The following is a 487,587-nucleotide window of genomic DNA, read 5'->3' as shown; positions in this document are numbered from 1 at the left end:
AAAAAAAACTCCATTCACTCCTATCTTATTTTTGTTCAGAAAAAAAAGCGTTTATTTGCTTGATGTTACTATTTATTTGGGATGTTCTGAACATGTAGCATACAAGTTCTTCCTACTAATAATGAACGTGGACTGGAAATTTCTGCTACTCCTATTATACATAATTAGTACACCTTGCTATGTAATAAGCTTGAAATCTAATAAGAGGGAAACAGGAATTGTCCAGATGTTTAATCGCAGCGTTTAGCTTCAGGGCAGTATGATTCCGGAAATAGTCGAATTCCGGGCGCCGAACCTTTCCGAAAGTTACCGAAGAGCCGACAGCGAAGTTTTCCGGAAGTTACCGTGCAGCCGGCACCGAAGTTTTCCGGAAGTTGCCGACGGCTGCCGGGCGTCCGTCTTCTCGGACTGAGAGCGGCTTGGTTCGCCATGTTGGTTTGTGTGTAAAAAATCGCTTGCATCCGTCCTAAAGCTTGACTTTTTCACTCTAAGGACGAGTCCTGCTGCTAGTTCACACTCTGGGCCATCTACCAATGCTATTATTTTTGTGATTTGCAGGTAAACTCACGTGGGAAACGTCCTTCTGAGGGAGGACACCCTGAGGTACATCTCTCTGTCTCTATACAACAAAATCCGCCTGGTTTTTCTTTTTTTTTGTCTTCTTCAGCCTGAAATGAGCTTACCACAGAAAGCCAAACCACAGCCTGTAATAAGAGGACTACAACAGCCTGCTTCGTATCCTTCACTTTTTGGGAAACATTCAATTTATTGCTATATAATCCAAAAAAGTAACTTAACTGAGAGGATTTTTACCTTTTTGTAAACTAATGTTGGTGTTTTTTTAGGAGCCGGGTAGCGTTGACACAATAGGCTTAGAACTAAAACCTTAAGGTCTGTTTGGTTTCTGGGCACTTGTTGCAAGTGCCGATGGATTCAAGGTTTTAGATTTTGTTACTGAGAAAAGGGTTTGTTTAAATGGTTTGGAAAGGAATTGCTTTGTGTTTGGGATGGTTTAAAGATTTTTTATTGAAGGGAAGGAGTGTGAGAGAAGGGGGAAAAGGTCTCAACGACGAACCGGGAGCAATCTTGTTTCGATTTTTGTTTTTGAGCCCCCCCTCCCCCATCCACATAAAACGTAGCTACACATACAGATATCTATCTATATATATATATATATATATTTACAGTGTTTGAAATAAAAATCTCGTTTACATTTTTTTTTGAAAAAAGAACTCTTACTGGGGAACCGGTGAAGGATAGGGTCCCTGGTGAAGATTTTATATTTCTGGTTGAGCTTGTGAGAATGTTTCTTATTTTTTATTTCGTTTTTCATATGCTTGTATGTGGCTTGAAAGCAAAATATTTCCCTGCAAATTTTTTTTTTGTTGAGCAATTGTTTATATAAAAAAAAGCTGTGGTGGGGTTAAGGATCGTGTGTGCATGACACGTCTTCAGAAAATGCCGGTTACTGACACACCAACTCTACTGCAGTCAGCCTGCAGCTCCGATTTGCGGCTCTCCATTAAAAACTGCAGCTGGATAGCTCACAGGTCTAATTTACATTTACAACGTGTTTTATATAGGTTTTTATATTGCAAAAAGGTGTCAGATGGGCATTATGGACACAATTACTTGCTCTGTGCAACGACATTTAGTGAGTTTACTGTATGGATCATATTTCATATTCAGGATTCCTGCCTCTTGTATATAGGTTGCGGTGTCTGACCATTTTCATTTTCTTTTTGGAGAATGTTTCATAATGTAAACGTGTGCCTTTCACGTTACTGGACTGGCAACAAAAGGCCCGATCAAAACGGAGAGTGTTGAATTGCCAAGGCTGAATTTTGATTATAGTGTTGTGATGATTTCAGTTTTATTTATGGTTGATTGTTTTTCTGATTTGTGGTTCTAATTTGAAATTCGTAGAAATCGGTGTTACAGCTGTATGTATGTTTTGATCATTCTTCCTAGAGTGGTAAGGAAAGCAATGTTTTGTAAATTTTCTGAATAAATCGTAATGTTTTGAAATAAAAGAGTGTACTTCAGTACAATTGCATTTTAAATTATAAAAAGATGATTGTGAAAGAGATTCATCTTCAGCCAAGTTTATAGTTATTAGGAATGATTCAGTGGTTTGCTGTGATATTGTTGTCCTAAAGGGGATAATGAATGGAGATACTACTGTGGTTTGGTTTGGGTTCTTGACAGGGTGCACAGAAGTACACGTTTTGTAGAATTGTGCTGGTGTTGAATTTCCTTTTTAATATTTTTATCATATTGTATTTAATTTCTTGTGCTGGATGTGACACAGGCAATGTCTCATTTTTCATCTTGGATTGAATAAAAATTAGTTGTTGGATACTTTGATGCCATATAATTTATAAGTTTCAAACTAATCAATTTGCTTGGAGAATGATATTAAATTATGTTCTTGGAAAAGTTTTGTTAGGCCTATGCTAAGGCTGTGCTTTCTCTGCCACCCAACTGCTCACCCAGTCTCTATAATAGAAACTGGGCATGCTCAGACCTCAGGCATTGGTTTCCTGCCAAATAGCGTTTTACTGAACTGAATAAGGGACTTTAACTGCTGGATTGTGTGTCACCTTTTAACAGTCATGTGACACAGTCACTGTCACATGGCATGCAGACACATCTGCAGACTTCCTGGTAGGTACATTCCTTGGGACTGACTGTACCCCTTAGTTAGAATTTCATTTGTTTAAATCTTAATAGAATTAAAATAATTTGACAGTTTTTCAATTAATTCAGTAAATATTTGGCCACACTTGAGCTGTTGCACGATTTCTGCATTAAAAATGTTTCTGTTATACTTTGATCATTTCTGTAGTTCATTCATTTGCTTAGCAGTGGAATTCTATGTGGGTGCAGCTTAGCTGCACAGAGCAATATTTAGATTTTTCAATATTTTGATCCTCATATTTGTTTAGGAAGAAGGTGAAACCAAGTTGTTGTTATCTGCTCTTAAGGTTAGGACAGAGCTTGCAGCAAGCATAAATGAAATTCTGTGAGTTGCAATGTTCTGCACCAGTACACCATTTAATCATGATATCACAATGTTGTTGTGTGATTGCAAGTAAAATTTGTTGAATATGTAGAAAATATGTAGCTGTTTTATGTCTTGATTGAAAAGCAATGATCTTTGCTGAATGTCTCATTCAAATGACAGCAACTCCAGAAGAAAACTTCAGCCTGAAAACTTTATGGTTCAAAATTTGCATAGGGTTACTCTCGCAGAACTTGACAGGATAGAAGTGAAGTTGATATTTTCTCTATCGGGGTGTCTAGAACCAAGGGTCACAGTCTCAAAACTGAGGTTGGCCATTCAGGACAAAGATAAAGAAAATTTTCACTCAGTGAGTAGTAAAGGTTTGGAATTTTCTATCCAACAGGATTTGGGGGTATTCACTAAGAATGTTCCAGACAGAAAGAAAGAGATTTTTAGCTATTAGTGAATCAAGGAAATTGAGATTTTTTTTTGCAGGAAAGTGGTTTTGAGGTTTAAAAAAAGGCTTTAATTTTGCTTAATAATAGAGCTGCATGTAGACTTTTTTCCCTCACAGAAGACTTGCAAGTTGAGTGTATTGCTACTTGAGTATGTGAAATTCTTAGCTTGCACTTTTTTGGGTTTTTAGTTTTACTTTTGTGGAAACATTTGTGATGATAAATGGAATGAAGTACAGACTTCCATTGGTTAGAAATGTGTGGCTAAAGGTTCACATACTTTTGCTCGATTAATGTAGTCAACAGAAATTAAAATTCTGCATTTGTGGCTGAAGTGACCAGATAGTCAAATGTTTCTTTAATCAATAAGATGGCTGACATATGGGAAACATAGATCTAAGAGAAATCGGGATGACTGAGCTCACTATTTTGTAGTGAGCTATAGTTGAAATTGTGATATAAACAGATTCAACCATTATAGATTTAATCTGATTTATATAATTGACACAAGTTCTAGATAATATATGTAACTTTTATTAAAGTTAGTTAATAACTTTCAATTTATTTTAATCTCCTTTTTGTTGATAGCATAGAAAGTCTAGTTTCTTGTTACTTAAGTTGCAAAATGGATTGAGACATGAAAACCTGAGAAAATTGTGACAGCTATTGCTTCAGTTTTTTTAATGTGATATCTATAATGTCAATGGATGCCGCGTGCCTGTTTGTTGTGTTTTCATTTTATCATAGAAAATTTAGGAAGCAGATTTGATTGAAGAAGGGCACCTCAACCTGGTATTGCATTCCATACCAGTATATGTACCTCATGTTTCGTGACTACTAATCTATTAATGTACACAGGGATACTTTTTAAATGTGAAAGTTTCTGTCCTTGTCACCTTTTCAGACCATGAGTTCCAACCTCCATAACGTGCTTCGGGGGAAAATTCTTTCTCTCAACTCTCCTCAACTTCTCCACCTTTTTTGTGAAATGCCCTCCAAAGGAAATAAGTCATTTATATTTATAATATCTGGGGCTGTTAGGATTTTATATTCTCAATTAAATTCCCCATTCAAGGATCCTTCCTCATAGATAAAATTTTCCAGTCTTGACAGTGTGCTCATAAATCTGCACTTTTTTTTGCAGTCACATCTTGTGTCAATAACAATATGTCAGACTTGAGCTGTGTTCAAACTAATGATGTTCAAGCATTCCCTTGTACGCTTGCTTCCTATACCTCAGTTAATGCATTTGATGTCTTGTGGGACTCAGCAATGAATTCAGAGTAGAGCTCAGTTAGTTGTCTTGGGCCCTCTATCTTACATTAGCCACAGCCAGCAAATGTTATATAACCCATTCATTTGAATTGGGTGGTGGACCCAATGTGTTTTGTTTTTGTTCTTCTTTTAGTTGCTGTCAGTTATTTATTTTTTTTAACAAATCCTCTTGACTTGTTTCTTGAACATTCCTGATCCCAGACTTTCAGAAACTTGAAAAAGCCTTCACAGCTCTCAGAGTGGGGCCTTGGGATCAATGAAAATATTCATAAATTATACAGAACCTTCCAGTTTGTGTATTATGGAGAAATAGGCATGAATTTGAGCAACAAACAGGGCTTCCATTGAATGGTGCAATTTTAAACATGATCCATTAATTGAGTCAGGTCTTTAATTATGTAGATTGCTTTTTTATAGAAAAATCCTTTCCACCTTTTTTTGAGCTGTGGTATTCTGCTTCTTTAGGCCAGTGTTGAATGATATGTTTGAGGAGGGCTAATCAACAACTGACGGAATATCTTTGTGAATGTTATTCTGATCGTATATGCCCATATAAAGTGGTTTATATACAGGATGGCAACTTCCAGCATATTTGGTACTCTATGGTAGTTTTGGAGGCTGGTTCTATAAATGTCTTCAGGAGGTTGGCAGCACTTTTTCGTTAGGAGTATTATGACCAATTGATCTACTCCAGGTCATGTCAAGAGATGAAGTAGCATGATGGATCTCCAATGAAGTGATTTCATTGTATGCTTTGAATCTAGTTTCTTCTCACTCCGACTAAAATTATTAATCTATGCCAAAAGTGAAATACTTTTACAGAATTATTTTTAACTTACACTTTTTGTTTTATAGAAGTGTTTTACTCTTTTTTACTCTTAGCATGTTTAGGAAATTGATGCTCTGCTGTATACCTTGTGTTATGGACATACTTTTCTTACAACAACACTTTCCAACAGTAACTGGCCACCTATTGGATAATATTTGTTGGGATATGCTGCCTACAAATTGTTTACAAGGCAGGAGAAAAGATGTAACAAGTGGAATAAAGCTAGAGGGTACAAAATAATAAATGGACACTTCTAAAGCTTTGTTAAATTGTACATAGCATTGGAGAGGGGGGAAAGAAAGATAAATTGAGGTAGCCTTTCTCTGTGCTGTATAACTCTGACTACCTGAGAGCCATTACAGATAAATGGGTTAAGGGTGACATGGTTTGAGAACTGTATATTGAAGAGTATATGACATTTGGAAGGACGGTACAAGGGAAAAATGGAGTGTTCTGCTAATTAATGGTCTTAAATAATTCTTCACTGTCGCATTAAGTTAAGGAAAGTGGGATATCAAATAATTTGGCTAGAAAGGAGAAATAATAAAGGCAAGAAGTCACTTGTGGTCTGCAGCTCTTTTAATGATCCATACTGTTAGATGGACCTTGTTAGAAATAGCCCAACAGATTGTGATAGTCAATGGTGAATTTAAATCTACGTATAGATTGGAAAGATCTGATAGGCAGTGGTAGCTTAGATGAGAGTTTCATAATGTTTTTGGGATTGTTATTCAGAAATGCATTCTCTGTGGTCAACCGGAGGCAGGCTATATTAGAACTGGGATAACACTTCGAAATGGGATTAATTAATCTGAAAGAATATAGTGGTCATAACATGGTTGCGTTTTACACTCAGTTTGAGGGAGAGAAAAAATGAAAAATGATGTTGTATTTTACACCTAAATAAGTATAATTCTGATGGGCATGAAAGCAGAGCTAGCTGACGTGAGCTGGCAAATAAGGTTGAGATATGTTAATCAAAATGCAATGAGAAATTTAAGATAATTTTTAAGGATACACAGCAATTAAAATATTCAATTGGAGGATCTGCCATTGTGATTATCTAAAAATGAGTTAAAGCTATTATCATACTTAAAGTAAAAAACATATGTTTGGGTCTTGGTAAACTTAATTGCTTCTATAATAGTTTATTTAAATCAGTAAAAAACTACAGAACTGAAAATCTGAAATAAAAAAGCTAGAACAGCAGCAAGTTAGGCAACATCTGCAGGAAAAAAAGCAGTTAAAATTTCAGGTCTGTGACCCTTTTATTGGAATATGTTAATTAATGTTTTAATTGTTTAAAATTCCCTAGATTCAGGGCAGGTTCCAATAGATTGGAAAATAGTTGATGTAATTTGTAGTGTATTCAATGATAAAGGAGACAAAGACAGAAACTATAAGCCTGTTACCACATCGTATGGAAAATATTGGAAATTGTCATTAAAGACATTGTAGCAGACACCTTCCAAGGTATAGGGATGCCAGTATTACTAACAGGCCTTGACAGGACTACACCTGGAGCATTGCCGAGTGTTGTTTGATGAATCTGAGAAAGTTTTGTAAGGAATTTCCTTTCAGTTTTCTAAACTCTAGAAAATAACCAGGCAGGGTGATCAAGATTTTGTGCAGAAAAAATCATGCTTGACTAATGTAATGCCCTGGTTAAGATTTCCACTGAAATGCTGTGAGGTAGTTTATAGTAGAAGATTTTTGTAATAGCAGTGAGCCATGCTGGAAATTGTGTTTTTGCTTTGGCTAAGATGACGACTCATGAGGTCTAGCTTAGGAATGTGAGTCAGCCAATCAGGGTTGTGGGATGTGAGGGAAGGTTTGAGAGAGCTGTGGGGAAGAGTTTTCAGAAGGACAGTAGTCTTTTTGGTGGGAGCTGCAGAAGAGGGGCACATGAGAAGATGCCACTGAATGCCATTGGAAGGAGAGTCCCCATTGCAAGAAGTGCTTTGTGCAGATAATTGGCTCCAAGAGGAAGGGCCAGTACACCTGAGAGCCAGTTTGCTCGAGGTGGACTCCGAGGGCAGTTCTGAATGTAGTGGGTCCTTTCATGCAGAACAAGGGTCCAGTGTGTGAGTAAGAGATACACCCCTGAATACTGCAGTGTAAGCTCCAATGGTAAACCAGCCCAATATAAGCACATTGGGCTGGTTTAACTGTAATGGGCGCTTTTTCCTATTAACTGCTTGATAAAGCTGAAATTGATAAATATATTATAATTTTATGCAGTGTACATTCTCTTATTTCTTGCCGACTTACAACTGTGTATGGGAGATATTTGCACAGCATTCACTCAAATTGCATTTCCTTTATTCAGATCATTAGGACATATTCAGATCATTAGGACATTCTAGTTTGGTTGAACTCCAAATCATACCAACCCTAAACATGTATTGTTTATGACAGGTATTCTTCTCACTGCTGAGTCAGGTGAGAAGCTGCAGCAAAGTTTGCATACAGGCCTGCTGAGAGGGTTACTCTAGTTTATTGGGGTTCATTTGGATAAAGGGTAATTTAAATGAAGAAGCTTAAATATCCAGGTTGTTTCTGTTCCCGTGATGCTTTGAAGGTTATCGGAGGAAGTAAAAACCTAGGGTATAGGAGATTGGCAGAGGTGGAAATTTTGCTAACAGGAAACAGGCATAAGTGAGACTTGCTATCGTTGTTGACATGTTGTAGCAACTTGGTGTGCCTTATGGATCAATGTTGATACCTCAAGTTTGTAAATGTTACATAATGACCTGGATGAAAGGATTGATGTTTTGCTGCTGACGATGCTGATGACACGAAGTAGAGCAGACATAAAGCTATAAAGGATGTAAATAGGTTAAAATAGGATGTAGATAGAGTGTAGAGGTTCTAACAAATGCAGTGTAATTGATGGGGGATGGGAAAGTTGAAATTGTCAATTTTGGCAGGAAAATGGCAGTGGGAGTGAGATAAATCATATTATCAAATATGTGAGATTGCTGAGCTCTGAAGTACAGAGGGAACTAGATATGAACCAGTTCCTTTGAGCCAACTCCACGATTCATCAAGATCATGTCTGTTTTTTCTATCTCGGCATCATTTTCCTGTGCTGTTATCCTATGACTCCTTTCATTTTCAGAAATGTATAGTGTGAGCTTTAAGTGAACTCAGTGACTAAGCCTGCTCAACACTCGAGGGCAGTGAATTTTAAATCTCTGAATGAAGAAATTTCTCTTAATCTAAGTCGTAAATGGCTTAGCCCATTTTTTGAGAATGCGGCTTTTGGGTCTAACTCCTCTTCTAGTGGAATCATCTGTGCATCCTGCCTCTCGAAGTTTGTAGGAAGTTAGTAAGCTTTAATGAGATTGCCCCTCATTCTTTCTTAAATGAAGTTCTTCATGCATCTTTGGAACTGGTTTCATCAAAGACATGAGTTTTTCAGTATTTTTAAGGTAGAAGTACTGGCACTCCCTGGGTTATGAATGGTCTACCTAGGCCACCCATTGATAAGAATGAACTAACATATATTAGATTTAAAAGTCTGACATGTGTTTGTTCACATAAACATCAAAGCTTTTCCTTCTCTCCATTTTTAATATTGTTCTTATCAGACTTCCGTGTTTTTGATGCCAAATGTTAAGTTTTAACACAGTCAGCTCAGTTGTGATGTTATTTGAATTTAAGAGCAAGATTGATGGCTGAGTGACTTAGTCCTGCTAATTTGTATGTGCATTGGGTTATATTTGACAACATTTTGATAAGTTTATATATTGGTGCTTTCTGAATACAATTAACAAATGTTTTTCCCATGAAAATTTGACCTTTCTCCTAAAGAGCTTGCATTCATCGGGAAAATAATGCCTGTTGGCCATGCTAACCAGAAAGTTATTTGTTTGCACTTGATATTTGAGAAATGTTTGTAAACAGAAGCACTTATCAAAGTCTCAATTAAAAGCCATATTTTATGCCAGGAGTTTAGAAAATTTTAAAACAATTTTGTTGCAGCTTTTGAATTTCTTCTTTAAAAACAGGCTAATTGTTAGTTTGACAAATATTTGGATTTATTTTCTGAGAGCAAATGTAGTTCAGCACTGCACTTTAAAGTTATCAAAGTTAGGTGAGCTGGCATATTCTGCATTGGTATTGGAAGTAGCATGGAAGCATGTTCTGGAAGTAATTTGAAAAGTCTTTATTTTTTCCTTCATTGACCTAAATCATGAATTCCTTCAGCCACAGAGGATAAGTTGATATTGCTACCTTTTGATAAACATTTGAAGTTGTAATTCTATGTATGTGGTTAGATCAAATCCAGTTTCAAGAAAAAGAGTAAATTGAAAGGTTTTCTTCCCTCCTATCTTTGCAATACTCATAAGTTTGTTCATCTCATTCTCTGAAGCAACAATAATCTTGTTTATTTAAACCATTGTTTATGTAAAGCTTAAGCCATAACTTTGATGCTTCAAGTTCATTTTTGTTGATGCATATGTCACTTGACTGTAAATCTGTGGCTTATCCGCTTGATGGTACCAATATTCCATTGTGATTTTTCGGAAAGAACTAAAAGCCGCTACTTGAGAAAGTAAAAAGGGACTAAATGAAACTCAAGTATTTTCATAAGCTCCTATTATTAAGCAACTTGTTGAATCTTCCTATTATACCATTTATTGATCAAAGCTCAGGAACTTTTTACTTTGTAGTAGTGCTGTTCCTATCCTTTTTTTACATTAGAAACAAAAGTCTTGGCCTAGGACACTGGACGTAACCAGAGAAAGTTTGTGTACAGGGGATAAAACTTGAGTTTTAAGAAAGCTCTGCTTTGATGCCAAGTGATTACCTCAAGTAAAATGGTTTTGGATGAATCACTGAATTGCTTAATAGTTATAGCTCCTAACATTTGACTTCTGCTTTGGAGATTGCTGTAACAGTACATTAAATCTTTGAAACACACAAAATACTGGAGAAACTCAGCAGGCCAGGCAGCATGAAGGGTCTCGGCCCGAAACGTCGACAGCACTTCTCCCTATAGATGCTGCCTAGCCTGCTGTGTTCCACCAGCATTTTGTGTGTGTTGTTCAATGGAAAAGAGTACAGTCGACCTTTCAGACTGAGATCTTTCTTGCTGAAGGGTCTTGCTCTGCGCTGCTTGGATTTCCAGCATCTGCAGATTTTCTCTTGTTTGTGATTGGATATTTGATTGTATTTTTGTTTGTTTTCCAGTTGGGTGGCAGATGAGGGTTGAGGATATGGAGAGATTGGAAAGCAAGGACGGGAATGACAAAATCAAACATTGCTCATTTAGACACCAGTATAGGTTAGCGTGCACAAGGTTTGTACGTGAACAAACTTTTGGATAAACTTCGTTTGTGAAGGAGAATGCCATCAAAATTGCAACAAAGTAGTGAAGAAATATCAAGAATGGATGAGTGTACTAGCAGCAGATGAGTTGCCAGACCAAGTAAACAGCCTGAAGATAATTGCCAAGGTTTCATTGTAAAGAAAAGGTTAGTAATGGATAGTGGCGCCAGTCTAATATTTGGAGAAAGTTTTGACAAACAGATGGATTTGGATGTGCATAATAATTTTGTTTTTAATTTTCAAGTGAAAGCAACTGAGTATTTGGGAGCTGTGGAATAGCTTTTGTCAGTATTGTTATAGTTTGCTACCATTTTTAAGGATAGTCATTGGTACTGTCTAAAAGCCACTATATATTATGTCATAACATTTTAACCTTATAAATATTATGTTGTTTAAAGGCACAATTTCAACCATTGTGTGTGGTTGTAATGTGTAGTTTGTGATCAGTTTGTTTTAATAGCTGTGGACTTTATAAATGGTAGAAATGTTTCTGAATTAGCTTTCTTAGGTTCTTTAGTACTTAGTCTTTTCAGTCCTTGGTGTGAGACTCTCTCTTTGGGTGTACACTAATCATGTTGTGAACTTCTGTAACTCCTTACATCTTCTTGGATAGTTCCGCAGAATTGGAGATGACTTGCTTCCACTCCAGTTCTCTAGATTCTGAGTTGGAATACGTGGTATTGAAATCAAATGCTGCAAAACCTCAGCCAGAGTAACCTCATCTGCAGCACCAGTTAATGTTTTGGGTTGATGACCTCTCCTCAGAACTTTGGGGTGCTTATTGGGTCAGTTGGAGGATTGCTTTTCTGGGAGTAGTATGCTCTTTCTGTTCTTTGTCCATGTATTATTGTTTTTGATTATCCAGAACTCAGTCACCTCAGAATCATGTTTAATATCACTGACATGTATCATGAATCTTATTATGTGGCAGCAGAACATTGCAATGCATTATAAAAACTGTGAATTATAGTGTGCATGTGTGTGTGTATTTATTTAAAAAGTAGTGCAAAAAATAGTGAGTGTTTGTGGGTTCATTGTCCATTTTAGAGATCTGATGGCAGAGGGGAAGAAGCTGTTCCTGAATCATTAAGTATGTGCCTTCAGGCTCCTATACCTCCTCCCTGACGGTAGCAGTGAGGAAAGGACATGTCCTGAGTGGTGGGGATCCTTCATGGAGATTGCTGCCTTCTTGAAGCAGCACTCCTGGAAGATGTCCAGGATGCTGGGGAGGCTAGTGCCCATTACGGAGCAGACACAGTTTACAACTTTCTTGGATATATCTCTTCCAATATGAGTTCTTGTGGACAAAGCATTCCCATGAGTTGGACAGTGTATTTAAAAAAAGGTAAGGGGAACTTGAGGATGTTCTTGAAGCACTTTCTGATTTTGTAAACTTCTTACCATGATGAGATTGGTTGTAGCCTGCTAGGATTCTGATATCAGATGTACAGATGACATGCACAGTTCACCTGATCCTATTTAGTTGAGGGCAATCAGAAACTTGATGCTGTGTATTGGATTACGTATATAAACCGATGGATTTTAGGATTTTACAGAAACCTTATTGGTGGTATTTCACAATGGTATTGTGTTTTCTGTGGATTCTCCCAAGTCTGAAGTGTAGTAGACAGAGCTTCTCAGAAGACCACAAGGTTAGTTTCAGGTTTAGAATTGGAATCAGGTTTATAATTTCTGACATAAGCCATGAAATTTATTTTGTGGATGCTGTACAGTGCAAAACAAAAAATTATGTTACAATAAGAAATAGTGGAATAGTGATGTAGTGTTCATTGTTTCATGGATTATTAAGAAATCTGGCAAAGGGGAAAAAGCTGTTTCAAAAATGTTGAATCCTTCTTGAGGTCCTCCATGATGGTAGTAATAAGAAGAGGGCATATTCTAGATGGTGAGCATCCTTAATGATGAATGCCATCTTCTAGAGGCACCACCTTTTGAAGATAGCCTTGATGATAAAACCATAAGACATTGGAGCAGAATTAGGTCATCCAGCCTATTGAGTCTGCTCTGCCATTCTATCATGGCTGATCCCGGATCCCATTCAACCCCATGCAACTGCTTTTCGCCATATCCTTTGATGTCCTGACCGATGAGGAAACAATCAACTTCCACCTTATATATACCCACAGACTTGGCCTCCACTGCAGCCTGTGGCAGAGCATTCTACAGATTTACTACTCTCTGGCTAAAAATGTTACTCTTTACCTCTGTTCTAAAAGGTCACCCCTCAATTTTGAGGTTGTGCCCTCTACTTTTGGATATCCCTACCATTGGAATATTTTCTCCACATCCACCCTATCTAATCCTTTTAGCATCTGGTAGGTTTCAATGAGATAACCCACATTCTTCTAAATTCCTGTGAGTACAGGCCCAAAGTTGCCAAACACTCCTCATATGTTAACTCCTTCATGCCTGGAATCATCCGTGTGAAGGTGCTCTGAACTCTTTCCAATGACAACACATCCTTTCTGAGAAAGGATATGAACGCCAAAACTGTTGACAATACTCTGTGCGGTCTGACTAGTGTCTTATAAAGTTTCAGCATTATCTCCTTCTATGTTCTATTCCTCTTGAAATGAATGCCAACATTTCATTTGCCTTTACCACAGACTCAACCTGTAAATTCACTTTCTAGGAGTCTTGCACAAGGACTCCTGGTCCCTCTACACCTCTGATGTTCGAAGCTTCTGCCCATTTAGGTAATAGTCTGCACTATTGTTCCTTTTTACCAAAATGCATTATCATACATTTCCCAACACACTATTCCATCTGCCATTTTTTTTGCCCATTCTTCTAATTTGTCCTGCTGCAATCACATTGCTACCCCTCCACCTATTTTGATAACATCCACAAACTTTGCCACAAAGCCACCAATTTCATTATCCAAATCTATGACAAACAATGTGAAAAGTAACGGTTCCAATACTGAACCTTGAGGAACACCACTAGTCACTGGTAGCCAATCAGAAAAGGCCCTTTCTATTCCCACTCACTGCCTCCTACCTGTCAGCCATTCTTCTATCAATGGCAGTAACTTTCTTGTAACATCATAGGATTTCATCTTTTTAAGCAACTGCGTGTGGCACCTTATCAAATGCCTTCTGAAAATTTTAAGTGACTAATATCTGTTGCCTCTCTTTTGTCCACCATGCTTGTTACTTCCTCGAGAAACTCTTCAGGCAACATTTCCCATTACAGGCCGGCTGGTGGCGTAGTGGCATCAGCAGTGGACTTTGGGGTGAGAGTTCGAATCCGGCCGGCTCCCTTGCACACTCTCCATCAGTGCCTGGGTTGAGTGTTGAGCTAGCAACTCGACCTCATTTAAAAAAAACCTGGAGAGGGATGGGCTCCGCCAGGTTTCAGAAGCCCAAGACACGCCGTATGATGAGCAATCACTAAGTAGATTGGTGCAAAAAGCTTGTTGTGACGATGCCTCGACTCCTCCGCCAGGACTCCTACAAACGCACGCACACACACACACCCTCTCCCCCCCCCCCCTCCCCATTACAGAAACCATGCTGACTTTGACTTTTTTTTAATCATTGTCTCCAAGTACCCCAAAACCTCATCTGTGATAATAGACTCCAGCCATTGAGATTAGGCTATAATTTCCTTTCTTTTGCCTTCCTCCCTTCTTAAAGAGTGGAGGGACACTTCTAATTTTCTAGTCCTCTGGGACCATGCCAGATTTAAGTGATTCTTGAAAGATCATGACTAATGCATCCGTTATCTCTTCAGCAACCTCTCTCAGGACTTTGGGATGTAGTCCATCTGGTCCACATGACTTATCCACCTATAGACTTTTGAGGTTGCCTAGCACTTTTTCCTTTGTAATAGTGATGAGACTTACTGCTGCTCCCTGACACTCACAAACCTCTAGCACACTGCTACCTTCTTCCACAACAAAGGCTAATGCAAAGTACCTATTAAGTTCATCTGCCATTTCTTTGTCACCCATTACTACCTCACCAGCTTTGTTTTCCATTGGTCCAATATCAACTCACCTCCCTTTTACTTTTTATATTACTGATAAAACTTTTGGTATCCTACTTTATATTGTTGGTTAGTCTGCCCTCATCTTTCATCTTTTGCCCCTCTTATAGCTTTTTTTTTTGTAGTTCATTTGGATTTTAAAAGCTCTCCAATCATCCAACTTACCCACTCAGATTTGCTACCTTGTATGTCCTTTCCTTGGCTTTTATGCAGTCGTTAACTTCATTTATCAGTCACGGTTGCCTACCCCTGCCATTTGAGAACAACTACTTCTGTGGGACATATCTATCCTGCACCCTGTGAAATATTCCCAGAGACTTCAGCCACCGCTCTTCTGTTGTCATCCCTGCCATGATGGGAAGGCTTGTGCCCATGATGGAGCTGGCTGAGTGTACAGCCTTCTAGCCTCTTTCTATCAGACATTGCAGCTTCCATACCAGGTGACGATACGACTAGTCAGAATGCTCTCCACGTACATCTGTAGAAATTTGCTAGAGTCTGGTGACATACCAAATTTCCTGTCTTTTAAATAAGTGCAGCTGCTGATATGCCTTTTTTGTGATTGAAGAAATAACTGGCTATGATGCTCAACGCCTATCTATTATGTACGTGTTGAAAGGGAGAATAAAACTACACTTGTGCAAATCCCCACAATAATTGGTGACCTCATGATCTCTGTCTCAGAAGTCAACATCAGAACATCTATCAAAAGGATGAACCCTGCCAAGGTGTCAGGCCCTAATGGTGTGCCAACCAACTGTCAGAAGTGTTCAAGGATATTTCAGCTACTCATTGCTATAGTCAGAGGTTCACTTTCTTCAAAAGGGCATCAATCATACTGGTTCCCAAGAAGAGTGGGGTGAAGTGCCTCAATGACTGTTGTTCAGTACTATTCACATCTACTGTGATGAAATCCTTTGAGAGGGTGGTCATAGCACCTGCTTGAAAAAAGAGTTGGACCTGCTGTAACTTGCCTACTGCCATAAAAGGATTAAAGTGGATACAATTCCACTGGCTCTCCAGTTGGCCTAGGACCACCTGGACAGCAGCAATACCTACATCAGGCTGCTGTTTATCCATTACAGCTTGGCTTTCAACAGCATCATCTCTTCAATACTAATTAACAAGAGCTTCAAAACCTAGTCCTTTATCTCCCTCTGCAACTGGATCCTTGACTTCCTCATTAGGAGACCACAGTCAGTGTGGGTTGATAATATATCTTTGTCACTGACAATCAATACATACACACTTCATGGTTATGTGCTTAGCTCACTCCTCTACTCTCTCCACACTCAGTATGGAGATTATGTAGCTAGGCACTGCTTAAAAACCATTTATAAATTTGTAGATGACACCACTGTTGGCTGAATCTCAAATGCCAAAAAGGAGGCATAAGGAGTGCGATGGATCGGCTAATTAAATGGTGTCACAACAATAACTTTACACCAAATGTATTTGAGACCAAAGAATTTATTATAGACTTCAGGAAGGGTAAATTTAGAACACATGCCAGTCTTTTTTGAGGGTTCAGTGGTGAAAAGGGTGAGCCGCTTCAAGTTACTGGGCATCAACGTGTCAGAGGATCTATCCTTCGGCCAGACGTTGATCTAATTGCAAAGAAGGGAAGGCCGCAGCAGTACTTCGTTAGGAATTTGGGGAGATTTTGTATGTCACTAAAGTCTTAAATTTCTATGGATATATCCAGATGGCACCCTGACTGGTTGCACCACTGAAGAACTAGAATGCACATTTGAGAATATTTTCTTTGAGCACACTTTTCCTTAATTAGCTGAAGTCTGGCCTACTGGAATGGAGTCAGTGGTGAATTTTGTCAGCAGTATGTTGTGCTAATGAAGAATTAATAAGAGGGTTAGTGGGATGATTTGGCTTTCCTTGAGCTTGTATTCTATAGTTTAAAAGGAGTAAGATAGTAAGAACCTTTTGAGGACGGCTGAATTTGAGAAGGATTCTTCACAATTCTTTCAGGTTGATGGAGTTGGAAAAGTAATGAAGTTGGAAAAGACCAACATTCCCCACAATTCATGAACTTATTGCGTGTAGAAGATGATCATTGCACCTCTTAATGGAAGTAGCTCTATGACAAGATAGAAGTGCCAGTTGAAGATTCTTTTGATGATTTGTGGTAGACAACAGGGTGTAGATCTCTAATCACAGTTGAACTTCTCCAATCTTGAATCTGATTATAATGGCAGTGCCTCTGAAATTCCCAGGTGTTTCCTCTTGAGACAAGGGACATGAGATTGTAAATTCCCACTTGAAGTGCTTTAGCACTATGCAACTGTTGATCCCAGGGGATCATGGGTTTGAGCCTCTGGTGAACTGTGTCCTCTCCAGGGCACAAGCCTGCGCGGGAAGATATGAAGAACCGGCTGTTGCCCATGCAGCAGGTTCCCCTCTCCACGTCACTGATGAAGTCGAAGGGAAGGGCAAGCGCTGATACGGCTTGGCACCAGTGTTGTTGCAGAGGTTGCCAGAGTGAAGTTGTAAACAACATCACACTGCCTTAGGGTCCCTGTTTCCATATTTCTTCCTCCCATGGGTAGGTGGTTTGTTCCTGAAGTCTTTCTCATGGGTGGTTATGGCTGCGAGGCAGCAGAGATTTAAAATCAGAGTTATCCTTCTCCTAGTTGGGCTGCAGTCCAAGGCTGAAGAACACCACCTGCCCAAAGCAACTGGTTTTGAGGTGCGACTGATCTGCCTTTGCCCCTTCTCTTGCCAGTAGAAACAGCTCCGTCGGGCCTAGTAGCTAAACCATATGTGAAGGCCAAGAGTTGGACTTGGTTGTCAGAGGCTGTTTGAGTCACATGACATTTGGAGCACTTCATAGGTAGTGGGAGTATATTCCCACTACCACCCCCGGCTGTGTCAACCTTAGGAACTCGAAGTGCTTTGGTGTCACGTTTTAGTACTCAAGTGGGGATTTTGTTTGCTCCAGAGGACCTGTTAGTTTTTTGGAGTTGGATGGCTTTTGCTAAGCTGAAGTAACGTTGTGATGGCAACAGTTGATGTGCTGTAGTATGGAATTGAGGAGATGTGTCAAAGACTGATCTTCTCAATCAACACTTGTAAGTGTTTTTTCAAGTGGTTGCTGGCAGCCTTTCTGTCCTTGCCAACCTGTCCTTAACTCTTGGTTCTCAGTAGGTAAGAGCCTTTAGAGCTTGGAGCATTACTATTTTTAACAATGCTGAAAAAACTGTATGCCATAGCGTTAGTAGTATTAAATGTCTTGCTCTCTTTCCACCAACCATTTGTTATTTGGGTGTGAAATTTTTTTGGACTTTGCCTTATGATCTCTGAAGATCTGTTTCTGTTGTCTTCCTCTTAAGATGCTGTGAGCTTTAAAAGCATACCAAGTTCTTTCTGAGCTGAAGAGGGTAAATCCAGAGTTAATGTTTCCTTTGGCTGGGGTGTCTAGAGATTGATAGATTATTTAATGTTAAGGGAATCAAGGATATGAGGCGTGTGTTGAATTAAAGGATCTTTTCTGATCTCATTGGATAGTGATACAGTTTGGACGTGTTAAATGGCCTACTTCTGTTTTTCATGCTCTTGAGGTATTTCTGATGCAAGCATCATGGTATTTCTGATTAAACCTCTGGTTGTTCTCATCTGATAGAAAAACTAAGAATCTTTTCAGAGGAAGTGTTTATTGTGGCCTTGAAGGGCTTTGTATAGTCATTGAATATGACGCTAGTACTCCAGATATTAAAGTTATTTCATTAACCATTTTGATTTTTTATAACATGTTCCAAAACTTAAACCCTTAATTTTTTTTGCATCTCCAGTGCCTATAGCTTTATGCCATTTAGATTGTACACTTTTCCATCTGTCTTGGATAGACATCTGCTTACTTTGGCATCATTGTCCCAAGCATTTAATCCAATGCCGTACTGCTTCAGAGTTGCCCATCTTTGTGTAATCAACAAGCTAGAATATCTAGTTTTCTTGCATTTTGCCATTATTACCAGCTGCATTCTCTCCTGTTATTCAGTAATTTCCAAGTTCAGTCAATAATTTGCTTTAATTGTATGAACTTCACCAATAATAGCCTCTGGTGAACTTCATCGGGTGCCTTTTGGAAGTTCTTAAAACATGGAACAGTATAACACAGGGACAGACCCTTCTGCCCACCATGGCAACTTAACTAATACCATCTGCACATAGAGTTGCAAGAAAAGTTTCTGAGCCCTTTGCAGTTACCTGGTTTTCTGTATTAATGTGGTTTAATCATCTAAATCAAAATAATAGACAAACAACAAGTTGCCTAAACTAATAAAACACAAACAATTGTATTTTTCATGTCTATTGAACAGGCTGGAAAAAGTGTATGAACCCTTGTATTTAATAACTGGTAGAACCTCCTTTAGTAGCAATAACTTCCACCAAATGCTTCTCATAGCTGCTGATCAGACTTGCTCAATGGCGAGGAGGAATTGTAGACCAATGCCTATACACAACTGTTTCAGTTCATCACCATTTCTGGGATACTTCGCATGAACAACCCTCTTCAGGTCATGTCATACCATCTCAATTGGATTAATTGGACTGTGACTTGGCCGTTTCAAAACACAAACTTTCCTCCTATTAAACTATTCTGTTGTTGATTTACTCTTGTGTTTCAGACCATTGTCTTGTTACATCATCCAATTTCTATTAAGTTTCAGGTGATGGACTGCTATCCTGACATTCTCCTGTAGAATGTCTTGATACAATTTTGAATTTATTGTTCCCTCAATGATTGCAAGCTGCCCAGGCCCTGAGGGAGCAAAGCAGCCCAAACTATGATGCTCCTTCCACAATGCTTCATAGTTGGAATGAGGTATTGATGCTACTGTGTAGTGCCCTTTTTCCTCCAAATATAGTGGTGTACATTTCTGCTAGAAAGCTTAACTTTTGTCTCATTTGTCCATAGAACATTGTCCCAGAAGTATTGTGGAACATCCAGGTGGGTTTTTTTTTGCAAACTTAAGACATGTAATAATGGGGGGTTTTTTTGGAGAGCAGCGGTTTCCTCTGTGATGTCATTCCACAAACACCATTCATCTTCAGTGTTTTTTGTATAGTAGACACATGAACAGAGACTTTAGCAAGTTCTAGAGATTTCTGCAGGTCTTTTCTGTTTCCTTTGGGTTCTTCAACATTGCACTTTGTGCTCTTGGTGTAATCTTTGCAGGGTGTCCACTCTGAGGGAGAGTAGCAACAGTACTGAATTTCCTCCCTTTGTAGACAATCTTTAGAAATGCTTTTATAGACTTTTTTAGCTTCATGCATCTCTACAATTCTTCTTCTAAGGTACTCTGAAAAAGTTGTTTTGATGAAGCCATGGTGCACATAAACAATTCTTTCTTGAGAAGCTCTGATAGTAACCTAGGGCAGTACCGTTACAACCCATGTCTCCAATCTCATCTCATTGATCGGAACACCTGACTCCAAATAGAATTTGTAGGAGGCAATAGCCCAGAGGCACACATACTTTTTTTTGAACCTAGACTTATGATTGTTTAAATGGTGTACTCAGTATGGTGTACAATTGTTTGTTGTTTTAGGCAAATTGTATTTGTCTATTATTGTGACTTAGATGAAGATTAGACCATTTTTATGAGTAATTAATGCAGAAAAGCAGGCAATTGCAAAGGGTTCACAAACTTATTCTTGCAGCTGTATCTTCCTATATAGGTCAGCATCAACATTAATTAAAAAAATTAATTAATGTTGTCTGCATGCCCTACCTCTGAAAACTACTAGCATTGTGATCAGCTGAAGAATTTCAGTGTTTAATTGTTCTGCCCTTAATTAGAATCTCTAGCATTTTACCAACAACAAATGCTGGCCTAACCTGTCTATTATTCCCAGCATTCCCCTTCACCTTCCTTGAAGAACTGAGTGGCATAAAGTTTTCCATTTTGAAAGATTGCTTTCTAAATCGAGAATACTTTTTAAAATTGTTAAGGCAGTTGCTTTCTTTAAAAATCTCAGGATGAAGGTCATTGGATCTTGTGAAGCTTTTATTTACTGCCATTTTCTGTATTCTTGTTATTGGAACTCAAAGCTTCTGGAACATAAGGGATGGTAATCATGTCAAGTCAAAAAGCTTCTATAAGAAGTGCATGATGTTTTGTGATGTTTTCACCCTTGCCATCTCTAGATTATTGAGATCTCTCTGGTGTTAACATTAATGGTTGGGGTTGACAAGGTATTGTACATTATAGCCTTGCCTGATGCATACCACTTGAAACAAATGATGTACTTGTGAATTTGTTAGAGCAAAGGCTTGTGGGGGGCAGGGGTAGAGGAAATATATTGGGACACCATGAAAGTGATTTGAAGGAATATTAAAAACACTGCAGATATTGGTAATTAGAAATAAAAGCAGAAACACTCAGCAGCTCAAGCAGTGTTTAAGGAATGAAGATAGCATTTCAGGTCTGGGATTGTGGTTCATATTTGAGAGAGTGATAACAAGTTTTCAATAACAAAAAAGGTAGAGAAAAGATGGATTGGTGAAATAAAGGGAATACGTTTTGATAAATTGGGACGAAATGAATGATAGTAGAGTTGCTGTTAGGATCATATTTTGCTGTTTTGTAATGTTTTGTTAACGTGGGCTCTTGTACATGCTCGCTGGGCCAGACTCTACTAATAGAATAAGAAAAACCAATTCAAAATGATGATGGATAGGAATGGTCAGTTCTAATAGAGAGAGAAAGAAAGACAGTTGCCTAAACGTGAGAATTTGATGTTGAGTCCGGAAGTTTGTGTTGTGCTTGGAGGATGAGTTGATGTTTCTTAAGTTTATATGGGCTTTGCTATAGCAAAACAGAAGCTGTAAAAGCAGGGACACATGTTAAAGAGTGGTAACGTTAATTCAAGTACCAGGCACCAGAAGCATGGAGACATTAGCTTAGGGTAAGATACAAGTACATAGAAGATCAGGTACCTGTTTATTTGATCTTGGACTATGTCACTAGATACGACATGTAGTCCAGGAGCAAGTCGGAATTGTGATTCATGGCAGACGTAGAGGCTCACTAAACTGAATTGGAAAACTGAATGAAGTTGTTCTTTTTAAGTTTTAAATTTTAATTATTTTTATTAATTTCTATAAATTGGCTTCCAAGTAAATTTGCTTCTTAATTATTCTTCATATGATTAAAGTATATTTAAATGATTAAAAAAAATTATCAGACATTCAGAAGCATTTAAGAAGACACTTTGTATGATGAGCTAGCAAAAGACCCATCAGTGCAAGCTGGTAGGTAGGTCCTCCAAGTCGACCACCAGAGACTCAGCTAATGTTATTGGGCTGCTTCAATTCATGGAGCAGCTGTTGAGGATGAGGCCTGGAACTTAACCCAGGACTGCAAAACGTTTGTGTCACAAACTGGGCCAATGTATTTGAAAAGTTTGCAGTTTTTCTGCACAATTAGTATTCTACTAATCTTGAATATTTAAAATTCAAATTGTAATAAAAACCCAACAATGCGCAAAAAAAGGAACAAATCGTGCAAACAGCAAAAAAAGTGAGCAATACAATATAAAACACCAAATCTTGAATCATCCAACCAATCCAGTGGTATTCAGTTCAGTTCAAATTCATTTTAATCTAGCTCTGTATTGTTCATTAACCTCGACCACAGAGCCAGTCCATCCAATCAAAAATGCATAGAATAGGAATGATCAGAAACTGGAAATACCAGGAATTGGAGACCATCCTCCCGACAGCATTGAGAGAGACGGAGAGAGAGAGACCATTTGAATGCAGGGAACTTCCTCCAGCAGCCCCAAATGAGAGGCTGGTAGATGGCTCTGAACACATGCTTGCCTTCTGCTTTCACCTCAATGATTTCAGTCTTCCTCAGCGAGATCAGCAAGAAATGGAGTTGATCACGGCTTGCACCCCATCTTTGGTCTGCACACTTCATTTGAAGCCTTATGGAACCCACTTGGAGAAAGCAAAAGTGCCAGATCACTCAGTTGGACTGAAGGCACACCACCAAAATGTAGATTGCAGGCTCCAAAAGTAGCAGAGCTACAATGGAAAGAAAAAGTGAAAGTAGTGGTTTCATGAACCATCTGAAGGATGTCACTTTTGGTTGCATTATTCGCTGGTGGCATCTTCCCCAGACCTATTATTAGCTATTTATCTAGCACCTCCAAGCATTTCAAATTTTGTCTGATCTAGTGAGGTAGATTGATACCTTGGATTAAAGGCTTAATGCCAGATAAACAATGGCAGACATGTAAATAAATATTTCATTCAAAACGATGAAGCATTTCATTGAGAAATAAAAAATCCCAATGAAGGATCACTTTGTTTTCTGAAAAATTTTTGCACTGAAAAATTATCATTGAAAAATGATAGATCAAAATATTCAAAATAAAATTTGAATATGTCATTAAATTAAAAACATTGAAGGAAAAATTAATAAGTTCAGAATTTTAAGGGGTTTCAGAGTCAATACAGATTGTGCATTTCCACTGACTGAAAATGTATAAGAATGCAGGGTTGTGATCTGGAATGCACTGCTTGAAAAGGTGGTAAGTCGATTCAGTAGTAAATTTCAGATGGGAATTGAAATAATCTTTAAAGGAAAGCTTTGTAGCATCATGATAGAAACAATGACTTGGGACTAAAGGGAAAATTTTTAAAATGAGCCAACACCAACATGAGCCCAGTAGCTGTTCATGATGCATCATTCTGAAATATTGTACATATTTAAATATAAAAATACAGTCCTTAGAGTGCAAAGATTACTTCTATTATTTCTGAATTATATGATTCCACTTTAAGTATCGAGTTTACTGTCACTAAATATTTTTAGTGATACTTAAATTTATATTCTAGTGTTTTTGTTTTATGCCTTTCAGTCTTTGTGTAATCATTGAATTTCCTTTTAAAAGGGAAAAATATAAATCTATGCATGTAAAACCCTGGTTTACATTTGAAAGTTTAGCTACCTAATTAAAATTTTTGTCAGATCTTCACTCTGTTATATTCTCTTTTATTTGTTCCTCTTACAAAAGCCGATTTGATTTGGTCTTTAAGCTTTCACGCTAAAGGAGGTATGGAGCTGGTAGGACAGTAATGATAGAAAACATTGGACATTTTATTTGAAGTGTAGAATGAAATTTTCCCTTATAGTAAATAGCTGGTCTTTATCAAAGCACAACATGCAAGTGTGTGACACACTTTTGCAGTTACCAGAATATAATATATGCTTGTTTTCCATATTGTAGAGAGCTATTGCCTGACAATGTTTTAGGTCTAAAATTGAAAATATTTAAAAAAAAATACTAGTGAATAGATGGATTTAAAGTTGATATTAAGTTCGACAGAGGAGTTGGGATAATGTTTAGTTGTATTAAACGTTTTACTTCATAGCAATAAAAGCAAAATATTGGAAGTACCCAGCAAGTCACACAGCAGTTAACTTTTTAAGATGACTCTTCATCCAAAAAATGTTTTAAGTTGCAGAGGAAACAAAAGGACTGGAGAAAACAGTGATTATCTGTTATAGAGCAGATAGCATATAAAAAAAGATAAAGAATATGCTAGTGCTGGTGACAGCTGATAGGAATGGAAAAGGAGTAAATAGAAGATAAGAACAAAGGAGAGAAAGTAATCCTGGAGTTGTGAGATATAGGACCTTGCATTTGCAGGAAATCTGTAATAAAAGAATATTGGAAATAAGTAAGGCAGCATCTATGGAGACAGGAAAAACTTCAGTTAATACTGCAGGCTAATAATTTTTAATCAAGACTGGTCAGGAGTGATACGGCTAGAAAAGCTGGCTATCTGGATTTGTTTAATTCCTTGAGTCCAAATGCTATAAGCATATGTAGAGGAAAGATGAAATATTATTCCTCAGGCATACAATGTCTTAAAGAAACACTCAGCCCCCACAACTATTTTCACATTTAACCGTCTCATTTTAAAAAAATTAGATATATTGAAGTAGGAATTTTTGAGCCTATCTACAGAACATTGTGGATCATGTCAAATCAAAAGAAAAATTCCAAAACCCGTCAACAGTTTACTAAAACTAAAACTGAGGCACTGAAGAAGTATTCATCCCCTTTGTAGTTATGCTCAGGTGCATTATAAGGTATTACCTTACCAACTCACCCAATTTGTTGATGTAGAAAATTGGAGGATCACCTGTTTTCCATGAATTCATAAGAATAAATACCCCTCTCCGTAAGGTTCAACAGTATGGTCAGTTTTCAAAAGATCAAACTAAAATGGAGACAGAAGAACATTTGAGACAAGTAAGGGAAATGATCATAGAGAAGCACAGATCTGAGGAAGGTTATAAGACTTGTCTCAAAGGCAGTGAACATAGCTCACAGCTCAATGTAGTCTATCGTGAAAATGTGGAAAAAATATGAAACTACAGCCACACTGCCTAGGTCAACCCCAGCAACCTCCCCCCCCCCCCACCTTAAACTTAGTCACCAGAGAAGAATGGCACTAGAGAAGACAGTCTACTATGATGCCAACAGTCACTCAGAGTGAGCTGCAGAAGTCAGTGGCTGCATCTGGTATTGAAATTTGTGGCTTCACAATCTCTATGGCCTTGCACAAAAAAGGTATTTTTAGAAGATTGGCAAGGAAGAAGTGCTGGCTGAAAAAAAAGCATATCCTTGCCCGTAAAGACTTTGCAAAGCGTCAGAAGATTCTGTAAAGATGTGGTAGAAGGTCTTGTGATTGAATGAGAATAAAGTGGAACTTTTTGACCTCAACACATTAAGTGGTATGAGTGGCGTAAATCTGTCATTGCGCATCAGCTAGGTAACACCATTCCTACTGTAAGGTATGATGGATATAGCATCATGCTACAGGAACGCGTTTGAGTTGCAGGGACTGAAAATCTGGTCAAGATTGATGGGAAGGCGAATGCTGCTAAATACAGAGAGATCCTGGATTAAAAATCTGCTCGCCTCTGCCAGAAAACTTAAACTGCAGAGGACGTTCGTCCTTCAGCAGGACAATGACCCAAAGCACACTGCCAGAGCAGCCATGGAGTGGCTTCAGATGAAGAAAATCGATGTCCTTGAGTGGCTTAGTCAGAGTTCTGGCTTTAACCCGATTGAGCATCTCTGGCAAAATCTCAAAATTGCTGTTTAACATCCCTCTCCAACTAACCTGGCAAAGCTTGAGCAATTTTGCAGAATCTTATTCCATCACATTGTGCAAAGGCAATAGGGACTTGTCCAAAAAGACTACCAGCTGTAATAGCTGCAAGGTGTGGTTCAATTAAATACAGGGCAAAGGGGGCTGAATGATTTTGAACTGTTGACCTTTCAGTTTTTGAATTTTTAGTTTTTCATGCTTTACAAATTTCTTTGTGTGTTTTCAGGCTCTACTGTGCAGAAAAAAAGAAGTTTGTGATTCACAAGTAAAAAATCTCAGTTAAATTGATCAAAATCCCTGGTTGTAATACTCATTTATGTGAACAAAGGTTGGGGGCTGGATAGAAGGCACTGTATGTTGGTCAACATTGGAACAGTGATGTTCATCTTTTGGTCTCTTGCAAAGTAGGAACGGATGGGACATTAAAATGGCAGGTCACCAGAAGCTCAGTCACACAAGTGTTCTGCAAAGTGGTCACCCAATTTGCATTAGTTTCTCCACTATAGGAGGAAATGTGAGAACTGAATGCAGCATGTCAAATTACAAAAAACAAGCAATTTATTGCTTCACTGGAAGCAGTGAGTGAGGGAATTGTAGAATGGAACATGCAGTTGAGAGCTATGTCAGCTATTGTAGAGTTAAAGTTATTGAAGAAAATCACTTGGTAAGAATAATATATTCATCAGAACACATGATGGAGCCAAAGAAATTTAGAAAATTGAATTTAGGATTGGAAAGTCATGTTGTTAAGTCACTGTGGAAGTTTGGCATTTTCTGTATTTTAGATGTCCAATGTCTGCAGTTTTATTTTGCTTTTTGATTATTTCACAGCAACATGAGTTATGGAAAGATCACCCCATAGTCAAGAGTATATAGATCATTTGGTAGTTTGTATTGATAACTGGCCAGTATTTATTCCCACACCCATAAAATTTTAAAAAGTTATCCTGATTATCATCTTGATGTTTTTGGTGCCACCTTGTGTACAAATTTTCTGCTGCATTTCCTACATTTCAAAAAGAATTTCGATCAGAAGAGCTGCTGCGTTTTGTGTCCATCGATCAAAGATCCTTTTGGTATGATGGAATTATTTTTCATAGAGAACAGTAGTGGCAGAAATAGTAGTTAGTAAGGGTCTCAGTACTGTGATGTGGACTTTGTGATTCCAGAATACTTACTGGTAATTGGCTGTACCACCCAGGATGTTGTGAACATAGCCAAATAGCAAGTTTTTCTGTCATGGGGATATTGTGGTGTGTTCAGCAGTGTGCTAACCAGGTACTGAAATGGGATCAGTTGTTCATGGCTAGAATATTAGACATGCATTCAGAATTCTGGACTAATGATCCATGAGCAAAAATTCAAGTCCTAACACAGAGCTGGGGAATTTAAATTCAGTTAATCAAGAATTAATAAAAAATAATGCCAGTAAATGTGAGTGAGAAATTACCTGGTTGTCTAGGCAAACCTAATTAACAGCATTTTGTGGAGGATAATTTGTGACATTTACAAGAGGTAGTTTTCTGGATTGGTATGTGGAAGAACCAATGAGGGAACTGCCTAGTGTGGTGCAGTGTGAACGCTTTAATAAATAATCAGATAGTTCTGGGAGTTTTAGGAAAGAGTGAACATATTCTGGTAAAATGTTATATAAAGACTGAAAATTATTTAGTTCTATCTGAAGTAAACTGTTTAATCTTTATGAAAACTGCTAGATATGAAGTGTTGCTGCTATAGTAGATTGAGAAATTACATTAAAAGATATAACTGTATATAAACAGTGGTTAACTTTTAAAGAGTTAATGCTAGCTTACAACTAATATTTATCCGTTTAGTAGAAACACGCAGCAGGACAATTGTTCCAGCTGTGGCTAGCAATAAGTTGAGCACTGTATAAGATCAAAGGAAATGGGTTAAACTATTGCAGACAAGATCATAACCTTGAATAATAAAATTCAGCAGATCAGGTATTGACAATGAAAGGGCAAGTAGAATGTAAAATTAATCTATCTTAAAGCAAAAAGATATGTTAGAGAACTTTAGCAAAATAACCTGAAAATAAAAGCAAACAAAATGTGTGAAGTACTTGAAGAGCTATAGTAAAGAAGTGATGGTAGTAGCTGGTTCTTCGCTTGCGAAGATAAGGAGGGAAGAAGAGTCCTCAGGAGCGACAGCATCATTGTTGGTCACTATAGAGGCCAATTCTGGATCTGTAGACTCTGGAGCAGTCGGGACACAGGAAGAGCTGGGACGCAGGTGCTTAGGTAGTAGTATCCTTCCTGCATCACCTCTTCTCTTCAGTTGCTCATCTGGATTCCTCAAAATTCTTGGCTGCTCCATGATCAACATTCTCTAGTGGTCTCTGTCACAAGCCAGCTGCTGCTACTTGTTGACCTCTATTTGCCAGAGAGAGCTGCTGCTTAGGTTGGTCTTAGTGCCTCTTACACAGGGCATCATGATCTATCTTGCCCTAAGATTACTGCTTTTGGTAAGCTGAAGTTGTCCATGTGAAACGTGGCCTGACCTGCAGAGCTGCTTGAGCAGCAAAATGGCTTCAGTGCTTGGAAAGATTTAGTTAAGAAACTGGAATCACTGTGACTGGAAGCTGATATATGCTGAGAACCTGATGACTGCTTCTCAGGGTTTTAAAAGGTTTCACTATGAAGACTGGTTATTATTTTCCAAAATTCCATTTCTCACAGAATAGAAGATTGCAAATGTAACATCACAATTTAAGAAGGGTAAAAGAGCAAATCAGGACTACAGACCAGTTAGCCTGACGAGTTGTAGGGAAACCTGAATTCCTGAACCCGGTCATGGTTCTAGCTTCCTGCTCTTGACTCCAGCTATTCTCCATCTATGTTCCTGGCTCCCAATTCTTGACTGAGAACTGCACTTAAAATTGATGGAATGCTACAGGCTCACAGACCTTGCAGTGAAAAACAAATGACGAGAATGAGATGATCAGGTTAGATGCTGCTGGTATTATGAATTGTGAGGAAGATGCAGAGAATTTCAGAGGAAAGATACAGAGAAGAACACTACTTTGGTAGGAAAATCATATCAATGCAAATTATTTCTTTTAAATGATTCAAAAACTGTACAGAGGGACCTTGATATCTGTGTAAAATGAGTAAAATTTAATGTGCCAGCACAACAAGTAGCTAACACAACAAGGTAAATTGTATGCTGACCCTTATTGCCATAGGATTTGAGGACAAGAATGAAGACATCTTCAATTTAGAAAAGAGCCCTGGGGAAACTGCAATTGGCATATCTGACATCACTATTTAAGGAAGGATTTACGAGTGACATTGGGAATATAATGGAGGTTCACCAATATTTATGAAGGAATATTGTTGAACATGGAGAGATTAAGTAGGTTGGGTATAATTCTATATCACGCTTAGAGAAATGTGAGGCAAACTCATTGAAATGTAATTATTACGGCTTTTCCGGGGTCAATTTTGGAATGCTGTCTCAAATTTGAGATCACAAATTGGGTTTGACCATTTAGGACATAGGTTAGATGTAATTCCTTCGTTAAGAGTATAACGAATTTTTGGCTTTCTCTGCTGTCTAGGCCCTAAGGGCTGAATAACTGAGTATATTCAAGCTACCAAGGGAAATGATGTTGTTCAATAAGATCATGCTGATCTTTTACCTCAGTGGAGCACGTATAAGAAGAAAATGCCTTACTCTTATTTCTTTCGTTCTTATATTCTTGTTAACTTGGATCAATAGTATCCTTGAGAGAATTCTGCTGCCCTTGTTTGGTATGGTCCAAAACTGTTTGCAGACCCACAGGCTTATGGCTGACTTCTAAATATCCTAATCAGCTATTTCAGTTATATTAAAACAGCTGCATCAAATCAGCATAAAGTAATCAGCAAATCACATGAACAACTGTATCAGATTTGGGTATGACAGTGTCACTTGCTCCTGAACTGGATTGGGAGAGTTCTTGCAAATATCTGTAATTTGTTGCTTAAATTGTCATAAAGACCAGTCAGTCAAAAGCTTAACTTGCCTGGATTCTGAGAATTGTGCCTTAAAGGCAGGACACCTGACAGCTATATTTCAGTCCTTTCAATGTCCTGTCACACTGTCAAAACTGTCACAGTGATATATAAATAGGAAACATTGAACCTGGGATTACTTTGCTTTGGCACTGATCTCTTGAATCTTAGAGCATTGGGTCAAACATAAACATTGCTGCTTATTACAATTACAGCTAATGAGTCAGTAAAATTCCATGTTGATAACACTTGAAAGAAGCACTGTCATTAGCAAAGGTGCAAAATGTACTCTTGACGAGGAGCTTTGATGTTTATCACCTGTAGATGTTATAACCTGTAGATTCCTTCAGTGGCTGGTGATGGATGAGCCAAATCCTCTTTCTTTTCTGATCTATGGATTAGAACTGCCTCTGCCTCTATAAGGGTTTAGTGGCAGTCCCCCACGCGTTGGTGTTATCGAGTAACTGTTCTCACTCTTCCTTGATGTTTTTCTCTCCATATCGTCTGTGGCACCACCATTCTACAAGATGGGATAGAATTCGAACAGATCTGAAACTGCAGGTCATCAGCAGCAGAATTCTATTTCACTGAAGCCAGTTGTTCAGTGATCCTTGCTCTACTAACCTTTGCTCAATGATGTATGTAAAAGGGCATGCCAGGAACAATAACAGGCATACCTAAAGGTGTAAAGTGGATATAGGCATGCTGAGAAGCAAATCAGCATACAGTTGGACCTGAATGATCTCTCACCCAAACCTCTAGATATGCTGAATGCAGTTATGAATGGTTGTAATCAAATAAGCAGTTTATGAGTGATGAAGGTGAGGCTATATAAGTGCTATTCTGACACGTGCATCTGCTCAACAATGTGTAGAATTATTTTAATATGTCTTATCTCCTAAATTCAGGACAAATCCAATCTGGCCGATTAGAGCTCTATTAGCTTACTTGTTCAGCAAGTGTAGGAGGATACGGCAAGTCTGAAGTGTGTAGACCCAATCCCAGTGGGCATGAAATTGACAAATGAAGTATAACGTGAGAAAACGTGAAGTTGTGTAGTATCATAGTAGAATATAAGCATGGTCAATAATTCAGGCCAGAGCTTTTGGGAATGTAAATGTGGAATGCATGCAGAGTATGGTAGCAATTTGGAACTTTAAATGATGTTCAGACTCTTGATAATTTTAAATCAGACTATTTTTGATGATGAGATATTAAAAAAATATATATTCTAGAGTTACGTCACAATTCAACTGTCATGTAGAGGTGAAATGTGAGGGAAAAGCCATTTCCATTCTTATGTTTTCATGTTCAGTGTTCCCATGAATTTTTGTTCACATTACAATTACAACAACTTTGTGCCACTGTCTGTATGCCATCTAAAAGATTTACTTATGCTAGTTAACAATTTATAGATGTTGTAAATTCATTTCAGTTATGACTTGGTGTCATCAGCAAAACATTTTTACTTTTTAGAATTTTTTTTCCCAACTCTTCAACTTTTCCCATTTTATTTTCATACATTTGGCATTCATCGTTTATACCATTAGAGAAATGAGAAAATACAGTTTTCTGTATTTATGTTTTGCCAGTTTGTATACTAAAATATTTTTAACGTTACTAATTTTTTGCAGTATTTGTTTCCCTTTTATAAGATATTGGCATTTTAAGATTTAGAATTTTAATAACTTCTAAAAACTTAATTTTTAGAAGGAGCTGGTGCTGTGAAAAATTGGCAGGTTCTGAAACTGAAGAAAGAACACTTTAATTGTGAGAGTAAATGGAAGGATCTCTAACAGTGTATATATGATCAAGCATTTGATGGCTTATCCCTCTGTGTCATTGGTGTTAGGTACCTGCTCAAGTTTTCTTTTGAACAAGTTTGTTTTGGCCACCTTTTAAACATTGACCAGTGGAGAGCTGGGAGAAATGTATATTGTGAGTGAGGTAGGTCAGTGGCCTGTACATTAGAGCATACTACTCAAAAACAAGGTCATGATGCTGATGGATTCGACTTCATTAAGTGCATTTATGTTGATCCAGAGATCCTTCCATTTAATCTCCAGGATGTAATTCAGCTCTGAGCTTTGAGATGGTCTTGTACCCTTCCCTAAATTTGCTTCTCTATTTTTACTTCCCTGACTTGTCCAGAATGCTCTTATGTCTTCATTTTATAATGTTGGACCTTACAGGGAAAGGGGTTATTCGTTCTTATTAATTCATTGAAAACAGTTTATCCTCCAATTTTCTACATCAACAAATTGGGCAAGTTGGTAAGGTAATATGTTGCTCCTGAGGAAAGTTAGTATAGTTTTGGAATTTTTGTTTTGATTTGCACAATGTTTTGTAGATTGGCTTGAAAAATTCCACTTCAATATATTTAAAATTTTGAAAATGAGACAGTAAAATATGAAAATACTGTAGTTGCGGGGTCTGAGTACTTTTTCAAGGCACTGTATGTACTTAATGAAAATGATTACATCCCATTAATAATGTGCACAGAGTAAAAAAAAGCAGCACAGCAGCATCGGGAGAATACCTGAATCAACAATGACAGGCTTTCAGTCTCCAACTACGATGCTATGTTTTCATTAAAAGGTTACAGTGCATTGTATTTATATCTTACATAAATCCTGCAATCAGCATTATGGACTTTTGCTGCTATTAGATTTTCATCAACAACCTTGGCAAACTTAATGAATTTCTCTGCTGCTTCGTGATCACACCTGACTGCACAGCAAAGCTGATAGTGCATGGTAGGGTCATGATATGATTTCCCTTTCCTGAAGAAAGGTCTAGATAGAGTGGATGTGGAGAGGACTTCTTGAATAGTGGGAAGGTCTTGGGGGAAAAAAGGGCACAATAAAAGGTCTTCCTGTTAGAAGCGATGAGGAATTTCTTCAGAGACTTTTACAGCTTTAGGTTTATCGCATGGACATTGAAACATGCAATGAAATATGTCATTAGGATTAACATCAAACACGCCAAGGATGTGCTGGGGGCAGCCCACAAGCATCACCTCATATTCCAGTGCCAACATAACATGGCCACCACACAATAAAATAGAGTGGTGAATCTATGGAGTTCATTGCTACGTAGCACTGTGAAGGTCAAGTCACTGGGCAAATTTATTGTGGAGGTTGGTAGATTCTTGATTAGTAAGAGTGTTGAAGGTTATGGGTAGAAAGCAAGAGAATGGGGTTGAAAGAGGAAAAATAAATTAGCCATGACTGATTGGAGATGTAGATCTGATTGGTCAAATGGCTAATTCTTCTTCTGTATCTTATCATATGATCATCTCTGTTGACCTCACTTCATTGTACTTTGGTTATATCACTGTTGGCAAAAGATCTTGAGTACAGCTGCAGTGTTACTGTTGTGATAACCCTGAATCAAATAACCCTGCTGAAAAAAGAATATTTCAAACAATTTCAGCAACTTATTGTGTTGTTCAACAGTGAGAGCTTTGATATAATTTGCCCCTTTGGATTCTTCTTGTACATTGTTAAGGTGGTTTAAATCCAGGAATGCACAGTTTACAGCCTGTAGGCCACAGTGAAACTTGACCAGCTTGTAAAAGGATAATAAAAACAATGTGCCTTGATTCAAAACTGTGATTTTGAGTTATCCAAATGATCTTAGGGATAATAGAGAATTGTGGCAATAGCTAGCTGGAAGGACTTTGTTTTCAGAAGTTTGAAGATGGAACAGTTGCTACTGTGTGATCCACATAAAGCTTGGGGTCTGTCCCCAGCTTTACTGAGTCTTCACATCATTACTTTGAACAGTGCATGGACTTTGTTTTTCTATATATCTTGCATCATCTTCATCACTGACAACAAATCACACATTAATTTAAATGTTACCAAACTTTATATTTGCTGCGGATGTATCTGTTTACTATCTACCTTGTATTCTGTTATGTTTATTATGGTAGTCAATCACATGGGTGGGTGTGGTAAAAGTGAAGAGTTATGTATTCATGCTACGTCAGGGGCAGTTAGAACTAGAAATCGGCAGGTGTGATATTTTTTGTTGACTGTTTAACTTTGGCTAATTCCAATTAAGTATGTTTAATATCACTAATTTTTGTTTCAAAAGTTTTATTTTTTCAAGATTGTTGGTTTTGCGAGAGACTAATAAAGGATTGAATGCATTTCTTTGACTTTGAACGTTATTATCATTGGGTTGGATCTGAAGGTGCATCATACAGAATAACTCCCTGTGCTCGATCTCTAACAGTTGTGTTGGTTTGTTTAAGTTGCTGCTGCACTAGCCATTCATAGAATCAGTCAGTTGTACCATTGCAAAGGAAAGGTTTTAAGTTGCTTTGTTTTGAAACATGTTTGAATACTTAGAGCATGATCTGGATGTTTGAGAGGAGTAGTTCATTCTATATTATTATGTGTCGGTACAGTCTGGGGACAGATTGCTTCCACAATTAACTTCATAATATTTTCTTGGTCACTGAAAATGTGAAATGTGTTTGGAAGTTGATGCTATATATAGCAATGAAGTGGCTTGACATTTTTGAAGGTTGAAAGGGATTTGGTATGACTGACAAGTTTAAAGGCCTGTGACTTTGTAAACAGTCTTTTCCTCCTGACCTTACAGCTCTTGTCCATGATCTGAATGCTCAGCTCCAGGGAGAGGCAAAGCACATCTTTGCAGGCAAGACTGAAACTATGACAACTGTAGTGAATCAGAATCAGGTTTAATATCACTGGGATTTGTTGTGAGATATGATGTTTTGCTGCAGCGGTACATTGTAATACATAATAAAAAGAACTAAATTACAATAAGAAATGTATATATATATAATTATAGGAGTAATGGAAAGAGAACAAAATAAAAAAATATAGTGTACATGGTTATGTCACTCATTCTGAAATCTGATAGTGTTGTTGAAGAAGCTGTTCCTAAAACTTTGTGTGTCTTTTCATGTGTCTGTACCACCTCCTTGATAGTAGCAATGAGAAGAGGGCATGTCCTCCCTAATGAGGCTCCTTAATAATGGATATGGCCTTTTTGAGGCTATGCCTTTTGAAGATGTCCTTGATGCTGGGAAGGCTAGAGCCTATCATGGGAATGGTTGAGTTTACAATTTTCTGCAGCTTTTTTTGAACCCTAACCCTGTGCAGTGTACCCTCCCCCCACCCCACAGTACCACTCCCTACACGACTCCCTTGTCCATTTGTCCCCCCCATCCCTTCCCACTGTTCTCCCTCCTGACACTTATCCTTGGAAGTGGAGCAAATGCTACACCTGCCCTTACAGTTTCTCCCTCACCATCATTCAGGGCCCCAGACAGTTCTTCCAGGTGAGGCAACACTTCACCTGTGAGTCTGCTGGGGTGATATACTGTGTCTGGTGCTCCCGGTGTGGCCTTCTATACATTGGCGAGACCCGACACAGACTGGGAGACCGTTTCGCTGAACACGTACGCTCTGTCCGCCAGAGGAAGCAGGATCTCCTAGTGGCCACACATTTTAATTCCACGTCCCATTCCCATTCCCATTCTGATATGTCACCCCAGCAGACTCATAGGTGAAGTGTCGCCTCACCTGGAAGGACTGTCTGGGGCCCTGAATGATGGTGAGGGAGAAACTGTAAGGATAGGTGTAGCATTTGCTACACTTCCAAGGATAAGTGTCAGGAGGGAGATCAGTGGGAAGGGATGGGGGGGGACGAATGGACAAGGGAGTCGTGTAGGGAGTGGTACGGTGGGGTGGGGGGAGTACACTGCACAGGGTTAGGGTTCATGAAAGATGTTCTGACGTCAGCTCCAAGATAGAGTACAAGTTCATCAGATGCTGCAGGGATTTTGACACTTTTCCCAGTAATGGTTCTCCTGTAGCTCAGTGACCTGCAGTGCTGAGGCAAAGAATATCACTAAGGAAATCTGTATACCGTAGATTCCGGACTACAGAGCGCACCTGATTAAAAGCTGCACGCTCTAATTTTAGAAAGAAAATCAATTTTGTACTTGTACAGGCCGCACCGGATTTTAAGCCGCAGGTGTCCCACGTTGTAATATGAGATATTTACACAGAAAGATATTACACGTGAGGATTTTTTAACTTTTAATTAAATCCGTATGGTAACATAAATACATATTGCAAATGCTTTTTTTCGATGTAACACAGCTACTTTTAAATATACATACGTATCAGTAACACACAAATTACGTTGCGTATACTTTTTTACTGAACAGTGCACGAACAACATTCCAATATCTCCTAACGACTGGTAAAAAAAATATATATACTGCAGCCTACCAGGAAAAGTTATTGATCGCCTTCTTCATCTTCCTCCTGCGCACTAAAACCATCAAAGTCCTTCAGTGTCCGAATTGAACAACCTCAGGATCTCGTCGCTCACTTCAGTCTCTTCGTTGTCGCTCTCACTTGAGCGCACGCGGTCCTCTTCATCACGCAGCAGTCCAGCCTTTCGAAACCCATTGGTGATGGTGGATGTTGTGACACGGCTCCACGCATTTGGGATCCACTGGCAGACTTGAGTTAAAGATGCTCTTCGCATGCGTCCTGTTTTGGTAAAGGATTTCTCGCCGCTCGTCATCCAAGCCTCCCACTCAACGCGCAGCGCCACTTTAAATGCCCAGTTCACGCTGATGTCCAGTGGCTGCAAATACTTTGTGGTGCCCCCAGGAATCACAACTGGAATTGAGTTTGTACTCTTGATGGCAGCTTTCACTGAACTTTCATTGTCAGCCGCTTAAAAATCATCATCGGTGGAAGCTTTAGTCCGGATGTTGTGCAGCTCAGAACACAAGTAAAATGCGTTCTCTCATGGCCACTTGTTTTCAGTGTGATGGACGAGTCACCTTTTTTGTTAACAGTCCGAGTGAGAGACAGGTCAAACGTGAAAGGTATTTCATCCATATTTATGATATCATCTGGCCCGATGGAATTCTCCGCTATCTTTGTTTGAGTGAATGTGCGGAAGTTAGCAAGTTGTTCCTCGTGGTCGGGAGGGAGCTGCTGACACAGAGTCGTGCGTACCCTGACGGACAGGCCTTTTCGTCTCATAAATCTAAAACACCACGAAGGCCCACCTCTAAAATCTTCGATTTTCATTTTGGTGGCGATTGCTTTAGCCTTCAGTCTGATCTGCACGGTGGAAACACCGCGGCCGCCTGCTCTCTGTGTGTTAACCCAGTCTTCAAGAAAGTTTTCAAGTTCGGGCCATCTGCTATGATTACCTCTGAAAGCTTTTGTCGTCTTTTTGCATTGACTCAGTTCTTCACGCTGGCGTCTCCACCGTCTCACCATCGATTCATTTATGCCAAGATTATGTGCAGCAGCTCGATTTCCTTCTTCAACCGCCAGATTGATCGCCTTTAACTTAAAAGCTGCATCATATGCTTTTCTTCGAGTGTTTTCCATGTTGATGAGGGTGAGTACAAATGACTGATTTACAATAATTTAATTGTGAAAGTGCGCTTGATTTATCGTACAATTTCATTGGACCTCTGTGAACTACTCATCAATTTTATTGGTCTACTGTTACGAGGCAAAATATTTTTGGCGGCATGAGAAAAAAACATGCATTAGCCGCACCGTAGTATAGGCCGCAATGTTGCCGCACTGTTCAAAGCGTGGGAAAAAAGTAGCGGCTTATAGTCCAGAATTTACGGTAATTTCTTAAGTTATTGTTACTTTGAATAGTTTCTGAGAATACAAAAGGGAGTCATAAAGCTTGATTGTCTTTTGACCATTGTATTCAGTTGTCAGTAGACCCTTTTTTGTTAGTGGGTCTCAATCAAATCAACACAATTGGGTTACAAATCAAAATCCTTAAGCAATTATTTTTCTCACATCTGATTTATCCTAATCATTTAGAAGGAGGCTATTCAGCCGATTGAGCCAGTGCTGTCCTGGAACAGTCCTATTTTTCCCATTCCTCCAATTCCCCGTTCTCTTTCTGAAGTCTGTCCAGCTCCACCTTGGTTTTCATACCACTTGGTTACACTAGGGGCAAATTACAATTGTTGATAAATCTCCAAGCACACCTTTGGGATGTGGAAGAAGACAATGTCTGGAAAGTCATTGGTCACAGGGAGAATGCACGAATTATACACAGACAACATTGGAGGTCATGATCAAACCCATCTCACTAGTGCTGTGAGGTATTGGTAGAAATATAACTGTATAACAATTACAGCACAGAAACAGGCCATCTCGGCCCTTCTAGTCCGTGCCGAACGCTTACTCTTACCTAGTCCCACCGACCTGCACTCAGCCCATAACCCTCTCTTCCTTTCCTGTCCATAAACCTGTCCAATTTTACTTTAAATGAAAATATCGAACCTGCCTCTACTACTGGAAGCTCGTTCCACACAGCTACCACTCTCTGAGTAAAGAAATTCCCCCTCGTGTTACCCCTAAACTTTTGCCCCCAAACTCTCAACTCATGTCCTCTTGTTTGAATTCCCCCCCACTCTCAATGGAAAAAGCCTATTCACATCAGCTCTATCTATCCCCCTAATAATTTTAAATACCTCTATCAAGTTCCCCCTCAACCTTCTATGCTCCAAAGAATAAAGACCTAACTTGTTCAACCTTTCTTTGTAACTTAGGTGCTGAAACCCAGGTAACATTCTAGTAAATCTTCTCTGTACACTCTCTATTTTGTTGACATCTTTCCTATAATTCGGTGACCAGAACTGTAGGGATGTTAAAAATAAAACTTATTTCTAACCACTCTCCCAGATGCCTTGAAGTGGTTGAATCTGAAATGTTTTAATTTTATAAATCAATTAATATCTTTTAAATCAGTTACAGATTCCTGGTTCACTCAGTAATACAGACTTGTTAATGATCTCACCAAGATTGGAGCTGTTAAATGATTTAATGAAATTTAAGGAAATACTTGAGTTCTAAGTCCTACATCTTAAATAAGCATACCTTTACTGCTGTCACAAATCTTATCAAAAATCTTATCCATCATATCTGATGGATAGGGGAATCAAGGGATATGGGGACAAGGCAGGGACTGGGTATTGATAGTGAATGATCAGCCATGATCTCAGAATGGCAGTGCAGACTCGAGGGGCCGAATGGTCTACTTCTGCACCTATTGTCTATTGTCTAAAAACTTGATTTAGTTCTTTTCAAAATGTTTGTAAAAATATCTTCAGAGGCAAAACAAAAAGATCAGTTATTTGGCCCTGAAATTATTTGGATTGTAAATCTGGCTTGGCCTGCAAATATATCGTATGTACTAGTTAACACGTTTTCATTGAAAGTGATACAATCTTCAGGTGCAGATTTATTTACTTATTACATATACATCAAAACATACAATGAAATGTGTCATTTGTGTTAACAACCAACACAGCCAGAGAATGTGGTGGGGAGCCCCAAGTGTCACCACACATTCTGGCACCAGCATAACATGTTGACCACATTGAAGAGATCAACACAAGCAGCTACAGCAGCTGCAACACCAAACAAGCCTCTTTCCTCCCACCCACTCTCACACATAGCCAGGCCTCCAGCCCAGTACACTTGAGACTCTCAGACCTTTGCCGGGCTGATTCTACCAACCTCTGGGTTTCGGTCCAGGACTCACTGACCTGGATTGTAACTTAACTCCAATGTACAATTGAAATGAATCAATGTGGTTGTGCCTAAGTAGACCAGTGTTGTGAGTGTGTACTCATGGGGCACCACTGGATTATTTCTTTACCCTTTTTCAGCTCTGTATTTTTTTTAAAAATGCTGTTTTTATTTTACCTCAAGCCCCATAATTTTGGAATGATATTAGCTGAACTTTATTCATCTGCACATGCCATGTGTAAAGGAAAGTAGGTGAGTATGTTAAAAGGTAAATAAGTAAAACCAAAGAATTGCCCTTGGACATTTTTAAATTTTAAGGTACTCCTGCACAGGAGTACAGTCATTCAAAGATGATGCTGATCACATGGTGTCATTAAATGACAACCCTAAAATGTTTGTTTTGTATTAGGTATTAAAGGAGAACATAGAGACTGCTAGGTTTGTGATGTATATCTAGAGAACATGTCCTGTATGTTGATAACATTACCACTAATCATTGACTGGGGATTACATAGTGCACAAGGCTAGAATTGGAGAAGGATTGCAGTGTTTTTTAAAATAAAAGTTAGAGAACGGGAGGTGTGATGTCATGAAGAGGCTTCGTGTACAGTTCAGAATTTTTAACTGGAGATGTTAACCTACTTTGACTTAACTGTCCAATGCAGACTGGGAGACCGTTTTGCTGAACATCTACGCTCTGTCCATCAGAGAAAGCAGGATCTCCCAGTGGCCACACATTTTAATTCCACATCTCATTCCCATTCTGCTATGTCTATCCATGGCCTCCGCTACTGTCAAGATGAAGCCACACTCAGGTTGGAGGAACAACACCTTATTTCCTGGCTGGGTAGCCTCCAACCTGTTGACATGAACATTGACTTCTCTAACTTCTGTTAATGCCCCTCCCCTTCTTACCCCATCCCTGATATATTTAGTTTTTTTTCTCTGTCTGCCCATCACTCTGCCTGTTCTCCATCTCCCTCTGGTGCTCCCCTCCCCCTTTCTTTCTCCCTAGGCCACCCATCCCATGATCCTTTCCCTTCTCTAGCTCAGTATCCCTTTTGCTAATCACGTATCTGGCTCTCAGCTTCACCCCACCCCCTCCAGTCTTCTATCATTTCGCATTTTCCCCTATCCCTCCTACTTTCAAATCGCTTACTATCTTTCCTTTCAGTTAGTCCTGGCGAAGGGTCTCGGCCCGCAATGTCGACAGCGCTTCTCCCTGCAGATGCTGCCTGGCCTGCTGTGTTCCACCATCATTTTGTGTATGTTGCTTGAATTTCCAGCATCTGCAGATTTCCTTGTGTTAGACAACTGTCATATTCTTAAGTGACATTACGTGTATGGACAGTGGGAATTTTGAGTTGAAGATTATAGATGATGCAAATAAGAGACCTGCAAATATTGGGATGGCATAAATTTGTGGATAAGATGGATAAGGTTTAGAGCAGATGTTTGAAATGTTTTTACTTTATGATTTTATTCTTTTGGAATAGGTTAGAATTAGAGTGCCTATTTAACTATAGTTTTAAATGTAATTTGAATTATAGGCTGTGGGTTCCTCACTTATCTATGAATCATTGCGCAGTGATGTATATTTCTAAACATTTAGACATGTATGGAAGTGGAGTTACTGAAAAAAATGATTGGATACTTGTAACTGGAATGATGTATTAGTATTTGTGGATCTTCATTCATCAACTTAATAGATGTATTTCTTGGTAAACATACATATTTGTATTTGGGGCATATTTTCAATACAGGATGATGAGTATGTGTACCTACTGGAAAATTTGCCGTGGTTTTATTCTGATTTTTGCCACTAATACAGGAGAACAGTGATCAGGTTACTGGTGTGAGTGTAGTATATACACAAAGTTAAATGTTAAGCTTTGATAATCATCCAGACTTGGTTTATAAACATCAGGCAGCATGACCAATTTAGCAAAGTCATTGCTGCTGGAATGAGCAGACATAGAACTGAAAGTGATCTCCTTGAACATACAATTTTCCTTAACACCCCATTTTACTACAGAATTGCCAGAGGACCTGTGCAGCAGACAATTGAAGACCGTATCTACTCTCCACAAGCAGCAGTAGCCACGGTCCAGTATACAGTGAGTATTTTTTACTTAGGATTTTGAGTTTGTTAAAGCGTGCCCTGATAACCCAAAGGGCAAAATGACAGTTTGCAAGAAAGCTAGACCATTCAAGGTCTGTTGATGGTGAAAATGTGAATTTGTTTGATGAAATGATAATGCAGTATGTAATGTACACATCATTTCCTGTTTGACTTTCATCTGTTTTTGAATTGTATTGAACCAGTATTTAAATACTGTATTGTTTCAGTGTAATTTTGTGTTTGGAATTTTGTACTTTTGTGTATGCAACTCCTATATTTGCAGCGTATTGAATGGGTTTTTTTTAGAAGAAATGGCATATGGTAAAGTTCAGATGAGAAATTGTGTAATAGGCATACTCTGTAGATTGTAAGGCATTAAAAACATTGTTTTGGTTTCTTGAGAATTTTCCCTCTTAGTTGTGAAATGAGGTTTTTGCTACTTGTGTAGTATTTTTCCACCTTCTACAAAGCTGATGATTGATAAAAATAAGAAGCTTGAGTGTAAATCAGAATTCTTGTTGCAACGGAATTTTACTTGATATTGTAAACAACATTAATACCGAGAATGTCAAGTATTTTCCTGGCTTTGACTCTCTGGCCTTTTTATTCCTTATTATTTTCAGAAGTTTGCACATAACAGGGAAGGTATATCAAGGAACAATTCATTCAAAAGCAAACCCTTGCAACCTATTTAAGTAGTGTTAGACTTTCCTTCCAATCTGGAGAAAAAGCTATTAACTACTGTTCTCATCATTGTGGCCTTTATCCAGTCTGAATCCTTTCTCTTATTTTGCTTATAAGCACATAGGCTTTAGTTTTGAAAATGTATTATATATGTAAATATTTTATACCTATCATCTGTACTGCAGTCAACAATCCCTTCTGCTCAGTTATCAAAGATCTTGGTGACTTTTATTAATTAGCTCATAACTGCATTAAGACTTTAGCAAAAACATGGGCAAAACACTCACTGTAGTAGCTTTTTTTGTTCCATTAACATTCTTGGCCTTCGTTTGATTACCCTTTTTTTAAAAAAATGCGTTACTCCCTACTTGCTTTACTTATTTGTTTTATTAATTTAGTCAGATCCTTTTTCAATTCAGCAAAATTAATTGATTCCTTTCTGGTTGAAATATTTTTACATATTTTACCATAACCTTAAATATTGTTAAACAAAAGCAGGGTCCACTTGTCCCAACTTTCTTTTCCAGCAAGGACTGTTTCCTTCCTCTTTGGACTGGAAATACAGCAATCAAGAAAATTTATTGCACACATTTCACGTATTCCATATTTCTTTTCCCTTAATACCGTTACCGTCTCTGTATTGAGAAAATTTAAGCCTTGAATTATTATACTTTGATCCCTAAATCTTTCTCCCAAATATTTCACCACTCCATATAGTGGATGGAACAGCATGATGTTCAGTCACTGTAACTAAGTTCTGTTTTGCTGCTCTAAGTCATTGTCACTTTCCAGTTCTACATGTTTACCAGCATTTCTACTCTCCTGCGTATACTTTTATTTCCCTTCTATATCTTTAAGCACCTTGGACTCAGAGAGCACTATAGCACAGAAACTGACCCATCAAGTCCATGCCAAACTGTTATTTTACCTTTTCCCTTCAATGCACACCTGGACCATAGCCTTCCATACCCCTCCTATCCATGTACTTATCCCAATTTCTCTTAAATGCTGAAATTGAAGCCACGTCCACCACTTTCGTTGGAAACTTGTTCCACACTCGAAGCACCCATTGAGTGAAGAAGTTCCACCATTGGGTTCTCCTTAAATATTTCACCATTCTCCCTTAACCATAAGACGTAGGAGTAGACTTTGGCTGTTTGGCCGATTAATTCTGCTCCACAATTCCATTATGGCTGATTTATTATCTCTCTCAGCCCCATTATCTTGCTTTCTCTCCATAACATTTGATGCCCCAACTAATCAAGAACTCGTCAACCTCCGCTTTAAATATACTTACTGATTTGGCCTCCATGTCTGTCTTTTGCAAAGAATTTTAGGGACCACCCTCTGGCTAAAGAAATTCCTTCTAAATGGATGTCCCTCTATTCTGAGGTTGTGCCCTTTGATCCTAGACTCACCTACATCCTGTCCACACCCCCTCTTAGCCAGGCAAGCGGTTCCCAACCTGGGAGCCACAGACCCCTTGGTTAATGATAGGGATCCATGGCATAATAAAAGTTGTGAACCCCTGATCCCTTTACTATCTTTCCAGCGTCATTTTGCAGCATTCCGATTCTCACTCTCGCCATTCTTTTACTCTTTATACATCTGAAAAAAAATCCAGCGGTTTGCTTTCAAGTAACCTCTACACTGATAATCTAACTTTATCTTTCCCTCTCAAACTGCAGGGTGAATTCTGTCTTCTTAGGGTTCCTTTACATTAAACTCCGGAATCAAATCTGGTTCGTTACACAACACCCAATCCAGAATTTCCTTTCTGCTAGTGGGCTCAATCACAAGCAGCTCTAAAAAGCCATCTTGTAGGCATTCTACAAATTCCCTCTCTTTGGATCCAGCTCCAGCCTGATTTTCCTAATCCACCTACATTTTGAAATCCCCATGACCATCATAATATTGCCCTTTTTAGATGTCTTTTTTTTACCATTTGCAGTTTATATCCCACATTCTTGCTATTGTCCAGAGGCCTGTACTTAACTCCCATAGGGGTAGTTTTACCTTTCCAGTTTCTTAACTCTACCCATAAGGATAATATATCTTCTGATTATATATCTTTTTTTGTTACCAACAGAGCCATCCTACTTCTGCTTGCTTGCCTGTCTTTTCAGCACAATGTTGTCCTTGGATGTTAAGTTCCCAACTATGGTCTTCTTTCAGTCACAACTCAGTGATGTCCACAATGTCATTTGTACCAATCTCTAACTGTGCTGAAAGATCATCTAGCCTATTCCATATACTGAATGCATTCAAATGTAACACCTTAAATCCTGTATTCATCACCCCTTTTCGATTTTGCTCCCATATCTCACTCCACTGACTACAAGTTTTCTCTATCATCCTTCCTCATAGTCTCATTACACACTGCATCTTCTTGTACACCAACTGCCCCTTCTTCAGCCCATATCACTCTGGTTCCAATCCCCCTCTACCAAATTAATTTAAGTCCTCCCTAAATGCAAACCTACCCACAAGGATATTGGTCTCCCTTGGGATCAGGTGTAACCTATCTTTTTTATACAGGTCATATCTTCCCAGAAGAGATCCCAAGTCTAAAATCCAGTTCCCTACACCAGATCCACAGCCACTCATTCATCTGTAGTATCATCCTGTTGCTATCCTGATGTAGCACTGGGAATAATCCATTGATTACTACCTTAGAGGTGCTGGTCTTCAGCTTCTTCCTTAACTCCCTATACACACTGCACAGGACCTCTTCCCCTTTTCTCCTGATGTCATTGGTGCCAAAGTGCACCAAGACCTCTGGCTGCTCACTGTCTCTCTTGAGAATATTCTGCTCTTGAGTTATCCTTGCACCTAGCACGTGGTGGCAACACACCATTCTGGCATTTTTTTTCACAGCCACAGAATCTTCTGTCCATGCCCCTATCACTATTGCTCTAATTGACATTCCCTACTGAGCCTTAGAGTTGTCCACAGTGCCATTGGCTTGACTGCAGCTCCTGTGCTCAGATAGATTGTTCTCTCCCTCCACCTCCCCACCCCTCCACCTAGCTGTATCCAAAGAGTTATACTTATTGCTGAGATGAATGGCCACAGGGAGTCCTGCACTAACTGCTTACTCCCCTTACTTTTGATGGCCACCCATCTACTATCTGAAGCTTGCACCCAGGACTACCTCAGCCTTCTGGATGGTCCTGAATACATCCAGGTCCTGCTTCAATTCCTTATCAGTTAGGAGCTAAATGGGTACATTTTCTACATATATAGCCATCAGGTAGAATGTTAGGTACCCTGCAAATACCATATCTTACAGGTGGAGCATTCCACTGCCTTGACTAACACCCTGCCTACGCTTGTTGTATCTTTGGCTCTGACTTCTTAAGCTAAAATCCTACAATCAACTAAAAGACTCCAAAAGACTCAGCCCCTTTAAACTGTGCCTCTTCTTGCCGAAGCCTGTTGAGACAAAGTTTGACTACTCTGCTACTGGCACACTCCAACAATGTCCACACTAATTACACTGCCTTTTTTTTGGCTCAAGTAAGACTTGCTCCTGACAAGACTTGCTGTTTTCAAATGACTTGCACCTTGCAGGATGTCCATTAGACCATAAGATATAGGAGCAGAATTAAGCCATTTGGCCCACTGAGTCTGCACAGTCAATTCATTTTGGCAGGTCCATTTCCTCCTCTGCCCCAATCTCCTGTCTTCAGCATATCCCTTCATGCCTTGTCTTAACAAGAATCTTTCAACCTCTGCCTTAAATATACCCAGTAACTTGGCCTCCAGCTGTTTCTGGCAACAAGTTCTACAGATTCTGGCTTAAAAAAAATCCCTCCTCATCTCCATTCTAAATAGACACCCCTGTATTCTGAGGCTGTCTCTTCTGATCTTAAACTCCCCAATCATAGGAAACATCCTCTTCACTTCCACTGTATCGAGACCTTTTGGAAAATGATGGGTTTCAATGAGATTCCCCTTCTCCATTATGCTGAATTCCTTGAGTGCTGTCCCAAAGCCACCTAATGCTTCTCAATCATGGAATCATTTTCATGAACCTTCTTTGAACCTTCTAAGATGTCAGCACATCGCTTCTTAGATAAGGGGCCCAAAACTGCTCTCAGTTCTCCAAGTGAGACCTCACCAGTGACTTATAAAACCTCAACATTACATCCTTGATTTTATATTCAAGTCCTCTTGAAATGAATGCTAACATCACGTTTACTTTCCTCACCACTGACTCAACCTTCAAATTAACCTTTAGGGAATCCTGCATGAGAACTCCCAAGTCTCTTTGCATTTCAGATTCTTCAATTTTCTCTCCATTTAGAAAATAGTCTACGTTTTTTATTTCTTCTACCACAAGTGCATGACCATACACTTCCTGACACTATGCCCTTTCTCTTAATCTAAGTCCTTCTGGAGCTTCTCTGCTTCCTCAGCACTGCCTTCCCCTCTACCTTCTATTGTCCGCACATTTTGCCACAAATTCCATCATCCAAGTCATTGATGTATAATGTAAAAAAAAAGAGGTCCCAATACAGACCCTGTGGAACATCACTAGCCATCAGCAGTTAACCAGAAAAGGCTCCGTTTGTTTCCACTCCTTGCTTCTTGCCAGCCAGCCAATGATCTATCTTTCCTTTAATAACATGGGCTCTTAGCATGTTAAGCAGCCTTGTGTGGCACCTTGTCAAAGGCCTTCTGAAAATCCAAGTACACAACACCCACAGATTCTCCTTTGTCTATCCTGCCTGTTGCTTTAAAGAATTTCAACAGATTTGTCAAGTATGATTTTTCCCTTTAAGGAAACCATGCTGACTTTGGCCTGTTTCATCATGAGCCTCCAAGTACCCCAATTCTACATCCTTAGCAATCTTTTCCAACATCTTCCCAACCACTGAGGAAAGACTAACTGGCATATAATTTCCTTTCTGCCTCTCTCCTTTCTTGAAGAGTAGAATGACATTGCAATTTTCCAGTTTTCTGGAACCATGCCAGAATCCATTGATTCTTGAAAGATCATTAATAGTGCCTCCACAATCTCTTCAGCCACCTCTTTCAGACCTTTCAGTTTCCCAAGAACCTTCTCCCTAGTGAAGGCAACTCACTTCTGCCCCCTAACACTCTCAAACTTCCAGCATATTGCAAGTGTCTTCCCCAGTGAATACTGATGCAAAATGCTTATTCAGTTTGTCTGTTATTTCCTTGTCCCCCATTAATCCTTCTCCAGCATCATTTTCCAACGGTCCGATATCTATTCTCGCTTCTCTTTTACGCTTTATATAACTGAAGAAACTTTTGGTATCCTCTTTAATATTATTGGTTAGCTTACCTTTGTATTCCATCTTTTAATCCTTTATAACTTTTTTAGTTGCCTATTGTTGGTTTTTTAAAGCTTCCCAATGCTCTAACTTCCACCAAATTTTGCTCTATTATATGCCCTCCCTTTGGTTTTTATGTTGGCTTTGACTTCTCTTAACAGCAGCAGTTGTATCATCCTGTCTTTAGACTACTACCACTTTAGGATATATCTATCCTGAGCCTCCCAAAGTGTGCCCATAAGCTCCAGCTGTTGTTGCTCTGCTGTCATCCCTGGTAGTGTTCCCTTTCAATCATTCTTGACAAGGTCCTCTCATCTCATCTTCAGTAATTCTCTTTACTGCACTGTAAAACTGATACATCTGTATCTGTTGCTCTCTCACTCACTACTTCAAAGAAATTACCACCTAGTTCTAGACTCACCCAACCTCGCTGGAAAAAGCCTGATTGCATTTACCCTATGTATCTTGTCATCAAGAAGCCCTAATCCTTTTTTTTACATAACAAGTTTCTTTTTTCTTTCTTTTTCAATCTTTTTATTGAATTTCATATATAAAGAAAAAAACATATCATAATATTAAATAGGTTATAAGTGCACTAGACTTGAAGTTGAATTAGTAATAAGATAACAATATCTTATTAAAATATCAGCAAAAAATAGTACATTAATCAATCAAACCTATATTAATTATACATGAAAAAGAGTAAGAATAATCATCAAAAGACAATTTTTTTTTAACAATTTGAATATTCCTAAACTGACAGATGAAGATCGGAGCTTGTTCGATGCTCCTATTTCTATGGCGGAAATAGGAGAGGCTATCTCATCAATGAATTCAGGGAAAGCTCCTGGTCCTGATGGTTATATTATAGAATTTTTTAAAACTTTTTCTTCTTTGCTTTCCCCTTGGTTATGTGAAATCTTTAATGATGCATTTACTAAGAAGAGATTACCCCAGTCTTTTTATGAAGCTACTATCTCTCTAATTCTTAAAAAAGATAAGGATCCTACTTTATGTGCATCTTATTGCCCTATATCGCTATTAAATGTAGACGCTAAGATTCTTACAAAAATTTTAGCTATTAGATTAGAGAAGTTACTATCACAGATTATTTCAGAAGACCAAACTGGTTTTATTAGGAACCGGTATTCCTTTTTTAATGTTAGAAAATTGATTAATATAATTTATACTTCTTCACCCACAACCTCAGAATGTGTTATTTCACTAGATGCTGAAAAAGCTTTTGATAGAGTTGAATGGACATACTTATTTAATGCCTTGAGAAATTTTAATTTTAGTCCTAATTTTATATCATGGATTAAATTAATATATTATAAACCTGTTGCTTCTGTTCTTACAAATAATTACAGATCCTCTTTTTTTCAATTATCTCGTGGTACGAGACAAGGTTGTCCCTTAAGTCCTTTATTATTTAATACCGCATTAGAACCTCTAGCCATTGCTATTCATGAATCCCCTAATATTTTTGGTATTACCCGTAATGAGAAGTTATACAAGTTATCACTTTATGCTGATGACTTGTTGTTATATATTTCTGATCCTGACAGGTCTATTCCCGCTATTTTATCCTTGTTGGTTCAATTTGGCAGTTTTTCTGGTTATAAACTAAACTTGGATAAGAGTGAATTATTCCCTTTAAATGCGCAAACTTTATTGAATGACAGGATACCATTTAAAGTTGTTACTGATAACTTTATTTATTTAGATATAAAAATTACCAAGGAATATAAAGATTTATTCAGATTGAATTTTTTACCTATGCTTCATCAAATTCAACAACTTACTACAAGATGGTCTCCTTTATCCTTATCATTAGTTGGTCGGATTAATGCTATTAAAATGATGATTTTACCGAAATTTTTATATTTATTTCAAGCCTTACCAATTTTTATTCCTAAATCTTTTTTTGATAACATTGATTCAAAAATTTCCTCATTTGTGTGGCAAAATAAAAACCCCAGGTTAAGTAAAAGGCAGTTACAAAAATCTAAAAAAGATGGTGGTTTAGCTTTACCTAACTTTAGATTTTACTATTGGGCGAATAATATTCGAAACTTAATATATTGGAAATTAGATTTGGATTCACCATTGTGCCCACAGTGGGTAAATTTAGAATGCAATGATGCACAGGGGTATTCTTTATTCTCCGTTCTTGCTTCTTCTCTTCCTGCTGATTTAGTTAAATTCAATAAACAGATATCCAACCCTATTGTCAAACACACATTACGAATTTGGTTTCAATTTCGTAAGTTTTTTACTCTGAAAAACTTTGTTCTTGATAGCCCTATCTTACTTAACTTTTTTAAACCTTCTTTGACAGATATCTGATATCTTCTTCTTTTAGCATATGGAAAAGGAAAGGTATAATATGTTTTCGTGATCTTTTTTTTTGAAGGTAGTTTGATGTCTTTCGACCAACTTTCCAACAAATTTAAGTTACCTAAATCTAATTTTTTTAGATATATACAAATCAGAAATTTTTTATTTAAAGTTCTACCATCCTTCCCCAATTCAACTTTGATAGATTTTTCAGATATGATTTTTACCTTGAATCCTTGTCAGAAGGGATTAGTGGCTCTTATTTATAATATGATTATGAAGATACAACCAGAAATATCAGGTAGAATTAAACAAGAATGGGAAAAAGAACTTCAATATAATATATCAACAGAAAAATGAGAAAAATTTTTTCAAATGGTTAATTCTTCTTCTATATGTGCTAAACATGCTTTAATACAATTTAAGGTTGTACATAGAGCTCATATGTCTAAAGATAAGCTTGTTCGATTCTATTCTCATATTAACCCTCAATGTGACAGATGTCATTTAGATGTGGCCTCATTGACCCACATGTTTTGGTCATGTCCCACTTTACATAACTATTGGAAGGACATACCTGCTACCATTTCCTCAATTTGGAATATTGATTTACAACCTCATTTTATTACTGCAATTTTTGGTATACCAAATGAAGATGGTAATCGGTTTTCCCCTTCAATTAGACGACACTATCATATACATATAAACTGTTATTACTGCCCATGTTAGTTTAGTTTAGGTTTAATTTTTTTTCTTATAACAAGTTTCTGTTATGCAGCTAAAATACAATCTTACTTAGTGCTAGCAGATCACTATCATGTACCAAGCTTTAGTAATTTGCCTATTTCTGAACTTATCCTTACACATGCATTTTCTTTCTCCTTTTGTAATGTTGCAAACTAATGCCCATGCCCTTATCAAACTGGTTTAAATCCTTCCTCACGAACTTACTAATCTTCCCACAAATATATCACTCATACCTCAGTTCAGATCTACCAGTCCACAGTGTGCAGTTCTCCTTAACTTAAAATTGCAGCTAGTACCTTGTTCTTGTGGCACAATTTTCCAAGTATATTAACTTGCATCCTATTTTACCTTCATATGCTAATCTATGATGCAAGGAGTAAATTGGTGCTTGTAGCTGTAATTTTAACAATTTGCACGATCTGGCCACTCCCAAAGTAACAACAGTTCTTGATTCCATTTTTCCCTTATATTATTATACCCACGTGGCCTATGAAAACTGGCTACTCTGTCACCTACATCTCACTGAAATGTTCTGCACTCTGGTCTTCGACCTTGGCACCAGAAAGGCAGGAAGGATTCTTGTTGCTGGTTGTGGGAACAGCTGACTATTGAACTCCATGTGACCACTACAATAAACATTTGCTGTGTACTCAGTTGCCCTGAAATGGATGTTTTCTTGATAAAACCACTCCCAAGTCATTGCCAAAATTATTGAGCTTCCCCTTTGAAAATGGTTTTGTAGACTCTCTCACTCTCTCTCTCTCTCTCTCTCTCTCTCTCTCCCCCTCCCTCCTCCCCTCTCCCCCTCCCCTCTCCCCCTCCCCTCCCCCTCCTCTCTCCCCCTCCTCTCTCCCCCTCCCCCTCTTCTCCCCTCAACCGCACCACCCGCTCCTCCTCCCCCTCGCTCTCTCCCTCTCACTCACTTCTCCCCCTCCCTCCTCCGCTTCCCATCACACACACAATATTGACTTGGATGAAAATGTGGGTGATGAGTTACCATGTTTGCAATGTCAGATTGGTGAGGTTGTGGAGAGTGTCAATGTTTGCCAAAAGGATCAGCCGGATTTAGATCAGTTGCAGCTAAGGCCAGAGGAATGGCTGGTGGTGTTTAATCCAGGTAATGCGAGATGTTGCATTTTGCAAAATCTAGTAAAAGGAAAGTACATTTCATGGCAGAATCTTCAAATGTTGATGCACGGGGGTCCAAGACTGTAGCTCTCTGAAGGTGGCTGCAAAAGTCAATAAGGTGGTAAATAGGAAATGATATTATTACCTCTGTTAAGGAATTGTGATCAAGAATCATGAAGTTGTATTGTGGCCTTACTTCTGGTTAGGCTGTATCTAGAAATTGCATTTAATTCTGGTTGCCCCATTATAGGAAAGGTATGGAGGCATTGGAGAGGGTGCAGAAGAGGTTTACCAGGATGTTGCCTGGATTACAGGGCACATGCTATTGCAGAGTTGGAGAAATCATGGTTGTATTCTCTGGAATGGTGGAGGGGCTGAGAGCAAACTGAATAGAAGGTTATAAAATTATTAGAGGCATTGATAGAGTAACTAGCTAGTTATCTTTTTCTTGGGGTGAAATATCTTAATACTAGAGAGTAGACATTTAAGGTGAGGATGGGAAAGTTCAAAGGAAGTACTCTATGATGGGCAGGTCTTCCTCTTTTTGACATTTGTCTTGTTTCTCGGTGTGCGGCAAGGTACTTAGTAGGCAATTGGCAACAATTTGGTTTAAAATGCTAGTTATGAATGGGTTTCTTGCATCTTCAGGTTAAGATGTAGATTATGTAGTGACCAGTATTGCCTAAATTTTACAGATTTTAAAAAAATAAAGGCTATGTTCAAATATTGCATTGGTTGCTCTAGCAAGGAGCAAACAGTGGTTTGATAACTCAGCTTGACATTTCATGATTATCCAGTCAAGGATTTTGTAGAACCACCTAGAAGTAGAAAAGAATTCAAAGATAGTCGAGTAGCTGGCCTTGGCAGCCCTTGAATGACTACTCAGAAAATAATTTCTGATCACCTGCCTTAACCTGAAATACCTGTAATCACCATTTAATACAAATGCTAGTTATTTTTTACATAAGACCTTGCATGACGTTCTTTGGGAACCCCAGATCTTGGTACATCTGTCTGCCTGGCTGCATAGAGGCTGAGCAGACCCTAGTGTCAAAGTTGTCAGTCTGATCAGGACTTCTTCTGTTTTTAAAAAAAATTGGATTAATAGAGTAAAACTGCATTTAACCACAAATCAGTTTGAATCAAACAAATACTAAAGTTTTCTTTGGACAACTTATTTCTCCCAGCTGTTTGATTATGGATTGCTGTGCAGTTTTAACTTGGTAAAACTCCAGAAGACAGTCCCTCCGTAGAGATACTTGGCATCAAAGTAAAGAATTTGTTTTGTAGTTTTAATAGTGATCAAAGAATTAATATTTTTATAGGTGATAGAGGGAGGAAGCTGTTAATTTTTCCATTCCTGAAGGCAAAAATTGCAAATTTTAATTTAGATTATTCAGTCTTGTTTTTGATCATAATTTTTAAATTTTGTCTCAACTTGAGTCCTTTCATCATACAATAATGGGTCTCTTTGCTGTCTTGAAACCTCAACTTCTATGGCATACCTTGTAGTAAATGTTTTAAAATCACAATTGCTTCTTTGTATAGTCAATATTATTAACTTTGTCACAGACATTATTGGACGATGCTATTTATCAGTGTGGTAAGATGCAGATGAAATTATGATTGAACTGATTTAGTAATTTTTATCTTCAATTGCTGTGATCTTTGTGTGTTTCCTGTTTTTTATTTGCAATTTATGTATAGGCAATTTGGTACTGTCGTGTTCCTGTGCAAGGTCAATACTAAAGCACAGAATTGTGTGAAAACATCAAAATCACTTTGTTGCACACTTTGCTCATGAATCTCACACAAAGTTATGTTTTGTACTATTCTGTAAAACAGTTTTAAAGTGGATTATGTGATGTTGCTTTCAGTACTGTGAAGTTCTCTCTTTGGCAGCAAGATTTAAGTGTTGTTAAATACTGCTGTAAACAATCCTGATCTTTTGGTTGTAGGTCAGAACCATGGTTGGTTGAAAATGTGATTCTGGTCTTGGTGAATTCTTGGATGAGTATTTAACATTCAAGCTGGTTTTAAAAAAATGAAATATGAAGCTAAGTTTGATAGAAAATAAATGCATGTGGATTTACTGATATTCTGTTCATAATAGTTCTTTTAATTTTCAAGTAACTTAGCTGATGTGCAATTCCATAAAGCAAGGAATTCAAAAAACATCTATTGCCATATTATTTTCTTAAGAATCTGATGATCAATATCTACTGGTCAATGAAAATTGAATGGGTGCTTCAGAATCAAGGTCAAAAATGTTAAACATTAAGTAATTTGCTTTCGCCTCCTGCCTTCCCTACCCCTAAAAATTAATTGTTTTGCAACTTTTACCATCTGAATACTAATTGACTATTTTTTTACAATAAATAAATGTATGTGTTTGATATGTACAACTTGTTTCTACTTTAAAGGTGCAATATAGATAGAAATGGGGATTCAAGTGAAGCAGCACTACTGATCAATTGGCATCTGCAGACAGGTTTGATAATTGTGTGTTTGGCTGAATGTTGTGCTGACCCTTGTTCATGCCTGATATCCACTTCAGGAAAGACCACTAACTTTGATTTTGTGCTAGAAATATTGGAAAGCCCTAACACCATCGTTTTGGGGGATTTTAACGAGGTCAGCCTACAAAAATCACTAAGCAATTACCATCAACAGATCAGAGGAATGAACACACTGGACCATTGTTACACCATCATCAAGAATGCCTACTGTGCTATTCCACACCCTCAATTTGGGAAGTCTGATCACCTGACTGTACTTCTACTCCATGAGTATAGGCAGAGACTGAAGATTGCAGCATCAGTAGTGAGGACCAAGAAGGGATGGACAAGGGAAGCACAGGAGTGCTTACAGGACTGCTTTGAATCAGTGGACTGGACTATATTCAGGGATTCATCTTCGAATCTAGATGAGTATGCTGCAGTTGTTATCAGCTTCATTAAAACCTGTGAGGATGAGTGTGTGTCTACACAGACTTACTGTATGTTCCCAAATCAAAAGCCCTGGATGAACCAGGAGGTATGTCATTCTACTGAAGGCTAGATTTGTGGCATTCAAGGTTGGTGACCCAAGACTGTACCAGAATACCAGGTATGACTTGCAGAGGGCTATTTCAAGACTGAAGAGAGAATTTCAAATGTGGTTGGAGACGACAATGGATGTACAATTCTGGTGGGGTTTGCAAGACATTACTTCTTACAAAGCATGAATGGTAGTAATGCTTCACTACCAGATGAACTCAACGCTTTCTATGCCTGCTTTGATGGGGAGAATATAACCACAGCTGTGAAGATCCCTACTGCACCTGGTGACCCTGAGATCTCGGTCTTGGAGGTCAATGTTAGGCCGTCTTTGAAGAGGGTGAACTCTTGCAAAGCGGAAGGTCCCGACAGAATACCTGGTAGGGCTCTGAAACTTGTGCCAATCAACTAGCGGGAGTATTCAAGGATATTTTCAACCTCTCACTGCATGGGCGAAAGTTCCCACTTGCTTCAAACGGGCAACAATTATACCAGTGCCTAAGAAGAATAATGTGAGCTGCCTTAATGACTGTTGCCCAGTAGCACTCACATCTACAGTGATGAAATGTTTTCAGAGGGTGCTCATAATTAAACTGAACTGCTGGACCCTCTTCAATTTGCCTATTACCCCAATAGCTCAATGGCAGATACACTCTCAATGGCTTGTCACACAACTTTAGACCAACCGGACAATACAAACACCTATGTCAGGATGCTGTTCATCGACTATAGCTCAGCAGTTAACACCATCATTCCTACAATCCTGATTGAGAAGTTACAGAACCTGGGCCTCTGTACCTCCCTCTGGAAGACTACAATCTGTGCAGATTGATGATAATATCTCCTGTTCGCTGACGATCAACACTGGTGCACCTCAGGTATGTGTGCTTGGCCAACTGCTCAACTCTCTCTATACCCATGACTATGGCTAGGTATAGCTCAAGTACCATCTAAAATTTGCTGATGATACAACCATTGTTGATAGAATCTCAGATGGAGATGAGAGAGCATTCAGGAGCGAGATAGGCCAACTAGTGGAGTGGTGTCACAGCAACAACCTTTAACATCAGTAAGAGAAAAGAGCTGATTGTGGACTTCAGGAAGGTTATGATGAAGGAACACATACCAATCCTCATAGAGGAATCAGACGTGGACAGAGTGAGCAGTTTCAAGTTCCTGGATGTCAAGAACTCTTAAGGACCTAACCTGGTCCCAACATATTGATGCAGCTACAAAGAAGGCAAGACAGCAGTTTGAAGTTTGAAGACATTTGGTATGTCAACAAAAACACTCAAAAATTTCTATAGATGTAATGTGGAAAGCATTCTGACAGGCTCTATCACCGTCAGGTATGGGGGACTGCTGCAAAGGACTGAAAGACGCTGCAGACAGTCGTAAATTTAGTTGGCTACATCTTCCCCTCTGCCATCTGATTCCTAAATGAACATTGAACCCATGAACACTACCTCACTTTTTTAATGTATATTATTCAGTTTTTGCAAGATTTTTAATCTATTCATTATATGCATGCAGTTATTTATTTTTCTTCTATATTATGTATTGCATTGAACTGCTGCTGCTAAGTCACGACACATGTCGGTGGTAATAAACCTGACTCTGATTCTGAAGTAGTTCTCCACGCTCGTTGATCTGTTCTCAGTCCACTAGTCCTACAGTGAGCCATCAGTACAGCTTTAAGTGAGATTTTGAAGCTTAAGATATTCTAGTGTATTATATGTGACAGTTTCTTGTTTGATAAGTTGCTTTGATAATCTATAATTTAGGTATTATTAATGTGTGATACAGTGTTTTAGCTCTGATTGCATTTGTTTTAATTTTATGGGATTTCGGCACCATGAGTATTACCCATCAAAAATGCCCTGATGATATCCCTGGCTGTGTCCTAAGATCGTGTACAGTCCAGCTGGCAAGAATATGGACAAATTGGGAGATTTGGCAAAGAAGTGGCAGATGGAATATAGTGTAGGGAAGTGTATGCTTATTCATTTTGGTAGAGGAATAAAGGTGTAGACTAATTTATAAAAAGAGAACTTCAGAAATCAGAGGTGTAAAGGGACTAGCTGTGTTGAGAGGTACAGGTCATCCCCAGCTTAAGAATGCCTGACTTGGAGCTCCCTTACAAGTTGCCGTAATATTAAGTTCAGAAGTCCAATGTACAAATGCTCATTCTACGAACAGCAGCAGAGGTAGTTTTTATTGCTACTTTTAATAATTTCTGATCTATTTTGTGTGTTTTTGATGCTATTTATTACAAGGTTACATGACTTTTAAAAATGTATTTTTTATCTCGAGGACAAAATTGACTTATAGAGCATGTTCTCATCCATAGCCTGTATGTATTAAAAGGAAATTTGTATCTTTTCACACTTTGTTTCCAGACTATTTGGTACCTTTACATGAAAATTACTTAAAATATGGGGGATAATCTTTTTTCTAACTACTGGAAAGTATAAGGTGCATACACTCAGTGGCCACTTTGTTAGGTACAGGGGCGACTTAATAAAGTGGCTTTCTGTTTTAGGTGGTCTTCTGCTGTAACTTATCCACTTCAAGGTTCACTGTGTTGTGCATTTGGAGATGCCCTTCTGCATACCATTATTATATCTTGTGGTTATTTGACTTATTTTTGCTTTCCTGTTAGCTTGAACCAGTCTGGCCATTCTCCTCGGCCCTCTCTGATTAACAAGACTTTTCCATCCACAGAACTGCCATTTGCTGGTTGTTATTCATTTTTTTTTGCACCATTCTAGAGATTATTGTGTGTTTAATAATAAAAAAAATTCCCAGAGGATCATTAGTTTCTGAGGTACTCAAACTACTCTGTTTGGCACCAACAATTATGTCAAAGTCAAAATCACTTAGATCACATTTCTTCCCCATTCTGAACTTCTTGACCATGTCTATATGCTTTTATGCATTATCACAGCCACATAATTGGATGATTAGATGTTTATATTAAAGATCAGGTGTGAAGGTGTACCTAATAAAATGGCCAACTCATTCAGTATCTGAAAAACAAAAGCACTCTTATCAATCTGTTCCTCATTATAATACCATCACCTGACAGTAAAGGATCCCAGAGGGTCACAGGAAGAACTGGGCAATCTTGCCTTGACTGTCATCTCAGCAAAGGCAGAGAAGACTGACTAAATTTACCATTGATTTCAATATGCCCACACTGTTCGTGGCTGATTGAGGTAAAATGGGTTAAAAAAAATGAAGATGTAAGACCTGGTATCAAATATAGTTTTCTGAGTGGCAGTGATGTTTCCCCTCCTATGAGCTTCTGATTCTTGAAATACTTGCAATAAACAACTCAAGCACTGAAAGATATCACTAGTGCTGTCTTCTAAAAAGCTTCCAAATCCACTGCAAGGTTAATTGAACCCATGTAACATTGGATCCCAGGCCACCATCTCAGCATGGAGGCCCTAATTTTTCTCAGTTGGCATTGTTAGGCCAACCAAATAATTTACATAACCAAAATCAAGCTACTGAAATAGACTATTCCAAGCTCTGTTGCAGGAGGAGGTTACCAAAAACACAGATTGAAGGATGCTTAAAAGCTCAATTAAAAAATCAAGTCACAAATTCCTAATAGCTACCCTCTACTCATCTGAGTCAGGAAGCAGCATGTAGGCTACTATTGAATAGGTTAGAGTCCATGCACTGGCAGATACTGAAGCCCACATTAATGAGCACATTAACTCAGGAACTACCCACCTATCTGTGGCAGACGCTGTTATTCACACATTGGCCTCATCAACTGCCTTAAACTTACCAAGTTAGGATGGAAACAAATCAGCTTCAATCCTGAGGGACTAACAAAGTAAAAAAAAAGTAAATAGTATTTTCTAATTAGTTCCTTGATGCACTGACTCAGTAATCCAGCTTGATTAATTTCATGAACTTGTCCTCCACATTAATTACAATCTTAATAGATTGTATTATTGTCCTATAGGTAGGTGACCAGAACTGGGCACAATACTCCCAACAAATTAGCCCTCACCAGCATCTTATACAACTTCAAAATAACATCCCAACTCCGATACTCAGTACTGCTGTTTATGAAAGCCAGTGTGCCAGAAGTTCTCTTTACGATCCTATCTGTCTGTGGTGAATTATGGATTGGTATTCCCAGATCTCTCTGTTCTACTGCTCTCCTGTTGCTCACTGTGCAAGTCTTACCCTGGTTTGTCCTCCCAAAGTGCAACCTCTATCCAAATATGTTTTGCATTCAGAAATTTATAGGCCCGTGAGCTTGCCATCAGCAGTGGGAAAGTTATTGGAAGGTATTCTAAAGAACTGGCTATATAAGTATTTGAATAGATAGGGACCAATTAGGGATAGCCAACATTGCTTTGTGCATGGTAATTAGTGCCTAATCAATCTTACAGAGTTTTTCAAATAAGTTACCAGCAAATTTGATGATGGCAAGGCAGTGAATGTTGTCTACATGGACTTTAGTTAAATGACTTTAGTAAGGCATTTTGACAAGGTCCCACATGTGAGGTTGATCAGGAAGGTTTAGTCACTTGACATTTGAGATGAGGTAGTAAGTTGGATTTGCGGGAGAAGCCTGATTGGAAGTCTGTGACTAGTAAAGTGCTACAAGCAGTTGATGCAGCTTTGATTTTAACATTTCATAGCAGTATGGATAAGTACATTGATGGGAGGGGTATAGAGGGTTTTAATCTGAGTATAGGTCGATGGGACAAGGAAGTTTAAGTGGTTTGGCCTGGACTAGATGGACTGAAGGGCCTGTTTCTATCGGTAGTTTTCTATGACTCTGAATCTTGATTTTCTTTTGTATTTTTCTCTTATCTTTATCCAATCTATACTCGCAATTTTGCTACCTCTTGCCCTCATACTCACCGTACAATACTTTTTTCCATTTCTTTTGTGTCATGCCTCAAAGGATTTTTAGCCCCGTCCTCACTCAGCAACCACTTCTCCGTTATGTCTGTTGGATCAAATCCATTTATTTCTACATACTATGAGATGCTGAGTCAACTGCCGCACCATTTCTCCACTTTCTGCCGCTGTATCAGGTTTTCTGCATTCCTGGCATTTTTGTTTATAGATTATAATTATTCTCTAGTTTCATTGTTCTGTTCCAAAAAATGTTGAGGAATATGGAAACCATTGTAAAACTACTTTATATCCCATATACAATGTGCTTGATTTCAAACATGAACAACTGTAGCCAAGCAGAATCCACAGAGGGTAAACTTAAGATATGAAGCTTGCATTTATACAGCAAAAGATGCAGGATCCCCAGGTCTCATGCCATAACAGCATGTTAGTCATTTATGTCATTTTAAGCTTGAGGTCCTCTCCTGATCTATGGCACTTAGTTTTAAACCAAGTCCCTATTCTAATCTGCAGCCTTGTCACAACTTTTGCAGTGAATCCTCCCAGCTGTCTATAGGTTGAAGTCCTGATGTACTGACCTTTTGAGTTCCACGTTGGCTCTACCTTGCTGAGTATTTCCAGCATTTTTTGTTGGTATTTCTTGTTTTCAACATCTGTGCTATTTTGCTGCTTGAAGTTCTGTATATTTTGATTACTTTTCCAGGTACTCATTCTTTCTGCCTCTTCAGCCACCCAAAACACCACAACAAAATCTTGGTGGAGTGGTAATTGCTTCAGATGACCAATTGACTTTTATCATTTTCCCAATGTCTTTCTCATGACCTCTTCAGTCATTGATTTAATCTTTTAATGTTGTTTGCACATGCCAGTTTGCTCACCAATGTAGTAATTCAGTCCTCTCGTGGAATTTAGTAAGGCATTCGACAAAATTCCCCATAGTAGGCTCATTCAGAAAGTCAGGAGATATGGCTGCATGGATTCAGAATTGTCCTGTCCACGGAAGACAAAGGGTGGTAATAGCCGGAGCTTGTTCTTTCTGGAGGCCTGTGACTGGTAGTGCTTTGTAGGGTTCTGTTCTGGGACCTCTACTCTTTGGAAATTTTTATAAACAGATGAGAAAGTATGCAAGTTCGCAGATGACAACAGGTGGTGGTTTGTGGATAGTGTTGAAGGTTATCATAGGTTACAACTGGACTTTGATAGGATGCAGAGCTGGGCAGAGAAGTGGCAGGTGGAGTTCAACTCTGAAAAGTGCAAAGTGAATCACTTTGGGAAGGTTGAATTTGAAGCTGGAATGCACGGTTACTGGCAGGATTCTTAGCAGTGTTAAGGAATGGAGGGATCTTGAGGTTCACATCCGTAGGTCCCTCAAAAGTTGTTGCATAAGTTGATATGATTGTTAAGAAGGCATATGGTATGTTGGCATTCATTAGTCGGGGGTTTGAGTTCAAGAGCTGCGAGGTAATGTTAGAGTCATGGTAATTAAACACAGAAATATGCCACTCAGCCAATCTACACCATGCTGAACCATTTAAACTGCCTATTCCCATTGACCTGCACCAGGACCAGAGCTGTCCATATGCCTACCATCTATATAGCTGTCTCAAATTCTCTTTAATGTTGAAATCGAGCTTGCCTGCACCATTTGTGCTAGCAGCTCATTTCACACTCTCATGACCCTCTGAATGAAGACGTTTCCCCTCATATTCCCCTTAAGCTTTTTACCTTTCGGCTGTAACACATGACCTCTGGTTATAGTCCCACCCAACCTTAGTGGTAAAAGCTTGTTTGCATTTACTCTAACTGTATCCTCATTTTTTTTTATATACCTCTATGAAACCTCCTCTCAATCTTCTACATTCTAAGGAATAAAGTCCTTACCTATTCAATAATTCCTAATAACTAGGTTTTCCAGGCCTGGCAACATCCTTGTAAATTTTCTCAGTACTTTTTCAACCTTATTTACATCATTCCTGTAGGTAGATGGCCAGAACTGCACAGAATACTCCAAATTAGGCCTCACCAATGTCTGGTACAACTTAAACATATCATCCCATCTCAAGTACTCAGTACATAGATTTATGAAGGCCAATGTGCCAAAAGCTTTCCTTATGAGCCTATCTACCTGTGACAACACTTTCAACAAATTATGTACCTGTATTTTCAGATTCCTTTGTTCTAACACACTCCTTAGTGCCCTACCATTCACTGTGTAAGACTTACCCTGGTTGGTCCTGCCAACATGCAACACCTCACACCTGTCTGTATTAAATTCCATCTGCCATTTTTCAGCCCATTTTTCCAGCTGGTCCAGATCCTGCTGCAAGCCATAATAGTCTTCTTCACTGACCACTACACCCCAATCTTGGTGTTATCTGCAATTTTGTTGATCCATTTAACCAATTATCATCCAGATCATTGATGTAAATGACAAGCAACAACAGACCCAGCACTGATCCCTGCAGCATTCCACTAGTCACAGGCCTCCAGTCAGAGAGGCTCTGGCGTCTCCTATAAGGTCAATGTCTAATCGAATTTACTACCTCATCTTGAACACTGAGCAACTGACCCTTCTTGACCAACATCCCATGCGGGATCTTACTAATGTCCATGAAGACAATATCCACTGCCTCATCTTCATCAACTTTGCTGTAACTTCCTTGGAAAACTATAAGATCGGTTAGGCATGATCTACCATGCACAAAGCCATGCTGACCATCCTTAAGCAGTCCATGTCCATCCAAATACTTACAGTGGCATGCCGAAGTTTGGGCACCTCTGGTCAAAATTTCTGCTACTATGAATAGTAAGTGAATAGAAGATGAACTGATCTCCAAAAGTCATAAAGTTAAAGATGAAACATTCTTTTCAACATTTTAAGCAAGATTAGTGTATTATTTTTGTTTTGTATAATTTTAGAGTGAAGAAAAGGAAAGGAGCACCTTGCAAAAGTTTAGGTACCCCAAGAGATTTGAGCTCTCAGATAATTTCTAGCAAGGACCTTGTTAGCTTGTTAGAGCTATGGCTTGTTCATAGTCATCATTAGGAAAGGCCAGGTGATGCAAATTTCAAAGCTTTATAAATACCCTGACTCCTCAAACCTTGTCCCAACAATCAGCAGGCATGGACTCCTTTAAGCAGCTGCCTAGCACTCTGGAAATTTAAATAAATGATGCCCACAAAGCAGGAGAAGGCTGTTAGAAGATAGCAAAGCGTTTTCAGGTAACTGTTTCCTCAGTTTGTAAATTAAGAAATGGCAGTTAACAGGAATGGTGGAGGTCAAGTTGAGGTCTGGAAGACCAAGAAAACTTTCCAAGAGAACTGCTCATAGGATTGCTAGAAAGGCAAATCAAAACCCCTGTTTGACTGCAAAAGACCTTCAGGAAGACTTAGCAGACTCTGGAGTGGTGGTGCACTGTTCTGCTGTGTAGCGACCCCTGCACAAATATGACTTTTATGGAAGAGTCATCAGAAGAAAACCTTTCCTACATCCTCACCACAAAATTCAGTGTCAGAAGTTTGAAAAGAAACATCTAAGCAAGCCTGATGTATTTTAGAATACATTTTAGTCCTGTGGACTGATGAAGTTAAAATACAACTATTTGGCCGCAATGAGCAAAGGTATGTTTGGAGAAAAAAAGGGTGCAGAATTTCATGAAAAGAACACCTCTCCAGCTGTTAAGCACAGGGGTGGATCGATCGTGCTTTGGGCTTGTGTTGCAGCCAGTGGCACAGGGATCATTTCACAGGTAGAGGGAAGAATGAATTCACTTAAATACCAGCAAATTCTGGAAGCAAACATCACACTGTAAAAAAGCTGAAGATGAAAATAGGATGGCTTCTGCAACAGGATAATGATCCTAAACACACCTCAAAATCCACAATGGACTACCTCAAGAGGCGCAAGCTGAAGATTTTACCATGGCCCTCACAGTTCTCCGACCTAAACATCATTGAAAATCTGTGGATAGACCTCAAAAGAAAGACTCTTAGCTGGCTACAGAAAGCATTTACAAGCTGTGATACTTGCCAAAGGGGGTGTTACTAAATACTGACCATGCAGGGTGCCCAAACTTTTGCTTCGGGCCTTTTTCCTTTTATGTTATTTTGTAAAAGATGGAAATAAAAAAATAATCTTGCTTAAAATATGAAAGAAATATGTCATCTGCCTTTTGGAAATCAGGTCATCTTTTACTTGCTTAGCTATTCACAGTAACAGAAATTTTGACCAGGGGTGCCCAAACTTTTGCATGCCACTGTATATATCTGGTCCCTTATAATACCTTCCCATAACTTTCCCACTGCTGAGGTCAGGTTCACTGGCCTGTAATTTTCTGGTTTATTTCTAGAACCTTTCTTGAACAACAGAACAGCATTGGCTATCCTCTAATCCTCTTGCCACTCACCTGTTGCTAAGGATGATTTATACACCTCAGCTAGGGCCCCTGCAATTTCTGCATTTGCTCCCTGCAGGGTCCATGGGAACACCTTATCAGGCCCTGGGGGTTTATTTACCCTAATTAACAGTGAACACCACCTCCTGTAATCTGCAGAGAGTCCATGAGGTTGATGCCGCATTGCCTCACTTCTATAGAATCTGTGTCCGTCTCCTGAGTAAATACAGATGCAAACAAAAAAATTTTAAGACCTTAACTTTCTCTTTTGGCATCACACATGGATTACCATTCTGACCTTCCAGAGGACCAACTTTGTTCCTTGCAATCCTTTTGCTCTTGACATACCTGTAGAATTCCTTGGGATTCTCCTTTACCTTGTCTGCTAAAGCAATGTGCCTTCTTTCAGTACTCCTGGTTTCTTCCTTAAGTGTTCTCTTGACTTTCTTATACTCCAGAAACACCCCATTTGTTACTACCTGCCTATAACTGCTATTCACCTTCTTAACCAGGACCTCAATATCTTTTGAAAAGCAAAGTTCCCTACACCTGTTATCTTTATCTTTTATTGTGTCAGTCACATAAGCCTTGTACTCTCAAAATTTCACTTTTGAAGGCTTCCCACCAGCAAGTACACTTTTGCCAGACTGCAGTCTGTCCCAATCCACACTTACCAGATCCTTTCTAATACCGTCAAAATTGGCTTTTAACCAATTTAGAATTTCAACCAGCAGACCAGCCTATCTTTTTGCATATTTACTTTGAAACTCATGGCATTGTGATCACTAGATGCAAAGTATTTCCACTATAGAAACTTCTGTCACTTGCCCTATCTGTTCCCTAATAGATTAAGTACCGCACACTCTCTTGTTGGGACTTTTATGTAATGGTTAACAAAGCTTTCCTGAGCACATTTGACAAAACTATCCTAACCTGTCTCTTTACAGTTTGGGATTCCCAGTCAATATGTGGGAAGTTAAAATCACCTACTATAACCATCTTGGGTTTCTTGCAACAGTCTGCGATCTCTCTGCAAATTTGTTCCTCTGGACCCGTTGGACTGTTGGGTGGTCTATAATATAGCCCCATTAACATGGTCGTAACTTTCTTATTTATCAGCTTCATCCATAACACTCACTAGATGAGTTCTCTTGTCCTGACTGAGTACTGTCATGATATTTTCCGTGACTAGTAATGCCAGCCCTCCTTCTCTGTCACAGCTAAAACAGTGGAACCCCTGAACTGCCAGGCCTGTCCCTTCAGCAGCCAAGTCTCACTAATGATTACAATACAGGTGGCCCCTGTTTTTCGAACGTTCGCTTTATGACAACTACACCGTACATACAATATTTCTACTTTATATAGGCTGTATATTTATCATATAATTCCTGCTTTTACTATATGTTAGTGTTATTTTAGGTTTTATGTGTTATTTGGTTTAATTTGGTAGGTTATCTTTTGGGTCTGGGAACGCTCAAAAATTTTTCCCATATAAATTAATGGTAATTGTGTCTTTGCTTTATGACATTTCGGCTTACAAACAGTTTCACAGGAACACCCTACCTTCGGATAGTGGGGGAAGCCTGTATCATCATTCCAGGTTTTGATCCATGCCTTGAACTCATCTGCCTGATACGACTTGCATTGAAATATATGCTGCTGAGGACATTAGTCACACAATGCTCAACCTTTTGGTTCCTGACTTTGAAGTCTCCACAGCCTCTGCACTAATTGTCTGGCACTCTAGTTCCCATCTCCCTGTAACTCTAGTTCTAACATCCCTCTGCCCGTGCAGCACTCTCAAACCTTCCCGCTAGGTTATTGGTCCCTTCCAGTTCAGGTGCAAACTGTTTCTTCTGTATAGGCCCACCTTCCTTGGAAGAGAGTCCAATGATCCAAAAATGTTATGCTTTTCCTTTGACACTAGCTCCTTAGCCACTGTTAAACTGTACCATCTTCATATTTCTGACCTCACAAGTACTTGGCACTGGTAGCAATCCTGAGATCACATCCCTGAAGGATCTGCCCTTCAACTTGGCACCTAACTCCCTGAACTTACTTTGTAGAGCCTTGTCACTCCTCTTACCTCTGTCATTGGTACCTACATGGATCATGGCCTCTCTGCTGCTCACACTCTCACTTAAGAACGCCGACGACTAGAGCCAAGATGTCCCAGACCCTGGCACCTGGGAGGCAACATAACATTCACTGATCTTGTTCTCCTCCACCGTTGTATTAAACCCTGGTTTGACTACATGGAATATTATGTTCATTTCTGGTTGCCTCATTATAAGAAGGATGTTGGAAGAAATTTTCCAGGATGCTGCCTAGATTGTGAACATGGCTTATGAGTAAAGGTTGGGGCTGGGGGAGGTTCTTCTTCGGAGTGAAGGAGGATGAGAGATGACTTGATGTTTATATGATATAAGAAGCATCGATAAAATGATCAGCCAGGGCCTCTTCCCCAGGACAGAAATGGTTAATATGAGAGGGTGATTGGAAGAACGTGGGGGTGTGGGGATGTCAGAGGTAGGTTTTCTACACAGAGAGTAGTAAGTGCATGGAGTACAGTGCTGGAGTAGTGATAGAGACAGATACATTAAAGACAATTAAGAGACTCAGGTAGGTACATAGATGAAAAAAGTGGAGGGCTATGTGGGAGGGCAGGGTTAGAATGATCTTGGAGTAGGTTAAATTGTCAGCACAACATCTGCTGTACTGATTTATGTTCTATGTGCTGCAATTTAATTTAAATGCTTCAACTTTGACCAGAACTTCATCCTGAGTTCTTTCTACATCATTGGACTTTTGAACCACCTTGTCAAACTCCAAAGTTCCTTTAAAGCACCAAGGACTTGTCCTTAACAATTAGACCAATACAAAAGTTTAACCTTTTGAACTTCCTGCTGTAGCTGTAGGGAATATTTATACTGCAGCCATACTGTCACCCATTACTTCTGCAGTCCTTTTCTCTCACTCTCTCTCTCTACTTAAGTGACCACTTCTGTAGTGCTGTCCTTAGTTTTTAATCATTTGCTTTGTAGATTTCAGCTTCTACCTAGTTGTGGGTAGAGGCTTCACCCTGTTGGATCTGAAGAAGTGCCTCTAGGTCTACTTGCACCTTGATTGGCAGTTCAGTCCCCTGTCCATAATGACTAAATCATCTTCAAAGAATACCTGAATTGTCTTGGTGAAATGAGTCAAGCAGCAATGGCTGGATAACTTATAATTTATTACTTACATATTCTATTAAGTTTGAATGTTTACCTAATGTATTTTCACTCACGTTTGCAACTTCTGTTTTAAAAGCTAGTTTATAAAATTTCCTATAGACTTCTGTAAATTGTAACAAAAGTAATAAAGCATTTAAAAATATTCAACCAAATAATTAGAGCAAAAAAAGTTAATATGTAATAAGATATTACATATAATACTGCAGCACAGGAACAGGATCTTTGACTCTCAGTGTCTTTGCATTTTAAACTATTTCTTCCTGCATATGCTCTATTTTCATCCACTTGCTGCATTTTCACTTCCTGACTCTCAAACCCATCATTGTAACTGATTCCACTTCCCATAATAGGCATCTATAATTCTTCTTCTTTAGGATGCATCTTCCTCCATAAAACAGAACTTAAAAGAAGCCTTGTGTATATGCAGAGCTCCTGTTTTTGCCTTTAAATGTGCCTTTACATTAATGAAATATTTTTTATTAAATCTGATGATGCAAACATAAATGTTATTTAGAATTGGATTATGAGCTGAAGTTCTTGAATGGGAAAAAAAATGGGCCAACCTGTGTTAGCAATTATCTGACTGTGAACCTAGAACAGTATATTTCTTTGTCCATTTGTGTTTCTGTGATTGTGCCTCACTAAAATGATCGATTTTTGTTGGTTCTGATGCACTTTTAAAATTTCCTGGATATCTGGAAATAATTCTGGATTTAGTCTGTCTCTCCTTGTGATTCCGTTGTAGTATTGATTGTATAAGCTTTTTAATGCAGGCAAAGAAGCATATGGAGTTATAATGACAGGCCTTTGATAATGGCCAAACAAACTGCACATATTTAGGTCTGACTGTAAACTGTTTGAAAAACCATGCAGACTAAACATTGCTTTTGTCTGCAATGCATTGAGGTGTTTATAGATGCTATTGATGTCTCTAAAATGTTTACACCAGATTGATTGGGCACGTGATGAGAAAATGCTGTTGAGTGCATCACATGAGGTGCTGCATGATGTTTTTCTGTGCTTGGCAAGACATGTTTCCAAGTATATGTAAACAAGCACTGTGTCACATTTAGTGTCGCAATAACTTCATTTAATAGCTGCTGGATCTTCATGTCGTCACATTAAATTTACTGAGGTCAATAATAATTCACCTGACTTTTGGTTTTATTATTATCCAGGAACAATGTTCTCTGTAATTCTCATCTAATGTTGCAAATTCTGTAAGAGTTTTCAAGAAAGAATTAGTGACACAGTGGTTTTCTCATAAGTTCAATTTGTTATTTCAGTATGTTTACCTTATATAATTTGAGAAGAGTACTGAATGATCTGAGTTTGGAGGGGACTCAATTCATTTCACATTAAACATTTCTATTGATGTTAGTCACTTGATAGTTCAGGTAATAGGAAAAGACCTTTGGAAAGATTCCCTTTGTTTATTTAGAGACAACTTATTGCTGGATCTTGGTAACTCATAATTAAGGAACAGATGTTCATGTAACAATATTTATTATGTGTAGCATGAAGAGCTTATCTTTGATTATGATGTGAAATTTCTGAATGGGAGAAAATAGGTTAGCAATCGTCATCTGACAGTGATCAGTTATGTTTCCTTAATCTCAATTTATGGTACTGCTGAGTGGAGAGTACCTGAGTTTAGTATTTGAAAAACAGCACTCCAGAAGAAGCTGTACCCATAGCCAAACTAGTTCTAATACATAACAACACTAGCATGTGCATGACAATTTGGAAAAGCAGCTCAGTGTATTCTGTTCACAAAAAGTAGAAAAATTTCAATGTCATTTGTGTGTCCATTCGATCTACTCTCAAGAATCAGCAAAATCCTGGAAGATGTCATTGTTAATGCTCACAGCACCCTGTTTGGGCTTCACAATGTAACCCCCTGGGTCGCCTCAGGCTCGCTCAGCTCGTTCTTGTCTAGGGGGAGCAGCCTTCAGCCCTGCCAAACTGGGTAATCAGCTGGTGTGGATGCTGTGTGATGTCCCTGCCTCGCCCAAAAACAGACAGTACACCATATGCGATTAAATGAGTACAATTTATAAAGGTTACTATAACTAAGTGATTAATAACGATACAGTATATATGAAGAGAAAAAAAATATAAAGAAAAGGCGCCAAACTTATCAAAGTCCAAACCACTTCGTGCACAACCGTTGGAGCTCAATTTCTGAAGTCTTCTGGCCACCATTCAATCCCCTCCGAACTCCTCGACTCTCCAAACAGCTCAGGACCCTCTGAGTGGTCAACCAAGCACATCTAGCTTCATCCCCCCCCCCCCCCCCCGGAGAATCTCCCGGCCTCGGACCCCCCTTTGGGAGTCTGGCCCAGCTTAGAGCATTGCGTCCTCTCTCTTGACCCCTTCGCGCCGATCTCCCCAAAAGCCCATCAACAAAAGCTTACAGACTCAGAAGAAAGAACATTAATCCCCATTTGGTTTACAAAGGAATACCATTCTCGTTATCAGTAAATTAGCATTCCTGCTAGTTAACAAAAAGAAGAAACCCTCTTTACAACTAGAACCACTTAACACAGCATGAACCAAAGACTTGAATTCCAGAGATGAGCTAAGAGTAACCTCTGCAATATCAAGAGAATGTTTGACCAAGTGGCATCTCCAGTGGTGTCAACTGTAGTTACTGGGTATCAAAGAAAGATAGTGTGGTTGTTGAAAGTCAATCATTCCAGCTATGTCTCTTCCTTTCATAAGGCAAGAAGTGAATATGTACATTGATAATTGCAGTGATCAAGTCTGTTTGCAACTCTTCAAGGACGGACAGATGGCATATATCACTTGTGCCTCAGAAGACGAATGTCTCCAAGATGATTTTCCCTTGTACCTTTGACATTCAGTGATATTATGTTTGCACAGTTGGGGTGGCGTGGTAACATAGCAGTTACTGTAATGCTATTACAGCACCAGAGACCAATGTTCAATTTCCACTGCTGTCTGTAAGGAGTTTGTATGTTCTCCCTGTGACCCATGTGGGTTTCCTCTCGGTGCTCCAGTTTCCTCCCAAATTCCAAAGATGTACAGGTTAGGAAGTTGATTGGTCACATTAATTAAGCATCATGAGCTTGATGTGATGGAAGGGCCTGTTATTGTGTTGTAGTTCTAAATAAAATAAAAACAAGTGTTAATATCTGAGTGGAAATAATTTATCTGAAACTCAGCTCAACAACTATATAAATATTGTAGCTATAAAAATAGTTTGAACATCTGAGATGCCAAAGTGTACAATGTGATGTGATTGTCTGCACTGGTTAGGGTGAGTGTAGCCCTATCAACTTTAAAGGAGTTTGACCTTATCTAAGGGATTAAATAAAAAAGGGTAGAGGCTGTATTAATCAATTCTCATAAAGTTTTAGAAATATTAACTTAGATTAAATAAGTGTAATGGAATTTTTTTATATGCCATTTTTTTCTACTGAATTATTTTCCCTTTTCCTATAAATGCTTCTATCTGCTGTAAATGAAAATGGAGTATATTTTTACTTCCTGAAAAACAGCGCACCCAATCTTTCTCTAATAGCAACTGATGTAACTTCCATTTCCTGTTCTGAGTTGGAATGCAGTATGAGTCCATGTATGAGTCCATGAATTTACAATGCAGTTTACATTCCATTGACAATTACTTGCTCAGATTGTTGCTCAAGCATTTTTATCTATAATCCTTTTAAGCTTTTGTAATTTCCTCATCACTATGCTCTTTGCTAATTAGTTTCATGTCACTACCAAATTTGATAATTTATGTGGTGTCACAAGCTTTTTGCAGCCAATAGCACTGACTTGACTGAAGCCCACACATCCCAGTTGATGGTGCCCTACTCAGAAGAACATTTTTTTCTTTTTCTATCTAGCTCTCAATCCAAGTTGGCATATTACACTCAACTTCATATGCTCTAATCTCGTTCACCAACTTTCTTTGTGTGAATCTCACTGAAAACCAGAAAACTCAAACACACTACTTTGTTTAGTTTACCCCCTTCTAGATTAAATTTTGAAGAACTCAAATATAGTAGACAATATAATATTTTCATAAATGTGTTTTTCTGCACTATCACATTTTTTTCAGCATTTTCTCTACTACTAATATGCTAAAAGATTGTTAGTTACTGGTGACCCCTTTTGTAGAGAGGATATCAGTTTACTACCCATCAATCTGCAGGACTCATTTCAGGTCCTAAAAGAGGTTTTGAAAATGATAATGAGAGCATCTGCTGCCTCAAATGCTACAACTTTTAAATTTCCTGTATGGCGATTGTTGGATCCTTGAGATTTTTTTAATACCACCCTTCCACTCTTTCTTATTTGCATTATACCTTTGATCATCCAGTATTTCTGGGAATACTTTTCATATTTTCCAGGTGGACAGATTCACATGTTTTTTTTAAATTTCTCTCTATTTCTCTTGGTTTTAAAATTATATATATTTACTTCAATTTTGAATTTTTTTAAAATGGTAGGTATCATATGCTGTCATACACCTGAATATATTTTCACAATCCATCAACCTGCCTCTCGTACTTTGATAGTTTCCAATGAGGAGATTAAGAATTTTTCAGATCAAACTACATCACTTTAGATCTTAATGTAAAATTCTATGACATCATGGTCACACTTCCCTGGAGCATCCTTTACAACAAAGTTACTTAACCCTTGTTGCAAAGAAGTAGGCCTAAAATAATCTATTCTCTAGTTTCTCAACGTACTAGATCTTGCATTTACTGCAGGAGTTCGTCCTCCCTATTGCTCATATTAATTTGATCTGCCCAGTTTATATGTTATGACATCCCCAATAATTACAGTTTTATCCTCGTTGCATGCAAGTTTTAGTTTTCCTCATTCGTACAGTGCCCTCCATTATCAACTACTACTCAGGCATATAAGCAATGCCTGCCCTCTGTTTTCTGCTCCCTGTTGCTACCAGGCTCCACTTAGTGATTCCATTTTTTTACAACTACCTGCCAAGCCAAGATCTTTCCCATCCACTGTGCAGCCCCTGTTGGCAACCTCCTTTAATGTTTGTCCATCAGTCTCAAAGCCCCTTGCATATTTAGTTTTTAGCTATCCAGCTTTGTTTTTCCCTTTCCTGATTTTCACCTTCTATTTTCATCACCCCAAGTTTAGCTCCTCAAAAGGATTAACAGAGCCTATGTGAACATATTGCTCATGGTTCCACTGATCTGTGACTTGTATGATCTGTACTTGTCATATTTGCTCACATATGGCACTGGGTGTAACACTGAGATGACTGACTTTGGGATACTGTCTTAGCGTCTTTCATTGTTCTGATATTTCTGTTTGTAGGATCTCTTGCCTTTTGCTATGTTATTATTTCCAAATGCATACTGTTTTATCCTTACAGTTTTCAAATGTCTCCAAGGAAAACTATGTTGTTGGAGAAAAGGTCTATGAGTACTAACAGCACAAGCTTAAGTGGTTCCATTTTTGAAGTGAATGGAAGAACAAAGACACACAAGGGTGTTTAATGCCCTGGTTAAGAAGATGTTTTATTGTATTTCTACTGCTATGCTGTGAGGTATTTTATTTTAGTAGTTTTTCTGGAACCACAGAGTGTTTTGTTAGTTAGGCTTCATTGACAAGTGCTTTGGCTGAGATAAGGATGTGTCAGCTAATCAGAGGGAATGTCATTGAACATTTGAGAGTGGGATCTGATTTCTGAGGGTCAGGGTCTGGTTTTGGGTCTCGTTTGGGAGGAGGAGCAGAGCAGAAGGGAAGTTGCTCGCAGAATTCTACTCAGAGACCCTTTTGTAAGAAGTGCTTTGTGCAGATGGATGGTTCCAAGGACGAAGGGTCAATACTCCTGAGTTAGCCAGTTTGTTTGAAGTGGTCTTCGAGGGAAGTTCGAACTGTGGCTGGTGTCTTTTATGCAGATCATGGGTTCAGCATATGAATAATCAAAGTAAAGCACCTGTCTACTCCAGAAATGAGCTCTAACATTTATGTGCACACTTAGAATGTACTGAGCCCTCTTCTTAGTTTTCCCTATTAACTGTTTGTTAAACTTGAACTACCGGTAAATATATTTCTACTTTAATTTTACGCCGGAGTGAGGTGTGGTATTTCCTGGTGAATGATAACTTTGCATGGGGCAGCACATGTACAGCATTCACCATCATTTCCATTCCTTTATTGGAACATTCCAACTTCCCTAGTTGGTTGAACCTAAATCATACCAACTTGAGACGTGTTGTATGTTGAAGGTGCCAGAGTTAGCTAATGAGCTGAATTTGTTACAAGCCTAGTGAGAGGGTTTTAGGTGTTTATGCCTAAATTTTTGAAAATGCCAGTCCATGCAAACAAAGCATGTGAAGTTTAGAACTTCAAATTAGAAGCAAAGGCTAGAATGTAGCTCTAGAATCATGTGAAATCCTCTTTGAGCTCTAACTGTAATGTTATGGGTTTCATAATTCAAAAAGGATATGGGGCTTCAAAGAAGATGCAGAAGAGATTTATTAAAATGGTTTCAAGAAAGAGGTACAATGATGTTAATTGGTTGGGCTAGATGGAATTCTTGGACCATAGACAGTTAAAATGTCAATTTGATCTTTCCCATGGTCAGAGGACATGGATTTAAAATGATTAGCCAGAGGAAGATGGAAAGAGAATTTTTTTTTTATGCAAACAAGTGGTTAAAATTTGAAATTCGTTCAAGATGGTATAAAAATACTAATTGGTAGCTTTTAATTGAGATTACTTGCATGTAGTGATGTAAAACTATTTCCTGAAAACAAACAGTTGCATTATTTATGCCTTTCATTTTGGATACAGCAGTTGATTGTTTTGTAATAAATTTCACTGCATTTGGGTGAGAGGTCAAGTATAGAATGAAATGCATGGATAGAGAGGAGATGCAGGAAAGACCTGCTCTCTCATAGATACTGTTGTATATATGACTAGAACTTGACAGCAAACTCAGATTGGACTCTTTGGACTAAGCTGTGATGATTAGATCCGTTCCATTTTGCCTACCATCACAACAGGTCAACAGCAGATGCCATTTCATTGCCTCTTCATTCAACCCTGGAACATCGAGACAATGAAGGTGCATACATCAGTATGTTTTTCATTAACTACAGAACAGTATTCAATGCTCTTGTTCCCTCAAAACTAATCAATGAACTTCAAGCCTGAGGCCTCAATACCTCTTTGTGCAATTGGATCCTCAGTTTCCTCACTTGCAGAGCCCAGTCAATTCAAATCTCCTCCACAATCACTATCAACACAGGTGTGTTTAGCCATTAGCTCTGCTCACTTAATACTTGTGACTACGAGGTTAAGCACAGCTCTAATTCCATACTTAAGGATGACACAACTCTTGTTTGGCCAAATCAAAGATGGTGACAAATCAGCATATAGGAGGGAGATTTAAAATATGGCTGAGTGGTGCTACAACAACAAATTCTCACTCAATATCAGCAAAATCAAGTAGCTGATTATGAAATACTGGAGGTCCATGATCCAGTCCTCGTGAGGAGATCTGAGAGGGTCAGCAACATCACATTTCTCGGTGTCATAATTTCAGAGGCTTTCTCCTGGGTTCAGCACATGTGCCATTACAAAGAAAGCACAGCAGCACCTCTACTTCCTTAAGAGTTTGCAAAGATTTGGCATGACATCTAGAAATTTGCCAAAATTTATAGATGTGTAATGGAGAGTATATTGACTGGTTGCATCACAACCTGGTGTGGAAACTCCAATGTGCTTGAACGGAAAATCCTACAAAATGTAGTGGATGTGCACCAGCCTGTCACGGGAAAAGCCCTCCCCACCATTGAGCACATCTACATGGAGCGATGTCACAAGAAAGCAGCATCAAGGACACCCACCATCCAGGCCATGCTCTCTTGTTGTTGCTACCATCAGGAAGGAGATTCAGGAGCCTCGGAACTCACACCACAATGTTCAGGAACAGTTATTACCCCTCAATCATAGTCTCTTGAACCAGAGGAGATAAATTCACTCAACTGCACCTACTCCATCACTAAACTGTTCCTTGCTTTCAAGGACTCTTCATCTCATGTTCTTGGCATTTATTGCTTATTTTTCATATTTTTTAAATTTTTTAAATATATTTGCACAGTTGTTGCAAATTGGCTGTCAGTTCTGTTGGATGTGGTCTTTAATTGATTCTTTTTTTTACATTTACTGTGAATGCCTGTAAGAAAATGAATCAGGGTTGTATATGGTGACATGTATGAGCATTAATAATGAGTTTACTTTGAACTTTAATCATTGGGATTTTGCCCTTGGACATATGAGCTCAGAGCAGTTCCAGTTCTTGGGAAATTCCCTTGCTCTGGGAATAGTGGTGACTGCACTGAAGATGCTGATAAGCTACATGTTCATATCTTATCCTTTGCATTGTCTCAAAATAATGTCTGTACAGATGAACAGCACCAAGAGCCGGTAGAGAGCGAGGGTCAATGAAGTGCGTCTAGTTTCACTTTTGATAATAAATATACTTTGAACTTTTGAACTTTAAAATGAAACTCCTCACAGTGTTATAGGCTCTTTGCTGCTCTTGGACATCATCTTCTTGTTTCCTCTGGACTTAGCCAATCTAGTCATTTAGTATCCCATCATGAAAACTGTTCGTGGTGTCTGCGCTTTTAGTCTTAAATCTATAATTGCTTTAGTCTTAAAATCTATATTAAGGAATTCTGGAGTCGACAGGAAACTGAGATTGGAGGATTGAGGATATTTTGAGTGGTAGGATGGCAGAAGGTTTTTAAGGTAGGGAGGAACACTGTTGGAAGGATTTGAGTTTCAGATTACTTCATTAGATATAAAGAAAAATAGATCTGTTTTGAACTTTGCATTTGTAAATATTGGTAATTTCTTCTTGTTTAGATGTATTTTATAAATCAGTTCATAATAAATGCTTGATGGAGAAATAACTGCCTGTATGGATGACTTAATATGTCCCTGCTGTGTTCTATGCTGTACTGAATCTTGATCAGCCTAATTTGTGGCATAAGGAGTTTCAGTCCCTAACACTTGCATACTACTGTCCACTGTTTTGTTGTAATGTTCTCACCTTTGTTTCATTATGTTAAATTACTGGTGCTAATGTATCACAACAAAAATTGCAGTGTACTTCTCTGAACCCTAAGCTGTACACGTGTGGTATCAATAAAGGCTAATTCCAGCCTTCTGATTTATTGTTAAATGCAGACATTTGTTCAACATTGTTAGAAGAATTCTTAATTTTAAAGACCATAGTCCCTTGCCTTAATGCATTAAGATAAAGGTCCATTGTTTGAGTTTCAGCAGCTTGTAAGATTGTGTATACAGGTCCCCCCCCCCCCCTTACAAAGGTATAGTCTTCCTGTGAAACCTTTCTTAAGCCGAAATGGCGTAAAGCGAAGAACCATTAATTTATATGGAAAAAATTATTGTGAAAGCGAAAATCTTCTTTGTAATGCGAAAATAGGTTACTAATGTAGGTCTTTTGTAAAAGTGAAGTGGTGAAAAGCGAACATTCATAAAGCGGGGAAGACACTTGTACTGTGTTGAGCAACTGATTGCCAGTGTTTCTAAACTACAGAAATTCCATTAACTTAATGGGAATCTGGCAAATAGAGGTTCCAATAGCTTTGGAATCCTTGATAATTCACTAACTTTGTTCTGGAGGAGTAATACAGGCAGTTCCCGGGTTACGAACGAGTTCCATTCTTGGGTCCATCTTTAACTTGGATTTGAAGTTGGAACAGGTACATCCGGTATTATTTAGTGTCAGTTAGTCAAAGGTTTGTCTTAGTATATAGTATATATTTTACCTTTCTATGCATATAAAACACTTAAAGAAACGTGTGTATTTCAGTAATTAAATCAGTGCGTTTCTTAGTGATAACTATAGCTTTCATTGGGTCAGGGCCTTTCACATGCTCCATTATTCAAAGCTTTTCCAATGACTTATTGCGTTTCACCTCTTTCCGATCGCTTTATTATTTCCACTTTATTTTCAATCGTGATCGTTTTCCGTAAGTAGAACAGAAACACTGCTGATTCAGCAGCAGTGAGCTCCCCTGGTTCCTAAGGTCCACTGCACTGATTCACCGGGTCCTGAAGTCCACCGCAGTGAGACAGGTCAAATGGGACAAGTGGGGGCAGTGCTGACTGGAAAGGGGGGGGGGTCTGGGTGAATCTTGCTAAGAAAAATTTAAGCCAAATACAAAGTTACACACTCAACACCGTGTCAACGACAACGACATAAAATGGTGGACGGCGTCGTGATCCGACTTAAAATGACAGATGACGTTGTCCTTCCTCGGTACGAGTTGTTTGTAAGTCGGATGTTCGTAACTCGGGGACTGCCTGTATACCAATAGTTAAGTCTGATTTATTCTGGGTGGGTTTTCATGAGGAAACTTGCTTTCTTTTTGCTGAACAGTTTAAACTGCTTTAGGCTGTTACATGACTTTCACATTCCTGTTGGAAATAAAATATTGCATTTTCAAGTGTGGTCTTTTAGATGACAGGTGCTGTTGTAATTGGTCTTTAATTTCCTCAGTTTGTAGATGCTTTCATTGAGTGCACTGTTCCTTCCATATGCTTAACAGATATTCCCTCATTTCCTTGTTTAAAAATGCTAAATTATTAATGTCAAGGCTAACATTCTACGTAACATCAGTCCATTCTGTCCCCAAGATCAACATGAGAAAACACTGCATTGCTGCTGAACAGTTTCAGGAGATAACATGCCAGCTATCAAAATGGGTAATATTACATTCAACAAATATGAAAATAGTTGCTAATACACAGACACACGGTTGATAGCATTTATTTATCAGCTGAGCATTATAATATTCCTTAATTTAGTTTTAGGCTGCAGTTTGTTAAATTCATGTCAAACGTATGTTCCTGCATGGAGTTGCCTTCTTTCCCTTCAAGTGGTTGCTGTTTTCTCCAAAGCCGGCATTCTCAAAACAGTGCCTTGAAAAAGTATTCAGAGCCACAACTATTTTCACTTTTTACTGGTTCGTTTTATAAATTTAAAATGTATTGAAATAGGATTTTTGAGCTAATCTACAGAACAGTGTGCATCATGTCAAATCAAAATAAAAATTCCAAAACCTGTCAACAATTTACTAAAAATTAAGAACTGAAATTGAGGCTGAAGAAGTATTCATCCCCTTTGTAATTACTACGCTAACTTTCCTCAGATCCATTACTTTGCAAATTCACCCAGTTTATTGATGCAGAAGGTTGGAGGATCACCTGTTTTCAATGTATTCTTAAGAATAAATACCCCCTCTCTCTAAGATCCAGCAGTATGGTAGATTTTCAACAGACAAAACCAAAATGAAGTCAGGGAAATGATAATAGAGAAGCACAAATCTGGGAAAGGGTACAAGACCATCTCAAAGACACTGAACATACTTCTGAGCACGGTGCAGTCCATCATGAAAAAGTGGAAACTATAGGAAGCCACAGCCACACTGCCTAGGTCAGATGGCCCTTCTAAACTTAGTTGACAGAGAAGAATGAGACTTGTAAGGGAGGCTACTTTGATGCCCGCAGTCACTCTGAGTGAGCTGCAGTAGTCAGTGGCTGCAACTGGAGATGAAGTTCACAGCTCCACAATCTCTAAGGCTTTGCAAAAAAAAAGTAGTATTTATGAAAGAGTGACAAGGAAGAAGCCCTGGCAAAAGAAAAAGCATATCCTTGACCATAAAGACTTTGTAAGGCATCACTTGGATGCTGTAAGGATGTGGAAGAAAGTCTTGTGGTCAGCTGAGACTAAAGTGGATCTTTTTGGCCTCAACACCAAGCAGTTGTTGGTTGATTGGCATCCCTCTGTCTCAAAGGACTATTGTTGATTATTATTATCATCATCATCACAAGCCTGGACAGAAGGTATGGAGGTCCTGAGATACCCAGATGTCAAGATACACCATTGTAATTCAAGGGAAAGCTTATGAAGCAATGCAGATGATACCAGCTTGGCTGCAGGAGCTGCCAAAAGGATGTTCAATGTTGTGCAGCTTGCCTTAGGGACTCCATTCTGGATTTACTGTCTGGGGTTTACTCCTGCAGCCTTCGTCTCTCCCAAGGCTGCCCACAGGGCAGCTATTTACCCATAGCTGGGGATCTGGTTCACAAGCACCAGGGTGTGTACACAGGGGCTAAACCTGTGTGCTGTGTGTACAGGGGCTAGACCTCCTGTCTATCTTCTGTTGTACAGCCTGAGTCCGAAAGGAATTCATTTTCCAAGTGTTGCCAGCAAGGAAGCACTACATGCTAAGTGGTACCTGTGGCAAATCTAGAACTGCATGTCAGCTAGGTAACAGCATCCCTACTGAGAAGTATGGTGGAGGCAGCATTATGCTTTGTGGATGTTTTCTAACAGCAATGACTGAAAATCTGCTTAGGATTGATGGGAAGATGAATGCTGCTAAATACAGAGATATCCTGGATTAAAAACTTGCCGGTATCTGGCAGAAAGCTTAAACTGGGGAGGAAGTTTGTCTTTTAGCAGGACAATGACCCAAAGCACATTGCCAGAGCAAATCTGGAGTGGTTTCAAATGAAGAAAGTTGATGTTCCTGAGAGGCCCAGTCAGAGTATCAGCCTTAACCCGATCGAGCATCTCTGGCAAGGCCTCAATATTGCTGTCTACCCTACTCCTCAACTAACCTGGCATAGCTTGAGCAATTTTGCAAAGAGGAATGGGCTCCATCACATTGTGCAAAGGTCATAGAGACTTATCCAAAAAGACTACTAGCTGTAATACTGGTTGGTCACAATCTCTTTGTTGATTATTGGGACAAAAAATTCTTCAGGTGTTGAGGAAAACAATGCTGGAAGAATTTAGCAGGGCAGCTAGCATCTCTGGAGGCAAAAGGTGTATATTGACATTTTGGTTTGAGAACCTGCATCAGGACAGTGAGAAAAGGAAAGATCACCAAAGTGAGCAGTGTGAGGGAGGGTGGGGCAAAAGTTGGTAAATGGAAGATGGAACCAGATGACTTAGGGGTTGGATGGGGTGTAAAATGATAAAAAGATGAAACTGGAGGAGATGGAAAAGAGAACCAAAAGCCCAACAGTTGATTGTGTGAGGGAAGAAAATACCAGAGGTTAAGGTCACCCAAAATTGGAAAATTCAGTGTTTATACTATTGGTTATTAGCTATCCAAGTGGTGCTTGGCTTCACCAAAGTATTGGAAAAGATAGACACAGTTGGCGCAGGAGTGGGATGGCATATGGATGACATGCAGTTAGAAAGTTGAGATGGCTGTTGTAAACAAAATGTAGGTGAAGCCAAATCTTTTAATCCTGATGCAGGTCTTCACCTGAAATGAGGCGTAACTCCTTTTGCCTCTACAGATGCTGCTTGACCCATTGAGTTCTTATAGTGTACTGCTTTTTTCCCACTGTTTATTGTCATTTGAAGTGCAACAAACAATAAATTGATTATGACCTAAAAGTGTAGTCACTCAGTTTCAAGGGCAGGTTCAATTAAATAGGTATGGCCGATGTTCTCAATGATTTTGCTAGGTCTGACGTTTTCCCAGATGCTGTTCTATTTTGCAGTTTAGAGAAATTGTTCAGGCCCAAGGGACCTTTTTGTTATTGTTATTCTATTCTGAAATACATTGAGAACTGCATGTTTCACTTTGGCCATAAAATTCTCAAGGAAATATAAATATACTTAGTAAATAGCAAACAGGAGGAAATCTGCAGATGCTGGAAATTCAGATAACACAGACAAAATGCTGGTGGAACATAGCAGGCCTGCTGTTTTCCACCAGCATTTTGTGTGTGATACTTAGTAAATAATTGGTTCTGCCTGTACTTGCCCTCTGAATGTAACCGCCTCATATCGTGACTATCCTGTATTGCTTTGTCCAGTCCCTTCCAACTTACATCCAGGATACCTTGCGTACTCTCCACCAGTTTGAAAACTCTTTTTCTGGTCCTCATTGCCTCATCTTCACTATGGATGTGCAGTCTTTATATCCATCCCTGTTAGGAAGTCTTTAAAACTTTGTTTCTTTCTACAGGGAGATCTGACTAGATCTTGTCCACCAGCATTTTAATCTATCTGGCTAAATTTGTTATTACCCTGAACAACTTAACTTTTAACTGCTTTCACAAATCAAAGGTCTAGCTGGGTGAACTCACAGGGGCTCTAGCTATGCCTGCCTTCTTGGCTACATATAACAGTCTTCCAGTCTTCTGGTACTACTTCCCCAACTCTTTCTCCATTACATTGACAACTGCTTTTGTGTTGCTTCCTGCACCTTGGCTACAAACTGTTCTTAAATTGTATTGGGCAATTCTTGACTCTTTTCTCCTTTTTCTGGGTCCCTCTCTTCCCATCTTGAGAAGCAAACTTTCTGCTGACACCTTACTATATATAAAAAAAAACTGACTTCTATGGCCAGCTGGGCTACATTTCCGTGTCTTGTAAGCATGTGATCCCCTTCTTCTAGTTTCCCTATCTCCACTGCAAATGCACTCAAGAAGATAAATCCAAAATGCCCTTGATTTTCAGGAAACTTGATATCTCTTCTACTGTGATGGTTAGGGCTTAACCATTTTTTCCAGGTGAAGTAAAGATTCATATGCATATCTTCTAACTCGTCTACTTTATTCAAGACCCAAGTGTAGATTGGGCTACAAATTTGCAGAGCAGCTTGCTCTGCAGCAATGGCATCTTGAGCTGCAATTTTCATGTCATTTTAACTCCCCCCCCCCCCCCCCCCCATTCTCACTCCAATCTATCTGTCCTCATTTTTCATGCAGGATAAGGCTATATGCAAATCAGAGGAGCCCTACCTCATTTTCCACCTGTGTAGTCTGCAACCATGTGAGCATTGAATATTCCAGTTCCAGGTAACCCTTGTCTTCCTATATTTTATAAAGAGCTCTCCACTCTTTCCTTGTAATCTCTGCTCCGCCCATTGTTGTCCCATTTCCTATGTCTTCCCGCATTGCCCCCCAGCAACATTTTACCTCTGGGTTTCTCCCCACATCTTCCCCTCCCCTTTTTTGGCTCCAGCTACGTTTTTTGTTTGCCTCCACGTATAATTCACCTGCTTTGGTTTCCCAACTCCTCCACATCTGTCCTTCTGCATGGTTGTCTCTCCCTTATTCTTCATCCTTTCTGTGCACCAGTCAACTACAGGCCCACATCGCATCACTCTCCCTCTTTTTATTGTCTGTCTTCTTTCCCTACTGACAATACTGATGCAGATTTCAGCTGGGAACAAGGACAGTTCTTTTTCTCCTCCACAGTTGCTTCTTGACTCTGAGTTAACCCAGCAGGTTGTTTGTGGCTCAGATTCCAGCATCCACAATCTTCAAGTAAATCATTATGTTGTTAGTGTTTTTTTTCCTCCCCCTTTATTATTTATTATCAGCTTATTTTATTATCAAATAATAAAGTCAGAAAATCAGCACTCTTTTTCAATCATTTTGATTGTATCCCCTCTTGTATTAGCTATTGCTAATATTGTATATAAGAGCAGGGGTTTCCTTGCTCAATGGTATTGTTCTATAGTATTAAAAAAAGGGTTGGGAACCCCTGTATTAGGGGGAAGATAGACTATATATAGAAGTGAGAATGAGGGCTGAGTTAAAAGCTGGTATGTGATAGTTGGAACCAGACAGATGAAGGCAGGGTGATTGGGAAAGTAACCAGGTCAGAGAGGTTATAGGAAAGGAGAACAAAAGCAGAAGAAACCTATGTATATAAATATAAGTGATGGACTGATGATACAAGATGAGATAGTCTAATGAGTTTAGGCTGTTGACATAAAAACAGGCCCTTTTGGCCTAACTTGACTGTTGTCCCCTTGAGCTAGTCCCATTTGTCTGCATTTGACCCATATCCCTCTAAGTCTTGCCTATTATGTGTCTGTCTAAGTGTTGTTTAAACATTGTAATTGTACCTGTCTGTACAACTTCATTTGGCAGCTCATTCCTTGTGTCTACCATCCTCTGAACAAACTTGCTCATCATGTCTGTTTTAAAATTTTCCTTTCCTACTTTAAATATTTGCTGGCTACTTTTAGAATTCCCTATTCTGGTGAAAATGTATTGATAGCCATTCACCTTATCCATGCCTGTTACGATTTTATCGTAAGGTCACTCCAGAACTTCCTACACTCTAAGGAAGATAGTCCCAGTCTTCAGACTCTGCAACATCCATCTGAATCTTTTCTATACCCTTTCCATCTTAATAGCATCCAGTACACAGTATTTTAAGTGTAGTTTGGCCAATAGCCTGTACAGTTATAACATGACATCCCAGCTCTTGTACTCAATGTCCTGATTGAAGTTGCCAAACACCTTTCACTCCACTTTTACCTGTACTTGCACTTTCAGGGAAATGAGCATCAACCTCTAGTCTTCCTGTTAACAATATTCTCCAGGGCTGTAGCATTTATTATGCAAGCCCTGTCCTGGTTTAATTTACACTTGTCATCTTATACTTGGCCAAGTTAAATTCTATCTGCCATTGCTTGACCCACTTTCCCAGTTGCTCAAGATCCTGTTGTAATTTTAATAGGACGCCACAATAGCGTAACGATTAATGCAACACTGTTACAGCTTGGGGCATCAGTATTCAGTTCTGAGGTCCTCTGTAAGAAAATTTGTTCATTCTTCCTGTGTTTTCTCTGGTTGCTCTGGTATCCGCCCACCATCCAAAGATATACCAGTTAGTAGACTAATTCGTCATTGTGAATTGTTCCGTGATTAGGCTACAGTTAAATAGGTGGTTGCTGGGTGGTGCAGCTTGTTGGGCTGTGAGGGACTGTTCTGTTCTCTCTCTAAGTTAAATAAAAATAACCATCTTCACTGTCCATTATGGCACTGATTTTGGTGTTATTTGCTAACTTGCTAATCATTGCAAGTACATTATCATCCAAATCATTATATAGATGACAACTCCCAGCTCATTTCCTTGTGGCACACCACTGGTCTCTGGCCTCCAATTTGAAAAAATGACTCTCCTCTGCCACCCTCTGGCTTCTTACAGGAAACCAGTTTTGTATCCAATTTGCCAGCTCACCATGTGTTCTGACTTTCTAGACTACCCTACCAAGTGATAGATGGAAAAGAAGAACCTAGAGAGAGAGACTTTGGCTGGACTGGTGAGACTGAGAAAGGAAAATGGAAGACAGAGTTACCTGAAACTGGAATATTCAATCTTCATACCATTGGGCTGTAGCTACCTCAATGAGAGATGCTCTGCTTCTATTTTAGAGAAGACCAAAGACATTCAGTTTGGTGTGGGAAGGGAGTTGAAATGATATGCATCGGTCAATTTAAGGTGGCCATTGTGGACTGAGTCCAGGTGATCTGACAAATATTTGCTGGTGGAGAAGGTTGCTGTTGCCAATCCATACTAATTGGGATCTGCTAGTTAGGAAGTTGATGATCCAGTTGAACAGAGAGGTATTGAGGCCTAGGTCTTGGAGCTTAGTGATGATTTTCAAAGAGATGGTAGTGAATGCTGATCTGTAGTCAATAAAGAGCATTCTGACAAATGCACCTTCTGTTGACGTTGTGATGATAGGCAAATTGGAATCCAAATAGAAAAGGCAAATCTCTTGAAGCACTTCATCACGGTAGAAGTAAGTGTTACTGGATGATGGTCATTGAGGCAGGTTGCCATATTCTTCTTGTACATTGATATGACTGAAGCCTACTTGAAACAGATGGACACCTCAGACTGCTGAAGTGAGAGGCTGAAGATGTTGGTAGTTAATTAGCATAGATCTTCAGTACTCATCCAGCTGTGCCATCGGAGCTAGATGCTTTTCATGGATTCATCATCCTAAAAAGATGCTCTCACATCAGCCCCAGAGACAGAAATCACAGGGTTATTGAGGCTGTGGGGATTTGTGAAAGGCCTCCATGTTCTGTTGGTCAAAGTGAGCATAAAAGGCATTGAACTAATCTGGGGAAAAAAAATGTTGTTATTTATGTTGCTAGGTTTTACTTTGTAGGAGGTGATGGTTTTCAAGCTCTGCCACAGTTGTCAGGTTTCCCTCTGTGATTCAAGTTTAGTCTTCACGTGTTCCTCACAGATTTCAAATCTCCTGGTTCATCCAGAGCTTCTGGTTGGGGAAGACAGTGATTTATTGTTGGGAACACACTTGTCTGTGAATGTCTTTTATATAAGTCTATGACAACAGTAGTGTATTCATTCAGGTCCTCTGAGTCCTTGAACATGGTCCAGTCCACTTTATTGAAGCAGTCTTATAGCCACTCCTCTGTCTCGCATGACCACCTCTATTGTCATTGCCTCTCATTCCTTGCTCTTCACCTTCTGCCTATAGGCAGGCAGGTGATCAGATTTCCTGAAATGAGGTCAAGGGATGGAATGGTAAGCATTCTTGGTATTGTGGCACTGGTCAAGTGTGTTTTATTTTCTGCTGCTGTAGGTAGTTGTGCAGGGTTATCTTCAAGATAGCCTGATTGAAAATCCAGCAAGGATGTAAAAGGTGTTCAAGGTAGACTATTTCTACTTTGCTAATCATTGTACTCGGTCCATTTAATGCTAGTATAACATCTGCTTTTGGAGGTGAGTAAACTACAGTCAGTATCACAGCAGAGAGCTCTTGGTAAGTAGAACAGACAAAATGTAATCATTAGATGTTCCATGACAGGAGAAAAAGAGTGGGACAAGCCCGTGCACATGATGAGTTTATCAAGAAGCAGATGCCACTGTCTGGTCCAACTGATAGATTGAGAAGTCCTCGGGTAGGAGCGTGGTGTAAGGAGTGTGGGGGTGGGGAGCCATAGCTCAGTGAAACACAGAATGCACCAATCACTCATTTTTCTCTGATACCACAATATAACCACCTGATTGGGATTTGTATTTTGTTTTTCACATTTCACCACTAATGCTTCCCACATAGAAAATGTTAACTTGATTGCGTCAGTGAGCAAATCAGAACGTCAACAGGTTGAAGCAGACAATAGCTTACGTTCGGATTTTTTAGGGTTCGTGTATCAATTCTGTGTGGTGCATGATTAGGATTTGCTGTAAGTAAATTGAAAAGCTCAATTAACAGTGAAGCCTAACTGCTAGATTAGGTTTAATTTTCTTCTAAAAAGGTGCATTGTTTGTTTTGTATTTCATCATCTACTTCATTACCATAACTTTCCAGGAAGTGAACAACTGTCAGTCCTAGAAAATTATCCAAGATCATTGACAAAACATCAATTTTTGCATAATGCCAAGGCATAAATATTTTATTTATTAAGGTAATCTTCATCTTCTTTCATTTTGCCATGTTAACTGAATGAAACCATACTGTTACGTATTCAGGCAACAATAAATATACGAGTTCGGCAAGGGTTTTTTTATAACAAACAACACGTTTATTAAACACAGAAAACAAACCCCCCAAAAGTAAACAAACACTAACGTAACCGGAAACAGCTGCTGTGCGGCAGCCCAAACAGTTCTTAAAGCGATATTGCAAAAACAGTTCTTTGAAGTGGTATTGCCAAAAGTTCGATATGCTCACAGTCCATTTAAAAGGAGAGACTTTATAAGACGATTTAAGTTCTCTTTCACGTTGCTTGCTTCGATCCCCGACGTCGAACTTCCCACGACGAATTTACGAAACGAAACGGCTTAAAGGCACTGACCTTTCCTTCCTCACGATCTTCAATCCTTTCTGGTAAACCCAGGGATCAACGCGAAGATAGTCAACGAAATCCTTCCAAATAAGGATCAAACAAAGGTCGAAACCCGTTTCACCGTAGAAAGCGATTCTCCTCGATCTTTAACTCCCGAACTTCAATCTTCACTCTCCACTAATTCACGAACTAGCAGAATCATAAAGAACCTGCTGGCAATGACCTTTTAAACTTTAGGCATTAGATAAAACTTCATCTTTCAACTAAACTGCGTCATCACTTAAATCACGCAGTGGCATGAAGTCAACTTGGCAAATCCAGCCACGAACTGCCCCTCCTCACAGGGTGGGGTCTACCTTTTATAACCTGTAAAAAAAACCTGTCACATGATCTCTACTGGCGGGAAAATTACATCACTCCACCATCACAAGACCATTACCTCAAGTCCAGTATAACTTCAACCCCAGTCATGTGACAAGGGCACCACTGTCATGTGTCACGAGTACGTAACAATACATTTGTGAGAATATCTACAAATGCTGTTTTTAAATTTGTTGTTATTCTGTTGTATTCTCTAACTATCCATTTCTCTTGTAGAAATTATTATTGGTTCCATGCTTTCATATCAATACCATTGAACTAGATTTATCTGTCATTTAATCCTGAGTAGAAAACGTACAGCAAAAAGACCAAAGTTTGTCTGCACACTTTTACTGTAATATATTTTTTCTTGGCCTATTCGTGATGTCTTTGCCTGATTGAAGGGTTAGGCAGATGACCCATGAGATTTATGCTGTCATTGAATTGGCGTTTTACCTCTGTGCTAAAAGAATAAAAATAAATTCTGTTAGTCTTGGAGTGTGTATCTTGGCTATGTAATTCATAAAAATGCAGATAATGGACAAGAATGGTGTGAGGGTCAGTGCAACTGCTGGTGCAAGTGTGGGATGGGGGGGAGTTGATGCTTCTGTTGCTTGTGCAGGGGGAGGAGTGTTTTGGGGCTTGATGGTTCTGTCATTGGGGTTCTTGTTTCATGAATGTCTGTGAAGAGTGCAAATTTTAGGTTGTATGCTCTATACATTCTGTGATATTAAATGAAACTTTGAATTAAGCTCTTGTTCATTTTTCAGCTGCTTCAAACACAGTAGTGTTTACAGTCTGGAGTTTGGTCCTGAAAGAAAAATAACTTGATATTAATAATAAAAAAAGAAAAAGTTTGATTTTGGGATTGCTTCATAATTCTGAGTTTTGTAATGGTGTTTAAATGAATACACCTTTAGGTTTGAGCACAGTTTTAGCATTGAAGGAGACTAAAAGCTATTTTCTGCATTGTGGATTCTTAACCACCGAATCTATTTAAATTAGTTTCATTAGTTGTAAATTAGATGTGTTTCATCTTTTATATTAATTTTATACTATCAAGATATATGCAAAGCATTAGGAACACAGCCTTTCTCTGAAGTGGGTGGATATTTCAATTTTAAGTTGCCTTTTCTATGTTTAATATCTTAATAGCAGAGATTTATGAGAAGCAGCACCGGCTGTCAGTTCTGATCCTCCATCAAACATTGATACCCAATGATCTTCATTACACTCAAACATTTTTTTAGCAAATAATGTATTTTGCTGTTTTGAGAATGCCACTTTGTCCTAACGTGTAGTGTCTCTGTCAGGTCCCACAGGTGCCCAGACAGGCAGGACCTGCTGCTTACACAACACACGAAATAAACAAAGGTCATCCAAATCTCCCCGCAACGCCGCCAGGCCATGCCTCTTCACCAGGCCTCTCACAGGTAACAACAATCACAGAAGTTGAAGGATATTTATCCTTTTTGGGAGGGGTTGAGTGTCAGAATAGAGAACAATAAAGCATCTCATTAAGTAACAATCAGTCCTGATATTTTCATGGCTTCTTTGTTCATGAAAAATAAGGATGGTTCTTGAACATTGACAAAATAGACGTGAAGTACTTTGTAAAGTTGGAGGTAGTGTAGCCTATTCAATTTCACTCGATAATATTAAAACAGCCTGGAACTTCGTGTAATTGTTAGGAAGTTATTTAGGATACATAATTAAAACAAAATAAAGTAAACCACAATTCCAAAGTTCACAGATCCTTCCTTCCAGAGCCTTGACATGCAAAATTCTAAGGTTGTCCAGTGTGAACTGAGCAAACACTCAAGCTGTTTGGCTTCTGACTTGAAGCTCTTCTGTTGTAATGATAGGGCTGACCAAGTAACTGGGTCCTGCGGCTTTGCACATTGAAGCTTCTTTCTAGGTAGATTTTGAAAATTATTCTCTTCATGTTTGTAATTTTCTTGGGTGGGCACACCCAACTTCTAACCTTTGGCATTAATTTGAATATTGTAGATTCCTTGATTTTGCTTCTTTGACAAAACTACCTAGCACTAGGTAAACTGCTAACAACATCTCTCTTTTAGATAATAGGCAGAAATGATATGTTATAATTAAATTATTTTCATCCCCTCTCACTTAAATTCTGAGTTAGTGCTTCCTCTGGATTGTCATGGTTGGCAATTTGCGTAGAGACTTGCATATACAGTGGATGTGGTCCTTGCAGTTTATACTGTTTAAAATTACATTAAGAATAAGCAACATTATGTAGAGAATTGAAAATTTTTTACAGTTGTGCTAAAAATATTGGGTATATATGTTTAGTCTAAAATGTTTGAAATTTCTGGCAAATGAGTGTTAGTTGCAATTGCAAAAATGTAAAGCAAATGTCCGTGAGATTGATTCTCAAGCTAGCTTGGTACATGAATGCAAATTATATTTCAACAATTGAAAGTAAATTTTTGCAAATTCTAATTGTGAGCATGTCCCAGGTGCAAACTTAAACTAGAACAGTTACTGATTCATTAAATCAAACTTCATTTCTTTCAAGTAAATCTTTTGAATTTGACATGAGTCTTTGCTGAAAGGTTGGATTAATTTGCCCTTGCTTCTGTTGGTTACTTACCATTCATAAATACCATATGAAATAAAATGCTTTCATTTTGATGTCATTCTTTTAGTTAACATTGTATCAGGCAGCTAATTATTTTGGATGTTAGCATTTCCTGTAGGCCAGATTGGTACCAACTATCTGATCATGGTTGGACAGCCCTAGACTATTTTAGACTATTGTATTTTATCTCCTTTATTCAGATAGTCTGTTAAGAATGTTTTGAGGGATAGAAAAGAACAGGACATATGAGAGGATGTTTGAAAGTTAGTGAAGAATATACCCAAGGTCTTAATTTTACTTGCACGAATTATAAAATTATTGTTTTTTCCTTACTCATTTTCTGTATGTGGCCATCACTAGCAAGCCAGTTCCATTTAATGTTGAGAAGATAGAAATGGCTGAAGAGCTTTTTACTGAAGATACACCCACAGTGCTGTTGATAGGGAGTTCCTGGAGTTAATCCCATCAAATTTAAAGGACTGGTGATGCATGTCCTACTCAGAATGGTGGCAGCTTGTGGGTAAACCAGCAGGTGATGAAATGTGAAACAGTGCAGCACAGGAGCCAGTGCCTTGGCTGAATTTGCCTGTGCTGATTGCGATGCAAGTTTAAACTAATCCCATCTGCGTGAACGTAATGTATATTTCTTGGTTTTATACCTATCTAAATTCATCTTAAAGAATGCTATTATCTACTTCCACCACTTCCACTGGCAGCATGTTCAGGTATCTACCAGTCTTCATAATTTAAAAAAAATCATGTAAATCTCCTTTAACTTCTTTTTATCTCATTTCTAAAGTTATGCTCTCTAGTATTTGACATTTCCACCCAGTTTGAAAGACAATCTACTCTATTAAGGCTTCTCATTATTTTATGTACCAGTATCAGCTTGTTCCTTTGCTTCTGGTGCTCCAGAGAAAACAAACCAAATTTGTCCAACCTCTTTATAACAAGTCTCATGTGCACTTATTGTCATTATCTCTTTTCTGTGGATCTACTGCATTTGCCTGGGTGAGTAAGTGCAGTACATTTTGTACTATTGCCATCGTGTGCCGGAGCTGAGGTAGTATTGCAGGTGGTTTGTGGGAAGCCTTGTTAGCCAGGCTGCTTTGACTTGGATGATACTGTACTGTAGGGTAGCTGGAACTGCACTCATTTATATGTCATTAGTACTACATTTGTATGTTGTCTGCTCTCATAGCCTTTGGAGACCCAGTTCTTCGCAGAACCACCATCAAGGAATATTCCAAATAAATATAAAGTGGTCCTGGAAATGGAATTTTTGAAGGTTTGCTTTCTTGAGCAACTTAAGAGGTACCCAGGTGCAGTGGTGATTTGTGGTTAGTCATATAGGATGGAAATAATCATTTTGGTGTATTCATGTCAATTAAGTACCCATTTATACTAATCCATTTACCAGTATTTGGTTTTTAGCCTCTGTGCTTTGACAATTCAAATACACATTTGTACTTTAAAATATTTTGAGGATTTGTACCTCTAACCACTCTTCGGATGAAATCTCTTGTGTCTTATTCTAAACTATGCCTTCTGGTTTTGGTAATATATTCTTATTACTAACATTACTAACCCTTCATCAGTTCTGATGAAGGGTCTTGGCCTGATATATCAACTGTTTATTCATGTTAGCTGACCTCCTGAGTTCCTCCAGCATTCTGTATACGTTACCCTCAGTTTCCAGTATCTGTGGAATCGCTTGTGTTTTTACACCAATGTTTTATGTTTTACCATAGGATGAAGAATGTGGTAGCAATGTAGAGAATGCAGAAGTTTCACCAAGTCATTACCTGGAATGGATAGCAATTGTTAGGAGAGATTGGATAGGCTGGATTTATTCTTGCTTGAACTTAAGAGTGAGGGGTGACCTTTATAGATATTCATAAAATTGAGGAGCATAGTTTGGGCATTTACTCAGAATTTTTACCCAGGGCGGGGGTATCAAGGACTAGAAGGCTCCAGTTTAAGGTGAGAAGCAAGAACATTTTTTAAGAAGTCTAAAGGGTAAGTTTTTCTTTGTTTGCTTTAATTTTACTGTGGTATCGCGCGAAATAGGCCTTTCTAGTCCTTTGAACTATGCTGCCCAGCAACCCATTGATTTAATCCTAGCCGAATTACAGGGCAATTTACAATGACCAATTAACCTATCAACTGGTACATTTTTGGACTATGGGAAGAAACTGGAGCACCTGGGAGAACATACAAACTCCTTACAGACAGTAGCAGGAAATGAATTAGGGTTGATGGTATTGTAAAATGTTGTGCTAATCACGATGTTTCTGTGCTGTTCTTGACCATCAATATGTAGTAGCAGCATTTCACTTGGTAGATAGCACCTTCCATGCCCACAAGCTCAATCATTGAGGGAAGACAAGGGTAGTAAAAACATGAAGCACCACCACCGTGAAGCTTCCCTCTGAGCTACATACCTTCCTGTCTTGGAAGTAAATCCTCGTTCTTTCACCATCATTAGGTCAAAATCTCCACGTAACAGCAATTTGTGTACACCCAGACAGTAGTATTCAAGATGGTAGCTCATCACCTTTTCAAATGCAACTAAAAATTGGCAATTACTGCTGACTCAGTCTGTGAAGCCCACTATCCTTGAATGAATAAACAAAAGCACAATGGTGATTATCTGATATGAGCTGCAAGAGGCAGCAGTGGAGACAGACAGAATTAAAGCATTTAAAATGCTGTTTGAATAGCACTTGGATAGGAAATGTGCAGAGGAACATGGGCCAAGTGTGGGTAAATGTGATTAAAATAAATAAACATAACAGCATGGACAGGTGGGTCTATGAACTTCCCTACTCCTGTATTCTAAGGCTAATGAAAATAAGTATCCTATATACCTTCTTTATCAATTGACCCAGCTGTCATTCACATTCAATGATCCATGGACTTGTGCTTCAAGATTCCTTGTTTCCTTAATACTTACAATGACTCCACCATTCATTGTGTATGGCCTATCTTTCTTCGTCTTCCTAAACTGCACTTGTCAGGATTGAATTCCGTCTGCCATTCTCTGTCCATTTTGTGTCATTTTGTAGGCTATGACTAGCTTCACAATCAACGACATCACTAATTTCATGTCATTGGAAAACTTGGTAATCTGATCTTCTACATTCATACCAGATTGTCAGTGCATAAAATGAATAATAAGCATCTCAGCATTGGTACACCACTAATCATAGGTTTCCCAGCACAAAAGCAAACTACCATTATTACCTTTTACCGCCAAGTCAAATTTGGCTCCAATTTAACAACTTGCCTTGGACCCCGTTGTCTCTGACTTTTAGTCTCTGTCTTGTGGAACCTTGCCAAAGGCTTTACTGAAGTCAGTGTGCTTGGTAGGACAGAATGAATTGAATTGCTGTGAACAGAGCAGCAGGAGTATGGTCTGAAGGATTGGAAGCAAGCAAGTGATTATGAATGATTTCAGTGAACAGCAGGGCAAATTAGGATTTTAGCAATGAGTTTAGAATGATCATTATTAGAACTTAATTTTAACAAGAAGCAATTGGATAAATTATGGTTAATCCTTATTTTTAACCCATGATTGCAAACTGCTGGTTTTATTAAGCGTTAATTTGTTGGGTAATTAGTTTATACTGCATTTACTATCTGATGCTCTTCTCTGACCAAATTTTCAAAGTACAATCTAGGCAAAGAACCTGACATGTTTTGAAAGGAACTTAAAACTTTTCTATTCAGTTCATGTTTCTACACTCCTTTGACAGAAATGCCATTTATGTTTGATTCATTCCCTTTTTCATTCAGTTGTCTGGAGGTTATGTATAGTTTTGGGGTAGATTGGTTATCTCCATTGCAAGTAATATTTTTACATAGAGTTGCTAATTTTATCTTTGATTTGGTGTTTTAGCAGTTGTCAAAGCCTTGAACAGAGCCAAATGTGTAAAGCAGTATTCCTTTTGCTTAGTGTACATACTCATTGTTCCACAGCACGTTCAAGAAGCTGATGGATTTATTTAATAGGAATAAAGTCAACATTAGGCTGCTTCTACTTTCCAGCAAGCCAAACCTCCAACAAGTTCATCCAGTCCCAGCTGTGATCATTGTATAATTTCTCCTACGTCATTTGTTGTGACAATGAGATACACCTCCAGTTCACAAGAAAATATCATCAGCCGTGATCTTGCCGAATGGCAGAAGCTTCTCAAAGGGTCAGTTAGTCTACACTGTTTCTATTGTTATATTAGTGTTGAATACTATGTCCTTGAGTATTCATGATTTTAGAAAAATTATTTGGATAGAATAAAACGGTTTCATTTAGCTACGTTCATGTGTATGGTTGAATGACAATTAAACGAACACAAAGCCACATGTGCAAGGCTATATAGACAAAAGTTTAAAAAAATGTAGGTTGAATAAATGATTGAGAAAATATAAATGGATTAAATGTAATATGCAATTTAACAGTAAAAAGAATAAAAGCAATATTTAGCAAACACATTGCTGGAAATTCAAACAACAACACACACAAAGTGCTGGTGGAACACAGCAGGCCAGGCAGCATCTATAGGGAGAAGCGTTGTCAATGTTTCGGGCCGAGACCCTTCATCAGGACTAACCGAAAGGAAAGATAGTAAGAGATTTGAAAGTAGTGGGGGGAAGGGGAAATGCGAAATGATAGGAGAAGACCAGGGGGGTGGGATGAAGCTAAGAGCTGGAAAGGTGATTGGCGAAAGTGATACAGAGCTGGAGAAGGGAAAGGATCATGGGACGGGAGGCCTCAGGAGAAAGACGGGGGGGGGGGGGTGGGGGAGAGCACCAGAGGGAGATGGAGAATAGGCAAACAACTAAATATGTCAGGGATAGAGTAAGAAGGGGAGGAAGGGCATTAACGGAAGTTAGAGAAGTCAATGTTCATGTCATCAGGTTGGAGGCTACCCAGCTGGTACATAAGGTGTTGTTCTTCCAACCTGAGTTTGGATTCATTTTGACAATAGAGGAGGCCATGGATAGACATATCAGAATGGGAATGGGACGTGGAATTAAAATGTGTGGCCTCTGGGAGATCCTAAAGCAATATTTAAATCGTTTTGGGTGCTGGTGCAGTAGTCCCAGTGATGAGGTAAATTGTACGTTGATCTTTGTTGTATTTGTACAGTATTGTTGTGACCTGCTAAAACTGTGCAGTTTGATCTCTACCTAAGAAAGAACATTCTTTAGAAGCAGTTTTGAGTGTTTTTACTAGATTTTCAGAGTAAAATTGGCCTGTGTTTACAGGTGTTTAAAAGAGACGGCTTATTGAAGCAGACAAGATTGTAAGGGGATTTGACAAGGTAAGTACTGAGGTGCTGTTATTTTTCAGAATGGAGAGTATACAACTCTGAATCATAGTATTAGGACAAGAACATGATAATTTATGACTGAAGTAAGGAGAGATTTCTTTACTTGTTTGTAAATCTTTGGGATTTTAACCTCAGGACTGTATGCTTTGCTTACTCAAGGTTAAGGTTGAGTGAAACAGATATTCAAGGCGCTGAGGGTATCAAAGGATATGGGGATCAGGATATGAAAGTGGATGAAACGTAGAATCAATTTTGATTTTATTTAAATAGTGAAACAGTCTCTACTGCTATTTGGGAAGTAAAAACCAGAGGTTTTATGGTTTACATGATTGGATATTAGTTTGGAAATGTATTGTTGGATCCAAATCCTGGAACTACTTCCCTAATAAAAATTAGACATGCACAGTAAGTGTTGACTTCAGCAGTTGTGTGTGCGTGCGCACTCTTAACTCTTGGTGGATCACCAACCTTTTTGGTGATTGCTCATCATATGGCGTGTCTTGGGCATCTGAAACCTGGCGGAGCCCATCCCTCTTTTTGCAGCCGGCTAGGTTCAAACTCAGAAGCCTTCGCTCCGAAGTCTGGCGCTGATGCCACTATGCCACCAGCCGGCAGTGGTGTCTCGCATTAAATAAATGAATATAAGGAATTACAGTATTCCAAAATCACAATTTTTTTTACGTAATAGCCAGAAGATCACAAATTTTAAACTAAGTATATACATTACGGTTATATTATTAATTGCATTATATACTTAAGTTTTTGAGATTGAAGTACTTCAGACTGGGTTACCACGTTAAGAAAATATAGCAGTGAATCGGTATTCCACAAAGGAGAATTTTTTAAATAATCATTGAGATCCATTTAATAATTCAATTTGAATCCAAACTAGCGGAGAACTGAATTCAGAGGACTGTGCATTATGCAAATGAAAATGTCTTGATTTTACATTATTTGAATTTTTGATCTGAATGGTAGGCAATTAGGGGTAAAATGATATTTCCATAAAAAACTTTGGTGCACACCACCTTGGAAAATTCTGTTGACAATGAGCAGTACTGTATTCAATGTACCAGAAGCCAACAAGTTAAATCCTGTGAGTTTCAGTTTTGGCCAGAGGTGATTCTTGGGAGGTAGCATTATTTTTCTTATAACCTCACCCTCAAAGATAAGTTTTTGAATAGCTACATTTGCTGCCACCTCCGAAGCTAAATACTGTTGATTAAATAAAAAATAAGAAATCAGTGCCTTTTAAATTCAATATTGAAAATGTTCTGTGCTGTAATAGCTCCCAGACCTATTCACTCATTTTATCATTCTTTTTTTTACAGTGAAAATAAAGGGAAAATGATATTTTTGGAAAATAGATAGTGAGGTATCAAAGTACAAGGAACTGGGCTAGAAGTAAGAACACAATAATGTAAGAAAAGTGAATAGGCTCATGAGGGATAAACCATGGAGGAGTTTGGAAATGAGAATGAGTTTTGGAATGCTGGAGCGTGGAGAGCCACAGATCTTAAAAGGTAATGGATGTGTTTTTGGGAGCCTGTGTGGAGGATGATGTAGGCTAACGTGCGTAAGTCGAATCTATCATGGGCAGGTCAGAGATTTAGGAAGATGTCAAGGAGGCTAATTTAAATTTAAATGCTGTTCATTCAAAAATCATTCATTCTCAAGGGAGAGGGTGAGCAGCTAAAGGCTGAAGTATGCATTGGTATGAGATGTGTGCAGCAAAGGTTTTTGCTGGGTCCCTTGTTGTTTATCACGTATATGAGTTGTATGGAAATACAGATGGTATGATCAGTAATTTTGTGGATGATGCCAAAATTGGTGGTGGTGTGGACAGTGATAGAAGTTGTTTAAGTTACAGTGTGATCTAGATCAACTAGAAAGTAGGTAAAGGAATGCCAGTTGGAATTTAACTCATAAAGGTGTGAATTGGTGTATTTTGGGAAATTAAGCCAGTGCAGGATGTGTTTTTTGAAATAATAGAGCACTGGAAAGTGTTATAGAGCAGAGAGCCCTCAGGATAATAGTACATAATTACCTGGAAGGGTCACCAAGATGGTAAGGAAAGATTATAATTTTTGGATGGGGTATTGAGTTCAAAAGTTAAGATTTTACATCATAGCTGTACAAGATGTTAGTGCATCTGGAATACTATAGGAAGGATATGGTTAGGTTAAAGAGGGTGCAGGGAAGGGAGACTGGATTGGTTGGAACTATGTTCTCTGGAGCAAAGGAGGCTGTGGGGTGGCCTTACAGAGGTTTATAAAATCATGTGGGTGTAGTTAAGGTGAATGCTTTTTTCCAAGGATAAGGCATAAGTTTAAAGTGAGAGGGAAAAGATTTAAAGGGAATCTGAGGAATCCTAGGAAAAAAGCCTTAACCATCCACTTTATCTATGTTCCTCACAATTTCATACCTATCTGAAAGGTCACTTCTTGGTCTCCTTTGCTCCAAGGAAAACAAACCCACCCTGTCTTATCTATCCTTGTAATTCAAGTCTTCAAGTCCTAACAGTATCCTTGTCTTTGTTTTTTTGCATTCTGTCTAGCTGAATCATATCCATTCTCATGTATGGCATCCAGACTAGCTCACTATATTCCAAGTGTGGACTTGTATAGCTATAAAATTAAGCCCAATTCTTGAACGTATTTTTCCAGTTGCCTTCACCACCCTATCTCCTATGTTACAACATTCAGGAAACTATGTACACTTGTACCCTTAGGTCTTTCTGTTCTGCAGCATCTCCCAGGGCCCTGGTATTCACTATGTATGTCCTAGACTAGTTTAATTTCCCAAAATGCATCAATTCAAATTTGCCTGAATTAAATTCCATCTGTCATTCCTTTGCATTCTTTCTCAGTTAATCTTGAGCCACGTAGTATCATAATTCTCCCTCCCCCAATTAGATACTTTCCATATTATCAGCTCCTATTCCTGTGTTCATTGACTAGTACTAGATCCAGTCTGACCTCTCATCTAGTTGACCTGTCTACATATTGTGTCAGGAACCCTTTCTGGACAAACCTAACAAATTCCTCCCCATTTAAACCTTTGTCACTCAGAAGATGCCAGTCAATATTAGGGAAATTAAAGTTGCTATCAAAACAGATTTAACATCACCGGCATATGTTATGAAATTTAACTTTATGGCAACAATGAAACACATGATAACTATAGAGAAAAAACTGAGTAACGTTAAGTGTATATATGTCTACTAAATAGTTAAGTTAAAATTAGTAGTGCAAAGTAACATAAATAAAGTAGAGATGTATTGTTCATGGATTCTATGTCCATTTAGAAATAGGATGGCAGAGGGGAAGAAGCTGTTCCTCAATCACTGGAGCTTCTGTACCTCCATCCTGACAGCGGTGGAGATCCTTTTTAATGGATGCCACTTTCCAATCCTTGAGGATGTCTTGGATACCATAGAGGCTGGTACCCATGATAGAGCTGATTAATTTTATAAGTTTCTGCAACTTACTTTGATCTTTCCATCTTGTGCGTATCTCTCCCCACCCCATACCAGATGGTGATGCAGCCAGTCAGAATGTTCTCCATGTACGTTTGTAGAAGTTTTCGAGTGTTTAGTTGACAAAGCAAATCTCAAAATCCTAATGAAATTTAGCCGCTGGCTCACCTTCTTTATACCTGCATCAATATGTTGTACTCAGGTTAGGTCCTCAGATATTGATACCCAGGAATTTGAAATTGCTCACTCTCTCCACTTCTGAACCCCTATGTAGATTGGTTTATGTTCCCTTGTCTGACCCTTTCCAAAGTCTGCAATCAGCTCTTTGGTCTAACTCAAGTTGAGCGGAAATTTGTTGCTCTGACACCACTCAACTAACTGATACCTCATTTCTGATGCCCTTTGTCACCATCTGAAATTCTGTCAACAATGCTTGTATCATCAGCAAATTTATTGATGCTGTCATGGGTGTAGAGAGAGTAGAGCAGCGAGCTAAGTACACATTCCTGTGGAGTACCAGAGGTAATTGTCAGTGAGATGGAGACGTTATTTCCAATCCGCACAATTTGTGCTCTTCTGGTTTGAAAGTCGAGGATCCAGTTGCAGAGAGAGGTACAGAGGCCTAGTGTAGGAGTGATAGTGTTAAAATGCTGAGCTACAGTCAATAAACAGCATGCTGACATAGGTATTGCACTGTCTAGGTCAGGGGTCGGCAACCTTTACCACTGAAAGAGCCATTTGGATCCGTTTCCCACAGAAAAGAAAACACTGGGAGCCACAAAACCCGTTTGACATTTAAAATGAAATAACACTGCATACAATGTTTTTTTTTGCCTTTATGCTATGTATAATCAAACTATAATGTGTTGCATTTATGAAATCGATGAACTCCTGCAGAGAAAATGAAATTACATTTCTGCATGCAACAAAAACTTTTTGAATTCCGAACAAAAGACGTTGGGTTGAAGGTTACTTTTAAGTAAAATACTCAATGTCTATTTGAGTCCTTCTTGTATTTATGAAAAACGCCGAACTTAAGTTGTCCGCCAGCAGCAAACCAAGAAAAACATCAGCCAGCTGTCAACCTGAAAAATACAAGTACTATTTCACTGAACAATGAAAAAAATTTGAATATACGTAAAATAATAGGCAATTAAAATATTTATCATACTTGGTTAATGGGATTTCTGCTCCTGGACCTCAGCGCACAGCGTCTGCACATCAGGGCTGGATGACGTCACTTTCATCTTTACACAGGATCGCAAGCTGTCATCTGTGAGGCGTGCGCGATTTTTGTTTTTAATAAAGTTCATGTTGGAGAACACCTGCTCACATACATATGTGGATCCAAAGATCGACAGGACTCCAAGCGCATACTTTTTAATGTTTACATAAATGTCGGGGAGAGCATTCTATGTTTTGAACACAAGTTTGTCCGGTTTGGGGAGGTTTTCAATATCACTCCATTTGTGATTCTGAGCAAGAACGGCCTTCTGACGGGCAACATTTTCAAGGTCTGCTGTCAAGCTTCTAAACTTGGACACCCATATGTCTTTGTCGGCTATGTCGGCCAGTTCCATCTCAAGATCAGGTTGACTCACACCTGCCAATGTAGTCGTATTCAGTAGGGATGGATCGATGCTTAGGGGAGTGACCGGGAAGGATAATATGTTTTTTTTTCCTCTCTGAACTCACAGAAGCGTTTCCCAAACGATGTTTGCATTGCGATGATTGCAGAATGTAAATACTCTGAAATTATCATGTCGTGAGCTTGTTTGAACTCTCTCAAATTGGGGAAGTGAGACAATGTGCCTTTCTGTAAATCTCTGGCAAGCTCTGTCAACTTGCGCTCGAACGCCAAAACATCCTCCAACATGTGCAAATGTTTGAGCGCACAGTGCCTCTTGGTGCAAGGTGCAGTGAAAAGTCAGCAGCTTTCTGTCCAGCGACTTCTGCAGTAAAGCCACAAATCCCTTGTGCGCTCCTGTCATATTTGGTGCCCCATCAGTAGCTACTGACGCCAGGTGGGTGGTCTTTATTACTTTGGCTCTTAAACAATTCAAGACAGCCTCACAGATGTCCTCCCCCCATGTTTGGCCTTTTAGAGGTATCAACTCAATCATTTCTTCCTGTGGCCCGGCAGATTTTACATACCGGCAGAACAGCGCTATTTGTTCAATATCACCTTTGTCTTTAGACTCGTCACAGGCAATCGAGTAGGACACAGCTGAATTGATGTCTTTAATTTGCTGTCTTGTGATGTCTTCTGCCATTTTTATGGTTCTGTCTTTGACAGTCTTTGCAGAGAGGGGCATATCCCTGATTTTCTGCACAATTTCACTCTTGTTTTTAAAGTCCGTGAATATATGTTCTGAAATCTTAATGAAAGATTCTTTTATATATTCACCATCTGTAAACAGCTTCCCGTGCCTGACTATATTCCGAGCGGCAACAAAACTAGCATATGTCGTTGATTTTCCAGACTTCATCCACTTCTTGAAATGATTTTTGCTCAGATCAACCTTCCGCATCAGTTCCGAAACGGCTTTTTTTCTCTCATCTCCATCCGGATATTTTTGAGCAAAGGCTGCGTGTTTATTCTGGAAATGTCTTGCAACTTTTGACTTTTTGTTGTTTGGTAGTTTCTCATTGCATATTAAGCATACCGGTAAACCATTTTCGTCAGCATTGAAAGCAAATGACTCTGCCCACGTATCATTAAACGTTCTGTTTTCTTCAGTCACTTTTCTTTTTTTTAGAATTTTCCATAGTTAGCCTACCTTGGATCGAAAAATTAAAGAAATCGCGCACTGGCGGGTGTCAGGCATTGGCAGTGTTAACTATATTAATAGCGACAAAAAACACGTTTTATTTAGGTTGTACAAGATCACCATAATCTTCAAATTAGAATTACATTTCAAAAACTAACAAACTAACATAAAATACATTTTAATTAAATACTCATAATTTATTTTCCAAAGCCACAGGGAGCCGCAGCACAGAGATGAAAGAGGCGCATGCGGCTCCGGAGCCGCGGGTTGCCGACCCCTGGTCGAGGTGATCCAAGGCTGCATGGAGAGTGATTGAGATTGCGTCTTCTGTAGACCTATTGTGGCGATAGGCAAATTGCAGTGGATCCAGGTCCTTTCTGACACAGGGTTTGAATTTAACCATTACCAACTTCTCAAAGTATTTCATCACTGTAGATGTAAGCGCTACTGGATGATAGTCACTGATGCAGCTCACACTGTTCTTCTTGGGCACTGGTATAATTGTTGCCCTTTTGAAGCCGGTGGAAACTTCTGACTATATAAGTGAAAATGCCTTTGAATACTCCCACCAGTTGGTTGGCATAGATTTTCAGAGCTTTACAAGGTATTCCATCAGGCCCTGAGGGGAAGAAGAGGTGAGAGTTCACCCTCTTGAAAGACAGCTTGATGTCAACCTATGAGACAGAGATCACAGGGTCATCAGATGTTGCAGGGATCCTTATCGCTGTGGTTTTATTTTCCCTTTCAAAGTAACCACAGAAGATGTTGAACTCGCCTGGTAGTGACATTCACGATGTTGGGTTTTGCCTTGGAAGTAATGGTCTGCAAACCTTGCCAGCGTTGATGTGCATCTGATGTCACCTCCAACTCTCTCAGAATTGTTTCTTGGTTCTTGTATAGCCCTCTGCAAGTCATACCTGGCTTTCTTATACAGACCTGGATCACCAGACTTAAATGCCACAGATCTAGTCCTCAGCAGCCTACTATCAATGGCTTTTGATTTGGGTATGTACAGTAAGCTCTCATAGGCACACACACATCCACACAGGTTTTAATGAAGTCGATGACAAATATGGCATACTCATCCAAGCTCGAAGATGACACCCTGATCGTAGTCCAGTCCACTGATTCAAAAGCAGTCCTGTAAGCGCTCCAGTGCTTTCCTGGCCCATACCTCTTCGGTTGTCACTACTGGTGCTGCATCCTTCAGTCTGTAGCCCCCTGGCACGCCTCAGGCTCGCTCAGCTCGCTTCCATCTTAGGGAGAGTAACCTTTGGCCCTGCCAAACTGGGTAGTCAGCTTGTGTGGATGCTGTGTGATGTCCCCACTCCGCCAAATAACAGACAGTACACCATATGTGATTAAATGATTACACTGTATAGATATTACTAGAACTAAGTGATTAATAATGATACAGTATATATGAAGGAAAAGAAAATAAAGGCACCAAAACTTATCAAAGTCCCAACCACTTCGTGCACAACATTTGGAGCTCAATTAGCGAAGTCTTCTGGCCTCCGTCTTCAATCTCCTCCGTCCTCTTCGACTCCTAGCTCAGGACCACCCGAAGTGATCAACCAAGCACCCCCAGCAAGTCTGTCTTCGTCTCCTCTGCTCACGGAAAATCTCCGTTCCGTCATCCAGCTTACAGCATCGTGTCCTCTCTTTCTCACCCCCTCGTGCCAGCTCCCCAAATGCCTGCCAACAATAGCTTACAGACCCAGAAGAGAGAATGACATTAATCCTAATTGGTTAACAAACAAATACAATTCTCGTTATCAGTAAATTTTAACCCAAACAAACTGCGAGAGAAATCACTTATAACAAAGAAGCATTCCTACTTTTAACAAAATAAAGAAGCCATTTTGATTAACATACATAGTAACAAAAAAAACCCTCACAATGAAGAAACCCCCTTACAAGTCTCTTACTATACGTGGTATAAAAGTACAGCCAGGTGATCAGACTTACCAAAATGTGAGCGTGAAATAGCATGGCAGGCACTCTGAACTTGCTGTAATCGTGGTCCAGTGTGTTATTTCCTCTGGTACGATAGGTGATTTGTTGATAATTATTTATGTACTTTATCAGGCTAGCTTGGTTGAAATCCCCCAAAATTATGGAGAAGGCATCAGGATGTGCTGCTTCATGCCTGTTGATTGGAGCGCTTAGTTTGTATAGAGCCTGACTGACATTAGCGTAAAGTGGAATGTACGCCGCTACCAAAAGGTCGTTGAAATACCTTACATGAGGTTAAATGGCCAGCACTTAATTGCGTCGTCTTCCAGGGATGTCATCAACACATTAGAACACCATGAGGGGTTGATCATGAGGCGTACAGTTCCACTTCTGCTTTTGTGAGACTTGACTGACCTATCTTGATGATGTACTGTGAACCCATCTATTCAATCACTTTGTCCAGCACGGAAGCAGTTAACCAAGATTCCGTAAGACAAAGGTCATATGCGTTCTTAATGTCCCTGTGATACAACACCATAGCTCTGAGATTGTCAATTTTATTTACCGGATTTTATTTACATTTGTCAACAAGGTAGTTGGTATTAGAAGTTGAAAACCTCATCTGATGCACCATCAGACCAGCATGTCAACCCCTTCTTCGCCAGCAGCTTCTTAAAGGGTAGTGTGGTAGTGTGCCGGCCACAATCCAGTCAATTTCCATCGGTTAGATTGTTCACTCATAGTGATAGATTGTTTGCTTGCATTAGAACTTCTTCACTGATTGTACACATCATGGATGCAGTTAATGGTTCTCATCCATAGCTGGCTAAAACAAGAATATTTGATGTTTTCCATCGTTTTCAATGAGAACTGCAGTTACATTGGTGCCCCCAAAGTGACAATTATGCTTTTATTTCTGCCTTTTGATCTGCACCGCACTGTCTTCTCCTATTGCGGGAGGGTCTAAAGAGTACCTCCAGTAGAGTGACTGCTCCTTTCCTGATTCTAACTTCCTCCCACATTGATTCAATAGATGATCACCTCGCGTATTCCTCTTTTTCGCAGTTGTGATACTATTGTTGATCAGCAATGCCACTTCCCATCTCTTTTAACTTCCTCCCTGTCCCTTTTGAAACATCTAAACCCTGTTAGGATCAGGTAAGGTGACCAGGATTAAACTACTCTCTCTGGCAAATGTATGAAGGTATTTAAAAAAAAACTTGAAGCAAGTGAAGCTTTGGTTCTTTTAACTTTGAAAACATCCTCAGCCACTTTACAGAAGCATCTTTCAAAAAAATGACTGAAGCACATCAGTAAATACTTGGGCAGGTTATCAAAATGATGGACATTATGCCCAATGGGTACTAAATTAGATCAATCTAGGACTGAAATTCTTTGTCCACTGATAATGGTATGATTAAATTTGGTGATAATCAGCAGTGACATCAGCGCCGGACTCCAGAGTGAAGGTTCCCGAGTTCAAACTCAGTCGGGCCGCTCCCAGGCACTCTTTCCATCTGTGCCGGGTTGAGTGTCGAGATTGCAACTCAGCCTTGTAAAAAAAAAAACTGCGCTGTGAGAAGGACCTGGGGGACCACTCACAGAATCTATCCTCCAAGACAACTACTCGAAACAAAAATGGTCGCCGAGGCTCTGGCAGAGTAGGGCACCCAAAAAAATCGGAGGAGCTTAGATATCCTGTGAAGTCATAGCCTGAAGAGAAATGTAATGAAGAGTAACAATGTGCAAGTAAATCACGTTTAACCATGAGCCTGCATAATTCAGAAAACATGAGTGGTGGGTGATGATTACTTTGCTTAGCTGCATGGTCTTGGAAGACTTGAAATTAACAATATAGGTAATTGGGAATCAACTAAATTGTGTGACCAGATCCTAGATAAAGGTGATCTACTATATATGGATTGAGTAATGAATGAAGAGCTGGATAGTTTTGGGGATAGGTTAAAGAGATGAACAAATCAGCTGAGTATTTTGCCCCATGTGCACTGTTTACAAGTGCTTTTGTTGTGGACATCTTTGGGCCACCTTCTTCATGTATGAAGCAGCATGTTTCACCACTTAAGCAACTAACTCCAAGACTTTAAAGTAGCAGTTACCAAACCAACATAAAAGAGTGGAACATAAAAGAAAATGCAAAATAAACCAGTATTGTCCCATAGAAAAGAATAGAAAAAACATATCTTCAGCATTTTCTCATGCATCAGTTTTGCTTCAGGATGCTCTCCGAATCATTAAATAAATAAGCTTAGTAATTTGAAATAAAGCTGAAACAAAGCCATCTACTTCAATGCCAGTAGGTGGTATATTGTATTCTGTGAAGTCTAATAACGCTGAATTTATAATTCAAGTTGAAGTGCTTTGAATAAAGCTCAATGAAGGATGTAAGCATCTTGCACAGAAAAATTGAGTGCATATGACTATTGATTCTCACGTATTTAACACTTTGTGGCTGCATTTACAGTTGAATTGCAGGAGTTGCAAACATTCATTTCTAATCTGCTCTCTTAAGTATGGTACCATACAGGGAAGAAACTAATATTATGTAAGTGCATCAGTTTGTTTGAGTTATCAGGTGACTTTGTGCATTTGACCATCCCCTTTAAATCTCCAGTTGATTCTGATTGGACAGAATATAGTCACCTTACTGTGAAATGGGCTTTTACTGGCTCAGTTAGATTTGTGCCTAATACTGTAGATGTGGCTCAATGAATTTCAATAGCAAGTCCCATTTTTAATTAAAAAGTGCTCATCACCACCTTAAAAGGAACAAAGCTTTTTTATATATAGCGAATGTTAGCGAAGCCCCTCAGTATTAACATATTTAAAATAGCGTGCATTCATCAGTATGAATTTGATGTGGATGACAAGTGCTTCTGAGCAACCTTATTTTAAAACTGAATGCTCTTTATATAGCATCCGATGCTTCATCTCAATTTATTTTCATGTAGTAAAGAAGTGAAAGAGGTAGGTGGTGACTGGGTGGATTTGAACTGTAATAGTTGTTTGTCCTATTTAGTCATCGGGAACAGAAACTGCCTGAATGACTCAGCTGTTTTCAGCATGTGGTGTATGATTAATGGGTGTTGGTCTTTGCATGCAGTGCCTTCCACCTCAGAACATTGGTACGTTGATTTTCGGCCCGAGTTACATTCTCGTCAGTACGAAAGGTTCTTAAAATAACATACTGAATCTTCTGTGCCCTTGCTTTATATGCCAGATAAATGTAATAGAAAGACGGAAGTAGCCAGTGTTGCAGGTTTTAGCTACAATTTTTTTTGCCATCTGTAGTCCAATGAAACACATCTTATTCAGTTCTTTTTTATACCAGCAAATGTTTTCCTGAGCTGCGTATTGATAGATAAAGGCAAAAGATTGTGTTTACCTTTCTACCTTGAAGATGCTGACTCCTGACATAGTGGGGTGCTATATATCCCTTCTCTTCCACCTTACTCTTCATGCCAACAGCCATCTAACTACAGAGACACAGCAAAAACCAGGTTGACCCTAATATCATCTGACCTTTGCAAAATGCACTTATGTTTGGGTTAACTGGTTGGTAAGAATTTTGATTTGTCTCTCTTCCTTTTCCTTTCACCTCTCAATTCTGTCCCTAGCTATCATTGCAATTATCAGTGCAGCTGAGAATAGCACAATAAATACAGGTTGGGATTGAAATTAGGACCTTCCAAAACGGTTGGATATAACCATTTTGAGCCAAAATATATAAACTGTTTCAGAGGTTTTCTGTTTATTGACTTTTGACAGAACTGCAAATATCAAATTCTGTGAACAATGTGTTTGGCACTGGCTTTGACGTAAACCACACGTTATCAGTTATCCATGATTGAATTGAAAGCAGTTAGCTTAATGTGCAGCACTTTTAAACTGACTGCATATCTTAATCTGCTTTACATAATTTGCTGGATAGCAGATTTAGAAGTAATAACCAAACACTGAAGATCTGAAATTATAAAGTACTGGAAAGGACATGTTAAGCAACATCCTTGTGAAGAGAAACTTTAGTTTGAATTTTCTTGCATGGGTGCTGTTGGTCCACATAGTCCACCTCTGCTCATCGTTGTCCTGAACTTGCTTTTTTTGATCTGGGAAAACTCAGGTCGTCTCAAAGCCACACAAAGGGACCACGTTAAGATGTTGTGGATGTGGACAAAGTTAGCCCTGGCTACAAAACTCTGGAAATCATCTACTGAAGGACTTCCTCATATTACCATGTCAAAACTCATTGTTCTATATTTGACATTTGGAAGCATATAGAAGTGTATTTGACCTTATTTATGAATATTGAAGTAAAAATATTTTAAATTATCAAAAACATTAATGAAAACAATTTTTAAAAATTAACTTGTCCCTTTTGTCCTGCAGCCCTTTAAAATCCCGTTTCAGATGAATTATGGATCCTTCACCAGGTCTAACGTGACACTGGATGCTAATTCACTGTTGTAAATTTGGAGCGTCTTAGTAAGTTACTGTTTTACTGTAGGACTCCATTGCGAGTCCAGAACAGCAACAGGGTTGGAATATTGCAGGGAGATTATGGCCAGTAAATTTCAATCTAAATTTGCATGGGTCACTTGAAATATGCATGGTTGCAGTTGAATGTTCGCAATTCCATGCGGAACTGAAAATATCTGGGTTTTTGGCTTGGCTTCAGTCATTGACCTTTCATTAGAAAGGTCTTCGTTTAGTGCTTTTCTAAGCAGATCTCGACTTAGAAGCGACTTGTGCAATTAAAGCTGTATGAGGTTTAAACATACAGATGGTATCTGGGATGCTGACCTTCTGATATAAAAGGCCCCTGCTCTAGTGTTTGCATAGTAATATAGATTATTTTTCTCCATTTTGATTGGTGAATTACAATACAAAAACAGGCATTATATTTCCAAGTTAAGATTGTGTATAACTTGGTGGTGGGGTTAAGTAGTAAGTTTTGTGTTGTGATGTTGAAGAACCCCTGGTGGGTTACTGCAGTGCATTTTGTAGGTGGTGAAAACTGCTGCTGTATTCTGTGAAGGTGATGATTTTGCCTTGAATTGTGGTGTTCAGCAAATAGTGTAGAGCTGCAATAAATGTTTTCAACCAGCAGTTAGCAATGATTATATTCCATCACACTCCTAAAGTGCAGAAAAGCTCTGAGAGTTGGGAATTGCCGCAGTTGGCACAGAATATCCAATCATAACCTCTTTTGCATGTTTATCTCAGTGGTTCAGTTAAATTTTTGTCTGTCAGTAACCTTGTTTATTGACATTTATCACTTTAATTCTGAATGTTATTGAGAATTTACTGCATGGAGATATTCATTCTGATGAATTGCAGTTGAAATTAACACCGCCCAATCATCCACCCCTTTGACATTGAGGAAGAGGTCAGTTATGATGAATCTGAAAGTGACTGAGCAGAAGACACGGAAATCACCATCAGCATTCTTGGAATGGCTTCCATCAACTACTGTTTCTTGTAATAGTTGCATTTTATGCTAGTGATGCATTTACCATTTGATTCCCATAATTTTCAATGATGTTATAGCTTTCTTTTTGATGTACTTTGTCAAAAGCTGTTCTAATGTCAAGGGCATTCACTCTGGCCTCAATTTTGCACTTAAGACTTTTTGTTCTCCTTTTGAATCAAGGCTGTATTGAAGTTTCAAGGTGAGTGGTTCTGGGCAAATCTTGATACTTGGTGAGTTTGACTATACTACTTCAAAGTCGATTAATGGTCAGATTAGTCTTGACCTGTCGCGTTCCCAAGCTAGCAGCTGCATCCTTCAGCGTTGAACTATCAACAGTGATACTACAAAGCTATTCTTGAATATGAATATTGATCAGTCTTTTTCTGTTCAGGTTAATCTAGAGAACCAGAAAGATATTATTGGTTAAAAGTAACATCTATTAATAAATGCTAATGAGGTGACTCATTAAATTATCATTCAAAGAAGCAGAAAATAATTAAAAAGCCGATTGGAGTGGACTTTTATCTTGAGTAGAGTATAATAAACTGGTCCTGGAGAACATATATTGTAGAGTTGGCAGAGTAATAATCAACACAAAGGATTTAATTACAAGGTGACTTAACACCAGCTAGTATTACAATCCGTGAATTTTGTGGGGTAATTTGATTAAACTTTCCAAATATTCTACCTGAGGAAGGAATACCTTGAGGATTAGCTGTGTGAGAATAGGACCAATCAGGAGTGAGAGTGGAAATGTGCATGGAGTCAGAGGAGGTAGCGGACGTACTTTATGAATACTTCAGTATTCACCAGTGAAGAAGACCATGGTAATCGTGGGGATAATTTACAGTGGACTGAAACACTTGATTGTACAAACGTTAAGAAAGAGGATGTGCTGGATCTATTGAAAGTTATTAACAGATAAGTCATCGGGACTGGACAAAATATACCCCAGGCTATTGCTGGAAGCGCGGGAGGAGATTACTGAGCCTCTGGCGATAATCCTTGCATCATCAATAGGAACAGGAGAAGTACCAGAGGATTGGAAGGTTGCAAACGTTGTTCCCTTGTTCAAGAAAAGGAGTAGAGATAACCCAGGAAATTATAGACCTTACTTCAGTGGTGGGCAAGTTGTTGGAGAAGCTCCTGAGACGCAGGATTTATGAGCATTTGGAGAGACTTAATCTGATTAGGGACAGTCAGCATGGCTTTGTCAAGGGCAGGTTATGCCTTGCGAACCTGATTGAATTCTTTGAGGATGTAACAAAACACATTGTTGAGTTAGAGCAGCAGATGTAGCTCACATGGATTTCAGAAAGGCATTTGATAAGATTCCCCATGTGAGGCTCATTCAGAAAGTAATGAAGAATGGGTTCCAAGTAGACCTTGTTTTGTGGATCCAGAATTAGCTTGACCATAGAAGGTAAATGGTGATTGTGGATGGTTTGTATTCTGCATGGAGGATGGTGACCAGTGGTGTTAGTAAGGTGGGTTAGTAAGTTTGCTAATGACACACAATTTGTGAGTGTTGTAGTTAGTCTGGGGGTTTTCAGAGATTACAATGGGACATCGATAGAATGCAGAACCAGGCTGAGAAGTGACAGATAAAGTTCAGCCCAGATAAGTATGAAGTGGTTCATTTTGGTAGGTCAAATTTGAAGACAGAATGTAATATAAATGCTAAGACTCTTGGTAGGTTGAAGGATCAGCGGGACCTTGGGGTCTGTGTCCATAAGACGCTCAAAGCTGCTGTGCAGGTTGACAGTGTTGTTAAGAAGGCTTATGGTGTATTGGCCTTCATCAACCATGGGATTGAGTTCAAGAGCCATGAGGTAATGTTATAGCCATATAAGACCTTAGTTACTCCTCACTGGGAATACCATGTTCAGTTCTGATCACCTCACTACAGGAAGGATGTGGACACTATAGAAAGAGTGCGGAGGTGGTTTACAAGGATGCTGCCTGGATTGGAGAGCATGCCTTATGACAACAGGTTGAGTACACTTCGCCTTTTCTCTTTGGAGTGACTGATGATGAGAGGTAAACTGATAGAGGTGTATAAAATGATGAGAGGCATTGATTGTGTGGATAGCCAGAGGCCTTTTCCCAGGGCTGAAGTTGCTAACATGAGGGGCCATAGTTTTAAGGCACTTGGAAATAGGTACATGGGGGATATCAGAGTTAAGTTTTTCCCACAAAGAGTAGTCGGTGCAAGGAATGCACTGCCAGTGAAGGTGGTAGAGGCGGATACAATAGGGTCTTTTAAGAGACTTAGAAAAGTACATGGAGCTTAGAAAAATAGAGGGCTATGCAGTAGGGAAATTCTTGGCAGTTTCTAGAATAGGTTGCATGGTCGGCACAACATTGTAGATTTCTGTTTCTAAGTAGGTCTAATTATAGACACCTCTTCTAAAATTTTGGCTAGCTCCTTTGGATTGTGAATAGTTTCTAATGGAATGATTTGCGCTAAGTAAGCTATTATTTTGGGGTTTGTTGAAAGATGTTAAGATAGAGTTATGTCCAGTAGTTTAACTTTGACATTCTGACAAGTTTGAGGTTTTGAGAACTTGGAAGTAATTTCTGAATGCCTACCCATGGAAAGATATGTATAGAATGCTAAATACATTGTACAATGAACTTGGGTAATTGATTGCCTGGACACAATCCTGCAAATCCAAATTTATTAATTTAGTGTGATGTTGTACCTTCTCATGTGTTGGTGAGTGGCCTAGTGGATAAGGCATTAGTCTAGTGATCTGAAGGTCATTGGTTCAAGCCTCAGCTGAAGCAGCGCGTTGTGTCCTTGAGCAAGGCATTTAACACATTGCTCTGTGATGACACCGGTGTCAAGCTGCTTGGGTCCTAATGCCTTTCCCTTGGACAACATTGGTGGCGTGGAGAGGGGAAGGCTTGCAGCTTGGGCAATTGCCGGTCTCCCATACAACCCTGCCCAGGCCTGCACCCTGGAAACCTTCCAAGGCTTAAATCCATGGTCTCATGAGACTAATGGATGCCTATACTATGTACTTTCTCATAAATAACTGTAATACTTAAATCCTTGTAGTCTTTCTGGGTAGAGTGATTAGAACATAAGAATTGTAATCAAGAATGGTCTACATGGCCCCTCAAGCCTGTTCTGACATTTGGCATGATCACAACTGATATTTTCCCCTTTGGCCCTACTTTGTATCCCTTGCTTTCTCTCTGATCATCCAGAAATCTATCCATCTAAAATTTGAATATGTTCAGTAAATAAGAATTTACAGTACTGTGTAATTACATACTTTCCAAGCCTTTTGTTATGGAGAGCCAAAAGCAACCAATTCCAGGCTGACTTTCAACGAATAGTCATTCCTGTCATCGTCTAGAACATTCTTCATTAAAATAGCCATGCTCTGTTGATTTTTTTACTCCATAGTTAGCTGAATAAAGGTTTATTCTATCTCCTGGCTCAGGGTTTCATTAGTAGTTATAGGTGAGGAACCACAACAATTGGCGACTAAGTTCTGTATTAAATCAACTGGCAATTTCAGCAGACTTGTGCACAATCCTACAAAAGCAACAAGCTTAATTTGAAGCGGCCGAACTGACGTTAATTGAAAACCAACAAAACACTGAACAGCACTCGTGTGAGTCATTTGTTGCTTGCATTACCATCTTCAAATTTGATGCCACTTCTGGAGTTATGTTTGATTCCTGGTTCAGATGTAATGAAGATATCTTCCGGGTTGAGTTTGCCAATAAATATGACTCATGGAAGACATGCAACTTTCTTCAAAAATTGGATACTGCTGAACATGTGCGTTATGTCAAGAACCCTCATGACCCATTATTTGAAGAAACTGTCCAACAGCTAACAATTGCTTTTGGAGTGCACTTCAAAAATTTCAGTGTCAAAAAGTTGTCAAAGACAAAGCCAATGACTTCATCACATATGCTGGTGTTGTCAATCATGAATGTGAGAAGTTCAAGCTGGGTAACATGACTGAATCACAGAACATCAGACTCTTATTTGCGTACTTTAGACACCTAGTGATGAACATCCTGGCCAGACTGAAGCAAGACCTTGATATGACTCAACAAGCTGTCACTCAAGAATGTCAGATGTCAGTGTTTGATCAACCCGATGATATGTGGAAGCCTACCTACTGGTCAGGTAGCTCAATTACAGACCATCGAATGGTGGGAACTTTTTGTACCAATTTCTGTCTTATTCAGTTTTGGCAGGCAGCTTCCACATCAGTTTTTTGATAACAGGAATGTAGACTCCTGCAGCTTCTCTCCCAGGCTTATGGAACTACTCATCACCCCAGTCCATCCAAACAAAATTTCTTAAGTTTGGCTGGGCCAGAGGCTATCACCCCCTATATTAAGCCACTAGCCGAAGGGAGAGTTACAATTGTGGGAGCTATGTTCAGGATTGTTTCCGCTGGATGCTGTTTGACTACTCTGAGCAATGAACCAGTGGGGAAGATATTTGTACTCCTGATGAATTGTCAATTCCACTGTTAAGTACTGTTGAAGTTGCGATTGTGGGCGGAGGTTTGATGAAATGGCTGGTGCAGCTCTCAGTTTAATGCAGACCAGCGCTGAGGTAGCAGTAGCAGGGGATGGAGATTTCGAAGACAAGGTTCTCTCATTTCTGAGGAGTGAGGGGAAAGAGTGTTTGGATTTGGAATGTCTACTTAGTCCACTTTCCCCTGGTGAAGAGTGAGTATTCTGAGTTAGTATCTGCCCTTACTTCTCTGACGAATAAATGGAAAAGTCAGATTCAAAGTCCCAGCTATGGCAGGCTCCCTCTATTCTCTGGATTAATGACCACACCTAAAGGGGAGAGGAGTAAGAGACTTGGGCAGAGTGGACCTTTCAGTTGTTAGATGAGTGGCAGTGCTCTGATGATGAAAAGTGACAGAGATTGGTTGAAAGTTTGAATAGCCGGGCCGCTGACATTGTGAGAGCTTTCAGGTTGAAATCTCCCGTAGCGGTCAATTATCTGCAAGCACTGGACAATGCTTTTGGTCTGACTGGAAGCCCAGTGGAGCTCATGATGTGGTTTCGGAACATGCATCAGGAGAAGAGGAAGAAACTTTCTGCTTTTATTTTTCGGCTAGAGAGGCAGCTAAATTGTTTGCAGCACAGAGGGGTCATTCAAGCAGCTGAGGTGGATCAGTTAAGAATGGACCAGATAGCCAGGGGTGCCCAATCCCATGACCTGGTCAGCGAGATATGGGAAGAGGAGAACACGGTGGAGGCGTGGGAGGACTCTGTCAGCAGGATACAGTCCTTGGTAGTAGTCCCCTGCGGTGAAGTGACCACAAATAGCCTACCCCAGGGAGCAGTAGAGGATATTGTGGCAGAGTTGAGAATGGAGATATGTCGGCTGTTATCAGTGGGTGTGAACCCCTGCCCCCATATGATGGGGGGGTGGATTCTCCAAGGGGACAAACACTGTGAAGGGCTGCTCGCAGCAGGTGTCATGCCAGAAGGAGAGTGAGCCCCTAGGTAGGTAAGCATTTGTTCCTGGTGATGGTAATGTCTTGTTCCCCTGTGAGACACGCTGGGGAGAAACTATTGGAAAAGGGGGGAAAGTTGACTGCTGAGTCATTCAACTTCGGGGACTCCCTGGTTCTTGCGGGTTGGAGGAGGAGGTTGATACAGAAGATGATGAAGCTGGCAGGTGACTTTTCCACTGATGAGTTTGATGTGGGTTGTTCCAAGAGCATGCGTCACACTATCCAGGTGACTGAGGTTATCCTGTTCAGAGAAAGGTTGCAATGACTGGCCCCTGCAGAGGTAGAGGACATTCAGCAGCATTTGTGTAAGTTGAAGGAAGCTGGGATCAGCACTGAGTCCCAAAGCCCCTATGCATCCCCAATAGTAGTGGCCCAGAAGAAGAATGGGAAGATACGGATGTGTGTAGACTATAGGATTCTGAACAGGTGCACCATCCCTGACCAGTATATTGTCCCAAGGATTGAAGACGCGCTGGCCTGCCTGAGTGGTGTGAAGTGGTTCACTGTGCTGGACTTGGAATGGATATTACCAAATCCTCATGAGTGAGGCCGACAAAGATAAAACAAAATTTATATGTCCCCTGGGATTTTTCCAGTTCAAAAGAAAGCCCCAGGGCATCTTGGAAGCTCCTGCAACCTTCCAGTGGGTCATGCAGAAGACGGTGGGGGATATGAACTTGTTTGAGGTATTGGTATATCTGGATGACCTCATAGTGTTTGGATCCACCTTGGAAGAACATGAAGCGAGGCTGCTGAAGGTGCTGGGCTGCCTGAAAGCTGAAGGGTTAAAACTTTCCCTGGACAAGTGTCAGTCTGCCAAATGTCTGTTAGAGCTATGCTGGGCACATAGTCTCACAGAATGGGGTAGCTACAGATCCAGTTAAGATCTAGGCGGTTATCACTTGACCAAGACTCCAGACTGTGTGTGCTCTGAGTTTGTTCCTTGAGTTCTGTGGAGGTATTGGAGGTTTGTGAAAGGCAACGTGAAAGTGAGTCATCCTTTTAATCAGCTTCTGTGCAGTTACCTCCCCTTGGGGAAGAAAGGGAGGAAGAAAAAAGGACAGGAGGGTGGAGAGTATCTTAGCATGTCGGAGCCCTTTAGACCAAGGTGGGGTGCAAAATGTGAGGAGGCCTTTCAGTCGCTGAAGGAGCTGCTGACCCAGGCATCGGTGCTGGCTTTTGCAGATCCCCGATTACCGAGGGGGTTTAGGGGGTGTCCTGTATCAGGATCAGGCCACCGGGTTGAGGCCCATTGCATTTGTCAACCGCAGTCTGTCGCCTTCTGAGGAAAAACTATCCCATGTACAAGTTGGAATTTCTGGCGTTGAAATGGGTGTTGGTGGATAAGCTGAGTGACTACCTCTATGGGGCCAAGTTTAAGGTGAGGACGGACAACAACCCCCTAACTTATATCCTGACCTCGGCGAAACTGGATGCCAGAGGCCATCAGTGGTTGGTGGTGTCGTCTGCCGGTGATTTCAGCCTGAAGTACCAGCCAGGAAGCAAGTGAGGGTCCGAAGGGCAGCGATGATCGGAGTAGGTCAATGGTGGACGATCGACTTATCAGTGAGCTCCAACATTGCGCAACAGACTGTTCACTAAGATTGGGCCCTTTTCTTTTTCTCGTTTCTTAATTAACTATATAGTCAAAGTAAGAATTATAAAGCTTAATCGTTTAATTGCATATTGTGTACTGTTTGTTATTTCGGGGTACTGATTTATAACAGGGGACACATTGCGCAGCACCCACCCAAACGAGATTTTTAAAGTTTGGCCGGGGCAGGGGCTATCACTGCCTATATTAAGCAGCTAGTTGAAGCGAGAGTTACATATGAAAGGATTCCTGTATCCTTTACCACAAGAATGGTAGGGCCATCAACTTTTGGAATAACATCACTGCTGCCTCCTTCTAACCCATCTTGGAATGCTGTAGCAGGGCTTGGCACTGGGGTATCTTCCTCTCAGCACTACTTGCATCCCAGTTGTGAGGAAGCAACCAAAGAAGTTGGAAGAAATTCCACCTGCTACTCCAGAGGTTTTTCAAGTGAGAAAGTTAGCCTGGGATTGGTTGCTTTTGGCTCATCATAACATCTCACTCTTGAATTTCATACTTAATACTTCTGGCCATTTGGAATAGACATCAACCAGGATGACATTGGGCCAACAAAGTCAATGCGTACTCAATTCCAAGGTCTGGTAGCCTGACATTACGGTTGTGGATCAGCTCTAATTGGATTCTGTGCTGCCATGACATTTTGGGAAGGAGTTGATGGAATTGCTGATGCAGTCATTGAATGTGTAGGAGAGGCTACTGGGGCTGAGGGAGCAGGTAACAAGGAAGAGGGATTGACTGTTGCTCCTTTGGTACAGCATAAAAAGTGGGGTGGCAGCTCACTGAAATCCGCAGTCTTTCCTCTCTCCAGTGCCTCAAGAAAAGGATCTAATTTCTTGCTTACTTGGTGTTATTTTGTCATGAGCTCAGTGTTTCCATTATGTTTGGCATGCAGTGTGGCTAGCTTGTATTCTCTTTGTCTGCTCATTGCACTCTCTTTCATGCTGGAATTCATTGGTACCAAATCAAAATCAAATTTAATATCACTGACATATGTTGTGAAGTTTGTTGTTTTGAAGGAGTACATCACAATACATAGTAATAAAAACTATAAATCACAATTTTAAAAATAAATAATATACAAAAAATTTAAAAAGTGTGTACAAAAAGGGAGGGGAAAGACTGAGGAAGTGTTCATGGGTTCATTATCCATTCAGAAATCTGATGGTGGATGGGAAGATGCTGTTTCTGTAATGATAAAACGATGCCTCTTCAGGCTCCTGCATCTCCTCTGATGGTAGAGTGCAATATCCTGGGTGATCAAGATCCTTAATGATCATTGCTGCCTTTTTGAGTCATCGCCTTTTTGAGTCATCACCTTTTGAAAGTGTTGGATAGGCTAGCACCCATGATGGAGTTGGCTGGCCTTATAACCTTCTGCAGCTTTTTGCAATCCTGTGCAGTGGCTCCACCATACCAGACGGTGATGGAACCTGTTAAATGCTCTCCATGATACATCTGTAGAAACTTGCTAGAGTCTTTGATGTTCTGCCTTTCTTGTAATTAGTCCCAGGGTAGATCCTCAGATGTTAACCCCCAGGTACTTGAAACTGCTCGCCCTTTCCACTTCTTATCCTTCAATCAGGACTGGTGTGTATTCCCTCAACTTACCCTCACTGAAGCCCACAGTCAGTTCCTTGACCTTACTAATGTTGAGTGCAAGGCTGTTGCTGCAACACTACCCAAACAACTGATCTGTCTCAGTCCTGTACACCACTTTGTCACCACCTGAAATTCTGCCAACGATACTTGTGTCATCAGCAGATTTACAGTATAGATGGTGTTTGGTCTGTGCCTGGTTTCACAGTTGTGGATGTAGAGAAAGAAGAGCAATCATGTAAACTTGTATCCTTGAGGTGCGCCGATGTTGATTATCAGCAAGGAGGAGATAATGTTTCAAATCCACACCGACTGGTCTCCCAGTGAGGAGGTCAAGAATCCAGTTGCAGAAAGAGGTACAGAGGCCTGCGTTTTGGAGCTTTTTGATTAGAACTGAGGGATTAATACTGTTGAATACTCAGTGTTGAATACTGAGCTGTAGTTGATAAGCAGCAGCCTGACATAAGTATTAATACTGTCCAGGTGATCCAAGGCTGACCGGAGAGTCAGTGAGATTGCATCCACTGTAGTCCTATAGTGGCAATAGGCAAATTACTGTGGGTCCAGGTCCTTGGTTAAGCTGGAGTTTATTCTAGCCATAACCAACTCTCAAAGCACTCCGTCAAAGTAGATGTGAGTGCTACTGGGCAATAGTCGTTGAGACAGCTCACCCTGCACTTCTTGGGAACTGGTATAATTGTCACCCTTTTGAAGCCAGTAAAGACCTCTGACTGCAACAGTGAGAGATTGAGCGATATCCCTGAACACTGCTGTCAGTTGGTTGGCACAGGTTTTCAGAGCTCTGCCATCTGAGCCTGTCGACTTGTGAGGATTCACCCTCTTAAAAGAGGTTCTGACATTGGTGCCCGAGACAGAAATCCGAGGGTCACTGATGCTATAGGGATTCTTAAAGATTTAATTTTATTCTCCCTGTTGAGCTGTTGAGCTCACCTGGGATTAAAATATCACTGCCATTTATGATGTTAGGTTTCACTTAGTAGGAATTAATGACTTGCAAACGCTGTCAGAGTTGACATACATCTGATTCTGTCTCTAACCTTAATCAGAATTGCTTTTTCTCTCTTAAGATAGCCTTCTGTAGGTTGTACCTGGACTTGTTGTGAGTTCTGGATCACCGGTCTTGAGTGCCATGGATCTAACACTCATCAGACTATTAATCTCCTAGTTCATCCATTGTTTTTGATTTGGATATATCCAGTATGTTCTCGAAGATACACACTTATCCACACAGGTTTTGACAAAGTTGGTGACAATTGACATATTCATTCAACCTTGAAAATGAATCCTTGAATTTTGACCAGCCACCCACTCAAAGCAGCCTTGTAAGCACTCCTCTCCCCCCTTGACCATACCTTCTTGGTTGTCAACACTCGCTCTGTCTATATGCTGGGTGCAGAAGTACAGCCAGGAGATCAGAAGCATACTGTACCTCCTCTGTCTTTAAAAGATTGAGCTGTCCTGTCTTTACACGGTGAATGGTGAAGCTGCGTCTGAAATGGTGGGGGAATAGCTATGTTTTCATGAAGCAAAGTACACATCAGTCTCTGACCTCCCTCTGATACAACAATTTTGCTCTGAGCTCTTCAGTTTTATTTTCCAGAGACTGTAGATTCGCCAGGAGAATAGTCAGGAGTTTGTGGTCTTAAAGCCTCTGCGTTTAAATCTTAACTTGCAGCCCAGCATATCTTCCTTGTTTCCATTTCTTAAAGGAAATCTGCACTCCTGACCTGAGTCTACTATCCAGATTGCTTCTAATTTTGCAGGTTCCAGCAATGCTTGTGTGCTTTGGCTCTTGACTGATGGAAGAGTAACTTTTTTTGGGTACAGACATCTTAGACTTGGGTAACAATGGAGGTGCTGCAGATTTTGCTGCAGGCATGGGAAGCTCATGGACAGAGTGGTTCTGTTAGTATTTCTTCCAGAAGCCATAGCAGATAGGATATCTGTTTCTCATTCTTCATAGATATAAGCATTGATTGTAGGGTCTTAGCCTTCGTTTATATCTTTGCAATTTGGAGCTTTCAACAAATCGTTTAGCGATGTCTGTTGCACATCTGTACAACTCCTCTCTGCCAAAGTGTCTTCCAGTCCGTTGCTGCTCTGGACTGGACTGTGAAATGCTATCAGTCATTTCTGCAAGGAAACGGCAGTCATGTTTGATTTATCATCTTCAAGCACTTCATTCAGTTCTGCCATTAGGTCTGGATTAACATTGTCAACATATCATCACTCCCTTCTTCATCAAGGTCCTTCATGCACAGGGCAGTCATTTTTCAATAGTTCCCATTAGGAGTGGTGGTTTTCCCTTTGGGTTTCCTTTACACAACTGGTTTTTGTCCTGTAATTATTACCAGTTTGGCTTCTAAGTCAGCATAATTTTCAGTGTCATTCACATATGATAATCATACGATTACAACCTGGTTGAGCAGAACTGTATCAACGGAGTTTCCAGTGGACCACGCATCAATACTCAGTGGGTCTCCAAGTGGCCAGCCACTGTGGTGAGTGGCATTATGCAAGAAACTGCCAAACAAGAACCACATTTGCAGTAAGTACCACTGGCATGGCCACAAAGAAGGCTTTTGCCACACTTCACTGTCTTCTAGGCAGTGAAAGCAAGAGCAAGAGGTTCCAAAAAATGTAAAAATCTGCAAGGAGTTAATGACTACATTTAAATTTGGTTTCACCAACTAAGCTGTCAACTACTCACTTTCAGCAGCTCCAATAGTCATCATCAAGAAAGCCAGCGGTACAGTTTGGTGATGTATAGACTCCTCAACTGGTCTCAGTACGAATTCAGGAGACACAACTGTACCTATTACCGGTACCGGTAAATATCTTTGCCAATTGAATGGTCGTTGCTATTTTACAAAGTTGGCCTTGGCTGAAGCCTACCTCCAGGTAAAAGTGCACAAAATTCACAGGATCTCCTCACCGTTAAAATGTATAATGGATTGTTTTCCTTTCTCCATGTCTTTTCAGGGTGAAGGCAGCTCCTTAAATTTTCTAGCTGCTGATGGACACCATGCTGAATGGCATTGACTTAGTTGCCACTTACCTTGATGACATCATTGTGATGGGCAGCAATTAGACAGAACTACAAGAGCACCTGGACCTCGTTTTGAACCAACGACAAGGCTTTAGATTGTGACCTTGGACAGCGTCCTGATGTCTTCCTTCAAGTTGAAGGGGCTTATAGATGAGCTGTTGCCCAGGTTCAGATAACATTACTGCTATCTTAAAGATGTCAGCACCCTTATGATCATTTTGGGCATGGTAAGTTATTATTCAACATTCCTCCCAACAATGCTCTGGCTGAGGGAGCCACTCCATGCCCTCCTCAGCAAAGGTGCCACATGGAAATTGTCCACAAGCAATATGAAGAGGCTTTTGATGAGGTGAAGAACATGGTGTCTTCCAGCTTTCTCTTGATGCATTTAAATTCAGCTGATTCCACAAACACTTCAACCAAAAGTACTGAAGCAATTCCACCGTGGTCATCTGGCCATCAATCGATTGAAAGCCCTGGCAAGAAGCTGTATGTACTGGCTGGGCATAGATGAAGGTATTGCATCTATGTGTAAAGTCTTCCGAGGCAGTAAAGAACCCAAGTAACATCCTCCACAACCGTGGCCTCAGGCTGCCAGACCTCATAGTCGAGTACATGTTGACTTCGCTGGCCCAATCAATGGGTGTACCTACCTTGTCCTGGTTGGTGCCTATTCCAAATGGCCAGAAGTATTATGAAAACAGGGCTACTATCCAACAGCCACATCTTCAGCTACCTTGGGATGCCAGAAATGCTTGTTTCTGACAATGGCTTCCAATGCAGTACACAAGTCTGCTGCATTCTGTCAGAACAGTGAAGTTATCCATATCTGCTAACCCCTTTATCATCCACAGTCCCAACGGCAAAGCAGAGAGGTTTGTGGATACCTTCAGTCGTTTCTGAAAGGGGAAGGGGCTTTGGCTGAAGCTCTCAATACATTTCTGCTGACACATGAAATTACACTGCATCCAGACGTTGAGGGGGAGTCGACAGGAAACTGCGCAGAGCATTGGATGCAATGCTGCCACAGAGTCCAACATCCAAGACAGCATTTGGTCAGGTCACAAAGACAGCCCCACAGACGTTGGACATTGGATGAATTCATTCAAGCCCAGAGCTGCAATATCGGCCAGAAAGTGTCACAATGGTCAAAAACTATGGGTAGCAGGTCAGATGGTTAAATGCATTGGTAAATTGCTCTGTGAACTTATCATGACAAATATCCCTGGTGTCATCATATTACGAGTTGTAGCCATGTGCTCCCAAAGGCACCACAGGTTCATCAGGTAGATCTCAAACACAGGTCTGGACTTTCAAGGGCTTGATTTACCCTGACCAAACCTACCACAGTACCAGCACAACTGCAAGCAACATCACAAAGAGAATGTGATTGATGCGACCGTGAAGATAGACTGATCACTAGTGCAAGCTGGTTGTTCCAGTCCACAGGTAATCATCTTCAAGAGGGAGTTGTTACAGCTTTTCAAAGGCAACCAATCCAGGCTGACTTTCTCCGATTGGTTGTTATTCCTGACAGTGTCTCAAATGTTCTTTGTGACAGTTAAAGTAGTCGTGCTCTGGTTGCACTGTTGATGCTTGTGTTACAAATGAGGAGCAACTCTGATGGGCAGAGGGGTACAGAAGCTCCAATGCCCCCCCCCCCCAACTTTTGGAGAATTGCAAATCGCTACTATTCTGATGCTGTTATCAAAGGAAATGAGAGAGATAAACAGCTCATACAAATTTATGAGAGAGAGGCACAGCACAGGTTGGAATGTCTCCTGTTGACAAAGAGAGAGATTACTGCTATTGGAGAAGGAATCGTGTAGTGAGTACTGTTCTATTCATTGAAACCCCTCAGGGGGCAACCAGAGTGGTCTGGTTGAGGGATTGCATCATCCCAACCTGACTGACATCTGAGACCCCGTGAGTGGGGATAAAAATAGGGTCTGGGGAACACCCCTCAGACGCACCAGGAGAGACACTACGAGACCGGTGGGGGCTTGTGTGTGTGTCCACCCTTGCCTGGGTGATGAGTCCTCCACGGAACAGTCTAGCTAAAGGACGGAGACGGATCAAGATCGTAAAAGGAAAGTCGGCAAGTCTCTCTCTCTCTCTCTCTCTCTCTCTCTCTCTCTCTCTCTCTCTCTCTCTCTCTCTCTCCCCCTCTCCCCCTCTCCCCCTCTCCCCCTCCCTCCCTCTCTCTCTCTCTCTCTCTCACAATTGCAACACAGTGAACAACTACTGCAGCCTGTATGAACTGAACTTTATATTTCCATCGGACAATTCATTATCCCCTAGACAAAGATAGAGCTTATATCTTATTGATTATTATTATACCCGGACTTTTAGGTTTAGTATTGATGTCGTATATTATCTGTATATTTGCATTGATATTCTTGTGTATTTTTACTAATAAATACTGTTAAAAATAGTATCATCAGACTTCAACGGATACTCCTATCTTTGCTGGTAAGATACCCAGTAACGGGGTTCGTAACACTTGGCTGTGTGGCTTGCTGAATAAAGGTTTATTCTGTGTTCCAGCTTTGTTCTATCTCCTGGCTCAGGATCTCTTTAGTAATTGTAGATGAGTGAACATAACACCGCTTGAATGGAGAATTCATTCTGACTTTTAAGTCCTGGATGAATGTCTGCTATCTTGAGACCATATTTCTCCCTCTGCCCTCTTTCAGTCCTAATTCTTCAGTCAAGTTGTTATCCATTAGCATTCAAAGTCCAAAGTAAATTTAGTGTCAAAGTACATATGTCACCAGAAATAACCCTGATATTCATTTTCTTGCTGGTATTCATAGTAAGTACAAGAAACACAATAGAGTCAAATGAAGACTACACGCAACAGAATGGACAAACAACCAATGTGCAAAAAGCAACAAAGTGGAATGGAAAAGAAATAATAGTAAAAATGGTATAATAATAGTAAATAATAGTAAAAATTGTAATAATAAATAGAAAACATGAGATGGAAAGTCCTTGAAAGTGAGTCCATTGGTTGTGGGAACAGTACAATGATGAGTCAAGTGTTGTTGACTGAAGCTATTCCCTCTAGTTCAAGAAGCTTATAACAGATGGGTAATAACTGCTCCTAAACCTGATGGTGTGGATCCTGAAGCTCCTGAATCTTTTCCTGATGGCTGCTGCACAAAGCCAGGATGGCCTAGACCGGGGGTCGGCAACCCGCGGCTCCCGAGCCATTTGTGGCTCTTTCACCTCTGTGCTGCGGCTCCCTGTGGCTTTGGGAAATAATTGGTCAGTATTTAATTAAAATGTATTTTATGTTACTTTGTTAGCTTTTGAAATGTAATTCTAAATTTGAAGATTATGGTGATCTTGTACAATCTAAGTGTGGCGACACATTTCCTGGCACATCCGAAACGGCTCACAATTAGCCAGCATTCCGGCTAAGGGAGATAGCCTACGGGGGTTTGTGAGTACGCGTCTTTTGCAGCATCTGCGTCCATGGGGGCTGGGTTGAGGGAGGCTTAAAAGCAAGGCTGTTTAGTTCGAATAAAGTTATTCGATTGCAGTTTACTGACTGCGTGAGCACACCGCTACAACGTGTTTTTATCGCTGGCTGTCCAGAGGGGAGGTGCTGAAATGCTTTGTCGCGTGTCTGGAAGAAGTGAAAACTTTCCTGGGCAGCAAAGGGCTCACCTTTCCTGAACTGGAACAGCCAGAGTGGCTGGAAAAGCTACACTTCATGGTAGACATGACAGCGCACCTGAACACACTGAAAACAGCTCTTCAGGGGTAAGGACTTACAGCCCTACACATGTTGGAGGATATTTTGGCATTCGAGCGCAAGTTGATAGTGCTTGCCAGAGATTTACAGAAAGGCACATTGTCTCACTTCCCCAATTTGAGAGAGTTCAAACAAGGTCACGACATGATAAATTCGGAGTATTTACATTCTGCAATCATCGCAATGCAAACATCGTTTGGGAAACGCTTCTGTGAGTTCAGAGAGGAAAAAAACACATTATCCTTCCCGGTCACTCCCCTAAGCATCGATCCATCCCTACCGAATACGACTGCATTGTCAGGTGTGAGTCAACCTGACCAAGTGTGATAAATATTTTAATTGCCTATTATTTTACGTATATTCATATGTTTTCATTGTTCAGTGAAATAGTCCTTTTATTTTTCAGGTTGACAGCTGGCTGACGTTATTTTTGGTTTGCTGCTGGCGGCAAATTTAAGTTTAGCGTTTTTCATAAACACAAGAAGGACTCAAATAGACGTTGAGTATTTTACTTAAAAGTAACCTTCAACCCAACATCTTATTTTCGGAGTTCAAAATGTTTTTGTTGCATGCAGAAATGTAATTTCGTTTTCTCTGCAGGAGCTCATCAATTTCATAAATGCAACACATTATAGTTTGTTTATACATAGCATAAAGGCAAAACAAAACGTTGTATGCAGTGTTATTTCATTTTAAATGTCAAACGGGTTTTGCGGCTCCCAGTGTTTTCTTTTCTGTGGGAAACGGGTCCAAGTGGCTCTTTCAGTGGTAAAGGTTGCTGACCCCTGGCCTAGACGATGGGGGTCCCTGATGATGGATGCTGTTTTTCTGGGACTGTGCTCAGTGTAGATGTGCTTTACCTGTGATGGATTGGGCTGTATCCTGTGTTTTGTAAACTTTTCTGTAAAGATATTATTTTATATATTTATCAATTTAAACTATAGATCCGTCTTCCCTTGATGTACAACCTCCTCATCTAAGTAAGTAATCTATTATTGTTCCATCTGCCACCTTCATTCCCAAACTACAAACTCTTGTAAAGTCCTTATAGGACAGTGTTAATGAAGATGTTATCATTTCAGGCATGCACCTTGGACCTTGGAGGTATGAGTGGACTTTTGGATCTAAAAGTCTAAATACATAAAATACACCATTATAATTATCTGCAAGTGTCTTTCCTCAATTGCAACTTCCAGCACCCAGTAGCTTATGTATGGCTTTTCTGAATAATCCTATTAAAGTTCTTGAAAGAAATAGTACTAATTTTTCCCGTCCTTGTATTAAACATTCACAACTGTCTGTATAGTTCTGAAAACAGGCCGTGATACTGCTCAGTAATGCCTGTACCAAAAAAAAAACTGCAAAACAGTCATTTTTATTTTGCCATCTCAAGGTTGTGCTTTGGCCAATAATTGAGCTAGATTACCCTGTTGAGGTTCTTCCCACATTATATTATAAGAAGCGTTAACTTATTGATGAAGGTACAATACTGATTAAAAATTTAGTACCTGGCTAGGTGTACCAACCAAGTGAAGTGTTCAAGGTCATCTGCAGTCTCTCTGCCCAAGACGAACAGGATGAGCTGCCTCAATGACTGTAGACTGGTAGCATTCACATCTACTGCAATGAAGTGCTTCAAGAGGTTGGTTATGGTGAGAATTAAGTGCTGCATAAGCAAGGATCTTGGTGCCTGCTATAATTTCCCTACAACAGACCTACAGCAAATGTATTGTCACCTGTTCTCTATTCTGCTTTGCAGAACCTAGAGAATTACAAAACGTGTTAAGCTGCTGTTTATCAATTACTGCTCTACTTTCTTTACACCTATGACTGTGTAGCTAAGCACAGCTCAAACACCATCTATAAATTAGGAAATGACACTGCTATTATTGGTAAAATCAGAGATGGCAACGTAGAGCATATGGGATTGAGATAGTTGGGCAGATTGAATGCTGTTGTAACAACAACTTTGGACTCAGCATCAGGAAGGCCAGGAGTTGATTATGGACTTTAGGGAGGGGAAGTTGGGTGAACATATACCTCTTCTACATGAAAGGGTTAGAGGTGGCAAAGCATTGCAGAAACCTCTCCATTTTGAAACTAGTCCACCCTGTCATGATCACTGAGGTTATTTGGAAAGTGGCAACCCCCTGATAAAATCCATGGTGATGTAGGAGTATGGTCATCGAGGGTCTGGCAGGGGCCACAGGAGCCCAGAGGAAGCGGACTGAGCACATTGAGGGCAGGCAGCAACAAATTGACATACATCTGCGATCATAGTGAGCCACAAATATCCAGGTTATGCCGTGCACCTGGATGGGCCCGCTGAAGTGCTTCAGAGCAGCGTCATGCTTTAGAGCCTAGTGTATTTGGTTCTCAAGGTCCTAGACAATAGGGGCGAGAATCTGGCAGGATGGAGTAATGGGCTTGAGGGTCGATCTCCATTTCAGATGTGTCGAACTATCGTGACAGGCCTTCTGCCTTAGTGTTCTTGGAGTCAGGTAAGTAGGAGATGGTGATGTTGTTATTCTTGAAGAAGAGAGCCCAGTAAGCCTGGAGTGAGTTGACTTGATAAGTCTGCTGGATGAATAACTGGTAATCAGTCCAGATCAGGAAACGCTCAGTGTTTCCTAACAGCTAATGTCTCCATTCCTCCAAGTAACTCCCTGTCTCCTACTTCATAATGGTGTTATGTAGAGTTGAACTTGAGTGAGAAGGTGGCATAAGGGTGTATCTTCCTGTCTGATCCTTGCTGGGAGGGAATAGTCCCAATGCCTGCATCAGTTACATCTACCTCTACCACTAAGATTCTTAGGGGTTTGGATGGTGGAGAACAGGAGTAATGATGAAGCATCTCTTGAGCTCCTTAAAACTGTGGTCAGTGTCAGCAGACCACCTTATCTGTGAGGTTGGTGATCTGATGAGAGAGATCAGAGGTGCGGTGATTTGCCTAGTTCCTGATAAAATGGCAGTAGTAGTCGAAGAACCCTAGTAAGTGCTATAGCTGTTTGAGGGAGTGTGGGTGGGACCATTCAATGATAGCATACATTTTCTCTGGGTCCCTGATAATACCTCAGGGTTAAAGGATGTAATCCAGGAAAGAAATGACGGGGGTGTAGAACTGGCATTTCTCTTAACTTGCAGTAGGGTTAGATTTTGCGGAGACGCCAAAGGACTGACTGGACACTACACAGTGTGTTGGGGGTCTTTGGAGAAGGAGAGGATGTTGAGGGAGATGAGCACATGCTTGTGTAGTATGTCTTGGAGGTACTCATTAATGAAAGATTGGAAAATGGCTGGGCTGTTGGAAAGTCTAAAAGACATCGCCTTTTCGTCATGGCCAGTGGGTGTTACAAATGCTGTGTTCCATTCATTCCCCTGGTAGATGTTGATCAGGTTGTACGCACTCTGTAGGTTCAGTTAGGTGAAGATCTGGGCCCTGCAGAGCGCTTCAAATATGCTAACCATCAAGGGTAGAGGGTACTGGTTCTTGAGTAATTTTGTTGAGTCAATGGTAGATGGGGGTATGAAGACCCTATTTTGCTTTTTGACAAAGAAGAATCCTAAACCAGCAGGTTAAATGAAGCCATGCTGTAGTGCTTCAGTGATGTAGTCATTCATGGCTTGGGTTTCAGGAGATGAGAGGTAGTCCCTTGGAGGAGGTTGATCATGCAGTCATATAGTCTATAATGTGGTAGTATACTGGCTTTCCTTTTACTGAAGGCAATGGCTAAATTGTGGTATTCCTGCAGGAGTGTGGTGAGGTCAAGAGCTTTCATTTCTTCAGACTTGTGGGGTGAAATTAGCTGCAGTTTCAGGCAGATGAGTCCCCAGTTCAGCAGTGAACTGGATGACCAGGCGAAGTGTGTGTTGTGAGTGGAGAGCCGGGGTAACCCAAGATGAGGGGTGTGTTGGGTGAGTTGGGGGAGGAATTGGATGAACTCACAGTTCTCCCAGTGCTCATGTGCACAGGCCATATGCACGCTGTCACGTTCACATCAATGGCTGTGATGAAAAAGGGGTGAGAGAGGCTCAGTGGGGACCCCAAACTGCACACAGTCCAGTCCAGAAAGTTGCTTTCTGTGCTGGAATCCACCAGAGCCATTTGAGTGTGAAGGAGGATAGAGAGTTAGGCTGTGGTGCTGGAACAAGAGGCCACAGGGAGGCTTGCCAGATAGAAAGCCCCTTTTTTCTACCTGGTAGTGCCATTTTCCTGGTCACAGTGGGCATTTGCAGTGTGGGTGATCGACAGTTTCACAGTAGGCACACAAGTTTCTCCACCAACGCTCATGGACGCGTTAAGGCAGTGGTCCCCAACCACCGGGCCGCAAATCATGTGCTACTGGGCCACGAGGAAACAAAATGATTTATAGATATGAAAAGATATGAGTCAGCTGCACCTTTCCTCATTCCCTGCCACGCCCACTGTTGAACATGCGAGGTCATTAACCTACAACTACACAATGAGTAAAAAAACAAACGTTGCTTGAGAGTTTCTTTGGAAGAGGTGGTAGGGACATAAAAGGCCTAATGATGATGATAACACAGAGACAGCTGAGGCTGAGACTGCAAAAAAAAAGAAAACTTCCTTCAACAGAAAATGCAATGAGTCGTACATAAAATATGGCTTTAATGTGACTGGTGACTCGCACGCTCCAAGCCCCCTGTGTGTGATATGTGAAGACAAGCTATCTAATGAGGCAATGAAACCCTCAAAACTGCTTCGGCACTTTGAGTCCAAGCACCCTGCACTTAAAGACAAACCCATTTAGTTTTTTGAGCAGAAAAAACGCGAGCAAGCGGGACAGAAGCAAGTGCTGAGAGCCACCAACTCCATAATGCTGCTGCTTTGAGAGTGTCGTACTTAGTGGCTAACTGCATTGCTAAGGCTAAGAAGCCTTTCACTGTTGGTGAAGAATTGATTCTGTCTGCTGCCAAGGACATGTACTGTGGACTGTTGGAAGAAGCTGCAGCTAAGAAGATGGCACAGGTTTCTCTTTCAGCTACCACAGTTTCAAGGAGAATTGATGATATAATGGAGGACATCGAAGCACAGCTGTTGGAATGGCTTAACGAGTTACCATGTGACGAGGAGTAAAAAGCAAAAGTCGCTTATCTGTGTGACATCTTCAACTTGCTCAATCATCTCAATTTGTCACTTCAGGGGAGAATGACAACTGTCTTCAAGTTGGCAGATAAAGTGTCTGCTTTCAGGGCCGAACTGGAACTATGGGGACGGTGAGTGGACAGGGGCATATTTGACATGTTCCCAACATTAGCTAGGATTTTGAGAGACTGAGGCTGCACCTTCCTTCTGACAGCTGGTGCATGATCACCTGTCTTCACTGTTGACAGAATTTGAGCATTACTTCCCAACTGCAAATGACCCAGGACGTGCAAAGGAATGGGCCCGTGAGCCATTTCCAACATCATATCTCTGCGAAGCGCAGTTTTCTGCAATGAATGCAATGAAAACTAAATTGCGGAATAGACTAGACAGAAGGAACCCCCTTTGAATATCACTTTCTCCCATCACCCCTTGATGGGACCATCTTGTTGCAGGAAAACAAGCCCAGGACTCCCACTGATTCAGCAATATTGGTGTGTTGCAATGATTTTATACATTCATACAAGGAAAATATGCACTGTGTGTTTAATAAACAAAAGTTACTTAAAATGTCATGACACTATTGACTTATAAGTGACATATAATTGACTGATCACTATATTCATGCAAAGAAAATATGCAGTGTGTTTAATATTAAATTCGTTAGATAAACCCTTTAGAAACAAAATTGAGTGCATTAGCCATTTGTAAGTGATTTATAGTTGACTTATCACCTATATTTTGTCGTGATTAACACCACCCTTCTCCACCTCCCCCCACCCCCTTGTCGGCTGGTCCACAAGAATATTATTAATATTAAACTGGTCCGTGGTGCAAAACAGGTTGGGAACCCCTGCGTTAAAGGAGCTTTCCCCTACCTCCATGCGTAATGGAGCTGTTGTTGATGAAATGATTTTGGAAATGGAACTGGAGTTCTGGTAAATGATCTTGAGGGTCATTCCATCAGACAGTTGTTATATCAGAGGCCCAGAATTATGAGGCTTTTGAGGTCAGTGGGTATCTCCTAGGTAGATGGCTGTGATGGTAATGCGACAGCCATGCTTCCATAGCAGTCGCACTTTCCTGAATTCTGTAGAGTTATCTAGCACTGAGCGTGTGCCTTGACACAGGCAAAATATCTGATCCATTGCCTCCCATCTACTTCCCAGATGGTCGAAAACCTGGTGCTTTTCAGCAGTAAGATCTTCAGTTGCAAATGGGCCGGGTCTTAACTTGCCCAGTCTAGAGAGAGATGATTAATGCAAATTTGGCTCAGTCCATAATGTGCAGAGATGTGTAAGACGCATTGGGAGATAAAGTTGCAGCAACAGGTTGGGAATCTTTCGAAGCGCCAAGCGCAGAGGTTCATTGGTGCGGGGTTGCTGTATTGAGACATTGAGTTGGTTGAGAGTGGTGAGCCAGATGGTCAGTGATTTCCTGTTGGTTCAGGATCGAGTGCTCCTGTCCGCAGACGACTTTCTTTAGGTGAGCTTATTTTGCAGGGATCTGCTGGGGTCAATCATTGGTTTATTCATCAGGAAATATAGAGGACACTTGATCCAAATGCAGATCAACAGAGACAATTTAACAGTGAACAATCACTATAATAATAAACTGCAAAATAATAAACCATGAGGGGATACGAAACAAGAGAGAACAGATATTTAACACAACAAGGCAACTGAAGGCTAGGAGCAACTGGTTGAGGCTGGCTAGTTTGAATGAATGAACAAGATTGTGGATAAAAGATGGGTTTAAATAGGTTGCAGGAGATAAGTTGGAAATGTGTGGCAGGTGACTCCTTTTTAGCTAGGTGGAGATGGGGAGGTGCCTGACACATAATCTAGGTCCAAGTTACAGCAATTCAGGTAAAAATTCACCCTTAAGGAATTTACAAATTGCCGTCAAAATTTTAGGATGCAAAATTAGAATTTGCTCTCATAATATTGATATGTTTAAAAAGTTTCTTCAACCACATTCTAATAACTTGGCTTCTCATTATTGAAGATCATGATATCGACTGTTTACTAGTCCTGTAACCCTATAGTGTTACAGGACAAGCCGTACTGCGAATGACATGTTATCAAAACTATCTATTCAGATAATATAAAAGATTTGTGGTTGACTCATGCCGAAGCCCATACAGTCTGCCAATGTAAACATTTCTGAGGGGTATTGCCCGTCCACATTTGCTTGTTTCATAGTTGTGTATGGCTGCCTATGTGCTCTTTGGAATGAAAAATATTGCATAAGTACAATTTTTTTTTGGAATTTATAATCAACTTCCAGCTTTTGATGCTTTTAATTAAACATTTTGTGGAAATCCTAAATTCTTAAGATTTCACAATTACATTGGTAGTACAATCTTAATTTTGTGCTTAATTTTTCAGTAATGGAATTCACTGCATCAGTACTTGAAACTATTTGAATTTGTACTGCAGTAGAACTGCAAGCAGCTTCAGATTGAAAAAGTGTTTGTATTAAGTGTATTGTGCCATGTGTGGTTATTGCAGTAATCTCATCCTTTGAGCTTAGCTTTGTAAAGGTCTCTACAGGTTTGATGTAGTTTTTTCTCCCTTTAGGGTGTAGTGTAAAAATACACCAACTGTGTGATGCAAAGTTCTTCAATGAGGAACTGTACTCTTCACGTCCTCTCTCACTCTTCTAAACACCAGCAGATGCAAGCCAAGCCTTCCCTACTTCCCTACCTTTCCCCATTAGATTACCTATTCTTCACCTCTCCCTCCCCTAATATCCACAGGGGCCAAGAGGGAAAATGGATCACCAATGATGCAATGGTGGAGCATATTTGATGGCCCAAATTCTGCTTGTCTTATTCTAGGTTTAAGTCACAAATCTTCTTTGAACAGCTGGTGTATTTAAATCCTTCCTTAAACAATGAAATAAGGCAACTGGATGTAAAACCATCAATGCCCAAATGAATATCATGTACTAGGACAGGCATGGGCAAACTACGGCCCGCGGGCCATATGCGGCCCGTTAAGCTTTTTAATCCGGCCCGCAGAACTTGATGAAATTATATTAATAAACCTTGTTAACGTTTTTTCCCCGCAATTCTGGCGTTTTCCCAATAGATGACGCACTCTATATACATTGACCTTTGTTGAGGTGCAGCGTATTACTCCACATTTGCTTTACTCTTTGTTCGGCTCGACCTATTTGTGTGAACAGGCGTTCAGCGTCATGAACATCAACAAAGCCAGCCACAGATCCAAGTTAACTGACCAACACCTCAGATCCATCCAGAGAACCGCCACAACAAAACTAAATCCAGACTTTGATGCGCTGGCTAAAAAGGGAGACCAACAACACTGTTTCCACTGAAATTAAAAATAAATTTCTTCGTTGTGTTATGTAAAAAATGCATTTGAAAATATTTTTTTCAATCAGCCTTGCATGTTACATGTCATTTCTGTTAAGTGATGGACATGAGTAGTGTGCAGGTGCACGTACGTTCTCAGAAGCTCCAGATCAAATAACACGCTCCGCATACTGGCGCGCTGTCACTGTTCTGTCCTTGTGCTGGTCGTTGAGTTTTGGCACAGGGGACAATTGAATAAGAAGGAGCAGGACAAGTAGACCTGCATCTCCTACCGTTTTTGAAATAAAGACAGTCAGGAGGAGAGTGATGATGATAATATCTTGAAGGATAACAGAATTTTCAGTGCTTTAAAATAATAACTGTTACTATTTTAAAAAGCTGTATTTTATTCATTTAATTTTCAGTGTTTTAAAAGTCATTTCAATAAATAGCTAAATACCATGGGACTTCAAAGACAGATATTTTGTTGTAATGCGTTTGTTCATTTTCAATTGAAATTAAAGCACATGTTTTCTACATATCCCATGATATTTTATTTTCTCTTATGAGGTGTATTACCAAAACACTCCGTCCATCTGCTCCTGGTCCGGCCCCCCTGTCAAATTTTAGAACCCTTTGTGGCCCACAAGTCAAAAAGTTTGCCCACCCCTGTACTAGGACATCTAAATCCCTTTGCATCTTGAAGTTTTCTAGTCTCTCTGTTAAAATATATTTGTTTATTTTTTTTACAAAACAAAATGGTCAGTTTCACATTTTCCCAAATTATACTCCAGTTGCTAGATTTTTGCTCAGTTTCTTAGCTTACCTATATCCTATTGTAGCTGTCTCATGTCCCCTTCATAAATTATTTACCATGCTTTCAGTGAGACATCCAAGTTGTAAGATAGTGGAAGCCCTCCCATCAATCCCTGTGGCAAACTAATTACATCTTATCACCGAAGAGACATTTTTTCACTACATTGTTTTCTGTTGAACATGCAATTCAACTACTCCAATATGATGTTTCCTACCCTATGTACTTCTATTTTCCACAATAATCTTTGATATGTCACCTTATTAAATACCTCTGGATATCTAAATATTATACATTTAGCATTTTCTTTTTCTCTTCGGTCTATATTCCTCCTTTAAAGAATTCTAATAAATTAGTCGAACATCATTTCCTTTTCGTAAAACTAGAGTGACTTTGATAACTTTGGAGTTCTTTAGCTGCACCACTATATCATTATAAAACAATTGATCTATGGCAACTGTTAACCAAGCTGGCTTTTGGTTTCATGTTCTTGTTTATGTCTTTTTGAAGAAAATATCTATTAAAACTTGATAAATATGTTTTTGAACACTTGTACAATGGACTGGAAATGGTGATTTTATTGAATGGTGCAGCGTGCTTCAGGAGCTCCCTGTTTTTTTTTAATGGTCTGTACTGCAGGTGTTACACATTTTGAACTAGAGTTTGTGTTCTTCAAAGACAATTCTGCAGTGTAGCTGTACAGCCATTTTCGCTGTTGAAAATGTCCCACCTCGAATGCAGCAATAACTGTCACCAGTTAGTAGTAATTTCAATATGAACATGTGAGTAATTATTTTGAAAGAATGGTCAGCACAGCAGGAACAGTTGTTAGTTCAGAGCTTCTATCCTGAAAGAACAGTGTTCAGTTCTGACATTGAGTGCCATCTGCATGGAATTTGTGTACCCTTCTGTTTAGTTCCTCTTGGGTGCTTTTGTTCCTCTGCCTCTTTCCCCAACCCACCACCACCAAATACAAAACCAAACTGGGCATTGTAGATTACACTTAGCCTAAAAGCTTCTACAGATGCTGGAAATCTGGTGTACAAAGCAAACCTTGGACCTGATGCTTTGCTTCCTTAGATTTTGATCATAATCTCGAGCAGGAGCATTGTTTGTAAGGTATTAAAATTCTCTTGAGTTGTGGAAAATTTCCAGAGGAAGCATATGGAGCAACTTGTGTGGTGTGGGGTGTGTGTGATGCAGCTCACTGCATTTACTGTATGCGCATGTAGGATGGCTTGCTATGGTTGATGCTGTCAGTGTGATTTTTTTGAGCTGTTGTGTACATGTGTGGGACCTGTGACTTGTGCATGTGGGGTGAATGAAAATTTGGCCTTTGTGGGGCTGGACATGTTTGTATGGTTTCACATAACCACCTTTATTTATTCTCAGATGGAGTTGTATCTCAGTTTCAATTTGTCTTTGTTTCCTAACTGTAGATGGTGGAGGGTGGGTGGGGGAGAGGGGGTTTTGCTGTAGGCTATCGATGAGAAAGGGGTGGGAGCATTGTTGTGCAGCTGATAAAATTTCACATCACATGCCGGTGATAATAAATCTGATTCCGATTCTGACGTATGTGTGATGTATGAAATATGCGGTGTTTGTCCCCTTTAGAAAGCCTGTGCAGTCAGTAAGCGTGTTCAAGGCAAATTCCAGAGATCAGAAGTGTTTCCTTTTGTGAATGATTTAATGACTTAGACCAGTAGTATTCAGGATTTAGAAGAATGGTCTTATTGAGAGAGAAGATCTGATGAGGGTTTGACAAGGTAGATGTTGAGGTACTTTCTCCTGTGGGAGTGTTTCTAATGAGTGGACATAGTTACAAGGTAAAGAGGCAGTAATTTAATCTTGCCAGGAATTTCTGTGCATGTTTTATTGTATGCCCGGATTCTTGATCTTAAAGGATTGTACAGGCGACGCCACTGAAAGAAGAGGCAGTTAAATTATTGAAAGAATTCAGAACAATGTCAGAACAAGAAAAGGAGTTGAGCCTAGGGGTAGATTAACCATGATGATACTAGTTGAGGGGCCAGGTGGCAGACACCTACACTTTCTTGATGTGTTTCGACATAAAATATTACGGTCTTTGTATCTTCATTTGTTGTATTCAGCTTCTCCCTTTTTTTGGTCTGATCTGTGACAATGTTTTTTTTAACCTTAATTGATGTACTATATAACTAATGTAGTCATTATAGAATTGGTAAAAACATGAAAATCTGAAGAAAATCCTTTGAAGCGCCTCCTTTAAGTGCATAAGGATGATATGAGATTCCAAATCTGTATGTTAATTTTTCCATTCCACTCACACTCACACTCTGATCTCAGTCTTAAGCCTCCTTTTTTATCCAATATATGTATCTGATCTTCTATGTGAATAAATTGCAGCTATCGAGTCTTAATATTGAATTTAGCAATTTTGGATAGCCTCCTTTATTTTTTTCTGTGCAGAAGTGGCTGTAACTCTGTTTCAGTTTTTCTCCCATGTCTGTTTTTTGAGTAATTGTTACCTTGACAATCTTAATCTGTACCCTATGAAAGACGTTACCTTTTTTCTTTACATTTGCTTGTCCCAACCTAAAGTAAGTGCTTACTTATTTGAGTTCTGATAAAGAATCCTTGAGCTGTAACTGACAGACAATAGACAGTAGGTGCAGGAGTAGGCCATTCGACCCTTCTAGCCAGCACCGGCATTCACTGTGATCATGGCTGATCATACGCAATCAGTACCCCGTTCCTGCCCTCTCCCCATATCCCTTGACCCTGCTATCTATAAGAGCTCTATCTAACTCTCTCTTGAAAGCATCCAGAGACTTGGCCTCCACTGCCTTCTGGGGCAGAGCATTCCACATATCCACCACTCTCTGGGTGAAGAAGTTTTTCCACATCTCTGTTTTAAATGGCTTACCCCTTATTCTTAAACTGTGGCCTCTAATTCTGGACTCACCCATCAGCGGGAACGTGCTTCCTGTCTCCAGCATGTCCAATCCCTTAATAATCTTATCTGTTTCAATCAGATCCCCTCTCATCCTTCTAACTTCCAGTGTATACAAGCCCATTTGCTCTAATCTTTCAACATATGACAGTCCCACCATTCCGGGAATTAACCTTGTGAACCTTTGCTGCACTCCCTCAATAGCAAGAATGTCCTTCCTCAAATTTGGAGACCAAAACTCCACACAATACCCCATGTGGGATCTCACCAGAGCCCTGTACAGCTGCAGATGGACCGCTTTACTCCTATACTCAATTCCTCTTGTTATAAAAGCCAGCATGCCATTAGCTTTCTTCACTGCCTGCTGTACCTGCATGCTTGCTTTCATTTTCTGTCCCCATGGATGACTCTTGACTTTTTTGAATACTTTTGTAATGCCCTGGTTCATATTTTTACTGTTATGCTGTATGTATTTCAGTTAGCAATTCTGTTAGAGCAGTCTGTTCTGTTTTCAGCTTGTTTGGGTTATTGTCGAAGGTGAGAGATGAGGAGAAATGTGAGCCATTCAATTAGGATGGTCAAATCAAGGGGAGTTTCTCTGGTGAGGTATGCTAAGGTTAGGCTTGGGGCTTTTGTTCGAGAGGAGATGAAGAGGTAGGACACGGTAGAGAAGAGGTTGTAGGATTTGACCTGGAGTGGGAGCATGGTTCGATGAAGCCAGGGGCGAGATCGATTGAGGATCGGGGACTATGGAGAAACTTTATGATCCAATTTGTGCACTTTTGACAGTTTCGTTAAAATGGGCCCTTTTTTGTTCTTTTCATTACCAACCCTTTAGTCAAACTAAGATTCATAAATATACTCTTTTAATTTTATGCTGTGTACAGTCTGTTATTTTGTGGCACTAATTTGTAACAGGATAGCAAATTACACAACATCCACATAAGCGGGTTTGGGGTGGGAGAGTACCTGAATCTCACATGTCTGGCAAGGCTGGAGGTTGTCTTCCCTAGACTTATGCAGCCAAGGAAACCGGGGGTTTCATTTCCAATATTATTTGCTTTTATTTTGAATTTCAGCAGCTTCAAGTTTTTGCTCCACTAATTTCAACTTCTCTTGTTATCCATGGATAGATAACTTTTCTGTTGACTTTAGTCTTAATAGGATATGAATTTGAATTAATTCTTCAAATTCTAGTCTTTGCTTGTTTATTGCCTTTTATTTTAGTGTAATTTATCAAACTAACATTGTCAATTCAAACCAGGTAGCTCCAGAGATTGTTTTTAGTTTCTAATTAAGCTAATTTGCTTTGAATTTTGATGTATGTATTGTAAATCACTCTAAAGACTTATAAACTATTAAACTTTTATTGACCAAATAGTAGATCTAAAATACATGGATATATGGAGCTTAGAAAAATAGAGGGCTATGGGTAAGCCTAGGTCGGGGGTCGGCAACCCGCGGCTCCGGAGCCACATGTGGCTCTTTTACGTCTGTGCTGCAGCTCCCTGTTGCTTTGGGAAATAATTGGTTGTGGCGACCCTTTTCCTGGCACATCCGAACCGACTCACAATTAGATAGCCTACGGGGGTTTGCGAGCACAGAGCTTTGGAGTCTCTGCGCCATGGGGGGCAGGTTGAGGGAGGCTTAAAAGTGAGGCTGAAGATTTCGAATAAAGTTTTTTCCTTCGACTGCAGTTACCGACTCCGTGTCGTAATTTTAGCGCTGCGTGTAGCACACTGCGCTACATGGTCAGTATTTAATTAAAATGTATTTTATGTTAGTTTGTTAGTTTTTGAAATGTAAATCTAAATTTGAAGATTATGGTGATCTTGTACAATCTAAATAAGACGTTGTGGCGACCCATTTCCTGACACATCCGAACCGGCTCACAATTAGCCAGCGTTCAGGCTAAGGGAGATAGCCTACGGGGGTTTGTGAGTACGTGTCTTTTGCAGCATCCGCGCCCATGGGGGCGGGTTGAGGGAGGCTTAAAAGCAAGGCTGTTTAGTTCGAATAAAGCTATCTTTGACTGCAGTTTACTGACTGCGTGTAGTACACCGCTACAACGTGTTTCTATCGCTGGCTGTCCAGAGGGGAGGTGCTGAAACGCTTTGTCGCGTGTCTGGAAGAAGTGAAAACTTTCCTGGGCAGCAAAGGGCTCACCTTTCCTGAGCTGGAACAGCCAGAGTGGCTGGAAAAGCTACACTTCATGGTAGACATGACAGCGCACCTGAACACGCTGAACACAGCTCTTCAACGGGGTAAGGACGTACAGCCCTGCACATGTTGGAGGATGTTTTGGCATTCGAGCGCAAGTTGACGTTGCTTGCCAGAGATTTACAGAAAGGCACATTGTCTCATTTCCCCAATTTGAGAGAGTTCAAACAAGGTCACGACATGATAAATTCGGAGTATTTACATTCTGCAATCATCGCAATGTAAACATCGTTTGGGAAACGCTTCTGTGAGTTCAGAGAGGAAAAAAACACATTATCCTTCCCGGTCACTCCCCTAAGCATCGATCCATCCCTACTGAATACGACTGCATTGTCAGGTGTGAGTCAACCTGAACAAGTATGATAAATATTTTAATTGCCTATTATTTTACGTATATGTTTTCATTGTTCAGTGAAATAGTCCTTTTATTTTTCAGGTTGACAGCTGGCTGACGTTATTTTTGGTTTGCTGCTGGCGGCAAATTTAAGTTTGGCGTTTTTCATAAATACAAGAAGGACTCAAATAGACGTTGAGTATTTTACTTAAAAGTAACCTTCAACCCAACGTCTTTTTTTCGGAGTTCAAAATGTTTTTGTTGCATGCAGAAATGTAATTTCGTTTTCTCTGCAGGAGTTCATCAATTTCATAAATGCAGCACATTATAGTTTGTTTATACATAGCATAAAGGCAAAACAAAACGTTGTATGCAGTGTTATTTCATTTTAAATGTCAAACGGGTTTTGTGACTCCCAGTGTTTTCTTTTCTGTGGGAAACGGGTCCAAGTGGCTCTTTCAGTGGTAAAGGTTGCTGACCCCTGGCCTAGGTAGTTCTAAGGTAAGGACATGTTCAGCACAGCTTGTGGAACGAAGGGCCTGTATTGTGCTATAGGTTTACTATGTTTCTAAATTAAGAACTTTCCTGTACTATCCCACCTTCGTACATCAGGATTGCCATCCACTTTTCCATTTTGGCCATCTTTTGTTCATTTTGCAACCATATATATTTAGTGATTATTTGATTATACCCAGTTATTTTTATTTGTATCATCTGTTGTAAGTAATTTATTTAGGTAGATCACCTTCATTTTTGTAATTTGTACAATTTTTACTTACTTTCTTTAACTGGAGTTCAACCCTTAAGTTTATATACTTTGTTCCTTCCTGACAAGCTCTGCTTAATCAATTTCTATACCGTTGCCTTTGTCCCTTCTCTTTTGCATTAGATTTTAGTAGAATAATCCTGTGCAGAGCTCTTAAACGTTTTGCTTTGTTAGAGTGCCAGTCTCTACTCAATTCAAGTGAACTCATTCCAACAGAACAATTTTGTCTTTTCCCTGCAATGCCTCCTGGAATGACAGACAGATAGACATACTTTATTGATCCCAAGGGAAATTGGGTTTCGTTACAGTCACACCAACCAAGAATAGTGTAGAAATATAGCAATATAAACCCATAAATAATTAAATAATGCCAAGTGGAAATTAGTCCAGGACCAGCCTATTGGCTCAGGGTGTCCTGAGGGAGGGAGGAGATGTAAAGTTTGATGGCCACAGGCAGGAATGACTTCCTATGACGCTCAGTGTTGCATCTCGGTGGAATGAGTCTCTGGCTGAATTTACTCCTGTACCTAACCAGTACATTATGGAGTGGATGGGAGACATTGTCCAAGATGGCATGCAACTTGAACAGCATCCTCTTTTCAGACATCACCGTCAGTGAGTCCAGTTCCAACCCCACAACATCACTGGCCTCACGAATGAGTGTTGATTCTGTTGGGGTCTGCTACCCTCAGCCTGCTGCCCCAGCACACAACAGCAAACATGATAGCACTAGCCAGCACAGACTCGTAGAACATCGTCTGGCAGATGTTAAAGGACCTCAGTCTCCTCAGGAAATAGAGATGGCTCTGACCCTTCTTGTAGACAGCCTCATTGTTCTTTGACCAGTCCAGTTTATTGTCAATTTGTATCCCCAGATATTTGTGATCCTTCACCATGTCCACACTGACCCCTTGGATGGAAACAAGGGTCACTGGTGCCGTAGCCCTCTTCAGGTCCTCCACCAGCTCCTTAGTCTTTTTCACATTAAGCTGCAGATGATTCTGCTCATACCATGTGATAAAGTTTCCCACCGTAGCCCTGTACCAGCCTCATCTCCCTTGCTGAGGCATTCAACTATGGCAGAGTCATCAGAAAACTTCTGAAGGTGGCAAGACTGTGCAGTAGTTGAAGTCCGAGATGTAGATGGTGAAGAGAAAGGGAGACAAGACAGCCCCCTGTGGAGCCCCAGTGCTGCTTACCACTCTGACACACAGTGTTGCAGGCACACGTACTGTGGTCTGCCAGTCAGATAATCAATAATCCATGACACCAGGGAAGCATCCACCTGCATCACTGTCAGCTTCTCACCCAGCAGAGCAGGGCGGATGGTGTTGAACGCACTGGAGAAATCAAAAAACATGACCCTCATGGTGCTCGCTGGCTTGTCCAGGTGGGCATAGGCACAGTTCAGCAGGTAGACGATGGCATCCTCAACTCCTAGTCGGGGCTGGTAGGTAAACTGGAGGGGGTCTAAGTGTGGCCTAACCATAGGCTGGAGCTGCTCTAGAACAAGTCTCTCCAGGGTCTTCATGATGTGGGAGGTCAATGCCACCGGTCTGTAGTCATTGGAGCTACTGGGGCGTAGCTTCTTCAGTACAGGGACGAGGCAGGACATCTTCCACAGCACAGGAACCCTCTGGAGACTCAGACTCAGGTTGAAGAAAGCTAGTTCTCTTAACATCAGTCTTTGAAACACATGTTTATCACTGATATACTCGATCCTCTGTCACCTTTCACATGGCCCAGGTAGTAGTTCAGAGATTACTACATTTATTGGCCTGTTTTTGAATCTGTACACCAGCTGCTCATTTTATTACAGCAGAATCTCTTGTCTTTGTTGTTCAGTTCCACATTGATTGTGACAGCTGGATTTTTCCTTTGCCACCATAAGTTTTTTTTTGCAGCTCTGAAGAGATTTTCTTAACCCTGGCACTGGGATTCATGTTCACGTCTGCAGGGAACTGTATTTATTCCCCTAATTTTGCTGTCTCCTGATACTACTACTTATTTTATACTCGCTCGAATAGCACAGTCCCTGTGGTGTAGTCAGGCTGCTCATCTTTGCTGAATTGTCTGCTCTTGTTCATTCAGGGTGCAAAAATGTCATCGCTTTTAAGCAAGAGTAAGGGCTGAGGCACCTACAACGTTGCCTTCAGAACTCCATTCTTACCTTACTCATAGCTGCATCTCTTTACTGATGGATTCTGAAGTACTTTATCTGAGGTGTAAGACTGTCTTTCATAGCAGTAGTATTTCTCCTGTCAGGAACTCAGACTGTAGCTCAGCTATTGCTTTTAATGATCTCGGTGGTCATAATTGCCATGGATCTCAAAGGATTTCTATCAGCTCCTATGTTATACAGATGCAATGTGACACAACACACCAAGCCACTTTAGTTATAAAACTAATGAAAGGGGCAAGAGCGAGTATCAAGATAAAATAATGACTAAAAGTGGTAAAGTAATTGAACAAAGAGAGAAATTTTAAGAGCACTGCATTAAGAGTTATACGGATTGCAATGTGCAATGTCTGTATACATGTAGGGAGCAAATAGAATTACAGAAGGGTATAGCATGTTGGCTGTTACTGGGTCATGTTTAGGGAAGGGGCCTAAGAAAAAGCTTACTACCGTAAGATATAGAAGCAGAATTAGGCCATTTTGCCCATCGAGCCTGCACAGTAATTTGATCATTGGCTGATTTTTTTAAATCTCTCTCAACCCTATTGCTTTCTCCCTGTAACCTTTGATGCCTTTACTAATCAAATACCTATCAGCCTCCACTTTAAACAAGCCCAATAAGTTGACTTCCACAGCCAGCTGTGGCAATGAATTCCACAGATTCACTGCTCTCTGGGTAAAGAAATTCTTCTTCATCTCTGTTATAAAGGAATGTCATTGTGTTCTGAGGCTTTGCATTCTGATCATGACTCTCCCACTATTGGTAACATCCTCATTACGTCCACTTTATCTTGGGCCTTTCAATGTTAGATACATTTCATTTGGTCTTGGCAGGTGTTTTTCAGACTGGTTCTGTTATACTCAGGCCTATATAGGGAAGACATTGGTGAATATTATGAGTAGTGTGCAAATATGTCATCATAATTAATAGTCATCTGGTATATATTCTGTGCTTTTATCGAAGGAATGTACTAAAGAATATCTGGTACCAAGCATAGTCAGAGTTAATTGTACAGTAGAACAGACAAAAAGAAATGACCAGAGGAATTGGTCAAGTTTGTATTAGTTTCAAGAAACTGGGTGATTATCAAACAAGGTAGATTTTGTGATGTATATTTCAAGATGGTTAAATTATGGCTGTACACAACACAGAAAGAAAACACCAGTCATACAAATATTGTCAAATAAAAAGTAAGCTGGATTACACAGCAAGGCTGCCAGCAGAGTACAGTAAATGATAAAATTAGTACAGTGATTTCCAGTTAATTGGGACACATTGGAACCAGTACATTTTGGCACAATTAAGCTGCCATAATTAGCCGAAGTTTCATGGAAATTGTTTTTTTTTAAAGTATGAAAAAAGACTAACCACTGTCTAACTATGTAGCAAATTATGTATTTAAATGCAATCCAGAACATATTAGTATACTACCAGTGCTGCTACGGTACTATAAAACAGTGTATTAGTTCCTATTAATTATTGATTGAGGAATTCCTATCTAGTGTATGCTGCCATGTATGAGATGTCCAGGGAGGTGTAGACACCTCTGGTGAAGAGACTTGTCATGTTCATTCTAGGGCAGCTCACTCACCTTTGGTCTCCACCATTCAGCTCGCACTTGCAGCTCCAAGCTGTTGGTATGTGACAGCAGCCACACCCCTTCGAAAGTTGGGTTAAACCAGGTGAGGGCAGCCAGCAGGCTTCATACCCTGATGAAATAGAGACATGCCTGTCCTAGCATGTGAAGTCGGCTCCGGCAGACTGGACAGTTGAGATCACAGTGAGATCCAACAGCCAAGACGCCAGTTCTGCTACCAAGGAGAGTGAAGGCATAATAAGCGACAAGGGTAGACATGATTATCCACTGTGTCCAAGAAAGACCCCAGTTTATTGCTACTGTTATAAGCCATGCACCCTGGCTTCTGAAGTCGAGAGAGTGGAATTGTCCCAGTTTAAAAACTCTCCTGCTCAGATTCACTGTTGTTGCCAGATAAGATGGACAACCAACATGCTGTTGTGTTCTTTTGATTGACTGAAAATTGAACAAAATTAGCACAGACAGCTACTGCAGGTTGCCTTCATACAAGGGATGATTGCATTCTCCAAATCTTAATTTTTATTGTAACACTCAAGATGATGATTATTGATACCTTTAAATTCTTCATAGTACCTAACTTGTTGAAGTTGTGAAATTGTTTCATTTTTCCACCTGGCTGTTTCTGGCATCTCCAAACCCGAATATTTAGAACTGCAGCGATCAAAACAACTCTAAATGCTATTACCACTTATTTTTCATCAACTGTCAGTGACGGAAATCACTGTATTTGAAAACAAACACATTCTAAGTATGGTGTAGTGTCTAATGGCCACTTAGGATCATGTGACTGACACTAGTTAGAAACTGTTCAGCAGTAGTCTCCTGTCTAGCATGGTATTCCAAATAAACAAGGGGATTCCCAGCTATTTTCCTGATTAGTTTTTGTTCTTTAAGGATTAACCCAAATAAGCAGTTATCCCAATTAACTGTTGGGCTAATTAACTGGAATCCACTGTATTTCAAGTTCAGGTCCATCGCTATATTCATCCCAATTTTTGACCTGTTTTAAGATTATAACATTTTGCATATTTCATGTTGTGCGCAGTTTTGGTCACCGAATTACAGGAAGGATATTAATAAGGTTGAAAGAGTGCAGAGAAGGTTTACAAGGATGTTGCCGGGACTTGAGAAACTGGGTTACAGAGAAAGGTTGAATAGGTTAGGGCTTTATTCCCTGGAGCATAGAAGTATGAGGGGAGACTTGATAAAGGTATATAAAATTATGATTGGTATAGATAGAGTGAATGCAAGCAGGCTTTTTCCACTGAGGTTAGGGGAGAAAAAAAAAACAGAGGACATGGGTTAAGGGTGAAGGGGGAAAAGTTTAAAAGGAACATTAGGGGGGGTCTTCTTCACACGGAGAGTGGTGGGAGTGTGGGATGAGCTGCCAGATGAAGTGGTAAATGCGGGCTCACTTTTAACATTTAAGAAAAACATGGATGAGAGGTGTATGGCGAGATCTCGTCCAGGTGCAGGTCAGTGGGACTCGGCAGAAAAATGGTTTAGCACAGCCAAGAAGGACCAAAAGACCTGTTTCTGTGCTATAATAATTTGTTTGTCAGCTGTGATCTAACTCAATCACACATTCTCATTCATCCTCTTCCCTCCTCCCCCCTACTCCCCCACCACAATTATTTGTAAATGCACAGTGTCACCAACTAAAACACAAAACAGATTGCCCTTGGAGCATGTTAATATTGACATGTAAACATGGTGAACATTCCTAATGAATTTTTGATGTAGCTGAGGGGTCTTAAATGATCCAGAAGCAAGTGAGAAACTGACAGTTGAAATAATAATAACAAGAGGTCCTGCAGATGCTGGAAATCTTGAGCAAAACACACAAAATGCTGGAGGAACTCAGCAGGGCAGGCTATGGGGAGGAATAAGCAATTGATGTTTTGGATCGAGGCACTTCATCTGGACTGGAAATAGAGAAAGGGAAGAAGCCAGAATAAGGAGGTGGGGGAAGGAGTACAAGCTGGCTGATGATATGTGAAAGTAGTTTCTTTAAATAAATTCCAGAGATTTTGTCCCTTTCTTCTCCATGTCAATGAATTCCTATTCTTATTGAGATTAGTTTAACTTCTAGTTACTTTTGAGTGCTGCATCTTCTATGTGTTCATGAGGTAATTTATTTCAATATTCAGTGGATCTTTGTTCGGGGGTACATCAAAAACCCAGGATATCAGCAGTTTTTGAGATACTCAAAGCACCCATTTGGCACCAGCAAGCATTCCACAGTCTGTCACTTGGATCTCATTTTTTCCTTAACCTTATGTTTGGTCTGAACTTCTTGACCATGAATGCTTGCTTTTGTACATTGAGTTGCTGCCACATGATTGGCCAATTAGATTTTTGCATTAATGAGCAGGTGTACCTAATAAAGTGGCCACTGAGTGTATATTGATTGTGATATCAGATAAAGAGATTGTATTGTTCTGGTAGATCTGTGGTGTTTGAAATATTATTTTTAGTTGCTGTGTTGAAAAGCAATTTTTTTCAAAAATAGAATACTAAACATGTGACTTCATCACTTTCAAAAGAAGCGTTTCACATTGAGTGCTACAGTTGCATTATTTGCTAAAACTTAGGGTAATTATCCATGCTCAATCCATTCAAGCTGTAAATGTTACCTGAATGTACTGACTGAGATCCTTTTGATCTGTTTAGTATTTCCAGACAGTTGCAGACCTATTTGTGTTTTTAATCTAGCCATGGTTCTTTTTATACAGGCAGCCTTCCAGTCTGGACAAAATGCAGCTCCTCCTCCACTTGTGTATTCCCAAAATCCACAGACAATGACTACACAACCACAGACAAGACAGGTAAACTATCTTCGTGAAATTGCCATGCAGCATTTTGATTTTATTCACATTTATTATTCTAGTGTAAAAAGGCATGCTTTTGGTGTAATGCATTTTATTTTCAGTGCTTTCCACAACAGAATAATGCCTGCCAGTCAATGATAACTTTAAATCAAATTTAAAGCAGGAAATGCTGGTAAAGCTCAACAGGTCAGCCTGCCTCTCTGGGGAAGAGAACAAGTTAACATTTCAGATTCAGCACTAAGGAAAGGCAGCAGCACCTCTGTCATGTTTGTTCACAACACTGATGCCCCACAAGGCTGTACCCTCAGCCCCTACTCTATTCCCTATACACTCACAATGTCATGGGCAGATTCTGCTCTGATTGAATCTACAAGTTTGCAGATGATACCACAGTAGTAGGCATTTCTAATGATGAATTGGAGTACAGGAAGGAGATAGCCTAGTGACATGTTGTCATAACAGCAACATTTCCCTTAATGTCAGCAAAACAAAGAGCTGGTCATTGACATCAGGAAGGGTTGCGGTACACATGCACCAGTTTACATCACCAGTAGACTGTCCTGGTCCAATCATGTTGATGTAACACTAAAAAAGTTCACCAGTACCTATTTTGTTTTGCTCCAGGAGGCTAAAAAAATTTGGCATGTCCCCTTTGACCCTCGTCAATTTTTATCAATGCACCATAAAAAGCATCCTATCCAGATACATCATAGCTTGGAATCACTGTTGCAGGTGGGGTGGCGGGGCACGTAGCAGTTAGCTGTCACACTGTTACTTGCGCCAGTGACCTGGGTTCATTTCCTGCTGCTTGTTCTAAGGTGTTTATTTTCGCTCTGTGGCCACATGGGTTTCCTCCAGGTACTCCAGTTTCCTCTCACACTCCTAAGATGTATAGATCAGTAGGTTTAGGTTAATTGGTCACATGCATGTAATTGGGTGTTATTGGCTCACTGGGCCAAAGTGCCTGCTACTGTACTGTATCTCTCCATATAAAAAAATTAAAAAGCAGCTCAACGGATCACAAAAACGAGCCTAACCTCCATACACTCTGTCTAAAGTTCCCGCTGCCTCAATAAAGCTACCAGCATAATCAAAGATCCCACTCTCCTTGGACATTCTCTCTTCCTGCCCCCCCTCCCTCCCCAATTGAGCAGAAGGTACAAAAGTTTGAAAAGCACTTAACACCAGGCTCAAGGACAGCTTCCATCCTGCTGCTATAAGACTATTGAATGGTTCCCTAGTACGATACAATGATCTCTTGAACTCACTTTCTATGTCGTTGTGACCTTGTACCTTATGTTGTACCTGCACTGCATTTCTCTGTACAGAAACACATTATTCTGCATTCTGTTATTGTTTTACCTTGTACCACTTCAATGCATTGATCTGTATAGACTTGATGCAAGTCAAGTTTTTTTCACTGTATCTTGGTACATGTGATAATAATAAACCAATCTAGCTTTTGTTAGAAATGGTAGGAGAGAAAAGAAGCTTGCTAGGTGGTAGGAGGAGTTGGGATGTCTGATATTGTGAAGCTGGGATGACTTGGTGACCATGACAACTATCCTGTAAACAATATTATTCGTTCAGTAGTGAATAGGCGAGTCAGAGTGTAGGTGTTGGAGTTGTGAAATGCAGAGCAGGATGGCATGTCTGGAACAAAAATTTTACTGATCCTCATGTTCCATTCTACTAGTCTCCAAATTCAACAGATCATTCTCCACAATTTCTGCTACCTTCAAAAAAGACTCCACCACTAGACACATCTTCTCCTCTCCTTCCCTTTCAGCATTTTGCAGGTCCTGTTGCATTTGCAACTCTTGGTCCACTCTTCTATTCCTACCTATCACCTGCATTCACAGTACTTTACCATGCAGTCACAGAGATGCAGCACTGTCCTTCACTTCTTCCCTTTCCACCAACCAGTTTTTACAGGTGAAGCTGCAATTCACTCACACTTCTACTAATCTAGTGCATTGCACTTGGTTTTCACAATGTGGTCTCCTTTACATTGGGGAAAGCAAATGCAGTTTGTATGACCACTTTATGGAGTATCAATGTTCAGCTCTTTGGCAACCCTGACTTTCCTATTGCCTGTCACTTTAATCCAACTCTGTCTGTGATCTATTGCTCAGTGGCCTCCAGCATTATGTAGCCCATCGCAAGCTTAAGAAACACTATTTGTCCAGGCAGTCATCTGGACTTTTTATTGAATTCTACAACTTCAGGCAACTTGGATTTTTCTGTCTATATATGTCATTCATATGTGATGTTTACTTTATTTCCCTTATTTAGAAGCCAGCCTGACATATTGGCCATATCTTCCTCTTCTGAATTTTGCATCTCCTGCATTCTTTTGATGATCATTTGTCCAATTTCTCTTTCTCTTACTGCTCCCTTTCACTCATTGATCAGATAATCTGCTTTGCACTTTATTCCAGTGATACCCCAGTTTTACCCTAAGAGAAATACCCTTCCTCCTTTCGTCCCTGCAGCTAACAAGCTTCTTCGATCTCCTTTCTAATTCTGTCGGAGGGTCTTTGACCTCAGTTTATTTCCACGCAGATGTGGCCTGATCTCCCAAGTACTTCCAGTATTTTTAAAACAGATTTCTAGCATCAGCAGTATTTTAAAACTTCTGTTTATATGTTAACAGGTAGGTATTTTAATAGAAGTAATTCACAATTTTTGAAAGGAAATTGGTTCAGGTCAGCCAAAATCAGTCAGTGGTGTCAATGTCTCATGACTTAAATTTTCATGGAAGATATACTAATCTGTTAAACAACTTAACAACTACTGACTGACGAGTAATTTCTCTTGGATATTCATTCATTCACATGATTATGTCTCTAAATATGCTTATTTTTAATTTTTATTGTTACTGAAGTACTTGTGTTTATTCGACTCAACTTAAAATAACTATTGGACATAGTTCTGAGCAGTGATGCACTTTTGCTGACAAAACTGAGCTAATCCTTGTCTGTCTCAATTAACGAAGATTCAGATTTAGTAGTCATTATTGTTTTCATATTAATGAAAACTAAATAATTATTAGTAGTTATAGATTCTTCAATAAATTTCTATTTCCAGTGTATTGTAAGATGTTCAGTATCTTGAAAAAAGCCTTTCCTTACCTAAGATCTCATGGGCCCAAAGAAATCTGGTTTGGTGGCATTTACTTTCTGTACCAAAACTACATCTTATGCCAAAAATACAACAGAAGTTGTCAAGTTTTTCTAATTATCTCCTTTGACTTGTTTTTGTGGAACTCTAATGACATCTTGCCTTCAAAGTCTGTATAACACCCACTTCTTAAGTTTAAAATGGAATTTGATATATGCTAAAGCCTCTTCCTCTATAATGCTTTGTATCTTGTAATAGTTTAGCTCACTTTGAGAAGATATTACTTCTCTCTTCAATGAACTGTGGCATTATTGTTCAACAAAGAGTCATTGGGATTTATTTTTTTTCAGATTTGAGTTCAAGCAATGCCTTGCTCCACCACTACTACCATTGATTACAAAATTACTAAACTTTTCCTTCTATTTCCCTGTCAGCTCTGTTTGGATTTCCTTTCTTCTGACACCCAGATCATGTACAGTATTTTCATGGCATAATTCTTGTGGGCATTAGCAGCTGCTCTTTTTCTCCATCTGTTCATTTTATACTTGGCCCATCAAAAGAAGTTATCATCTGTCAAGTAAATAACCTGGTTTTCATTCCATCCACCATTACCATTTACTCCTTTCCCTTAAACTAGAAAAACATGTAAACTCTCTTGAATCATTTTTGATTTTCTTTTCACCAATTCTCAAGCACAGTAAGAAGAAAATATAGCTGTTAGTAGACAGTGAATGTTAAAAAAACTACAATGTTCTTCCTTGTTGTCCTTGATATGATTCATTCTTCATCCTTCTTCATTGATTCTTTTCAAAACTTATTGTTGATCACCTTTTCATATCACAGGATACCTAAAATTGGAGTTTTTTCCTATACTGTCATTTTGATTCCATCTTTTGCTGTTGTCTATTGTGAGTGCTTCAGGGTTTTACAGGTTTACATACAAGAGTTAGTTTGAGCTTTTTTGTGTCCAATGATACTGGGCTGCCTGTATTTCAGCAAGCCAGAACTTCTATCCCATTCACACATACAGTTAATATTGTCCTTACAGTCAGTTGTTGGGCCACTGCTCTGCATTCAGATGGTGGTTTATTATTTTGTACTTTATTGCTCTGGCTATACATGCCATATTTCTGTAACGTTTCATCCATGTGTTAACTAAAAACATCTTAGACCTAGAGTTCTGCACCTTGGGTTTGTGGTAAGTAAGAAAAAGTTGTTGAATTACCTATTTATTAAATTTGACAAAGCATTTCTGTCAAAACAAATTCCTGTTGCATATTGCTTAAAGGAATAAACCAGACCTTGCAAAAGAAGCCGAACTAATATTTGTAAGAAGTTCAACTTACAGCATTTTCAAGTTAAGATTGATACTCCTCTTCTTCCAAGATATCACTTTACGTACAGCTTGTTCAATGAGTTCATGTTATTGCCACCGTAGAGCTGATTACCTGAATATTTTTGCCTTCTGCTCCATTCAGAAACATTGTTAAAATAAGTCATTGATTTCTGGATAATGACACCTTGATAATGTTTGTAATGAACAATTCAATCTAATCTTCTTTTCTTCTCCTCTGCAATTGCTACATATTTGTCTATGATGTCTTCTCCTGAGTGCGCCTGTGTTCCATTGTCTAGTTGGTTTGGGCAATCCTAGACTGAGCTCTGCTTTGACCTGTGTGATTGCAGCCAGTGCATCTTCAGTAGTGCTTTTACTTCTTGATCCTGAATTTTGAAGGATTTATCCTCTCATGTTATTCTACTCTACTCGTGTGGCAATGCTATCATGTATCATTGATCTCAGATAGATTCATTAACATATATCACATCTGAGTTTAACAACTTTTTCTTTTTAAATGTAAATTTTGCATACATTAATATTTATTATTGTCATTACTAATTTGAGATTCCTAGAAAATTACAATTTTTGCATGATTATTACCGAGACTTTGTCCAGTATAAAATCTGAGGTATTAAGGTATTGAGCACATATTTAGTTCAATTTAGCAGAAATTTTTATTTACTTACGATGGAAATGCTGCCTTGTAATTCTGATTTGTGGAAAGCTTTGATTTTCTTTTAAAGCTAATGTGTGTTTAGTGACATCAAGTACTGGTATATCAGAACTATGGTTTAATGCTTGTGCTTTTGAGTTTTCTAGTCTGTCCTTGCGTTCTTGCTGACTCTGTGTGCCTTTCCCTTGTGTATTTCTTACTTCTCTTCAGTTCGCAGCAGGGCCCCGGGCAGCCCACCACCAGGTATTTACTCCATTCACTTCATACGTCTCAATTTTTGCCAAGAGAAAAAAATTAGCCTTAATGAGTAGTTCTCACTTTATTGATCAAACAATGCACTTATTAAATGCAGAACAATTAGAAATGACAACTAGTCACCGAAAATTGTTGAAATTTGGTTCGGGTATCTGATCTCAACCAACAAAAACTATGTTCAAAATGGTCTGCAACCAAGACTCCTTTAGATCACAAAATAATTGTTTGGTTAGTTAACTACTAATATTGGAAAATTTCTAGCTTCATCTTCACCATTTTCATTATGTTAGGGAGCAGATGTGTTGTCATTCATTTGTGATTAAAAATAAAATTAATTGATAAGACTTGTCAAAGATTAATTTGTTAGATAACGTGAATAGATCCTGTGGCTCACATTGTTGAAGGAAATTGTTGGACCATTAGCCCTAACTTTGCGTAAATGTAGATTAGGGAATGTAGATTTAGGGTTGCTGCCTGAAGAATAGAAATTTTAAATGTTAGATCATTGTTCTGGAAATGAATGAGCCAAGTCACTCCACATAGGTCAACTTACTTGAGGTGGAAGGGAAAGTTCTACAAACATTCAGCGATAGAATTGGCAATTGTTTGGTTAAGTAGAGACTGATTAGAAAAAGTTTGCATGGGTTTGTTTAAAAAATCATGTCTAATTGAGTTTTTAAATGAAATATTAGGGAGAAATCAATCTTTACTCATGTTGCATTAAAATTGGTTACTCATTATTCACTTCCTTGCTCACTGTAAAATACCATTCCTTCTTGCCTCATCTAGAAGTGTCAGCATTACATCTCAATTAAATCTCTGGCTTTCTTTGGAGACCGTATTAATCAATAGTTTGGTGCTACTGTTTAGTTCCTTTTATATAGCAACTAGTACTCCAGCTGCGGTGTAACTAATACCTGGCATGATCAGCTTGCACAACTTCTGTTTTTTCTCAGTAATTCCAGTGTCCCAGGAATATAAAGTCTTTGTTTTTGCATCATCACTTCAATTATGCATTTGTGTGTGCTCTCCTTTTTCAGCAGTTGGTATGACAAGCCACCAATAGAAATCTTCCAGTTACTTATTTCAATTGTCTTCATTGCAATTTTCTTCTCAGCTCCCTGTTTAGTATTTGCAGGACCTCATCTTTCTTTACAACATTAACCTTAATGTAGATCACTACTTCTGCCACTTCATTGTCCTCTAGCAGAATGTTCTTTTGCCTTTTGTTGATGTCTTTGACTCGGCACCTGAGACTGTATCAAGTATTCTCAGCCATTTTCAAACAGCAAGCAGTTGTTTCTTATGTTGAAAATAGTATTTAAACTGCAGCTTTTTTAGCCAACTTCATGAGATTTTCATTTTCACATTCTACTGCAGGGCTTTAGGGTGGACGAACAAACTGCTGTCTATCTCCCTATCCATCAAGGCTTAATTGTAGGTACATTTTCCCCAAAACCAAAACAAAGAGCATATTTCCTTTGAATGCTGATCTTTTCCAGATAAAACCATTAAACCGGTTTTGTCCACGTACCATCACCTTCTACCTTAATCCCATTTTGTCTCTGCTGATCACTTAATTTTTTTCCCCATATCAATTAATATTTAGTTGAAAAACAGATCTTCTCATTGAGTATTGGGCAGATAGTTAAGGTAGCTTGAAGTTACTGAAAGAGGCAAAGCCATGTTTTGACACTGTAATTGTGGAAATTGGTTTCTTTATCATATTTAAAAGCATCCACCAATATTACCTTCAGAAAAAAGAAAAATTAGGACAGCAAAGAGGGACCAAAAATGTCACAGGCATATTTGATTACGAAAAATCCCAAAGCATCTTGTTTATATTAAATGTGTGAAGCATTTCAGTTATGAGGAGAGTCTAGATTGGTTAGACTCGATTTTCCTGAAATGGGAGAGGCTGAGGGTGAACCTGATAATGGTATGTACTAAATTATGAGGGGTATAGATAGTTAGCAATTTTTCTCCATAGCTGAAATATCTAAGACTAGAGGGCATAGATTTGAGATAAGAATGAGCTTGAGAGGGGATCTGAGAAAGAACTCCATCCAATGGGAGGTTGTCTGAGTAAGTATTGGAGGCAGCTGCTTTTGCAGCATTTGATGAGCACTTAAATTGTCATGCCTTTAAATGGCAATGTTAAAACATAGCGGACTATTACATGTACCAACCACTGGTAAATGGTATCTCATCGTCAGCATGGATATGCTTATGTCCCATTCTATGCTTGATTCTGAGATATGATTATTTTGTTTTTCTTGTCAAGATGGATGGTTTTACGTTTTCTCATACAGTCGGCCCTCCTTATCCGTGGGTTCTGCACGCGCGGATTCAGCCAACTGCTGTTCGGGAAAACCCGGAAGTCTTTTCTCTCCAGTACTTGTTATTTGAGCATGTACAGACTTTTTTTCTTGTAATTATTCCCTAAACAATACACTATAATAGCTATTTACGTAGCATTTACATTGTATTAGGTATTATAAGTAATCTAGAGGTGATTTAAAGTATACAGGAAGATATGCATAGGTTACTGCAGATCGGGAATCAAAAAAAACGGAAGTTCTCTAAGTCGGAATGGGTATATCCAGTATTATTTAGCATCAGTTAGTCAAATGTTTGTCTTAGTATATAGTACAGTATATATTTTACCTTTCTATGCATATAAAACACTTAACATATGTATTTCAATAATTTTTTTTGTTTTTTTTCCTCTTTTTTGGGGGGGGGTTTTCTTTTTTTTTCTTTTTACTTCTTTGTTCATTAATGTTCTGAGTTTGAGAGGTTATATATTTTTATTATTATACATCTGAATGTCTATTTAAACTTAATTATGTACTCTCAAACATTTTGTATTCATGTTTCATTTATGTTTGTTTAGTATTTCAATAATTAAACCACTGCAGCTGTAATTTTCATTGGGGCAGAGCCTTCACATGCTCCATTATTCTCACTTTATCCTTTAAAATTGTTCCGATCGTTGACCGACTACAGCCTAACACTTTTCCAATGACCGATGGCGTTTCACCTCTTTCCGATCACTTTATTATTTCCACTTTATTTTCTATCGTGATCGTTTTCTGGAATAGAACCACTGTGGGCAGCTGGACCCAAGCTTTACCAGGTCCTAAAGTCCACCGCACTGAGACAGGTTAAATAAGCTCCGGAGCTCCGCCATGTCCTCAAGTCCACTGACTTGAGTGTCCACTTTTTTTGGTATCTGTGGGGGGTCCTGGAACCAATCCCCTGCGGATAAGGAGGGCCGACTGTACGAAGGTTGGTGGTAGACTGAGGTCATGGATAGGAGGAAGTTCAGGCAGTTTGTCCAGGATGGTGGGGTGTGCGTCCTGATTAAGCAGGGTGTTAAAATGCTCAGCCTACCTCAGCAGAATGGTATTCTGATTCTTCAGAAGTGTTAGACCATTTGCTGTTTTCAGGGGAGTAATACATTGATTTATTGGGCCGTAGATGGTTTTGACAGCATTGTAAAAACTATGCATGTTATTATTATCAGCAAAGGACTGGATTTTGTGTGCCTTTTCAGTCCACCACTCATTTTGTATGGCCCGAATTCCCTTTTGCACTTTCCTTCGAGCTGCCTGCCAATGCTGCCTGATGCTGGTGGATGAAGGGTTATCTAAAGTTGCCCGGTGTGCTTTGTGCATGTCCTTAAGCAAGTTCTGGATGGTATTTGAGTTATCATCAAACCAATCTTGGTGGTTCCTGCTCTTATGGCTGATGAATTCGGCTGCTGCCTCATAGAGCGCAGAGCTGATATAGGTCCACTGTTGTTCCGTGGTATTTTCTGAACTCAGACAAGGTTCTAGCTCCCTTAGTTTCTCAGCTAGGATGCGTCGAAGCTCACTTCTTGCTTCTGTGTTTCTCATGCGGTTGCAATTTAGCCGCTTTTTATTGGGTTTTTGCAGCTGCAAGGGGGTACATACTTTCATATGGAGCTTGGCCACAATCATACGGTGGTCAGTCCAGCACTTTGCACCTCTCATAGCACGAGTGATGAGCACGTCCTTGATGTCACTACGTCTCACAATGATAAAGTGGATTATGTGCCAACGTTTAGAACGAGGGTATATCCACGAGGTCTTACATTTTCTGCTGGAAGATAGTTTTGGTTATGGTAAGGTTATGCTCAGAGCAAAGATTAGGTAGCCTCATGCTATTTGTATTGACCTTGCCAATACCATGCCTACCTAGCACTGCACTTCATATCCTGTTGTTCCATCCCACCCTAGCATTGAAGTCCCCAAGCAAAAGGATCTTATCATTCTTAGGGATCCGGCAAAGAGCTTCATCCAATGTCTAATAAAAACATTCCTTGGCCTCATTCTCAGATGACAAAGTTGGTGCATAGGCTCTGAGAAGCGTGGCATAATGTTTCTTTGCCGGGGGATACGGAGGGTTATTCGTCTTTCACTAATGCCAACAGCTGTTTCTGTGAGACTTGGTAGAAAGGTGTTCTTGATGGCCAGTCCTACTCCGTGGAGATGTTGTCCACCTGGGGGGGGGAAGACCTTTCCAGAAGAAGGTGTAACTCATCCCTTCCTCTGTTAAAGAGCCTTCATCCAGGAGCCTGATCTCACTGTGGGCAGCAATGTCGATGTTGTAGCACCTCAGCTCAGCAGCAATCAGGGCTGTTCTCCGTTGAGGTCTGTCAGAGATGCTATACGAGTCCAGGAGTGCCCTTACATTCCATGTTGCCAGTTTTAGGTTGTATTGTTTATTATTTCGATCGCAATAGTGGACTAGACCAATAGGCGCAGTAACCTATCCAGGTGAGTAATTGAATGGGCAATTTTTGGGCCACCTTTTCTAGGCCCTTCCCCAATTAGAGTGAGCAGTGCGGTCCCTAAGTAGGGCTGCTCAGTTGCACAGGGGTCTGCCGAAAACATCTGCCACTCAGTCCCAGCTGCTAGCGACCAAATACCCTGTGCCATTGAGCTTGGCCTCATCACATAGGACATCAGTAGAGTAACTCCTTAGCAGTTAGCCAGCTAGTTTAAATAACGTTAGCTATGCTAATGAATGAAAAGCACCTGTTAAACTCACCTCAACATGTCTTTTACATTTTAACCCACCATGGGCAATAGAAAAGTCACTGTTGCAAACAGTGCAGTGAGCAACACTGTCATTATTTTTGAGGTCGACTGTAAAGCCCACCCACAGAGAAAACTGATGGGTCTACTTAGCATGAAGAAAGACCAATCAGGATGCTCGCTCTCACTCTTCCTCTTCCTCTCCCTCTCCTTCTCAAAACAATCAATTTTCGGGATATTGTATATAATTTGCGGGCGTCAGGGAGCCACTATCAATATGTGGGAGACTCCCGGAACTTCCGGGAGAGGTGGGATGTCTGCAGTGGATGTGGATATTAAAGTTGAGTACAGAGACAGGGGAAGCAAAGAAAATAGCTTTAATAATTTTTAGTGTATTTGGAAGGGAGCTGGAAAATTAGGACCTTAAAAAGAGATAATTGATAGAATAAGGTGAGATATTCAGAGGAAGAGAAAGAACAGGACAGCTTGGGAATGAATGATCAAAAGCTGAGAGCCGCACCATGAATGCTATGGTGTGCATAGAACAAGTGGTGGAAAGAAAGGCAGGAAAGAGGACTTCAAGTAGAGTAAATTGACACCTCTCATTGGGTCAATTTTAGTTTTTCCTTTTATGTTTAAAACACACAAAATATTTAATTTTTTTGTTGTATTTTTTCTTTCAGTTGACTGTCAGTTGCAATTTTACAGTTGTACATCTTATGTAATTTTCAAACTAAACCTTAGGATTTGAGTATTGAAATGAGCAGAATTGCAAGCTACCTTTTTTTTCCACTCTAAACAACTTTATTGCAAATAAACTGGGGAAATGTTGCAAAGTGTGGACACTTAGAAGAAAAGGAACATATATTAAAAAAATAAGAAAGCACTGGAATCACTCAACAGGCCAAGCAGCATCCTTTGAGCACTTGAGAGATGGTTAATGTTGCAGGGCAATCACCTTCAACGGAATTTTTAATTAGTTTTAACATTTGTTGAACATTAAGTGCTAAGAAACATCTCCTGACAAGGTTTTTATTTCAATGCTGTATAATCCTCAAATTTACCACCAGCTATAGTAAAATAACATGTATCTTAACGAAAGCTGGCAATTTTGACTTTGTTGATTTGATTCAGCTAATGCATTCTAACATGTTTTCTGACTTCCTAAATAATATGGTGAGAGATATTTTGAGATTTGTATGTAATTGATTCAGGATACCTTTCTAAACTATGAAATTATTCCAAATTTTTAATAGTAGTACTTGGCTTAGTTAGATTGAAGTCTATTTCAACTATAGACTCTTAAGGCATGTAATAGTTCATTTGTTCGATCTATTTTTGGAACTACATTTTAAGGCTAATAAAGAGGTGATGGTGATCTTCTGTGGTTTTACCTTTTTCAACTGTCAGTTATTTTTTCCCATTTTCAATTGTGCAATGTAAATCCTATTTTGAATTGTGTGGGACAATTAGGATTGGTTGCGTGATTTGGGGAATCAACATTTCCTTTAAATCTTCATGCTGGTGCTTTTTAAAAGGTGTCTAGGATAAATAAAATGTGTCATGGGCAAGGGCTACAACAAATATCTCCATTGATTAGAAAGCCATCACAAAGTTGTCTTGATGCCAATCATTTGTTTTCTTGTGGTTTGGCTAAGTAGGCAGAATGGGGCTGCAGAGGTCTTATTAAATTGTGAAACTGATGATGATTGAGTAAAGAAACAAGATTTAAACATGCTATGAAAACCATTAACAAGTTTTATCAAGAGTTTCAGTTTTTAGCAGAATCCTTTGTTAACCCATGAAGAGGGAGGAATCTTAGTAATATTGGGAATGCCACAACTTCATTATAGTACTATGATTTCTCCTTACAACATAAAGATATTTTTACTAATGACTTTTTTTTCAGTTTAAAAATTGCTTGTTTTAAGACATAGATTGATTTTAACTTACCTGTAATTGATATGAGCTGAAGCCAGAAGTTTTAAAGATTTATTACAGAGGTGCACTATATTTGCTAAATTCACCCAGGATGTTGGAGGGGGTATTCTCTCCTGTGCCTAGCTGATTGGGATGTGTAAAGTTGGTAGGGGCTCCAACTCCTTAAGTAGAACTAATTGTATGCTCACTTCATCAAACGGCATCCATGGAGACAGCAGATGTTAAAAATTCAGTTGTATTTATATTGAACATTGGTGGGTAATGATGTTATTGGGCCTAGAATCAGAATCTTTTATTATTGCCAAGTATGAGGACACATACAGGGAATTTGATGCCGGTTTCCCTGAGCTCTCTCTGTACAGAATTAAAAGCAAACAAAAACAATAGTGCAAATAGACCGTAGGCCATTCGGCCCTTCTAGCTAGCACCGCCATTCACTGTGATCATGGCTGATCATACACAATCAGTACCCCGTTCCTGCCCTCTCCCCGTATCCCTTGACCCTGCTATCTATAAGAGCTCTATCTAACTCTCTCTTGAAAGCATCCAGAGACTTGGCCTCCACTGCCTCCTGGGGCGGAGCATTTCACATATCCACCACTCTCTGGGTGAAGAAGTTTTTCCGCATCTCTGTTTTAAATGGCCTACCCCTTATTCTTAAACTGTGGCCTCTAGTTCTGGACTCACCCATCACTGGGAACGTGCTTCCTGCCTCTGGCATGTCCAATCCCTTAATAATCTTATGTGTTTCAATCAGATCCCCTCTCATCCTTCTAAATTCCAGTGTATACGAGCCCAGTCACTCCAACCTTTCAACATATGACAGTCCCACCATTCCGGGAATTAACCTTGTGAACCTACACTTCACTCCCTCAATAGCAAGAATGTCCTTCCTCAAACTTGGAGACCAAAACTGCACACAATCCTCCAGGTGAGGTCTCACCAGGGCCCTGTACAGCTGCAGAAGGACCTCTTTACTCCTATACTCAAGTCCTCTTGTTATAACAGCCAGCATGCCATTAGCTTTCTTCACTGCCTGCTGTACCTGCATGCTTGCTTTCATTGACTTATGTACAAGAACACCTAGATCTCGTTGTACTTCCTCTTTTCCTAACTTGACTCCATTTAGATAGTAATCTGCCTTCCTGTTCTTGCCACCAAAGTGGATAACCTCACATTTATCCACATTAAACTGCAACTGCCATACATTTGCCCACTCACCCAACCTGTCCAAGTCACCCTGCATTCTCATAACATCCTCCTGACATTTCACACTGCCACCCAGCTTTGTGTCACCAGCAAATTTGCTAATGTTACTTTTAATCCCTTCATCTAAATCATTAATGTATATTGTAAACAGCTGCAGTCCCAGCACCGAACCTTGCGGTACCCCACTGATTACAGCCTGCCATTCCGAAAGGGACCCGTTAATCACTACTCTTTGTTTCCTGTCAGCCAGCCAATTTTCAATCTATGACAGTACTCTGCCCCCAGTACCATGTGCCCTAATTTTGCCCACTAATCTCCTATGTGGGACTTCATCAAAAGCTTTCTGGAAGTCCAGGTACACTACATCCACTGGATCTCCGTTGTCCATTTGCATAGTTACATCCTCAAAAAACTCCAGAAGATTGGTCAAGCATGATTTTCCCTTCATAAATCCATGAAATAATCATAAACTATATACAATGAGGTCCACCTCATTGAATGTACAGGTGGACAGATAGCATTTAAATACACACTGTCCCTAAATAATCTAGGTTCCGTTTTCACAGACATGGGTCGGAAAGTACACAAATATTATCATATTGAATGATATATGCTTCCACGGTGTTGTAGTGAATAGCATCAAAAACGTAAGACTATAAGAAAGAACAACTACTAAAAGTGTTGAGAGAGGGGAGAGCTGTTTGCAGACTGAACTTGTGTATATATTGTCTGACTTATTGAATTTATTAATATGGTAGCTTAATCATATGCAGGGAGGTTCATAAGTCAGGCATTCATGACCAAGGGACAGCCTATAGACTAGAAAAGTATTAACTCTTACATATGGGTGGCTCTTGGGCTAGGTACATAAGGGGCTCAATGTGCTAGGATTTCATACTAGTGGGTGGGAGGGGGAGACTTTGTAATGAACCTTTAGCATGAATTCCATTAAAATATATTTTGATATCCATAACATAATTTGCTAAAATTTATTCATAGTTCCTTTGCTTAATTGTTTCATTTTATCATTTTGTGATAAAGTATCTCAGCTACAGCACACAATATCTTAATACCATATGTCAATCACTTGGACACTTCAAATTCAAATTTCATTTAAATTTGAAATCAGTTTTTATACCCACATTTGATATTAGCATTGCCAAGTATCTCTGTTTAACACTGTCCATAATTGGGAGGAGTTGGAATGGTGCTCAGCACTCTTAATAAAACTAACTGGTCCAATTACAACCATAGTAGCTGCAAGAGCAAGCTTAGGGGTCCCGTGGCAAAAGATTCAACTTCTGCTATCCCAAGGCCTATCTGCCATTGGCAAGGCACTCTATGAATGTCCTTGAATCACCTCCACTGAACGAATGAATGAGCTACAATGCTCATACATTGATTGCATCCAGGCAAAGCAGTGTGCTTCATTGGTACCACACCTAGCACTTAAAGTATTCACTTCCTCCACCTATCATGCATTGGCTGCAGATCATATCAGCTGCATAACACGTACTATTACTTAGCAAGGTTATTTTGATATCACCCACACCTTGACCTTAAATCCAATGAAGAATAAAGGCAATATGCACATTTGATTACCAATATTTCCAAGTTCTTTTACAAGTCTCAGGCTTTGACAGTGTATTCCTGTTCCTTTATTATCATTAAGTACAAATGCTAGAGCTACTTCTCAATTGAATTGTGGCTGTATCTTTACCAGAAAGTCAGTGTTTGCTCAAGGCAAGCTCAATGCCAGCTTTCTGAGGGCAAATAGTGATGGACAATAAATGCTAGCTTTCTACAAATGATTATTTAACATCTCAGATATGCCCTAACCACAGAACGGTGGGGAAGGGGAAAAATATTTTGATGGCAGAAATATTATGGAGTGAAGTTCATGATATCACCACTTATTGAATGAGATCAAGTCCGTGATTGCTGTTAGCACACCAGTCAGAAGTTCTGTGTGTAGTTCCCTCATTCGATCCTAATCATTAAATTTCAGATGTTATTGTTTTCATAGTATTAGTTCTGTAGCTATCCTAGTGTACTGACGTTTTTCAACAGGTACATTCGGTTTTCAAAAATTGGCTAAGCCCATAAGATGCTCCACAGGAACTTAATAGACATTGCTAGCACAGAACAGTTGAAAAATAAATGGAAGGTCAGTATTGCCTTTTTCAAATGGAATGTTGGCTAAAGAATGGAGTTAAGCATGTGTATTGTATGTTTTGAGTATCACTTCAATTTAAGAAAAGCGTCTTGCATATTTATCAAGTACATCCATTGTAGCTGTGAATCCATTCTAGATGTCAGAATAATTTAAATTTGTCACAAGACGGGATATTGTAGATTGTATTTGTGTGACACTGAGATGCAATAATAACTATTTTACTGCCTCTTCCTCCCTGCTGTTACTTTAAACAGATACAGTTCTTGCATATTATTTTATGCAGATTAAGTTCCTTAGCATTTCTCTAAATACGCATGCTTTATTTTCTATACTATACAACGTACTCCAATTTTATTTGCTGAGCGTTTAATCCCTCAGTAAGGGCCAGTAAAAATGCTGCTTTCATTGGAATATCATAGATTAAACAACTTGGAAACAGACTGGCCAATCAAGCACTCATCTGCACCTTCTCATTAACTTCCCCAGATTCTACCGTTTGCACCTGCACACTAGTAGCAATTTACAGTGGCTAATTAACTACCAACCTGTATGCCTCTGTGATGAGGTAATTGGAGCACCTTGCTACATCAAGAACATGTAAACTCCCACATGCAGCATCAGAAGTCAGGATTGAACCTAGATCACTGGAACTGAGAGACAGCTACTCTATGAGCTATGCTACTCTATTACCCTGTTGTACATTTTCCTTCTGTAGTACAGATTGTTTTTCAACAAAGACATTTTTTTGTTTCAAGACCATCTTTCCAGTGTTCTTCTGTCTGCTTCAGGGCAGAATTGGGAGATGTTCAGCCATTCTGAAGGTGTTAAAAACTGGAACTCCAGGTATAATCCAACTTCTTTCAACTCAAATGCAGCAATTATAGAGTTTTCTGCCTTTGGGTTTTTTCAAGATTTATGCATTACATAGTTAAACCTGTCAGTATTCAAGTAATTTACTGTAGTGCTGAAATCTTGCTGTTAAGAGACATTTGACAGATGTGGAGTGATCTCCCCTTGTGATGATGAAGTTGGCATGGATCATGGACAAGTCTTTATTACATTTGTCATCTGGATTCTGAGCAGACGCTTTGGTGCTCATTCATGCTGATAACCCATGATTTTTGTTCTGTGGAACCTAACATTGGGGCAAATTAACCACATTCAATGTAATGGCAATTTTATCACATTTCTCTAGAAATGCTTCTAAACAATGATAGTGTAAAGAAAGGAGGAAACTTAAAAATAAAGCTGATCTGTCCTACTTAAGCAACTTAGAGAATTTTCCTAAAGATGTATAAATAAATACTGTTGTCTTTCCCAAAATATTCTCATGAAGCTCTATTTTAGCAGCTGACTTCAGTAATGATTCAGTTTGCTAAGGGACAGATGTTATCTCACAGTGCATGCCATCTTGTGGGATTTTACTGTAATGCCCAATAAAGCATTTATTAAAAGTAAGGAATTAGTTTTGCTTGGCATCTTGTGTAAAACTGAGCTGTCCCATAATTTATTTTGCTTGAATGTAATTACTGTGAAGTTTCCAGCTGTAATTTTTTTTCAATTAGTACCTTATATTGGATATTATGATGTGATGTGAGGAATTGTAAAAATATCTGTCTCCACACTAGACTTCAAGATTAAACAAATGCACCTAAACTATGCTTTGAAGCTTTTCAGTGTTAATGATCACTGGCTTTCCTGGTTGTTTTTAAACCTGTTAATTCCTCACAATACTGCCTGCCTCATCACAAAGTACAAAATATCTTTAGCAGTTAACACCACTTTACATTCTTATGACACCAATGGCTACACATTATCTGTAACTTAATCTGAGAACTTTACCTTCCCTGTCAACTTAGTTTGTCAGTTTTACAGTGGCTTAGGCTACATCCACACCAGACCGGATAGTTTTGAAAACACCGGTTTCGCGTAAAAACGATAGGCGTCCACACTCTGCGTTTTTAAAAATATCTCTGTCCACATTAAAACGGATATTTTGGCGATACTCCTCCTGCACATGCGCAGGACACATCTACCGAAAACAAGCGACATATTTGGTGTTGAATCTCGCCGTGAAAGACTTGCTGAAGTGTGGACGTAGCCTTAGTTGGCACCTCACTTGTCGAGTTCAGTGTTTAATTTCCACTCCAGAGATTTAAATACAAAACCTCTGGTACTCAGTGCACTACTAAATGTGTAATCAAAGCTGCTGGCTTTCAGATGAGGTGAGATGTTGAGCTGAGTGGTTGTCTGCTTTCTCAGGTGGAGGTGAAAGGCAAGACATTATTTTGAAAAAAAATAGTAGTGTTCTTGCTGTTCTTATCCAGGCCAATATTCATTCATTTCTTAAATCAACATTTCAAAAGGTATTATCTGGTTATTACCTTTTCAAAAGGATGCATGTTGTCAAAATTCCTATTTTACAATAGTGACTGTGCTTCAAAAGCACTCCATTGACAATAAGATGATTAAGAAACATGAAGGGTGGGGAGATGTAAAATTTAATTTCTCCTTTGTTGAACAAGAGATTGCAATAGAGCCCAGTGATAAGTGAACTTGTGATGTATGATCATAAGTCATAGCAGACTTAGCACATCCAGACTGCCACCTTTCCCTCTTCCTGATCAAGAACCTATCAACCTCTTTTTGAATTAACCTCCTCAGCTATCTGTGATAATGAATTCTGCAGATTCACCACCCTCTGGCTAAGATGTTCCTCCTCAACTCTGTTCTAAAGAGATGACCTTTTATTCTGAGGCTGTGCCTCCCGGTCCTAGACTCACCCACGACTGGAAGCGCCTTCTTCACATCCACTATGTCTAGGCCTTTCAGTGTTTGATAAGTTTCAATAAGATCCTCCATCATTCTTCTAAACTCCAGTGAGTATAGGCCTAATGCCACCAATCACTACTCATACGTTAACCTTTTTATTTCTGGAATCATTTTTGTGAACCTCTTCTGGATCATCTCCAGAGCCAGCATGTTCTTGCTTAGATATGTGGCCCAGAACTGCTCCCAATATTCCAGAAACCTATAGGGACTCCTGCACTAGAGCTCCCAAGTTCCTTTGCACCTCTGATTTCTGAGTTTTGTTCTCAGAAAATAATCTCGGCCTTTATTCCTTCTAGTAAAGTGCATCATCAAATACATCCAATGCTGTTTTTCCATTTGCCAATTTGCCATTCTCCCAACCTGTCCAAGTCTTTCTGCAGACTCCCCACTTCCTCAATGCTACCTGCAGCTTCACCTATCTCTGCATCACCTGCAAACTTGTTCTTGGAGCCATCAGTTCTGTCATCTGATCGTTAACATATAATGTGCAATGTAGCAGACCCTGTTACCGGCAGCCAACTAGAAAAGGCCGTCTTTATTCCCACACTTTGCCTACTGCCAATCAGCCAATCTTCAGTTCATGCTCGTACCTTTCATCTAATAACAAGGGCTCCTATCTTGTTTAGCAGCCCCGTGTGCAGCAACTTATCAAAGGCCTTCTGAAAATCCAAGTAAACAACATCCATCAATTTTCCTTTGTCTCCCTAACTTGTTGTTCCTACACAGAATTTTAACACTTGGCAGGCAATATTTCCCCTGAAAGAAATAATGCTGACTTCAGCTTTCTTTTTTATCTTGTGCTTCCAAGTAACCTAAAATCTTATCCTTAATAACAGACTCTAAAATCTTACCAAACACTGAAGTCAGGTTAAGTGGCCTATAGTTTCCCATCTTTTGCCTCCCTCACTTCTTAAATAAATGGAGTGGCATTTGCAATTTTCTATTTCTCTGGAACCATTTCTAACTCTGGTAACTCTTGAAAGATCATGCTCAATCTCTTTAGCTACCTCTTTTAAAATGCTGGAGTGTATTCCATTGGGTCCACCTTCAGACCTTTCAGGTTCTCAAGCACCTTCTGCTTAGTAATAGTGACTACACCAGAATCAGGTTTATTATCACCGGCATGTGACGTGAAATTTGTTAACTTAGCAGCAGCAGTTCAATGCAATACATAATCTAGCAGAGAAAAAAAAATAAAATTTAAAAAAATAAATGAACAAGTAAATAGATTACAGTATATTTATATTGAATAAATGTTTTCAGAATGTGCAAAAAGAGAAATAATGTGTATATTTTTTTTTAAAAGTGAAGTAGTGTCCAAAGATTCAATGTCCATTTAGGAATCGGATGGCAGAGGGGAAGAAGCTGTTCCTGAATCGCTGAGTGTGTGCCTTCAGGCTTCTGTACCTCCTACCTGATGATAACAGTGAGAAAAGGGCATGCCCTGGGTGCTGGAAGTCCTTAATAATAGATGCTGCCTTTCTGAGACACCACTCCTTGAAGTTGTTCTGGGTACTTTGTAGTCTATTAGGTTCATCTGCCATTTTTTTTTTTTTGGTTTCTTATTTCTACTTTTCCAGTGGTCCATTGCCAACTCTTCCCTCTTTCTCTTTATGCATCTGGAAAAGCCTTTGGTATTCTCTTTTGTCATTAAGTAGCTAACCTTCATATTGCATCTTTTCTCTCCTTTTTGCTTTTTTAGTTGCCTTCTGTTGGTGTTTAAAAGCTCTCCAATCCTCTAGCCTCCCAGCAGTTTTTACATTATTGTATATCCTCTCTTTTGCTTTTATGTTGTCATGGTAGCCATTTTCTCCCTTTTGGATGAAATGATCCTGTGTTTTCTGAATTTCTCCCACAAAATTCTGCTGCTTTCCCATCATCTGCTAGAGTCCCCTTCCAATCAATTTCAGCTAGCTCCCCTCTCGTGTCTCTGTAGTTACCTTTACTAACATGTAATATTGATACAACCAATTTTAGCTTCTTACTCTCAAAGTGTAAGGTGAATTCTATCATATCACTGCCTCCTAAGGGTCCCTTTACCTTAAGCTTCCTAATCAAATCCAGTTCATTGCACTGCACCACACCCAGAATTGCCTTTGCCCTCCTGGGCTCAAACACAAACTGTTCTAGAAAGCCAGTTTGACGTCATTCTACAAATTCCTTTACTTCGGATCATCACCAACCTGATTTTCCCAGTCTATGTGCATATTGAATTCCCAAGACCACCATAACATTGCCTTTCTTGCATGCTTTTTCTATCTCCTTTTGTAATTTGTACCCAGCATTCATGCTACTATTTGGAGACCTGTACACAACACCCATCTGGCTCTTTTTGCCTCTGCAGTTTCTTAATTCTACTGACAAGGATTCTACATGTTGTGATCCTATAGCACTTCTTGCTCAGATCTGATTTCATTTTTTTTACCAACAGATTCATTCCAACCCCTCTTCCCATTTGCTTGTCTTTTCAATTGGAAGTATATCCTTGGGATGCTTAGGTCCCAACTATAATCTTCTTTCAGTCATGACTGACGCTCACAATGTCATACCTGCCAATTTCTAACTGCGCTATAAGCATATCTACCTTACTTCATGTGCTCTATGCATATACTATACTCAGTTCTTTCTGAGTTCATGTTTATTGGCCTATCGTCACAGGTTTACAGAGCAAGCACTGCATATGAATGAGCATCCCTTGTTGCTCTCAAAAGCAAAACACCATGCTGTCTTGGCACCAAGCTCATGGAAGCTTGAGTGGTATGGTGATGCAGTTAGTAGAACTCAGATCACAAATAAGAGAAAATCTACAGATGCTGGAAATCACACACAAAGTGCTAGAGGAACTCAGCAGGCCAGGCAGCATCTATGAAAAAGAGTACAAGAGCAGGACTGGAGGGTTTTGGCCCAAAATGTCAACTGTACTCTTTTCCATAGATGTTGGCTGGCCTGCTGATTTCCTCAGCATTTTGTGTGTGTGTTGCTTAGTAAGTAGAACTGATGCCTCACAACTCCAGCAACATGCAACCTTGGGCACTGTGCATGTGGTGTTTGCATATTCTCCCTGTGACGGAGTGAGCTACCACATCCAAGATGTGGTTAAATCAGTTAATTGGTCAGTATAAACTGCCCCCTACTGTGTAAGTTGTAGAGTTATATAGCACGGAAATGGGTCCTTCAGTTCAGCAGCGCGTGCCTGCTAAAGTGCCTCATCCAAGCTATTCCTATTTTCCACCACTTGGCCTGTAACCTTCAAAACCTTTTAAATGTTTGTACCTGTCCAACTATCTTTAAACCTGTTATTAAACCTGTCTCAACCATTTCCTTTGGGAACTCGTTCCAAAATGAGTAGTTGAGTCAAAAATTGAGGATCGTGGTGATTGTGATTTGTCATCTTCAAAGATGTTTTTGTATTTCAATCAACGATGTATAATTTAGAGTGCTACATCTCCACATGTAAATAGGTTATCCAAAACTATATAAAAATAGTTCAATTTAATATCAGAGAATGTAGATGCTGTACAATCTGAAATTCTTTCTCTTCACAGGCATCCACAAAACAAGAACCCCATAGAATGAATGATAGAACATCAGATATTCTGGATGAGTCTGATATTAACAGCTTGTAGTCGTGAACTATTTTTGTTTTCTTGTTTGTGATATGTTTCATAGTGTAATCACAGCTATAACATAAAAAACAAGTAATGGATTTGGAATGATATATTGAAAATTTCCAACAAAATTCAATTTTGTTTACGTTTCATTGAAATCCAAGCTACATATTTATGGATTTATATTTAAGAATGGGTTTGATGCTTTCTTGTTCCAGTCTAAGCTTCAACTTTGTATCTTGAAGTTCATCCACTTATGAAATGTTATTTGTTTCAGCTAGTCATTTCTCTTTAGAAAGCATTACACTTCAGTGCTTTCTTTGGACTAGAACTAAGTTAATAAAAATCTGCCAGTAATGGTATGGAAAGCTGTAATCACAAGCAATTCATCTAACTTGCTTTAAACTCAATATGCTATAAGAATAAGACAAAATCTATACTTTAAAGAGGAAAAGGATTAAATTTTCAAGCTTAATGCCCTTTCTCATCCTTTTCACTTCTAATAAGGGGTTTTTGACCTCTATCTATGTTTCTCTCCACAGACGCTGCCTGCCCAGGATGTTTCCAATGTTCTCATTTTAATTTCAGATTTTTAGGATCTATAGATTTTTAATTTTAAATTTAAACATTTTAGTTTTTTGAAACACAGTGCAGTATTGTAATTTACTGAAGCCTTCGAGGCTAATACTATATTTAGATGTGCTTTAATATAGTTTCCTTCAGAGGAATTTTTAAAAGGAATCTGTATTTCATTTTGATCACAATATACTGCTTAAGCTCTGGATTTAGTGGAAGCCAATTTATGTGCCTGATTGAATATGGTGCCATTAAAGTTTTTGCTTTCCAAGCCTCTCCACCTGATCAACTTTACATACGAATTTACATGCTGTACTTTCCATTCCACTGACAGACTAAGGAAGTTACTGATCTAATGGAGGCATTCAGTTAGAGTGAAGAAATGACATTTCCAAAACTGAGCAATACACAAAGTGCTGGAGGAACTCAGCAGTCCAGAAAGCATCTATGGAAAAAAGTACAGTTGATGTTTCGGGCCGAAATCCTTTGGCAGGACGTATGGTTTTGGCCTGAAATGTTGGGTGTACTTTTTTCCATAGATGCTGCATAGCCTGCTGAGTTCCTCCAGCAATTTGTGTGTTGCTCAAATTTCCAGCATCTGCAGACTTTCTCTTGTTTGTGACATTTCCTACCAATAGCTTTTAAAATTAAAAGTATCAATTAATGGAGTGGTACATGCTTTACTTGCTGCTTACTGTTTCCAGTTGGAGATTACATTTTACTACTTAGTTAAGTTGGTGGAGCAAAAGAAAGAAAAATTCCTGGTAAAAGTTCAAGTTCTGGTCAGTAGAAAACATGAGGGAAGCCAATAAGAGCATAGACAAAAGGCTCTTTGCTTGATGTACAGTCATTGCAACCAGTTTACTGAATGCATCCCAGTCTGGAATTCTGCTCAAGCACAAAGTCAAATGCATTATTTCTGTTGTTAAAAATGTGAACTCCAACTTATTAGAAGGTAATGTCATAAGAAACTGACAATAGAAGGAACGACTGATATGGGAGATAGTATTTAATACAAAACCGCCCCAGCCATTTTCAATATTCTATACTTTGGTGCCTTATGCTGCTGTTGAGGGAGATTCATTTTGTCCCAACCAATACTCATAAATGTTTAAGCCATCCCATGGTTAATATCTCAGATCTATTACCAATATTTTAATACCTAAGGGGTTCATTTGTTGTAGTCAAAATGTGCTGTTCTTGTTTACCTTATTGTTGTCATGTTTTCCTGGACATCTCATTCGTTTAATTTCCTGGTAAGAAATATTTTGAATGTGGTTAGTAAGAAATAGTAAACATCATCTCCAGCACAATAAAGATGTAATTCAAGCCAATGATTTTCAACTTGTTGTGGGAAATCATTATAAATTATAGAATAACATTTTTTGAAAAGTGCAGTAGTATTTCATGATTACTGTTGGAATATAATGTTCATTATTCCAGAGTCATGTATCACAAAGTGCAGAAATTTGGGAATTGTTCCTTAGTCTGCTGAATGGCGATCTGTTCCTTTCTAAACACGTTCAGTTATATACTACAGGGACAGAAATATATCAGCCTGGATCAATGGAGTTATTTCAAACTGGAGAAAGTGTGAAATTTTAACAATTCTTTTAAAATGTGGAAAATCATTGGCAGTTACAATGAATGCATGTATAGCATGATCCTTCCTTCTGATCTATAAGGTGTTCCATTGGCTTTCTCTCTTTTCTGCTACTTTGATTGCTTCATTGTTGAAGGGAGGATTCAGGCCTATCCAGGTAATATCAACTAATTAGTAACTTATCCTCTCAATTGGCTTTGCTAAGTGCTGAAAATTGGACAGAGGGCTATAAGGCAGCATTGTTAGAATTGTTTTTACATTTTTGAAGCACTTTTCAATCTCACAGCTTGCATATCTGTTTGTATTCAAAGTTACCTTACAAGTGTTAAAAATTGTTGTCTTAGACTTTGTTTTAGAAGAATTGTTGTCTTTGAATTTGATAAGTTTTAGAAAAATGAAAGTTCTTTACTGACTCAAGATGAAGTCTTTAAATTTTTGATGTAAGTTCATGAAGTTACAAGTGAAAAGTCAAATAATAAGTAACTTCAAATGATTATGCAGTTTCTTAAATGGCATGAGTTGTTCCCTGATCAGTTTATCTTAAAGATGCAGAAGGTTAAGATGCAAGTAGGCTGGTGTTCCTCTAATGTAATTGGGAGCTCTATTTCTGCAGGACATGGTAGTTGAAATATTGGAGTTCACCACCAGTGAGCCTCTGCTACCAAGTTACTCTTGTCCTTAATGCAGCGACCTGTTATTGGAGGAAGTGGCCAGCCCAAGTGCAGTTCCTGTCCAGTGTTTATTCATGAGTTGAGCTTTTCTTTAATTGGCATGTAGTGTCTGAATGGAAACCTTTTTCTGTGGTTTTGTTTTGAAGGCTTGATTAGAAAGGGGTGTATAATGTAATTTGTGAATGACTTGCAGCTGTAGTAGGAAGTTTTGTTTTGTGACAGATCTTTTTTTTTTCCTGCAGTTTTTTCAAAGACCACCGATGCAACCAACTAGACCCAGCATACCGAATAATAATCCTTCCATGCGTCCAGGGACACAGACTGCAACGGCTGCAGTCTATCCACCCAGCCAAGGGCCTATAATAATGATGAATCCACCTGTGCCATATCCCCCAGCTCCTCAGGCTCCTTATTATATTGCTAATCCGGTAAGAGGTGTGATTGATATTTCAAACATTATAATTATCTCAACTAGTAGTATTGTTATTCTTTATAAATGAATCAACATGTGTTTGGAGAGTGAGGATTGCACGTACTTGTAAACAAATGTGTCTCTGCATACAGTTGGGGGTATTACATTTTATAGTCTGCAACTCATAAATTAGTCATGTTTTGCTTTTATTAAATCACATTTGTTTCAAAGTTTTGAATAATTCAATTTGTATTTTAGTTGAGTATCATAACAGTACAGCGCAGAAACAAGCCCTTCTGAACACAATGCCTGTGCCAATTTAAACTGCGCATGGTCTACGTACCTTAGTATTACACCTAAAGATCTCATTGTAAGTCAATAATCCAAATGATCTTGCTTCCATTTGCTATATACTTTCCCCTTAAATCTGGCCTTTCCAAATGCAACACCACGTATCTCCATCTGCCATTTCTCTACCCACATTTCCAACTGGTCTATATCCTGCTGAATCCTTCTACACTGTCCACAACTCCTTCAATTTTTGTGCCACCTGCAAACAACCCACTCAGCTACATTTTCATCCAGATCATTTATAGATATTACAAACAAAACCTCTCAGCACCGATCATTGGTGAATACTAATGGTCACAGACCTCCAGTTAGAAAAACACCTCTCCACCCCCTACCTCTGTTTTCTCTGGCCAAGCTAATTTTGAATCCAGTCTCACAAGTCTCCATGGATCCCATCTGCCTTAATCTTCTGACTGGCAGCTCTGGGAGGTTACCAGAATGTGTGTATGGGAAGGGGCAATGCACCGGCCTGGCTGGATTAGCCTACTGTGACAAATCTTGTAAACTGTTCTAAGTCCACGTGTATTGCATCCACTGCTCTACCCTCAACAATCATTTTTGTCACTTCTTCAAAAAAAAACTTAATAACCAAGTTTATAAGACATGACTTTACCACATTTCTATTCCTAATACAAGTAGATCTTATCTGTAAGAATCTTCTCCAATAATTTATCGGCCATTGATGTATGAAAAGAAGGCAATGGCAAACCACTTCTGTAGAAAAATTTGCCAAGAGCAGTCATGGTCATGGAAGACCATGGTCGCTCATGTCATACAACATGGTAGATACATACATGATGATGATTGATATATGGAACCAAAGCTTGTAGTTTTCAGGTTTCTCTGTGCTGCCCTTGCTATTCTCCAATATCATGGGGCCTCATTTGTAGCTAAAGACGATATTTTGATCATCATCAAGGCCCTAACAATCTCCTCCCTGTATCTCTCTGCCTCCTCCACCATAATGCTCTTCAAGAGACCTACAACATCATGCAAGGCTCCTGAAACTTGCCATCCTTGTAATTCTTCCTTGCAGGAACAAGATAGTCCTGTATTTTGACCAGCTAGCCTTTAAGCGACTCCTATGTGTAGACATGCTCAGTGACAATTGCTGCCAACCAACATGCCCCAGCATCAGCTCAATACCTTTTTCAAAGTTAATGCTTTCCCTTGAGGCCTATTGTTATTCTTAACTGTGATTAAGTGAAAACTGAGAGTTATGATCACTATTCCCAAAATGATCTCCCACTGAAATTACAAAACGCTGGCCAGGCTCATTTTCCAATACAAGATCTGGTAGAGCCCCTTGGTTGGATTAACTACATCCTACAGCAAGAAGCCTTCTTAACATATTCTGCCCTATTTAATTCTCTAGCATAAACATAGTCCCAAGTCAGTAATAGGGAAATTGAAGTCACCCGCTACTTCTAATATTTTGTTTTTACATCATTCCATAATCTGTTCATGTACTTGATCCTTTATCTCCTGATGGCTTTTGGGTGGCTTATAGTTTAAATCCATCATAGTATTTGCACCTTTCTTATTCCTGACTTCCTCCCATTTTGCTTCACTGGCTGAGCACCTCCAACTTGCCTTCTCTAAGTGCCAGTGTCATTCTCTCTGCACAGTAGTGCAGCGCTTCCACCTTTTCGACATCCCTTTCTGTCATGACTGAAACTTCTGAATCCTGGAATGCTGAGCTGCTGGTCCTGCCTTCTGTCAATCAAGTCTCTGTAATGGCCACAACATTATAGTTCATGTACTAATCCAAGCTTTAGGTTCATCTGCTTTACCCGTAATCCTCCTTGCATTGAAGTAAAAGCACTTGTAAGTCCAACCTTGCTCATTAACCTGGCCCTGCCTGAGTTTCCTTTCAGCCTTACTTCATCTATGCTGTACATTCTCTTCACTGTTGACTTCATTCTATCGTTCCCAGACCCCTATCATGCTAGTGTTAATTTTTATGAATAGCACTTAACAAATCTCCCAGTGGGGAAATTATTACCCCCCCCCCCCAGTTTGGGTACATTCAGCTCTCCTTGTACAGGTCTCAGTTGCCCTGTACAAGAGCCAGTAATCCATGTACCTGAAGCACTTTCCCCTCCAGCTCCTTCGTAGTGCCTCTATCTATCTTACTACACTTTGCCGCGCTGGCACATGCCACAGGCAATAATCTTGAGATTACAGCCCTAGAAGTCCGGCTTTTTAATTTTATGCCTAACCGTCTAAATTGTCTTGACGGTCTTCACCTCTCTTCTTTCTGAAGTCTTTAATACCGATACGGACTACAACCCCTTCCCCTTTCAAAATATCTGTGTGTGGCGACCCATTTCCTGGCACATCCGAACCAGCTCACAATTAGATAGCCTACGGGGGTTTGCGAGCACAGAGCTTTGGAGCCTCTGCGCCACGGGGGGCAGGTTGAGGGAGGCTTGAAAGTGAGGCTGAAGATTTCAAATAAAGTTTTTCCTTCGACTGCAGTTACCGACTCCGTGTCATAATTTTAGCGCTGCATGTAGCACACCGCTACAATTGGTGACCCCAACGGTCCAAACGATTTTTGGACCAGAAATGACCGACGCCGCCTCTGTTCATGCGGTTTCGTTGAAACTGCCGGGTTTCTGGACACAGCGACCGAACCTATGGTACCAGCAAGCCGAAGCCCAATTCCACGTTCGCCAGATCACCTCAGAAGACACCCGCTACTACTACGTGGTGAGCTCCCTCGACCAGGACACAGCGGCCCAGGTCGCGGAGTTCATACAGTCGCCCCCAGTAGACGGCAAGTACACGGAATCCAAAGCCCTGCTCCTCAGGACTTTCGGACTCTCACGGCACGAGCGGGCTGCCCGTTTACTGCACCTGGATGGCTTGGGCGACAGACCTCCATCGGCTTTAATGAATGAGATGTTGTCTCTAGCCGACGGACACACACCCTGCCTCATGTTTGAGCAGGCATTCCTGGAGCAGCTGCCCGAGGACATACGCCTGCTGCTGTCCGACGCGGATTTCAGTGACCCCCGGAAAGTGGCAGCCCGGGCGGACTTGCTGTGGAACGCCAAAAAGGTGAGCGGGGCATCCATCGCACGGATCTCCCAGCCACGCTCCCAGCAGCAAACCAGTCCAGGCCCGGCTGCAGAGCCCGCCAACCCCCGGCCCAAGGAACACCGGTGCTTCTACCACCAGCGGTGGGGCGCAGAAGCCCGCTGTTGTCGCCCACCCTGCAAGTTCCCGGGAAACGCCAGGGCCAGCCGCCACTGCTGGCTACGCCTGCGCTCGGTGGCTTCCCCCGGACAAGCTCCGACTGGCGAAGGAGGAGTTACAGAGGATGGAGGCATTGGGGATCATCCGGCGGTCCGACAGCCCATGGGCCTCCCCCCTGCACATGGTGCCCAAAGCGACGGGAGGCTGGAGACCGAGCGGCGACTACCGCAGGATGAACGAGGCTACCACACCGGACCGCTACCCTGTGCCACACATTCAGGACTTTGCAGCAAACCTGCACGGCGCACGGATCTTCTCTAAGGTAGACCTCGTCCGAGGGTACCATCAAATCCCGATGCATCCTGACGACGTCCCCAAAACGACTCTCATCACCCCGTTTGGCCTTTTCGAGTTCCTCCGCATTCCGTTCGGCCTGAAGAATGCCGCACAGACGTTCCAGCGGCTAATGGACGTGGTGGGACGGGACCTGGACTTCGTGTTCATCTATTTGGACGACATCCTCATAGCCAGCAGCAGTCGTCAGGAGCATCTGTCCCACCTCCGTCAACTCTGCGCCCGACTGAGTGAGTACGGTCTTACAATCAACCCCGCCAAATGCCAGTTTGGACTCGATACCATTGACTTCCTGGGCCACAGGATTACTAAAGACGAAGCAACCCCTCTGCCCGCTAAGGTAGATGCGGTCCGCCATTTCCCCCGACCCACCACGATCAAAGGCCTTCAGGAATTCGTAGGTATGGTCAATTTCTACCACCGCTTCCTCCCTTCAGCTGCCCGGATCATGCGCCCCCTGTTCACCCTGATGTCGGGTCCGAGCAAGGACATTACCTGGGACAAGGAGTCCGCCGCCGCTTTCGTTCAAACGAAGGAAGCTTTGGCAAACGCCGTAATGCTAGTACATCCCAGAATGGACGCCCCTACCGCCCTCACAGTGGACGCATCTAACACGGCAGTCGGTGGGGTACTGGAGCAGCTCATCGCGGGTCGCTGGCAACCCCTGGCGTTTTTCAGCAAACACCTGCAGCCACCCGAGCTCAAATACAGTGCTTTCGACCGGGAACTGTTGGTGCTCTACCTGGCAATCCGGCATTTCAGGTACTTCCTAGAAGGTCGGCACTTCACCGCGTTCACGGACCACAAACCGCTTACCTTTGCGTTTACAAAAGCATCTGACCCCTGGTTGTCCCGCCAGCAACGCCACCTGTCCTACATCTCTGAATACACGACGGATGTCCGGCACGTCTCGGGTAAGGACAATGTCGTGGCTGATGCGCTCTCTCGCCCTACCGTTCATGCCCTTTCCCAAGGGGTAGACTTTGAGGCAATGGCAGAGGCACAGCAGGCAGATGAGGAGATTCCGAGTTACAGAACCGCAGTCTCCGGTTTGCAGCTCCAGGACCTCCCTGTGGGCCCGGGTGAGAGGACCCTACTCTGTGACGTCGCCACCAGCCAGCCCCGTCCCGTGGTCCCGACAGCCTGGCGGCGCCGTGTTTTCGACTCCATTCGTAACTTGGCACACCCTCCATCCGGACGACTGTTCGTTTGGCACGGACTCCGCAAACAGGTCAGTGAATGGGCCAAAACGTGCATGCACTGCCAGACGGCCAAGGTGCAGCAGCACACCAAAGCCCCACCGCAGCAGTTCCATCCCGCCCATCAGCGTTTCGACCACATTCATGTGGATATCGTGGGCCCCCTGCCAGTGTCGTGCGGAGCGCGGCACCTCCTGACTATCGTGGACCGGTTCACAAGATGGCCAGAGGCGGTCCTGCTCACCGACACCACCTCCGAATCTTGCGCCCGAGCCCTGATCACCACCTGGATATCCCGCTTTGGTGTACCGGCCCACATTACCTCCGACAGAGGCGCCCAGTTCACCTCCAGCCTGTGGTCAGCTATGGCCAGCCTTTTGGGGACTCAGCTGCACCACACAACTGCCTACCACCCACAGTCGAACCGGCTAGTGGAGCGTTTCCACCGTCACCTGAAGTTGGCCCTCATGGCCCACCTGCGAGGAGCCAACTGGGCGGACGAGCTTCCCTGGGTCCTACTCGGCATCCGCACAGCGCCCAAGGACGACCTGCACGCCTCGTCGGCTGAGTTGGTATACGGCACGCTCCTGGTCGTCCCCGGGGAGTTCCTACCAGCCCCACGGGGGCAAGAGGAAGATCCCGCAGCAGTCCTGGGCAGACTACGCAAGAAGCTCGGTAACCTGGCCCCCATACCCACTTCACAGCACGGGGGGAACCCGACCTGCATACCCAAAGACCTGCAGAACTGTAAGTTTGTGTTTGTACGAAGGGGCGGGCATCGGCCACCGCTGCAGCGGCCATATGAGGGGCCGTTTATGGTGCTCCGGAACAACGGGTCCACGTTCGTGCTGGACGTTGGGGGGGAAAGAGGAGGTTTTCACGGTGGACCGCCTCAAACCGGCCCATGTGGACCTGGCACAACCGGCCGAGTTTCCGGCACCTCGGCGCAGAGGCCGACCTCCCAAGCAGGTTCCGGCCCAGACTGTGGACATTGGGGGGTGTATCGCCGGTTCGGGGGGGGGGGGTTATGTGGCGACCCATTTCCTGGCACATCCGAACCGGCTCACAATTAGATAGCCTACTGGGGTTTGCGAGCACAGAGCTTTGGAGCCTCTGCGCCACGGGGGGGCAGGTTGAGGGAGGCTTGAAAGTGAGGCTGAAGATTTCGAATAAAGTTTTTCCTTCGACTGCAGTTACCGACTCCGTGTAGTAATTTTAGCTCTGCATGTAGCACACCACTACATGTGCATGTTAGAGACACCCTTGACCCTGATATCAGGGAGGCAACACATTATCCTGAAGTCTCGCAGCCACAGGGGTGCTTATTTGTTGTCCTCATTAAAGATTTCACTGTCATTATTTGCCTAGTCTTTAATCTGCTCTGCTATACATCAGAGGCAGTATGGTGCCACTAATCTAATTGCTTTTGTCATTTTGTCCTAAGAGGCCAAACTCTCAATAGTACTCAATTTGTATTCTTGTTTGAGAGGGGAGCACAATCCTTGTCTTTCTGGTGGTCACCCATCTATCTGACTTGAACCACTGTCATGATTACCTCCTGAAACTCCGGTCTGTGCACTCTCTGCCTCCTGTGTGCTCTGAGTCCAACTGCTGCCCCAATTGCTCATGTGGTTTGAGAAGAGCTGCAGTTGGATACACTTACAGCAGGCACAGTAGGAAGGACACTTGAAAACTCTCCTGTCTCCTTATTTCTTGGGAGGGAGCATACGATCCCACCAACTGCCATTGTCGCTCTTCTAACTCAATGAAAAATCCCACCCAACTCTTATCAATTTAAGTTTTATTTAATTTCTATCCATATGTTTAGTTTATTGTACTAATTGTATTGTGGGAAATTAGTTCTGAAGGTAGTATGTGAAGATATTGAGTTATGATATGATATTAAATAGTTAGTTACACTTCTGCTGGAACTTCCATTTTTCCAATATTACAACAGCTTGTCATACAAGCACTCTGCCTTGGCTGTGACTTTAACATTGGCCTTGTTACTCCACTATAGCATATCAACCTATATAAAAACTAGGGTGATTAGTGATTTGAAGAATTGAGGTAATTTTGATTTTACAACTCTGTAACCAAGTGGTTTAACATAGCAAAGCTGTGGAAGTCTTTACTGTTACTAGCGTGACAATGGCCAGGGAAGATAATTGAACATTCTTAAAAGATGCCAGAGAAGTAACTAATGATATGTGCAGGCCTTGTGTGAATATGGGCAAATTCTTAATCTCAATTAGTTTATTGATTAAAATTTCAAGTGGTCTTTTGTCACAATGGAATGAATACTCAACCAGTCATGAGCTGTCCTATTAATCCTGTTTGTTTTCTATGAACTCTTCTTCCCATTGTGTAGATGACAAAATCATTCATGGGTGGGGAGGGGTCTATTATGCACCCTGTATGACTGCCAGTCCAACTGATAGTTAGTGCTCGCGCACTGCAAGCTTTGCGCATAATCATGTATTTAGGGGTTTTTTTAATTTGTTTTCTAATGGTTTAATTTGATTTCTTAATGTGTCATTTGTTGTCGACAGTATTTCAGACTACATTTGATCAAAGTAAACTAAGCCCTTGTTACCCACTGACTTGTTATACACAAATGTGTAGACTTCCAAGGTCAGCCATGTATGATTTGGATTTGTGGCAAGCACCACTTGTTCCTTCAGAGCCCTCTCATGTCATGTCTGATAAATCCTGTTTGCCATGCATTCCATTTGATGGCTTCTGCTAGCAATATCTAGTGCTAGTGAAATATCTATAGCCTATAAGCAGCTAGAGCCTGAGCAGGCTGCTTTTCTTTAGTTTCTGTGCTTATACTGCACAAATATGTAAAAGTATGTATTTGACATTACTTCTGTGTGGCTTCCAAATCACGTTATCCCTCTGTGCCTTCGTAAGTTATGCAGCACTTACATTGATATGTGGCTAATATTGTGTCAGGTGTGTGGCTGAGGCTGGAACATCAGTGAATTAAAAATGTGTGTAGGATTGTAGCCAGTAACAGGATGAGGGCTAAGTGTGTGGCTGGTGCGAACTTCAAAGATGTCAGTAGTAGTGCTAACAGCACTGTGCGCTGCCTCAGTGGGAGCCATGAGCTATCAACTGCTACAAATGGTGATAAAGTCTGAAGCCAGTCAATCTCCTCCTTCAATTGTTCCACTTAATCAAAAGTGAGTTGTACTTGATTTAATGAGCTATCCAGGGGTTATATGACTGATTAAGGACTGGATGTGAACTAGGCAAGCTAAAACATACTGACAAGTGGAAAACATGTGAGCATGACTTAATATCAACTAAAAACATTCATTTTGAAGAAAATAAATCTGGTGCTTTCTGGTGTATATGACAAATAAACTCTTAGGCTTCCAGTGGGGTACAGGTATCAATTTTAACCCATGTTTCAATGACAAACTCTGCCATCTTCATCAGGGATGATGCCTGTGCATGTCTAGTCCGGTGTTATTTATACCCTACTGTCTGTCCCTCCTGATTGGTTAGTCCTCATCCAATCAGGTTTCAGCCTCCCACCTTGTTGACAGTTGAATTGCAATTCTAACTTAGAGTAATGCCTTCACCTTTGTTAAAATTCTTTTCCTCCAGTTATATTTCAATGTCTTCCTTTACCAGATGGTCCCAAAAGCCATTGGTGCAGCACAGTAGTTTAGTGCGGTCGAAGTCAATCCTATGGACGTTTTGAATGCAGTGTTCTGCTACTGCCGATTTCTCCCAGTAGCCCAAATGGATGCACCTGTGCTCCTTGATGCAGATTTCCACTGTGTGTCCTGTCTGGCTGCTTCACATTCATTGGGAATCCTGTAAACACCAGATGTCCTGAGCCCCAGAACATCTTTGACCCACATAAGCTGTGATTTGAGCTTCCCTACTGGTTTGTGGATAGTATTAATCTGGTATTTCTTCAGGGTCCTGGGTGATCCTTTCAGAAACCGTGGAAATATAGGGAAGATAGAAGATAATATAGGGAAGAGGGTTCCTCATTGTTAAGTTTCCTGGTTTTTTCATTGTCCCTTTTAGGGGCTCAGTTGATTTCCCTCACTTTGTCACCATTCTGTAGGAATGCCATGTGTGAATGCCATGTGTGACGTCCATCTTATTTCCTTGTGGAGACTCGCCGGGTCTGAAATAGTTTTCATACGGTTAATCAAAGGTTGAAAGAAGCACTCTATATTGGCAGGTATGACAATGGCTGTTACTGTTGAGGAATAAGTCCGTGTGAGTGGGTTTCCAATAGATGCCATGTCCGAGGCTGTCGTCTGGTTTCCTTTGTATTAGTATGTCTGGGAGCAGGAGGCAACCTTTCTTCTCCATCACTGTTGTAAATTGAATGTTCGGATGTAAGCTGTTCAATTGATCATGGAACTGTTGGAGTGCCTGTAGTCCCTACGAGGTGTCATTGACTGAAAAAAACATTTACTGTCTTCCCTCTATTTCCACGGTTTCTGGAAAGATTGCCAGAATCCTGAAGAAATACTGGATTAATCCCATCCACAAACCTGTAAGGAAGCTCAAATCACAGTTTATGTGGGTCAAAGATGACCTGGGACTCAAGGCAGCTGACATTTACAGGATGGCACACATCAGCCAGATGGGATGCATGGTGGAAACCCGCATCAAGGAGCACAGGAGGTGAATCTGTTTTGGTTACCCGGAGAAATCAGCAGGACAGAAATTTGCATTTGGAATGGCCGATTGATAGGCACAATGGCTTTTGGGACCACCTGGTGAAAGAAGCCATTGAAATTAAACTAAGAGGAAAAGAATTTTAAAAAGATGAAGGTCTCACTCTAAGTAAGAACTGGAATTTGTTTGTAAACAAGGTGAGATAGCGGAAACCTGAATGGATGAGGAGTAACCAATCAGGAAGGACAGACGAAAGGGGCTCTGTCAATACCAACGGACTAAATATGCCCAGGCGTCATCTCTGATGAAGATGGCAATGTTTGTCATTGAAATGTCAAATAAAATCGATATCTGTACCCAGCTAGAAGCCCGAAAAGAGTTGATTTGTCACCTTGAAGTATATATTTTAGCAAAATCTTATGAGTTAAAACATATTTACTAGCAGGATTTATTAATGGAAATATACAAGCTGAAGTGAAATAATGTGTATAGCAGAAGCTGGGTTTGGCAACTCCGGTGGTATCCACTAGCTACTAGCTATGTAATAATGGGATTGTCTGAAGTAAATGAACCTCCTTGAGGCTAAATTAATCAAAACAAACTGTACTTGTTTTGATGAGCTAAGGTATATGAGTGGAAACATACAAGTTCCAGTGAGGGCCAGATTTGCAGTGAACGTCTAAAGCTCCAGGAGTCAGAACTGGAATTGGATTGCCAGCACAGCTGAGTTTAAGAATATAGCTAATTGAGCTGACAACTATTTCATTGGACCCCAGCTATGAATGGTAAGAAAGGTCTGAAGCTTGTCAATACTTCTCTATAAGTCAAAAGCTAACTGCTTATCTTAATCAACTAGAGCATATTTATAAGCTGAAACCTTGATGTGAATTGAATACGAGCTTATGAACATTAAGAACTGAAACATACATAAAGAAAATTCATGTTTTGGAATGGCCAATTCATGTAAGGTATCCCAGAAATATTGATGAACTTAAGCAGTTTTGTATGGAGGAATGGTGTAAAGTTCCACCTTGCCATTGGACAAGTCTGATCAGCAGCGACAGGAAACATTTAGTGAAGGTTATTGCTGCTAAAGGAGGTTCTACCAGCTATTAATACAAGGGTCCACTTACTTTTTCCAGCCTGGACTGTGAATGATTAAACAATGTGTTCAATAAATACATGAAAAGTACAATTGTTTGTGTGTTATTAGGTTAGGCAGATTGTGTTTGTCTATTGTGACTGAGATGAAGATCAGACCACATTTTATGAATTGTTAATGCAGAAAACCAGTTAATTGTAAAGGGTTCACAAACTTTTCTTGCAACTGTCGAAACTGAACCTTTGCATTAGTTGAAATTTGTGAACATATCAAACTTAAATAGTTGCCATATGTACAGAGTACTTGGCCATTGTATGTCATTGTAATTTTTGTGGCAGTACTGGAGGCCTTGAAAGGATCTGCATGTTTTGTTAAATGCTGTAAGTTTGTCCCTATCCTTCACAATTAACAATGATTTAGGTAATGTGAAATATTGAGCCATCCTTTAATGAATTAAAGGCATTCAAGAAAATCAGCACACATTCTTTGAACTACTCAAAATTGATATACACTGAACCCCTCTGAATTCGTGCTCGCATAACACAATTCCATTTTGTCTCAGTTCTTCTCAGTAAAGTACATCTGTGACATCGCATGCTCTCTGTCCCTTCAACAATTTGCAAAAGGATGTCCAGTCTCCATACATCTCTACCTACATCAGGAAGGCCTTAGGTCTCTCCCCTTTTAGACAACCACCACCCCCCTCCATTTTGCGGAATGTACTTGCACTCAACAACTTCCCTTTTGCCTCTTCCCACTCTCTGTAAACCCAAGGTATAGCCATGGATACCTGCAGGTGCCCCAGCTATGCCTGCTTTTTTGTCATTTGTGTGGAACAGTCCATGTTCCAAGCCTACACTGGGATTGCTACCCAACTTCTTCTACATAGGTGCTGCTTTCTACACCCTTGTCAATTTCATCAACTTTGCCTGCGACTTCCTCCCTGCCGTCAGATTTACCCTGTCGATCTTGGACACCTCTCTTCCCCTTTCTCAATCTCTATGTCTCCATCTCTGGAACCAGACTGTTTACTGATATCTTTTATAAACCTAGTGACTCTCACAGCTATCCTGACTGTATCTCTTCCCACCCTGTCACTTGTCAAAAACTTGTCTTTTTCTTTGTCTCCGCTACATCATTTCTCAGGATGAGTCTTTCTGTTCCAGAACATGAGCTGTCCTCCTGCAAACAACAGGGTTTTCCTTCCTCTACCATTGATGCCTACATCTCTATTTCCCAGACATCTACCTCATGCATCTCACCACCATCATAACAGGGATAGATTTACCCTTGTCCTTGCTTACCACGCCACAAACCTCTGCATTCATCCATCATTCTCTGTAACTTCTGCCATCTTCAGTGGGATTTTACCACTACACACATCTTTTAATTCTGTTCTGCTTTCTGCATGGATCACTGTGCAACTCCCTTGACCATTCATTCCGTCTTACTAACGTCCTTCCATGCACTTAACCCTGCAATCAGGGAAACCCCTACACCATGATTCAGGGCCCCTAGCTGTCCTTCCAGGTGAAGCAACACTTCACCTGCCTCCTATATTGGTGAGACTTGATGCAGATTGGGGCATTGCTTCATCAAGTATCTTCGCTCTATCTCGCAACAGCCCACATCTCATGATGGCCACACATTTCAATTACACTTCCCATTTTCACACTGACACCATCTGTCCACAGCCTATTCTGCTGCCATGATGAAGCAAGTGCAGGTTAGAGGAGCAAACACTTCGTAGTCCATCTTGATATTCTCTAACCTAATGGCACAAACATTGCTTTTTCTAAGGGTTCAAACTATTTTCTAACTTCCTTAAAGTTCCCTCTAAACATTTTTTTTCCCTTATTCTGGTTGCCCTCTCACTCCTCTTCTCATCCCTTCCCTCATAATCTGCTCATCACCTCCCTCTGGTTCTCCACCTCCTTCATTCCATGGTCTACTGTCCTATCAGATTCCTTCAACCATTTACCTCTTTTATCCTTTCACCTATCACCACCTATCTTCTCACTTGATATCCCCTCCCTATGCACCTAAATGCCCCCCCCCAAAATTATAGTGCGACAAGCAAGATTATGCTGCTCGTTGTCCCCACACCTTTTTATTGTGACTTCTCCCTCCTTCACTTCAAACAGTATTGAAGCACCTCGGCCAGAAACACTGACTATTCATTTTCTCGATAGATACTGATTGGCATGCCAGCCTTTTGTGTGTGTTGCTCAATATTGAAATATTCCTTTTTTCCATAATATATATTCATAAAAAGTTAAGCTCAATTATCGAAGATGCATTTAATTTTGTTAAACAGTTTGGTTTTATGCAAGTATTCAAAAATAAACTAATCAACATTGTGTCTAGATGATTTACTGACTGCTTCCTGTTTTTAATAAACCAGTTTTGCCTGCTGTGCTCCATATGTCAAAAAGGGATGATATTGTAGAATTTTAAGTGTTGTTTAATTTGTTGTTCGATGTTGTTATTTCCATGTCCTTCACCCTTGATGCTCGACTTTCAACAATAAGCCACCAAATAGAATCTTTGAGCAATGATAGCTGGCTTCAGATTACCCACCATGCTACAAATTCTCAGCAGCAATTTGAAATATTTATTGTCTTTTGCTGCCTGTGGTTGTGAGGACTTAGTTTTGAGCAGTTAAAAGATCTATGGGATTTGACATGAGAGAAGACACAACTGATCAAGCAGCTTCTTTGGAAGAGCTAAATAGAGCTAATTGTCATGAGTTTTAGAGCTCGCATAAAAATGAAATGTGTTTCAGAGAAAGGAGAGGAGTGGAGAAAACAAAAGAATGTCTATGATGGTGGGAGGACAAGTGCAATTGGTGATAGTGTTGGCTGAAGGGATGTAGCAGCTGCTCTGCCAGGAGATGAGAACATGGATACTAATACTGTTGGAATGGTGAGTTACATTGCATTTGCTGGAAATCTGAGATGAAGGAGAATGTTGGAAATACGCTGAAGACCTTTAAAGTATTTATTGAGGCACTCCCCCTGAAAATTATCTTCTGCAGACTCCAGCCTCAACCCCATTTACACACAATCACTTCCTTCTCCTTCTCCCAAGATCCATACAAAAGACTTTACTGATTGACCCATTGTTTCAGTCTTGTCTCACAACTAACTTCTTCCTAATCTTTCTAACCTCTTTTCCCTCTTATATCTGTGGCACCTCTGACTCTTTCTCCACTTTGACATGTTCTTGCTTCCTGGTCCTAACTGGTTCACTTTCACCATTCCTCGTACCTCCATTCCACGTGACGACAACTTGAGAGTCCTTTGTTGGTGTCCTATTCAGGAAGGAACAAGCCCACCCCTCTACCTCTACTTTTCTTCACTTTGCTGAACTTGTAACATTGAACAACTTATAAACTGTTCTCCGGCTTCAAGCTGGATACAGGTATCGATTATAACCGGTGTTTCATTAACAAACTTTGCCATCTTCTTCAGGGATGATTCATCTGAAGAAGATGACTGAGTTTGTCATTGAAATGTTGGTTATAATCGATACCTCTATTTAGCTTGAAGACCAAGTAAAGTTTGTCATATATGCTGGGAAAGCAGTAGATCCTTTTTCATTGAATAATTTGTCCTTTTAAGTTGTAGCTATAGAAAACTGCATGCCCTCAAGTTGCATCTGTTCCTTCTGGGATATATTGCCCAGTATTTTGTTTCACTTTTGCTTAGTCCAGAACATTAATCAATTTACAGCAAAATCAAAAAATATCTTCACATCTTTCCTTGAAATTTTCTCTTCATTCCAGTTGGTAGGCTAGCAACTGTTATTAGCTACTTTCAACAAACTCCCATAGCAATCTTGATTACACCTTCTCCTATTCTGCTTCCAGAAAGTTTTCTGTGCCATTATCGTAATTTTAGTTGCATCTATTCTGTTGCAACAGTTGCAACGCCAGTTCTTCTGAGATAACTTCCTTTTTCTCTTAATTATGAATTCACTTTCACCGTAGCTCCTGGGTGTCTCAACCACTTCAGTTTCCCTTTCCTTGCCTTGCACTCCACCAAGACCTACCTGCAATCAATCATCCTCTGAAATTTCCTCCAAATTCAAATGATGCCACACTAGAAATATCACTACCTCTGCTTCCATAAGGGCATGAGAAATAAAACAGGGTCATGTCATTTGATCTCTCGTCTGCTCCATCACACAATAAAATCATAATCAGTTGTTTAACCGCATCACTACTTTTCTGCCCAACCATGCATCCCTTAATTTGCTTGAATATGTAAAAATGTTTAGAACTCTCTCCTGAGTATATTCAGTAAACACTTCTAGTGCAAAGCATTCCAATGATACATCATCTTCTGTGTAAAGAATTTTCTGACTGGCCAGCCACAGTCATATTTGTGACTGTGATGACTGGTACTAGACACCTCAACAAGGGGAAACTGCATACCCATGCTGTGCCTGTCAAGCCTGACAAAAATTTTGTATATTTTGAACCTTGTTCTTCTAAATTCTAGAACATACCTCTTCAGTCTGCTTAAGCTCTCCTTGGGAAATGAACCTTCCATCCCCAATTACCTGATGCCATATCAGTCCGGTGAACCTTTGCTGAACACGTCTTCCTTCCTTGGGTAGGAAAACAAGACGTGTAAGTACACAGTATTCAGGTGCAGCTTCGTTAGGACCTTGTGTGATGTTAAGATCATTTTAACCTTATACACAGATTTTTTTGCAATATGGGGGGGGACATAAAACTTGCTCCCACATGAGAGCTTTTGGTGATTTATATACAGTGGTACTTGGACATGAAAAATGGACATTTTTCATCCTCTTCCTGGATAGTGGGAAGAGGTAAGGTCAGATTTTCAACTTTGGTGGTTATGGAAAGGTGTTATTGGAGAAAGAATGAATTTTGGTGAAGATGGTTGAGTGAACCATGAAAAGCACAAGTTCCTCAGTTCCTTGCATTCCCGAAGGTAGTTCTTCTTAAGCCACCAGCCATTATATCCTTTTCAGCGTTGCAGCAATTTCTTATATGTGAAACCATTCACAGTTCTCCGAATTCAGTGTACTGCAGTTGGCTTTCTCTGCATTGAGGAAGCAAATGTGAACAGTTTGCAAATCATCTCTGTTTAATATACAGTGTAACCCTAACATTTGAGTTGCCTGTCATTTTAATTTACCACCTAGTTCAGTCTTTGGCTCTTGCACAGTTTCAAGAATGCCCAACATAAGTTTGAGAAATGGTATTTCAGTACCAGACGTGTTACTGCCCTCAGGATTCAAAATTGCATTCAACTATTTTAGATAATGAGCTTTTCCCGTTAGTATCAGAGCTGGCTAGTTCTAGTTACTGTATCTGGTGTGGCCTCCTGTATATTGGTGAGACTCGACGTAGATTGGGAGACCGCTTCGCTAAGCACGTACTCTCCATCCGCCAGAAAAGCAGGATTTCCAGGTGGCCACCCATTTTAATTCCACTCCCAATTCCTATTCCGACATGTCAGTCCATGGCCTCCTATACTGTCGCAATAAGCCATACTCAGGTTGGAGAAGTAACACCTTGTATTCCATTTAGGTCGCCTCCAACCTGTTGACATGAACATTAATTTCTTGAATTTCTGGTAATGCCACCTACCCTCACCATTCCCCATCCTCTTTTCCCTCTCACTTTATATGCTTACCAGCCTATCACCTCCCCCTTTTCTTTCTTCCGTGGCCCTCTGTCTACTATCATATTCTCACTTCTCCAGCCGTGTATCTTTCAGCAATCAACTTCCCAGCTCTTTACTTCACACCCTCACTCCCCTGGTTGCACCTCTCACCTTGTGGTTCTTCCTCCCCTCCCCCCACTTTCTTACTCTGAATCATCATTTTTTTCCAGCCTCCCTGAAGAAGGGTATCGTCCCACAACGTTGACTGTACTCTTTTCCATAGATGCTGCCAGGCCTGCTGAGCTCCTCCAGCATTTTGTGTGCCTCCTGCATTTTGTGTGTGTTGTTTAGATTTTCAGCTGCTGCAGTTTTTCTCTTGTTTGTGGCTAGTTCTGGTGTCTTGTCTTCAATGTGTAAGTTAACTCTTTTCACAGACACTGTTTGAGCTGGTTATCTCAGATTTCCAGTAAATGCAGTATTTGTACCTTACCTTTCTAGCATTGTTTTATTCTCTCTGTTCTCATTCTTCTTCAAATGACTTCTCCTTTAGCTAAATTAGATGTGATTAACAGACCCTTCTCAGCCAGTGCCACCATCACTGTGTCATTGTGCCTCCCTTGGAGTCTACCTGATCACACCTTCTCCAACTTAAAAACATATTTGATTATTGACATGAAGTTTTTATGAAGTCATTGACCTGAAAATTTAACTCATTTTCTCTCTCCACAGATACTATCTGATATGCTGAATATTTTCAGTGTCTGTATTTTGCTTTCTGAATCTGGGACAAGACTGCAGACTAAAGTCACTTAATGCCACCTTACTGTGATATTATTTTCAAGAAAATCAATTGAAATAACCTTTTTCAGAACTACAGTGTTTAAAGTGTAGTTAGTTAGGTATGATGTATTAGGAAACTAATACTGATTTTTGCTTTTAACAGTTCCGCCCTAGTGCGACTCCATACATGGGGCCACCCCAGCAGTATCCTGTTCAGCCGCCTCCTGGTCCATTCTATTCTGGACCAGGTCCTGGTGATTTCACTACATATGGTAAGTATTAAGTCACTAATAATATTGGAGGCTCTGTTTCTTTTAAACAAGAACAGAATGAATGCTCAGCATTTATTCTGAGCTCATGAAATTAATTTAAATTTAACATGTTTTAACCTCAGTTCATTTCAACTGTTGTTTCAAACATAAGTTTATTGTGTGCCATGTTGGTTATTACTGATAAATATGTCTCAAAGACACTTAATTACAACCTTGTTTTGTGAACATTGGAAATAAGACCTTGAGCAATAATATTTAATATTAAAATGGATGTGCTCACTTCTTGCCCATTGATTTCTCCTCCAAAATAAGATTTTTATTAACATAATTGGATTATGCTGTTGAGACTTACTTCATTCTTATTCCAGGTCGTATTGAAATGATGGGCTTCTTTCTACAGTTGTTTTTATTCATACCCTCCTAAAGATCCTTGTGTCAATCATGCAACTTCAGTCCTACACCACATGTCCAGTAACAGCAATTGGTCATTTTACTTCTAATATCTTTATTTTATTTTCCAATATGGCTCAGTATAGGCCCTTAAGCTTTTTGAGACATGCAGGCTCAGCAATTCCAGACAACCACGATTAACCCTAACCTAATCACAGGACAGCTTACAATGACCAGTTAACCTATGTAGTACATCTTTGGACTGTCGGAGGAAACCAGAGGTTCCAGAGAAGATCCACACATTCTACAGGGAGGATGTACAACAACTGCTTACAGAGCGGCACCAGAATTATACTCTGAACTCTGGAACACTCCAAGACGCAATTGCGCTGTGCTAACCCCTATGCTACCATGGTGCACATTGGTCCACAAATGACTAGATTTATTGAGTTCAATATCAATGATTATGTTTTAGTGATTGGATATGAGTTAACCAAGGTTGCTATTTCGATAACCAGTGTCAAAAAGCCCCTTTCTTTCCAGTCCTGATGAAGGGTCTTGGCACAAAACATTGACTGCTTATTCCCCTCCATAGATGCTGCCTGACCTGCTGACCTCCAGCATTTTGTGTATGTTGCTCAAGATTTCCAGCAGCTGCAGAGCCTGTGTCAAAAATTTTGAGTTGTATGACAGTGGTGTAGTACTTGTGCTTGCCTGTCTAAATAAAATTTTCCTAATGATATCAGTAAAAGCATTACCTAAGCAACATATTGTCAAACTACTTTGACTCCCTTTGGATCATTTTCACAATCCGAATATTGCCTTGTGACTGCAAATTAAAATTTAGTTTATGATATCTGTACATTTTTTTCTGGTGATGCCATAGTCAGATGGCAAAAATACTGATGCTAAGGTATGTAATTTGCATATAGGATTTGTAATTATATATTGCACAGCTTTCTGAGATTATTTAGTATCTATAAATATTGTAATACATTTGTAATGTGTTATAAATGGTATAATGTGTTAACAATTTAGAAAGTAATGAATACCTGTGACTGCTGACAAAGATCTCAAATCATTTAACATTCATAGAAACATAAAATATGGAGATCAACTTCAGCACAATTCGGCCGAAGCATGGAGCTGTTTCCAGTTATTTCCAACTCTCAGCTCACCAAGTTACCTCGATCACTATGGCTGGCAGTATATTTTATCTGAGCTGTCAGTACTTCAATCAATGATTCCACTGCTCTGCTGCCAATTACCCTTCAAGTATCTGTTTCTTTTGTTAAATCTTAAGCTACCCTGATTAAGATTGACTTTAATTTAGGACCTTCCCCCTCCCCAACCCCAAGGTTATCTGTACCCTTCTCCATAAATGCTAAATCATGATTGTTGGCTTCATAATGTTCTAAAATTGCCAACTTTCCCATTTGCTGGATCATTTCCTATAGGTATCCAGTTCTCCACTTCACCTGAACAACCAGAGTTTACTTTTATAAACAGCATCTGAAATTAACCTTGCTGCTTTCCCAATTAATGTACTGCAGTCAAATCCCCTTTATAACTACTGTTGTTTTTGCATTTTTCAAAAACTTGCACCTCTCATACTAGTGCTTATGGTAATTGCAACTTCTTCCTCAGATCAAGAAAAATTTCCTCTTCCTGACTTTCCTACGACACCTCCTTTCTTTATATCTGTAGTAACATCAACAAATAAAGCTATACTTCATTATCTTCAGCCCTCTCGTTACCTCATCATTGTGATCCAGAAATCTCACTGCCATTCTCCCTATTATTACCTATATCACACTTTTAGCTATCCTTTCGTGCCCTCTGTTTACAACCTTTATTTCAGAGATTCCTTACGTTACCTAATTAAGTGCAGGCAAGCTACAGGCAGATATTCTCATTCAAGCAATTTTAGCCTTTCAAAACATGTCAAGGTATTTGTATATCTCCTATGAATTGTGCACACTAATGTTATTCATTGTTGGATCACTTTGCTTGTTTTGCTACCTAGTAGCCTAATCTGTAGTTTCGCTGGTACAAGTTAGGTTGCGGCTTAATTATCTCAAGATATCTTGATGACCTATAGAGAATAATTTAAATAACACACACTCTGGACATGCCGGTATCTTTAAAAGAAGTAATCCCAAAAAGGTTTGATTGACAGATAAAAATTTAAACTGTTTTGGCTGACGTCAAAATTCTAGGTTGGGTTCAACTAATTTATATTGTTTATTTAAGAAGTAAATACACATGTTGTTCATTATCCATAAATGCCCATGCATATTTCAGCTGAAATGTAGGACGGAATGTGCCTTAGCTTTAAATCGTTGTTGTAGTTTCAAGACAGTTTTAATTTACTTTTTAAGCATGTAACTGAAGCTGACTTAAGCCAGCCTTTCCACTCGCAATACTCATGATATCTGGATGGAGACTTAATTTACCCTTAATAGCAAGTTGAGGGAAGCTACGTACCCTGGAGTCACTGTTTCATCTTGTATTATGTCATGTGTTTTTAAAAAGATAACTGATCACATTCAAAATCCCAAATTAGTAATAGTAAATCTAATTTTATTTCAACACTGCATATGCTTAACCAGTTAGGCAGTTTCCTTACTTTTGATTATGATTCACCCAAGTGCATGCACACAAGCACTTTGAAACAATCAAAAGGCCAAAATAGTAAAACTAATATAGATGCGCTTCTTAGTATTGAAAAAATGAACTGATTCTGCCTAGTGTGTGTGGCTGTGGATGGTGGATAAAATCTGTTTGGGGAAGGCTTGAAACATCTTGGGGAGATTGTTTTTTCTTCATGTTATCAGGATTATCTTACTTACAGTAGTTGCTCTCATTTAAACCAAAGATAAAATGACAAGACAGTCCAGTAATGTACAACTGCTTAAACAATCTTGGTTAATGAAATCTTCATTTGGCCAGGCTGTTAGCTCATTGAGAATGTTTTAATCATTTATTCCCTGATAAGCAGATTTCTACTGGAGATATAGAGACTGTTGTTTCATTATCTTGCATTTGCTACATTAGGAAAATTGTTCACAATTATGGGACAATTGAAGGCCCAGCCGCAGCTCATGAAGACAAAAGAAAAGCAGTTCTTCATTGCTGTTAGGTGCTTTTTGCAAAAACTACAGGTCTGCATCCAGCTGTGCCATTATTTCCTCTGATCCAGTTTTTGCACGTGTTTCAAATCTGTAGCATGTTGGAGAGATGCTGCTTCTCCACATGTGGTGAAATATAGTCAGCCAGTGATCCTTTCCTTGGGTATTTAACAGTAATTAGGTGGAGTGAAAGGTGTGATGCTAGCTGCCCACCAATAGTGTTTACCATCTATTTCCACTACTATCAAATGGCAGAGGTGTAACAATTATAATATCCTGTTATAATTTTTATCCATATGTTTTAGCTAGTACCTAAAATGGAAGTGTATTTTCTCACAAGCAAACTTAATTGATAACATTGTCTGCAAGGATGTGAATGATTTTGATAAATGGCCAAATTTTGCTTTTCATTTTAGTCTCCCTTATGCAAAGCAACGCAATCACTGTTAGGATCTTTGCAATCACATTTGAAATGAGGCCTGCCTTTGAGATTTTATGTAGTAATATTTTATCATCTATTTTTAAATCAAACAGGTTCTTCGAGTTGTTTGTTTACTCCCATTTTAACTTTATCTTAATTACGCTTTCCCTGGATCCTGTACCATTTCTGGACTGAATGGCAGAGTTATGCCACTGTCATGTGAAAAATGTAACAATAAGCAAGCAGGGGGATAATTCAGACCTCTGTTTAAATTTTAGAAAACGTAACACTTTTTTATAAAACAGATTGAGTATTTTCAAAATAGTTTAATCCAAGAATTGCTAGAATCATTCCACTCCTGCCACATTTCCAAGGCTAGGCACTGAAATGTGATCTTTCTTTCCTTGGCCTTGGCTGAGCAGTGAGCAACAGGGAATGTTGGGACCCGAGGCTAAACAAATTTATGTTCTGTTTCATGCCTAGCCTCAGAAACAAGGCGCAGAGGGTGGCCCCAATCAGGAGTTCAGCCACTGTGTGGTGAGTTTTTATAAAAGAAACAGTTTTTTAAAAATCTGTCTGTATATTTAAAGGCATGTATATCTTTAAGATTCTCAAGGGAATACATAGCAGGCTTATATATATATGTATATGAATAAGTGTAGTATTTAATTTTTCCTTTTTTAATTTTAATAGTAATCCATGGGCAGATGACCTATTTCTTGCTTCTGCCAACATTGCTTTATGTTGCCTTCAGGAAGAGGACGGTTTTTGAAAGGCTGCCCCTAGCTTGCTATGTCCTTTCTGGATAGAAAGATGGGGTTTAGGTCATGGTATATAAGGGTCTGAGGACATATCACTCTGTGCCATGTTTTTTTAATTATTTTTTTCATCATGTAATTGTAATAGATCACTATATTAGTATAGATACTAGCACACCATTTTTGCCATCTTTTTATTTTTTTCTGGAATGATTTCCCCTGCATACATTGGTTTATTCTTTGCTATCATTTTCAGTTCATTTTCTCTTAGGTTGACTTTTATACCAAAAAGAGCAACAAAATGATCAAGTTGAGATTTGCAAGATTTAACTAGTTCTCAGGTATTTTAATTCTTTAAGTAGTCATCTGCAGCTAAGAATATTCATGTAGGTTTTTCAAGACTAATGAATGAAATGCAAGAATATAAGGCATAAATCTAAAATGCTTATTTGTAAACTTCGAAACTGAATGTTCCATCTTTACAATTCTAAAAAAAATGCCTGGGTTATCACATGAATACACATGAATAGTACTTCTTCCTCTACCTCTTTCATGCTTTCTCTCCTCTGGTTTCACTGCTTCAGGATTTTGTCAATGTTTCTTTATTCCATTTGTTTTCATTTTCTTTGTTTCTTGTTGCCGCCATTAGCTCTTCTGTTTTGAGTACATCCAGGATATCAGTCTAATGGCAAACTTCATGCTATAGAGGGAGAGACCTGGTTAGTGCCCAGGTTGTAGATAAGAATATTATTCTTGTTATTCTTTTGGTGGCTTAATACAGCTGAGGAGCTTGCTTTGGCCACTTGAAAGCAGTTAAGAATAAATCAGTTTCTTATGTGGCACTGAAAGCACTAAAGGCTAGATAATTAAAAAGAGAGAAAGCTTGGAGATGGTGTGTGAGGGAGGATAGGCAGGTGATAGAGAAGGTACGCGCTCAGATGGACAGTTTCAGATGTGTCTATTTTAATGCAAGGTGTATTGTGAACAAAGCGGATGAGCTTAGAGTGTGGATCAGTACTTGGAGCTATGATGTGATGGCCATTACAGAGACTTGGATGGCTCAGGGACAGGAATAGTTACTTCAAGTGCCAGGGTTTAGATGTTTCAGAAAAGACAGAGAGGGAGGCAAAAGAGGTGGGGGCGTGGCACTGTTGATCAGAGATAGTGTCACGGCTGCAGAAAAGGTGGACCCCATGGAGGGATTGTCTACGGAGTCTCTGTGAGTGGAGGTTAGGAACAGGAAGGGGTCAATAACTCCACTGGGTATTATTTATAGGCCTCCGAACATGGATATCGAGGAGCAGACAGGGAACCAGATCCTTGAAAAGTGTAATAATAACAGAGTTGTCGTGATGGGAGATTTTAATTCCCCAAATATCGACTGGCATCTCCCTAGAGAAAGGGGTTTAGATGGGGTGGAGTTTGTTAGGTATGTTCAGGAAGATAAATCTACAAGAGGAGAGACTGTACTTGATTTGGTATTGGGAAATGAACCTGGTCAGGTGTCAGATCTCACAGTGGGACTGCATTTTGGAGATAGGAACAGACAAGTTAGAAAAGTATTTAATTGGAGTAAGGGGAATTATGAGGCTGTCAGGCAGGAAATTGGAAGCTTAAATTGGGAACAGATGTTCTCAGGGAAAAGTACAGAAGAAATGTGTCAAATATTCAGGGGATATTTGTGTGGAGTTCTGCATAGGTAGGTTCCAATGAGACAGGGAAGTTATGGTAGGGTACAGGAACCGTGGTGTACAAAGGCTGTAATAAGTCTAGTCAAGAAGAAAAGAAAAGCTTACCAAAGATCTAGAAAATTATAAGGCTAACAGGAAGGACTTAAAAAGGAAATTAGGAGAGCCAGAAGGGGCCATGAGAAGGCCTTGGCGGGCAGGATTAAAGAAAACCCTAAGGCATTCTATAAGTACATGAAGAACAAGAGGATAGGACGTGAAAGAATAGGACCTATCAAGTGTGACAGTGGGAAAGTGTGTATGGAACCGGAGGAAATAGCAGAGGTACTTAATGAATACTTCAGTATTCACTATGGAAAAGGATCTTGGTGATTATAGTGCAGACTTGAAGCAGATTGAAAAGCTTGAGCATGTAGATATTAAGAAAGAGGATCTGCTGGAACTTTTGGAAGGCATCAAGTTGGATAAGTCGCTGAGACAGATGTAGCCCAGACGACTGTGGGAGGCAAGGGAGGAGATTGCGGAACCCCTGGCGATGATCTTTGAATCATCAGTGGGGACAGGAGAGGTTCCAGAGGATTGGAGGGTTGCAGATGTTGTTCCTTTATTCAAGAAAGGGAGTAGAGATAGCTCAGGAAATGAAGGAAGAGCAGTAGATGTAGTGTATATGGATTTCAGCAAGGCATTTGATAAGGTACCCCATGTAAGGCTTATTGAGAAAATAAGGAGACATGGGATCCAAGGGGACATTGCATTGTGGATCCAGAACTGCCTTGCCCACAGAAGGCAAAGAGTGGTTTTAGATGGCTCATATTTTGCATGGAGGTCAGTGACCAGTAGTGTGCCTCAGGGATCTGTTCTGGGACCCTTACTCTTCGTGATTTTTATAAATGACCTGGATGAGGAAGTGGAGGGATGATTTAATAAGTTTGCTGATGACACAAAGGTTGGAGGTGTTGTGGATCGTGTGGAGGGTTGTCAGAGGTTACAACTGGACATTGATAGGATGTAAAGCTGGGCTGAGAAGTGGCAGGTGGAGTTCAAGCCAGATAACTGTGAGGTGGTTCATTTAAGTAGGCCAAGTATGACGGCAGAACATAGTATTAATGGTAAGACTCTTGGCCGTGTGGAAGATCAGAGGGATATTGGGGTCCGAGACAATAGGACCCTCAAAGCAGCTGCGCAGGTTGACTGTGGTTAAGAAGGCATATGGTGTATTGGCCTTCATTAATCGTGGAATTGAATTTAGGAGCTGAGAGGTAATGTTGCAGCTATATAGGACCCTGGTCAGACCCCACTTGGAGTACTGTGCTCAGTTCTGGTCACCTCACTGCAGGAGGAAAGTGGAAGCCATAGAAAGGGTCCAGAGGAGATTTACAAGGTTGGTGCCTGGATTGGGGAGCATGCCTTATGAAAACAGGTTGAGTGAATTTGGCCTTTTCTCCTTCGAGTGACAGGGGATGAAAGGTGACCTGATAGAGAAGTATAAGGTGATGAGAACCATTGGTCATGTGGATAGTCAGAGGCTTTTTCCCAGGGCTGAAATGGTTGACACAAGAGGACACACGTTTAAGGTGCTGGGGAGTAGGTACAGAGGAGATGTCAGGGGTAAGTTTTTTACCCAGAGAGTGGAAAGGGCTGCCGGCAACGGTGGTGGAGGCAGATACGATAGGGACTTTTAAGAGACTTCTGGATAGGTACATGAAGCTTAGAAAAATAGAGGACTATGGAGAAGTCCAGTAATTTCTAAGGGTCTGTTTTGTGCTGTAGGTTTTCTATGTTTCTAATTAGGTATAGCTTACTTTCTTCTCTGAAGGCAAGGTGTGAACCAACTGGATTTCCATGCAATCTGATGCTCACACCACTTTTACTGATTCCACCTTTTTTCATGGAAGAGGTTTTGAAATCAAATTCCGGTATTTGCCATGGGAACAATCAAACTAAACTTGCATTCTCTGGATTTCTATCCTAAAATCTAATTGACACAGTATCAGATTTTATATGAGTCTGTTGCTTAAAGTCTCAGTTGAAAGGCTTACTTCTTCATGCACTGAAAAATAAACTGAAATCCATGATAACAAGTATGAACTTTGTTTTCTCCTGCATGGGTACCAATTGTGCAAGCGAGGTTAGAATGTTTTTTTCTTATTGAATTATGATCGTGGTGTGCTAGAGAAACTGCCATAGCAATGTAATGTAGTTGGCTGTTTTCGTAATGGAAATAGCCATCAGTAACTGAGAAACTTTGCTTGTGAACTTCAATTATTTTAAAAGAGGCTTTTCCAACATGTTAAATTAACTGCAGCATGATGCTTCCATATATAAATATATGTAAAGCTTGTTGTTCAGGTATTCAATTAGTTACTTTGTTGTTTGAATTGAACACTGTTTGTAATTTTACAATAATGATAATTGCTGAGTTAGGAAACATGAAGAATAAGTTAATTATTCTACTACTTCCTTTCCCAGTACAAAATTAACAAAAAAAAACCTGTTGTAGCATTATTCCTTTCTTGTAAATCTTTGGAAGTTCACAATTGTAACTCTCAAAGAGAAGTGATCAACTAATGTTACCGGTTATGTGTCACTAAGTAGTTCCATTTGATCTCTCAGATTAAGAATGCTCATCATGTGATATTCAAACTAGTTTATTAAACCATTACATCTGGTCAGCATGAGCAGTTCATGCTTGACCCATTGTGTTTGGGAAGGTATGTCTAGTAAAGATAATTTATTGTAATTTGGTTGAGACTGCCCTGATGGTCTTACAGCTGATCACAATGAATGACCTTTCTACTGAGAACTAGATATTGAAACAATCAACTTTTAGAAGGAAAGTGAATGAAGTCCTGATGAAGGGTCTCAGCCTAAAATGTCAACTGATTATTCCTCAACATTGATGCTTCCCAACCTGCTGAGTTCCTCCAGCATTTTGTGTTTGTTGTTGTTGCATAGGTTGTTTCTTGTAAATATTACCGTGCTGTATCTGTTTTCAAAGCATGAAATACAGTTGCTAAGAAAAAGGTCCAACTCATTTGAAGTCTGTAGATGGAATCTTATTTCCTCTACATTTGTGGATTTTGTTTTGATTCCACAAGCATTGTCATCTCTTTGGAAGTCACAAGTACTATTTTTCATGCAAGAGGTGTTGGTGAGACAACAATCAAAAGCAGGATTATTTTCCTGCTCTGATACTGCTGCCTCAAGCCTTTGCCACTTTAGTATTGAGATAAAAAGCCCAAAAGACCCATTTGTGTTAACTGCAGTTGGCCAGCTTAGCAAATGTGCTTTCCAAGTCCACTTATCATGTTTCAAAGCTTTCAAGCAAATTTGAGAATTCTGTTTTCACAAGTCATTTTAAATATCAATAAAATTCATATGATTAATTCAAAGAAAACTATTCTTTCCCAAACTTCTTTAGCTGCTGTATACTAAGTATGATTGACAGTTCTATCTGGAAGGGTGAATGTGCTGAATCAGCATAGAAAGGATTGTCCAAAATTCTGTGTTGTATTTCTGGTGCAATGCCTGGCTTTGAGCTGATAACTGTGAGAATACATAGCTGTAATCTGTTAGTCCTACGTCAGGGAAGATTAGAGGTTAAACATGTAAAGAATGAGCTAATTATGACTATCTGCTAGGATTAAGAAAATTCCTTAAGTGAATCATGGTGGAAAGGCAATCAGTTATGTCTAGCCACGTATGAAGCCATCACCTTCTGCTGTTGCTGTTGAAATGACACAACAACTTGCGATCTTAATCATATCACGTACGCCAACTTTTGATTTTGTGTGCATTCTCTTCCTTGTCAGTATCATACTCTTGTAAAAAATAATGGTGAATAGGTTTTTTTATTTTGTAAAATATGACAAACAATGAATTGTAATGGATGGCTATCACCATTTTAAGTACAGTTATATATACTGGATAGAGCCAGTGGATAGAGAGAAAAATGGATGAATTATTAAAAATATAACAACTACTTACAGTAAATGTGAGGAAATTAAAAACCCATATCTGTTTCAAAGGAAAAAACAGTGTGATTCTATTATTCTTAAATGTTTTTGTTGGAGTATGATTATGTAGGATTTTTTGTGGTAAGTATGGTGAAACTATTGAATTCTCAGAAAATAATTGCTTAGAAGGGAATGGAGCACTAATATATATGCAGAGGTAGGTTTGGTGTTTTTCCAGAACCTTTTTGTATTTTTCTCTCTTTAAAACTATTGAGATAAGCATTTGTATCCTATACAATGCTGTAGATGCTCTCACCATTGCTTTTAAACCCATTTAAAACTATTTAGCCATCAGATCATGAGTTGTGGGAACTTAATTCATTACTTCATTCATAGTTGTGGCCCTTTAGTTCCAGCAGTAAAGTTTTGTAATGTTTCATTTATCACCTTGTGTTTTTCCCTCCGCTCCCCCACCTTTAAACTCTACTCCTCATCTTTTTTTTCTCCAGTCCTGCTGAGGGGTCTTGGCCTGAAATGTCGACTACACTCTTTTCCATTGATACTGCCTGCCCTGCTGAGTTCCTCCAATATTTTGTGTTTTGCTTGGATTTCCAGCATCTGCAGTTTTTCTCTCATTTGTAATATTGCACCTTATTGTTGCATTCAAGGTCTTCTGTATTCTGTGGTGCCACATCCCTATTTCTATAATGAATCTTACTAAATTATGCCAAGTGATTCCATAGCTCATGACCTGGTAGTCTGCATGTTTGCTACTTAAAAACAAATATTGCAGTAATTATATTGACATTTTTTAATTTAAAAGTAAACCAATGACACCCCTGTTGCAGATACATGCCCAATAAGGAAGAGAACAGAGACGACTGCAGCAGCAGAACAACATGCCTACCATAACTGCTATCCAGAATCATTCAACATCTGGAAATTGCCTAGCCATAGCCTCAAAATCACGGTTAACTAAAATGACAATGCCATTAATGGGCAGGGTTTTTTTTAACTAAAAGAATTTTGCAACCAAATAATTTTACTTCACATTTGGGCAGTACTGTTCAAAGATTACTGCACTGTATACTTGTGCATAGTTTTGTATACAGTCCATACTGAATCTTCTCAGTTTTGATACCACTCCATCTTTGCTTCCTCCCTCCCTCCCTCCCCCATCACCGCCACCACCCTGCTGCATGTATTGCATTGGCTATGCTTAAGTTTGTAATGTGCAGAATAGCCTAATGCATCAAGGAAGATTGTAGGAAACATCGTAGAGTGGCAAATAAGTGTTTGATTTCTATATCATTTTGATACAGACAGACACCTGAGCTCCATGTTTTCTAAGAGGATACTGACTTGAATTTAAGTGTTTATGACAGCTAATAAACCAAAATATAGCTCATTTTATCACTTACAATGTGCATGAAATTTACACAAGTCTTCGAAGTTACATACCATTGAGGACAGAGCTTGTATGTAATAAACTGTGATGTGCATTTTCTTTCATCAGCACCGTCCTATTACAGTCAACCTGTGTATTCGCCATCTGCACCTTTGATAATGCCGGCACAACAACCACCACCTCCAGCAAAGAGGGAAAAGAAAACGGTATGGCAAGTCTGTGTGTTGTGTTTATGTGTGTACAGCTGAGTATAATTGAGGTTTAATAGTAACCGTCTTTTAAGGTATTTTGTGAAAATCATTTTGTATTGAGTTTTGCAGGTTCTATTAAATGGAACTGGAGATTATAATGTACAGTTTATTCAAACTTAATTCAGCCATTTAACACCCAACAAATTACGCAGTGGTCCCAATATTTAATTCCGTTATAAGTTTCTTTGTGGCTCATAGAAGTCAGTGAATGTGTTGAGTCTATTTTTGTTCTTAAGTTAAGAATGTTCAAAGGAATTATAATTGTCTAAAAATAACGTGCAATTTTCCAGTGCCCTCGTCAGTGAAGAGCATTTTGTTCTAGGTGAGGTGGAATATTCTGCTGATATGCATGCTGAAAATGAATTGGTATTTCTTGTACATTCAGATATCTTGTAGAAATAAACTATATGATGAGTAACCCTCACCAACTCTGTTTTGGTACAGACAGTGAATGAGGTCGTCCGCTTCAAACTAGCAACTACTGGGTAGTAACCATATTGCTATTTTGTTTGTTTATACCAGCTGGCTTCCTTCTAATCTTGTTTCATTCTTCATTTTGCCATGGTTGATTAAGTGGTATGAAAAAGAAAGGAGAATACTTATTCTTAAAATAATTCTTAAAAGATAGCACTTGCTCCAGTATGGCATCACAGAACCCCAGTAACAGTAAGCCCAACCAGAGGAAAATATGAAGTTGAAGATGGGATAAATGTCAAGGTCTATTCATTGCAGTGCCACACGTCTCTGCAAGATATCTGCAGAACAAGATTGTCAGCTCAACAGTTTTTAGTTCAGCACTGAGCTCTCCATTAGAAATAAAGCACATTGAATATCCCAGACTCTCAGAGCAGAGTTCTTTTTCATCTTTGGATAAAAAGGCAGAATTTTTAGCCAGATAATGACAATGTCTCAAATTGGTGAGAAGCCTGTCATTTACTGATCTTCAGGACACTAACAATCGCTATTTATTTGTAGCTTAATTGACTGACCCTTTTAGCAGTAAATGAAATTGCAGTTCCTAGAAAACAAACTTAAAAAAATCACACACACTGAGCACATTCATCAGGTCAGGCCACATCTAGGAAAAGAAGAACGGACTTAATGTTTCAGGCCAAAAACCCTTTATCAAGACTGATCTCAATGTTTGCCACGTTTTTCTGTTTCTATTTTTGTCATTGGCATTACAAGTGGAGGTTGAGTACTCTGCATCAAATACTGAAGCTTAGAACCTCAAACCACCTCCCATCAAGATGCACTGCACAAGGGATGCAAAATTTAAATGCAAACCAATGACACCCATATTGTAGATGCTTGCCCAATAAGGAAGAGGGCAGAGATCATTGTAGCAGCCAAGCAACATGCCTCCCATGACTGCTATCCAGAATCATTCAACATCTGGAGCCCACCTATCCATAGCCTCAAAATCACAGTTAACTAAAATTTAATACCATTAATGAGCAGATTTTTTTAAACTAAAAGAATCTTGCAACCAAATAATTTTATTTCACATTTGGGCAGCACTGTTCAAAGATAGCAGCCCTTTATACTTGTGCATAGTTTTATATACTGAATCCTGTCAGTTTTGATACCACTCCATCTTTGCTTCCTCCCACCACCACCACACCTTGCTGCATGTATTGCATTGGCTAAGCATCAGGTTGTGAGATACGGAACAGCCTAATGCATCATGGAAGAATGCGTGGAAGACACTAGCAGTGAGCCAGATGTTGAAAGGTATGAAGGAAGAGAAGTGTGTGCAGTTAATATTACAAGAAAGAAGGTGCTCAAAAAGCTGAAAGACATAAGAGTACATAAGTCACCTAGACCAGGTGAGCTTCACCCTAGGGTTCTGAAAGAGATAGCGGTAAAGATTGTGGAGGCATTAGTAATGATCTTTCAAAAATTATTGGACTCTGGCATGGTGCCAGAGGACTGGGAAATTGCAAATGTTACTCCACTCTTTAAAAAAGGAAGAAGGCAGCAGAAAAGAAATTACTGTTAGTGTCACCTCAGTGGTTGGGAAGCTGTAGGAGTCATTTGTTAAGGATGAGGTTATGGAATATTTGGTGACACAGGAGAAGATAGGACAAAGTCAGCATGGTTTCCTTAATGGAAAATCTGGACTGACAAACCTGTTGAGATTCTTTAAGGAGATCACAAGTAGAATAAAGGGGATGCAATAGATGTTTTATGTTTGAACTTTCAGAAGGCCTTTCACAAGGTGCCACGCATGAGGCTACTTACCAAGTTAAGAGTCCATGGTATTACAGGAAAGTTACTGGCATGTTTAGAGCATTGGCTGATTGGTAGGAGACAGCAAGTGGAAATAAAAGGATCCTTTTCTGGTTGGCTGTCAGTGACTAGTGGTGTTCCACATGGATCAGTGTTGGGATTGCTTTTTATGCTGTATATAAATGATTTAGATGATAGAATCGATGGCTTTGTTGCCACATTTGGTGGAGGGGCAGGTACTCTTGAGGGAAAGGTAGGCTGCGGAAGGATCTAGACAGATTAGGAGAATGGGCAAGAAAGTGGCAAATGGAATACAATATTGGAAAATGCATGGTCTTGCACTTTGGCAAAAAGAAATAAATGTGCAGACTATTTTCTAAATGGGGAGAAAATCCAAAAATCTTTCTTTCTTTTTCAATCTTTTTATTGAATTTCATATATATAAAAAAAAACTTAACATAATAATGAATAGGTTACAAATGCATTAGACTTGAAATTAATTTAATAATAGGATAACAATATCCTATTAAAATAATCAACAGGAAAAGATAGTACATTATCAATCAAGCCTATAATAATTATATGAAAAAAAATAGGAATAATCATCAAAAGAAAAAGAAAAAATTGTAAAAATACAAGCAAAAAATATATATTGAGAAAAAAAAATACTGAACTAAACTAACATGGGCAATAATAACAGTTTATTTGTATATGATAGTGCCAAAAACTCCGGAACTCCATACCAGAACAAGAATAAACAGAGAGAAGGTCTGGGAGAGGTCAAATTAATTCATATGAAAATGTCGAATGAACGGTCCCCAAGTTTCTTCAAATTTAACTGATGAGTCAAAAATAGTGCTTCTAATTTTTTCCAAGCTCAGATAAGAAATAGTTTGAGAGAGCCACTGAAATGTGGTAGGAGAATTTACTTCTTTCCAATTTTGCAATATAGACCTTCTGGCCATTAATGTTACAAAAGCAATCATTCGTCTAATTGAAGGGGAAAACTGATTACCATCCTCATTTGGTATACCAAAAATTGCAGTAATAAAATGAGGTTGTAAATCGATATTCCAAATTGAGGAAATGGTAACAAATATGTCCTTCCAATAATTATATAAGGTGGGACATGATCAAAACATATGGGTCAATGAAGCCACATCTGAATGACATCTGTCACATTGAGGGTTAATATGAGAGTAGAATCGAGCAAGTTTATCTTTAGACATATGAGCTCTATGTACAATTTTAAATTGTATTAAAGCATGTTTAGCACATATAGAAGAAGAATTAACCATTTGTAAAAATTTTTTCCCATTTTTCTATTGATATATTATATTGAAGTTCTTTTTCCCATTCTTGTTTAATTCTACCTGATATTTCTGGTTGTATCTTCATAATCATATTATAGATAAAAGCCACTAATCCCTTCTGATAGGGATTTAAGGTAAAAATCATACCTAAAGAGTCCATTGAAGTTGAATTGAGGAAGGATGGTAGAATTTTATGTAAAAAATTTCTGATTTGTAGATATCTAAAAAAGTTAGATTTAGGTAACTCAAATTTGTTGGAAAGTTGATCGAAAGACATCAGACTGCCTTCAAAAAAGAGATCACGAAAGCATTTTATACCTTTCCTTTTCCATATGCTAAAAGCTTGATCTGGCAAAGAAGATTTGAAAAAAAATTTAAGTAAAATAGGGCTATCAAGAACAAAGTTTTTCAGAGTAAAAAATTTACGAAATTGAAACCAAATTCATAAAGTATGTTTGACAACAGGGTTGGATATCTGTTTATTGAATTTAACTAAATCGGCAGAAAGAGAAGAACCCAGAACGGAGAATAGAGAATATCCCTGTGCCTCATTGCATTCTAAATTTACCCACTGTGGGCACAATGGTGAATCCAAATCTGATTTCCAATAAATTAAGTTACAAATATTATTCGCCCAATAGTAAAATCTAAAGTTAGGTAGAGCTAAACCACCATCTTTTTTAGATTTTTGTAATTGCCTTTTACTTAACCTAGGATTTTTATTTTGCCACACAAATGAAGAAATTTTTGAGTCAATGTTATCAAAAAAAGATTTAGGAATAAAAATTGGTAAAGCTTGAAATAAATATAAAAATTTTGGTAGAATCATCATTTTAATAGCATTAATCCGACCAACTAATGATAAAGATAAGGGAAACCATCTTGTAGTAAGTTGTTGAATTTGATGAAGCATAGGTAAAAAATTCAATGTAAATAAATCTTTATATTTCTTGGTAATTTTTATACCTAAATAGATAAAGTTATCATCAACAACTTTAAATGGTATCCTTTCATTCAATAACATTTGCGCGTTTAAAGGGAATAAATCACTCTTATCCAAGTTTAGTTTATTAACCAGAAAAACTACCAAATTGAGCCAACAAGGATAAAATAGCGGGAATAGACCTGTCAGGATCAGAAATATATAACAACAAGTCATCAGCATAAAGTGATAACTTGTATAATTTCTCATTGCGGGTAATACCAAAAATATTAGGAGATTCACGAATAGCAATGGCTAAAGGATCTAATGCAATATTAAACAATAAAGGACTTAAGGGACAACCTTGTCTCGTACCACGAGATAATTGAAAAAAAGAAGATCTGTAATTATTTGTAAGAACAGAAGCAACAGGTTTATGATATATTAGTTTGATCCATGATATAAAATTAGGACTAAAATTAAAATATCTCAAAGCGTTAAATAAGTATACCCATTCAACTCTATCAAAAGCTTTTTCAGCATCTAGTGAAATAACACATTCTGGAATTGTGGGTGATGAAGTATAAATTATATTAATCAATTTTCTAATATTAAAAAAGGAATACCGATTCCTAATAAAACCAGTTTGGTCTTCTGAAATAATCTGTGATAGTACCTTTTCTAACCTAATAGCTAAAATTTTTTTAAGAATCTTAGAGTCTACATTTAATAGTGATATAGGGCGATAAGATGCACATAAAGTGGGATCCTTATCTTTTTTAAGAATTAGAGAGATAGTAGCTTCATAAAAAGACTGAGGTAATCTCTTCTTAACAAATGCATCATTAAAGATTTCACATAACCAAGGGGAAAGCAAAGAAGAAAAAGTTTTTAAAAATTCTATAATATAACCATCAGGACCAGGAGCTTTCCCTGAATTCATTGATGAGATAGCCTCTCCTATTTCGACCAAAGAGATAGGAGCATCAAACAAGCTACGATCTTCATCTGTCAGTTCGGGAATATTCAAATTGCCATCAAATTCTGATTGATATAAAGATTTATAAAAATCTTGAAATGTGTTATTGATTTCTTTATGATCAGTAGTCAGATTGCCGTCTTGTTTACGAATTTTAATAATTTGTCGCTTAGTCGAGATAGCTTTAATTGGTTAGCTAGCAATTTACCAGTTCGATCACTATGGATATAAAATTGAGCCCTGGTCCTAATTAATTGATTCTCAATTGAAGAAGATAATAATAAGCTATGTTCCATTTGAAGCTCAACTCTCTTCTTATAAAGTTCTTTAGTAGGAGTCACGGAATAAATCTTATCAATTTCTTTAATTTTATCCACTAATAAAGCAATATCTAAATATCTTTGTTTTCTTTTACCGACGGAATATGAGATAATTTGTCCACGGATAAATCCAAAAATCTGAGGTGCAAAGGAACTTGGTAGTACTTGTGCAGTACACCCTAAAGGTTAACTTGCAGGTTGAGTCGGTGCTGAGGAAGGCAAATGCAATGTTAGCATTCATTTCAAGAGGTCTAGAATACAAGAGTAGAGATGTAATGCTGAGGCTTTATAAGGCACCAGTGAGGCATCACCTTGAATATTGTGAACAGTTCTAGGATCCATGTTCTCCAATCCAGGCACTGTCCTAACTTAATAATGTCAATGTTTCTTTCTAATTACTAAACAAATAGTTTGAAATTTTCTTCTTCCTTGCTAGTGACACCATGGTCATGAGGATAGCAACAATTTGAGAAAAGAGCTGTCATTGTTTTTTCAGAATATTATGATACACAAATCACTGGCCTGCCAGTTTCATCCAAATTCAAATACCCTGGACAACTGAGAAGCACTGCATGTTGCAGGGTGTGAATACCAAGACAGGTTTGAACCACTCAGGTTGAGGATGTTTAGGGATTAAAATAGAAGTTAACTGAAGGAATTTTGATCCTTTGTTATTGTTAAGATGTTCAGATTATTGTTTGGGGAGGTATTAGGACTGTACAGGTTTATGGTCACCAGCTTGATTCTGGAGTAGTTTGAGCTGATGTATTTCATGTATTTTAAGTAAAACTGCAGTTATATAATTCCATCAATTTTTGTCTTCATAATGCAAATAATGTTGGCATTGGAGCCTTATGAGAAGACCTTGGTTGACCATTGCTGATCACCTGTGCTCTGTCCACAGCAGCTATCTGGAGCTCTTGGTTGGCAGCCATTTTAGTTATCCTCCTCTATCCCACAAGTATCAGTCTGTCCTCAGCCTCTCCTCTCAGTTTAGAACAGGGGTTCCCAACCTCTTTTTATGCCATGGACTTCTACCCTTAACTGAAGGATGGGGAACCCTTGGTTTAGAGGAATAACACCTCATATTCTGCCTTGGGTGGTTTACAGCCTGACTGTTTGAACATCGTATTCTCCACGTACAGGTAAACTGCTTCCCTCAGTCCCTTGTCTCTCTTGATTGACACAGTTCTTCACACACACCACATTCTTCACATCACTCTTTCTTTGTCTAGATCAGGCATGGGCAAACTACGGCCCGCGGGCCATATGCAGCCCGTTAAGCTTTTTAATCCGGCCCACAGAACTTGATGAAATTAAACCTTGTTAACGTTTTTTCCCCGCAATTCTGGCGTTTTCCCAATAGATGACGCACTCTATATACATCTGTGGCGACCCATTTCCTGGCACATCCGAACCGGCTCACAATTAGCCAGCGTTCCGGCTAAGGGAGATAGCCTGCGGGGATTTGCGAGCACAGAGCTTTGGAGCCTCTGCGCCACGGGGGGCAGGTTGAGGGAGGCTTAAAAGTGAGGCTGGGGATTTCGAATAAAGTTTTTTTCTTCGACTGCAGTTACCGACTCCATGTCGTAATTTTAGCGCTGCATGTAGCACACCGCTACACATTGACCTTTGTTGAGGTGCAGCGTATTAGTCCACATTTGCGCTTTACTCTTTGTTCGGCTCGACCTATTTGTGTGAACAGGCGTTCAGCGTCATGAACATCAACAAAGCCAGCCACAGATCCAAGTTAATTGACCAACACCTCAGATCCATCCTGAGAATCGCCACAACAAAACTAAATCCAGACTTTGATGCGCTGGCTAAAAAGGGAGACCAACAACGCTGTTCCCACTGAAATTAAAAATAAGTTTCTTCGTTGTGTTATGTAAAAAATGCATTTGAAAATATTTTTTTCAATAAGCCTTACATGTTACATGTCATTCCTGTTAAGTGATGGACATGAGTAGTGCGCAGGTGCACGTACGTTCTCAAAAGCTCCAGATCAAATAACGCGCTCCACATACTGGCGCGCTGTCAGTGTTCTGCCTTTGCGCTGGTCGTTGTTGAGTTTTGGCACAGGGGACAATTGAATAAGAAGGAGCAGGACAAGTAGACCTGCATCTCCTACCGTTTTTGAAATAAAGACAGTCAGGAGGAGAGTGATGATGATAATATCTTGAAGGATAACAGAATTTTCAGTGCTTTAAAATAATAACTGTTACTATTAAAAAAAGCTGTATTTTATTCATTTAATTTTCAGTGTTTTAAAAGTCATTTCAATAAATAGCTAAATACCGTGGGACTTCAAAGACAGATATTTTGTTTAATGCATTTGTTCATTTTCAATTGAAATTAAAGCACATGTTTTCTACATATCCCATGATATTTTATTTTCTCTTCTGAGGTGTATTACCAAAACACTCCGTCCATCTGCTCCTGGTCCGGCCCCCCTGTCAAATTTTAGAACCCTTTGTGGCCCTCAAGTCAAAAAGTTTGCCCACCCTTGCCTTAACCACTTGGCTATGCTTTCCCTTTATCATTCTATCTGCCCATTAGACATATAGCATTCTCACCCTTCTCTCTCTGCCAATCACAGCATTCCTGGCCACTATCCATTATGTGCAGCCTTTTGTTTCCACTTAACACATCCTAGCCTTTGTCACTAATTCAATTCTTCCCTCCTTTGTCTGCCTTTCACAGTTCTTTACTTGGATCTAGGGCTTGCCAGCTCTTGTTCCATCCCTTCCTTGTTCTTGCAATCTCACCTCTTTAACTTTCAGTCCAGATTAGGGGCCTTGACCTGAAACTTTAACTTTACCCTCCACAATTGCTGCCTGACCTACTGAATTCCTCCAGTTTCTTGTCCATTGTTTTAGATTCCAGGATCTCTCAGTCTGTTGTGTCACAATTTGTAGGCATTAGTCTGTTATAATTTTATCATGTTTGGCGCTGCTCTCTTAGAATCTCAACCTTCAGCACTTTCAATCATAGATTGCTAGTGTCAGCTGCATTTTATTTCACTCAATCAATTCAGGTGTATGGCATATCTGGCAGATTGGATTCAATCTAGGACTAGTTTCAGAACTGCATATATTTATAAAGGTAAGCAAGTAGACATAATCAAGAGTTTTATGTGCAATGCCAGAGGTTAATAGACAGCTATAGGGAAAAAAGTTATTTGTTGCTAGGTTAATACATCATTTATTTGTTTTTGACCACTTCGTTTCGTATAAAATTTGTGGTTCTTTTTTTGAGTGGCTGTGTTGTTCTGGATTGCTATTGCTCTTTCTTTCATGTGCATACACAGTCAATTTGAAAAACTTAAGGCTATGCTGCTGCTGAGGCACTATGTTCCAAGGGTGTTTCACTTTTCCTCTCTTTTAGATTACATTAAAACAGAATAGGATTGGTTATGTTAAAAACAAAGCTAGTTCTGCCATCTTGTGAAAATACCCCAGCATTTATCTTAAGTCAGAGTATTACATCTTGTAAACCTCAAATTTATTTGAGGCTTAATCAAAAAGAGCTAATTTAGTTATCACAGCTTCCAGATACATCCAGCAGTGCAATTTCTTGATTCTTTTCTATTCTGAATGATTTTGGGGGCAGGATGCTAGTGCAATGCTATTATAACACCAGTTACCCAGGTTCAATTCCACCTGGGAGTTTGAACGTTCTCTGCGTGACTGTGTGGGTTTCCTCTGGGTGCTCTGGTTTTCTCACACGTTCCAAAGATGCGGGTTAGTACATTAATTGGTCACATGGGGTATCATTTGGCAGCACAGGTTCATTGGGCCATGTTCTATCTCTACATAAATAAGTGAGTGGGAATATGGAATTCGTGTAGAATTACTGTAAATGATGTTTGCTTGGTATGGATTCATGGGCTAAAGGACTTGTTTCTATGCTGTATTCTCTAACATTTTCATGTATTTCACATTATTTACATGAGAAGAAATTAAAGTTCGAAACTTGAAATCAAGCGTAATGACCAACACTTTCCTACCATAAAGCTAGAGAAATTATTTATACTACTCAATTTGCATGACATCTGTTTATATTTCAGAGCAAGGAATGTTTAGTTTACAAAATGGTTTTTTTTAAACCTGTGTTGTAAATAAAAATTTAAATTTTGGAATCTTTTCTGTAGATTAGAATCCGTGACCCAAATCAAGGAGGCAAAGACATCACTGAAGAAATAATGTCAGGCGGAGGTGGAAGTAGGAACCCAACACCTCCTGTTGGGAGGCCAAACACCACACCCACTCCACCTCAGGTAGTGAGAATTTATCTGATGACTTCAATATAATGAACAATAATTCAAAGCACATCGGTGGTTGTCAAGAGTTGAGAATTGTATTCATCTTTTCAGTTCTCTCTTATTTTGGACCATTCTAACATATACAACAGGATCTTCACCAAAGCAATATCCTAGAGTTGTGATAAGCACCATCAGAACTGGTGTGTCAAAGAATATTTAACAACTGGGGCAAGTTGTCATTGGAAGAATTTACATGCCTTAATGAGATTGTGGGAGTTTGTGTTATGAATCTTCCTAATTTGCAACTACAACACTATTAATTATAAAAAAAATTGTCTGAATGGCAGCAGAATGGGCATTAGTTAGTCTATTTTTTAATAATGTTCATAAATGATATAGATGAAGGCATGAAATTTATAACTATTAAATTTTCCGATGACATAAGATTGGAAGAAAAATAAGTTGTGAAGAGGAGACGAGAATACTACACAGGCTTTAGATAAAAGTACATTCATAGAGAAAGATCATGTAAAAGGATTGTGACTTTGTAAATTTTGCTGACAACTAGTTAGGGAAGCTGACTGAATGTTAACGATTATTGCTAAGGAGATTGTATATAAAGGTAGGGAAGGTATCCTTCTGTTATGTCGAGTACTGCGTGCAACATTGAATACTTTATTTACATAAGGAAGTTAGGCATTAGAAGGGTATAGAAGTGGCAAACGGGAATGAAGAAGTGAAGAGGGAGTTGCACGAATAAGAGAACATAACAGTACTTAGGATATTCTGCAGGGATCATCTAATGAAGGCATCTGGGTAGAACCTAAGAATGAAGGAAGCAGTCGCTTTGCTCAGGGTATATTATAGAATCCCAATGGTCAGAATATATTTAAGGGAAAGATATGAAAGCAAATAGCAGAAAGGTGCCAAGGCAATAATGTTATGGGGGGGGGGAGGGGTGTTAACTTTTCCAAAGTTGACCGGATTTGCTGAGTTCAACAAGAATAGATAGGGGTAGAATTTGTGAAGTGCATCCAAGTATTTTTTTGAGGAAATAAGTGGGAATTTGAAAAGAGATTGGACAGAGGCGATGTTACCTTGAGGAATGTAACAGTAGTTAGAAGTGTTGGTGGGAGAGCACTTTGGGGCAGTGACCATAATTCCAGGTTTCAACGTAATTATGGAATGAGATGAGGTTGATCTTCAAGTTAATGTCTTGAATTGGTTAGAGGGTGATTTCAGGGAGTTAGTAAGTGCTAAGGGATGGTATAGTTAAGTGTGAAAGGTAAAGGCAGCAAGATTAAGGGATATTGGCAGTTTGATTGCGAGAAAAGAAAGAAAACAAATGGCAGGTATAGGTGTTTGGATCTTGAGCGTCTCCTGAGGAATAGTGTGAAGGAGAGAACTTAAAATATGCTTGGCAAGCAAAAATAAGGAGAATCCCAAGACATTCTATAAGTATATCAGGAACAAGATGGTAGCTGGTGAAAGAATTGGTTTGCTTGAGAGCCAAAGTTTTAATCTGTTTGTGGGGGTGAGGGAACAGAAGGATGTGGACATTATCCTAAATCAATACTACTTCGCCAAGAAGTGTGTGAAAGATAGTGAATTTAGGCAAAGTCACGTTGATAATCCAGACCATGTCAGTATTGAGAAGTTGGAGGTCTTAGATGGGTTGCATAAGGAACTTTGTAAACGTCAGGCTTGATGGGGAGTTGAGTATAGGAGCAAAGATGTCCTTCTGCAGTTGTACAGGGCCCTGGTGAGACCACACCTGGAGTATTGTGTGCAGTTTTGGTCTCCAAATTTGAGGAAGGACATTCTTGCTATTGAGGGAGTGCAGTGCAGGTTCACAAGGTTAATTCCTGGGATGCCGGGACTGTCATATGTTGAAAGATTGGAGCGACTGAGCTTGTATACACTGGAACTTAGAAGGATGAGAGGGGATCTGATTGAAACATACAAGGGATTTGGCAGGCTAGAGGCAGGAAACACATTCCTGGTGTTGGGGGAGCCTGGAACCAGAGGCCACAGTTTAAGAATAGGGGGTAGGCCATTTAGAATGGAGTTGAGGAAAATCTTTTTCACCAAGAGAGTTGTGGATCTCTGGAATGCTCTGCCTCAGAAGGCAGTGGAGGCCAATTCTCTGGATACTTTCAACAAAGAGTTAAATAGAGCTCTTGTGGATAGCAGAGTCAAGGGATATGGGGAGAAGGCAGGAACGGGGTACTGATTGTGTATGATCAGCCATGATCACAGTGAATGGCGGTGCTGGCTCGAAGGGCCTACTCCTGTACCTGTTGTCTATAATGAAGGTATTTGAATCTCCCTGAGTCACAACTGAGGTGTTAGAAGACTGGAGGATAACTGGTGTTGTTCCTTTTATTTAAGAAATGCTGCAGTGATAAACCAGGTAACTATAGGTTGGTGATCCTTGTGTTATCAGTCAGAAATTTGTTGAAGAAAATCTTAAAGAATGTTTAGAAATCCGTCTGGAAAGAAAAATAGTGGATTCTCGGAAACAGGAAGTTTGAAGGCGAGACATTAGACTTTGTCTAAATTGATTTTAGTAAGGTATTTGGTAATGGTCCTGAATCCAGCAGGTTAAGTAAGGTGAGCTGGCTGATAGGATTTAAAATTAACTTGTTAATTAAAATTTAATTTTAAGATTTAAAATTAACTTTTTCTGATTCAAAGTTTATGATTGATGGGTGTACCTCAAAGATTGGTGTTGGGATCCTTGTTTGTTACATTAATGACTTTGAATGTAGGAGCTATGATGTAAGTTTTTAGATTACAAAGTTGGTAGTGGTGTATATTGTGAGGAAGATGAGTGGGATGCAGATCAGATGGAAAATTGGTAGAGCACTGGCAGGTGGAATTTAATCCAAACAAGTTTGAGGTAATGCATATTTGGGAAATCAAATAGGGTAGGGCATCACTCAGTGGCCACATCATTAGGTACCTCCTATACCTAAAAAAAGTAACTACTGAATGTAAGTTCATAAACTTCTACTCTTGTAGCCCATCCACTTCAAGGTTGGATGTGTTGTGCATTCAGAGATGCTCTTCTGCACACCACTGTTGTAATGTGTGGTTATTTGAGTTACTGTTGCCTTCCTGTCAACTTGAACCAGTCTGGCCATTCTTCTCTGATTCCTCATTTTCAAGGCAGTTTTGCTCATAGAACAGCCACTCACTGGATGTTTTTTTTGTTTCTCACCCATTCTCTGTAAACTCTAAAGAAGGTTGTGCATGAAAATCACAGGAGATCAACTGTTTCTGAGATATTCACCAACAGTCATTCCATGGTCAAAGTCACTTGAAACACATTTCTTCCCCATTCTGAACAACAACAGAACCTCTTGACCATGTCTGCATGCTTTTATGCATTGGGTAGCTGCCACAAGACTGGCTGATTAGATATTACATTAACGAGCAGGTGCTCCCAGCAAAGTGGCCTTTAAGTATATATAGGCTGCTCAGAAATTTTGATGAACAGAGGAACCTTGGGATCAGGGCCATAATGCCCAGAAAATGAAAATTCAGGTAGCTGAGGTGGTGAAGTAGGCATATAACACATTTGCCTTCATAGATCATAGAATGTAAAAGTTTGGCTATTATGTTGCAACTTTGCAAATTATTGGTTCGATTACACTTGGGCATTGCTTGCTGTTCTGGTTGCCATACTTGAATGTGCTGATGCCAGAGGTAGAGTTCAGAGATTTGCCAGGATGTTGTCTAGAGTGGAGGACTTCAGATTTGGGGGAGACTGGATAGTGTTGGTTTGTTTTCCCTGGAACGAAGAAGGTCAGAAGTATATAAAATTATAAGAGGCATAGGCTGAGGTAGACAGAATCTTTTTCTCTTGGTAGGATTATCACAAACAAGAGCATATGTTATTGATATTGAAGGAAGGAGTTGTAAAGGGGATCTGAGCAAAAATTTATTTTTAGACAAGGATTGGAAGGATTTTTAACCAGTGTGGAGAAATGGGATAAGTCTAGGTGGGCAGAAAGGTTGGCATGGGTACCTTATCCTGTGTTGTACAGCTATGACTCAGTACTAAGGTTTTCCTGGTTAAACAGGAAATAGTGAAAATAGTCAGCAGGTCGGGCAAAAATGATAAGAAACCCAGAGTGAATGTTTCGGGTTGAAGTCCATTTACTATTTCTACGCCAAAGTAGATAGATCCCCGATAATCAAGAAATTGAAAAGTTACCGTACAGAGGTGGGAATATAAAATTATGTTCTCATCAGCCATGAGCTTTCAAAATGACTGGGCAAGCATTAGGGGTTAAGTAGCCTACTCCTGTTCATAATTCATATATTCAAGAATTTCGGCTTCACTCTATAAATGGCACTACTGATTTCCATTTGCAATTAAATGAAATGATTCCCAACCAAACTGTCATATTGTTCTCTTCTACTTCTGCCTGCATTACTTTTGTTGACCACTAAGTTAGCTTATAGATGAAGGAATTTTGGAATGTTTCCCTTGACCCTCATCAATTTTCACAAATGCACCAAAGAAAGAATCCTATTTAGATGCATCAAGGCTTGATCTAGCAACTGCTCTGTCCATGATGGCAAGAAACTACAGAGTTGCAGGCACAACTCAGCTCATCACAGAAACCAGCTCCCAGTGAATGGACTGTGCCTACGCTTCTTGCTACCTTGGTAAAGCAGCTAACATAATCAAAGATGCCACCCACCCCAGTCATTCTCTCCACCCTCCCTCTATCAGATAGAAAATACAAAAGCCTGAAAACACATACCATCTGATTGAAGGACAGTTTCTACCCTGCTATTATATAATTATTGAATGGTCCTTTAGTATGCTTAGATGGTCTGTTGACCTCAGAATCTGCCTTGCTGTGGCCTTGTGTATAACAGTCTACAGGGGCACTGAACTTTCTCTGTGTTGTGACATTTATTCTACACTGCTATTATTTTACCTTGTACTACCTCAGTGTGCTGTTCTGATGAATTAATCTGTACGGATGGAATGCAAGATATGTTTTTCACTGTACTTCAGTACATTGACAGTAATAAGCCAATTTACCAAATTATAGCTTCTTCATACTCAGAATATCTGTGTGTTGTCCACAAGGCAACTGGCGTAAGGCCCATCCACTATTTTAGTTATTAGCACCTAAGGTAGCATGTGGTGCTTAAGTGTCGTAATGACAAATTCACTGAAGGTGACTGCGTACATTTTGGCTGAATTTCTACAGCCTGAGGTGTGTGAAGTCTGATTGCCTTTTGGAGCAGCTGCTGAGCTGCCAGCTGTCCTTGCTGACAGAAGAAGTATTGTTGCCAAACCTCTAGCCCAAATGTTTGAAAAAAATTCCATGCATATAATCCAACTTACATAATGCAAATGACAAGTAATTGAGCTTCCACATTTAATTTTAAGATAAACTAAATTGAGGGTTTAAAAGATCTTTAATTCAGTACTGTTGAAGAAATAGGAAGTAATTTTTGCTTACCAGGTCAGAGAAGTTGAAAACTGGAAAATATTTTTCAAAGTGCATTGGAGTTGAGCATTAGAGGGAGACACTATTGATTACAGAGCCTTTTTTTTTAGCTTTTCGGCTTATTTTTAAACTACTGGAACTGAATTACAGCAGTATAATTACTACATAATGTAATTACTGATATTAAAACTGTAATGTGAAGATTTGCTGAAATGAAACAATGAAATGTATGCTTACACATCTTGTTTGAAATGTTGTCTGTGTTTCATGTCATATTAAACTTTATTTGTTTGTCTTCAATGTTACAAGATTCATGTTCCCGCTGAGTTAAACTGAAGTTACAATTAAAATGTGCATTAGATTGCTCATAATTGCCCCCGAATTTAGACTATGGATATATCCATTCCAGTTATTTGCTGATTTATTTTGTAATAGATAGGGTATTTTAAGGTGTGTGTATGGGAGGGGAGAGGTCCTGATAATTTTCTTCTCAATGAAAAATTTCATTCAGCACTCCTTCAAAATCAAAATCTCTGATTGTCAATGTGACTTAAAGTGGCTACTATCATGGATTCAGAATGATGGATTTGTCTCCGTAGTTGAGGTATACTATGACCTGTAGGTAGAACTCAGGAAATGACTATTTGTAAGTTTTTGCTCTTAAAATTTATCCTATTTGTCTCCATCACTTATGAGAAAATGAAGATTGACACAGAGAAAGAATCTGTCCCATTCCATTTTTTCCAATTTTCTTTTCCATTTTCCTTTTCATCACTTTCCTGACAGTTAAAGATCTATGTTGATGATACTTGAGGGCGTCTGAAATTAGGAATTTACTAACAACAATCAAATGTTTTTAAAGCAATAGAATAACTGCATACAGGACTTATAAAAGCCTTCAAATTCCAAACTAAAGTTTTATTTAGAAATATTAAATTGATTTAAACAGATTTATGTTGTATTCTGACATTCAGTGATGCAGACATCGGATTTAGATAATTGCCGAGTTAAAGTAATTTGCAATTCAATTCTTTAAAGTTACTCCCTATCTTAACTGGTTACAACATCTTTAAAAATTGCCAAGTTAATTTTCTGGTCAAGCACACTATTTATATTCATTATTTCATGATGATAATCTTTTGGAAAAAATCTGCTGCATGTTAATGTTGCAATAAGAGGTTAATAGAAGAGAGGAAAACATTGAATTGAACTTTTTATATTGCAAGTATTGGCCAGTCCTGAATCAAAAAGGACTCTTGAGGGGAACACTGAGAACTTATTAGCAATGTTCTGTCTGTTTGTCTTTCCTGCTGTTGTTAATGGTTAATCCTGTTTTCTTTCCCTTCTCATTCCTGCTTACTCCATCTTTCTTTGGTTTTGTTTTATTTTAATTTATTGACCTATTACGAAATTTCATGGTAAACTGTTTTACATACTTTCCTCTCGTTATGTGTTCCATGTGCTAGTTTTTGTGTCCGCACCCTCATTATCCTCACCTATTGTACCTCAAATCCCAGCAGCTGCCCAGTCAGGTTGCAGATCATGCACCAGTTTTTGGAACTGTGGAAAATACTCACGTGGCATCAAATGTGGACTTCAAGCAAGGTTTGTTCATTTCTACTCTGGCATAGTTCTTGTAATATTTCAACTGGCAGCTATTATTCTTTGAGTATTGACCATCTAGTGGGAGAAGTGAATCAAAGGATCCCTTTTTCATTTTGCAGATCGTCTTCCAGTCAGGTAGCTGCCAAGAGATACTTGTGTGAAATTTTATGTGTAGCTTGATTCACTTTAAGTCTGATTTTCAGTAGTTTAACTAATTTAGTTTCATTTACATTATCTGTGGAAGAAAATTTCCAACTGACACTGAAGACTTCGCATTAACTAGTTTTCACAGTACCACAAGTATCTATTATTGCCCTCTTGTATATGTTTATATTAGCAGTTAGGTTTCTTTTTGTGCTTGATACCAGTTATGTTAAAAATTAGCAGAAGAAATCATGGAAGAGTATGTCTAATATTTCACAGTAATAATTGCAATAGATTTTGACTCTATTGGAAGTTTCTACTGAAGTAGCATGAGCAACTAGCCTTGATTATTTTCCAATGCGCAGGTCTAAAACAGAAAGTAATGGGTTGCCAGTAAATTAGGTAGTATAGCAATTAGTGTAACTATAACAGTGCAAACAATCTGGGTTCAATTCCACTACTGTCTGTCATGACGCTGTTCTCTCTTGACCACGTGGGTTTCCTCTGGGAACTCCAGTTTCCTCCCACATTCCAAAGATGTAAGGGTTAGTTGGTCACATGGGTGTAAGTGGGTGGCATGAATTTGCTGGGTTTAGAAGGACCTGTGACCATGTTGTCCATCCAAGTAGAAATAAAAATAAATTATAGTCAAGTTGCCTCATGTTAGCTCATATAATGCTTAAAGACAGATTTATTCAGAAAATGAAAACCTGTCCATTTTGCTCTATTTAAGAAAGTCATTTTCAATTCCTTTGACAAAACAGTACAGATAGTATTCCTCACATTCCCTCTTAAAGTACCTTTTTAAGGAAGACACATAAACTGCAAGATATCTGTTAAAGCTTTGAAGGGGATATTTTGGTTAATTAAGTACGGAGGTATGGCAGAACACAGTTTTCATGACAGTGGAATGTGATGAAAATCACTGACCTGGCAGTACAGGTTATTATTTAGTATTGAGGTATGATTTTGTCCCCTACCTTTTGAACCTTTGCATTTTCTTATTTTGCTGAAATTATTTTGAGGGATTTGGTGTCTTAATCCTTGAGTTTTGCTCATAATATCAAGTATTGTGATGAAATATGTTAACTTTAATTATTATTAAATTAACTTGATTCAACTGCTTGTATTTTGTTTATGGCCAATTCTTGCTTTATTTTGTTTCTTGAATTTGAGCTGATCATGTTCAATGTTTTGATTCAATTAAACAATAATTTTAAATTAGCTTTGAATTGAGCAATATTAATTATAGAAAGCAAGTATAGAACTAGCAGTTTTAGAAAAGCAACTTTTAATTCAAAATCATGAACTTGGAAATGTACAGATTTCAGTGATAATGTAGAAGTTATTCCTAGAGTAAGGAAGTTTTACACAAATTATTGTCTTTAATTTTCTGTATACAATTTATTGGAAAGCATTCTGGAAATTTTGTTATACTTCCAGCACAAAGTCATAATAGTTTTCTTTGAAAATTTGGTTTTATTGAAGTACTTTTAATTGGCTGTATTAAATATCTGGAGTTGTATATGCAATATTTTCTTGGAAGGGACCAATAAATTTAAATAAATTAATATTTCCTACATTTACAAGTTCAGGTATGGTATGTGCCATAAAATATTTTTATTTATTTCAGTGGAACGGACTGAAACTGCTGTTACAAAACTGAAAACAGGTATGGAATTCATATAATTTAAATGTTCACAGTAAAATGGAACAACATGTTTCAATCTCAGTACTACTACTGTTCAATCTCAGGTTTGCAATTCTGAATGAGGGACATTTAACTGAGTGATTAAGTTAAGAAAATTGACAGATTTTGCTGGCTATTGAGTGATGGAAATAGAATATCCCAATGTTCAGTACTTTATCACAATACAGGCAGTCCCCGAGTTACGAACGTCTGACTTACGGACAACTTGTAATTACGAACCGAGGAAGGAGAACGCCGTCCGCCATTTTGAGTCGGATTGTGACGCCGTCTGCCATTTTAAGTCTGTTGTTGACACTGTGTTGAGTGTTTAACTTCATATTTGGCTTAAATTTTTTTTAGTAAGATTCACCCTGACCCCCCCCCCGTTGGCTGGTGCCGTAGTGAGATCAGCGCCGGGCTGGAGAACGGAAGTTTGCGAGTTTGATCCAGTGAGAGACTGCTGTCGATCCTTTGACTCCCGTACCAACCGTGCCGGGTTGATTTCGAGCTCACAACTTGACCTCGTAAAAGAAAGACACTGCCACCTCCAGTTTAAATTCCCACACAGAATATTGCAGAGGATCAAATACCCAAACCCAGCACAGCCCCCACTTGTCCCATTTAGCCTATCTCAGTGCTGTGGTCCTTAGGACCCAGCTCGGGAGCCGGTGAAACTTGGGACCTGCCGCCTGCAGTGTTTCTCTTCCATTGACGGGAAGCGATCGCAATTGAAAATAAAGTGGAAATAATAAAGCGTTTGGAAAGAGGTGAAATGCCATCGGTCATTGGAAAAGCGTTAGGCTACAGTCGGTCAACGATCGGAACAGTTTTAAAGGATAAAGGATAAAATGAGAACAATGGAACATTTGAAAGGCCTGCCCCGATGAAAGCTACAATTATTACTAAGCAACGCAGTGGTTTAAATATCGGAATCCATATGTTTCTTAAGTGTTTTATATGCATAGAAAGGTAAAATATATACTATATACAAAGACAAATGTTTGACTGATGCTAAATAATACCGGATGTACTTGTTCCGACTTGCGTACAAATCCGAACGGAACTCGTACGTAACCTGGGGACTGCCTGTATTTACAAACTTGGTTTTTAATTATTATATTGTCACTTTATTTTGGAAGTGTGTTCGAGAGTCCTTCATACATTTGATCCACTGATTTAATTTTTGCTTTGTAATATGACATTCATAGAACAACACAGCACAGGACTGGGCCCTTTAACACACATTGAACATGATGCCAATCTAAACTAATCCCATCTGCCTGCATAAAGTTCTATCTCTTTATTTGCTGTTCATCTATCTGCTTCTTAAACGTTGTTTCTCATCTTTGCTTTGCTCCCTCTTCTGGTAACTCATACCAGGCACTTCCATCTCTCTGTCTCTCTCTCTCTTTCTACCACTCCCTCTCTATCACCCCTCCCCCATTCCCCCTCTATCCCCCTCCCCCCCTCCCCATCCCTCTATCCCCCTCCCCCCCTCCCCATCCCTCTATCCCCCTATCCAAATCAAAATGTAATTTATTCGGGTTTGCAGATGATACAAAGCTAGGTGGGGGAAAGTGAGCAGTGAAGTCATTGAATCTACAAAGCTTGTAAGTTAAGCACCAGGTCAAGCTGTTAGAAAATGGAGTACTGTATGAGATTGTGCATTTCCTTCAGAAGAATTTCAACAAAAATAATTTAATATGGTGAGAAACCAATGAATGCTTGTGTACAGAGAAATGCAGAGATTAAATGTGCAGGTACAGCAAGTATTTATTTAAACAACTGCCATAGACACTTAGTTAACTGATTTGTATATTTGCCGGATGATGTACATCTCTTTTGCACAAGTTTACAAACATTTGCCGAGATTATATAGGGTTTTTGGAACACTTTGGAAGCTCTGCATTTTTAGTTTCTGAATTTAAGAATCTATCATCACAAAATTGATTGCATGTTGCCTATATGGAAACAAAATGAGAAAGGTTGCTTTGTACTTAAGTTTAGAAAAGTGAAAGGGGTTTTTACATAAACAAAGAATATATGACTAAGGACTAAGAATAAATGCCAAGAAACTCTTACAAGTTGCAGAATTCATATCAGGATGCATTGAAATGACTTTCTATAGTGCTTAGTAGATTTTTAGAATTCTCTCTGATTCCCTAAAGTTTAACTTGCAGTTTGAGTAGATAGTAAGGGTGGCAAATGCATTATTAGTATTCAGTTCGAGAGGACGAGAATATAATAGCAAGGATGTAGTACTTAGGCTTTAAAAGGTGTTAGTCAGACCACACTTGGAGTACTTTAAGTAGTTTTGGGCCCCTTGTCCTGGCATTGCAAAGGATCCAGAGAACCTTCACACTAATGATCCCAGGAATTTTAAAGGTTAATGCATGTGGAGAATTTGATGGCTCTGGGCTTCTACTCACTGAGGTTTAGAAGAATGAGGAGAATCTCATTGAACCATATCAAAAATTAAAAGGCATAAATAGAGTCGACATGGAGAAGATTGTTTCCCATAGTGGAGTAGTCTAGGACCAGCTGGCACAGCCTCAGTATGCAAGGACACTCATTTAGAACAGATATGAGGGGTATTTTTTTTACCCAGAAGGTGATGAATCTGTAGAATTCATTGCCAGAGATGGCTGTGGGAGCCAAATAATTGTGATATTTAAAGTGGAGGTTGATAGGTTCTTGATTAGTAAGGGTGTCAACATTTACAGAGAGAAGGCAGGCAAGTAGGGTTTGGAGGGAAAATAAATCAGCTCTGAAGGAATGGCAGAACAGACTCCGTGGACTGAATTACGTAATTCTACTTTTATGGCGTAAGGTCTTGCGATCTATCTTAGAGGTACAGGTGCTCAGTGGTTGAGTGTATTTGTGGATAAGATTTTGGATCACTAAAGGATGTGAAGACACAGTGACCAGATAGGAAAGTTGACTTGATACCAAGTTTGTCACAGTTTTATTAAGTGGTTTCTTCAAATTTAACATCCCTTTAATCCTGCCATTCATAACCTTGCTTTCATCTAAATAAGGCCAACTTTCTGAACTTCTCCACTGAACCTATTCAACCTATTTTTAAAGCCCTGCATAAAGCCTATCGCTGTCTATTGCACCACATAATATGCTACATGTAGTTTGGTGTCAATCTACTTTATTACACTCCAGTAGAGCATCAACAGATGTTTCTTATGCTGAAAGGCAAGCTGCATACAAATTGGGTTTTATTTAAATTGCAATGACTTTTAACAGACTTAACATCACAAGTGATTCAGTTTACACAAAATTCTGGAGCATTTATGTGATTTTCTAAAGCAAAGAAAATGAAAAACTAAGTAAATTGTGCTATGACTACAACCTATCAAATAAAGGTTGTACTGCTCTCTCACTTCTACATGACACTATGTATATAATAATCATTCTACAAGGATTTAGCAAGAATTATTTTCCAAATGCCTCAGTTTATAGAGTACCTTTAAAGAGAAGACCAAAGGATCTGTTATAATGACACTTAATTGGTAAAGATCTTTATTGCAACCCAAGGACTGACTTGTACATAATTGCTTTTATAAAAGGATTTTGATATATTATGTAACCATTAAGTTCATTTTCAAATTTTTGTTCTCTGAACACAAGTATGTGGACGTACTTGATATCACAATTAACATGTAATTCATGCTGCATTAGGAATAATGTTATTAATAAAGTTTGCTTTTGTTTTCTGAGTTTTAATCATCTATATTTCTGTGTCAGATTTTTGAAAAGATGCCTTAGGTGGTTTATAATTATTATGTTGTATCAAGTTATTTTTGTTTACATTGAAATATTAACTTTTTGTAAACAATTGGCATGTTTACTGAAATAAAGTCCCCTTTTCTGCTCACACAGAAGAAAAACCAAAGCAGGAACTACCAGTGAAAGGTTCATCCACAGATGTTAGAACAGAAATTGCTGAAGAAAAGGAGATTGATGGCGGAACTTCTGATACAGGTCCTTTACTGGAGGAGGAAGAAGAGGAAGGGGAACAGGAGGAGGAAGGGGAAGTGGTGGCTGAGGAGGTGGTAGAGGAAGAAGAGGCGGTCTTAGTGGAACATGTTTCTAGCAATGCTGTTTTCCCAACTATGGATTCTACTGAAGGAACATCCATTTCCAGTGAGGAGAAGAAACTTGCACCTAGCATACATTTGCACATAGATGTGGAAAAGGATAAACAAAAAGAGCAGGACACTGAAGATCTATCCGAAGAAACGATTGTTGCTTCATTTGATGAAACCGTGGAACCTTGCACTGTTGTCTCAACTAAAGAAGTGAATGGCATTGCAGGCCAGGAAGTATCACAAAGCACCTTGGAAGGTGTTTCACAAAACTTTCCATTGTCTACAAATGTAGAGAATGCAGATAATCTTAGGACAGAAGCAGACGCAGAGGTGACACTTTCTTCTCCTGCTTATTCGATTAGTCTGGAGGCTGCAGCAGAGGAGGAGAACAGTGAGGAAGTGCCTGTTAATGATGACAAAGATGAAGATGTGGAATGCAAGGAATTTATGAAAGTTGAGGAGAAAGAGGTGGAGGAAAATGAATCACAACAATTAAACTCCAAAAAAAGCCCTGAGATTTTGTATGGTAGGTCTTCATTGAATAAGACTGTGCAATAGCAGATATTTATGTTAAAATTATTTTAGTATAATATTATTCTTTTTTAGATATGAGAATATTTTTGTACCTTCTTCGAAATTTTTGTCCAGGTGAGAATATTTTTGAAGGCTTTTCAGAGTAGAGACTGTTAGTGCTGTAGCAGACTTTGATTAATAGTTTTGTTTTCATTGCTTTCAGATACCCATAGAGTTATTACCCTGGAGATCCAAATATCTTTTTGTTATTATCCTGTTCATTATTCCAATATTGAGCTCCCCCTCCCCCATTTCAAAAGAAAACCAAAACGGACAGAAAGATGGCTCTACTGATTGCCAGTGAAATTTGATTACTTAATTAATACAAGGTAGCAAAGAAATTACTTTCACATTTTTAATGTTTTTTAATGTTTAACAAGCAAAGTCACTTTAATAAGCAAGTCATATAAATCTTGGTTCAGTCTTTGATCTATCCTGAATTACTGATTGTGCCCGAGTTATTTAAGATTCAAATTTGGCCTCTGTTGGAGGGGGAAATGAAATTTATATTGATTTCACAGTGCTACCTTAAAAAATGTAGTGAACTAGAATCAAGCTGAGTTACGCCTTTCCTTATGACTGCATTAACCTCTGATATCAACTCAACTTCATAATAAATACAGTTATGAGTGACAATTGTCACCAAGGTACAAGTTCCTTTAGAATTGAGAGATGACAAAAGATATTTTTTGAAGCACGTGTTCTTTTCAAGCAGAGTCTTTAACCCTGTGAAAGTCTTATCTTTTTTCTGAATTAACTTTGTGAATTTTTTCAAAATTCAAGATGAGTAATTTTTAACCATCATTGGTGTTCAACTAGATTAAATAAATATCACAACAGAAATGATTAGGATCTGCTGCCAGTTGCTGTAAATTGTGTATCTGTGGTTATTTTACAATATGTAAAGCATGCTGATCTCGTCAATGGGTTACATTTATGCAACCTGATTACATTAAAAAAGGTAGTCTGTTGAAATGTGCATAAAGAATTAAAGTTACTAGTTTTTAAACAGGTACGTTATATGAGAACATTTTCATTTTGAACAAATACTGGAAACCAAAATAATATATTACTGGTTATACTGGACATCATGGACATGATCAAATTGTAGAGACTGCTAATTTTTGAAATCCATAATTAGTGTTTAAAAATGCTTGGCAACTGATGTGATTGAGCAGGGCAAAAATCAATGAAAATCTGCAAAAGAAGTGGAGAAACAGAATGTGATCTGAGTACCTTGCAAAGGCAGGTAGAGGAATAGGACAATGGTGCTTTGGATTTTATAAGAGTGCAGAGTGCTGCAACAATTGGTTGTAGTTTGAGTCTGATGTAATTTTTGAACAGTTCATAACAGAGCAAAGCTTATTTTGCTTTAATAAAGGTGCAGCAAAGTATCACCAAAATTATAACAGAAGTGTAGGTTCATGTTTACCGTTGTGTTGTCAAGGGTTTGATGGGGTGAATATGAGTGAGTATTTCTTTATTTGGAAGGTAGTGGTGAACGATCATTAAATTAATATTTCTACTTGTATGAAGAGGGAAGTTGGGAAAAATTTACTTCTGGAGGAACTTTGCCACTGGTTACATTTGGGGCTTCCTTTAATGGAAAGTAGGGCTTTATGTGGATAAAACAAGCTAATGGAATTATTAGGGAGCCTGAAAAGATAGTGCTAATTGGCCACCTTATTTGAAAATTTGTATTGTCTTATAGTTCTGTATAGCAACTGCCAAAGAAATAAGACTTTTTAATTACTAATTGCTATTAGAAAGCTGATGTCAAGAGAATTAAAATGGTTATCCAGTAAGTAATAGATTCATACAACAGGAAAAATTGACCTTCAGCCTACCTACTCTGTGCTGATCATCGAGCACCAATTTACACTAATCCTGTTTTACTCTTCTCATATGCGCAACAACTCCCCCATTTTCTATCATTCATCTGCAAATCAGATACACCTTACAACGTTCAAATACCAATCCATTCTTTGGACTGTGGGAGGAAATGTTCGTGGTCACAGGGAAACCCCATGTAGTCAGTATGAGGTTGAGGTTGGGATTGAATCTGAGTCACTGAGACTGAGAGACAGCAATGTGCCGCTTACTACTTTTGAAATAATCACATGTAGTTGGGTGCATGTGCATTCATGCACTTGAACATATTGGTGTATGTCATTTTCCAGTTACGTGATTTTCATTTGATGCTGGCATTTTCAATCAGTGAATGGAAGAATCCTTGAGCTATTGAAATTAATCTGTCTCATCTGCAGTATAGATGTCAGTAATACATTTGCGCTTTTGAATATCCCTGCTGTCTAATAGGAAAATGGATGCAGGAGAATGCTATGTAATACTGCAAGACTCCTCCACTCAACTAAATCAGGATTGATTTGTGATCTAACTCTTGAGTTCCCACTTTGTTTTATATTACTTACAAACTTTAATGAAAACAGTTTGTATTCTGTTTACTTGTAAATTCATTAATGGCTCTCGTTCTAATCATGATTTCAAGTAGTTCCTATTGTACTGAAAGTTGGCAATATAATTTTGTCCAATAGATGCTGCTTATTTGGATCCTGTACAGTAGCAGTTTCCTTTTAAGCTTATGCATGTTCAGTATGAAGGAAAATAATTGAAGAATTCCTTAGTATCAGTCTTGTCAGTAGGTCCCAGAAAGGGTCAGGACTCCACAGGTCAATGTTTACAGTTCCCACATCCCAAAAGCAGAGCTCTGATTGCTTTTATCAGAATTAATAATTTCCTTTAGAATATCACAACATCTGGCTCATGTATTGACTGAGATACGGTTCTTCGCAGTGAATATTTGTCACTTTTTAAAACCTGTGGAAAAAGTGCAGTTCCTTAAATGACTTGACAGAGTTCACCAATGTTACCTATGAAATTTGTTCATTTCATAATGAATTTCATAAATTGGTCTTGTTGATACAGAAACTGAGGAGCAGTAAATAGAAAGTATAATGCAAGTAACTGCCAAGCAACTTACTGTGTTTCTTTGCCTTGAATTAGAAGATTAATATAATTTTTAAAAAACTTTAATCCCACATTTCCAGGACGTTGGTGCTCAACTAACTATATGTTATTTCTGTTAGTAATCCAAAGCACTTATAATTCAATTACTTTTTTAAAGATGTTACACAATAACCTTTTTCTAATGCTATTTTTGTTTGGTGAATAAAGATACAACACTGAGTCTATTAAGTAGCACTAAACTGAGGGATGACATATTTTGTCATATACTTCACAGCCTCAACATTTGATGTGGTTGTTAAATGCTGCAGCTAACTGATATCAATGTTCTTGGATGAATTATCCCATTTTCTCAGTGATATTATTTAACGTCAATCTGCCTGAATAGACTTCAGCTTCAAATTACATAAATTTCTACAGAACGTAATTGTAGTTCATTTTTGATCTTGGCAGAAATATCATCTCAGTTCCTCTGATTCAAGTATATAAACAGAACAAATGTAATAGAAACAAGAGTAGACCCTTTATCCCTTTGAACATGCTCTGCTATTTGCTAAGATACCTGCTAGTATCTTTAATACTACTTTTGTGCACTAACCCTATACCATTTGATTCTCTTAATATCCAAAATTCTCAACTTTTGTATATATTCATCAATTGAGCTTCCACAGTTCCTTATGTATATAACAGTTGACCACCTTTGGCCGTGGGGGGGGGGGGGGAAACTTATCAAAGCTCTCCTGATTGGCTGACTCCTTATTTGGAGCGAATGACCCTAATTCTAGCTATACTGAGAATAGTAACATCACCCCTGCATTCACACTGTGATGCTTTTGGAATTTTGTGCACTCGTGACATCATTTCTGAATTTTGAGGAGCATCCGACTAATAAGGGTTAAGAACTTTGTGAAAAAAGAAGAAAGTGTTGGAAATGCTCAGATGAATGTTCCAGATGTGAAATATTAAGTTTCTTTTATCCTGATGCTGTCTGACATGCATTTTCTGTTTTTACTTAAGTTTTCCAGCATCCACAGTACTTTATTTTCTTTTCGGGTTTTTAGCTTTTTCGAATGCTCCTGGAATTTTTATTATTGTAATGCTTGAATCTTAAAATTAGTTATTAGTTCAGATTCCTAAACTTTGTTGTATTATTTTTGTTGTTTTAAAGAAATGTTGTTTTTCTCCAGAAGTAGTGTACCTTTTGAAAGCATCTTTAAAGTATTAACTCTTACATTTTGATATATAAAGCTCCCCAGATTACAAGTGCCCTACTTTGGAGCACCCCATGCATAGGGACAAGCAGGATGGGTAGATTGGATTTGCCTGCTGCTGCTGCAGAGCTATAAACATTCTGGTGTGTGGAAGCAGAGCACTCCCCCTTGCTGCAACAGATTGGAGCTGGCTCAAGCTGAGAAGATTCAATGGCTTATACATTGAGTCAGAGAAGCCTCGCTTGTTTGCTGTTGTCGCAGTTGTTTCTGCAATTTTTTTTCTTCATTTCCAAAAATGTTGGAGACACAAGAGACTGCAGATGCTGGAATCTGGAGCAAAAGAAATGCTGGAAGAACTCAGTGAGTCAGGCAGCATCTGTGGAGGGAAATGAGCAGCTGTTGTAATTGGTTGGAACCCTTCATCTAGACCAGGGGTCAGCAACCTTTACCACTGAAAGAGCCACTTGGACCCGTTTCCCACAGAAAAGAAAACACTGGGAGCCGCAAAACCCGTTTGACATTTAAAATGAAATAACACTGCATACAACGTTTTTTTTTGCCTTTATGCTATGTATAAACAAACTATAATGTGTTGCATTTATGAAATTGATGAACTCCTGCAGAGAAAACGAAATTACATTTCTGCATGCAACAAAAACATTTTGAACTCCGAAAAAAAGACGCTGGGTTGAAAGTTACTTTTAAGTAAAATATTCAATGTCTATTTGAGTCCTTCTTGTATTTATGAAAAACGCCGAACTTAAATTTTCCGCCAGCAGCAAACCAAAAATAACGTCAGCCAGCTGTCATCCTGAAAAATGAAAGGACTATTTCACTGAACTATGAAAAAATATGAATATAAGTAAAATAATAGGCAATTAAAATATTTATCATACTTGGTTAATGGGATTTCTGCTCCTGGACCTCAGCGCACAGCGTCTGCACATCAGGGCTGTATGATGTCACCTTCATCTTTACACAGGATCGCAAGCTGTCATCTGTGAGGTTTTCAATATCACTCCATTTGTGTTTCTGAGCAAGAACGGCCTTCTGACGGGCAACATCTTCAAGGTCTGCTGTCAAGCGTCTAAACTTGGACACCCATATGTCTTTGTCGGCTATGTCGGCCAGTTCCATCTCAAGATCAGGTTGACTCACACCTGCCAATGCAGTCGTATTCAGTAGGGAAGGATCGATGCTTAAGGGAGTGACCGGGAAGGATAATGTGTTTTTTTCCTCTCTGAACTCACAGAAGCGTTTCCCAAACGATGTTTGCATTGCGATGATTGCAGAATGTAAATACTCCGAAATTATCATGTCGTGACCTTGTTTGAACTCTCTCAAATTGGGGAAGTGAGACAAAGTGCCTTTCTGTAAATCTCTGGCAAGCACTGTCAACTTGCGCTCGAATGCCAAAACATCCTCCAACATGTGCAGGGCTGTACGTCCTTTCCCCTGAAGAGCTGTGTTCAGCGTGTTCAGGTGCGCTGTCATGTCTACCATGAAGTGTAGCTTTTCCAGCCACTCTGGCTGTTCCAGCTCAGGAAAGGTGAGCCCTTTGCTGCCCAGGAAAGTTTTCACTTCTTCCAGACACGCGATAAAGCGTTTCAGCACCTTCCGTCTGGACAGCCAGCGATAAAAACACGTTGTAGCGGTGTCAGTAAACTGCAGTCAAAGATAGCTTTATTCGAACTAAACAGCCTTGCTTTTAAGCCTCCCTCAACCCAGCCCCCATGGACGCAGATGCTGCAAAAGACGCGTACTCACAAACCCCCGTAGGCTATCTCCCTTAGCCGGAATGCTGGCTAATTGTGAGCCGTTTCGGATGTGGCAGGAAATGTGTCGCTACACTTAGGTTGTACAAGATCACCATAATTACATTTCAAAAGCTAACAAACTAACATAAAATACATTTTAATTAAATACTGACCAATTATTTCCCAAAGCCACAGGGAGCCGCAGCACAGAGGTGAAAGAGCCACAAATGGCTCGGGAGCCGCAGGTTGCCGACCCCCGATCTAGACAAACCCAAGTAACAGATATCAACCTGAAGCATTGACTATTTATTTCCATCCTCAGATGCTGCCTAACCACTGAATTTCTCCAGCATTTTGTTTTTCAAGTATTTAAATGTTGTTCTTTGTAAGAGGTAAACTGTTAAGTATATGTTCAACTTTTGTTGCTTGTATTCAACCTGTTGGGGAAAGAAAAGTAGGTAATTTTGATTGTGATTAGGAATGGATGTGGTAGATCATGGCCATGAGCCTCTCAATCAGGACATTAAGAATTAACAAAACTGTTAACTCATTCACTTGGAATATCATTGTTTTAATCTAATATAAAATTATTCATTTTTGTTTTAAATTTTGACCTGTGTGTTAAAAGCACCCTTTGTTCCAACATGAATTAATTTACTTGCTAGAACTGGGGGATCTGTTCATAATTGTGGCAAACAAAACTGGTGGTGTGCTCTTGGAGTGTTGGAGAGTAAGTTGTTGGAAACTCAATGTAGAGCCAATGTTACTCTGCTTTGTTAATGGTTTCAGCAATTAGCTTTTAAAATTTTGTCTGTTTTGTATAAATGTCTTGCACAATAGAGAGTTGAATAATTACCTATTTCTGGCCAATTTCTGCAGTTAAATATAGACATATGTCAATGTTGTCTGGAATTGCTGTCACCAATGATTTTACTGCTTCAATTTCTTTTGCTGTTTGTTTACATTTTTTGTATATTTTTATACATTCTTCAGATGTTTTATAAAGAAATGTTCAGTTGTGCAAAACTTTGCTTTATCATTTTGCTTTTATTGGAGGAAAATTGACAGGCTCTACTGATAATTTTGGGATTAGGAAACTGGCATATAGATGTATCCTATCATTCTGTTTAGAGATTGCTAAGCTATCCTTGTGTACTTCAAATAATGTTTTCATTTATGTAGATAATATTTGGTATAACTTAAGTAGGAATATAAGTTTGTGATATGCACATTATGTGCTTTATCAAAAAATAAGAAATGTTTATTGGTATACAACTAGCTGCTGATGAAATTTAGGCCCCTTAAACCAGCTCCACCATTCAGTGAGATCTATAAATCCAAGATCATTGTTGATATGATTGTAGTCTCAATTTTGCATCTCTGTCAAATCCTATGGTCTTTCACCCATATGCAAATCAGAACTCTTCATAAACCTTAAAGAAATTCAAATACTCTGTTACTGGGCATATCCTTAAACCAGACTATAAAAATTGTATCAACTTTACAACGTATCTTAATGGAAAGAACCTAGACTGCCCTTCATAGCCACATTGATTGACTCTGTCAGGAAAAATTCCCTTTATACCATCTATTTCTTGCCACTTATTTTTGTACCTAGACAAAATATTCCTCTCTCTATCAACTCTAATGAAAGGCCTCAGATCTAAAACTGACCAACTGAGCATTTGCTGCTGTTATTATTGCTGTTGATAATACACACTAAATATTGTGGACCAGAGTTTTATCAGAAACCATTTCATTTCAAATATTTGATTATCAATAGCATATAGAAAAATTGAGAAACCTTAAATTGTTTTTTTTAATCTTGAACACACTTTTAACTAACACATTGAAAAATATTAGTTTTGGAAAAAATATTTACCACTGCTTGCAAACATATATATAATTATAGTTGATGTGGTTATAATCTCAATTTCACATTCCTGTCAAATTCTAGTGGCCTTTTACCCTCTCACATATCAAAATTTACCTAACTGTTCCTTCAAAAGAATCACAGACATTGCCAAATGCAATTTTGCATATTGTTTTTAACTTCAGTCGTCCATAGATTTTGAATATATTTAAATACAAAATGTAAATTTTGCTTTGAATCTGAAACAAGAGAATAGTGATTAAGCTTTTGAAGCCGAACCAAGCAAGTAATGGGCCTCAACCTGTATTACAGTCCAGATACCTATTACTGCACCAAAGATGCAGAAGAGTCCAAAAGAGTGGGACAAACCTGATGAGGATTTGTTAGAAATCAGTGAAGAGGTAAGGGTTACTTTATCCACTTGTTGTATTGACATGGTGTACATTGTTGTGCTGAGATCAACCCTTGTGAATGAAATCTGGGTTTGCTTTTTTTCTGAGGTAATGTGAACTGTATCCAAAGCAAAGATTGGGATGAAATCTATTGCTATTTAACTTCCACCAATGTCGAAGATTCTGGAAGTGTATCAAAAGAATATTAATTAATGTCCATGGTGTTAGAAGTGTCCTTTAGCTGTCTGGATAACCTCAATGATTGAATAGCCACAATGACTGTGGTAATCTGAAAAGACCTTGTGGCATCTTTCATTTTAGTACAATGTGCCTATGTACAAGTTGCCTCATTACCTAAACTGAAACAGGTAAATGTTAATACTTGTTAAGAGATGCCATTCCTATCACTAAAAGTTATTGATTAAAATCTTCAGTGTACAGCTACCAATTTGCCATTTATCTTATTAGCACAGTTTAAATGCTGCAATTATTTTTATTAACTGTTTCATAGTGAACCTCCTAAGTACTTCCTTGACAAAATAAATGGTCTAAATTTATATCTCCTCTAACTTTAAAAAAACTGCTGGCATAAAAAATGTTTTTTTTATTATGAGCAGCAATTCCATTCAGAGTACCAGGTTGAGTTCAAATCTTTGCATTGCCTTATGAGGATAACTGCCTTATCTTCTATCCATGCACCACACCATCATCCGTCCACCATTCACACCACTACCTTCTTACAGCAGTAGACAGCAAACTGATTTTATTGATCTTTAGAAGACAAGATAGCTACTGCTTAATGTGTGTGTGTGTGTGTGTGTGCGCGCGCAACCCCTTTATTAACTGGGAGATCAACATGATTATGTGCACAAATACCTTGTCTTTTATTTAGAAGGGTATTGATTAATTACTATATTGAGATCCCTGGTTCTGTTAAGCAGATTGATGTGTGTAATCCAGTGAGATGAATTTGGGCTGGTTGAATTGTCTTTGTCCAGTGCAATCTATTCTATGCAGAAAGTTTGGTAGTTCAAAAATAATTCCTAAATCCAGCAGACATTATTTGTTGGGATTTTTTTGATAGAAGAATGTTTAAAGTTTACTTTTGGTGCCTTAGCTGATTAACGTATCTGCAGAGTTTTAAAATGTGAAATGTCATTTTGTTTAAGTTGCTGTGATTTCAGTATCATGTTTAGAGTTGAGAATAAGCTTGTAAAGGGAATTAGCTAAAACTAGTGTGTGAAATGGATTAGTTTCATATAATAATGGCTTAAGAAAGTTTAATATGTGCTGGGAAAGCTGAAAATAAATATTCAACCGACTGGTTGTAGAAATCATATATTTGCATTATATCATACAGTCTCAATTACTGAAAAGGATTTTTTTTAAATGCAGTATCATCTTCCTGTTAATGTGATCAAATATTTCTACTGAAATCATTTGCGTCTTTTAAAATTCTATGTTGTGTTATATGATACAGAAACGGGTCCTGCACCCCAACTTTCCATAATAGCCAGATTGGCTATCTAAGCTAGTCCCATTCATCCAGGCCTATATCCTTCCTAGTCTTTCTTACTCATGTATCTCTCCAAATGTCCTTTAAACATCATAGTTGTGTTCCCAATCAATATTGAAGCATCTAAATTTGATTTTAGTGTTGAATGCATTTCAGTAAATTACAGTATCATGTGTGGCATCTTTACTTGTATTTTTGCATTCAAAAAGAAAAAAAATATAACCCAATTAAGGTACAATTTGATGTCAATTAATGATCACTTTACAATGCACTTCAGGGAAGACTTCTAATACATTCCCAAGCATTACCCGACTTTCTGGTTTTGGTTAGTTGAAAGCAGTTTATTTAATGCCAGTCAATTGGATTAAAAAGATGCAGACCCGCTAGAGCTTTCACTCATTAATAAACAATTTTGGTGTTTGAAAACTGTCAATGCATCTTTGTTGAAAATATGGGTCTTGGTCTTTAAATAAGCATCAGCCTCTACTGTAGATATTTTAAAAAGGAAACACTTGATGGGGTGCAAAGAGATCTAAACAGAAGTGAGAAGTTTCCCCCTAAAGGGTCCTCTGTGCTTAATAGGAGGAAATTGTTGTTTGTTTAATTTTCTCCAATATTTTCAATGTTATTTCATTAACTTTTGTGAAAGTGTACTTTGGTTTGGCAGTGGGTGCATTCAGTTTTAAGCAAGTGGTTAATTAATTCTGAGCATCGGTTAAAATGTGCCAAAATTATTTTTGGAAAATATGATCTGGGCTTATTATGCAGTTTTCACGTCACCTTAATTTCACCTGTCCACAAACATAATAAAATTAACATTTCCTTATAATATTTGAATGTCTTTTTTTGTGCTGCAGAGTTACACCAATGTTAACTGAAAGTAGTAATGGTGTAACCATGTATTTTTCTTTATTATTGATTATTGGAATATTAATTTGTAGTTTGTTAATATTTAATCGTGTTCCATTTTGGTGGTATGGTTAAGTACTTGAGGGTGACGTGTCCATTTATACTTCAGCTTAAACTTGAAGAACTTGCAGTTGAAAATTTGCCTGAATCTGAACAAGATAGAACAGTTCCAGGTTTAAACCTGGACAAAGACTTGGACATTAAAGATCATGCAGATGTGGAAGAAAATGGGAATCAGGAGATAGAACCAGAACAGAATGGTTCAGAGACTGTATCTGAAAGTGAAAGCACAGAGACGAGCGCCAAAGAGATCCCTGATGATAGCGTGGTGTGCGGCTTCAAAGAAGGTAAAATTTGTTTTCAGTTCCAAGCTGCTTATTACCAGCCCTGTTTGCAATGAGAATTTGATTGTTGAGCATATGAAAGATCATATGAGGATTTTATTTTACTTCATAAACCCTAAAATTGCAACAGTTCATGATGTTGTGAGGTATTGTGGCTTGCAAACAAAATATTAAATAAAATTGATGTTCTTCCCAATTCTGCAATAATTGAGCTACACATTTATTAAATATTGTCAGATATTGAGTAGAAATCAGCACTACCTAGAATGTTCATTTCCCTCCGTAGATGTTGAACCCGCTGAGTTCCTCCAGCATTTTGCAAGTTGCTGCAGATTTCAAGCATCTGCTGTTTTTCTTGTCTAACTTACTGCTCGACTGCCTGGTCGAGCGTAAATCGACAACACTGAAACTATCTAGAACAAAACAGTCCATTTGATTGGTTTTCCAACTCTCTTTTTTTTGGTTCAATCAATACCCCGTCCATGCTGATACATCACTTGCAAAGCCAATAGATAGTTTTCAAATAACCTTTTATAACATCTTTCCAGCACTAAGGCTGGCTCTGTGTCTCAGAAGGGTAAGGGAAAGAAAAAGTAAGCAGTAGTGATAAGGGATTCATTGCTTATAGGATCAGACAGCAGGTTCTGTGGACAAGAACAGAATTCCCTGATGGTATGTTGCTCCTGGGTGTCAGAGTCAGTGAAATCTCAGATTGAGTCCATAGCTAAAGGGAGAGAATGAACAGCCACAGGTTGTATCTACATCAATACCAACAGCTTGGCAGGAAGGCTGTCAAGGTCTTGCAAAGTGAGTTCAGGGAGTTGGATGCAATGATAAAGGACAAGACCTCCATGGTGGTTATTTCAAGATTGCTACCCATGGCACTTCATATTGAAGCTAGAAATGGGAAGATAATAAAGTTTAACCAGTGGCTAAGGAGATGGTGCAGTTTGACTGAGACTTCCATATTGTTAAAGGAATGGATGGGGTAGAATTTGGTAAATATGTTCAGGAAAGTATTCTCAATCAAAATGTAGAGGTTTGAACAGTGATGCTAGATCTCCTATTAGCGATTGAGACATGGCAGGTGACCGAGTTTGTGTAGGGGAACACTGCATCTAGTGACCATAATGCCATTTATTTCAAAATAATTATGGAGAACAATAGGTATGGTCCTTGTGTTGAGATTCTAAATTGGAGAAAGATCAATTTTGATGGTATTTGAAAGGGTCTGGCAAGTGTGGATTGAGACAGACTGTTATCTGGCAAATATGTACTTGTAACTGGGAGGCCTTCAAAAGTGAAATACTGAAGTACAGAGTGTGTATGTTCTTATGAAAATAAAAGGCAAAGCTTAACAGGTGTAGGAATCCTTGGTTTTCAGTTGGGTATTAAAGCCCTGATTAAGATGATGCATAGGTGGTAAGGAACAAGTGAAGTATAAGAAATGCAAAAGAACACGAGGGAAATCAGGAGAGCTAAAAGAAAACATGAGGTTGCTTTTGGAAGACAAAATCCCAAGGCTTTCTATAGATATATTAGGAGCAAAAGCATAGCAACTGACAAAATTGGTCCACTTAAGAGATCAGCATGGTCATTTATTCATGGAGCTGAAAGAGTTAGAAGAGATCTTAAATTGATTTTGTTCATCTGTATTTATTCAGTAGAAGGACACAGAATCTATAGAACTGAGGTCCTGGATGGTATATGGATTACCGAAGAGGAGGTACTTGCTGTCTTGAGGCAAATTATGGTGGATAAATCCCCAGGGCTAAAGAAGGTGTCCCCTCTGACCTTATGGAAGTCTAGTGCAGAAATTACAGGATTCCTGACCAAGGTATTCAAATGTCCTTAACCAGCCAAAGGAGTGGAGGATAGCTAATGTTGTCTCATTGTTCAAGAAAGACAAAGGCTACGTCCACACTAGACCGGATAAGTCTGTAACCAAAGCTTTTCCTCTTCATTTTGGCCCTCCTTCCACACTGAAACAGCGTTTTCCTCCTCCAAAAACAGAGCTTTTCTAAAACGCCCTCCAAAGTGTGTCAATTTGAAAACGCTGGATTAGGCAGAGTAATGTAGACGGGGTATCCAGATATTTTTTAAAATGCTATCATGACGTGCCAGAACAGATGTCATTTCATTATTTTCTTGAACGCAACCCCCACACAACCTAACAATTTCAGAACAGGTGGCAATGAGACTGAAGCCAGAAGAGTTAGAAATGTACTCACCAAATACTTTGACCCATAACTTACTGAATAAGTATACTCACTTTGCCCTGTTTTCTGTCCTTGCTTGTATGAAGGTGGTTTACCTATTTATGTAAGTACTTCTCTGACAATAGATTTGTAACAGCCTAATGTAACATTGTATGGAAATACAAGGTAACACTGATGCAGACATGTTTTATACATCTAAAAGGTACTTGATTAATGCAACAGAGTTAGTCAGTTTTTCAAAGTTCGTCGTCAGCTGGGTCATACTGTCCGTGAAAGCCGTCGGTTGCCTCCATACACTCTAGTATTTGTTTTTTTTTAGTTTTAAGTCCTGTGTGAGAGCCAACAGCAGTCCGTCATTTGGCAATTTCCTTTTAAGTTTTTCTAGTCTGCAATTGCACAAACACGGACATTCACAGCGAGATTCGACACCAAACGTCACTTGTTTTCTGTAGATGTGTACTGCACATGCCCAGTAGGAGGAGAGTCGCCCAAATACCCATTTGAATGTGGACGGAGGTATTTTCAAAAATGCTTAGTGTGGATGTAGCCTGAGTAGCTTGGAAGTTGTAGACCTGTGAGCCTGACATCAGTAGTAATGGATAAATTATTGGAAGGTATTTAGAATTTACAAGGATTTTTCCTAGACAAGGACCTGAGTTATAGGGAAAGAGTGAATAGGTTGGGATGTTTTCCGTAGAGCCTAGAGAATGATTGGAGATTCTCAAAGATTCAAAGTATATTTATTATCAAATGTGTATGCAAAATACAGCCCTGAGATGCATCTTCCTGAAAGACAGCCACGAAACAAAGAAAATCATGGAACCTGTTCAAAGAAAAAACAACCCCCCCCCATGTGCAAAAAAAATTGCGCAAATGCCAAGCAAAAATACAACAAGTGAGAAACACAAAATATAAAACTCAAAATCAAAAGAGTCCAGGCATATTCATTTCTGCTCAGTGTTATCTGCTGGCTGCCCTAATTCAAAATCACCCAAAATAGCAACAAAAAAAGCGAGCAACCAGAAACACAACATAATGTGAGCTACAGATTGCAATCTACAAACCACATCGATTAAACCTTGCCCGAGACCCAGACTGCAGCACAATCCTCTGGCAACATCAAGCGAGAGGAGAAAGAGAGACCATTTAAAAGCAGAAACCTTCCTTGGGGAGCAGCCAGCAAGAGGGAGAGTGAGTTCCTCCAACACTAGCAAGTGAGACAGAGCGCTGAGCAACCGTGTGCATTCTGCTGTTGCACAATGATTTCAATCTTCCTTGACGCTTTAAATAATGAAATCAGTTAGATATGGAGTCAGTCAGGGGTTTGTGCCCTGTCTCCAGGCCTTTTGGCCTCGAGGCTGCACATTTCACTCGAAGCCTCATGCAAAACCCTTGGAGACAGCAAAGCACCAGAGCACTCAAAAGCACACCATCAAAATGTAGATCATGGGCTCCAACAGTAACAGAACTGAAAGAAAGACGTGTAAAAGAAGTGAAAATGGTAGTTCTGTGAAACTTCTGGCCCTTTGTCACGTTGTTCATTGTTCACTGTCGCCATCTTCCAGAAGATATGGGGTGTAAATAGAGGAAATGCAAGCAGGCTTTTTCCACTGGCAATGGGTGAGAATAGAACTAGAGGTCATAGGTAATGGGTGAAAAGTGAAATATTTAAGGGTAACCTTGTTAGTAAACAACTTCATGGAGTGGTGTGAGTATGCACTGAACGACCAGTAAAAGTGGTGGATATAGATTCTATTGCAACATTTAAGAGAACTTTGGATTGGTACATGGATGGGAGGGCTATGGTCCAGATGCACTTCAGCCTGGAGTAACTTGAAGAGCCTATATGTATGCTATAGTACTCTGACTTTTGTAAATACAATTATACGGCATATACTGGTTCACATTTAACTATCATGCTTATCATGCTTTGTAGAAGTGTATTTTGTTTTTTAGACTTAACTGTCTAACTCTATTAGCATTTATTTAAAAGTCCCAACTTCCTTGGTAATGATTTCAGCATTTCTCATTGAAGGGCATTAGCTTCATGCTCTGTTTTCCCCCCTTTCTTGAAAGGCGCTTTATATTTGATATTATCCAGATATTGAGACCTTTACAGATGATATCTTGGAAATTCTGAACATTTCTTTCAGTAGGGATACAAGCTTAGACAGCTGCAATTCTTCTGATCAGGATACACCCATAAGGCTGTTACATAATGAGTTCTGTAGTTTAACCAAGTGACAATGAAGGAACAGCAATATTTTCCAGAAATAAATGGTGCATGACTTGCTGTGAAACCTGTAGGAGTTGATACTCCCATGTGCCTGAAAACCTTGTGCTTAGTAGTCAATAAAGGTCATTGGTTTTCAGGTCCTATTGAAGTAACCATGGCGAGTATTTGCGGTACATTTTGCAAAAACTATGCAGTGCAGCTACGGTCTGCTGATGTGGAAATAAATAGAGGCACAGGTACCAAGGAAGCAGCTGCCTTGTCCTATATGGTGTAGACCTTCCTGAGTTTTCTTGTTCTGGTCTAGGCAAATGTAAAATATTCTTTTCTTGTTCCCAGCTTGTACCTTTATAGATATTGTGATCTGAGGCGATGAGTAACTTAACACAGGACATCAAACCTCTGACCTTCTTATGACGCCAAAGTACACTGAATTCTGGTTAATTAGGCAATCTGTTTATCAAGACAGCTACTTGTTTGGGACAACTCTTAAAGAACAAAAACTAATCAAGAAAATAGCCAGGGTTCACCTTGTTTATTTGGGACACTCGATGCCTTTAATTGGGGCAGGAGACTGCCAAGCAGTTTCTAATGAGCGTTGACTCGTGCTTTTGTGTTGCCGTTAGATACTGCACCATACCTAGAGCAAACATTTTTAAATAGTGTCTGTTGTGTGTGATTGTGTTCAAAAAGTAGTGATTTTTGACACTGATAATTGGTAAGAAATAAACAGTAAAAGACAATTCAGAACTGTTTTGGTCACTGCAGTTTCAAGCATTCAAGCTTGGAGGTGTGAGAAATGGCCGACAGTGAAAATAAAATGATTTCACAACTTCAGGTTAGGAACTACGACAAATTTGATGGTATCGACAATTATCTTGAATGTTCCAATGAAAAAGAAGATTTTGAGGATGCAGTGGTTGAAAATTGATGACAGTGGATTGTCTACACTAAATGTCTGCGTTGATTTTGTTCATTTATAGTCAATCAAAAGAACACAGCAGTGTAATTCCTCTCATTAACTATAGGGAGCTAATATACGGTTCTATAGCATCGTAATTGTATTGATGCTCTTCTGGTTTGTTCTGTATTTCATTTAAATACATAATTTGTTGCTCAGTTAAACAGCAGTTTGTACCTCTGTACCTATTTCTATGCCACTTAATTGGGCCAAAATGTTCTAGTTCCCATGTGTCCCAATTAACCGAAGCCCACTGTATTTATGTGAAGTTGGCGCATTGAAGTTAGTTATAGAGCACAGCAACAGGCCCTTTGACCCATCTAGTCTGTGCCAAACTTATTTTGCCTAGTCCCACCTGAACCATAGCCTTCTATACTCCATGCTGATTGTGGGGTATTCTGCAGTCGTCATTGAATATTCTCACTGGTCTAAGCTCACTTTGCCCACACCAAATTCCATCTGCCTTTCCATGGAGAACTTCTCCAGTTCATGTAGATCCTGTTGTAATTTTAGAGGACCCTCTTCACCACCAGTAAGACAGCATTTTATTTGGTGCAGACTTATTAAGCCAAAGGGCTTATCCCTATGCATTACCAGTGGTACAGATTCCTGTCTGTGTTTCTCACTTGCTTTCTCTGGGTCTTCCCAAAGTCAGCCAAAGTTGATGTATTCACTTCATTTTTATGCTTTTAGTATTAGATTTTTTTGTTCTACTCACTGAGGTCAGGGTAGATTTTCAAATAAATTCATTCTTTAAACTCTACCTTCTCCAAATTGAAAAGAAATTGAATTGTTTAAAGATTAAATTAGATGAATCTAGATTTGAAGGAAATGAGCACTGATTTGGTCTTTTAGCATACAGATTACCTACCCTTTTCACAGGAACTGCGCATCATTTATTTGTTATAGATTTTTCAAGTTGATCATGCTTCGTGTAGAAACAGTAATAATCATGGGTGCTGTTGTTGCTTTGTAATATACTCTTATCCTAGAATATGGTAATGAATTGTATATTAAAGTCTTCAACACAGCATGAAATGTTTGTACAGTATATAAGATAAGAGAAAGGAGGCCCTGGGATATGTAGTGTGTGTGTATGTTTGACTTGTTTTGAAACTTTCAGAAATGGCTGTACCGCTGGTTTATGGTGAAAGCCTGAGAAATCCCATAATAGTGCATTTATGGCATTTGGTGAATGGGAAAGAGGACAGGATAGTTAATGGACGTGTAGTCAGTGTTTAAAGAGTCTGGTGCTCTGATTTGGATCTGTAACTTTTGGGTGAATTGTGGAAAGATAACAGTTGGTTTCAAGCCATTCTTTTTGCATAGAGTGTAGTTTGGTAATTAGACATGTTTATAAATCTTAGAACAATAGCTGAAAAGTTCTAAACTGAGCAATCAGAAGCAGATTCAAAAAATGAATTTTGAATATCAAGCAATATTATATTGTTAACAAACAACATCTCTTAATATCAACTTTACATTGGTGGCATGAGGTATCACCAATTTCAAGATTGTTCTTTAACCACTGAAAATGCATGCCTTCTCAGTGTTGTTGTTATGTCCTATGGAGTGGGTTACGGAAGGAAAAGTACCTACACAATGTAATCTGTATATTTAAAGACTACTTTTAATTTGTGTGGTTAACTCATAACCAACCACATTTAAATAGAAATTTGAAATATGTGAATGTATATTACAGAAGTTATAAAAGACAGTAAAATGTTATTTTTTTTAAAGTTTGTAGAACACAGAATAATCAGAGCAGGAAGTCCATTTGACTCATCTGCAGCCAATTCATTCTTGTACAGTATTTAGCTTTCAGAATCCTACGTTTATCAGTGTGATGAAGAGGCAGTAGCTATTTGACCCATTGTGTCTACCAGCTCCCAGTGGAGCCATTCCATCATTCTCACTTGTTCCATTTTTCATCTCAGCTGCTGAATCTGATGTGAAGAATTTTTTTCATTCAAACGCTTAAATTACCCTTCATTAATTTGATCGACATTCCTTTATCCGATTCTTTATCTTATTTTGGCTTTGCCTTTTCCACACATTTTAACTTCCCCTCTCGTGGACAGTCCTTACTGGCTGCAAAGCTCATATTTTGGCAATGCATGAAATATTGATGAGATTAAATCTTATAAACTATCCACAAATTCTCATATTTTAATAATGTTTTGCCACCGATTTAATGCAACGATATCAGTGCAATTATCAGATTTTTTGAAGGTACTATGTAAATTTTTATTCAGCATGGATCCATTCTGTGACTCTTGAAGTTTTGAAATGCTGCAGTATATGCATTGTGATTTTCTGATGTGTGACCAAGTTTCAATGCAAATTTATAGTTTGTATTTAACAAATCTCAATTAGATGCATTCTTTAAAGAATTAGAGTATCCCTTGGGCAAGATGGCTCATAGAGCCATAATTTCTTTTTCTGTTTCTCGTATCATAAGTTTATGTCTTAATGTAATATGTATGCCTCAAATAAAATGTTCAGCTGCATAAACTCATAATTGGGTTAAAAAATGGAGTTTTGTTTTTGCTTGTTTTACGTCATTCCAGACCAGTGGAAATTGACAAATCCAGAGGGCAAGAAGCGATATGACCGTGAATTTCTCCTTGGTTTCCAGTTCATAGCGGCTAGTACACAGAAACCAGATGGGCTGCCAGCAATCAGCGATGTTGTTCTTGATAAGGTGGGGTTACTGCTCCTGCTGAAATAGTTATACAAATTAATGTTAAAACAAATTCTGTCCTCCAGAATTGATGAGTGATTTTAAAGTAAATTTCCAATTTAAGAAAAAGTCATACTAATTTTTCCACTCAGTTTCTGTTGAGATCTGAATGTTTGAATTCCTAGTAATAATTAGTGCAGCACCCACCTCTTCCATGTGTGAATCTGTGCTTATAGGGTGTAAACGCAAACCTGTTACATACTATGGACCACCTTGGTAGAAAGATCCTTGAAGTTGCAGAGATTGATGTTTCAGTGCAGAGGAATTTTATCAAGTATTACAAATGAGGTTTCAGTGGATATTTATTGAAGATTTGAAAATATTAGGAAACAAAGTGCTAAGTAAGCTCTCAAGATTCATTTTGATTATTCTTGAAGTTGTTTACCACACGTAGGTAGTAATGTGCTTTCTTGTGGGCAAAAAAAGATGAATAATCACCGTCCTAGAGAATCGTGTACACTACAAATATGTTGTGATTAAGTTTGCTGCATTTTGCAAGTTTTTATGCTCTCGGAACTAATTTGAAGAATTGGTATTTTTAAGGGAAAACTTGCCACTCACTGGTTTAAATTTGCACAGATGTTTAGAAATTAGTTTTGTTTTGTGCTTTCTCGCTTCTTTCCAACTCTTTGCATGTGATTTAGATTTATAAGTTGCACTCTACAAGATCAGCTAATGAATATCAGTAAACTGATAGTGGAGTAGTGGAGTTTAAAAGGTGATAGAAAACAAAAGAAACAGAAAATGCTTTAAATTCCCAGCACTATGTGCAGACAGAAACAGTGTATTTCAGGTATTACTGTTTCATGAAAACTGGGAGAAGTGAGAAAACAGCGTGATTTCAGTAGCACAGAAGGGAAAAGTTTCCAAAATATTTTATAGTATGGAGACCAAGAGAATTTTGGAATGTGGAAGGTGAGAAATAAAAACTTGTTAACCATATTTGATATGCCCCAAGGGGTGTAATTAGAGGGAGATGATTGAGAACAGAGGAAAACAAAATAAATGATAAGAGTGTTGAGATGCAGAACACAGCTGCTGGAAAGCTGAAATAAAAGACAGCACTGCACTTAATCAACAGATCAGGTCACATTTGTTTCTGTAGAAAACTGAATTAAGAAAACTGATGACCTTCTGCCATAACTTTCTAGACAGAAGATAGAGTGTGGTGTTTTGAGCTTGTTTGTTACAATGCAAAAGCAGCATTTGGAATGGAGAATTTGCATGACAGACAACTGGAAGCTTACGGTTCCTCTGGGAGTAGTGGAGATTCTAAACCTTGGGCAGTATCCTCAACCCTATAAAGGCAGAATAACTGGGAATATATTAGTGCAAGGAGCAGAAATAGTAGTCAGCAATATACCAGAAAAGGAGGTGATATGGGGTGGGCACTGAGTAAAATTGACGAAAAGATTTAAGCAGAGACAGGTGAAGCACTTTTGAGTTCCTAGCTACTTCTTTGTTTGGCGAATAGTATGGGGAGTTTGAGTTTGTATGTTAATGGCATTCTGTTTAGATATTCCCTTTCCCATTTTGTTCTCCTTTTCTGATATATTTCTGAGCCTACTGCATTTAGCCAGATTCTCATTTGAATTCTCCTTATATGCATTATTCAATCCCTTTATTTCTTTTGGTATCCAGGAAATTTGAGCCTTAGCTTCATTACTGGTCATATCCCTCTCAACCCATGCAGATTATCATTCCACCGTTTAAGAAATTCTGTCCTTGCCGTCTCAGTAGAGTTAGCTCTCTGGCACAAGTGTGCATTTGTTGTTTCTTAATTCAAACCAAATACATTATGTACATGACCCTTCAAAGAACTCTCTCCATTGAGTCATTTTTTGCCACAATCAATGCTCAAACGTCTCCGTTTTCTTCCAGAAAATCCCATTGTTCTCTCCTCCCCTCCCCTTAAGTGCAACTCATGCTTGCTTCTAATGAAAAGTCCATGACACCAACTTGCTTACTGTCTGTAGCTGCTGCCTGGCACGAGCATTTCCAGCATTCAAGCTGCAAACCAGTCTTATTTTTTCCACGGGAATGAAATTGATGCATTTGAAATTAAAGATTCTGTTGATTTTGTTCATTTCTTTTCATTTATTCTGAGACACTGGCAAGTTAATGTAGGATAGTAAAAGGATTATGGCTAATAGCTCTTATTATTTCTCCAGGCATCTTTGAAATAATTAATTGATTGTGCTCACTAAGAGACTGTATCATGCTCTATATTACAGTAAGTAATGTCCCTTTATTTCCACCAGTTGCAACCCAGTCTGCACTAGTTAAAATGCTTGACAGCTGAAGAACCAAAAAAGAAATGAGTGTGCATTTGATTTCATAGCTTTAATTTCCTAAATGTGAGGGTTGACCTGTGAGAAGAGATTTGTACATAATGGGTCTAAAATCAGTACTCTTTAGAAGGATGTTGATCTCACTGAACCAAACCCCCTTAAAGTGCTCAGCAATATAGATTTGAGAAGTTTTCCATGGTCTAGAGACTAAAACTTGGTCATATTTCCTGCATAATGGGTTATTTCTTATACAGCACACACAAAATGTTAAAGTAACTCAGTAGGTCAGGCAGCATCTATGGGGGGAATGAACAGTTAATGTTTCAGGTTGAAACCCTTCATTGAGACTTGATTCTCTCATTGATATTGCCTGACATGCTGAGTTCCTCCAGCCTTTTGTATGTCTCCAGAATACTACTTAAACTGAGATGTGAAAGAAATTCTTTGTTATGGTTGTAAATCTTCAGAATTGTCTGTACTAGAAAGATGTGTTTATATGAAACTTGAGGGATATTGTGATAGTCCCAGCTGTTGGTTGATGATCTTATGATGTTAGCAAAGCAGGTTTGATGGACTGCATGGCCTACCCTTACACCTTATACCTTTACATGTCCTTATCGCGCACTGAGATTTAACCTGGTGCATTAACAAAATATTTTTATTTGCAGATTGCCCAGACTAAACAAATAACAAGGCCTTTAGACTCCTCACGAATACTATCCCGGGGCCCAGACTTCACACCATCATATGCAGACTTTGGAAGGCAGCCACAAAGTGGACGAGTAGGAGCGGTAAGTTAAGCAGGTTCTGATGCTTATTGTTGGGATTTGTTATATCTTCTTTGAGCATCGCTATTATTTTATCAAGAGATGGAACATTAATAGGATTTCACAATGTTTATGTCAGCGTAAATCACGATTAATTAAGCAACCTGTGCAACGGGGGACTGATCATTTTCCCTTCTGACACCATGTGCTGATCTAGTTAGGTCAAAACCAAGTAGGTACAACTATATAGAGCCAACTGTTTGCTCCAAGAAGTTACATTAGAATAAAAAGTTATTGACCTCAGAAGTTAAATTGCTGTTCTGTCTGTGAATGCTAGCTGACATGAAACATTGTCTGTTTTTGTTTCAGAATATTAGCATCTGCAGTATTTTTGCTCCAGTAAATTTTTTTGCTTGAACTGTAATCTATTAATCATCAATGTAGAGAATAGTATCTTGTAAACGCCCTCTATTATTTGCTTCCTTACATCTCTGCATATCACATAACTTCAGAATAAAAATGCACTTTACAATTACGGGAGATTTTCTCCATTCTACTTGGAAGCATGGTTTAGCTATGGCATTTTCAATGGATAATAGAACTATGTCTATGTAACTCAACCATATCATGTCTAATGCATGTTTCTTCTGTAAACTGTTAGTCACTTTTTCCACAGATAAACAGCTAGATAACTTTGATTTAAAGCTATTGTTGAAACTGAGGGATAAATTGATAACATTGTTGAAGTTCAAAGTTCTATTTTACCAAAACAACCAAATGTAGAACTCAGAACCTGACAACACTTTAAAGGGATATGTCAGCTTTTTCCTTGGGAAGAAGGTTGAGTAAGCTAATCAAGAAGACCATACATCTTAACATCTATGGCAACTAACACAAAGGGAGCAGCCATTTACCTTAATAAAAAGATATCTTTAAAAATGAGAGATCTGATCATTATCAGTATTATTGTGTTTAGGTTGCATGCTGCTGATAATATCAGGTCCTACATGTGGGAGTATGCAACAAAGAGATATAAGTGAAATCTAAGGAATATCTAAACTTCAAGCAACACAGTAAGCTCTGGCAGGCTACTGGGCTGTAGAATGCAATGTTAGCAATTTGAACCATTTACACAAATTGGAGCTTCACATACAGTTAGCTTAATATTTCCAGTAGCAGGAATTGCTCAAGGAACCACAGCTATTAAATCTTCCATTATCAAATGTTATGAAGAATTGCTTAAAACTACTTTTCAAATCTGATCTCTTGCCCTTCCTGTCAGTTTTGTATGATTCAAAGTTAATTCTGCTGCCTAGGTAACAGCTTCTCCTCCTGAAGACTGCAGAGATTTTTTTAATACCCCGATAATAGAGAACATAAAACAGTACAGCACAGGAACAGGCTCTTCTGCCTACTTAATTCCATATCCTTCCATTTTCCTCATGTGCCTATCTAAACATCTCTGAAAAGTCTTTTCCTCTATCACCACACCAGGCAGTGCATTCCAGACACCCACCATTCTCTGTTTTTTAAAAAAATTCCCTCACATCTCCTTTGAAATTACCCCCTCTCATACCCTTTGGTATTAGACATCTCAACCCTTCGAATAAGATGTGTCTGCCTACTCTATCTATACCTCTCATAATCTTAGAAACCGATGAGATTTCCTCTTAGCCTCCACCACTCCAGAGAAAACAATTAAGTTCATCCAACTGCTTGTGATAGCACATGGCCACGAATGCAGGCAATATCCTGGTAAACTACTTCTGTATGCTCTCTAAAGTCCTGGCATCCATCCTATCATGGGGTGACCAGAATGGTATGCATTATTCCAGATGCAACCTAACTAGAGTTTTATAAAGCTACAATGTAACTTTCTGACTTTTGAACTCAATGCCTTGACTAATAAAGGCAAGCATGCCATATGCCTTCTTAACCACCCAATTGACATGTGTAGCCACTTTCAGGGAGCTATGAACTTGAATCCCAAGATCTCTTTGCTCATCAATGTTGTTAAGGATCTTGCCCTTAACAGTGTATTGTATCTTTGCATTTGACCTACCAAGATATAATACTTCATATTTGTCTAAGTTACACTCCAGCTGTCATTTCTCTCCCCACATCTGCAACTGATCTAAATCTTCTTGTATTCTTTGCTAGTCTTCTACTCTATCCTCAACACCCCCAATCTTTGTATTATCCATAAACTTACTAACCCACCCATCTACATTTTCATACAGGTCAGAGGGCCCAGCACAGATCACCACTAATAACAGACCTCCAGCTAGAATAAGTACCTTCAACCACTACTCTCTATCTTACATGGATGAACCAGTTCCAAACCCAAACAGCCAATTCACCAGGGATCCCATGCATCTTAATCTTCTGCAAGAGCCTCCCATGAGGAACCTTGTCAAGCACCTTACTAAAATGCATGTAGATAACATCCACTGCTCTACTTTCATCGATCACATTTGCCACCTTGTCAAAAAAACTCAGTCAAGTTAGTAAGACTTCTCTCTTGCCTCACACAAAGCAGTGCTGACTCTCCCTAACTAGGCCATGGTGTTCCAAATGCTCATAAATCCTATCCCGAAGAATTCCCTCCTGTAAGTTCCTACTGCTGATTTTAGACTCACGTATCTGTGGTTCCCAGGATTAACCATGGTTCTTTTTTGAACAATAAGCTATCCTCCACGTCCTCCCCAGTAAATATTGATGCATCCAAGCAAATGCTCCCCCCTTTATCTTTACGTGGTCCTGCTCTCTCCCTGGTTGTCCTCTTGCTCTTGATGTATGTATAGACTGCCTTGGGATTCTCTTTTAACCTACTTGCCAAGAACTTTTTATGATCTATCATGGCTTTCCTGATTCCTGTCTTGAATTCTTTTCTGTTTCTTTATAATCTTCAAGGGCATATTTTTTATTCTAGCTTCTTGAGCTTTACATTCTTTCCTTTTTTCTTTTTTACTAAATTCATCACATCCCTTGACATCCAAGATATTCCTGCTTATTTATTTAGAGATGCAGTGCAGGATAGGCACTTCCGGCTCATCGAGCTGCACTGCCCAGCAACCCATCTATTTAACACTTACAATGACCAATTAATCGACTAACTGGTATGTCTTTGATTTCATTCCTACTCACTGTCAGCAATTAGCTAATTTTGTGTAAAAGGTTTTTAAGATGCTATTATATTAACAATTGATGTTACTTATTTAGGTGCTAAATTCTGGTCCACGAAGGTCACAGCATGGGCAAAGAAGAGAACCAAGGAAGATTATTGCAAATATATCTGTAAATGATGATGTCCAGTTGAAGAAATCAGAGAATGCATGGAAGCCTATATTAAAACGAGAAGAAGTCTCTGATGACTCAGATGTGCAAAAAACACAGGTTGGATTAAAACAAATAATTTCTGTTACATCATGTTAGGTCTAAAATATGCAACAGTGGCAATTAACCAAGCAGAATTTCCAGAAAATATTGCATTGTTTAAATTTATTGGAATATGTAAGGAAATACTAAAATCAAAAGGCCTTTTTAAGTGTAATTTTTAATCATTGGGTTCTTATCATGTATCTTTGAGTGAGGGGGTGAGTAGAATATCCTGTAATCTCTGTTTTTTTTGGCTGTGGATGCTCAGTCGAGAATATCAAAATGCCTATTGTTAATTTAACACCACGATAATGTTGTAGATGAACACAACAAGGAGGAGGTTAGATAGAACATTAGCCTAACTGAATGGCAGAATAGGTTTGATAGGCACTATAAAATACTGCACTGCTTTTCTTCTATTACTAGATGCCTCTGTGTTCAGTCTATAATGAATTGAAAATTTTGTTGAGTATTTTGCAATCTCCTTCTTGTTGTGAAGGTATCTTTTGATGTCCCTACAATTGGTGGATAGGAATACATTTTTAAAGAACCTGTCATTGTCTTAATGAAGGCATCATTGAAGTTTCAAAGTGCATCATAGAGAAAGTTTTCAAAAGTAGTGTTGATTTATTATTGTCACATGTATCGAGGAACAGTGGAAAAACTACTGTTTGTAGTTTGCAAATGTTTAAGTACTTAAAGTTTGAATTTCAGGGTAAGGATAGAAATGTTTCAGTTAAGCAATGGTGCAAGAAAGCTAGAATAGCTCATTTACCCATTACTTTTGCCATCACTCAATTCATTCATCGATACGTTGTATAGTGCACATATATGAGGAATCTGACTTTAGTTCTCTGAACCTGCCGTTGGATTTGGTGACTGTGGGTGAAGCATCCTTTGACATCTCCAGTGCTTTAGCCTGCTATAAATAATCTCTAAAGTTCACAGAGGACAATACTTAAAGCACAACACTATTGTGCACTCCGCTTCGGGATCACCTTGGTTGAAATTTAACTTAATTTCCATCTGATTGTACATATGAATATATAACCAAACAACACGACATTCCTCCGGACCACAAAGGAACTCCATTTAGAAGTACAGTACTGTGCGGAAGTTTGAGGCTTTTTCTCCCTCATTCCAATATGTCAGTCCATGGTCTCATCTTGTGTCATAATGCTATACCCTCAGGGTGGAGGGGCAACACCTTACAGAGCCTGTAAAAAGTATTCACCCCCTTGGAAGTTTTCATGTTACATTGTTTTATAATATTGAATCACATTGCGTTTATTCTGGCTTTTTTTTTTGACACTGATCAGCAGTAAAAGACTCTGTTGTGTCCAAGTGAAAACAGATCTCTACAAAGTGATCTAAATTAATTAAAAATATAAAACACAAAATAATTGAATGCATAAGTAATCACTCCGTTTAATATGACCCACCAGATCATCACTGGTGCCTACAATTGGTTTTAGAAGTCACGTAATTAATTAAATGGAGATCTGTTTTTGGAGACCTCCATGCAGTCAAGATGCTTCAATTTATTATAAGTAGAAGTCCACCTGTATCTAGAAGGTTCAATTGCTGGTGAGTCAGTATCCTGGCAAAAACTACATCATGAAGACAAAAGGACACACCAAGTAATTCTGTGAAAAGGTTATTGAAAAGCACAAGTTAGGAGATGGATACAAGAAAATTTCCAAGTCACTGAATATCCCTCAGAGTGCAGTTAAGTCAATCATCAAGAAATGGAAAGAATATGGCACAGCTGTAAATATGCCTAGAGCAGGCCATCCTCAAAAACTGGGTGACTGAGCAAGAAGAGAACCAATGAGGGAGGCCACCAAGAGACTTATGATTCTCTGGAGGAGTTGCAAGCTTCAGTGGCTGAGATGGAACAAACTGCACATAGAACAACTGTTGCCGAGGTACTTCACCAGTCGCAGCTTTATGGGAGAGTGACAAAGAGAAAGGCACTGCTGAAAATAAGCCAACATGAAATCTCAGCTGGAGTTTGCCAGAAGGCATGCGGGAGACTCTGAAGTCAGCTGGAAGTAGGTTCTACGGTCTGATGAAACCAAAATTGAGCTTTTTGACTATCAGACTAAACATTATCTTTGGCATAAGCCAAACACTGCACATCATCAAAAACACAATATCTCTGCCATGTGTCGTGGTGGCTGTATCATGCTGGGGGTTGCTTCACTGCAGCGGGCCCTGGAAAGCTGGTGAAGGTGGAGGATAAAATGATTACAGCAAAATGCAGGGAAATCCTGGAGGAAAACCTGATGCACTCTGCAAGCGAACTGGGACTTTGGAGAAGATTTGTTTTCCAGCAAGACAATGACCCCAAGCTAAGACCTCACATGAATGGCTTAAAAACTACCAAGTTAATGTCCTCGAGTGGCAAAGTCCAAACCTCAATCCAATTGAGAATTTGTGGCTGGACTTGAAAAGGGCTGTTCACTCATGATCTTTATGGAATCTGACAGAGCTTGAGCAGTTTAGTAAAGAAGATTGGGGAAAAATTGCAGTGTCCAGGTATGCAAAGCTGATAGAGACCTATTCACACAGACTCAAGGCTGTGATTACTGCCAAAGGTGCATCTACTAAATACTGACTTGAAGGGGGTGAATACTTACCCTTTTGTGTTTATATTTGTATTTAACATTACAACATTTATATTTGTAATGAATTTAGACCACTTTGTAAAGATCTGTTTTCACTTTGACACAGAGTCTTTTTCTGTTGATCAATGTCAAAAAAGCCAAATTAAATTCACTGTGATTCAATATTGTAAAACACTGGTGCATTGAAAGGGGGGGTGAATGTTTTTTATAGGCACTGTGTATTCCATCTGGGTAGTCTCCAAACTGATGGCATGAATATTGATTTCTCCTTCTAGTAAAATAAATTTTTCCCTTCCCCTTCGCCTTCCCTCTTCTATTCCCCATTCTGGCCTCTTACCTCTTCTCACCTGACTATTACCTCCCTCCTCTCTCAGGTTCTTCTTTCCCTGGTCTCTCTCTCCACCCCCCCCCCCCCCATTTCTCCAATGGTCCACTCCCCTCTCCTATCAGATTTCTTCATCAAGTCGTCAAGTCAACTGTTATCGTCATTTTGACCATAATTGCTGGTACAGTGCATAGTAAAAATGAGACAACGTTTTTCAGGACCATGGTGTTACATGACACAGTACAAAAAACTAGACTGAACTATGTAATAAAAAAAAACAGAGAAAGCTACACTAGACTACAGACCTACATCTGCAGCCCTTTAACTTTCCTACCCGCCTGGCTTCACCTATCACTTTCTAGCTATGCTCCTTCCCCTCCCCCTACCTCTTTTATTCTGGTGTCTTCACCCTTCCTTTCCAGTCCTGAAGAAGGATTTCAGCCCAATCGACTATTTATTCATTTCCATGGATGCTGCCTGACCTGCTGAGTTCCACCAGCGTTTTGTGTGTTACTCTGTAACAGTGAATCAATTTTCATATTAAATCTGTCATTGTGGGAATGGATTCTGTGAGGTGACAGTTCAGGATCACTCAAAAAAGTTGCTCATTATCTTTGTTACTGCTGCTTATTGTGATGCTTTACAATTCAGTCATCTTAATAAATTCCATGCATGCTATTATTTTCTAGAAACTAATACGGTAGAAATTTGCTCTTAATTATTGTCATTGTGTTTATACTCACTCCAGGAACTTTTTCGGCGAGTAAGAAGCATCCTGAACAAACTTACACCACAGATGTTTCAACAATTGATGAAACAAGTTCAGGAGCTGACAATAGATACAGAAGAGAGGCTGAAAGGGGTTATTGACCTAGTGTTTGAGAAAGCAATTGATGAACCTAATTTCTCAGTAGCATATGCCAACATGTGTCGCTGCCTCACAATGGTAGGTCAACAAACATCAACATTTTACTTCTGCATACTAATATTTTCAAAACTGCAAATTTGAATTCCCTTTTGACTATTTTAAACATCCAAAGAGCAGCATGTGCATTTTCAAAATACATTATTAGAACAGAATAGTACAGTACAAATCCTGCATCCCATAACCTTTTAATCTAATCTAAGGTCAACCTTTCCATCCTACATAGCCCTCCATTTTTTTTCTATCATCCATATACCTATTTAAGAGTTTCTTAAATGCTTCTAATGTATCTGCTTCTACCACTACCCTGGCAGGGCATTTCATGCACTCACCAACCTCTGTGTAAAGAACTTACCACGGACATCTACCCCATACTTTCCTCCAATCACCTTAAAATCATGCACCCATGTATTAGCCATTTCAGCCTTGGGAAATTTTTAATATTGCCAAAATGCACTTCTGTTCTTTGGCTTAGCTAATCTAAATGGCTATTATATATTGTCGGATAAAGAAGGGGGGAGAACATTTGTTTGGATGCAGTGGATATGCATAAGGTCATTAATGAGTACTTTGCATCAGCATTTACCAAGGAGATGGATGTGGAGATAGGAGATCAGTACGAGTATATTAATATGCTGGGTCATTTTGAGGTAGAGGAGGAGGTAGTGTTGGGTCTCTTAAAGAGCATTAAGGTGAATAAGTCCCCTGGGCCTGATGGAATATACTCCAGGTTATTAAGAGAGGCAAGAGATGAAATTGCTGGGACCTTGACCAATATCTTCATGTCCTCCAGTGACAGGACAGGCAAGGTCCCAGAGGACTGGTGAGTAGCTAATGTTCCATTTTTCAAGAAGGGAACCCTGGATAATCCTGCAGACTATAGACCAGTGAGTCTCATGTCAGTGGTCAGGAAGTTATTGGAGTAAACTCTTAGGGATGGGATTCATGGGTATTTGGAAAACCATGGCGCAACATATCTTTGTGCGGGGCAAGTCATATCTTACAAACTTGATTGAGTTTTTTAATGAGGTGACAAGGGTGATTGATGAAGGTAGAACTGTAGATGTTGTCTATATAGACCTTAATAAGGAGTTTGACAAGATCTCTTGGAGTTGGGGGGGCTTATCTAGAAGATTAAGATGCAAGGCATCTTGATAAATTGGCTGTTTGGATTCAGAACTGGGTTGGCCATAGAAGCCAAAGGGTAGTAATTGAACAAACTTATTCTAGCTAGAGGTTCACAGGGATTGGTACTGGGACCTCTACAGTTTGTGATATATATAAATGACCTGGATGAAAATGTAGATGGATCAGTTAATAAGTTTGCAGATGATCCAAAGATTAGTGGTATTGTAGGTGGCATAGAAGTCTGTCAAAGAATAGCATAGGATATAGATTAATTGCAGAAAGTGTTTAACACGGCCAGATGTAAGTGTTGCATCTTGGTAGGTCAAATAGAAAGAGACAGTACACTGTTAAGGGCAAGCCCAACAGAGGTATCTTGAGGCCTAAGTTCATAGCTCCCAGAAAGCCGCTACACAGGTTAATCAGTGGTTAAGAAGGTATATGACATGCTTGCCTTTGTTCGTTGAGGCATTGAATTCAAAAGTGAGGAAGTTGTATTGTAGCGTTATAAATCTCTAGTTAGGCTGCATTTGGAGTATTGCATGCAGTTCTGGTTGCCCAAATGTGGGAAGGATATTGAGGCTTTGCAGAGGGTGCAGAAGAGGTTCACCAGGATTTTGCCTGTATTAGAAGATACGTGATATAGTGAGAAGTTGGACTAACTTGGGTTGTTTTCTCTGAAGAGGCAGAGGTTGAGGGAAGATCTAACAGAGGTTTATAAGATTAAAAGAGGCATAGATAGAGTAGACAAACAATACAGCTTTCGAATGTTTGAAATGTCTTATACCAAAGGACATGCATTGAAAGTGAGAGGGGTAATTTCAAAGGAGATATCGTGGGCAAGTATTTTACACAGATAATGGTGGGTGCCTGGAATGCACTGTCTGTGGTGGTGGTAGAGGTAGATACGTTAAGAACTTCTAAGAGATGTTCAGATAAGCACATGAATGTAAGGAAAATGGAAGGATATGGACATCGTGTAGACATGGTATTAGCTTAGTTGGCTAGTTGGCCATTTTATTACAAACTTAACATTATAGGCCGAAGGGACTGATCCTGGCTGTACTGTTCTGTGCAATTGAGGAATTTGTACAGGAACAATAATTATCCTGTGGTACTACAACTACCAGGCCAGGATAAGCTATATTGATCTGTGACTAAACAAAGACAATTGCAACTGCACATCATTTTCTGTAGTGGATATAAGGCAGGCTTGTGTAAAGACTGTAATTTCTCACTAGTTAAATGTTCACAGGAATGTGAAACAGTGATCAGTTATCATAAGTTGAAAATAAAAGTACAGAAAATTTCCACCAATTGTTCAGTATAGGTCATTCCAACTCACCCTAATCTATTAGGTATCATGGCTTTTTTTAAACCAATGAAAATTTGGGGGATGTCAGTAATTTAGTATGTTTCCTTTAACATTCATGTGTTTAAAGGAAGCGCAACTACCACAGTATTGTATTGTGAACTTTGCATTGAATGATGTGATCATTTCCATTCACAGTTGAAAGTCCCAGTGTCAGATAAACCAGGTGTCTCAGTGAATTTCCGTAAGCTACTACTAAATCGATGTCAGAAAGAATTTGAAAAGGACAAAGCAGATGATGTTGTCAATGAGAAGAAGCAGAAAGAGATTGATGCTACTATTAAAGTAAGAAGCCTTAACATGTCTTTATGTGATGTATCTGATAAGAATTTTTCTCTTAACTGCTTGTAAATGATTGGAACACATTGATAGCTGTCTTTTCTAAATGATGCAACTTAAACTGATGGTCCTTTGGTGCTGTTGTTTAAACTAAGCACTATGTTTTAATTAATTTCAAAAAGAAATTTCTATGCTAACGTGTGCTACAGGAATGTTGCAAAGACGAAGATGCTGACTTTTGATAAGACACATTGATAGCGGTGTCAAACTTCTCAGATTAGAGATCCCATGGCATAGTTTCAGGGAAGTGGGTCCAGTTAGGCATGCTTTGAAGGTGAGAATAACAACACCTGTGTGAATTCCCACATCATCTGGCGACCTTATGATCTCTGACTCGGAGGCTGACATCAGAGCATCCTTCAAGAGGTTGAACTCTTGCAAGGCGTCAGGCCCCAATGGTATCTCGGCAGGTACTGAAAGCCAGTGCTGATCAACAAAATTCCCTCTAATTTGTAATGTGGAAGTGTGTGCGCAAAAATTCTCGCTGGAGCTTTTGCACACCATCTCTTTATATGATTTGTTTGTTAAATGACGCTTTGAACAGTCAAGTTTCCAAATATCTTTCCACTTCTTCCCACTTACGAATTCTACAGCAACTTTTGCATTACAACAATACCCCAGGTAACACCAGTTTCAGTACTGTACATAAATATTTCTCCTAGATGCACTTTCCTGACCTCATGAGCTTTTGGTATAGCAGTTTCTACTGTTTCATGAAGCTTTAAAAGGACTAGCAGTTCTTCTGCACTTCACGCCCTTTGATTCTTTGCAATTTAACATAGTGAATCAATAATTTCTTCAATAAAATCAGTATACATAAGCCATTTCTAAAATCTGCAGACAAATCATCGCAAACTTCACATTGTCAACACCATCTGAGTCAGAATCCGGAAAAGGAAATGTGATGATGTCCGATCATGAAATATACTTAATATGCAATGAGGTTGTGGGGGACAGTCTTTCTGTGTGCAATTTAAATTGCTAGTGGCAAAAGATGTGTGCGCTCACACACCTTATAAGGAAAATTGCTGACCAACTGGCTGGAGTGATCAAGGGCATCTTCAACCTCTCACTGCTGCAGTCAGGGTTTCCCACTTGCTTCAAAAGGGCATCAGTCACTTCAGTGCCGAAAAAAGAAGGGAGCTGCCTCAGTGGCAACCACCCAGTAGTACTCAGATCTATTTTGATGAACTGCTTTGAGAGATTGGTTATGGCAAGAATTAATCCCTGGCTGTCTGTATCTGCCTCTGCAGATGGATGAGGAGACCACAGTCAATACAGATTGGAAATAACATCTCCTTGCTGAAAGTCAACACAGGTGCACCTCAAGGATGCGTGCTTAGCCCATTGCACTACTCTCTTTGTACTCATGAATTTATGGCTAGACAGAGCTCAAACGCAATATTTAAATTTGGCAATGACAGCACTGTTGTCAGAATTTCAGATGGCGATGAGGAGACATACAAGACTGAGATAGATCAGCTGGTTGAGTTGTGTTGCAAAGATGACCTTGCACTCAACATCAGCATGATTAAGAACTTGATCATGAGCTTCAGGAAGAGGAAGTCAGGTCAGCGGTGGAAAGGGTGAACAGTTTCAAGTTCCTTGATGTCAAGATCTCAAAGGATCTGTACTGGGCTTAACACATTGATGCAGTCATGAAGAAAGTATGCAAGGAGAATTGTTATGACACCAAAGACTCTACCAAATTTCTACAAATGTACAATACAGAGCATTCTGACTGGTTGCATTACCACCTGATATGGATCCTCCAAAAGGCTGCAGAGAGTTGTTCTATCAGCCAGCTCCATTGTGGTTACAGCCCTCCCACCACTGAGGACATCCTAAGAAGGCGATATCCATCTTCAAGGATCCCCACCATTGGGGAAGTGCCCTCTTCTCATTACTACCATCACAGAGAAGGTACAGAAGCACAAAGACAAACATTTACCGTTTTAGGAACAGCTTCTTTCCCTCCTCTGTCAGATCATGGACTCCAACAGTCCATAAAACCATGAACACTATTTTACGCCGTATTTATTTATTGGGTTGTTTTTGTGGATTGCACTGTACTGCTGCCACAGAACAACAAATTTCATGGCATATAATAAATGTGATTCTGATATTCCTTGATGTTCTGGTCAATCCTCATCCTTCGGTCATTGTTGTTACTGGGAAACGTTGCTACTTGTGAGAGTCTGCTGTCTATTAATAGGCTGCTGTATGTCTTAGTGTTACAGTCTGGTGAAGTATTGAAGCTTAAAACTATTTGGGAGAAATGGCTCATGAATGGTGCCAGATTAAACTAAACATTTTACTTAATTCCCTGTGTTTATTCAGATTGTGTTAGTTCAATTGAATTTTTCAACTGAACAAATTTTCTCTGGAAGAAGAGGAAGCTTGTTGAAATATTGCAACTGAAGAAGTGATAGTTATTAAGTTGCTGTGATTTATAGCAAGCATAAAATTATCTGGGATAAAATCTGAAAATTTTGGAAACACTCAACATGTCAACAGGATTCTCTGGAATGAGAAAAAGTGTTAATGGTTCAAATCAAAGATCTTTCATCAGAGCTGAGAGAGAAAGCACATTAGCTTTATGTTGCAAAGGGGATGAGGAAAGAATAGATATTTGGGAGAAAAATGATCAAGAAGGACAGGATTATTAGTAAGTTAATGATGAAGCTATCTTGTTGGTAGATTAGTTTGATTACAAGATTATATAACATAGGAGCAGAATTAGGCCATTCAGCACATTGAGTCTGCTCTACCATTCCACCATGGCTGACTTATTAACCCTCTCAACCCAATTCTCGTGCCCCATCTCCCCATAACCTTTGATGCAAGAATCTATCAATGTAGCGCACAAAATGCTGGAAGAACTCAGGCCAAGAAGCATTGATGGAAAAGAGTACAGTTGGTGTTTCAGGCCAAGACAGTTTTTTCTTCAGATGCTGCCTAGCCTGCTGAGTTCCTCCAGCATTTTGTGCGTGTTGCTTAAATTTCCAGCATCTGCAGATTTTCTCTTGTTTGTGATAAGAACCTATCATCCTCTGCTTTAAATATGTCCAATGGCTTTGCCACCCTGTATAGCCATCCATCACAATGAATTCCGCAGAATCAGCACTCTCTGGTCCGAGACTCCCCTACCGTAGGCAGTATCCTCTCCATGTCCAATCAATCTAGGCCTTTCAATATTCAATAGGTTTCAATGAGATCCACTCGCATTCTTCTAAATTTCAGCGAATGCTGGCCCAGAGCTGTAAAACGCTCCTCATATGTTAACCCTTTTTTTCCAACATCATTCTCGAGAAGCTCCTCTGGACCCTCTCCAACCTGTTTTCTTCTGCAGTAGAGCTAATCTACAAGACAAGTGGGAAATTTTTTATCCTATAGTACCTGCACTCCGATCAAGTTCATCTCACCCTTGGTGCTAAGCAGATGCTGGCACATGCACATTGAGTAGCTAAGCTGACTTGAAGCATATTAGAGTATATGGACCTTATACATGACATTCTCAAGACAAAGATCCTGTAACAACCTGCCTTATTGTACAAATGCTAAGCTTCAAAAATTAAGGTACATGGCAGACCCCTGGAAAACATAGACCAGTTCCCATTTGTGAAGAGCCACGTAACTGCAAAAGCTGACTGACTTGGAAAATTAAGTTTGCTGGTTGCCTAGAGCATGTGCCAACACTATCTTCAGCCAATTATGGAAGAGCGTGCTTACAGATCAACACTTAATGTCTGGCATGAAACTCGTGGTGTGTTCTGCAGTGATAATCCTTGCCTAACTTCAATTTTCTGAGACTTGCACCACCCAGAGCAGGCTAACTCAAAACTCTAAAAATATTGCCAACACTGTCTCAGCAAAATCTTCCAAATCCACTGGCAAGATAACTGAACCAATATTAGCATTCTCTCCCCAGGTTAACATACCCATTTACACCCAGATGCTTTCCCTATCATTGTGAGAATTTCAAACAGGCCACCTTGAAGAAGTCTCTGAAGAACTGCCACCAACATATCAGCTGTGGAACCAGAGGAGCCAACATGCTTGACCACTGTTATACCACCAAGAAGAATGCTTACCATGCCATTCCACGGCACACTTTGGGAAGTCCGATCAGCTGACTGTACTTCTACTCCCAGCACATAGAGACTAAACACCACAGCACCAGTGGTAAAGACCATGAAGAAGGTGGAGGGGGGCTTAAAGGACTCCTTTGAGTAATGGTCTGGACAGTATTCGAGTCTGAATGACAAACCAACTTCTTCAACATCTTTGTGGACATATGTGCCTTCAAGGATGTACCAAACATACCCAAACCAGAAGCCTTAGTTAAACCGGGAGATCTGTAGTCTGCTGAAGGCTAGATCTGTGGCATTCAAGACCGGTGATCCAGAACTGTACAAGTCCAGGTACAACCTACAGAAGAGCGAGAAAACAATTCTGACTGAAGGTAAAGATAGAATCAGATGCATGTCAGCTCTGGCAGGGTTTGCAAGCTATTATTTCCTACAAGCAAAACCTAACATCATGAATGGCTGTGATGCATCATACCTAGATGATCTCAACACATTTTATGCATCCTTTGAAAGGGAGAATAAAACTATACGTGCAAATCCCTGCAGCATCCAGTGACCCTGTGATTTCTGTCTCGAAGGCCAACACCAGAACACCTTTCAAGAGAGTGAACCCTTGCAAAATGTTAGGCCCTGATAGTGTACCTGGTAGGGCATTGAAAACCTGGGCCAACCAACTGGTGTCTCACTGCTGCAGTCAGAGTTTCCCACCTGCATCAAAAGGGTGAAAAATCATACCAGTGCCCTAGAAGAGCAGGGTAAGCTGCCTTAATAACCTTTTGCCCAGTTGCACTCCCAGATATTGTGATTATGTGCTTTGGGAGGTTGGTCATAGCTTGAATGAACTCCTGCATAAGCAAGAACCTGAACCCTGCTGCAATTTGCTTATCACCACAACAGGTCTACTACAGTGGGTGCAATGTCACTAACTCTCCAATAGGCCTTGGATCATCTGGACAATAGCAATACCTATATCAGGCTGGTGTTAATTGATAACAGCTCAGCATTCAACACAATCATACTCTGTTATAGTCAAAAAGCTCCAAAACCTGGGCCTCTGTACCTCCCTCTGCAACAGGAACCTTGACTTCCTTACTGGGAAACTGCAGTCAGTATGAATTGGAAACAATATATGCTCCTCACAGACAATCAACACTGGCGCTCCTGAAATATGTGTATTTAACACACTGCTGTACTCTCTCTACACCCACAACTATGGTTAGACACAACTCAAATGACATCTGTAAATTTGCCAGTGACACAACTATTGTTGGCAGAATTTCAGATGGTGACGGGGAGGCATACTGGAGCAAGATAATTCAGCTGGTTGAATGATGTCGCAGCAACAACCTTGCACCCAACCAAGAAATTGATTGTGGACTTCAGAAGAGGAAATCAAGTCATGGGGAGCATGACCTATTAGAATAGGCTGAGTGAACTTGGCCTTTTCTCCTTGGAGTGACAGAGGATGAGAGGTAACCTGATAAAGGTGTTTAAGATGATGAGGTTTTGATCATGTGGCGAGTCAGATGCTTTTTCCCAGAGCTGAAATGACTAACACAAGAGGGCACAGTTTTAAGGTGATTGGAAGTAGGTACAGAGGAGATGTCAGGGGCAAGTTTTTTACGCAGGCGGTGGTGAGTGTGTGGAATGGGCTGCCAATGACGGTGGTGGAGGCAGATACGATAGGATCTTTTAAGAGACTCCTGGATAGATACGTGGAGCTAAGGGTAACCGTAGGTAATATATAAGGTAAGTACATGTTCAGCACTGCAGTGTGGACCAAAGGGCCTGTATTGTATTGTAGGTTTTCTGTGTTTCTAATCAGACACCAATCCTCATTGGCAGTGGAAAGGATGTGCAGTTTCAAGTTCCTGCATTTTAACATCTGAAGACCTATCCTGAGCATACTGATCAATTACAAAGAAGGCTCAACAGCAGCTATATTTCATTCGGAGATTGAGGTGACTAGGTATGTCACCAAATTTCTACAGGTATACCATGGAGTACATTCTAACTGGTTACATCACCATCTGGTATGGAGGGGCCACTGCACAGGATCAGAACAAGCTGCATAAATTTGTAAACTCAGCCAACTTTACCATGGGCATTAGCCTCACTAGCATCAAGGACACCTTCAAAAGACGATGCCTCAAAAAGGCACGTCTATCATAAGGACCCCAGTCACCCAGGACATGCCCTCTTCTCATTGCTACCATCAGGGAGGAGATACAGGAACAGCTTCTTCCTCCCCACCATCAGATTTCTGCATGTACAATGAACCTATGAATATTACATCCCCTTTATTTTTTGGCTGTCTTTTTGCACTATTTATTTGTAATTTATTAGTTTTCTTCCATTATGTATTGCAATGTACTGCTGCTGCCGCAAAACAACAATAACTTTCAAGACATAGGCCAGTGATATCAAACCTGATTCTGATTTGATATCACTGGCTCGGGACAGCCCATGTCTCCTTGACATCAGACTCCTGACGTCACCACACTGTTCCCAACTCTGTTCCAAGAAGAGATTGCCAGGCAGATAGAAGAAATGTTTCAAGAATGTTGTTCAAGCATCCTTGAAAATGCAACCTCTCCACTGACTCCTGTAAAACCCTGAAGAAATAAGAAGTTGCAAATGCTAGAATCTACAGCACAAATAATCTGCTGGAAGAACTCAGCAGGGTTGGGGATGGGGAAAGCTATTGTCAATGTTTTGGGTGGGAAGGCTACATCAAGTTTGAGAGTGCGGAGTGGAGATGGGCAGTATAAGGTGGAGGGGAGAGTGTTAGGCAATGGCCAGAGATGGTTGGTAGACACGGTAGGTAGAAAAATGATGGGAAAATCAAGCCAAGTAGGGAAGGGGAGAAGACATGGAGGCAGGTAGATTATGAGGCAATCAAAAAAAAAACTAAAGGAAAATGAAGCTAGGAGGAGGGAGGTGAGGGTGGTGAAAGCTGCTGCAGGGCAATAGGCAGGAATGCAAAACTTAGCCATACTAGAATCTGATCAGGAAGAATTATGATAATGTGAACCATTAGGGGAGAGCTGAAGGACAGATTCGGCTAGGGTCATATGTGGGAGTAGTGGGGAAAAGCCAGAGGCTGAGATTTGTTAAAATTTATTTTTACATTTCAAGTTTCATGTTGCATGAATGGTACCACCTTTAACTATTTTAGGCAATGGCAGAATAGCACCAGCTTGTGTTATAAGCAAAATAATTGCAAGGAAATCCACAGTAAAATTCACCCAGCAGGAAAGGAAAATGCCTAATGCTCCATTAAGTAAGCAATAGTAACATCATCTGCCAAGTTGGACAATCATGTACAACATGACAGGATTCTCCAAGATCTTTCAAATCTCTTCAGTCTTCCACAAAAATCTTTACAGTTTTCTCAGTCCCTTACTTACTCAATAGGGTGTTTCCAATTGTGGATGCTTTGGTATAACTATTTCCTGAGTGTGGATGAGGAACATTGCTCCAATAAATTTGGAATTTAGAAAATGAGGGGGAATATATCACAATCAAATATTGAAACTGGGTGACTGAAGACTGCCAGGAGAATTAAGTGCAATGGACACTGTGTAATCATTTAAATCTGGTTAGCTTATGCTCTATTATAATGCTAAATATGTTCACTGGAGTAAGTTCTTTATTGTTTAAACTTTAAAACATTAGAATTTTAGTGAATTTTTGAGATATTTCAAAATACATGTGGCCAGCCTATCCTTGCAATGCAAGAACTATTTGAAAATGTTCTTCATATTCAGTGGAAAGGCAAACTTAGTTAGATTTGCACATCTGTTACATGAGTCACTCACTAAATATGCCCCTCACCAAAAGCATTCATTTTTCTCTGGAAATAATTTATTTTGATGTTGATCATTTTTAGTGAGTAGTTTGTTATTTAGTTGTAAATAAGTAAGTTAATTTGCAGATTTGTTAGTGTGTAATTTCTGCATTAAGTTTGAGTGTGTAACATTGTACAAATTCAAAACTTTTTTAGAAGTGGTTTTAAACTTGCTGGCAGTAGCAGAAGTAAAAATTAATAATTTAGTACATTAAGAAAAATTCAGTCATATAAACATTATGAGTGCAATATAAGAATTACAAATTATTTTTCCTTCTTTGAGACAAATTTATTTACTCTTAATGGTATGTGTTCTTGATTAGTGAATCTACTTTTCAAAATAATGAATAGCTCACCGTTCATTGTCCATTGGAATACATTGCATCATACTGGCAATGCATTTCTCTCAACTTTTGATTTACAGAATTTGACTTCAGAAAGCACCTTTTATTGAAATCTGTTTCCTTCCAAATACCAAGGTCGACCTATATAGTATACACGCATAGAACCATAGAACATTACAGCACAGAAACAGGCCTTTTGGCCCTTCTGCCTAGTCCCACTGACCTACACCTGGGCCATATCCCTCCAAACCCCTCTCATCCATATACCTGTCCCAAGTTTTTCTTAAATGTCTAAAGTGAGCCCGCATTCACCACTTCATCTGGCAGCTCATTCCACACTCCCACCACTCTCTGCGTGAAGAAGCCCCCTCTCCAGTATTCCCTTTAAACTTCTCCCCCTTCACCCTTAACCCATGACCTCTGGGGTTTTTTTCTCCCCTAGCCTCTGGAGAAAGCCTGCTTGCATTCACTCTGTCTATACCCATCATAATTTTATATACCTCTATCAAATCACACCTCATTCTCTGCACTCTCAAAATTTCTCCTTTGAAGGCGTCCCACTTACCAATCATATCCTTGCCAGAGAACAACCTGTCCCAATCTATGCTTTTTAGATCCTTTCTCATTTCTTCAAATTTGGCCTTTTTCCAGTTTAGAACTTCAACCTGAGGACCAGATCTATCTTTATCCATGATCAAATAGAAACTAATGGCGTTATGAGCACTGGAACCAAAGTGTTCCCGTACACACACTTCCGTCACCTGGCCTAACTCATTTCCTAATAGGATATCTAATATTGCATTCTCCCTAGTTGGTACATCAATATATTGATCTAGAAAATTTTCCTGAACACATTTTACAAACTCTAACCCATCCAGACCTTTAACAGTATGGGAGTCCCAATCAATGTGTGGAAAATTAAAATCCTCTACAATCACAACTTTCTGTCTCCTGCAGTTGTCTGTTATCTCTCAGCAGATTTGCTCTTCCAATTCTCGCTGACTATTGGGTGGTCTATAATACAACCCTATTAATGTGGTCATACCTTTCCTGTTTCTCAGCTCCACCCATATGGCCTCAGTAGACAAGCCCTCTAATCTGTCTTGCCAAAGCACTGCTGTTATATTTTCCCTGACTAGCAACGCCACTGCCACCCCCCCCCCCCCCCCCCCACCTTTCATCCCTCTGCATCTGTCACATCTGAAACATTGGAACCCTGGAACAAGCTGCCAGTCCTGCCCCTCCTGTAGCCAAGTTTTAGTAATGGCTATGATGTCATAATTCCATGTGTCAATCCAGGCCCTCAGCTAGTCTGCCTTTCCTACAATACTCCTCGCATTGAAATATACACACCTCAGAAGATTATTACCATCACACACAACCTTACTATTTCTGACTTTTCATGAACAACTAACATCATTTATTTTTACTCCAGTTCCACTATCTACTCTGGCACTCTGGTTCCCATCCCCCTGCAAATCTAGTTTAAACCCTCCCCAATAACACTAGCAAACCTCCCTTCAAGTATTTTAGTCCCCTTGTAGTTCAGGTGTAACCCGTCTCTCTTGTACAGGTCCCATCTGCCCCAGAAGAGGTCCCAATGATCTAGAAATCTGAAACCCTGCCCCCTACACCAGTTTCTCAGCCATGTGTTCATCTGCTAGAGCATCCTACTATTACTCTCACAGGCACATGGCACAGGCAACAATCCAGAGATTACTACCCTCGAGGTCCTATTTTTCATCTTCCTAACTATTTCATTGGTACCAATGTGTACCTTGACATCTGGCTGATCACCCTCCCACCTCAGAATGCTGTGCACGCGATCAGAGACATCCCTGACCCTGGCACCCGGGAGGCAACAAACCATCCGGGAGTCTCTGTCATGACCACAGAATCTCCTGTCTGTACCCCTGACTATGGAGTCCCCTATCACTACCGCTCTCCTCTTCTTCCTCCCTTCTGCACTGCAGAACCAGGCTCAATGCCAGAGATCTGGCTGCCGCAGCTTGTCCCAGGTAAGCCATCCCACCCTCCCCTTCCCCCCCCCCCCCCCCCCAACAGTATCCAAATCGGTATACCTGTTTTGGAGGGAAATGGCCACTAGGGGACCCTGCACTACCTGCCCTTTCCCCTTCCCTCACCTAATGGTAACCCAATTACCTGTGCCCTGTTCCTTAGGTGTAACTACCTCCCGGAAGCTACTATCTATAAACTGCTCAGTCTCCTGAATGATCCGGAGGTCATCCAGCTCCTGCTTCAGTTCCCTAATGCGGTCTGTTAGGAGCTGCAGCTGGATGCACTTCTTGAAGGTATTGTTGTCAGGGACACTGGAGGTCTCCCTGACTTCCCACATCCTGCAAGAGGAGCATTCCAACATCCTGCCTGGCATATTCTCTAGTCGGAACAAAAAAAAAAGAAGAAAACAGAAACTTATCAGAACCTACCCTCACCTCTGCCTGTTTCTTACCGAAGCCTGATTGAGCCAAAGCCGTCCCACCAATTCAGTCCACGCCAACGGTGGCCGCTACGACGATGGTTGCTGTATATGGCGGTCTTTCTTTTAAACCTTGGCATGCTACATCACATGCCTGCGCAGTCTAGCCTCTTTTCCCCAAGCTGTTGAAAGAAAAATGACCTTCTCTCTGCGATGCCTTCAGTCTTCCACTCTCTGCCTCTTGCTTCAATTGAACATAATTTAAATAGCTTTGAAAAATTGAAAATACCTGATTGTCAGCTCCCAATTTATTTTTAATTTTTAGTCAAATTTTCTGCCTTTTTCCTCTTGTATGTGAAAATTCCTGAATAGATTAACATTGTCGACCTTATTTTTTACAGTCAGAAGAGAAGTCCAGGCTTCAAGATGAGCTAGAAGAATCCAAGGACAAGGCTCGTAGAAGATCCATTGGAAACATTAAATTTATTGGTGAACTGTTCAAACTTAAAATGTTAACAGAAGCCATCATGCACGACTGTGTTGTGAAACTTCTAAAGAACCATGATGAGGAGTCATTAGAATGTTTATGTAGGTTATTAACCACAATTGGCAAGGATCTCGACTTTGAGAAAGCAAAAGTAAGTGGACAAGGACTTCTTTTAAAAAAAAGATGTTTTGTGAAATAATAGACAAGTGAATTCTCATTTATTTGTAAAATTCATTAAATACTATCTATAGTTTGCGCTTAACATAGTGGTAAAGTTCAAAGTCAAAGCAGTATTGAGCTGAAAGTACTTGGCTTTGCTTGAACATTTATTAGCAGTTTCAAGCTTCCAATGTTCCACTAACTTGAGAATCGTACTGCCTTGTCAAATGTTGCACAAATTGCAACTACAATTGATGTTGGTGTTATGAGATTTACAAAGTGTCCAAAGTGAGTTATTTTTACAACTAAAAGGAAACACTAATGTTACTGTTTTTGCTCAGGTTGCTCTCTGTTAAAGTGGTTGCAGGATCATTTGGAAGAGGTTTGCAAATTTATGGTAGGTTTAGATAGGGTAGAGAGAGACACACAGCCTTCATCAGAAGCTCACTACTTGTAGGGGTAGTGGAAGGAAAGCCATACAGATCTTCCAAAAGTTTAAATAGAACTAGTGAGAAATTGCAGGGGAATGTAACTAAATACTTTACAGTGAGGCAGCTTGGATTCAATTGCCAAAAAGACGTACCCTATTCTGGAACAATTTTATTATTCTGTTTTGTAAAGTATGATGCAAACGTTAGGTGGTTGAGGTCGCCATTTTAAGGGCTTCCTTTTATGGACTGTTTCTTTGGTAAGATTGTTCATTTTGTTTTGTGTTAAATAGTTTTGAATTTCTCCATTGTTGGAGCAACAGAAGCTATTATTAATTTAGCAAGATAGTAAACTTTATTTAAAGATATCAAGACTAATTTGGTAAAATTCATTTTTATTGTTTAGTTACTGTATTCTTTGCATTTTCATTTTTTTAGTAGCTGCAACAGCAGCTTTGATAATAAGTAACAGAGTGAACTGGCACTTTGAATCCTGGATCTATTTGAGTTAAAATACCCATATGGTTAGCAATAAGTTACAGTATTATTAGACTGGGAAGGGAGAAATTCAATTCTGTGATCATGATATTTACATTTTGTTAATATTTAATGAAGGATAAGTTTGAGGTTCATTTCCCTTGTCTTCATAGTAAAATGGCAACTGACATTCATAATCTAATATTAACAAGAACAGGATCACTTATACATGTTCCTAAGAGTACTTTGAATAGCTCATCAAAATGATTAGTCAGAGAGACGGTGACAATTCATTTCTGAAAATTCTCTTTATGACTACTCTGATCTGCACTTGATTACTGTTGGCTATCATTCAGCCTAAGTGTTCATTGATTAGAAACATGAATCATTTATCTTTAACTCCTTATTCAAGTAGTTCAGCTGAAATCACTGTTAAGTTTTGCATGTTGTGATGCTAATTTAAGTAAAGAAAACTTGAGAGGATACGTAGAAGTAGCTCCTAATATGGTTCTCAGAAATAGCCATCAAAATTCAAGAAGCAGGTTAGGACAGGATAAAAACTAGCCTGTATCATAGAATCTCAGTTAAGCTAATATTTTCTTATTCAAGTGATGTAAGTGTATCTGGTTAGGCAATTGTTTGCTACTTCTAAGAAAATATAGTAAGCTGTCTTTCTAAATTACTTCAATCATACTGGTGAAGATAGTCCCGTATTTGGGACAGGAGTTCAACAATGCAAATTTACACAGTGTCAATAAAGCAACTCACTTCCCTTCCCTATCCACCCTATACAAAATACAGCACCTTCCCACCATAAATATACCTTCCAGGTGAAATAACAATTCATTTGTGTTTCTTTTCTTTCTTTTTTCAATCTTTTTATTGATTTTTTATAAAAGTGTGTACAGCATACAAACAGAAGGAAGAATATCTCTGGTATATATGTCAATAGCAGTACAGACAGAAGGTAAAATAAACAATATCAGAATCACACATAGTGTTGATCTACAAAGTATAAATTTGGTATGGAATGTATAATTCTCCTCTTATCAATTTATGAAGAAAGGAAGGACTATTAGAAATTTTTATATAAAAGAAAAGAGAAAAAAACACTATTCTAAACAGGAAAAAAAAGGACTGGGCAGTCCATCCTGAGAGAAAAACCAAGAGAAGAGAGACTCTCTGATCAAATCCAAGGTTCTGAAAAAAATAGCTTGAAGAGAATCAGTACAAAAATCAGATCATATGAAAATATTGAATGAAAGATTGTCAGATTTCTTCAAATTTAAAGGATGTATCCAATGTCCGACAACTTATTTCCTCTAGATTTAAACAGGACATGATAGAGGAAAGCCAATAAAAGACAGTAGGAGGGTTAGGGTCCTTCCATTTAAGTAAAATGGCTTTCTTAGCCAATAAGGTTGAAAAGGCTATCATCCACTGAGTGGAAGCAGGAATATACTGTATTCCGGAAGCAGTTAGTCCTGACGAAGGGTCTCGGCCTGAAACGTCAACCGTACTTCTTCCTATAGATGCTGCCTGGCCTGCTGCGTTCCACCAACATTTTGTGTGTGTTGTTTGAATTTCCAGCATCTGCAGATTTCCTTGTGTTTGAGGAATATACTATATCCTCCTTCCAATGGATAATCCCAAAAATAGCTGTAAATAAGTTTGGTTGTAAATCCAGATTTGTGTTTCTAATTTAGTGTATTCAATGTCCCCTATATAGTCTCCTGTTACAGAAGACAGTAGACACAGAAATAATGACTGCACTGCATGAATGTTCCTAGTCCCTTCCTGTAGGTAAGGAACAAGAAATATTCATGCAGTGTAGTTATTATTTGCCTAAATATTTACAAGGTGCCTTCAAATGCTGAGGAACTGTGAATGGAGTTGAGCACGATATAGTCAAGCATATTGCACTATTCACTATAAAGCTCAAACAATCGTGGCCTCAGCATCACTTCCCACATTCTTTCTCCTTATCCCTCAACTCCCTCGTGATTCAAATATCTATCATTGCTATAATGAATACATTCTGAGGGTCCATATTTCTTTTGAGTAGAAAATTCTAAGATTCACAACCATGAAAAGAGTATGCCCCTGGTATTTAAATGCCTGCATGCCGATCCTTTTGCTTCATGTACTCTCCGGCTCCTTTTTTACTATAATATGTCGTTTCTTTCCATTTCAGTTACTTGCATTCTTCCTTTTAAAGTGAGTAACCTCCCATTTTTCCACAGTTTTCTCACCTTCATCCTCTCATCCATTCATAGTACCTTAGCAAACTCTTTGATGCATCCTCACATCCTGCTAATCAAGTACTGCTCCTGTGACACTATACATCTTGCCCCTTGCATTTGTAGACTGAGAGTAGAAGGATGTCCATTAAAACAGAGATGAGTAATTTCTTTTGCTAGAAGGTGTTGAATCTGTGGATTCATTGCCACAGATGGTACTAGAGGCCAAGTCAATTGGTACATTTAAAGGGGAAGTTGATAGGTTCTTGATTAGTAAGGGCATCAAAGGTTACAGGGAGAAGGCATAAGTTTGAGAGGGATAATAAATCCCCCATGAAGGAGTGGTAGAGCAGATTCAATGGGATGGATGACCCCATTCTGCTCTTATGTCTTACAGTCCACCAGATATATTTCCTTCTCCCCTCCTTCAGTGATTCTGTGGAATTGTTTCTTTCATGTTTCATTGGTTAGCTCTTCTATCCCTAGCAACCATTGAGCCACAGGAGATGCAATGACTACATTTATTCTTCCTTTCCAACCATGCAAGGAAACAAACACAGATTGGGTGACTACATTGCAAAGTATTTATTGTTTCTCCACAGGGGAGATCGTGGGCTTCCTGTTGTCTTCCAATGCAATTCACCCCACTTCCACTTTGACCTACAGTTGCAAGAAAAAGTTTGTGAACCCTTTGCAATGATCTGGTTTTCTGTATTAATTATTCATAAAATGTGGGCTGATCTTCTTCTAAGTCATAATAATAGACAAATGCAATATGCCACACAAACAATTGTTCTTTTCATGCCTTTATTGAATAATTGTTTAATCGTTCAGTGTCCAGGCTGAACTAAGTATGAAACCCTTGTATTTAGTAACCGGCAGAACTTCCTTTAACAGCAATAACCTCCACCAAACATTTCCTGTAGCTGCTGATCAGACTTTCTCAACACCGATGAGGAATTTTAGACCATTCCTCTTGTTTCAGTTCATCAATATTTCTGGGATACCATGCATGAAGAGCCCTCTTCAGGTCATGCTGCAACATCTCAATTGGGCTAAGATCTGAACTCTTGACTTGACCATCTCAAAACACAAACTTTCTTCTTTTTAAACCATTCTGTTGTTGATTTACTCTTGTATTTTGGATCATTGTCTTGTTGTGTCAACCAACTTCTATTAAGCTTTAAGTGATGGACCGTTATCCTGGCATTCTCCTATAAAATGTTTTGATACAGTTTTGAATTCATTGTTCTCTCAGTGACTGCAAGCTGTCCAGGCCCTGAAGTAGCAAAGCAGTGTCTAACTAAGATGATCCTTCCACCATGCTTCACAGTTGGGCTGAAGCTTTGGTGTTGGTGTGCAGTGCCTTTTCCTCTAAACATAGTGCGGTGCATTTCTGCCAAAAAGTTCAACTTTTGTCTCATCTGTCCACAGACTATTGTCCCAGAAGCGTTGTGGAACATCCAGGTGGTCTTTTACAAACTTGAGGCATGCAGCAATGTATTTTTTTGGAGAGCAGTGTTTTCCTCTATGGTGTTCTTCCATGAACACCATTCTTCTGTGTTTTTCTTACAGTGGACACATGAACAGAGACTTTAGGAAGTTCTAGAGATTTTTGCAGGTCTTTTGTTATTACTCTTGGATTCTTTTTCATCTCTTTCAGCACTGTACATTATGTTTTTGGTTTGATCTTTGTATGACGCCCACTCCTAGGGAGTGTAACAACAGTACTGAATTTCCTCCATTTGTAAACAAGTTCTCTTACTGTGGACAGATGAACATTCAGGTCTTTAGTATTGCTTTTGTAGCCTTTTCAAGCTTTCTCCTAAAGTCCTCTGAAAATTGTTTTGATCAAGGCTTGGTGCACATAACATATTTCTTGAGAAGAGCAGGATCTGTCAGTAATCTGACTTTTTGTGTCTTTTTTTATCATATCTCATTGATTGGAACACCTGACTCCAAATAGCTTTTGTAGAAGGCATTACCCCAGAGATTCACAAACTTTTTTGAACCTAGACTGTGATTGTTTAAATAGTGTACTCCATATTGACAAGACGAAGTACAATTGTTTGTGTGTTATTAGTTCAGGCAGATTGTGTTTGATTTTATGAGTAATTGATGCAGAAAACCAGGTAATTCCAAAGGGTTCACAAACTTTTTCTTGCAACTGTATCTGTGGCTACCTAGAATAGTTCAATGAGGCTTTCAACAATACTTTTGTAATTAAATTTCTTGATAGTTTAATGGATGAAATAAGTTGACAAACTGGCTAATGTGATGCATCATCATTGTTTAATAGTGGCTGCTGCCAATTATGTCATGGTTTGACATAGACCTTTGCTCTGACAGGCTGAATGACCTAACTCTGCTCCTACATGTTATGGTTTTTGACTTGGTTCTGAGGTCGTTTTACTCTAAGTATAGCATTTGCTTCTCATTGATATATAGTTCTATAAGGTTTAGATTAGATACATCTTTCTTTTGCTGTGCTTGAAATGCTCTGCTTGCTGAATCAAGGCAGGTCTTTTGAATTGATTATACTACAGGTTTCCCCCACTATCCAAAAGTAGAGCATTCCTAAACCTTTCTTAAGCTGAAATGTCGTAAAGCGAAGAAGGACTTACCATTAATTTCTATGGGGAAAATTTTTGAGCGTTCCCAGGCCTAAAAAATAACCTACCAAATCAAACCAAATAACACATAAAACCTATAGCAAATAGCACTAACATGTAGTAAAAGCAGGAATGATATGATAAATATACAGCCTTTATAAAGTAGAAATAATGTATGTACAGTGTAGTTTCACTTACCAGAATCGAGAAGATTTTGCCAAAACTGATTTGTAGAAAAAAAACAGCGCGTACACGCATGTGCATACACCTGCCTGTGCAAGGCTTCACGGTCATGGTAGTCTTTCTCGAGGTAAACACAATTTAAAGCGGCACGCCTTTTTTCATCAAAGTGAAAATCGTCTTCTGATTTCTTTCAGTCAGCGAAAATAGGCAATAGGTAAATAGGTAAGTCTTTCATAAAAGCCAGGTGGCATAAAGTGAACTTTCGTAAAGCAGGGGACACCTGTATTAGAATGAGGGAAAAGACAGATTGTGATAGAATAGAAATATGCTGCATCTGTGTACCCAATTTTGGCTTTTAGAACTGTTCTGCATTTATCCCATTAAGTGCCACACAATATATTTGAGGATTACTATGAAGATTGCACTTCTTCTCTTCAAAGGGATATGCTGTGGTCAATCATACAAGTATCAACACAAGTAGATTGGCACATGTTCCTAGATATTTTCATAAGGGCCTTTGGAAGGATCTTTGTGATGTAAAAAGCAGGTGCTAGGATCAAGAGTAAGTCAAAGTGCGTTTGATACTTCTGAGTGGCATGTGAAGCCATTTCACACAGCATTTAATTAGCAATTATACTGTTGTGGGCCCAAAATAATATCTAGGCCTGCAAGGACAGAACTGTGAATTTCTCACCCAAAATATCATTAAGGTGAAGAATAGATTTTAATAACACTTGCTTTTTTTTTATTAACATGATCAGTTGTTTGTACTAGTTCTTTTATTACCAGTAGGGGTGGCACAGTTACATGACAGTGCATTCGCTTTCCAGTGCTAATAGTTACCAAATGAGCTTTGATTTCTGCCACAGTCTGTAAATTTATATGTTTTCCCTGTGACTATGTGGGTTTCTTCTGGGTGCTGCAGTTTCCTCCCACATTCCAAAAGATGTACAGTTAGGATTAATGAGTTGTGGACACGCTGTGTTGCGTGAGAAACATGATGACACATTTTACTGTATATTTCAATGTACATATGACAAATAAGGCTAATCTTTAATCTTTAGACTATTTACTTCAGTGAATTGAAATGTCCTTAGATTGTTTAGAGACTTTGTCCTGATCATTAGTCCAAGTCTTTGTGTTTGCAACACACACACAAACACGCTCTCTCTCTCTTCTCTCCCTCCCCTCCCCCCTCCCTCCATCCCTCTCTCTCTCCCTCCCTCCTCCTCTCCCTCCGTCCCCCTCTCTCCCTCCCTCTCTCTCTTTCCCTCTCACACTGTAGGTGGTCTGATTAGTAAGTTTGGAGATGATACGAAGATTTATGGATGTTTAGGTAGTAAGGGACGTCTCAAGATACAGCAAGGATGTTGGGTGGAGTGGTGAGAGATGAAAGTTAATCCAAGTGTTAAATAATACACTTTGGGTGGTCAAATTCACTTTGGAGATGTGGAGTAAATATCAGGAACCTTTGCAGTGTTGAAGTACAGAAAATTATAGGATCGTTGATAGTCAGAATCATTTTTCCAGGACAGAGCACAAATTTAAGATGAGAAGGGAGAAGGTTTGAATTTTTTCAAAGGATCTTTGAATATTTACCTAGAACAGGCAACCAAAAGGTGATACAATTAAATTTTTAGAAGATGTTTGAATAGGGAAGGGCACAGAGGAATACAGGATTAACATGGGCAAATGGGATTAATGTCAATGAGTATCACACGTGGCATGGACAAGGTGGGCTGAAAAGGCCCATTTTTGTGCAGTACGGCTCCAGTTCTGTAATTCTTTGGAATACGACTATGGTCTCAGCTTCCTTGTGGTTAGGAAAACATTCAACTCGTACAAATATTAACTAGTTCATTAATGTTATAATTACAGCTTTTTCCACACCCACTTACTTTGGAATTAATTTTTAATTTGTAATTTGGAAATGACTGTTTTCTATCAAGCCATGTGGTGTTGAAATGTATTTTTAAACATGCACTTAAAATTCCAATTCTGTAGTTCTTGGGTGAAGATGTGATATCAAATAACAAACCAATCAAAATAGTGTTATGTAAATAACACTATTTACATAACATCCATTCATCTGACACTAATCATTTAAATCACCCATTCATCCGACACTAATCCCTTCCTTAGTGGGTTGACAATACAGTTTTACATATATTCTACTTTGCATTTCTAAAAGTAAACTGTATGATTGGTGGGTTTGCACATGACATGAAAGTTGGAGGTAGTGTGCTTAGCGTGGAAGGTTGTCGAAGGCTACGGCAGGATAAAGATCAGATGGAAAGTTGGTTGGAGTGTAGACAGATGGAATGTAATCCTGATGAGTGTATTTTGGGATGTGACATATACAGTAAATGGTAGGTTACTGAGGAATGTTGATGAACCTTGAAGTTCAACTTCATAGTTCTCTGAAAGTGACAACATAAGTAGATAGGTTGGTAAAGGAAACACGAGTGAATCTGCAGATGCTGGAAATAAATACAAAACACAAAATGCTGGCAGAACTCAGCAGGCCAGACAGCATCTATGGGAGGAGGTAGTGACGACGTTTTGGGCCAAAACTCTTCATCAGGAGGTTGGTAAAGGAGATGTTTACCTTCATAACTGGGCATAAAATATAAAAGTTGGTATGCTATGTGTAACCTCGCAAAATTCTGGTTAGACTGCACTTATAATATTGTAGGCAGTTCTGGTTACCACACTATTTGAGGGATATAGTTGCGCTGGAGAGAAGCTGTTCACTAGGATGTTACCTGGATTTGCTAAACTAGAGTGAAGGGGCCTGAGGGAGTGATTTGATAGACGTGTGTATATAATGTTACAAAAGGCATAGTTAGGGTAGATAATTTTTCCCTAAAAACAAGAGTACATGGGTTTATGGTGGGAAGGAGTTAGAAAGGAAATCTAAGGTGATTTTTTAAGCACATCAGCACAGGTGGTGGTGGAATTGGGTAAAATCACTATATTTACGATACAATTTAACAGGCACTGAAATAGGTAAGGCACAGAAGTATTCAGATAAATTATGGGCAAATGGGATTAATGTAAAAATGTCATCATGGACCTAAAGGGCTGAAGCACCCATACCTCAATGTGAGGTTACATTGTCCCTTGTGTTGCCATGAATCTTTAAATTAAGATTTATTTGGGATTTCTGACGGATTAACTACCCTGGTCTTAAGAAATATTTCTTCCTCAGTTTCTCTTCACAATAATGTTGGCAACAGGAACTAAACAGTTTGGCTTGGTTTTGGTCTTTATTATTGCATGGTATAAAGTCTTGAAATTAAATCATCATTGATTTGTAATAATCTTAAATATTCAGAACTATTTTGTTGAAATTGTTCATTGCTACCAATTTTCAGCAACTGAATATTAATTTATAATGTTAACTGTATATAGAATTATAATTGTGAAGAAATACTTCAAAGAAGTAAATTGCTTTGTACAGTGTATCACACATATCCCACAAGTTAAAACCTGGGAGACAATTCAAGGTCCAAAAACACCATTTGGATTAATGACATGAATTTGTTTTTCATTCCTGGAAAATCTGCCATTTTGGAAATTTTCTTGAGATATTTTGCATCTTATTCAAAAACAAAGTCTCTTCTACTCTATACTTGATGATCATAAGCAAATTCTACAGTCCTGTATCTTGGTAGCATCAGCCAAGAATATATTTGTGAATCCATTTGCTTATACTTCGTGAAGAACATGGAACATGTCCTTCAATTTTTTAAGTCTAGAAGATTGACGTTGTCACTGCTGCCAATATTGCCTTTTATGTTAGGAAGTGGATATTAGATAAATTTGCATAATATTTTCAAAAGCTTATGAATATTTCTGTAATTATAGATAGAGTTGTATCTGAGCTTCTAAAGAAATAAATTATCTTCAAATGTTCTACTGGGTTCAAACAGTGAGAATATTAGTGAATTTGAGAGATGTTTATTAATTTCATAACACAGATGAAAAAGGTGTTTTATTTTCACCTCGTGGAAGGTCTAATTTTGCCAAGACTTGTTAATTTCTCTGTTATTTATTGGTTTTCATTAATGGTATGTATGAGGATTTCCAACAAAGGTCCCAACAACAATGCCTGCAGAATATCACTGGTCACAATCTCCAAACAAAATAACACCCTTCCATTGTTTCCAATAAATTTGAAACTTATTTCCTCCAATCACAGCTCAGACTGCTTCAAATAATACAATCTTATTTTAAATAATACATTTCGGCTCCAAATAGCAGGTTAGGGAACATTATGTGGGGAAACAAAATTAATAGTTCAGATCGAAAGCCTTTCATATGATTTGGAGAGGTAAGAAAACAAGTGTAATTTAATTTATTAGCTGTTTTCTCACTCCACTTCTAATGAAGGAGCATTGATCTAAAACTCTTGTTTCTATTTCCACAGAATGTTTCTAATCTACTGAGCACTTCCCTGTTTCTGATTTCTGGTATCTGCAGTCTTTTGTCCTGTGCCACATCCATGAAGTTTATTTTGCATAGATGTGGATATTCAGGATTTGAGCTAACAGCTTTGCTTCTTAATGTTTTTATTTTTCTGAAAATAACTTATGTACTTGAGTCAAAAAGAGTGGTTGGGATATCGTAAACAGGTAATAATGGATGTTGAACCTGTGGTACACGTGTCCAAGAAGGCATGTACAAAAGTTTTGACACATGGCATACAGTGTTGCCCCTTGAACCTTGTGCTATACTTTAAATATAACCAAACAACTTGTCAATCCTCCAAAGAAATCTGGTGGACAGCTACAACATTGTGTATTCAACAAAGTTTATTTGTCAGGTAATGGATAATTTGAATCCAAATTGTAAGTACTAAATTTTAAACTCAAAGCGTCACATAAAGTGTTAAAACAAATTTGGAACAAGAGATGGTGTGAAACTAAAATCTAATGTTTGATATTTTATGGGTCAAGTTGGTTATCTTTATTGCATTTGCAAGATAGAACTAATCTGGGTTAAGAATATTGATGTTTTTATTGGACTGCTCATTCTTGATCATCAATAGTTGAGAACTCTTTATCTTTAGCTGTAACATTCAGAGCTTTTTGGAGGGGGATCCCTTCTAATTAATATTAGAAATTCAGTTGCAAGGTAAATTAAATGTGAATGGATAAAAGGCAGTGTCTCCATGTTTTTGAAACAACCTTGTTTCTGTTTTCATAAATTAGTAACCTGTACTCTCCCTAAAATGTGACAACAGCATTGCAATCATCCACTCCAAACATGAAGCTATTCTGTCACAATTTTTAAAAGGACGTGAAATCATTGATCTGTCAATCTAGCTTCCATGCTTAATGGATTTTAAAGTTGATGGTTTGGTTCTGCTTGCGATTATTTTGTATGCTTGGAAGCATTCTATTCATTTGGGTAAAATATCTTACTAAAACCAGGAAGGAAAGAGACTTGAACAATTCTTCATACTTAAGAGTTTATTAATATGGGAAGTGACCTTTAAAATTGCTTAACAGTGCCGATGATCACCAGTCAGGGTTCAATTCCTACCATTGTCCATAAGGACTTTGTATGTTCTCCAGATGACCATGTAGGTTTCCTCCGGGTGCTTCAGTTTCCTCCCACATTCCAAAGACATATGGGTTAGTGTTATTAAGTTGGGGGCATTTTATGTTGGTATCAGAAGCAAAGTAACACTTGCGGGCAGCTCCCAGCATATCCTCAGACTGGTATTGATCATTGACACAAATAATGCATTTCACTGTATGTTTTAATGTACATGTGACAAATAGAAAGTAATCTTTTTTAAAAATGTAATCTTAAAGAATGCTGATAGCACCACTTAGTGGTTAAAATAGGAAGTACTCCAGGGTATGGTTGTAAACGTGACAAATCTCCAAGCTATGCATCACACACACGGTAAAATAAACTTGTGCAAAATCTGTATTTAAGAAATTAAATAACTTGATATTGAGCAGATCAATTAATAATTGTACAAAGATGGTATCTTTTGTAGCTACCACACATTCATTACACTTCCAATATCCAAATTGTAATGGCATAATCTTTTACTAATGTGGTGGGAATAGAAAGAAAGCAGAAGAGATGTTGCCTGGAATAGAGAGGAGTAATTAGAAGGAGAGATTGGATAGACTGGGTTTATTTTCATTGGAATGTAGGAGGCTGAGAAGTGATATTGTAGAGATTTATGAAATAATATGTTACACATTTACTATTGATAGTCAGAATTTTCACTCCCAGGGCAGTGAAGCCGAGAACTAAAAGGTACAGAGTTAATGTGAGAATGGAAAAAAATTATAATTTATGTTTAAAAGGCATTTGGGAAGGTACTTCAATAGGAAAGCATAGAGGGATAAGGGTCTAAGGCAGCAATTAAAATGAGCATAGATGGACAACAAAATTGGCATGAATGAGTTGGGCTGATGAGGCCCATATCTGCGTATGTTTCTGATTCTATAATATTGACATTGAATTAGAAAAAGTTCAATAATAGTCAATTTAAAAAGTTTTATCAGTTTGATTGTCATTTCAGCCTCGCATGGACCAATATTTCAACCAAATGGAAAAGATAGTGAAAGAAAGGAAAACATCATCTAGGATACGTTTTATGCTCCAAGATGTGATAGATGTGAGAATGGTATGTAATCCATTTATTTGTTTTAAAATGTTGTTTAAAGTGGTAAATTCCTATGTAATATTGGAGTATGGGTAACATTTATCTGAAGAATGGCTTTTGCTAACAAGATCTATCTTTATTGCTAATATTGAAAATTTTTGCCTTTGTTATGAGTAGCAGCAAATAAAAAATGCTTTGAGAATTCTTGGTGTTGCTGAGGTGTTTGCATTTTTGAATGAAATAAAATGAGAAGAGGATTATTTTTGCACTCCTTCCACTTTCCAAAATACCACAAGATATATTCAAGAGAAGAGCACTTTTGAATTATACCAACCAAACTGCTAATGGTTGTGATAGCCTTATAAGTGTCTTCTATGGCAGCGACTGATGCAACCATTGTTTTAATCCTAGAAGAGTAGAGTTTTGAAGTTGTAATTCAGAAAAAGTATTGGATTTTTCTTTCAGACTAAAAATCAAATATTATCCTGAGCTGCAAATGTGAACATTTGTTCTGATTGGAAAACTTGCTTTCTGATTTAAGGATACATTGAGCAATAAGAATATTTTCTTTGTTCTTTTCCTCCTTGAGTACAAATCAACAAAATGTTGATGGAGGCCTTTTTTAAAGAGTAGCTCATAACTTAAATAAATCTGTCACAAGTGCACTTCCTATTTAGTTTTAGACACTTAACAGGCAGCGCATGTGTTTTATTACTTGATTTTTAAACGGGGTGTAGTTTGAAATCCATTCTGAAAACTATCTGTTCTTGGAGTCGATGTACTGTGTACATTGAAATATTTAAATATATATGGTACTGACATAAATCGCCATCCCTGGTTTTCTGTACACATGGAATGTTTTGTAATCAACTGCAGAAAAACTGGGTGTCACGTAGGATTGAACAAGGGCCAAAGACTATTGAACAGATTCATAAAGAAGCTCAAATTGAAGAGCAACAGCAGCAACTGAAGGTTCATCAACAATTATTGTCGAAACAAGATAAGAGGCGAACAGGTAGGAAGTATTTAAGTTGTAATGCTTCTCATTGTATTGGTGTATTTACTTTTTTTTGCATCATTCTTGCTTTAAGTATCTACTTGAGTTCATTTGTATCCTCTTGTGTAAATGGCTGTATAAGTGGGAGCAAAAAGTAGGCTGTCAAAATTGCAATAGCTATTTTCAAAATGTGGTTTTGAGGCGGTGGTGCTGGCACTCCTAAATGAAACAATAATTTGTGCTGTTGATTACAAATGTGCTTGTGCTTTTGGAATTTAGCTGAATATGCACTTTTGCTGAACTCCAAATTACTTTTTTTTACAATGATTATGAAGGATATTTGCACAAGAACATTGGTGTTTGGGATCAGCTATTATTTCTCAGAGAAATTTTAAACTCTGTGTTAAAACACATGAGGTACAGCCAAAAGGCCCAATTCCAAATCATTATAATGAGCATTTTTCTTACTTTGCCTCAAAGGAGAGATTATTCTTAAAACCATGATATAAAATAATGAATATTTCCCTACATCGACTTACCCAACGGAGTAGCATTTTAAACAAATGTCATCACCATGCATATTTTTAAAATAATCTCTGACATTTTCAGGTGCTGTTCGACCTACGGAAGAAGCATGGAATACTGTTCCAGTAACAAAGAGCAGCAGAACGATAGATCCCAGCAAATTTCCAAAAATCACTAAAGTATGAGCTTTGTTTATATGATCTTCTACCAGCTAAGCAAGTAGCAAGTCAAGTGCAGACTAGTTATTTACATTGACTGTCAGTTATTGTACAAAAATATAAAGTAATTTAAAAGAGAGTGTACTGACTGAATGTAATTACTGATGAAGATATTTCTCCCCCTACGAAAGGAACACTTGAAAGTTTATCATCAGTGGAGAAATTAGATACTTTTTTTCTGTCTGGGTTAAAACATGATTGCAAATGGTATTCTTTAAAACTAATTACCTTTAATTGTAACTGCTAAGGCTTTAAAATTATTTAATATGAAAGTAATTTCACAATGAATTGAGGGGACTGAGATGGATGCTTCCCTTTAATTTGAAAATTTGCCTAATTTGCTATGATTGTTGTATAAGTAAGAATAGTCAATGAGAGCCTTGGTGGATTTGATCAAATAGAGTGGGAAAGCTTAATTCAGCAAGAGCATGTTGTTTTTTGCTGGTTAACATCGAACAAAGTATGTAGGAATAAATTGGGGCTATGTTGCAAAGGATTGCTTTGATATAAGTTTGACAGCTGAGCTTGATATAACCAATGGTAATTACTGCTAAGGTGATTGATCCAGGTACCAGAGAATTATATTTTAGAATCCAGGTACTAGAGAATTATATTTTAGCACTGAATATCACTAGGAAACCCTTCTGTGGTATCATGAACTGTGTGTTGACAACAATCCACTTTTTGATAGTCAAGCAGCGTTTCCAGTCTTACTTTGAAATTAATCTTCCATTTAAGGATATATGCACAAGAACATTGGTGTTTGGGGTCAGCTGATTGTTTCTCAATATAAAATCTCATTACTTTTGCAAAGACACTGCCTTGAATAAACAACTTAAACAACTATAATTTTTATTCTGTCAGTAAGGAATTTTGTTTCATTGACCTAAGTTGCATTCAAACCCTGGTTCTGAAGGAAAGAAAGTCTATTTTGTTGTAACTTTCATTATGGTGCAGGTTATAACCTTGGTGTTAAATAAGACCTAGTTTGTTTTTAAATCAAATGTTTATTAATTGCATTTGCAGAATTTAACCAACACATCCATCGTGCTTCTGGCCCATTAAAACTTCATGGTCTTTTTGGGTGGCAGCGTGGAGATATATGTCCACCAATGGAGGTGAAGGGTGCTCCTTCCCTCCACCAGCCTGCAGGTCACACTTGGGCAAGGTGCAACACCTGCTTAGCACCCCTTCCCCCCACCCCCCCCCCACACACACACACACACCTGATCAGGGTCACATGACGCCATGGGAGCAGATTGTGGGTGGTCATATGAGCAGCTGGTGCTTGTTATGTGACCACTGACACCAGGCAGTCATTCTCTGAAGAGTATTGATAATGTCTGGGGTCACCTGTCTTGTAAAATCACTGTCCGGAAGAAGGCAATAGCAAACCACTTCCGTAGAAAAATTTGCCAAGAACAATCGTGGTCGTCGACCATGATCACCCACATCATATGACACAGCACATAATGAATGGGCATTTATAATTCCCCTGAGATAATTTACCAATTAACTGAATGACCACCTTCAACAAATTCCATCTTTGATCATCTTACAGATTTTTATACAAGGGGGAAAATTGAATTTGAATACAAAACATGTCAAATGGTTGTGGTCATAGGCTCTCCACACCTCAGATGCAGTTACATTTGGGACGTTCCTGTTGTGAGATCTGTTAATTGGCCTGGCAATCCTCTTGTGGCATCTGTTAATTAATGAGGTTCCTGTTATGCAGGCTATTAACAGGAGAGATATTGCTTCAGTAAGATGTATTCTTCAGTGCTTTATTGTTTGGGATATATTTATTGGCTTCTCATTGTGGCACCTGATTAATGATTGGTCCTCATAGAATGGATTTATTAATTTGAGATTTAACTGACTGGCAGAAGAAAACCACCGAAAAATGGTGGTAGAAACAGAAAAAACACTGAAAGCATTAAGCAGGTCAGGCAGCATCAATAGGAAGAGAAACAGTGATTGAAGTCAAAGACCCTTCATCAAAACCAGAAAAGTGAGAAAATAAGTTAGTTTTAAGTTTACAGAGGGTGGTGGATGGATCAGAGGGAATATCCAGTGTGATTTCAGGCTTAATCCCAATGATTATAACAGTCTGATTAATAGATCACTTAATCAGGACACTTGGAGACGGAGAAATCAAGTGAAGGAACATTTTAAAGTTGTGATATGCAGGTCTGATATAATTCGCTGTACTTTTATTTGTCCTTCCCTCCAATTGTTCTCATTAATCGTTAAAGCAGGTGGTTCCATAAATATTGAGATAATCAAGGCAGGCCTATTCTCAATCCGTCACAGATGTTCTTTGTGTCCTATCTGTCCTACTTCCACCTTCTCTTCAACTTATTTTCACACCTACTCCATTCTGATGAAGGGTCTTTGATACGAAATGTAAACTGTTTCTCTCTGTACAAATGTTACAACATTTTCTGCTTTATTTCAGATTTCCAGCAGTTGTAATTAGCATGTAGTTGCAGCAAGTATTTGAGATGGCTCATTTAAAAACAATATACATGTATGGAAGAAATGTAGAGGAAGTGGTTCACTAGAATAATTACAGGAATGAAGGGGTTGAGAAAGGTTCAGAATGTGAAATACATTCATTGAAGTTCAGAAAAATGAGGTGATTTTATTGAATTGCATAATATTCTAAAGGTAGATGTTTCATTTTAGGGTATGGTTTCAGAATAACACATTTAAGAAAGAAAGTAGCAGGGAATTTAATCTTGACAGGCTGTGAATCTTGGAAATTCTCTACCCAAGAGAACTATGGCAGTAGAATCATTAAGCACAGACCTGCTGGAGATTGACAAACATTTGAAGTACAAGGGAGCCAACTGATGAGAGAAAGTGATGTTGAGGCCAAGACTGGATGAGTTATGGTCTTATGGAATGACAGAGCAGGCAATTAGTCGCAGTCAGTTAGACTAATCCTGCTCTATTTTCTAATATTCTTCTGGGCAGGGGATTCCTGGTGTGGGATTTGGTGAGTGAATTCTCATTCCTGTTGTGGGAAATGTTAAATGCCAGGAGTTTCTCCTGCGATTTGTTAATTGAAGGTGCTTTCCCTTAATGGGATTTTTTAATTAATGGGGCATTCCTGTCATCAGATCTGTTAATTAATCTGCTTTTGGATTTGTTATTTGAATGGAATGTGCTGTTACCTGTTGATTAGCAAGCTCATCCTGTTGTGGCTTGTCATGAATGTTTATTTCTTTCATTCCCTCTCCAATTTCCCTTGGAAATGCATCCAATCACTGTGGGACAATATAAATAAGTTTTATCCTGCCTAAGTCTACATTTTTTTGGTGCAGTTATCAGGAAAAGAGACCACTGAGCTATTTTGGATTATTTCCCTTTTCAAACTGAGCTTCACATTATTATATTGAAATTATCTACTGACTGACACCAGTTCACATAAACCTGAATGCACAGAACAAAACACCTTTTTGGAAGTAACATTTTTCCCTGTTTTGCAAAATTGTGCAGAGAGTTAGCAAACATGATGGAAATTGTTTCTGTGGAAAGATGATACAATTAATAGGCTTAACAAAGTGTCAAATTGGTAAGCATTCAAAGACAGAAAACCTTGTAGCCTGATCTTTATAAACAATGGAATCTTATTTCTCAAAACGTTGCAAAAATCCTTTTACTTCATTCTGTCCCATAGCCTGCCACGGATGATAAAATACAGCTGGGTCCAGGATGTCGATTAGGCAGCTGGGGTAAGGGCAGCAGTGGAGGAGCAAAAGCTAATGAATCTGGTAAGTAAAATTTCGTTTTATTGTCCATCATGTTAATGTGAAAGTTTTTCATGAATGTTTTCTTTTTAAGTATGACTTTGAAGACTGTTAAACATTTTAGTACACATCTGTCAGAGCTCCTCTGCCATCATCTTGTGAATATAGTGATCAGGTTTATTTTATTTTTGTTCTTGGAAATGCAAATTAAAAATGACATCTCTTCCTAATCCTAGTCCATTAACTCTGATAGCTCCATCCCGAGGATCCGATCTTTGTTTATCCTAATTATCAACACAACAATTTCTAAAAGGATCAATTTTCACCTAAACACAGTGAAAATACTTAACTCAATTATATTCGTCCATCCATTCTCTAACTTAGCAGATTTCATGTTTGACATCAGCAGTAATCAAGTCAAACACATATTCAGTTTGTGAATTCAGTGAAGTTATTATATCCAGGGAAAAGTGCACTTTTCTGTAATGCCAGCAATGGGATTATTAGAAAAACTCAGCTGGTTCAGTAACATCTTTTAGCGAAGAAAATCTGCCAACCTTACCCTATATGTGACGTCACATCCGCAGCAATACAATTATCTCGTAACTGTCCTTGCAAATGGTCTTTTAAGTCAACAAAGCCTGCTGAAGGAATGAGCAATAAATGTTAAACTTGGCAGTGAGACCTACGGCTGGAAATTAAAATATTAAAGTACTAGATGAATTGAAATCTCTAATTAATGTTAGGAAGGCTGAAGCCATGTGCTTTGGCCCTTTCCATCGCCATTAACCCTACTCATCTTACTGCCAATCATCCAAGGCCAAACCTGTATGCAATCTTTTTCATTTTGACCCGAAAAGGAGTTTAATGGCTCAAAGCTATATGATCTCAAAGATTATCTGTCTCTATTTCTAGATGATTGTGCTGATGTGTTTGTTACCTCTAATTCTAGTTCATTCCTGTCTGGATTCCATTGTGCTTCTCTTTTTAACCTTGAGATTTATTGAAACTGCACAGCTAATGTTCTAACTCTCACCAAGAACTCTCACATTTGCCCATCTTTTCTATGCTTACTGACTCTTGAGTTAAGCTGTGCTTCAAATTTGAAGTTCTTATCCTTTTGTTGTTGAATCTCTCCCTGGCCTCAACTCTTCCCGTTTCTCTAAATTCCTCTTGACCTGTAATGCTTCCAGGTACCTGCTCTTCCAATTCTTGTCTTGTGAGTACCCTCAATTTTGCTTGTTCCATCTTTGGCAATCATGCCTTCCACTGCTTGGCCCTAGACCTTATGCATCCGTTTTCTTTAATACTCCAGGTTTCTGTGTGTGTCTACATTTCCTTTAAGATGCTTTGTAAATTCTTTGACCAAGCAACAGATTATCTTTCCTAATGTGCTCTTTGTGATTTGGTGTCAGATTTTGTTTAATAATGTTTTGCATTAAATAGGTTTTACTATATTACAAGTACTAAGTAAATGTGTGTTATTGAAAACACAATTCGGGCTGATGTAATTGCAGCATTTTTGGAGATGTCACCTTTTAAAGTGTTCAAGTAGACATTGAAAAGACAATGCCTCTTTAAGGACCTTAATTTTACAGGTTTAGCAGCCAGTAGTTTTGCTCAGCCAACCAGAAGGATTAGTTGCTCATTTATCTCATTTGGTGTTTTAGAAATTGATCATCATTCTTGTGTTTGCATTAGATGAGCTCTTTTGTACATTTTGTTTTTACCTTTACCTTATGTTCCATTAAAACAACACCCAATGTTTTATTTCAGATTCACCTCGAACAACAAGCTTAAATAGATTTTCTGTGCTACAGCAGTCTAGCCCACTTTCTGATTCAGATGCACGCAGAATGACACCCAGGTGAGTGCTGTTGTAACTGAAGGTATGTTAGCGTAGGCTCTCCAGATAGGATGAACAAAGCACTGGAAAACTCAGCAGGCAAGGCAGCAACTATGGAGAGCGAGGTGAATTCCTATTTCCGAACCATGGAAAGTCAGAGGAAACAAACTAATGTTGCAGAGTAAAGAAAGTGGGGGCAAACATTGTGAAAGAGTGAGTAAGCTAGTGATAAAATGATGAAAGATGTATTTGTACAATTTGAAAACATATAAGGAATAGTTAAAAGTAAAGCACCTTAAAAGTAAAGAGACTTAAAATAAATACATGAAATTATCAGAGGAAAATAATGGGATGCTTTTTTTTAGATAGTTGTGCCTAAAAGATGAGTCCTCAAGGCTGTAATGTACCTTTGAAGCAATGTTCTGTGAGCTTGCTGCTTGCTTAGAGTTTAATGGAATAGTGTTCAAGACCAAGGTCACAGTAGAATGAAGAATTCAGGTGCCAGAAACTGGAAGCTCAAAATAATGCTTTTGTGATGTTTAGCAAAGTCATCACCCAGTTTTAGAATCGAGATCTGTTTTAATTTCACTGATCTATTACTACAAGCTACAAAAATAAACAGTGCAAAAGATGAATAATGTCAAAATAAAGTATCAAATTACATCTATGTCTCCATTTGCAACCCTGAGGTTCATTTTCTTACGGGCTACTCAACAAGTCCATAATAGAATAATAACCATAATATAATCAATGAAAGAATGCACCAGCTTGGGAGTTCAACCAATATGTAAAAGACAAAAAAATATATACAAATACAAAAAGAAAGAAATGATGAAAATTAACAAATAAATAAATAAATAAATGGATAGATAGATAGATAGATAGGTAGATAGATAAATAAATAAATACATACGCAAGCAAGCAATAAACATCAAGATCATGAGATGAAGAGTCCTTGAAAGTGAGTCTATAGTTTGAGGTAACATTTCAGTGATGCGGCAAGTGAAGTTCTTTGTTTCAGAAATCTGATAGCAGAAGGGAAGAAACTGTTGTTAAAATGTTGAGCTTAGGTCATAAGGCTTCTGTACTTCCTCTCCAGTGGTTTGGTTTGCCCACTGCAGGGGAAGCCATATTGTGAGCAGTGAATGCAGAACTCTTAAGTTGGAAAAAGTATTTGGAGTCCCAGACAATGGGAGACGATGTAAAAGACCAGGTATTGTGGTTCCTGCCATTACACAGAAATGTGTCTTCAAAAGAGTGTGGGTACTAATGGAGGTGGACTCAGTGAACTAGATCATTGCAGAGGGTCCATTGAAATGCTGAATCAGAGGTGGAAACCTGTGTGGTGGCATCATGTTGGAACTATTGGATATTGTACAAGGTCATCTGTAGTATATAGAGGCTGTTGGAGTGGAATATCAGGATGAAAGAAACTAAATTCTGGGTAGGAGGCGTGAGAGCAGATGAGTAGGAACTGGGTTATTTGATCCAGTTTTATGATGGGATCATTCATAACTTCCTCAGTTCAAATGTTACAGTGACCATCACAAATCTATGCAAAGGCAAATCTAAATAGATAGAAACCAGATCGTCTTTTTTTTTATTGCTTCTTCTTTCAAAGAATTCAGCCATTTCTTGCTTTTGTGGTAGCATGACTCGTGTGTACTTGGATTATGTTATTCGGTAGGTGCTGGATATTAAACAAATTTGAATGTTAATTCATATTTTAGAAGAACAATTCCAGAAAATGTTGGAGCTTTCATTCGTTCAGACAACACGCTACATCTTAAATTGCATAAAATACAAGCTGGAGTTTCCTGTTTGCCAGTGTTTACTCCCCTCTTTCTTGCATTATCTGAATTCTTGCTAGCATTTTTTTAACCTATGCTGTGGAGCATGCATATTGGAAACTAATTTGCAAGATGTGTCGAATTTTATCCTTTACTGTTTGGGCATTCAAGCAACTTGGTTTCTTACTTTGCTCCCTCCTAAATTTTTGCTTATTAGTTAACTTGTGTCCAGAGCATTAACTGTTTTGATAACTAAGAAACTGGCAGAATTTGTTTTATAGAATACTAATTTTATGAGTGACCATCACAAAGCCAAATAAAGATAGCTGTCAGCAGCTGCACGTATTTTGCAAGTCGAAATTCTTCTTCCTTTTTTCAAGTTGCAAGCATGACTGGCAAAACCAAGTGAAGCAACATTCAGATTTTTAACATTTTGTTCAGAACAGTTCCTTACACCAGACCAGATGATCATCCTTAGTTTTCATTGAGTGTGAATTTTTGTCTGTTTAATGAATGCAGTACATCTCGTCCTGCTTGCAGTCTGTCTTTATATTCTTCTCTTCTCAAATATCATTCCAAAGAACGGCAGGTGGATTGATGTAAATGCATCTTTGGTTGATGTAGCTTTTGCATTGTTTGCTGAGAGGGGCAAAACACCTCCCAATGCTGACTGACTCTCTCGCTTTTCTCCATCATTACATGCTGAACCCAAGCCACAGCCCTGAATTGCTGTTGGTGGTTTCTGCTCACCTGTACTTCCTGGGCCAGAAGCCATGAGCTGATCTTGCTGACTGTCCACTTGTATATTAAATCTGGCATGCGATAGCAAAGCTTCAGCTGGCCTGCTGCAGAGGTCTCTCCCCCAGACATTTTTGACAGGAGGCAAAACTGAGGTGGAATTTGTTCCTGCCAGAGCAAGAAACTCATTTTGAAGAATATTTAAATGACATGTTAAATCAGAAAGAAATAAAATAAAATCAAAATTGTAATTAAGGAATTAATTTAAGACTCAAATAAAATAAAACTTTAGCCTGAATTGAAATATTTTTTAAACATCCATTCCGCAGGCTAAGCACATCTTTTGAATTGGAGTCTCTGACTCTGCTCCAAGTCTGACTGGTTTAGTATCAGAGATTCCCATTGCAGGATCCAGCAATGGAATGGAAGAACAGAGTAGCCTCTCTCATTCAGTTATTTCCTGCAGATTAGACAAAGTCCAGCTTCTTCATTTAAGCCTCTTAAGGAAAGCCTCTTTCCAGTTCATCTGAATCACGCTTTAGATGTAACAGGGTAGGCTGCAAATATAAACACCTTCTTCTTTAAGTCTACTCTTTTAATAATCTTAAAATCTATCTTTGAGAACCCACCCTATTTTATTTTACATCTGGTATCATCCATGTATTTCTTTTGCCCTTCACCAAGGCCTCAAAAGTTTTTATGACTTTCAGTACTTCCAAAAAGCATTGTGATCTGTGCATATAGCTTCTCTGCTTTACAATTCTTCCAAAAAAAAAAGCATTCTTTGCATTTTCATCAGGGCCTTGTAACCTAAGTGTGACAGTGTCCCTATTCCTGTAAACATCCAACCCTACAGATTCTTTTATATCTTTTGAATACTTAATTTCAAAAAAAAGTGATTTTGCCATTATTCCTACCAGAATGTTAAAGCCACATGTTATCTACATTGGGTGTGTTTTTGGCAAAAGAACTATAATCTGTAAGCTATGCTTTTCATGTCTTTGTTGTTGATGCTATTTTTTTTCCTGTAAAATCCTGTTTACTAGATGCTGCGATAAGTTTTATATCAGAACATCATATCATTTTAATCAGGGTTTCCCCCATCCACAATGAAGTGATAAAAATGTTTCTTAACAAAATGCAATTATTTGGATTTGGTGCCTTTTAATCATTCATGAGATATGGACATTGTGGATAATGCAGCATATGTTTTCCAACCTAAATTGACCCTCAACTGAAGAGACAATCAAAAATTGTTTGATCTGGAATTAATTGTCTACAGGCCAGGCAGGATAAGGATGGCAAATAACCTGGTTCTCACAATTTATCAATGTGTCAATGCACACAGCCATTTAAGACAAATTAATATTATTACAAATTCTAAAGTTAATTTTTTTCGGTTTGATATGAGTTTTATAGACAAGAACAATTATGAATAAAACCATTGCAATTTATTCAAGCACTTTGAGTTTCATGAATCAGTGTTACTTTATATCATTCTCTTACTTTTTAGCATATATACATCTGCTTAATCAATAATATAAAGGCCATCTTCTTCTATCCCTCACCATCCCATTCCCAATCTCTCATGTAGTCGAAGCAGTACAGGTAGAGAGAAGAACGATAAACCAGCAGGTCGGCCAGCTATCACAAGGGGGAGCAGTAATAAGGAACTCCTTGATGATCGAACACGAGAAGAAGAGAGGAGAGAAGCCCTTGAAATTGTACAACAAGCCACAAGTACCTCTGAGGAGAAGAGTGCAGAGGGAGATAGGAACCGTACTAAGGAAAATGGTAAATTTGCAATTCCTGTTGCTTGAATTGCCTTGTTTAGTAGCCAACCTAAAGCTAGACTTTCAGATTTTTCTCCATTAATTTGGAAATCAGTGGTATAATTAGAAGTCAGTAAGGAAAAGAAAACTTGACCTTCCTCTACTCTGCATTATGTTTATAATAGCTTATGTCCAGATATTCACTTAGTTTTGAATTTTTGCCAAGTCAACTATCAAGTGGTGCAGAAGAAAATACCAGTATTTTAACATTTACTGTGGCTCATAGAGATCTCCAGCAGTATCCTTGGAATATATATATTATTTTTATTGAAGTTATTTAGTTAAATTTGTAAATAAAAGTGGCCTCGTTACCTGTGGCACAGAGATCAAATTGACTGTGGCATAATTAACCTCAGGTGTGGTGAGATTATTGGCCTCTGGCTGTCAATCAACTGCTGCCTACTCTCCTGCAGTCTTCACCCCCCCCCCCCTTACAATAGGCTTCCATGCTCCATTTACGTATACTTGTCACAAAGTAGTTAATTTTAACAAGTGTCAGTGAAATCATAACATAAGTTATAAACAGTGGAATTGTTGGATTAGAGTGGGGAATGGGAGGAAAAAAATACTCTGATAGCAATAGGCTATTGAATTTTTGCTCTTGGTTAATAAGCAGCCGTTTGAAAATATTGATTGAGCAACAGATACAGCGTTAAAGGGTTTATTCATCAGCTTTTCATTTCAAGAATTTATAAGCATTGGTAATGCGTCAATATTTGAATGTTAAAGGAAGGGTGGCAGAGTATCGTAGCAGTTAGTAATCGAGCCTCTATTCCCGCCACTGTGAAGAGTTTGTATGTTCTCCCCATGGCCACACGTTTCCTCTGGGTGCTCTGGATTCCCCCCACATACCAAAGACACCAGTTCGGGTTACTAATTTGAAGGCATGTTACGTTAGTGCCAGAAGCATGGTGACACTTGTGGACTCATCCTCAGGCTGTTGTCACAAACAACACATTTCATTGTATGTTTCAAGTACTTGTTACACATAAAGTTAAATATTTTAAAAAAATGTATATTTCTTTGAATATTCTGGTAGCAAAGGCTTTGGTCAGTTGTGATTTCATCATGTCATCTGTGACATGATGCTGATGTCATAAAGATGTAATTGCTATGGGAAACTGGTAATGACTTATGGGCATCAGGTAGCTGTTGCAGTATGTTACGGGAACATTTCTTTGATTAATTTCTAATAGTCTTAAATAGTGGTAAGAGGTTATAGTTGCTGTACTTGGTTTATTGTGGGTGAAGTTAATTTAAAATAGATAACCAAACATTGGAGATGTATTGAAATAATTTATTGTAACTAGCTGGTCCTTCCTTTAAGACCCTTCAGCAGGTAGTTAACCATTGATGGGTTTCTTAAAGTAAGGCCAGTTAGTTACAATAAATTATTTCATTACAACCTCTGTGTTGAAGGAAACACCATTGAATTTGCTGTTTTTTTTCCTTAGTGAAATCGGAAGTTCCTTCTGCCGAAGTTTCCCTCAGAGCTGTTGAGGCTGAAGAAACAATGGAGAAAAAATCAAAGTCTATTATTGATGAGTTTTTGCACATTAACGATTATAAGGTGAATACTTACAGAATTTTGTTTTAAAATAAGTACCTAAATGTTAAGGTTTGTCTAGAAACTAATTATGATAAACCTGGGCAACGCACAAAATGCTGGTGGAACACAGCAGGCCTGGCAGCATCTATAGGGAGCAGCATTGTCGACGTTTCGGGCTGAGATGTCAACAATGCTTCTCCCTATAGATGCTGCCTGGCCTGCTGCATTCCACCAGCATTTTGTGTGTGTTGCTTGAATTTCCAGCATCTGCAGATTTCCTCGTGTTTGTTATAATAAACCTGCATAGTTTCCATGAAGAATATTGTTTCTGCTCCTTTGAATATTTGGCTAAAAAGATACCAAGAAATCCCTATTCCAGAACAAATGCCATTTTTCAAAAAAAACATAAAATATCAAACTGTTGAGTATCTCTTATTCGGTGCACAATTAGGAGAGGATGAACAGAATGGGTATCACTTTTCTTTAAAATCTTAAATAAAAATAAGAACTATTTAAAATTATGGGAGTATATAATTGATTAGATTAAGAATTTCCACTTGTGTGGAAGAGGTAATTTTTGCAAAATAGTTACAAAGAAATCAAGTGGAGAATTCAGCAGAAATATCTTTACCCACGGAGTTTTGAGAATTTGGAACTGGCTATCACTGGGAATAATTGAGAGAAACAGATTATTAAATATTGGAGGAAGGAGAAGGTTTTAAAAAGTCATGTTGTCATTTAAATTAAGAGAAGTTAAGTTGAGCAAAACATTGGTTTGGTTGGGCCAAATGACCTGTTGGAATAGCGCGTGACTAACGCTTGTATTTTCAAAACAGGATTCACATTTTCCAAGGTAGTTTATCAATTCATCATTAATTATGAATATTGAATGTTCTTAATAATTTACATGTAATTTATGTGTTAAAATATCAGACTATATATTTGAAATGTTTGCTGTTGTTGCCAAAAATTATGATATATCTATAAAGTGCCATTGTTGTTTGGGGTTTTGCCCTCATATTTCATGTGTTTCTTCTGTCGTGGTGTGTTGTGAGGTTTTGTATGTTGCGCAATATAGTAACGTGACTCGTGTCAATATTGCTTGGTTGCTTGCCTCTCTGATCTGCTAACAGTGCTGGTATATTCTGAACTGATAGTGCTAGTTATAAAAGGCTGGAAGGAAAGAAAGGAAGTGTCATTATTTCCTTTGGTTTATTGCAAATTGCTGGGTATACTTGGTCTTGTGATTCCATTAAATATTTTCTGATAATATATTTATAGTAAGTTTGTTTTATTTCCAGTTCTGTCGTTAATATGGAGCTTGTTCTTGTTGATCCCCCACCCCAATCAACATTCTTGCCAATTGTTCCTCATGTCCTTCAGCTGTACCAGCAAATAAAGCTTACCCCAACAGTTTCTCATTTGCATTGTGCTTTGACTGCTACTGTTTTTCAGTCACATTGGAGCAGAAAACCACAAAATATTAGAATAAACAAATAACAGATTAAATTATCAGGGTTGTGGGTTGTGTTTCTCCAAAAGGTGTTGCCTGTGTGAAAAGAAAAAGGAAGTGATTGGCAATGCTGTTTGACTGAATTATTTTCTGTTTCTAGGAAGCGCTCCAATGTGTGGATGAATTGAATTCTCTGAGCCTACTCCATGTCTTTGTAAGAGTAGGTGTAGAGTCAACGTTAGAGAGAAGTCAGATAACAAGGGAACACATGGGACAGCTTTTCTACCAGCTGATACAGTCTGAAAAACTACCCAAGGATGAATTCTTCAAAGGGTAATACTTAAAGAAGAAAAATAAAGTACAATAAAATTTTGCACAAACAGCCAATCTATGTATACATTTGTAGAATATCTTTGACATTAAAATACCACAAGGCACTGTATATAGCTACTTACATTTGGAAATGTCATGATCTGTGTTGGCATATACTGTATGACTGCCAATCTTGCACATGAAAATTGTCAGGACATCAGGAACGTGCCACCGTCAATCAAGTTATTATCCACTATATTAACTGAAGCATCCTATTCACAGAGTCCCTGTCACATTTGATCATTTACCTTTGCTTGTCCATTTGGTTATTATTTTCTTCATTGCATTCAAACAAATGACAATTAAGGATGATCAATAATTAGGATGTAATAACCAGATCGTTTGATTACCTTTAATTTCTTCCTCCCTTCTATATTGACTGCAAATGTTCTATTTGGTTAATAAATTGTTGGCGTTGAAATTCAACTAAATACACTGGCTAAACTAATTCTGTATTATTTTATAATTTGTGTTCAACCTCCATTCATTATTAACTGAAATAAGTCGTGCATTAACCAAGATCTGAACTTGTGTATTTAACATACAGTAGCTCAAAATAGCAATTGGATTGGTGTATTTGCTGTGCACAAAGCAAGTGAGTTGGCTACAAAGCGCTGTTTGCTCATTGACTGCCTGGCTTCAGGATGTCCTTGTAGGCTGGCATGGATATTGGAGAGAGAGGAGGGTTGCATTTAATGACAGTGGATTTTGGTGCAAGAGTTATTACCTTCAAGCATAGTACAGTATTTTTTTTTGCTGTCATTGGGATATAACTTCATAGTGATCAATGTCTCCAATTTCCAGTAATTCCCACCCCCCTACCCTCTTCAGTTCCCCACTCTGCCCCCCCCCCCCACCTCTTCTCACATGTCTATCACCTCCCCGGTGCCCCTGCTCTTTCCCTTTCTCCCATGGTCCACTCTCTTCTCCTATCAGATTCCTTCTTCTCTGGCCTTCTACCTTTTCTGCCTATCACCTTCTAGCTTCTTACTTCATCCCTCTTCCCTCACCCACCAGGCTTCACCTATCACCTTCTAGATTGCCACCTTCCCCTTCCCTCACATCCTGGCTTCTAAACCCTTTTTTCCAGTTTATTCAATTCTATAGACGCTGCCTGAACTGAGTTCCTCCAGAATTTTGTGTGTGTTGCTCAAAATAACAATATGTTTTTTTATAAATCAATTGATATCTATGCTCTGAAATGGAATATTTTTTCTCTCTCATAGTTAATTTGTTCTTTCTTAGGTTTTTAGAACTCTTGGAATTGGCAGAGGATATGGCCATTGACATACCACATATATGGTTGTACCTGGGTGAACTTGTGACACCCATGTTACAAGAAGGAGGAATCTCTATGAGAGAATTATTTACGTAAGAAACAGTTTACTTTTGCAACAGTATATTTTGTCAATACTAAGAAAATCGTTTTCTGATCTCTCAACCAGAACTTAAAATTTTCAAAAATACAATGATTTTGTTAAAATTTTTTGACAATCTCTTGTTCTGGATTACCTGTATGTGTTACATCTCACACCCCAGGATGTTAAGTTATCTGTACCAATAGAATGTTCTTGCGATCTGTGTTCAAAGCGTCAAAGTTCTATGTTAACATTATTTATCCACTTCTGCATGAAGAATATTGTCAGCAGAACATAATTTAAAATTGACAAGTGTCATGCAGCATAATTTTTCAGGTCTTATTCCCAGGACCAATCATGCAAGAAAACTGCACTTGTAAATATCTCTAGGTGCAAGTCTAAAGATCCTTGGGTTGTGATGTCGGATACTGAATTAACTAATTTCACAACACATGCCTATGATAGTGATTCTGATTCTACACATGATCTTCTTCTCTTGCAGAGAACTTAGTAAACCTTTACATCCTGTAGGGAGAGCAGGGGTTCTGCTTGCAGAAATTTTGCACCTTCTATGCAAACAAATGGTGAGTGGAAAGGAGAATTTTGTTCAGAATTTATTCTTTCTTTTTCAATCTTTTTATTGAATTTCATATATAAAAAAAACGTAACATAATATTGAATAGGTTATAAGTGCACTAGACTTGAAGTTGAATTAGTAATAAGATAACAATATCTTATTAAAATATCAGCAAAAAATAGTACATTAATCAATCAAACCTATATTAATTATACATGAAAAAGAGTAAGAATAATCATCAAAAGAAAAAAAATTAAACCTAAACTAAACTAACAAGAGCAGTAATAATAGTTTACATGTATATGATAGTGTCAAAATCTCCGGAACTCCATACCAGAACAAGAATAAAAAGAGAAAAGGTCTGGAAGAGGCCAAATTAATTCATATGAAAGTGTCGAATGAACGGTCCCCAAGTTTCTTCAAATTTAATTGATGAGTCAAAAATAGTGCTTCTAATTTTTTCTAAGCTCAAATAAGAAATAGTTTGAGAGAACCACTGAAATGTGGTAGGAGGATTTACTTCTTTCCAATTTTGTAATATAGACCTGGCCATTAATGTTACTAAGGCGATCATTCGTCTAATTGAAGGGGAAAACCGATTACCATCTTCATTTGGTATACCAAAAATTGCAGTAATAAAATGAGGTTGTAAATCAATATTCCAAATTGAGGAAATGGTAGCAAATATGTCCTTCCAATAGTTATGTAAAGTGGGACATGACCAAAACATGTGGGTCAATGAGGCCACATCTAAATGACATCTGTCACATTGAGGGTTAATATGAGAATAGAATCGAACGAGCTTATCTTTAGACATATGAGCTCTATGTACAACCTTAAATTGTATTAAAGCATGTTTAGCACATATAGAAGAAGAATTAACCATTTGTAAAATTTTTTCCCATTTTTCTGTTGATATATTATATTGAAGTTCTTTTTCCCATTCTTGTTTAATTCTACCTGATATTTCTGGTTGTATCTTCATAATCATATTATAAATAAGAGCCACTAATCCCTTCTGACAAGGATTCAAGGTAAAAATCATATCTGAAAAATCTTATCAAAGTTGAATTGTGGAAGGATGGTAGAACTTTATATAAAAAATTTCTGATTTGTAAATATCTAAAAAAATTTGATTTAGGTAACTTAAATTTGTTGGAAAGTTGGTCGAAAGACATCAAACTACCTTCAAAAAAAAATCACGAAAACATATTATACCTTTCCTTTTCCATATGCTAAAAGCTTGATCTGTCAAAGAAGGTTTAAAAAAGAAGTTAAGTAAGATAGGGCTATCAAGAACAAAGTTTTTCAGAGTAAAAAACTTACGAAATTGAAACCAAATTCGTAATGTGTGTTTGACAATAGGGTTGGATATCTGTTTATTGAATTTAACTAAATCAGCAGGAAGAGAAGAACCAAGAACGGAGAATAAAGAATATCCCTGTGCATCATTGCATTCTAAATTTACCCACTGTGGGCACAATGGTGAATCCAAATCTAATTTCCAATATATTAAGTTTCAAATATTATTCGCCCAATAGTAAAATCTAAAGTTAGGTAAAGCTAAACCACCATCTTTTTTAGATTTTTGTAACTGCCTTTTACTTAAGCTGGGGTTTTTATTTTGCCACAGAAATGAGGAAATTTTTGAATCAATGTTATCAAAAAAAGATTTAGGAATAAAAATTGGTAAGGCTAAATAAATAAATATAAAAATTTAAAATAAATATAAAAATATGAAATAAATATAAAAATTTCTGTAAAATCATCATTTTAATAGCATTAATCCGACCAACTAATGATAAGGATAAAGGAGACCATCTTGTAGTAAGTTGTTGAATTTGATGAAGCATAGGTAAAAAATTCAATCTGAATAAATCTTTATATTTCTTGGTAATTTTTATGCCTAAATAAATAAAGTTATCAGTAACAACTTTAAATGGTATCCTGTCATTCAATAAAGTTTGCGCATTTAAAGGGAATAATTCATTCTTATCCAAGTTTAGTTTATAACCAGAAAAACAGCCAAATTGAACCAACAAGGATCAAATAGCGGGAATAGACCTGTCAGGATCAGAAATATATAACAACGTCATCAGCATAAAGTGATAACTTGTATAACTTCTCATTACAGGTAATACCAAAAATATTAGGGGATTCACGAATAGCAATGGCTAGAGGTTTGAATGCGATATTAAATAATAAAGGACAAGGGACAACCTTGTCTCGTACCACGAGATAATTGAAAAAAAGAGGATCTGTAATTATTTGTAAGAACAGAAGCAACAGGTTTATAATATATTAATTTAATCCATGATGTAAAATTAGGACTAAAATTAAAATTTCTCAAGGCATTAAATAAGTATGTCCATTCAACTCTATCAAAAGCTTTTTCAGCATCTAATGAAATAACACATTCTGAGGTTGTGGGTGAAGAAGTATAAATTATATTAATCAATTTTCTAACATTAAAAAAGGAATACCGGTTCCTAATAAAACCAGTTTGGTCTTCTGAAATAATCTGTGATAGTAACTTTTCTAATCTAATAGCTAAAATTTTTGTAAGAATCTTAGAGTCTACATTTAATAGCGATATAGGGCAATAAGATGCACATAAAGTAGGATCCCTATCTTTTTTAAGAATTAGAGAGATAGTAGCTTCATAAAAAGACTGGGGTAGTCTCTTCTTAGTAAATGCATCATTAAAGATTTCACATAACCAAGGGGAAAGCAAAGAAGAAAAAGTTTTTAAAAATTCTATAATATAACCATCAGGACCAAGAGCTTTCCCTGAATTCATTGATGAGATAGCCTCTCCTATTTCGGCCAAAGAGATAGGAGCATCGAACAAGCTCCGATCTTCATCTGTCAGTTTAGGAATATTCAAATTGTTAAAAAAATTATCCATCATGGGCAGATCGCCATCAAATTCTGATTGATATAAAGATTTATAAAAATCTTGGAAAGTATTATTAATTTCTTTATGATCAGTAGTCAGATTACCGTCTTGTTTACGAATTTTAATAATTTGTCGCTTAGTCGAAATAGCTTTTAATTGTTTAGCTAACAATTTACCAGTTCGATCACTATGAATATAAAATTGAGCCCTGGTCTTAATTAATTGATTCTCAATTGAAGAAGATAATAATAAGCTATGTTCCATTTGAAGCTCAACTCTCTTCTTATAAAGTTCTTTGGTAGGAGTCACGGAATAAATCTTATCAATTTCTTTAATTTTATCCACCAATAAAGCAATACCTAAATATCTTTGTTTTCTTTTACCGACGGAATATGAGATAATTTGTCCACGGATAAAAGCCTTAAAAGAGTCCCAAAGTATTCCTCTGTCAATCTCTTCGGTATAGTTTGTTGAAAAAAACAAGTCAATTTGCTGTTTTATGAAGGTGATAAATTCTGGATCTTGAAGCAAAGTAGCGTTAAGTCTCCAAGATCTAGTATTATTGAAAGAGTCCGAAATCTTGATAGATAACTTCGAAGGTGCATGATCCGAAATGGCAATAGAATCATACTTACAATCAGTAACATCTGTTAATAAACGATGATCAATAAGGAAATAATCAATTCTAGAATAACAGTGATATACATGTGAAAAAAATGAAAGTTCTTTATCTTTAGGGTTCAAAAACCGCCATATTTCAGTAATTCCCGAATCAACCATAAAGGAATTAATAAGTAAGGCTGATCTATTCGGAAGAATTCGAATAGGTTTAGATCTATCCATCAAAGGATTCAGACAACAATTGAAATCTCCACCCATTATCAACATGTATTCATTTAGATTAGGGAGGGAAGTAAATAAATGTTTAAAAAATTCAGGGCAGTCAAAGTTTGGAGCATAAATATTAACTAGAGCCACTTTTCGATTAAAAAGTGAACCAGTTATCAACAAAAATCTACCCTGTGGATCAGAAATAATTTCATGATGTATAAACGAAATTGAGGGGGTCTATAAAAATAGACGCACCCCTAATTTTGGCGGTACAATTCGAGTGAAATTGTTGACCCTGCCAGAACCTAAAAAAGCGTTGATTATCCTCCCTCCTAATATGGGTCTCCTGTACAAAGATAATATTAGCATTTAGTCTATGGAATACTTTAAATATTTTTTTTACGTTTAATCAGATGATTTAAACCATTAGTATTCCAAGAGATAAAATTAATAGACTTATCCATCATGCCAATATTAATTGTATATATCATAAAAGGTTAAAAAGACACATAACCCATAATTCAGGAAGAAGGAAAAATGATTCAGGAGCAACCGGAGAAAATGACACTTCAACAATATTAATAATTTAAAGTCGGCCCATAAACTAAAAGCAAAAAAATAAAAAGCAAAAGGGTGAAAAAAGTTCCCTACCCCCTCCCCCAACCCCACAAAAAAAAGCCAAGCAGCAGGCGCACAAACTAATACTAATATTACCCCCATTTCAAGATGGCAACTCCATGAAAAGAAAAAAGACTATATAACACCCAGATATAAATACCGGGTTGTAAAAAGAAAGAATATATATCAATCAAAATGAAAAAATAATATAATAAAGCAAAAGATCATTAATAAAAAAGGATAAACATTAAAGTTTAAAATAGTGTAATATGCCTTTAAAAAAAAGATTCCATATTCAAATACAGGAAAATGACATTTCAAAAACAGAGACTTATGGGAAGAAGAAACGACATTTTGAAAAAACCATATTACAGAATATAAATGTATATTCACCAATCTATCTAAAAAAAATTCTTTTAAAAAAAAAGGTCATCAAAATAGGATTAAAAAAGGATTCAATAATCACTACAATATATAAAAAAAGGTCCAAAAATCCAAAACATTCGTCCCATTTTCAAGTACAAGCAAATAAATGCTTACGGAAAGCAAAGTCTTATGGGAAGACAAAACAACATCTTAAAAAATAAATCATTATTACAAAGTATTAACGTGTATATCCAATTCAGAGGAAAAAATTTAAGAAAAAAGACATTATAGTAAAATTAGAAGAGCATCTATAAACCATGATAATAAAAAAAACCAGGTCTACAGACCAAAGTAAAAAGCTATACCGCAGCTTCATAAGTTAAAGCCCAAAACGAAATGGCATCTTCTCTCCAAAAATTCTTCAACATAACAGATAGTTCAACTTGTACTAAAAGACCGATATTCTTCGACGAATTTCTTCGCTTCTTCCGGAGTATTAAAGAAGCGCTGACTGTCGTCACTCAACGTAATTCTGAGATTCGCTGGGTATCTTAAAGCTTGTTTAAGTCCAATTGAATTAATCTCTGCCATCAGTGGTTTAAAAGCGATTCTCGCCTTCATCACTTCAAATGAATAATCTTCAACAATACGAAACTTATTGTTTTTGTGAGAAATCATACCTTTCTGACGAGCTAATCGGATTAAAAGCTCTTTCTCCCGAGGATAATGGAGGCGAACAATCACAGCTCGTGGCTTGTCCCTCGAGATCGAAAATCTCGAAACTCTGTGGGCACGATCAATAGTAGGTTTAGCCCGCAAAGCGTCCTCGCCAAAAATTTCCCACAATAAGTTAGAGAAATATTCAGTTAAGTCACCAAACTCAACATTTTCGGGAAATCCGATAATTCGCAAGTTCTGTCTGCGAGATCGGTTTTCAAGATCGGTGATTTTAAACTTATTCTGCTCCACTATTTTAGCAGTCGACAGTACCTTCTTCTCCAAAGTTTCAATAGTACGTATTTTTTCACAAATTAACTTGTCAAGAGCCGCAAACTTTTCTTCATGCTGTTCAATATCTGCTGCCTGCAATTGAAGCTTGGTATCAAACGATCTAACGACTTCTTCAAGCTCAGACATTTTCACAGTAAGCTTATTTTCCAGACTTGCAAGTTTAGTATCCAGTTTAGTATCCAGAAGACTGGAAATTGCCTCAAGAGATAGAGGGTCTTTAGACGATTTCTTAGATACAGACATTTTAAGTTTGAAAAGATTAAATCAAGTATTATTTTAGAAAAGAAGTAAATCGTAAATATCAACCCATGTAATTAAGTACGAAAAGATTTGATTAAAGGGTGATTATAATTTAAAAAATGAAGAGCGCCTAAAAGGCAGATGTCTACGTCGCCATCTTGAAACTCCGCCCCCCCCCCCCCCAGAATTTATTGGCTCACGTACTGAAAGACAAATAGAATTCAATGTTCTGTTTATACTTTTATTTCTCTTGTATGAAGATTATTGAAATTCATTCAGAATAACATTTCACTTTTATTGTTACTAGAGCCATAAGAAAGTTGGGGCCTTATGGAAAGAGGCTGGCCTAAATTGGAAAGATTTCCTTCCTGAGGGAGTTGATGTTCAACATTTCATTAGTGATAAAGTGAGTCTATTACCTTTAAGTCTCAATCAATTCATGTAATAAAATATCCCGTTTTGCTTCAACCAGATGTGTGCTTGTCTTGATCATTTCTAGTTCCTCCACTTGCATTTTGAAATGTAATAATTATATGAGTCAACCAATGGCCACTTCCAGTCATGTTGAGAGAGGGCAACAACTTTCATTTTCTAAGCCTCAGAATGAATAATGGCCATACAGAGAGAGATAGAAATTGCTTTGACTGGCTTAAGTTAAAAATTGCCTTGTCATTACTGCGTATTGGAATCATTTCAAAGTTCAGTTTAGATCAAGAAACTTTAAGATAAAAGAAACCAAACTCACAAATGTGTGAAATATGAAAACATTTCTCTACTACTATTTTAGAATAGCAGATATTTTATTACCCATAAAATTAACAGTGAGTACGTATGGTCAAAATATCAATGCAAATAGGCAAATATTGCCTTGCTTATATTATGTTTAAGAACAAATTAAATTTTAGAATTCAGATTTGTGACATGAAATAGAATGATGTGGTGTACTGAGTCATACAAATATATTTGATAACCTTGAGCTGTTTTATGTTCTTGATGTAATAACATTATATTGGTTTAAATTACATTGTTCTAGAACCTGGAGCTTTCTGTTTAGCATTTTTTGAAATCCTTTGTTAAATCATCAACAATCACAGATGTAGTATTGGCAGTGAAATTAGAGAGTTGAGTGATGGTGACATTCCAGAAAAAAATGAAATCATTGGTAATTAGCCTGAATATTGCAAGCTCAAACTGAAAAGGCAGGATAATTGGATATATTATTGCAGAAAATAATCATGCTTTAATTATGTTGGCTGAGACTGTTAATATTAGTTTTGTGATTCTTTTGCAGAAATTGGAGTTTACTATATCAGATGTTTCTGGTCCTTCTGAAGCACTTTCAAAATTGGAGCTCTCTGCTGAAGAACTGAACAAGTGGCTAGAAAAACTTATAATTGAAGACAAGGCCAGCAATGAGCAAATCTTTGATTGGGTAGAAGTAGGTTGAATTTTACAAAAGCAAACTATTATGGATGCAGGACCTAAAACATTGTTTCTGTCTCCATGGAAGCCAACTGATCTGAATATTTTAAATGTTTTCTGTTTTTATTTTGTGTTGACTTTCTGTAAGATTAATCCATTTGGCAATTTCTTATACTAGCCATAATGTTAAATTTACAGTAAGAGTAATTTGTGTTCTAAACATGATTATTAAACTAATTGACAATCATCTAGACCCAACCTGGGGTCCACAGACCCCTTCCTCAATGGTATTGCTCCAAGGCATAAAAAAGGGTTGGGAACCACTGACCTAGACAAACATTGTATGCGTTTCTGGATATATCTAGGAGCCGCATTGTGAGTGCACTTCTTTCCTGTATAATGGGTATAGGTATAAATCCATCAAATAATAGGGCACATACATGTTTGTGTGACTGTTACATAAAGAAATGTGTAACAATATCCAAGCTTGCCCAGAATCTGTTGAGCAGTCTGTCTGATTTTTCAGTTACCTTCTCTGCAGTAGTTTGTGACCTGTAATTCTGTGTTCCTGTTGATACTATTGTGTGTTGATTTAATTTTTATTAATCTAATATTATTAAGAGCAGATAGGCCATTTTGCTTCAGGCAGGCAGAGATTCCATGTCCATGGATTACTCAGTATTTAAGTGTTAAATATAGGATTGAATTTCCATGCTTGAAAAATACATTCCAACTAAAAAAAAAACACTAACACAAATACTTTAGTCAATTGAAGCAGACTCTGGATGTGATTTAATCATTAAAGTGACTCCCTTTGAAACAAGTCAGATTGAAAAATTAGCATCACAGAATTTTTTAAAATTTTCCTATTTACTTTATTGTGGGTGATAGGGTGGGGATTGCATCTCTACCAAAGGAGGTGTAAGGAGTTCCTTCCCTCCACTAGACTGCAGGTCGCCCTTGTAGCACCTGCTTAGCCACCTTCCCCCCCCCCCCCCCGATCAGGGTCACATAAACCCATTGGAGCAGGTGGTGGACGGTTGTATGAGCAGCTGGTGCATATCACGTCCTGATTATCCGACCACTGACATCAGGCAGACCTTCTCTGAAGTGTATTGATAATAGCTGGGGTCACTTGCCTTGTAAAGACACTGCACAGAAGAAGGCAATGGCAAACCACTTCTGTAGAAAAATTGCCCATGTCATATAACACAGCATATAATGATGATTTTATTGCAATCTTGACCTGCAAGGACCATATCCAATTAGGCAACTCCAGTACAGATTTCTAAATTAAAACTGCTTTGTTATAAAATTATTCAGAAGTGTTTTCAACATAATTTCTGACAATCAGGTTTATCTAACTTACAATGATAACTTTACCTTCAATGATTCAGGACATTTTGATCATTGAGAAACTTACAAATCCATATTTTGGTTTATGATTTTCCTATATAGTTAGTACTCATACTTGCTGCTTGTCCGATCAATGCTGACTTCATATTCTGCCATTTTAATAATTAAGGATGTGATCCTGTTTCAGAATTAGCATTCTCAGTCCTGACAGAAGATTATAGCTTCAAGTTATATTGAGCCCAAAATCTAGGCAATATAGAGGAAGATCACCCCACTGTACACTGAGATCTGCCTCTCTTATCAAAGTGCAAAAGTTTCAATTGGTTTATGGTTTCAAAGAAGTAACAACCCACACAATAATTATACTTAACTATGGTAAGTAAAATAGATCGTCAAATCATTGGGTTCTCACAAAACTAAAAAATGAGAGACCTAGTTCCTATATCACAACACTTTAAAAATCCACCATTGGGTGAAGAATGCTTCAGGATGTCTGTTACCAAATGCAGTGCTATATAAACTGTAAAAGTGTAGAAATGAAAAAGAAGGAACAGGTTTTTGTTTATCTTTTGTCTTGCCTTGTGAATGGCCTTTTTACAATAACTGTCTCAGTTCTGTTTCTGTTTAAAGCAATTACCCCATTTTGTAATTGTATTTTTGGTATCAACTTCATCATGATTTCTAACAGAATTTTCTGTGCTAACATCCTTTGTGTACAGAAAATTTTCTCATTTCTCTTTTTTATTTGTTAGAACTGTGCTTTCTCTTTGTCGCATCAATGACTGGTAGGCATCAACTCTCACTAGTTTTCTATAAGTGCCTCTTCACACTTGTATATAACAAAAAGAAGACATTAAATGCCATAGTGCAACCTAAATTGTGTTTATTTTGGATCGGGCTTTTTATCTAGATTTTCTATGGATGATGTTTGGTAGTTAGTTTTATTCAGATGTACTTTGACTTCAAATTTGAAATTGCAGGGTGAAACCTCAAGCCAACTGATCAGAGCTAACAGTTACAAGAAAAAGTTTGTAAGCCCTTTGAAATTACCTGGTTTTCTTCATTAATTATTCATAAAATCTGGTCTGATCTTCATCTAAGTCACAATAATAAACACAATCTGCCTAAACTAATAACACACCAACAATTGTACTTTTCATATCTTTATTAACCACGTTGTTTAATCATTCACAGTCCAGGCTGGAAAAAGTATTTGAACCCTTGTATTTAATAACTGGCAGAACCTCCTTTAGCAGCAATGACTTCCACCAAACGTTTCCTGTAGCTGCTGATCAGACTTGCACAATAGCGGGGAAGAATTTTTGACCATTCCTTCATATAAAACTGATTCAGTTCATCAAGATTTCTGGGATATCTTGCGTTGAACTGCCCTCTTCAGATCATGCCACAGCATCTCAAGGGGTTAAAGTCTGGCCTCAGGTTTGGCCATTCCAAAACACAAGTTTTCTTCTTTATAAACCATTCTGTTGATATACTCTTGTGTTTCAGATCATTGTCTTGTTGCATCATTCAGCTTCTATTAAGCTTCAGGTGACAGACTGCTGCCCATGTTCTCCTGTAACATGTCTTGATACAATTTTGAATTCGCTGTTATCTTAACAACTGCAAGCTGTCCTGGTCCTGAGACTCCTTCCACCATGCTTCATAGTTGGGATGAGGTTTTGATATGGTGTACAGTGCCTATTTTCCTCCAAACATAGTGGTGTGTATTTCTGCCTAGAAGTTCAACTTTTGTCTCATCCGTCCATAGAACATTATCACAGAAACATTGTGGAACATCCATGTGGTCTTTTGCAAACTTGAGACATGCAGCAATTGTTTTTTGGAGAGCAGTGGTTTCCTCTTTGGTGTCCTACCATGAACAGAGACTTCAGCAAGTTCTAGAGAGTTCTGCAGATCTTTTGCTGTTACGCTTGGGTTCTCTTTCACCTCTTTCACTTTCTTCAGCAAGGCACAGAATGCCCACTCCTTGGGAGAATAGCAACAGTACTGAATTTCTTCCATTTGTAGACAATTTTTCTTGCTGTGTACTGATGAACATTCAGGTCTTTAGAAGTGCTTTTGTTGCCTTTTCCTGCTTCATGCATTTCCACAATTCTTCTAAGGTCCTCTGAAAGTTGTTTTGATCAAGGCATGGTGCACATAAACAGATCTTTCTTGAGAAAAGCAGGCTCTGCCAGTAACCTGACTCTGTCTTTTTTTATAGGGCAGGTCACCTCCATAACCCACAACCTAAATCTCATCTCATTGATTGGAACACCTGACTTCAAGTAGTTTTGTAGAAGGCATTACCCCAGAGGTTCACATACTTTATTCAACCTAGACTGTGATTGTTTAAATTGTGTACTCGGTATTGAAGAAAAGAAGTACAGTTGTTCTTGTGTTACTAGTTTTGACAGATTGTGTTTGGCTATTACTGTGATTTAGATGAAGATCAGACCACATTTTATGATTAATTATTGCAGGAAAAACAGAAAATTGCAAAGGGTTTACAAACTTTTTCTTGCAACTATACACTTGGATCAATCATAGAAAGTTTATTTCATTATTGTTCAAGTCTAAAATTATTTCTTCATCTTCCTACAGGCTAATTTAGATGAAACACAGATTGGTTCATCAACATTCCTTAGAGCTTTGATGACAACTGTATGTAGATCATCTATTACAGGTCAATAAATCAGCTTCTTTATGAATTTTTTGTAATTTACTATGTATTTGATTCAAAATCAATGCAAAAATATTGGTGATTTTTTCCTTAAGTATGTTGTGTCCTTCAGAAAGATTGAAAGTCCGGTTATCAATTAGACATCCACTCATAATCTACCAGTAGTTTAGACCTAAGGCCATAAGATGCAGGAGCAGAACTGGGCCATTTGGCTCATCAACTGTGTTATGCCATTTCATCATGGCTGATCCAGTTTTCCTCTTTGCCTCAATCTCTAGTCTTCTCCCCATAACCCTCCATGGCCTGGCCAGTCAAGAATTTATCAACCTCTGCCTTAATTAAACGTAAAAACTTGGTCCCCACAGCTGACTGTGCAACAAATTCCACAGATTCACCACTCTGTCTGAAGAAATTCCTCCTTATCTCCATTCTAAAAGTACACCCCTCTATTCTGAGGCTGTCTCTTCTGGTCTTAGACTCTCCCAGCATAGGAAACATTCTCTGCACGTCGATGCTATTAAAACCTTTCACCATTCGATAAACCTTATATGATGGCATTTCCCTGTTTGGTTTTAAGTATGTGTTGTTAGTATTAGAAACAGAGGTAGAAATACATCTTAAGAATCCCTTGAGCCTGATCCACTACTCAATGAGATCATGCCTGATCCTGTGCCTGAGGTTTACTTTCCCATCTGTTTCCAAAGTGCCTCTTCCTTTCTTTCAAAAATATTACATTTGAAGATTCTCAAGTCCAAGGCAGGTACCAAAGGGTCCAAGTCATCAATTAAGTACCAGTTGAGTATAACATGTAAACAATAATTTACACATTGCTATAAATCTTACTTGTAATTTTTAATCCCTTATTTCTAGGTGAAGGAGCTTCAAGTCGTGTAGATGCAACCATTATACAGCAGCGATTGCGATTGTTACTCAAGTACCTTAATTCTGATCCTGAACGAGAATTACAAGCACTTTATGCACTACAAGCATTAATAGTAAAACTTGATCAACCTCCTAGTATGTATTGTGCAAGCTTCTTTACTAATAATTTTATCTAAAGTTTATGGAATGTAATCCACTCTCACTCTCACCCACCCCTTCACCCCCTCCTCTTTCACCACCGTCCCTGTCAAACTACTCATACACATACTATACGTGTTCTAAGTCAGCTTCACAGAATCGCTGGTTGAGTAGAGTGAGCCAAATCCTTAATAGAGTCCGTTTGCAAGCCCAGAATTTCAAAACTGGATGAATTTGGATTGCTTGCCAGGTTGGATCTTGAGGATTCCATGAACCTATTAATTACACTGGGAATTATAGTGCTTCAACTTCAGGAAAGGCAAGTTATGCCACAGTAATAAAGCAGTTAGCACGATGCTATTACAGCTCGGCATCGTAGTTCAGAGTTCAATCTTGGTGTCTTCTGTAAAGAGTTTGTACGTCCACACCACGGAATGTGTGGGCTTCGTCTCCACAGTCCAGAGACGCACCGGTTAGCAGGTTGATGGGTCATTATAAATTGTACTGTAGTTAGGCTGGCCACAAAGCTTGAAAGGCTGGAAGGACCTATTGCACACTGTATCTCTTAATATTTTAATTTCTTTGAATCCATTTTTATTAATAGTTGATTTTTATTTAGAAGTGGTTTTGGTTTTCATTTATCTGAATTTTATTATTTCTTTAAATGTCTGAATATACAAAAATGATTGAAAGCAACTCACAGCTTTTACAACCAAGTTGTTATTAGTTGCCCAAGTTTTCAGGGTAATTTGAAGGCAAAGCCTTCACACTGCTTAGCTGATGGTTCTGCAATCACTTTCTTCACATCACTAGTCCTGGATGCTCCACATTTGCAACAGTTCAGCCAAGTGCTATTTTAGTGAGACCTGGCCATTCCTTGTCTTTTTGTACCTTGTGATGCAGGGTTGTATTAACTTAAGCATCCCTGCTAGGTGAATGCTTTGATCTACCTATTCTAAAGTGAGTGAGAGGAAATTAGTAACAGTTCCCTATTGCTAATGATTGGACTGTAACTTATTTAGAAAAGAGTGATTGTCGATGTTGGTAGTTAACATCCTGCTGGCTTTATTACTGAGTTATTCAGTTATAAAATAGACTATTCAGTTTTCTCCATGCGCATGGCATTCTCAATCCCACATGTTTACATGGATCTTTACTCAAATTACTTTCAGCTTCCTCTCTAATCTTAAAACATACTGTGGTTCATCTTGAAACACAGTTCCTCTAAGATTGTGTGAAATTACCAACTTTCTCAAAACAAAAAAATCTACTGTCATTTCATCAAATTGCCCCTAAATATAAACAGACAAATTGCTTTTCTTTGTGCTGTGAGATGTATTAATATGCTGTATTTTTTCAATTCCAGACTTGTTAAGGATGTTCTTTGACACTTTGTATGATGAGGATGTTATATCTGAAGATGCATTCTACAAATGGGAATGTAGCAAAGACCCAGCAGAACAGAATGGCAAAGGGGTAGCGCTAAAATCTGTCACAGCTTTTTTTACATGGCTAAGAGAAGCAGAGGAGGAGTCAGAAGATAACTGAACCTAAAAGGTCTTCGCCAATCAAAGTGCACAAAGGCCAATCATCGCAACAAATATGCACAGAAAAAAGTCAGCGATCATGATGAAAATTATGGTACACACAAGTAAAGAAAAGCCGCGGTGATGTTAAAGAACCATGGGTGGGAGCACTAAAAATTGTATTATTTATAGAAAATATTTTTGTTTTAAATTTTACGCTTTTTGTTATTTTTAAAAGGACATATGGTTCCATTTTTCTGTGCAGCAAAAAATAAAAAAATTGAACACTTTAATTTATTTTTAGAACTGCAACAGTGATGTAATTTGAGTTTGCAGTTACTGTAAACAGAATGTAATATAGTTAAAAAGACCCAAACTCTTGCCTACATGACCATTACAAACAAATATAGGGCATCAAATTTAGTATATGGGTAGGGTTGGGGGGAGGGGGAGGGTGGTAACAATAATGGCTGAAAGTAGTAATATGTACCAGTAATTCTTCCTGCCTGCTTCAGCTTGCTCTAGAAATGTACATAACATTCAACTGGAAGATGATGCTCCCTGAATTTCCAAGCCCATACATCATGAACTGCAGAATATGGAGAACTTGTACAAACAAAAATTCAACTGAGGAAGTGCTTGTAATACTTTCAAACTATAGTACTACTCAAGAGCTTGTAAATACATAAAGAGAAATATTTAAAAAAGACTCATTACTATCTTTTCACATTCAAAACTAAATAAAAACAAACAGTGCAAGTTGAAAATATTTAAAAAAAACCTGTTTATCTGAAAATTAATGGTTACAAGACCTGTTCTACATAACTTTGTACTCCGTTACCTCATTGTAATATATAGTGCAGTGGATGCAATGCTTATTATTGTGGCAGAAGTCATTATCAAATGGCTGGCTAACATAGGTCAGTCATTGGTTTATGACAAGTCTTTATATATTTAAAAAAACGCTGCACGAATGAGGATTCTTTCTCCTTACAAAATTTCTACCTTTGATCCAAGGTGGCTGCTGAATCTTGTGAGAGAAATGAAAATCATAGGAAGTCAGAGTCTCTGAAATAAAGGATTACAAATCCCATACAGAATTGCAAATTTTCTCAGAAGCTGCTACCTTGATTCTACATACAGCATATCGAGGATATGTCAGACAACTCCTTACGTAAACTTGTGTGGCTAATCTCATGAGTTACTGGTCTGACTTGAAATGGTGGCTCACAGATTAATGCTAGATTTTGCTTGTACCAGTTTGTGCATTTATTTGAAAATTGGTTTTGAAAAGCCAAGCTTAACACCGGTCAGTTATGATTTTGAGACTTGCTTCAATGCAAGTGACTATTGGAATGCTTATGAAGATAATGTTCCAGACTTGAGATGCCATTAAATAACTGTATAACTTGAATTAAAAACTGTTCTAGGCTGGTAATAAATATTGGGTGGATTTTTTTTCCCTGCTTTCAGACTTTATGCATGTTCAGTGATTCTGTTTTGGATGCAGCTATTGCACTTACCTGCCAAATTGTGTGTTGGCATGAGTTAATTAATACAAATGCAAGAGGATTACCTATGGGTTCATCAGTGGTAAAAGGTTAATGGCAGTGACTGGACTGTTTTTCACTTTTCTCAATATGTAACGTGCCTTGATATGCATGAGCCAACAGGGTATATCTGTGTGTTGGATTGAAATGTGTCCAAACCCAAAAAGTTAAGCTGACTCTGAACTAATTCCTCGTTCTACAAAATGGAGACTCTAAAGCCCATTGGACACTTTGGGTACACACATGAAATGATAAAGCAGATAAATGAAATTTTACAGTATTCTTAATTCTTTGAACATGAAGAATGAAATCTTTGGTTGAAGCAGATCATTGTAAAATAGCAGCTAACTGGTTAGTAAAATATTTATATTTTAATACAATAATGTATTATAGGAGTCTAGGTAAGTTTTAGTGGTCCAGGTTGCACATTAGTGAAAACCTAATTGGTACATTGTCAAAATTTGATCAATGCAAAAGTTGGTTTGCTTTGTGCAATAAATACTTAAGGGAATTAGCCTGGCTCTCCTACCAACATCTCAGATATTGTAGTGTGGAAGTTCTGTGATTAAATTTTTTATCAGGAAGTTACTGGCATGATTTATGTCTCATGGTCGTGCATGGGTATTACAGTATGGATCAAGTAAAGATGACTATTTGTGCATTTTGTGATTCACTATATTAAATAATTAAAAATGGAGAATAATTAATTCTTAACAGAAGTCTAGAGAACCAAAAACAATTGCTGAATGCATGAATGGTGCTTCATGGATATTCAAACTGTATAATGTAGTGCTTCATCTTATTTTCATGACCATTTCACTCAGTTATAATCAATTAACCAGATAAGCTGAAGATCTTATTATTCTGTTATTTTCTAGGTGGCATAATTATTGGATTCCGACAACCCAGCTTTGCCATAAATGTATATAAATCGATTACTCTGAGAAAGGTCCTGACTCTTTGTAGAAAACTTGGATTCCAGTCCGTCATAGAACTTTTCAATGTTTTATGACTGAATGGAGAGCATAATGTATAAAATCAGTTCTTGAAAGCAGGAGCTAAAAAATCAGATGTGTACTCAAAGAGAGCTTACTGTGAGGTAAAAAAGTGTTTCATGTGTCAGAAGTTTTAATGAAGTTATTTCAAGTTTATGAAAAACATCCTGCAGTTTTCAATAAGACCAGACTTAATAACACTTCTTAAATGCAGAATTTTATAAACATGACAAATGTAATGAAAGTCTGGAAGTATGTAAATGTTCAAACTGAATAACGGAATCCCACTGAATCATGCGTTCCACTGATAATTGTTAAGTGAAACTCAATGAAAGGAAGTCCAATCAGTCTTCCTACTATGTGTGGTAAAATTTATTATTTTTTATTTTATTATGAATATGAAAACAGTTAATTACTGAATCTAAGACCTGCATCTAAGATCAGCAATGTAAGATGGACTCCGATGTCTGACTCTTGCCTATAGCAACAAATTACGGAATTATTAAATTTAATCTCTTATTCCCTGTTATATTGACACTATTCTTTAATAATCTTTGTAAACGTACTCGTATTGTTTTCATCTAATGGATAAGTGATCATTTTATTCCTTTATTGAAGGTATAGTTCAGTTTGCAAAAAAGAAATCAAATTGGAGCAAGTTGTAAAGTCTTTCCAGCAGATACTTAAAATTATAAACTTATTCAGGGTTTATTTAAGGAACATTTACCTTGACGGGTGAATTTGCATCCACTTTTTATTGACATTTAATATCTTCATACTAACATGTGTTTCAGCAACTCTTTCCCTCATTGAAGCTCATATTCCTTTCTCTGACCTACAGAGAACAAACTGAGTGGTTACAAAAATTTATTGCTTAAACTGGTGTGGGGCTAATGAAATAGAAATATGTAATCTCCATATATGATGTATTGCTCTATTGTGCAGAACACTGTTACAGTACCAGAAATTCCCACTGATACTGCACTGAATCGGGTTAAGCAAAAGCTTTGCAGATTGCTCTGGTGACAGTAAATGCAATGTATAAATCTTGTGGCGGTTTACTAAATGATAACTAGTTGTTCAGGTATCTGCTCTGAAACATGCCCCTTGAAGCTATTCATTCCAAATCAGCATCTCTGTTCAATTTATTGTCAATTAGGAAGTTTGACGCATTAGAAGTAAGAATGGCTTTTTGATGCTTTATTGTTGCACCAGCAGAACAAATTGCTGACACCCAGCATTTTCCCAGTGTTTTCTGCCAAGAAATGAACCAGATTTGCTTGAAAGCTATGGGGCATCTGTGCATCCAGGTGAGGAAGGGAAGCTACTGAATTGCCTCAGATTTCTGACCATTCTAGCTCTGGTGCTAGTTTTGTGAATTCTCCTTTCTGGGGTTTTCATGAAAATTCTGTGTTTGAATTGCTAAAAATTAAACTGATCCAGTTCAGTTACAGGATATGTGCATGTTTAAACAATGACATTTGTTAATGTCCCCCTCATTTTGCCAGAAGGTGGATATTTATAAGCATAGAATCTCATTTCTTTTAGTTGCAAATTGTTAGGATTTGGTGTCTACCAAATAATGGATAAAATACAACATAAATTTTCTACTTCTTTAGAAAATTAGATAAACTAAAGAAGGCAAAACTGAATTTGTATAAGTCATTTGTATGGCAAATTGAGATAATGAAATTATTTTGATAAAGTAAATTAAATGGCTGAATGCACAATTTTCAAAGTTTTTAGATAATTTGAATAGATTTGTTACTCTTCATGTCAGTATATTTTAGATGCACTAAAACACTTTTAAACATTTCTTAATTTACAGGATGTGAGGAGATGGTAAGGGAGTTGCCACATTCAAACACTGCAGCCCTTCTGCTAATGGTTAGTAATCCTCTGAGGTAGAGTGTTCCAGGATTTAAAGCCCAGTAGCAGTAAAGGAATGACAATACAATTGTGTGTAACTTAGAGGGAAATCAGTTGATGGTGCTGTTTGAGTAGTTTAGGTGTGAAACCAGTGCAGTATGCAGATTGTACAAACTGCAACCATGGCATCGCAATAAAGGTAGGATTGAATAATTCAGGTGCTGGACTGAGTGCTAAGCAAAGGAGCTGGTTTGTTGTGCTTCCTGAGTGTTGTAAATTGTAGTCATCCAGGCATAAGAATATTCCATCACACTTCTAACTTGAGCTTTGAAGGTAGTGGAAAGAGTTGGGTATAGGAACAGCAGAATCTTGAATGAATTCAAATTTGAAAGGATGAAAACAAGATTGTCACAATGAGAGGAATTTGTCATATCTAAAGGGACTGGCATAGATGAGGGTCTTGTTATGCAGATGAGCTGAAGGTCAGTGCAACATTGTGGGCCAAAGGGCCTTATTGTGCTATACTGTTCTGTGCAAGTGTAGTGAAGTTAGACCAGATGCACAAACAGAAATGTGCGCACGTGCTACTAAGGATGTCAGCAGTTTTACAAATTATGTGGTAACTTTCCTATTTATATGGAAGTAACTTGGATCACTTTTAAGTCTTTCCGTTCACTGTCAAGTATTGGTGAAAATAAAGGTACCAATTTGTTGATTGCAAATGATGCTGCACTTTATAGGATGCAGTTTCATTATTGGTTAGGATTTTGTTCAATTTTATTTGTTTCATAAATCATATGTTTCAGTCTGATACATATGTAATTTATAATCTTCAAAAGGAAACAAGATGGGTTCCTCTGGATTAATTTAATATTTTGAAGTCTTCAAGAGGTTTCATTCTCAATAGTTGTAAATTTCAAAAAAAGATTAGAAAATCAGTGGATTACTTGCACAAAGAATCGAGCAATCCAAGTCTTTGAGGAGATATGAGAAAAATAAGCTTAAATACAGAGGAATGATTTGGGGTAACAGTTAAATGTGGGGATAGAGAGATTATGACAATACAGTTAATTGACCACATATCCAAAATGTTTTGCATTGTTTAATTTCAATTTGTTTGTGATGAAAGCATTGGTTCCTGCTTTTCCAGCATGAGATCAACTTGTAAATAGGTGAATATGGATCCTCTTGGGCTAGCTCTGGTTATAAATCCTTGAACACACAACTGATAAAATTAAGCTTTGTTTCAGTCCTTCCTTGCTGCTACTAAAGTATTGGAGTGCTACTGATGTGGGTAAAAATGGAATAAGAAAGAAACCAAGTAATTGTGAGACAGTTCGTGCTTAAGTGGTAAGCAAATAATTTGAATCAGTTATGAGAGACAATATCAACATTCAGTTTAAAAAGGCACATGTTAATCGCCAGAGTACTAATTTGTTTAGGAAAGTGAATGTGATTAAAGAATTTTTTTTTGTTGCATAAGATAACAAGGGTCAATGAGGATAGTGTGTTTAAAGTCTTCATGGATTTTTAGCAAAGCTCTTGATAAAGTCCTGCAGGATGGGCTATCTGAGAGAATAGCAGCCATCATATTGGGAAGGTGAGCAAAGGAATGACAGGTGAAATTTGACTTGCACAAAATGTGAGGTGATACATTTTGGGAAGTTAAGCCAGGGCAGAACATGCGCAATGAATGGCAGGGACTTGAGGAGTGATGTAGAATTAGAGCAAGTACATTGTTCTCTGAACGTGATGACATAATTGCACAATGTTGAAGTGTATGGCACACTTGCCTTCATCAGTCGAGACACCAAGAACAAGAGTTGAGGCATTATGTTTCAGCTCTTATCGGACATTGGAGAGACTGCAGCTGGAATATTGTCTACAGTTCTGGTTGCATGCCAACAGGAAGGATGTTATTCAGCTAAAGACAATGCAGAAAAGATTCATAAAAATATCACTAGGACTGGGAGGCTTTGGTTAAGACTGGATAAACTGGGGCTATGTTTGCCAGAGCAAAGGCAGGTGATGGATAATTTTATTGAGGCTTATGGCCATGAGGGACATAAATAGGGTGGATAATGATAACAAAACCCAGGTTCCCTCGGGATCAATAAAGTATGTCTGTCTGTCTGTAATCTTTACCTGGGGTAGGCAGGTCAAAGACTAAAGGACTTGAGGTTTAAAGTGGGAAGAGAAAGGTTTAAGTGGGTGTAGAGGAGCAAGTTTTTCCATACAGGGTGGTCTGTCTGTGGAAGTAACTGCCAGAGGCAGGTTAAGTAAATGTTTAAAAGACATTTAGATGGGTGTAAGGCTAGGACAGGTTTAGAACATAAGATAGAGGAGCAGAATTAGAGCATTTGCACCATTGAGTCTATTCCACCATTTCATTGTGGCTGATCCATTTCCCTCCCAGCCCTTTCATATCCTGACTAATCAAGAATCTATCAATCTCTGCCTTACATATACCTAAAGGGTTGTTGCCTCAGGCAGCTAATGAGACTGAATTCCACTCTGGCTGAAGAAATTCCTCCTTATATCTGTTCTGAAAGGACACCCATCTATTCTGAGGCTGTCCTTTGGACTTGGACTATCCATGAGAAGAAGTATCCTCTCGAAATCCACTCTATCAAGACCTTTCAACATTTCATAGATTTCAGTTAGGTCACCCCTCATTCTTCTGTACAGGTCTAGAACCATCAAACACTCTTCATATGACAAGGCTTTCAATCCTGGAGTTGTTTTTGTGAAACTCCTTCGAAACCTCTCCGAAGTCAGCACATCCTTTCTTAATTACATCATCTGAATCATTGACATAGAACATAAAAAGAAGAGGTCCCAACATAGATCCCTGTGGAACACTACTAGTCACTTACAACCAACCAGAAAATTATCCTTTTATTCTCGCTCTTTGCCTCATGCCAATCAGCTAACGCTGTATCCACTAGTATCTCCTGTATTCCCATGAGCTCGTATTCAGCAGCCTCATGTGTGGCACCTTCTCAAAGGCCTTCTGAAAATCCAAGAATGCAACACCCAGTGGTTCTCCTTTGTCTATCCTGCTTGTTACTACTTCAAAGAATTCCAACATTTGTCAGGCAAAATTTTCCCTTGAAGACCATGCGGTCTTTGGCCTATTTTATCATGTGCATCCATATCCCCAAAACCATACTCTTAACAATTCACTCCAACATCTTCCCAACCACTGAGGTCAGACTAACTGTCCTATAGTATCCTTTCTTGCGCCTCTCTCCCTTCTTGAAGAACAGAGTGGTATTTACAATTTTCCATTCCTCCAGAATCCATTGATTCTTGAAAGGTCATTAATAATGCCTCCACAATCTTCAGCCATCTCTTTCAGAACCTTGGGGTATAGGCCATCTGATCCAGGTAACTTATCTACCTTCAGACCTTACAGGTTCCCAAGCATCTTCTCTCTAATGGCAACTTCACTCCTGCTGTCCCGACACTTGAACTTCTGGCATACTGTTAATGTCTTCTGCAGTGAAGACATACAAAATACTTACTCAGTTTACTCACATTTCCTTGTCCCCAATTATTACCTCTCTAGCAACATTTTCCAGCAGTCCAATATCTACTCTTGCTTCTTTTACACTTTATATATCTAAAGAAACTTTTGATTCCCTCTTTAATATTATTAACTAACTTACCTTTGTATTCAATCTTCTACTCCTTCTAGATTTTTAGTTGCCTTCTGTTGGTATTTAAAAACTTCATTATCTAACTTCTCACTATTTTTTCTCTATTATATGCCCTCTCTTTGACTTTTAAATTGGCTTTGACTTCCCTTGTCAGCCATGATTGCATTCTCCTGCCTTTAAAATATTTCTTCTATGGGATATATTCTGCACCTTCCCAAATTCCAGCCCTAGCTGCTCTGCCATCATCCCTGCCAGAGTACCCTCCCAATCAATTTTGGCCAGCTCCTTTCTCATATTTCTATGATTCCTTTTATTCCACTGTGATACAGACACATTTGACTTTTGCTTCTCAAATTCAGGGTGAATTCTATCATCATCACTGATGCCACTAAGGGTTCCTTTACTTTAAGTTCTCTAATCAATTCTCATTGTGTAGCACCCAATCCACAATAGTTGATTCCCTAGTGGGCTCAACCACAAGCTGCTCTAAAAAGCTACTTGCAGGCATTTTACAACTTGGTATCCAGCACCAACCTGATATTCCCATCTACCTGCATAATGACATCCCCATGACTATAGTAACAGTGCCATTTTTAATGCATTTCCTAATTCCTGTTGAAATTTGCAGACCATGTCTTTACTACTATTCAGGGGTCTGTATACAATGACCACCAGGGTCTTTTTACCACTGCAGTTTCTTAGCTTTACCTGCAACGATTCTACATCTTCCAATCAATCCTATGTCACCTTTCTCTACTGACTTGATTTCATTTTTTTACCAAGAGAGCCACTCCACGCCTTCTGCTTACCTTACTGTCCTTTTGATGCAATGTGTATCCTTGGACTTTAATCTCACAGCTATAATTTTCTTTCAGCTGTGATTAGGTGAGGCACAGAACATACTACATGCCAATCTGTAACTGTGCTACAAATTCATCGAACTTTAGTCCTGTATTCCTCACACTTTTTGATTTTTGGCCCCCTTTTACATTGCAACTACTCCCACTGACTGCAATTTTGCCATATCATCAGCCTTTCCTTGCTAGCAGTCTCACCACACACAGCCTTTGTTTGTAAACCAACTACTCCATTTAGATTGATATGGGCCAAACACAGGCAAATTGGACTAGTTTGGGTATGGACAAGTTCAGCTGAAAGGTGTATTAGAGGGTAATGGTTGGGTGTTTTGTGTCTGGAAAGCTATTAACCATGAGATTCCAGGGAGCCTAGGTGTCAGTCTCTTAAATTTTGGAAACTATTGATATTCTAGCCAAATATAGGGGCCATGAAAACATTTCCAATTTTTTTTAAATATCCAAAATGATTGACAGCAGGAAAACGTTTAACTCCAGGAAAATATTGTTGGTTTTTGTCTTTGTTGTCGCTATCCCTCGAGGTCAAGGATGGGGGGTGCATCCAATCTTGGCTTTGAAAGTTCTTCCACATTCAGGAAAGGTAGTTCAGATGGCAGATCGGGCTTTGGTTGTTGCTGCCTCTCTTTCGATTTTCTTCTATTTCTGCACATCTGTTGGCTTCAAAAGTTGCTGTTCCTTCTCAGATGATGGCTTGCTGGAGTTTCCTGTCCTTGGCATTGGTTTCCCAATTGTTGATGTCAATGTTACATTTCTTCGTGTTGGCTTTTAAGACGTCTTTGAATCTCTTCTGTTGTCCGCCTCTTTTATGTTTGCCTCCTTTAAGCTGGGAGTAGAAGACTTGTTTTGGCAGATGTTCATCTTTCATCTGAACAACATGACCGTTCTATCTTAGTTTGTTCTTGATGACGTAGTCTTCAATGCTCATTGTTTTTGCTTCATTTAGCACGCTGACATTGGTTCTCCTATCTTCCCAGTTGATATTTAAGATGTTTGGAAGGCAGCGTTGATGGAACTTTTCAAGTGCCTTCAGCTGTCGTCGGTATGTTGTCCAGATTTCTGATGCATACAGGAGCGTTGGGATCACCACTGCTTTGTACACTAACGTTTTGGTGTCTGTTCAGATGTGTGATCATGAAAGACTCTTGTTCAGAGACATCCAAAAGCAGCTTCAGTGCATTTAAGACTATGTTGGATCTCCTCATTAAGGTTGACATTGGAGGAGAAGTGACTTCCAAGATACGGAAAGTGGTCCACATTTTCCAGGGTTGTTTTGCCAAGTTGAATTGTTGGTTCTATCCGATTTGTCTCAGTTGGTGACGGTTGGTAGATGATCTGAGTCTCCTTGGAATTGGTGGTAAGTCCGAGTTTCATGTATGCACGGTTGAAGACAGTCAGAATCTGGTGTAGGTGGTTTTCTGAAAGAGCTGCAACACTGTTGTCATCTGCGTGTTGGAACTCAATGAGGGAACTCGTGGATATCTTGTTTTTGGACTTTAGAGGGGCAAGATTGAAAAGTCTGCCATCTGTTCTATAGATAATTTTGATTCCTGGGGGTAGGTCGTCCTTGATGAGGATGATTGTTGCAAGGAAGATGGTGAACAAAGTTGGGGCAATCACGCATCGCTGTTTTACTCCTGATTCGACTTGAAAAGGCTCACAGTTACTATTGCTGACCATGACTGTGGCAAGCATGCCATCATGGAGGAGTCTCAGGATTTGAATGTTATTTTCAGGGCATCCATAGATGGTTAGGACATCCCATAGGAGTTCCCTTGATAGCGAGGCAAAGGCTTTGGTGAAGTTGATGAATGCCATGTACAAAGGTTGAAGTTGTTCATGACATTTTTCTTGTAGTTGTTGCATTGTGAAGATCATTTCGATTGCTCCACGTGATGATCTAAAACCGGCTTGTGTCTCCGGAAGGATCTTCTTGGCTAGAGGCTTGAGCTGGTTGTTCATGATGCAGGTGAGGATCTTTCCTGTTGTTGCTAACAGGGAAATTCCATGATAGTTTCCACATTTGGATCAATCACCTTTCCTTTTGTAGGTGGTAACGATTGCTGAGTCTCTGCTGGTATGTTTTCATTTATCCAAATCTTGATGAGGAGTTGATGCAGTTGGTAATGAAGCAGGTTACCTCCAATTTTGTAGACCTTGGCTGGTATTCCATCGAGTCCAGTGGCCTTTTTTTTCAATGTTTTGATGGCTTCTTTGACTATTTCAAGTGTTAGTATTTTGCTTAGGGCTTGTCAACAGGCTGTTTTGGAATGTTGTTAATCACATTCCTGTCAAATGAGTCGGTCTGATTTAGAAGATCTTCAAAGTGCTCCCTCCATCTAGCATTGATGTCAGCATTGCTCTTCAGGATGGTTGAACCATCTTTGCTTTTGAGAGGGGCTTGACTATGAGTGGATGGGCGAAAAATAGTTTTAGTTGCGTTGAAAAAGCCTCGAGTGTCATTGGCGTCCGCTAGTTGTTGGATTTCCTGAGCTTTCTTCCTCCACCATTGGTTTTTCAGGTTTCGGATGCTTTCTTGCATTCCTTATAGTGTTTCCTTTTGGTAGCCGATTATTGGTCATTTTGTAAAGTGATAAAAGTTTTTCTCTTTTTGTTGATGAGTTGTTGGAGTAGTTTGTCGTTATCATCCAACCAATCCTTATGTTTCTTTCATCATGAACCCAATTTTTTCTTTGCAGGAGGTGATGATGGCATTCTTCAATTGATTCCTGTGTTCTACAGATCATGGGATTTGTTGAGACAGTTGTTCTTGAAGATTTTGTTGGAACTTCTGTACATGGTTGATGTCTTGAAGGATGTCAACATTGAATTTCTTAATAGTGTTCTATGTTGGTTTTATCAGTGGGGTAAAATAGCAGCAACTTGATCTTAATCTAGTGAATGCATTTGAGGAGATCCAACAAAGTAAGAAAATATATGATAAGTGGATTGGGGACACTGGTAGTGTCAAGGAAAAGAAAACCATTGAGTGTATATCCACAAATTCTTACTGGTGGCAGAAGAGGTCAAGAAGCTGATTAAAAAGGCTCATAGGATGATTGCCTTTTTATTAACTAAAGCAAAGCCTGTAAGAAGAGAGGATTTGCTAGAATTATATGCAAAGCTATTTAGACAACCTTGACCCCATGAAAAAGATGTGGTTGCACAAGAACAAATTTGTGTTTTTTTTCCCATCAGGACTGGAATATTTAAGCCATGAGCAAAAAAATTGATAGACTTCAATTTTTTTGGGAAAGACGAGGCAGAGGAGAGATTAACTGAGATGTTAAGATTACAGGGATATCAGTATGAGGGCCTATTTCCTATGCAAAAAGGACAAAAGCCAAGGAGCAAAGCTAAAAATAATTGATAGAAGATTAGAGAGGTTATCTGGGGAAAGGAGTTAACACAGCCAATGGTGGGAATATGGAGTCTACTGTTTAAAGAGTAGTGGGGAAAATGTTTCTCACTTTTAAGTAGTACTTGCATGGGTATTTGAATGGCGGTGATCTGCATGACTAAGGACGAAGTGATAGAATGTAGAACTAGGCTGAACAGTATTTTCTCTCATGCCATGGACACAATGGGCAAAATAGCCTATTTAATATTGTAACTTTAATGTAATATTATTATATAAATTTAAATTGTATAACAATAACTTTATTTTCAAAAGCCATCTAGAAACAAATGGGTGGAAGATGCATTCTGCTTTTATTCCTATTTTCTGTTGACAGATATATTGAATATTGGGCCAAATAGTTTTAGACCCAACCTGTGCCTTGTTCATCTGCTGCGTGCAATTTACCTTGTGCAGCCCTGCAGTTCACAATGACCTCAATATCTCATGCCATGGGAGAGCAACTGTGAGTGCTGTGGCCACAACACCAGCCCGGTGGCCTTCTGACAGCAAGTGTTGCATTAAGAAATGAAAATATACTTGGATTTTTTTTAATTAAACATTGTCAACAATTAAATTATGATTTACAGTATCTTAAAATATATAAAGTAATAATCACCAACGTATAAACTACAGCATAAAATTTAAATGTAAAATGCATCTATTTCTTCCACCCTTTTAATGTATTACATTTAACAATATGCTGTATTTAAAATGTTATTTTCATATTCTATTGTCAGTCATATTAAATCCATGCATTCTGCTTGTTAAAATTCAACCATTGTCAAACGCTCCCCATTCGCCGAACAAACTTTCTTATCCTAGATTAAACCTCCACTTTTCGAGAACTATAATTCCTACCTTTGAGCACAATACAAAAAGGAAGTCCTTCACTCCAAGGACTTCTCTATAAATCTGTTACACAAACCTGGTGATAAGTTATTTATGAATTATAGCTGCAATAAATATGTATGATCTCCAGTTTTTTGATGTACCATTTATTTTTCCTTGTATTCTTTTTAAAGTTGTATTCTTTGTGCTTCTTTGCATTAAATGTATGCATATATGTGTCTGATCATTGTGCTGGTTACCCTTTGTTAGTTTTTATTCTTTCTGTACAACAGTCAGCAGTCATCTCACTTGCCGCTCTTTTACAGGATGAAATATTTGCAACCCTCCATTTTCCAGACACATACAGTACTGTATTTGTCAACATTTAGCAGAGAGTGAGTTTGTAAATCTGGCGGGAGCAAAGGATATTGAGAATGGCGAGGGTGGCTCTCTGCAAGAGAAGTGTGGTAGCAGAGAAGGAGTGCCAAGGGGGAGGGGTGGTGACGGCACTGGCACCCAGCTTTGAGATACCAGGCAAGGTCATTTGATGATTCCAAACAATTGGTTTTTTGATCATTACCGAATGTCTCTATGGTTCTTCCCACACCCTCCCCTCTTCCTTACCCCATTCCCAACCATGATTCCCCTCTCTCTGCCCATTCCCACTCTCAGACCCGTATCGGAATCGGGTTTATCATCACTCACATGCAGTGATATTGTTACAGTACAGCACATAAAATTACTGTAGAACTGTACAAGAGTCGCAGGCACCCCAGTTGTATATAAGTGGCTAAGATTTCCGCACATTAGTGTAATTATAAGGAACTACTGGCGGTGCATCAAATGAAGCCAGAGTATGAGAGTTTAAAATTATAAATTATGAAGCGACAATATTAAAGTGGCATTTTAATGGTTTCCCTTTTTCCACCAAAGTTGTCCACTTTCATATCATAAAATATTCCGTTGGTTAGAGTTACCATGGATGTTGCATCCCAGCTGGCTACGTGATACGCAAGCCAAGGTGGTGTGATACAGAGGTTTGACCCCTCTCCACACAGCTGACGTATCCAAAGAAGCAGTAGAGGCCAATTCAGTTTGGCACCAGCAGCATCACAGGAGCAGCCAGTCAGCACTGAACTTAACATAGGACTGCCTTAGCAACTCCAGCTCCATTTTTCCTCAGGGTTCACTCCCAAAACCTTCCCCGTGAGTGGGTGTAGTCCAAGGCAGCAGAGGTTTCAGATCAGAGTTTTCCTTCTAAATGAATGTCACCCACGGCTGGCAAGCCCCACCTGCCCCAAGTGGCATGTTTTAAGGCACTAGTAACCCACCTTCGCCCATTTTTTTGTCAGTAGAAACAGCTCTGCTGGACTTAGTAGCTAAACCACACCTGAAGGCCAGGAGCTGGACTTGGTTGTCAAAGGCTGTTTGAGACACACGCTTTTGGGAGCATTTAATCAGCAATGAGAGTTTATCCCTACTACCACCGTGGCTATAACAACCTTAAGGAGCCACTTTCATATCATTAATTATCCTAAGGAAAAGGATCAGCCAGGTAATAGATGGATATTGCTCTGTAAGGTTTCCCAAAGGAACTTAGTTTTAATTATTTTTCACCAAAAGGTAGAGACATGTTGTGGATGCAGCATATGAACTGTGGCACACCCCTCTGCATCTTCATCCAGAATGCCTGTTCTGTTGTGACCAAGGTTCTTGATGTCTGTGAATTTATTAAGATGGGTGTATTAACATATTAGCCTTTTGTTTTAAAGCAGACTTCCCACCTAGCTATATCTTCCAAGGCTTGCCCGATCCACACTAGCCTTGGTGACATTGCAACCAGCATCCCAAATCATGCCTATAATTATAAGAGTCCCTTTATTATTCTGAGCTATTCTCTTGCGTTGAGTATCTTGACTTTAAAATCCTTGTTCTCTCGTTTCACACAAGACCGTTTGGACCTTCTGCCATGTGTCTAATTTTTCGGTCACAGATTAAATTCATGAGAAATACCAAAGACTGCACGTGCTTTCTCACACATTTTCCATTCTATAAGTTCATAGCTGATCATTGACCTCACTCCCCAGTCCTGTCCCAAATTCCTGGATTTCTTTTGCATCACAACCTTGCCCCAAATAAACTTAATAACTGAACTTGGCCTAAATGGCCAAATATTCTAAAAATTCTGTGAAGAAATTACTCTTCCCCGTTATACTCTAAGTGGCAACTGCTCATTGTCCAATTTTTGTTCATCAGTTTTGGATGATACCAGCTTTGCTTCAAGGTGAAATCCTCATATCTCATTTCAGTTTGGAAAAGAAAGTTAATGATGCTTGAAAACAACTTTTTTTGTAATGCATTCTTAATGTAAATATTCTGTGGTTCAATCAACAGAAGCATAGAAGAAAGAACAGTACAGCACAGGAAGAAGGCCTGTCAGCCCACAATGTTGTACCAAACTAATTAATTAGCCATTATCCAACTAATCTAATCCCTTCAGCTACCCAATGTCCACATTTTTACATTTCCTACTCATTCATGTGCTTATCTAAGAGCCTCTTGAATATCTCCACATACATTTGCCCCAAACACCACTCCTGATTGCGCAATTTAAGCACCCACCACTGTATGTGTTCAAAACAAAACTTGCCCCACACATCTCATTTGAACTTACATTCCTTGTTTTAAATGCATGCCCTCTGGTATTACACATTTCAACGCCGGGGGAAAAGATACAGTCCATCTATCAGATCTCGCCTCAGCCTCAGCCACTCCAGAGCAAATAGCCCAAGTTTGTCCATCCTCTCCTTAAAGCACATGCACCCAGATCCAGGCAGCTCCCTGGTAAATCTCTTTGCACTCTACAAAGTCTCAACATTCTTCCTATAATGAGACTACCAGAATTAAATGCAATGCAATAAAACTGCAAACAAAACTTCCTGAGTCTTGAACTCATTCTTTGAGTAAGAAAGGCGTATCTATGCATGTCATCTGCCTTCTTTACCACTCTGTCAACCTGTGTATCCTCTTTCAGGGAGATATCGACCTGGATGCTAAGATCTCTCTACTCATCAACATTGTCAGGGTCTTACCATTAAGAGCAGCTGATCTACAATATATCCAACTGTATCATTTGATAGTCTTCTTAGCTAACCACAACACCAATCCTCATATCATTTGCAAACATACAAGGTCATGTTAGAGAGACACTGCTTCTTCCTCAGAGGACACTGACACAAGGCAGTTATCAACATAGGTGGAATGAAAAACCTTATTCACTGTCTCCTGGCTGAACCGTTCATTGTTTTATGCACATTTTCTCGGCGCCCAACACGATGACGAATTATGCAGTTAGAACAATATTGGGTCAGACTGTGAATGGATCACTGAAAGGAAACCATGGTGGTGGAAGAGTCTGCACAGCCAGTACTCTCAGTTAACAGGATCTCAGTTTTGAACTTGGATGAGCATTGGCAGCAACCATTCAAGACAGACTTACTTCCTTGAATGCAGTCAGGATGAACAACCTGATTATCAAGTGCAGGTCACAAGTACATGGAGCTGGTTGAAAATTCTGTGAAACTGGTGGGTGGCCACAACTAGATTAGTTTACCTTTGAGAAAGAAGGATGTTAACATGCCTAATCATTGGAAGATTGTTGATCAGCGTGCTCTAAATCTAAGGAAGAGGTTTAAGAAGGATGTGCCATTTCACACTGATTACACACAGCTTTCATCATTGATGTAATCTTCAAAGGTTATGCCTAAAGAGTGCCAGCAGATGATCCGGAATGCACTGATGGGAAAGTCTGATATATTCCGCATTATGATCTTTATCACCCCAGAAAAGGGAAGCATTGTATTGTGTTTGACTATGGAGCAACTTACAGGGACCAGATCTTACTCACTCACTCACTGATTGAAATCATAACCAGATTCAGTAAAGAAGCAGTGGTGATTGTGCTGGATATTAAATCAATGTTTCATCAAGTTAAAATATCAGTGTAAGATACAGATCTGCTGAGGTTCCTTTGGTGGCCTAATTGTGACCTCAGCCAAGATATGGTGACTACATCTGTTTTGAGCAACCTCATCACCGCATTTTGCTAACCTTGCACCGAGGAAATGCACCAAAGACAATGAAGAACAGTTCGGCCGCGAGACAGTGGATAAGGTTTTGCATTGCTTCTCACTTGTGTCAGTGTCCTCTGAGGAAGAAGCGGTGTCTCTCTATCATGACCTTGTATCCAGTTGTACTAAAGGCAGTTTTCGACTCACAAAGTAGATAAGTAACAGACGTAGTATTCTATCTGTGATACCAGAAGAGCAAAGAGTGAAAATCATGAAGGATTTGGATTTGGAACAAGATATTCCTTCAGTGAAGGGAGCACTGGGTGTGCAATGGTGCCTTCAGTTAGATACTTTCAAATTTAAGATCATGATCCAAGACAGGTCATCCTCTTCAGTTAGTTTTATCAATGATTCTTTCGGAATCTTGAGTCCAGTGGTGTTGCCTGCTAAGAAGATCCTACAACATCTATATAAGAAAGAGATAGGCTAGGATGGTGCTTTTCCAACATCAGTTGCTCATGAGAGGAAAAACTGGCTTGAAGAATTCTGCCAGTTGTTAGATGTTTGAAACCCTTGGAATTTAGGGATGTTACAGCTCCACAGTTACACCACTGTACTGAGGCAAGCAAAGATGGCAATGGAGCTGTAACCCACCTTTTGTTGCACAACATGTGTTTGCAGGTGCACAGTGCTTTTATCATGGAAAAATCTAAGATAGATGAGTCAAAGTTGCTTTCTATCCTCATGGAGCTCATTGCTGCTAAGATGGCAAACCATATGGTCATGTTTTGGAAGAAGGAGTTGCACATGCAGCTTCAGGACTGAGTTTTTTGGACTGACAGTACTTCTGCGTTGAAGTAGGTCAAGAATGAAACTTGCAAGTTCTGGACCTTCATTGCAAAATTCTTTCAGGTTTCACAAGCATCTCAGTGGAGGTATGTAAATACTTCAAGTAAATAGCAGATGGGGCCACTAGAGGGTGAAGGTGAAGGCTTTTCTGAAGAGTGTCAAGATCTCAGTATCTGCTTCAGCCTGAAAGTGAGTGGCCTGTGAATTCCGATTATTCTGGGAGGAAAAAAACCTGCTAGATGATCCAGAAGTTGAGGTGATTGTTACAATGAATGTCATGTAGACTGAAGAGGAGTTGGATCCAGTAACACACATAATCCATCACTTCTAATCTTGGACCTGTTTGAGGAATACAGTGGCCTGGATGCTTAGATTAAAGAACCTGCTCTAGACAGTAGAGGATTTGTGCAGCAGGTGCACATCGACACCAGCTATCTGGACCGGCCTCTAATCAAGATCTGTCTTCTTTCGGAGGCAGAGGTTTGAGGAGCTACAGCTCTGGAAGCTTCAAGATTCTGTCTTGACAGAGAGTGGTGGTAAAGGTCACTCTGTGCTGGGAACACATGGTCTAATTGATTGTTGCCTGACTTGTCTGGAAGAAGAAGAGAGGACATTTGTATGAATGTTAAGATTTCATGTCTCCTATCTTTACTAGTATGTAGTTGTAATTATTATACTATAGTGTAATAATTAAGGGACTGGGATGTAGGAGCCATGTATTTATTTTTTTGTCTGTCTTTGTTGTATTTTATGTTGAGCATTTATCATTGAGCATTTAGCATTTATCAGCTATTTGTCACATGGGTTGGGGTATGGTAGATGTGAAGAGCATAGTTACATATTCATACTTTGCCTTTAGGTCACTTTAGTCTAGCTTAGAACCAGTGGCAGCTGGAATGATTTTTTTGTTGACTGCTTAACCCTAATTTAAACTAAACACTTAAGTACGTCCCAATATACTCCCAATAAAATTGAATCAGTTAGGACTTTATTCTCTCGTGCATAGGATAATGAGGGGAGATATGATAGAGGTTTGCAGATTATGAGAGGTACAGATAGGGTAAATGCAAGCAGACTTCTTTACTGAATTTGGGTGAGCCTAGAACTAGAGGTAATGGGTTAAGGGTGAAAATTAAAATGTTTAAGGGGAACATGAAAGGGAACTTTTTCACTCAGAGGGTGGTGAGTGTATGGAAGTAGTGAATGTGGGTTCGATTTCAGCATTTAAGAGAAATTTGGATAGGTACATAAATTGGAGGGATACAGAAGGCTATGTTCTGGGTGCAGATCAATGGGACTAGGCAGATTAACAGTTTGGCATGGATTAGATGGGCCAAAGGGCCTGACTCTGTGCTGTAGTATTCTATGATTATTCTGTTAACCATTTCATGCCATTGAGAAATCAAAACTCCAAAAGTAAAGTGATTCCTCTGAAGTACTATGGAACTATGATATTGTGGCCATTAGGTCCACCATTAGGTCATGGCTTTATACTACCACTCTCAACCCTGTTCTCCTGCCTTCTCCCAGTAACCTTTAATGCCCTTACTAATCAAGAACTCTGCTTTTAGTATACCCAATAACTTGGCTTCCACAGCTATCTATGGCAATGAATTCCACAGATTCAGCATCCTCTGGCTATAGAAATTCCTCCTCATCTCTGCTCTTAAAGGGATGCCATTTTATTTTCAGGCCGTGCACTCTGATCCTAGAATCCTCCACTATAGTTCAAATCCACTTTTCTAGAAGAACAAGTATGCAGCAGTTCCTCATCATGCACTAGTGTAGCGATGGACAAATGGAATACAGCTTGACTTCCGCCAAGCAAACACTGGAGGGTAGCACCGAAGGGAGAGGCCAGACCACAACCCAGCATAGACTGAGGCATGCCCGCCGCATCTCTGCTCTCTCCCTCACCACCTCTAGTGTCTCCTCTCCTGGGTGGTTGCATCAGCTGATGCCATGGCATGAAGGCCTCCTCTGAGCAACAGCCAAGGCCACACAGCTTCCCTGCCATTGGTCTTTCCGATGAACCAGGCTATATTACCCATCTCCAACAGGATCTTGCAATTATGAGAAAAATGTCCAAGACCATCAAATGCATCATTTGCTGGACAGCACACTAAATCTGATGCCTTCTTCCCTGGATGGAAAGCACGTGATTACACAATACTCAACAAGTCCAGCTCTGCGGCTATCCAACTTGCAAGTGGGGAAGACCTGCAGTACTTGGTGTTCTTAGCATTTAGCCATTTCTTGCAATTATGAAAAAAGACATAAAGGAAGTTAACTAATTATGTTAAGAAAGAATTCTGAATATAGAACCTTGTAATCAAGTGCATTTTTATGTCAAATGTATGGAAGAAAATTACAGATTATTCTTAAATCCATTTAGTTTGGCTTTTTAAAATCAAACTTAAAAAAAACAAGCATTTCCATGCTTGGGTCTTTTGAATGAAAAGACACATTAACAGGTATACTGGTTTATAAAATACTACCTCTATTTTCCAGCCAAATAATGACATTGGATTACATGGATAAAAGAAGATGACAGCTGCTGATATTGAAAATTCTCTCAATTCAGGAACCACACACTAACTTGGAAATTTACTTGCACAGGTGTGCTATTTTAAAAAATTGTGTTACTGGGAATCCAGTTGGTATAATATCAGTTAGGGATTGCTATAAATCTGTAATTCAAAACTTCATGACTATATGCTGAAAATGTTTAGCTGTTTGAAGTAAGGATTTGGAAAGGTGTAGTTATCTCTGATTAATCTGAACAATTACTTTTTGAAGTGGTGACTAAAGCAGTGGACAGGCTATGAAAAATTATATGCATTTCCAGAACCATGTAGTCAAATAACAGTTAGCTAAATTTTATGTTACAGAATTGGACACATTATTGACCAGGTTGGCTTACTAGCTGAATAGTAATTGACAGAACATAGAACATGAGTGAGACACAAATTCGAATCAGAATCAGATTTATTATTACTGACTGGTCAAGAAATTTGTTTTGCAGTGGCAATCAAATACAAAAAGTGACAATGAAAGCCATAAAATAAAGAGTGCAAAAGACAAATTACAGGATAGTTTATGAACTGTCCAGTTTTCTGGTGGTGGAGTGGGATAGGCTACTCCTAAAATGCTGTCTGGGTGTTCCCGGTGATAGCAGTAACGTGAAGAAGGCATGTCTTTGATGGATGCCACCTTCCTAAGGAACCACCTCTTGAAGATGTCCATGATGGAGTAAGCTGAGCCTTCAACCCTCCGCAGAGTCCTTGGATCCTGCATATTGGAGGTGGTGATGCAACCAGTCAGAATGCTCTCCCCTCTACATCTGTAGAAATTTGCTAGGGTCTTTGGTGACATAACAAAATCCTTAACAAAGTATGGCCACTGGTGTGCCTTCTTGATGACTGTGTCATTGTACTGGGCCTAGGGCAGATTCTCTGAGCTGCTGAAGCTCAGGAACGTGAAGCTGCTCACCTATTCCATTGCTGACCCCCAAGTGAGGTCTGGTGTGTTGTCACCCAATTTTTACTCCCTGAATTCCACAACAAAGTTCTTGGTCTTGCTGTCATTGTTGTTACAACTGATCTATCGCACTCCTGTACACCTCCTTGTGCCCATCCAACTTGCGGCCATCAGAGAATTTCTATGTGGTGTTTAGCTGTGCCTACCCATTCAGTTATGAATGTAGAGAGAGTAAAGTAGCAGGGTAGGCACACTTCCTAAGGTGAGCCATTATTGATTGTCAGCAAGACAGAAATCATATTAACAATCTGCATTAACTGTGGTCACCTAATAAGGAAGTCAAAGTTCCAGTTGCAGAGGTAGGTACTGAGGCCCAAGTTTTGAAGCTTGTTGGTTAGTGGTGAGGGAATTATGATGTTCAATGCTAAGCTGAAATTGATAATCAGCAGCCTGACATATATTTTGTTTTCTAGGTGCTCCAAAGCTGAGTGGAAAACTAGTGAGATTGCATCTGCTGTACACATTTAATGGTGGTAGGCAAATTATTGTGGGTCCAAGTCCTTGCTCAGGCAGGAGTTAATTCCAGAAATTACCAACTTCTCAAAGCAGTTTACCATAGTAGATGAGTGTGCAACTGGGCAACAGTTGTCGAGGCATTTTACTCTGTTCTTCTTTAACATGACATGTTCTTCTTGGGCACGGGTTTGCAGCAGTGAGAAGTTGAAGATGTCTGATGAGTACTAGCAACAACACACACAAAATGCTGGTGGAACACAGCAGGCCAGGCAGCATCTATAGGGAGAAGCGCTGTCGACGTTTCGGGCCAAGACCCTTCGTCAGAACTCATGAGTACTGGACCTGGAGAACAGACAGATGGCCACATAGCAATAGGGGAGATTTAGACTGCTAGGTCACTGAAATCATTTCTGGTAAAAGACCTGAAAACTGGGACAATTCAGAATCCGACAAAGGAGCAAAGATAGAAAATAAATTGAGGGGAAAACTAGCAAGGAACTTAAAAATAGACAATAAAGCTTTATTTAAACATGTAGTATAGAAACAGAAAAAGAAGAAGAAATAGCTTATTGGGGAAAGACAGAGTATTAGTAGATTGTTGTCTCTTTTAATGAAAGCATGTGACTAGCGGTGTGCTATAGGGATAGGTGCAGGGTCCATTGTTGTTTATCATCTATATTAATATAGATCGAAGGGCAGCATATTAGCATAGTGGTTAACACAACACTTTACAGAACCAGCACTCAATTCCTACCATTGTCTGTAAGGTGTTGTAATGTTTTTCCCATGACAATGTGGGTATCTTGCCACATTCTGAAAGGCATACAGTTAGGGTTAGGCATGCTATGTCAGCTCTAGAACATTGCAACACTTGGTGTTCTTCCCCCAGCACAATCCTCGCACTGTACCAATCGTTGATGCAACTTGACGTATGTTTTCAATGTACATGTGACAACTAAAGCGAATCTTGAATGATTTAGGTGATTTTTGCAATAGACTGGACCCACGAATTTGTGGATTACTCTAACAAGCAACAAGTTCATTTGTATGCCCCTTTCAAACACAAGGCAATTGAAAGTGCTTTACATAAACCAAGTTATAAAAATCAAACATCAGATTTCAGACAATATATAAGAGAACAAAATCACATCAAAAAATGGGTATGATAACCATTGTAGAAGTTACAGTGCTGGAGACGCTAATTAAAAGTTTTAAGCCTCAATTAAAAGAGCTTAATGTTGGGGCAGATTTCAGAACCTCCGGAAGGTTATTCCAGATATGTGGAGCATAGTAACTAAAAGCTGCAACCGTACTTACTTTTGACCTTGGGGACGGTAAGCAGACAACCCCGCCCCAGACAACCTGAGAGCTTGGGAAGGTTCATAATGCAGCTAGAAATCGGAGATGTATTTTGGCACGAGACCAGTCAGTGCTTTATCAACCAATAGTAATATTTTAAAGTCAATCCTCCAATGGACAGGAAACCAGTGTAGCGATCGAAAAGGTGGAGTGATATGTTCTACTTTCTTGGTCTTAGTGAGGACTCTAGCAGCAGTGTTCTGAATGAGCTCCAGCTATCTGAAGGACTTTCGACAGAGACCTGTGAAAACACCATTACAGTAGTCAAGCTTACTAAAAATAAATGCATGGATGTGTGTTCCTAGATCTTGCTGAGACATAAGCCTTTTAACTCTCGGTATATTTTTAAGATGGTAGTAGGCTGACTTTGTAATTTCTTAATGTGGCAGCTAAAATTTAAGTCAGAGTCCATCTGATGCACCATCAATAACTCTCTCTGAGGCGTGAAGTCGAGATATCCGCTTTTATTGACTGGAAGAAGGAACCAGCAGTGAGTGACCACCATACTACGTCCTGGAGACTGAGAGGCCGAGCTCAGGCCTCAATCGCCTTTATACCGGGGTCTGTGGGAGGAGCCACAGGAGCCGTCAGCAGGGGGCGTGTCCAGACGGGTATATGCAGTTCACCACACCCCCTGACAACACCAAAGCTTCTGGCCTGGTTTGTGGTCTGTAACAACAGGGATTCTAAGCAAGCACTGACTTTTAGTTGCTCTCTTTTAGCACCAAAAACAATTATTTCAGTTTTCTTTTTGTTTAACTGGAGGAAATTTTGTCTTATCCAATCGATGATTTGTTCAATACAGTTTTTTAGTGATTGGATGCAGACCACAGTCATCTGATTGGCACTGTTACATAAATCTGAATGTCATCCGCATAATTAAGGTAAGATATTTTGTTGATGACCATGATTGGAGCTTGAGGACCTATGTACATATTAAAACAGAAGAGGCCCTAGTATGGACCCTTGAGGCACTCCGCATGTCTTTTTTGTTCAGTCAGATATGCAGCTACCAATCGCTGTAAAATAGTCCCTGTTCTGTAAATACTGGAAAGCCCCATCCAGTTTTCCAGTCTGTCCAGTAATATGCCATCGTCAACTGTGCCAAAACCAAATTAAAAAAAAATAAAAAAACCAGTAAAGATCCAGTAAAACCAAAACTGAAATTTTATCATCATCATGTTTGAAACAGATGTCATTTAAAACCTTGACCAGAACAGTCTCAGTGCTATGGTGTTGTCGAAATCCAGACTGGAATGGCATTGGAGGATGTTAAATGCAAGACATCGGTTGGTGGAATTGAGATTTGGAAGGTGGTTTCATAAGAAATTTGTCAGAGACCAAGGAAATGAGCAAATTCAATGGAGTACCTACATAGAACAGAGGAATGTCAGGGCTTAAAACTGATAAGTCAACAAGTTAATGGAAAAAAATGAGGATATCATAGTTGAGCAAAGGAAAAACACCAGTTGGGAAGAATAGAAATTATAAGCATCTTTGAAGTAGGTGCTGGGTTCTAATGAAAATCGTTGGTTGTTTTCCTCTCCAGAGGTACTTTCTGACCAAGGTTTTTCTGGCACCTTTGTTCTTTTTATTTGAGATGTCTAGCATCTACTGTTTTTTTTTTGCAGCAAACTTAATTTTCTACATCAGTACAAGGGTTAGATAGAACACTGATCAAGTGTATGTAAACTCAGCATATTTTATCCCGTTCCCCTCGGGCCTTCCAAAAGAAAGAATGAAGGGAAAACTCTTGAGTCAAACTGAATGGATTATGCCACATATTCCACAAGAAGGCAGGCTGAGCCAGATATTTAGGTGTTCCCATAGCAACGCCTTCTATGTGAAAACAAGTCCAGCCAGGTTGAGGGGCAATGCAACAGTTGGCGACAGGCAGAGAGCATATGAAAGGAGGTTCCAGTACATGGAAAGAGCCCTCATGTGCAATATGCAAGTTTGAGTTGTGGCAGCACCAAGTTTTCCTTCATTTTGTCCTCCACCACTGTTTTTTTTTCACTTAATTTACAAGTACGAACAACAAAATCAAGTTATTGTCATAGGCAGCAGTGCATGTGTGCACAGATGCAATTAAAAACCTGCAGCAGCATCACAGGCACAAAATATTAGCGAGACATCATTTAGAAGAAATAGAACAAATTATTTGAGAAAGAACACAATTGGAACAAAAGTCCATTGCAGGACAAAATGGTCATAGTTTTGCTATTCTGATGTAGTGATTAGGGTTGTGTTTGCTGGTTCAAAAACCAAATGTTTGAAGGGAAATAGCTGTTACAGATCCTAGTAGTGTGCAACTTCAGACTTCCGTTCCTCCTGCCTGATGGTAGCTGTGAGGTGTCATGCCCTGGATGGTGAGGATCTTTGATAAATATTGCATTCTTGGGGCAGCACATTATGTAGATACTTTTGATGGTGAGGAGATACATGCCTGGGATGTATTAGGCCGAGCCCACTACCCTCTGCAGCTTCTTGCATTCCTGTACATTTGAATTGCCATCCCAGACCATGATGAAGTCAGGATCAATCCAAAAGTCGGCATTTGATGCCCATCAGTATTTGTCATTAGAAAGGTTTTTTTTCCAGAGTGTCGCACCAGACAGTCAGCCATTCTTGTCTGGTGCTTGGTGTCAGGATTGGTCTCCTTTCGGATTAACTGGGTCACGATATGAGCGTTCCTGACTCGACCCTTGTATTATTTATGAGGCTGAGTGGCTAGCTCGACGCTCAACTCGGCACAGATGGAAATTGAGCTTGCGGGCGGCCCGACTTGGTTTCGAACTCAGGAACCTTCGCTCCGGAGTCCGGCGCTGATGTCATTGCGCCACCAGCCGGCCACTAGAAAGTTAATGGTGACCCACTTGCAGAAAGTACATACTAAACATTGTTAGGTGAGACATTACCAAATTTAGAGTAGGGATTGGCATTATAGTTCAAATTTAGGAGCATTTGATTTGCAGGGGAACATGCTACGAGTACATCACTAGCCATATCCTTACTGATGGAGCTCACTGCTTCAGGAGATGCTAAGCTAAAGATCTGCAGTTCTACATTGAGTGAAGTGTGTTATATCATACTCCCAATGTGTGTGTTGTTGAATGATTTTAGGAAGTGAGGAGATGTGTCACTTGTTGCTAGATACCAAGCATTGCGGAAAGAGCGTTTGTGACTGGTTCAGTTACATTTCTGTTCACTAATAATCCCCAGAAAGATGGACTCAATGGTAATGTCATTCAACATTGGGAAGATGTAACTGGGAACCACATTTGCACAACTAGTAAAGCTGCTGCATCACAGACCTAGAGAACAGAGTTCAATGCTGACTTCTACTGCTGTTTGCATGGAGTGTGCACGTTCTCCCTGTAAGTGCTTTTGTTTCCTCTGGATGCTAGTTTTCCCCGACATTACCAAGATATTCAGGAAATTGATGAGAACTAGAGGAAAATTAAGATTAGTATTTGTGTAATTGTTGGTTGGCTGGCCTCAGCGGGATGAAGAACACAAGCCAGGCTCCAAGTGCTCTATAACAAACTCTTTTGTTGGAGATGGTCATTGCCAGGCAGATGTGTTGCATACATGTTGTTATCATTTATTTGTTTATCATTCACCATGGTGTCCAAGGCTCGGGCTGCATTATTTTATAAAGAATTGCAAGTGGCTTTCTTATTTCTGACCTTGCAACTGAATGCAGACCATCGATGCGGCAGTTGATGATAGCTGGGCTTCAGATATTACCCTGAGTAACCCCTGCCTGAGGAAATCTGCAGTTACAACCTGGAGAAGAATAAGTGACTTTCAAGAGCCATCTCTTTTGATGTGAAATATGGATCTACACTGGGACATTTGCCCAATAATTCTCAATGACATCATTCTACAAATAGAGAGACAGATCTAACTACTAATAAAGGATAAAATTCATTACTTAGACATTCATCCTGATTTTACTATTCATCATTATCAGCAAAGTTTATCTAATTAGTGTGGGCCAGTTTAAACAGATGAATACTGAATAAACAATTCACTTAAATATTCGTGAATGTTTAGAACCTTTTGTTCTTTGCCCAGACCTTTGGAGTCATAGAGCTGTATGACACAGAAATACGTTCTTCTATTGAACTTGTTTGTCTGACGAAGTTGAAGTTGTCTTACTGAGCTTACTTACTCACTTGCCTGTGTGTTCACCTATATTTTTCTGACCTTTTTCTTCTATTTTCCACAGATGCTGGCTGATTTACTCCGTGTTTTCAGTTTTTCTCTTTCTATTTTGCTTTTGTTTATTACTCTCCTTTTGGTAGAACCTATTGCAAACATGAAAACATTCCCATCAAATATTTTTCTCATTTTGGAAATATTCTTTATGAAAAATTCCATGGAAATGGTTAGTTCTACTCCCAAAACAAATCCCTCCGATTTCCAATGAACCCAAATACCAGATTTGATGTGAAGATGGAAGTCGGATTTGCCTTCATTGCAGACTCCTTTGGGGCTGTGGCTGGCCGGACCGCCGTTTAATTGGCCTTTTCAAATGTAAACAGTGTAAATAAGAGGCGGAGCTGCTGGTTTGGTTCAGCCAACGCTTTAAAAGGTCGTCCCCGAGATTATAATGATAAAGGCTGAACAATACCTAAGCTTGGAAATGGCCCGCTAAATTCTCGGCTGGAAGGAGTTGGCATCAATTCCCCGAGGGTCTTCTCCGTTAAAATTAAATTATAACTAAGCAATAGGATCTGTTTGTTTTCTGCTTGAAAATAACATCAGAAAGTTTCCAAGAAAGCATTTATTTGCAAGTTTTAGATGGATTTTGTTTAAAACTCCAAGGAGGCAAGTATGTTAAACGTAAAACGGGTTTGCGAATTAGCCGCCATTTTTGTGAGGGTCAAAACAATTGCCGCCATTTTGTAAGGGGGCAAATCTCGGTAATCACCGTATTAGTCAGGGGGCAAAAAAAAGCATAGCCATCTTTGTAAGGGGCAAACGCCTGCGATCGCCATATTTGAGGGTAAAATGATACAAAATAAACGGTCAGGAAAATAGCTGTCCATTTTATTAATTTAAATTATTTCGGGCAAGGTAATTCACACTGCTTTCGCACTGATTTTGTAGGCAAAGGTATGATTTGTGATTTTGAGGTGTTTCTTTTTTTTGTTTTCATTTGAATCAGTTGGCAGTTGGGTGACGGTGTTTCCGGCCGAGGCAGGTACGGCGAAGAAGCGTTGGAGCTTGGGTTGCAGTCAGAGCGGCAAGAGGCAAAGAGTGGGGCAGCTGCTACGGTAAGCAATGAACCTCTCGAGTCATCGTGGGGCGCGCCATCCCGCTTGTGCGTTGTGCAGTTCCGGTAGTTGACCGGCGGCGGCCGGAGCCGTGGAGTGGGAGTCTACAATGTTTGTGTTCCTCCGAGCGCCATTTTGATGCTGTGGCTTTGATGTGGGAGTGGGTTTTGGTGCCGTCGTCCTCCACTGCGCTCGCACACGGCATACGACTGCCTCCCTTGCCGCTGGCCCCGCTGCCCTGGTGCGGAGTGTGCGCTGTGTGTGCCTGCGGGAAGTTGGGATGCTGCAGTTGCTTATTTGCAGAAGTTTGAATGAATGCATTTGTTTGCTTTTGTCGAGGCGCTGCTCCATCGGAATGTACTGAGCATGCGCCCCTGCCGCTTCTGGGGACTCCCTCCTTCCCCGGGATGAAGCTTCCCGCCCCCGAAACAGCGCAGGCACATCAAAGACTTTTCTCCCTGCTGAAATGTGTTGAATTGGGTCGCCAAAACTATATACGGTACTACAGGCAACACACACAAAATGCTGGAGGAACTCAGCAGGCCAGGCAGCATCTGGAAAAGAGTACAGTCGACGTTTCGGGCCGAGACCCGTCATCAGGACTGGAAAAACAAGAGGAGTACAGGCTCTGTTTTATATGGCTTTTGCCTGATCTTGATCTGTCACAAACAGTATTGCATGCCCTTATACCTAGAAATCATTTGGCTTTTTTTTCCATTTTTAGTAGGCATTGTAAATTGTGAAGTAGCAACCATACGTGTAAATTGGCTGGAATACCCATATACAAAATAAAAACTGAGAAAAATTAAAAACAAGTTGTAAACACAAAGTGCACTGCAGATGCTGTGGTCAAATCAAAACATACAAAAAAGCTGGATGAACTCAGCAGGTTGGGCAGCATCCGTTGACTGCTTCTTAAAAACAAGTTAATGTTTTTCAATTTTCGGATCTGAGAATTCCAGGCAATTTGACGTCCCTAGTTGCCATGATCCAGTGCAACTGTTAGACTGGATGAGGTTAATGGTTTTTGACCTAAGAAGTAATTGTGGATAAGATTGTATTGATTCAGATTAATTCTTTGTCAAAAGAGCATTGGTGAAGTATCTGAGATGTTAAGATCTCATTTCAGGGGTCTCTTAATTTGCTAAATAAATTCTCTCCACTAATCTCAAAAATCCTTGAAGTTTGTCAAGGCCAGTTTCACTTTTTTGATTGTTATATGTTCAGAAACAACTAAATACAGGAGCATAACTTAGAGCTACTACAATGACCATTGTATAAAACCCACCCATTATTGAGTGGTGGCTCAAGACTCTGTGGCCTTATTGTGCTGAAATCATGATCCAAATCATCGGCATATCCTTTCCTCCTGCAAATGCTACTTGGTCTGAGTTTCTGTGACAGGTTGTTTTTAAGTCGTAAAGAGTCCGTGTCTGTAGCATTTAATATATTACATTGACATCTTGAACCACTCAAGTAGTTGAGGCTCAGCTACGTAGTTCTGGTGAAGATGGCAGTGTTCCTTCCTAAAGCACGGTAGGCAGACAATATACAGTCAGCCCTCCTTATGAGCGAGTTCTGTATATGCAAATTCAACCAACCTTGAACTGAGAAAACCTGGACGTGCTCTTCCAGCACTTGTTGTTCGAGCATGTACAGACTTTTTTTTTCTTGTCATTATTCCCTAAACAATGCAGTATAACAACTATTTTACATAGCATTTACATTGTATTAGGTATCGTAAGTAATCTAGTTATTGTGGATTGGGATTGAAAAAAAATTGGAAGTTCTCTAACTAAAGAAGTCGGAACAGGTACACCCAGTATTAATTAATGTCAGTTAGTGAAATGTTTATCTTAGTATATAGTATATATTTTACCTCTATGCATATAAAACACTTATGTTTTGGCGCCGGGCTTGGGAATGGAAGTTCCTGAGTTTGATCTAGTGACAGATCGCTTCCAAGCGCACTGGCCATCCGTGCCTGGTTGATGTGGAGGATCACAAACCCAAAACCCAATAATTAAATCACTGCGTTGCTCAGTAATAATTTAGCTTTCATCGGGGCAGGGCCTTTCTCACTTTATCCTTTAAAATTGTTCCGATCGTTGACCGACTGTAGCCTAACGCTTTTCCAATGACTGATGACGTTTCACCTCTTTCCGATCACTTTATTATTTCCACTTTATTTTCAATCGTGATCATGATTATTTTTGTGAACAGAAACACTGCAGATTCAGAGCTCTGCCACCGGGTCCTAATGTCCACCGCACTGAGACAGGTTAAATAAGGCAGGGGTTTCGCTGGGTCCTAAGGTCCGCCATATTGAGACAGGTTGAATAAGGGACTTGAGCATCCACGTTTTTTGGTATCCACGACGGGTCCCAGAACCAATCCCTCGCAGATAATTAGGGCTGACTGTACATACACTTTTGACAGTTTATTTTTCTTAGCTTGATGGAGCACTTAATTGCCATTGATCCATAATATCTTGATAGCAGAACCTGATAATTTTCCTCAACTAAGTTGGCCATTGCTTATGCATTCAGAAGGACAAGTAATAAAAATTTTGCCCCTTAACTTCATTTCCTAAGATCTCATCTACATATCATTCAAAATCTGCAACTGGTGAACCCTGGCTCTACCTTACTATCATATTTCTGGTTCACTGTTTTCAAATTGTCAAATTGCCTGTTTGATATCTCGTGCTGGATTGCAAGAGATTTGATCCAACTAAATATCAAAAACTTAGCAAGTCTAGCTATAGTTGTAAAGGAAACCTCTCTCACTGCCTCTTAATCTGAGGCTCAGCTGGATCATGACAACCAACATCTAGATAAATGTCTTATTGTGTACACATTACAAAATATCACTGGCTATTTTCACTTTTATTGTCTCCTCTCCCTTTCCCTACAATATTGATTTCACAGGGTAAATTGGGGGTCCTTGCAGTAATGTGAATGCTGACATTCAAACTTTGTTCACAGGGGTTCACCTGTGCAATGAGAAATAAGTCCATGTTATCCAAATAACTTGAAGATTTCATCCATTCTTGCAAATTTAGACTTACAGAGATTTAAATGTTATAAGTGTCTATTAAATAGACAGTTCTATCTCATGACAAAACACCACAGTTGTACTTCTTAGTTTAAATTTTGGTTCATTCTTTTAACATTTTAACATCTCATTTAATTTATTTTAGATGTTATCTGCACATATTGCTCAATTACAAACTGCAATTGGATATCTGTAAATGGTACACATAAAATGGAAATATTGCTTTTGCTTTTTTATAATAGCTGATATCTATTTATTGACTCATTTTGACCACAGAGTTCGAGTACTTCTGTTTCCTGACCATCATTGTTATAAATTGCTGTTCATAGTGATATTTTGGCTGAAACTATATTATGCTGTTTCTTTAACAGGTCGTTCATTCTATTGGTGTAAACATGCCTATTCGGCGGAATGCTAGTCCCTCAGCACAGGAGAGTCCAGTGAGAAACAAGCCTACTACAGGTAAAAGACGTTTTGAAATTTTTTTCAAGATGATTGTGTTCTTTGTGTTAGAGATTAATCAAGATAAGGATGTTGTTAGAAAAACTTGGTAATTTTGTGTGTGTGTATTCAATTTAGATATGCTACTGGGTCAGTCAGTTTGGGGGCAGCATGGTGGTATACGTGGTTAGCGGAATATTATTACAGCACCAGTGACCTGGATTCCTTTCCCACCGCCGTCTGTAAGAAGTTTGTATGTTCTTACCATGACCATGTGGGTTTCCTCCTGGTGCTCTGGTTTCCCCTCACATTCCAAAGATGCACAGGTTAGAGGTTTAATTGGTTACGGGAGTGTAATTAGGCAGCTCAGGGTCATTGGCCAGTAAGGCCTGTTGCTGTGCTGTATCTTTAGATCAAAATAAAGTAAATTATTCTGTTATGGATTGTTTTGAACTGAATTTATTTTTAACTTGATATTAGTGATCACCAAGTGTTCCATCAGACCATTTGAGCTTTGTAACAAATGGAAAGCCATAGGTGGTGATTGAAGAGATGTTGTGTGAGGTGTATTACGGCATTACTGTGTGGAAGTAACTAGTACCAAATCTCCAATGGGCTAATTCTAGCACCAGTTCAAATTACCAAAATCTGTATCCTTCATTCATAGTCTATCCAACCCCCTCTTCCCCCCCCCCCACTTCTTTAGCCACAAGATGAAGATGGCAATACTTCAATTTGCACAGTCATTTCTATTATGATACTGTAGGCTAGCTGGTTGGTTGTCCATCCTATTATTGAAAATACAAATAATAGAATTGCTAGTTACAGCCTCACTCTTGATAATTTTATCATTGATATGGTGGCTAAAATTGTTTGGGGGCTGAAATGCTACATTTAGCAATGGGCCAGCGGCATGAAGCTTATGATCTACTGAATAGCTCATGTTTGGTCTTGGACCGCCATGGTGATGATCTAGCATCAGCAAGGATTTCAGAGAACTCACCTCAATTGTGAGCATGTTGATCAAGAAGTTTGAACAGCTGATCAGTTAGTGGGGAATGCAGCCATGTTTAATGATCAATGGCAATTTATTGAGAATTTAATGAGCCTTAATATCAGGACGTTTGGAAGGGCAGGCAAATTGGTAAAGAATTTCAGTAATAGGGGCAAGTTACCTACTTCCAAGCACCTTAAAACTGTGCCCTCTTGTGCTAGCCATTTTTGCCCTGGGGAAAAAAGGCCTCTGACTATCCACACAATGATTGTCTCTCATCATCTTGTACACCTCTATCAGGTCACCTCTCGTCCTCTGTCGCTGCAAGGAAAAAAGGCCAGGTTCACTCAACCTGTTCTCAAGGCATGTTCCTCAATCCAGGCCACATCCTTCTAAATCTCCTCTGCACCCTTTCGATGGTTTCCACATCTTTCCTGTAGTGAGGCGACCAGAACAGAGCACAGTACTCCCAAGTGGGGTCTGACCAGGGCCCTATATAGCTGCAACAATACTTCTCAGCTCTTAAACTCAATCCCACAATTAATGAAGTCCAATGCACCGTATGCTTTCTTAACCACAGAGTCAACCTGTGCAGCAGCTTTGAGTGTCCAATGGACTCTGACCTCAAGATCCCTCTGATCCTCCACACTGCCAAGAGTTTTACCATTAATACTGTGGCTTTCACACACCTTAACTGAAATGAAGGGTAGGATTTCAGATCAAAATTCGATGTATCTGCTATGCTGCTTGTCTCCAAAAGACTTCTGGCTTATTTTGGATTTCCTCAGATGTCCCTTAGTTACTATGTGGTTAAATCAATCTATCCACTGAACCTATTCTGGTTTAGCCTGGTTAAGTCAGGTGGGGTTGTTATTGCATTGCGAAGAAACTGTTATTAGGAGATCAGAAAGAACTGGTTAATTTGTTTATTTGATTTAAATTTCTTGATTTTAAATATGTAAGTTTTAACTTTAAATGCATGGAAGGTAAAGCCATTCAGAAGTGAAATGAAATTACAATTTCAGTAAAGCTCCATTACTTTGATTCACTGGTATAATGGCACTGTGGTGGAATGTGGCATTGAGAGTTAAGTGTTGACTCCAGACTGCATCAGGGCACATTGCATGCAGTCAAAGACAGCCATAAAAAGATTAATTTCCTTCCACCTCCCTCAGTTGTTGATTCAATTTAACATGCTGAACACCTCTTTGGTTGTTCAGTGGATGAGAGTGGTTCAGTGACACCATGGCTATCATAATTGTCAGATCTGAGTGAGTCCACAATGAACAATAAATATCCTTGGTCTTGCTACCAATCTAGTTTTGTAGGGGTTGGCATTAGTAGAAGCATCCACCGCACTATAAATTCTCAGATTAGAAGTGTGCTCTGTTTTGTGTGGCACTCTCATTAGGATAGACTTGGAATGGAGATGGCATTTACCATTAGGCAGCAAAAATAGGGAGTTGGTTATGAACCATTAGCTGCAGCAATATTGTATCCTGTAATGATCTGTAACTTTGTGGCCTGATACAGCCCACTCTGGATCATTGCAATCAAGATGGATCAGTCCTCATTCATTGATGAATGCAATGGTAGTACAAGGCATCTTTAAAAATAGGATGAAACAGGCAAGAAGGCATTGCTGGATTGGATGCATGCTAAACAGTTACATTTTTTAAACAGAGCAGACCAGTTTTAGAGTTGAAGATGAATGAAAAATCTGTAGTCCTGAATAATACCAGACAAATAGCCATCTAATAGCATAGAGACATTAAGAGCGTTCCCATTCGTGACAAGTATCAATGACAAGTTTGAACCATTTACAGTACATTTTTATCTGATGTAAACAGGAAGAAGTCTGTATTTATATAACACCTTCCCTTTAAAGATTTGCAAAACTTTGGTTGCAGCCCACAAAATATAATAGGATTCTTAGAAATAGCTTGTAGTTGCTGAAAATGGTTTCAAGATCAAGTACCCATGCTGGAAATTCCATAATCCGAGTCAGACAAATTGAGCCACTGCTTATGTATTGACAGCTAATTTGGTTCACTAACGTTTCATGTTTCTTTTTCCTGGGCATGTTAAGTTCTGCCACCAACTGACCCTAATAAAGAGCAATTGTCTAGATGAGGAGTAGGGTGACTGCAAGTTTCCCCTTGAATGAACTGCACAATGTTGTTGATAAAGATTAATTAGATTAACTGTACCCATCTTTGGTGAGGGAGGGCCCATAGGATTGGCTCTGCTTCTAGGTACAACTTGTTCCTGTCCAATTGGGATGAGGGAAACAATTTCTTGGATGGCATCAGAGGTTTCCATTATAGTAGTTATTTGTGAGAAACATAATTGATAAATAATTTGTTCAGATTATAATTTCTATTTTCTATTCATTAAGATGCAGATGTGACTTCTGAAGAATCTGTCTCAGCAGAGGAGGAACCAGAAAATGACACTACAGCTCAAGTGGAGGAAAAAAAGGAAGCTGAAAAAAATGGAGAAGAGGAGAAAGAAACCAAACCTGTGGAGGAGCCCAAAAAAGAGTATATCCATGTCAATTCAAAAATGTTGTGTGGTGCTAACATCAGAAATCTGAATAATTTGTTTTTCTGCAGTATGATGACATGCTGCAGAGAAAGGGGAGATATTTTTTATTGTTCAATGCTTACAGTTAAGTTTTTCTCTAGCAATTTTTAAGATTGGCAGCAATTGGTGTTTAAACCCAAGGCAGATAGTGAAAGAAGACATTCCAAAGTACGGCATCAAAATATTGTGCTGTGTATGTCCTGAAAAGAATATAATGTTTGGAGTACCTGTCCTTTTCCAATTCATGGACAGCTTATGTGTACTGTTACTCTGATGCCTTTTTATTTCCTCTTTTATGTCTTCAGCAATTATGTATGAGTTAGTGTTAGTGTGAAAAATTATTTTAACCTTATTTCTCAGAAAGTGATAATTAAGTTTACAATTCTAGTTTTTTGCAATATACCTTTCCTTAATAGCACGTTATAGGGGAAAATGATTGAATGCATGTCAGTAACCATTCTGCTATTCTACTGAGAAACTTGTATCCATCAGGCCTATTTAGTAGATGAGCACTATTGGATATATGAAATGAAGTATTGATACAGTTGCTTAATCCATATTTGCCATACAGGACATTGAGGGTCTCATGGCTCAACCATAAGTGATGAGCTCTGTCATCATTTGGCAATCTTTGGCACTCAATAAGCATCAGTTAAAAATAGATTATGTTAATTTTCAATGTTTTATAATTTTAATGTAAAATGTAAGGCGTAAAAAAATCTTTGATCATTTTAGTAAAATTTTATTGGAAAGAATGCTCAGTGTTGACCAATTCTAAAGTTTTATAATTTGTGACCTCTATTACAGAGAAAAGGAACCAACCAAGGATAAGAAGATTAAAAAGACCATTCCATCATGGGCTACCTTGTCTGCTAGTCAACTAGCTCGAGTGCAGAAAAATTCTCAGATGTCTACCACTGCACGACCAAAAATGGATGCAATTGTCTTGGAAGCTATTAAGGTAGACAGGGGCCAATAGAAGCGCCTACTATATATATATATTCCCTCCCTTTTGTACTTTGATCTCAAATGTTTAATGCCTGCTTTTGTGATCCTTTTTTAAAGAAACACTTGTTTAGGTCCTTTGTCTCCTCTAAACTGAAATACTTGAACACAATTCTGCTGACAATTCCTGTGCCGCATTAATAAGTTAGTGTAACATCAAAGGTTGCATTCAAACTTCAATGTTCTCATTGCAGTGTTTATCTGTAAATTTTGGTTTGGGCTCTGTGATTGTACTGTGGTTCAATCTGGCAGGTTGAGAATTCAACTGTGAAGATTGAAGCATTAGATCTAATGTGGAGCTACAAAGATTTAATGGTAGCTGAATGCATTGTTGATATGAAATAGTTTGTAGTCATGTGGCAGAAACTTTGTGCTCAAAATCAACAAGCAGTAAAGTAAAAATGATTTTAAAATAACTATTTTTCATTGAGGGACAATTATTGGCCAGAGTTTTGGAAGTAAAGCTGCTTCTGCCATTCAGAGTAATGCTATGCATCTTTTATATCTATCTGAGAGAACAGGGTGTCTGTTTATGCTTATTTGAGAAATGACACTCTGGTATCATGCTCTCTCCATGCTGCATTGCTGCATTGGTGCAGGATGAGCTCAGCTGTAGATATGCATTGGAATAGGTTCAGTCTTGAGGTATTGAAAGGAGCTGCAAGTTGTATACCTGGGATAACATGGGGGTAGAAATAGGAAGCCTTTGTTTTTAAAGCAAAGTTCAGTGTTGGCTGGATTGTGAACAGTCTATTTCACATTAGACTTGGGTGTTGCCATTTGTATCAGCTACATAGGCACACTATTTGAAGTCTGACAATTTTGCACTGATCTGAAATCAAGCTTTGAAATCTCAGCAATGTGTTAGAAATTGATTTTCAACTTGAACTCAGGATTGATGATCCAAGTATCATGAAATGTTCTTAAAACTATCTCAAATTGTACTTACATATTGTGTGGCTTATTGTTCTTTGCTGTTCAAATTAATTTGGTTAAAACAAAATATCCTCTTTGTAGGATGACCATTATAGTGAGAGTCGTTTCAAACTTGCAATGCACGCTGAAAATGGGACAATTTAAAAATATTCAGACACTTTTCAGGCTTGTTTCCAGAAGTCTGGTGCTTCCGTTGTCGCCATAAGAAAATATATCATTAACAAGTATCCATCACTGGAACTCGAACGCAGGGGATACATACTAAAGCAAGCCTTAAAACGGGAGCTGCAACGAGGTGCTATTAAACAGGTAACCATTAGATTGTTTTTTATGGAGCTGCCTTCCTGTATTTTTTTTGTTGAATATTAAGTGAAATCCAGAGGTTGCAAGATAAGTCAGTGTGGATTGCATTCTGTATAGGAGACAACAAGCTGGAGGAACTCAGCAGGTCAGGCAGCATCTGTGGAAGCAAACAGTCAATGTTTCGGGCCGAGACCCTTTGTCCAAGAAACGAAGGGTCTCGTTCCAAAACGTTGACTGTTTGTTTCCACAGATGCTGCCCAACCTGCTGAGTTCCTCCAGCTTGTTGTACGTGTTGCTTTGACCCCAGCATCTGCAGTGTACTTTGTGTTCTGTATAGGGAAGTTTCTGCACTGGAAAGATGGTATTGTGGCGACCCATTTCCTAGCGCACTCGAACCAGCTCACAAATAGCCAGCGCGCCGGCATAAAGGCCAGTCCCAAAAGGGCACCAGGTCTGCTTCACCAACAAAGGGAAAAGCTTGCACGGGACTGTGAGTACATGCCTCCTACAGCATCCGTGCCTGGGGAGGGCGGGATCAGGGAGGCTTTAAAGCGAAGCCGCGAAGTTCGAATAAAATCTTCCTTAACTGCAGCTTACTGACTCCGTGTCGTTATTTTAGTGCTGCGTGTAGCACACCGCTACAATTGGTGACCCTGACGGTCCAAACGATATTTGGACCGGAGATGAACGACACCGCACCTGTTCATGCAGTTTCGTTGAAACTGCCAAGCTTCTGGACGCTGCGACTTCACCTATGGTTCCAGCAAGCAGAAACCCAATTCCGCGTTCGGCAGATAACCTCAGAGGACACACGTTACTACTACGTGGTGAGCTCCCTCGACCAGGAGACAGCCGCCCAGGTTGAGGAGTTCATACCGTCGCCCCCGGAGGACGGCAAATACACGGACTTCAAAGCCCTACTCATAAGGACTTTCGGACTCTCACGGCGTGAGCAGGCTGCCCGTTTACTGCACCTGGATGGTTTGTGGGACAGACCTCCATCGGCTTTAATGAATGAGATGTTGTCTCTGGCCGGCGGACACAAGCCCTGCCTCATGTTTTGAGCAGGCATTCCTGGAGCAGCTGCCCGAGGACATACGCCTGCTGTTGTCCGACGCGGATTTCAGTGACCCCCGGAAGGTGACAGCCCAGGCGGACTTGCTGTGGAACGCCAAGAAGGTGAGTGGGGCCTCTGTCGCACAGATCACCAGGCCGCGCTCCCAGCAGCAAACCTGACCCGGCCCGGCCACAGAGCCCGCTAACCCCAGAGGCAGGGATGGGGAGCTCAACGAACAATGGTGCTTCTATCACCAGCGGTGGGGCGCAGAAGCCTGCCGCTGTAGCCCGCCCTGCAAGTTCCCGGGAAACGCCAGGGCCAGCCGCCGCTGATGGCTACGGCGGCTGGCCATCGGGATAGCCTCCTGTATGTGAGGGACAAGCGGTTGGGACACCGTTTTTCGGTCGACACCGGTGCCGAGATCAGTGTCTTACCTCCGACGAGTTACGACACCCGCAGCAGAGCACCGGGTCCCCCCCTGAGGGCCGTGAACGGCAGCACAGTAAGGACCTATGGCACCCGTACGGTGCAGCTACAGTTTGGCTCCAGCCGGTTCACATGGGACTTCACACTGGCTGCCTTAGCCCAACCGCTTCTGGGTGTGGATTTTTTTCGGGCTCACAGCCTACTGGTCGACCTGCCCAGGAAGAGACTGGTCCACACCTAGACCTTTCAGACGTACTCCCTGGGTGAAGCCCAGTTGCCAGCCCCTCACCTCGACTCCATCACGCTGTCCGACAACGACTTCACCAGGGTCCTGGCGGATTTCCCATCGGTTCTGGCACCGCAGTTCACGGCAGCCATGCCCAGACATGGCGTACAGCACTACATCCTGACACAAGGACTACCCCTCCACGCCCATGCCTGAAGGCTTCCCCCAGACAAGCTCCAACTGGCGAAGGAGGACAAGAGTATGGAGGAATTGGGGATCATACGGAGGTCCGACATCCCATGGGCCTCCCCCCTGCACGTGGTGCCCAAAGCGGTGGGATACTGGAGCAACTCATCACGGGTCGCTGGCGACCCCTGGCATTTTTCAGCAAACACCTGCGACAGCCCGAGCTCAAATACAGTACTTTCGACCGGGAACTGTTGGCGCTATACCTGGCAATCCGGCATTTCAGGTACTTCTTGGAAGGTAGGCCCTTCACCGCATTCACAGACCACAAGCCACTTACCTTTACGTTCACGAAGGTGTCCGACCCCTGGTCGTCCCGTCAGCAGTGCCATCTGTCCTAAATCTCTGAATACACGATGGATGTCCGGTACGTCTCGGGTAAGGACAATGTCGTCTCGGATAAAGACAATGTCGTGGCGGACGCGCTCTCTCTCCCTAACATTCATGCCCTTTCCCAAGGGGTAGACTTTGAGGCGCAGCAGGCAGACGAGGAGATCCCTAGTTACAGAACCGCAGTCTCCGGTTTGCAGCTCCAGGACCTCCCCGTAGGCCCAGATGAGAGGACCCTACTCTGTGACGTCACCACCAGCCAACCCTGTCCCGTTGTCCCGGCAAACTGGCGGTGCCGTGTTTTCAACTCCATTCATAACTTAGCATACCCCTCCGTCAGGACAACCGTCCGGATGGTCTCTAGCATGTTCATTTGGCACGGTCTCCGCAAGCAGGACAGTGAATGGGCCAAAACGTGCATGCACTGCCAGACATCCAAGGTGCAGCGGCACACCAAAGCTCTGCCGCAGCAGTTCCACCCCACCCACCGGCGTTTCGACCACATTCATGTGGGTATTGTGGGCCCCCTGCCAGTGTCGCGCAGAGCGCGGCACCTCCTCACTATCGTGGACCGGTTCACCAGATGGCCAGAGGCGATCCTGCTCACCGACACCACCTCCGAATCTTGCGCCCGGGTACTGATCACCTGGGTGTCCCGCTTTGGTGTACCGGCCCACATTACCTCCGACAAGCGCCCAGTTCACCTCCAGCCTGTGGTCAGCTGTGGCCAGCCTTTTGGGGACACAGCTTCACCACACAACTGCCTACCACCCACAGTCTAACAGCCTGGTGGAGCATTTCCACCGTCACCTAAAGTCGGCTCTCATGGCCCGCCTACGAGGAGCTAGCTGGGTGGACGTGCTTCCCTGGGTCCTACTCAGCATCTGCACGGCACCTAAAGACGATCTGCACACCTCGTTGGCCGAGTTGGTGTACGGTGCACCCCTGGTCATCCCCAGGGAGTTCATACCAGCCCCAAGGGGGCACGACGAAGAACCCGCAGCAGTCCTGGGCAGACTACATGAGAGGCTTGGCCACCTGGCCCCCATACCCACTTCGCAGCATAGGCAGAACCCGACCAGCATACCTGAAGACCTGCAGAACTGTAAGTTTGTGTTTGTACGAAGGGGCGGGCATCGGCCACCGCTGCAACGGCCTTACGAGGGGCCGTTTACGGTGCTCAGGAACAATGGGTCCACATTCGTGCTGGACGTTGGGGGGAGAGAGGAGGTTTTCACAGTGGACCGACTCAAACCGGCCAATGTGGATGTGGCGCAACCAGTCGAGTTCCCGGCACCATGGCGCAGGGGCTGACCTCCCAAACAGGGTCCAGCCCAGACTGTGGACATTGGGGGGTGTATCGCCAGTTCTGGGGGGGGGGGGGGGGGGGGGGGTTATGTGGCGATCCACTTCCTAGTGCACTCGAACCAGCTCACAAATAGCCAGCGTGCCGGCATAAAGGCCAGTCCCAAAAGGGTGCCAGGTCTGCTTCACCAACAAAGGGAAAAGCTTGCGCGGGACTGTGAGTATGTGCCTCCTACAGCATCCGCGCCCGGGGAGGGTGGGATCAGTGAGGCTTTAAAGCGAAGCCGCGAAGTTCGAATAAAATCTTCTTTAACTGCTGTTTACCGACTCCGTGTCGTTATTTTAGCACTGCGTGTAGCACACCACTACAGTATTGCTTTTTTCCTCCTTGCTTATCTGACTTCTAAATTGGTCCTCTCCATTGCTAGGATAGTGGGTACATGTTTACATTTCATAAATAATGGTTCATCTGTACCTAGAACATAGTGTGAAGTTGTAATTGCTACAATACAAACATAATACTTTGCTGAATGGAGGGATTACAATTTGAGGAACATTTAGTAGATTGAGCATGTTTGCAAAAAAAAAGAAAGGACTATGGGAAATGATATTGCTATTGGAGCCAAGGTGTGTCTTTTGTATTCCCTATTTGACTGGTTTAAACTTTCCAAGGCTAGGCCCAAGGAATTCTGAAATGTCTTTGGAATCAGTACACATCAGAACAGCACATTGTAATAACATGGTTGCTTTGCAAGGATGACAGAGCAATGGTTTTGGGTAGGAGTCTGAAGGAGGATTTGGTGAAAACACATTGCAAGGGAGAGGTGGTTATATTTGGAGGTTGATGTCTTTACTCTGCTATTTGTCTAAATATACTCTGGCTTACTTGGGAGTACTGAATAATAATTCAGACTGAACAAGTTCTACACTCTGGCTGCTTTATTAGGTATACCTTTACACCTTGTTAATGCAAATATCTAATCAGCCAATCATGTGGCAGCAACTTCTGAGAGGTTGGAAGAGAATGGCCAAGCACATGCTACAACAATGGTGCAGAAGAGCATCTCTGAATGCACAGCACATCAAACCTTGAAGTGGATACACTGCAGCAGCAGACCACTCAATGGCTACTTTATTAGGTATAGGGGGTATCTAATAAAGTGGCAACTGAGTGCATTCTGTCACTATTGGTGTCTCATTTTGAGTTCAGTAATGTCTAAATTTCATTGAAATTTTAGTCCACCAAAAAGAGTGAGAGTGTGATGGATTGTTTTGTATAATTGTTAACCTTCTGAAAAACTGTTCCAGGTAACAAGATGAATAACTTCTTGTAAATGCATGATAATATTGCTATTGACCTCCCAAGCTAGTTTACTATTTACAGTGCATTACATACAAGAATAATCTTGAATGCATCCTGTTCTTCAGGTGAAAGGAAAAGGTGCCTCTGGAAGTTTTGTGGTTGTGTCAAATGCAGGGAAACAATCACATAAATCGAAACATGACAAAAAGGTAATTGCATTGCTATTGGTGTAAAAATGGAATATTAATATTTTTCTTGTCTTTTGCTCTTTTACCAACAGCGTTTACTATTTTGTTTGAGTTTTTTTCATGTCAGGAGTGCAGTGTGCAGCTTTGGCAGACCTGTAACTCTAAATAATCTATGTTTTGGATTAAGACTTAACATGTGGGCTGAGAAAGTACAGCAGAGATGACCAGTATACGTAGAACTAGGCAAGGAGGGAGGTGATGAGCAACTAGAGCTAAGGGGGAGAGTGGATGTAGAATTAGGAGTTGAATGTTGATAAGTGGAGATAGTTCGCATGAGCTCTCAGTTTATCATTTCACCTACCGCTCCCATTCCTACATTGACCTGTCAATGTCCTTCACTGTGATGGTGAGGCCAAATGCAAACTAGGAGAATGATACTTCATTCTGCCTTGGTTGTCTGCAACCCAATGGCATGCACATTGAAATTTCCAATTTCAGGTAAGCTTCAACCCATATTTCCACCCAGGTTCTCTCAACCACCCCTCTCCCCACCAGTTACATCTTCCTACCATCCCTCCTTTATCTGGTTCCACTGTTCAGCATATCAGTTCTTTTGCCCATCACTACTTTCACCCTACCCTCCATACTGCCCTCTACTGTCAGCCATGATGCAGGATTTTAACCAGAAACATTGACAATCCTTCTGTTTCTACACTTGCTGCCTGAGTTTCTCTGGATTCCAGTGTTTGCAGTCTCTTTTATCCGGATAATAAATTTTCCAGTGAACCTGATGAGTTTGAATAAAGTGGGAAATAACAATTTTAACTTGAATGACCTGTGGTATTCCCACCACGCCTTACGGTCCTGAACCCCATTTACTGACTGGATCTTCTGGGATTTTCGTGCACAGCAATCTCCAGAGATTACAGAGAATGGAGTGAGAAACTAAAAAAAAGCATCCAGTGAGTGGCAGTTCTGTAGGCAAAAATGCTTTGTTATTAATGAGAGAGGCCAGAAGAGAATGGCCAGACTGGTTCAAGCTGGCAGGAAGGAGATGTTAACTTAAATAACCATGCATTACAATAGTTGTGTGCAAGAGAGCATCTCCGAATGCACATGTCAAATCTTGAAGTGGATGGGCTGCAGCAGCAGAAGACTAAGAAGATGCGCTGTGTTACTGACTGGATCCATAATTGACACCATGGACTGATGACTGGGCAGTTGCTAAACAATTGGGTACTGGATTATCAGAATTTTACCATAGTTCCATCCGGTGGGTCCCATGGTACTTAATATTAGGGCATTTGAGTTCATAATTTATTATGATGCAAACAGCAGATGCTGGAGGGACTCAGCGAGTCAGGCAGCATCTATTGAGGAAATTGGATTGTTGACGTTTGATGAAGGGTTGACTCTTGCTTTCCTCCATAGATGATGCCTGATCCAATGAGTTCTTCCAGCATGTCATGTCTTGCTCATCATTAATATTGGAAATGTATGAGGCCAGTAGGGAGCTTCAGAAGCATTTTTTTGAGGGCTAGATGCATTTACATGTCCACATTGCAAGTATTTGGGTCACAAGTGGAATATTTCTATTTGGAATTTATTTTCGAATGATTTGTTCATTGCCTAACAGTATTTATTATTGCTTCAATGTCCTAAATTGCTTAAGAAAATATCTAATCGTTCAATGCAATCATTCCTCAGAAGCTGGTGAGTAAACTGTCTTTGTTGGATATTGGACTTTTTGACAGAGTGACCTGAGTCAGTGTTTGCAGCAGCATCACCATCACAGTGAGCACTGATCCCCTCAGACTTGCATACTACCCACTACTACTCAGCCCACCACTGTTCACAATGATGACGCACGACTGTACTGCTAGATCCAACTCTAACCTCATCATTAAGTTCGCTGATGACACTACAGTGATTGGCCTCATCAGCAACTATGATGACTTGGAATCTGGAGAGGAAGTAGAGCGGCTTGTGGACTGGTGCAGACTGACCACTCTATATTGCACATCAATGACTCCTCCATGGAGCGAGTCATGAGCACCAAGTTTCTTGGAGTGCATATGACAGATGATCTCACCTAGTCCCTGAACACCACCTCTTTAGTCAAGAGAGCACAGCAGCACCTCCACTTCCTGAGAACATTGAGGTGAGTGAGGCTCACTACCCCCATTCTAACTACAGTCTACCAGAGCACAATCAAGGATGTCCTGACCAGCTGTATCACCGTTGCACATGGGAATTGCAAGGCATCTGCACTGCTATGGTTATGAGGACTGTTCAATCTCTCTTCTCCACCTCCTCCCTTCCCCATTTCTAAGACATTTGCCTGAAGTGCTGCGTTCACAGAGCCCTCAGCATTGTCAAGGACCCTTCCTATCCATCCTACAATCTCTTGTGGGTGGAAGCTACTGCAGTATAAGAACAAGGATTTGGGCTGGATAACGGCTTCTTACTCCAGGCTGTGAGACTTCTGAACACCCTGCTACCACCTAGTACACATTACTTATGACAGCGCAAATAACAGCATACAGTTGCAAGAAAAAGTTTGTGAACCCTTTGTGCAATTACCTGGTTTTCTGCATTAATTACTCATAAAATGGGGTCTCATCTTTATCTAAGTCACAATAATAGACAAAAACAATCTGCTGAAACTAATAACAGACAAACAATTGTACTTTTCATGTCCTTATTGGACACATTGTTTAATCGTTCACAGTCCACACTGGAAAAAGTATGTGAACCCTGAATTTAGTAACTGGTGGAACTTCCTTTAGCAGCAATAACCTTACACAAATGTTTCCTGTAGCAGCTGATCAGACTTGCACAAAGACAAGGAAGAATTTTAGATCACTCTTCCATACAAAACTGTTTCAGTTCATCAGTATTTCTGGGATGCCTTGCATGTACAGCCCTCTTCAGGTATCAACTAGGTTAAGGTCTGAACTCTGACTTGGCTATTCCAATACATGGATTTTCTTCTTTTTAAACCATTCTGTTGATTTACTCTTATGTTTCAGATCATTGTCTTGTATCAACCAACTTCTATTAAGCTTCAGGTGATGGACCGCTACGTTGACATTCTCCTGTAAAATGTCTTGATACAATTTTGAATTCATTGTTGCCGCAACGATTGCAAGCCATCCAGGCCCTGAAACAGTAAAGCAGCCCCAAACCATGATGCTCCTTCCACCATTCTTCACAATTGCAATGAGGTTTTGGTTTTTGTATGCAATGCCCTTTTTCCTCCAATCTGCCAAAAAGTTCAACTTTTGTCTCATCTGTCCTCAGAACATTGTCCCAGAAGTGTTGTGGGACATTCAGGTGGTCTTTTGCAACTTTGAGACATGCATCTTTTTTTTTGGAGAGCATTGGTTTCCTCCATATTGTCCTTCCATTAACCCAATTCTTGTTTAGTGTTTTTCTTATAGCGGACACATGATTAGAGACAAGTTCTAGAGATTTCTGCAGGTCTTGCTTTTCACCTCCTTCAACATTGCATGTTGTGTTCTTGGTGTGGTCTTTGCAGAACACCCGCTCCTATTGAGAATAGCAACTGTACTGAATTTCCTCCATTTGTAGACACTTTCTCTTACAGTGGACAGATGAGCGCTCAGGTCTTTAGAAATGTTTTTGTAGCCTTTTTCAGCTTCATGCATCTCTACGATATTCTGAGGTCCTCTGAAAGATGTTTCTGATCGAGGCATGGTGCACCTAAACAGATCTTTCTTGAGAAGAGCAGCCTCTGTCAGTAACCTGACTTTGTATGTTTTTTTATAGGGAGGGGCACCTCGACAACCTACACCTCCAATCTCCTCTCATTGATTGGAACACCTGACTTCAAATAGCTTTTGTAGAAGGCATTACCCCAGAGGTTCACATTTTTTTGAACTAGGCTGTGATTGTTTAAATGGTGTACTCAGTATTGACGAGAAGAAGTACAATTGTCAGTTATTAGTTTTGGCAGATTGTGCTGGTCTGTTAATGTGACTTGGATGAAGATCAGACCACATTTTATGAATAATTTATGCAGAAAACCAGGTAATTGCAAAGGGTTCACAAACAGTTTCTTGCACATGTAGCTTTGTATATTTAACTATATTTTGTATATGCACTTTATGTCAACTTGTACATCTAGAGTGCTTTTTTATTGGTTGATATTTTAAGTGAAACAGTACATCCAACTCTTCAAATGTTTTATCATACAGTTGGTTCTTGTCTGTAATCAGGTTACCAAGCTCTGTTTCATACTAGTGAATAGACCTTGTGAGCATTAGCAGAAATGACCATCTGAACTTTCACTTTTTTTTTTGCAGTTTCTTGGTCACAATTTTTCACTGATTCATAAAATTGCCATATTGATAACCTTTTTTTCACTTTTCAGTCCATCAGTCTGAGTTGAAGTCGGACCTTGATTGCCTCAAACTTTGCATTTTGTACCTCTGTGCTGACAATTTAAATGGATTTAAGAAAAGTTGTTTTTAATCAAGCATGCTATTCTTTTTTAATAGAAATCTGCTTCATCTGGACCAACGGAGCAGCCAATAAAACTGGAGGATGCACTACCACTGGCATTTACAAAGCTATGTGAACCTAAAGAGGCATCATACAGTCTTATAAAGAAGTATCTCCTTCAATATTACCCCAAACTGAATGCTGAGAGCAGGTATGAAAGTGAAGATTTATATTCGTGCATTTGCCCAAGACCACAACTAAAGTGTAAACCTCTACTTTAAGATTCAGCTTGAAAGACTATGGATTCTATTAGCATGGTCTTTTTTTCATTTTTGAAGATCGGTCACCAGGTGAAGTAAGGTTGCCCATTGCTCAGGTTTATTTGTCGGGTAAAGTTGTATTTTCAGTCTTAATTGGTTAGATAACTGACTACTTCTGCTGAGCAAACTGAATTTTAGCTATGCAAGTTATCCTCCAAAATTAAATCGTAGACAGTAGAGGCAAAAAAAGGAGAATAGTTTTCTAATTTAACCATAGTCACCAAATGTTAGTCATAGTAAGACAGAGAGAACATAAAGTTACATGCATACAAAAGGGAAGAAGTTCAGAGCAGCAATGTTACTTCATAGCAGCTTTTATTCTTATGGCCTAGTGTTTATCCCCTCTGTGTGATTTCTTTTCCCTCTGCATTGCTCTGTTTTACCTTTTCCATCTATCTGTCCCATTCACTGGTGAGCATGATCATCTTCCCTTTCTCTGGGAAGAACAAAGTAGAAATTAAGTGACTCATGGTCAGGAAAAGTACTTTAGTGTGCTACTAAACCTTTTTTAGCCTTGCTACAAAATCCTGCCATTCTCAGTACATGAAATAGGCTGTTCATTTCTGTGAGGCATGAATGATGTGGGGTTGTAATGTTGATTTTTTTTTTCCTGTTGTATTTCTAACATTGACAATTATTTTGCATGTGCTTGATTTGCAGGCCATATTTACTTAAACAGGCTTTGCAAAGAGCTGTAGATAAGGGTCAGCTGGAGCAGATCACTGGCAAGGGAGCATCGGGCACATTCCAGGTAAGAACCACTAATGCTAGATGTGAAAAATGGATGGGCAAGGTTGTCAGTTTAAGGTACATGCGTTCTGCTGCATTGAAATACACTTCAGTCTCACCACCTTTTGGAAATTATCCTGAGGATTTTGTGTCATCCTCTGCTCTCACCCCAATTTGGGATTTTATTAATTTGTTGGAATATCCTCAAAACAAATTTCATTGTATATATCATTTATCATTTTAATTTTTACCTCTTCACAAAGATCCTGAGAGTAAAGGAAACTGACATGCAGTTGTTGCAGGACTCCTGATATTGAACAGTCAAAAGATCCAACCACTAACCACAGCCACCACTTACTCTTGCTTACACTGCACCAAAGTATGTGGATCCCAGATTGACTTCTACGGCCACCTGAGGACCTACCAATTGACAACCCTTTAAGAGAACTTAATACTTGACTGGAGTGATCACACTACTACTACTTCCTGAATGGATACTGATGTTTGGTATTAATTATTAGAGAGCAGAAGAAGAAATAAGTTGGTTTTTTTAAATTAAATCAGTGGGTCTCAATGTAGGCAATATTCTTTCCCCCCCCCCCCCCCCCCCCCCCCCCCCACTCCCTGCTGGGGTCATTTCATAGGGGCCACAAGTTAAAAAAACAAGAAACAAAAACAAGAAATACATATATACAGTGGCATGCAAAAGTTTGGGCACCCCAGTCAAAATTTCTGTTACTATGAATAGTAAGTGTGTAGAAGATGAACTGATCTCCAAAAGTCATAAAGTTAAAGATGAAACATTCTTTTCAACATTTTAAGCAAGATTAGTGGATTATTTTTCTTTCATACAATTTTAGAGTGGGAAAAAAAAGGAGAGGAACACCATGCAAAAGTTTAGGCACCCCAAGAGATTTGAGCTCTCAGATAACTTTTACCAAGGTCTCAGACCTTAATTAGCTTGTTAGCTTCTACACAGTCATAATTAGGAAAGGCCAGGTGATGCAAATTTCGAAGCTTTATAAATACCCTGACTCTTCAAACCTTGTTCAGCAATCACCAGCCATGGGCTCCTCTAGCAGCTGCCTAGCACTCTGAAAATTAAAATAAATTGTGCCCACAAAGCAGGAGAAGGCTGTAAGAAGACAGCAAAGCGTTTTCAGGTAGTCATTTCCTCACTTCGTAATGTAATTAAGGGATGGCAGTTAACAGGAACAGTGGAGGTAAAGTTGAGGTCTGGAAGACCAGGAAAACTTTCCGAGGGAACTGCTCATAGGATTGCTAGAAAAGCAAATCAAAACCCCCATTTGACTGCAAAAGACCTTCAGGAAGATTTAGCAGACTGGAGTGGTGGTGCACGGTTCTACTGTGTAGCGACCCCTGCACAAATATGGCCTTCATGAAAGAGTCATCAGAAGAAAACCTTTCCTGTATTCTCAGCACAAAATTCAGCATCAGAAGTTTGCAAAGGAACATCTAAACAAGCCTGATGCATTTTGGAAACAAGTCCTGTGGACTGATGAAGTTAAAATAGAACTTTTTGGCTGCAATGAGCAAAGGTATGTTTGGAGAAAAAAGGGTGCAGAATTTCACGAAAAGAACATCTCGCCAACTGTTAAGCACGTGAGTGGATCGATCATGCTTTGGGCTTGTGTTGCAGCCAGTGGCACGGGGAACATTTTGCTGGTAGAGCAAAGAATGAATTCAGTTAAATACCAGCAGATTCTAGAAGCAGACATCACACCGTCTGTTTAAAAAAAATGCTGAAGATGAAAAGAGGATGGCTTCTACAACAGGATAATGATCCTAAACACACCTCAAAATCCACAATGGACTATCTCAAGAGGCGCAAGCTGAAGGTTTTGCCATGGCCCTCACAATCCCCTGTCCTAAACATCATCGAAAATCTGTGGATAGACCTCAAAAAAGCAGTGCATGCAAGATAGCCCAAGTATCTCACAGAACTAGAAGCCTTTTGCAAGGAAGAATGGGCAAAAATCCCCCAAACAAGAATTGAAAGACTCTTAGCTGGGTACAGAAAGTATTTACAAGCTGTGACACTTGCCAAAGCGGCTGTTACGAAGTACTGACCATGCAGGGTGCCCAAACTTTTGCTTCAGGCCCTTTTCCTTTTTTGTTATTTTGAAACTGTAAAAGATGGAAATAAAAAAGTAATTTTGCTTAAAGTATTAAAGAAATGTGTCATCTTTAACTTTATGCCTTTTGGGAATCAGGTAATCTTTTACATGCTTAGCTATTCACAGCAACAAATTTTGAGTAGGGGTGCTCAAACTTTTGCATGCCACTGTATGTATATTTATATGTGTGTGTATGTACACACACACTCTCCCTCTCTCTCCTGAAAATGTATACTAGATGCAAATGAGGCAGTGAAACAGCATTGTGTTGGAGGGGGTGTCAATGCCTGCTTCCTGCTTGACCATGCACAACTTTAACTTCATCAAATCAAATGCATTTCATGAGCACCTTTTTCAACAACTTTGTGAGGAAAAACAAGTAGGTATTTTTGTTGAATGGATACTAATGCAATCAGAGATCTGAAGGTTATCGAAAGATAATTGTGTTCATCACTTTGTTGTACCTTGGGATAGTATTGTAGCATTTCTAAGTTATAAGAACACATTGTCCCTGCTAAGTCTGACATTTTACCTGCTGGGTATATTTGAAAAACTGAATTTATTAAACAGTTACCAGGAAAAAAACTGCAATCTCATATCATGCAAAGAGGCTACTACTTTCCCTGGGAAACTCTAAAACTTTTCAGCATCAATATTGGACGTCACGAGCTTATGCAATTTCCTTTACTGGCCACTCTTAAAATAGAATAGAATGATGATGATCTGATTGTATATCTTAATCATTTGAAACAACTGCACATTGATAGCGAATTTTGGTTCGGCAACCTACTGGAGATGCATATTTCCAGATTGGGTGATGGATCCATTTGGGGTGAAAGTGAATGATGTTGATCTAACAGTTCAAGCAAAATTCAAATGCAGCAAGCAAAATTTCTGGATAATAAGGTATATTCAAAATAAGTTTCCACAGCTCTGGGAGAAAACAAAGTTGTTTTCAGTTGGATTTTCCACCTCTTTCCTAGTTCAGTGTGGTTTTAGTTAAGCTCTTCACCTGCTTCAAAAGCTTGTAACCGTCTTGATGTAAAGAGAGGTGATCTTTGATTATCTTTAACCAAGTTGTAACTAGATAATTCAAAAACTCGCTAGTTTGCATCATTTGCAAGGATCTCAATAAATACCCTAAGTAACAATGTTAAGCTCTTTATTGTTGCTGCTTGGAAGAATATTTTATAAATATATTATAAATAAAGTATCTTATTCAGAGCTTTGAAATAGACTTAGTTTTCATATATACCCGTAACACTATATTTAACATATTACCTATAACCTGTTGAAACATAAATATTGACGTTTATTAGAATAATTAGTACAGTTGACCAAAAATAACATTAGCAACTAAGGGACTGGCCACAGAGCTAAATGAAAGTCACAAGTTGGGCACGAGCAGAAAAAGGTTGAGAACCACTGGATTATATAACTGCAGTCAGACATTGGTTAGTGAATTTGGGCAGGGATGAACTCTCACATGGAGGCTTTAGTTAAATTTGGTTAAACTGGGCAGAACCATCCCATTGTCCTGTTTTTACCCAAGGTTGTGTAACTTGCATAGTGAACACAAAGATCTACGTCTTAGCTCCACTTGTTATATAATATTGAAACTTGATTAGTGTTTAGAATCTTTTGTTAGGTTTTATTTCTTCCATCTTCCTGTTGCAGCTTAAAAAGGCTGGAGACAAGCCATTGTTAACTGGAGGTCCATTTGAGGATGCAATTCTAAGTGCTATAACGGCCATGAATGAACCAAAAACTTGTTCAACCACAGCACTTAAAAAATATGTTTCAGAGAAAGTTCCTGCAACAAATTCAAATTTCCAGAGTAAGTTGAACTTTATCTTTCTTATCTTTAGTTTACATTACTTCATTAAAAAGTTACTTGAGATCTAATTTTATGATCTGGAAACTGCTGGTGTAATTGTGAAAGTATTTATGGCTGACTTAAGTTGCTGCTAAAGTTTGACAAGTTGGCATTCTTTATACTTGCATGTTGCATCAAATTATATATTGACTGTGGACATTTGTTTGAAATATTATCTAATAATGAATAAACATAGTTTAGGTGAGACTTAATGAACCTTAAACATCTGGTGATAGTAGATGCTGTGTCTGTGTTTTTAAGGTTACTTGAAGCTTTATGTGTGGCATCAGTAAGAAAACCTGTATAATGCACAGTGCATAACCCAACCCTCTGAATTGATTGGTACTGCTATTAAAGAATATAGTTTGTCAATCTGTTTGAAAGTAGGGATATGACAACATTTGCTTGGTTTGCTTCAATGTAAACATCACTGGGTGATTTACAAATTAGGGAGGTACTTAATGAATACTTTGCTTCAGTATTCACTGCAGCAAAGGACCTTGGCAATTGTAGGGATAACTTACAGCAGACTGAAAAGCTTGAGCATATAGACATTCAGAAAAAGGATGTGCTGGAACATTTGGAAAGCATCAAATTGTATAAGTCACTGGGACTGGATGAGATATACCCCAGGCTACTGTGGGAAGCAAGAGAGGAGATTAGTGAGCCTCTGACAATGATCTTTGCATCATCCATGGGGATGGGAGAGGTTCCAGAGGATTGGAAGGTTGTAGATGTTGTTCCCTTATTCAAGAAAGGGAGTACAGATAGCTCAGGAAATTATAGACCAGTGGTTCTTACTTCAGCAGTTGTTAAGTTGATGGAGAAGATCCTGAGAGGCAGGATTTATGAACATTTGGAGAGGCATAATATGATTAATAGTCAGCATGGCTTTGTCAAAGGTGGGTTGTGTCTTACGTTCCTGATTGAATTTTTTAAGGATGTGGCTAAACACGTTGATGAAGGTAAGAGCAGTAGGTGGATTTCAGCAAGGCATTTGATAAGGTACCCCATGCAAGGCTTATTGAGAAAGTAAGGAAGCATGGGATCCAAGGGGACCTTGCTTTGTGGATCCAGAACTGGTTTGCACACAGAAGGCAAAGAGTGGTTTTAAATGGGTCATATTCTGCATGGAGGTCAGTGACCAGTGGTGTGCCTCAGGGATCTGTTCTGGGATCCCTTTTTGTGAGTTTTATAAATTACCTGGATGAAGAAGTGGAGGGATGGGTTAGTAAATTTGCTGATGACATTAAGGTCGTTGGTGTCGTGGATAGTGTGGAGGGCTGTCAGAGGTTGCAGCGGGTCGATAGGATGCAAAACGGCTGAGAAGTGGCAGATGGAGTTCAACCCAGATAAGTGTGAGGTGGTTCATTTTGGTAGGTCAAATATGACAGAATATAGTATTAATGGTATGACTCTTGGCAGTGTGGAGGATCAGAGGGATCTTGGGGTCTGACTCCATAGAACATTCAAAACTGCTGTGCAGGTTGACTGTGTGGTTAAGAAGTCTATGGTGTATTGGCCTTTCTTACTGTGGCTGAGTTCAAAAGCCGAGAGGTAATGTTGCAGCTATATAGGACACTGGTCAGACCCCGCTTGGAGTACTGTGCTCAGTTCTGGTTGCCTCACTATAGGAAGGATGTGAAAACCATAGAAAGGGTGCAGAGGAGATTTACAAGAATGTTGCCTGAATTGGGGAGCATAACCTATGAGAATAGGTTGAGAGAATTTGGCCTTTTCTCCTTGGAACGACAGAGGATGAGCAGTGACCTGATAGAGGTGTATAAGATGAGAGGCTTTGATCGTGTGAATAATCAGAGGCTTTTTCACAGGTCTGAAATGGCTAACACAAAAGGACACAATTTTATGGTGCTTGGGAGTAGGTACAGAGGAGATGTCAGGGGTAAGTTTTTTAAGGAGAGAGTGGTGAGTTCGTGGAATGGGCTGCCAGTGACAGTAGTGAAGGCAGGGTCTTTTAAGAGACTCCTGGATAGGTACTTGGAGCTTAGAAAAATAGAGGGCTATGGGTAACCTGAGGTAATTTCTAAAGTACATGTTTGGCTCAGCACTGTGGGCCGAAGGGCCTATATTGTGCTGTAGGTTTTCTATGTGTTGTGTATGTGGCCTGGTTACACAACAATGCTATAATAAAATCGCTGGAGATGGGAGCTAAGGTTCATGGTTCTTTACTGGCAGAAATGAACTCAGCACACTCTTACAGATCAATACGCGCCTAATAGCACATGCAACGGCATGCCCCTTATTATACTGTAGGCCATACAGTACAATCCTCCCCTTTCATTTTAATAGTGTATCAGCTTTTTTTTTACTGGGTCACTATGCTAAACAAGTATGTCTACCCTCAACATAACGCCTACCATTTGTTTACTTACTAACTTAATAATATCAAATCATAAAGTAACATCATAATATCAAATATAACAAGCCCTTTTTTTTCTTTGTTGTTTTTACTTTTGGTCTAAGACCCATTTATAACTCAAGTTTCTGGGGAGGTTTCCTCTGCCTCTCTAGGTAACGTCTGACTTGAAATGTTTGCTTCAGGGAATGAGTCTCCACAGGTACCTCAGGTGGGTCCTCAGCACTGATGACAGGCTCATCTGTGGAGGAGACTGATGTGGTCACAGCTGGAGTGTTTGCTTCTATGTCCGGGGAGTCCGGGCAAGGTGTTGTTGTGTTTGTCACAGTTTCTGCATTCTTTAAACCAACAGTTATCCAGGTTACGTGACCTGTTCCCACAATGGTAATATTTCTTTCCTTCATTTCTGTTCAGTGACATTTTATTTGTGGCATATTCCAGAGATATTTGTTGCATCTCAGAAACACACTTTTTCCATTGATATTGCAATGTTTAACGCTCTTTCAAATGTCAGGTCTCTGACACAGAAGCTTCTTCTGTGTGGTTTCACAGTACATGCTTCATACTAACCTGTCCCTCAATGCGTCCGATAGACCAGCTCTAAATTGACGATTTTCTGATAATTTGCTCAAATCAGCACAGTCTTCAGAAATGCTTTCATTTTCGCTCTGATTCCAATTGTGAAATTTAAATCCTTCAGCAATGACCAGTGGTTTGGGGTTTAAATGCTATTGGAGAGTGTCTACTATTTGCTTGAATGTTTTTTCAGCTGGCTTTTCAGGGGTTAACAAGCTCTGTAACAGGCCGTATGTTTTTGCTCCCATAATACTGAATAAGACGCTGGCTTTCTTTCTTCCTTAACACTGTTAGCCTGACAATATAACTCCACTCTTTCAAAGTAAGTTGTCCAGTCTTCAATGCCACTACCAAATGCTGTAATGGTTCCAAACATCGCCATCTATGTTACGTTAATTAAGCTCGGTTTTCCCCTTATTTTCCTTTTTTTTTGGACTTGCATGTCATTTTTGCTGGCTCCACGAGCGCATTCTGTCTAAATGTGTGTTGTGTCACTCCTTTTTATCTCCCTTCTGGGGCAGGCAGACCCTCAGTCCCTGGGGGTCAGCGCTGGCTGGGGTCTCGGCTGGACGTGCTGTGGCTCCGACTGTGTCTCTTGGTCTCTTGACATTCCCGACCCTGGCTGTGCTCCTGCTTCTTTTCAGACTCGCGGCCTTGCTCTGCCTCTTTCTGCTGCTCCTTGGCTTACTCCTTGCGCTATTCTTCAGAGTTTCATTATTAGTTAAAACATGGCGTTCCAATACAATGTAGGTTCATTAACCTCGTCGCCAATTTGTTGTTTATGTGGCCTGGTTACACAACAATGCTATTAATAAAATCGCTGGAGACGGGAGCTAAGGTTCATGGTTCTTTACTGGCAGAACTGAACTCGGCACGCACGTACAGATCAATACACACCTAATAGCGCATGCAACGACGTGTCCCTACAAAATAAAATAGTCCCTTTTTATACTGTAGGCCATATAGTACACCATGATTCTATGGTGTCAGTACCAAGGCAGGGAATGAAGGAATTAGATTCATGGGAAACCTTAACTTCCATAGTGCATTTATTTTAAACTATTTAAAAGAAAGGTCATTCCAGGACCAAAAGAAGAGTTCATATGTTAAGAGTGGAGTACAAGACTGAGAAAAATTGGGCAACATCTTCCAGTCAGCAGCGAGCTAACAACCCTTTTTGTTGACTGTCATATTTTAAGTAGAATTATCTAGAGTGTTTCTCTTTGGGTTAGGTGGTGAGGAACAGGGCAATTTATTTCCTGTGTTAGGATAGGGTCATTTCAGATTCAGATTCAGTTTATTATTTAGAAACCACAAATGCAATGCAGTTAAAAAATGAGACAACGCTCCTCCAGAATGATATCACAAAAGCACATGACAAAACAGACTACACCAGAAAATCCACATAACGTTTGGCAATCCCCAATCCAGAGTCCAGAGAGGCTGCTGCGTATTAATATTGCGCTACCGTCTTAGTGCGTTCTCCGGAAAGGAGCTCCAAATCCACCAGACAGACAAGACCAAAAACTAAAGCTACAAGACCTGCACAAATCTACATAGTTACAACAGTGCAAACAATAGCATAATTGATTTAAAAAAAAAGACCATGGGCACAGTAGAAATAGTCCAAAGATGTTAAAGGACTATAAGTTCAAAAGAAATCACCACACAGTTTCCACAAGTCCCCAGGGTCCCGACAGACTCACCATCCCATGCCAGTGGCAGAAGGGAATACCCCTGCTGTAGACTTCCATGGCGCCGCCCGACTCAGCCTCGCAGATGCAGCACACACCAACTTGCAGGCCAAGTTTGATATACTAGAGAATAGAGAGATATACTAGAGAAGTTTAAGGACAAAGCTCACTTGCAAAAATGCTGAAAAGAACTGAGTGAAAATGGCACTGTTCTCTAGGAAATCCATTATCTTCAGGTATTGAAAGATGGAAGAACTTGGACATCTGATTTTAAATGTGAAAGAAACTTGTATCATTACTAATAGGTGTTTGTTACAGTAGCACTAGTGTGTTGGAAAAACTCAACAAATAAGATAGTACCAGGAGAGGAATTAACAGTCTATGTTTTGGGCTGAAACCCAAAACTGGAAAGGAAAAGGAAGAATCTAGATTTAGAAGGTGGGAGAGGAAGGAGTACAAGCTGCCAAGTGATAGGTGAAAACAGATGAGGGGGGAGTTGGGTGGGGGAAGCGTGATGGAATAAGGTGGGAGGTCATAGGCGAATGAAGAAGGTATCTAATGGGAAAGGACAGTGAACTATGAAAGGAAGGGAATGAGGAGGGGCATCAAAGGGAGGTGATAAGTGGATAGAGAGGGTGCGAGGGTAACCAGAATGGTGTTTGGAAAATGTGAGAAGAGAGGGCAGAGCAATTTCAGAAAGTTAAGAGAAATTGGTGTTAATGCCATCATTAGAGGCTACCCAGATGAAATGTGATGTGTTGTTCCTCCAACTTGAGTGTGGCCTCATCGTGGCAGTAGAGGATGCCAAGGACTGACTTTGGAATGGGAAGTCAAATTGCAATGGGTGGCCACTGAGAAATCTCTGACAGATTTATAGGAGAAGTGTAGCACTTGTCCTATGTACAGGGATAAGTGCCAGGATGGATATCAGTGGAGAGAGACAAGAGGACAAGAGAGACATGTAGAGACCAATGCCTATATAGGTTGGGGGAGGGAAAGATGAGTTTAGCGGTAGGATCCTGTTGTAGTTGGTGTTGGTTACAGAAGATGATGTAGATATGAAAGCTCGTAGAGTGTTAGGTATGGACAAGGGGAACCCTATTACAGTTATGGCAGTGAAGGATGGAATGAGGCAGATGTATGGGAAATAAAGGAGATGCAGGTGAGGGCAGCATAGAGAAACACCATTCTCTGAAAATTCAGGACATCTCAGGTTTTCTAGAATGCAAGTCTCATCCTAAGATGAATTATGATAGATGTTGTTTATTCCGATAGATCCTTGCCATACATATCAAGATTAGTCATCTCTGCCAGTGCAAGTCACAAATGAAGACCGAGTTGTAATTTGTAAACTTGTGCAGTCATTCATATTCCTGTGATGAAGGACAAGAGATAGTGACACTGGAATAACCTCTTCAGGGCATAAGCCTGGGCAGAAGGTCCAGAGATCCCAGGGTGCCCAGTCATTTAGATCACCCTCTCTGCCTCACTGGCAAATTCCAAAGGAAAGTGAAGCAATATGCTTGGCTGCAGGAGCTGCCGAATGGATATTCAGTGACATTCAGCTGCCTTAGGGGCTCCACTCTGGATTTTCTGTCTGGGTTTACTCCCGTAGGCTTTGACTCTCCTGAAGCTGTCCACAAGGCAGTGGGCCTATATACCTATAGCTAAGAATTTTGTTCACAAGCACCAGGACGTATCCAGCCTGCGTCCTACGTGTGTAGGGGCCAGATCTTCTCCCCATCCTCTAGTTCTGCCCGAGTCTGAAAGAAGTTCAGTTTCTGTGTGTTGCCAGAAAGGAGGCACCAAGTGAGGCTTGCTGTTGGAGAGTCTGTACAGGCTGGGAGAGACTTGCACATTCAGCTCTCCATTTTGCGAGACTGCTAGCCAGCAGTGGAAGCTGAGAGCGACAAGCACTACCCACTACACTACCACACTAGACACATCACAACAACCATTTGACACCCCATATTCCTCTAGATGTGAAGAAATCTAAACTGAAATCAGATTTGAAAAATTGTTGTGACATTATGCTCCCATCCATACAATATCTTTCTGGTTGAGTTGTAAAGAGATCAAAAGCTAGTTCTGCACATCTCAAGAAATCAGAGATTCTTCCTATATTAAAGATAATGTCTCAATTTGGAACGACAGCAGTGTTTACTTAATACTTAAAAATATAAGCACCTTCCTGTCCTAATCTTGTTTTCCAAGGTGGTTATTGCTACTTTAACAAAGAGCTGGTCTTCCTAGTTGAATGCACACCAAGTAATTGAAACTGCACAACTAACCCTTTCCAAGTCTAAATGTGCCAGGTCCTATGTTCTCCCTCTTAGACTTTTGGATAAGGCCAAGGAATAAAATCACTTCTCATGCTTCAGCACACTTAGGTGAGAAATTGTCTACAATAATAATCATTATACCTTGCCTAGGGATGGAATATCACAATTATGGAAGGAGTGTTACAATAATTCAGATATCTCACCAGGTTTCATGAAATGAATGTTAGCAGTGGTACCAATCAGTATTTAACCTGTGTACTTGAGAGCAGGAATAGAGATGGTTAAGATGGCTTTCAGATTTTTCTACAAAAGCAAATAATATACTGTAAATTCTGGTGTATAAGCCGACCTGGAGTATAAGAAGACTCCCCATTTTCAAGGTTAAAAAAGTGACTTTTTTTATGTTACCTTTGTATAAGCCGACCCCTTTTGTAGAGGTTTTTGATTTAACCAGAAAAGATCACAAGATCTCACATGCCGGTACTCAACTTTGCCAGATTCTGAACTTCGAAATTTTGTGAACCAGTACCTGCTAAGAAAACAGGCCTACACATTGTAGAGTGTTAAAAGCAAATTCTTAATAATAAATCAGAGAAGGAGGTTTTGGATTAGGCTCCCAATGGTAAAAGAATCCTATGAAATGTAACCCCCGTGAAACCATTTAGTGCCCATCGTAATCTTGTTAAAACATAACACGAGGTGGCGGGATCAGTACATGTACTCAGTATTGAGTTTGAGACCATCATGTACAAAAGATTAAAATAAATACTATATGATGCTGGCTTCAAGCTGAAGGTTCTTGATCTTGCTAAGGGAACGAATAATTTTGCAGCTGCTAATTAGTTTAGTGTAAACGAGAGAGAATGGAGAAAGGCAGAGGACACACTGAGGAAAATGCCAAAGACAAAAGTGCAAACCACGGGAAAACATGCCAGTGGCCAGAATTCGAAGAAAAAGGTTTAGAGTGGGTGAATCATCAGCAATCATCTAGATACATTGTTTCCAGAGAAATGATTTGAGTTCAAGCGTTGAAATGGGCCGAAAAACACCGTGAGGTCAGTGAAAATTTCAAAGATACACTAAGTTGTTGCACTTGATTTATGAATAGACGTGATCTTGCGCTTAGACAAGAAACAAAGATTGCTCAGAAAATTCCCGCGGGGTGTTGTATACATTCAAGAACGCTGCTGGATGGACAAAGCGGGTTGCTTGAAGTAGGTTAAAGAGGTGTGGCATCGACATCCGGAAGGTTTCAGGAAGGAAAAGTCGCTACTTGTCTGGGACATGTTCAAAGCGCACTTGTCAGGTGAGACAAAAGCAGCATCGAAAGCTGAAAATACGGACATTGCAGTCATCCCCAGTGGTTTGATGTCTGTGCTCCAGCCACTAAATGTGAGTTTAAACAAATCATTCAAAGAATTCATGCATCAACAGTGGAACGAATTTGACTCAAAAACAGCCAGTAAGTACGACCTGTCTTCCTTATATTTGTTCTTCCAAAGTTAGCACCCTCTGTATAAGCCAACCCCCTAATTTTAGGACCAAAATTTAGGGCCAAATTCTCAGCTTATACACCAGAATTTACAGTATTGATTATAATAGAAGCATATAATCACAAAAGAACTGAACCTGCTTTGAGAAAATTTTACATCAGTGTTGCAACAAGATGTCATGTATTTGGCATGCAGAAGATAAATTTGAACATCTATAATTGAAAATTGCAGTGGCATTTTTTAAAGTACTAATTGTTATTCTTTCTTCCAAAGAGAGCAAAGTTCATTCCGCGTGGAAGAATGGATTTGAGTCTCTCCTTTTACCCATTATACCACTGTAACCAAAATGAATGCATTTTTCAGTGTTAGTATTTTAATTGTCTTGTGCTTATTTTTTTCCAGTGCATATGTTGAAGAGAACACTGCAGAAATGTGAAAAAAATGGATGGATTGAACAGATTTCTGGCAAAGGATTCAGTGGTTCCTTCCAGCTCTGTTTCCCATTTTACCCCAGGCAAGAATGATTCTAATTAATAACAGAAAATTGTAAAATTCCAGTAACATATTGGCACATTTTGGTAAGAGGGCTTGCTTGTTCCCATATTTACTCATTTGTTCATCATCGCTTGCAGGTAGCTACAGCCATTAAAAGTGGCACAGGGAATGGGTCAGCTTCAGGACTTACTTCTGTATGAAGTTTATTATTTTGGTTTGTCTGGTATTAATTTTTTAAATGTTCAGCATAAGGCTTTATTTTTGAAATCTAATTCAAAGGCTTGAATATTTTGCTGAAAGTAAGATGTTTTGCATTGTGTACATTTTCGTTGTGTGAATGGTGGGGTTTGATTTGGTAGTTCTGGTCCTCAGAAGCCCAAAGTTACCATCTTGGTCAGTAATTGCCCTTTGTCAAATTAGTTTTAAGAATTATACTTTCCATTTTTTTTAGTGAATTTGCAACAGCAACTTATAAGTGGCAAGTAATTTTTAATTTTACATTTCCCTAGCTTAGATTTTGACCAGCTGACCATTCTCTTGATGCTCCCAGAGTGTGAGTTAACTGGTGACCAACAGCAGACATCTGTGCTGTTTCATTCTTAGTTGCATCTGTAGAACCCAGGCCTGGACCATTTCTGCCTAGTGTCATCCCTGCAACAGCTGATTTTCTTGAAGCTGCTGGTGGATCGGCAAATTAATTCTGAGTCCTTGTGGTGATATCTCGAGTAGCAGGATTCATCAGAGGAGATTAGATTGTTCAGTCTGTTTCATAACTACTATCTGGCCAACAGAGGGGATTGAATATTTGCAAGGTAATTCAGGTTTAAGATAATTAGCATGCTTTGAGCAAACAGCATTGTTTTAGTCAAACAACTTTGAACTAGTATTTCAGTGCTGGTTTTTCATTCTCATCTCTTTAACACCACTGGATTTTGTTTTAATTTTGTATACTTATGGAAGCTGGATAATATGAATTTGATACCAGTTTTAGGCAGTGTGTTTCTTTCTATTGAGCACTATAGCATTTCCTTCTATTGAATTCATTGCTTATTTCTAATGTTTTAACTGGAGCTTTTTGTTTTAAAATATATTCTGTTACTCTGGAAGTTGATCATCAATATTTTTCAAATCCAAACGGGACAGCTTGGCGTTTTCATGAAGGTACAATCTAAATGCAGCTTTAAGGCCTTGAACCCTTAAGATTAGTTTTTTACATTACAATTGACTACAATTTCATTGACTTTTAAGTGCTGAGAGAGACAGTGAGGCTTCAAATTTTTCATATTTGTCTTTTTCTGTCTCTTGAATCCTTTCTGCTCTGCTGTCTAACTTTCTCTATCATCTTTATTTCCAGTAGTTCGCTGTCTAAATTGTAATAGAATTGCCTATGCTACTGCAGGCCGTTTCCATTTAGCTGACAATGTAGGGACTAGCTTGCTGTTGAGTAATATTCCTTAACTGTGACAAAATATTTCTATTTTTCTTTAGTCCTAGTGTCCTTTTCCCTGAAAAGCAGCATCAGAATGAGGATGAATCTGAGGTAGAAGAGGAAGATGAGGATGAGGTATCAGAGTCAGAAGAAGAATCTGATGAAGATGAGCCTCCTAAAAAAAGGTATATATTTGCCATTAAATGATTTTGATTTTGAGAATGTGGCTGTATTTTTAATATATTGACAAGATTGCCCAAACAGTCATTTAGGAATTTTATAAGTATGAAGAGCGTCAGCATTGAAAAATTAGAAAGCCTTGGGTATGAAGAAAAACTAGAAATCTGAAACAAAAATAGAATGCTACTATTGCTGATTGGTTTAATACCTGGAAAGAGCAACAAAATAGTGCCTTTGATTTTAAACCAATGTCCTTTGATTTAACCATTTGGTACTACTTTTCCCTGGTGGATGCCAAAAACTGAGTTGTACTGTAACCATGAGCAGTCAGGAGAGCCATTTTATTGAACAACCAATATTAATGCTATCATATTTGTAACCCTAAATAGACAGAAGCCAATTCCACAAGCCAAGGCCAAGTTGCAGAAGCGAAAAGCTGCCAAACCGAAGAAAGAAGTTACTGCTAAGAAGAGCATGCTGTCAAAGAAAGTACCTGCAAAAAAACCAGCTAAAAAATCAAGGCCGTCGTCTTCAAAATTGGCTAAAAAGCCAGCAGCACCTCAAAAGCCTCGGCGTGGGTCTCCTAAAAAGTCTCCTGCAACTCCAAGGAAGGTGAAAGGACCTGCCAAGGCCACCACAAGGTATTCACAGAGGCAGAGAAAGTAACAGCGAGGCTGGAATGCTGTTACTTAGTGGTGCATGTTTTCTCATTTGAAATGTGCCACGTGACATGATACTTTTCTGCAGCTAACCTAGAAAAAAAAAGTAGATACTTATTTTTAGATAACTCAGTAGAATGCTATTTTAGATAAGCTGTTGGACATCAACTTGTTTCAAGAATGTTTTTTAGTTTAATGGGTTTATATTTAAGTGTGTGACCTTTTAACAAAACTATAGGCAGCACACTCAATTTCTACCTTTTAAGTGGGGAGCAAACCAAAATGCCAGTTGAATTAATGGAAATTATGGTAATGTGGATTTTGTTGGAATTTTCTTTTAAATAAGGTAACTGGTATGTACAGTTAATAAATATTTTGGGGAGGCAAGGGGAGAATCCTCCTAAGCTAATGCAAAAGTTTATCTGTGCCATAGTATATTGAGTTTTGACATTACTGCTGAGACATGAAGACTTAATGAGGTAACTACAAAGTGAAAATGGAAGCATTTTGGTGTGTCTTTGCCCTTTTGAAGTCGGGTATTACAAGTTCATTGTTCAAAATCCTTGTATGATTTGTATTGGAGATTAGTCTTAAGAAATTGGCCTGTACACAGTATGTGTATTACTGAATGTTGCTACTCTTTTGATAATTGCATTAGTGTCAGATTTGTAAGTACAGTACTTGCATGCAGCACCATTTTGTTAAGCTTTTTTTCTGTAATCTTGTCTCACTTAGTAAAAATACTGTACATTGTATATTGTTGTCAACAATCTTTTGTCTACAAATTCACATGAATTGTTTCAGAATTGTTACTTTTGGTTCTTCATCACTCTGACATTCAATGTAAAATAAACATGACAAAGAAGGAAGAAATATTGGAACAGGTTTTCCGTCCATTATGTCTAATATTACCCTTATTAAACATAATTTTGCAGCAGGTAACATTTACCTTTAAGCTACCCTCTCAAACCCAAAACAGTGAGTTTTGGTTTATAATATTTTCAGAAGTGGTTATGCATCTGTGATGTTAAAACAGATGGTATTAGAGCACTCAATAAACCGAGCAACATCTGAACAGAAGCAGAGATTTGGGTTGATTGTATTGAACAGTGTCTTTGCTAAGTTTTTTTCCGATTTCTGTGTGTAAATTGGATTTCTTGCATCTTCCATATTTTGCCATCTGATGCCCATCTCCATTAGAACATGGAAGCATAGAAAACCTGCAGCATGATACTGTCCTTTTGCCCCACAATGCTGTGCTGAACATGTTATCTGCTGCCACCACTGGTGCTGGCAGCCCATTCCACACAGTCACTACTTTGCGTTTTTTAAAAAAAAACCTATACCTACTTCCAGGCACCTTAAAACCGTGCGATCAATGCCTCTCATCATCTTTAACACCTCTAAGAGGTCACTTCTCATCCTCCATCGCTCCAAGGAGAAAAGGCCAAGTTCTCTCAACCTATTTTCATAAGGCATGCTCGCTCGCTAATCCAGGCAACATCCTTGTAAATCTCCTTTGCACCCTTTCTATAGCTTCCACACCGTTCTTGTAGTGAGGTGACCAGGAATGAGCACAGTACTCCCAAGTGGGGTCTCACCAGAGTCCTATATAGCTGTAACGTTACCTCTCGGCTCTTGAACAAAATGCCACAGTTGATGAAGGCCAATACACTGTAAGCCTTCTTAACCACACAGTCATCCTGCACAGCAGCTTTGAGTGTCCTATGGACTCGGACCCCAAGATCCCTCTGATCCTCCACGCTGCCAAGAGTCTTGCCATTAATGCTATATTCTGCCATCATACTTGACCTACCAAAATGAACCACCTCACACTTATTTGTGTTGAACTCCATCTGCCACTTCTCAGCCCAGTTTTGCATCCTACCAATGTCCCGCTGTAACCTCTGACAGCCCTCCACACTATCCATAACACCCCCAATCTTTGTGTCATCCGCAAATTTACTAACTCATCCCTCCACTTCCTCATCCAGGTCATTTTTAAAAATCACAAAGAGAAGGGGTTCCCAGAACAGATCCCTGAGGCACCCCACTGGTCACCAACCTCCATGCAGACATGACCCATCTGCAACCACTCTTCACCTTATGTGTGCAAGCCAGTTTTGGATCCACAAAGCAAGGTCCCCTTGGATCCCACGACTTCTTACTTTCTCAATAAGCCTTGATAAGGGATACCTTATCAAATGCCTTGCTGAAATCCATATACACTACATTTACTGCTCTACCTTCATCAATGTGTTTAGTCACATCCTGAAAAAATTCAATCAAGCTCATAAGGCATGACCTGCCTATGACAGAGCCATGATGACTATTCCTAATCATATTATGCCTCTCCAAATGTCTATAAATCCTTCCTCTAACAATCTTTTCCATCAACCTACCGATCACTGAAGGAAGACTCACTGGTCTATAATTTCCTGAGCTATCATTAGTGAACATTCACTAAAGTCTTTGCTCCAGCAATAACTTAATTTGTTCTTTTACGAGGGTTTTGCTTGCTGAAACAAATGATAGGAAACACGTTTGTAGACACCCTTTCAAACACAGTTCTGTGAAAACCTGTAAGGTTTATGACTTTTTGATCGGGTTAAAGGAAGTGGTCTCTTGAGCATTGCCACTCTTTAATCTGGCAACAAAAGCCAAGTATTTTGATTTGGGTTTTTATGTTTCAGCTTTCCAAAATAAGTCTGGTTTACTTTTAATTTACTGCATCTTTAAAGGGAAGAGTTTGAAGTGCTTCTGACATTAAATCATTTCCAGCAATGGGTATCCATTGTGAAAATTAGGTTTTGTTGTGTCTCCCACTGTACAAGTGTTTCCATAACAAAGGGTTCTTTAGGAGCTTAATCCCTTTGTTAGCTAGGGAGACCTGAATTGGATTTAGATGATGTATATAAGCTATCAACCCATTTTAGAATGTATTATTTGAAAAAATATTAGTTATATTGTTGCCACTATAATTTGAAAACTGGAAGAGCCTGCTGGAATCAGACTGGGGGCCAGGAATGACAAAGATGAGGTGATACAGTACCCAATGTTTATTAAAATGATCATCTTAAGGGGGCTAACTCAGTTAATAACAAAAATTTATAATCACATCATTATTTAAAGTATCTTGTCTACAAATTTGCATTTGTAATTTAATCATTTGCATATTAAACCAGTTTCTTGGAATTTATAAGCCTTGTTGCCCTGAGTCAATGTATCATCAATTTTACAAGGAATTGGGCTGCTCTTTCACACCATTTGTTAAAGTGTCTGCCATCTTGCAGTACTCATGGTGGAATGTAGACTTGCCATTCATTCTGCTATTGGCAGGTTCCAATAACTTACCAATAAGAGAAGACTGGGGTTTTAGTGCTGCTTAAATAAGTATTTCAGTAAATCTTAAAAAGAAATGTCACTCCTTTTTCCATTAAAGCATGAGGAAATGTTGCCAGCTTATTATAGTCCAGCTTACTTCCCACCTCCCTTCCAACTCCTAGATAGGACATAATTGTTTGCAAAAGCAGTGTGCATAAATGGCAAAAGATTTTGGTGTCTTTTATGAGCACATGTACTTATCTCTTGCTGGTAGGCCAAACTATATCTCTTATTTATTGAAGTTTGGACTTACATAGATTTTGAAAGTACTCTTCACATTCTAGCTATATGTGGCATTATTTCGAATTATGTTGTGGAAACTGCTGATCATTTTATTTCTGATTAGTGTTTCCTTTCTCAACTAATGAATGTGGAGAATGGGAGATATTCAATAATGACAGCATGTTATTTCTTGTTTATTAAATGTATAAATCTAAAAGGTCTGTAAACTGCAGAAATGAGGATGTTTGTATACTATGAAAATATGAGAAAGGGAAAGTATCTTAGTTGTTTTATCATTCCAAGCACAATCTTTAAAAAGTCTACGTAGTTGGAGCAATGAAATGCAGTTGCACTTGCAATTAATTTAAAGCATCAAAAGTAATTAATTGTAGAGCAGAGCTGATAAATGTGTAATATTCTTGGAACAGTAATCTCTAGCAAACAGCCAGTGTAATTGAATGCATTCTTTGTATATCACTCTTATAAATGCAATTCTAAAATAGAAAATAGGTCTTAAATAAGATGCCAGTATGAGCCCTGCTGAATTGAATGTGTTTCATTGCAGAGGAAAAGAAATGGTTGTCTTTTAGACCAATACATGTAGGACCTACCTGTTCAATGCATCAGGAAAATATCTTGTGAAAAATTAAGCATAAACTTAAGCTTTTAATTTGCTACAAATGTCCAATTATTAAAGGTACCATTCTCAATACATGGGGAGTCAAGCAGATCGAGGATCAAATACTGTAGGTTCATAATCTATTGTGGAAAGATAATTTTATTCAAAGAAGATTTCCACATGATAGAACTTTAAAACAAAAAATAAACTATTGGAGAGAATCAGGTTCTTCACAATTGGATGCAACTACATTATTTTGCACATCAGTGTAAATTAATACACTGGGAAAGCATGGAGATTAATGGCAAACATTTGGAGTCCTGTGAGTGAAACGGAAGAACTGCTGAAAACAGAAGAAATGTTTTAACAAGATCAATACCAAAGCTACTAATTAATGACCATCTCGGAAAGCTGAACATATTCTGGGAAGTGAAAGCGGTTACTTGCAGATTGTGAATGAAAATCCCAATTTAAAAAATGGAAATCTAAAATTAAAAATAAATTGTAGAAATTTCACAGCAGGTAGCACCTGTGGGGAGAGAAAAATGTAACCACCATTTCAACTCAGTAATTTTATACCAGAAATAGGTAAGTTATAAGAAATTATATGAAAGCAATTATAAAAATAAATTATTAAACGGTTTAAACATTATAAAAAAGATAAATGTGAAGGGGAAAAGGTATGTCACGTGAATGAGACAAAGTGATTGATGCAATTGGTAGAGGCAGGTTTGGTATTGTCATTTAAAGTAAAATTGGATAGGTATATGGACAGGAAAGGAATGGAGGGTTATGGGCTGAGTGCCGGTCAGTGGGTCTAGGTGAGAGTAAGCGTTTGGCACGAACTAGAAGGGCCGAGATGGCCTGTTTCCACGCTGTAATTGTCATATGGTTATAAGTGCTGGTGAAGGTAAGTTTGGCAAAGTCAAAATAGGAGACTGAACAAAATCTTAATTTTTTTTTCCTGAAATTGTAAGGGAAACAAATGTTAGAAGTCAAATTTGATGTGCTCAGAAAGCTTTAATGTGCCCAGTTGAAAATGAGATTGTGTTCCTCAGGGTTATGTGGAGCATCCTTATACCAATGTAGGAGGCCAAACACCCAGGGGTCAAGGTGGCAATGTGATAGGAAATTAAAGTGACAAATGTAAACTCAAGCTTACTCTGAACTGAGGGTGGCCACTGATAGTCAATTATCAGAATACTTATTAGACATAATGAAAGACCTAGACAAAGTAGATGTGGAAAGGATGTTTCCCATGGTGGATGAGTCTGTGACAAAAGAGGGCATAGCCTCAGGATAGGGGGTGTGTGTGCGCGCCCTTAACTCCTGGTGGAATTGTCAGGGCGCTGTCGTGACAAACTTTTTGCACCGATCTTTTTGGTGATTGCTCCTCGTATGACATGTCTTGGGCATCTGAAACCCGGTGGAGCCCCATCCCTCTCCAGGATAGAGGGGCGCCCTTTCAAAACAGATGCAGAGAAATTTCTTTAGTCAAAGGGTGGTGAATTTGTGGAATATGTTGCCACATGCAGCTGTGGAGGCCAGATCTTTGGGTGTATTTTAAGGCAGAGATTGATAGGTTCTTAATTGGACATGGCATCAAAGATTACAGGAGAAAGCTGGGAATGGATTGAGCAGGAGAGAAAAAAAGATCAGCCATGATTGAATGGTGGAGCAGACTCGATGGGCCAAATGGCTTAATTCTGCTCCTACGTCTTATGGTCTTATTAATGAGAAGTGAATGAATAGTTCAACAAGTCTATTGTTGGCTGGAGCTTTTATTGACGGAGGAAGCTTTCCAGGTCCCACCTAATTTGTAGAATGAATTTCAAAAAACGTTGTTGCTGAGTTCCAAGCAGAAGTAGAGAAAGGTAATACCAGATGCCGATTTTCTGGCACCTTTGGTTCTAAGCCTTGCCAGATTAAAAGAAGCCACGCAATAATATTGGCAGAAATGGACTGTAGAAGCTTAAAGTTTTATTAATTAAAAATTAATGTAAAATTATTAATTACTGTGTTTACTAAGAATGTTGCTTCTAGGTTATCTTAAACATTTCAAACTAGCGCAATTGTTTCATGTGTTTTTATGTGTAATTTTTCTTGCATCAAAAAAAAATTGATTAGCTCCTGTTCCTTCACCGAGGTACCTTTCTCCAACTCCGATCAAATCACGCAACAACGCAATTAACTTGCCGATCGTACACCTTCCCGTTCCATCCACTTCATCATCATCGGTGTCAGCGTCATCACTTGCGGTGTTTCTATCAGAACACTTAACTTCCTAGTTTGTAAGGTGATGCAAAGCAGGTCTTTCATGTAGATTTTCTTCATTAAGACTACTTGCTATAGCTTTGAAAGCAGATCCTGTAACACTTTTTGTACACGCAAGCACATCATGAACTTTCTCCTTTGGTGAAATCCCGTAAAATCCTCGCCGAGCTTTTCTTCAGGCGCATTAACAAACATCAAGGCAGGCCACAACTTGTGCCAGCCATTCTTCAGTGTTGAAAGTTCTACCTTCTCCCACCCTCGAGCAATGAAAGTCCTTCATATCAAATTCTTTAATAAATGTCTGTACAGAATTTCCAGCATTCTCCTCATCTAACAGGAGTTTAGTGAAAAGCAAACAATACTTGGCCTTTAGAGAGTGCAGTATTCCATCGTCATGGGGTTGGCTAAGCGATGTACAGTTTGGTGTTAAGTACACTGTACAAGCGCTATTTTTACACAGGAGTTCAGCTTTGGGATGAACTGAACAGTTATCCAAAATAATAATTTTGCAATATTTGAGTAGCCCTATAGATGTGTAATGTGCTCCGGCTTCCGGCACAAAATATTTTTCAGACTACTCTTAACATAATATCGGTGGTAATCCAGCCATTTTTTATTTGCACGATGTTGCTGGGTCAATTTCAACACCTTTCAAGGACCTAGGATACTTTTTCAGATCACCGGTGATTGCCTGCTGCATTCAAGCATCCTAGAATGGTAACTGTGTCCTCAGATTGTTTGAATTCTGTGGAATCTTCGTCTTCTGCTCCAAATGGTTTGCTGAGTGTGCATCCCCTGTATAATGCAGTTCCAGCTGCAATGTACACCTACTCGAGGACTGAGGTTTTTATCAGCAATGAACTTCGCAAATTCGTCTGTTCGGTAGCCCCTTCATGGCTTACAGACCATCTTTCTCCATGCACCTTGATCCAGTTTTTTTTTCAACGTTTCAACCTTCTCTTGGCTCAATATGGACTGATGTTTCCGTTTGCCACCAACACTGCTCTTTGCACTTATCTTAGAAGCCATAGCTAGCGTTAAATTTCCGTAAAATATGCAAAAAGCTCAAAATTTTGGGACTACCACCATCTAGCGCAAAGCAAATAAAAATAGCGTGTTTTTGTCAAAATGAGTCTCGCCATAGATGGCGCTGTGTGACCGCCCAGTAAACTACATCTCGTAATTTTATCCGAATTAAGAGGAAAACCGGTCGTGTACCCTACAATCTTTTTCTCTTAAACATTGTAAATTTTCAAATTCAGGAGCCACGTTTGTTTATTGTGGGCAAAGTGGCTTTGACTGGATGAATACCTTTTTAAATCTTTAGAAACATTATACTTGCCAATAATGTGTCGTTGACAGCCAACCGTTATTCTTCATCCACTGTCAGTTACCAAGTGAAGAGAGAGCAGGATGGCACTGGGATGGGAAGCAGCGTTGTGCTCTTGCCTTCTGTCCTGATCCAGCCTTTAGAGCAGATCGCACCCTCAAAAACCGCCCACTCCACGCTGGTGGAGGCATCTACCCAGAAAGCTTTAGAATGTGGAGCATTTTATCAACTGGAATTGATATGGATAATCTAAATCAGGGGTTCACAACCTGGGGTCCATGGACCTTTTGGTTAATGGTAAGACTCCATGGCATAAAAAGGATGGGACCCCCCCCCCCAATCTAAAAGGAAGCTGTGAAGTATATGAAGGAAAAGAGATAGAAACATGCTGAGGTTTAGGTTAAGAAGGGAAGGAAGTGCTGTAGGATCATGAGCATTCAGCTGTTAGGGTGGGCCACTTATAAACTCTAAATAAAATCTATTGTCTTTTATTTAGTTCTCTGGGGATGCATTCTGACCCTGGAATCGTTTGGGGGTAAGCATGGATTTACTCTAGTAAGGATGATGAGTTACAACTATCTTCTGGAGCACAAGTATTTTGTGGGGGAAGGTCATACTGGCAAAGTCACCTCTGAGGCTGACTCATGAAGCATTTTATTTTAACCAGATGTAACCAGACACTGATATTTTTAGTTACATACATAAAAACAAATTCTAGAAGTTATTAGCAGCTGAGCTTATTTTCAGATAGCTACCGAACAAGAAGCAAATCAAGCAGTGAGCTGTGACCTGAAGTTCAGTGTTTTGGCCTACTATTTACTAGCAATCATTAACAGTTCTGGAAATTCTAAACAACGAGCAATTAAAATCGCTATCTTGTGGATGTGAACATATCCGCAGTTTTTGCAGATTTGTTCGACGGGTGATATTGTTTAGAATTATAGTTTTCTTACCGAGCACTGCTCGTTTTTAACTCCTTCCCAAGATCCACAAACCTGACTGTCCGGGTCGCTCATGCCCCGTGCAACTCGTGTCTGCATTCTATCCCATTTGGTTCAGTCCCCTCTCACCACTTTACAATGGTCTCAATCTCCTCAACAACTTTCAATTCCCTGCCCCTGACCGCCTCACTTACTCCGTGGTCTGTAGTCCTTGTACACTCTGACCCCAATCAAGGCGGCCTTAAATCTCTCTGCTTCTTTCTAAACAGAAGATCCGATCAGTTCGCCTCCACCACCAACCTCCTCCATCTAGCAGAACTGGTCTTCATCCTCACAATTTCTCCTTGTTCTTCCCACTTTCTCCGAACTTAAAGAGTAGCCACGGCACCCGCATAGGCTCCCATCAATGTCTGCTTTCTAATTGGCTACGTAAAACAGTCTACACTCTAAATCTCCCTGGTAATGCTCCCTAACTCTTCCTGTATTACATTACTGACCAAATTGATGCTCTTTCATGCGCCCAAGCTGAGCTCGACTATTTCATCAACTTTGCCTCCAAACCCATCCTGCCCTTAATTCACTTGGTCCACATCTAACACCACTCTCCCCGTCTCCATCTCTGAAGACAAACTGTCCATCGACATCTTTTATAAACCTTCCACGCCTATCTTGGCTACACGTCCTCCCACCCCGTCTCCTGTAAATATGTCATTCTCTTTTCTCAGTTCTTTCGTCTCTGCCGCATCTGTTCTCAGGGTTAGGCTTTCCTTTCCAAGATATCAGAGATGCTCTCCACCTTAAAAGACACGGAGTTTCCCTTCCTCCACTCACTCACATCTCCATTTCCCGGACATCCATGGAGATAGAGTTCCTCTTGCCCCCACCAACTCTTTGCTTTCGCGAGGGATCCCTTCCTCTGTGATTCCCTCGCCCACTCGGCGCCCAAAACAGTCCTAGGTGAGGCAACACTTCACCTGCGAGCCTGCTGGGGCCAGCAATTGTACCTAGTGCTCCGATGCGGCCTCTACGTTGGTGAGACCCGACGTAAGATGTTACAGAATGAGAACACAGCACAGAAACAGGACCTCCGCGGTATCCGCCTAAAGCGGGATTTCCCGGTGGCCAGCAATTTTAATTCCTATCCCCATTCCCGTCCCGACATGTCGCTCAATGCCCCTTCTTTTAAAAATGACAAAGCCATCTCAGGGTGGAGGAGAAACGCCTCATATTCCACTTCAGTAGCCTCCAAGCTGATGGCACGAACATTGGTTTCTCCTTCCCATAATTTTCCCCTTACCTCTTCTTCAATTCCCCACTCAGACCTTTCACTCTCTCCTCACCTGCCCATCGGCACCCCCCTGGTGTCCCGTCGCCTTCTCTGTCTCCTATGGTTCACCCTCTCCTTTCACATTCCTTCTTCTCCAGCCCTTGACCTTTCCTACTCACTAGGCTTCACCTATCGCCTTCCAGCTAGTCCTCCTTCCCTTCCTCCCACCTTTTAAGTCTGGCGGTATCCCCCTTCCTATCCTGCCTTTGGAAGAATCTCAGCTCGAAACGTCGACTGTTTACTCATTTCCGTAGACACTAACTGACCAACTGACTTCCTCCAGCCTGTGTGTGGTGTTACTCTAGATTTCCAGCATCTGCTGAATCTCTTGTGTGTGGCACTATTTACCAATCCCTCTTGTGTTTTCTCCTTTCCAAATTGACTGTAAGCCGCAACTGGTGTTTTTTTTATATATAAATCGGATGATCACGGCAACTGTTAGCTCCTCGAACTTACCTCCACCCCGCCCCCCGAAAGCACTGTCCTCCGTTCTCTCCACACCAAGCTCGCAGACAGAAGGGGCGCAGTAGCGTGGCGGTCTGACCTCTACTTTGTGGAGGCCAGGCGGCAACTCTCAGACACCTCATACCTACTACTTGAACAGGACCCCACTGCGGACCATCAGAAAACTGTCTCCGACTCTGAAATTCTGGAGAATATCCACTGCCACCAGACTCATTGTTTCTGCAGCGGCTACTTTAACATAAACCAAAACCGCCCAGCTCGACACTGTAAATGATGTGCTTACAAACAGGCGGTTCGAAAGACGATACAAGTACATTCGACATAGAAAGCTGGAGGAACTCGACAGGCCGGCCAGCATTCTGTGTGTGTTGCTTGGATTTCCAGCATCTGCAGATTCTCTCGTTTGTGAAAGGTACATTCGATCATATACTACGAAGCCAGCAAAGACCCACAATGCTATCACGATGAAAGGTCTAACTTGCGATCTAATAGCGGTATCAACAAAAAATATCATTCTCCGTGGCTCAACCCCTTACCGCTGGACTAAGTTAAATAACTAACGAAACGAGAATATTCACTTTCTTTTCCCACGCTCCAACCCACGTGATAGAAAATAGATGTATGGCTCCTACAGTTCCTTTACCCCATACACCTCGCTTCCACCTCCTACCGATTGGCTCTGCATGCTGTTGTCCTACTGAGCTCCTGTCCTCATACCTCGACTCCATTCTCCCTCCCTCGGGTCTGTCCCTTCCCACCTGCATCCGCGACACCTATCATGCCCTCGAATTCCTCATTAGCTTTCAATTCCTTGGCCCTGACCACCTCATTTCACTGTGGATACCCAGTCCCTATACACTCCTATCCCCCATCAAGAAGGCCTTAAAACTCTCCCCTTATTTGTCAATAAAAGACCCAACCAATTCCTTTCCACTACCAATCTCCTCCGACTAGTAGAACTGATCTGCACCCTCAACAATTGCCTTCCTTCAGCCCCTTCCACTTTCTCCAGACACAAGGGGTAGCCATGGGTACCTGCACGGACCCTGTCTATGCTTGCCTTGTCGTTGGCTATGCGGAACGATCCTTGTACCAGCCTTCCCTGCCAATGCTCCCCAGCTGCTCCTCTGCAACATTGATAACTGCATTGGTGCTGCTTCATGCACCATAGCTGATCAGTTTCATCAGCTTAGCCTCCTACATCCACCCTGCCCTAAATTCATTTGGTCCATTTCTGAACCTCTTTCCCTTTCCTCGATCGCTCTCTCTGATTTCATCTCTGGAGATAAACTGTCGACAGACATAAACCTACCAATTCCTATGGTTACCTTGACTATACCTCTTCCCACCCTTTTCCCAGCTCCTTTGTCTCTGCAGCATGTGGTTCCCAGGATGTGGCTTTCAAAGAATAGGATTTCCCTTCCTCTGCCCGATGCTGCCTTCAACCACATCTCCTCCATTTCCCAAATATCTGCACTTACCCCATCTTCCCACTGTCTTAACAGTGAGAGTTCCTCTTGTCCTTACCCACTACCCCATGAGCCTTCGCATTCAACACACTATCTACAACTTTTGCCAGCTCCAAAGGATCCTACTACCATACATATCTTTGCCTCCCCCTCCCCCCTGCTTTCCATGGGGATAGCTCCATCCATGGTTCCCTTGTTCATTCATTCCTCCCACTAATCTCCCTCCCAGCACTTACACTGCAAGTGGTCAAAGTGCTGCATCTGCCCATTCACCTCCATTCGGTTCTTCCAGGTGAGGGAACACTTCATTTGCAAATATGCTCAGGTTGTCTATGGTGTCCAGTGCTGCCAATGTCGCCTCTTCTACACTGGTGAGACCCATCGTATGTAGGGGGACCGTTTCATCGAGCACCTCTGCTCCATCTGCCAAAAGTGGAATTTCCCCCATGGCCAACTATTTGAATTCCTATTCCATTCAAACATGTCAGTCCCTGGCCCCCTCTTTTACTATGATGAAGAGGTGGAGGAGCAACACCATATTATCCATCTGGGTAGCCTACAACCTGATGGTATGAATATCGATTTCTCCTTCTGGTAAAAAAATATTTCCCCTCCCCATCCCATCTTTTTCTATTCCCCACTCTGGCCTCTTACAGCTTCCCACCTATCTATCACCTCCCCCTGGGTCTCCTCCTCCTTCCCTTTCTCCTGTGGTCCACTCTCCTCTCCTATCAGATTCTTTCTCCTCAAGCCCTTCATCTTTCCTACCCACCTGGCTTTACCTATCTCCTTCCCCTCTGCATCTGTTTATTCTGGTATCTTTCCCCTTCTTTCCAGTCCTGAAGAAGGGTCTCAGCCCAAAACATTGACTGTTTAAACATTTCCATAGATGCTGTCTGACTTGCTGAGATCCGACACCACTTTTTTTTTGTGTTGCTTGGGATTTCCCGCATCTGCACCCTTTCTCGTGTTTATGATATGTTACTTGAAACTGGATTAATGATCTTTCCTATGAAATATTATATATTTGTGATTATAAAGTGGGATCTTTTTCCTATATTTTCCAGTGCCGATAGAACCTCTAAAGAAAACATTTTATTTCCTACATCAGAATTTTTATGCAATTTAAATATAGAGACATTTAATGAAATCTTAAGAAATAGGCTAATGTGAAATATGTTCCAGGTTTTATTTAACATTTCCAAAAATCCTCAAAGAAAATGCTTCACAGAAGATATTCACTTTGGGCAAACAAAGTGAATAAATATGAAGTAATGGGAAAAATTTGAAATTCTGTTGTCCTTATATTCTATATATCTTCCCCTGGCAATCTTGATATTTTCTACTTGTAAGTACATTTATAAATGTAAAATATGGCAAATGTCACAGTAATATTACTTCACCACTAACTCTTGTTGTTACCTTTCCACTGATCCTGCCTGATGTCAAGTCAAGTCACTTTCATTGTCATTTCGACCATAACTGCTGATACAGCACATAGTAAAAATTAGTCGACGTTTTTTCAAGACCATGGTGTTACATGACACAGTACAAAAACTAGACTGAACTACATAAAAACAACACAGAAAAAAAACTACACTAGACTACAGACCTACCCAGGACTGCATAAAGTGCACAAAATAGTGCAGGTGTTACAATAAATAATAAACAAGACAATAGGGCAGTAAGGTGTCAGTCCAGGCTCTGGGTATTGAGGAGTCTGATAGCTTGGGGGAAGAAACTATTACATACACTGGTCATGAAAGCTTGAGTGCTTCGGTGCCTTTTCCCAGATGGCAGAAGGGAGAAGAGTTTGTATGAGGGGTGTGTAGGGTCCTTCATAATGTTGATGTGCTGATAACTTTCAGCATTTTTGAACATAATCCTATGAGTCTACGTGGAATACATAGGGAATTGAAGACCATCAAGAATGACAGGACTGCTACTGGAATTCAGCTAGCAAAAAGTGCCATGTTCTATAGTTGAACACTGAGAGACTAGTGGGACCACCTATCTTCCAACCATGATGGAGACTCAAGTGAAGTCTGAAGTCAAGACCAGCTATGAGCCCTCTGGGTTATGACCGGTTATGTACTCTGGGTTTACTGACAGTTCTGAATTTAGAGGTCTGATGATCTGGCTGCTGGTTCTTTACATCAGTTTGGGATTGGTTAGTCCCGGGCTAGACTAGGCTCAGTACAGTCAGCAGGATTGTGTTTCACTGCTCAGTATAATAACCAAATTGAATATGTTGGTGTTTCTTTGCATGAGGACTCAGTCTACAAAAAAATCTGCAAAAACTGTTAAGATCCTTTATTTTCCCACTCTCTACCATTTTAATTTTCATTTGTGTAACATTGACTCAAACAAATAACTGATTAACCTAAAGGAAACTGATGGAGTTGTGATTTTCCTCTTACCAGTGAGAATAGAAGTTAATGATGGAAATGAAAATGTGGTCCTTACTTTCATGCTATGTCCAAGACCAGAATTTTCAGATAACTATGGACGTGGATGTTGTAAATCATATTATTTGAATACAAATAAAAACAACTGGGAGAAAGTTAAATTGTGAAACTGTAAAAGATATTAATAGATCTTCATGAAATAATTTATTACAGATACAATAGATTGGAATTAAGATTCATTGCAAATGAAAGCATCTTCAGAGATAAGGACTATATAAGCAAATCTAAGTGTAGAATTTCCAGCCGAAGGTTGAATCTTAGCTGCAGGACGCGCTGCATGGCAAGTCTGAACAAAAGTGTACCATTGCAGAGGTGGAAAGTAGTTCTCTTATTGGGAGTAACTACAAAGTTCCTGAAATTTTTGGTATTTGCTTCCATTCGTTTGACAGGGGAGTCAAATGCCATCCTGTTCCATTCTGCATGTTTCTCTAGACCTGCAGTGATGTGGTTGACTCTGTAATACTTTCTGAAACTTCCTAGCAAGCTACCCTATGATGCACTATAGTCACTATATTGAAATGAAAAAGAACTAGGCAGACCATCCAGCGATTACCTTGGCACTGAATTCAGCCCTACAAAGTTACTCCCAGCCTTGCAAATATTTTTAATGTTCTCCTCACCATTTTCTGCATTCTGTAGTCATTGCATTGAAGCAACAGCTTGACATAGCTGCATTGCGTTGCGGTCACAGAGGTGACGTGTGAGAGTACACCCTGTTCTACTCGAGATGGTAGTAGAGTGGTATGATAAGAGTTGACTCCGGACTCTGCGAAATCTCACCGTGTCAGCTGAAACATGGAGCATGCTTCCTCCTTTGTATTGTCCTCCCTCAAATGATGTAATATTGCTCCTCCACAGTCAGTAAAACTTTGAAAAAATCTAAGTAGCAATAAATGCAAAAATATACTCGAATTGAGGTACCAATGACCCATCATCAAGAATGGCTTGACTGCATCTGCTGAAGGTCGAGGGTGTCAGGCTGGACACGAGCAGATAGTGAACAAACCTATGGATAAATTACTTCAACTTGTCCTCAGCAGTCTGCCTGTTGCAGAGATGAAAGCCTTGGTAGAGAAATTATCTCACTGCACAGTTCTAAGGAGACCAGATCCTACTGTACCTACACGTTCACTGTGTTGATTGGGATAGACTCAGACCAGATTTTGCCACTCTGGGCATTTCTGGGGCAGTCTGGATCGTCAACAGCAGAATAGATTACATTACCACAATCTGTAACCTTGTGGCTTGATGCATTCCTTATTCTATCATTACTGTTAAACCAAGATCAAAATGCTGATAACAACACCATGTGTATCTGAAAATGGTGAGGTTCTGACCAATGTGTCAAGTCAAAGCTCTGCGGTTGATGCCACATTTGGCTGTGAATTGTGGTGGACAATGAAAGAGTCAACAGGAAGAAAGCAAGAGGCTCTAAGACCATTTTTATTCTCAACATGGAATCTGTTTATTAGTAACAAAACTATCACTCTCAGCCATGTTCAAATAGAAGTGCCACGGATTATCGAATTCTATTTCATCCAGAGGCCCCACCATCACACAAGCCAGTCTTCAACTATTCATTTTATTACAATATTAATGTGCTAAGAGTACTGGATATGGCAAAGGCTTTGGGACCAAGCAACACCTCACTTAAGGGGGAGATCTGTGTTCCACAATTGGCATTAAGTTATTCTTCTGACAAAGTGAGCATTAAATTCAGGCTACTTAATAAATGTGACAATTTTCTGAAAGAGACTGGTTATTAGTAACAATAGCTACTGAACTCTCAAATTGTTATTAAACACCATCTGATTCGTTAATCCTCTTTTAGAGAAAGAACGTCTAAAGTGTTTACTCGGTCCAGCCTATACGAGACTTGAGTTGAACTAATGTTGTTGATCCTGTACTGCCTCCTGTTCAGAGCAATTAGTTATGGCCAAGCAATGCTACCGCTGTTGTACATGTCCTATGAAATCATACTGTACATAAAGTAAGATTTTGACAGGGGAAATAGCGTAGTTCCACTTCTGTCAGATTTTTGAGGCTCTAAAGCGGTTTCAAAATGCCTCTGATATTCAGAGACATTTAAAACATATTCAGATTCAATATATGTTCATTATACTTCTACATTCAAATAAAGTTATAACTGTACTGTAATTAAAACAGTAAAATAATACTAAGTTTAAAGAAACTACCTTTTCCCTCCTAATCTCAAGTTAATGGGAATTGTGATCCTACGCCAAGCCTTTCTGGCATGGGATCAGAAGGCAGGTAATGGGGAATCCCAGCTGCCACCCAGTTCATAGCAGAACTATGGTAGACGTCACCTAAGTTTGAGTTGTACCTACTTGCTTGTGTTTGAATACCATCTGTTCCTTTCCTGATCACCAGTCAGATTTAACAAATTGAACCTATCTGGTAGGTGCTGAATTAGACATGTATAGTAACTCTGTGTCCCAAAAGCAGTTATGTGATGTCAGCAATTCAAAACAACTGGAATGTGTTGAAATTCCAGTATAGGAACTACATTAAAGAACTGTCAATGCTGTGATAAAAAGCAAATTGGGTTTTGAACATTTTGTTACATGCCTTCAAGGATTTTGATGAAATGATCAAACCTGCTCTTGTATTTCGTGTCAATGTTTTGAAGGAAGTGAAAGGAGAAGTTGTTCAATTTGGGAAGCAGTTGTGCCAGGTGGCGGAGGGAGTTCAAGGAAGCAAAAGGTCCTCACTTCCTCCATTTGGAAGCGGTTACCAAGGTGATCTGTAAGGATGCTAACTAGACCTGGTTTGCAGTGAGAGATGAGGAACATTCTTTGTTCTGGGCTGAGGCAGATCCCTTTTCATCTTGTTCAGACATATTAATGATTAAAGCACTGCACAGAAAATGCTGGAGGAACTCAGCAGGCCAGGCAGCATCTATGACCTTTCATTAGGTCTCAGCCTGAAATGTTGACTGCTTATTCTTTTCCATAAATGCTCCAGCAATTTGTGTGTATTACTTTGATTTCCAGCATCTGCAGACCTTCTGTGGAAGACACTAGCAGGGTGCCGGGTGTTGAAGGATGTGAGGGAAGAGAAATGAGTGCAGTTACTATTACAAGCAAGAAGATTATCAAAAAGCTTGAAGTCCTAAAAGTACATAAATTGCCCAGACCAGATGAACTGCACCCTAGGGTTCTGAAAGAGGTAGTGGTAGAGATTGAGAAATAATGATCTTTTCAAGAATCACTGGACTCTGGGATGGTTCTGGAAGACTGAAAAATTGCACATGTCACTCCACTCTTTAAAAAAGGAGGGAAGCAGCAGAAAGGAAATTACAGACCAATTAGCCTGACCTCAGTGGTTATGAAGATGTTGGAGTCAATTTTTAAGGATGAAGTTATGGAGTACCTGGTGACACAGGACAAGATGGGACAAAGTTAGTATGTTTTTCTTAAGGGAAAATCTTGTCTGAGAAACCTATTGGAATTCTTTGGGGAGATTACAAATAGGATAGATAAAGGGGATGCAGTGAATGTTGTATATTTAGATTTTCTGAGAAGGTGCCACACATGAGGCTGCTTACCAGGTTAAGAGCCCATGGTATTACAGGGAAGTTACTGGCATGATTAGAGCATTAGCCAGTAGATTAGAGGAGGCAGCGAGTGGGAATAAAATGATCCTTTTCTGGTTGGCTGCCAGTGACTAGTGGTGCTTCACAGGGATCAGTGTTGGGGCCACTTCTTTTTATGCTGTATATCAATGATTTTGATGATGTAATAGATGGCTTTGTTGCAAAATTTGCAGATGATATGAAGATTGGTGGAGGGGCAGGTAGTGAAGAGGAAACAGGAAGGCAGCACAAGGACTTAGACAGACTAGAGAATAGGCAAGAAATTTGCAAATGAAAATGCATAATCATGCACTTTGGTGGAAGAAATAAATGTGTTTTGTAAACAGGGAGAAAATCCAAAAACCTGAGATGCAGAAAGACTTGGGTGTCCTTGTGCAGAACACCCTAAAGGTTAACTTGCAGGTTAGTCTGTGGTGAGGAAGGCAAATGCAATGTCAGCATTCATTTCATGAGGTCTAGAATGTAAGAGCAGGGATGTGATACTAAACTATAGGTTTTATTAGGCACTGGTGAAGCCTCACCTTGAATATTGTGAACAGGTTTGGGCTCCTTATCTGAGAAAAGATGTGCTGGCTTTGGAGAAGGTTCAGAGGAGGCTCACAAGGATGATTCTGGGAATGAAAGGGTTATCATACAAGGACCATTTGATGGCTCTGGGTCTGTACTCACTGGAATTTAGAAGGATTGGGGTGATCTCATTGAAACCTTTTGAATGTTGTAAAGCCTAGACAGCGTAGATGTGGAAAGGATGTTTCCCATGAACGGGGAGTCTAAGACAAGAGGGCACAGCTTCAGGATAGAGGGCTGCTCATTTAAAACATAAATGCAGAGTAATTTCTTTAGCAAGAGGGTGGTGAAAATGTTAAATTTATTACCACAGGCAGCTGTGGAGTCTTCTTCATCTTCTTGTGTTGTTTCATGGTGGTTGGCAAACCAGCTTTAAGATGCATTACCACCACCTACTGGACTGGAGTGTGGATCATTTGATAACCAGGAGGAAGGAAAAGAATTACATTCCCTAAATTCTATATAATAAACCAGAGTATTTCAGATACTTCATGATGTAGGTCCGAATTTCTCTTGAACTCCCACTTAAAATGTCTTCTATACACATAGCAGTTTTTTTTTTGTTTATCTGAAGCACTCCTATCATCTTCACTCTTTCTCTTTCATACTTCTTAAATTTTATCAATACATGTTCAACTGCTTCTGGTTGATTACAGTATTCACACAACCCAGTTGGAGGTTTCCCTATTTTGTATAATGTGTAATTAAGACTTGTGTGTCCAATTCTTAAATGACCGATGATCACTTCTATCTTTCTGTGCCCTCCTGATATTCTTTGGTATCTCCTGATATCTGACTTGCCTTTGTATTTTGTACAGTTGTCTCCCTGTTTCACTCTCATCCCAATGCTTCTGCCACATCTCCTCAATACACGTTTTTATAATGCTTTTGACTTCCATTTTGCTTACAGGGATCTGGACCTCCATTATAGACGATTTGAGTGGTTGTTTAGCAATAATGTCCACTTTTTCATTACCCTCCACACCACAATGAGCAGGAACCCAAAGGAAGCTTACTTCTACCCCATTTTCAGCCAGTGTATATAACTTGCATAGAATCTCCAATAAGATATCCTGTCTACTTTCTGATCTTCTTGATTTGATAGAGGTTAATGCAAACTGTCTGAACAAATTACAGCCTTTTTGACATTTTTTTCTTCTATCCAAGATAATGCACTCAACATTGCCATTAATTTTGTTGCATACACTGCCTGGTCCCACAGACCTGCACCTGGACCATATCCCTCCATACACCTCTCATCCATGTACCTGTCCAAGTTTTTCTTAAACGTTAATAGTGAGCCCGCAGTTACCACTTCATCTGGCAGCTCATTCCACACGCCCACCACTCTCTGTGTGAAGAAGCCCCCCAGAGTTCCCTTCAAACTTTTCCCCCTTCACCCTTAACCCATGTCCTCTTTTTTTTCCCCTAGCCTCAGTGGAAAAAGCCTGCTTACATTCACTGTACCTAACCCGTCATAATTTTATATACCTCTATCAAATCTCCCCTCATTCTTTTACGCTACAGGGAATAAAGTCCTAACCTTTTCAACCTTTCTCAGTAACCCAGTTTCTCAAGTCCTGGCAACATCCTTGTAAACCTTCTCTGCACTCTTTCAACCTTATTAATATCCTTCCTGTAATTAAGTGACCAAAATTGCTCACTCCAAGTGACTTCAAATTCGGCCTCACCAATGTCTTATACAACCTCACCATAACATTCCAACTCTTATACTCAATACTTCGATTTATAAAGGCCAATGTACCAAAAGCTCTCTTTACTACCCTATCTACCTGTGACGCCACTTTTAGGGAATTTTATATCTGTATTCCCAGGTCCCTCTGTTCTACTGCACTCCTCGGTGTCCTACCATTTACCTTGTATGTTCTACCTTGGTTTGACCTTCCAAAGTGCAATACCTCACACTTGTCTGCATTAAACTCAATCTGCCATTTTTCAGCCCATTTTTCCAGCTGGGCCAAATCCCTCTGTAAACTTTGAAAACCTTCCTCACTGCCCACTACACCTCCAATCTTTGTATCATCAGCAAATTTGCTGATCCAATTTACCACATTATCATCCAGATCATTGATATAGATGACAAATAACAATGGACCCAGCACTGATCCCTGTGGCATACCACTAGTCATAGGCCTCCACTCAGAGAAGCAATCCTCCACTACCACTCTCTGACTTCTCCCATTGAGACAATGTCTAATCCAATTTACTACCTCCCCATGTATACCTAGTGACTAAATCTTCCTAACAATCTCCCATGCGGGACCTTGTCAAAGGCCTTACTGAAGTCCACATGGACAACATCCACTGCCTTCCCTTCATCCACTTTCCTGGTAAGCTCCTTGAAAAACTCTAATAGATTTGTTAAACATGACCTACCACGCACAAAGCCATGCTGACTCTCCCTAATAAGTCCCTGTCTATCCAAATACTTGTAGATCCTATCTCTTAGTACTCCTTCCATTAATTTACCTACTACAGACATCAAACTTACCAGCCTATAATTTCCTGGATTACTTTTAGAGCCTTGTTTTAAACAACAGAACAATATGAGCTACCTCCAATCCTTCAGCACCTCACCCGTAGATACCAACATTTTAAATATATCTGCCAGGGCTCCTGCAATTTCAACACCAGTCTCCTTCAAGGTCCGAGGGAATACCCTGTCAGGTCCTGGGGATTTGTCTACTCTGATTTGCCTCAAGACAGCAAGCACCTCCTCCTCTTCAAACTGTATAGGTTCCATGACCTTACTACTTGTTTGCCTTATTTCCATAGACTCCATGCCAGTTTCCTTAGTAAATACAGATGCAAAAAACCCATTTAATATCTCCCCCATTTCTTTTGGTTCTATACATAGCCGACCACTCTGATCTTCAAGAGGTCCAATTTTATCCCTTACTATCCTTTTGCTCTTAATAGACCTGTAGAAGCTCTTAGGATTATCCTTCACCCCGACTGCCAAAGCAACCTCATGTCTTCTTTTAGCCCTCCAGATTTCTTTCTTAAGTATTTTTTTGCACTTTTTATACACCTCAGGCACCTTATTTGCTCCTTGTTGCCTATACATGCTATACATCTCTCTCTTCTTTTTTTTATCAGAGTCCAATATCCCTTGAGAACCAAGGTTCCTTATTCTTATTCACTTTGCCTTTAATCCTGATAGGAACATACAAACTCTGCACTCTCAAAATTTCTCCTTTGAAAGCCTCCCACTTACCAATCACATCCTTGCCAGAGAACAACCTGTCCCATTCCATGCTTTTTAGATCCTTTCTCCTTTCTTCAAATTTGGCCTTTTTCCAGTTTAGAACCTCAACCTGAGGACCAGATCTATCTTTATCCATGATCAAGTTGAAACTAATGGCATTATGATCACTGGAACCAAAGTGTTCCCCTACACACACTTCCGTTATCTGTCCTAACTCGTTTCCTAATAGGAGATCTAATATTGCATCCTCCCTAGTTGGTACCTCTATATATATTGATTTAGTAAACTTTCCTGGACACATTTTACAAACTCTAACCCGACTTTAACAGTATGGGAGACCCATATCACAACTTTATGTTTCTTGCAGTTTTCTGCTATTTCTCTGAAGATTTGCTCCTGCAATCCTCACTGACTATTGGGTGGTCTATAATACAACCCCATTAATGTGGTCATACCTTTCTTGTTTCTCAGCTCCTCCCATTTGGCCTCGGTAGACAAGTCCTCTAATCTGTCCTGCCGAAGCACTGCTGTAACATTTTCCCTGACTAGCAATGCCACCCCTCCACTCTTCACCCCTCTGCCTCTATCACATCTGAAACATCTCAACTCCAGAACATTAAGCTGCCAGTCCTGCCCCTCCTGTAGCCAAGTTTCACTAATGGCTATAATTTCATAATTCCACGTGTCAATCCAGGCCCTCAGCTCACCTGCCTTCCCTACAATACTCCTTGCAATGAAATAGACACACCTCAGAATATTATTACCACCACACACAAACCTTCTATTGGTGACTTTGCACAAACTTTTAACATCATTTATTTTCACCTCCACTCCACTCCACCCCCACATCACTTTATTTTCACCCCCACAATTTGTTTTAATATTGGAACAATTACAGAATGTTTCCATGCAAATGGTATTTTACCTATTTTCCATATATTCTTAAACAGTCTCTGTAGAACTAGAAGTGCACTTCTTGATAATTGCTTCAGCATTCTACTCCATACTTGATCCTTCCCAGGAGAAGTTGGCTGCACGTTCACAATGACTCTTTCTATTTCTGTTATGCTAATAGGAGTATCTAGAACTTCTTCTGATGTTGCTCTTTTGTCCGTAATTCTTGGTTTTGCTTAAGCATCTCCTCCCTTTGCTGACTAGCCTCAACTGTCAAATTTTCCAAGCTATGTATGTAAACAAAAGTTTTTGCCAATATTTCTGCTTTTTCTACATTGTTAATTGCCATTTTGTCCTTGCTTTTTAGCACAGGAATCTCTTTGCTACCTCTTATACCATTCATTTCCTTATCGTGCCCCATGTTCCAGACAGTTGAGTTTCTCTTCCAATTTTCTTACCATATTGTCTCCAGTATGCTCGCTTCGCTTGTCTGATTATTTTCCAAACTACTGCTTGTGCTCTTTTATATTGTATTAATGTTTCTATCAAATGTTGTCTTTTTATAAATGCTTTATTTACTTTTATATTTCCGCTACATTCACAATTCCACCATGGAACACTTTTCCTCTTTCCTCTACCTTTACTTTTCGGAATTGTTTCTTCTGCCAAATTTATAATTGCTGCGACCAATTTATCATTCATTTCTTCTGTATCCAATATATTTTCATCCAAAATCTTTATGCATCTTACTTCACTTCTTCTTTGAAACATCTCCCAATCTGCCTTATTTAGGCACTCTAGGTCCTTTATTTTGTTCTATTTTAGTCGGAATCCTTGTGAGTATGGGATAGTGAACACTTCCTACTGTAGTTTGTTTTAATACGTTCCAAGTACTGATCCCTGCTAATTCTCTACTTACAAATGTTAGATCTATTGCAGATTCTGTGTTTTGGGAAATATATCTAGTACCTTCGCCATTATTTATACATACCAATTTTTCGTCATCTATAAGTTCTTCTATCACTAATCCTTTTTAATCAGTATTTTTACATCCCTGTAGTGTACTGTGTCCATTGAAATCCCCACACCATATTATTTTCCCTTTCATCCCACCACCCACTGTGTTTAATGTATCTTTGCTTAATCTTCTACATGGATTATAATAATTTATTATTACCGAGTTTTCTCTGCCTATCCAAATTTTGATTATTATTGATTCATATTTCTGCCCTATGTTGATTATATTATACCTCATCCCTCTGGTTATAAATATTGCTACTCCTCCAACATCGCCATTACTTTTATCCTTCCTAATAGCTATATGTCCTTGTAAAACAAAATCTAATTGTGGTTTCAACCATGTTTCCTGTATACATAAAATCTGAGGTTTTTCCTGGTTCTGATACATATTTCTTAAGTTCTTGTCCATTTGCAATAAGACTCCTTGCATTCCATTGTAAAACATATACTGCCATTAAGATCCCGCCTCCCCTGCCTGTGAACTGTTTGATCCTCCATTCAGTGTTTCTTTAACTAATTCCCACCTAAGCTCTTTAATACCAAGATATTTTTCTGCAGACTTGACTATAATTTTAATGTTCTCGGTTCTCTTGTCTGTTTGTGCTGAACAGTTAATTGCATCTACCATAAACAGTTCCTTTCTACTCATTATTAGTGTATCCTTGTTTAACATATTGCAGTCCTCACAGTATTATTATTCCCTATATTTATTCGTTTGATAGCCTCCTCCTTTTCAGTGATTCCTTTCACTGCCTCTGCGTAGCTAACCCCTTGAGTTACTTTAGCATATTGTATCTCAGCTGCCTTCTTGCTATTAATGCACCCTCGATAAGCTGCGCTGTGTTCCCCGCCACAATTGCAGCATCTCAGCCTAGCTCTCGCCTTACATTTCCCGTATTCATTTTCTCCAGCGCACCTCCCACATCTTTGTATCCCTCTGCAGACCGCCGCAATATGCCCAAGTTTCTGATGTTTAAAGCATCTTTACGGGTGGTATATATATTCTGACCTCTTAACACATATACCCTAAATAAACTTTAGTCGGCAATCTTTCTTCATCAAAGTTAATCACAACCGATAAACTATCACACTTCTTTCCTTTTTTCGTAACTTTCAAACGTTTGACCGCAATAATTTTTACTTCTTTTATGTTCTGTTCAATCTCATCCATAGTAACTTTTGTTGGTATTCCCAAAATATCTCTTGTCCACTTTCTATTGTTGGGTATTGAACATTGTTGGGTATTCGGCCGTCTATTTTATTTAATCTTATCACTTTGTCTTGCTGAGCACTATCCCGACAAATCACTAATAGTGATCCATTTTGTAATACCTTTGCGCTTTTGACCTCGCCTATAAGTTTGTTGATTACCTTCGTCAAATGAATCGGGTTCCAATCATCAGAAGACTTTGCTCGGTTTTATAATTGCTTTAATCTTCTCTTCTTTCCATTGTTTTGCTATCCTACTTCAGTCATTCCCCTGATTCCTCAGAGTTTGACATCTCATACCTCTGTTTTCTTGCTTTTTCCACTCCATTCCTCTTCCCCGCCAACCTCCATCTCTAACTCACTTCCTGAATCGTCAGTTCCTCCTGCCATTCCCAATCTAGTTGTTTAGCCAACCACCGTCCTTCCTCCGCTCACGCACTCAAAGCCTCCTTCTCACTCAGCAGTTCAGCCAGTTGTGGAGTCCAGGTCGTTGGGAGTATTTAAAGTGGAGATTGAATGGTTCTTGATTGGCCACAGCATCACAGATTACGGGGAGAAGGCCAGAGAGTGGGGCTGGGGAGGGGGAAAAAAGGATCAGCTATGATTGAATGGTGGTGTCAGTATTTCCAGTTGAACTCTGTCTTTTTGTGTGTTTCCCCCTAGCCGTCAGTCTGTGGTTTTGTATTGCCCGTCTCTGCTCCCGCTCTACTCCGCTTCTCATTATTACCTGTACTGCTGCCACCTGTGTCTCATTGTGCTCCACCTATCATCTGCCTCTCTGTTTATTACTCAGAGTATTTTAGCCCTGTGTTTTCAGCTGTTTGTTGTCAGGTTGTGCCAGTGAATTTTCCTGAGGCTGTCCAGCATTTGTATCTGTACTCTAGCTGTCTGAATATTGACTCTGCCTGTTTCCTGATTTTGGTGTTTGGATTTCTCTGGATGTTTTGATCTCTGCCTGAACTTTGACGCTGACTTTGTTGTTGAACCTTGGGATTTGTTACTCAATTAATATCACTGTGTGCATAGTACTGGGTCTGCGATTGGATCCCTGCTCCAGTGTCCTGACAGGTGGAGCAAACTCAATGGGTCAAATAGCCTAATTTTGTACTTATATCTTATGGTCTCTTATTTATGATTAAAACTGTTTCTTGCTCACAACCCAATCTGGAAAATTCCCAAGACTTTATTCACTTTTATATGAATTATTCTTAATTCCTATTCCCTTTTCTGGAGGTAAGTATTCAGCCAGTGTGTGGCGGATGTTCTCAGCTTCTGATTTTAGTCCTATACAGTATTCCCCCTGCCCAATTTTCTACAAGGCTCTGTTTCCATTCTTTGAGCTTCTCCATCTCCATTCTGTTCATTCTGACAATGTCAGTTACTGCAATAGTGCATCTGATATGCCCTCATCTCCCTCCACTGTGGCTTGCAGCCCCTCAACTACATTCATTCAACCTTATATTTTCCATTTAACAGAAAACCAAGCAAACTGTTGGAGTTGCAGGCGGACATTTCTCTCAGTTCTAATGGACTTCATCCCAGGAAAGAAATAGCCAGTGAGCGAGCTGATCCATTGGTTTTAATTTTCTAAAATTCCATGGATTTGGGTAAGGTTCCAATCGGTTGAAAAACAGTAAGTGAGGTTCCTTTATTGGGCAAAAGGAGGGAGGCAAAATGCAGAATCCATGATTGTAGTGACCCCTTAAGAAAAAGGAGAATGAATCCAAAAGTTAGCTCTCAAACTTCAGCCAAGGGAAAATGTTGGAAATTTTTATTAAAAACAGGACAATTAAAAATAGTTATCTTGAAAGGGATATCATATCTGACCCATTTGCTGCAGATCTTTAAAGGAGCCACAGATGCTGTGGATAAAGAGGAGTCAGTCTATTTCCACAAGGCTTGATAGGGTGAGACTTCAGTTACAGAGGACAATAAATTGTGGATTAGAATTTAGCACACTGGTGTAGATAGAAGATTGGGCCAGGAACAGGAAACGGAGAGCAGGTGTTAATGTCTTTTTCTGGTTGATGAGATGAAATGATGGGTGGGCTACAGGGAACAGTGTTGGGCCTTGAAGTTTTTACTTAGAAGGACTTGTAAGAAAGGATTAAAGGTATGGTTGTTAAATTTGCTGATTACAGATGGAAAAAACAGTTGCAAAGGAAAAGAAGTAAGGAAATTACTGAGAAATATAGATAGGTTACGTGACTGGACAGAGGTCTGAAAAATAGGAAAACGTGAAAACTTTCAGGGGAGAAATAAAAGCACATTCAATAAATGGCGTGAGTTTGCAGAGCTCTGAGATGCTGAGGGTTCAGGAAGTCTGATGCCTTACTTACTGAAAGCTGGTACACAGGTTCAGAGACAGAATCCGGTTTATTATCACCAGCATGTGTTGTGAAATTTGTTACTTAGCAGCAGCAACAGTTCAATGCAATACATGATAAAATGGAAAGAAGAAAAATATATAAGTAAATCAATTACAGTAAATATATATGTAAATTGGGTAGATTAAAATAGTGCAAAAACAGAAATAATTTATATTTTAAAAAGTGAGGTAGTGTTCATGGGTTCATTGTCAATTTAGGAATCATACAGCAGAGGGGAAGAAGCTGTTCCTGAATCGCTGAGTGTGTGCCTTCTGGCTTCTGTGCCTCCTTCGTGATGGAAGGAAGCAAGTAGTTTAGGAAAGCTACCAAAATATTATTGTCCTGAAGAAGGTTCATTTCCATGGATGCTGCCTGACCAGCTGAGTTCCCCAGCATCTTGTGTGTGTTACTCTGGATTTCCAGCATCTGCAGAATTTCTTGTGTTTGAAATGCTATTGTTCATTGCTGGGGAATTAAATACAAGAATACAGACATAATGTTTCAGCTACTTCCTTTCTAGTTTATGGTGACTGAGATGGATGTTAGATAGGACCATTATCTGGAGTACTTTCTATAGTATTGGTCTTTCTGTTTAAAGAATGATGTTGGAAGCAGTATTAAGAAAGTTTATTCAACCAATAAACAGATGTATCCCTCATGAGAAGAAATCAGACATGTTAGGTTTTTATCTGCTGGAGTTTAGAAGATTGAGCGGGTATGCCTAAATGGACACAAAATCCCTACAACTCTTTATAGGGTGGATGTGGAGAGGGTGTCTCCTCTTGCAAGAGAATTTAGAACTAGGAATCTCTCAGAGCTGAAATAATGTAATTTTATTCACTTAAAGCTTGTACAATTTTGGGAGGTGGAACAAAATCTTCGAGTAATCTTAAGGTGGAGGTAATTAGATACTTGAAAAGCAAAGGTTGAAAGCGTTTTCAATCAGTAGATGGGAATGTGGAATTAAATATCTTGACGTCATTTCCACTATTACAGGTTTGAACATATTGCTGAGGCTCTCATCTTAGTAATGAAAACAACATTTTTGATGCAGTCTTAAAACAAGGTTCCATCTGTTTCCTCAAATGGCATAAAGAATCCTTCAACTTTATCTAAAGATAAGAGGATCCTGATTAATTTTCTGTTCAATATTCGTTCCTTAACTATTGGTATTTCTATCTGTTATAATCTTGTGAATATCTTCGCTGTTATGAACCATTACTCAATGAATATAAGCTGACAGACAAGTGTCCCAACATTATCACAGTGTCAGAAACAAGAGAAAATCAGCATATGCTGGAAATCCAAAGCAACACACACAAAATGCTGGACAAACTCTGCAGGCCAGGCAGCAATTATGAAAAAGAGTAAACAGTTGATGTTTCGGGCCAAGACCTTTCTTCAGGACACTTTGAAAACATCACAGTTTGGAGTTTTCAAAGGTTGGCTATGTGGTATCCTCTTTTCACTGGCTATCACTGAAGGATTTAAGTTATAGCAATATGCCTGTAGACATATTCCTAAATTATTTAGAAAATATAAATGAATAAAACATGTACTCTAAACAGTAAAATTACTGATTTTCTTCATTAAAAAAGTAGTCATGAAGATAAGTTCTAAATCCATATTGAGTTATTAAATTATATTCATAAGCAGTATTTTGGTTGTTGCTAACATAAGAATTAGAGTTTTTATGCTGACTGTAATGCTTAAGAGAAAATACGTGTCAGATTACAATGAACTGCATTCAGCTGTTTTCAACCTTGAAATGTTGTAACCTTACCTATTTATTACACACTACACCTACACAGAGTAGAAGGCCTCTTCTCTAAATCTCTACACCTTGGCAATAACCTAAGCTCGCACCTTCCTAAATCTATTCAGGAAATGAGTAAGAAAAAGCAGATGCAGATGGTGCATTAGATTCTTCTATGCTTTGGAGAACTCATGGTATAATATAATGTATATAATATAATGGTATAACAGAGATTAAAAGATGTAATGACCCAAAAAATTGGCTAGAGTCCATAGTTGTCCCTTTGAGAGGGGAGAGTGTAGGGCAATCTAAAAGGAATGTGAAAAGTGCATCACATCAAAAATATATCTGCAGTGTGAGAAATCTAAACTGCAGTGGTCAAGAAAAAATAGGATGTTGTATGCCAATGGCCTGTGAAAGGTTGATTTTATACCAGGTACTCATTATACAATCAACTCACTTAGCTGGCTATCTTCAGCACAGGGAGATTAAGAGTATTCATCTTCCAGTCTCTGTTGCAGACTGCCAGATCAGAAAAGAAGGATGGCTTGCACTATCAACAAAAGCAGAAAATCATTGTAATGTGGCATTTCAGCCAACCAAATGTAATTTGTAAGCATTCATCTAGTTCACCATACAAGTTAATAAACATAATTGATGTTTCTTTTGTGACTCAGTGAAGCCACAAATAATAGTTTGCATCTATTTTAAATAGACACATTACAATAGTTATGAGTGATTGAGATAATCTGGGGATCAGATTTTCTAAAAGCCTGTATCTGTACAGTGAGAGAATCAATACTAATCTAGATGGGATTGTACATATGGAGGAGGCTTGAAGGGGATATGGACATGGAGTGACTGAACGGGAATATGGAAAATGTGATGTTATCAACTTGTCTGCACAACAGAGATGAATAGTATTTGTTAAATAGAGTCCAGGGTGTCACTGAAGGCCAATGTACTGGTACAGCAAGTGATCAAAGGAGTAAATGGTATATTGTCCTCTGTTAGGAAAGGATTTGAATGCAGTAATAAGGTAGTCTTTTGCAACTTTATAGAATCGTATGTGATTGTACTTGGAGAATTGTGCACACTTTCCTGCTCCTTGCACACTCCATATGGGGACCACCAATTCCCTGGATTGGTTCTATGGTTGGCAGGTTTGCTATATGAGGAGAGATTTAGTATATTGGGACTATAATCTTGAGAGAAGATCTTATCAAAATGTACAAAATTCTTGAAGAGATTGACAGTTCAAATGCAAGGAGGATGTGTCCTCTGAGTGAGGGATCTGGGACTTGGGGCACAAGAAATTTGAGAATTAAGGATATGAGAGGAGTGAAGACACTTCTCCTTTAAGTGTGATGAACATTTTGAATTCTTTACCTCAGAGGCCTGCAGAAGCTCAGTCATTAGGTTCATTCAAAACAGAAGGGGTGGCTAGATTTCTGGGAATCAGGGAATTGTAAGATATGGGGAAAGTGCAGGAAAATAGTTGTGAACTTAATGAATGGTAGGGTGGGTACAAAGGGTTCTATGGCCTACTCCTAATCCTATTTCTTATGTTCTTCGTAATTCTTGGAGTTCTGAAAAATCAAATTAATCTTCAGAACTTATTGAATAAAATTTCAGTAAAGACAAGCAGAATAAATGATGTATTGAATGATCAGGCACTAATAACAGCTTATTACCCCCACCATATTTCCATTAACTTCCCAGCAAATTCCTATGCAAACATGCACATCAGGGACAATTTGCAGTGGCCGATTAACTTTACATAATCTTCACTGAACTAGGGTTGATCTTCCTGCCTTGATAGTAAAGTGAAGGAATGCCTCACGAGGGAGTACCATATTACCTTCATTAACAAAAGGATTCAGCAGAGGATGTACTTCTTGCGTCAGTAGGTAAAATTCTATTGGTTAGCACAACACTTTACAGTACTGACAACCCAGGTTCAGTTCCCGCCACTGTTTGTAAGGAGTTTGTATGTTCTCACCGTGACCGTGTGGCTTTCCTCTGGGTGCTCCAGTTTTCTCCCACAGTCCAAAGACATACTGCTTTGCTGCTTTGTAGGTGAATTGGTTACTGTAAATTGGTTAGGCTAGGGTTAAATCAGGGATTGCTGGATAGTGCAGCTTGAAGAGCCAAAAGGGCCTGTTCTGCACTGTATCTCAGTAAATAAGTAAATAAACATTGGGGATTTCTACGCAACTATCTGTGGTGAACTACATATACCTGTCTGGACACGCCCCCCCCCCCCCCCCCCCCCCCGCTGACGGCTCCTGTGGCTCCTCCCACAGACCCCGGTATAAAGGCGATTGGGGCCTGAGCCCTGCCTCTCAGTCTCCAGGATGTAGCATGGTGGTCAATTGCTGCTTGTTCTTTCTTCCTGTCAATAAAAGCCGATATCTCGCCTGACATCTCAGAGAGTTATTGATGGTGCATCAATATCATAGAAAGCATCCTCGTATCAGCCATTACTGACTGGTGCAGCATCCTCTCACAATATACCAAAACTACAATGAACTGTCAGGCCAGCAGAAAGGTAATTGGCAGCTGTCTACCATCACTTCAGGACTCCTATGTGTCCAGGACAAAGGAGCAAGCAGGAAAAATCACTGCGGACACAACCCCCCCTGCAAACACAACCCCCTTTCCTTCTTGAGTGCATTAGAACAAAAAACTTCACTCTCTCTTAAAAGTTTCTTTCCCAGACTGTTCACCTGATCAACCATTCTAGTTATCCCACCCCCACCATGCCCCTCTATTACCCCCATTACTGAACTATACTGTAAACACCTTCAACTACTTTTGATCATGTTGTTTACATTGCAAATACTGCTTATATATATGTATTTTTGCACATTTTATTCCATATCTGCATATTGACACTTTTTACATAAATTTTTATTCTTTATAATTGTTGAATGTTGTTGCTTTTTGATGCACGTTGTGCCCTGACCAACAGCAAGTTCCTAATACAGGTAAAGGTATGTGGTGAGTAAAGCTGGTCCACAGATTATGGTTGAATACAATCTGCAGCTGCTAGCAGTCTCAGTGCTTCATACAGTAAATGCACAGTTTTGAGGTGCCAGATCCGTTTGGCATAAAGCTGATGTTACACGTTCCCTTGGAAGGTTTCCTCGTTGTGAGGACACAACTTTATCCGTAGTGCAGCAACTATTCCTGCCTTCATCTACAGCCGGTAGGCTGGCACAGATAAGGTAAAGCAGGATTACTCTTCGCATTGGTGCTCTAGCTGTTGGCCACTGATCCAGGGTGACAACTCTGCCCTTCAGCACACAGCCAAAAGCCAACATAGTCGATGAATACTGAAGTTCGCCATTTATGGTTATTCTTTAGTCCCATATCTACTCGTTCTTTTTCTAATTCTAACCCACATCAGTGGTACTCTCTTAAGGGAGGACACTATACCAACCAGTTACAGCCTGGTATTCTCACTGCAGCCATTTTGAACTCAGATGAAAGTCTGTGATTGGTAGAACATGTTTGAGGGGTGACTGGACTTTGTTATATTCCTTCTTAGTTCAATTGCAGACACAATCTCAATGGCTCTCCACACAGCTTTAGACCACCTTGACGACACAAACACCTACATCAGGATGCTGTTCATCGACTATTGCTCAGCATTTAACACCATCATTCCCACAATCCTGATTGAGAAGTTGCAGAACCTGCGCCTCTGTACCTCCCTCTGCAAATGGATCCTCGACTGGAAGACCACAATCTGTGTGGATTGGTGACAACATATCTTCCTCGCTGACGATCAGCACTGGCGCACCTCAGGGGTGTGTGTTTAGCCCACTGCTCTACTCTCTGTATACACGACTGTGTGGCTAGGCACAGCTCAAATACCATCTATAAATCTGCTGATGATACAACCATTGCTGGTAGAATCTCAGGTGGTGACGAGAGGGCGTACAGGGGTGAGATATGCCTGCTAGTGGAATGGTGCCACAGCAACAACCTGGCACTCAACGTCAGTAAGATAAAACAGCTGATTGTGGACTTCAGGAAGGGTAAGACGAAGGAACACATACCAATCCTCATACAGGGATCAGAAGTGGAGAGAGTGAGCAGCTTCAAGTTCCTGAGTGTCAAGATCTCTAAGGATCTAACCTGGTCCCAACATATCAAAGTAGTTATAAAGAAGGCAAGACAGCGGCTATACTTCATTAGAAGTTTGAAGAGATTTGGCATGTCAACAAATACACTCAAAAACTTATATAGATGTACCGTGGAGAGCATTCTGACAGACTGCATCACTGTCTGGTATGGATGGGCTACTGCACAGGACAAAGAAGCTGCTGAAGGTAGTAAATTTAGTCAGCTCCATTTTGGGCACTAGCCTACAAAGTACCCAGGACATCTTTGGGGAGTGGTGTCTAAGAAAGGCAGCGTCCATTATTAAGGATCGTCAGCACCCAGGGCATGCCCTTTTCTGACTGTTACCATCAGGCAGGAGATACAGAAGCCTGAAGGCACACACTCAGTGATACAGGAACAGCTTCTTCCCGTCTGCTGTATTCCTAAATGGACAATGAACCCATGAACACTACCTCACTTTTTAAAATATAAATTATTTATGTTTTTGCACTATTTTAATCTATCCAATTTACATATATATTTACTGTAATTGATTTACTTATATATTTTTCTTCTTTCCATTTTATCATGTATTGCATTGAACTGCTGCTGCTAAGTAACAAATTTGACAACACATGCTGGTGATAATAAACCGGATTCTGAAGTAGATGTTCTGATCGGCTGTTGTGGGTTTACTACAGCACCAGAAATTCCGGCTTAACTCTGACAGCAACATGAAGAGCAAAGTCTAATACTTGGTGGTGCATTTTAAAAAGAAAAGATGCCATATACTTGATATAACTGAAGATAAGACAATTATTTAATTTGAAAGGTTACTTCTAAAGACCAAAGGGATCCAGAATCAGAATCAGGTTTAATATTATTGGCATATGTTGTGCAATATGTTGTCTTCGCAACAGCAGCCCAATGCAATACAAAATAATAGAGAAATTTATACATCTATTAAATAGATAAATTAAGTCATGCAAAAATAAAAATAAAAAAGTAGTGAGATAATGTTCATAGATTCAATGTCCATTCAATCAGGTGGCAGAGGGGAAGAAGCTGTTCCTGAATTGTTGTGTGTGTGCCTTCAGGCCCCTGTACCTGCTTCCTGATGGTAGCAATGAGAACCAGGCATGGGCTGGGTGACAGCAGACCTTAAGGATGGATGCCGTCTTTTTCTGGCATCATTTCTTGATGATGTCCTGGATGCTACAGAAGCTAGAGCCCAAGCAGAAGCAGAGGATGATAAAAGCAAATCAAAATTCTGAGGATTTCAGGAAGAATGAGTGGGGAAACTTTAGGATGTGATTTCAGTGTAAGGTTGTGGGATGGGTAAAAGAATGTACAAAGGAAATCAGATCAAGAGAGTCAATAGAGGACAACTGAGAGCAGCCATAAGCCATGGAGATACTCAGCATCCATGGGAGAGAGAATGTTTCTGTTTGATGAGCTTTGATTGAGTTATAGTACAGAACACTGAGTTTCTGTATAGTACAGAAACAGCCCTTTGGACCAAGTGGTCCATGCTGATCAAATTGCACCATCTCGGATCGCAAGACCCTGCAGTGGATAGTAAGGTCAGCTGAGAAGATCATCGGGGTCTCTCTTCCTGCCATTACGGACTCTTACACTACACATTGCATCTGCAAAGCAAACGACATTATGAAGGACCCCACACAACCCTCATATCAATTCTTCTCCCTCCTGCCATCTGGGAAAAGGCACTGAAGCATTCGGGCTCTCACGGCCAGACTATAACAGTTTCTTCCCCCAAGCCATCAGACTCAATACCCAGAGTCTGGACTGACACCTTACTGCCCTATTGTCTTGTTTATTATTTATTGTAATGTCTGCACTGTTTTGTGCACTTTATGCAGTCCAGTGTAGGTCTGTAGTCTAGTGTAGTTTTTTTCTGTTTTTTTAATGTAGTTCAGTCTAAATTTTGTACTGTTTCATGTAACACCATGGTCCTGAAAAACGTTGTCTCGTTTTTACTGTGTACTGTACCAGCAGTTATGGTCAAAATGACAATAAGAAGTGACTTGACTTGATATGAACAAACCCTATAAACTCTTCAGGCATTTATTAAATCCCATGAAAAGTCAGATTCTCTGCATGTTCAGCCTCAGCACAGAATCTTTCCAGCACTTACCATTTCTTCTCAGATTTGCAGAATTTGAAGTTCTGTTCTTTTTCCCCTCTTTTAAATAGTTCCAACCATTGCGTTTCGTTTCCCAAAGACAAATTCTTCGGGAAGAGGGAATGAGGGCGAGAGAGAAATGAAACAGCTGCTAGAATTACGGCTTCAGCCAGCGAAATAAACCACAAAGTTGCTGAAAAATCTAAGTTAAAACAAAAGCTGTAGTAACCGGGCAAATGTTTTAAACACGTCTTTAAGAGAATCCTGGGAATCTTAGCTGCCTGCTGAAAGACATTTTACAGGGAGTCTGAATGACATTTCGGGTTTTTACATGCTTGGAGTAACAAAGGAATTCCCTGGAAGAGAAAACGAAACTTTACACGCATATTTAACGCGAGGATCCTGTTGCCGTGGCTGACACCCTCCGAACAGCTCCAGCCCGCCCTCCCCTTACTGTGATTTTGTACACTGGGAGCCGTGAAAATAACATTTTCATAAAAAGAGAAGCATTTCCGGCAAAATACACACGCCTCTACGAGCACTGATGTCAACACTGGGATGAAAGGAGGACCAGGTGAGAGCTTTACTCGCGCAGGGCTCCCCAATCTCGGCGGCTTCGTGACCCCAGCTCCTCGGGAGCCCGTTCTCCTCACCCGAGAACTTGCTCCAAGTTTAGTCCGGAGTGTTTAGCGTCAACATCAAGCGAAACCCCACCGAGACGCTGCAGGGATCTCTGCGGTGATGGCCAAGAGTCGGTCTCCAGATACTAAACCCAGAATCTGGACCAAGTTCGCGGAGGTAGGTTTCTGCTCGGCCTGGCTTCGAGATTCTGTGAGATCCGGTGGTCGCCGTGCTTTGGGGCTTAAGCAGTGCGGAATGTACCTTATACTTACCCTGCATGTTACAGTTAAACAGACAGCAATCATTTTCACAAACAAGAGAACATCTGCAGTTGCAGAAAATTCTCACTACGATTTTGTTTGTTTGAAAAATCAAACCTCCAACTTCAAAGCATATCCATGCAAATATATCCGTGTAGAAAAGCGAGGTTCCCTTCTGGAATTACCTATGTCTGTTCCTGCCTACTCTGGCGCATTTTATTTTTTTTGCTGTTCATTGCTCCTTTAAGCCGCGACAAGTCATGAATGTTTTATACGATGCCCTCCCCGCGTTGCAACACAGACATTCCCCGTTGAACGTTACTCATATCCTGCAACTAAGGATATGCATGAACAGTTTTCCATCACTGGGCATCCAAACGAAAGAATGACGTATTTGTAATGGAAAGCTATTAAGCTACCAAGAAAAATATAAAATTGTTACTGAAACTGTTCGGAAGGCTCTTTAGACTTGATTTGTATTTCCAGAGTTTCGTGCCCAGTCTGGATACAATGCCGTAGGGAGAGATTACATTGCTACTGAATCGTGAGCCATCCCTACTGTATCTTGCAACAAGGATAGAATTCCTAAACAGTTTCATCACTTGAGCCTCCAATACCACGAAATAAATTACAATGGGACAATTAATCCTTCATGTCTACTCGGCGTTAAATAGAAACAGAGTGAGGCAGTTCAGCCCATCGCTATTAAGTTTGCTGCCCCAAGTTAAAATAAAAACACTCAATCGTTTCTAAAATCTTTTCAATTTTAATGATTAAGTATTCATCACTTTATTTTTAAATGTTATGTCGGGGTTTACTTCCAACATGGCCTTCAGAGGTAGTTTTCTTAGTTTAGCTTTTAAACAATGCATCATCATGTTGAATACTTCCATCAAGTCTTTTATTCATCGTGGACAGAAAAGACCCACAGTGTCCTTCCATCCTAGTGACTACTGCTGGGAATTCAAAGTTCAAAGTAAAATTGTTATCAAAGCACATACATCTCACCAAATATTAACTTGAGATTCATTTTCTTGCAGGCATTCATAGTAAAACAGAAAAATTCAATAGAATCAGTGAAAAACTACACACAAATACTGACAAGCAGCCAAATTTCAAAAGAAGACAAATAAAAACAATAAGTAAATAATACGGCAAACATGAGTTTCCGGGTCCTTGAACGTGAGTCCGTAGGTTGTGTTAAAGTCAGTGAAGCTATCCATGCTGGCTCAGGAGCCTGATTGGTGAAGGTAATATTTTTTCCTGAAGCTGGTGGAATGGGACCTAAGGCTCCTGCATCTCCTTTCTAATAGCAGCAGCGAGAAGAGAGCATAGCCAGGATGGTGGGCATCCTTGATAATGCATGCTGCTTTCTTGTGGCCGTGCGCCTTGTAGATGATGGGGAAGGCTTTTTGTGTGATGGACTGGTCTGTGTCCACCACTTTCTGTGGAGGTTTCTGGTCTTCCCATATCAGGTGGTGGCTGCATCCAGTCAGGATCCTCTCCGCTGTGCATCTATAGAAGTTTGTCAAGATTTTAGATGACATGTTGAATCCGTGCTGCTGTACCTCTACCTTCCTTACTTCTCAACCCCAAAAACTCTTGCATCCAAAGATCACTGCAACAAGAAGTAACTTTGAACTATCAGAGTAATCAATACAAGGAATGATGAGATGTCTGTAAGGAGTTTGCAAGTTCTCCTTACTGTGACTGTGTGGGTTTCCTCTGGGCCTCTGGTTTCCTCCCACAGTCCAAAGATGTAAAGGCTGGTAGGTTAATTGGTCATTGTAAATTATTCTGTGATAAGGCTGGGTTTAAATCGGAAGATTGCCAGGCAGCGTGGCTTGAGGGTCTGACAAGCCTTTTCCGTTCTGTATCTCAGTAAACATCCTATGATTACTTGGTAGTGAGCTCTAAGCATCAGTTAGAGAGCTCAGAATGGAAGTGAAATAGTTTTCCCATGGGAGGAAGAGACACCCCTCTACACCTTCAGTGAGCAACAAGTATAAAGCAAAATTATCAGACTCCTGGGAGCCTATAACCACTAGCTGAGAAAGATTGCATGTTGCATGCACTCTGAAAATTGATTTCCTGTCACTGGATTCTGTTAATGCTTTCTGATACTAAATATTGAGTGGTATTTCAAATCTATGCCATGGATGTTGAAAATTTTCTTTGGAATTATTCTCACAGTATGTAGGCTCCTTCACTGTGGAGGATCGAGATCTTGAAAGAATGACATGGCGCATTCATCAACAGCTTCGTTTTCTGAAGGTAATTATCAAAGCAACCTTATTATCAAAGTAATTACCAAAGCAAAGTACAGGTATGTGGAGGAATTTAAGGTGGGGGGGGGGATATATGGGAGGCAGGGTTTAAGGGTCGGCACAACATTGTGGGTCGAAGGCCCTGTATTGTGCTGTACAATTCTTTGTTCTAACCTGCATATAATTAAAGTTCTAGGCCTCCATGTTGTGGATAAGATCCCATTCAATCTGGGAGTGGCATTGTGAACTATGACAGTAGGATAAGTTTTAAACTAGCCAAAAAAAAAGGATGTCAGGAAGCTCTTCATACAAGTGATAATCAACAGATAGACTTCCATTTACATTTGCGGAGATAAAAAAATTTCTGAAGTCATTAAAGGCTGGAGGATGGGGAAGAGTTAGATTCTGTATGGATGAATGAAACTGAATAGGTTAAATAGTCTTAAATGTGGGAAGCCATGGATGAAAAGCCATGGAGCTATACCAGAAGTATGAATGGAAAACAAGGGGATGTAAGTCTAGAAATTAGAAAATAAGAAGGGCTGCAGAAAATGGCTGCTGACATAAAAATTAGCTCATTTGAAAAACTTACTGCCGGGAACCAAACTTGGGAACATCTGGAGCTGCCAGAACAATTTGCGCTATGTGAATAAACCACAGCTTCCACAACGTGGGCTTGAAATATCATTCAGCTTTTGTTAGCAGGCTGATGGAGATTTTCCTGCAAAACAACAAACGTTTCAAAGCCAACTAAAATTTGGAAAGGAAAGACAAAATTGAAGCCACACATAGCATTTCCAAAGGTTTTAGGGCAAGGAGAATAATCCAATTACCATTTAATAAAAATGTTAATTTAAAAATATAGCTTAATTTAAAAATCTTAGTAATGAATATTAAAATATTGCTCATAGCTTGATATCTAATAAATATAACTTCTAATAGAAGAAAAATTCAGTTTAATTACACCAAAATATTGAATTGATTATAATTGTGATTTTTTTCACCTACAAAATAGGATTAGTTTGAATCCTCTTTTCACATTTCCCTTGTTGCTCTACATTAGAATTGAATTAGAAAAGCTCATTTGAAACTGGCAATAAGACAAGAAATACAGTTGCTTCTTGATATTATAGATCTAACTTGAACCGATCTGGGCTTTTCAGTTCATTTGTGGCCTGTGCTACATTTAATCTATTACCATAGTAACAAAGAAGAAAAATATGATATATTCTGCCATTTCTGGATATCTGCTGATTTCATTGTGGCCAAGTTTCCAAGTAAAATGTTTCCAGGTGCACAAATTCTTTGCAAACTTATGCCTGTGTGTACATGTGGGATTAATAGTTCCAACTTATTGCTCTTCTTCTATGTTTAAAAGAATATTTTTGATTGCATTTTCATGACTAATTTGTATGATGTGTTTTATGTCTGACATGTGGTTTTACTTTCTGAATAGAAGTTTCCTCGAAAAATGGCAGTAATACTGAAATTCTCATCACAAGGAATAAAGATGTACAATGAAAATAAAGAGGTAAAATCCACAGAATCATTCGTGTGCCACTTATTTACTTTGTTCAGGACTTTGTTCAGTTTCAAGTTAAAATAATCGCTGGAAGTTGAAGGTAATGGAACCTAACATGCCAACATGAATATTTAGAACATACTTTACTTATGACATTGTAATAAGTTTGAACACTGTTTCTTTTTCTTCTTTTTTCTTTAATTTTTTTGTCTTCTCCTTAAGCCAGTATCTCATTCAGTGGTATGGTTTACTTAAGTTATAAATCAAAAGATTTCTCAAGAAAGGTCAAAAGTCACCAGACTGGAAACTGTCATGCAGTCATGAGTGACAGTATTTAGCAAGAGATTAGCACTGAAGTTTCAGTTCACCTAAACCAAAGAGCCCTTCTCTCATGACCATCCCTATATATATTTATGGTAGCCCATGCTTATGTTTTCTGGAATTACTTGCGTCTTCCTGAGTAAACATCCTGAATAAAAATACAACCATTTTATGGAGCTCTATTTCTCAATCAAAGAAAAAGATTGAATTGAGTTTCGTACCTCATCTTGATGTCTTTCTTACTTCAGCCACAATGAATTTCCATCTGGTTTGCCTCAAATTCCACCCTTCTAAATCTTCACATGATTAATAACTTCTGTGACCCACCTCTGTCTTCCTTTTTCAGTTCCTTGTCTCTCAATTACCCTTTTAAGGCCAGATAGTTGCAATAGTGTCAATGGCTTCTTTACACAGGAATCAGTCTCCTTTGTACTTCCAAACTGCTATTCTGTAAACTGTGACGAGTAAACCTGTGTTGTTCACGATTAACACACACACATAAAATGCTGGAGTTGCTCAGCAGGATAGGCAGCATTTGTGGAGGAAAATGGGCTGTTTTCATTTTGGGCCAAGGTGCTTCACCATTGATGCACCATCAATAACTCACACTGAGACGTAGGCGAGATATCGGCTTTTATTGACTGGAAGAAGGAACCAGGAGTGAGTGTCTATCATACAAGGTCTTGGAGACTGAGGCCGAGCGTCAGGCCGCAGATCTCCTTTATACAGAGGCCTGTGGGAGGAGCCACAGGAGCAGTCAGCAGGGGCGTGTCCCGACAGGCACATAGTTCACCACAACCATTCATCAAGACCAGATGCAGGGTCTTAGCCTGAAAAGTGGCCTGCTTATTTTTCTCCACAGGTACTGCCAGACTCACTGAGTTCCCTCAGCATTTTGAGCATCTGCTCTCTCTCATGCCTGTGATCAATTAGATAAATACATTACTAAATGGTGTAGGACAAGTAGTTGGTTTCATTCTTAACATAGCAATTAAAATTGCTATAGCAATAATGAAATTGCTTAATTTTAAACGATAGGGTGTGTTTAGTTTAAAATAACATACTGTACATATATAATATATGTTAGATTATAAGAAAAAAGACCAGGAACAGGCCAACAATGCCTCAAGTCTGTAATATCATTTAATATTATCATGGCTGACCCAACATTTTTCATGCACCTTTCAAATCTATTTCCATTACTCAGAAATCTCTTACATTGAAGCACTGAAGTCGCTTGGATGGAGAGTTAAGTGCCAGGCCAGGGTATCCAAGGCCTGAAGCGAGGTACGGGCCAGTTCAGATCACTGCTCGAAGTTATGGGGTTTATTTGTGGGTTTCTTTGTTTTGTGGCTGCCTGTTAGGAGATGAATCTCATACTTTGATAATAAAACGTTCTTTGAACTTAACCATATAACAATTACAGCACGGAAACAGGCCATCTCAGCCCTTCTAGTCCGTGCCGAACGCTTACTCTCACAAACTTGAACTTCCATTAAAAATCTATCCACCCAGTCATTGAGCGTGAATTATGTCTCCACAGCTTTCTGAGCAAGTAATTCACATTCCTTTGAGAGAAAAAGAAATCTTAACTTCAGTTTTTAGTAGACAATCCATTATTCTGGTTATAGACTCCTCCATAAGGGGGATCTTTCTCTCAGCATTTACCTTGTCAAACCCCACGACATTTTTTTATATTTCAATAATATTGCCTCTCATTTTACTGATGTCAATTTTACTATACTAGAGTACAGACTCAGCTCATTCAACCTTCCCTGATAAGACAATCCCTCCATACCAGAGATGATTCTGGTGGATCTTCTGTGAATTCCCTCCAATGATAGTTTAGCTTTCCTTAAATAAGGGGACCAGAATGGCACATGGTGTGCTAGACTTGTATGTACATTTATAATAAGACTTCTGCTTTGGTATTCCAACACCCTTGAAATGAGAGTCAGCATTCTAATAGTCCTCCTGACTTACTGCTGCACCAGAATGCTAGCTTCTAGTGTTTCATGTATGAGGGCTTCCAAAATATAGTTGTACTACTGTGTCCTGCAGTTTTATTTTCTCAATTTAGGTTAAATAACCAGCTGTTACTATTCTTCCTTTTAAAGTGAATAACTTTACTTATTTCCAAATTATACCCCATTTGCTAACTTTTTGCCCTCTCACTTAACCTATCAATATCTCTCTGTGAACTGTTTGTGCCTCCTCACAGCTTGCCTTCCCTCCTACGTTTGTTGCATCAACAAGTTTGGTTTCAGTACATCAATTTCCTTCCTCTCAATCATAAACACATATTGTAAACTGTTGCACCCTGGCACTGATCCTGCCACCAAAATGCTGGTTACATATTGCCAATCTGAAAATGTCGCCCTCATCCCTAATCACTACATCCCACCAGTTGCCCAAACCTCTATCTATGCTTCTAACACTACGAGTTCTCACTTGTGAAGTAACTTTGTATGAAACTTTGCTTTCCTTTTCAAAATACAAATAGAAAAGCCTTTTCAAAATACAAATCTATTCGATCTACTAGTTTCTTCCTGTCCTCTCTGTTGAGAGAATTAACTTAAATTTGTCCGACAGTTTTCCCTATTTGAATCATGATCAGATTATAACTTCAAATGCTTTACTATTATCTCAATAATAAATCTGAACAGTTTATTTTAGTAGATGTTTCATAGTAGGCTAACTAGCCAATAGCTACTCAAATTTTCCATTTTAAATCAGGAATCAGATTGGCAGTTTTTCAATCCATCAACCCCATCTCCAATCCATCTACTACCCACTAGGGGAGGAAAAGGGGAAAAAAAAACAACACACAAGCTGAACCTATTCAGAGATGGATAATGATATAGATTGAAATCAAGTTACTTGATTAGAAGCTGCAAACGCCCAGAATGAAAATGAGCTGCTGTTCCTCAAGCTTGCATTGAGCTTCATTGCAACAGCTGCTAGATCACAGTGAGAGTGGGATGTAGAATTAAAGTGGCTGACAATGGAAAACTCAGCAGTCCCTTCACCAACCTTGGACAATGTTGTGCCTAGTGTGTTGAATTCAGATTTTCCCGTTTACTACCCTATTCTTGTTGGTCTACCCTATGTTGGCGCGTGGCCTAGAGGGCAAGGCATCAGACTAGTAACCTGAAGGTCACTGGTTCGAGCCTCAGCTGAGGCAGTGTGTTTGTGTCCTTGAGCAAGGCACTTAACAACACATTGCTCTGCGACGTCACCGGTGCCAAGCTGCTTGGGTCCTAGTGCCCTTCCCTTGGACAACATCGGTGGCGTGGAGAGGGGAAGGCCTGCAGTTTGGGCAACTGCCGGTCTCCCATACAACCCTGCCCAGGCCTGCACCCTGGAAACTCCAGGTGCAGATCCATGGTCTCTCGAGACCGACGGATGCCACCACCACCCTACTCTTTGCTCTTTGTTTTTTTCAGCTCTGGTTGCATGTGGGTCTCATCCTTCCATTATCAGATGCCGTCTTCATGCAGCTTGGTCCTTCTGTTAACAACTAGTTCTCTCTCTCCCTCTCTACTTACCACCTTTAGAAGTCTCCTCAACAATGACCAGTTCCATTAGTTCTTTGAAAAAGTGCTTCAGAATAGTTACTCCATAAATAATGACATCTATTTTGCAGCCACAATTAGGTGCACTTTTCCCATTTAACAAAGTAAAATGAGTTTTATTGATAAGAGACAGAGAAGAAGGTTTCATGCATTATTGCCATTAAACTTTTCCAGACCACAGTTTCTCTTCAGCCAGTGATAATCGACTTACTTTGAAATAAATTGACTAAGATACCTGGATAAAAATGATTAGCTAAATAATTTCTCAAGGTTAGCAAATCTGGTGACTTTCTGCCTTAGGATTGCTATAGAACAAACAAACTATTGAGCACAAATTAACTTTTTGTGTTGACAGTCTCAATTGAATTGTGAATGATATATTGATACTTTTCTGGTATCAAACCATAACTATCCAATTAGTGGTTCTGTGTGTAGTCCAGCAATATTATTATGTGTGATTATTTTTCTTGAATTACGCCATTTTTTCAAGGCATAACTGGTGGCTGGGCCAGAAAATTGAGCAGGAAATCATTGTGTTGACTCCCTGCATTACAAAACTGTTTATTGCTTCACTGATTACCATATTTTGAATTTTTGTTAACTTGAAAGTGCTTAGAAAACAGCTGTATTTGAGAGTTTTAATAAAAAGGGCTGAGGAAATGAGGATAAAGGAGTTAAGCATTGTTGTTGCTTTCATAAAGACTGTACACCGAAGGTAAATTATTAGCCTGTCTTTATAGCTGCATGAAAATTTTTCTTATTCATGGCATGACAAAGCCACAACCTTCAGATTATTTTGAACAGCTAAGCTTCTTAGCAGGTTTTTGTTAAACTTAGAAAATTATAATGCAGTAGTGTGGTCATAAAACAGTTGAAAACAGAATGCTGGAAGAACTCAGTGGGTCAGATAGGATCTGTAGAGGCCAAAGAGCAACTTGTCATTTCAGGATGAGACTCTGCCCCAGAGCTGAGAGGGAGGAGGAAAGTTGCTAGATAATAGTGAAACCAGATGGGGAGAAAGGATGTTGAGCAGATGGATTTAGATGAGATGGGGTGTGGGGGAGGGGGGAGATGGAAATGGGAAAGGTGAATATAGGGAGAACAAAACTAGATGGACAGCTGAGTGTGTATGGGAGGAAAACATTGTGAGCATATAAACTGGGAAAATCCAGTATTGATACCTTTGAGTTGAAAGCTTTCCAAGTGGAATATACACTCAGTGGCCACTTTATTAGGTATCTCCTGTACCTCCTATATGTTCATGGTCTTCTGCTGCTGTAGCCCATCAGCTTCAAGGTTCAACATGTGTGTTCAGAGATGTTCTTCTGCACAGCACTGTGGTAACGCAGGTTATTTGAGTTACTGTTACCTTCCTGTTGCCTGGCCATTCTCATCTGAACTCTCTCATTAACAAATGTTTTTGCCCACAGAACTTCTGCTCACTGGATCTTTTTGTTTGTTTTTTGCACCATTCTCCATAAACACCAGAGACTGTTGTATGTGAAAATCTGAGGAGATCAGCAGTTTTTGAGCAGCTCAACCCACCCCATCTGGCACCAGCAATCATTCCACAGTCGAAACGATTTAGATCCCATTTCTTCCGTATTCTGGTATTTGGTCTGAACCACAGCTAAACCTCTTGACCATATCTGCATTGCTTTTATGCATTGAGTTGCTCCCACATGATTGGCTGATTAAATATTTGTATTAATATACAGGTGTACCTAAAAATAAGTGGCCACTGAATATAAGATGCTCTTCCAATTTGCATTTAGATTGTTCCCTGGAGAAAGCCAGGGAATATTAATTAAGGATTGAGAGAGAATGTCCCAAGACAATCATTTAGACATGATAGAGGTATTAAATAGGAAGAGGTGTCATTATTCATCAAGGAAAATGTCACAGCACTGCTCAGAGAGGATATATTAGAGGGCTTGTCAACTGAAACAACATGGGTGGAACTGAGGAATAAGAGACGTGATAACCATGTTAATGGGTTGTATATTATAAACCTCCGAATAGCAGAATTTAGAGGGGCAAATTTGTAGAGAGATAGTAGACAATTGAAAAACAGTAAGGTTGTGGTAGTAGGTGATATTAACTTTCTGCATATTGACTTGGAACCCAAACTATCAGAAGAACTGGATGGGATGGAGTTTGTCAAATGTGTTCAGTAAAGTTTCCTTAATCAATGTAGAGGTCCCACCTTGGGCAGTGCAATATTGGATTTCCTCTGAGAGAATGAGATAGGGCAGGTGGTAAAAGCGTGTTAGGGGCACACTTTGAATCTAGTGATCATAATTCCATTAGTTTCAAGATAATTATGGAGGAGGATAGAACCAGTCCTTGGCTGAGATTCTAAATTGGAGAAGGGCCAATGGTTTGCGACAGGTTGTTTTCCGCAGAGATGTTTGGTAAGAGGGAGGCCTTCAGAAGTGAAATATTGGGGGTATAGAATTTGTATGTTCATGATGTGTTTGTAGAATAACATTTGTTGTAGAATAAAAGGCAAAACTAATAGGTTTAGGGAATCTCGGTTTTTGAGGGATGTTGAGGGTTTGGTTAAGAAGAAGGAGGTACATATCAGGAATAGGCAGTTAGGATCAAATGAGGGACTTAAAGGGTATAAGTAATACAAGAGAACAATTATGACAGAAATCAGGAGGGCTAAAAGGGGGCAGGAGGTTACTATGGCAGAAAAGGTGAAGGAGAATCCCAAGGGCTTCCACAGCTATATGAAGAGCAAAAGGGACAAATTGGTCCTCTTGATGATCTGCATGGTCATCTTCGCATGGAGCTGAAAGAGAAGGGAGAAAGCTTAACTGAATTATTTTACATCTGCATTTACTCAGGAGACAGACACAGGGTGTGTAGAACTGATGCAAAACTGTAGTGAGGTCATGGACTGTGTCTGGATTACAAATGAGGAGGTGTTTGCTGTCTTGAGGCAAATTTGAGTAGATAAATCCCCAGGGGCTGACAGTGTGTTCCCTGGGAACTTGTGTGTGTAACCTAGGAGGCTAACATATAACTGTAGGAGCCCCAACAGAGGTATTTAAAATGTCCTTAGTCATTGGTGAGGTTTCAGAGGACTGGAGGATAGCTAACAATGGATGTTCCATTGTTCAAGAAAGGCTCTAAGAATAAGGTGGAAAATTTTAGGTCTCTGTGCCTGACATTATTATTGGGTATTGGAAGGTATTCTAAGGGACTGGATATTTAAGTATTTGGACAGACAAGGCTTAATTATGAATAGGCAACATGGCTTTATGCCCGGTATATCGTGTCTTAACAAGCTTCTGGAGTTTTTCAAGGAGGTTACAAATAAATTTTATTAAGGAAAGGCAGTGGATGGTTTCTACATGAACTTCAGCAAAGCCTTTAATGAACTTCCACATGGGAGGCTGGTCAAGAAGGTTCATTTGCATAGCATTCAGGATGAGGTGGCAAACTGAATTCAACATTGTTTAGTGGAAGAAGCCAGAAACTGGTAGTCAATGGTTGCCTCTTTGACTAGAGGCCTGTGACTAGCGGTGTGCTTCAGGGATCATTGCTGGGTCTGTTGTTGTTTGTCATCTATATCAACGATCTGGATGTGGTAAGCTGGATGATATCTAGATTGGGGGCTTAGTGGACAGCAAGGAAGGCTATTAAAGCTTGCAGTGGGATCTGAACCAGCTAGAAAAATGGATGGAAAAATGGCAGACAAGTGTGAGATGTTGCACTTTGGCAGGACCAAGCAGGGTAGGACTCATACAGTGCATGGTAGGGCACTCTGGTGTGCAGTAGAACAAATGGATGTGGGAAAACAGATCCATAGTTCCTCGAAAGTGGCATCACTGCGAGAAAGGATCAAGAGCTTTTGGCACATTGGCTTTCATAAATCATAGCACTGAGGGCAGGAGTTGAGATGCCATATTGCAATTGTATAAGAAGTTGGTGAGGCTTCATTTAGATTATTGTGTGCAGTTCTCATCATCTACCTACAGGAAGGATATCAATAAGCTTGAAAAATTGCAGATAAAAAGGATGTTGCTGGGACTTGAGGATCTGAGTTGCAGGAAAAGCTTGGACTTTTATCAGGGCAGCACAGCAGTGTAGTAGTATAACCCTACTACTGTGCCAGCAACATGGGTTAAATTTCCACTACAGTCTATAAGACATTTGTACATTCTTCTCACGACCATGTGGGTTTCCTCCATATGCTTTGGTTCCTCCTACATTCCAAACATGAGTGGGTTAACTGAACCATGACAATAGTCCACTCTATAGAATTTAAAGCCTCATCATCCCTTACTAGCTTTTGATCCTCACAGCAAACCACCATTCTCTAACCCCTCATTCTCTGTCCTTCCCTGGGCCCCTCAGGACTGATATACATCCATAACATTTACTTCTGTCCCCCAATGTCCCAGCCCCATGTCCAGCTTCCCTACGAACTAAATAAAGTTTGTAGTGTATGTGCAAGTGCATTAACAAGGCACTTTTTCTTTCCATAGCTGAATCAAAATGTGCAAAAAAAAGCACTGAAAATGGAACTAGACATCGTTCAAATAGTAATATCATAAGAAATTATTAAATGAATGCTCCACCAAACGAGAAGATTTCTGCTCACCTTTGAATTTGCGCTGCCAATATTCCCCATTTCTCCACATTTTCATTTTCTGACCAGAAGTATATCTGCTTTTTATCATTTTCTTTTGTTCCCTAGTTTGCCAACATGTTGTCAACATATTCTGTACACTACTGGATGGTTCAGCTGAGTTTGTTGCAGATTTAGTGGCAACATGATATATTGTCCTCACCTACCACCCCACCAGTTTCTAAATCCAGCACATAATCCTTAATAACTTTTGCCGTCTCCAGCGGGATCTCACCACCAAACACACCTTTCTCTCTCCCCCCTCCCACTTTCTGTTTTTGTAGGGATCGCTCCCTACACGACTCCCTTGTCCATTCCTTTCCTCCCCACTGATGTCCGTCCTGGCACTTATCCTTGCAAGTGGAACAAGTGCCTTACCTGCCCCTCACTACCATTTAGGGTCCTAAACAGTCCTTCCAGGTGAGGCGACACTTTACCTGTGTGTCTGTTGGGCTCATCTACTGTATCCAGTGCTCCTGGTGTGGCCTCCTGTGTATCAGGACAACGTGACACAGATTGGGAGATTGCTTCGCTGAGCATCTACCTCTGTCTGACAGAAAAAAACGGGACAGTGGCCACCCATTTTAATTCCACTTCCCATTCCCATTCCGACATGTTAGTCTATGGCCTCCTCTACTGTCGTGATGTGGCCACATTCACGCTGGAGGAGTATATTCCTTATATTCTGTTTGGGTAACCTTCAACCTGATGTCATGAACATCAATTTCTCAAAGTTCTAGTAAAGCGACCCCCTCACCATTCCCCTTCCCCATTCCCATTTCCCCCTCACACCTTATCTCCTTATCTGCCTTCCCACTTTTCTTTCTTCCTTGGCCTTCTGTCCTCTCCTATCAGACTCCCCCTTCTCCAGCTCTGTATCTGTTCCATTATTCGACTTCCCAGCTCTTTACTTCACCCTCTCACCTTCCTGGTTTCACCTATCACCCTGTGGTTCTTCCTCCTCCCAACTTTCTTCCTCTGACTCCTCTTTTTCTCCAGTCCTGATTCAGGTTCTTGTCGTGCAACGTCAACTGTACTCTTCTCCATAGATGCTGCCTGGCCTGCTGAGTTCCTCCAGCATTTTGTGTGTGTGCCTTGGATTTCCAGCATCTGGAGATATTCTGTTGTTTATGATATACATACTGTATATCTGGGAAAATGCCCTTTTACTGTTAATGGCACATAGAAGTTATATTGGAGTCACAAGGGTGAAAGATGCTAGGAACAACCAGTTAAATTTCTCAAATGATGCAATGTGATCTGAAAATGCTCATTATCATGATCTACACTTGGAAAAAAGTGCTCCGAAAATGAAACAGCAATCTAATTTTAAGGGAACAAGCCAGTTTCCAAAGATTTGAATTATCCATTCTTTTGTTAAGGAAATGGCAACATAAATGCAATTCTCAGCAAATTCTAATGTGCTCTATCGAAAATCATGCCAATATTTTGCAACTATCACCAATAATTTCATGACGGAAATTGGAAAATGTAACAGAAGTAAAGTTGTACAGATCTCTAAGTGTCATCTGAGGATACAATTATGCCATAGACTCAATTCTTAAAATTTATTGTTAACAATTCAGAATTTCAACAATGATTAGAACCTATTAATAAATAAGCCAAAAGTAAACTGATCAATCTAATCTGTTTTATTCATAAACACTTAAGTCTACCATTTTCCTTTCATTCAATTCCAAGTGTAATGTCCAGGAAAAAACTCAGAGACAAAAACTGGAAGAAATATCCAAAGGAGGAATTAATGTGGCATGTCTGTTGGCAGTGCTGCCTGCTATTCCAGTAACCTAGGTATAATTCAGACCTTGGGTGTATTTTTGTGGATTTTGCACATTCTTGCCATAACTGATGGGTTTTTGCTGAATGCCCAAGTTTCCATTTGCTTCCCATGAAATGCTGGGAGGTTAACTGGCGAACACTTTGCTGCACACCAGTCACTGAAAGATGTCAGGCCTGAGAAGCACACCCTCCATGGCAGCAAGACTGCTGCTACACATGTTATAGCTTGCAAAGAGCTTCAGAGTGGATGGAAAGAGCCCCACAATTTTCACAGATATACACAAAAATCTTGATGTTAGAGATAGAGACCAGGATGGAGATCCCATGCATTGCAGTGGGGTTACAGGAAGCTTAACATTTAGCTTAACATGGCAGGAAACAGCTACAGTGGTTTCCTCAAGAACTGAAAATTTTCATTGCTATCTATGCTGTCCCATCACCTTAAAAGCGTTTTGGCTGCAGATCACAAGTTTTTTTTCTGGTCAAAGGTCGCTCACAAAATGTTGGCAATGACATTGAATGCAATGTGTGTCTGGTTAGCTCTTCCTGTTGGAAAACCATTATCCAGTGTTTTTGTGGCATTGTTAATTGCCATGTAACAATTTAGGCCTGAATGTACTTGGGTTTTGATACATGTTCACGTAGTCTGCTTCATTTACTGTGAAGTTGCGAAATGAATCAATCATTGCAGAATCATCAGTGAACATCTCTAGTTCTGATCGATAGTGGAAGTTAGATTATTGATGAAGCAGCTGGAGAGGATTGGGTGTAAGGCACTTGCCTGAGAAACACCCCCTTGGACTGGGATGATTGCCCACCAGTAACTTCAGGCATGTTCCTTTATACAGACATGATTCCACCCACTGGAGGGTTTTCCCCCAAAAGCCCAATCACTTAAGTTTTACCAAAACTCAAAGCCACGCCTGCTCAAATATATCTTGATGTCAAGGACAGTCATCTCCCTTCACCTCTGGATTTCATAATGGTCCAAAGCTGTCATGATATGTGGTCCTGAGAAAACTGGATGTAGATGACAATGCTGTTAATGACATTTTCCATTATTTCATGATAACTTAAAGTTAATTGGAAATTAATTTCAGATTAGATTTGTCCTGCTTTTTTTGTGACCAGGACATATCTTGACAAAACCTTGACATTTGAATGCAGAGTTGTACCTGTACAGAAAGGACTTGGCTATAGACATAGCTAATCCTGCAAATCATGTACATTTTCCTGCTCTAACCCAACCCATTGATTCATTTAGTGCTCAGATATCCATCTGTCTCAACCTTGAATGCATTCAACACACTGGAGTAGAGAATGCCAAAGATTTACAAGTCAGAATCAGAATCGGAATCAGGTTTATTATCACCGGCATGTGACGTGACACTTGTTAACTTGACAGCAGCAGTTCAATGCAATTCTTAATATGGAAGAAGAAAATAATAATAATAATAATAATAATAATAATAATAATTAAAAAAGTAAATCTTATTCAGTATATGTGTATTGAATAGATTAAAAATTGTGCAAAATCAGAAATACTATATATTAAAAAAAAGTGAAGTAGTGTTCACGGGTTCAGTGTCCATTTAGGAATCAGATGGCAGAGGGGAAGAAGCTGTTCTTGAGTCGCTGAGTGTGTATCTTCAGGCTTCTGTATCTCCTACCTGATGGTAACGGAGAGAAAAGGGCATGCCCTGGGTGCTGGAGGTCCTTAATAATGGATGCTGCCTTTCTGAGACACCGCTCCTTGAAGGTGTCCTGTCTGTGTCAGACCAAATCTGTGGAAAAAAGAGGGAATAACATAGCCTTATCTTTTCCACAGTCATAAATTACAGCAATATGGTTAGCTGTTTCCTAGAACTAGAAACGTCTTGGACAATGTCTCCCATCCACTCCATAATGTACTGGTTAAGCACAGGAGTACGTTCAGCCAGAGACTCATTCCACCGAGATGTAACACTGAGCGTCATAGGAAGTCATTCCTGCCTGTGGCCATCAAACTTTACAACTCCTCCCTCAGAGTGTCAGACACCCTGAGCCAATAGGCTGGTCCTGGATTTATTTCCACTTGGCATGATTAACTTATTATTATTATTTATGGTTTTATATTGCTATATTTCTACACTGTTCTTGGATGGTGTGACTGTAATGAAACCCAATTTCCCTCAGGATCAATAAAGTATGTCTGTCTGTCTGTCTGTACTTTGTAGGCTAGTACCCAAGATGAAACTGACTAAATTTACAATCCTCTGCAGCTTCTGTCTGCAGCAGCCTCCTGCCCCCCAAACCAGACAGTAATGCAGCCTTTTAGAATGCTCTCCACGGTACATCTATAGAACTTTTTGAGTGTATTTGTTGACATACCAAATCTCTTCAAACTCCTAATAAAGTATAGCCACTGTCTTGCCTTCTCTGAGTAAGAAATTTCTTTCTTCTCAGTCCCAAATGATAAATCCCTTTTATCTTGAGACTATAGTCTAGACGTTTCTAGTTCTAGGAAACAGCTAATCATATTGCTGTAATGTATGACTGTGGAAAAGATAAGGCTATGTTATTCCCTCCTTTTTTCACAGATTTGGTCTGCCACAGTTAGACAAATGTATCAAGTTGTTATAAACACCTCAAAGTGTCTTAAATTTTCATTCAGTTGTTAAGGAAATGGGGAAAGTTTAACAGCAAGAAGATTCCATGTTCTGTTCTGAATTACCTAATGTTGAATATGGCAGTGATATGTCAGAAACTTTTATGTCTCACTGAGATGAACTAATTTATCTAACTTAAAGTGACTTTAAGCCAATTCTACTTAGTAAAATGCTGGAACCTGAAACAAAAACAGAAAATGATTGAAGAATGAGCCAGATAAGCAGCGACTGTACAAAGAGAACCCAAGTTGCCACAGGTGCTGATTCACTGGCTGTGCTCTTCAAAGCATTTCTTGTTTTTGTTTCTGATTCTACTTAGTGAAAGGACAGTTCCATCTCAGTAATATAATGAATCTACACTCCACCAGCTTCAGACCTTCATTGTCCTACTCTGCACATAGAAATCCAAAAATGACCTTTCCAAACAATTGTAGTAAAACAACCTTGCATATCAATGCTATTGTAATAAAGACAAACTACACATTACAGGAGAGTTAGAACTCGAGAGATCTACCTTTGGAAAAGAATGAATTAGAGAATGCTACCAGTTTGCTGGTTGCTTTGAGGTTCTCCTCCTCCTGCACAACTACAACCCATATGCAAAATATTGCAAATGCTGGAAATATGAAATAAAAACTAAAACTGCTGGAAATACTCAACAGATTAGGCAGCATCAATGGAAAAAGAAACAGAGTTAACATATCAGTTTGAAGCTTTTTCATCAGAACTGAGAAAATCAAAGACTTCATGACAAAGGGAGATGGGGCACCTCAAAACAATGGAAGGGAAGGTCTTGGATAGGGTTACCAAAAGCCATCTGGATGAGAATTTGTAATAAAAAGTGGTTAACTTCTGGTTAAAATGGCGCTACCAAATGTGTGCGACAGCTCATGGGTAGTTAAAAAAGCAAGAAATTCAACTAAAAACATCGTTAAGACACCTTTTCAGAGGTAATTGCATTAAATTATCAAAGCAAACAGTGAGGGGGCTGTCGATAGCAAGGCAAGTTCAGGGGAAACTGAGGTGGTTTGTTGCAGGATCGATGCAGATGGAGTGAGACATTGGGAGAGGAGAAGTTGGGACAGTGGAGCACTGATGCCGGTACAACTGGCCTGGGTAGAAGGTTGGATCCTGGGTGCTGAGAGGAGAAGTTGGGACGGAAGAGATTCGATGCATGTACCACTAATTCAGTTGCAAAGTTATATCACTCTAGGTGCCGAGCTGATTGAAGAGCTTGACTTAGGACTTAGGGCTGGGCAGCACAGTCTGGGCCAGGAACAAGTTGCTGGGTGGCATGGTCTAGGCCCCGAGCCCTTGGCAGCAGATGGGTTCCAGTGTGAGGTACAATCTGCTGTTTAGACAATTTAAACAACAGCCCAGATCAGAGGTGTTCACTCCTCTCTCCAGGGCACCGGAACCCTTTGCTGTTCCACCGTTTGGTAAACTTAAACGCTGGCCCAGATAGACTGAAAGGACTGGGTGTCGGGATCTGAGGCGAGCATCGATTTCACTCACTCTCTGCGATGGCACTGAGGCTACAATCGTTGCCCTGACTACTGTGCTCTGCGCCTGCTGATATGATGATCTGATAAGGACCTACTCCGGGCTGCTCCGGGTTTGGGATCTGAGGACTCACTTTGGTTTGGAATGTCATTGTTCACTTCAGTTGTTTGCATGATTTGTGTTTTCTCCCCCTTTCTCTTGCGCGTCAGGTGTTGGTCTTTTATTTTTTTTACTTTAATTGGGTTCTTTAAGGTTTCTTGCTTTGTGTCTACCTGTAAGCAAACAAATCTCAAGGCAGTATCATTTATGCATTCTTTGATAACAAATGTACTTTGAATTGAATTGGAATAATGCTGTCCTGCACAACATTGATCACCTTTGGATGAATCACAAACTACTACACCATCCTTGCTTTTTGAAGACATAGTTTCAAGCATTGAAACATAGGGCATATTATTTTAATTAAGTCTTTAAAATATTACACAATATACTGTACACATATTTAATTGTGTAGCTGAAAATGATTCCTGTGCTATTTTGACTAGATACTATTGATGGCTCATGCCCTGAAAAGAATCCTGTATACCACGTGCCACCATTCAGAATGCCAATTCGCCTTTGTCACCCGCAACCCCTACAGACCACCAAGTGAGCTCTTCTGCCATCTGTTTGTCACCGCACAGCCAAATGAGGTAGGTAGCAAACATTAAAACGTTGCAGAGAATTAAATAATAAAAAATCATCCACTTGTCCAAATGATAGGACAACATAGCTTTTGTTAAAAATGCATTTATTTTGGTGTTTATGGTATCCTACTCTTTTTGCCTCAGCTAAGGGTTGTTTTCTGCTTGTCAAAAGAGTCAAAGGTGACAGAACCATCTCCTCCTGCACAATTATACATTGGGTCAGTATACGGTTAGTTGTCCGAGGGCATGCAGAGTTACGGTATTTGTTTTCCATTGTAATTGACTCTCATCTTAACATGAAGAGACTTTCCTCTGCATTATGTGACACCAACATTATGCAAAACACAAATGGCAGCTAATGACTGGGCATTCAGGAGACACTGTGGGCCATCAGCAACAGCACAGTCTGCACCACTACAGCCCCACAGCCTGGCAACCATTACCCTACCATGATTAAGTTTGCAGATTGATCCTAGTGCAAATAAAATAGTGAAGAGCTTGTGTACCAGGAAGAGCAACAACCATGCTTAAAGATGAAGTGGCAATCTAGTGAAATTATGGCATAGGACCAACACCTCATAAACAACAGGCTATCCATAGAGCTGGGCCAGCAATGTATCAAAAATCATGTCACATAGTGAGTTTAACATGTACTATTCTTACATCCTTTATTGTAGTTGTTGACTTGATCACACATATAAAACATACTTTCTAATTCATTAATTGAAATATTAAACTTAATCCAGGCTCTAATAAGACTTGTTAAATACAGCTGCATTTACAATTATATGTTCAAAATTCAAAGTAAATTTACTACAGGTTGAGTATTCCTTTTCCGCAATTCCAAAACCCGAAAAACTCCAAAATCCAAATTTATTTTTGAGCACTGACATGACATCACAAATGGAAAATTTTATGACATGGAAGGCTTTCAGGCAATGTGCAGGGCTCCGCACACCACAAGCATTTCTGAGAAGTGACTTCAGATATGTAATGTACAGAAGTGAATTAAAAATAGAAAAACTGCATAAAGTGAAAAGGGAAGATCTCGATTGTATATTGAAAGAGTGGATTCGTCATTGTTGGAGTGAACATGTGCCACTTAACGGTATGCTGATCATGAAACAAGCAAAGATCTATTACCACAACATTAAATTTGAAAATAATTGTGAATATTCAGCAGGATAGTTGCAGAGATTTAGGAAAAGGCATGGCATTACATTTTTAAAGACTTGTGGTAATGAGCATGAAGTAACAGAGAAATTCATTGATGAGTTTGCCAAGATCATTGCTGATGAAAATCTAACATGCTGAAGAGCTGCATCCATACATACGTGTGATGAACAAGTGTAAGACAAACACTGCTTACCAGTAGCACATAAATTCAGAGTGGGGAATAATGGTGATGCCGAACAGCCACGGATGGTCCACCTGGGTGGCCGAGGTATTGTTAGCTTACCTTTCTGATGGTTTAATGTACACATTATTACTTCATGCACAAAATTATAAAAATATTATCTAAAACTAGATGCAGAGTATATGTACAATCTATAAATGTAACATAAATAGATTTGTGTTTAGACTTGAGTCCCATCCCCAAGTACATGCAAATATTACAACATCTGAAAAAACTGAAATCCTAAAAACTTCCAGTCCCAAACGTTTTGGATAAGGGGTGCTCAAACTGTATCAAAGTACATATACATCACCATATACTACCCTCAGATTCATTTTCTTGCAGGCATTCACAGTAATTAGAAAGAAACACAATAGAATTAATGAGAAACATCACACAACACAGAAGCACAAATAACCAATATGCAAATCAAAATTAAAAGAGAACAAAATATAATAAATAAATAAGCAGTAAATATCAGGAACATGAGTCGTAAAGCCCTTAAAAGTGAGTCCAAAGGTTGTGCTGTCAGTTCACTGTTGGGGTGAGTGAAGCTATCCCCACTAGTTCACCAGCCTGATGGTTGAGGGGTAATAACTATTCCTGAACCTGTTGGTGTGAGGCTCCTGTACCTTATTCCTGGCAGCATAAGCAAGAAGAGAACATGACCTGGATGGTGGGGGTCCTTGATGATAGATGCTGCTTTCTTGTGACAACACTCCTTGAAGATGTGCTCAGTGGTGGGGAGGGCTTTACCTGTGATGAAATTGGCTGTGTCTACTACTTGTTGAGGTTTTTTAAATTCAAGGACATTGATATTCCCATTCTAGGCTGTGATGCAATCAATCAGTATATTCCTCACTACGCATTTATAGAAGTTCATCAAAACATTAGATGACGTGCCAAATTGGCGCAGACTTCTTAGAGAGTTGAAGTGTGTGGTGCCTTTTTTGTAATTGCAGTTACATTCTGGACACACGATAGATCCTCTGAAATGAAATAATAACACAGAGAAATTTAAAGTTGCTGACTCTCTTCACCCCTGATTTTTCTTCCTGTTGACCATGATCAACTCTTTGGTTTTGCTGACACTGAGTGAGTGGTAGTTGTTGTGGCATCATTCAGCCAGATTTCCAGTCTCTGTCCTACACACTGATTCAGCCCACAACAGTGGTGTCATCAGTATGGCATTGGGGCAGTTTATTTTCTTTTTTTTGTGTAATTTATTTATTTAAGTTCATCATCAAACAAACATTTCCATAAGATGTATTTCAGACATTGTACATATATATCATATAATCATATATGTCACAAATCTCCACATAGTATTTATCTGAGGTATATGCTTATAGAAGAGTGGAGAGAAAAAATGAGTAGAAGGAAAAAACTGTACAATTGGGGAGTGATCTTTTTTTTAACAACGTATTGATTTGTGAGAATAAAATCAGGCCTATGAGGCATTATGTAGTTAAACCATTCTTCCCAGTATGAATCAAATGGTTCCAGCTTATGATTAACAGATGCTGTTATCTTCTCCATTTTGTAAATGTCCATTGTAATTTCCATCTACGCATTTAAAGTTGGGCTCTCCTATGATAACCATTTCCAGTAAGAGTCTTTTTACCAGCCACCAACAGTATATTCATTAAATATTTATCTCTTTTCAACTATTCTTGAGGTATATATCCAAAATATATGGCCTTACTCTCTAAGGGTATTTCATATTTAAAGATGTCTTGTAGGGCATTGTGTATCCCCCTCCAATAGTGTTTGATAACAGGGCTGTCCGAAAAAATATGATAATGATTTGCATTTTGATTTACACAATTTCTCCAGCAAACAGGGAGGTTACTATCATAATGGGATTTCTGAGAGGGTGTAATAAAATATCTTATCAAGTTTTTCCATTCAAATTCCCTCCATTTCTGTGAACTGGTACACTTCCATTGATACCTCCATATTATTGTCCATTCTTCCTCAGATATAATTATCCCTCCTTCCTTCTCCCATTTTGTTTTAATGTATGAAGTCAAATGTGTTGTAAGATTTGACAACCCCTTATACATGCTTGAAATGTTTCTACTACCGTTATCTGATTTATATGCTTTTCTAAATAGCTCTATCAAGCATGTACTTGCTTTGGTTACATTTTTACGTGTCTTATTAACATATTGTCGCATCTACAAATACCGATAAAAATCTTTTTTTTCTAGTAAGTGTTTCTCTTTAAGCGTTTCAAAACTGAACAGTGTTCCTTCTTTCATTATGTTGCAAAGAACTGTTACTCCTTTAGCTGTCCAGTCCTTAAATCTAGCATCCAATTTATTTGGTGTAAAATTCGAGTCATATGCACACCATTTAAGAATTGCAATATCTCCCTCTAGATTATATTCTTTTATAGTAGTTTTCTATATTTTAAGTGAATTTCACCCATGGGTTATCAATAGTATTTATGTACCTTTGCAGGTTGTTATCAGCCAAAATTGCTTGTATGGGGATGGGAAGTACCCACTCCTCAATGTTTTTCCATTGAGCATCATATGGTGGGTTTCACCAACATATCACAGCTCTCAACTGTGCTGCAAAATAATAATCTCTAAGAGAAGGTAGGCCCCATCCCCCCATTTCCTTTGCTAATTGCAAAGTTTTGAGACGAACTCTAGGCCTCTTACCCTGCCAAATATACCTTGATAACATCTTGTTCCATTCATTGAATTGATTTTGATTAATCTCTATTGGTAGGGTCTGAAAGAGATATAACAGTCTGGGCAGTATATTCATTTTAATAGACTCAATCCTTGAACTGAGACTGAAAAAAGGAATCAGGTTCCATCTTGCCATATCTTCCTTAATTTTTTTTAATATAAAGGCTGATAATTACATTCTGATAATTTTGCCAAATCTTTTTGGCATAATGATGCCCAAAAATTTGAGAGACTCTGTTTGCCATGCCCAAGGGTATCTACTTTCAATTTCTCTTGGTGGGCTATAGTAATATGAAAGTAATTGGGTTTTATCTATGTTGATCTTGTATCCTAATAATTGACCATATTGTTCAAAGGATTGCATCAATTTAGGTAAAGAGTATGTTGGTTGCCCTAGATCGGGGGTCGGCAACCTGCGGCTCCCGAGCCATTTGTGGCTCTTTCACCTCTGTGCTGCGGCTCCCTGTGGCTTTGGGAAATAATTGGTCAGTATTTAATTAAAATGTATTTTATGTTAGTTTGTTAGCTTTTGAAATGTAATTCTAAATTTGAAGATTATGGTGATCTTGTACAATCTAAGTGTGGCGACACATTTCCTGGCACATCCGAAACGGCTCACAATTAGCCAGCATTCCGGCTAAGGGAGATAGCCTACGGGGGTTTGTGAGTACGCGTCTTTTGCAGCATCTGCGTCCATGGGGGCTGGGTTGAGGGAGGCTTAAAAGCAAGGCTGTTTAGTTCGAATAAAGTTATTCGACTGCAGTTTACTGACTGCGTGAGCACACCGCTACAACGTGTTTTTATCGCTATTAATATACGTCACCACTGCCAATACCTGACACCCGCCAGTGCGCGATTTCTTTAATTTTTCGATCCAAGGTAAGCCAACTATGGAGAATTCTAAAAAAAGAAAAGTGACTGAAGAAAACAGAACGTTTAATGATACGTGGACAGATTCATTTGCTTTCACTGTTGACGAGACTGGTTTACCGGTATGCTTAATATGCAATGAGAAACTAGCAAACAACAAAAAGTCAAATGTCGCAAGGCATTTCCAGAGTAAACACGCAGCCTTTGCTCAAAAATATCCGGATGGAGATGAGAGAAAAAAAGCCGTTTCAGAACTGATGCGGAAGGTTGATCTGAGCAAAAATCATTTCCAGAAATGGATGAAGTCTGGAAAATCAACGACATACGCCAGTTATATTGCCGCTCAGGAAATAGTCAGGCACGGGAAGCAGTTTACAGATGGTGAATATATAAAAGAATCTTTCATTAAGATTTCAGAACATCTATTCACGGACTTTAAAAACAAGAGTGAAATTGTGCAGAAAATCAGGGATATGCCCCTCTCTGCAAAGACTGTCAAAGACAGAACCATAAAAATGGCAGAAGACATCACAAGACAGCAAATTAAAGACATCAATTCAGCTGTGGCCTACTCGATTGCCTGTGACGAGTCTAAAGACAAAGGTGATATTGAACAAATAGCGTTGTTCTGCCGGTATGTAAACTCTGCCGGGCCACAGGAAGAACTGATTGAGTTGATACCTCTAAAAGACCAAACACGGGGGGAGGACATCTGTGAGGCTGTCTTGAATTGTTTAAGAGCCAAAGGAATAAAGACCACCCATCTGGTGTCAGTAGCTACTGATGGGGCTCCGAATATGACGGGAACGCACAAGGGAATTGTGGCTTTACTGCAGAAGTCGCTGGACAGAAAGCTGCTGACTTTTCACTGCATCTTGCACCAAGAGGCACTGTGCGCTCAAACATTTCCTCCGGAATGCACAGAAGTAATGGATGTTGTCATTCAGATTGTCAATAAAATAATGGCAAAAAGTTTAAATCACCGTCAATTCCGTTTGTTACTGGACGAGATGGAAAGCGCATATTCTGATCTCCTGCTGCACAACAAAGTCCGGTGGCTGTCCAAAGGGGAGGTGCTGAAACGCTTTGTCGCGTGTCTGGAAGAAGTGAAAACTTTCCTGGGCAGCAAAGGGCTCACCTTTCCTGAGCTGGAACAGCCAGAGTGGCTGGAAAAGCTACACTTCATGGTAGACATGACAGCGCACCTGAACACGCTGAACACAGCTCTTCAGGGGAAAGGACGCACAGCCCTGCACATGTTGGAGGATGTTTTGGCATTCGAGCGCAAGTTGACAGTGCTTGCCAGAGATTTACAGAAAGGCACTTTGTCTCACTTCCCCAATTTGAGAGAGTTCAAACAAGGTCACGACATGATAATTTCGGAGTATTTACATTCTGCAATCATCGCAATGCAAACATCGTTTGGGAAACGCTTCTGTGAGTTCAGAGAGGAAAAAAACACATTATCCTTCCCGGTCACTCCCTTAAGCATCGATCCTTCCCTACTGAATACGACTGCATTGGCAGGTGTGAGTCAACCTGATCTTGAGATGAAACTGGCCGACATAGCCGACAAAGACATATGGGTGTCCAAGTTTAGACGCTTGACAGCAGACCTTGAAGATGTTGCCCGTCAGAAGGCCGTTCTTGCTCAGAATCACAAATGGAGTGATATTGAAAACCTTCCAAAACCGGACAAACTTGTGTTCGAAACATGGAATGCTATGCCCGACATTTATGTAAACATGAAAAAGTATGCGCTTGGAGTCCTGTCGATCTTTGGATCCACATATGTATGTGAGCAGGTGTTCTCCAACATGAACTTTATTAAAAACAAACATCGCGCACGCCTCACAGATGACAGCTTGCGATCCTGTGTAAAGATGAAGGTGACGTCATACAGCCCTGATGTGCAGACGCTGTGCGCTGAGGTCCAGGAGCAGAAATCCCATTAACCAAGTATGATAAATATTTTAATTGCCTATTATTTTATGTATATTCATATTTTTTCATTGTTCAGTGAAATAGTCCTTTTATTTTTCAGGCTGACAGCTGGCTGATGTTATTTTTGGTTTGCTGCTGGCGGCAAATTTAAGTTTGGCGTTTTTCATAAATACAAGAAGGACTCAAATAGACGTTGAGTATTTTACTTAAAAGTAACCTTCAACCCAACGTCTTTTTTTCGGAGTTCAAAATGTTTTTGTTGCATGCAGAAATGTAATTTCGTTTTCTCTGCAGGAGTTCATCAATTTCATAAATGCAACACATTATAGTTTGTTTATACATAGCATAAAGGCAAAAAAAACGTTGTATGCAGTGTTATTTCATTTTAAATGTCAAACGGGTTTTGCGGCTCCCAGTGTTTTCTTTTCTGTGGGAAACGGGTCCAAGTGGCTCTTTCAGTGGTAAAGGTTGCTGACCCCTGCCCTAGATAGATCAAAATGTCATCTGCGTAACAAGCCAATTTATGCTCTGTCCCTTTAATAGTAATTCCCCTGATATCTTCATTTTGTCTGATGTATTGAGCTAATGGTTCCAGATATAATGCGAAGAGTAGTGGTGACCATGCACAACCCTGTCTCATGCCCCTTTCTAGGGTAAGACTATTTGATAAATATCCATTGATTTTAATCCTAGCAGTAGGGTTGTCATATAGTGTCTGTATAGTTGGGCAGTTTATTTTCAAATACCATAAAGTCAATGGTATTTTGGTTGCCAAGGATAGAGCACATGGGATTGATAACCTGCTGATTAAAAATTAATTAACAGGCAGGAAGGGAAGAATGGGAATAAAAATTGTTCTCAAGTTGGCAGGTTGACTGGTGGTGTAAAGGTGAGATCAGATGCCATTTATAAAGAGTCTATACCAATCTACACAATGCCTTGAACAGAAAATCTGACAAAAAATACTGGATACAACCTAGTCCATCAAGAGTAAAGCCCTCCTAACCATTGAGCAAATCTACATGAAACACTGTCGCAGGAAAACAGCATCCATCATCCGGGAACCTCACTACCCAGGATATGCTCTTCTGAAAAAGGTACAAGAGCCTCAGGACTCACACCGCCTTGTTCAGGAACAGCTACCACCCCTCAACCATCAGGCTCTTGAACAAAAGGTGATAACTTAACTCAGCTTCACGTGCCCCATCATTGAAAAGTTCCCACAACTAATGGACTCACTTTCAAGGACTCTTCATCTCACGTTCTTGATATTTATTGCTTATTTATTTATAGTATTGCTTATTCTTTTTGCATTTGCATAGTTTGTTGTCTTCTGCACTTTGATTGAATGCTCTAGTTGGGTAGACTTTCATCAATTCTGTTATAGTTACTCTTCTATAGATTTGCTGAGTATGATCACACTGAATCTCAAGCTTGTATATGGTGACATATTTGTACTTCCATAATAAAATTTACTTTGAACTTTGAACCATTTGGCTGGGGGGCCAACTGTCATATTTCCTAGTTTGCGGATGATACAAAACTAAGTGAGATTGTGAATAGGATAGAGGTGGTAAAGAGGCTTCAAAGGGATAAAGGTAAGGTAAATGATTGGACAGAAAATGTGGTAGATGGAATAAAATGTCTAAAATATGTGGGATTGTCTACTTTGCTGTCCAGAACAGAAAATAAGTTATTTTTTAAATGGTCACAGATTGTGAAATGATATTCAAAGGATCTTGTCAACAGGTCAATGAAAGCTTACAAGCAAATTTGAGTGCAGGAGTAAATATGTCTTTTGGCAGTACTTTTGGGCTTGTCGAGATCACACCTGGAGTATTTTGAACAATTTTGATTTCTCTACTTGGAGAAAGGTATATTTGCCATAGAAAGAGTGTAACAGGGATTTACCATTCTAGAGGCTGATAAGGCAAGTGTGCATAATGAGGAAAGATTGGCCTATTTTCACCAAAATTTAGAATAATTGGGGAAGATCTTACTGAATTTATAAAAACAGAAGAATAGAAAAGCATAGAGTTGTTTAAAGAGAGACAATAGTTAGCCATGTACAAGAGGATCTAGGCATTCTCATAAATGAACCACAGAAAATTAGTGTTTTACATATGTATAAGAGTGTGAGTTCACCATTAAGAAGCTTGTGTATCCTTTAGTATGATATATTATTGAAAGGCCTCGATAGAGTGGATGTGAAGAAGATGTTTCTTATGGTGGGAGAGTCTAGGACTAGAGGACAAACCTCAGAACGAGGATGAGGAGGAATTTCTTTAGTCAGAGAGTGGTGAATCTGTAGAACTCGTAGCCACAAGCAGCTGTGAAGGCCAAGATTTTATGTATACAGTCAGCCCTCCTTATCCACGGGTTCTGCATGCGCAGATTCAACCAACCACGGGTTGGGAAAACCCAGAAGTTCTCTCTCCAGCACTCGTTGTTTGAGCATGTACAGACTTTTTTTTCTAGTCATTATTCCTTAAACAATACTATTTACATAGCTTTTACATTGTATTTGGTATTATAAGTAATCTAGAATTGATTTAAAGTACAGGCAGTTTTTAAGTCGGATTTGTACGTAAGTCAGAACAGGTACATTCGGTACGTATTATTTAGCGTCAGTTAGTCAAATGTTTGTCTTAGTATATAGCATATATTTTACCTTTCTATGCATATAAAACACTTAAGAAACATATGTATTTCAATTATTAAACCACTGTGTTGCTTAGCAATAATTGTAGCTTTCATCAGGGCAGGGCCTTTCACATGCTCCATTATTCTCACTTCATCCTTTAAATTGTTCCGATCATTGACTGACTGTAGCCTGACGCTTTTCCAATGACCGATGGCATTTCACCTCTTTCCAATCACTTTATTATTTCCACTTTATTTTCAATTGTGATTGTTTTCCGTTAATGGGCCAGAAACACTGCAGGTTCAGCAGCAGCCACGGGCGGTGGGTCCAGAGATCCCCTGGGTCCTGAAGTCCACCTGCACTGAGACAGGTTAAATAAGGGACTTGAGCATCCATGCTTTTTTGGTATCTGTGGGGGGTCCCAGAACCAATCCCCTGCAGATAAGGAGGACTGCCTGTATTTAAAGTAGAGGTTGATAGATTCTTGATTGGTCAGGATATTAAGGGATACAGGCAGAAGGCAGGAGATTGGGGCTGAGAGGGTAAGTGAATCAGCCATGTTGAAATGGCGGAGCAGACACAATCCAATTGGCCTCATTCTGCTCTTATATCTTATGGTCTTACAGTCTGATTGTTGCACCAAAGCCACTCTTAACTGAATGTTGACTAACTTTGAATAAAGGATTTTATGTTAGCGCTAATTTTCATATTCACCTCAATGAACAGTGACAGGAAAAAACACAGGAACACGAACACTGCTGACAGGGTTGGAAATTTTCTGATTGAAGAAGTGAATGAAGCTGTAATCATGTGAGATGCAATGAAGTGGTGATGGCAAGAAGCAGATTTGGCCCATATGTTGGAAAACATGAGAAATAAGCTAGATCTCGGCCTTTGCTCTGTGTATGGAAGGAATAGAAGATGTTTTTGAGACCAAAAGGCACCATAAGTCCAGCAAAAAGGTCATATTGTTACTAATGCAGATTCAGGCCAGAGACATTGGGGACATGCTGTTCATTGGTGCTGCAACACAAGACCCAAAGGAGGACATAGTAACAAACCAGATTACAATTTTAAACCAATGCCATCAGAATTTCAAGTATTGCACAAGCTGGGCTAAACATTTGAAGCAGTACAAGAGCTGTAACCATGGCATTAAAAAATATAGCTTTGCTTAGGTCATTTTTGCACTACAGGCAGGGAACAAGTAAATAGAAAAAGTAATAGTGGCAATGTCTTCAGAGCTGAACCATGTGGGAGCTATAAGTGTATTTACTGGGAGAACGGGAAGGCTACAAATCACATTGATGCAGAAGAGCAGGGAAATGCAGACTTGCTAGGGATGTTACAGCAGCTACTTGGATTCAGAATAACCAAATGATTTAGTTGCCATAGAAGAAAACACCTTGCATGGGGTTACAGTCTATGAAGAAAGTAATTACTTTGAAAGGCTGCAGATGTTGTTTGTCTTGGATTGAAGTCTGCCAAAGCGCAAAACAAATCTACTGAGATACCAGTCATGCATCTTAATCAGAGGGTGAAGAGCTGGAAACAGAAGAAATGATGAATAGAACTGATTAACTACTTGAAGAGGGGAACAACTACAGTAACTTAATAACCACATTATCAATTCAGAACATTGTCATCAGTACATCTAATAACACCACAGCAAGTCAATTAGTTAGAGCACAGAATAGGTACCAGAAATATTTCAAATAATTTCTTTTCTTCAGGCTGAGCATTATAATGTTGAGGAAGGCAAGCACAGTTTCCTATATTGGAGGTAATATTGACACCTTTTAATCTAAATTAGGGTAGGTGCACTTCCTGAGAGAAAGATTTACTGTGGATTCTCTTTCATTGGGCCATTGGTTAACTGGGGCAGCCACTTATTTGAGACAACTCTTAAAGAACAAAAACACATTAAGAAAATAGCTGGGAGTTCCTTCGCTTGTTTGGGACACTGTGCCACTTAACTGGGACAGGAGACTTGCTACATACACACAAAATGCTGGTGGAACGCAGCAGGCCAGGCAGCATCTATAGGGAGAAGCACTGTCGACATTTCGGGCCAAGACCCTTTGTCAGGACTAACTGAAAGGAAAGATAGTAAGAGATTTGAAAGCGGGAGGGGGAAATGTCGACAGTGCTTCTCCTTATAAATGCTGCCTGGCCTGCTGTGTTCCACCAGCATTTTGAGTGTGTTGTTTGAATTTCCAGCATCTGCAGATTTCCTCGTGTTTGAGTTTTTTAGTAGTATTAGTTACTTGTGTTAGTGTTAAAAAAGCATTAATAAGCATTAAGACAATTCAGAACTGTTTTGCTCACTGCAATTTCAAGCATTCAAGCTTGGAGCTGCGAGAAACGGCCAGTAGTGAAAATGAAGCAATTTCACTACTTCAGTAGGTTGGGAACAACAAAGAATTTGAAGGGGTCAATGGATGTAATCATCAAAAGCATTTTATGAAGGTAGTCCATTACCCACATGGGTGACTGCACTAATTTTGTTTGTTTACAGTCAATCAACAGAACACAGCAGCAAGATAAATTCCTCTATTGATAACTATTAGGAACGTATACACTGTTTTATCGCACTGTAGTGGTATTGGCAGTGTTCCAATTTGTTTTGTATTCATTTAAGTAAGAAATATGTTACTTAATTAAAAGGTAGTTTGTCTTTTTTATACCTATTTCTATGGAACTTCAATAAATTGGCGGCAGCTTATTTGGACCAAAATGTACTAGTCCCGAAGAGTCCCAATTAACTGGAATCCTCTGTATATCAGTGACTATTGTGCAGCAGGATGTGCGAGGTGGCTCTGGTGATTAAATAGCTGTCAGTGTGAACAAACTATTATTGTAGGTGAAAGATTTGCAGCAATGCTAATGTATAAGGGTGAGGTGAACCATGACTATCCACTCTGAATTCTGTCTCTTGGAGTATGTGAGTACATCCCCCAGCTGTTATGGTTGAGGAGTTGTTACCCCTGAACTATCAGCTTTTGAACCAGAGGGGATAACTTCACTCACCCCATTGCTGAACTGTCCCACAGCCTATGGACAATTTCAAGGACTGTTCATCTCATGTTCTCGATACTTATTCCTTATTTATTAATATTATTTTTTTTCTCAGCTTATGCTGGTAAAACCTGATTTAGGGGCAGAGCCAAGCACATTCAATTGCTAGGAACTTTTGGACTATTCTAGTGATGATTAATGTTGTGGCTTTGAGAAGACTTACATAAATATTGGTGTGTTGTCCTAATTGTTTAATGATATTGTGTAGTGATTTTGGGATGACACCAGTTGTAGATATTACTACTGGGACAAAGTCTGATCCAAACTACTGATCATGTTCCATAGTCTTTCAATTTTCTCCTTTAATTCAGCATATTTCTGATACTTTTCACTTGATTTCTATATGTTATGTGCGTTTGGAATGGTTATATCTATTAAGTGTTCTCACTTGTTTATCCTGCAATATTATATATGGACCATTATTATGGATTGTCCAACCTGTAATAATGGATTAGTCATAACATAATTTGTAGGACTCTGACACTAAAAATGGATCAGGCTTTTATTTATAGTAAAGTATGGTTTCTCTTACAATTTTGCATTTTAAAGCAAAATTTTGGTGAATGACATTAGCCACACGATTGTGTCGACAGTGCCTATAAAGGTATTCACCTCCCCTTGGAAGTTTTCATGTTTTATTGTTTTACAACATTGAATCACAGTGGATTTAATGTGGGTTTTTTTTGGACACTGATCAACAGAAAAAGACTCTGTTGTGTCAAAGTGAAAACAGATCTCTACAAAGACATCTAAATTAATTACAAACATAAAATATACTAATTAATTGATTGTATAATTATTTACCCCCTTTAATATGACACACCAAATCATTACTAGTACAGTACAGCCAATTAGATTTAGAAGTCACATAATTTGTTAAATGGAGAATACTGTGTGCAGTCAAAGTGTTTCAATTGATTGTAGTAAGAGTGCATCTGTATCTGAAAGGTCCAACTGCTGATGAGTCAATATCCTGGCAAAAACTACACCATAAAGCCAAAAGAGCACTTCAATCAATTCCACAAAAAGGTTATTGAAAAGCACAGGTCCAGAGATGGATACAAGAAAGTTTCCAAGTCAATGAATATTCCTTGCAGTCCGGTTAAGTCAATCATCAAGAAATGGAAAGAATATGGCACAGCTACAAATCTGCCTAGAGCAGGCTGTACTCAAAAACTCGGTGACTGAGCAAGAATGAGGGAGGCCACCAAGAGACCGATAACAACTCTGGAGGAGTTACAAGCTTCAGTGGCTGAGATGAGAAACTGTGCATACAACAACTGTTTCCCGAATGCTTCACCAGCCTTAGCTTTATGGGAGAGTGGCAAAGAGAAAACCATTGTTGAAAAAATCTCACATGAAATCTTGGCTAGAGTTTGTCCAAAGGCATGCGGGAAAATCAGAAGTCAGCTGGAAGAAGCTTCTATGGTCTGATGAAACCAAAATTGATCTTTCTGGCCATCAGACTAAACACTGTGTTTGGCATAAGCCAAAAACATGCATATCATCAAGAACACATCATCTCTACCATTAAGCATGACGTTGGCTACATCATGCTGTGAGGATGCTTCACTGGAAGGCTTCTGAAGGTAGAGGGTAAAGTGAATGCAGCAAAATACAGGGAAATCCTGATGCAGTCTGCAAGAGAACTGTGACTTGGGATAAGTTTGTTTTCCAGCAAGACAATGACTGAGCATAAAAGCAAAGCTACACAAGAAAAGCTTAAAACCAGTAAAGTTAATGTCCTGGAGTGGCCATGTCAGTGTCCAGACCTCAATCCAATTGAGAATTTGTGGCTGGCCTTGAAAGGGCCAGTCAGTCATGATCCCCATGCAATCTGACAGAGCTTGAGCAGTTTTTTAAAGAAGAATGGGGAAAAATTGCAGTGAACAGATGTGCAAAGCTGATAGAGACCTATCCACACAGACTTGAGGCTGTAATTGCTGCCAAAGGTGCATCTACTAAATATTGACTTGAAGAGGGTAAATACTTAAGAGATCAGTAATTTTGTGCTTTATATTTGTAATTAATTTAGATCATTTTGTAGAGATCTACTTTCACTTTGACCCAAAAGAGTCTTTTTCTCTTGATCAGTGTCAAAAAAGCCAAATTAAATCCACTGGGATTCAATATTGTAAAACAATAACATGAAAACTTCCAAGGGGGTGAATACTTTAAATAGGCACTATATGTAAGAACTGTACTTTACTTTATTGTCACCAAACAATTGATACTAGAGCATACAATCATCACAGCGATATCTGATTCTGCGCTTTGCGCTCCCTGAAGTACAAATCGAATTAAATATAATAAAAATTTAAATTATAAATCATAATTAGAAAATAGAAAAGGGATAGTAAGGTAGTGCAAGTCAGGTCCGGATATTTGGAAGGTACGGCCCAGATCCAGGTCAGGATCTGTTCAGCAGTCTTATCACAGTTGGAAAGAAGCTGTTTCCAAATCTGGCCGTACGAATCTTCATGCTCCTGAACCTTCTCCCGGAGGGAAGAGGGACAAAAAGTGTGTTGGCTGGGTGGGTTGTGTCCTTGATTATCCTGGCAGCACTGCTCTGACAGCGTGTAGTGTAAAGTGAGTCCAAGGATGGAAGATTGGTTTGTGTGATGTGCTGGGCTATGTTCACAATCTTCTGCAGCTTCTTCCGGTCTTGGACAGGACAACTTCCATACCAGGTGGTGATGCACCCTAGAAGAATGCTTTCTATGGTGCACCTATAAAAATAGTGAGGGTTTTAGGGCACAGGCCAAATTTCTTCAGCTTTCTCAGGAAGTAAAGGCGCTGGTGGGCCTTCTTGGCAGTGGACTCTGCTTGGTTAGACCAAGTCAGGTCATTTGTGATATTCACCCTGAGGAACTTAAAGCTTTTGACCTGTTCCACCTGCGCACCACTGATGTAGATGGGGTCATGCAGTCCGCTACTCCTTCTGAAGTCAACAACCAATTCCTTTGTCTTGCTGACATTGAGGGATAGGATATTGTCTTCACACCATGCCACCAGGTTCTCAATTTCCTCTCTGTACTCAGACATATCATTACCCAAGATATGGCCTACAATTGTGGTGTCATCAGCAAACTTATATATTGAGTTCAGTGGAAACTTGGCTACCCAATCATGGGTGTACAGTGAGTACAGCAAGGGGCTGAGTACACAGCCTTGTGGGGCACCAGTGCTCAGAGTGATTGTAGAGGAGAGTTTGTCCCCTGTCTTTACAGCCTGGGTCCTGTCTGTGAGGAAGTTGAAGATCCAGCTGCAGATCTGAGTGCTAAGACCCAGGTTCCGGAGCTTAGGAATCAGTTTATTTGGAATGATGGTATTAAAGGCAGAGCTGTAATCAATGAAAAGGAGCCTTACATATGTGTCTTTATTCTCCAAGTGTTCTAAGGAGGAATGTAGTGCCAGAGAGATAGCATCTGCCGTTGACCTGTTGCTCTGGTAGGCGAATTGCTAAGTGTTGAGGTTGACCAGTAGGTTATGGTTGATGTTTGCCATACCAATCGCTCAAAGCACTTCATAGCAATTGATTTAGAGCCACAGGTCGGTAGTCACTCAGGCATGCCACCTTGCTTTTCTTTGGCACCGGGATTATCGTTGCCTTCTTAAAACACAAGGGAATCTTAGACTGAAGCAGGGAGCAGTTAAAGATGTCAGCAAATACTCCAGCTAGCTCACTTGCACAGGCCCGGAGAACCAGACCCAGAGAACCCATCCCCGGATGCCATCTGGGCCCGTCGCCTTACTTGGATTTATCTTCAGGAAGGCTCTTCTGACTTCTTCCTCGGTGATGATGAATCTTGATGCCACCAGGTCCGGTTCATCCAGAGGGGGTGGGATGCTCCACTTCTGTTCTAATCTTGCGTAGAATATGTTAAGTTCGTCAGGAAGAGAAGCGCTACAGTTATTGATATTCCCAGCCCAGTGATCTCATTTAGATCTTGCAATAGTCTACTGGCATCCCTCTGGTTAGCCTGGGATTCCAACTTGGCTCGACATTACCTCTTGGCGCCCTTAATGGCTTTCCGGAGTTCACGCCTGGATTCCATGTAGCAACTGGTATCTCTGGACCTAAAAGCCGGAGCTCTAGCCTTCAAAAGGGACTGGACCTCATAATTCATCCAAGGCTTCTGGTTAGGGAATACCCGGATCGTCTTGTGAGACACACAGTCCTCTGTGCATTTCCAGATAAAGTAAGCCGGGAGGAGGAGTACGGCCTGATGGTCCAATTTTCTGAAGTGTGGTCGTTGGACGGAATGGTAGGCATCCTTGACTGCTGTGTAGCAGTGGTCAAATATATTCGGGCCTCTAGTGGAGCAGGAGGCATGTTGGTATAACTTTGGCAGCGCTTTTCTGAGGTTGGCCTGGTTAAACTCCCCGGCTGTAATGAGAAAAGCCTCCGGATACCTGGTCTCAAGTTCACTGATGTTGGCATACAGTGTATTCACAGCACACTCCACGTCTGCCTGGGGGGAGGAATGTAGACCGCTGTCAGTAATCTGATTGATTTAAACTGCTGCAGAATTCTGTATTGTGTTGGATTGTTTCTGGTTTCTGTTGGCATTTTCTGCATTTATGGTCTTGAGTTTCTTGGTCTTTTATTATGTATTTTTGATTTTTGTTGTGTTAACTACCTTCATTATTGTTGTTATTATTTCTTTTTATTTTTTTTTGTATTTGCACTTTGGCCATTTGTCCTGTTGGGTGCTGTATTTCATTGATTCTATTATGTTTCTTGTATTTGATGTAATTGCCCATAAGAAAATGACCCTCACGGTTCTATATGGTGACTTGTACGTACTTTGACAATAAATTTACTTTGAAATTTGAGGAGTGGAGGTGCATAATGAAGTAAGCAGTGTCTGAAATTAATGCGGCGTTTGAGAGGAGGTGCTGTGTGGAACTGCATTTACTGATGCTAATGATTTGTGCGGAATACAATTATTTGTGACATTGCACTGTGGTTTTTCATGCCTAATTGTGCACACTGTCCTTTTGACAAGTTTTAGGAGCAGCTGAAGATGTCTTGCAGATACAGTATGTCTCTGTTGTTCTCAAACTGCACAACAAGGCCTCTGCCAAAAGCTTTGTAGCCATTATCACCCAAGTTGCAGTATTCTTTTCAGTTTGGTACACTTGTGCTGTAAGACAGCTGGCTCCTGCATGAGGCATAATACATTCCTCACACCTTTAAGATCCATGGAGATTAACTTTAAGAAAACTATTTATGTATTTGGGCCCTCTGCTGGTATGTACAACCAAATGCAGAATCTATTTAGTGCTACTGGTATCCAGGGATCATTGTAAATCACAGTTAGCATTACAATTACAATAAATTATTGTGACATAATTTTGGTGGGGCAGATCAGTTTCATTGCCAAGAAGCTTTCACCAGATCCTTCAGAAAACTTTTGGTCCCAGGATGTTGAAATACATTAGATCTATAATTTTTGTTGCATAGCTAAAGAGAAATTTGTTGCTTTTGGATGGGTTACCATTCACTCAAATCTGGTAGAAAATTACAGATGCATACTTTTAGTATTAGCTGTAGTTTAATTGAACTCAGCCATCTTCATAGCCTCCATAGCATCCAGGACATCAACCAGCAGTGCTTCGAAAAGGTGGCATCTATCATTAAGAACCCCCATCGCCTAGGACGTGCCCTCTTCATATTGCTACCATCAGGAAGGAGGTACAGGAGCCAGAAGATACACATTCAGTGATTCAGGAACAGCTTCTTCCCCTCTGTCACCCACTTTCTGAATAGACATTGAACCCATGAATACTACCTCATTACTATTTTGCACTACTTATTTAATTTAACTAATAAATACATCGTAATTCACAGTTATGTATTGCATTGTACATAAAAACAACAAATTTCATGACATATGCTGGTGATGTAAAACCTGATTCTGTTAATACTCTCAGTTTTGAGCAGAGAAGTTGTTGTTTCAAGTCACAGCAGAGATTGTGACACAAAACACAGCCTGACACTTTAACATGTTTCTGAAGGTGTACAGCACAGTTGGAGGTATTACGTTTTGAATTAGTCATTGTATTCGGACTGTTTTGCTTGGATGCTAAAGTTCCCATATTTAAAGTAGGTGAATGTCAGAGTATCTTTAAAAATACAGTGTGCCATAATGGCATGATTTTGGAAACACTATTCAAAGTTGCTGATCAATGAGTTGGCTGCCTTCTATAAAGCAGGTTTGATAGGTCTACCTCTATCATTTGCTTTAGGAAGCAGCGGTGCTAAGAACTTCCAGACACAATAAAATGTAAGGAACTGCACCATATTTATTATTTGCATTCTGGGCATTATTTATTCTCTCATCAACAATATAAAACAAAATTTCCTGGCCATTTTCACATTGCTGGCTGAGAGAGTAAACTGGAACCTAATAGACTACCGTATTTCCTACATTACAACGGTGATTAAATTTCAAAATATCAGACAGGATATCAAAATATTGGAATGACCTGAGGCTAGACAGATGTGAACTTCTTACAAAAAAGCATGTCATTTTTTCTTTATCTGACTTTATGACAGGGATATTTATTACCCATTCCCAAATATTTTCCATGTGTTATGAGGAACTGCCAGACCAGTAAGCAGTACAGACTCCCTTTCCTGACAGACATTTGGAAACCAGATCTTACAAGATAGTGCAATAAATGGTATCTTTATATTCTCTTATCAATCTGCCAATCAGCTTGAAAAAGATCTGCTCTAATGAAAGTTCTCTAAGCTGCAAAGTTAGCTCTGGATATTTCTCCACAGATGTAGCATAACTTGCTAAGTGTTCAAAATTTCTCTGTATATATTTCAGGTTTCCAATATTGTTGTATTTCAATTTTCTAGTTTTTAACCAAAATTAATGAATTTATTTTAAGGATTTACTAAAATGGATTCCAACTTGAATATAAATTAGTACTGACCCTGGAATCCATACAGTCTTTCAGGATCTTAGCCAGTCTAGGGCTGTGCATAAATACAGGGACATTTAGCTGTTTTATTATATCATACAAAAGCTTTGAGCCTTGTTAATATTACCAGTGCTATGATTGCGAATGAGGTTATGAGGTAGGTTGGGCAGCTGTTTCAACATTTCAGACCTCTGATTTTGTGTAGCATTTTCAAGTTATCCTGTGATTATGTGGAATTCCCCTAGATATACTATTTAGCTGGCTAGCTGGTTCCTGTATGTCAGCCCTCGTCTAGTTGAGAATCAGGGTTGAGAATCCTGATTGAGAAACAGGGTTGAGAATCCTGATTGAGAATCCTGGTTGAGAATCAGGGCAGAATTGACGTTGAAGGTCAAGGAGAAATACTTAGACTTATTATTAAAGATGATAATTTCCTGGCATTTGAGTGGCACAAACTTAACACTTCTGTTACTGGTCCAAGTTGTGATGTTGACCGGAGATCTCTGGATGTCGAAATAGGACGCTATTCACATTAGCATTGATGTTGTGGAGTAGTGTCCTCAGCATGGTGAGCAGCTGCAATTAGCTGCACGTTCACAAAAGGCCTTTGAACATTGCCTCCCTCCTTGCTGTTCCTCCAGCCCTTCCAACAGACACAGGTCATGAGAAAGAGCTGGTCTATGTAATTGTGTTATTATGGATAGTGGTTATGTATATAATGCTTTAGTAGCTTGGTGGCTGAATAACTGATATAGTATGTCAGAAACCTGAGTTCAAGACCCACAATGGCAGCTGTGAATGTTTAATCTGGAATTAAGCTGAAATATTAGTAAACTGACCGGTGATGTACTGGCATCAGCACCTGACTTCAAGGCGAATGATCCCAGTTCAAATCCAACCAGCTCCTTGCACACTTTCCATTCATGCTGGGTCGAGCTAGCAACGTGGCCTCGTAAAGAACAGACAAATAATAAGGAAATGGCATTATGCCATTCAGTGCATCACAAGGCATGGAAAGGAATAAACACACACACACACACACACACACTCATGGAGTGGTAGGTAAGGACAGGAGAAATGCTATCTCTGTCAAGGTAGCTGGAAGATGGGGTGAGCATGGATGTCTGGGAAATGGAGGACATGCAGCTGAGGGCAGCATCAATGTTAGAGGAAAGGAAACTCTGTTTTTGAAGAAGGACATCTTTGATGTTCTGGAAGGGAAAAGCTCATCCTAGAACTGATGCTGCTGAGATGGAGGAACCGAGAAAAGGGAATGGCATTTTTTTTTACAAGTGACAGGGTGGGAAAAAGTATGGTCAAGATGGCTGTGAGAGTTGGTAGGCTTACAACATATATCAGTGGACAGTCTGTTTCTGAAGATGGATACAGAGAGATTGAGAAAGGGGAGAGTAAGGGAGCAAGTAAATTTAACAGCAGAATGGAAGTTGCAAGTCAAAAGCTGAAGAAATTGATGAGTTCAGCATGGATGCATAAAGCAGCATCAAAGCAATTGTCAATGTAGCACAGAAAATGTTGGAAAGCACTACAAGTGAAGGCTTTGAACATGGACTATTCCATATAGCTAACGAAAAGGCAGGCATAACTGGGGTCTGTAGTATATTCAATATTTCAGTAATATTTGAGTAATATTGTAAATACATTGTTTAAGCATTCTTTGTTTACATAATTTATTATGGGTTATATGTAACAAATATATAAGTCATTACATAGCCTTGTCATATGCGACACTTCACTAAAAGTACTAAATAGACACATTTTCTTGGGGTCCTGTGTTGATTTTTTAATGAATTTATGGAGTTACAAAACATAACACTGACAACAAAGAAGCTTTAAAATAAACCCAAGCCAACTATCTACCTGTTGAAGCACAGCATGTTTTTTTCATTGAAAGGTGAGGGAGACTTTGAAGTTTAAAAAAAAACACATTTGTTTCTTCTAAGGGAAGAGAGACATTTGAGCTAAATAAAAGTCAGAAAATGGACAAAGTTCATGGGTTCATAAACAGTGGATGCCAAGTGATAATAATAATAAACTAAAAGCAGATTTGGTGGGCTACATTGGAAAGATAGATCAGTTTGATTGCACAATAGATAACTGGAAGATGTATACTGATTGAATTCAGCAATACTTTGAAGTAAATGAAATAACCAATGAAAGGTGAGTGCCAGTGTTACTGAGTGTAATAAGTGAAGAAGAACACAGTTTGCTTAGAAGTTTAACAGCTCTAACCAAACCAGCCAAAATGAGCTTTGCTGATTTCATGAATGTAATACAGGAACATTTAGAACTGAAACCATTGTTGATTGCAGAACATTTTAGGTTTCATATGTTGAATTAAAAAGAAGGGAGGTCTATTTCAATTTTTGTGGCTGAATTGAAGAAATTGTCCAAGCATTATCAGTTCAGTGATTTGCTTAATAATGTATTGAGATATTTTTTTAATTAGTGGAATCTTACAAAATGCATTCAAAATGGCTCTAACTGAAGTATAACTTATATTTAAAAGAGCAGTTGAAATAGCTATATCAATGGAAACAGCAGACAGAGGCGCAAATGAGTTGCAGTCAGGACTGAAAGTACAAAATTGCAGCATCTAGACAGAAACTTGCCTAGCCGAACAAATTGTGTTAACCATTGTGGTAGGAGCTCATATCCACCAGACCAATGTAGGTTTAAAAGTGAAACTTGCAGAAAATGCAAAAGAGCATGTTGGGCAGACAAAAATAAATGGACTGCACAAGGGAGAGATAAAGATTAAAAAGTCAAGTTGCAGTTTCCAAAAGAGCACTAATCTGCAGGCTGTTAGTGAAAAATCTGATAATGATGAGAGTGACATAGTATTGGGTAGTCTTAAGATTTACAATATGAAAACTAATGATAGACAAGCAATATGGCTTACACCAGTAGTGAACAGAAAATTAATATAAATGGAACTGAACACTGGCTCAGCTGTTCCAGTCATTCCACAAAATGAGCTTGAACAGCATTTCAAAGATATTGAACTGATGCTTGAAGATATCCAACTAAGAACTCATCTGGAATATTTCCTACTCCCTTTGCCCTATCTCGCTTGATATTCAGTGCATTAACTGCTTTCCCTACTCAAACCTCAATTAAGTTTCCAAATGTTAGCCTTCCATTAACCCAGGAGCTTAGCATTGCCAAATTTTTCAGTGAAAGGCCCAAAACTGAAGCAATTTTTTGCACACCATACAGTTTATGTAAGTTAATTGGACTCACCAGTTCATTGCATTGGTAATTTTAGTTTACATCTCCCTATCTTACACTGTTTTCTCTTCTACAGGCAATAATTCTCAATTTGCAGCTGTGCCGGATGTTCCAGGTTGCTTACTGCATGAAATATGAAAAAGAGCAAGAGTGCAGTGCACCTGTCATTAATTGCACTAATCAAGAAACTGTCTTGGAACCAAGCTCCCCAGTACTTTCCACAAAACATGTGAAAGAGCGTTATGGGGATTTGGAGGTTTCCCTGAATGTCAGTGCCTTGGTGACCTTTAGGAGAATTCCGCAAGAAGAGGAAATCAGATCAAAAGAAGTTGTAAAGCAAAGCGAACAGGTATGGTGCATATAGATGAGTAAACCATGATTATTTTCACAAAGTGCCAGATTGCACAAACTTAGATTGTTAAATTTATAACTCTAATTAAAGTAACAGTGAATTAAGTAAACATTATTACCTCATTTTGCCGTATTGGAATTTGTTCTGAATCATTTTGTTCAGTAAATCTGTTACTAGAGAATATAAAATCTATTTAGAGTGGCAAATTGCATGCAGGCAGGGATAGACATTTCTAGTTTCCAATATTGAAAATACCATTCTTCAAACATACAAAATACATTTATTATCAAATCATGTATGCAGTATGCAACCCTGAGATTTGTCTTTCCACAGACAGTCATAAAATAAAGAAAACCATGCAACCCATTCAAAGAAAAACATCAAACACCCAAAGTACAAAAAATGAGTAAATCTTGTAAAGGGGTACTCAAAGATAATTGCTATGAAGGAGTGTATTTCTAGAAACAACAGCATGCTAGTCACTCAGTCTCCTGGCTTTCACAGACTTAACTTTTCTCCAAATCATTTGAAAATAAAACTTTGTCACTTGCAGGATTCAGAGGAAACCTTTAAAAGTGAAGAATGTGGATATCCTACAAGTAGTCCAAATGCATATGATCCTTCAAGTGGACCTAAGGTACGTATTGTAAAAAATTACAAATTCTTCCACCTCGATCTGCATCATCGATTCAACCTTAATATCAGAGTTTACATTGCTTTTGCATTTGAAATTACTGTTGCTTCACTGAGTAGGGATACACATTCATACAATTGTCTTAATGAACACCCTCTTATTAATTTATACAATTAGAAATTAACAGGTTTAGAATGTTGTGAATATTGTGCAAATAGAGTGGATCAGAAAATGAAAATGCTAATTAAAGAGATTGTTTAATAAATTGGCTTGGTAGCCACATGGGTCAATCATGATTTCCTCTCTTCAGCTCACCAAATGATCTGGAAGAGGGGATATCTACAGACGATAGAGCAAATCCATTTAAAGTAACTTGTTGAAAGATAAGTCTCCAATGTGTCCTAATTATGCAAGTGTAAAACATACTGTTCTTTATGATCATGAGCTGTGAATGACTACTAAAATAAAGGTTTTCTTGATTCCCCTCATATCTTAGCTGCAGAGGGGTATTCTGATGAGATAAACTATGTTGTTTTCAGATTTATTTCAGCTACTTTAATTTTCTTTTATAACTACCTGGAGAATAATTAACAATCTTAGTAGCAAGCAAGTTCTTTTCTGAATTTAGGTCCCTCTTCCTTTCATCTATTTTCTTCTTCCTTTCCCCATAGGCTTTTGAAGAAGCATTTCAAAAAGTGATTTGGAATTAAAGAAAGAAAATGAGGGCTCACATGAGTTTTTTTTTTCAATCCAGGGCCACTTGAGTGAAAATATCTAAGAATCACAACATTTAGAAAACAATAAAGTCATACACAATTAAATGGATGTGTTTAAACTGTCATTGGACACTTGATGGTTTGTGTGCAGCAAGTTGTTTTTAAAACTGAATTTCTGATGCGTAGTACCGCTTTTGAATATATCAGTATCTCCAGCCTATCCATATAAATTATATGAACAGAGGAAGATTAAAGAGATATGGTAGGGGTATTTAAAATCATTATTACATATGCAGATGACTTTCATTTCATGGGCTTCAATTTTAATCTAAGCCTATAATGTACCATTTTAACAGATACCATTTGCACAAAGGGCGGGACGGTAGTGTAGTGGCTAGCACAATGTTTTACAGTACCAGTGACCCAGGTTCAATTCCTGCTGCTGCCTCTAAGAAGTTTGTATGTTCTCCCCAAGACAACATAGATTTCCTCCAGGTGCTCCAGTTTCCTCCCACAATCCAAAGTCATATCGGTTAGTAAGTTAATTGGTCATTGTAAGATAAGCTAAGGTTAAATCAGGTTGGTGAACAGCATGACTCATAGGGCCTGTTCCGCATTATGTCTCAATATTTTTTAAATGTATATTTATCACAATAACTTCATTTCTCTCTTGATTCTTTGTTCTTCCAACAAACACTCCTATCAAATTAGTCAAGCATGATTCAGTATTAACAAGTTCATGCTGGGTTTCTCTACACAATCCCTATATGACTAAGTAACCACATTTCTATCCCTGATTGTTGTTTCTTGAGCTTTCATCGTCTCCACAAATGTTCTACAGTTACTGATTTTATCCCTAGCTCTCATTTTGAACAAGGGTATAATATTTGCAGTTCTCCAGTTTTAAAGTACCACTTGGTGAATTTAAAGATGTGTGGAAAATTTAGGGCAGGACCTCACAAATTTAATCCCCTCTTCTGGAAGGATGCATTCTATCTGGGCCAATTTGACTTTTCTAATAACTACTCTTTACTAATTTTCAGCCTACCCAGAACCTCAGAAACATTTTTCTTTGCTGAAAATCCAGCAGCATCTTCTTCCTTGATAAAGATTAATGTAGAGTACTTACTTTGTACTTCTGCCTCTATGCCTAGGTTTCTTCTCTAGCCTTAGATCAATTTTACCTGTTGCCTAACAAGGAGGTGGAGCAGTAGCATAGCCGGCATTATGCTATTACAGCACAAGCAAATCAGGTTCAATTTCACCACAGTCTGTAAGGAATTTGTACATTCTCCTGTGACTACCTGGGTTTCCTTCGGGTGCTCTGGTTACCTCCCACATTCCAAAGCTATATGGGTTAGAAGGTCACATGGGTGTATTTGAGGAGCATGGGCTCATTGGGCTGGAAGAGCCTGTCACCATGCTGTATATCTAAATAAAATAAATAAAAACAATCCTTCCCCGTTTATTAATTTTCTTGAATATTTCTGGATTATCTTTCATGTTTGCTTAAGTCTTTTATTTTACTGTTCAGTCTTTTCTTGTGCTCTCTTTGCCTCTATTTCCTTTTCCCTTCCTGTCTGAACTTCGTATGCTCAGCCTGGTTTCCATTATTAGCATACATAAACTAGTTTTACGTATCATAACAGAGTGTTTAAGAAGGCATAATGCATACTCGCCTTTATTAGTTGAGAAATTGAGTTCAGAAGTCAGGAATTAATGTTGCAGCTTTATAAAACTCTGGTTAGGCTACATCTGGAGTATTTCATACAGTTCTAGTCATACCATTATGGGCAGGATGTCAAAGCTTTGGAGACGATGCAGAAGTTTACCAGGATGTTGCCTAGATTAGAGGGCATGTGATTTAAGGAGAGGCTGGACAAACTTGGATTGCTTTCTCTGGAGTGGCGAAAGCTGAGGGAAGATCTGATGGAGGTTTATAAGGTTATGCAAAGCATAGATACAGCAGACAGACAGTGTCTTTTTCCAGGGTTGAAATGTCTAATAGCAGAGGACATGCATTTAAGGTGAGAGGGGGTAATTTCAAAGGAGATGTGAGGGGCAAGTTTTTTTACATTGAGAGTGGTGAGTGCCTAGAATGCAGAGCCCAGGGTGGTTTTTGAGGTGGAAGCATTAGAAACTTTTAAGAAATGTTTAGATAGGCACAGGAATCTGAGGAAAAAGGAAGGATATGGACATTGTGTGGGCAGAGGAGATTAGTTAGTCATTTGATTATTAATTTAATTGGTTCGGGACCAATGGGTCAAAGGACCTGTTCTTGTCCTATGACCTATGTTGTAATTTTTTAAATTTATGATATTTCAGCTGCTACAAACGAGCAAATTTATTGCCCTCTGAATAAGGTGTTTGTTAAGGATTAACGCTGTTCATTTCCTGATTTTCTATGTGTGAGAATTTTTCAATGTACTTGGCTGATAACATAACAATGCCATTACGTAACATTTTCCAAATTACATGACTGTCGCTCTAACCAGAAATCCCCCGCTGCTGAGACCAGAAAACAAAAGTGAGGAGGGGGAAAGCTGTGCTACCTCCATGGGTAGTGTTTGGAATTAGAATTAGAGTTTTTATTTCTTATCTCCATCTCACAACATGAGGGAGTAAAACTCTTTATGTTGTGTCTCAGTTACTATGTACAAGCAATAAGAAAGGGAATTGTGGGAGGACACCGATGGCATACATCATTGTTTCATATACATGTATATAGGAATATGAGAAAATAGGAGCAGGAGTTGGCCACCTTGCCCCTGAGATCTGCTCACCGTCATATCATAGTAATCTTCCCCATGTCTCAACAACTTTTCTAGATTACTTACTCATAATGCTAAATTTCCCTATCTTTTCCTCACTGTTTGTTGGCGATCCAGTTTCTGCAATATCTTCCTACTGGCTGGGGCTCCAGTTATTGTACTCCCATTCCATTTCCTGCGCTCCATTCCTCCTGGCTTGGTCTGTGGTTCCCATGCTCACTTCCCAATTGCCAAAGGCACTGGTTCTGGCACTTGCTTGTCATTCCCTGTGGCTGCAGGTTCCCTGCACCCTCCTGACTCACCGATTTTCCTGGGTAGTTTATTATAATACTGTGTGACATAGAAAAGTAATAAAGAAGTGTCAGGGTATTAATAGGCTAGAAACCCCATCAGACTTGCACCACCAAAGTCCCATGCATTCATGATTATTGATGCTTTATCTTAACTATGAGTACCAAAACTGTGCACAGAATTCCATATGTGACCTCCATAATGCCCTATATAATTGTAACAACTCTAATTTATTTCTAAACTCCAAATAAGTTACATTTTGGCTAATGTGCCATTTCCCTTCATAACTATATGCTGCAACAATCAGGTAACCCTTTGTGATTTGTGTACAGAACACTAGATCCTTCTGCACTTCACTCATTTGTAATCTCTCTCCATGAACATAAAAGTCTGCTTCTGACCAACATGATTAACTCACACTTTCTCACATTAAACTTGGTTTGCCACGTTTTCACACAGTCACTCAACCTGTCTTTATCCTGTTATGACTACTCTTCTTCTTGCAAGGTCAGCAGTATGCACTATTGCCTCTGGTGGTGGCAGAACTTTAGGGACATGTAAGAGACTCTTGGATGGGCATATGGTTGAAAAAAAAATGGAGGGTTTTGGGCTATGTAGGGGGGAATGGTTAGATTAATCTTGGAGTAGGTTAAATGGTTGGCATGACTTTGTGGGTCAATAACATCGTGTACTCTTCTACGTTCTTTACCTACCACAAAATTAGGCCTGTATATTAAAGAGGTTAGATTCTCTGCCAAATAATAGTTATTCAACATCTCTAATACTCATATGTATACACAAAAGTAATACTGATTTTAATAATGCCTGCAGAAGTGCCAGAAGATTGTTGCTCAAGAGGGTTATTATTAGTAATCACATCCAAGTAGCTTGAACAGGTTAAAATAATTACTGTGAAATATTATTCATTTCTGCATATTCATTTTTTCTGTAATTTAATGTTATTATCAAAATTTGGAGGAATGGAAGGTGAAATTATCCCTTAACAAATGAAAGCTCAACTAAACTCATGTCTCCTTCCTTTTCCCTTTAGGCCCAAACAAAAGAATTGGATCCACTGGAAGAATGTCCATACTCTTCATTAACACTGGTACGAAAGAAAGCTATACGTAACAAAGGAATCAGGTCAGGAGCTTACAGGAGCTCTACCTTCAAGAGACAATTTCAGCAAGCACTTGCAGATGGCTGTAAGTCATTGTTAGCAAGGTTATTGAAAAGTTAAAACTGGGAGCATCCAGAAGGATTTTCATTATTTAACTTGCATTTGTTAATGTATATTTAAGGAATGCATAATTTTAAGCTACATAGAGAGCTTAGGTGGTATTTCTTCCCTCAAATAAAAATATAGAGGAGAGTTATTCATTTAATTATTTCTGAATAACTTTATTATTGATACTCATAATGGTTCCTCATCATATCTTAGGTGTAGGTGAGAAAGCCTATTCCAGTTACCTTAGCACATTCAATGGACTCCTTGTCATAGATGTTCATGCGAAGAAGAAAACTTCCCATTGTTATTTTAAAATCATATTTTAAATTAACTTTAACTTACAGTGCCTATAAAAAATATTCACCCTCTTGGAAGTTTTCATGTTTTATGGTTTTACGACATTGAATCACAGTGGATTTATTTTGACTTTCTTGACACTGATCAAGACTCTTGTATCAAAGTGAAAACAGATTTCTACAAAATGATCTAAATTAGTTACAAATATAAAACACAAAATAATTGATTGCATAAGTACTCACCCCCTTTAATTCAGCACACCAAATCATCACTGATGCAGCCAATTAATTTTAGAAGTCACATAATTAATTAAATGGAGATCACTGTGTGCAGTCAAGGTGTTTCAATTGATTGTAGTAAAGGTACACCTGTATCTGGAAGGTCTAACTGCTGGTGAGTCAGTATCCTGGCAAAAGCTACACCATGAAGATAAAAGAGCACTCCGAGCATCTCCATGAAAAGGTTATTGAAAAGGAGATGGATACTAGAAAATTTACAAGTCACTGAATATCCCGTGTAGTGCTGTTCAGTCAGTCATCAAGAAATGGAAAGAAAATGGCACAGCTATAAATCTGACTAGAGCAGGCTGTCCTCTCTCTATCGAAGCCTATCAACATTCAATAGGTTTCAATGAGATCCCTCCTCATTCTTCTGAATTCCAGTTGGTAGAGGCCCAAGACCATCAAATGCTTCTATATGACAACCATTTCAATCCCAGAATCATTTTCATGAACCTCTTCTGAACTCTCTCCAATGTCAGCACATCCTTTGTTAGATAAGGGGCCCAGAATTGCTCACAATACTTCAAGTGAGACCTCACTAGTGCTTTATTAAATCCTCAACATTACATCCTTGCTTTTATATTCTAGTCCTAGAATCTTGTATGTTAATTTTTGATAAGAGTCTAACTTAGTTTCCATTATTTTAGTTGTTGGGTTCACTGCACAAGTTCGCAGTACTTCTTTTAATTCTTTGATTACTTTTACTCCTTCCCATGCTGCCTTTCTCACAATTTCAATTGCAAATATATTTCCATGGCTTTCAATGTAGCCATTTTTAAGTGACTTTTACATTTTAATACAATAACTTCTGACAGTTATTTTATGACCTTTATTTGGGGTTCCTATAGGCGTAAGAAATATGCTTTGTCTCCATATGGTTTTAAAATCATAAATAACTCCAAAAGCATATTGAAAATTAGTGTAGATATTAGCTGATCTCCCTATTACCACCTTACAGATCTCAAATAAAAGTCCTGCCTGTTGGAGCCATGTTTCCTGATGCCAGCATTTCAGTTTCAGGAACAGTGGCCCAACTAGCCCTTTGAATTCCTCTCTCAGCCATTGAGGAGCCATCGGTGTACAGATTTACACCTTTAACAGAGTAATAACCAAAAGGATGCTGTCGGTCTCCATATTCTTGAATTAAGTCTGCCATCATGTGTTTCTCATTGGCACACAGGGTAAATGATTTATCTCTTTCAGGGATTCCTAATGCAGGTGTAGTGTTGCCTTTAAAGTTTAAAATGCTTTGTTATTTTTTCATTAAGAGTCACAGGTTATCTGAGCACTTACTGCCCTTCAGCAAATTGTTGAGTGGTTGGGTATTTCAGCATATGAATCATTCCATACACTGTTGTAGTAACACAAATCCAGAAATTGGAGTTGTTGAACTGCTTTAGGCAGCTTGGCTGATGTAAAGGTTTTTGCATGACTCTTAGTGATTTCCTACTTATCTTGGGAATTTACTGACTCAAGTAAATTGCTTCTTCTTGTTGCAATTGAGCCTCATCTAAATTTGCTTTCTGACCTGTGGATGATATATAATTGAGCAAATAAAGCACATCATGTAGCTTTGGATGTAATCAGAACATCTTTCACATTTTGTATGATTGTCGAATCAATGTCTGGTATGTCCTCAGATGTTGTCTTAAAGTCATATGATAGACTGTGATACTGTTATGCCTCATCCATTGGTATTCTTGACCTTCAAGTGTAAAGCCCAAACATGGTTGACATTCAGGTGCCAATAGTATGGACATTGATTTCTCTAACTTTCGTTAATGCCCCTCCTCCCTATCTTACCCCATTCCTTATTTATTTATTTATCTATCTATCTATTTATTTATTATTCTCTCTTCTCCCCCCCCCCTTTCTCTCTATCCCTCTCACAATCACTCCTTGCCTGCTCTCCATCTCCCTCTGGTGTTCCCCTCCCCCTTTCTTTCTCCCTAGGCCTCCCATCCCATGATCCTCCCCTTTCTCCAGCTGTGTACCCCTTTTGACAATTAACTTTACAGCTCTTAGCTTTATCCCTCCCCCTCCTGTCTTCTCCTATCATTTCATATCTCCCCTCCCCCTCCCACTTTCAAATCTCTTACTATCTCTTCTTTCAGTTAGTCCTGACGAAGGGTCTCAGCCTGAAACGTCGATTGTACTTCTGCCCATAGATGCTGCCTGGCCTGCTGTGTTCCACCAGCATTTTGTGTGTGTTGTAGTATGGACTAGAATCTATTTGCCATACAATAACTGTAAGCCACTTGTGTGATGGCTTTAGGGCATTAAAATAGTTGATGGATCTGCTACTAGAGAGGTTAGCTTGTCAATACATAGATTAGCAACTGTCTGTTTCCTTTCATTCGTTCCATCTTCAGTCCTGCATGTGATCACTCCATCGATCTTTATTGGAGCAAACTGTGATATGGCTGTCAGTCTTGTTTCATCACTGTCATTCTCAGATGCATCACTAGAGGCCGCTGTAGAGTTCAGGCCGTTCCCATCCTGTAATTCTTTAGAGGTCAGATGGTGGTGCTATCTCAGAGGATTGTGCAATATAGCAGGTGTTTCCCAAGAAGAGGTGTCACTGGCAGGACCACTCACTGGACTGGTAGGATTGCCCACTTGAGGTCCCTGCTCAGCTTTTTCATGTTGCTACAGTTTGCTTCTTAAATCCATACAATATACCTTGATTCAATTACACTCATGTTGTTTTCTCTCATTCAGTTAATAGAGAAGTTTGTTCTTTAGACTTTTTATTGTCTCTGTCATACTGATTTTGTAGTTTATCATGTGTTTCACATTTCTTTCCCAATTGTTTAGTCAACTTCTTTACTTGCTTATGCAACTTTCATCACTTGCTCATACATTCAATCAAATTGACTATGTGTTCATATCTTTAACATACATTTTCTAGATTTTTCCTTTCCCTCTGGCATTCTCTGGATCTTATCCAATGCCTTCTTTATAAACTTAACACATTTTTCATCCAGACTTTTTCATTAATCTTGTTAAACTGAGATGTTTTCTTCAGGTAAGAGCTCAGTTTCTCAACTTCGGTCTTTGTCTTAATAGTTTCTCATGCGAGCACTTAATTTGTACATACTTTTTATTACTTTGACCATGATCCGAAGTATCAATAGATTGCAACCAAAGTTTCAATAGATTGTAACCAACAGATTTTTTTCAAAAAATAACGTAGTTTCCTCATAGCTACACTTCCACCAGATGATGTATTGAAGCAGCACCAGTTTTTTTTCCAGATGATTTGGAATTAGAGTAAGCTCTTAGCTTTTTTTTAACTTAGCGCAAAAAAATCCACTTTGGCGTTTTTCCAAGTACTTAAATCTTTGCAACCATCCTTCCTGACTACATCAAATTGTTGGATTCTGATATTTTTGATGCAAGGTTCTTTCTGAGGTCAAGAAAAAGGCATAAAACTTACTGCTTCATGATAATTTTTTTTAAGCATTAAGAGAACAAAGTTCCGCTTGGTGGCACATTGATATCAGCGCTGGACTCCGGAGCGAAGGTTCCCAAGTTTGAATCCAAGTCGGTTTGAGCGTCGAGCTAGCAACTTGGTCTCATTAAAACAAGAATTGCTTGCTACGGAAACACCGTTTAGTCAGTACTCTGATAACTCCACTGCCGAGTTAAAGGCTCTTCTTCTTCTTCTTCTTCTTCCTCTCCTTCTTCTTCTTCTTCCTCTATTAGAGAGTAGCTGGTAGAGAAAGGAAAAGAAGAAGAAAAGATGGTGGTCCAATATGCTCTGCCCTTGTTATACTATGCAGTAGATAAGAGTTCAAATCTGTAGATAAGAGTTGACCAATCAGATAGACCCCATTTAAATAATACAATACCAAAGAAGCTTCTAGAAAGAGAAAGAACTGTAATTCTAGGGTTCACACTGAACAATTATATGGATATAGGTAATTATATAAATACAAACAGGAGAATAGAATTAAACTGCAAAGGAAATAATTATACTGTCTAATCCAACATAATGACAAGTGCTTGAAAAATATGGACCACTTATTATTTCTTGATTTCTCAGGGCTAATATGCAGTGAAGCAGCCATCAATGAAGAAATTCAACATTATTTTAATATGCTTGCATAGCTTTTGACTATATGAGGGGAAAAAGGGTGCAGCTCAAATCTCAAACCTGACACAAAGATCACAGTCTAATGAACAGTATGATCCCTGTATTTTGTTTATTACCGAGGTTTGAACTTAGCACAAGCACCTCAAGTCACTGGAAAGTCAACGCCAATGCTGACTCCCCAAAATGGTTCATGTAGGTAAAGGAACCCAATATCAGTATTCTGTTCCAGGCCAATATCCTCATAATCGAGGTCTTGTTTACACTCAGATGACTCCATTGAGCATACCCAATACTAGATTGTGAAACGAAACCTTCAAATTCTCTGTAACATAGATTCTGCAGATGCTGGAAATCCAGAGCATCACATACAAAATGATGGAGGAACTCAGAAGGTCAGGCAGCATTTATGGAAAAAGTCAATAGTTCAGGCTGGTATCCTTCGTCAGAACTGGAAACGAAGTTGGGAGATGCCAGAATAAGACGGTGGAGGGAGGTGATGGAGTACAAGCTAGAAGGTGATTGGTGATACTAGGTAGGTGATGGAGGGGAGATGAAGTAAGAAGCTGGGAGGTGGTAGTTGGAAAAGGATAAAGGCTGGAGAAGAATCTGATGGGAGAGGAGAGTGGACCATGGGATGAAAGGAAACAAGGTGGGCACCGGTGAGAGGTGATAGGCAGTTGAGGAGAAGATGTAAGAGTGAGCCAGAGTGGGGAATTGAAGAAGAGGGAAAGGGGAGGTGGAAAATTACCAAAATTTAGAGAAATCGATGTTCATGCCATCAGGTTGGAGACTACCTAGACGGAATATAAGTTCTTACTGCTCTAACCTGCCTCATCATGGCAGAAGAGGATTCCCCTCTCTGGCCCCCAAATGTCTCTATTCCTTTTACCGAATTTTAAATTGAGAAGATGCATTACTGTCTTGACTGGAACCAGTGTTGGAATCACAACTATATATACACCACAATTGCAGCAAGTTTTGTAAACAAAGCGATTGCCTGCAAGATGTGAGGAACTCCTTTCTCTAGGATGTTAAAGTGCGTCTTTGAATGTCTTTGAATATTTTCTTCATTTCATATTCTTTTATGTCCTGTACATATATTAACAGGATTTAGGAGGCCATGGAGTCCCTGCCATAGCATTTCATCAGAATATTTCAGTAGTACATGCAAAACATTGAAGTCCTTTTTTCACTGTAGATATTAAGCATTTCTGACATTGTGCTTACTTTAGTTCAAGTGGAATAATACTATTTTATAAATAAATTCAAGAGATTTAGCTTGACCAATATTATCTAATGTGTTTATATGCATTTCAGTGAATAAAGTGTCTATTTAATCTTCAGTGCCTCCAATTACAGAGAAATAATGCTTTTCAGTTTTGCAGCAAGCCACTATATTCTAAACATAGAAACGTGTTTAGGTTTTTGGTTATTGAGTATATAAATCTAACAGAGCAACACACATAAAACACTGGAGGAACTCAGCAGGTCAGACATGGTCAGCAGGTGCGAATGGGTAACTATGATGTTGTTGGAATAACGGAGACATGGCTGCAGGGAGATCAGACCTGGGAAATGAATGTACAAGGGTATACGTGCTATCGTAGGGACAGAAATGTGGGCAGAGGGGGTGGGGTGGCCCTGTTGGTGAGGAATGAGATTCAGTCCTTTGCAAGTGGGGACATAGGGTCAGGAGAAGTAGAGTGGATAGAACTGAGGAACAGTAAGGGCAAAAGGACCCAAATGGGTGTTGTCTACAGGCCACCAAACAGGAGCATGGATATTGGGTGCAAGTTGAATAGGGAGTTAACATTGGCATGTGGCAAAGGTAATGTCGCAGTAGTTATGGGGGATTTCAACATGCAGGTGAACTGGGAGAATCAGGTTGGTGCTGGACCACAGGATAGGGAGTTTGTAGAGTGCCTACGGGATGCATTCTTGGAACAGTTTGTACGAGAGCCGACCAGGGACAAGACTATTCTGGATTTAGTGTTATGTATTGAACAAGATTTGATAAGCAATCTTGCAGTAAAGAAGCCATTAGGAGGCAGTGATCATAATATGATAAGTTTTTATCTGCAATTTGAGAAGGATAAGGGCAGCTCGGAGGTGTCAGTGTTGAAGTTGAACAGGGGAAACTATGGAGCCATGAGGGAGGAGCTGGCCAAAGTTGACTGGACGGATAGCCTAGCAGAAAAGACAGTGGAACAGCAATGGCAGGTATTCTTGGGAATAATGCACAAGGTGCAAAATCAGTTCATCCCCCAGAGAAGGAAGGATTCAAAGGGGGGAAAGGGGCCACAGTGATTGACAATGGAAGTCAGAGATTGCATAGACATTAAAAAAAAAGGAAGTATGACAGAGCTAAGGTGAGTGGGAGGACAGATGATTGGGAAGTTTTTAAGGAACAACAGAACTTAACTAAAAAGGCAATACGGGGAGAAAAAATGAGGTACGAACGCAAGCTAGCCAGGAATATAAAGGAAGATAGCAAAAGCTTTTTTAGGTATGTGAAGAGGAAGAAGATAGTTAAGAACAATGTTGGGCCCTTGAAGAATGAACTGGGTGATTGTCTATTGTCTATTGTCTATCATTCATGGAAATATAACAAACAGTTGAGGTTTCGGGCTAAGTTTCTTATTCAGGACTGGAAAGGAAGGGGGAAGATTCCAGGATAAAAAGGTGCGGGAAGGGGAAGGACAACTAGTAAATGATAGGTGAAACCAGGTGGGTGGGAAAGGTAAAGGAATAGGAATGGAGAGGAAGGAATCTGATAGAAGAGCAGAGTGGACCAAAGGAGAATGGGAAGAAGGAGCAGCATCAGGGGGCGCTGATAGGCAGGTGAAAAGAGGCAAGAGGCCAGAATGGGGAATAAGAGGGAAGGGACAGTGATTTTCATGTTTACCAGAAGGAGAAATTGATATCATGCCATCAGATTGGAGGCTACCCAAACAGAATATAAGGTGTTGCTCCTCCACCCTGAGGGTGGCCTCATCGGGGCACAAGAGGATCAAATGTCAAAATGGGAATGGTAATTGGAATTAAAATGTTTGGCCAACAGGAAGTTCTGCTTTAGGTAGATGGAGCGGAGGTACTCGATGAAACGGTCCCTCAATTTATGGCAATTTTCTCCAATGTAGAGGAGACCACATTAGGACTACTTGATACAATAAACAACCACAGCAGATTCGTGGGTGAAAGATTGCCTCACCTGAAGGACTGTTCAGGCCCTGAATGGAAGGGAGGAAGGAGGTGACTGGGCAGGTGTAGAGAGATGTGTAGAGAGGTGTGCCAAGTGGGATATTAGTGGGTGGAGGGGAACAAATGGACAAGGGAATCATGGAGGGTGCGATCCATGGGGAAAGTGGAGAGTGGGGGGAAGTTAAAATGTGTTTATTCCCTTTGGGGATGGCGGAAGATGCGGAAAATGATGTGTTAATTGCAGGTAGTAGGTAAGAACAAGAGGAATTCTATTAAGACGACAGGAAGATGGGATGACTGGGAATACCTGGGAATTGGAGGAAATGTGGTTGAAGATGGCATCAATAGTGCAGGAAGGGAAACCCCATTTCGATGAAGAATGAGGACATCTCTGATGCTCTGGAAAGCAAAGCCTCATCCTGGGAACAGATGTGGCGGAGATGAAGGAACTGAGAAAAGGGAAGAGAGATAGTCAAGATAGCTGTGTGAATCAATTGGTTTATAAAAGATGTCGGTTGACATTTTGCTCCAGAGATGGAGACAGAGAGATCGAGGGAGTGTGAGTGGGGTGGAGGTGTCAGTAGTGGACTAAATGAATTTAAGGGCAGAATGGAAGTTGGACGATGTTGATGATATTGACGAGATCAGCATAGTCAATGTAGCGGAGGAAGAGTTGGGAAGCATTACCAGGGAAAGGTTAACACATGGACTGTTCTACTTAGCCAACAAAATGACAGGTATAACCTGGATCCAAGCAGATGCTGATGACTATCCCTTGAGTCTAGAGAAAGTGGGAAGAGCTGAAGGAGAAATTGTTAAGGGTGAGGACCAGTTTTGCCAGACATAGGAGGGTGGTGGTGGAGCAGAACTGGTTGGTTCTTTTATTGAGAAAGAATGAAGCAGAAAGCTTTAAAAGGCTACTCTATCACTTTTTTGTTGAGATATTGGATGGGTTCTGAACTGCAAATTTCTCTCATACTCAGCACTTAAAACAGTTTAATTCAAGGAGTATTGAAGTGAAATAAGCAGCATGTAGTACCCTTCAAATGCTTTTCAAACTGAACTTGGCATAAAGCTAGAGTTAATATTGTAACTTTAATATGCCCAATTCTGGTTCAAATTGGTGCTCTTTCAGCATACTTTACTGAATAACTGGTGAAGGGCCAGAAACGACTGTTTATTCTTTTCCATAAATGCTGCCTGGCCTGCTGAGTTCCTCCAGCATTTTGTGTGCGTTGCTTTGGATTTCCAACTCTGCAGATTTTCTTGTTTTTGCTGAATAACTGATTAAAAAATCAAACGAGAAAATCTGCCGATGCTGGAAATCCAAAGCCATGCACGGAAAATGCTGGATGAACTCAGCAGGCCAGGTAGCATCAGTGGAAAAGAGTACAGTCAACATTTTGGACCGAGACCCTTCAGCAGGACGTCTCGGTCTGAAAAGTCGACTGTACTCTTTTCCATAGATGCTGCCTAGCCTGCTGAGTTCCTCCAGCATTTGGTGTGATTATATAATGTTCATTTTTTTAGAATCAAAATTACACTTGAAATAAATGGGATGAATAGTTGAAGTATTGCCAGTGTGTCCAAAAGGTTAATTATTCTATCTTTCACAGACAGTTGCAGGTGGGGAGATGAACTCCTGGAATCTTGGAAAGCACTTGCTCCACTACAGCATGAAGAACTCCTAATGGACACTGTCTGGGCCAGTGCTGGGATACCCAGGTTAGTTTGTCAGTGAGAGTTCCTTGGTAATTCTTTTGAAATTAACATCTTCAACAAAATAATGGTTATCTAGATTGATTCTTAGGACAGTTCTCTGGAGAAATGGAACAGGATCGATCTTGAGTTCACTAGAATAATAAGAGACTTCTTTAAAACATTTAAAATTCTGAGAAATATACACCTAGAAGGTGACAAATATACCTAGAAGGAAAACTATTAATGAAATGCTTTTTCAAGAAAATAGGAAAACAGAAAGAAGGAAACTATTGGGGAAAATCCATCATTACACCTTAGCAGGATACTTAGAGTTCAGTCAAGTAGATCAGACACGACCTGTGAAACTGTTTTTGACAAATTGATTAACGTCTTTAAGAATTTAACAGAATGGTTAAAGGAGAACCGGTAAACGTAGAGTATTTAGTTTTTAAAAGGCATTCAGTAAGGTGCTGTGTGAAAGATTACTGTTCAAGAGCTCATGGCTTTGTGGGTATTTTAAGTGAGTGAATTGACTTTATTACTGGCATCCTTTACCTACATGAGGAATAAAAATCTTTACGTTACTTCTCCATCTAAATGTGCAATTATATATATGAGCATGGAGTGAGGATAGACTAACAGACAACAGCTGACATAAATCGATCATTTTCAGTCTGGTAAGTGGTAACTAGTGGGTGTCAGAAGAATCATTGTTACAGCCTTAACTATATACATTCTTTGCTAATTACTTTGATCTGGCATTGTAGCCAAATTTACACTTGAAGCTGATATACAGTACAGTAACTCATCACCATATTTTTATTACAAATTTGTCTAGTTCCATCTACATCCATGCCAGCCTGTGGTATAGTGGCATTAGCACTGGACTTCGATGTGAATGGTCCCAAGTTCAAATCCATTTGACTCCTTGCATACTTTCCATCCATGCTGAGTTGAGTGGTGAGCTAGCAACTCAGCCTTGATTTTTAAAAAAGTCAAATGTTATGGAAGCAGCAAAAATGCTGCCTGATGTGCCACAAGGTGTGAAAGGGAGGAACAACAACAACAACAATCTAATCAGGTTAAACCCACCCAAGAAAACAATTGTATCCTGATGGTGTGCATCTCTAATTTTCTGTTTAATATCATGCTGATCATCATTGTGATTGTTGTAGTATTCTGTATGCAACTGCCACAAATAGTTTCTATTGCTTGGTATTTCCTAACTCAACATAATCTGAGCTAAAATCCTGCTTCACTTCCGGTTTCAATCTTCTTTTTAGAAACATAGAAAACCTACAGCACAATACAGGCCCTTTGGCCCGCAATGCTGTGCCGAACATGTACTTACTTCTGAAATTATATAGGGTGATCCATAGCCCTCTATTTTTCTAAGCTCCATGTACCTATCCAGGAGTCTCTTAAAAGACCCTATTGTATCTGCCTCCACCACCGTCACCTGTAAACTGTTGGTCATTTCCTGTTCCCTTGTGGGTCCTCTTCCCCTCACTGTTGCCACCATTAAAGGTCTTACTGTTGCCCATGCAATCTTTTACTCCCTGGTCAGTACTTCATTGCCATTATCAACTCAACATTGTCCAGAATGAATTAGCTTGCTTTTTTGATATCCAACTATTTACTTCTTCTGACAACAGCACAATGTAGTTGCATGTGTATTCTGTGAAAAAATGCATTGCTGCAATTCACAAAACGTTCTTCAATAATCTCTTTCAAACACATGGCCTCTGCTAGTTTGAGAACAGCTGTAAATGTTTAGGAATAAACTCTGCTATTCAGTTCGACAAGAGCTGTAAGGGCATAGGCACACAAACAGTTGCAAGTCCCACTCCAAATCACAGATCCATCTAACTTAGAAATAAATATACGCACTGGCCACTTTACTATACACATCTGCTTCTGCAGTGCAAATATTTAATTAGCCAGCCATGCAGCAGCAACCCGAAGTATAAAGGCACGCAGACATGGTCAAGAGACTGTTGTTCAGAAGAAGCATCCTACCCAAAAGAACTGTGAGTGTATCTTGATCAGTTGGACTGCAGGAGTTTAAGAAGATGCCGGATGATCAAATTGTGAAGTACAATTAAGGAAAAGCAAAAAATATTAGCATTGCCAGCAATGCTCATGTGCCATGGCTAAGCAAAAAGAAAATCCATTGTTGCAGTACAAATACCGTAAAAAGATTCCTTCTTGCTGCAGAACGTGGGTCATTGGTGGTTTGGCTGTCATTCAACCTACTTGAAAATTACAGTGCAGTATAATAGTTCTTCATTACTAAAGTAAAAATGAGCATAATATGCCCAATGCAGTGAACATTTCCTTTGACATGACCATCATCTTCTGCTGCTTTAAATGAGTTTGTTTTTCACAAATATCTTTTTCTATTTTTGGTAAAGGGATTCTGCTATAGAACTTTTAAAACGTGATGTTCTGGGAGCTTTCTTACTTTGGGTGAATCCTGGCCCTCTGAAGTGCTGGACACTGATGATGCGGACCCCATTTGGTGTAATAAACTACATGATTTGTAAAAATGATGAAGGCAAATATTATCTTGAGGTAGGATTACATTTTTAAAAATTCTTAACATTCTTGCTATAGTAATTTTTAATATTGATAATGTGTGCTTGATGTCTTTCAGCATCTGAACACAGAATTCCCCAGCTTAAGAGCCCTGATAGAACATTACACAACAATTGATGATGGTCTATTTTGTTGCTTAAGTGCTTCAAGGATAAACCATTGTTATGAAGAACAGGATTCTATGGAATATGATGGCTTGTCCCCAGCTCAAACCAAACCTGAAGGGAGGTTGCTTCAGACCATCGAGTAAATCATCCATAAGCTATAAATGTTTGTTTCTGCTGGTCATAACAAAAGACTCCCTGCAGATTATGATGTGCACATGTTTTAGGAAATTCAGCCGTTAATAAACTTGAATTTACCACAGACAGCTTCTTGAGGATTAGTAATATTATTCACTTTTGCAGCTGTTCTAGAGTGACACTTTATACAGTAGCATGCTGTAATAATTGTACTTGCTTATAACTTTAACTAGATATGTGTTTTATCAATCTTTCCAAAGCCTGACTGAGTTGACATGATGAGGTAAGATAGAGATGTTGCTTTATTTCACTACAGGTAGACATTGATAGCAACAGTTATAATCAGATTAGTATAAAGTAATTCAATTGATAGAAAATATTTATTTCATAATTGTAACATAATGTTGCAGATTCCCCACACTGAGTAATCTTTATGTAATGTGAGCTAGGTGTTTTGAGCATCTCATATATTTAAATTTCACTATCAGTAAACAGCTTCTCAGCTTCATCTTAATAAATACAGTGGATTCTGGTTAATTGGACCACATTGGGACCAGAACATTCTGCCCATTTAAGTGGCTGCCCCAAATAGCTGAAGTTTCATAGAAATAGTTAAAAAGGAATAAAAAAGACAAACTACCATTTAATTAAGTAACAAATTTAAATGGTGGAATGCTCAGATGCAGCTGCTTCTATGGGGCTAACTGAAGGTGCTATTGTCTTTTTAAAATATGTGTTATAATTGCCAGACCCTGCTGCATATTAAGAACTTAAAGTATGACCGGTCAACCCCATCAGTGAGTTAGTTGCTCATTGGCAGAGAAGCTGGAGCTGGTGGGGATCAGGTTGGTGCATGATGAAGGCAGTGTGCAGTCTAATAGTGAGCGATCATCTTAGTCACTTTTCTTTTGATTGGAAGACATTGTTGGACATTGGTAATGTGGAATGCTGCAAGTCTGATTCACTGTTTTATTGGTGAACGGCAGGCAGCTGCGTGGCCTCAGTCACAGTGAGGACTAAGCCTCAAACACAAGCGTCACCTGTTTGCAGCCATTCATGAGAGAGGGATTGAAGTCAGTGCACTTCACTGGAGTGCAGGAGGCATGGTGTCCATGCTGGAGTTGGTGCTCCTCTTCAGTATTTGCTTGGCCAAAGATAAGATAGATCATGTTTGACTGCAAACTGCTGCAACATTCATGGATTCAGAGACTTGGACTATATATTTCTTTGTGTGTGACTATGTTTTATTGCTGCCTTGTATATTCTATATGGTCTTTGTGCTGTGAATGACTGTTGGTACTGTGTTTTGCACCTTGGCCCCAGAATGACACACTTTCATTGAGGTGTATTCATGGATATTCATGTAAGGTTGAATGACAAATAAATGTAAACTTGACCTTGAAATTATGTATTTAAATGAAATACAGAACAGATTGTCTAAATGAACAAAATCAGCGCAGACACCTAGTGCAGATAAAGGACAGCTTTCAAACAATTCTTTCAAGTGCATCCTCCAAATCTTCACTTCCATTATAAAAATCAAGATGAATTTCAATATCTTCAAATTCTTTGCAGCCCCTGACTCACTGAAGTAGTGAAATCATTTCATTTTCATTTCTGACCATTTCTGGCGTCTGTAAGCCTGTATGCTTGAAACAACAGTGAGCAAAATAATTCTGCATTATCTTACTGTTGAATACTCACCAATTATTAGTGACAAAAATCACAGCTTTTTGAACATAAACACATGCAAGTGGCGCTATCTAAAGGCTATTTGCTCTGAGCATGGTGTAGTGTCTATTGACCACATGTGACTGAGGCTAGTTAGAAACTGTTCACCAATAAAGCGTGTTAGCGGCCCAATTAAATAAAGGAAATCCCGGCTATTGGTTTATTTTTGTTCTGTCAGATAAGTGGCTACCTTGATAAACTAGAATCCACTCTATTAACTCTCTTTTCTTTAAAAAGATGGGATATTTGGTCCTGTGCCCTTGTGTTGCCTGTTTGTCATTAGACAAAACTGAAAAAGATCAATGGATTTTACAGCACAGGCTGTGCTCCCACCTGAGCAGAGTCTAATTGGAATATTTTCAATATTTCGTGCAGTTAAAGAACATAAATAATAATTTAATTTTCTAATGTTTTCCCCCAAAACACGATCAAACCTTCAAAAACGTGCCAGTAAACTTTAGGTTACTGGAGACGCAAGAGGTAGCAGATGCTGGAATCTTGGGGCAATTACCAATCGGGGGGGGGGGGGGAATTCAGCAGCTCAAGCAGAATCTGCAGTGGGTTACTTTGTGTTGTATCTGCCTGTAAGGAGACAAATGTCAAGGTTGTATAATGTGCACATACTTTGATAAATGTACTTTGAACGTTGGAAAGGAGCTGCTGATGTTTCAAATCGAAACCCTGCATCAGTATTGTCAAATGTCAAAAATTCCTTTCTCCTTTCTGCTCTAGCCACTGAGCTCCCACAGCAGATTGTTTGCAACTTCACATTATTATTAATTAAACAAGTGGCCAAATAAGGAGCATTGAACAGCCTTGTCAAGTATTCATACATGTGTAAAAGCAAGTAGTATTAATAATAATTCAATTTAATTTCTGTATTAGCAATCTCCTTGCTAGTTTTAAATGACTATAATGAATTTATTTAATTTTCTAGTGAAAATCAGTTTTAGTAAAGCTGGTCAAGCAATAGTACTCTTGTTCATTTTGCCTTCACTAAAATTATGACATTAATTTTAGTTTATGTATTATGATTCCTAATATAAATGCAGTATTAATGTACAAGTATTAAGTCATCTGAGTTGTTTACTTTTTAAATGTTTGCTCTTAAAGACCCAGGATAATGTGGGCTAATTGTTCCTCACTATTTTTGGCTGACTGTGTGATTTCAGAGAAAATCGAATCTGGTTTATTATCATTGACATTGGTCGTGAAATTTGTTGCTTTGTAGCAGCAGTACAGTGCAATACACAAATTACTTTACAATAAGAAATATAAAAAATTAATAAATAGTTGAGAAAGAGAGCAAAATAGTGAGGTAGTGTTCATGGACCATTCAGAAATCTGATGGTGGAGGGGAAGAGACTAAATGTTCTAAAACATTGAGTGTGTAAAAAAAAAGTGCCGTATTTTGCTATTTGACTTAAGATATGTACTTGTGTGTTATAACTATACATTTTGTATTTTAAAGTTGCGTATATTTTATATAGTAGTCATGGAAAATTGTATAATAAAGAGATATGAACAGTGACTTTGGCGCATATCAGTTTTACTGTGGGTGAATGATGGGAGCATTGGAAATAGTGCAGTTCACCTATTGACATCCTTTTTTCCCTTCCCTGATTATTGCATACCATCTGTAATCAAGGGAGTGGGAAATAGACCTTTCAATGAACCTAGTGTTAGATTAGTGGCTTGATTACCACTAACTTCTTTTACTTACACCTTCACATTATCCACCCACTTACACTATCTGCACTTCTTCACTTTGTCTGGGCTACCACTGAGCTCTTTTTTTTTACCCAAAGAAAACTACCTACTGCCTGCTCAGAATCTCCCTTTGTTAGGTTGCACCAGTTCAATACAAAGCAAGGTGTTAAACATCCACTCTATCGTGCTGTGTAGGTGTCAGCTCTTCTAAGTAGCTCTACAAGAAGATTTCAAATAGCATCAGAATAAGGAATATCATTATTAAAATTAAAGAACATATGAATTAGGAGTAGCAGTATGTCATCTGGCCTTTAAGAATCTTCACTGTCACTCATAAAGATCACGGCTGGAGTTTGTATCTCAACACTATTTCCTCACAATCGCCATATTCCTTGATTCTCTGAACAGAGGTCTTCGGATCTGTTTAAAAATAACAGTGACTGTGCCTTCACAGTCCTCTTGCATAGAGAATTCCAAAGATTCGCTACCCTCTGGATTAAGAAATTCTCCTCAGTGCTAAATGATACACTTCTTATTCTGAGATTCTGATTCTAGATCCCTCAGAGAGGGGAATCATTCTTCCTTCGTACACTATTTCTGATTTTTACCACGTCCTGCTGCTTTTTAAGCAGCTGTTTGTTGTGCTACACACTGTCCTTGATATCCACTGATATACTATCTGTGGGTTTGCAGACTCACAAGATAAATTACAGACAAGAACTTGATTTATGTCAAGTAAATCACATATACATTGAGAAACCGATCATTGTCTTTATAGTCATTAATTTCTCAGAACAATTATATTACATGGCTCTTTGCTGTATCTTCAACTATCAATTTTTTAAATTGAGTTTTAAAAATTTAATGTTTTATTGCAGTTATTAATACTTGCTAATGCTTAAGCATTATACAGCACATTTACACTTACTCAGACAGAGCAATGCGTACTTGAATACAAATTCTTTTGTGTTCATCGTAAGTTATCTTTAGAAGTTATTCTGAAGTTACTTCTTTAGAATATCTTCTAAGATTGCTGAGTGCAAGAAGCCCAGTAGCTGCTACTCTTCAGCATAATTACAGGGATAATGTTTTTTGAATACCTATATTTCTATCAGAGTGTATAAATTTAAAGCAAAATACTGACTCTTTTGTTAGATACTAGTTTTTTATGTTATTTAAATAACTACTCTGCATCAAGACTATAAAAGAACAAAAGTAGCTGATATGAATATTATTATATAATACTAAAGGTGCACAGCTGGTGGGTCAGTATCCAACAGAGAAAGATAGGTTAATGTTGACAGTCTTTCTGACGATTTCCTTTTTGAATGTTATTTGCACATTTCAGGCAATGTTTTTCAATCATTTTACTGACCACATTGGGACATAAATACAACACATTCTACTGTTTTATTTCCATTTTTGGCTCATCTTTATTTGATTGCCTTACTTAATTGTGTACTGCCTAACTAACAATTGTCGCTGCCAAGATATGCTCAGAGATGTACATAGTTTGCCTGGTGAGTTCAAGGTATTTTGAGAATGAATTTTATTACAAAATAAATCTCCAAAAATCCTTAGGAGAGCTTAAGGGGACACAAGAAGGCCTTGGTGAATAAGATTAAGGAAAACCCCAAGATGTTTTACACATACATGAGAAACAAGAGAATGATGAGAGTGAGGATAGGAATATTCAGGAATAAAGGAAGAAATATGCTTGGATTTGGAAGAGATAAAGGTTCTTAATGGATACTTAGTGTATTCACCAGGGAGAGGGACTTTAATGAATGTGAGGTCAGTGCAGACCAGGTTAATATACAGTTGATGAAAAGTAGGAGGTGGTGTTGAATCTTCTGAAAAACATTATGATAGCTAAGTCCCTGGAACCAAATGGGACTGAGCCCTAGTTACTACACAAATTGAAGGAAGAGGCTGCTCAGACATCAATGATCTTTGCATCCTCCCTGGCCCTAGGAGTGGTACCAGAGTGGCATATGTGTCTTATGTTAGTGGTGAGTGAACCATTGGAGAAGATTCTTAGGAACAGAATTTATAAGCATTTGGAGAAGCATGGTCTTAAGTGCAGTCAGCATGACTTTGTGAGATGTCATCTCTTAGGTGCCTAAGTGAGATTTTGAGGAAGTGACAAAACAAATCAATGGAGGTAGAGCAGTGCATATGGTATAAATGGATTTTAGTGAGGTATTTCACAAATTGCCTCATGGCAAACTTATTCAGAAGTCAAAAGGCATGGGGTCCATGAAACTTGATGCATGGATTCAGAATTGGCCTTCACACAAGGCAGAGGGTAATAGTAGATGGAGTGAATTCTGGTTGGATGTCAGTGACTAATGGTATTCTGGAGGGATTTGTTCTGGGATTCCTGCTCTTGGTGATTTTTATAAATGACTTAGATGAGGAAGTGGATGGGTAGGTTAGTAAGTTTGCAGATGACACAAAGATTGGAGGTGTTACGGATAGTGTAGATGGTTGTCATACGTTACAATTGGATATAAACAAGAGTTGGACCAAAAAGTGACATTTGGAGTTCAATCAAGAAAAGTGTGAAGTGGTACATTAGGGAGATTTAACTTGAAGGTAGAGTACAAGGTTAATGGCATTATGTTTAGTAGTGGAGGAAGTCCAAAGTTCCTAAGCATAATCAACAGGGTGGTTAAGAAGGCTTTTATTGTTTTGGCCTTCATCAATTGGGGATTAAGTTCAATGCTTTGAGGTAAGGTTGAGCAATCGAGGCCTTTTCTCTTTGGAGCGAAGGAGAATGAAAAACAATTTGATAGAGGTGTGCAAGATATTGAGAGGCATAGACTGGAAAATCAGCACCTTTTACCCACATTGGTAATGGCTAACACCAGAGGAGATCCAGTTAATGGAAGTGGAGGAAAGTTTAGGAGAGATGTTAGATATGTATAGGCTTTTTATAAAAGAACACAGAAAACAGTAGGCACCTAGAACATATTACTGGGTGTAGTGACAGAGGATGATACAATAGGGCCATTTAAAATTAGGGACTCTTTGATTATCATGTGGATGTAAGAAAGGTTAGATTGATCATTGAGTAGGTTAACATTGGCACTAAGCAAACAGTTTTATGTTTATTTCACTTCTTCTCACCTGCCTATTACTTCCCTTGGGTCCCCTCCTCCTTCCCTTTCTCCTGTTGTTCACTCTCTTCTCCAGCCCTTCACCCATCACCTTACAGCTAGCCTCTTTCCCTTCCCCACTCCTTTTTATTCTGGCACCTTTCCACTTCTTTTCAGTCCAGATGAAGGTTCTTAGTACAAAACATCAACTGTTAACTCTTTTCCATTTATGCTACCTGATGTGCTGAGTTCCTCCAGCTGGTGCACATCCACTGCTAGCTTTGAACCATCTTGTTCACTGCACCCTCAGCCATTATGACATCTGCAAATTTGCTGATCCTATTTACCACATGTAGGGCTCTCGGTACCATTAACTGTGGTGTTAACTGTTCAGGCTAACAAAATGGCTTCTCTATTGTTATAATGAAATGTGCACAAACTGATAATTTACTGATTTGACACCTTTAGGTTATCTGTTTCTACTAACCCATCACTAAGAAATAACTATAAAGTTGTAATTTTTACTCGCCTTTGGTGTATTGTCTGGTATTTGTGTTGTGAGTGTGTACTGGGGGGGCATTACACCGTATTTACACCAAAGTATTGTACTGTTGGCGGGGTGATGGTGGTTCAGCCTAGGCAAATGGGGGGGGGGGGGTAAATTAGGGGCACAGATGCTACACACGTTATCAGCCATATCATTCAGGGGTTCTCAACCTAGGGTCCACTGACCCCTCAGTTAATGGCAAGGCTCCACAGCATAAAAAAGTTTGGGGACACCTGCCATAGATAACAAACAACAACAGACCCATCACTGATCCCTGCAGCACACCTCTAGTCACTATCGTCCAGTCAGAAAGGCAACTATCTACAACTACTATCTGGCACCTTCCATGAAGCCGATGTCTAATCCAATTTATTACCTCATTTTGAATACTAAGCAACTGAACCTTTTTGACCAGCCTTCCATGTCAGACCTTGTCAAAGGCCTTGCTGAAATCTGTGTAGACATCCACTGCCTTGCCTTCAAATTTTCTGATAACTTCTTCAAAAAAACTCCAAGATTGGTTAGGCATGCATGACTTATCACACAGAAAGCCATTTTAACTATCCCTAATCAGTCCCTGTCTATCCAAATACCCAGTCCCTTAGAATAGTTTCCAATAACTTTCTCACTACAGATGTCAGCGTCACCACCTATAGTTTCTTGGTTTATTCTTAGAGGCTTTCTTAAACAATGGAACAGCATGAGCTATCTTCCAGTACTCTGGCATTTTACCTGTGGCTAATGATGTTTTAAATAACTGCAATTTCTGCACTGGCCTCCCATGGTCCAAGGGAACATTTTGCTTGGGCACTGGGGATTTATCCACCCTAACTTGCCTCAAGACATCAAACATCTCCTCCTCTGTAATTTATTTTGGGTCCTCACATCTACAGACTGTGTCGTGCTGTATCTTTGGACCCAAGCACAGGATCACACAGAGACTCGGGAGGGCTAAGCAAAACCAGGAATTTTATTAATGAAAGATACAAAGCATAACAGTAAAACCTACAAGGTCTTGGATAACTGGTAATAACTCAACAAGAATTTCAATCGGCAAGGATCAGGATGACGGAGCAAACAAAGGATTGGCATTGCCCCTTTAAACACAAAACAGGGCACGAAAGAATCTGGGCGCAGTTGATAAGACTACAGACTAATTACAAGCTAACAACTAACTATTCTAACAAGAGACAGAAGTCCAAGGATATTTAATCGGACATCCACAAAGTCTGGGAGAATTAATTGAACGCAAACGGATAATTGCAACTTAAGTGTAAACTAGAGGACTTAACAGTAACACAAAAAAAAATGAAGCGCAACAATACAAATAATTAATAAAATGCAGAGACTTTAAAAAAACAGAAAAGCCAAAAATAAAACTCGAGCTCTCAGAATACTCTACTGTTGACTATGTCATAGAAATATAGAAAACCTACAGTACGATACAGGCCCTTCAGCCCACAAAGCTGCGCCGAACATGTCCTTACCTTAGAACTACCTAGGGTCACCCATAGCCCTCTATTTTTCTGAGCTCCATGTACCTCTCCAGGAGTTTCTTAAAAGACCCTATTGTATCTGCCTCCACCACTGCCTCCAGTAGCCCATTCCAAGTACTCACAACTCTGTGTGTAAAAAACAGAGGTACATCTCCTCTGTACCTACTTCCAAGCACCTTAAAACTATGCCCTCCCATACTAGCCATTTCAGCTCTGGGAAAAAAAATCTGACTATCCACACGATCAATGCCTCTCATTATCTTGTGCACCTCTCATCCTATCTCTCTTCAAGGAGAAAAGGCTGAGTTCACTCAACCTACTCTCAAAAGGCATGCTCCCCAATCCAGGCAACATCCTTGTAAATCTCCTCTGCACCCTTTCTATGGTTTCCACATCCTTCCTGTAGTGAGGCAACCAGAATTGAGCACAGTACTCCAAGTGGGGTCTGACCAGGGTCCTATATATGGCTCCTAAATTCAATCTCATGGTTGTTGAAGTCTAATGCACTGTATGTTTTCTTAACCACAGAGTCAACCTGCCGTAGCAGCTTTGCGTGTCCTATGGACTTGGACCCCAAGATCCCTCTGATCCTCCACACTGCCAAGAGTCTTACCATTAATACTATATTCTGCCATCATATTTGACCTACCAAATTGAACCACTTCACACTTATCTGGGTTGAACTCCATCTGCCACTTCTCAGCCCAGTTTTGCATCATATCAATGTCCTGCTGTAACCTCTGACAGCCCTCCACGCTATCCACAACCTTTGTGTCATCAGCAAATTTACTAACCTATCCCTCTACTTCCTCATCTAGGTCATTTATAAAAATCACAAAGAGTAAGGGGTCCCGGAACAGATCCCTGAGACAAACCACTGGTCACCGACCTCCATGCAGAATATGACCCATCTACAACCATACTTTGCCTTCTGTGGGCAGGCCAGTTCTAGATCCACAAAGCAATGTCCCCTTGGATCCCATGCTTCCTTACTTTCTCAATAAGCCTTGCATGGGGTACTTTGTCAAATGCCTTGCTGAAATATACTACATCTATGGCTCTACCTTCATCAATGTGTTTAGTCACATCCTCAAAAAATTCAATCAGGCTCATAGGGCACAACCTGCCTTTGACAAAGCCATGTTGACAATTCCTAATCATATTATGCCTATCCAAATGTTCATAAATCCTACTTCCCAGGATCTTCTCCATCAACTTATCAACCACTGAAGTAAGATTCACTGGTCTATAATTTCCTGGGCTATCTCTACTCTCTTTCTTGAATTAGGGAACAACATCCACAACCCTCCAATCCTCCAGAACATCCCCTGTCCTTATTGATGATCCAAAGATCATCACCAGAGGCTCAGCAATCTCCTCCCTCGCTTCCCACAGTAGCCTAGGGTACATCCTTCCCCCTACAGCCAGCACCTGATGGCCCTGAACTACATTGATGTAAATAATAAAAATTCTGAAATAAGGTCAGAATCCAAAATATCCCTGGAAGGAACCCAGACCATTCTGCCAGAGCATATCCTTCCCAATTTACTAAGTACTATAGCTGTCCCCTTAGTTTCTGTGAATTAAGCAGTCTGTGGGCCGTGCAAACAGCTGTGCCATACATGATCCTTGGTGAAGGTGGTGTCTTAGGAATGGGGGCCAAGGGGCTAAAAAGTAAAGGTTTCAATTTGGATACCTAAAAGGCAAGATGAATTCTCATAAAACAGGGAAGTTGCAATTTTGTTACTGTTGCAAGGACGTGACTGGGGACAAACCCAAGGGCAGGACACAGGCATGGAGACAGAGTTGTGCGGCGTTAGCACCATTGTGAATGTGGAACAGGTATCTGGGAGAGTCTTTACACGGAGACTAGGTTTACGTAGAATATCCAGGAAACAATGCGGAGCTTAGAACTGACAGCCCTAAGGAATCAGGAAACGAGGTTTACTCACACTAGAGTTGACCAACGAACTGGCAGCCCATTGCTGTGACTCCAGGGTTTTTATCCTGCATTAACTGATGGAAAGCAGGTGTGCTGTAATTAATGGAGCCGGGAACAATTGGGAATCAGACGAGGGGATTAAGGCCCAATCAAGGAGATAATATCAAGATGGGGCATTGTCAGATGGGACCATGACAATTACCTGCTTATATTTTCCTAATGACTTTAAAGGAACCACTAAAGCAAGGGGTTAATTTCCGTGATTCTAGTTCATGAGGAAGATCTTTAGTTGAAAGTCAGACCAGCTGACCAGTATAACCATATAACAATTACAGCATGGAAACAGGCCATCTTGGCCTTTCTATTCCGTGCCGAACACTTACCCTCACCTAGTCCCACCGACCTGCACTCAGCCCATAACCCTCCATTCCTTTCTGTTTATATAGCTATCCAATTTTACTTTAAGTGACAATACCCAACCTGCCTCTACCACTTCTACTGGAAGCTCATTCCACATGGCTACCACTCTCTGAGTAAAGAAATTCCACCTCGTGTTACTCCTAAACTTTTGCCCCCTAACTCTCAAGTCCTCTTGTTTGAATCTCCTTACTCTCAAGGGAAAAAGCCTATCCATGTCAACTCTATCCCCCTCATAATTTTAAATACCTCTATCAAGTCCCCCCTCAACAATAGACAATAGGTGCAGAAGTAGACCATTCGGCCCTTCGAGCCTGCACCGCCATTTTGAGATCATGGCTGATCATCTACTATCAATACCGGGTTCCTGCCTTGTCCTCATATCCCTTGATTCCTCTATCCATAAGATACCTATTTAGCTCCTTCTTGAAAGCATCCAGAGAATTGACCTCCACTACCTTCTGAGGCAGTGCATTCCAGACCCCCACAACTCTCTGGGAGAAGAAATTTTTCCTTAACTCTGTCCTAAATGACCTACCCCTTATTCTCAAACCATGCCCTCTGGTACTGGACTCTCCCAGCATCCGGAACATATTTCCTGCCTCTATCTTGTCCAAACCCTTAATAATCTTATATGTTTCAATCAGATCCCCTCTCAATCTCCTTAATTCCAGCATGTACAAGCCCAGTCTCTCTAACCTCTCTGTGTAAGACAGTCCAGACATTCCAGGAATTAACCTCGTGAATCTACGCTGCACTTCCTCTACAGCCAGGATGTCCTTCCTTAACCCTGGAGACCAAAACTGTACACAATACTCCAGGTGTGGTCTCACCAGGGCTCCGTACAAATGCAAGAGGATTTCCTTGCTCTTGTACTCAATTCCCTTTGTAATAAAGGCCAACATTCCATTAGCCTTCTTCACTGCCTGCTGCACTTGCTCATTCACCTTCAGTGACTGAAGAACAAGGACTCCTAGATCTCTTTGTATTTCTCCCTTACCTAACTCTACACCGTTCAGATAATAATCTGCCTTCCTGTTCTTACTCCCAAAGTGGATAACCTCACACTTATTCACATTAATCGCCATCTGCCAAGTATCTGCCCACTCACCCAGCCTATCCAAGTCACCCTGAATTCTCCTAACATCCTCATTACATGCCACACTGCCACCCAGCGTAGTATCATCAGCAAATTTGCTGATGTTATTCTCAATGCCTTCATCCAAATTGTTAACGTAAATGGTAAACAGCTGTGGTCCCAATACCGAGCCCTGTGGCACCCCACTAGTTACCACCTGCCATTCCAAGAAACACCCATTCACCGTTACCCTTTGCTTTCTATCTGCCAACCAGTTTTCTATCCATGTCAATGTCTTCTCCCCGATGCCCTGAGTTTGATTTTACCCACCAATCTCCTATGTGGGACCTTATCAAATGCCTTCTGAAAATCGAGGTACACTACACCCACTGGATCTCCCCCATCTAACTTCCTGGTTACATCCTCGAAAAACTCCAACAGATTAGTCAAGCATGATTTACCCTTGGTAAATCCATGTTGGCTCGGCCCAATCCTATCACTGCTATCTAGACATGCCACTATTTCATCCTTAATAACGGACTCTAGCACCTTCCCCACCACTGATGTCAGGCTGACAGGTCGATAGTTCTCTGTTTTCTCCCTCCCTCCTTTCTTAAAAAGTGGGATAACATTAGCCATTCTCCAATCCTCAGGAACTGATCCTGAATCTAAGGAACATTGGAAAATGATTACCAATGCATCTGCAATTTCCAGGGCCACCTCCTTTAGTACTGTAGGATGCAGACCATCTGGCCCTGGGGATTTGTCAGCCTTCAGTCCCATCAGTCTTCTCATCACCGTTTCCTTCCTAATGTCAATCTGTTTCATTTCCTCTGTTACCCTATGTCCTTGGCCCATCCATACATCTGGGAGATTGCTTGTGTCTTCCTTAGTGAAAACAGATCTAAAGTACTCATTAAATTCTTCTGCCATTTCTCTGTTTCCCATAACAATTTCACCCAATTCATTCTTCAAGGGCCCAACACTGTTCTTAACTATCTTCTTCCTCTTCACATACCTAAAAAAGCTTTTGCTATCTTCCTTTATATTCCTGGCTAGCTTGCGTTCATACCTCATTTTTTCTCCCCGTATTGCCTTTTGAGTTAAGTTCTGTTGTTCCTTAAAAATATCTGTCCTCCCACTCACCTTAGCTCTGTCATACTTCATTTTTTTTAATGCTTGCAATCTCTGACTTCCTTTCTCAACCACTGTGGCCCCTTTCCCCCCCTTTGAATCCTTCCTTCTCTGGGGGATGAACTGATTTTGCACCTTGTGCATTATTCCCAAGAATACCTGCAATTGCTGTTCCACTGTCTTTTCTGCTAGGCTATCCATCCAGTCAACTTTGGCCAGCTCCTCCCTCATGGCTCCATAGTTTCCCCTGTTCAACTGCAACACTGACACCTCCGAGCTGCCCTTATCCTTCTCAAATTGCAGTTAAAAACATCATATTATGATCACTACCTCCTAATGGCTCCTTTACTGCAAGATCGCTTATCAAATCTTGTTCATTACATAACACTAAATCCAGAATAGTCTTGTCCCTGGTCAGTTCTCGTACAAACTGTTCCAAGAATGCATCCCGTAGGCACTCTACAAACTCCCTATCCTGTGGTCCAGCACCAACCTGATTCTCCCAGTTTACCTGCAAGTTGAAATCCCCCATAACTACTGCGACTTTACCTTTGCCACATGCCAATGTTAACTCCCTATTCAACTTGCACCCAATATCCATGCTACTGTTTAGTGGCCTGTAGACAACACCCATTTGGGTCCTTTTGCCCTTACTGTTCCTCAGTTCTATCCACACAGACTCTACTTCTCCTGACCCAATGTCCCCCCTTGCAAAGGACTGAATCTCATTCCTCACCAACAGGGCCACCCCACCCCCTCTGCCCACATTTCTGTCCCTGTGATAGCACGTATACCCTTGTACATTCATTTCCCAGGTGCTTAACCCAGCTCCCCGAACTCCCATTGGGCTATATGCCCCTAGAATTTTGTTGTCCTTCCTAAATTTACTTATTCTTTCAACGCATTTAACTCCATGTTCCGTCAGACCATCCCTCTGTACATGTGTCCTCCTTATCACTTGTTCCGCCTCACCTTTCTACTACACACTTAATATTCTGGAACCGTGTTGTCCCCACCTGTCCTTTATTCTTCCTCTCACTATCCTCCCTCACATTCTGGATCCCCGCCCCCTGCAAATTTAGTTTAAACCCCACCCCCCCAAGAAGCACTAGCAAACTTCCCTGCAAGAATGTTGGTACCACTCCAGTTTAGGTGTAAACTGTCCCTTCGGAACAGATCCCACCTTCCCTGGAACAAAGCCCAATTATCTACAAACTTGAAGCCCTCCTGCACCATCCTCTCAGCCACATATTAATCTTTATAATCTTTCTGTTCCTTGCCTCACTCGCACATGGCACAGGTAGCAATCCTGAGATTGTTA

At 39.3% G+C, this 487,587-nt stretch overlaps 3 protein-coding genes and 1 long non-coding RNA gene across 13 annotated transcripts; 3 read left to right on the top strand and 1 right to left on the bottom strand.

Moving 5' to 3' along the window:
* Nucleotides 1-381: 381 nt before the first annotated feature.
* On the top strand, nt 382-316,082 carry LOC132382001 (eukaryotic translation initiation factor 4 gamma 3-like). Of its 9 annotated transcripts, none has more exons than XM_059951766.1 (36): nt 382-439; nt 559-735; nt 41,705-41,786; nt 88,878-88,997; nt 146,766-146,858; nt 172,176-172,361; nt 189,797-189,905; nt 194,331-194,384; nt 201,766-201,863; nt 211,828-211,953; nt 218,936-219,023; nt 220,801-220,839; nt 224,749-225,483; nt 233,669-233,757; nt 236,283-236,520; nt 244,501-244,634; nt 247,633-247,755; nt 250,954-251,127; nt 254,813-255,010; nt 257,625-257,771; nt 268,949-269,185; nt 281,687-281,791; nt 282,647-282,785; nt 283,377-283,471; nt 287,199-287,292; nt 289,045-289,135; nt 293,237-293,436; nt 294,929-295,044; nt 296,637-296,809; nt 298,094-298,219; nt 298,709-298,790; nt 305,056-305,154; nt 306,040-306,186; nt 310,134-310,215; nt 311,083-311,229; nt 312,599-316,081. In XM_059951766.1, exons 2-36 carry the CDS (start codon nt 674-676, stop codon nt 312,778-312,780), a joined length of 5,010 nt encoding a protein of 1,669 aa, XP_059807749.1. In that variant the 5' UTR covers nt 382-439; nt 559-673; the 3' UTR covers nt 312,781-316,081. The 9 variants fall into 9 exon arrangements, with proteins under 9 accessions (XP_059807749.1, XP_059807748.1, XP_059807750.1 ...); XM_059951765.1 differs by having other exon boundaries at nt 400-558; nt 668-735; XM_059951767.1 differs by having other exon boundaries at nt 400-735; nt 218,939-219,023.
* A 25,111-nt stretch (nt 316,083-341,193) lies between these two features.
* On the top strand, nt 341,194-377,366 carry hp1bp3 (heterochromatin protein 1, binding protein 3). The gene is made up of 13 exons (XM_059951764.1): nt 341,194-341,293; nt 341,385-341,493; nt 344,922-345,012; nt 348,384-348,528; nt 349,379-349,532; nt 350,678-350,821; nt 355,834-355,917; nt 360,420-360,574; nt 361,344-361,434; nt 365,228-365,387; nt 374,251-374,362; nt 375,832-375,957; nt 376,342-377,366. The coding sequence occupies exons 3-13, from the start codon at nt 344,946-344,948 to the stop codon at nt 376,616-376,618; spliced, it is 1,515 nt and encodes a 504-aa protein (XP_059807747.1). The 5' UTR covers nt 341,194-341,293; nt 341,385-341,493; nt 344,922-344,945; the 3' UTR covers nt 376,619-377,366.
* Nucleotides 377,367-403,086: 25,720 nt separating this feature from the next.
* LOC132381997 (uncharacterized) lies at nt 403,087-412,119 on the bottom strand. Its single transcript, XR_009508170.1, has 3 exons — nt 412,042-412,119; nt 406,231-406,323; nt 403,087-403,346 (listed from the first exon to the last, which is right to left on the bottom strand). It is a non-coding gene; the product is annotated as an uncharacterized LOC132381997 (long non-coding RNA).
* Nucleotides 412,120-412,142: 23 nt separating this feature from the next.
* sh2d5 (SH2 domain containing 5) lies at nt 412,143-476,372 on the top strand. 2 transcript variants are annotated; one of them, XM_059951761.1, is made up of 10 exons: nt 412,143-412,827; nt 415,104-415,184; nt 416,634-416,708; nt 431,731-431,877; nt 454,776-455,048; nt 455,605-455,688; nt 460,515-460,668; nt 470,186-470,294; nt 472,685-472,844; nt 472,927-476,372. In XM_059951761.1, exons 1-10 carry the CDS (start codon nt 412,771-412,773, stop codon nt 473,116-473,118), a joined length of 1,332 nt encoding a protein of 443 aa, XP_059807744.1. In that variant the 5' UTR covers nt 412,143-412,770; the 3' UTR covers nt 473,119-476,372. The 2 variants fall into 2 exon arrangements, with proteins under 2 accessions (XP_059807744.1, XP_059807745.1); XM_059951762.1 differs by having other exon boundaries at nt 412,509-412,603.
* The last annotated feature ends 11,215 nt before the right edge of the window (nt 476,373-487,587 follow it).

Source organism: Hypanus sabinus, chromosome 27 (genome assembly GCF_030144855.1).
Source record: "Hypanus sabinus isolate sHypSab1 chromosome 27, sHypSab1.hap1, whole genome shotgun sequence".
Taxonomy (NCBI): Eukaryota; Metazoa; Chordata; class Chondrichthyes; order Myliobatiformes; family Dasyatidae; genus Hypanus; species Hypanus sabinus.
Note: the sequence above shows the minus strand (reverse complement) of the source record. Positions and strands in the feature narration are given on the sequence as shown.

Coding starts and splice junctions, on each gene's coding strand:
- LOC132382001 (XM_059951766.1), top strand. CDS start 674: ATGAGCTTACCACAGAAAGCCAAACCACAGCCTGTAATAAGAGGACTA. Junction 244,635..247,632: donor GCGATGTTGTTCTTGATAAG/GTGGGGTTACTG, acceptor TTTTATTTGCAG/ATTGCCCAGACTAAACAAAT. Junction 251,128..254,812: donor CAGATGTGCAAAAAACACAG/GTTGGATTAAAA, acceptor TACTCACTCCAG/GAACTTTTTCGGCGAGTAAG.
- hp1bp3 (XM_059951764.1), top strand. CDS start 344,946: ATGCCTATTCGGCGGAATGCTAGTCCCTCAGCACAGGAGAGTCCAGTG. Junction 345,013..348,383: donor GAGAAACAAGCCTACTACAG/GTAAAAGACGTT, acceptor CTATTCATTAAG/ATGCAGATGTGACTTCTGAA. Junction 365,388..374,250: donor AACAAATTCAAATTTCCAGA/GTAAGTTGAACT, acceptor ATTTTTTTCCAG/TGCATATGTTGAAGAGAACA.
- sh2d5 (XM_059951761.1), top strand. CDS start 412,771: ATGGCCAAGAGTCGGTCTCCAGATACTAAACCCAGAATCTGGACCAAG. Junction 415,185..416,633: donor AACAGCTTCGTTTTCTGAAG/GTAATTATCAAA, acceptor CTTTCTGAATAG/AAGTTTCCTCGAAAAATGGC. Junction 455,689..460,514: donor ATCCTTCAAGTGGACCTAAG/GTACGTATTGTA, acceptor TTTTCCCTTTAG/GCCCAAACAAAAGAATTGGA.